This window comes from Bombina bombina, chromosome 2 (genome assembly GCF_027579735.1).
Source record: "Bombina bombina isolate aBomBom1 chromosome 2, aBomBom1.pri, whole genome shotgun sequence".
In the NCBI taxonomy this organism is placed as follows: Eukaryota; Metazoa; Chordata; class Amphibia; order Anura; family Bombinatoridae; genus Bombina; species Bombina bombina.
The window spans coordinates 1,350,678,767-1,351,255,482 of NC_069500.1; the positions used below are offsets into that span (position 1 = coordinate 1,350,678,767).

The 576,716-nt window shown below is 40.9% G+C and overlaps 2 protein-coding genes across 3 annotated transcripts; both read left to right on the top strand.

Moving 5' to 3' along the window:
• Positions 1–133,168: 133,168 nt before the first annotated feature.
• Positions 133,169–165,894, top strand: LOC128650359 (spondin-2). Of its 2 annotated transcripts, none has more exons than XM_053704252.1 (7): positions 133,169–133,177; positions 134,344–134,400; positions 134,858–135,080; positions 137,408–137,631; positions 142,752–142,943; positions 146,414–146,588; positions 165,523–165,894. In XM_053704252.1, exons 1-7 carry the CDS (start codon positions 133,172–133,174, stop codon positions 165,699–165,701), a joined length of 1,056 nt encoding a protein of 351 aa, XP_053560227.1. In that variant the 5' UTR covers positions 133,169–133,171; the 3' UTR covers positions 165,702–165,894. The 2 variants fall into 2 exon arrangements, with proteins under 2 accessions (XP_053560227.1, XP_053560228.1); XM_053704253.1 differs by lacking the exon at positions 133,169–133,177 and adding an exon at positions 133,319–133,408.
• A 26,842-nt stretch (positions 165,895–192,736) lies between these two features.
• LOC128650360 (transmembrane emp24 domain-containing protein 11) lies at positions 192,737–483,238 on the top strand. Its single transcript, XM_053704254.1, has 5 exons — positions 192,737–192,913; positions 349,178–349,278; positions 361,630–361,755; positions 409,587–409,733; positions 483,044–483,238. Exons 1-5 carry the CDS (start codon positions 192,778–192,780, stop codon positions 483,191–483,193), a joined length of 660 nt encoding a protein of 219 aa, XP_053560229.1. The 5' UTR covers positions 192,737–192,777; the 3' UTR covers positions 483,194–483,238.
• Positions 483,239–576,716: the final 93,478 nt, after the last annotated feature.

Sequence of the window (576,716 nt, forward strand, 5' to 3'; positions counted from 1 at the left end):
ATATTGGAAAGTTGTTTAAAATTGTATATTCTATCTGAATCATAAAAGACAATTTTGCGGTTTACTATCCCTTTAAGAAGAAAATCTGGAAATGAAAAAGGTCAAAAACAATGGTTTTCCTAATGAAAGGGAATACAAAAGCTCTTTGCAGAAAAAGTTAAAGATTTATCCCATTAAAGTGAGCTGCAAAAAGGACAATTTCCTCATAGATTACAATGGTGCATCTGACATGATTACCAAAGACCAGACAAAAATCCCAAGGAAGTGTCACTGTTCTGTGAACAAAAAGAATATGAGCCAATTCTTGAAACAAAAGAATATGAGCTCCTGAGACCCATGAGTACTCTCCAATGAAGAGTGCAGAATCTAAATCCTAACACTTATGCCTTGTGCGCTAACCCGACAGGAGTTATACATATTTTACATTCCATTTTTCTTTGCATACAGAAAAAAAATATTGTTATTGTAATGATATATTACTATATATATATATTTGTATATACCTATACCAATATATCTATTCCTAGATATCTATTTTAAATTAACATTATCAGACATATATAGACATATATATTTAATAATAAAAATTACATTTTTTTTTCTATGTGAAGAACAAAGGAATGTAAAATCTTCCATTGAAAAGGAAGAGATAAAAGTCTAGTTTTGGAAACATGTCAGCTGTCATCTGCAGGCCCGGACTGAACGTCCGGCATACCGGGCAAATGCCCGGTAGGCTGCCTTGTAGTTTAGCCCCGCCCACCGCGACTGCATTCAACAATTTTTTTTGAGAACTGATTTTTTTTATGTTATATATTTATTTATTAAACATTATTTTTGTATGTTACTTCTGTATTACTAAACTTTTTTTTGTAAGTTACTACTGCTGTATTCCAATAATATCAATCTTGATTTATGACTTTTGTTTGCTGAGTCCATTCAGCAGCCGCTGCCCGCCAGCCAGTCATATTCCTTTCCAAGACCCATTCCCAAATCTGCTGCACAGGCGCATTGTTTCCGCCTCCAGTGATGAACTGACCACTTAGACTAGTACTAACTGAGCACTCTGAGTGCTTGCCTCCCTGTGACACACGGCTGCACTACACTGATGCCGGCATGCCGGTTGCCGTGTCCACATGACACAGAGGCTGTCAGAGAGAGTGTCAGAGGTGTCAGTTAGAGACAGTGCTTCCTTGGAGAGATGCTACCGGGTCCCGATCGTGAGGAGAGGGCCGGCTAGAGCTGCAGCGAGGCTGTGGGCAGAGACTCAGGCTCAGCAGGTGGCCAGGTGAGCCGGTCAGAGAGATAGCCAGGGGGGCCTTTTATTGGTTACTAGGCCGGGGACCCGGCCGGCAGCCACCCATTCAATGTACTCCACTCCTCTGTGATCGTATGGGAATAACACGTGCCACCATGGTCCTCCTGTATGATGACGGCGAGTAGGTGGATATATAAGTATAGATGGAGGTCCTGTAGATTGGGTAAGTTATTTATAACATAAGGGGCATAATCAATAGGCTACGGCACTGAGTTGCAATTTTATAGATGTTATAGTGAGTCCTTTAGTTGGCACTGATAAAATTAGCCATTAGTGATGTCGCGAACCTAAAAATTTGAGTTCGTGAACAGCGAACGCAAACTTCCCCAAAAGTTGGCAAACCGCCATTGACTTCAATGGGCAGGCGAATTTTAAAACCCACAGGGACTCTTTCTGGCCACAATAGTGATGGAAAAGTTGTTTCAAGGGGACTAACACCTGGACTGTGGCATGCCGGAGGGGGATCCATGGCAAAACTCCCATGGAAAATTACATAGTTGATGCAGAGTCTGGTTTTAAGCCATAAAGGGCATAAATCACCTAACATTCCTAAATTGTTTGCAATAACGTGCTTTAAAACATCAGGTATGATGTTGTATCGATCAGGTAGTGTAAGGGTTACGCCCGCTGTGCCCTGGCAGGCAGGCCCTGAAATGCACACGTGTGAAGGAAACTGACTGCTATTATTTAACACAGTCAAAAAAGTGTTGTTTTTTTTAAAATCTACACTACTGTTACACCAGATATGAGTTGCACTGGGGTGACACTGTGCCCTGGCAGGCAGGCCCTGAAACGCACATGTGTGAAGGAAACTGACTGCTATTATTTAACACAGTCAAAAAAGTGTTTTTTTTTTAAATCTACACTACTGTTACACCAGATATGAGTTGCACTGGGGTGACACTGTGCCCTGGCAGGCAGGCCCTGAAACGCACACGTGTGAAGGAAACTGACTGCTATTATTTAACACAGTCAAAAAAGTGTGTTTTTTTTTAAATCTACACTACTGTTACACCAGACATGAGTTGCACTGGGGTGACACTGTGCCCTGGCAGGCAAGCACTGAAACGCACACGTGTGAAGGAAACTGACTGCTATTATTTAACACAGTCAAAAAAGTGTTGTTTTTTTAAATCTACACTACTGTTACACCAGATATGAGTTGCACTGGGGTGACACTGTGCCCTGGCAGGCAGGCCGTGAAACGCACACGTGTGAAGGAAACAGACTGCTATTATTTAACACAGTCAAAAAAGTTTTTTTTTTTTTTTTAAATCTACACTACTGTTACACCAGATATGAGTTGCACTGGGGTGACACTGTGCCCTGGCAGGCAGGCTCTGAAACGCACACGTGTGAAGGAAACTGACTGCTATTATTTAACACAGTCAAAAAAGTTTTTTTTTTTTTTTTTTAAATCTACACTACTGTTACACCAGATATGAGTGGTGGCACTGTGAAAGTGGGCACAGTATACGTTGTGAGCCTGACACACATGCTGGCAGGCAGGCAACTGCAATTAGATTACACAGGAAATAAAAAAAGCAGACTGATGTTCTAGCCCTAAAAAGGGCTTTTTGGGGTGCTGTCCTTACAGCAGAGATCAGATGAGTCCTTCAGGACTGTAGTGGACACTGAATACACTAGCCTAGCTATCAATTTCCCTATTAAATCAGCAGCAGCTACACTGTCCCTCCTCTCACTAAGAATGCAGCTTCCAAATGAATCTAAAATGGATGCTTTCCAGGAGGTAGGAGGGTCTGGGAGGGAGTGTCTGCTGCTGATTGGCTGGAATGTGTCTTCTGACTGTGAGGTACAGGGTCAAAGTATTACTCAATGATGACGAATAGGGGGCAGATCGAACATCGCATATGTTCGCCCGCCGCGGCAAATGCGAACATGCTATGTTCACCGGGAACTATTCGCTGGCGAACTATTCGCGACATCACTATTAGCCATGTAGTGAACACACCCATTTTATGTATAGTTTTACGAAATATGGTTCAATTTAACAGTTTCTTAGTGTATAATGTACTTTATTCAGAGTATAGATGTTTAATTAACAAGTTGTAGTTTTGCACTAAAGTAACTATCCTGATCACAAGACTGCTTGTCAGACTCAGTGTCAGACACAGAGAGGGGCAATATTATTGTCATATCCTTGGCAGGACTGCCATGTGAGGGAGTGAACTCAGTGAAGTGTTTGTGGTGGGGGGCAGATACCATGCCCTGACCACCAGACTGCTTGTCACACTCAGTGCCAGACACAGAGAGGGGTAATATCATTGCCATATCCTTGGCAGAGCTGCCATGTGAGGAACTGAAGAGTTTGTGCTGGGGGGAGGAAATATTTTGCTATATATCTTAGCGCTGCGGAATCTGTTGGTGCTCTACAAATAACCAATAATAATAATAATCCTTGGCAAAGCTGCCATGTGAGTCACTGAAGAGTTTGTGCTGGGGGGACCACCAGACTGCTTGTCACACTCAGTGCCAGACACAAAGAGGGGCATTGGGGAAATATTTTGCTATATCCTTGGCAGGGCTCCCATGCGAAGGAGTGATGTATGTGTTTGTGTGCGTATTTATGAGCATGCATGTGTTACCAAAGAAAAAAAAATCTTGTGTGTGAGGCCAAAAAAGACAGTCTTTTCTGTACTTTTAATAAAAAGAGAGTGCAGACAGCAGTTTATAGATGTGCTGATCTTGTGTACGGAAGATAGTAAGCTTATACATTTAGGAATAGCAGATATTTTAAGGACAAATGTAAAGAGATCAGTTACTTCAAGAGGGCTGCATAACAAGTCACAAGTAATTACATCATAGGTTAGCTAGATATTAGGAATACTTTACATTCCTATGTTCTTCACATAGAAGAAAATGTTCTTTTATTAAAAAAAATAAAAAAAATCTAAGCTAAGAACATAGGAATGTCAAGTATTTCTATTAAAAAAAACATATTAAAACCCCCCCATTAAAATTGAATAAAAATAAGTTTGCATGTTTCAATGTATTTGACTGGAAACAACTCCAAATTGTATTTATTATTATATTCATGCTTATGTATGTATGGGTGTGTGTGTGTATATACAGTATATATATATATATATATATATATATATATATATATATATATATATATATATATATATATATATATATATATATATACATACATACACACACGTATGCACATGCATATTTACACATAAATACACATACAATATATAAACATATATGGACACATATATAAGCACACATTTATTTTATAAATAAATATATTATACTAGTCCTAAAGCCCGTGTAAATGCGGTTCCAACCCTTGCTCCCTCTCTCTCCCCCTCTCTTTTGCACTCTCTCTCTCTCTCCCCCCCGCTCTTTTGAGCTCTCTCTCCCCCTCTTTTGCTCTCTCTTTCCACCCTTTTTTGCTCGCTCTCTCTCCCCCTCTTTTGCTCTCTCCCCCTCTTTTGCTCTCTCTCCCCCCTATTTTGCTCTCTCTCCCCTATTTTCTCTCTCCCCCTCTTTTGCTCTCTCCCCCTTTTGCTCTCTCTGCCCCCTTTTTTTCTCTCTCTCCCCCCTCTTTTGCTCTCTATCTCCCCTATTTTGCTCTCTCCCCCCCTTTTGCTCTCTCTCCCCCTTCTCTTTTGCTCTCTCTCCCCCTCTCTTTGCTCTCTCTCCCCCCCCTCTCTTTTGCGCTCTCTACCCCTCTCTTTTGCGCTCTCTCTCCCCTTCTCTTTTGTGCTCTCTCTCCCCTTCTCTTTTGCGCTCTCTCCCCCTCTCTTTTGCTCTCTCTCTCCCCCTCTCTTTTGCTCTCTCTCCCCCCTCTTTTGCTCTCTCTCTCCCCCCTCTTTTGCGCTCTCTCTCCCGCCTCTCTTTTGCTCTCTCCCCCTCTCTTTTGCTCTCTCTCCCCCTCTCTTTGCTCTCTGCCCCCCTCTCTTTTGCTCTCTCTCCCCCTTCTCTTTTGCGCTCTCTCCCCTCTCTTTTGTGCTCTCTTTCCCCACTCTAATTTGAGCTCTCATTCTTCCCCTCTTTTGCACTCTCTCTCCCCCCTCTCTTTTGTGCTCTCTCTCCCCCCTCTAATTTGAGCTCTCACTCTCCCCCTCTTTTTGCACTCTCTCTCGCCCCCTCTCTTTTGAGCTCTCTCTCCCCCTCTTTTGCACTCTCTCTCCCCCTCTTTTGCGCTCTCTTTCTCCCTCTTTTGCTCTCTCTCTTATCCCTATTTTGCTTTCTCTCCTCCTCTTCTGCTTTCTCCCCCCTCTTTTGCTCTCTCTCTCTTCCCCTCTTTTTCTCTCTCTCCCCACCTATTTTGCTCTCTCTCTCTCCCCCTCTCTTTTGCTCTCTCTCTCCCTCTTTTCCTCTCTCTCTCTCCCTCCTCTTTTGCTCTCTATCTCTCCCCCTTTCTTTTGCTCTCTCTCCCCCTCTCTTTTGCTCTCTCCCTCCCTCTTTTGCTCTCTCTCCCTCCCTCTTTTGTTCTCTCTCTCCCCCTCTATTGCTCTCTCTCCAACTCTCTTTTGCTCTCTCTCTTCACTCTCTTTTGAGCTCTCTCCCCCTCTTTTGCGCTCTCTCTCCCCCTCTTTTGCGCTCTCTTTCTCCCTCTTTTGCTCTCTCTCTCTTACCCCTATTTTGCTTTCTCTCCTCCTCTTCTGCTCTCTCCCCCCTCTTTTGCTCTCTCTCTCTCTTCCCCTCTTTTTCTCTCTCTCCCCACCTCTTTTGCTCTCTCTCCCCCCTCTTTTGCTCTCTTTCTCTCCCCCTCTCTTTTGCTCTCTCTCCCCCTCTCTTTTGCTCTCTCTCTCCCTCTTTTCCTCTCTCTCCCTCCTCTTTTGCTCTCTCTCCCCCTCTCTTTTGCTCTATCTCCCCCTCTCTTTTGCTCTCTCCCTCCCTGTTTTGCTCTCTCTCCCTCCCTCTTTTGCTCTCTCTCTCCCCCTCTTTTGCTCTCTCTCTCCCCCTCTTTTGCTCTCTCTCCAACTTTCTTTTGCTCTCTCTCTTCGCTCTCTTTTGCTCTTTCCCCCCGTTTTGCTCTCTCCCCCCGTTTTGCTCTCTCCCCCCTGTTTTGCTCCCCCCCCCCCCCATTTTGCTCTCTCTCCCCCTCTCTCTCTCGCTCCCCCTCTCTTTTGCTCTCTCTCCCCCCTCTTTTGCTCTCTCTCCCCCTCTTTTGCTCTGTCTCTCCCTCTCTTTTGCTCTCTTTCCCCTCTTTTGCTCTCTCCCCCCTCTTTTGCTCTCTCTCTCCCTCTCTTTTGCTCTCTCTCCCCTCTCTTTTGCTCTCTCTCTTTCCCTCCTCTCTTTCGGTCCCTCCCACCTCTCTTTTGGTCTCTCTCTCTCCCCCTCCTCTCTTCCCTCTGTTTTTCTCTCACTTGACCATGCCGCTGCTTCCGTCGGCCACGCCCCTTCACACGCGCTTCCGTCCGGCCATACCCCATAGTGGCACACCCGGTCACGCCCCCATTACAGCATGTCCGGCCACGACCCCACCAGGCAGCTTCCGCAGTGCACTCTTTTCTGCTGCTCAAGGCCAGGTATATTTGTCCTCTGCAGTCTCTACTGTGCATGACTGCTTCTGACAAACATACCTGGCCTTTTATTATATAGGATTATATATATATATATATATATATATATATATATATATATATATATATATATATATATATATATATATATATATATATATATATATATATATATATAAATAATAGAAACAGTGGGGGGGAGTAGTGGGCTGCTTTGTCTTAAAATGCCTCGGCCTATTTTTTTTTAATTTTTTTTTTATTGAGGTAGTGAGTAATAACAATAAAACAGAAAATATGTCCAGGCACGGATCAGAAGTAATAAAGATATTTATACATTTCTCATATAGGAAGTAAACGTGGGCTGAAACATTGGTGTACCCGTGTAGCAGTTGTTATCGCAATATCCAACTAGTAGTAGTGCTATGTATACATATAAATAAGAGCCAGTGTCATGGAGTATAGCAAATTCAATAGCAGAAGAATAACAGCTGACATGAGTTATAGCACCACCTCTGAAACCATGAACATAAAATGTAAAATAATATATAGAAAACACAGGTGACTGGAACATATAACAATGAAACCTCGATTTTTATATCATATAACTAATGATCCCTACCCCGAGATAAGAGGTACTCTATAAACTAAAAATAGTGTAAAGAACTCTAATATGGAGATTGAATATCAACAGTGCTGTGGTCAGTAACAATGCGAAAACTGGGAAATGAACCACTAGGCTAGCTACCAAGAAGAAATACCATTTTAATAACGTTAAACTAGCCCAGTGGGGACAAGGATCACACTGATGAGACATAAATATGAACCCCTATATCTAGCAAAAAAGTCTCGGGTATGGACCAATGCATGGTCAAATCTGGTAACTGTAGTATATATAAAATAAATTTGACTAGTGATAATGGTCATAATTAAGCATACACAAGCTGTACCTATATACTAGAAGTATCGTATAAAACTTGTTACTATACACAAGCTGTACCTATATACTAGAGGCACTATGTTAGACTTGTTACTATACTCAAGCTGTACCTTTATACTAGAGTGTACTATATTAGACTTATTACTATACACAAGCTGTACCTATATACTAGAGGCTCTTTATTAAACTTGTTACTATACACACGCTGTACCCATTTACTAAAGGCACTGTATTATACTTATTACTATATACAAGCTATACCTATACACTAGAGGGCACTATAGTAGACTTGTTACTATACATAAGCTGTATCTTCATACTAGAGGCACTGTATTGGACTTGTTACTATACACAAGCTGTATCTATATACTATAGGCTCTGTATTATACTTGTTGCTATACACAAGCTGTACCTATATACTAGCGGCCCTGTATTATACTAGTTACTACTATATACACAAACTGTACTTATTAACTAGAGACACTTTATTAGACTTGTTACTATACACAAGTTGTACCTATATACTAGAGGCCCTATATTAGACTTGTTACTATATGCAAGCTGTACTTATATACTAGAGGGCACCGTACTAGATTTGTTACTATACACAAGCTGTCCCTACATATTAAAGGCACTGTATTATACTTGTTACTATACACAACCTATATCTATATACTAGATGGCACTGCATTCGATTTGTTACTATACACACGCTGTACCTATATACTAGAGGGACGGTATTATACTTGTTACTATATATAAGCTGTACCTATATACTAGAGACACTGTAGAAGACTTGTTACTATACTAGAAAGGGCATAATAAAAACATTCTAGAGGCTCAGCATATATTTAGTGGACAGCCCTAGAATGTGGAGCATGTGTCATGTAGTGTAATTAATAAGGGACACATTATGATAATAGAACAAAATCCACACTCCAGGTGGTTAACAAATATAAATTACAGTCTATAGAAAAGACTATTCTAAAACATTTATAAAGTATTAGGGGCATCTGGAAAGCAGTTAGCCTTCACCGGCCGCACCTCCTCTGTTGGTAAAACATTAAAGTAGAATACAGATCATTGCTAATAGTAGCATGTAAGTGAAGATATCCAGGGCAAACATCAACCAATATAAATGTTGTGGCTGTTGCTTCTGTATTGGGCCAGGGGGACATAAGGGCAATTGACATTCAGAGATACCCCACAAAGAAGTACATCACATATTTATCTGCTACATAGACCCAAATTCAGAAGGAATGAAGTATTGATCTTGGATAGCAATGCATGAACATAATAAATATAAAACATATCAATACAATAATTAACATAATTGGTAAATGCTATGAAAACTGTGGAAAGATAAACAGACATTTGGTATAGCATACCAAAGGTGCACTATATGTTCTCCCCAGTCATGACCCTATGTATTAAGACTATACAGAACTATGCAATACTTAAAAGTTATATAACATTAGGGCTATGAGATTAAAACATATCAAAAGAGCAGACAATATTCTCAATGAGCCTTTACATTGGGCTTATAACACAAGTCCCTGAGTGATTTGCGATATATATAATACGCTGTGAGGCAGGGGATCCAAGAAAACTACAGCAGTCTGCTTGAGTGACAAGACTATGCATTTACTGCTATATAAAGAGAGGGGCTAGGGATCTAACCCACTCCAGTCTTCCACCGGAGCCTTTTCAGTGGTTGGAGTGATTCACACTATCGGTAATGTGTATAAAGTGCTCTTCAAGACAGACCATATCCCCCTTATTATGTATTGCTCCGGCTGTGCTGATGTAGGAAGAGCTGTCTTTAGGCTGCTGTGGCTGATATATCAAGGGGGTCCCTGAAGAGGGGCGGTGATGGTTCCTCCCTTGATGTATGAAAGGCTTACAGTCCGCTGTCGCAACACTAATTCTGAGTCCGGATCTAGAGCCTGAGTAGGTTCCAAGTGTTTTGCTATTTCTAGCACTCTCCATTCCGGTTCTTCGGCAGACTCAGCCTCTCCGTGGTGTATGCGCTGCTGGCTAGTTATATTATGCAAGGAAGTATCACTGTTATCTGATAAGGAGTCTGCCGTGTTGGTAGGTGTATCTTCGGCCAGTACTGTAGCGTAAGGAGCACTAATTGCATTTTTCAAAGTATCCACCAGCCCTGCATGTTGTAGATCAAGTCGATCGCATAATGCTGCCAAAAGGGAAGTCACCAACTCCATGGAGACACTGTTATGAATGAAGTGTGACAGGGAGTGACACTCTCAATGGGTTCGAAGTGGATGTCTAGTGACCCCAACTATACTTATTATAAAGTATCTAAGCAGCTTTGAGTGATTGAGACTGCTTTCACTTAGCTAGCTAGGCTGGTAGTGTCCTCTTTTGATGCGCGGGTGTGAAAGATGGCACCTTGCACCAAATCTATTGATCTCTTAAGGTGCTAGGCCAAACAGCCCTTCTGTGTGGGGAATATAGTGGCCGCAATAAGGGAGTATGCTGGGATCGGCAACTATGATACTTGGCACTGCAGGGGAGCGGTGAGTTACTCACATAAATCCGCAAGCTCAATCCGTTGCAGTCCGTCTGTTAGCCTTTTCACCAGTGACCCTCAGGTGCTTCCTTGTCGGCGTCTTGTTTCTCTTCCAAAGACCAGGCTCCGGAGCGGGTCCCCGGCCCTCCAGGCAGCAATGCAGGTCTCTAGTGAAGGTCGTAAACAGCTTGGTGTAGTGTGCGCACTTAGGCGCCGTGATGCAAGGCCTCAGGCTGCTTTAGACTGATCGCGGATCACAATCTGTCAAAAACTTAGGGGTGAAGACTGCCGCATGTGTAGAGGTGCTCTATTACTGAGGGTAACTGTGTTTGAGGATGTATTGTTTCCCCTTTTTCCTACAAATTAGTATAAATGTGTGTCATGACTGAGGAGCTTCTTGTGAACACGTCAGTTCTGCTTGGTTGTTGGCTCCGCCCCCCACCTCGGCCTATTTTTTATCCCAGTCCAGTCCGGGTCATCTGATCATCATTTCAACCACAAAGTCCTTCTGGACAGAGCAGATAAAATCATATTTTTAGCATTAATCTAGATTATAGCCACAATTGCATCACAAATTAAGGCATTAGTGGATCTTAGACAGTTCAACCTATGTTGAAAATCTTCCTCTACAGAATAATCTGATACATTTTCAGATAGATTAACACACCACACGGCAGAAGCTGCAGCAGCACAAGCGATACTAATCACTTGTTTGAACTTGTCTGTTAAAAGACTCTAATTTTTGGATCATAGTAAATGTAAAACAAGTACTACCCTCTAATAGAATAATATTACATTTCACTAATGTGGAGATAGCCCCATTTACCCTAGGAATAGTTTCCCAAAGCTCTATATTAAAAGTCTATAAAGGAAACATCTTATTAAAATTTGAACCTGAACTATAAAGAATACTTGGGAGCCGAATTATCAAGCTCCGAATGGAGCTTGATGCCCCTGTTTCCGCGTGAGCCTACAGGCTCACCAGAAACAGCAGTTATGAAGCAGCGGTCTAAAGCCTGCTCTGAGGCTGCAGACATCAATCTGCCCGATCCTATACAATCGGGCTGATTGACACCCCCCTGCTAGTGGCCTTGGCCGTGAATCTGCCGGGGGCGGCATTGCTCAAGCAGTGTACAAGAACTGCTTGTGCAATGATAAATGCCGACAGCGTATGCTGTCGGCATTTATCGATGTGCGGTGGACATGATACGCTACATCGTATCATGTCCGCTCGCACTTTCATAAATTGGCCCCTTGGCTTGGACCATTCCTTACTAAATAATTTTGGAATAGCTTCAGAAACCTGGAAGAAAATTTCTAGTGTCCTAGCAAACGGTTTGAAAATTAAGTACAGTTACTTGACACAATTTTCCTCCTGAAGATAGGAGTCATGTACCCTTAGTGTAACCTCATTTAGCAGAGAGTGAAAATGTTCAAGCTTGAACATAAAAGAGGAGGATTTAGCATCTTGATAAGTGACTCCTGATCATCTGAAATTAACTCTCCTTTATGAAAACACACTACTGAGATTCAGAGACCGCTATATAAATTGACTGTTGGATGAGTGTCAGGCTTAGCCGTCAACATCTGAGAAATAGTAGAGCACACAAAATCCTTAAATGCTGGAGAAAATTCTGAAGAACTCCCCTATGTAGAACAGATAGAAGGAGGACAGAAATTACAAATTGAGCTAGATTAATTACAGCTAAAACACACACTTAAATAAAGTATTTCAGTGGATCTGCCTTCTAAAGGGTCTAAAAACATGGAACATGGACTAGATTTTTCCTTAAAGTGATGGTAAACTTTAAATAATCAAATGCCATAAATGTAATCTTTGCCATTAAAAAAATATATGTGTACCTTTTTTTTGTTTTTAATCCGTGAAAGGGTTAAATTAGTTCATATCATAATGCTTCTATTAAAATGTTATGCCGGCCCACATGAATGAACTCTTTTTTTAATGACAAATCAAGTGACTATCCAATCAACATGTGTGTCATTTGACATTCTTGATGTCCAGCCCCTTTAAAGCCCTTAGAAAGCCTATGTAGAGAGTTAGGGGGATATTTATCAAAGCGTCAACTGATAATACGCTGGAATCCTGCGTCGTAATTGACACAAGATTGATCCGCCATAGTTAACAAAGCGTCAAGATTGTCAAATGTCGAAATGTGACGAAATATACGCTCCCGCAATCTCAATCCAACGCAGATCGATGCTTGCGTCATTACAGATGTTTCTTATTCACATTTGACTCTATTTGACCCTTTTCCCAATTTAATTGCATCTATTCTGACGCAGCGTACCTAGTTTTCAAACCGCCACCCTTGAGGCCACGGATGCCATAGTGTTTTTTTTTGTACTTTAGCTAATTTAATTTAGCTAATTGTATTTAATTTAGTTAATTTATTTAATTATAGTGCCCCTGTTCCCGCACAAGCCTACAGGCTCGCCAGAAACAGCAGTTATGAAGCAGCGGTCTAAAGCCTGCTCTGAGGCTGCAGACATCAATCTGCCCGATCCTATACAATCGGGCTGATTGACACCCCCCTGCTAGTGGCCTTGGCCGTGAATCTGCCGGGGGCGGCATTGCTCAAGCAGTGTACAAGAACTGCTTGTGCAATGATAAATGCCGACAGCGTATGCTGTCGGTATTTATCGATGTGCGGTGGACATGATACGCTACATCGTATCATGTCCGCTCGCACTTTCATAAATTGGCCCCTTGGCTTGGACCATTCCTTACTAAATAATTTTGGAATAGCTTCAGAAACCTGGAAGAAAATTTCTAGTGTCCTAGCAAACGGTTTGAAAATTAAGTACAGTTACTTGACACAATTTTCCTCCTGAAGATAGGAGTCATGTACCCTTAGTGTAACCTCATTTAGCAGAGAGTGAAAATGTTCAAGCTTGAACATAAAAGAGGAGGATTTAGCATCTTGATAAGTGACTCCTGATCATCTGAAATTAACTCTCCTTTATGAAAACACACTACTGAGATTCAGAGACCGCTATATAAATTGACTGTTGGATGAGTGTCAGGCTTAGCCGTCAACATCTGAGAAATAGTAGAGCACACAAAATCCTTAAATGCTGGAGAAAATTCTGAAGAACTCCCCTATGTAGAACAGATAGAAGGAGGACAGAAATTACAAATTGAGCTAGATTAATTACAGCTAAAACACACACTTAAATAAAGTATTTCAGTGGATCTGCCTTCTAAAGGGTCTAAAAACATGGAACATGGATTAGATTTTTCCTTAAAGTGATGGTAAACTTTAAATAATCAAATGCCATAAATGTAATCTTTGCCATTAAAAAAATATATGTGTACCTTTTTTTTGTTTTTAATCCGTGAAAGGGTTAAATTAGTTCATATCATAATGCTTCTATTAAAATGTTATGCCGGCCCACATGAATGAACTCTTTTTTTAATGACAAATCAAGTGACTATCCAATCAACATGTGTGTCATTTGACATTCTTGATGTCCAGCCCCTTTAAAGCCCTTAGAAAGCCTATGTAGAGAGTTAGGGGGATATTTATCAAAGCGTCAACTGATAATACGCTGGAATCCTGCTTCGTAATTGACACAAGATTGATCCGCCATAGTTAACAAAGCGTCAAGATTGTCAAATGTCGAAATGTGACGAAATATACGCTCCCGCAATCTCAATCCAACGCAGATCGATGCTTGCGTCATTACAGATGTTTCTTATTCACATTTGACTCTATTTGACCCTTTTCCCAATTTAATTGCATCTATTCTGACGCAGCGTACCTAGTTTTCAAACCGCCACCCTTGAGGCCACGGATGCCATAGTGTTTTTTTTTGTACTTTAGCTAATTTAATTTAGCTAATTGTATTTAATTTAGTTAATTTATTTAATTATAGTGCCCCTGTTCCCGCACAAGCCTACAGGCTCGCCAGAAACAGCAGTTATGAAGCAGCGGTCTAAAGCCTGCTCTGAGGCTGCAGACATCAATCTGCCCGATCCTATACAATCGGGCTGACTGACACCCCCCCTGCTAGTGGCCTTGACCGTGAATCTGCTGGGGGCGGCATTGCTCAAGCAGTGTACAAGAACTGCTTGTGCAATGATAAATGCCGACAGCGTACGCTGTCGGCATTTATCGATGTGCGATGGACATGATACGCTACATCGTATCATGTCCGCTTGCACTTTCATAAATCGGCCCCTTGGCCTGGAGCATTCCTTACTAAATAATTATGTAATAGCTTCAGAAACCAGGAAGAAAATTTCTAGTGTCCTAGCAAACGGTTTGAAAATTAAGTACAGTTACTTGACGCAATTTTTTGGTCGACCAAGGCAAGGCCTGTTCTGAGTGGAACCTGTCCTGTGAAACCGCTGTATGGTCTTGCCCACCATGCTGCAGCTCAGTTTCAGGGTCTTGGCAAACTTCTTATAGCCTAGGCCATCTTTATGTAGAGCAACAACCTTGTAACACTAACAAGTCACATGACACCGGCGAGGGACAATGGCTAATTGGGTCCAATTTGGACATTTTTACTTAGCGGTGTACTCACTTTTGTTGCCAACTATTTAAACATTAATGACTGTGTGTTGAGTTATTTTGAGGGGACAGCAAATTTACACTTTTATACAGGCTGTACACTCACTAATTTACATTGTAGCAAAGTGTAATTTCTTCAGTGTTGTCACATGAAAAGATATAAAATATTTACAAAAATGTGAGGGGTGTACTCACTTTTGTGAGATACTGTATGTGTATATATATATATATATATATATATATATATATATATATACACACACATACATGCAAGTATGTGCAAAGATATATGTACAAATTCTAGCATTAATAATCATTTGTAAAAAAAAAATGAGATAAAAGCATATCATGACTTCTAGAAATACAAATACACATTAATTTATGTGAAAGTATCATAGAACAGATTTTTTTTGTATAACATAAATATAAACATAACTTTATATGAGATATTGTTTGTTAAGGTATAAATCTAGCTATTTCTTGGACATTAACAGATGAAAAATAAAAGATTAGCTTTAGAGAAATGTGCTTGTTTATGGACAGTAATGAAATGGTATAAATAAAGTTGGGAAAAAACAGAATAACCGCAACATCAATGACTTTTAGTTAACAACAGTCCGATGCTCATCACGCTGTACTTGACGAGCATGTTCTTGACTGTATTTTAAAAAAAATAAGGGCATTGTATGCAGATTCGCGGCAGCGATGTCTGGTGAACGCATTGACACCGGCAAATGCACCGAGATTGACGGTTTTGATAAATATCCCCCTATGTGGGAGTGCTCTATACATCACAGCCCAGCCAAGAGAGGAAATGAAGGGGTGGGGGTGGGTGGAAATACAGACAATACCAATTAGGATTATAAATATTTTATTATAATATACAGTATATATATATATATATATATATATATATATATATATATATATATATATATATATATATATATATATATATATATATATATACACACTTATTATAATATATTATGTGGTTTCAATTGCAAACTAATAAATTTTTTATATTGCAACATTTTTATAGTCTGAAGTTTACCATCACTTTAACTGCTTACTTTTATTGAATTGCTTGCTTTTTTTTGTAACTAAAACAAAGCTAAGAGAGTCTCCTAAAATAATTCAAATACATATACTATAAAATACTTAAACCATAAAGGACAGGTAAAATCATGAACAGTGTATCATATTTATTAACACAAAATGTAACATTTAAAAACCTGTAAGCCTGAAATCTGAAGCCTCTTTAAGCGTCAATCACAAAAAGGATCATGTGATTCAGAGGTCAGCTGGAAGCATACAGAGGGGAAGCAACGAAATTCCGTTATCCAGAGGAGGTCCAACCAAACAGAAGCATAAACAGAGGCAGCCATGGAGGTGCGGCTGAAATGCCAGAAGGGTAAGGTATAGCCGAAACACTGGGGCACCGTGCAAGGTAAGGGCTGGGTGGAAATAGCCCATTCTGGTATTGCAGAGGATAAGTCAGCCCAAAACTGGGTATACAAGTGTATACCCTTGTAAGTGGTTTCCAGAGGCTGGACATAAAAAGGGTTTCTTGTTTTGTTTTACACTTGCACTTAAACTGTTTAGTCGAACAAAGACTTTATTGGATCCTATCTAAGGACTTTATTTCTCAGGGATAACTTCTTGTCACAATTAATAGAGGAGCCAACTAGGAGTAAAGCTATATTGGATTTAGTGCTATCAAACAATACAGATATAATATCAAACATAGAAGTTAAAGAACATTTGGGTAACAGTGATCATAACATGGTCACATTTGAAATCTCTTTTCATATGCAGTGTTTTAAAGGCTTAACTAAGACTTTTAATTACAAGAAAGCAAAATTCAACGATTTAAGGAAATCATTAAATAATATAAATTGGGACAATGTATTTTCTAATAAAAATACAGAGGATAAATGGATAATATTTAAAAATTTGTTAAATAAATATACATATCAATACATACCATATGGTTATAAAAATAAAAAAAATAAGCCGTTATGGCTAAATAAAAATGTGTTAAAAGAAATTAGGAAAAAACGTAGGGCATTTAAATTATTAAAAGAAAATAGTACAGACTCAGCATACAATATTTATAAGGAATGTAACAAAGCATGCAAAAAAGCAATCAAATTAGCCAAAATTGAAAATGAAAAATTAATTGCCAAGGATTCTAAGTCTAACCCTAAAAGGTTCTTTAAGTACATAAATAGCAAAAAATCTAAGAAGGATAATATAGGTACATTAAAATGTGTGGAGGGTAGCATGATAAATAATGACAGGGAAAAGGCTGAGGTACTAAACCAGTTTTTTTCTTCAGTATACACAAGAGAGGAACCATTGAATGATACTTTGGAACAGAATAGAACATGCCAGTCCATACCACTAACTGGGTTTTGTTTAGAGGATATCAGGAAAAAACTAAAAAATATTAAGGTAAATAAAACTCCAGGCCCATATGGAATACACCCAAGGGTGTTAAGTGAACTTAGCACTGTTATAGACAAACCTTTACTCTTAATTTTTCAAGACTCATTATCCTCAGGCATGGTACCCCAGGATTGGCGTAAAGCTGATGTGGTGCCACTCTTCAAAAAGGGAAGCAGGGATGATCCAGGAAGCTATAGACCAGTTAGTCTGACATCAATAGTGGGGAAGATATTTGAAGGGATTATAAGGGATTATATTGATGAGCATATTCGTGTAAACAAGATTATGAGTTCTAATCAGCATGGCTTTAGGAGAAATAGATCATGTCAAACTAATCTAATTAGATTCTACGAGGAAGTAAGTAAAAACATAGATAAAGGGGAATCAGTTGATGTGATATACTTAGATTTTGCAAAGGCATTTGATACAGTGCCACATGAGAGATTAATGCACAAAATTAAGGGACTGGGAATAGCTGAAAATGTTAGCTCATGGATAAATAACTGGATAAAAGATAGGGAGCAACGAGTAGCAGTAAATGGATCATACTCAGATTGGACAAAGGTAATCAGTGGCGTCCCCCAGGGATCAGTACTGGGCCCTGTTCTTTTTAATATTTTTATAAATGACTTGGAGCAAGGATTAAATAGCGACATCTCTATTTTTGCAGATGATACTAAGTTAAGTAAGGTCATTAGGTCAGAGCAGGATGAACTCTCTTTGCAAAGGGATTTGCTAAAATTAGAACTATGGGCAAGTGAATGGAAAATGAGATTTAATACGGAAAAATGTAAGGTTCTACATTTTGGAAGTAAAAATAAGCAGGCTATGTATTTTTTAAATGGGACAAGACTTAGCCAAACACAGGAGGAAAGGGATTTGGGAGTAGTAATAGATAACAAGCTAAAGATGGGTGCACAATGCAGGGCAGCGGCTTCAAAGGCTAATAAGATACTAGCATGTATTAAAAGAGGCATTGATTCAAGGGAGGAAAGCATAATTCTGTCATTATATAAAGCCCTGGTAAGACCTCACCTTGAGTTTGGAGTGCAGTTCTGGGGACCGATTGCTAAAAAAGATATTGCAGAACTAGAAAAAGTTCAGAGAAGGGCCACAAAGCTAATAAGGGGATTGGAGAAATTAACCTATGAGGAGAGGCTAGCCAAACTGGGTCTGTTCTCTTTAGAAAAAAGGCACTTGAGAGGTGACATGATTACTTTATATAAATATATTCAAGGCCCATATACAGAGATGGCAGAAGCTCTTTTTATTCCAAGAAAATTGGTTCTGACAAGAGGTCATAATTTAAGGTTGGAGGAAAGGAGATTTAATCTCCTGCAACGGAAACGTTTTTTCACTGTAAGAGCAATAAAATTGTGGAACTCATTACCAAAGGAGGTAGTGAATGCCAATACCATAGATACATTTAAAAATAGTCTGGATAAATTTCTGTATATAAACAAAATTCATGGATATGATTGCTAGTATTAAATGGGTCACATTTTAATGGGGTTATTTAAGCTTAACTGGAGCTTTTTGTAAGTATTTTAGATTTGTATAGGTTGAACTCGATGGACTTCAGTCTTTTTTCAACCTTATCTACTATGTTACTATGTTACTATGTATTTGGATATACAAACATTAATTAATCTGAGGAACTTATACTGAATTTTTTTATTTTTTTTTCAAATAATTTTTATTGAGGTTAAATAAGTAAAATAACAGACATATTGAGTTGCAAAAATTATATAGATATACAGAGAAAGAACATATCAATCATGATACTACAAAATAGACAAATCCGTTACGTCACAGTTGTGCAAAAGACAAATATATATATAAAAAGAGAAACCGCACGAGAATACTCAGGCACAATCACAAAATGCCTGAGTATAATGGGGGGGGGGCGGAGACAATAGCAAAAAATTGGATAACCCTATGAGATGGGGGACATAAGATAAATCAGGGTGTTACATGGCTGATATCTATTAACTGACGTATACCCTACAAGAACCCTGAATCTCACATTGACTGACAAAACAAGTCTCACCTGAATCTCACTACAGCAAAATGTAATATGATTTACGTTGGTCCATAATATAGCACAACAACATCTATATGCTCAATAATGTGTCCCGTCATTTGGGTATGGGCCCTATACCCAACAACAGGTGCAAACATACAGGTTTCCACAACTAAAAAGATAGTGAAATAATGAGTGCTGCAGATATAACACACAGCTAGAGGTGCAATTTGTTATAAAAGTGTAGCAGTTGGAGTGTCTTAATCCTAAAATGACCAGAGACTATCCGTGAAAAGTAAATTTTGGAGTAATGTACCTATAGCTCAATAATACCAACAATTAAAACCTATTTACTCCAACTTTAGTATTGCCATTCAAAGCTCTCTAGAACCCCTATCTCTCCCCCTCCCCGACTCTAGCCCCATCCTAGCTGAAATATATCTATGATAAAGAACTACATATATCTAAACTGGTTACAGCATTTAAGGAAAAAAAATAAACGTGCTATCCCGGCCGCCGACGGCACATCATCAACAAAATCAAACATAAATGTAACCAGACAGTGTGACAAAAATATAATTATAACTATATCAAGGAGGGGGAGAAGGGAGGCAGAAATAATATTATCATATATCATATGGGTACCTTCTCTATATATAAAATGGATAAAGCTATAATTTACATAAACAAAAGTAGGTACAGAAATGCTGATTGACCCCGTGGTCGCAGGATTACAAATTTTTCCTGAACTATGTACTACTAAGTACAACCCACAGGGGTAGGACAGTTCGAGGTGTATATTAATCTTTAACCTATTATCCGCTATAAATGACCTACAACCATCAACAAATAGTAAATGAACATTTGACCCTGGCAGGTTCAATCCGTTACAGCAATTATATGCGTTAGGGTAAAATAAAACTAACCATATTAACCAGAGTATATCATCTCCACTAAAACATATGTATAGGCTTAGCATAGTATAGGGAACCGACCTTGTTATATATTAGATAACATTGTCTAGTAGTAGCAAGGTATAGGATACAGGTATAACAATTTTTAGGGCTTGGGTAACTTAAGAACATCAACATATTCTGTATTATTTTAGTCTCATCTCACTAACATAATCTGCCAGACTGTGGAAAGACAGGCACATCCTTAACCCACTGAACTGCGTTGTAGAACTGGGCATGGGGAGGGTGTGCATGCCTATTATGACTAAGCCACACCATCTAGGTATCTTAATTAACAATTGAGAAGTACTGTATATATGCAAACAATTAGAGACATGAGGAAAACTATATTACAATGCTAGTTTAAGAGCTAGACAGCAGAATGGCTAAAAGTACAATAAACATAATGAAACCTGAAACTAAGGCATATCAATAAATCATAATGTCCAGTACCCAGTGTAGGCCAGCTGTAAAACTCCCACAACATGTGGCCTAAAACAGAATATTTGACTTCGGACTTCTGTGACTCTCTGGCACCCCTATTACTTGCTGCAACAGATAGCCTAGCCATAGTACAAAAGACAAGTATTCAAACAATAAATCCCCAATGTAGCTTGGACATACAATGAATAACAGTAATGTGCATCAACAAACATAAAACCTGTAACCCAATGACCATCTATAGAATATAGTCTCTCTATTGGTCGGCTATTAGAAGTAAAATAAATATACAATATTATCAGTAAAGTTAGTTGCGCAGATCCACAATAGCTAAGGTCTCAGTTTGGCGTTGCTACAGGAAGAATGAATGAGTAGGGATCCGGGAACAAACATACTCCAGCATCAAGCATAATACCGTCATCCAGGGTAGAGAGTGTCCTAGCACTCCCTTAATAAGATCCAAGAGCAAAGTTAAAAAATTAAACATAGCTTTGAAGCACCACACATGTCCACTTGTGAACTAAGATCCAAGCCGTTCCAAACAGTCACTTATACAAAGTCCCATTAGCATAAGGTGGGATCTAAGGCGACTGGGAAACCCATCTAGTGATCTAAATTTAGCAGACTCCGGAACGGTTCTGACAATGCGACCAGGCCAGCAAAAACACAGAACCTGCATTCCAAACCTCCGCACGATCTAGCATAATTGTTCGACTAACTGACACGGCCAACGCTCCAGGCCCAAGTGCTATGGGATCCGGTTTCCTCTCCTGACCCGGTAAAATGTGAGGTACCTCATGTGGCGACCTAGTAAGTGCTTCCAGCGCATAGACTGAATTAGGGCAATCTAGAGGAAAATTCAACGGAACAAGATGTTATAGGTTTAGAGCCTGTATTGTTGCAGCACGATTGCCCGTTATAATGATCTTGCCTGTTCCCATTTCTGGCGTGTTCTCTAGCACTGCCCGAGTGGAAAGGGGGATAGTAGCCTGTCTGTCGGCAGCTCCAACATGTTTGACTGCAGTTAGCTTTAAGAATTCTTCAGTGTCTGCGTCCGATTCTCTCTGCCCATACCGTGATCTTGCATGCCCATCCTCTTGTTGATAGGTATTAATGGAAGATGCCTTGTTAATCAGAGCCTCATGCAAATCTTGTGTAAGGCTATGGAAAATGGTTATGGAGGAGCTGCGCCATTTCTGATTCCCACATGGCTACGGCCTCCCGCATAATAATATTACTGCTAAGCCCAGTAGGTCGAAAATGTCTCAACGAACTCCCCCACCTGTAATAGGAGTCACCAGGCACAATTGGGTGCTATCTTTAGTTGTCAAAACCCTAATTTAGGTATAGAAATCCATAAATATAGAAAGTTATAGCCAGGAGCTTGACAATTGCACGTCTTGTTCCTTGGATAGCTAGCTCCGCCCCCCCTTATACTGAATTTTTTAATCTGTATTTTATTGGGAGTTTTTTTAACCTATTGTTTTTTTTACTGAACCACCGGTGGTTTTATTTACATTTTGTGCTAATAAATATGATACATCAAAATGTATTAGAAAAAGGGGTAAAAAGATACCTACAAAGTATGACATTAACATTTAAAAAAAGCCGGTGTAGCAGAGGTCTTAAGCGTTTCAGCTACCGCCTTCCTCATAGACCGTACTACACCAGTCACAAGCGGCAGTTTAAAAAGACTTAATTAGTTACATGCAAAACAACACCTGTGGCAACGCAAAGCGTCAGAATATAATACCCGGACTCCCTTAAAGAAACAGAATCCCTCAGCTAAACATAATAAGCTATACAAAAAGTACTTTAAACCTTACTTATTCATAAAGGGAAAGTACCTATGCTGATCATTATTAAATATCAGTCAATTCCAATTTAGTAAAGACTTAAATATGTTAATCAAATATATTATTATTATTAGTAGCCTGGCGCATACAATGATGTGAGTTTAATAACTTGTATATGTTATATACATAAGTGTCAGATAAGCAGCAATGGGATATGGTTTATCCGGTTAATACCTTATTAAGAAACCACTTTTATTGCTATTAAAAATAAACCCTTATATCTGCAAATACATCTAGCACTAATGGACATAACCAACACAAACAGAATATATATATACATATACAAATACAGAGAGTGATAGCCCATATCATCTTCAAATGGAGCATCCGCCATTAGAAGTACTATGTAAAAAGGTGACACTATACAGAATAAAGAAAAATTACTTCCAGCAATTTATTGGATAAATTGGATAACCTGTCTCTCCCCATTTAGCGTTTGTGCAGATTTTACACAGCTCACGTAAAGTATAAAATATACTATTTTGGATACCAGCTCAATTTACATATCTATTCACTTATTTTAACATCATAAGGTGTTTTTTTTTATTGTTCTTTTGAATTGGAACAACGGAGCATGCCACTAGCAACACCAGTTACTGATCACTAAAAGCGGTAACAGAGTATGAGGCACAAAGACCTAATATAGAGGAGCTTCTTACATCAATGGTTAAAAGCCAAAATATGGGGGATGTGTTCCAGCAAATGGAAAATAAATTAAAGTAGTACAGAATGTGGTGGGACATTAAACTCTTGGAGAAGTACTTGACATTAAATATGGTTCCAAGGGGACTAAGGATAAAAAAGCTCCCCACTTTTCAGGTTGAGGACACATCCTTTATGGAGGACTGGCATAATGTGCTGTCAGACTGCTCTTTTAGGTTAATGCGCCTCATAATTGCATATAAAGAAAAACAACATGTACAGTTGAGAGAAGAGATCATGGATTCGCAAAAGGAAATAAACAAGTTTATTGAACATAAAGATTACATTACTCTGGATAACATATTGGATGATGCGGTTACACAAATGAAAACGGAAATTGATGGAATTAAACAAGGTGAATTCGAAAAGGGACAACCAGGACTATAGAACAAATACTGTTTACATTTGGAGACAGGGAAATACCAAACAACGATCAAGATCAAGAACTAGGAGGAATAGAAGAAGAGTGACCTTTTCGGACACAGAAGGGGAATCGGGAGAAGAGAAAGATCAGACTTCAGTTTCTGCCATACCATAGGGGGCACCTAACATACAGCAGCATGTTCAGGCTGCAATAGCACATGACAGAAAGAATAATGCAGTGCCTGTAGACCCAGAAGGTGTTTTGAATAGAGGAGGTCAGAATTTGGCCTATAAATCTGATACAGCAAGTGGATCTGGTCATGTAAGACAGGGAGAGGTAACACACAAACAGGGAATAATGGACAACACATATGTTGCAGCATCTAATGCAGACACACAGAGACAAGCAGTGGTTTCAGGGAATGCTCAGGTTTTTCAGTTGGACCAGCCAAACATAAGAGGGTGGGCAAACATAGAAAAAAACAGGAATACACTCAGAACACATGCCCAGAAGAACAAGTACAAGATTTAACTGTGTTGAATCTTTCAGATGTATCATTAGGGGAAACTGAGCTTAGAGTCCTGAAATATGGATTTAGCTTTGTTCCCTCCACTAATTTCAACCTATCTGACACCATCTTAGATCTCAAGAGATTTGTGAGAAACCTCACCCTCAAAAAGTTTTTTAAACAGAATCCGACTCCAAATGACAGTGTGTATGTGGGACAGTCGGAAGAACTGGGGAGGGTTGATGTCTCCTTTACAGAGGCTAAGGATTACTTAACTTTGTTGAGATTGGAAATGGAGTCAAAGAAAGATGAGAATCTTAATGTGAAATTTAAGCAATCTTCACATTTTTATCCAACACGTACCAAGGGAGTATTTTTGGAATCATTCCATAAAAGAGTAGAGAAGGAAATGGAGAAATTATAGGAAACCCCACCTCGAGTAAAGAGTAACCTGACGAAAGAGGAAATGAGAGCAATCGATAATCTTAAAAACAATGATTCGATTGTCATTCGTCAGAGTGACAAGGGGGGGATGTAGTAGTCCTTAACAAGTTGGACTACATTCAGGAAGCTCTTAGGCAGTTAGGGGACACTGAGGTATACACACCCCTTGATTTTGATTCTACTATCGCATTTCAGAAGAGTCTATTTACTATCTTAGATGAAGGAAGGGAAATAGGAATAATTGACAAGGATACTTTTAATTATCTGAGGGTTAAGAACCCTAGAATACCTATTTTTTCTGGAAGACTTTACAGGATATTCCCAAACACATATAGGTTTCATCTTGTTATACTTCCTTCTGACGCACAATTACTTTTCCTTTGGGGGTTAGTTTTTTCTCCAGAGGCGTGGGACGGCAATGGTGGAAACTTTTGCCCCCGCTTTTACCAACCTTTTTATGGGTTGGTGGGAGCTGTCCCATGTCTTTGGAGAGGAGTGCCCCCAGGGGGAAAGAATTGTGATGTACAAAAGGTACATTGACAACCTCCTCTTTATTTGGAGGGGGTCTATAACAGAAGATGAGTTTTTCTTGCAATATGGTGGGTATGAAATTTACAGATGTGATTAACAAAAACCAGTTAGAAATTTTGGATCTGGTACTGTCTAATGAAGGTAATAAAATAGTGACTACAGTATACAAGAAGCCCATAGCAGGAAATAGTATATTACACTCTAGAAGTATGGACCCCAAACATACACTTTGGGATGTTGAAGGGTGAATATATGAGGCTTAAAAGGAATTGCTCAACAGTCAGTTTTGTTCAGGGAACGTTTTCGTAACAGGGGTTTTCCTGAACATCTAATTGATAGAGCTTCCAATAAGATGGATAGCATTAACAGACGAGAGATGCTGTACAGAAACAAAGGATATAATAAAGGCCAAACAAGTGACATTCCAGTATTTGTTACTGACTACAGTAATCAGTTTAACAAAATCTCAAAGATTATCCAAAAGTGTCTTCCAATCTTACATGGGGACCAGGATCTTTACCCATGGGTACAGAAAGGTTGTAGATGCATTTCTAGGAGAAACAAGACAGTGGGCAACATCCACGCCCCCAGAGAGATTAAATTAAAAAAAAACAGCAGGGTAGCAGTTGGTTACAGTGTAAGGGACACTATAGATGTGGAACTGGCAATTGCAAAGCATGTACATATACCCTAGAGGGAAAACATATTCAGTCAGCAGTAACAGAGGGTTTTCTCTCTTGATGCTTGTACCAATTGCCGTTCCACATATGTGGTCTACCTGGTCTCATGTACACCATCTAAAGTCAGTAGTCATGAGGGTTACGCTACAAAGCTGTAACATAAAACTCATAACTAATGTGTTAAAAGCCCCCCTAAAATTACAATTTCCCTATCTTTAATTAAATTAAAACTTACCTGTCAAATTAAAAAAAAATAAGTGAAAACTAACAATTAAACTAATATGATTATTAAACTAACTACCAATTAAAATAAACTAAAGTACACATTTAAAAAATCCTAACACTACTCTAAAAATTACAAACTATCTAATTACAAAAAAAATAAAATACTAAGTTACAAAAAAATAACAAACACTAAATTACGGAAAATAACAAACGAAATTGTCCAAAATAAAAAAGAACACCTAATCTAATAGCCTTTTTAAAATAAAAAAGAACACATAAAAACAAACAAACCCGGAGCCTACAATAAACTACCAAGGGCCTTACAAGGGCACTTTGTGGGGCATTGCTCCAAAGATATCAGCTCTTTTTCCTGTAGAATAAAATACAAAGGCCCCCCAACAGTAAAACCACCACCCAACCAACCCCCTAAAATATTTTTGAACAGCCAATAGAATGAGAGCTACTAAAATCTTATTGGCTGTTTAAAAATATTTTAGGGGCTTGGTTGGGTGGTGGTTTTACTGTTGGGGGGCCTTTGTATTTTATTCTACAGGAAAAAGAGCTGATTCAAATTTTTCAGCCAATAGGAATGCAAGGGACGCCATCTTGAATCGCATACTTTGCATTGAAGATTCAGTGTACGGCAGCGACCGTATGAAGAGGATGCTCCGCGCCAGATGTCTTCAGGATGGACCCGCTCCGCGCCGCCGGGATCAAGATAGAAGATGCCGTGTGGATGAAGATTGAAGAGGCCGCCTGGATGAAGACTTCTCGCCGCTTGGATCAGGTCTTCGCCGCCGGGATGAAGATTGAAAAGGCCGTCTGGATGAAGACTTATCTCCCCTTCTGGATGAGAACTTCAACGCCGGCATGAAGATCGTTCAAGCAGGACTTTGAAAACTGTAAGTGGATCGTCAGGGGGTTAGTTTTAGGCTTTTTAAAGGGTTTTTTGGGTGTTTTTTTTTTTTTTTTAGTTTAGGGTCTGGGCAGTAAAAGAGCTAAATGCCCTTTTCAGGGCAATGCCCATATAAATGCCCTTTTCAGGGCAATGGGTAGCTTAGGTTTTTTTAGATAGTTTTTTTATTTTGTGGGTTTGGGGTGGTAGGGGTTTGTAATGTAATGTTAGTGGGTCTTTGTAATTTTTTTTCACTAAAAGAGATGCTATCTTTAGGGCAATGCCCTACAAAAGGCCCTTTTAAGGGCCATTGGTAGTTTATTCTAGATTAGGTTTATTATTTTGGGGTGTTTTTTATGGGTATTAGAATAGGAATCATTTTTTTTTTTTTTGATAATTTGTTTGTTATTTTGTGTAATGTATTTTTTTAGGGGGTGTTTTTTTGTAGCAAAAAAGCTGTTTAGCTAAGGGCAATGCCCTACAAAATGCCCTTTTAAGGGCCCTTGGTAGTTTGGGGGGTGGGGGTTTGTATAGTGTTAGGGGTGTTTGTTTTTTTGAGCGAAAGAGCAGTTTAACTCAGGGCAATGCCCTACAAAAAGCCCCTTTAAAGGCCCTTGGTAGTTTATTCTAGATTAGGCTTTTTTTCTTTTGGGGTTTTTTTCTTTTTTCTTTTAAAGGGTATTAGAATAGGAATAATCTTTATTTTTTTGGATAATTTTGTGGGGGGTTTTTGTAAAAAAAAGTTTTAGTGTAAGGCAGGTTAGGTTTTATTTCACAGGTAAGTTTGTATTTATTTTAACTAGGCAGTTAGTAAATAGTTAATAACTATTTACTAATTAGTCTACCTAGTTAAAATAAATGCAAACTTACCTGTGAAATAAAACTGAAACCTAAGCTAGCTACAATATAATATTAGTTATATTGTAGCTAGCTTAGGTTTTATTTCACAGGTAAGTATTTAGTTTTAGCTAGGTATTATTTAGTTAATAATTGTAAATTTAATTTAGATCTATTTTAATTTATTTAAAGTAAGGGGGTGTTAGGGTTACGTTATGGTTAGGTTTAGGGGTTAATATAGTTTAATTTTTGTTGTTGCGATGTGGGGGGCTGGATGTTTAGGGGTTAATAGCTTTATTTAGTGTTACTAAAGTGGGAGGCCCGAGGTTTAGGGGTTAATAACTTTATTTAGTTGTGGCGATGTTGGGGAGCAGCAAAATAGGGGTTAATAAATGTAGTATAGTGGTGGCGATATCAGGAGCGGCAGATTAGGGGTTAATAATTTTATTTAGGTGGCGGAGATATCGGGAGTGGCAGATTAGTGGTTAATAACTGTAGGCAGGCGTCGGTGATGTTGGGTGCAGCAGATAAAGGGTGTTTAGACGTGGGGTTTATGTTAGGGTGTTAGGTTTAAACATTAGTTTTTTCCCCCATAGACATCAATGGGTCTGCGTTACGGAGCTTTTGTTTCTGCTATCGCAGGTGTTAGTTGTTTTTTTTTGCCGGCTCTCCCCATTGATGTCTATGGGGAAAGTGTGCACGAGCACGTAAAAACACTGCTCGTTTTCGGTGCGGTACGGAGCTCAAAATCTCCAAATCATCTGCGCAAGCCGGGTTTTGAAAAACTTGTAATGGCAGCACTATAGGGGATTAAATAACACCACTTTTGTTGTGTTTGTACCTTTCCCTATAGCGCTCAAAACTCGTAATCTAGGTGATTAACAATTAATTTGTGTCATAAAATGGTGAAAGTCTGCAAGAACATCACATATATTTTCTGTCCACCAGAATGAGGAAATTCCACACCACACTCAAAGTGTACTATATTCATAAACCCCACGTCTAAACACCCTTTATCTCTATGTACGTGTTGCAGTCATATACCGACCCCCTGGCTCCGCAACTCAATTTCTAGATCACTTGGCTGCCTGGCTACCCTACTTCCTTTCCTCAGACACCCCTGCCCTCATTCTTGGTGACTTCAACATCCCCCTTAACAATCCCACTGCCTCATCTGCTAAACAACTTCTGCAACTCATTTCCTCTTTCGGTCTGTCACAATGGACTGATTCTCCCACTCACAAAGACGGTCACTCTCTTGATCTGATCTTTAGCTATCGATGCACTCTCTCAAACTTCTCAAACTCCCATTTTCCTCTTTCTGACCACCATCTCCTTACCTGCAACATATCATCCCTTCCTACAACTCTCCCACCTTCTACTCCTCACACCAAACTTCACAGAAGCATTAGGTCTTTAGATCAGCAACAACTTGCTAATTCCCCAACCGCTCCTCTCATCCTTCTCCGCCTTTTCCTGCCCTGAACAATCTATCTGCCACTATAAATCCACCCTTATATCCATCCTTGACAATCTGGCCCCTCTTACCACTGCTAGGAAATCACACACTCATCCCCAGCCCTGGCATACTCCTCTGACACGGTACCTACGCAGATGTTCCCGTACTGCTGAACGGCATTGGAGAAAATCACGGAGTTCAGCTGATTTTCTTCATTACAAATTCATCTTGAACTCCTACTACTCTGCCCTTAATCTCCACAAGCAACACTACTTCTCTACTCTAATCTCTAATCTTTCTTCAAACCCAAAACGTCTGTTCTCCACTTTTAATACTCTCCTCCGCTCTCCCCCACTTCCTACTACAAATTCTATGTCAGCTCAAGACTTTGCCAGTCACTTCATTAACAAAATTGACTCCATCAGACATGAAATCAGCTATCAACACTATTCCATTCTCTCCCCCCCTCAATTACTCTCAATCAACCACAACCCTCATAACCTGAAACTTAGTTCATTCTCCCCTGTTACTGAGGACGAAGTTTCAGCACTTATACTGCGCTCTCACCTCACTACCTGTCCCCTTGACCCTATCCCCTCACAGCTGCTCCCCTCTCTCTCTGCTACCCTTACCCCTATACTAACACACATTTTCAACCTCTCCCTCAGCACTGGTACATTTCCCTCATCGATGAAACATGCACTGGTCACACCTATCCTCAAAAAACCTTCCCTTGATCCTACCTCCCCATTCAACTACCGCCCAATTTCCCTCCTCCCTCTTGCTTCAAAGCTTCTCGAAAAACTAGTATATGCACGCCTATCCCATTTCCTTACGTTAAACTCCCTTCTTGACCCGCTGCAATCTGGATTTCGTCCCTATCACTCCACAGAGACAGCTATTGTTAAGGTCACCAACGACCTACTTACAGCTAAATCAAAAGGCCACTTCTCTCTGCTTATCCTCCTTGATCTGTCCGCAGCCTTTGACATTGTCGACCACCCTCTTTTGCTCCAAACCCTCCAATCCTTCGGCATCTGTGACACAGCCCTTTCGTGGCTCTCTTCCTACCTGTCAAACGGTACCTTCAGTGTAGCCTTCTCTGGGGCGTCCTCTGCCCCGTCACCACTTTCTGTCAGAGTACCACAAGGCTCTGTCCTCGGTCCCCTTCTCTTCTCAATCTATACGTCATCACTAGGTTCCCTAATAAAGTCCCACGGTTTCCAATATCATTTGTATGCCGATGACACCCAAATCTACTTCTCTGCACCAGAACCATCTCCTTCCTTGCTAACCCGTGTCACTAACTGTCTTTCTCACATCTCTTCCTGGATGTCCTCTCACTACCTCAAGCTAAATCTCTCCAAAACTGAGCTCCTCATTTTCCCCCCTTCTTCCAAAATCTCCACCCCCGATATCTCTATAACTGTCGACAACTCCAACATTACCCCTACCCCGCATGCCCGATGTCTCGGGGTCACATTTGACTCAGATCTTTCCTTCACTCCTCACATTCAGTCCTTGGCTACAGCCTGCCGCTTCCACCTTAAAAACATCTCTAAAATTAGACACTTCCTTACACAAGACACAACTAAGCTTTTAATCCACTCTCTCATTCTTTCCCGCCTTGATTACTGCAACTCTGTCCTCTCTGGTCTCCCTACCTGCCGCCTAGCTCCTTTACAATCCATAATGAATGCCTCTGCCAGACTCATCTTCCTTACACGTCGCTCTTCATCTGCTGCGCTTCTCTGCCAATCCCTTCACTGGCTTCCTCTTGCCTCTAGGATCAAACACAACACTCTCACTCTTACATACAAAGCCCTCAACTGCACTGCTCCCCCCTACATCTCAGACCTTGTCTCCAGATACTCTCCCTCCCGTCCCCTTCGCTCTGCTCATGACCTCCTACTCTCCTCCTCTCTTGTCACCTCATCACACTCCCGTTTACAGGACTTCTCCAGACTGGCTCCCATCTTGTGGAAGTCTCTGCCTCGCTCCACAAGACTCTCTTCTAGTTTTAAAAGCTTCAAGGGACGCATACAACCTACGCTAACCTTTCCTAATACCAGTTCCTCTCCTCCACTGCAATCCCCTGAACCCTCTTAGCATGTAAGCCTAAAAGTCCAGCTGTTTGTAGATCACCTTCTTAAGAGCTGACTACAACAGTGCAACTCTTGGCAGGGCCCTCTACCCTATAATTGTTTTGTTTTACTCCCCCTTTGTTTATAGCACTGCAGAATCTGTTGGCGCTCTACAAATAACCGATAATAATAATGTAATTCAGACTGGTTCTCCAACCAATCTGAGACCCATTATCCCTCTTAATGGGGCCTCATGGACAGAAGTTGAACTTGGAAGTGAAAATCTCCCAGTGGGAGATCTCACAGTCTCCCCAGTTGAAATGCAGATTTATCTGCCAATTATTTAGTCTACAGTGTGCTGCTCCTTTAGATCCTTGGAACTGTGCACTTCCTCAGACTTCCTTCTACTGATTGTAGACTTCTGCAGCTGTGATGCATGGTAGAGGAATGTATGTATTGGGTACTTGTGAAGCGCAGCTAATCACCCGCAAGGGTCTCAAGGCGCTGCTCATTTTATCGACCTTGAAAAGGATGAAAGGCTGAGTGGACCTCGCTGGGGATTGAACCTGCAACCCTTGGGTTGCTACAGAGCCCAGCCACAGTGCCTTAGCATGCTGAGCTATCTGTCCGGCATATGTGTGTGAGAAAGCTGAGTGTTCATATAGCTTCAGGGCACTACACACATTCTAAGCACTTAGCACATATGTAGAACCCCACCATTTGGGGCAGTTTGAAAAATTAGGTCTCTATATCTTTAAGAGGCAGTGCCACTGGATCTAATATTTACAGTTAGAAGCAGTGACCACGACTAGTGCTGCCTGCCTTACCTCAGAACTCGAATTTACAAAACAGTTTGGCCTAGGATCATCAGCGGACGCTATCCAAGTAGTGCCCAAGGGATTAAATGTTTTGACTTTGCTCATGAAGTATGCTTCATTGACCCCTTCTTCCCTGTTTGGTGGTTACCTATAGAGTACGGAAGCTGGTTCTTTGTGATCTGTAGAGTTGGTGAAAACAGTTTACTGCATTACAAAACTTCATATTATTTGCTAATTATAAAAGCTGCCATATTTTTTGGCTCTTGTGCATTTATTTGGACTGTCTAGCGTGTGTCTGTCATTTTATAGTGTTTGGGTGTGTTCTTCCTTGAGGAGATTATATTAAAAATTGTGTGTCATATTTTCCTCCTTTATCTGATTCTCCCTTATAAAAGTTAGTGCAGTTCAGGTAAAACAGCTCAGGGTATAGGTTAGTTAGCTATCTAACATCCTCAGTTATTTTATCCACAGAAAAAAATTTGCAAGCTGGGTTGCAATATGAAGTAGATGGGTGGGGCATATAAATACTTGTTACTCAAGCTATCAAAAAACATAATTTATGCTTACCTGATAAATTTATTTCTCTTGTGGTGTATCCAGTCCACGGATCATCCATTACTTGTGGGATATTCTCCTTCCCAACAGGAAGTTGCAAGAGGATCACCCACAGCAGAGCTGCTATATAGCTCCTCCCCTAACTGCCATATCCAGTCATTCGACCAAAACAAGCCGAGAAAGGAGAAACCATAGGGTGCAGTGGTGACTGTAGTTTAAATTAAAATTTAGACCTGCCTTAAAAAGACAGGGCGGGCCATGGACTGGATACACCACAAGATAAATAAATTTATCAGGTAAGCATAAATTATGTTTTCTCTTGTAAGGTGTATCCAGTCCACGGATAATCCATTACTTGTGGGATACCAATACCAAAGCTAAAGTACACGGATGAAGGGAGGGACAAGGCAGGCTTAAATGGAAGGAACCACTGCCTGTAGAACCTTTCTCCCAAAAAAGCCTCAGAAGAAGCAAAAGTATCAAATTTGTAAAATTTTGAAAAGGTATGAAGCGAAGACCAAGTCGCCGCCTTGCAAATCTGTTCAACAGAAGCCTCATTTTTAACCCCTTAATGACCACAATGTACCCTGTATGTCACTGGTCGTTAAGGGTTTTTTCAGGACATAATAGCACAAGTCTAGCAAGAACACGCTATCAATGCCCTCCCTCCAGCAGGCTTTGTGGAATAGAGCAGTCTCAACGCTGGTGGCAAGACCGTGCTATAAAACAATCAAGTCCCAAAAAAAGGCCAGTGACATACAGGGTACGTCGCTGGTCTTTAAGGGGTTAAAGGCCCAGGTGGAAGCCACAGCTCTAGTAGAATGAGCTGTAATCCTTTCAGGGGGCTGCTGTCCAGCAGTCTCATAGGCTAAGCGTATTACGCTCCGAAGCCAAAAAGAAAGAGAGGTTGCCGAAGCTTTTTGACCTCTCCTCTGTCCAGAGTAAACAACAAACAGTGTAGATGTTTGGCGAAAATCTTTAGTAGCTTGTAAGTAAAACTTTAAAGCACGGACCACGTCCAGATTATGTAAAAGACGTTCCTTCTTTGAAGAAGGATTAGGACACAATGATGGAACAACAATCTCTTGATTGATATTCTTGTTAGAAACTACCTTAGGTAAAAACCCAGGTTTTGTACGCAGAACTACTTTATCTGAATGGAAAATCAGATAAGGAGAATCACATTGTAAGGCAGATAACTCAGAGACTCTCCGAGCCAAGGAAATAGCCATCAAAAACAGAACTTTCCAAGATAAAAGTTTGATATCAATGGAATGAAGGGGTTCAAACGGAACCCCTTGAAGAACTTTAAGAACCAAGTTTAAGCTCCATGGGGGAGCAACAGGTTTAAACACAGGCTTAATTCTAACCAAAGCCTGACAAAAAGCTTGAACGTCTGGAACTTCTGCCAGACGCTTGTGCAAAAGAATAGACAGAGCAGAAATCTGTCCCTTTAAAGAACTAGCTGATAATCCTTTTTCCAAACCCTCTTGGAGAAAGGACAATATCCGAGGAATCCTAACCTTACTCCATGAGTAAATCTTGGATTCACACCAATAAAGGTATTTACGCCATATCTTATGGTAGATTTTCCTGGTGACAGGCTTTCGTGCCTGTATAAGGGTATCAATGACTGACTCGGAGAAGCCACGCTTTGATAAAAACAGAATTTATGCTTACCTGATAAATGTCTTTCTCCTATGGTGTATCCGGTCCACGGCTTCATCCTTACTTGTGGGATATTCTCAATCCCTACAGGAAGTGGCAAAGAGAGCACACAGCAGAGCTGTCCATATAGCTCCCCTCAGGCTCCGCCCCCCCAGTCATTCGACCGACGGTTAGGAGAAAAAGGAGAACCATAGGGTGCAGTGGTGACTGTAGTTTACAAAAATAAATTTAAACCTGACTAAAATGCCAGGGTGGGCCATGGACCGGATACACCGTAGGAGAAAGAAATTTATCAGGTAAGCATAAATTCTGTTTTCTCCTACATTGGTGTATCCGGTCCACGGCTTCATCCTTACTTGTGGGAACCAATACTAAAGCTTAGGACACGGATGAAGGGAGGGAACAAGTCAGGTAACCTAAACGGAAGGCACCACTGCTTGCAAAATCTTTCTCCCAAAAATAGCCTCCGAAGAAGCAAAAGTATCGAATTTGTAAAATTTGGCAAATGTATGCAGTGAAGACCAAGTCGCTGCCTTACAGATCTGTTCAACAGAAGCCTCATTCTTGAAAGCCCATGTGGAAGCCACAGCTCTAGTAGAGTGAGCTGTAATTCGTTCAGGAGGCTGCCTTCCAGCAGTCTCATAAGCCAACCGGATGATGCTTTTCAGCCAGAAAGACAGAGAGGTAGCATTCGCTTTTTGACCTCTCCTCTTGCCAGAATAGACGACAAACAAGGACGATGTTTGTCTGAAATCTTTAGTTGCTTTTAGATAAAACTTCAAAGCACGAACCACATCAAGATTGTGTAACAGACGTTCCTTGTTAGAAACTGGATTAGGACACAGAGAAGGAACAACTATTTTCTGGTTAATATTCTTATTGGAAACCACTTTTGGAAGAAAACCAGGTTTGGTACGCAAAACAACCTTATCTGTATGGAACACCAGATAGGGTGAATTACACTGCAGAGCAGACAATTCCGAAACTCTTCTAGTAGAAGAAATAGCTACCAAAAACAAAACTTTTCAAGATAATAACTTAATATCTATGTAATGTAGAGGTTCAAACGGAACCCCTTGAAGAACTGAAAGAACTAAATTTAGACTCCATGGAGGAGCCACAGGTCTGTAGACAGGCTTGATTCTGACTAAGGCCTGTACAAACACCTGAACATCTGGCACGGCTGCCAGACGCTTATGCAACAGAACAGACAGAGCAGATATCTGTCCCTTTACAGAACTAGCTGCCAACCCTTTCTCCAATCCTTCTTGGAGAAAGGACAGTATCCTTGGAATCCTAATCTTACTCCACGAGTAACCCTTGGATTCACACCAACAAGATATTTCCGCCATATCTTATGGTAAATTTTCCTGGCAACAGGCTTTCTAGCCTGGATCAGAGTATCTATAACTGATTCAGAGAACCCACGCTTAGCTAGAATTAAGCGTTCAATCTCCAAGCAGTCAGTTGCAGAGAAACTAGGTTTGGATGCTTGAATGGACCTTGGATTAGAAGGTCCTGCCTCAAAGGTAGCTTCCATGGTGGAGCCGATGACATATCCACCAGGTCTGCATACCAAGTCCTGCGTGGCCACGCAGGAGCTGTTAGAATTACCGAAGCCTTCTCCTGCTTGATCCTGGCAACTAGCCGAGGGAGAAGAGGAAACGGTGGAAAGACATAAGCTAGATTGAACGACCAAGGCGCCACTAAGGCATCTACCAATGTTGCCTTGGGATCCCTGGACCGGGACCCGTAACGCGGAACTTTTGAGTTCTGACGTGACGCCATCAGATCCAGATCTGGAAAGCCCCATAGTTGGGCTAACTGGGCAAAAACCTCCGGGTGGAGTTCCCACTCCCCCGGATGGAAAGTCTGACGACTCAGATAATCCGCCTCCCAGTTGTCTACCCCTGGGATGTAAATTGCTGATAGATGGCAGGAGTGATCCTCTGCCCATTTGATGATCTTGGATACCTCCCTCATCGCCAGGGAACTCTTTGTTCCTCCCTGATGATTGATATAAGCTACAGTCGTGATGTTGTCCGACTGAAATCTGATGAATTTGACCTCCGCTAGCTGAGGCCAGGCCTGGAGCGCATTGAATATCGCTCTCAATTCCAAAATGTTTATCGGGAGAAGATATTCTTCCCGAGACCATAGACCCTGAGCTTTCAGGGAGTCCCAGACCTCACCCCAGCCTAAGAGGCTGGCGTCGGTCGTGACAATGATCCACTCCGGTCTGCGGAAACTCATTCCCTGAGACAGGTGATCCTGAGACAACCACCAGAGGAGTGAGTCTCTGGTTTTCTGGTCCATTTGTATCTGGGGAGACAAATCTGCATAATCCCCATTCCACTGTTTGAGCATGCACAGTTGCAGTGGTCTTAAATGAATTTGAGCAAAAGGGACCACGTCCATTGCTTCAACCATTAGCCCTATTACCTCCATGCACTGAGCCACGGATGGTTGAGGAATGGCATGAAGAACTCGACAAGTGTTCAAAAGTTTTAACTTCCTGACCTCCGTCAGAAAGATTTTCATTTCTACCGAGTCTATTATTGTTCCCAGGAAGGGAACCCTTGTGAACGGGGACAGAGAACTCTTTTCTATGTTCACCTTCCACCCGTGAGACCTTAGAAAGGCTAGAACAATGTCTGTATGAGCCTTTGCTTTGTGAAAGGACGACGCTTGTATTAAGATGTAGTCTAGGTAAGGTGCTACTGCAATGCCCCTTGTTCTTAGCACCGCTAGTAGGGACCCTAGCACCTTTGTGAAAATTCTGGGAGCAGTGGCCAATCCGAAGGGAAGAGCCACGAATTGGTAATGCTTGTCCAGAAAGGCGAACCTCAGGAACTGATGTTGATCTTTGTGGATAGGAATATGCAGGTACGCATCCTTTAAATCCACGGTAGTCATATATTGACCCTCCTGGATCATTGGTAAAATTGTCCGAATGGTTTCCATTTTGAATGATGGAACTCTGAGGAATTTGTTTAGGATTTTTAAGTCCAGGATTGGCCTGAAAGTTCCTTCCTTTTTGGGAACTACAAACAGGTTTGAGTAAAAACCCAGTCCTTGTTCTGCTGTTGGAACTGGGTGTATCACTCCCATTTTTAGAAGGTCTTCTACGCAACGTAAGAATGCCTGTCTCTTTATCTGGTCTAAAGATAAGCGAGACATGTGGAACCTTCCCCTTGGAGGAAGGTCCTTGAACTCCAGAAGATACCCCTGAGTGACAATTGCTAGCGCCCAGGGATCCGGAACATCTCTTGCCCAAGCCTGAGCAAAGAGAGAAAGTCTGCCCCCTACTAGATCCGGTCCCGGATCGGGGGCTACCCTTTCATGCTGCTTTGGTAGCAGCAGCAGGCTTCTTGGCCTGTTTACCCTTGTTCCAGCCTTGCAATGGTTTCCACGCTGGTTTGGGCTGGGAAGCGTTACCCTCCTGCCTAGTGGCTGTAGAGGTAGAAGCAGGTCCGTTCCTGAAATTGCGAAAGGAATGAAAATTAGACTTATTTTTAGCTTTGAAAGGTCTATCTTGTGGAAGGGCATGGCCCTTTCCCCCAGTGATATCTGAAATAATTTATTTCAACTCTTGCCCGAATAGGGTCTTACCCTTGAAAAGAATATTAAGCAATTTTGTTTTGGACGACACGTCTGCCGACCAAGATTTTAGCCAAAGCGCTCTGCGCGCCACAATTGCAAAACCAGAATTTTTCACCGCTAATTTAGCTAACTGAAAAGCGGCATCTGTGATGAAAGAATTAGCCAACTTCAAGGCGTGGATTCTGTCCATGACCTCATCATAAGAAGTCTCCTTCTGGAGCGAGTTTTCTAGTTCCTCAAACCAAAAAGCCGCTGCAGTAGTTACAGGAATAATGCAAGAAATAGGTTGAAGAAGAAAACCTTGTTGAACAAATATTTTCTTAAGCAAACCTTCTAATTTTTTATCCATAGGATCTTTGAAAGCGCAACTATCTTCTATTGGTATAGTCGTGCACTTAGCTAGTGTAGAAACTGCCCCTTCTACCTTAGGGACCGTCTGCCACGCGTCCCTTCTGGGGTCGACAATGGGGAACATTTTCTTAAATATAGGGGGGGGAACAAAAGGTACACCTGGTCTCTCCCACTCCCTAGTCAAGATATCCGCCACCCTCTTAGGTATTGGAAAAGCGTCAGTGTGTACCGGGACCTCTAAGAATTTGTCCATTTTACACAATTTTTCTGGGACCACCAAGGGGTCACAATCATCTAGCATAGCCAGGACCTCCTTAAGCAGGGCGCGGAGGTGTTCTAGCTTAAATTTAAATGCTATACTATCTGGCTCTGCCTGTTGAGAAACTTTACCTGTGTCAGAAATTTCTCCCTCAGACAGGCCCTCCCTCACCGCCAAGTCAGATTGTTGTGAGGGCACTACAGATAAATTATCCGCTGCGTCTGATTGCTCATCTTCTGTATTTAAAACTGAGCTATCGCGCTTCCTCGGAAATGCTGGCAGTTTGGATAAAAATGATGCGAGAGAATTATCCATTACTGCAGCTAACTGTTGCAAAGTAATAGGAATCGATGCGCTAGAGGTACTGGGCATCGCTTGCACGGGCATAGCTGGTGTTGACACAGAAGGAGAGGATAGTGTACTATCCTCACTACCTTCAGCTAAAGAGTCATCTTGGGCTACATTTTTAAGCGTGACTGTACGGTCCTTAAGCTGTTTGGACGCTATAGCACACTTCAAACATAAATTTAATGGGGGTACCGCCATGGCCTTTAAACATACAGAACAAAGGCTATCTGAAGGCTCAGACATGTTTGACAGACTTAGACAGCATTACAATGCAATAAAAAATATCTTTTGAAAAAACGTTACTGTGTCTTTAAATAATAAAAGTGGACACTTTATTACTAAAACATCAAATAAACATCCGATTTTAATTAAATTTTCACCACATTGTCCTAATGCTTTGAAAAGATTGCACACAAATTTTCAGACCAATTAACCCCTTAATGCCCAAACCAGAGCTCAAAACAGCAGTTAACCGGTTAAAAACACTACAGCACAATGCCACAGCCTTTACTGTGGCTTTTACCTTCCTTAGAAATTATTTGAGTAAGAAATAAGCCTCTCTGAAGTCCTTTCTGAGGTCTCTGGACTCCCCACGTGAAGCTGCATGAACTGTCTAGCAAAAACAACTGCGCAATTGAGGCGCGAAAATGAGGCCTCCTCCCTCTTCATTCCAGAGTGGTGGGGCCTTTTAGACTAGGTTAGGTGTCTAATTAAGTGCCAGGCGCAATAATAAACCCAAAAAGTGTTTTAAAAGTCTCAAAAACACCCTATTCATACTGAATCATACTAATAAAGCAATCGATTAAGCCCACAATAGTGTCAACCAGCATTGAGCCCTTAATTTAAGCCATCATTTTATACAGAGTCTGAGAAAAATGGCTTACCTATCCCTGAGGGGATTTCTGACAGTCTTCTAGCATTACTTGGTCTTGTTAGAAAAATGACTGATCATACCTGAAGCAGTTAAGCCTGCAAACTGTTCCCCCCAACTGAAGTTCTCCGGTATTCAACAGTTTTAGTTACTGGTGCTAAGATCATATTCCTCTCAGCAGAAATCTTCATCACTTTCTGCTTCAGAGTAAATAGTACAAGCCGGCACTATTTTAAAATAACAAACTTTTGATAGAAGACATAAAAACTACATATCTAACACCACAAACTCTTTACCCTCCCATGGAGATGCTACTTGTTAGAGCGGCAAAGAGAATGACTGGGGGGGCGGAGCCTGAGGGGAGCTATATGGACAGCTCTGCTGTGTGCTCTCTTTGCCACTTCCTGTAGGGATTGAGAATATCCCACAAGTAAGGATGAAGCCGTGGACTGGATACACCAATGTAGGAGAAATCAAGCGTTCAATCTCCATGCAGTCAGTCTCAGAGAAATTAGATTTGGATGATTGAAAGGACCTTGTAGTAGAAGGTCTTGTCTCAGAGGCAGGGTCCATGGTGGAAAGGATGACATGTCCACTAGGTCTGCATACCAGGTCCTGCGTGGCCACGCAGGCGCTATCAAGATCACCGATGCTCTCTCCTGTTTGATTTTGGCAATCAGTCGGGGGAGCAGAGGAAACGGTGGAAACACATAAGCCAGGTTGAAGAACCAAGGCGCTGCTAGAGCATCTATCAGTGCCGCTTCTGGGTCCCTGGACCTGGATCCGTAACAAGGAAGTTTGGCGTTCTGGCGAGACGCCATGAGATCCAGTTCTGGTTTGCCCCAACGATGAACCAATTGAGCAAACACCTCCGGATGGAGTTCCCACTCCCCCGGATGAAAAGTCTGACGACTTAGAAAATCCGCCTCCCAGTTCTCTACACCTGGGATATGGATTGCTGATAGGTGGCAACAGTGAGTTTCTGCCCAGCAAATTATCTTGGAGACTTCTAACATCGCTAGGGAACTTCTGGTTCCCCCTTGATGGTTGATGTAAGCTACAGTCGTGATGTTGTCCGACTGAAATCTGATGAACCTCAGGGTTGCTAACTGAGGCCAAGCTAGAAGAGCATTGAATATTGCTCTTAACTCCAGGATATTTATTGGGAGGAGTTTCTCCTCCTGAGTCCACGGTCCCTGAGCCTTCAGGGAATTCTAGACTGCACCCCAACCTAGAAGGCTGGCATCTGTTGTTACAATTGTCCAATCTGGCCTGCGAAAGGTCATACCTTTGGACAGATGGACCCGAGATAGCCACCAGAGAAGAGAATCTCTGGTCTCTTGATCCAGATTTAGCAGAGGGGACAAATCTGTGTAATCCCCATTCCACTGACTGAGCATGCATAGTTGCAGTGGTCTGAGATGTAGGCGCGCAAATGGCCCTATGTCCATCGCCGCTACCATCAAGCCAATTACTTCCATACACTGAGCCACCGAAGGGCGCGGAATAGAATGAAGAACATGGCAAGATTTTAGAAGCTTTGATAACCTGGATTCTGTCAGGTAAATCTTCATTTTTACAGAATCTATCAGAGTCCCTAGGAAGGAGACTCTTGTGAGTGGGGACAGAGAACTCTTTTCCTCGTTCACCTTCCACCCATGTGACCTGAGAAATGCCAGAACTATGTCCGTATGTGACTTGGCAATCTGAAAGCTTGACGCCTGTATCAGGATGTCGTCCAGATAAGGGGCCACTGATATACCTTGCGGTCTTAGGACCGCCAGAAGCGATCCCAGAACCTTTGTAAAGATTCTTGGAGCTGTAGCTAACCCGAAGGGAAGAGCCACAAATTGGTAATGCCTGTCCAGAAAGGCAAACCTTAGGAACCGATGATGATCTTTGTGAATCGGTATGTGAAGGTAAGCATCCTTCAAATCCACTGTGGTCATGTACTGACCCTCCTGGATCATAGGTAGGATGGTCCGAATAGTTTCCATTTTGAACGATGGAACTCTGAGGAATTTGTTTAAGATCTTTAGATCCAAAATGGGTCTGAAGGTTCCCTCTTTTTTGAGAACCACAAACAGATTTGAATAAAAACCCTGTCCCTGTTCCGACTGTGGAACTGGACAGATCACTCCCATAACTAGGAGTTCTTGCACACAGCGTAAGAATGCCTCTTTCTTTATCTTGTTTACAGATAATCTCGAAAGGTGAAATCTCCCTTGAGGAGGGGAAGCTTTGAAGTCCAGAAGATATCCCTGAGATATGATCTCCAACGCCCAGGGATCCTGAACATCTCTTGCCCATGCCTGGGCGAAGAGAGAAAGTCTGCCCCCTACTAGATCCGTTACCGGATAGGGGGCCGTTCCTTCATGCTGTCTTAGAGGCAGCAGCAGGCTTTCTGGCCTGCTTGCCTTTGTTCCAGGACTGGTTAGGTTTCCAGCCCGGCTTGGATTGAGCAAAAGTTCCCTCTTGTCTTGTAGCAGAGGAAGTTGATGCTGCACCTGCCTTGAAGTTTCGAAAGGCACAAAAATTAGACTGTTTGGCCTTTGATTTGGCCCTGTCTTGAGGAAGGGTATGACCCTTACCTCCAGTAATGTCAGCAATAATTTCCTTCAAACCAGGCCCGAATAGGGTCTGTCCCTTGAAGGGAATGTTAAGTAATTTAGACTTTGAAGTCACGTCAGCTGACCAAGATTTAAGCCATAGCGCCCTACGCGCCTGGACGGCGAATCCAGAATTCTTAGCCGTTAGTTTAGTCAAATGAACAATGGCGTCAGAAACAAAAGAATTAGCTAGCTTAAGTGTTCTAAGCTTGTCAAGTATTACAGTCAATGGAGTAGCTGTCTGAAAGGCCTCTTCCAGAGACTCAAACCAGAACGCCGCAGCAGCAGTGACAGGCGCAATGCATGCAAGGGGCTGCAGGATAAAACCTTGTTGAATAAACATTTTCTTAAGGTAACCTTCTAATTTTTTATCCCTTGGATCTGAAAAAGCACAACTGTCCTCGACAGGGATAGTGGTACGCTTTGCTAAAGTAGAAACTGCTCCCTCCACCTTAGGGACAGTCTGCCATAAGTCCCGTGTGGTGGCGTCTATTGGAAACATTTTTCTAAAAATAGGAGGGGGGGGGGAAACGGCACACCGGGTCTATCCCACTCCTTATTAATGATTTCTGTAAACCTTTTAGGTATTGGAAAAACATCAGTACACACCGGCACTGCATAGTATTTATCCAGTCTACACAATTTCTCTGGTACTGCAATTGTGTCACAGTCATTCAGAGCAGCTAACACCTCCCCAAGCAATACACAGAGGTTCTCAAGCTTAAATTTAAAAGTAGAAATATCTGAATGCGGTTTCCCCGAATCAGAAATGTCACCCACAGACTGAAGCTCTCCTTCCTCAGCTTCTGCATATTGTGACGCAGTATCAGACATGGGCCTTAAGGCATCTGCGCGCTCTGTACTACGTCTAACCCCAGAGCTATCGCGCTTTCCTCTGAATTCAGGCAGTCTGGCTAATACCGCTGACAGGGTATTATCCATGATTGCCGCCATGTCCTGCAAAGTAATCGCTATGGACGTCTTTGATGTACTTGGCGCCATTTTAGCGTGAGTACCTTGAGCGGGAGTCAAAGGGTCTGACACGTGGGGAGAGTTAGTCGGCATAACTTCCCCCTCGCCAGAATCCTCTGGTGATACATTTTTTAAAGATAAAAGCTGATCTTTATTGTTTAAAGTGAAATCAATGCATTTAGTACACATTCTCATATGGGGTTCCACCATGGCTTATAAACATAATGAACAAGGAGTTTCCTCTATGTCAGACATGTTTATACAGACTAGCAATGAGACTAGCAAGCTTGGAAAACACTTTAAATCAAGTTAAACAAGCAATATAAAAAACGTTACTGTGCCTTTAAGGGAAACAAATTTTGCTAAAATTTGAAATAACAGTGAAAAAAGGCAGTTAAACTAACGAAATTTTTACAGTGTATGTAACAAGTTAGCAGAGCATTGCACCCACTTGCAAATGGATGATTAACCCCTTAATACAAAAAACGGATTAACAAATTGAAAAAAACGTTTTTTAAACAGTCACAACTGCCACAGCTCCACTGTGGCTTTACCTTCCTCAATATATGACTTTTGAAGCCTTTTGAGCCCTTCAGAGATGTCCTAAAGCATGCAGGGGACTGCTGAGGGAAGCTGAATGTCTCTGTCTGTAATTTTAACTACGCAAAAAAGCGCTAAAATAGGCCCCTCCCACTCATATTACAACAGTGGAAAGCCTCAGGAAACTGTTTCTAGGCAAAAATCAAGCCAGCCATGTGAAAAAAACTAGGCCCCAATAAGTTTTATCACCAAAGCATATATAAAAACGATTAAACATGCCAGCAAACGTTTTATATTGCACATTAATCAGAGTATATACCTCTGATAGCAAGCCTGATACTAGTCGCTATTTATCACTGTATTTAGGCTTAACTTACATTAATCCGGTATGAGCAGCTTTTTTCTAGCAAATTCCATCCCTAGAAAAACTTAAACTGCACATACCTTATTGCAGGATAACCTGCACGCCATTCTCCCTCTGAAGTTACCTCACTCCTCAGACATATGTGAGAACAGCAGTGGATCTTAGTTACTTCTGCTAAGATCATAGAAAAACGCAGGCAGATTCTTCTTCTAAATGCTGCCTGAGATAAAATAGTACAACTCCGGTACCATTTAAAAACAATAAACTTTTGATTGAAGAAAAAACTAACTATATTACACCACTTTCCTCTTACTACCTCCAGCTATGTTGAGAGTTGCAAGAGAATGAATGGATATGGCAGTTAGGGGAGGAGCTATATAGCAGCTCTGCTGTGGGTGATCCTCTTGCAACTTCCTGTTGGGAAGGAGAATATCCCACAAGTAATGGATGATCCGTGGACTGGATACACCTTACAATAGAAACACAAATTTATTGCATAATTTAAAGGACTATTAAATTCAGTACAATTGCATAATCAGGAAGTGCATAATAAAAAATAAAAACCACACACTTTTTAATGAGCAGTAGATTTTTTTCAAAATGTACTTTAATTTGCCGGGCTCCTGTATCCCGTGACAGCCATCAGAAAATCCCAGACTCACATACGTATACATTGTGAACTCTTGCACATGCTCAGCAGAAGCTGGTACCTCAGAAAGTGTGCATATTAAAAAGACTGTGCACAATTTGGTAATGAAGCTTACTTGAAAAGTTTCCTGTATGCTCTCTCTGAATCATGAAAGTTTAATATTCATTTTATTGTCCCTTTAACATAAATTGATTTAATGATTATTTGTGTAGAAAACATAATAATTAGCTAATTTTAGCTTACTATTGGCTTAAATTTTAGCTGGGTGGTAAGTAAAATCAGCCCATTAAACATGTCCTAGGGTACACACATCATCATTATTTTAATGTGATGGAACACATAAAGAGTTAAGATATGACAAGTGTAAACTTTGCAAAATTCGGAGCTTGTGTGTGCACAATCTGATTTTTCATTGTATAGTGTTATTTTACTGATCCATTGAGGGATCTGTAGACACCTCAAAATCCTGTCAGTTGCCAACTGTCCTGTTTTTTTACTCTGTCCCTGTCTATTGTCTGTCCCATGTTCAGTTCCGCCTGTATTTATGTTAATAATATTGTGTGCAGTGCAGTACTCCCACCACAGAGGTCACTGTGGCTTTACATCATTTTACTCTTATTACTCATTGCTTACTGTATGTAATTTTTTTCTGAACCCTTATCTGTGATATTCGGTTATGTTAAAGTGTGTAGCCAGGTGTCATGTAAGGAGAAGCCATGTGATATATAATACCAGGGAGGGTAGGAGACAATGAGTGATAAAGCATGCCATCTCAATAGTGTTGCACAGTTGGAACATGTGTGATTTATACACTTAGGGTTTGCCTAATATTAGCCTAAGATATCAGGCTCTTCATGTGCTGGGCTGCAATTCAGAGAACATAAAAGAAAACTAATCCAGATTTTCTTGGGCATTTCTGGATTTATTAACCTAATACCCACAATCACTGCTGCAGCAAAGATCTCATAATACTTATTACCTCATATAGGGCTAGATTACGAGTGGAATGCTATTTATTGATCCCGCTTGTGCGCTAACAGTGCTAGAAGCAAGCTTTTTGCACGTGTTGGGTACAGCACGTATTACAACTTGAAAGCAAAAAAGTTTTCACTGACGCATGCAAAAAGCCAAAGTTAGAATATCGCAAATGTGGTGATGTTTTCTTCCATAGACTTAAATGATCTTAAAAAATGTGTAATAGAAACCTAACACCCTTACTCGCATGCAAACCCGATCACATTTTCTCAAGTGTGCTATACTGACATGAAATATGAATATTTGACATTCCTATGTTCTTCACATAACATATGTTCTATTTATTAAAAAATCAATATTTCTATGTATATATGATTTCTTTGGTTATATTTATACCTATTTATATGATTATATATAGGTATAGATACTTACATATATTTATATTGGCACCCATGCATTTTCTTTCAGATAATGCACCACTTCACCCAAAAAATTGTTGCAATTACAAATGTTTAGGCATTTTCATGTTTATTTATTTTGTTTGTATTGGTATGACACAAAAAAAGTGGAGAAAAAAAAGCCAAATCTGACACATTCCATGCAAAACTCCAAAAATGGACTGGACAAAATTATTGGCACCTTTTCAAAATTGTAAGAAAAAATTGGATTCCAAGTTTGTGATGCTCCAGTAATTTGCAATGAAACTCACCTGTATCAATTAACAGGTGCTGACAATATAGAAATCCCACCAGCAACCAGTTAAATGGTGAAAAATTGACTCAAACTTTCTGTTGTGGGTCTTTGTGTGCCACACTGAGCATGGAGAAGAGAAAGACCAGCAATGAATTGTCTGAGGATTTGAGAACAAAAATTGAGGAAAAGCATGGACAATCTCAAGGTTACAAGTCCATCTCCAGAGATCTTAATGTTCCTGTTTCCATTGTGTGCAACATTGTCAAGAAGTTTACAGCCCATGGCACTAAGCTAATCTCTGTGGACGTGGACAAAAGAGAAAAATTGATCAAAGATTGAAACAAAGGATTGTTCGAATGGTGGATAAAGAACCTCAATCCACTTCCAGACAAATTCAAACTGACCTTCAGGCGTAGGATACAAATGTGACAGCTCGCACTATACGTTGCCATCTGAATGAAAAGGGACGCTATGGTAGGAGACCCAGTAAGACCCCACTGCTGACACAGAAACATAAAAAAGCCAGATTGAAAATTGCCAAAACTTACCTGAGGAAGCCAAAATAGTTTTGGGAGAATGTGCTGTGGACAGACGAAAAAAAAATTCCAGCTTTTTGGTAAAGCCCATTATTCTACTGTTTTCAGAAAAAGAAATAAGCCTTTTAAATAAATTAATACAGTCCCTACAGTCAAACATGGTGGAGGTTCACTGATGTTTTGGGGTTGCTTTGCTGCTTCAGGCACTGGATGTCTTGACTGTGTGCATGGCATTATGAAATCTTAAGCCTACCAAAGAATTATGTGGTGCAATGTAGGACTCAGTGTCTGAAAGTTGGGTCTCCATCAGAGGTCATGAATCTTACAGCAGGACAGTGACCATAAGCAAATGTAAAAAATCACCTAGAAATGGATTTCGACAAAGCGTTGGAGAGTACTGAAATGGCCAGCAAAGAGTCCAGATCTCAATCCCATAGAGTGCCTGTGGAAAAATCTCAAAACAGCAGTTGGGAAAAGGAATCCTTCCAATCTGAGAGACCTGGAGCAGTTGGCAAAATAAGAGTGGTCCAAAATTCCAGAAGAGAGGTGTAAGAAACTCATTGATGGTTACAGACAGCGATTGATTTCTGTTATTGTTATTTTTTCCAAGGGGTGTGCTACTATATATTAAATTGAAGATGCCAATAATTTTGTCCAGTCCATTTTTGAGTTTTGTGTGGTATGTATCAGATTTGGTTTTTTTTCTCCACTTTTTTGTGTCATAACAATACAAACAAAAGAAATAAACATGAGAATGCCTAAACTTTTGTAATTGCAACAATTTTCTGAGCAAAGTGGTGCATTATCTAACAGAAATGCAGGGGTGCTAATATTTTTGGCCATGACTGTATATATATAAATATTTATAAATACATAGAACATATTCCCCTATGCAAAGAACATTGGAATGTGAAATATTTAATCATATAGTTAAAACCTTTATTAAATATGAATATTGCATAAACATGATTTGACATGTTTTCAGCTACTTGACTGCAAAGGGCTTATATATACTGTATGTTACATATGTATTTATATGTCAGGCTATGACTATGGTTGTGTAAGCTGAAATGTGTAAGCCGTTCAGTGCTATGCCACTTGAGTGCTTCAATGTTCTTTTTTTGGGTTGCAGTATCCTCCTTGACATTATGGCCCCTAGTTATCAAGCCGTCAACCTCAAATACGCTGGAATTCCGCAGCGTATTTGTTGCGAGGCTGATTCGCCTTAGTTATCATGCCCTAGATACCGGCAAAAGTAGAATTTTGTGACGTAAGCTTCGATCCGCCAGACTCAGTCCGACACAGATCGATTCTTACGTCACTCCAGATGCGGCACAATCTGACTACTTTTGCTAGTTATCAAAAAACTAGCAGGTACGCTCGGCACTTTTCCGGCCCAGCGTACCTGGTTTTCAAACCGCCGCCCTGGAGGCGGGGGATCCCATAGGAATCAATGGGAGTCTGACCATAGCGAAAGTTCATGTTCGCTGCTGCCCGACATCCCATTGATTCCTATGGGAGCTGTCTACACCTAACACCCTAACATGTACCCCGAGTCTAAACACCCCGAATCTGTCCCCCCTACACCGCCGCAACTAAATAAAGTTATTACCCCCTAAACCGCGGCTCCCGGAGCCCACCGCCACTCAAATAAACGTATTACCCCCTAAACCGCCGCTCCCGGAGCTCACTGCAAGCTATAATAAATATGTTAACCCCTAAACCACCGCTCCCGGTCCCCGCCGCAACTATAATATATGTATTAACCCCTAAACCGCCGCTCCCAGACCCCGCCGCCACCTACATGATACCTATTAACCCCTATCCTGCCCCCCTATACCGTCGCCACCTATAATAAAGTTATTAACCCCTATCCTGCCGATCCTGGACCTCGCCGCAACTAAATAAATAGTTTAACCCCTAAACCGCCGCTCCCGGACCCCGCAGCAACCTATATTAAACTTATTAACCCCTAATCTGCCCCCCCTACACCGTCGCCACCTATAATAAGTTTATTAACCCCTATCCTGCCCCCCCTACACCGCCGCCACTGTAATAAAATTATTAACCCCTAAACCTAAGTCTAACCCTAACACCCCCCTAACTTAAATATTAATTAAATAAATCTAAATAATATTTCTCTTATTAAATAAATTAATCCTATTTAAAACTAAATACTTACCTTTAAAATAAACCCTAATATAGCTACAATATAAATAATAATTATATTGTAGCTATCTTAGGATTTATTTTTATTTTACAGGTAACTTTCAATTTATTTTAACTAGGTACAATAGCTATTAAATAGTTATTAACTATTTAATAGCTACCTAGCTAGAATAAAGAGAAATTTACCTGTAAAATAAAAACTAACCTAAGTTACAATTACACCTAACACTACACTATACTTTAATAAATTATTTCTATTTAAAACTAAATACTTACCTGTAAAATAAACCCTAAGATAGCTACAATATAATTAATAATTACATTGTAGCTATTTTAGGATTTATATTTATTTTACAGGTAACTTTGTATTTATTTTAGCTAGTTAGAATAGTTATTAAATACTTATTAACTATTTAATAACTACCTAGCTAAAAGAAATACAAAATTACCTGTAAAATAAATCCTAACCTAAGTTACAATTAAACCTAACACTACACTATCATTAAATTAATTAAATAAATTACCTACAAATAACTACAATTAAATAAACTAACTAAAGTACAAAAAATAAAAAAAATCTAAGTTACAAAAATTAAAAAAAATAAGTTACAAACATTTAAAAAATATTACAACAATTTTAAGCTACTTACACCTAATCTAAGCCCCCTAATAAAATAACAAAGCCCCCCAAAATAAAAAAATGCCCTACCCTATTCTAAATGAAAAAGTTCAAAGCTCTTTTACCTTACCAGCCCTTAAAAGGGCCTTTTGCGGGGTATGCCCCAAAGAATTCTGCTTTTTTGCCTGTAAAAGAAAAATACAACCCCCCAACATTAAAACCCACCACCCACATACCCCTAATCTAACCCAAACCCCCCTTAAAAAAACCTAACACTACCCCCCTGAAGATCATCCTACCTTGAGTCGTCTTCAGCCAGCCGACCACTGATGGAACCGAAGAGGAGATCCTGAGCGGCAGAAGTCATCATCCAGGCGGCGCTGAATAAGTCTTCCATCCGATGAAGTCATCATCCAGGCGGTGCTGAAGAAGTCTTCCATCCGATAGAAGTCTTCATCCAGGCGGCGTCTTCAATCTTCATCCATCCGGAGCGGAGCCATCTTCAGACGAGCCGACGCGGAGCCATCCTCCTCTTCCCGACGACTAACGACGAATGGATATTCCTTTAAGGGACGTCATCCAAGATGGCGTCCCTTCAATTCCGATTGGCTGATAGGATTCTATCAGCCAATCGGAATTAAGGTAGGATTGAGCTCGCATTCTATTGGCTGATCGGAACAGCCAATAGAATGCGAGCTCAATCTGATTGGCTGATTGGATCAGCCAATCGGATTGAACTTCAATCTGATTGGCTGATTCAATCAGCCAATCAGATTTTTCCTACCTTAATTCCGATTGGCTGATAGAATCCTATCAGCCAATCGGAACTGAAGGGACGCCATCTTGGATGACGTCCCTTAAAGGAATATCCATTCATCGTTAGTCGTCGGGAAGAAGAGGAAGGCTCCGCGTCGGCTCGTCTGAAGATGGCTCCGCTCCGGATGGATGAAGATTGAAGACGCCGCCTGGATGAAGACTTCTATCAGATGGAAGACTTCTTCAGCGCCGCCTGGATGATGACTTCATCGGATGGAAGACTTATTCAGCGCCGCCTGGATGATGACTTCTGCCGCTCCGGATCTCCTCTTCAGTTCCATCCATGGTCGGCTGGCTGAAGACGACTCAAGGTAGGATGATCTTCAGGGGGGTAGTGTTAGATTTTTTTAAGGGGGGTTTGGGTTAGATTAGGGGTATGTGGGTGGTGGGTTTTAATGTTGGGGGGGTTGTATTTTTCTATTACAGGCAAAAGAGCAGAATTCTTTGGGGCATGCCCCGCAAAAGGCCCTTTTAAGGGCTGGTAAGGTAAAAGAGCTTTGAACTTTTTAATTTAGAATAGGGTAGGGCATTTTTTTATTTTGGTGGCTTTGTTATTTTATTGGGGGGCTTAGATTAGGTGTAAGTAGCTTAAAATAGTTGTAATATTTTTTAAATGTTTGCAACTTATTTTTTTTTATTTTTTTGTACTTTAGTTAGTTTATTTAATTGTATTTAATTGTAGTTATTTGTAGGTAATTTATTTAATTAATTTAATGATAGTGTAGTGTTAGGTTTAGTTGTAACTTAGGTTAGGATTTATTTTACAGGTAATTTTGTATTTCTTTTAGCTAGGTAGTTATTAAATAGTTAATAACTATTTAATAACTATTCTAACTAGCTAAAATAAATACAAAGCTACCTGTAAAATAAATATAAATCTTAAAATAGCTACAATGTAATTATTAATTAATATTGTAGCTATCTTAGGGTTTATTTTACAGGTAAGTATTTAGTTTTAAATAGAAATAATTTATTAAAGTATAGTGTAGTGTTAGGTGTAATTGTAACTTAGGTTAGTTTTTATTTTACAGGTTAATTTCTCTTTATTTTAACTAGGTAGCTATCAAATAGTTAATAACTATTTAATAGCTATTGTACCTAGTTAAAATAAATTGAAAGTTGCCTGTAAAATAAAAAAAAATCCTAAGATAGCTACAATATAATTATTATTTATATTGTAGCTATATTCGGGTTTATTTTAAAGGTAAGTATTTAGTTTTAAATAGGATTAACTTAGTTAAGAGAAATATTATTTAGATTTATTTAATTAATATTTAAGTTAGGGGGGTATAAGGGTTAGTGTTAGACTTAGGTTTAGGGGTTAATAATTTTATTACAGTGACGGCAGTGTAGTGGGGGGCATGATAGGGGTTAATAAATTTATTATAGGTGGCGACGGTGTAGGGGGGGCAGATTAGGGGTTAATAAGTTTAATATAGGTTGCGGCGGGGTCCGGGAGCGGCGGTTTAGAGGTTAAACTATCTATTTAGTTACGGCGAGGTCCGGGATCAGCAGGATAGGGGTTAATAACTTTATTATAGAGGGCAGCGGTATAGGGGGGGCAGGATAGGGGTTACTAGGTATAATGTAGGTGGCGGCGGTGTCTGGGAGCGGTGGTTTAGGGGTTAATACATTTATTATAGTTGCGGCGGGGTCTAGGAGCGGCGGTTTAGGGGTTAATAACTTTATTGAGTTGCGGGGGGCTCCGGGGGCGCCGGTATAGGGGGTAGAACAGTGTAGTTAGTGTGGGTGCTTAGTGACAGGCTAGCAATAAAGCTGTCAAAAAGCCGAAGAGCAGCGAGATCGGATGAGTGATAACTCTCACAGTCCGCTGCTCATCGCCCCGTACTTGGTGCGCGGCTTTTTGACAGTTTTTTTTATAACTTAGGCGAAATTTTGCAGGTCCGCGGTGGCGATGGTAGGCGAGCTTAGACGGGCGTATTGAACCGGCGAAGGCAGGTAAAGTAGACGGCTTGATAACTACCCCCCTATATGTTTTAATTTTTTGTCACAATACATTTTTTAATTTTATAATAATTTTGGCAAATCCTCCGTTTCTTTTGCTAACTGACTTTCCCCAGCTGATTCGCCAAATCCTTTACCTGCAGTGAGGTCTGGAGCAGGTGTTTTAATCTGAATATGGACTGGATGGGAACCATTACACGTTGGTAGGAGGAGCCAATATAAGATGAAGGGGATCCACAGGGACGCCAGCCCCACCAGAGGAGACCACAGACACTTGGAGAGGCAGAGAGACTGCCTGTGTCGAAGACCGGTAAGAGGGAAAAAGGCTAGTGGATACCAAAGCTTTATCCCCACCCAGAGGGGCTCCCCCAGACAGATACGTCATTTCTCACACACACCTTATGTGACCTCTTTATCTATCTAAAGTACACCGGACTTTTAAGCCAACAGGTGTCCCTTGGTTTCTTCACTACCCTCTAAATACATACACATATAAATACATACACATGTATACACACACACAGGCTAGCAATAAAGCTGTCAAAAAGCCGAAGAGCAGCGAGATCGGATGAGTGATAACTCTCACAGTCCGCTGCTCATCGTCCCATACTTGGTGCGCGGCTTTTTGACAGTTTTTTTGATAACTTAGGCGAAATTTTGCAGGTCCGCGGTGGCGATGGTAGGCGAGCTTAGACGGGTGTATTGAACCGGCGAAGGCAGGTAAAGTAGACGGCTTGATAACTACCCCCCTATATGTTTTAATTTTTTGTCACAATACATTTTTTAATTTTATAATAATTTTGGCGAATTCTCCGTTTCTTTTGCTAACTGACTTTCCCCAGCTGATTCGCCAAATCCTTTACCTGCAGTGAGGTCTGGAGCAGGTGTTTTAATCTGAATATGGACTGGATGGGAACCATTACACGTTGGTAGGAGGAGCCAATATAAGATGAAGGGGATCCACAGGGACGCCAGCCCCACCAGAGGAGACCACAGACACTTGGAGAGGCAGGGAGACTGCCTGTGTCGAAGACCGGTAAGAGGGAAAAAGGCTAGTGGATACCAAAGCTTTATCCCCACCCAGAGGGGCTCCCCCAGACAGATACGTCATTTCTCACACACACCTTATGTGACCTCTTTATCTATCTAAAGTACACCGGACTTTTAAGCCAACAGGTGTCCCTTGGTTTCTTCACTACCCTGTAAATACATACACATATAAATACATACACATGTATACACACACACAGGCTAGCAATAAAGCTGTCAAAAAGCTGAAGAGCAGCGAGATCGGATGAGTGATAACTCTCACAGTCCGCTGCTCATCGCCCCGTACTTGGTGCGCGGCTTTTTGACATTTTTTTTGATAACTTAGGCGAAATTTTGCAGGTCCGCGGTGGTGATGGTAGGCGAGCTTAGATGGGCGTATTGCACCGGCGAAGGCAGGTAAAGTAGACTGCTTGATAACTACCCCCCTATATGTTTTAATTTTTTGTCACAATACATTTTTTAATTTTATAATAATTTTGGCGAATCCTCCATTTCTTTTGCTAACTGACTTTCCCCAGCTGATTCGCCAAATCCTTTACCTGCAGTGAGGTCTGGAGCAGGTGTTTTAATCTGAATATGGACTGGATGGGAACCATTACACGTTGGTAGGAGGAGCCAATATAAGATGAAGGGGATCCACAGGGATGCCAGCCCCACCAGAGGAGACCACAGACACTTGGAGAGGCAGAGAGACTACCTGTGTCGAAGACCGGTAAGAGGGAAAAAGGCTAGTGGATACCAAAGCTTTATCCCCACCCAGAGGGGCTCCCCCAGACAGATACGTCATTTCTCACACACACCTTATGTGACCTCTTTATCTATCTAAAGTACACCGGACTTTTAAGCCAACAGGTGTCCCTTGGTTTCTTCACTACCCTGTAAATACATACACATATAAATACATACACATGTATACACACACACAGGCTAGCAATAAAGCTGTCAAAAAGCCGAAGAGCAGCGAGATCGGATGAGTGATAACTCTCACAGTCCGCTGCTCATCGCCCCGTACTTGGTGCGCGGCTTTTTGACAGTTTTCTCTTGTTAAGTGTAGTCAGTCCACGGGTCATCCATTACTTATGGGATTATATCTCTTCCCCAACAGGAAGTTGCAAGAGGATCACCCAAGAAGAGCTGCTATATAGCTCCTCCCCTCACATGTCATAGCCAGTCATTCTCTTGCAACCTAACTAAAGATAGGTCGTTGTGAGAGGGCTGTGATGTTTTTAAACTTAGTTTATTTCTTCAATCAAAAGTTTGTTATTTTAAATGGCACCAGAGTGTGCTGTTTGTTCTCAGGCAGCATTAGAAGAAGAATCTGCCTGCGTTTTCTATGATCTTAGCAGACGTAACTAAGATCCACTGGCTGTTCTCATACATTCTGAGGAGTGAGGTAACTTCAGAAAAGGGGAATAGCATGCAGGGCCCCCCTGCAAACGAGGTATGTGCAGTAAATTATTTTTCTAAGGAATAGAATTGACTGAGAAAATACTGCTAATACCAATGTAATGTAAGTTCAGCCTTAAATGCAGTGGTAGCGACTGGTATTAGGCTGATGAGTGTGTGTACACTGAAGTATTTTTCTAGGGAATGGAATTTGACTCAGAAAATACTGTTAATACTGAAGTAATGTATGAGCCTTCACTGCAGTAAATGCGACTGGTAGCAGGCTTATTAATAACACTTCATAGCTTTTAAAATATATGTTCAAAACGTTTACTAGCATGTTAATCGTTTTTTGTGAGGTACTTGGTGATAAAACTTATTGGGGCATGATTTTTACCACATGGCTATCTTTGTTTTCTGCATAGAAATAGTTTACTTAGCTTCCCCACTGTTGTAATATGAGTGGGAGGGGCCTATTTTAACGCTTTTTTGCGCAGTAAAATTTCAGTCACAATCTTCCTACTTCATCCTCCATGAACCAGGACGTCTCTAGAGAGCTCAGGGGTCTTCAAAATTCGTTTTGAGGAAGGTAATCAGTCACAGCAGACCTGTGACAGTGTGTTTGACTGTGATAAAAACGTTAATTATATAATTGTTATCCGTTTTTGGGTATTAAGGGGTTAATCATCCATTTGCAAGTGGGTGCAATGCTCTGCTAACTTAATACATTTACTGTGAAAATTTGGTTGCTATAACTAATTTGGTTCATTGTTATTTCAACTGTAACAGCTTTTTGTGCTTCTTAAAGGCGCAGTAGCGTTTTTTATATTGCTTGTAAATTTATTGAAAGTTTTTTCCAAGCTTGCTAGTCTCATTGCTAGTCTGTTTAAACATGTCTGACACAGATGAATCTCTTTGTTCACTATGTTTAAAGGCCAATGTGGAGCCCAATAGAAATTTGTGTACTAATTGCATTGATGTCACTTTAAATAAAAGTCAATCTTTACATGTAAAGAAATTATCACCAGACAACGAGGGGGAAGTTATGCCGACTAACTCTCCTCACGTGTCAGTACCTTCGCCTCCCGCTCAGGAGGTGCGTGATATTGTGGCGCCAACAGGGAGGCCCATACAAATCACTTTGCAAGACATGGCTACTGTTATGACAGAAGTATTATCTAAATTGCCAGAATTAAGAGGCAAGCGCGATTGCTCTGGGTTAAGGACAGAGCGCGCTGATGATGGGAGAGCCATGTCCGATACTGCGTCACAATTTGCAGAACATGAGGACGGAGAGCTGCATTCTGTGGGTGACGGATCTGATCCAGGAAGACTGGATTCAGAGATTTCTAATTTTAAATTTAAGCTTGAGAACCTCCGCGTATTGCTAGGGGAGGTATTAGCGGCTCTGAATGATTGTAACACGGTTGCAATTCCAGAGAAATTATGTAGGCTGGATAAATACTATGCGGTACCGGTGTGTACTGACATTTTTCCTATACCTAAGAGGCTTACAGAAATTATTAGCAAGGAGTGGGATAGACCCGGTGTGCCTTTTTCCCCCCCTCCTATATTTAGGAAAATGTTTCCAATAGACGCCACCACACGGGACTTATGGCAGACGGTCCCTAAGGTGGAGGGAGCAGTTTCTACTTTGGCTAAGCGTACCACTATCCCGGTGGAGGATAGTTGTGCCTTTTCAGATCCAATGGATAAAAAATTAGAAGGTTACCTTAAGAAAATGTTTGTTCAACAAGGTTTTATCTTACAGCCCCTTGCATGCATTGCGCCTGTCACTGCTGCGGCGGCATTCTGGTTTGAGTCTCTGGAGGAGGCCATTCGCACAGCTCCATTGGATGAAATTATGAACAAGCTTAAAGCACTTAAGCTAGCTAACGCATTTGTTTCTGATGCCGTTGTATATTTAACTAAACTTACGGCTAAGAACTCTGGATTCGCCATCCAAGCGCGCAGAGCGCTGTGGCTTAAATCCTGGTCAGCTGATGTGACTTCTAAATCTAAATTGCTTAATATTCCTTTCAAAGGGCAGACCTTATTCGGGCCCGGCTTGAAAGAAATTATCGCTGACATTACGGGAGGTAAGGGCCATGCTCTGCCTCAGGACAGGGCCAAATCAAAGGCCAAACAGTCTAATTTTCGTGCCTTTCGTAACCTCAAGGCAGGAGCAGCATCAACTTCCTCCGCTCCAAAACAGGAAGGAGCTGTTGCTCGTTACAGACAGGGCTGGAAAGCTAACCAGTCCTGGAACAAGGGCAAGCAGGCCAGAAAACCTGCTGCTGCCCCTAAGACAGCATGAAGAGAGGGCCCCCTATCCGGAAATGGATCTAATGGGGGGCAGACTTTCTCTCTTTGCCCAGGCTTGGGCAAGAGATGTCCAGGATCCCTGGGCGTTGGAGATCATATCTCAGGGATATCTTCTGGACTTCAAAGCTTCTCCTCCACAAGGGAGATTTAATCGTTCAAGGTTATCAGCAAACCAAATAAAGAAAGAGGCGTTTCTACGCTGTGTACAAGACCTCTTACTAATGGGGGTGATCCACCCAGTTCCGCGGACGGAACACGGGCAAGGATTCTATTCAAATCTATTTGTGGTTCCCAAAAAAGAGGGAACCTTCAGACCAATCTTGGACTTAAAGATCCTAAACAAATTCCTAAGAGTTCCATCATTCAAAATGGAAACTATTCGAACCATCCTACCCATGATCCAAGAGGGTCAGTACATGACCACAGTGGACTTAAATGATGCCTACCTTCACATACCGATTCACAAGGATCATTATCGGTACCTAAGATTTGCCTTCCTAGACAGGCATTACCAGTTTGTAGCTCTTCCCTTTGGGTTAGCTACGGCTCCAAGAATCTTTACAAAGGTTCTGGGCTCACTTCTGGCGGTGCTAAGACCGCGAGGCATAGCGGTGGCTCTGTACCTAGACGACATTCTGATACAAGCGTCAAGTTTTCAAACTGCCAAGTCTCATACAGAGATAGTTCTGGCATTTCTGAGGTCGCATGGGTGGAAGGTGAACGTGGAAAAGAGTTCTCTATTACCACTCACAAGGGTTCCCTTCCTAGGGACTCTTATAGATTCTGTAGAGATGAAAATTTACCTGACGGAGGCCAGGTTATCAAAACTTCTAAATGCTTGCCGTGCCCTTCATTTCATTCCACACCCGTCAGTAGCTCAGTGCATGGAAGTATTCGGCTTAATGGTAGCGGCAATGGACATAGTACCATTTGCGCGCCTGCATCTCAGACCACTGCAATTGTGCATGCTAAGTCAGTGGAATGGGGATTACTCAGATTTGTCCCCTCTACTAAATCTGGATCAAGAGACCAGAGATTCTCTTCTATGGTGGCTTTCTCGGCCCCACCTGTCCAAGGGGATGACCTTTCGCAGGCCAGATTGGACGATTGTAACAACAGACGCCAGCCTTCTAGGTTGGGGCGCAGTCTGGAATTCCCTGAAGGCTCAGGGATCATGGACTCAGGAGGAGAAACTCCTCCCAATAAATATTCTGGAGTTAAGAGCGATATTCAATGCTCTTCTAGCTTGGCCTCAGTTAGCAACTCTGAGGTTCATCAGATTTCAGTTGGACAACATCACGACTGTGGCTTACATCAACCATCAAGGGGGAACCAGGAGTTCCCTAGCGATGTTGGAAGTCTCAAAGATAATTCGCTGGGCAGAGTCTCACTCATGCCACCTGTCAGCGATCTACATCCCAGGCGTGGAGAACTGGGAAGCGGATTTTCTAAGTCGCCAGACTTTTCATCCGGGGGAGTGGGAACTTCATCCGGAAGTCTTCGCCCAACTGATTCATCGTTGGGGCAAACCAGATCTGGATCTCATGGCGTCTCGCCAGAACGCCAAGCTTCCTTGTTACGGATCCAGGTCCAGGGACCCGGGAGCGGCACTGATAGATGCTCTGACAGCCCCTTGGGTCTTCAACATGGCTTATGTGTTTCCACCATTTCCGATGCTTCCTCGACTGATTGCCAAGATCAAACAGGAGAGAGCATTGGTGATTCTGATAGCGCCTGCGTGGCCACGCAGGACCTGGTATGCAGACCTAGTGGACATGTCGTCCTGTCCACCATGGTCTCTGCCTCTGAGGCAGGACCTTCTAATTCAGGGTCCTTTCAACCATCCAAATCTAATTTCTCTGAGGCTGACTGCATGGAGATTGAACGCTTGATTCTATCAAAGCGTGGCTTCTCGGAGTCGGTTATTGATACCTTAATACAGGCTAGGAAGCCTGTTACCAGAAGAATTTACCATAAGATATGGCGTAAATATTTATATTGGTGCGAATCCAAGAGTTACTCATGGAGTAAGGTTAGGATTCCTAGGATATTGTCTTTTCTACAAGAGGGTTTAGAAAAGGGCTTATCCGCTAGTTCGTTAAAGGAACAGATTTCTGCTCTGTCTATTCTTCTACACAAGCATCTGGCAGAAGTTCCAGACGTTCAGGCTTTTTGTCAGGCTTTGGCTAGGATTAAGCCTGTGTTTAAGACTGTTGCTCCGCCGTGGAGCTTAAACTTAGTTCTAAACGTTCTGCAGGGCGTTCCATTTGAACCCCTTCATTCCATTGATATCAAGCTGTTATCTTGGAAAGTTCTGTTTTTGATGGCTATTTCCTCGGCTCGAAGAGTCTCTGAGTTATCTGCCTTACATTGTGATTCTCCTTATCTGATTTTTCATTCAGACAAGGTAGTTCTGCGTACTAAACCTGGGTTCTTACCTAAGGTAGTTTCTAACAGGAATATCAATCAAGAGATTGTTGTTCCATCATTGTGTCCTAACCCTTCTTCAAAGAAGGAACGACTTTTGCATAATCTGGACGTAGTCCGTGCCCTGAAGTTCTATTTGCAGGCAACTAAAGATTTTCGTCAAACTTCTTCCCTGTTTGTCGTTTACTCTGGACAGAGGAGAGGTCAAAAGGCTTCGGCTACCTCTCTCTCCTTTTGGCTTCGTAGCATAATACGTTTAGCCTATGAGACTGCTGGACAGCAGCCTCCTGAAAGGATTACAGCTCATTCTACTAGAGCTGTGGCTTCCACCTGGGCCTTTAAAAATGAGGCCTCTGTTGAACAGATTTGCAAGGCTGCAACTTGGTCTTCACTTCACACTTTTTCAAAATTTTACAAATTTGACACTTTTGCTTCTTCGGAGGCTATTTTTGGGAGAAAGGTACTTCAGGCAGTGGTTCCCTCTGTTTAAAGTTCCTGCCTTGTCCCTCCCTTCATCCGTGTACTTTGGCTTTGGTATTGGTATCCCATAAGTAATGGATGCTTACCTGATAAATTTATTTCTCTTGTAGTGTAGTCAGTCCACGGCCCGCCCTGTCTTTTAAGGCAGATCTAAATTTTAATTAAACTCCAGTCACCACTGCACCCTATGGTTTCTCCTTTCTCGTCTTGTTTCGGTCGAATGACTGGCTATGACATGTGAGGGGAGGAGCTATATAGCAGCTCTGCTTGGGTGAGCCTCTTGCAACTTCCTGTTGGGGAAGAGATATAATCCCATAAGTAATGGATGACCCGTGGACTGACTACACTACAAGAGAAATAAATTTATCAGGTAAGCATAAATTATGTTTTTTTGATAACTTAGGCGAAATTTTGCAGGTCCGCGGTGGCGATGGTAGGCGAGCTTAGACGGGCGTATTGAACCGGCGAAGGCAGGTAAAGTAGACGGCTTGATAACTACCCCCCAATATGTTTTAATTTTTTGTCACAATACATTTTTTAATTTTATAATAATTTTGGCGAATCCTCCGTTTCTTTTGCTAACTGACTTTCCCCAGCTGATTCACCAAATCCTTTACCTGCAGTGAGGTCTGGAGCAGGTGTTTTAATCTGAATATGGACTGGATGGGAACCATTACACGTTGGTAGGAGGAGCCAATATAAGATGAAGGGGATCCACAGGGACGCCAGCCCCACCAGATGAGACCACAGACACTTGGAGAGGCAGAGAGACTGCCTGTGTCGAAGACCGGTAAGAGGGAAAAAGGCTAGTAAATACCAAAGCTTTATCCCCACCCAGAGGGGCTCCCCCAGACAGATACGTCATTTCTCACACACACCTTATGTGACCTCTTTATCTATCTAAAGTACACCGGACTTTTAAGCCAACAGGTGTCCCTTGGTTTCTTCACTACCCTGTAAATACATACACATATAAATACATACACATGTATACACACACACACACAAATATATATATATATATATATATACTCACCTGCCACTTTATTAGGTACACCTTGCTAGTACTGGGTTGGACCCACTTTTACCTTCAGAACTGCCTTAATTCTTTGAGGATTGTTTCCAACACCTTGTTGAATCTATGCCACAGAGATTTTGGTCCATATTGACATGATAGCATCACGCAGTTGCTGCAAATTTGTCAGCTGCACATCCATGATGCAAATCTCCCGTTCCATCACATCCCAAAGTTGCTCTATTGGATTGAGATCTGGTGACTGTGGAGGCCATTGAAGTACAGTGAACTCATTGTCATGTTCAACACACCAGTTTGAGATGATTTCAGATTTGTGACATGGTGCATTACCCTGCTGGAAGTAGCCATCAGAAGATTGGTACACTGTAATCATAAAGGGATGGACATGGTCAGCAAAATACTCAGGTAGGCTGTGGTGTTTAAACGATGCTCAATTGGTACTAAGGGGCACAAAGTGTGCCAAGAAAATATCCCCCACACCATTAAACCACCACCACCAGCCTGAACCGAAGATACAAGACAGGATGGATCCATGCTTCATGTTATTTACGCAAAATTCTGACCCTACCATCTGAATGTTGCAGCTGAAATCGAGACTCATCAAACCAGGCAACGTTTTTTTCCAATCTTCTATTGTCCAAATTTGTTGAGCTTGTGCGAATTGTAGCCTCAGTTTGTGTTCTGTGGCACCCGGTGTGGTCTTCTGCTGCTGTAGCCCATCTGCTTCAAGGTTCGACGTGTTGTACATTCAGAGATGGTACTCTGCATACCTTGGTTGTAACAAGTTGTTAAGGAAGGTATACTAAGCGCCTGCTAAAAAACAGACCTCTGGCTTTAATAAGTTGACACCTAGTTGTCAATGAGAATGTTGGCAAGAAGTCAGAGATATATCAAAGCGCCACCCTACTGGGGGCTGGGTCTGTAAGTGACTTTGTATAAAACTCCACAAGTCGGTAAATGTTATTGGTTTAAAATTACAATTTATTAAAAATACAATTTATTAAAAATAGTTACAATTAATACAACGGTATGCTCGTGGATCCATGAAGTTAACAATACTAGTACAGCTTAAAATCTTAATTAAGTAAAAGTAATAATAATTATCTGAATAGATAAGGAGATGGAAGGTAGCAACACACAATCACTCCTCGACAATTGAGCTTGACTTGTATAATGAAAGATAATCCTTATATAATGGAAAATCAACTAATAAATGGTGTGGCTCAAAATTTTAATTTTGGCTTAGTATTAAAGGGACACTGTACCCAAAAATTTTCTTTTGTGATTCAGATTGAGCATGAAATTTTAAGCAACTTTCTAATTTACTCCTATTATCAAATTTTCTTCATTCTCTTGGTATCTTTATTTGAAATGCAAGAATGTAAGTTTAGATGCCGGCCCATTTTTGGTGAACAACCTGGGTTGTCCTTGCTGATTGGTGGATAAATTCATCCACCAATAAAAAAGTGCTGTCCAGAGTACTGAAACCAAAAAAAGCTTAGATGCCTTCTTTTTCAAATAATGATAGCAAGAGAACGAAGAAAAATAGGAGTAAATTAGAAAGTTTCTTAAAATTGTATGCTCTTTCTTAATTACAAAAGAAAAAATGTGGGTTCAGTGTCCCTTTAATAGTAGAATGAGATTCAAATGTCTGCAGGTGGATAATGTTCGAATGAGACTAATAAATGGTGTGGCTCATCACACGTATTTTGACTTGGTATTTAATGGTAGAATGAGAATTCAAATGTCTGCAGATTAATAGTGTTTGTAAATGGGTAAACAGAGCAGGTGAGCGTGATGCAATATAAATGTCCAAATGTAAACAATTCAAAACAAAGGGTAATACATGTTAACACGGGAAAACAGTGGTAAACAATACAGTGGTAAAAAATACAATATCAACAATAAAATGTCATTGGTGAGGCAAACAGAATCTATCTGCTAGAGTAAATCACTAAGAACCCAAATGAGAAAAAACAAAATTTATGCTTACCTGATAAATTTATTTCTCTTGTGGTGTATCCAGTTCACGGATTCATCCATTACTTGTGGGATATTCTCCTTCCCAACAGGAAGCTGCAAGAGGACACCCACAGCAGAGCTGTCTATATAGCTCCTCCCCTAACTGCCACTCCCAGTCATTCGACCGAAGACAAGCAAGAGAAAGGAGAAACTATAGGGTGCAGTGGTGACTGTAGTTTAAAAATAAAAAACACCTGCCTTAAAATGACAGGGCGGGCAGTGGACTGGATACACCACAAGAGAAATAAATTTATCAGGTAAGCATAAATTTTGTTTTCTCTTGTAAGGTGTATCCAGTTCACGGATTCATCCATTACTTGTGGGATACCAATACCAAAGCTATAGGACATGGATGAAGGGAGGGACAAGGCAGGCGCTTAAACGGAAGGCACCACTGCCTGTAAGACCTTTCTCCCAAAAATAGACTCTGAAGAAGCAAAAGTATCAAATTTGTAGAATTTAGAAAAAGTATGAAGCGAAGACCAAGTCGCCACCTTACAAATCTATTCAACAGAAGCCTCATTCTTAAAAGCCCATGTGGAAGCTACCGCTCTAGTGGAATGAGCTGTAATTCTTTCAGGAGGCTGCTGGCCAGCAGTCTCATAAGCTAAGCGGATTATACTTCTTAGCCAAAAAGAAAGAGAAGTTGCCGAAGCCTTTTGGCCTCTCCTCTGTCCAGAGTAGACCACAAACAAAGCAGATGTTTGACGAAAATCCTTCGTAGCTTGTAAATAAAATTTTAAAGAACGAACCACATCAAGATTGTGTAAAAGACGTTCCTTCTTTGAAGAAGGATTAGGACATAGTGAAGGAACAACAATGTCCTGATTGATATTTTTATTAGATACCACCTTAGGAAGAAAATCAGGTTTGGTACGTAACACTACCTTATCTGCATGGAAAATGAGATAAGGGGAATCACATTGTAAAGCAGATAACGCCGAAACTCTTCGAGCCGAGGAGATAGCTACTAAAAACAGAACTTTCCAAGATAAAAGTTTAATATCTATGGAATGCAAAGGTTCAAACGGAATCCCTTGCAGAACCTTAAGAACCAAATTTAAACTCCATGGCGGAGCAACAGGTTTAAACACAGGCTTGATTCTAACTAAAGCCTGACAAAACGCCTGAACATCTGGAGTATCAGCCAGACACTTGTGCAAAAGAATAGACAGAGCAGAAATCTGTCCCTTTAAGGAACTAGCTGACAATCCCTTCTCCAATCCTTCTTGGAGAAAAGATAATATCCTAGGAATCCTGACCTTACTCCATGAGTAACCTTTGGATTCACACCAATGAAGATATCTACACCATATCTTATGATAGATTTTCCTGGTGACCGGCTTTCGAGCCTGAATTAAGGTATCAATGACCGACTCAGAGAAACCACGCTTTGATAAAATCAAGCGTTCAATCTCTAAGCAGTCAGACGCAGAGAAATTAGATTTGGATGGTTGAAAGGACCTTGGAGTAGAAGGTCCTGCCTCAGCGGCAGAGTCCATGGTGAAAGGGATGACATGTCCACCAGATCTGCATACCAAGTCCTGCGTGGCCATGCAGGTGCTATCAAAATCACAGAAGCTCTCTCCTGCTTGATCTTGGCAATCAGACGAGGGAGCAGAGGAAACGGTGGAAACACATAAGCCAGGTTGAAGGACCAAGGCGCTGCTAGAGCATCTATCAGCGCTGCCTTGGGATCCCTGGACCTGGATCCGTAACAAGGAAGCTTGGCGTTCTGACGAGACGTCATGAGATCCAGTTCTGGTTTGCCCCAAAGTTGAATTAACTGTGCAAATACCTCCGGATGGAGTTCCCACTCCCCCAGATGAAAAGTCTGCCGACTTAGAAAATCCACTTCCCAGGTCTCTACTCCTGGGATATGGATAGCTGATAGATGGCAAGAGTGAACCTCTGCCCATAGAATTATTTTTGAAACCTCCAACATTGCTAGTGAACTCCTTGTTCCCCCTTAATGGTTGATGTAGGCTATAGTCGTGATATTGTCCGACTGAAATCTGATGAACCTGACCACAGCAAGCTGAGGCCAAGCCTGAAGAGCATTGAATATCGCTCTTAGTTCCAGAATGTTTATCGGAAGGAGTGCCTCCTCCTGAGTCCACGAGCCCTGAGCCTTCAGGGAGTTCCAGACTGCACCCCAGCCCAGAAGGCTGGCATCTATCGTTACTATTGTCCAATCTGGCCTGTGGAAGGTCATACCCTTGGACAGATGGACCCGAGATAGCCACCAGAGAAGAGAATCCCTGGTCTCTTGATCCAGATTTAGTAGAGGGGACAAATCTGTGTAATCCCCATTCCACTGACTGAGCATGCAAAGTTGCAGCGGTCTGAGATGTAGGCGGGCAAATAGCAATATGTCCATTGCCGCTACCATTAAGCCGATTACTTCCATACACTGAGCCACTGAAGGGCGAGAAGTAGAATAAAGAACACGGCAGGAATTTAGAAGTTTTGACAACCTGGCCTCTGTCAGGTAAATCTTCATTTCTACAGAATCTATCAGAGTTCCTAGGAAGGAAACTCTTGTGAGAGGGGATAGAGAACTCTTTTCTTCATTCACTTTCCACCCATGAGACCTCAGGAATGCCAGAACAATGCCCGTATGGGACCTGGTGATTTGAAAATTCGACGCCTGTATCAGAATGTCGTCTAGGTAAGGGGCTACTGCTATACCCCGCAGCCTTAGGACCGCTAGGAGTGACCCTAGAATCTTCGTAAAGATTCTTGGTGCCGTAGCTAACCCAAAGGGAAGAGCCACAAACTGGTAATGCCTGTCTAGGAAGGCGAACCTGAGAAACCGATGATGATCTTTGTGTATTGGAATGTGAAGATAAGCATCCTTTAAGTCCACGGTAGTCATATATTGACCCTCCTGGATCATAGGTAGGATGGTTCGAATAGTCTCCATCTTGAAGGATGGGACCCTGAGAAATTTGTTTAGGATCTTGAGATCTAAGATTGGTCTGAAGGTTCCCTCTTTTTTGGGAACTACAAACAGATTTGAATAGAAGCCTTGCCCCTGTTCCTCCTTTGGAACTGAGTGGATCACTCCCATAACTAGGAGGTCTTGAACACAATGTAAGAATGCCTCTCTCTTTATCTGGTTTGCAGATAATTGTGAGAGATGAAATCTCCTTTTTGGGGAAGAAGCTTTGAAGTCCATAAGATATCCCTGGGACACAATTTCCAATGCCCAGGGATCCTGGACATCTCTTGCCCAAGCCTGGGCGAAGAGAGAAAGTCTGCCCCTACTAGATCCGTTTCCGGATCGGGGGCTGATCCTTCATGCTGTCTTAGAGGCAGCAGCAGGTTTTTTGGCCTGCTTTCCTTTGTTCCAAGCCTGGTTAGGTCTCCAGACCGGCTTGGACTGGGCAAAATTTCCCTCTTGTTTTGTATTAGAGGAAGTTGAAGCTGCGCCACTCTTGAAGTTTCAAAAGGAACGAAAATTAGTCTGTTTGGTCCTTAATTTGTTGGACCTATCCTGAGGACCTTTTCCTCCAGTAATATCAGAAATGATCTCCTTCAGTCCAGGCCCGAATAGGGTCTGCCCCTTGAAGGGAATGTTGAGAAGCTTAGACTTTGAAGTAACGTCAGCTGACCAGGATTTAAGCCATAGCGCCCTACGCGCCTGAATAGCAAAACCTGAGTTTTTAGCCGTTAGCTTGGTTAAATGAACAACGGCGTCAGAAACAAATGAATTGGCTAGCTTAAGAGCTTTAAGCTTGTCAAGGATATCATCGAACTGGGTTTCTACCTGTAGAGCCTCTTCTAGAGACTCAAACCAGAAAGCTGCAGCAGCAGTGACTGGGGCAATGCATGCAAGAGGCTGGAGAATAAAACCTTGTTGAATAAAAATTTTCTTAAGGTAACCCTCTAATTTTTTGTCCATTGGATCTAGAAAAGCACAACTGTCCTCGACCAGGATAGTTGTACGCTTCGCTAGGGTAGAGACTGCTCCCTCCACCTTAGGGACCGTATGCCACAAGTCCCGTGTAGCGGCATCTATAGGAAACATCTTTTTAAAAACAGGAGGGGGAGAGAACGGTACACCTGGTCTATCCCATTCCTTAGTAATAATTTCTGAAAACCTCTTAGGGATTGGAAAAACATCAGTGTAAACAGGCACTGCATAGTATTTTTTTTTTTATATTTTATTTTTTATTATTTTCTATTTTTTCAGAACAACAAAAAAAAAAATAACTTCCGACAGTTTACGCCTTGCAAGACGTACTTTGAATATTTAACAAAAAATGGTCTGCAATTCGACCTCAACAATCTGTTTGCGCCACGCAGGACGCAGTTTAAGCATTTAATAAAATTAGTTTGTAGTTGACCTTGAATATCTTATTGGTTTAAACTTATTTAACCTGTCTTAATAACAATAGAGAAAGGAAAGAAAGAAAAGAGAGAGAAAGAAGAAGAGAGGGAAAAAAAAAAAGGGTCCCCCCTCCCACTTGAATCTCTCCCCTCGCCCCTCAAGGGATTATACTTAACAAAGTTTGTAAGGGATACATCTAGCACAGTGCAATGGGTCGGCTTTCTCTTCAGAAGCTTTTACCAGACCCCAAGGAGTACCAGTTCAGAGTTCCTAAATGGGAAGATTAAATCATTTATCTCCATATCCAGCAAGGATCTAATAAATACTGACCATTTGTTAAAAAATTGTCTAACATCCTGTTAGACAATTTTTAATTTCTGGGATGGATGGCGTTGCTCTTAACTTCCAGTTTTTAAAGATGAGATATCTGGTGGCCTATATGGAAAGGAAAGTAATGTTATCATTTATTTGATGTTTGGTGTGGTTCGGAAGCCCGAAAATAATTTGTGACTGTGTTAAGCCTGTTATAGGGATTTTAAGGGTTTTGGTAAGCCAATACTCTAGCTTCCACCACAGATGTCTTATTTTGGGGCATTCCCAGATCATGTGAATTAAATCTGCTGCTGTCTGTGAGCATTTTGGACAAATGTTGAACCCACTGTTACAAATTCTGCTACCTTTTTTGGGGGTAAAATAAGAGTTGTGTATTAGTCTAATATGCGACTCTCGCCAAGTGGCTGACAGGGTGACCTGAGATATTTTCTGAATTGACAATTGAATAAGTTTAGTATCAATACTAGAGTGAGGGATCATCTGGTTCCATAGTAGAGCAAGTTTCTGCATCTCCAAATCAGCTTTGCTGGAGTTGATTAATTGATAACATAAGGAGATGGACCTCTGCCCATTTTTATAAAGTAATAACCAGCTATCCAATTTACCCAGGGACCAGGTCCAAGCTGATTCTGTCATGAGCTCTATGGCGAAATGTCTACTTTGTAAATAAGCGAAAAAATCCTTGTTGTTAATTTTGAATTCTCTTTTTAATTCTTCAAAGGATTTGACACATTTCCTGTCTATGTTTATCAAGCATGTCACCTTGTCTAATCCTTGATTATGCCAAGTTTTAAATAGAGTCGAGCTCAGCCCTGCCGGAAATTTCGGGTTGCCCAAGAATGGCAGGTGTTGGGAGACTTTACAATTTAAAGATAGAAGATCCCCCACTTTCCACCACGCCTTCAATGGATTAAAGAGAGATTTAAACCATTTGATTTCTTTAGGTAATTCTTTGGGTGGACAGTGAATTAATGCTGAAGGGATGTACGGATAGCATATGGTTCGCTCTAATGAATTGTTTGTTACATAGTTACTATTAGAGATCCAATCAGCCACAATTCGCACAAGAAAGGCATAATTGTAGAGGCGAATATTAGGCAAGGCAAGACCTCCATATGCACCTCCACTGCATAGTATTTATCCAACTTACACAATTTCTCTGGGACTACAATGGCGTCACAGTCATCCAGAGTTGCTAAAACCTCCCTGAGCAACACGCGGAGGTGTTCAAGTTTAAATTTAAATGTAGACATATCAGAATCAGGTTGAAATGTCTTCCCTGAATCAGAAAAATCACCCACAGATAGAAGCTCTCCTGCTTCGGCTTCTGCACATTGTGAGGGTATATCAGACATAGCTACTAAAGCGTCAGAGAGCTCTGTATTTTTCTAGCCCCAGAGCTGTCTCGCTTTCCTTGTAACCCTGGCAGTTTGGACAATACCTCTGTAAGGGTACGATTCATAACTGCCGCCATGTCTTGTAAAGTATACGCAATGGGCGCGCTAGATGTACTTGGCGTCCCTTGAGCGGGAGTTATAAGTTCTGACACGTGGGGAGAGTTAGTCGGCATAATTTCCCAATTGTCAATTTCCTCTGGTGATAAATCTTTTAAAGCCAGAATATGGTCTTTAAAATTTATAGTAAGATCAGTGCATTTGGTACACATTCTAAGAGGGGGTTCCACAATGGCTTCTAAACATAATGAACAAGGAGTTTCCTCTATGTCAGACATGTTTAACAGACTAGTAATGAGACCAGCAAGCTTTGAAAACACTTTAATAAATGTGAAAAAGCAGAATATAAAAAACGGTACTGTGCCTTTAAGGGAAAAAAACAATCACATAAACTACAAAACAATGAAAAAAAGCAGTAAACTCTACGAAATTTTTACAGAGTATATAATAGACTAAAATAGCATTGCACCCACTTGCAAATGGATGATTAACCCCTCAGGCTCAAAAACGAATCAGAAAAACTGTAAAACCGTTATAAACAGTCACAAGCAAACTACCACAGCTCTACTGTGGCTCCTACCTGCCCATAAAACGACTTTTGTAGGCACAAAAACCCTTTACAGAGGTCCTATATGTCAGGGGACTCCTTCAGGGAAGCTGGATGTCTCAAACTGTAAAAACTACTGCGCAATTAGAGCACGAAAATAGGCCCCTCCCACCATGCACTCAAAGTGAAAGGGCCATAAATAACTACTCCTAGGAGAAATCTAGTCAGCCTTGTGGAAAACTAGGCCCCAAATAAAGATTTATCACCCTCAGTAAAAAACGTTTTTTATATATCATGCAAACGTTTTACATACTAAGTAATAAGAGCAAGTAACATGAATATTACCCTTTACTGCAAGCATGATCCCAGTCGTTTGTTAAATCACTGTAATCAGGCTTACCCTAAATATATCAGGCACGGTCAGCATTTTCTAGACCTTATCATCTCTCTAGAAAAAAATATACTGAACATACCTCAGAGCAGTTAATTCTGCAGGTCATTCTCCCAGCTGCAGATTTCCCATACTCTTCAGTTATGTGTGAGAACAGCAGTGGACCTTAGTTACAACCTGCTAAGATCATCAAAAACCTCAGGCAGAACTCTTCTTCTAATTTCTGCCTGAGCTAAAAACAGTACAACGCCGGTACCATTTAAAAATAACAAACTTTTGATTGAAGATAAACTACACTAAATCACCACATATCTCTTGATACTTCCTTCCTTGTCGAGAGCTGCAAGAGAATGACTGGGAGTGGCAGTTATAGGAGGAGCTATATAGACAGCTCTGCTGTGGGTGTCCTCTTGCAGCTTCCTGTTGGGAAGGAGAATATCCCACAAGTAATGGATGAATCCGTGGACTGGATACACCTTACAAGAGAAAAGTGCAAATCGAAAACGGAAATGTCTTATCTCAAAAAAGTGGCTGAGAAAAATGTGTAGAAAACGATGATGGTAAAAATCCGGAAAGTGAAGGTAACTTAAAAAATTAATAAGTGTCCAAGCGTCAGTAGTTTGTGTCTATAGCAACTCCCATGTTCAGTGTGTGAATGTTGTTTAATCTTCTCAAAATGATAAAGTTAATAATTTCAGCGTTGGTTCAGGAATAATCCTTCTGCCAAAGAAAAACAAATAATAGTGTAGATAGCTTTTTAAAAGTAATAAATACCAGAATGCTCCTTACCAGTCAACGCGTTTCGGTCTTCCAGTGACCTTTATCAAGACTGGTTTTGAATTTTAAATTATGGTCTTATATACCCTGCTAATTAGCAGCTGTATCATTGAACCAGAAATAGTGGCTTAAAAACAGTATATGTAATATATTTCTCTAAAAACATTAACGGCTAGATTTAGAGTTTTGTCGGTAACGACCCGCGTAGCTAACGCTGGCTTTTTTCTGGCCGCACCTTTTAAATAACTCTGGTATTGAGAGTTCACAGAATGGCTGCGTTAGGCTCCAAAAAAGGAGCGTAGAGCATATTTAACGCAACTTCAACTCTCGATACCAGAGTTGCTTACGGACGCGGCCAGCTTCAAAAACGTGCTCGTGCACGATTCCCCCATAGAAAACAATGGGGCTGTTTGAGCTGAAAAAAAACCTAACACCTGCAAAAAAGCCGCGTTCAGCTCCTAACGCAGCCCCATTGTTTGCTATGGGGAAACACTTCCTACGTCTGCACCTAACACTCTAACATGTACCCCGAGTCTAAACACCCCTAACCTTACACTTATTAACCCCTAATCTGCCGCCCCCGCTATCGCTGACCCCTGCATAATTTTTTTAACCCCTAATCTGCCGCTCTGTAAACCGCCGCTACTTACATTATCCCTATGTACCCCTAATCTGCTGCCCCTAACACCGCCGACCCCTATATTATATTCATTAACCCCTAATCTGCCCCCCCAACGTCGCCTCCACCTGCCTACACTTATTAACCCCTAATCTGCCGACCGGACCGCACCGCTATTATAATAAAGTTATTAACCCCTAATTCGCCTCACTCTCGCCTCAATAACCCTATAATAAATAGTATTAACCCCTAATCTGCCCTCCCTAACATCGCCGACACCTAACTTCAAACATTAACCCCTAATCTGCCGACTGGAGCTCACCGCTATTCTAATAAATGTATTAACCCCTAAAGCTAAGTCTAACCCTAACACTAACACCCCCCTAAGTTAAATATAATTTAAATCTAACGAAATAAATTAACTCTTATTAAATAAATTATTCCTATTTAAAGCTAAATACTTACCTGTAAAATAAATCCTAATATAGCTACAATATAAATTATAATTATATTATAGCTATTTTAGGATTTATATTTATTTTACAGGTAACTTTGTATTTATTTTAACCAGGTACAATAGCTATTAAATAGTTAAGAACTATTTAATAGCTAAAATAGTTAAAATAATTACAAAATTACCTGTAAAATAAATCCTAACCTAAGTTACAATTAAACCTAACACTACACTATCAATAAATTAATTAAATAAAATACCAACAATTATCTACAATTAAACCTAACACTACACTATCAATAAATTATTTAAATACAATATCTACAAATAAATACAATGAAATAAACTAACTAAAGTACAAAAAATAAAAAAGAACTAAGTTACAAAAAATAAAAAAATATTTACAAACATTAGAAAAATATTACAACAATTTTAAACTAATTACACCTACTCTAAGCCCCCTAATAAAATAACAAAGCCCCCCAAAATAAAAAAAATGCCCTACCCTATTCTAAATTAAAAAAGTTCAAAGCTCTTTTACCTTACCAGCCCTGAACAGGGCCCTTTGCGGGGCATGCCCCAAAGAATTCAGCTCTTTTGCCTGTAAAAAAACACATACAATACCCCCCCAACATTACAACCCACCACCCACATACCCCTAATCTAACCCAAACCCCCCTTAAATAAACCTAACACTAAGCCCCTGAAGATCTTCCTACCTTATCTTCACCATACCAGGTTCACCGATCGGTCCTCGGAAGTGTTGATCCAAGCCCAAGCGGGGGGCTGAAGAGTGACGTCCATCCTCGGGCTGAAGTCTGGATCCAAGCGGCGACTGAAGAAATCCATCATCGGGCTGAAGTCGGAAGTCCATCATCGGGATGAAGTCTTCTATCAAGCCGCATCTTCAATCTTCTTTCTTCTGGAGCGGAGCGGAACCATCTTCTTCCAAGCCGACGCGGAACATCCTCTTCAACCGACGACTGATCGGAACAGCCAATAGAATGCGAGCTCAATCTGATTGGCTGATTGGATCAGCCAATCGGATTGAACTTGATTCTGATTGGCTGATTCCATCAGCCAATCAGAATATTCCTACCTTAATTCCGATTGGCTGATAGAATCCTATCAGCCAATCGGAATTCGAGGGACGCCATCTTGGATGACGTCATTTAAAGGAACCGTCATTCGTCGTCTAGTCGTCGGTTGAAGAGGATGTTCCGCGTCGGCTTGGAAGAAGATGGTTCCGCTCCGCTCCAGAAGAAAGAAGATTGAAGATGCGGCTTGATAGAAGACTTCATCCCGATGATGGACTTCCGACTTCAGCCCGATGATGGATTTTTTCAGTCGCCGCTTGGATCCAGATTTCAGCCCGAGGATGGACGTCACTCTTCAGCCCCCCGCTTGGGCTTGGATCAACACTTCCGAGGACCGATCGGTGAACCTGGTATGGTGAAGATAAGGTAGGAAGATCTTCAGGGGCTTAGTGTTAGGTTTATTTAAGGGGGGTTTGGGTTAGATTAGGGGTATGTGGGTGGTGGGTTGTAATGTTGGGGGGGTATTGTATGTGTTTTTTTTACAGGCAAAAGAGCTGAATTTCTTGGGGCATGCCCCGCAAAGGGCCCTGTTCAGGGCTGGTAAGATAAAAGAGCTTTGAACTTTTTAAATTTAGAATAGGGTAGGGCATTTTTTATTTTGGGGGGCTTTGTTATTTTATTAGGGGGCTTAGAGTAGGTGTAATTAGTTTAAAATTGTTGTAATATTTTTCTAATGTTTGTAAATATTTTTTTATTTTTTGTAACTTAGTTCTTTTTTATTTTTTGTACTTTAGTTAGTTTATTTCATTGTAGTTATTTGTAGATATTTTATTTAAATAATTTATTGATAGTGTAGTGTTAGGTTTAATTGTAGATAATTGTAGGTATTGTATTTAATTAATGTATTGATAGTGTAGTGTTAGGTTTAATTGTAGATAATTGTAGGTAGTTTATTTAATTAATTTATTGATAGTGTAGTGTTAGGTTTAATTGTAACTTAGGTTAGGATTTATTTTACAGGTAATTTTGTAATTATTTTAACTATTTTAGCTATTAAATAGTTATTAACTATTTAATAGCTATTGTACCTGGTTAAAATAAATACAAAGTTACCTGTAAAATAAATATAAATCCTAAAATAGCTATAATATAATTATAATTTATGTTGTAGCTATATTAGGGTTTATTTTACAGGTAAGTATTTAGCTTTAAATAGGAATAATTTATTTAATAAGAGTTAATTTATTTCGTTAGAATAAAATTATATTTAACTTAGGGGGGTGTTAGGGTTAGGGTTAAAATTAGCTTTAGGGGTTAAAAAATTTATTAGAGTAGCGGTGAGCTCCGATCGGCAGATTAGGGGTTAATACTTGAAGTTAGGTGTCGGCGATGTTAGGGAGGGCAGATTAGGGGTTAATACTATTTATTATAGGGTTATTGAGGCGGGAGTGAGGCGGATTAGGGGTTAATAACTTTATTATAGTAGCGGTGAGATCCGCTCGGCAGATTAGGGGTTAATAAGTGTAGGCAGGTGGAGGCGACGTTGAGGGGGGCAGGTTAGGGGTTAATAAATATAATATAGGGGTCGGCGAGGTTAGGGGCAGCAGATTAGGGGTACATAAGGATAACGTAAGTAGCAGCGCTTTGCGGTCGGCAGATTAGGGGTTAATTATTGTAGGTAGCTGGCGGCAGCGTTGTGGGGGGCAGGTTAGGGGATAATAAATATAATATAGGGGTCAGCGGTGTTAGGGGCAGCAGATTAGGGGTACATAAGTATAACGTAGGTGGCGGTCGGCAGATTAGGGGTTAAAAAAATGTAATCGAGTGGCGGCGATGTGGGGGGGACCTCGGTTTAGGGGTACATAGGTAGTTTATGGGTGTTAGTGTACTTTAGAGCACAGTAGTTAAGAGCTTTATAAACCGGCGTTAGCCAAGAAAGCTCTTAACTACTGACTTTTTTCTGCGGCTGGAGTTTTGTCATTAGATTTCTAACGCTCACTTCAGCCACGACTCTAAATACCGGAGTTCCCAAAGATCCCATTGAAAAGATAGGATACGCAATTGACGTAAGGGGATCTGCGGTATGGAAAAGTCGCGGCTGAAAAGTGAGCATTAGACCCTTTCCTGACTGACTCCAAATACCGGCGGTAGCCTAAAACCAGCGTTAGGAGCCTCTAACGCTGGTTTTCACGGCTACCGCCAAACTCTAAATCTAGGCCTAAGTGATTTAAAATATGGAAAATATATGAAAAAATCCTGATTCGTTTCAAATAGGAAAAAATAAAGGCATCTTAATGGTCCGCCCTTAAGGTTTATAAAATCCTTCGACTTTATATGACCCTTAATTTTAAAATTGTCTTAAAATATCAAAATAAGTCGTAGTATACGTATAAACTTATTTCTATCAACTTACATATGTATTATAGTATGATTGCTTGTGTTACTCTTGCCGATTTTCTCTAACCTCCATTGGCTCTGTGTTCACAGGGGCTTGGTCCATTGCGTATCTCTAATTGGCTGGAGGGGAGGTGTGTAACAGTGACGTGCGGTGAGGTCAGAGGCAGATGAGGCACTGGCTACGATACGCCTTCATTCTTTAGATATCCTTTGTTGATGAAATAGCAATGTACATGGTTGAGCCAATCACATCAGGTATTTATGTGCAGCCACCAATCAGCAGCTACTGAGCATATTTAGATATGATTTTCAACAAAGGATATCAAGAGAATGAAGAAAATTAGATAGATGAAAATTGGAAAGTTATTTAAAATTGTATGCTCTTTCTAAATCATGAAAGAAAACATATGGGTTTCATGTACCTTTAAATGGCATTTTGGATACTGGTCACCTTAGTAAACATCTGATTTTAGTCTAAAGGATTGTAAACAGAACGTCTTGCCAGATAACAAAATGCTTGCTCTGATTATGATATCTAGAAATCCAGATTAATTAAAATATGTTCAAAACATACTTTTTACTTTAATGCTGCAAATTTTGCTTATAGGTTCCTTCATTATCCAGTAAATATAAAAATGTCTTGGTGAAATTTAATGATGGTGGGGTGCTTGACCCCATCCCTTTAAATAAAGCCACGCCTTCAGATGGCACCACCAATTCATTAATTAAATAGATAAAAGGTAGACAGAAACACATAAAAGCACTTGGAGGGGGAGAGGTAGAGACAGGAGAGAGAGACACACAGAGTTAGAGAGAGAGAGAGACATACAGACAAAGGGTTAGAGAGAGAGAGGCACATAAGGGATGAGAGACTCAGAGGGGGAGGAAGAGAGACCATGGGGGACAAGAAGACACATAAGGAGAGAGACAGAGGGGATGGGAGAGACAGGGAGAGAGAGAGATGGATAGAGAGAGAAACAGGGGGGGGGGGGGAGAGAGAAAGAGAGAGAGACAGAGGGGAGAGAGAAAGACAGACGAGAGAGACAGAGGGGGGAGAGAGAGACAGAGGGGAGAGTGAGAGAGACAGAGGGGGGAGAGAGAGAGAGACAGAGGGGGAGAGAGAGAGACAGAGGGGGGAGAGAGAGAGACAGAGGGGGGAGAGAGACAGAGGGGAGAGAGAAAGACAGAGGGGAGAGAGACAGAGGGGAGAGAGAGAGACAGAGGGGAGAGAGACAGAGGGGAGAGACAGGGAGAGAGAGAGAGAGACAGAGGGGAGACAGAGACAGAGGGGAGAGAGAGAGACAGAGGGGAGAGAGACAGAGGGGAGAGAGAGAGAGACAGAGGGGAGAGAGAGAGACAGAGGGGAGAGAGAGACAGAAAGGGAAGGGGGAGAGTGAGGGGAAGAGAGAGGGACAGGGGAGGGGGAGAGAGAGGGACAGGGGAGGGGAGAGAGAGGGAAAGGGGTGGGGGAGAGAGAGGGACAGGGGAGTGGGAGAGAGAGGGACAGGGGAGTGGGAGAGAGAGGGACAGGGGAGGGGAGAGAGACCCACAGGGAAGGGGGAGAGAAACAGGGGAGGGGGAGATAAACAGGGGAGGGAGGGGGAGAGACACAGGGGAGGGAGGGGGGGAGAGACACAGGGGAGGGGGGGGAGACACAGGGGAGGGAGGGGGGAGAGACACAGGGGAGGGAGGAGGGGGAGAGAGACACAGGGGAGGAAGGGGGAGAGAGACACAATGGAAGGAGGGGGAGAGAGACACAATGGAGGGAGGGGGAGATAGACACAATGGAGGGAGGGGGAGAGAGACACAGGGGAGGGAGGGGAGAGACACAGGGGAGGGAGGGGAGAGACACAGGGGAGGGAGGGGAGAGACACAGGCAGGTCACTACAATGCACTTATTCAAAGCCTTAATTATTGATCAAGTTTTTTTTTTAATTCACGTGCAAAATGATCATCATTTTTCAAATGCAACTTAATCACTGTTTTGGGTTTTTAGAACAACTATTTTTGGTAAACTATTATTTTAAGTAATTTAATTAGAGAATTTTCATCCTGACAACATTTCAGGCCAAAAATCACAGAAATTACAAAATAAATAAAACATTAAATTCCAATCTGATCCAGGGAACTCAACACACTCACACACAGCCACTTACACTGACTGCTGTGCTGCTGGTAAATTGGCACTATATTCTATGTAGAGGTAATTAGAGGGTTAAAATAGTACAGGGTTATAGAAGGGGTCAGCTTGAGATGTAAAGCAAAATATTAATGCTTAACTGGAGAATACAGTCCTGGGACAAATTGCTGGAAGTTTATAAAGGGGAGTAAGATGTCAATGGGGAAATGAGGATATGGAATGGGAGGAAGTCAATCAAATTTGAAGTTTAATTATTGACCATTAAGTAAAATGGCTGCTAGCCAGTTGCTGTCCATTTTGCACATCTATCTACTGTCTGTATTTGCAATGTAAATATGTCTAAAAAACAGTTTAAGTAAAATAACATATTTACACTAAACAAATGTAATATTAATCATTGACCATTTTGTTTTCTGCAGATTGCTGATGAGTTGGTGACACCCTGAGCCTTGTCTCACTCCCAGACCCACCCTCTGACTTGTACAAATGACAGCTTCATTCAGCTTCTGAGCAGGGAGTTGTGTCTTTTAGACAAGTTACAAACACATTGCAGTAGAAAATCTTTGTGCATTATAACCTGTTACCATAAAAAGTATTAACTTTTATATACGTATAATTCCAGTAAAATCAAGCAGTAAACCAGGTAGGACTCAAGGCACTTTAATTCAAATCAAAAAGAAACTTTATTTGGAAACTTTAAAAATCTTGAATCAACAGAGCCTGACAGCTCCCAGACAAACGTGTCTTACGCGTTTCGGCTCAGTAAGCCTTACTCATAGACATACTCATGACCCGGAACAGCTAGCTTAAATAGCCAGTGTCCAGGGTCATGAGCTAATGGCAGCTGTCAGTGTTTAAAGTAAATTACGATAGAACATGAAATGGATATTGTGGGCTTATTATGGAAATCAGTACAATCATGTAAACAACTGATTTAAGCCGGACACAGTCAGAGATAATTAATTAATAGTGACCAAAGGAGAGTGTGGAAAAGTAACATTCCCTAATGTATTCACTAACCTGTATTTTTACAAAGATGGGTGCAATTAAGTAGTGGCTTGGTTACAATTGGTTGTCCTATTTTAACGTTCTGTAAATCGGTATGGTACCATTTAGGGTTTTGAATCAAACATATGCTGAAATTAAAATTAAAATGTTGATAATGAGTAAATCAGTGAATATAACAGATATGGGAATTTGTTCTATAAAATAAGTGGCAAACTGTCTAATATTAAAATATAAACCACAATAACCATTAACAAAAATTCCCTTTCTGAGTAAACTTTACAAACAAATCCATTGAAAATAACATTATCAAAACATATTCAGACATTTAAGAAGTAGACAAAAGAAAGAAATCAGAACATGCTTATCTATTAAAACTAAATTCTTATTAAATATGAAATGTCACCAGTTCTGCACTATAGAAAATAAGTATAAGTGTATATACAGAATATACTATAGGTGCTTATTAGTATACAAAAAGAGAATAGTAAAGATAAGTGTGAATGTCCTGTGTCTATTGCCTATATGGTAACCTAAGATCTTGAACTGTTAAATGTAAGAGATAGGGCAATGATGTAATCTGGGCCTTTATTTTTCTCGCTGACAAAAGTTAATTATGTCACCATCAATGTTAAAACCAAGGGGCCTTCTGGTTTTCAGTTGGAAAATCCAGAAGGCCTCCCGGTACAGGAGTCTACTTGTAATATCTCCTCCTCGCTCTGGAGTCCTGACTTGTTCAATAATTTGCCAGGAAAAATTGTTTAAATTTTTCCCATGTACATTAATAAAGTGTCTCGCCAAATCAGACACCTATGCACCATTATCAATGTTATTGAGGTGTTCTCTGATGCGTGTCCGGGCCTCTCTGGTGGAGCACCCTACATATTGTCTGTTGCACTGGGTGCAATCCACCAGGTAGACCACGTTTGAAGAACGACAATTGGTGCAATTGGATAGATTATACACTCTTTGAGTGACTTTAGATTGGAAATGTTTGGTGACTCTCGTGTGGCGCAAGCAATGCACTTAGCAAAGTGACATTTGTAGTGGCCCTTCACACTAAGCCAACTACTCCCGGTAGCTGTGGGTTTCCTCAGCAAACTAGGGGACAGCATATTAGCCAGTGTGCAGCCCCTTCGTGCTGAAAATTTGCAACCTCTACTAACAAAATCTTTAAGACTATCTTCTGCTGTCAAGATAGGCAGATGTTTGTTTATTATGTCACAAATTTGTTTATATTGTGAGCTGTATGTTGTAACAAAAAGTGGTTACAACCTATCAAAATTTGTGATAAGTTGTTTGCTGGTATTTTGGACTAGCATGCTACTTCTGTCCATTCTAGTTACCTCTGTAAGGGCCCTATTAACAGTTTTTACTGAGTAGCCTCTCTCAAAGAGTTGAGACTTCAAAATCTCACTTTCTTTCCAAAAGTCTGCTTCATTAGTGCAATTGCGTTTAATACGCATAAATTGCCCTTTGGCCACTCCAAAGCCTTTGTGCTTAGGATGATTGCTACGTGCATGTAGCAATGTGTTGGAAGTTATCGGCTTCCTATAGAGACTAATTGTCACTTGTCCAAGTTCAATGTTGCCAATGAGAGTAAGATCCAAGTATGGAATCTGTTCTACTTCATGTTGGAAGGTGAACTGCAGGTTGAGATCGTTTTGATTAATGTACTGGACAAAATCTCTCATCTGTTGTCCAGTACCTGTCCATACAATTAAAAGGTCGTCTATGTACCTTTTGTACGTTTTAATACAATCCTTGAAGGGGTTACTGTCTGCATAGACGTGGGACCACTCCCACCACGCCATAAAAATATTGGCGTATGATGGGGCGAACTTAGCCCCCATGGCGGTCCCACGCCTCTGCAGAAAGAATTCCCCCTCAAATTTGAAATAATTATGACTCAGGAGAAAATCCAGAACCCTCATAACATACCCTATTAGTGAGGGGTCATAATTACTCTGATTTTTGAGAAAAAATTCCACTGCCTGTAGGCCCTCCTGGTGGGGTATGGCCGAGTATAGGCCCACCACATCTATGGTGAGCCACGAGCAGTTGCTATCCCAATTAACCTGTTGTAGATAGTTTAGAAGATGTTTAGAATCTTTAAGGTAGGACGGGATCTGGAGGACAAGAGGCTGGAGGAGGGACTCGACCCAACTAGAAAGTCGCTCAAAAAGAGACCCAATCCCGGAGACTATCGGTCTTCCCTTCACCGCTACCACAGATTTATGTACTTTCGGTAGGTGATGGAAGACCAACATCACCGGACGGGAGACATATAGGTACTCTGCTGTATCTGCATCAAGAGTACCCTCCTCCAATCCATCATCCAGCAGGTCCCAAAGCTGTTTTTTGTAGGCTTCAGTCGGATCACTGCTCAATTTTTGGTAAACACTTTCATCATACAATTGCCTGTGTGCCTCTGAAACGTAATCTGCTCTGTCTAGGATGACAATACTGCCACCCTTATCAGAGTCTTTGATGACTATGTCTTGTCTGGCACCTAAATCTTTCAGAGCCTCTCTCTGTGAAATAGTGAGATTGGGATAGGTTCTTTTATGATTTAGTGAAAGGTGTATCAAGTCTTCCACTATCCTTTTGTGGAAGGCTTCCAAAAAAGGACCCCTCTCCTTTGTAGGATAGAATACTGACCGTGGTTTGAAACCTCCATGTGAGGTTTTTAGATTCTGTGTATCTATTGAGGATTCTATGTATAGATCCTGTAAATTTACCACATCACAGGTTTCTTGAAAAGAAACCAGGTCAGTAATCTCCTGATTGAAAATGGTGTTGACAGATGTTGTGTCAGTGTTAGTAACAAGATCATTACCATCTTGGGTTGTATTGGGTGTGGATCTGTTCCAAAAGAATTTTCTGAGAGTTAAATCTCTTATCATTTTATTAACGTCCACTATGGTATCAAATAAATTAAAATCACTCATTGGAACATAACCCAAGCCAAAACCTAAAACTTGTGTTTCTGATTCAGTTAAAGTTGTAGAGGAAAGATTGATTATCTTTAAAGAGTGTATTTGTTCCTCCTTCCTCTGCCTCTGCCTCTTCTTGATCCCCACCTGCCTCTTGCACCTCTTTCTACGTTTCCTCCCCCTTCTGTTGATCTTAGGGCACTCTGAAAACCCTGATGTATATCTTGTCTATTTTGGGAATTAGTAGTGAGAGTAGGGGGTATCAGGTCTGAGTCGTTGCCACCCAGAAACTCTGCGTCCCTTTGATCATTAGAAATGGACATCTGAGTATGCTCCTTATTTTTTAAGGAGTTTCTGGTGACAACTGGCTCCGGCCTGATAGTTATAGGACTTGTAGATATAACCACCTGTGTGTCTGCTGTAGATTGGTTATCACATGCATCACTATCTACTAAAATGTGTCTCTCCTCATCTGATACTTCAGGGTCTGAAAATGTAACTCTCCTGTCATGTTTGTCACTTGAATTAGTATTTACTACCCTTCATCTCGACCTAGACCTCCTATGTCTATTGTCTAAAGAGTTAGAGCGATTATGCCAGGTATAAACCCTATTATTGGTATAATCTGTGAGATCTCTGTTATACTTTTTGAGCTTATAGCTCTGTCCTAAACTTCTTAACTGTAGCTTGCAGGATTTTATCAAATTCTGTATATTTTGGATGTTCAATATATGCATTTAAACTGGCCTGTATGTTCACCATTTCTTCCCTCACTTTAACCAGTTGAGTTTCCTTAAATTTAATAATAAGGCGCATAAGTCTCTGAGAACAGTCACTTAGAATCATATTCCATTCTTTGATAAAATCTTGGTCTTCAACTTGAAACGTTGGATATTTATTCAACCTTAAGCCCCTAGGTATTAAGTCCATTAGCAGGTACTTCTCTAATGCACGTTTGTCCCACCAAGCTTTATATTCTTTAAGTAAAGTCTTTTCCATTTGTAAAAATACCTCACTTATTGAAAGAGTCTCTATCTGTTTAGTGAAGGTATCCTCCAAAGAAAGCCTCTCAATATGTCTTGTAATGTCCTTAGTGAAAATAGGTCAGTCGTTTCCATTATAAAGCAGTGTAATATCACTAAGATATATGTGTAATCCCACTAAGTGAGAAACAGACAGATGCCGGTAAACACTGCAAGCGTATATATGTAGACGCCGAGCCCTCAGGAGAAAAATAGTAATGTGTACCCACAATAATCAGAAGAAATCTCCCAAATGAAGGCTCAAGGCGTGGGGCAGTCCGTTAAATAACCGTGTTTGAATAGATATATACGGTATGATAAGAAAAGTGAGAAAACCAGTTCAGGCTAAAGTACAGAGCATTTATTGTAAACAGTTGGAGTGGCGTGTGACTAGAGAGGCTTAGAATCAAGCGGACCTCTTATTAAGGGTTGTATCTTACCATGATGTACACCCGGGTCTCATTCGGTAACCTGTCGATGTCTCCAACGCTTTGCCGTAACTCGACAACATTCCAAGCTCTGAGTCACAACGAACCTCCGTGGGTCCGTGCCGCCTCAATTCCGGTTTGCGTCCAAGTCGAAGTAAGCTGCTGATAGGTCCTCCTCATTCAGTCAGCCAGCCCCATACGCTGCTAGTGATCCGGAGTGCCGAGTCCCAACCCTGGTAAGGAATCGTCATCAAAATCAAGCAGTAAACCAGGTAGGACTCGAGGCACTTTAATTCAAATCAAAATGAAACTTTATTTGGAAACTTTAAAAATCTTGAATCAACAGAGCCTGACAGCTCCCAGACAAACGTGTCTTACGCGTTTCGGCTCAGTAAGCCTTACTCATAGACATACTCATGACCCGGAACAGCTAGCTTAAATAGCCAGTGTCCAGGGTCATGATCTAATGGCAGCTGTCAGTGTTTAAAGTAAATTACGATAGAACATGAAATGGATATTGTGGGCTTATTATGGAAATCAGTACAATCATGTAAACAATTGATTTAAGCCGGACACAGTCAGAGATAATTAATTAATAGTGACCAAAGGAGAGTGTGGAAAAGTAACATTCCCTAATGTATTCACTAACCTGTATTTTTACAAAGATGGGTGCAATTAAGTAGTGGCTTGGTTACAATTGGTTATCCTATTTTAACGTTCTGTAAATTGGTATGGTACCATTTAGGGTTTTGAATCAAACATATGCTGAAATTAAAATTAAAATGTTGATAATGAGTAAAGCAGTGAATATAACAGATATGGGAATTTGTTCTATAAAATAAGTGGCAAAATGTCTAATATTAAAATATAAACCACAATAATCATTAACAAAAATTCCCTTTCTGAGTAAACTTTACAAACAAATCCATTGAAAATAACATTATCAAAACATATTCAGACATTTAAGAAGTAGACAAAAGAAAGAAATCAGAACATGCTTATCTATTAAAACTAAATTCTTACTAAATATGAAATGTCACCAGTTCTGCACTATAGAAAATAAGTATAAGTGTATATACAGAATATACTATAGGTGCTTATTAGTATACAAAAAGAGAATAGTAAAGATAAGTGTGAATGTCCTGTGTCTATTGCCTATATGGTAACCTAAGATCTTGAACTGTTAAATGTAAGAGATAGGGCAATGATGTAATCTGGGCCTTTATTTTTCTCGCTGCCAAAAGTTAATTATGTCACCATCAATGTTAAAACCAAGGGGCCTTCTGGTTTTCAGTTGGAAAATCCAGAAGGCCTCCCGGTACAGGAGTCTACTTGTAATATCTCCTTCTCACTCTGGAGTCCTGACTTGTTCAATAATTTGCCAGGAAAAATTGTTTACATTTTTCCCATGTACATTAATAAAGTGTCTTGCCAAATCAGACACCTATGCACCATTATCAATGTTATTGAGGTGTTCTCTGATGCGTGTCCGGGCCTCTCTGGTGGAGCACCCTACATATTGTCTGTTGCACTGGGTGCAATCCACCAGGTAGACCACATTTGAAGAACGACAATTGGTGCAATTGGATAGATTATACACTCTTTGAGTGACTTTAGATTGGAGATGTTTGGTGACTCTTGTGTGGCCGCAAGCAATGCACTTAGCAAAGTGACATTTGTAGTGGCCCTTCACACTAAGCCAACTACTCCCGGTAGCTGTGGGTTTCCTCAGCAAACTAGGGGACAGCATATTAGCCAGTGTGCAGCCCCTTCGTGCTGAAAATTTGCAACCTCTACTAACAAAATCTTTAATATAATTCCAGTAGCCTAGTCCTGAATCCTTGCAAACTCTGCATTGTATGATTTGTGACAGAATTCCTCAGCTAGACTTGGGGGCGTGCCCAAAAAATAAATACGATAAAAAAACTTTTTTTTTTTAAATAAATATTATTGGAAATCTTTTTTTTCCCTGATTGGCTGCCTCCCCTACCTCCTATTACTGCACGTCACTGGTGTGTAATGGGATAGACTATCTGATTGCACAACAGAGTTTGCAATGTTCTTTGACAGTCCCCGGTCAGCTTATAGCGTTTCTGACAAAGAGAATATAGTAAGCTATAACAGCCGGCATCAAAATTACATAAAAACATAGTGGCTTTGCTTCGTTTATACATACATACAGACCCAAATTCAAATTAAATCGGTCCTTTTTGCTTTTGATAAATAATTTTGGTGTTTAAGTATTCTTTATAAACCGGGACTATGGAGTATTATTTTAGCGCTCCTCTTAAATTTTAACTGTAATAATTCAGATGTTTTCTTTATAAACCAGGAATATAATGACTTTATTTTAGCGGGTTTCTGTATTTTAACTATAATAATTTGAATGTTGTCTGACAGTTAAAATGTTGTCTGTATTTAAACTATAATAGTTCGAATGTTGTCTGACATATATCTCTGATTTATGTGCCAATAATAGGATATCTTTTCGCTCTTTAACTAAGATTCATATTACTTAAATGTAGAAGAGAGATAGAGGTATCGTGCAAAGTCAGTCCTAATTGGACTAAAGGCTTTAAAGTGTTTAACCGTGTTTCTTAGTGTTGGTTATTTTTAAAAAGTGGTTTTCCTTAATAGAGTTGATGTATATAAAAAGGGTATTTTTCTTACCATGATTTTTGTATTTTTTGTATTGAAAATCTATAATGTGGCTTCAATAGTGTCTGTTAGTTATCGTATTGGAGAAAGGCAAATAGAAAATAGTTCAGTATGATACTAATTTTGATTAACAAAAAATTTCCATATATATATATATAAGTCTGTGATTCTATTAGGTATAGTTATCAGATTAAAGTACCTTAAAGGGACACTGTACCCAAAATTTTTCTTTTGTGATTCAGATTGAGCATGACATTTTAAGCAACTTTCTAATTTACTCCTATTATCAAATTTTCTTCATTCTCTTGGTATCTTTATTTGAAATGCAAGAATGTAAGTTTAGATGCCGGCCCATTTTTGGTGAATAACCTGGGTTGTCCTTGCTGATTGGTGGATAAATTCATCCACCAATAAAACAGTGCTGTCCAGAGTACTGAAACCAAAAAAAAAGCTTAGATGCCTTCTTTTTCAAATAATGATTGCAAGAGAATGAAGAAAAATTGATAATAGGAGTAAATTAGAAAGTTGCTTAAAATTGCATGCTCTTTCTGAATTACGAAAGAAAAAATGTGGGTACAGTGTCCCTTTAACCTCGGTTGGTGTACTCTTAACTTGTATATAAAAATAACTCTGGGTAAAAGGCTATCTATAGATTGATAGCAAATACTGCTAATCCATTGTTTATGGACATCTTTGAGACAATAATTAGGGAATCTAGCTTTGACAGTTTTAATGTACACTTCTCTTATTTGCTCTTGGAGAATAGATAACAATTACATAATCTTTGTATTTATAATAGCTTCTGGGTAAAAAGCTATCTATAGATTAAAACAAGTACTTATAATCCATTACATGTGGACATTTACGAGACTATAGTGAGGGGATCTAGCTCAGACAATTCACTTCTCTAGTTTGTTCTTGAAACATAGATAATATAATCCCTTATATGTGCACATTTACGCGACTACAGTTAGGGAATCTAGCTCAAACGTTTCACTTCTCTAATTTGTTCTTGCAACATAGATAGAGGTTTAGTAACATATATTATTTTTCTTATCTTATTGGTATTGGTGATTATACACAAAGCTAATTGACTAGCTTTGAGTGTCTATGTAAATATATATGAAGAGAGGGAGGTATTATGTGCTTCACTCCTACATTATAGAGAGCAAATTCAGAATAGGATAGAGGTTTCTTAAAATTGAAAGTGAGTAAGATAAAACTTACTTTGATTATAAGTACTTGTTTTAATCTATAGATAGCTTTTTACCCAAAGCAAAATTCCCTACCCTATTCTAAATTACAAAAGTAATCAGCTCTATTACCAGCCCTTAAAAGGGCTTTTTGCGGGGCATTGCCCCAAAGTAATCAGCTCTTTTACCTGTAAAAAAAAATACAATACCCCCCCAACATTACAACCCACATACCCCTATTCTAACCCACCCAAACCCCCCTTAAAAAAAACTATCACTAACCCCCTGAAGATCTCCCTACCTTTAGTCGTCTTCACTCAGCCGAGCCGAAGTCTTCATCCAATCCGGGTAATGTGGTCCTCCATTCGGTAGAAGTCTTGATCCAAGCGGCAAAGAAGAGGTCCTCCATCCGGGCGAAGTCTTGATCCAAGCGGCAAAGAAGAGGTCTTCCATACGGGCGATGTCTTCTGCTAAGCGGCATCTTCTATCTTCTTTCTTCCGGATCCATCTTCATCCCGCCGACGCGGAACATCCTCCTTCCCCGACGGACTAACGATGAATGAAGGTTCCTTTAAGGGACGTCATTCAAGATGGCGTCCCTCGAATTCTGATTGGCTGATAGGATTCTATCAGCCAATCGGAATTAAGGTAGGAAATATCTGATTGGCTGATTCAATCAGCCAATCAGATTGAAGTTCAATCCGATTGGCTGATCCAATCAGGCAATCAGATTGAGCTTGCATTCTATTGGCTGTTCCGATCAGCCAATAGAATGCGAGCTCAATCTGATTAGCTGATTGAATCAGCCAATCAGATTTCTCCTACCTTAATTTTGATTGGCTGATAGAAGCCAATCGGAATTCGAGGGATGCCATCTTGGATGACGTCCCTTAAAGGAACCTTCATTCGTCGTTAGTCCGTCGGGGAAGGAGGATGTTCCGCGTCGGCGGGATGAAGATGGATCCGGAAGAAAGAAAATAGAAGATGCCGCTTGGAAGAAGACATCGCCCGGATGGAAGACCTCTTCTTGGCCGCTTGGATCAAGACTTCGCCCGGATGGAAGACCTCTTCTTTGCCGCTTGGATCAAGACTTCTACCGGATGGAGGACCACATCGCCCGGATTGGATGAAGACTTCGGCTGAGTGAAGACGACTCAAGGTAGGGAGATCTTCAGGGGGTTAGTGATAGGTTTTTTAAGGGGGGTTTGGGTGGGTTACAATAGGGGTATGTGGGTGGTGGGTTGTAATGTTGGGGGGGTATTGTATTTTTTTTTACAGGTAAAATAGCTGATTACTTTGGGGCAATGCCTCGCAAAAAGCCCTTTTAAGGGCTGGTAATAGAGCTGATTACTTTTGTAATTTAGAATAGGGTAGGGAATTTTTTTATTTTGGGGGGCTTTTTTATTTTATTAGGGGGCTTAGATTAGGTGTAATTAGATTAAACTTCTTGTAACATTTTTTTATTTTTTGTAATTTAGTGTTTGTTTTTTTGTATTATAGAATAGTTTATTTAATTGTATTTTAGTTAAGCTAATTGTAGGTAATTTATTTAATTAATTTAATGATAGTGTAGTGTTAGGTTTAATTGTAACTTAGGTTAGGATTTATTTTACAGGTAATTTTGTAATTATTTTAACTAGGTAGCTATTAAATAGTTATTAACTATTTAATAGCTATTGTACCTAGTTAAAATAAATACAAAGTTGCCTCTAAAATAAATATAAATCCTAAAATATCTACAATGTAACTATTAGTTATATTGTAGCTATATTAGGATTTATTTTATAGGTAAGTATTTAGTTTTAAATAGGATTAATTTATTTAAATTTAGGAATATTATTTAGTTTAATTTAAATTATATTTATGTTAGGGGGTGTTAAGGTTAGGTTAAGGGGTTAATACATTTATTATAGTAGTGGCCACGTTGCGGACAGGAGATTAGGGGTTAATAATTGTAGGTAGGTGGCGGCGATGTTAGGGAGGGCAGATTAGGGGTTAATACTATTTATTATAGTGTTTGCGAGGCAGGAGTGAGGCGGTTTAGAGGTTAATACATTTATTATAGTGGCGGCGAGGTACGGTCGGCAGATTAGGGGTTAATAAGTGGCGTTAGGTAGCGGCGACGTTGGGGGAGGCAGATTAGGGGTTAATAAATATAATATAGGGGTCGGCGATGTTAGGGGCAGCAGATTAGGGGTTTATAGGTAAAATGTAGGTGGCGGTGGTGTCCGGTCGGCAGATTAGGGGTTAAAAATTTTTATTATAGTGGCGGCGATGTGGGGGGGCCTCGGTTTAGGGGTACATAGGTAGTTTATGGGTGTTAGTGTACTTTATAGCACAGTAGTTAAGAGCTTTATATTCTGGCGTTAGCCCATAAAGCTCTTAACGACTGACTTTTTTTGGCGGTAGGAGTCTTGTCGGTAGAGGCTCTACAGCTCTCTTCTTCCAAGACTCCAAATACCAGCGTTAGGCAGATCCCATAGAAAAGATAGGATACGCAATTGGCGTAAGGGGATCTGCGGTAGCCTGGAGTCGCGGTGAGGAAGTGAGCGTTAGACCCTTTCCTGGCTGACTCTAAATACCAGCGGGCGGTAAAAAGCAGCGTTAGGACCCCTTAATGCTGCTTTTGACGGCTAACGCCAAACTCTAAATCTAGGTGTTAATGTTTTTAGAGAAATATATTACATATATTGTTTTTAACAATTAATTATTTCCCTGAAAAACCGGAAGCATTAAGCCACTATTTCCGGTTCAATGATACAGCTGCTAATTAGCAGGGTATATAAGACCATAATTTAAAATTCAAAACCAGTCTTGATAAAGGTCACTGGAAGACCGAAACGCGTTGACTGGTAAGGAGCATTCTGGTATTTATTACTTTTAAAAAGCTATCTACACTATTATTTGTTTTTCTTTGGCAGAAGGATTATTCCTGAACCAACGCTGAAATTATTAACTGTCTTATCATTTTGAGAAGATTAGACAACATTCACACACTGAACATGGGAGCTGCTATAGACACAAACTACTGACACTTGGACACTTATTAATTTTTTAAGTTACCTTCACTTTCCGGATTTTTACCATCATCGTTTTCTACACATTTTTCTCAGCCACTTTTTTGAGATAAGACATTGACGTTTTCGATTTGCACTTTTTTCTCATTTGGGTTCTTAGTGACCCTTGTTTGATTTACTCTAGCAGATAGATTCTGTTTGCCTCACCAATGACATTTTATTGTTGATATTGTATTTTTTACCACTGTATTGTTTACCACTGTTTTCCCGTGTTAACATGTATTACCCTTTGTTTTGAATTGTTTACATTTGGACACTTATATCGCATCACGCTCACCTGCTCTGTTTACCCATTTACAAACACTATTAATCTACATTTGAATTCTCATTCTAACATTAAATACCAAGTTAAAATACGTGTGATGAGCCACACCATTTGTTAGTCTCATTCGAACATTATCCACCTGCAGACATTTGAATCTCATTCTACTATTAATACTAAGCCAAAATTTAAATTTTGAGCCACACCATTTATTAGTTGATTTTCCATTATATAAGGATTATCTTTCATTATACAAGTCAAGCTCAATTGTCGAGGAGTGATTGTGTGTTGCTACCTTCCATCTCCTTATCTATTCGGATAATTATTATTACTTTTACTTAATTAAGAAGCTGTACTAGTATTGTTAACTTCATGGATCCATGAGCATACCGTTGTATTAATTGTAACTATTTTTAATAAATTGTATTTTAAAAAAATTGTAATTTTAAACCAATAACATTTACCGACTTGTGGAGTTTTATACAAAGCCACTTACAGATCCAGCCCCCAGTAGGGTGGCGCTTTGATATATCTCTGACTTCTTGTAACAAGTTGTTATTTGAGTTACTGTTGCCTTTCTATCATCTCAATCCAGTCTGCCCATTCTCCTCTGACCTCTGACATCAACAAGGCATTGCCATCCACACAGCTGCCGCTCACTCAATATTTTCTCTTTTTCGGACCATTCTCTGTAAACCCTAGAGATGGCTGTGTGTGAAAATCTCAGTAGATCAGCAGTTTTTTAAATACTCAGACCAGCCCGTCTGGCACCAACAAACATGCCACGTTCAAAGTCACTTAAATCCCCTTTCTTCCCTGTTTTGATGCTCGGTTTGAAATTCAGCAAGTCGTCTTTACCATGTCTAGATGCCTAATTGCATTGAGTTGCTGCCATGTGATTGACTGATTAGCAATTTGTGTTACCAAGCAATTGAACAGGTGTACCTAATAAAGTGGCCGGTGAGTGCATATATACATACTTACATATACCTATTTTTTTAATATATTTTTTTGTATAATTTATTTTATAATATTTTATGGTCAAAAACAATTAAAATAAAGTATTTCAAGTTGCCAATTATATTTTTTGAGGAAAGAAAATGTATAGCTAATGATATTTTTTTTATTTATTTTTTTCAAATACATTTTTATTGGAAACAACATTATGATAACAACATAACAATACTCTTTTTTTGTATATAATTGGTAACGATAGTGCATATTGTGAAACAGGAAACAAATTACATCAGGGGCTGATGAGTCATTTATAACATTAAGAGGCTATCTAGTGCGCGCATGAGTGGTTATCTTGTTATATATTGGTACTCTGGTAACATTTTAATTTTTATAATGGAGAAATATATGGCAAGTGATGCCATATTCAGTAACCCTGACAGTTAAAGAACACAAATCCCATGAGCTACTACAAACTAAATATTGACAAAACGGAGACCCTACCCATCAATGTGCCTACCCAGACGCTTAAAGACCTACAAACCCTATACAGATTCCATTGGAAATCAGACTCTATTAAAGTCCTGGGAGTTTGTGTAACAGCGGATCCCAAGACCACCATATCTAAGAACTTTACAGACAGACTTACAGAATTCCATAAATTACTGAATACATGGGAATACAGAGAAATTTCTTGGACTGGGAGGATGACGGCTATAAAGATGTCCTTCCTCCCTAAGATTACTTATTTATACAGATGTATTCCATATAACATCCCGAGACCCATTTTGAATAAATTACAAGGCATGATTACTACTTACATATGGAGAGATAAGCGACCTAGGACAGCGAGACACACTCTAGAGAGACCTTACACACAAGGAGGATTAGCCCTTCCAAACTTAGTCACATACTTTAATGCAGCCAAACTCTCTCACCTACTTGACTGGAATAATGACAAGTCACACTTCTTAGGCTGGTACTGCGCTGAAACTTCGACGCTTCCCCCCAACCTAACACTATCTGATCTCTTATGGATACCAGCACACCATAGACACAAATTGGGACACCTATATCCCATAATCCATGACGCACTGAGGTTTTGGGACTCTATCCGACATGAGCCAAACATCTCTCCACACCCTTCCCCCTCCCTAACCATAATAGCAGTTCTATTCTCACTCCCAGAGGCACATATAGACTTATGGCAGGACTTGCACATTAAGACTATCACTGATTTCTATGAGTCAGAGGTCTGGGTCCCTCATTCTCAGCTATGCACTAAATTTAATATACCCTCCAGACTTCAGTTTGAGGCCTTTCGTGTAAGTTCTTGGCTACGGTCTTGGGGATACCCAAAGAAAGCCCTCAGGACTCCTTCGTTGTGGGAATTAACATGGAATAAAGCATGTATGGTTAAACATTCTATGTCCCTACATTATAACCTCCTGACCAATTCTAAACCTTTTCATAAAATTGCACAACACAGTGCCTGGGAGAGGGAGATCGGATTCATAGTGGAACTCAGTATATGGAATAGTAGGATTCAGCTGACTAGAAAAATACTTCACTGTGCTACCCTATGGGAGCTATATTATAAAATCACTGTCAGATGGCACCTCGTCCCTGTCACCTTGCACACGGCCTATAATTCCCAAACCCCTCTCTGTTGGAGACAGTGTGGACAAACAGGTACACACATTCACATTTGGTGGTCCTGCCCAAAAATTCAACCTCTATGGAAGAAAATATATAGCATCCTAGGAGACCTCCATATCATCTCTCCCTACCTACCGGAGATTGCCCTCCTACACATGCCAATACCTTCCCTAAATGACCACACTGACGCACTCACGATCTACCTATTTATGGCCACCAAACTTGCCATAGCCAGAGCATGGAGAAATAAAACCTCACCGTCGCTTACACAAGTACTATCCATAATCAGGCACATCAGGCTGATGGAACAATACTCCTTTAGAGTACTAGATAAAATTGATCAATACTTCCAGATATGGCATCCATGGCTCACTCTTTTTCCAGATTAGACTATATCAAATGGGAATGCAGCTAAACCTTTACTATTGGGGAACCCCATAACCTCTCCCCCTTTCTCCCCCCCCCCTTACCTCGCCTCTGGACATACACGGACATACATAAATATACAAACACACAGGTCCATTTCGATACATGACCATCCAAATGTGTATTGCTATAGATATTTCTAATTGGACCAAGGTTATTGTTTAAATGTATGAATAATAGTACACTTCGGTATAAACCTATTGAGATTAAACCACTAAGAGCTGTATATTACATAGTATGTGCTTCATATATTATTTTCTTTAATGTTGTAAAATAGAGACATAATACTTATAAGCAAGTAACATTACTTTACTATAATCAATGGACACTTGGGTCTATACCCGAACTTGTTTAATGTCAACAGTCTTGTGTGTTCAAAATGATGTAAAAAAATGTACTGATGTAATGACTTGCATTTGTTCTGATGTTGTTAATTTTCTCACTTGAATGTCTCAAAAAAAAAAAAAAAAAAAAGAAAAAAAAAGAACACAAATCAATACTGAAGTGTAAAGGTATATGGTATATGTGGTATATGCGGGCAGATATAGTGTTGTTGGGCTGAATTACCCTATGTTCCCTAAGGAAAGCGTGCGGTGAGGGGGGGCACAGGGGGGAGGAGGGAGATAGGAGTAGGGGGGAGGAGAGCGCCAGGGGGCCAGTAGGGTACTAATGGTGAGGGAAATCATCTTCAATTGACGAGGGGCACCTCAGGATATTCATAGTGAGGTGCACCCTCTGGGGCCGGGGGGAATAATTGCCAGAAATAGGCTGGTATTGCTCTAAGGGGATGGGCCTAATTATGAATTCTGTTTCAAGTAAGTCTCCCAGGGTTCCCATATTAGGCTAGATGTTCCTGACTGGTTTCTCATCTGAAAGACATAGTCTTCCATGGATATATTGTAAATAGTCAACTACAGCCTGCCATCTTGGAGGTTGCGTTTTCTTCCAGTTCCTGGCTATCAGCATTTTAAGCGAGGTCAGTAAATAGATATATAAATATCTCCTATGGACAGGCAATTTTTTAATTCCAATATGGAGTAGGGCCAGGCTTGGAGTATCCGGAGCTGGTAGTTCTAAGGCCGTACAGGCCGCGCATAATTTAGACCAAAGCGGTCGGAGTTTGTCACATGACCACCACACATGGAGTGGAGTGCCTATTTCCCCACAGTCTCTCCAACACATAGGTGAGTGCCCAGGGTACAGAGTTTGAAGCTTAGTCGGTACAAGGTGCCATCTAGTAATAATTTTGAAATAGAGTTCATACATTGTCACACAGTGTAGTGCAGATTTAGTCATCGTTATAGCCTTAGACCAGTCAAGTGTTGTGTGGGTTTGTCGCAGTTTAGTTTCCCAAGAGATCATGTGTCTTGTTTTTACAAGGGTGGGAGGTCCTAAAAGGGATTTGTAATGAGTGGCAAGAGGCTTATATAGTTGCAGGCCCGCTTTCCATCTAATCTCCCAGATGGTGGTGTCCTGATCTTATCAGTCAGGAATCCCCACGCCTTCATAAGGGATCGGAGTCTCATATAGTCGAACTCCAAGTGGCGAGGGAGGGCAAACCTTGTGATCATGGCTCGGGGCGAGAGGAGGTTATCATTAAGGTAGAAGTCCCCTAAAGACGTAACCTCTAGTTTCTTCCAGGTAGTGAGTCTGACATTGGGGAGTCCCTGTAAGAGGGCAATAACGGGATGGATGGGCGAGGGGTGTGGGGCTATCAGCAGATTGTGTCTCAATTGGAACCAGGCCAACTGACAGTCTTTAATCAGATGGTTGGAAATAGTTATCTGTGATGCTAAGTGCGGGGGAACCCACAGCAGATCTGAAAGATCTAGATATGCCGGTAGAGATGCTTTTTCTAACTCTCTCCACCTAGTGGGCGGGAGGTCTTGTCCCCAGGCTGAGATATGAGAGATCATTGCCGCTTGGTGGTACAGTTGAACATTAGGTAGGCCTAGCCCTCCTCGTTCAACCGGCGCCTGAAGGGTGGTTGCCGCAATTCTAGGTCTCCTATGTCCCAGACATACGAGTTGAACAGTGCTTGGAAACTTCTCAGTATCCTCACCGGGACTGGACTAGGGATACACCTCATGATATAAGTCAGCTTGGGGAGGATCATCATCTTCAGAGCAGCGATCCTGCCCATCCACGATATCTCCTCATATTTCTTTGATTTCAGTTGAGCATCAATCCCCTTTAGGAGAGTAGTATAGTTTTCCTGTACCACTATACCTCCGTCAAGTGACAGGAAGACACCCAGGTGTCGTATCCCATTCAATGACCACTTAAACGTATAAAGCCTCTTAAGGCTTTTCTGTTCCACCAGGTCCAAGTGAATCATATAGGCCTCCGTTTTAGTCACATTGATTTTATAGTTCGAGATTCTGCTAAAAGAGTCAATGGTCTCCAGCAAGGGAGGGAGTGACAAGACCAGATTTGTAAGAAAAAGGGTGAGATCGTCGGCAAAGAGCGCCAGCTTTTGGAGTGTATCGTGTATCTGGAGGCCTTGGATCATGGAGTTTTTCCTAATTGCTTCTGCAAGCGGGCTCCATAGCCAGCGCGAAGAGGAGTGGGGACAGGGGACACCCCTGTCTGGTCCCATTTCTGATAGTGATTTTAGGGGAACAGAAGCCCAAACCCTTAACCACAGCCGTAGGGGAAGCATAAAGTGCAGCCACAGCAGTGCGAAAAGACTGGGGGATCCCAAAGTGCTCCAAGATACCGAACATATAGTCCCAACCCACCCTGTCGAATGCCTTTTCCGCATCCATAGACAGGGTGAGGAGGGGCAGTCCCATGTCAGCCGCTTCCATAAAGATATTCAGCAGCCTGCGGGTATTGTCTGTGCCTTGCCTACCTTGCACGAATCCTACCTGATCCAAATGGATCAGCGAGGGTAAGTGTCGTCCAAGTCTGGTCGCCAGGACCTTAGCGTAGACCTTCACGTCCACATTGATAAGTGAGATAGGCCGGTAGCTTCCACATATCGCTGGATCTTTCCCATCTTTAGGGATACTCAGGATACTCGCCTCTAAGAACTCCGGAAGAAAAGCTCCGGCCCTCGCAACCTCATCATAGAGTCGAAGTAGTAAAGGTGATAATGTTTTGGCAAAGGTGCGGAAAAATAAGCCTGTGAAGCCGTCTGGGCCCGGTGCCTTATGAGGTTTCAAAGTTAGGATAGCTGTCTTAATCTCCTCTAGGGTGAAGGGACCAGTCAGATCGTCTATAGAGTCATTGTCTAAGGAGGGAAGATCTAACTTCGCCAAGAACTGTTGGATCGCCTCCCTACGTGAGCCTACTTCAAGGGAGTTGCTGTCTAGGTTGTATAGGGAGGTATAGTAGTCGGTGAATGCCTTCCCTATGTCTCTAGGCGAGTAAACTGCTCCTCCTACTGTTTTGATCGTGGGGATCCTGGCTTGGACCGCACGATTCCTAAGCTTACGGGCGAGCAGCCTATCAGCCTTATAGTAATATAATTGTTTAAGCCTAAATAGGTTAGCCTGAACTCAAAGCTGTTCTCTCTTATTGATCTCATCTCTAAGGGTACCTACCCGGGCGGCAAGGATGGGAGTGGGAGATCCTTTATTTGCTAGCTCAATCTTAGTTCTGCATACAGCTTAGCAAGAGGGGTCTTAGTTTTAGCTTTTAATTGCGCACTCTTCTTCAGGAAATGACCTCTTAGGTAAGCTTTAAGGGAGGCCCACAGTATTTCCAGGCTCGTATCCTCTGTATCATTGAGTTTCAGGAAGTCTAAAATTATCTCTAATAACAGGGGGACCTCTCCTTCCGAGAGAAATTGATCTGGGAGTCTCCAAGAGGGTCTGCTATCAGGGGGTCGCAAAATCGAGCACCGAGCACTGACCAGGTCATGATCTGACCAGGGACATGTTCTTATGCGCGGGGTATGAAATTGGTCTAGAGTCCAAGAGTCACATAATAGGTAGTCAATCCGTGAATAGGAGTTGTGCAGCTTAGAGTGATGTGTGTAATCCCTTTCAGTCGGGGCGAGACATCACCATATGTCATATAGACCGTTTTGGTACATGAGTTTACGCAGCGCATTGGACTGGGTAGTGACGTTCCGGTCAATAGGGTGTGTGTTAATTGTTTTTTTTATCTAGGACAGGGTCCCAGACTAAATTAAGGTCTCCCCCTATCAGTAGGTGGCCCCTCCTAAGTTCACCTAACCGTCTCAGGAATTTCCTCAGGAATGGGATTTGCTTAGTGTTAGGGGTATAAACGGAAGCCAGTGTATAGAGTATCCCATTTAAAGTGCAAACTATGATTAGGTATCTGCCCTCAGGATCACGCTCAACATATTCTATCACACAGCAGACATCCCTATGTACCAAGATAGCTACCCCTCTCTTTTTTTCTAAAAAGGAAGCAACTTCACAGACTGGGTAATGGGTCTGATTACGGAACGGTCGTGCATTTTTATCCCAATGTGTCTCTTGTAAGAAAACAATGTGCAATTTATGGAAAGCAAGATAATTAGACAGGAGGCTTCGCTTAGTGGGGGAGTTTAATCCCTGGGCATTTAAGGTGGCCCCAGTTATAGGGGCCATGAGACAAAAAAGCTCTAGTTCCCATAGGGGCATCTTGTGCAATCTGGGGTCTAGAGATAATAAGAGCAGGGAGGTAGGGATCCCTAGGAGGAAGGAAAGGGAGGGGATAAAGGACACCAAAGGAACAGGAAGGAAGGGATAGGCGAAGTGCACAGCGGAAAAAGTGTATCTGTCCGCTTTGTCTAATAAGTATGTGTCTTTATGATACTGTCAAGTAATTAGTGATGTGTATATAACACTATCTCAATGAGTGTTCTCTCACGTGATGTTAAGAGAACACAACTATTAAGGTGGGGGGGAGGCAGGCGTGTGAGGCCTGACCCCAATCAGCCGTTCTGACTTGTGCTTTAAGTGTCTTCACATGTCAAGTTTCCTATATCAATGTCCATTATGCCACTATGCAAGTATGTCTCCTCAAACTACGTAAACCTCATGTAGAATGATTGGTGTTGCATCAGTAGGTATCTAGTCTCTGTATTGTAAAATACTATCTACATGTATCCCAAATTGAGACACTCCCTGAAGGCAATATCTGTGTGCATTGTCATTAATCATTGCGGGCCTCAGGGGGAGCAGGGGGAGTGCCATGATCAGGCGTTGTACAAGAGGGAATGGCATTCCTCACCGTTCCCCAAACTCCCCCCAACGCCCACGAATCTGTATAAGCAATTGCATAGTTGGCAAGAGATAATAAACAAGCAACATTACAAAAACAAAGTATTTCCTAAAGTGCAACACAGTTTAACAATTAAATAACATTGCAGCATGGTTATCATATGGAATTACCAAGTGACCATTCCTCTGCCTTACATACTAATAATGAGCAAGTCTTAGCGGTACTTGGAAGGCATAGGAATGTGTGAAAACGAGCTAGGGAGGGCGGTCGTCCGGTTGTCAAACAGAGCAAACATGTGTAATAAAGTTATTAAGTGACATACAAACATTTATATTTATGTTCATTATGCTACAATGTAAGTATGTCCCCTCAACCTACTCAAATCTTATATGGAGTGATTGAAGTCGTGTCGGCAGTTGTCTAGTCTCTGTGCCGCAAAATACTGTCTACATGACTCCCTAATAGAGACATTCCCTGGAGGCAATATCTGTGCGCATTGTAATAAATCGTCGCGGGCCTCGGGAGGAGCGGGGGGAGAGCCATACAAGCCGTACAAGAGGAAACTGCATTCCTCATCATCTCCCACGCTCCCTCCAACGTCCACAAACCTGTACAAGCAATTGCATAGTGGACAAAGGATAACAAACAAGTAACATTTCAAGAAACAGAGTATTTCCTAAAGTACAACACACTTTATCAACTAATAACATTACAGCATGGTTATCATATTGTGTTACCAGGTGACCATTCCTCTGTCTTACATACTAACAGATGGGCAAATCTTAGAGGTACTTGAAAGGCATAGGAACATGTGAAAACGGGCTAGGGAGGGTGGTCGCCCGGTTTTCGAACAGAGCAAACAAATATAATAAAGTTATTAAGTGACATACGAACACTTATGTTTCTTAAAACATAGTAAGGTGGCAAATAGATTGAAACACAAATAAGGAGAAGAAACTAACCAAACATAAATATCAAGGTAATCCATGCTAGGTAGCAATAACAAAGAATAGGGTCCACGTTAATGGACCTCCTCACCTAACCTCCAGGAAAAGAGGTTACAGGGCCATCAAGTCAAGTGGAGTGTCTCAGCAAGGAGTCCAGTTCTAGATGCAGGAGTAAATGGAAGTCAAGAGTCACATTGTTCAGCAGTCGTATCTCGCATAGGAGGGTTCTTGTCTGAGGCCTGTGTGATTCTTTTCTGGGTGTTACTCACTCTTTGGGGGAGAGGCCGCCACTCTGGGGCCGACGCTCTCAACCCATTGGCATTGTCCCTGTTGCAGTGGGCCTCAGGCGGATCTAATGGCAACAGGTTCCATCTTTGTAAGAGTTCCCTGGCCTGTTGAGGTGATGAGGCTGTTAATTGCTGTCCTTCCTTGGTTATGTGCAGCTTTACAGGAAACCCCCATCTGTACTTTATGGCTTTATCTCTCAGCAACTTGGTGAAAGGTTGATAGTGGCAACGCAGCTGGAGAAAGATCTTGGTAAATTTGGATTTCAGCATATTGTTCTGGGAGGGTTCTGTCCCCTGGAAGGGCTCGGAGTAGCTTATCTCCGAAGGTATAATAGTGCAGGCGAGCTATAACATCCCTAGGCTTATCTCTCTCTGCAGTTCTAGGTCTTAGTGCTCTATGCGCTCTGTCAATCAACATCTCCTGACCTTCTTCCGGGCCTAGTATTGTTGTAAACAGCTCCCTTAGGTATTTATCCAGATCTTGAGGGGAGACAGTCTCAGGGATGCCCTTCACCCGCATATTATTGCGTCAGGTTCTATCTTCTAAGTCGGACAGTTTAACTTCTAAGTCAGTGATTTGTTCTGCTAGACTCTGTGAGTAACCGAGCAAGTTAGAGTGATCAATCATCAAATCTTCCTGCTTACGCTCCAGCGCATCAGTTCGCTCTCCAATAGTGGCTATATCACGTTTCAGATCTGCATGACCTTTCTCAAATTTTTTGAACAGAGAATCATGATGCGAAGCCAAGAGCGAGGTGATAGAGTCCATAAGGTTGTTGTTGGCCTCTGTATCTGTGCGTAATGAGCGCCCCACAGACTGTATCAAAGTCGCCCGTCCAAATGCTTTGTTAAAGCTGCTAGCATCTGAGGCTTCCTCATCAGAACCTGCCTAGAGGTGGGTTTGCTAAAGTGGTCTACCACCGTGCGTTTTGGAGTGTTATGAGGTATCTGTTTTCTCTTGAATGCTTGAGGAATCTTGTGCGCCTGCATGGATTATCCGTATATTTAAAAATAAAAGACAGCACTATAATGATCAGCTTCAATCTGGCTGACTGGGGTCTTGGCATCAAAGAGTGGCAAACATGTTAGAGATCCTCATATGCTTAATGTGACTGCAGCACTTAATAGGGCCCCAGTGTCCCTGTCAATAAAAGATGCAGATGGATACTGGTCTTGGGTGTACTACCAAGTAACGTTGCTTAGTATAAGTGGTATCCGTCTAGGGGTCCTAGTCTCCCCCTTGGATGGTGGTATATCTCACGCCAAGTTCTGGATCTCCCCCATGGGGATGGTGCCACCACAGGGCGATGTAGGAGAGGGGATATGGGTATGACCCGCAGGTACCAGGACCAGCGGGAAAGGGAAGGGGGAGATCTGTCTCCTACTTTAATACAGGTGAGAGTTGTGCACCTGGTTAACAGTCAATTCAGGCGATTCAAGGATGCAATATAATGGTAGCCCTTGTTTGGACCAAAGGCCATAAGGAGGTTAGGAACTGGCAGGAGTTTGTCAGTATGTGTCCCTCTGTTGTTATTTTAGGGGGGACTACTAGAATGCTGCAGAGTGAAGGTGTAATACAGCACGCAGGGGAGTTGGCAGGGAAGTATTGATAGTGATAAGCTTAATTTTCACTCCTGTAGTGATAGTTGGGAGACAGAGAAAGGCAGTACTCTTACTGGGGCTTGTTAACTGTGGGCCCAAAAGGTGTGTCGCATAAAGTCACAGGCTGGGTGACAGAAACTGTGGGGAGTATATAGGGCTATGTGCACTGTGCACGGTATACAAAGCCTGATCAACAAAGTCTGCGGCAGGCAGCAGGTTATAATGTGGAGCCTTCTCAGCTGCTTCCGCCTTCAATCTAGTTATAGTAAGGCAAACTCACCCGATCGCCTTATGTCCCACCTCTCCAACCAGGATGACCGTTTTACAAGTCAGCAGCGGGGGTACTGAGTCTCCCAGTGTTGATCACTGCCGGGCAAGTTGGTCTCAGGGGAGGCTCCCTGAATGGAAGGGTCGCTTGTCGCAGTGCTAGTAGGTAAGTCCAGGTCTCCTCTGACCACGATTGATGACCCTCTAGGTCCTCAAGTACGAGGGCTGCAGATTGACAGTGTGGGTGAAATCCTCACCAGGCTCCCCAGGCAGGAATCAGGTATTTCTATTGCTGCAGAGACTCCGGAGCGGAGCCCCGACCCTCCTGAGTCGTAAACACTGACGGACATGCAGGGAAGCAAGCTCTCCTTTCCAAGATGGGTGCCGGGTACATCCGCTTCCTCTGGCTAGGGATACTCAAGTGAATGGTATCGGAGTAGTCCGCTGCAGAAGCTCTATCTCTGTAGATACAGATTAGGATACTAACTGTAAATTTTTAGGGTTTTAATGGGTCTTAAACTGCCACCATACACGGAGCTCTGAGATTGTGCAGCCGCTCAGCGGTTAGCTCCGCCCTCCTACATATACCTATTTTGACATGTATATGTATGTATCTCAATGTTAAAGCCCTTTGGATGAAACCTGAGACCTCATTTCTTTGAGCACTTCTAACTTTTTTTGTTATAGTTCAGAGCTCTGATGCTTGAGCAAACACATTAACTTTCAACTTGTAATATGCACCCTACTTCTGACACGCGCAAAGAGCCGCTAGCACACTACTCATAATCTAGCCAATAGTTGAATTAATCTCCAGTGCAGCAATGCACTACTTGGAGCTAGCTGAGCAATTCTAATAATCCAATGACAAAAGACAAATGTGTGTAGCCCCAATCACTAGTTGTGCATTGCTGTTGCTAAGGGTATGTACATATTCTTTTTAACAAAGCTACCCAAGAAGCAAACTAAATTTCATAGAAGTGAATTCAAAAAATTACATCATCTATCTAATTAACCCCTTAATGACCACAACGTACCCTGTACGTAGGTGGTTGTTAAGGGTTTTCTTGGGTATAATAGCATGGGTCCCGCTGAGAGCGGCATGACCGTGCTATTATACCCTCCCATATTCTGCCTGTCACCAGAAATAGAGGCGCCTCGGACCGCACTATAAAAATGTAATCCCCAAATAGGGTACGCCGCTGGTCCTTAAAGGGTTAGAAAATAAACTTGGACTCTTATAACACTCTAAGCAATCAGTTTGGCTAAATTATACTACTAGTATTTAATTAGCTTGTTTTTAAGGTCCACAGTATCTGAGAGGGCTGTGCAAACCGTAAATGGGCTTGGCTCTGCTGCAAAGTGTCCCTTAAACTTTTTTTGAAATGTTGGCTACTATGTCTCATAGAGTGATTTGACAGCTCTGAATTAATGATTCACTATTTTGTTTTTTTAATGTATCTAAATGGAAAACTATAAATCACAACGTTCAGCTTTGTAACTTTGATGAGCTTTGACATTGTTTTCTGACACAATCCCTTCCATGTATTTTGGCAATATTATAGGAAACTACAGAACATCTTTTTAAAACACATTTGGCAAGGTGGGGTAAGGATTAGTGGTATAAAAGGTTTTCTCAACATGAAAATCAGATGTGCAGTTGAAAAAAAAAATCTATTTTATGCTCTACTGTTTAAACCACAGCAGTACACTGCATACAAACCAAGCATTATATTTAAAATGTTGTATTTTCACTTGTAATACAATATGAGCTTTCATATTTTGTATTTGGGAAAGGTAAAATATAAATCATTTAATGGAAAATTACAAATATTTATTTGCTTATTTATCTATAAGCTATTCTATATTAAAGGGACAGTCTACACCAGAATTTTTATTGTTTTAAAAGATAGAAAATCACTTTATTACCCATTCCCCAATTTTGCATAACCAACATAGTTATAATAATACACTTTTTACCTCTGTGATTATCTTGTATCTAAGCCTCTGCAAACTGCCCCTTTATTTCAGTTCTTTTGACAGACTTGCAGTCTAGCCAATCAGTGCCTGCTCTCAGATAACTTCACATGCACGAGCACAGTGTTATCAATATGAAATACGTGAACTAACACCCTCTAGTGGTGAAAAACTGTTAAAATGCATTCTGAAAAGAGGTGGCCTTCAACGTCTAAGAAATTAGCATCTGAACCTCCTAGGTTAAGCTTTCAACTAACAATACCAAGACAACAAAGCAAAATTGGTGATAAAAGTAAATTGGAAAATTGTTAAAAATGACATGCTCTATCTGAATCATGAAAGTTTATTTTGGCCTAGACTGTCCCTTTAAACTTATAGTATTTGATAAAATGGTAAATGGTAAGGGTTGTGCATAGAGTACCCACTTTCAAAAGTATATACATTTGGGGTTCCTTGCAAGAAGAGTAAAAAAAAAAAAAAATCAGTCACTGCAACCAAAAGCTACATTAAATTTAAAGGACCATTACATGCAGTAAATTTTCAATATTTACACATTATGAAAAGACAATGCAATTACTCTAACTCTGCCTTTCAAATAAGCATATTTTTCTGACAAATGTATTGTTTCTCCATTTGCCAGCCCCATGAATCATGTGACAGTCATTAGCCAATAACAGACTAATATTTGTATACAGGGTGAGCTTTTGCACATGCTCAGTAGGAGCAGGTGCCTCATGAAGTGTGCATAAAAAATATATAAATTGGAAAGTTTCTTAAAACTACATGCTCTATCTGAATCGTGAAAGTTTAATTCTGGCTTTAGTGTCCCTTTAATTTACAAATGATTATGTGATCTAGCTAATCCTACAGGCATGTAAAAACCAAGCTAATATAAAGGGGGTAAGGAAAAGGAGTGCTATTGTATAAACTATGACAGATAACTTCTTAAAATATTATTTGACAACTACAAGAAAACACGCATTGTTGTGTCTGTATTGTCTTTCAATACCAATGTAAGAACATCACTAGATGTCATTGACCCCTCTGAAACAGATTATTGAATCGTATTAACTGGTTCAATTTCTAGAATAGTGAAAACAGCAGAAAGGCAATGAAAGAAAAACAAGGTCAAAACCACAAAAGAGATATGGAAGTAATATGTGAGAAAATACAGAACAAAATAGTAGGACTTCTACATATCACCATTTGAAATTTGATCCAGGAAAATTGAAAAGTACTTTGAAGACAAACCCTAAATTGCCCATCATAGGCCTAGAATACAAATGTGGAGCAGTGTGCACTATCCATACCTGCACCATGTGCTAAGAATAGCACACAATCTAATATTATCAATGGTTAAAGATATTAACCAGAGAATGTTAGCACAACCAACACTTTATATTTAGAGCACCCTTTACTTTCAATGGATACAGCAGATTGTGCTGGTATTACTCATATTAAAATAAGTGAGTTATGGGTAGCACAACACATAATAGCACTGGAAATTTTAGAGCGTCTGGAGAACTGAAGTAAAGTGTTAGGGCTAGAATAAAAGTATGACAAAACATGTATAATATATTAAAATAAATTATTTTATACCCATGTATACTGTACATATTTAATATAATATGTATTTTTTTTTAAATAAAAGTGTTCTAATAGTGATTTAAAGTTATATGGTATATGAAAATGTGTTGGACTGGGGAAAGGTGTGTGTATGTGTATATATATATATACAGTGGGACCTCGGTTAACGAACGCCTCAGTAAACGAAAAATTCGGTTTACGAATGAAAATTCTTAAAAAAAAATGCGTCGGTTTACGAATTATTTTCGCAATACGAAACAAGTGTCCCGGTTTATAGCTCCGCCCCCTGCATACTGAAGTGTGGGTAGCACGTGAGTGTGTAGTGTGGAGGTGTTGGAGAGGTTTTGGAGCCATTTGCAGCAAGTTGTTGAGCCTTTTGGAGCCATTTGCAGCAAGTTGTTGAGCCTTTTGGAGCCATTTGCAGCAAGTTGTGGAGCCTTTTGGAGCCATTTGCAGCAGGTTTTGGAGCCTTTTGCAGCAGGTTTTGGAGCCTTTTTGGTGCATCTCAAGAAGTGAAAAGGTAGGGAGCTGAGATTGGTTGTTTGCATGCCTTTTACTGTGTTTTCTGCATTCTGGGGGTGATTTCCATGCCAGCTCATGTGCTGTGCATGCCTGTTACAGCTCATGTGCTGTGCATGCCTGTTACAGTACTGTACTGTGTGTTTTGCAATGTGGGGTTGTTTTCCATGCCAGCTCATGTGCTGTGCATGCCTGTTACAGCTCATCTGCTGTGCATGGCTTTTACTGTGGTTTCCATGCAAGCTCATGTGCTGTGCATGCCTGTTACAGCTCATGTGCTGTGCATGCCTGTTACAGCTCATGTGCTGTGCATGCCTTTTACTGTGTGTTTTGCAGAACCTGTTTGTGTTAGTGCTGCCCAATTGCCCTCGTCCTCCTCATCTTCCAAACAGTGTTGAAATTGTTTTGCTATTTTCCATGTTTTCCCTGTTGACGTGTTATTTATGTACAGTTAAAGTGTACTGTACCATGTTACCAACAGTCTGCCATGTTTTAAAAGTTGATGTGTGATGTTTTAAAACATAAAGTTGGATGTTTGAAATGTTATTGCTTGATTAATCATGTCCCTGTACAGTATTTATGCCTTTAAAGTGCACTTTATAAAGAGTTTGGAACAGATAAAATACTTTATTTGACTTTTTTCTCACCTCCGGAACGCATTAATTGGTTTTCAATGCATTCCTATGGGAAACCGTGTTTCGGTTTACGAATTTTTCTCAATACGAAACGTCCCGGAGAACGCATTAAATTCGTAAACCGAGGTCCCACTGTATATATATATATATATATATATATATATATACACACACACAGTATCTCACAAAGTGAGTACACCCCTCACATTTTTGTAAATATTTTATTATATCTTTTCATGTGACAACACTGAAGAAATGACACTTTGCTACAATGTAAAGTAGTGATTGTACAGCCTGTATAACAGTATAAATTTGCTGTTCCCTCAAAATAATGCAACACACAGCCATTAATGTCTAAACCCTTGGCAACAAAAGTGAGTACACCCCGAAGTTGAAATGTCAAAATTGGGCCCAATTAGCCATTTTCCCTCCCCAGTGTCATGTGACTCGTTAGTGTTACAAGGTCTCAGGTGTGAATGGGGAGCAGGTGTGTTAAATTTGGTCTTATCGCTCTCACACTTTCTCATACTGGTCACTGGAAGTTCAACATGGCATCTCATGGCAAATAACTCTCTGAGGATCTGAAAAGAAGAGTTGTTGCTCTACATAAAGATGGCCTAGGCTATAAGAAGATTGACTTAAACTGAGCTGCAGCAAGGTGGGCAAGACCATACAGTGGTTTCACAGGACAAGTTCCACTCAGAACAGGCCTCGCCATGGTCCACCAAAGAAGTTGAGTGCACGTGCTTAGCTTCATATCCAGAGGTTGTCTTTGGGAAATATACATATGAGTGCTGCCAGCATTGCTGCAGAGGTTGAAGGGGTGGGGGGTCAGCCTGTCAGTGCTCAGACCAAACGCCACACACTACATCAAATTGGTCTGCATGGCTGTCATCCCAGAAGGAAGCCTCTTCTAAAGATGATGTACAAGAAATCCCGCAAACAGTTTGCTTAAGACAAGCAGACTAAGAACATGGATTACTGGAACCATGTCCTGTGGTCGGATGAGACCAAGATAAACTAATTTGGTTCAGATGAGTACAAAGACAAGTGTATCTTGCCTACAGTCAAGCATGGTGGTGGGAGTGTCATGGTCTGGGCCTACATGAGTGCTGCCGGAACTGAGGAGCTACAGATCATTGAGGGAACCATGAATGCCAACATGTACTGTGACATACTGAAGCAGAGCATGATCCCCTCCCTTTGGAGACTGGGCCGCATGACAGTATTCGAACATGATAACGACCCCAAACACACCTCCAAGACGACCACTGCCTTGCTATAGAAGCTGAGGGTAAAGGTGATGGACTGGCCAAGCATGTCTCCAGACCTAAACCCTATTGAGCATCTGTGGGGCATCCTCAAATGGAAGGTGGGGGAGCGCAAGGTCTCTAACATCCACCAGCTCCGTGATGTCATGATGGAGGAGTGGAAGAGTACACCATTGGCAACCTGTGAAACTCTGGTGAACTCCATACCCAAGAGGGTTAAGGCAGTGTTGGAAAATAATGGTGGCCACAAAAAATATTGACACTTTGGGCTCAATTTGGACATTTCCACTTAGGGGTGTACTCACTTTTGTTGTCAACGGTTTAGATACTCATTACCTGTATTAATGGCACCTGTTTGAACTTGTTATCAGTATAAAAGACACCTGTCCACAACCTCAAACAGTCACACTCCAAACTCCACTATGGTGAAGACCAAAGAGCTGTCGAAGGACACCAGAAACAATATTGTAAACCTGCACCAGGCTGGGAAGACTGGATCTGCAATAGGCAAGCAGCTTGGTGTGAAGAAATCAACTGCGGGAGCAATAATTAGAAAATGGAAGACATACAAGACCACAATGATCAAACATCCCAGAACCACACGGGGGGACCTAGTGAATGACCTGCAGAGAGCTGAGACCAACGTAACAAAGGCTACCATCAGTAACACACTATGCCGCCAGGGACTCAGATCCTGCAGTGCCAGACGTGTCCCCCTGCTTAAGCCAGTACATGTCCGGGCCCGTCTGAAGTATGCTAGAGAGCATTTGGATGATCCAGAAGCGGATTGAGAGAATGTCATATGGTCAGATGAAAAAAGTAGAACTGTTTGGTAGAAACACAACTCGTCATGTTTGGAGAAGAGAATTCTGAGTTGCAACCAAAGAACACCATACCTAATGTGAAGCATGAGGGTGGTAACATCATGCTTTTGGGCTGTTTCTCTGCAAAGGGAACAGGACGACTGATCCGTGTACATGAAAGAATGAATGGAGCCATGTATTGTGAGATTTTGAGTGCAAACCTCCTTCCATCAGCAAGGGCATTGAAGATGAAACGTGGCTGGGTCTTTCAGCATGACAATGATCCCAAACACACCACCCGGGCAACGAAGGATCGGCTTCATAAGTAGCATTTCTAGGTCCTGGAGTGACCTAGCCAGTCTCCAGATCTCAACCCCATAGAAAACCTTTGGAGGTAGTTGAAAGTCCGTGTTGCCCAGCGACACGTGACCCATTGCTTAGAATCTACATGCCTGTTTTCAACATGTCACACTTACCCCCTTTCTAAGTTGTTTATTGTTGTGAAGTTTCGCCCCTATCTCGACCCTGACTCTCGAATCTATGTTCTATATAGGCCCCCCACATTAACAACATCTGTGCGTACAGGTCTGTGCGTCTAACCCTCATATAGTGATATTCTTCCATTTTGAGTAAGTCATTACATTTGTGTATCCACTGTGCCACGTCTGGTACACTTCGTGGTTTCCAATTCTGGGCTAATAGATTGTTTATACTATTACTTAAAATACACAACATTTTTTTTGTACTGTCGTAAATTTTTTAGGATAGTGTAAAAATAGCTATATTTTGGGATCAGGTAACACAGGTCTGCCCAACACCTTGGAGGACTCTGCAGCTATGCGTTCCCATAAGTGAACTACGCTATTACACGACCACCAAATATGGGACATTGTACCTTTCTCTGTACCACACCGCCAACAATCAATAGTTTGTGTGTGGAAAAGCTTGTGTATTCTAACTGGTGTCATATACCACCTATGAAGTATTTTGAGGTTTAGTTCAGTCAAGTTAGCTGATACAGATGATTTCCCGATATTATAAAAGACTCTATTTGCCTCCCTCTGGTTGATATCCATACCAAGCTCATTGTTCCATCTCTCGAGGTAGTATGGAACATGACCCGGAGGTTGTATCTGTAACATTCTGTATAATAAGGATAGAGAATGGCCTATTGGGTTTGGGGAGATGCACATGTTTTCAATTTGCGTCAAAGGTCTGATTATATTTTTCCTGTCACAGTGTTTAAAAATAAAGGAAACGCATTGATGATGAAATAACCAGTCCTTAAACATCAGTAGTCCTTCTTCCACCAATTCCCCCCTTGTGCGTAGGGCTTGTTCATTTCCCAGTTGAAATACCTGCAAAGTTCTATTTGTCATGTTGGAGGTGTAGTGTGAGCAGCGTGAACCCGCAGCAAAATCTATATTTTCAGAAATAGTGGTCAAAGGGGAGTGTTTGGAAGATATGTGTGGGAATTTTGTTAATATATTGCTCCAAACTCTGAAAGTTTCAGAGCTTAACATGTGAAGATTATTGTCCCTGTCCGTATAGCCCAGACTAGACCAGCATTGGGCTCCCATATGTTTAATATTTGACATCTCATGCTCCAACTGTACCCAGGCCTTGTTTTGAAAATTATAGAACCAATCTAGGATTCTTTGTAGATAAGTTGTATATCTGTATTTTACCAGGTCAGGTACACCCAGCCCGCCGCTCAGTAGAGGTGTACACATGATGCGTCTATTTATTCTAGCATTTTTTTTGTCCCAAACGAACTCTAAAACTTTTGACTGCAGGGACGAGAGGAAGTTAAGTGGCAAGGGGACAGGTAGCGCCTGTAAGACGTACAGTATACGTGGTAGGACATTCATTTTGAAAATATTTATTCTCCCCAACCAAGAAGTCTGTAGGGATCTCCAGGAGGAGAGGTCAGCTATTATACATCTCTGCAAGGGAATGTAGTTGGCCTGAAATAAGTCTTGTGGGTTTTTTGTGAGCAGAATCCCTAGTTATTTTAAGGATTTTTCCTGCCATTTAAAAGGGCAAGTCTCTTTTAGTTGAGTAAGGTGTATTTGTGCAAGGGAGATATTGAGTATTTCTGACTTTGTTTTATTAATTAAAAATTTGGATGCTAGTTGGAAGTCTTTCAAATGTTGCAGTATGTGTAGTAAAGAGGTGATTGGTTCTGTGAGGGTAAACAAGATATCGTCCGCGTATAACAATTTTATAATCCTTTTCTCTAATCTTAACTCCCTTAATATTTGTGTCGTTCCTAATAGTCACAGCCAGGACTTCTACTGCACAAGCAAACAGTAGAGGGGACAGAGGACACCCCTGTCTTGTGCCATTGCTAATTAGGAAAGGTTGGGACAGCATGTTATTCACCCTTACTTGTGCCGAGGGGGAACTATATAATGACATTATTTTCGCTATAAATGAGGTCCCTATGCCAAATTTTTCCAACACCTTCCTCAAAAATCTCTACCGGACGCGGTCAAAAGCTTTTTCCGCGTTCGTGGAGATTAGGACCAGCGGGGCATTCCGCGAGACCGCATAATCTATCAGGTCGATGGCTCTCACTGTGTTGTCCCAAGCCTGTCTGCCAATTACAAACCCCCCTTGGTCTTTATCAATTATTCATGGAATGATGGGGTTCAACCTGTTAGCCAGTAATTTAGCGTATATTTTGATATCATTATTAACCCCTTAAGGACCAGCGACGTACCCTGTATGTCACTGGCCTTTTTTTGTGACTTGATTGTTTTATAGCGCGGTCTTGCCACCAGCGTTGAGACTGCTCTATTCCACAAAGCCTGCTGGAGGGAGGGTATTAATAGCGTCTTCTTGCTAGACTTGTGCTATTATGTCCTGAAAAAACCTTTAACGACCATTGACATACAGAGTACATTGTGGTCATTAAAGGGTTAAGTAGAGATATGGACCTGAAAATTTCCACTCTGTCTGCCTTCTTTCCTGGTTTAGGGAGCACAACAATATGTGCCGCCAAGGACTCTTCCAGGAAGGGATTGTTTTCTGATATATTTTTATTTTGAAAATTTTTTTATTGAGTTTTCATTTTGACATTTTCAAACAAAAAAAAAAAATACAAACAAAACATATCAGGCTTAGGCATGTAAATTCAGCATATTAATACTATTGGTAGATTTCTAGTATTGTCATAATTATTGGCATTTTAACAATTTTATAATCTATATCGTTATAGGTGGGTGAGGCTTGGCCCCGGCTCTCTCCTACGTCCCCCCATGTCTACAATGTGATCTCTGTGGGATTCCTGTACCTCTGTGTCTGTTAGCTTCATAATACATAATGAATGGTTCCCATTGGGTTGTGAACTCTTCTTTCGTATTCAGGGTTTCTGCTGCTAGACTAGCCATTTCATAATGATAATTTATTTTATTCTTAATAGCTATAAAACTTGGTGGGGCAGTTTTCCAGTGCTGCGCAATGCAGATTCTGACCACTGTGCAAATGGTCATTGCTATTTTCTGGTGCTGTTTTAGAATATTAGGGATCGGGAACTGTAATAATGCCTGTTCAGGGGATAGTGTAATGTGTTTATGAAAAATTGTACTGAGGAGCTCTGAGGTTTTTCCCCATATTTCTCTGGCCACATCACACTTCCACCACATGTGGATATATGTTCCCCTATCCTCACATCCTCTATAACAAGGATTCAATGATGGTCTGTCTGCCTCTCCAAATCTTGTCGGATAAATGTACCATTTGAACGCTACCTTAAGGTAGTTTTCTTTTAGTATAGCATTATGCGTAAATGATAGACCTTTCGCTAGATTAGTCTTCCAGGTCTCTAGAGACCAGGTCTTATCTAGGTCTTTTTCCCACTTCAAAATGTTTTTAGGTTTTGTTTCTTTAGTTTGGTTATTAAAGGTAGGATATAGCAGGGAAATGATCCCGTGAGTCACCTCTTTGGATAGACAAATTGACTCAAAGGCTGTGTTCATTGGTAATCTTGAAAGCTCTGTAATCTCTCTAACTCTGGATTTTAGCTGCAAGTAGTGGTACCATATATTTCTATCTTGGGGGTCTATATCTCTATAATGTTCATATGAGAGAAAACTACTATCTGTGTATACATCCGCTATTCTATAGAGCCCTTTGTTGGCCCATTTTTTCTGTACGTTAGTGTCAATGGAGGTCTGTGGTAAAACTAATGGCGTCAATTTAGAACTACTTTGGATTAGGGGATATCTCATTTTCAGTTTGTTCCACAGGAAGATAGTGTGAGTTATTGTTACAAATTTATGGATAGAAGGGGGGCTATATTTTTTGGGGGTCCAAAGTAGTCTGGAGATAAGGTCCGTGTCAGCAATCTGTGATTCTATTTTAGTCCATAAAGGCTGTAAGGTCTTATTAAACCAGTGTGTCGTTTGGGCCATACGGGCCGCATAATAATATGATACCAGGTTGGGGAGACCCACTCCTCCCTCCCTTCTATGCGTGCTCATAAGTCTTTTATTTATTCTGGGGCGCTTTCCCTGCCAAATGAAACGTAGGATGTCCCTCTGCAGGGCGTTTAACTCTGACAAGGGGATAGAGATTGGTAGGGATCTAAATAGATACAAAATTTTCGGTAGTAGGGTCATCTTGGTGGAGACTATTCTTCCATAGAAGGAGATCTTGAGTTTTAGCCACTTCGTAATTAGATTTCTTAGGTGCGCAAACATAGGGGGATAGTTTGCCTGATATAAGGCGTGGCCATCTACTGTGAGATATATTCCAAGATATTTAAGTTTTTTTTGTGCCCATTTAAAAGAGAAGTTAAGTTCTAAGAGCTTTTTGGTGTGTTGGGGCAAGTTGATACTAAGTGCTTCACATTTGTCACCATTTATTTTATATCCAGATAGGGTCCCATATTGATGGAGCATAGCATATAGGGGGGGAAGGGAGAGTAATGGTTTGGTTAAGGATAGTATAATATCATCCGCGAATAGCGATATTTTGTATTCGCTATCCCTCAAACGAATACCAGCAATGTCAGGGTTGTTTCTAATCTGAATGGCTAGTGGCTCTATACATAGAGCAAATAAAAGTGGGGATAATGGGCATCCCTGTCTCGTCCCGTTTCTGATTTGTATATATTTAGATTGGTACCCTGAGAGTCTGACAAAGGCTGAGGGATGAGAGTAGAGTGTTACAAGAGCGTCATAGAAAGCTCCCGTAATACCTGTTTGTTTCAGTACCGCGAACATATATTTCCAATTGATTCTATCGAACGCCTTCTCCGCATCCAAAGAAAGGAGCAGAGAAGGCGTTTGCTCGACGGTGGCTATATTAATCAGATCAATAATTTTACGTGTGTTATCAGGGGCCTCCCTATTTCTAATAAACCCCACCTGGTCCGGATGGATTAATCTTTCAAGAATAGGATTGAATCTATTTGCTAGGATCTTAGTGAAAATTTTTATGTCTTGATTTATCAATGAAATGGGCCTATAATTTTGACAGTGTAGCTTATTCTTCCCTGGTTTTGGGATTACTGCTATTCTTGCCATGAGCATTTCTTTGGGAATTTCTTTTTTTTGCATTATAGAATTAAACATTTGGGTAAGTAGGGGTGTTATTTCATCTTGGAGTAGCTTATAAAAAGTACCCTGATATCCATCCGGACCCGGTGTTTTGGAGCTTTTTAAGGTTTTTATGGTATTCTTAATTTCTATCTCAGATATGGGGGCATTTAGTATAGTGCTTTCCTCCTCAGTAATTGTCGGGAGAGTATTGGGGCTCAGAAATTTCTTTAATTTCTCGGAACTGTCGATGTCTCTAATGGGAGTTGGAAGGTTATATAGTTCACTATAAAAATCAGCAAAGGTATTAGCAATCTTGAGGGGGTCATTTGTATTTTTATTGTCAGGTAGTTGGAGTTGTGGGACCGTGGTGTTTCTGGTGATTTCTTTTAGTCTGTTGGCTAGCATTTTATCGGGTTTATTCCCATGTATATAGTAGTGGGTGTCTATATGTTTGATGGATCTAGCTGCTTCTTTATTTAGTAATTTGTCTATTTCTTCGTTTAATGCTTTAAGTTTATTTCTCTTTTTTTTACTCGTTTGTGTAGCAAGCTGAGCTCGCAAAATATTAGCGTCTGCGTGTAGTTGTGAGAGTTTCGCTTTGTTTTGTTTATGTTGTTTGCTGGCTTCCACTATTAAGTTACCCCTTACATAAGCTTTCAGTGCCCCCCAGACAAAGGTTGGATTAGATACACTGCCTGAATTGCATCTTATAAATTCGCCTATCTGTTCTTTGGTTCTCTGTAGTATTAGAGCGTCCTGAAGCAAGTTGGCATTGAGGGACCATGATTTAGTTCTTTTCGGGTTTAAAACTCCAGAGATGGTGGCCTCTACTATAGAATGATCGGACCAGGGGCAGTTTAAAATTTTCGCGGAGGATAGAAGGGGAAGGAGGATTTGGCTAAGGAAAATATAATCTAGTCTAGATTGAGATTGGTGCATTGGGGAGAAATACGTGTAGTCTCTGGCCTTTTCATTTAGGGACCTCCAGCTATCGATTAAGTTATGGTCTAAGGAAAAGTCCTTTAGAATTCCTGCAGGAGATCTGGGGGAGCGGGGTTGTGTGTTTGAAGTTGTGGTTCTATCTAGAGTCTGGTCTAGTGAAAGATTAAAGTCTCCTCCCATTATGATTTTGTGTCTTTTCCACTGGGTTATTAATTTGCTTAATTTTGTTAGGAATGGTGTTTGGTGGTCATTAGGAGCATAAACATTAACAATGAGTATTGGGGTGTTCTGGATTAATCCCTTAATTAGCAAGAACCTACCTCCTTCATCTCTGATTATTTCTTCTTCCTTGAAATTCAGGGAGGAATGTAATAACACAGTTACCCCAGCTTTCTTTTTCCCACTTACCGCATGGTATTGTATTGGGTATGCTTTGTCCCAATATTTAGGGACAAATTCTTTAGTAAAGTGGGTCTCCTGTATCATGACTATTTGAGCTTGTAATGCTTTATAAGTGGTGATCGCTTTCTTTCTTTTGATGTCAGAGTTTAATCCTCTGGCATTGTGTGAGAGAATTTTTATAGACATTTGAGATTATTAAATGTGTCTATATCATCTGAAACATAAAGTACTAAGTAAAGATCGAGGAGATTACAGTGTCTGAAATAGTGGGTGTTGTTGGTGGGCAGCAGGATAGCTATATACCAAGTGTAGTTCTGTAGGAGAGAGCCAGGACCTACCTCGACGAGAGTCGACAGTGTGTTGTATGAGTCATGGAGCATGGAACCGATCCATTGGAGAGTTCCCTGAGAATCTGCACGACAGAAAATTTCTTTTATTACATAAAGCAACTTCAGCAACTTGACAACAATTGACTGATGACATGCCTGATAAAAAATAACATAAAAAACTATAAACAAAATTGTGTGTATTTTAGTATCTCTAGCCAGGGAGATACAAAACAACATAGCGGGTAGTGGGCGGTGGGCCCTATAACAACTTTCATTACACTTACTTCTAGGTTTAGAGTAAGCTGGGTTGGTGGGGGAGGGGTAATCCTAAGTAGGTATTCTATAGACCTGGTGAATGTGACATTAAAAGGGAGATTTCGGTGCCAGGTCTTAAATGAAATTGAAGGGAGCGGGAGGGGGATAGTGATGGGGGGGGGAGTAAGGGGGGGGAAGTTGAAGGGTGGGTGGGACTTCGGGAGTAAAGCGGGGGAGGGGAGGGAGTCAAGGGAGGGGGGAAAGTAGGGGGGTAAAAGTGGAGGGTGAGCGAGTGTATTGGAAATAACGTTGACTCTTTAAAGGGATAAGTGTAGGGGGGGGGGAGGGTAGGAAGGGGAAAGGTCCCTGAAGTAGCAGTAAATACATTAACAGTAATAATAACAATATCAATAATTTTAACTATAACTTTAACTTTAATAGACCCTGAGTGAGTCCAGACCACAGCCTGATTTGGTTGCCATATAGAATTAGGGCCAAACCCCTGCTCGTCTGAAAAATATCAGGCTTGGGAAAGGATCTATTGGGGTCAAGCAGACTCATGACATCCGATTTCCCCAATCTGCTACATAGTAAAACTAAAGCAAAATAAGTATAGTACTCATCTAGTCCTTTTCTCTGCGTCAAGTCGGTGTATCATCTTCTTCCAGTTGGGAATCGGAATCTGAAGGGTTATTTGGGATGTTCTTTGATTTTCTTTGCTTTTTGGGGTTGCTCACCGGTGACCATTCCTTTTGAATAGGTTTCCTCTGTGACTTCGGAGCAGGTTGGATGTGGGGAGTCTCGAGAGGGATCTCCAAACGATTCAAAATTGCTGTTCCTTCAATCAGGTTGGCACAAGTGTAAGTCATATTAGCATATGAAAAAACAAGTTTGAAGGGGAAGTTCCATCTGTATTTTATCTGGGCCCGTGTGAGAGCCGTTGTGATGGGTCTAAGTTCTCTTCTTTTCCTTAAAGTGATTGGGGCAATATCTGCATAAATTTGAATTGTGTGGCCCTCAAAATTAATTGTTTGTAGTTGTCTGGCTGCTTTGAGGATAAGTTCTTTTATATGAAAGTAGTGGAGTTTTAGGACAACGTCTCTTGTGGAGGATTGTTGTGGTTTAGTAAGGGCTCTGTGAACCCTGTCCATTAAGAGCAGGTCTGAATCTTCGTCTGGGACCAGTTGACGAAAGAGCGAGGTTATGGCTTCTGTCAGGTTTTTATAGGATTCTGGTAAATTTCTAATACGCAGATTGGATCTGCGGGACCTGTTCTCGAGGTCTTCAATTTGTTCCTCCAATTTGTGAATATGTTCTTCATGCTCTGACATGACTTTCTGTATATTGGGGATTTCTTCTGCTATAGCATCAGTTCTCTCCTCTAGCTCTGCGGTGCGGTTGCCTATTTCTTTGATGTCTTGCCGTAGGTCATGCAGCGCAGATTTTAGTTCTTCCTGAAAGACAGATTTGATTTGGGAGAGTAGTTCTTTATTTTGTGTTGCAGAGGGGAGAGCTGTAGGTAATTCAGTCATGCTGGTATCTGAAATTTCTCCTTGTATCGGAGAGCCTTTGTTCAGTTGCTTTTGTTTAAGCTGGGATTTTGAGAGGCATTCCTTGACAGTTTGTGTTTTGTTTTTCATCATGAAGCAATCAGGAGGAAGGACCAAATGAGCAAGAAAAAGATGAAGCAGTAGATAGCTCTAGCTGGATTTTTCACTCAGGGGTTAGGTTGAAATAGACAATTTTCTAGTTATACATCCTTATCCTGGTTATGGACCCTGTTTATGACCTAGGAGATGAACAAAAAGGAAAACATTTTTGGCCCACCTTATCCACTCCCATCTCACTTAATATTCAATCATCATCTGGACTGTGATAGGAGGGGGGTCTGGAACCCAGGTGGCAACATGTAACAGTTCCTCTGTCTGACGACTCAAACCCCTTCAATTGTGCTCCTAAGGTGTGTCCCAAATCACAACCTTATGTGTTGTCTTATTAGGCTCAGGAGGCAAGAATAATGTTCCTCGTAGGGGTTAATATATGGAGGAGCTGTGACTTTGAGTATATTTTAGATAATCAAGAGGTATATTTAAGTAGGGATTGCTGATACTAGACCTTGCGGTTAAACAAGCCTCATACTCATGTATGTTTGGTGCAAATAAAACACTTTTCTGGAAAGTCCAGTGCTTATGTAGGATGTGTTGCGTTGAGGCTCCTATTTGTTCATTGCAGTTGTTAAGTAGGGACTGCTGGTACTAGGCCTTGCAGCTAAACAAGCCTCACACTCATGTATGTTTGGTGCAAACAAAATACTTTTCTGGAAAGTCCAGTGCTTATGTAAGATGTGTTGCGTTGAGGCTCCTATTTGTTTATTGCAGATGTTAGCAGCTGTTCATTAGGTGATTTATTTATTTTATTTTTTATCCCCTTCTCTCTTTATTTCAAGTGCGGGTACGATTGCCACGTGGTTGGTGGCCTAAATGTGTGGGTGTCTGGCCTGATGTTATGCGGAGGGAGGGGGATCGGGTCGGACCTCTTACCCGCTGCCAGGTATCCTGATTGCTGGTGGTGGATGTCTCTATCCGTGTTTGCACCCCTGCAGGCCAGTATCGCCAGACTTGGCCACAGGGGAGGTGCGTCAGCAAGATGGCGAATTTTCGCGCCACCTGTGTCCCGACCCGCCTCCGATGCAAGGAGTCCCACTCGAGCTGCTGGGGTAGACTGCCCGGAGGTCCGGAGCCGCACCGGTAAGTGTCTGGATAAGGGGGTGTCTTAGAGCAAGTCTCTACGTTTGTTGGTGACCCGATCTCGATAACCGGGTATTTGCAGTCTGTTATGGAGGCCAGTGCCTCCTTCTTCTCCTCTGGACTTGCGCCTCTTTAAGTCTCCGGAGCGGAGCCCCGACCCTCCGGAGTAGGGGAAACTGCCAGCTGAGCAAGGGAGCAGAAGCTCCGTCCCGAGGTGCAATTGCTCCGATCCGGCTCTTCTCCTCCTCGGTATTAAGAATTTTAGCGGCTCTCTAGATCTGACCAAAAGTTTTCCTTTATCAAGTCGAATGATGATACAGCTGTGTAGCATGAAAATTAGCTAGGTTAGGATAGATAAACTTTGTTTTTTAAATGTTTAATATGCCAAAGTCTGGGAGCTCTTTTCAGACACGTCTGTTCAGCTCAGAAGCTAGCCCCACCTCCTTTCTGATATATTTTTAAATAGATCTAGCAAGTGGGGTGAAAGGATGTCTATATACTTTTTAAAATAGTAGGTTGTGAAGCCGTCGGGGCCGGGGGCTTTCTCATTCTGTAGATCTCTGATTATATTCTTAACTTCATTTAGAGTGAAACGTTCGTTGAGACGAGCCCTTTCTTCCTCCCCTATATCTGGTAATACCAGTTGATCTAAAAAAGTATCAATGTTTTCTGGTGGGGATTCCCACAGGTTATAAAGTTTTTCATAATATGTACAGAATGCCTCAGCAATGTGCGCGGATGAGGTGTTCTCCCTCCCCTTGGAGTCTTTAATTTTTAATATGTAAGTTTTATTTGTTTTACGTTTCAGTTTCCTGGCGAATAATTTACTACAATTATTGTGACCCTCGTAGTTCTGTTTTAATTTAAGCGCTGTGATTTTGCATTCCTTATCAAATATCGTGTTAAGTTTGCTCCTGTGTTCCATTAAGAGATCTAATGTATGTGTGTCTCTAGGGTCCTGTTTATGAGTTCTCTAGATCTTCTATTTTGTTTAACACAGAGTTTAAATAAGCTCTTTGTTGTTTCAGTTGGTGTGCCTTCGTACTCATTAATTCCCCCCTAATAACAGCTTTATGTGCACCCCAGCGATATCTGGCGTCCACCTCAACAACCGAGTTAAACTGAAAGAAATCTTGTAAAGCTTTCTCTATTTTCGCTGCATATAAGGGGTCATCTAAGAGTCTGTCTTCCAGTCTCCACATGTCTCTAGTATCCCATCGCATATGACATCTCTCATAGCTGTATTCCTTTTACATGGGCTATTAAGGCCCTTTGCATTAACCGTGAGGAAGGTTATCCCCTACTGTCTATCTAAAGGTTCCATTGTTATAAAGGATACAGTATTGGCAATGAGGTGACCTCTCATGACTTGTATGTGTGACATAAACCCTGTGATACGTCCCATGTTCCTTCTTAATCTGGTACTTAAAAAATTGAAATGTAGGCTTGTGCAGTTTTTCAAAACAAACATTTACATATAAAAACCATATAACAACTATAAAACAAATAATAAGAACAATACAATGGCTCAATGCCATAAGTTATGAGGGATGCAAAACAACAACATAACCCTCGTTCACATGAATAAATTTGACCTCTATTAAAGCGTATAATGCATACATTTCCCAAGCATGTAGTGATACTATAATATCCATCATTACCCAACTGTTTCCATATATCATAAACATGTTAAAGATTGGTACAATCTCACCCGTCTACGTTCAGCTTCATGTCTCTTGTGCGGTAGTGAGTGATTGGGTTGATAATGTTTGTAAAATTGTAGGGCCAAGGTCCAGTTCTCCATTTCTAACCAATGAAGTTAAGGGAAAGGGTTGAGATGTAAGGAAAGGAGAGTGGATGAGGGTCTTGTTCCAGTTGTTAAGGGTCTCTAGAAATATTGGATTAGTAGTGGTAATAGTAGATGTGGTATCGAATGACCAGCACCATTCACTGATGCGCGTCGTACCCAGATTATCTAGTTCTATATCCACCCATCGTTTATTGTATGGGTGCGTGTATAAGTCGAGCATTCTCTGTAAGAAAATGGCCTTTCTATACGCTTGTAGGTCTGGCATGCCATGCCCACCCTGGTCTCTATGTTTCATCATTATTGCTTTATTAATTCTGGGGTGTTTCCTATTCCACGTGAACTTGCTAAAATCTGTTTGTAGAAATGTGACATAAGAACTGGGAAGGGGGATCGTCACCGTCTGAAAAAGGTATAATATACAGGGAAATATATTCATTTTTAACAAATTAATACGCCCAATATACGAAATTCTTTTGTTTCCCCATCTGGATAATTCGTTTATGATTGTATTCTTCAGGGGTTTAAAATTGTAGTGGCAAAGCAAGTCTAATGAGGGGGTGATATTAATTCCCAGATATTTGAGAGATTTTGAGCACCATTTAAACGGGGTAACCTTTTCAGTTTCTGTTAGTGTGTTGTGGTCTAATGTTATATTCAAAATTTCAGATTTAGTGAGGTTTATCAGAAAATTTGAAAGGTTATGGAAGGTTTGGAGTTCAGTGATAATAATGGGGATAGAGTGTACCGGGTTTGTTAGCGATAGAAGAACATCGTCGGCATATAAAGTGATTGTGTAGGGCTGTTGATTAATTTGGACGCTTTGTATATCTACATTGTTTTGAATTTTTGTGGCTAAATTCTCAGTTATACATGGAAATAATAAGGGGGAAAGCAGGCACCCCTGCCTGGTACCGTTTGTTAATTGGAAGGGTTCATTAAGGTGAATTTTTGCGGTCGGTTGTGCATAGAGTGCAAACACTCAGTGTAAGATGCTATCCAGACCCATATGTCGTAGTGTTGAGCGTAGGAATTCCCAGCTGACATGGTCAAAGGCCTTTTCCGCGTCCATAGATAGAAGGACCAGAGGGATCTGATGTTCTTGTGCATAATGAGTAATATTTAAGGCCCTGACCGTGCCATCTTTCACCTCCCTTCCCGGGATGAACCCTATCTGGTCTGGGTGTATCAGGTCTGAGATAACCCTGTTCAACCTTGTCGCCATGATCTTCGTGAAAATGTTTACGTCGGCGTTCAACAGGGAAATCGGCCGATAGCTGGAAGGGTCATCTACTAGTAGCAGATTTTTTAACCCAGAGAAGTTCAATTTTTTGAAAGTTTACCCTATACCCAGAAAATATACTGAACTCTTCCAAACACCTCATTATCAGGGGAATAGACTGTCTAGTGTCATTAAGAAATAATAAGAGATCATCAGCATAAAGTAATAATTTGAGTGTCTGTGTACCCAGAGCTATACCTTCCATCTTCTCCCTTAATTTAATAGCTAATGGTTCTAATGCAATGTTAAATAGTAGAGGCGACAGAGGACATCCTTGTCATGTGCCTCTTCTCAATGTGATCTTATCTGAAAGTGTATTATTAATCAGTAAAAAAGATATTGGAAATGTATAAAGTTTCTGGATAAAATAAATAAATTGATTTTGAAAACCGAACTTAGCCAGTGCGTTAAATAAATAATCCCAGGCTATAGAATCAAAGGCCTTTTCAGGGTCAAGCGTCAGAATTGCTATATCCTGTGTACTGTTATTTCTAGCCTTATCCATTCTATGCATATTCCAACAATAATCTAAAAATGTTGCAACACTTCGGATATGTCTAGATAGCATGAAGCCTACCTGATCCAGATGAATAATTGTTTCAAGCACCACGGCAAGCCTTTTAGCAATTATTGAGGATAATAGTTTATAGTCTGTATTTAATACAGAGATTGGTCTATAAGACGCCGGATCTTCTGGTTTTTTTCCTTTTTTAAGGATTAATGATATATTAGCTGCAGAGAAACACGAGGACATAGGATCTTTGGAACAAAAATAAAAATTTAATAATTTACTCAATGTTATCTTCAATTCTTGAACTAGTATCTTATAGAATTCTACTGGTAGACCATCTGGTCCTGCTGCTTTGTTGAGTTTAAGCCGGTCTACAGCTGTACATATTTCTTCGTCTGTAATTGGGGCATTTAGCAAAAGAAAATCCTCCTCCACAATCTGTGGGATTTGTAGATCCCGCCAGAAATTATCCTGACTAACATCACTAGTTATATCAGTATAAAGTAGTTGATAGAAATCGAAAAAACCCTTCCTAATCTCCTTTGTTTCAAAGAATCTAGAATTACCTATTTGCAAGGCAGATATATAATTCTTTTTCTTTCTTTTTTTTTTGTAAGACAAGCAAGATGTTTCGCGGAACATCCATGGAATCCCCTAAAATGTAAATTGATTTTTAATTCTTGTTCTAAAGATTTTTGTTTAAAAAATATATCGCGTGCCTTTCTGGCTTCGGAGTAGCTTTTCCAGTTTCTAACCGATTGCTGGTTTAAATATTTTCTATATGCATTTTTTACCTGGTTGGTATGTTGAATTTCTGCGGCGTGTCTTTTCTTGTTTAAAATAGTCATATATGCTTTGATTTCGCAACGCAGGACAACCTTAGCTGATTCCCAGAAAATTTCAATTTTATTGAAATAATTAATATTAAAACTACAAAAGTCTTTCCACCTTTGTTTTAACCACAATGAGAATTTAACATTATTAAAGGGACAGTAAACACCAGAATTTTTGTTGTTTAAAAAGGTAGATAATCCCTTTATTACCCATTCCCCAATTTTGCATAACCAACACAGTTATAAAAATATACTTTTTACCTCTGTGATTACCTTGTATCTATGCCTCTGCCAACTGCCCCCTTATTTCAGTTCTTTTGACAGACATGTAACAACACTTCTTTTAATCCTATGTAATCTTTTGCCTCCTTAGGGTTGACAAATGTAATTTTTTTCCCATTATCTTCTAACAAAATTTTTGCAGAATAGATCATCCGTTCTTTCAACCCCATATTTATCAACTGGGTACAAAAGGGCGCCATCAGTTTTCTCTTGGCAGATGTTTCGCTAGAGAAATCTTGAAAAAGTAATATCTTATGTTTTCCAAGCATGCATATTTCGTTTTTTTAAACAATTTTAATAGTTCAATTTTATCTTGAAATTTGAGATATTTCACAAGACATATCCTATTTCTCATGGAGCCATCCGGGAAAGATCTTTTAGTCCCTAACCTATGGGCTCTTTCAACCTCTAACTGATTTGCAGGTACCCCTAGGGTTTGGGGAAGTAACACTGAAGTAATTTTAAGTAGATCCTCAAATTCCGAATTATCTGGGAGACCTATTATTCTTATATTATTGCGTCTTGCACGATCTTCCATGTCCTCTAAACAGACTTGAAGATTATTAATTTTCGTCTCTTTTTTTCTGTACAATAGCTTCTTGAGAATTAGCCAGATCCTCTAGATCGGATACTTTATTTTCCACTTCAGAAATTCTTGTGGCAAATTGCCTTACTTCCGTTGTCAGAGTAACCAGATCAGAGGAAATACTGGATAAATCTTTCTTAATAAGATCAAATTGAGGTGTCAATAAATCAGATATTTGTGAAAATAGTGACTGAAAATCCATTCTAGAAGCTGAATAATCTAAACTTGTATCATTATTAGCATTGTTAGCCTTAGTTTTTTTATCTTTTACCTTAGCAGGCATTGTGGGCGAATTAGTTTTCGCCTGCATGAAAAATGTATCCATAAAATGATGTGAATATTAAAGATGAAGAACCAAACATGAAATTAAAAAATTAAATAATACTTTTCTGAGCTACCGTAGGAGCAGATTGTGAATATAGGAGGTTTATCTAGATAGCTAGACAAAGTGGAAAGTGAGATATTTAAAAAAAAGAGTGAAGAGAGAAGAAAAATAGTGTAGAAGGGCCTGTAAGGTTAGCTAAACCGTAGATTAAATACAAGGACTAATTTATCATCTATGAATATTTCAATAAAGAGTAATATCTAAATAACAATACACTTTTATATCAGTGGTTTGGGATATTTTTTAGCAACCAGGATATAAAGTTCCTTGTTGAAAACCTAGTATTACTTTGTATAGACCACTATATCAGTATACAAAAAATATCAGGATATAAGAGCACTGACACCTAGGTTAACACAAATAATATTAGTTTCTATATAGTATCTCCAGCTCTTATTACATATTTATAACACTATTATAACCTCAAACTTGGTAAACTAGCTCTAATAGGTTTCCTAAAGAGGACAAAAACTTAAACACTAGACAGTATATATATATATATCTTTGCAATACTCTACAGGATATCTTCCTAATTAACATATATTAGTCTATCACTTAACTATTCTAACTTAAGCTATACACTTGTAGTAATAAATAGATATCAGATAGCAAGCCTTAATATAACAGTTTTGCCATACAGTAGCTATTAGTGAATATCTTGAACTATGACTCCAATGAATTAATTCACTATAACTAGAAGAACCTTTCACCTCAGTGCTATAGCTTTATTTAAGACTACTACGGATAGACTAAACATTGTATACTGTAACAAGCCATAAAAAACTTTAACAAGACACATTGCTACATGGACAAAGATAATAGGTCAACCCCCAGGTATATAAATAACAAAACAAAATATCTCCCCTTAGATATATTAAAAAATCATATATCTCATGACAGAAAATAATTTTTTTGTTTGAAATATTACATATATAAGAGTCAACTGCCCTATACTTATAAACAAGGCATGCCACACTCCACAAAATATCCTGTCGTAGTCTGGAGTGTATTGACCTAGAAAAGGATAATTTTATGATAACAATACTCCTCAGGCTGGACCATGGGAGCCCAAGATGATCCATTGCTGCTTCACAAATAGTATCAGGACAAAAGTCTTATACTTTAATAGGTATATCCATGGGGCCCATCAGAACACTTTATGTTCTTATGCACTTTATGCTCCAATCTTTTGCCCTATCAAACTGGGCTTCCTCCGTGTACTGTGACTGTTTTTCCCCATGCTGTATTGAATACAAAGCTGGTATATTAGGATTAAGGCACTCAGTTCATAACACCATGCTCCTTCAGTATCTACCGAGGCCCAAAATGTCCAGTTAACCGGTGTAGTTAGTCACCCCGCTTCTTCGGTCACGAGGATATAGTTCTGGATACGACTTCCGCCGTCACCCTGAACTCATACCTACCAGCGGCACATGTCTTTGCAAGGGACCGGTCCTAAGTCACTCCTCTCCTTTCGGTACAACTGTATTGCCGATCCTTCCCGCTATTTTCCTCCTCCATTGTCGGGATGTATTTCCAGGAAACAGGTATGCAATGATACACTATTGCAGTAAGGTGTGTCTGCTGCAAGCCAATCTGGCTAATGCGGGCTTCTTTCGCCAATGCTGCACGAAGCAGGAGGCCCAATTCCGGCCCAAAAAACACCAAGGGCCGCGGGGCAAAAAGGAAATTTATGCTTACCTGATAAATTGATTTCTTCTATGATACGACAAGTCCACGGATTCATCCTTTACTTGTTGGATATTATCCTCCTGCTAACAGGAAGTGGCAAAGAGCACCACAGCAGAGCTGTCTATATAGCTCCTCCCTTGACTCCACCCCCCAGTCATTCGACCGAAGGTATAGGAAGAAAAAGGAGAAACTAAAAGGTGCAGAGGTGACTGAAGTTTTAAACCAAAAAATATAATCTGTCTTAAATTGGCAGGGCGGGCCGTGGACTCGTCGTATCATAGAAGAAATCAATTTATCAGGTAAGCATAAATTTCCTTTTCTTCTATAAGATACGACGAGTCCACGGATTCATCCTTTACTTGTGGGATACAATACCAAAGCTACAGGACACGGATGAATGGGAGGGACAAGACAGATACCTAAACAGAAGGCACCACTGCTTGAAGACCTTTTCTCCCAAAAATAGCCTCAGAAGAAGCAAAAGTATCAGATTTGTAAAATTTGGAAAAGGTATGAAGGGAAGACCAAGTCACAGCCTTACAAATCTGTTCAACAGAAGCATCGTTTTTAAAAGCCCATGTGGAAGCCACCGCTCTAGTGGAATGAGCTGTAATTCTTTCAGGAGGCTGCTGTCCAGCAGTCTCATATGCCAAACGGATGATGCTTTTCAGCCAAAAAGAAAGAGAGGTAGCCGTAGCTTTTTGACCTCTACGTTTTCCAGAATAGACAACAAACAGAGAAGATGTTTGACGGAAATCCTTGGCCGCTTGCTAGTAAAACTTCAAGGCACGAACCACGTTCAAATTATGTAACATACGCTCCTTCTTAGAAGAAGGGTTAGGACACAGAGAAGGAAAAACTATTTCCTGATTAATATTCTTATTTGAAACAACCTTAGGAAGGAATCCAGGTTTAGTACGCAAAACCACCTTATCAGAATGGAATATAAGATAAGGCGAGTCGCATTGTAACGCAGATAGCTCAGAAACTCTTCGAGCAGAAGAGATAGCTACTAAAAACAGAACTTTCCAAGATAGAAGTTTAATATCAATGGAATGCATGGGTTCAAACGGAACCCGTTGAAGAGCATTTAAAACTAAATTCAAACTCCATGGCGGAGCAACAGGTTTAAACACAGGCTTAATTCTAACCAAAGCCTGACAAAACGACTGAACGTCTGGGATATCTGCCAGACGCTTGTGTAGCAAGATTGACAAAGCAGAAATCTGTCCCTTTAAGGAACTAGCTGATAACCCCTTCTCCAATCCATCTTGGAGAAAGGACAAAATCCTAGGAATCCTGATCTTACTCCATGAGTAGCCTTTGGATTCACACCAATAAAGACATTTACGCCATATCTTATGATAAATTTTCCTAGTGACAGGCTTTCAAGCCTGAATCAAGGTATCAATGACCGACTCAGAGAATCCCCGCTTAGATAAAATCAAGCGTTCAATCTCCAGGCAGTCAGCCGTAGAGAAACTAGATTTGGATGTTGGAATGGACCCTGAATGAGAAGGTCCTGTCTCAGTGGCAGTTTCCACGGTAGCAGAGATGACATTTCCACCAGATCTGCATACCAAGTCCTGCATGGCCACGCAGGCGCTATCAAGATTACCGAAGCCCTCTCCTGTTTGATTCTGGCACTCAGACGAGGCAGGAGAGGAAAAGGAGGAAACACATAAGCCAGGTTGAACAACCACGGTACTGCTAGAGCATCTATCAGTACTGCTTGAGGATCCCTTGATCTGGACCCGTAACAAGGTATTTTGGCATTCTGACGAGATGCCATCAGATCCAATTCTGGTGTGCCCCATTGATGAATCAATTGTGCAAACACCTCCGGATGGAGCTCCCACTCCCCCGGATGAAAAGTCTGACGACTTCGAAAATCCGCTTCCCAGTTCTCCACTCCTGGGATATAGATTGCTGATAGATGGCAAGAGTGAGTTTCTGCCCATCGAATTATTTTGAAAACCTCTATCATCGCTAGAGAACTCTTTGTTCCCCCTTGATGATTGATATATGCTACAGTCGTGATATTGTCCGACTGGAATCTTATGAATTTGAGCCTTCAGGGAATTCCAGACTGCACCCCAGCCCAAGAGGCTGGCGTCCGTCGTCACTATGACCCATGCTGACCTACGGAAACACATTCCCTGGGACAGATGACCCTGTGACAACCACCAAAGAAGAGAGTCTCTGGTCTCTAGGTCCAGATTTATCCGCAGAGATAAATCTGCATTCCACTGTCTGAGCATGCACAGTTGCAGTGGTCTGAGATGCAAGTGAGCAAAGGGAAATATGTCCATTGCCGCTACCATTAGTCCAATTACCTCCATACACTGAGCCACTGACGGCCAAGGAATGGAATTAAGTGCTCGGCAAGTGGTTAAGATTTTTGATTTTCTGACCTCTGTCAGGAAAATTTTCATGTCTACCGAGTCTATCAGAGTTCCTAGGAATGGAACTCTTGTTAGAGGAACAAGTATACTCTTTTTAATATTCACCTTCCACCCGTGAGATCTTAGAAAAGACAACACGATGTCTGTGTGAAATTTGGCTAGATGTTCACCTTCCAACCGTGAGTTCTCAGGAAATACAGGACTGTGTCCGTGTGAGATCTTGTCAGATGATAAGTTGACGCCTGAATCAAAATATCGTCCAGATAGGGCGCCACTGCTATGCCCCACGGCCTTAAAACCGCCATAAGGGACCCTAGCACCTTTGTGAAAATTCTGGGAGCTGTGGCCAACCCGAAAGGAAGGGCCACAAACTGGTAATGTTTGTCCAGGAAGGCGAACCTGAGGAACTGGTGATGATCTTTGTTTGATAGGAATGTGAAGATACGCATTCTTCAAATCCACGGTGGTCATATATTGACCCTCCTGGATCATTGGTAAAATTGTCCGAATGGTCTCCATCTTGAAGGATGGGACTCTGAGAAATTTGTTTAGAGTTTTGAGATCTAAAATCGGCCTGAAGGTTCCCTCTTTTTTGGGAACCACGAACAGATTGGAGTAAAACGATTGCCCCTGTTCTACTTTTAGAACTGGGCAGATTACACACATGGTATATAGGTCTTCTACACAGCGTAAGAACGCCTTTTTGTCTGGTTTAAAGACAAACGTGAAAGATGAAATCTCCCCCTTGGGAGAGAATCTTTGAATTCTAGACGATACCCCTGGGTCACGATTTCTAATGATCAGGAATCCTGAACGTCTCGTGCCCAAGCCTGAGCGAAGAGAGGTCCCGGATCGGGGGCTGCCCCTTCATGCTGTCTTGGTAGCAGCAGCGGGCTTCTTGGTCTGTTTACCTTTATTCCAGGTCTGGTTAGGTCTCCAGACTGACTTGGATTGAGCAAAATTCCCCACTTGCTTTGTGGCAGAGGAGGAAGTAGAGGGTCCACCTTTAAAGTTTCAAAAGGAACGAAAATTATTTTGTTTGGCCCTCATTTTATTTGTCTTGTCCTGAGGAAGGGCATGGCCTTTACCTCCAGTAATGTCGGAAATGATCTCCTTCAGTTCAGGCCCGAATAGGGTCTTACCTTTGAAAGGAATAGCTAACAGCTTAGATTTTGATGACACATCAGCAGACCAGGACTTAAGCCATAACGCTCTACGCACTAAAATTGGAAATCCTGCATTCTTTGCCGCTAATTTAGCCATTTCAAAAGCGGCATCTGAAATAAAAGAATTAGCTAGCTTGAGAGCCTTAATTCTATCCAAAATATCATCTAATGGGGTCTCAACCTTAAGAGACTCCTCTAGAGCCTCAAACCAAAAAGCTGCTGCAGTAGTTACAGGAACAATGCACGCTATAGGTTGTAGAAGAAAACCCTGATGAATAAACAATTTCTTTAGAAGACCCTATAATTTTTTATCCATAGGATCTTTGAAAGCACAACTGTCCTCAATAGGTCTTGTTGTACGCTTAGCCAGGGTAGAAATAGCTCCCTCCACCTTAGGGACCGTCTGCCATGAATTCCGAATGGTGTCAGATATGGGAAACATTTTCTTAAAAGTAGGAGGGGGAGAGAACGGAATGCCTGGTCTATCCCATTCCTTAGTAACAATGTCCGAAATCCTCTTAGGGACTGGAAAAACATTAGTGTAAGTAGGGACCTCTAGATATCTATCCATTTTACACAATTTCTCTGGTGGTATTACAATAGGGTCACAATCATCCAGAGTCGCTAAAACCTTCCTGAGTAACAAGCGGAGGTGTTCAAGCTTAAACTTAAAGCCAGTCATATCTAAGTCTGTTTGAGGGAACATCTTTCCTGAATCAGAAAGTTCTCCCTCAGACAGCAATTCCCCCACCCCCAAATCAGAACACTGTGAGGGTACATCGGAGATGGCCAATAAAGCATCAGAGGGCTCAGCATTTACTCTAATACCGGACCTACTGAGCTTACCCTGTAAATCAGGCAGTTTAGATAATACCTCTGTAAGGGTAGTAGACATAACTGCAGCCATAACTTGCAGGGTGAAAGAATTAGACGCACTAGAAGTACTTGGCGTCGCTTGGGCGGGCGTTAAAGGTTGTGACACTTGGGGAGAAGTAGATGGCATAACCTGATTCTCTTCTGACTTGAGAATCATCCTGAGAGTGACATACTTTTATCAGCTAAAATATGTTCTTTGCAATGTAAGGCCCTTTCAGTACATGAGGGAAACATTTTAAGTGGGGGTTCCACAATGGCTTCTAAACACATGGAACATTGGCTTTCCTCAATGTCACACATGTTAAAACAGGCTAGTAATGACCACAAACAGGCTTGAAAACACTTTATTTTGTGAAAAAAATAACAACAAAATTATCACAATTTTATGATAAATGCATCCCAACTTGTCAGCTAAGTTTGCCCCACAAGGAAAGGAATACTTAACCCTTAAGACCAAAAAATGTTGTGCTAAAAAAACGTTAAATTCACACAAAAACATCGCCCTGCTGTGGCGCCTACCTGCCCTCAGGGGTCTGCAAAATCGGATTAACCCTTCGATTAGGCCCAAACTGTCCTGAAAGGCCCACCGGAGTTGGAGCTTGCTGCTTGTCTGGGAAAAACAACTGCGCAACTAAGGCGCGGAAATAGGCCCTGCCCATCTCACTCGATGTCTCACAGCCTACAATAACCACACTAGAGTGGTCTAAAACCTAGCCATGTGGGTACATATACCCATTTGGTGAAGCCATGTGTACTCTCCATTCTTAAAATAAAGTAAAAACGTTTGCCATAAAAAACGTTATCTTTAACTCCCAACATATAAACGTTTGCCCACAAACATCATAACATCAGTGTCAACCATTTTTTTATAGCCCAATATACAGGTCCAGTAATACCCCTCTCTATGCATTAGGATTACTGCTTACCCTTTTCCTCATGGGGATACTGTCAGACAATTCTTAAATAACACAGTCTCTCCAGAAAAAAATGACTGAACATACGTCAATGCTTGTAGCATGAAAACCGTTCCTCACACTGAAGTTTCTTAAGTACTCCTCAGCCATTCTGTGGGAACTACTCTGGATCTTAGTAACAACTGCTAAGATCATCAGTCTCGCAGCAGATGGATGAAGACTTCTGCCTGGGAAAAAATAGCACTCACCGGTACCATTTAAAATAAAAAAGTCTTGCTTGAAGAAAATAAAAACTAACATTTTATCACCTCTTTCACTTTACCCTTCCCATTACTTAGAGTAGGCAAAGAGAATGACTGGAGGGTGGAGTCAAGGGAGGAGCTATATAGACAGCTCTGCTGTGGTGCTCTTTGCCACTTCCTGTTAGCAGGAGGATAATATCCCACAAGTAAAGGATGAATCTGTGGACTCGTCATATCTTATAGGAGAAATGGCATGGGGATCAGTTCTTGGACGCTGCAGTCGTTTTAGCAGCCATCAGGGAGCAGCTAACTTGCGTGCTCCACCCCCAACAGAAAAAAAACCCTAAATATTTTTTTAAAATAGTACTTCCCTGCTCTATTGTAGCGTTACCTTGCTAGGCACAAGAACTTGTTATTTTTTTAAGCATTTTGTGTATGTTGTATTTCAGGGATTGGTAGAAGCTCCATTGTAGCTGCTATCCCCCATACAGTAAATTTATTAGATGATAACTCTAGTGGAGCTCTGGTACTTTGTTCCTCAAGACAAAGGGAAAAATGGCAGTATCTATACTGTCTTCCTTTCTCAGTCCAAACCCCGGGGCAGCACCTAAATAGTAGGTCTGCAACCAGAGTGCTGAGACCATGGTCAAGAGAGCAGCAATATCTCCCACAGCTGGGTTGTCTCAGTAGGCTCCAAGGCAGGTATCAACCCCTATGCCCCACCCCTTCTTCCAGGCAGGTATTAACCCTTCTACCCCTCAACTTCTTCCAGGAAGTTAAATTACTAATTTACCTGCACTGCCTTTAAAAAGACACTTGTGACTCACAGGGCCAGTTATTTGCTTACAGGTCCCTACTACAGTGAAAGAACCAGGCAAAACCAACTGTTCCAAAAGTAACTACTATTAATGCTATATTACACTCAGGACTAGACTCTAACAACACACCATTTAACTTATGGTAACAAACTCCACATAAACATAGAGAAAACATATAAACAACAACATAATAATAAAATATAACTCTAACCAAAGGAAGGGGGATTTGGGGCATAAACAAAACTCAAAACTATACATTTTACCCTATGGAAAATATATGCCAATTAGTCTTTTTGCCCAGTACACATTTTGGTGATAAACCTTCTACCAATAGATGACGTAACTGTGTTACATAATGTTCAGGAACTTTCAACAAATAGCGCTGTGTTACACAATGTCCAGGAACTTTCAACTAATAGATGAAGCTGTGTTACACAGTGTCTAGGAACTTTCTACCAACAGATGGCGTGTTACAAAATGTCCATGCATGTGACTGGAGAACAATCAAAGTTACTATTTTTACAACAATTCCTCCCTAATAATTGGGCATTAAACCCTTCACTTGACAGACTGTTCTTTATATGCAAGTAAGAACTTAGAAAAATCATCCCTCACCTTTAAAAAAACCACCCTGCTACCTAGTAGGGCAGGAGATTCCCTGTCACAATGGTGACCACCTGCAAATTATAGATTGGAGTGGCATCTTATTCAAGAGGATCTTTCTTTCTTTAAAAAAAATAGGTATTAAATTAAAGCATAAGGAGAGACAGAACTGTTTAATAGCCATACAAAAATCTACCTGGTGTCAAGTGGAGCAGGTGATTACTTTCTCAACATGCTTCTCTTCTTTCAAATGAGCGGGCAAGAGAGATGGAAGAGTTAGGGGATTAATTACAGTTCCCCTCTCCCTCAGCCAAAACTGCTTTTTACCTGTTGCTACAGTTGATTGCTGATATTTCAGTAATCAGCTACAGTATATCCTAAACAGACTTGCTACATTGCTACCCCACATTTGAAAGGTCAGACTTCCCCTCTTCTATGCATGGGTTGACCTGCTGTGGCACAGGGGACAAGATACAGGCTTCATTATACTCATCCTACACAAAAAGCATTAAGAATATTAAGTTATTGGCATGGCCTTATGTGTGATATGAGAAAACATCACTGCTTTCACAAATGATTTTCTTGCTATACGTAACAGTTTATATGCAATAAGATGAATGATAGTTATATCATTGCTACTGTTTAAGTAATCCACAGTATCTAAGAAGAGAATTTGTTTCTGTAAAGGTGCTAAACTTGTAAAATTTAATATTTTAAATCAATCTAGACCAGCTTGAATATTCTGGACAAAAATTATAAAGTAAAGACACATTTATACTTACTTATTAAAATTACAAACTTAAATCAATAAGTTTAACATACTTAACAGAATAGTATCCAGAGGAGAAAAATACACAAGTGAACAATGTTATGTATCATTCCTTACAGCAAAACATTTCCAGGCTTTTTCACTAGTTAAATAATACAGAGAAATGAGTCTAATTTGTTTAGTCAGCATTAAAAGGTTTATTTTTATTGCAGGAACTTGGATCAGCTGGCACACAGGCGGTTTTAATAATTTGTACAAAAATCCAAGTATATGAATGTTATGCATTGCGTTAAACTGTAAGGTCTTTAGGTTACAATCATTGTTGAACTTAGGGGAGCCTCTCCAGGCATAAATAGAACGCCTTCCTTTTCTCTCCACCAGAAGAGCTCAGCTGCCAGCAAAAGCAGGTGCTCCAGGACTGACAGAAGACCACTAGTTGTAAGTATTTAAATATTCTAGACTATTGTTAAAGCATAATGTTGAAAATGTAATAACTATTTTATTCTTTACTAAATAACATATGACTGAAAAATATGATCATTATGGATGTTGCTACCACATTCAATTTTTTAAATAAGATTTAAAAATGAGGTGTGCATTTATAAAATATTTTGTACACTCAGAATTGCAAAAAGTATACAGGATGTTTTAGAATTTTTTTATTTTTTTTATACATTTATTAGATTTAAATCTATTTCATACAAACTATCATGAATTAAAAATTAATTGAAATGATCTGTATAAATGCATTACATAATATATTGAAACACAAGTACTGTATGTATTTTTAATTAAAATAGTTGTTTATGTCTATAGTTAAGTATAATGAAGATTTGTGCAATATTGTAAAAAAGTATTTTGCTATTATATTGTGTGATTTTCTTTGTATGTGCAGAATATGGAGAAAACTATGCTGCTCTACACATCCTTTAAAGTTGTCCTGGTTCTGTTATCAATTACGGGTTATTCTAGCTGTCTGCCTTTGAATGAAGATTCTATTTGTACTGCAGAGGAACTTGCTAAGTATAGCATAGTATTTACAGGGAAATGGAGTCAGGCTTCATTCCCTAAACAATATCCCCTTTACAGGCCTCCTGCTCAGTGGTCCTCACTGCTAGGTAAGTGAATAATCAATTTGGCACAATACATGATTGTTTTAATATATAAAGATTGGAACAAAAGCTTATTCAAATAATAATAATCAAGTGGATATTGTAATTACATAAGTTCTATTTTTTGTTTGTTATATTGCACTATATAGTTATTTTATTAGCTTGTCAGAAAGTTTTGGGATAGCAAACTTAGTAAAATAAATGTCAATGCCTGAGAAGTATTTAGCCGTCATTGTCTATATTCCACAAATTTTACAGTTGAGTTGTCTGTCTATCTATCTATCTATCTATCTATCTATCTATCTATTTATCTATCATCTATTGCAAGGCTGCTTACCTGCTTAATTAACTATAATGGACCTCTGTAGTCCCAGCATAATTTGCTCTAGAACATTATTTTAAAGGGACATGGGAGTGACTATTTATATAATAAATATAATGCACTGAAACAACTTTTATACTTTGTGTTTTTGTTTTATTAAATTTGCTTGTAGTAAAATTTATAGCACTACATAGCAATACATGATCACTGACTGAGTACATTTAATATTACTACTGTGGGGAAGGTTTGCAAAAACATACCAACACTGAGAAAAATGAGCTCAAAGACTTAACACAGTGGCAACTAGGGGTGCCACCTCGGCCATGTTTTCCTAGACATTTATGAGTTACACATGCTCCAGGGAGTGCAGAGGGGAAGATAAATTGCACCCCTAGACAGGACATGAATAGTGATCCTGTACAGCACTATTCATGTTCCTCCCTGCATACCCTGTGATTCATGTGTCCAGGAAAACATGGCTGAGGTGGCAACCCTCAGTGAATTTCTAAGAGGAATTTTATCCTCGAATGCCCTGTGAACTGCTTCCTATAAAAAGTAATGAGAGTTTATGGAAAACTATATAATGGGTAAAGTAAGAAATACGGGTAATCCTAGTATTACTCGGGTAAAACAGACATTACCCCAGCAGCTGTGGGTAAAGCCCGTAATTCCAATTCCCCCATCTACACTATCTCTTTTGCCTCCACCTGGGGGGTTCAAGGAAGACGCACCGCCGATCCTTTGGCATCCACACCAAGTGAACCCCCAGGCGAAGCGGATAGTGAAGATGGGGGAATTACAGTGCATGCTATATATGTTTGATGCGGTGACTCCGCACTCTGAGGGGATTTATGATCATACATCAGGCTTTACCCACAGCTGCTTAGGTAATGTCCGTTATCCTAGGATTACCCATTATCTGACTTTAATGAATATAAAATGTTTACAGAATACAATGAGAACTGTGAGAAAATTTCAATCACAGCAAAATAATCTGCAGACTCACTTAGTGACACTGTAAGGTCAAGCCCATATTACAAAGCATATACTGGTGTCTTTTATTGAAAAGCATATCTTAGGCTGAGAAGCAGTAATGCCTTACTGGGAGCTAATGGGTGGTTGGTGTCTACGCACATATGCCGGTTATCATTGTCTTATCAGATGTTTTCAGCTAGCTACATGATCCAGTGACATGAATGCAAAACTAACATGCTCCAACAAATTAAAGGGACAGTACACTGTAAAATTGTTGTTATATTAATGTATTTTCAATGACTTGTTATACCAGCTGCACAGTATACAATGTATGATAAGTTGCATTTTCTGGTTTATTTCTGTTTATGAAGTAGCTGGTTTTGTGCTTTTAAACCACAGCCTATTACAATGGGTTGAGTTTCAGATAATATCAGATCTCATTATGTTATCACTTTTATATACACACACTGGCTTCCTTATCTTATATTTGTCTGGAAAACTAAAGCTCAATACATAGGGAGAACAATAGAAAATTATCATTTTATTACTTAACTATCCTGCACCCCACTGTGAGTGTAATTTCTTCTGCTGTCTGTGTTTACTTAGGCTATCAAAACTTTCAGTATAGGTTGGGAAACCACAAGTTAAATCAGCTATTTCAAAGGCCAAAATAGGGGTAAAGGAGCCACTTGTAAACAATTTAATACACTCCAGCAGGTAAAATGGATCATTGGGAACACTTTAAATGGTAGAACATTTTTGGGTGAACTGTCCCTTTAAAGAACAAAGAGTTTTTAACAAAGCTGAACATTGTCATGTTAAACTTGAGGGATGGCCTCTCCATAGAGCTATAGATATCTATAGGAAGTAGTTTTATGTTAGTCTATTTTTGTTGGAGCTGCCTCTGCAAAGTCTGTGACCTGCTAGCTCTCACAGTAAGAAAGGTGTTTTGAAACTATGCCAGTAAGAGAAAACACAGCATTTCATGTGACCACTTGTGTTTTTGGTTTCACATGCTGACATATTCATCCTGCAGGAGTGACTCACAGTTCTGATTACCACATGTGGAAAAAGCAAGAACATGCCAGTAACGGAGTGAGAGACTTTGCTGAAAAAGGTGAAGCCTGGTCATTAATGAAAGAAATTGAAGCAGCTGGAGAAAAAATTCAAAGTGTGCATGGAATCTTTTCTGCTCCTTCTATTTCAATTGGTACAGGGCAAAGCTCAACTGAATTAGAAGCACATTCAAGGCACCCTTTGGTAAGTATGATAATTCCATTATCTCTCTTCAGTTGTATTCCTTTATAAAGTCAATAGTGAACTTATAGTTGACAGGAAATTGGTGATGTGTAAATCATAAATAAGGACAACTAAACAAAATAGAAAAAAACCAAAAAAAAACCCACACAAAGCAATGTTTATTTTCTGTTTTGTATCAACGGCTACAAAACCTCCTTGACAAACACCACAATTATTTATAAACTGTTTAAGTCATGCATACCAAACATTTAAAAGCCAAGTTTTTTTTTTTAGTTTTTTTTTTTGCTCTTTATGGAAAACCTCACCCTGTCTCTATAAACTGAGAAGTAACATCATTAAGCAAACAAAGACAGACCACACGTATTAGTCAAAACCACATTTCAGTGGAAGTAAAATCTAAGGAAATAAAGATTTGTATGTGAAGGAAAAATGGAGGCAATAATTCTTAAAACATGTAAACTATTTATCCTGTGAAGGTGGCAGAATGGAACTGGTAATCAACAAAGCTTTTTTGCTGGAAAAAAAAGCTGCATAATATTTTTAATGTTGGATTTTATTGCATTTAAACATTTTACTCTTTACTCTAGTTTACTGAATATGCTGTGACTTTGCAATGTACAGAAAGTGATAATATCTTGCACAACAATGGTAATATCATGCACACAAAGGCAATTCCCATTCACTATACCTAACCCTGTATAAGAAGCTAGATAGTAAATGTATTCACCTATAGGGGAAGTGGAAGGTGTACTCATTTAAAATTAAAATATCTGGTTACAGAGAGAGCATTATAATGCAATTATTCAAATGCTATGCAGAATCACTTCAACTGATTACCCTATGTCACTATATCAAATAAGAGGATCTATACGAAGAGTTGTTTTTTTAAATGACCCATTTTTGGCCTATTTTATGCAGGTTTTATCTCACTGGGCTTTGGTTTTTCTATCAATCTTGTGTGTGGTTAGCTTGTGTTTCTGGTTTTATCGAATGTTAAACTAATGAATAAACAACCCTTTAAACTGTGAAAGTTCTAAACTTAAATGTTATGATCACCAGAATGTTTGTTCATGCTTGAAATTAAAGGGACAGTCTACTCCAGAAGTGTTATTTGTTTTAAAAGGTAGATAATCCATGTATTACCCATTCCCCAGTTTTGCATAACCAACACAGTTTTATATTACAGATTGCCCTCTTATCTCAGTTCTTTTGACAGACTTGCATTTTATCCAATCAATGTTGACTCATTAGTAACTCCATGGGAATGAGCACAATGTTATCTATATGGCTCACATGAACTAGCTCTCTTTAGCTGCAAAAAAACTGACACAATGCAAGATAGGTGGTCTTCAAAGGCTTAGAAATAACCATATGAGCCTACCTAGGTTTAACTTTCAACAAAGAATACCAAGAGAACAAAGCAAATTTGATGATAAAAGTACCTTTTAAGTGTTTGGGCATTCCAAACATTTTAATTTAAAATTACCAAATGATAGGAAAATGTTAATCTCACAGATGCCTTGAATTAACCTTGTTAGGAGACTTCCAAACTGCAATAAAAACAGAACATTTATTAGTAATAATTAATAATTTTTTTGCATGACATTCTATTTCAATGTTGGCTGCTTACATTTTGCTTCTAAGCCTGTAAAAAGACTGTATAAACGTATTCAATGTCAATACATAACTTGGTAAGGCTAACTAGTTAAGTAAGATGTTTTTATAATAGATTTGTTGCCATTAGTAAGAAAGCTAAGAAATAGCCAAAATGAGTTAAACGTTTTCATATGGCAAACTGAAAAAATTGAATGGAATTGAAGATCAGGCAGGAAAACATATATTTAAATGCATCAACACCAAAATGTTGCAAATCACACCAATTATATATTTAAGGCCTTAAAAAACTCTGTATATTTAATTTTATTTGATGCCAATCACCATCACCCCATTAAGGACTAGATTACAAGTGGAGAGCTAATTTAATGAGCGCATGTAAAGGGGCAAATTCGTCGGTTTACGGCTGCACGTTAAATAACTAGCCATTACAAATGGCTGGTTAATGCTACCTCAAGCTTGCAGTAGCAATTAGCGCTCCGAAAATTAAACGGAGGTCAGACATCCGGTTAATTTTAAAAATGTCCCCTAATTGCCACCCAAAATAAAATGTAATGTTGGTGTTTAAAATAAAAAAAAAATATAGTACCATCTTTATTTTTTTTAAATAAGAATGGCACAAAACAGTTATAAGGGGTTAAAGTGAGGGGATGTGGGGTGTTAGAAAAACCCCCAGCACATTACGGTCTATGGGGACTGTGATTTCACTTGTGTGTATATACACACATAAACAAATAACTATTTATGTATATATTCATATAGATATATATTTTTAATTTGCTGCCCATTGCTGCGCAACTTACCACTTCGTTGCGCTAGGTTCTGTGCCGTGTATGATGGCATCAGAACGAGGCTCCCATTGGAGCCTATGGAAGAGCGCTCTCGTTTGCATTGCGCTCCATCTATAATACCAGTGCACATTTGCGTGCACTGGTATTACGAGTGGATCGCAAGTATCGTGCTCGGGAAAGCACAATTCTGCGCTCCACTCATAATCTGGCCCTAAACTGCATATAATTCACAGAATAAGTTGCCTTATATTTTCTAATACATGGTAACTGATTTTGTTTCAAAGTACACGCACTAAACATTTAAAAATGAGAAAAAAAATATAATTTGTTGGCAGGTGTATAAAAATACATATCTATTATAGCATCATTTCATTAGTCTTTTGTAGTTTAACAACCAGAGTCTGAACAGCTGACTAGATGAGATAAATTAAACCACAAATTCTTATAATATTAATAAAGCTAGACAGTTGTCACTGTTAAATATAAACATAAAGGGCTGCTGAAAAGAGGAAGCTGTGTATTTTTATTTTGCTCTTATTGTATTATATTACTCAGCTGCCTTTTCAATAAACATTTTACTGTGTAATTTTATTGCAAGATTATGTTTACATTGATGTTTATACATACATATATTTCTATTAACATTGAAAAGGGAACATTATAAGGATATGTTGTTTGAATGCCTTGTGGTTAACCAGTAAACTTTGTGTGCTCAGTCTGAGATGAGCTAAGCTTCCAGAAGACTTGCCTTATCTTGAGGACTGCAGGTAGAATTAAGAATAAAATGCTATGAAGTTGTAGACAATAATTACACTTAGGCTCATATTAGGAAAGAGACTGGATAATATCTTTCATGGACTGAAAATAGTGCATCTATATGAATTATACACTTATTTTTGGTGGTTGGCCTTAGTTACAGATAAAAATATATATTTTTTTCTACTTCAATTTCCAAATGTAAACAAACAAATGTACTTGTTTTAAGCTATAGCCTAGAGCAAAGAGGCACATCTTTAGAGGGAAACTACTTTTTCCTTTTGTTATCAAGATCTACAGTATTTGTGAGCATGTGATTTTAAGGAAATTTGAATGTGTATGATGTATGAATCACTGCTTTTATGCCAAATCACTATTATCTTGTGTTATGTTATATAGCTTAAATTTGTGCAAAACACCCATACATTTTATTTAAAGCCATTTGGATAAAAGACTACAAGAGAAATTATGATGGGAGAGGTAAAATAAAAGACAACACTTTTTTTAATTACAGCAACCCCAAAGCCTAAAAAAGTCAGGTACCCTGATTTGCATGATGGTTCTTTTTTACACGCCCAGTGTTCCCTGTAGCAAAGTTAAAAGTTTAAAAATAAAAGGTATGATTAAGTAGTAGCGGATGGAGTTACCCATTTGTACCCTTCTGCATCCTTGATATTTAGTTGTGTGGACAAATATTTGCACCCACAGATTTTATCGTCTAGAACAACTCATTGAATTGGAGGGAGCAAAGAGGGGGATTGAAAGGGATCATAGAAAGTGAAAATAGGAGGAAATAAAAGGAAAAAGAACTAAGCAGTTAAAGAAATAGGTGGATAGGAGTAGAGATATGGGTAGAAGAGAGAAAAGGAACAGAATAGCGAAAACAAAATAATATGAATAACTTTAGTTCACCTATCTATAGACATTTTACATACACACATATATGTGTGCTATTTGTTTTGCATATTCATTATTTTAAAATAACTTTGAATCCCCCCTTACATATTTATAGATGGTGGGCACTGTGGGTGGAGTACTGTGAGATGAAGTAAATGATGAAGTCATGAGAGGGAGTATTCAGCAGAATAGAAAGAGCAAATTGCTCTATAGCACTACAATATATTCCACCATGAAAGACAAAACCATTCATAAAGGAGAGAGCCTGTAATACAGAAGGCCGATCTCAAATAATGTGTTATATGAAACAGAAGTAAGGGGCACTTCTGTTTCCGTATAAAATGTCTCAAAGCCATCTATTGTTGCAGGGTGTGGTTGCATGAGCAGAATCATGGGCACAGAGCCATTTATGATATAAAGTGACTGCTGGCATTATTGGCTGAAGTCAGCACCTGGAGACCGACCAGTTGACCTTAATAAACCTTTTGGTTCATCAGTTCTAGTTATTTCTATGTCCCTTAAATATAATGAAATTGTATGTAACTGGTTTTGAAAATATAACTTTTGATATTATCTTATAACAATTATGCTTAAAGGGACATAAAACTCAAAAAAGTTCTTTTGTGATTCAGACAGAACATATAATTGTTTTAAAAAAAAGTTTCTAATTTACTTCTATTATCAAATTTGCTTAATTCTCATTGTATTCTTTGTTGAAGAGATACCTAGGAAGGTAGAGTGCACGTCTTGAACAATACATGGCAGGAAAAAGTGCTGCTATATAGTTTTATTGCAAATGGATAACATTCTTTAAAAACTGCTAGACACTCGCACACTCCTGAGCGTACATCCAGGCTTTTCAACAAAGGATACCAAAAGAACAAAGAAAATTTAATACAAGTTAATTGGAAAGTTGATTAAAATTGCATGCTCTACCGGAATCAAGAAAGAGAAAATATTTGTGTTTCATGTTCCTTTAAGGTCATATATGTATGAACAAATAAAACAATATTTTTGTCACATCAACTGTCCTTTACACTTAGTTTATATTTGTTATTATAGGTTTCCTTTACGGTAAGAATTGTGCCAAGCCCTGACTGGTTTGTGGGAATAAATTCTTTAAACCTGTGTGAAGGAAAACGTTGGAAGCAAACTGTATCTGTAGATCTACACCCTTATGATGCTGGGACAGACAGCGGATTCACATTCTCATCACCAAATTTTGCTACAATTCCACAGGGCACCATTACAGAGGTATGTGTGCATTAAAGGTGAAATGGGACGTATGTTACAGAAATGAAATGTGGTGGTAAGAAAATATCCTTCAGCTGTGGATTTACTTTTATGAAGCAGAGCTTGAAACTAACTTAACATACGGGAAAATGTTTAATGATTAATCTCTTCACTGGCTACACCTGTAAGAACATTGTTCATTTTAGATAACTTTGATGTACATTCTAATCTTGTTGAAAAGCTTATCATAAAATATTTCTATGATATTCCCCATTTAACTTTCTGGGGAAAAGTATAGATAAATAATTTAGCTGGACCTCCATTTAAATTCATCAACAACCTAAAGAAATATATTAGCAGTAGCTGAAACAAAACCACAGATGCACCTGTATATTTACCTTTTACAATATGAACATAAAAACAAAATACAAAAAATATAAAAAAAACCCCTGCAAAATGGGTAGGTGAGAAGCACAGATTTATTATTTAAGCCATGTCCCAACTAAATATCATTTATTTGAAATATAAAGTGAACAATATTTTAAATAAAAATAATCTAGTTAAGATAGTCTACTAATAACCACGTGTCATTATAGATACAGTGGTATATTTAGGTTTTGTGCGGTCCTAGACACTGGGAAATCTGTTGCACCAATAATTTTAGCTTTCAACCAGAGTCCAGGGATAGATGGGATAGCTGGGATAGCTGGAGGCGTAATGTAACCACCCAAATAGACAAACAAATAAAAGATGTGGAGAGCACAGGAGAGGGAAGCCATATCCCACAATTTTCTGCCCTACCAATCTTGCTGCTCTAGACATCGGCTAAATACTCTTATTAGGTATGGTATATTATACACTAAATGTGCCCCAAAATACAGTCTAACGTATTTTATTAAAAAATAAAGATAGCGGCATCTTTATTATTTAATAAAATTACTGCACTATGCAGTATTTTGGGGCTAAAATTGGCGGGAGTGGGGTGTTAGAAAATAAACGGCACTGAAAATTGCCTTTATATTGCAGGTTATGGGAACTGTGTGTTCCCTGTAAATATATATGTATATGAATATATACATATACAGTATATTTAAGATTGCTGCCACCTTCGCTGCACTGATGACATCAGAACAAGGCTTCCATAAGAGCCCATGGAAGCACAATCTCGTGTGAACAATGCTTCCCAGCAATGCGAACATGAGGTCACGTTCGCATTGCTGTGAACTTGTAATACCAGCGCACATTAGCGTGCGCTGGTATTACACAGTGGAGCGCAAATATCGGTTTCATGAAGCAAACAAACAAAATAAAATCTAATTAAACATCTAGACTAATCACAGTAGAAGATTGAGCACTAAATATGATTTGAAGAAAAATGTAAGGAAATGGGATATATAGCTGCTCCCACTATGTCAACCAACCACGTCATGATTATATGGTTAACAATTTATGTCAAATGGTGAATGTAAAAATTTAAGTCAATTAAAGGGACACAAACACACATTTTCTTTCATGATTCTGTAAGAGAATGCAATTTTAAAGAACTTTCAGCAATTATTTTATCAAATTGGTGAATTATTTTCGTATCCTTTGTTGAGGGAGCAGAAATGCACTACTGGGAGATAGTTAAACATAATGGGTGAGCCAAAGACAAGACAAATATATGTGCATCCACCAATCAGAGTGCACTTCATTTTCAACAAAGGATATCAAATAAACAAAGCAAATTAGAAAGTTGTTAAAAATTGCATATTCTTTCTCAATCATGAAACGTTAATTTTGACTTTACTGTACCTTTAAACAGAAATGGAAGTTAGGAAGCACATTTAAATAAAGAATATTTACTCCAAAAATAGTACTATTTAAAAGAATAGAAAGGACACAATTGAAATGTGCACTGGTGCATTTCAATATTAAAGGGACACTGAACCCAATTTTTTTCTTTCATGATTCAGATAGAGCATGACATTTTAAGCAACTTTCTAATTTACTGCTCATCAATTTTTCTTCGTTCTCTTGCTATCTTTATTTAAAAAGCAGGAATGTGATGCATAGTAACCAGCCAATTTTTGGTTGAGAACCTGGGTTATGCTTGCTTATTGGTGGGTAAATGTAAGCCTCCAATAAGCAAGCGCTATCCATGGTGCTGAACCTAAAATGGGCTGGCTGCTAAGATTTACATTTCTGCTTTTAAAAACAAGATAGCAAGAGAACAAATAAAAATTGATAATAGGAGTAAATTAGAAAGTTGCTTAAAATGTCATACTCTATCTGAATCATGAAGCATTAAAGCTCAGAGAGTTGGTTGTGGTGTATATTGTATTTGTGAAGACTTAACTTGTGACGTAAAAGCGACTGCTGACTCTCTGAGAAGGTGCAGTGTTAGAATACTGGTACATCACCATCGCTAAAAACCATTAATAACTTTAACTAGAAGCATTTTTGCTAATGAAACTAAACTGCAAAAATGTTCAGGAAATAAATAATCACTTGATGTCCTTGTGCTGCAGCAATGGCAAATTATGTCTCTCAATAGTACTGAAAAAGGGAAATTCACACACGAGAATGCAGTAGAATAATAACAATGTTTATCATAAACTTATTGCAATAACATAAATAAGTCATCGGCTTATAAAGCAAGGCAGTGATTCAATTATAAATCCATTACTTACTTTTGAGTTTCAAATAAGGCATTAATAGAGTACAATGGAGTGCAGCTTCATTCAGCATCATGAAAATACATGAAGCAGATTTCACAGGTGCTATGTCTGATTGTCTCTGTTGCCCAAAACTCTTCTGCCCCCCTCTCAGCAATTCTAATACTTAAAGTACATATTATTTCAAGTAGCGAGCATTTATCAAAAAAGTGTTCTCATAACAATCGAATATCCTCACACTAGTGTGGTATCCCTTTCTCCTTTGGAATGTGACATCCCACTCTTGCTAGATAATAACATTGCTTGAGAACAAAACAGCAGAGTGCAATGCCAGTGAAACATCTCTTAAAGGCATATATGTGGTTTTTATGTGATATATAATAATTTGTTTAATTATTTGTGCATTGAATAATGAAAAGTTTCCAATTTCTTACAATTACCCTTTATGTTTTAACACAGAGGCCTATTTATGAAATGTCTGTCAGACCTGATCCGACAGTGCGGATCAGGTCCGACAGACATCGCTGAATGCGGAGAGCAATACGCTCTCTGTATTCAGCATTGCACCAGCAGCTCTTGTGAGCTGCTGGTGCAACGCCGCCCCCTGCAGACTCGCGGTCAATCGGCTGCCAGCAGGGGGGTGTCAATGAATTCAGGCGATTCCTGTCCGCCTCATCAGAGCAGACGGACAGGGTTATGGAGCAGCAGCACAAGCCCTCAAGCTCCGTACGGAGCTTGATAGATAGGCCCCATATTGTTGTTGAGTAGCTTCGTTTCGGTGTATTAGAGTTAGCCACACTTTATAACATAACGTCACTTTTTTTTCCTCTATAGATCACTTCCTCTTCACCAAATCATCCAGCAAACTCATTTTTCTATCCCCGGCTTAAGAGTCTGCCACCCATTGCAAAAGTAACATTTACTAAACTTAAAGGCAAACATATGTCTTTCCTTGATATAACATCAAATGTCACCACTACTGGGAACGAGATTGAAAACAGTTGGTCAGGTAAGCTGAATTTGTTCACTCAACATTGTAGAACTGAAATTTAAAAAAAAAAGAGTAAACTAAAGCATTATTATTCAAAGACATTAGCTTCATACCAGAGTATTGTTAGATTTTAGGGGAATCCTTATTTGACTACATATATACTCTTCTTATGCAAAAGTGCACTAACATCTGCACGTTGGAAAGCGAGTGTCAGCTAAATCCCACACATAATAGACTTCCTTGATGAAGCACCAGATCATATACTATAAGAAATTGTTAAAAAATGTATTTCAATAATACATTTTTATACCTATTTAATATGTATAAAAACAAAATAAATATTTGAATATATTTTTTTATTATAGATTTTGTTATGCATATTTTCAAGGGTTTACACTTGATATCAGGTCTCTAAAAGGATAGAAAAACTTAGAGACAGTAAAGTCAAAATTAAACATTCATGATTCAGATATAGCATGCCATTTTAAACAACATTACAATTGACTTCTATTGTCAAATTAGCTTTGTTCTCTCCATATCATTTGTTGAAAAGTAAAGCTAGGTAGGCTGATAGGAGCTAAGGAGCAAGTGCATGTCTCTAGTATTCTATGGCAGTAGTGTTTGTAACTATGTATAACATTACTATAAACATTGTTGCAAACAGTGAACACTCCAGAGCTCATCTAGGATTGCTTTTTAACAAAGGATACCAAAAGAACAAAACAAAATTGATCTTAAATTGGAAAGTTGTTTACATTTTCACGCTCTCTACATTGCATTTGTTTAGTTTTGATTTTACTGTCCCTTTAACTCACCACGTAATATTAACACAAATAGTGCTACCTGTATTATCCACTACATGTACAGTATAGGGAATACTAAAGAATATTTGATACACATTTTTTTAACCTTCCACGTGTAATACCATATTGCACAATAGAAAATAAACCATGTGCTAATCGATTGTGCTGCATTTGTAACCTAGCCCTTGGGAAAAAGCCATCACAAGAACCATGAGGCATTATATGATATATTTTATGTTGAGGTGGTTAATAAGGGCTTCTAAACAGTCACCAGACTCCTGTAATAAGAACAGTAATAGAAAATCAGCAGTAAGAGTTAAAACTCTTCAAGTTTATTTTATCTTCTTAAAAGGGACAGTCAACACCAGAATTTTTGTTGTTTGAAAAGATAGATAATCCCTTTATTATCCATTCCCCAGTTTTGCATAACCCACACTGTTATAATAATACACTTTTTACCTCTGTGAATACCTTTTATCTAAGTATTTGCAGACTTCCCACTTATCTCAGTTCTTTTGACAGACTTGCATTTTAGCCAATCAGTGCTGACTCATACATAACTCAACGGGAGTGAGCACAATGTTATCTATATGGCACACTTGAACTAGCACTGTCTAGCTGTGAAAACTGTCAAAATGCACTGAGAAAAGAGGCGGCCTTCAAAGGCTTAGAAATTAGCATATGTGCCTATCTAGGTTTAGATTTCTGCAAAGAATACAAAGAGAACAAAGCAAATTTGATAATAAAGGTACATTGGAAAGCTGTTTAACCCTTTGAGTGCTAACGACGGCTCTGAGCCGTCGAAAATTATCCCAGTCAGGTGCTGACGACGGCTCAGAGCCTTCGCTAGCAGTCACTCACCTTGAGGGCAATCTGGGGGCTTCCACTGACTCCCACCCCGGCGATCTGGCCTGTATAGTGACAGGCATCACCGGAGCTTCACGTTTTGTGCGGTGACGTCACACGCAATTACGTGATGACGTCACCGCACAACTTTATTTAAAGTTGACAATGGACAAGTATAGAGAGATGGGGGCATGCTGCTTAGAAGCCTGTATCTCAGGCATCTAAGCAGCTACAGACCCCCAAGACACACCGTTGGAAAGGTAATCGCCTAACCTAGCGATATAAGTCTTGGGGAGCTGAATTTTTTTAAAAACAGTTAAACATAAATTATGCTTACCTGATAATTTCATACCCAAGCTCTAGAGTACACTGAATGAAGAAAACGGGAGGGTAAAAGGAGTCGGCCCTATACTGAGGGCACCACAGCCTCGTTCTTAAAGGCCCAAGAAGATGCCACAGCTCTAGTTGAATGAGCCGTAATCCTCAGAGGAGGCTTATGTCCCGCCGTCTCAATGTGAAACGGAGAACACTCATCAGCCAAAAGATAAGGAAGTTGAAGAGGCCCTCTGACCCCCACGCTTCCCGGAAAGAGAACAAACAGATAAAGAAGTTTGTCTAAATTCCTGCGTGGCCTGAAGATAGGACTTCAAGGCACAAACCACATCCAGAATTACATTGAAAGGGACCACAATCTCTTGATTGGTATTGTGAATTGACACAACCTTAGAAAGAAAACCTAACTTGGTTCGTAGAACAACCTTATCAGCATGGAAAGTCAGATAAGGAGGGACGCATTGCAAGGCAGTAATCATAGATACTCCATAATCACAGATAGCCCATAGAAAAGGAACCTTCCAAGACATAGTTTAAGGTCTACGTCATGCATAGGCTCCAACGGAGACCGTGCAAAAACCTAAAGAACAAGATTCAAACTCCAAGGAGGAGCAATAGATCTAAACACAGAGCCTTAACAAGTGATTGCACATCAGGAAACTCAGCGAACCTCTTGTGCTGTAACACAGACCTCAGGCGACTTGTAGAAAAGCCCTTCTCCAGTTCATCCTGGAGAACAGAATAAGTAGGTCCTCCACACCTTATGATAGATGCGATGAGCAACCAGCTACGAACTTGAATGAGAGTAAAAATAACACTCTCAAACAACCCTCTCTTGGCTACGACTAAGCGTTCAATATCCAAGCAGTGAGCCTCAGAGATCTAGACATAGATGAACAAAAAGACTTTGGTCAGCAGATCCCTGCGACATGGTAACTTCCACGGAGGAGATAACGACATCCCCACTAGTCCGCAAACCATATACTTCACGGCCAAGACGGAGCAATCAGTATCACTGACGTCTGCTTGATTCGAGCCACTACACTAGGAAGTAGTGGTAACGGCCGTAAAAGATAAATAAGGTTGAACCTCTAAGGCATCGCTAATGCATCTGCCTGAGGATCCCTGTGCCTCGACCCATATCTGGGTAAATAGATAATAAAACATCATAAGATCTTCCTCTTGCAAATCTCTGCAAACACTCGGGATGGAGAGACCAGTCCCCCGGATTAAAGTATTGTATGCTGAGGAAATCCGCTTCCCAGTTATCCACACCCTGAATGTGAATCGCTGACAGCGAACAAATGTGGGTCTCCGTCCACTCCAGAATCAGAGATACTTCCCTCATAGCTAGGGATCTTCTCGTTCCCCCCTGATGGTTGATGTAAGCCACCGAGGATATATTGTCTGATTGGAATCCAGCAGAGGCCAAGCCTTCAGAGCATTGTATATTGCCCGAAGATCCAAAATGCGACCGGGAAGGAGCTTTTCCTCCTGAGTCCATAGGCCCTTCCAGACAGACTCGCAAACGTAGTCACAATCACCCAGGATGGTGTGGAGACAGACATCCCTTGGGACAAGTGATCCGGACAAAAACCCCAGAGAGCGATTCTCTCAATCTGTTGTCCAGAAAAAAATCTGTTGAGACAGATCCGAATGATCACCGTGCCACTGCTTCAGCATGCACAGTTGCAAAAGTCTGAGGTGAAACCTGGCAAGGAAATGATGTCCATGCTGGACACCATGAGACCAATCACCTCCATACACCGTGCCACAGATGGACTTAAGGAGGTCTGGAGGGCAAGACATGTTGAAGCTAGCCTGCAATGTCTCTGGTCTATTTGAAAAATTCTCATGTCTATGGAGACTATTATAGTACCCGGGAATTCCACCCTGGTACTAAAAACAAGAAAACTCTCTCTAGATTTATATTCTATCCATGGGATCGAAGAAAACAGAGGAGAAATTCCGAATAGTCTACTCTCCGAAAAACTTCTTGGAGAATGCAGCGTTGGCCGGGATCAACCCCGGGTCAACTACTACTTGGAGGCAGTTATGTTCCCCACTATACCAGCTAGACCAAACAGAAGATCAATAAACTGGAAGTGCTGGTCCAGGAACGCAAACCCTAGGAACTGGTCCTTGAGGATTGGTATGTGAAGGGAGCATCCTTCCGATCTATCGTGATCATGAACTGCCCTTCTCGAACGAGGGGAAGAATGGACCTATTATCTCCCTCTTGAACGAGGGGACGTTTAAAAACTTGTTTAAGCACATCAGGTCCAAATCGGACGGAAAGTTCCCTCCTTCTTTGGAACCACAAAAAGGTTTGAATAGTATCCCAAACCTCTCACTGCGATAGGCACCGGGACAATAACTCCTAAGAGAACGGATCCCGTACTCACCCCAGAAAGGCTGAACTGCCCTTGGGTGGCAGAGACTTGAAACCTAGTTATGACCTCCAGGACCCATGTATCTTCACGTCCCCTGGTCCAAGCAACTGAAAAGAGCGACAGATTGCCCCCTACACGATCCAGAAGAGGACCGGGGACTGCCTGTTCATGCCGACTTAGACTCGGCGGGCTACTTGCTCTGCTTGGATTTATTCCAGGACTGAGCTGGCATCCAAGAGCGATTGGTTTGCTCAGGCTTAGCGGAAGACTGCTGACATATGTTTTATTAAAAAGATAAGAACGAAAGTTGTCCTCAGAGTCGTTCATATTATCTTGCGGTAGAAGGGCACCCCTACCCCTGTGACCGTGGAGATATCCTGAGTAACGTTGAGGGGACCTCTCCACCCCTATCAATCCTATAAGGAGTCACACCAGAAGGTAGTTTCTCCAGCAACCGCGGCAACGGCTGCCTCCGGTTAAAACAAATATCCGGTATGTTGAAATTAACTGTATTAACAGAGTCTCCATCCTTTATCCATGGACTCTTAAAACGAAGAGCTATCCTCAACCGGGACAGGATAGCGCCACTCCCTTTTAGAGACAGAACCTCACAACTCGATTGAGAGTTCAGGGTCAGGAACGTTTTGTTAAAGGGAGAAGAGAGGAACAATCCAGTCCCATTCATTTTTAATATGTTCGCCATCTAACAGGAGCAGGGAAGGATAAGGTAATACCCTGTCTTCAAACTCTATACAATTTAGGAATTAAAGGTTCCTTAGGTAATTTGGCCTCTGGAACCACTGAATTCGCCTAAAAAAAGAAAGTGCAAATTCCTAAAACTAAAGTCTAGTTCCTCCGCAGCCGGAGGTTTAGAGGCAGCAGACTCAAACCCAGAATGTGTCTCACGCCACGCTAGCCATTGCTAGGGGCGTGGCATCTCCTTCCCTGCTCGTTGCCAGGGGTTGTGTCGGGTCCAGATGCGTGCAATGCTGACGTCATCGCCAGGCGCTCCTCTCTCCCTATTGCCGGCCCGTACGCCTGTGGCGCGAATCCTGCAGTCCTGTCACAACGATCTATCACTGCCCAAATATAGTTGTTACTTTGTGTATAGGTGCCTATTAACCCCTGTTGTTCTAAATTGCCTCTTTGTTGCCAAACCCTGCCTGCCTGACCATTCTAGTTGTGTGCCCTTGGACTGCTTTACCGTTGCCAAACCCTGCCTGTCTGACCATTTTAGTGATTTGCCTTGGACTGCTCTGCCGTTGTCACTGGGGACTGTCCTGCCTGTGGTGAGTGCCGCCTTCCTCAGCTCACTAACTTTCTCCACTCTGGGATATTCCTTATCATTCCGGCTCGACGCTGGGATAACAAGACTACTGGCCGAGTTCGGTCTGATAGAGGAGTATCCCACGAGCATTACATTATACTTGGGTCATGGAGCCAGATGAGGTGGCACAAGCTGTTTATCTTCAGGGACAGATGTTGGGAACCCATACCACACAGTAGCAGAATATGAATTCCAAGCTAGAAGCTATTACTGCTCAACTCTCCTTACTAGTTACAGCGAGGAATACCGCTCCTGTTTTTTCACCGCCAGTCCCTACTCCTAGTACTGCGACTTCTTCCTCTGCTTCTGAAAGTATACCACAGATACCTTTGCCTGACAAGTATGAAGGTACTACTGATTGCAGGGGTTTTCTTAACCAATGCAGGCTGCACTTCTGCAATGATCCTCACACATTTCAGTCCGACCCATCAAGGGTCACCATTATCATTTCCTTACTGAAAGACAAGGCCCTAGCCTTTGTCTCCCCTTTTGGAACAGAACACTCCACTCCTGCATGATGCTGATGATTTCATTTCCGCATTATCTTCTGTGTTTGGGACTTCTGGCCGTACCTCTGCTGCAGAATTTTCTCTCCTGGACCTCCGCCAGGGCAATAAAACTGTGGCACAATTTGCCATCGAGTTTCGCACCTTGGCACTTGAAACCACTTGGGATGGCAGTGCTCTCAAGGCAGCCTTTAGGAGGAGTCTGCATGAACACATCAAAGATTAACTCACTTATTGTGATATTACTTCTTCTTTGGATGACTTTATAACGCTTTGTATCAGTCTGGACTCGCTTTCAGGAGAGACAAGCCAAGAGAGATAGAACAAGGAGAGTCCTTCCCTCCCATCCTCCTATCCGTCCAGTTTCAGCAGTATCTTCTACCCCCTCAGCAGCTCCAGTTACCTCAGTGGAGGAACCCATGGATCTCTCCTCCTATGCTTTTATTGCGGATCGAACACCCACCAACTAAAGAACTGTAACATTTGGCCGGGAAAAGCCAATGCTTAGGGGATAACACAGTACCTCTAAGCATGATCTCTACTAAATCCCCTCGCTCCTCTCGGATCCTGGTACCTGTTACCCTTACCTTCCTTAAGAATACTGTCCACATTCAAGCCTTCATTGATTCAGGGGCAGCTGGATACTTTCTGGATCACCGTTTCATGATTCAAGCTTGTTTGCCTCTTTTGCAGAAAAGACATTTTCTCAAAATAACTACTCCTGGGTGGCACCCCACTTGGTTTAGGGTTGTTCCATTTTGAGTCAGCACCCCTGACCCTGACTATGGGCTTCCTTCATACCGAACAGCTGCAGTTCGAGGTCATTCATTCCCCAGCACAGCCTGTCATCCTTGGTCTTCCTTGGCTTCGGGTACATAATCCACAGTTTGACTGGGCTGAGGGACAACTGGCCTTCTGGTATTCCTCCTGTTTTCACTCCTGCCTTGCTAAAGTCACTCCTCTGCTCCGCATTCCCATAGCTAGTATATAGCTTCCAAACCTTCCTTCAGTATATGCGGACTTTGCAGATGTATTTGAGAAAAAAGTAGCCAACGTGCTACCACCCCACCATCCTTATGACTGCAAGATCAACCTCTTTCCTCTCCAAATCCGAAACCAAATCCATGGAGCAGTACATCTAAGAGAACCTAGCTAAAGGTTTCATTCTACCTTCCTCCTCTCCTGCTGGGTCAGGCGTCTTTTTTTTGTCAGTAAGAAGGATGGTGGGCTCAGACCCTGCATTGACTACAGGGCCTTGCACAACATAACTATCAAGAATCGCTATCCTATTCCATTGATCACTGAACTGTATGACTCGCTCCAGGATGCTCACTTTTTCACCAAGTTGGACTTGGGGCATACAATCTGATTCGTATCTTTCCAGGCCACGAATGAAAGACCACCTTCAAAACAAGATCTGGGCATTACGAATACCTTGTAATGCCCTTTGGGCTGTGTAACGCCCCTGCAGTCTTCCAGGCATTTGTCAACGATGCCTTCCGTGACCTCCTCAACCGCACTGTCAATGTCTATCTGGATGACATCTTTGTTTTCTATTCCACTTTAGAGCAGCATCATAAAGACGTGAGACAAGTTCTTCTACGTCTCAGAGACAATTCTTTGGTAGCCAAGCTAGAAAAATGTGAGTTTGATCAAGTTCAGATCAAATTCCTTGGTTATGTCATCTCGAAGGAAGGTTTTGCCATGGATCCTGCTAAACTCACCGCAGTTCTAGAATGGCCTCAACCTAATTCTTTAAAGGAATTAAAGAGGTTCTTGGGGTTCTCCAATTATTACCACAAGTTTATAAAGAACTTTTAACAAACAGACACTCCTCTCACTGAATTGACAAAACGGAACAAAGACTGTAAACATCGGCCTCCTGAAGCCATAACTGCCTTCTCTTGTCTGAAAAAGGCTTTCTGTTCTGCTCCTGTGCTCCACCATCCTTATCCTGACTTACAGTTCACTTTAGAGGTTGATGCCTCCGAGATTGGGGCTGGAGCAGTTCTAACCCAAAGGGATCCTTTGACTTCCAAGTCACACCCTGTAGCCCTTTTGTCTAAATGCTTTACTCCTGCTGAGAGGAATTACGATGTGGGTAATCGTGAACTCTTAGTCATTAAGATGGCTTTGACTGAATCGCATCATTGGTTAGAGGGCACCGCCAATTCCATTTAGATTCTCACCGACCACAAGAATCTGACTTACCTAGAGACTGATCATCGACTCAATCCTCAACAGGCCAGGTGGGCCTTGTTCTTTTCCCGTTTTAACTTTGTGGTCTCTTATCTTCCTGGGACCAAGAACAAGAAGGCGGACGCCCTTTCCCGTCAGTTCCCTCACTCAAGTGACTCCTCTGAAGCTCATATTTAAAACATCATACCTCCCTCCTGTGTGGTTGCTCAACTAAATACCACCCTTCTGCAAAGATTGCAATGTGCCCAGTCTAGTAAACCTCCTGGAACCTACGCACCCCTGTGCTATCCTGGGCTCTTATTAGTAAACTCTCAGGACATCCTGGTTTGGCTAGGACTTTTAAGCATCTTTCCCAACATGTATGGTGGCCTACTATGAAGTCTGACGCTCAGGATTATGTGAAAGCCTGCACAACTTGTGCTGCCAACAAAACTCCCCGATCCTTGCTTCCTGGCTTGCTCCAACCATTGTCGATTCCCAAATAACCATGGACACACATAACAATGGATTTCATTGTGGACCTTCCTCCTTCTGACCCTCATACAGTTATCTGGGTTGTGGTGAATCGCTTTTCCAGACTGGCTCATTTTGTACCCCTAACCAAACTGTCTTCTGCCCAAGAATTATCGTCTCTTTTTGTCTTACATGTGGTATGACTTCATGGCATTCCTGTGAATATTGTTTCCGACAGAGGTCCACAGTTCATCTCTACCATTTGGAGAGCCTTTTGTAAGTTGATTGGTACCACTGTTTCTTTGTCTTCTGGCTACTATCCTCAGACCAATGGACTAACAGAGAGTAAACCAGGATCTTGAACCCTACCTTAAAGCCTTTGTCAATGCTCGCCATACCAACTGGTCTGAGTTGTTACACCTAGCTGAGCTGGCAAGAAACACTCATTGGCACTTTTCTCTTAGATGTTTTCCATTTTAAGCCCCAGCAGGGTATCAACCTCATTTCTTCCCTCTTTCTGCTCAGTCCACTGGGGTTCCTGCTGCAAAGTCATTGGACTCACCACTCATTGGCACCGTATTTGCTCTTAGCTACATTCAGATGTCTCTAGATATAAGAAGTTTGTTGATCATCATAGAGCTTCGGTATGTGCCATTCCACTGGGTGAACGTGTTTGGATCTCTACTTGACACATTCGTCTACATCAACCCTGTCACAAATTGGGGCCTAGGTTTATTGGCCCTTACAAGGTCCTGAAAAGACTGTCTTCTGTTGCCTACAAAGTGGCCTTGTCAAAAACCCTGCGCATACACCCAGTCTTCCACATCACTACTCAAGCCTTACATCAAGAACATATATACCCGGCTCCAAGCTCCTCCTCCGCTACTGGTCCGTGGTGACCCTGAATATGAGGTAGCTGGACTCCAGATACAGGCGCAGACAACTGCAGTATCTGGTACATTGGAAGGGTTACTCTGTGGCAGATCGTTCCTAGGTTCCTGCCCGTGATGTGCATGCTCCTTCTTTGGTCTCCAGATTCCATGCTGCTCATCCTTTCAGGCCAACTTTGGTTCCCGGTGGGAACCCTTGAGAAGTGGGCTATATCATGCTGTGCCGCTCTAGGGGCGCGGCGTCTCCTTCCCTGTTCGTTGCCAGGGGTAGTGTCAGGTCCAGATGCGTGCAGTGCTGACGTCATCGCTGCACGCTCCTCTCTCTCTGATGCCGGTCTGGACACCTGTGGCACGAATCCTGTGCCTATGTAAGTCCTGTCACAACGATCTATCACTGCCCAAGTATAGGTGTTACTTTGTGTGCTCCTGGGTGTGATAGATTGTTGCTTCAAGTAGCCTATTTGTGTATGGTCCCTGCTTGTCTGACTACTCTGCCTGCTTTAATCCTTAATTGCTGGATTGATATACTGCTGCTGAACTCTGCTTGTCTGACTATTCTGCTAATTAACCCCTGTTGTTCTGGATTGCCTCTTTGTTGCCGAACCCTGCCTGCCTGACCATTCTAGTGGTGTGCCCTTGGACTGCTTTACCATTGCCAAACCCTGCCTGCCTGACCATTCTAGTGATGTGCCCTTAGACTGCTTTATCATTGCCAAACCCTGCCTGCCTGACTATTCTAGTGGTTTGCCCTTGGATTGCTTTACTGTTGCCAAGCCCTGCCTGTCTGACCATTCTAGTGATTTGCCTTGTACTGCTCTGCCGTTGCCGCTGGGGACTGTCCTGCCTGTGGTGAGTGCGGCCCTCCTCATCTCACTAACTTTCTCTGCTCTGGGATATTCCCTATCATTCTGGCTCAACGCCGGGATAACAAGACTACTGGCCGAGTTTGGTCTGATAGAGGAGTATCCCACGAGCATTACAGAATGTTCATACTCTAAAGTCTTAGAAAGAACTTCATCTTCTGATAACCCTATCAGTTAAATCCAATAAATTATCTGGTGTACTCTGGGAAGGAGTGCAATACGTAACCTTTTGCTTGCGCTTAGCAGGGCGAGGTAAAACATTAAAGGCCACAGACACCGCGGTCTGAGCTGCGCAGTAACGTCTGGTGAAAAATGGCCCCCTCCAGATGGAGGATCATTAATGCTACAGGAAACTGCATGTGTAGAGAGATAAGCATGTAGGGTACGCACCTCATTGGACGACAACTCCTCAGAGGTAGACGGCTCAGTGGTATCAAACATGTTTGATATTATCACATTATGAAGCCATATGGAACATAACTGAGGGGGCGGTAAGGCCTCCTCACATTATAAACAGGAATTACTCTTTAGGAATAGAGGGCATGCCCTCTAAGTAACAGAATCCTCCATCGCTAGTGCAATAACCAGAGAACTATAAAAATAAAACAATATTTTATTCAAAAAAACTGCACCTTTATATACCAATGGCTTTGGTACTCACCACCCCCCATGACACAGACAGTACAGAGAGTTAGGACTCCTCTCTGATAGACACCCGCTCAGGAAAGAGGGAAGAATCATATGGTGCACAATGCAGGACAGTCCCTGCTATGAGAAAAAGCGTGCCAAGCTTGTAAGCTGCATGGCTTCCAAAGTGAAAGTGAAACCTGTATATTCCATAACAGCATAGTTGCCAACAGTCCCTGATTTTCAGGGACAGTCCCTGGATTTTGTTGTTTGTCCCTGGATTTTTTTTGTCCCTGGAAATGTCCCTGAAAATCTCTTTTGCACAACATTTGTTGTTTGTATATATATATATATATATATATATATGTATGTATATATATATATATATATATATATATATATATATATACACACACATACATATATATATATATATACAGATAGATAGATGATAAATAGATATAGTGTATTATTTAAATATAATTAATACCTAATGGAATATTATTATTATTGAATGGGTTCACATATGTCTAAATTATTCTATTACTTTCAAATGGGTGTGTTTTGATTGCAGAACTGAGTGGGTGGAGCAGTTGAACAGTAGGTCGTCAATACTCCAGTAACCCGCTTGCTTGCTCTGCTGCAAAGTGTCCCTGGAATTTTTTTTTAAATGTTGGCAACTATGTAACAGCCTATGAGCACATAACAACTCACACATAAAAGCAGCATAAAATCAAATAAACATATAAGATTAGTCCCCCAATGTTCAATAATCCCCCTCAGGAGATATTAACCCTTGATTCTATACAGATAAAAGGAGTCACACTGTGACCCTGTCTTCTAGCATTATCATACATGTATAAAAAAATGAAACAATCTTACCAGAATCTATGCCGTGGAACAGGAACACGGCCTTTCAAGTGTGACAGGTTAGTAGCATCGCTTCTGACATGGACTTGAGAGCAGAAAGCAGGCAGCGAAACTCGTCAACGCTGATTGCTTAAGGAGCTGTTAATATATAGTCGGGATGGTTTCGCAGAAGAACTCCCCCTGCATTTCCGGACTCTAACTTTCACCCATGCTCGGAGAGGCTGACAGGACTACGTAAAACTCCAGTCCCATTGCGAAGAGTACTACCCTCCATAAGAGACTACTCCGAATCTTCCGACACGTCTCTGCCAACCTCCTGTGACGAAAGGCAAATAATGACTGGGGGATGAGGGGAGTGGGGGAGGTATTTACGCCTCTGGCTGGGGTGTCTTTGGCTCCTCCTGGTGGCCAGGTTCTTAATTCCCACAAGTAATGAATGAAGTAGTGGACTCTCCTCCCATTAAGATGGAAATTAATATATTTAAAAAAAGTAAAAATAATTTTAAAAAAAGCTCAAAACCAGCTTAAGCACCCAGGTGGAAAATGGCTTAATAACCAAAGGGTTAAAATTGCATGAGCTATCTGAATAATGAAAATTTAATTTTGACTAGACTGTCCCTTTAAAAGCAAAATGCATGTGACAGGGCATACATTACAATCTGACATTTTTCTTATGAGACCACTACAGTGTCTTACTTCTTCAGGGATCATAAATAGTGGGAGCACAAAGCAAAAAGAAATACATTTTTTTTAAAAGGTGCACTCTGTGAAAAACTAGTTTGCCTACTAAGGTGCTAACAGTCCTATACAAATTTAGACCAAAAAATACAAAGGGAGAGCAGGAACCAAAATAATTTTACCTGCTAAAGAAGGACAATGCTGCACTCAAAGTATTAGTGCTTTATTACACAAGAGAAATTTCAAAGGTATGTGTAATTAGCATCAGCTGTTAATGATATTCATAATTTGCTTTGGTGCTCAAACTTATTTTATTTTACATATATACAATATTCAAACAGAAAATAAGCTAGTTAAAAAACAAACAATTATATATATATATATATATATATATATATATATATATATATAGGAATATCTATTTAAAAATACTTAGAATATATTCCCGTATGTGGAAAACAATGTAATGTGAAATAATTACAGTAATCACACACACTTGGGGCCAATTTATTATAGTGCGAGCAGACATGATCGGCAGTAGCGGATCGTGTCCGCTGCACATCGATAAATGCCGACAGCATATGCTGTCGGCATTTATCATTGCACAAGCATTTCTCGTAAAATGCATGTGCAATGCCGCACCCGGCACATTCATGGCCATTCGGCTGCTAGTAGGGGGTGCGAATCGTATCTGATCGACTGATTGCTGTCCGACGCCTCAGAGGTGGCGGACAAGTTAAGGAGCAGCGATCTTACGGCTGACCTAAAGCAGACTGGGTCGGAAGCAGCATCCACTGCTTCATAAATTGACCCCCTAAACACTTTAATAAATATGAATATTGCATAAATATGATTTTTCATGTTTTCAGCTATTTGATTGGAAAGGGCTCCAATAATATAATCCACTGAAATAAGTGTACTCCCATGAACAGTAAGTTTCAATTCTGCCAGGGTGCTATAGAAAGTTCAAATATCCAGATTATAACACAAGCACTCACTGGACTTGATACAGGTGAAATAAAACGTTTGACGTTTCGGGGTGGTCTGATGAAGGGGTGAACACACCGAAACGTCACTTGTTTATATTGAATAAAACTTTTTATTTCACCAGTATCAAGTCCAGTGAGTGCTTGTTTTATAACTTGTGTATATATATATATATATATATATATACACATACATACATACATACATACATACATACATACATACATACATACACACACACACACACACGTATATGTATCTCTATGTTAAAGCCCTTTGCATGCTTTTTTCTTCTTCTTATGCCTGAGACCTCATGTTTGAGCCCTTATAACTTTTTTATGCAAACTTTTATTTTTAAATAATTATTGGACAGTGGTGTTATGAGGGTAGCTGTACTGTACAATGTATTTTTTATGTGTTTTGTGCAACTTTTTAGTTGAGTGTAACAGTTAACCAAAGCTAACCAGTCGCACACCCAACGCATTTTAAATTTAATTGCGCTCAAGCAAACGCGTTTACATTTAACTCTTAATATGCGTGCCACTTCCGATGCGTGCAAAGAGTCGTAATATACCCCTTATTGGCCACGAGCAAAAGTTAGCGCACCACTCGTAATCTAGCCCTAAGATAGGGAAAACTGTTATTGGCTTGTAAGAAAATGGGAGAAAGCACACTAATGGAAATCTCCCATAGGGGGTGTTTCCTAAGTACTAGTGTACAACACTATTTATAAAACAAAGCAGAACAAAAAATAAATTATATATATATATAAAACCAGATATAAGGCAATAATGTATAAACACAAAAACAAATATAAACAGAAAAGTCCAGAAAATGAACTCCAATTAGAGACAGCTCTCCGTCATAGGATGGTCAAATCCTGAAGTAGTGAGATCTGTAGAAGAGAGAACACAGAGGTGCCACAATGGCCTAGTACCACCAACACAGCGACAATCAATATTGTGAAAGACAGGTACTCACAGACGTGATGCACCCAATGGTGCTAGTGGGACAGGCTGGAACTTTAGCAGTAGTCCAGCTCACTGAAACATGACCCAACTCCAATCCAAGCCAGGGGGGGGATCCACTGATATCTACTCCAATTCTTGTTCTAGAAAAAAAGAATACACCACCATAGCCTAGTACTGCATGGCAAGGTAAATTTGTAAGGTAGACAAAAACACACTTACAAAACGAAAAGCACCGCCAGGTGCAATATAGTTGGACTGGGACTTCTCAGTCGCCCAGCTGACTGCAAGCTTATCCAACAGGAAACACTCCGTAAAACAGGATTCAAGATGATGGTATCCAAATAACACCTGCAACTGTTTAGGTTAAAATAAAAAATAATTTATTAAAAGCGACGCCTTTCTTAGCCATTATGTGGCTGTTTCCTCAGGCTAATACATAAAATAATGGTGTGAACTCATCTAATTGGTTAATTAGATAATTTAAGCCAACTGTGGAGCTAAACCTCTTTTTGGTTGTGTTATCATGGTAATGTCTAGTACACAACCCTTATCCTAAAAATAACCTTATGAACAATGTGTAATATATTGCATACAAAATGATAATGTATACATGTCAAAAAATGTCCCCAATCAATTGTGCATATCGAAAATTAATCTAGCTCATTTCTATTCATAAACTCTAGCTTTACACAAAAATAGATAATAAATACATACAATGTATAATGCATCAGATACAAACATATGAGACAATTGTTTCATATATAATAGTACATCCTATCTAAGGGACTTTTATTCACCACCCCTAGATGGACAATAATGGTGCTTGTATATGTATATCCTGCTTTGTGCAGTTTAATTAACTGATCCTAATATGCGCCCCCACATGCAAAACAACAGATGTGAATAGAAACTTTAACCTTACAAACAAAGCGACAAGATGTCAATCTTAATGAGGTATGATCCATTCACATGTTGCACACAAATAAGCCCTTCATAAATGGCATATAAGGAAGCCCATTTACAAAAATAATCAGCACAGCATATGTAATACAAATTTGTTATATCCGATGGCGAGCGCACTGCCATCCTACCGCTCATGCACCCCTTCCGATTCCGAAGTGTAGAGAGTGTGTGATCAGTCATCCTGTAACAAGTCTCTACACAAGAGGCTGGATGCAGATGGCAGCAGGCTCGCCACTGGTCAAGGCGTCGTCACACACCCCCACCGCATCATTCTCAAAATGCCTATCAGTATTCATAGTTCACAAGCTAATGACAGGCTATTTGTCCGATATTTGTGAGAAAAAGAAAAATATACCTGCTGGTTAATATGTACAAAGGAGGCTATAGACTAATTAAAGACAAGCTCCCCTATATATATATATATATATATATATATATATATATATATATATATATATATATATACTCATTAGTCGGCTACTAATGCCAATAGGAGATTAAATGACTAATACAAACTAATGTGTAGACTAAAACCAAGGGGAGGATTTTTAGACTTTAAACCTATTCTTATAATATATATTTAAGCTATATTCCAAAACAAGTGTATTGGACTCAAAGTGAAAAATTGAATCTATAGGTAATGCATAAAGAATGATTAAAAAATGTTTTTAATATAATTGGCCTAACTCAATGTCGAGTGATATATAGAATAATAAGCTACAATATGAGCTTATTGGCTTGTAGTAAAAAATCGTACTACCTATCGCCTAGATTACGAGTTTTGTCGGTAAAGACCCGCGTTGCTAACGCTGCTTTTTTTCCAGCGCACCCTTAAGCCAACGCTGGTATTACGAGTTGTCTGAATGGCTGCGTTAGCCTCAGAAAAGGGAGCGTTGAGTAAATTTAGCTTCCCTTCAACTCTCCATACCAGCGTTACCTACGGTAGCGGTAAGCTGGAAAAACGTGCTCGTGCACGATTTCCCCATAGGAAACAATGGGGCTGAGCTTGCTGAAAAGAAACCTAACACCTGCAAAAAAGCAGCGTTCAGTTCCTAACGCAGCCCATCCATAATTTTATAATTATTTTAACTAGGTAGCTATTAAATAGTTATTAACTATGTAATAGCTATTGTACCTAGTTAAAATAAATACAAAGTTGCCTGTAAAATAAATATAAATCCTAAAATAGCTATAATGTAATTATTAATTATATTGTAGCTATATTAGGGTTTATTTTATAGGTAAGCATTTAGTTTTAAATAGGAATAATTGTTTTCATTATAGTAAATTTATTTCATTTTATTTAATTTATATTTAACTTAGGGGGTGTTAGGGTTAGACTTAGGTTTAGGGGTTAATAACTTTATTATAGTAGCGGCGAGGTTGGGGTCGGGAGATTAGGGGTTAATAATTGAAGGTAGGTGGCAGCGATGTTAGGGAGGGCAGATTAGGGGTTAATAAAATTTATTATAGTGTTTTCGAGGCAGGAGTGCGGCGGTTTAAGGGTTAATACATTTATTATAGTGGCGGCGATGTCCGGTCGGCAGATTAGGGGTTAATAAGTGTAGGTAGGTGGCGGCGAGGTTGGGGGGGCAGATTAGGGGTTATTAAATATAATATAGGTGTCGGCGATGTTAGGGGCAGCAGATTAGTGGTTCATAGGGATAATGTAGGTGGCGGAGATGTCCGGTCGGAAGATTAGGGGTTAAAAAATTTTATTATAGTTTTTGCAATGTGGGGGGGCCTCGGTTTAGGGGTTCATAGGTAGTTTATGGGTGTTAGTTTACTTTGTAGCACTGTAGTTAAGAGCTTTATGTTCCGGCATAAGCCCATAAAGCTCTTAACTACTGACTTTTTTTTGCTGTTGGAGTCTTGTTGGTAGAGGCTCTACCGCTCTCTTCCAAGACTCGTAATACCAGCGTTAAGCAAATCCCATAGAAAAGATAGGATACGCAATTGACGTAAGGGGATTTGCGGTAGCCTAGAGTCGCGGAAAGAAAGTGAGCGGTAGACCCATTCCTACCTGACTCATAATACCAGCGTTAGATAAAAAGCAGCATTAGGACCCCTTAACGCTGCTTTTTAAGGCTAACGCAGAACTCGTAATCTAGGCGTATGTTTTGAATAGATTTTGCATTGGCTAAAGATGTATTGTTTGATCCAATAGGAAAAAAATAGGTATGGGCACCAAGTGATTTAATCAATAATATGGAAATTCCAATATTCAGTTAATTATCACTTAGAAAGAAAAAAGGGAGGAAAAGTTAAAAGAACAAGGAACAACGTGGATGGGAAATTTCCTGCAATTAACTATATCCTTTATTGTACAAAAAACAGTTTCCCCATTTGGTTTTCGTGTCTACAAAGTAAAATTCCAAAATCCCTATACACACATCATCCTTTTTAACATATGCAAAAGCTTGAAATTAAATTGTAATAAGTGGTGCTAAAGGTGTTTTTAGGAATTTAAATGTATTTATATATTTTTTTTATTTCTTTTTATGGAACTTATGTTCCTTTAAGTAGAACCCAATACAATTTCCCTAAATTCCAAAATAATTTCTATACATTCAAAAATACTTTTTTTTTTTTAAAATACTGTATGATACACTGTATACAAAGGGTTAATCAGCCACTTTACCTCCTTAAAGTATCATTGTAGTGCAAATATTACAAACGCTAAATCATAAAATTATATAATCGTAGCACAAGTGACCCTGCAAGTCTATGGGCTCTATTTAAAATAGCAGCTTCGGAACCCCAGCGTTTCAGGTTCGTGTCAGGAAGCAGCAGTAGAAGCCCAATGCTACTTAACCTCTCGACCACCTAAAGTGTTGCGGATTTCAATCATACTGATCAGATTTGAAAAGGAAGATTGACAGCCCCCTCATGCATGCGATTGGCTGCATGCGCGCAGGGGGTAGTATTGCACAAGCAGCTAAGATGAGCATACGAGTTTCATGACAGTGAACCTTGTCTGCCGCCTAATAGTAAATGAAGCCCAATGTGTTTAACCCCTTTGTAGGGTTAAAGTATAACTTGGGAGCTGTAGAATGTAATGTGACCCAATCAACAGCTGTGGTCACATGAAACAGATCCATTGCTGATTGATTTGCACAATAATGACCTTTAAATAATGTGTCTCCATTAATTGTAACATATACATGATGACATTTTGTGCAACACTTGACTAATCTATAAACAACCTTCAAAATATAGTTTTATCTTTTTTTTTTCTTCTAGAAACACCACTGGACTGTGAAGTTTCAGTTTGGTCATCCTGGGGTCTCTGTAAAGGCAGCTGTGGGAAAAAAGGTGTTAAAAGCAGAACTCGATATGTCCGTATGAAACCAGCTAACAATGGAACTGCTTGTCCAGCACTTGAAGAACAAAAAGAATGTGAACCAGAAAATTGTGTATAGTTAAACTATTGATTCCAGAAAATTAAAATTCAGGGTCCATGTGTGTATGTATATGTGTAAATATATATATATATATATATATATATATATATATATATATATATATATATATATATGTGTATATATATATACACACATATACATATACACACATACATAATGTTATTGCCAAGATTAAACGGTTTTCCAGATATTTTTGGTTTTGTTCAATTTGTTCAGATTTGTATGCAGATATTACAAGGTCATATAACAACCCCTTGTGGTAGAAATCAGGATCCAGTGCAACTTTATTTAACCCCTTAAGGACCAATGACATACAGGGTACGACCTACAAAAAAAGGTCCTTAACAATCAAGGACGTACTCTGTACGTCGTCGGTGTTTCCAAGCGGTGGAAGGGATCCTGATCGCTTCCAGTCGCTTTCATGTTATTGCAGTGATGCCTCGATATTGAGGCATCCTGCAATAACATTTCTTAGCCACCCGATGCAGAGAGAGCCACTCTGTGGCCTCTCTGCATCGGCCATCGATGGCCATGATCATTGGTAGGTGGGAGCCGATGTGGGAGGCGGCTGGGCGGCCATCGATGGTAGGCTCTAAGTCAGAGGGGGACGGGATCGCAAGCGGGGCCGCCATGCATGGGGCGGGTGGGAACGCTACACTATGAAACAACACATTTTTCCAATACGTTGGGGGAAAGGACTGTGGAGGGTGTGAATTTTTGCCTAAGGGATCTGGGAAGGGGTGGGGGGTTGGATATTGAGGGGGGGCAGCTACACTACAGAATTTTTTTAATTTAAATAAAAAAATACCATGTTTTATGGCAAATTGGGTACTGGCAGACAGCTGCCAGGACCCATGATGGTCGCACAATAAGGTAGAGGGGGAGGGTTAGAGAGCTGTTTGGGGGGGATCAGGGAGGTTGGGGGCTATGAGGGGATCCTACACAGCAGAATTATGTTTAAAAAAAAAAACAACCCAAGGTATATCTGTACCGCACACTTTTTTGGCCTAACGCAACGTAACTACAACAGCTTTCAAAAAGTCCTTTTTCAATGGGACTTCCATAGTGCCGGTATTACAAGTTTGCCTGTCAGCCAAAAAGTGAGCGGTACAGCCTATACCGTCAAGATCCATAACGTAAACTGAAAGTCAGTAGTTATGGCTTTTATGTTACAAAGCCGTAACATAAAACTCATAACTAAAGTGCTAAAAAGTACACTAACCCCCATAAACGACCTATTAACCCCTAAACCGAGGCCCTCCCGCATCGCAAACACTAAAATAAAATTATTAACCCTTAATCTGCCGCTCCGGACATCGCCACCACTATATTAAACATATTAACCCCTAAACCGCCTCCCTCCCGCATTGCAAACACTAGTTAAATATTATTAAACCCTAATCTGCTGTCCCTAACATCGCCGCAACCTACATTACTGTTATTAACCCCTAATCTGCTATCCCTAACATCTCCGCCACTATACTAAAGTTATTCACCCCTAAAACTAACCCTAAGTCTAACCCTAACACCCACTAACTTTAATATAATTAAAATAAATCTAAATAAAAATTACTATCATTAACTAAATAATTACTATTTAAAACTAAATACTTACCTGTAAAATAAACCCCAAGCTTGCTACAATATAACTAATAGTTACATTGTAGCTAGCTTAGGTTTTATTTTTATGTCACAGGCAAGTTTGTATTTATTTTAACTAGGTAGACTAGTTAGTAAATATTTATTAACTATTTAATAGCTACCTAGTTAAAAACAGAATTTATGCTTACCTGATAAATTACTTTCTCCAACGGTGTGTCCGGTCCACGGCGTCATCCTTACTTGTGGGAATATCTCTTCCCCAACAGGAAATGGCAAAGAGTCCCAGCAAAGCTGGCCATATAGTCCCTCCTAGGCTCCGCCCACCCCAGTCATTCGACCGACGGACAGGAGGAAAAAATAGGAGAAACCATAGGGTGCCGTGGTGACTGTAGATAGAGAAAATAATTCATCATACCTGATTAAAAAACCAGGGCGGGCCGTGGGCCGGACACACCGTTGGAGAAAGTAATTTATCAGGTAAGCATAAATTCTGTTTTCTCCAACATTGGTGTGTCCGGTCCACGGCGTCATCCTTACTTGTGGGAACCAATACCAAAGCTTTAGGACACGGATGAAGGGAGGGAGCAAATCAGGTTACCTAAACCACGGCTTGCAAAACCTTTCTCCCAAAAATAGCCTCCGAAGAAGCAAAAGTATCAAATTTGTAAAATTTGGCAAAAGTGTGCAGTGAAGACCAAGTCGCTGCCTTACATATCTGATCAACAGAAGCCTCTTCTTGAAGGCCCATGTGGAAGCTACAGCCCTAGTGGAGTGAGCTGTGATTCTTTCAGGAGGCTGCCATCCGGCAGTCTCATAAGCCAATCGGATGATGCTTTTAAGCCAAAAGGAAAGAGAGGTAGAAGTTGCTTTTTGACCTCTCCTTTTACCAGAATAGACGACAAACAGAGAAGAAGTTTGTCTGAACTCTTTTGTAGCTTCTAAGTAGAATTTTAGTGCACGGACTACATCTAAATTGTGTAGCAAACGTTCCTTCTTTGAAACTGGATTCGGACACAAAGAAGGTACAACTATCTCCTGATTAATATTTTTGTTGGAAACAACCTTTGGTAGAAAACCAGGCTTAGTACGCAAAACAACCTTATCTGAATGGAACACCAGATAGGGCGGAGTACACTGTAGAGCAGATAACTTCTAGCAGAAGAAATAGCAACCAAAAACAAAACTTTCCAAGATAACAACTTAATATCTATGGAATGTAAAGGTTCAAACGGAACCCCTTGAAGAACTGAAAGAACTAGATTTAAACTCCAGGGAGGAGTCAAAGGTCTGTAAACAGGCTTGATCCTAACCAAAGCCTGAACAAATGTTTGAACATCTGGCACAGCTGCCAGTCGTTTGTGTAATAAGACAGATAAAGCAGAAATCTGTCCCTTTAGAGAACTCGCAGATAATCCTTTATCCAAACCTTCTTGTAGAAAGGAAAGAATCTTAGGAATTTTTATCCTATTCCATGGGAATCCCTTGGATTCACACCAGCAGATATATCTTTTCCATATTTTATGGTAAATCGTTCTAGTTACCGGTTTTCTGGCTTGAACCAGAGTATCTATCACGGAATCTGAAAACCCACGCTTTGATAGAATCAAGCGTTCAATCTCCAAGCCGTCAGCTGGAGGGAGACCAGATTTGGATGTTCGAATGGACCCTGAACAAGAAGGTCCTGTCTCAAAGGTAGCTTCCATGGTGGAACCGATGACATATTCACCAGGTCTGCATACCAAGTCCTGCGTGGCCACGCAGGAGCTATCAAGATCACCAAGGCCCTCTCCTGTTTGATCCTGGCTACCAGCCTGGGAATGAGAGGAAACGGTGGAAACACATAAGCTAGGTTGAAGGTCCAAGGCGCTACTAGTGCATCCACTAGAGTCGCCTTGGGATCCGTGGATCTGGACCCGTAGCAAGGAACCTTGAAGTTCTGACGAGACGCCATCAGATCCATATCTGGAATGCCCCATAGTTGCGTCAACTGGGCAAAGATCTCCGGGTGGAGTTCCCACTCCCCCGGATGGAATGTCTGACGACTCAAATAATCGGCTTCCCAGTTTTCCACACCTGGAATGTGAATAGCAGATAGGTGGCAGGAGTGATCCTCCGCCCATTGTATTATTTTGGTCACTTCTTTCATCGCCAGGGAACTCCTTGTTCCCCCCTGATGATTGATATACGCAACAGTCGTCATGTTGTCTGATTGGAATCTTATGAATCTGGCCTTTGCTAGCTGAGGCCAAGCCCTGAGAGCATTGAATATCGCTCTTAGTTCCAGAATGTTTATCGGGAGAAGAGACTCTTCCCGAGACCATAGTCCCTGAGCTTTCAGGGATTCCCAGACCGCGCCCGAGCCCACTAGACTGGCGTCGGTCGTGACGATGACCCACTCTGGTCTGCGGAAGCTCATTCCCTGGGATATGTGGTCCAGGGTTAGCCACCAACGGAGTGAATCTCTGGTCTTCTAATCTACCTGAATCACTGGAGACAAGTCTGTATAGTCCCCATTCCACTGTTTCAGCATGCACAGTTGTAATGGTCTGAGATGAATTTGCGCAAAAGGAACTATGTCCATTGCTGCAACCATCAACCCTACTACTTCCATGCACTGAGCTATGGAAGGACGTGGAACAGAATGAAGAACTTGACAAGCGCTTAGAAGTTTTGACTTTCTGACATCTGTCAGAAAAATCCTAATTTCTAAGGAATCTATTATTGTTCCCAAGAAGGGAACTCTTGTCGACGGAGACAGAGAACTTTTTTCTATGTTCACCTTCCATCCGTGAGATCTGAGAAAGGCCAGAACGATGTCTGTATGAGCCTTTGCTTTTGAAAGGGACGACGCTTGTATTAGAATGTCGTCCAAGTATGGTACTACTGCAATGCCCCTCGGTCTTAGAACCGCTAGAAGGGACCCCAGTACCTTTGTGAAAATCCTTGGAGCAGTGGCTAACCCGAATGGGAGGGCCACAAACTGGTAATGTTTGTCCAGAAAGGTGAACCTTAGGAACTGATGATGTTCTTTGTGGATAGGAATATGTAGGTACGCATCCTTTAGATCCACGGTAGTCATAAATTGACCTTCCTGGATAGTAGGTAGAATCGTTCGAATGGTTTCCATTTTGAACGATGGCACCCTGAGAAATTTGTTTAGGATCTTTAAATCCAGAATTGGTCTCAAGGTTCCCTCTTTTTTGGGAACTACGAACAGATTTGAGTAAAATCCCATTCCTTGTTCCATCATTGGAACTGGGTGTATCACTCCCATCTGTAACAGGTCTTCTACACAATGTAAGAACGCCTGTCTCTTTATTTGGTTTGAGGATCAGTGAGACATGTGGAACCTTCCCCTTGGGGGTAGTTCCTTGAATTCCAGAAGATAACCCTGAGAAACTATTTCTAGCGTCCAGGGATCCTGAACATCTCTTGCCCAAGCCTGAGCAAAGAGAGAGAGTCTGCCCCCCACTAGATCCGGTCCCGGATCGGGGGCTACTCCTTCATGCTGTTTTGTTAGCAGCGGCAGGCTTCTTGGCCTGCTTACCCTTGTTCCAGCCTTGCATCGGTTTCCAGGCTGGTTTGGTCTGTGAGGCATTACCCTCTTGCTTAGAGGATGCAGAATTAGAGGCCGGTCCGTTCCTGAAATTATGAAAGGAACGAAAATTAGACTTATTCTTGGCTTTGAAAGGCCTATCTTGTGGGAGGGCGTGGCCCTTTCCCCCAGTGATCTCTGAGATAATCTCTTTCAATTCTGGCCCAAAGAGAGTTTTACCCTTGAAGGGGATATTAAGCAATTTTGTCTTGGATGATACATCCGCTGACCAAGACTTTTTGCCAAAGCGCTCTGCGCGCCACAATTGCAAACCCTGAATTTTTCGCCACTAATCTAGCTAATTGCAAAGCGGCATCTAAAATAAAAGAGTTAGCCAACTTAAGTGCGTGAACTCTGTCCATAACCTCCTCATATGGAGTCTCTCTACTGAGCGACTTTTCTAGTTCCTCGAACCAGAACCACGCTGCTGTAGTGACAGGAACAATGCACGAAATGGGTTGAAGAAGGTAACCTTGCTGTACAAAAATCTTTTTAAGCAAACCCTCCAATTTTTTATCCATAGGATCTTTGAAACCACAATTATCCTCGATAGGAATAGTAGTGCGCTTGTTTAGAGTAGAAACTGCCCCCTCGACCTTAGGGACTGTCTGCCATAAGTCCTTTCTGGGGTCGACCATAGGAAATAATTTCTTAAATATAGGAGGGGGAACAAAAGGTATGCCGGGCTTCTCCCACTCCTTATTCACTATGTCCGCCACCCGCTTGGGTATAGGAAAAGCGTCGGGGTGCACCGGAACCTCTAGGAACTTGTCCATCTTGCATAATTTTTCTGGAATGACCAGGTTGTCACAATCATCCAGAGTAGATAACACCTCCTTAAGCAGTGCGCGGAGATGTTCTAATTTAAATTTAAATGTGCCAACATCAGGTTCAGCCTGTTGAGAAATTTTTCCTGAATCTGAAATTTCCCCATCTGACAAAACCTCCCTCATGGCCCCTTCAGATTGGTGTGAGGGTATGACAGAACAATTATCATCAGCGCCCTCCTGCTCTTCAGTGTTTAAAACAGAGCAATCGCGCTTTCTCTGATATGCAGGCATTTTGGATAAAATATTTGCTATGGAGTTATCCATTACAGCCGTCAATTGTTGCATGGTAATAAGCATTGGCACGCTAGAAGTACTAGGGGCCTCCTGCGTGGGCAAAACTGGTGTAGACACAGAAGGAGATGATGTAGAACCATGTCTACTCCCTTCATCTGATGAATCATCTTGGGCAACTTCATTATCTGTGACAGTACTGTCCTTACTATGTTTGGACGCTATGGCACAATTATCACATAATTTTGAAGGGGGAGACACATTGACTTTCATACATATAGAACATAGCTTATCTGAAGGCACAGACATGTTAAAAAGGCTTAAACTTGTCAGTAAAGCACAAAAACCGTTTTAAAACAAAACCGTTACTGTCTCTTTAAATTTTAAACAGAGCACACTTTATTACTGAATATGTGAAAAAATATGAAGGAATTGTTCAAAATTTACCAAACATTTCACCACAGTGTCTTAAAGCATTAAAGGTATTGCATACCAATTTTCAGAGCTTTAACCCTTAAAATAACGAAACCGGAGCCGGTTACAGTTTTAACCCCTCTACAGTCCCAGCTACAGCCTTTGCTGCAACTTTACCAAGCCCAGAGGGGAATACGATACCAAATGACGCCTTCTAGGAACTTTTCCAACTATCTTCAGATCCTCACACATGCATCTGCATGTCTTGCTCTCAAAAAACAACTGCGCAGTAATGGCGCGAAAATGAGGCTCAGCCTACAACTGGGAAGGCCCTTCCTGACTGGAAAAGGTGTCTAACATAGTGCCTGACGTTAAAAAACGTTCCCCAAGTTTATAAGTGTGAAATACCAGCATAAACAAAGCAATCGATTTTGCCCATAAAAGTGTCTACCAGTTTTATAGCCCATATTAAGCCCTTTATTCTGCTTGAGACTAAGAAAATGGCTTACCGGTCCCCATGAGGGGAAATGACAGCCTTCCAGCATTACACAGTCTTGTTAGAAATATGGCTAGTCATACTTTAAGCAGAAAAGTCTGCTAACTGTTTCCCCCAACTGAAGTTACTTCATCTCAACAGTCCTATGTGGAAACAGCAAAGGATTTTAGTTACTGTCTGCTAAAATCATCTTCCTCTCACAAACAGAATTCTTCATCTTTTTCTGTTTCAGAGTAAATAGTACATACCAGCACTATTTTAAAATAACAAACTCTTGATAATAGAATAAAAAACTACAACTAAACACCACATACTCTTAACCATCTCCGTGGAGATGTTGCCTGTGCAACGGCAAAGAGAATGACTGGGGTGGGCGGAGCCTAGGAGGGACTATATGGCCAGCTTTGCTGGGACTCTTTGCCATTTCCTGTTGGGGAAGAGATATTTCCACAAGTAAGGATGACGCCGTGGACCGGACACACCAATGTTGGAGAAATAAATACAAATTTACCTGTAACATAAAACCTAACCTGAGTTACACTAACACCTAACCTTACACTACAATTAAATAAATGACATTAAATACAATTAACTAAATTACACAAAATAAAAAATAAATTAACAAATATTTATTAATTACACCTAATCTAATAGCCCTATGAAAATAAAAAAGCCCCCCAAAATAATAAAAACCCTAGCCTACAATAAACTACCAATGGCCCTTAAAAGGGCCTTTTGCGGGGCAGTGCCCCAAAGAAATCAGCTTTTACCTGTAAAAAAAAAAATACAAACACCCCCCAACAGTAAAACCCACCACCCACACAACCAAACCCCCCAAATAAAATCCTATCTAAAAAAACCTAAGCTCCACATTGCCCTGAAAAGGGCATTTGTATGGGTATTGCCCTTAAAAGGGCATTTAGCTCTTTTTCTGCCAAAACCCTAAGCTAAAAATAAAACCCACCCAATAAACCCTTAAAAAAAAACTAACACTAACCCCCGAATATCCACTTACAGTTTTTGAAGACCGGGCATCCATCCTCAATGAAGCCAGTAGAAGTCTTCATCCAAGCGGCAAGAAGTCCTCAACGAAGCCGGGAGAAGTCTTCATCCAAGCGGTAAGAAGTGGTCCTCCAGACGGGCAGAAGTCTTCATCCAGATGGCATCTTCTATCTTCATCCTTCCGACACGGAGCGACTCCATCTTCAAGACATCCGGCGTGGAGCATCCTCTTCTTTCCACCGCTCTTCAAGAATGAATTCTCCTTTAAATTACGTCATCCAAGATGGCGTCCCTTGAATTCCGATTAGCTGATAGAATTCTATCAGCCAATCGGAATTAAAGGTGAAAAATTCCTATTGGCTGATGCAATCAGCCAATATAATTAGGCTTTTGAGGTGATTTTTTCACCTTTAATTCCGATTGGCTGATAGAAGATGCCGTCTGGATGAAGACTTCTGCCTGTCTGGAGGACCACTTCTTGTCACTTGGATGAAATCTTCTTCTGGGTTCGTTGAGGATGGATGTCCGATCTTCAAAAACTGTAAGTGGATCTTCGGGGGTTAGTGTTAGTTTTTTTTAAAGGGTTTATTGGGTGGGTTTTATTTTTAGCTTAGGGTTTGGGAAGAAAAAGAGCTAAATGCCCATACAAATGCCCTTTTCAGGGCAATGGGGAGCTTAGGTTTTTTTTAGGATTTTTTTTGGGGGGTTTGGTTGTGTGGGTGGTGGGTTTTACTGTTTGGGGGTTGTTTGTATTATATTTTTTACAGGTAAAAGAGATGATTTCTTTGGGGCAATGCTCCGCAAAAGGCCCTTTTAAGGGCCATTGGTAGTTTATTGTAGGCTAGGTTTTTATTTTTATTTTGGGGGGGGCTTTTTTATTTTGATAGGGCTATTAGATTAGGTGTAATTAGTTTAAATATTTGATCATTTATTTTTTATTTTGTGTAATTTAGTTAATTGTATTTAATTAATGTAATTTATTTAATTGTAGTGTAAGATTAGGTGTTAGTGTAAGACAGGTTAGGTTTTATTTTACAGGTAAATTTGTATTTATTTTAACTAGGTAGCTAGTAAATAGTTAATAACTATTTACTAAGTAGTCTACCTAGTTAAAATAAATACAAACTTACCTGTAATATAAAAATAAAACCTAAGATAGCTACAATGTAACTATTAGTTATATTGTAGCTAGCTAAGGGTTTATTTTACAGGTAAATATTTAGTTTTAAATAGGAATTATTTAGTTAATGATAGTCATTTTTATTTAGATTTAATTTAATTATATTAAAGTTAGTGGGTGTTAGGGTTAGGGGTTAATAACGTTAGTATAGTAGTGACGGCGACGTTGGGGGCGGCAGATTAGGGGTTAATAAGTGTAATGTAGGTGGCAGAAATGTTAGGGGCGGCAAATTAGGGGTTAATAAGTGTAATGTAGGTGTCGGCGATGTCGGGGGCAGCAAATTACTGGTGTTTAGACTGGATGTTTATGTTATGTTGTTAGGTGTAAACATAACTTTTGTTTCCCCATAGAAATCAATGGGGCTCCGTTACGGAGCTTTACACTCCTTTATTGCAGGTGTTGGGCTTTTTTTTAGCCGGCTCTCCCCATTGATGTCTACGGGGAAATCGTGCACGAGTACGTAAAATCAGGTCAAAGCAGCGCTGGTATTTGAGTGAGGTATGGAGCTCAATTTTAACGCTGGGTTTATGAAAACCTGTAATAGCAGCACTATAGGGAGGTGAGCGGTGGCAATAACTTGCAAGTTAGCACCGAGCCGCTCTTACAGCAAAACTCGTAATCTAGCCACTTGTATTTTAGTACTGGCAGACTTTCTGCCAGTACTTAAGATGGCGGGAACAATTGTGGGATGTGGGAGGGAAGAGAGCTGTTTGGGAGGGATCAGGGGGTGTGATGTGTCAGGTGGGAGGCTGATCTCTACACTAAAGCTAAAATTAATCCTGCAAGCTCCCTAATTAACCCCTTCACTGCTAGACATAATACATGTGTGATGCGCAGCGGCATTTAGCGTCCTTCTAATTACCAAAAAGCAACGCCAAAGCCATATATGTCTGCTATTTCTGAACAAAGGGGATCCCAGAGAAGCATTTACAACCATTTGTGCCATAATTGCACAAGCTGTTTGCAAATAATTTCAGTGAGAAACCTAAAGTTTGTGAAAATATTTGTGAAAAAGTGAACATTTTTTTTATTTGATCGCATTTGGCAGTGAAATGGTGGCATGAAATATACCAAAATGGACCTAGATCAATACTTTGGGTTGTCTACTACACTACACTAAAGCTAAAATTAACCTTACAAGCTCCCTAATTAACCCCTTCACTGCTGGGCATAATACACGTGTGGTGCGCATCAGAATTTAGCGGCCTTCTAATTACCAAAAAGCAACGCCAAAGCCATATATGTCTGCTATTTCTGAACAAAGGGGATCCCACAGAAGCATTTACAAGCATTTGTGCCATAATTGCACAAGCTGTTTGTAAATAATTTCAGTGAGAAAACTAAAATTGTGGAAAAATTTAACTTTTTTTTAATTTGATCGCATTTGGCGGTGAAATGGTGGCATTAAATATACCAAAATGGGCCTAGATCAAAACTTGTGGTTGTCTACTACACTACACTAAAATTAACCCTACAAGCTCCCTACATGCTCCCTAATTAACCCCTTTACTGCTGGGCATAATACACGTGTGGTGCGCAGTGGCATTTAGCAGCCTTCTCATTTCCAAAATGCAATGCCAAAGCAATGTATATGTCTGCTATTTCTGAACAAAGGGGATCACAGAGAAGCATTTACAACCATTTATGCCATAATTGCACAAGTTGTTTGTAAATAATTTTAGTGAGAAACCTAAAGTTTGTGAAACAATTTGTGAAAAACAGAATTTATGCTTACCTGATAAAGTACTTTCTCCAACGGTGTGTCCGGTCCACGGCGTCATCCATAACTTGTGGGAATATTCTCTTCCCCAACAGGAAATGGCAAAGAGCACAGCAAAAGCTGTCCATATAGTCCCTCCCAGGCTCCGCCCCCCCAGTCATTTGACCGACGGTTAGGAGAAAAAAAGGAGAAACTATAGGGTGCCGTGGTGACTGTAGTGTATAGAGAAAGAAATTTTTCAAACCTGATTAAAAAACCAGGGCGGGCCGTGGACCGGACACACCGTTGGAGAAAGTAATTTATCAGGTAAGCATAAATTCTGTTTTCTCCAACATTGGTGTGTCCGGTCCACGGCGTCATCCATAACTTGTGGGAACCAATACCAAAGCTTTAGGACACGGATGAAGGGAGGGAGCAAATCAGGTTACCTAAACAGAAGGCACCACAGCTTGCAAAACCTTTCTCCCAAAAATAGCCTGCGAAGAAGCAAAAGTATCACATTTGTAGAATTTGGCAAAAGTGTGCAGAGAAGACCAAGTCGCTGCCTTACATATCTGATCAACAGAAGCCTCGTACTTGAAGGCCCATGTGGAAGCCACAGCCCTAGTAGAGTGAGCTGTGATTCATTCAGGAGGCTGCCGTCCGGCAATCTCATAAGCCAATCGGATGATGCTTTTCAGCCAGAAAGAAAGAGAGGTAGCAGTAGCTTTTTGTCCTCTCCTCTTACCAGAATAAACGACAAACAAAGAAGAAGTTTGTCTGAAATCCTTTGTTGCTTCTAAATAGAACTTTAAAGCGCGGACTACATCTAAATTGTGTAACAAACGTTCCTTCTTTGAAACTGGATTCGGACACAAAGAAGGAACAACTATTTCCTGGTTAATGTTGGAAACAACTTTTGGAAGAAAACCAGGCTTAGTACGCAAAACAACCTTATCTGAATGGAACACCAGATAGGGTGGGTCACACTGCAAAGCAGATAATTCAGAAACTCTTCTAGCAGAAGAAATAGCAACCAAAAACAAAACTTTCCAAGATAGTAACTTGATATCTATGGAATGTAAGGGTTCAAACGGAACCCCTTGCAGAACTGAAAGAACTAAATTTAGACTCCAGGGAGGAGTCAAGGGTCTGTAAACAGGCTTGATTCTAACCAAAGCCTGTACAAAAGCTTGTACATCTCGCACAGCTTTTAGAGAACTCGCTGACAATCCCTTATCCAAACCTTCTTGGAGAAAGGAGAGGATCCTAGGAATTTTAATCTTACTCCAGGAGAATCCCTTGGATTCACACCAACAGATATATTTTTTCCATATTTTATGGTAAATCTTTCTAGTCACAGGTTTTCTGGCTTGGATCAGAGTATCTATCACTGAATCTGAAAACCCACGCTTGGATAAAATCAAACGTTCAATTTCCAAGCAGTCAGCTGCAGAGAAACTAGATTTGGATGTTCGAATGGACCTTGTACTAGAAGATCCTGTCTCAAAGGTAGCTTCCATGGTGGAGCCGATGACATATTCACCAGGTCTGCATACCAAGTCCTGCGCGGCCACGCAGGAGCTATCAGAATCACCGAGGCCTTCTCCTGTTTGATCCTGGCTACAAGCCTGGGAAGGAGGTGGAACGGTGGAAACGCATAAGCTAGGTTGAACGACCAAGGCGCCACTAATGCATCCACTAGAGCCGCCTTGGGATCCCTAGATCTGGACCCGTAGCAAGGAACCTTGAAGTTCTGACGAGACGCCATCAGATCCATGTCTGGAATGCCCCATAATTGAGTTAACTGGGCAAACACCTCCGGGTGGAGTTCCCACTCCCCCGGATGGAAAGTCTGACAACTCAGATAATCCGCCTCCCAGTTGTCTACTCCTGGGATGTGGATTGCAGATAGGTGGCAGGAGTGATCCTCCGCCCATTTGATGATTTTGGACACCTCTCTCATCGCCAAGGAACTCCTTGTTCCCCCCTGATGGTTGATGTAAGCTACAGTCGTCATGTTGTCTGACTGGAATCTTATGAATCCGGCCTTCGCTAGTTGAGGCCAAGCCTGGAGAGCATTGAATATCGCTCTCAGTTCCAGGATGTTTATCGGGAGAAGAGACTCTTCCCGAGACCATAGACCCTGAGCTTTCAGGGAATCTCAGACCACGCCCCAGCCTAATAGACTGGCGTCGGTCGTGACAATGACCCACTCTGGTCTGCGGAAACTCATTCCCTGGAACAGGTGATCCTGGGTCAACCACCAACGGAGTGAGTCTCTGGTCATCTGGTCTACTTGAATCATTGGAGACAAGTCTGTATAGTCCCCATTCCACTGCTTGAGCATGCACAGTTGTAATGGTCTTAGATGAATTCAAGCAAAAGGAACTATGTCCATTGCCACAACCATCAACCCTACTACTTCCATGCACTGAGCTATGGAAGGCTACAGAATAGAGTGAAGAACTTGACAAGCGTTTAGAAGCTTTGACTTTCTGACTTCTGTCAGGAAGATCTTCATTTCTAAAGAATCTATTATTGTTCCCAAAAAGGGAACTCTTGTCGACGGAGACAGGGAACTCTTTTCTACGTTCACCTTCCACCCGTGAGATCTGAGAAAGGCTAGAACAATGTCTGTATGAGCCTTTGCTTTGGAAAGAGACGACGCTTGGATTAGAATGTCGTCCAGATAAGGTGCCACTGCAATACCCCTTGGTCTTAGGACCGCTAGAAGGGACCCGAGCACCTTTGTGAAAATCCTTGGAGCAGTGGCTAGCCCGAATGGGAGAGCCACGAACTGGTAATGTTTGTCCAGAAAGGCGAACCTTAGGAACTGATGATGATCTTTGTGGATAGGAATATGTAGGTACGCATCCTTTAAATTCACGGTAGTCATAAATTGACCCTCCTGGATTGTAGGTAAAATTGTTCGAATAGTTTCCATTTTGAACGATGGAACTCTGAGAAATTTGTTTAGAATTTTTAAATCCAGAATTGGTCTGAAAGTTCCCTCTTTTTTGGGAACTACAAAGAGATTTGAGTAAAACCCCTGACCTTGTTCCACAGTTGGAACTGGGTGTATCACTCCCATCTTTAACAGGTCTTCTACACAATGAAGGAATGCCTGTCTCTTTATTTGGTTTGAAGATAAGTGAGACACGTGGAACCTTCCCCTTGGGGGTAGTTCCTTGAATTCTAGAAGATAACCCTGAGAGACTATTTCTAGTGCCCAGGGATCCTGAACATCTCTTGTCCAAGCCTGAGCAAAGAGAGAGAGTCTGCCCCCTACTAGATCCGGTCCCGGATCGGGGGCTACCCCTTCATGCTGTTTTGGTAGCAGCAGCAGGCTTCTTGGCCTGTTTACCCTTGTTCCAACCTTGCATTGGTTTCCAAGCTGGTTTAGTCTGGGAAGCGTTACCCTCTTGTCTAGAGGCTGCAGAGTTGGAAGCCGGTCCGTTCCTGAAATTGCGAAAGGAACAAAAATTGGACTTATTCTTAGCCTTGAAAGGCCTATCTTGTGGGAGGGCATGGCCCTTTCCCCAGTGATGTCTGAAATAATCTCTTTCAATTCTGGCCCAAAAAGGGTCTTACCTTTGAAGGGGATATTAAGCAATTTTGTCTTGGAAGATACATCCGCCGACCAAGACTTTAGCCAGAGCGCTCTGCGCGCCACAATTGAAAACCCTGAATTTTTCGCCGCTAACCTCGCTAACTGCAAAGCGGTGTCTAAAATAAAGGAATTAGCTAACTTAAGTGCGTGAATTCTGTCCATGACTTCCTCATACGGAGTCTCCCTACTGAGCGACTTTTCCAGTTCCTCGAACCAGAACCACGCCGCTGTAGTGACAGGAATAATGCACGAAATAGGTTGAAGGAGGTAACCTTGCTGTACAAAAATCTTTTTAAGCAAACCCTCCAATTTTTTATCCATAGGATCTTTGAAAGCACAATTGTCCTCAATAGGAATGGTCGTGCGCTTGGCTAGTGTAGAAACTGCCCCCTCGACCTTAGGGACTGTTTGCCATAAGTCCTTCCTGGGGTCGACCATAGGGAACAATTTCTTAAATATAGGAGGAGGGACAAAAGGTATGCCTGGCTTCTCCCACTCCTTATTCACTATGTCCGCCACCCATTTAGGTATCGGAAAAGCATCAGGGTGCACCGGGACCTCTAGGAACTTGTCCATCTTGCACAATTTTTCTGGGATGACCAGATTGTCACAATCATCCAGAGTAGATAGCACCTCCTTAAGTAATGCGCGGAGATGCTCTAATTTAAATTTAAATGTCACAACATCAGGTTCCGCCTGCTGAGAAATTCTTCCTGTATCAGAAATTTCCCCATCTGACAAACCTTCCCTCACTGCCACTTCAGATTGGTGTGAGGGTATGACAGAAAAATTATCATCAGCGCCCTCCTGCTCTACAGTGTTTAAAACAGAGCAATCGCGCTTTCTCTGAAATGCTGGCATTTTCGATAAAATATTAGCTATGGAGTTATCCATTACTGCTGTCAATTGTTGCATAGTAACAAGCATTGGCGCGCTAGAAGTACTAGGGGTCGCCTGCGCGGGCATAACTGGTATAGACACAGAAGGAGATGATGTAGAACTATGTCTACTTCCTTCATCTGAGGAATCATCCTGGGCAACCTTACTATTTGTGACAGTACTGTCCTTACTTTGTTTGGACGCTATGGCACAATTATCACACATATTTGAAGGGGGAACCACATTGGCTTCCATACATACAGAACATGATCTATCTGAAGGCTCAGACATGTTAAACAGGCTTAAACTGGTTAATAAAGCACAAAAACCGTTTTAAAACAAAACCGTTACTGTCTCTTTAAATGTTAAACAGGGCACACTTTATTACTGAATATGTGAAAAACTATGAAGGAATTATCCAATCTTTTCCAAATTTTCACCACAGTGTCTTAATGCATTCAAAGCACCCCAATTTTCAAGCTGTTAACCCTTAAAATGTGGAAACCGGAGCCGTTTGCAATTTTAACCCCCCTACAGTCCCAGCCACAGCCTTTGTTGCGACTTCACCAATCCCAGGGGGGTATACGATACCAGTTGAAGCCTTCTAGGATCGTTTTCAGTGGATGCCAGACCCTCACACATGCAGCTGCATGTACTGTACTCAAAAGTAACTGCGCAATAATAGCGCGAAAATGAGGCTCTGCCTACTATAGTGAAAGGCCCTTCCTGACTGGGAAGGTGTCTTAACAAGTGCCTGGCGCTAAAAACGTTCCCCAATATTATTATATAAAGTGTGAAATTCACTTCAAACTGCATATAATACTTAAATAAAGCAATCGATTTAGCCCCTAAAAGTGTCCACCAGTTTATAGCCCATAATAAGCCCTTTATTCTGTTTGAGTCTAAGAAAATGGCTTACCGATCCCCATGAGGGAAAAAACATAATTTATGTAAGAACTTACCTGATAAATTCATTTCTTTCATATTAACAAGAGTCCATGAGCTAGTGACGTATGGGATATACATTCCTACCAGGAGGGGCAAAGTTTCCCAAACCTTAAAATGCCTATAAATACACCCCTCACCACACCCACAAATCAGTTTAACGAATAGCCAAGAAGTGGGGTGATAAGAAAAAAAGTGCGAAGCATATAAAATAAGGAATTGGAATAATTGTGCTTTATACAAAAAAATCATAACCACCACAAAAAAGGGTGGGCCTCATGGACTCTTGTTAATATGAAAGAAATGAATTTATCAGGTAAGTTCTTACATAAATTATGTTTTCTTTCATGTAATTAACAAGAGTCCATGAGCTAGTGACGTATGGGATAATGACTACCCAAGATGTGGATCTTTCCACACAAGAGTCACTAGAGAGGGAGGGATAAAATAAAGACAGCCAATTCCTGCTGAAAATAATCCACACCCAAAATAAAGTTTAACAAAAAACATAAGCAGAAGATTCAAACTGAAACCGCTGCCTGAAGAACTTTTCTACCAAAAACTGCTTCAGAAGAAGAAAACACATCAAAATGGTAGAATTTAGTAAAAGTATGCAAAGAGGACCAAGTTGCTGCTTTACAGATCTGGTCAACCGAAGCTTCATTCCTAAACGCCCAGGAAGTAGATACTGACCTAGTAGAATGAGCTGTAATTCTCTGAGGCGGAATTTTACCCGACTCAACATAGGCAAGATGAATTAAAGATTTCAACCAAGATGCCAAAGAAATGGCAGAAGCTTTCTGGCCTTTCCTAGAACCGGAAAAGATAACAAATAGACTAGAAGTCTTACGGAAAGATTTCGTAGCTTCAACATAATATTTCAAAGCTCTAACAACATCCAAAGAATGCAATGATTTCTCCTTAGAATTCTTAGGATTAGGACATAATGAAGGAACCACAATTTCTCTACTAATGTTGTTGGAATTCACAACTTTAGGTAAAAATTCAAAAGAAGTTCGCAACACCGCCTTATCCTGATGAAAAATCAGAAAAGGAGACTCACACGAAAGAGCAGATAATTCAGAAACTCTTCTAGCAGAAGAGATGGCCAAAAGGAACAAAACTTTCCAAGAAAGTAATTTAATGTCCAATGAACGCATAGGTTCAAACGGAGGAGCTTGAAGAGCTCCCAGAACCAAATTCAAACTCCAAGGAGGAGAAATTGACTTAATGACAGGTTTTATACGAACCAAAGCTTGTACAAAACAATGAATATCAGGAAGAATAGCAATCTTTCTGTGAAAAAGAACAGAAAGAGCGGAGATTTGTCCTTTCAAAGAACTTGCGGACAAACCCTTATCTAAACCATCCTGAAGAAACTGTAAAATTCTCGGTATTCTAAAAGAATGCCAAGAAAAATGATGAGAAAGACACCAAGAAATATAAGTCTTCCAGACTCTATAATATATCTCTCGAGATACAGATTTACGAGCCTGTAACATAGTATTAATCACGGAGTCAGAGAAACCTCTATGACCAAGAATCAAGCGTTCAATCTCCATACCTTTAAATTTAAGGATTTCAGATCCGGATGGAAAAAAGGACCTTGTGACAGAAGGTCTGGTCTTAACGGAAGAGTCCATGGTTGGCAAGATGCCATCCGGACAAGATCCGCATACCAAAACCTGTGAGGCCATGCCGGAGCTATTAGCAGAACAAACGAGCATTCCCTCAGAATCTTGGAGATTACTCTTGGAAGAAGAACTAGAGGCGGAAAGATATAGGCAGGATGATACTTCCAAGGAAGTGATAATGCATCCACTGCCTCCGCCTGAGGATCCCGGGATCTGGACAGATACCTGGGAAGTTTCTTGTTTAGATGAGAGGCCATCAGATCTATCTCTGGGAGCCCCCACATTTGAACAATCTGAAGAAATACCTCTGGGTGAAGAGACCATTCGCCCGGATGCAACGTTTGGCGACTGAGATAATCCGCTTCCCAATTGTCTACACCTGGGATATGAACCGCAGAGATTAGACAGGAGCTGGATTCTGCCCAAACCAAAATTCGAGATACTTCTTTCATAGCCAGAGGACTGTGAGTCCCTCCTTGATGATTGATGTATGCCACAGTTGTGACATTGTCTGTCTGAAAACAAATGAACGATTCTCTCTTCAGAAGAGGCCAAAACTGAAGAGCTCTGAAAACTGCACGGAGTTCCAAGATATTGATCGGTAATCTCACCTCCTGAGATTCCCAAACTCCTTGTGCCGTCAGAGATCCCCACACAGCTCCCCAACCTATGAGACTTGCATCTGTTGAAATTACAGTCCAGGTCGGAAGAACAAAAGAAGCCCCCTGAATTAAACGAAGGTGATCTGTCCACCACGTTAGAGAGTGCCGAACAATCGGTTTTAAAGATATTAATTGATATATCTTCGTGTAATCCCTGCACCATTGGTTCAGCATACAGAGCTGAAGAGGTCGCATGTGAAAACGAGCAAAGGGGATCGCGTCCGATGCAGCAGTCATAAGACCTAGAATTTCCATGCATAAGGCTACCGAAGGGAATGATTGAGACTGAAGGTTTCGACAGGCTGTAATCAATTTTAGACGTCTCTTGTCTGTTAAAGACAGAGTCATGGACACTGAATCTATCTGGAAACCCAGAAAGGTTACCCTTGTTTGAGGAATCAAAGAACTTTTTGGTAAATTGATCCTCCAACCATGATCTTGAAGAAACAACACAAGTCGATTCGTATGAGACTCTGCTAAATGTAAAGACTGAGCAAGTACCAAGATATCGTCCAAATAAGGAAATACCACAATACCCTGTTCTCTGATTACAGACAGAAGGGCACCGAGAATCTTTGTGAAAATTCTTGGAGCTGTAGCAAGGCCAAACGGTAGAGCCACAAATTGGTAATGCTTGTCTAGAAAAGAGAATCTCAGGAACTGATAATGATCTGGATGAATCGGAATATGCAGATATGCATCCTGTAAATCTATTGTGGACATATAATTCCCTTGCTGAACAAAAGGCAATATAGTCCTTACAGTTACCATCTTGAACGTTGGTATCCTTACATAACGATTCAATAATTTTAGATCCAGAACTGGTCTGAAGGAATTCTCCTTCTTTGGTACAATGAAGAGATTTGAATAAAACCCCATCCCCTGTTCCGGAACTGGAACTGGCATAATTACTCCAGCCAACTCTAGATCTGAAACACAATTCAGAAATGCTTGAGCTTTCACTGGATTTACTGGGACATGGGAAAGAAAAAATCTCTTTGCAGGAGGTCTCATCTTGAAACCAATTCTGTACCCTTCTGAAACAATGTTCTGAATCCAAAGATTGTGAACAGAATTGATCCAAATTTCTTTGAAAAAACGTAACCTGCCCCCTACCAGCTGAACTGGAATGAGGGCCGTACCTTCATGTGAACTTAGAAGCAGGCTTTGCCTTTCTAGCAGGCTTGGATTTATTCCAGACTGGAGATGGTTTCCAAACTGAAACTGCTCCTGAGGACGAAGGATCAGGCTTTTGTTCTTTGTTGAAACGAAAGGAACGAAAACGATTGTTAGCCCTGTTTTTACCTTTAGACTTTTTATCCAGTGGTAAAAAAGTTCCTTTCCCACCAGTAACAGTTGAAATAATAGAATCCAACTGAGAACCAAATAATTTGTTTCCCTGGAAAGAAATGGAAAGTAGAGTTGATTTAGAAGCCATATCAGCATTCCAGGTCTTAAGCCATAAAGCTCTTCTGGCTAAGATAGCCAGAGACATAAACCTAACATCAACTCTAATAATATCAAAAATGGCATCACAGATGAAATTATTAGCATGCTGGAGAAGAATAATAATATCATGAGAATCACGATTTGTTACTTGTTGCGCTAGAGTTTCCAACCAAAAAGTTGAAGCTGCAGCAACATCAGCCAATGATATAGCAGGTCTAAGAAGATTACCTGAACATAGATAAGCTTTTCTTAGAAAAGATTCAATTTTTCTATCTAAAGGATCCTTAAACGAGGTACCATCTGACGTAGGAATGGTAGTACGTTTAGCAAGGGTAGAAATAGCCCCATCAACTTTAGGGATTTTGTCCCAAAATTCTAACCTGTCAGGCGGAACAGGATATAATTGCTTAAAACGTTTAGAAGGAGTAAATGAATTACCCAATTTATCCCATTCCTTAGAAATTACTGCAGAAATAGCATTAGGAACAGGAAAGACTTCTGGAATAACCGCAGGAGCTTTAAAAACCTTATCCAAACGTATAGAATTAGTATCAAGAGGACTAGAATCCTCTATTTCTAAAGCAATTAGTACTTCTTTAAGTAAAGAGCGAATAAATTCCATCTTAAATAAATATGAAGATTTATCAGCATCAATCTCTGAGATAGAATCCTCTGAACCAGAAGAGTCCAAAGAATCAGAATGATGGTGTTCATTTAAAAATTCATCTGTAGAGAGAGAAGATTTAAAAGACTTTTTACGTTTACTAGAAGGAGAAATAACAGACAAAGCCTTCTTTATGGATTCAGAAACAAAATCTCTTATGTTATCAGGAACATTCTGCACCTTAGATGTTGAGGGAACTGCAACAGGCAATGGTACATCACTAAAGGAAATATTATCTGCTTTAACAAGTTTGTCATGACAATTATTACAAACAACAGCTGGAGGAATAGCTACCAAAAGTTTACAGCAGATACACTTAGCTTTGGTAGATCCAGCAGGCAGTGGTTTTCCTGTAGTATCTTCTGGCTCAGATGCAACGTGAGACATCTTGCAATATGTAAGAGAAAAAACAACATATAAAGCAAAATAGATCAAATTCCTTATAAGACAGTTTCAGGAATGGGAAAAAAATGCCAAACATCAAGCTTCTAGCAACCAGAAGCAAATGAAAAATGAGACTGAAATAATGTGGAGACAAAAGCGACGCCCATATTTTTTGGCGCCAAATAAGACGCCCACATTATTTGGCGCCTAAATGCTTTTGGCGCCAAAAATGACGCCACATCCGGAACGCCGACATCTTTGGCGCAAAATAACGTCAAAAATGACGCAACTTCCGGCGACACGTATGACGCCGGAAACGGAAAAGAATTTTTGCGCCAAAAAAGTCCGCGCCAAGAATGACGCAATAAAATGAAGCATTTTCAGCCCCCGCGAGCCTAACAGCCCACAGGGAAAAAAGTCAAATTTTTGAGGTAAGAAAAAATATGATAATTTAAAGCATAATCCCAAATATGAAACTGACTGTCTGGAAATAAGGAAAGTTGAACATTCTGAGTCAAGGCAAATAAATGTTTGAATACATATATTTAGAACTTTATAAATAAAGTGCCCAACCATAGCTTAGAGTGTCACAGAAAATAAGACTTACTTACCCCAGGACACTCATCTACATGTTTGTAGAAAGCCAAACCAGTACTGAAACGAGAATCAGTAGAGGAAATGGTAAATATAAGAGTATATCGTCGATCTGAAAAGGGAGGTAAGAGATGAATCTCTACGACCGATAACAGAGAACCTTATGAAATAGATCCCGTAGAAGGAGATCACTGCATTCAATAGGCAATACTCTCTTCACATCCCTCTGACATTCACTGCACGCTGAGAGGAAAACCGGGCTCCAACTTGCTGCGGAGCGCATATCAACGTAGAATCTAGCACAAACTTACTTCACCACCTCCCTTGGAGGCAAAGTTTGTAAAACTGATTTGTGGGTGTGGTGAGGGGTGTATTTATAGGCATTTTAAGGTTTGGGAAACTTTGCCCCTCCTGGTAGGAATGTATATCCCATACGTCACTAGCTCATGGACTCTTGTTAATTACATGAAAGAAATGACAGCCTTCCAGCATTACACAGTCTTGTTAGAAAAATGGCTAGTCATACCTTGAGCAGAAAAGTCTGCAAACTGTTCCCCCCAACTGAAGTTCTCTCAGCTCAACAGTCCTGTGTGTGAACAGCAATTGATTTTAGTTACTGCTGCTAAAATCATACTCCTCTTTTAAACAGAACTCTTCATCTCTTTCTGTTTCAGAGTAAATAGTACATACCAGCACTATTTTAAAATAACAAACTCTTGATAGAAGAATAAAAAACTACAACTAAACACCACATACTCTTCACCATCTCAGTGGAGATGCTACTTGTTCAGAGCGGCAAAGAGAATGACTGGGGGGGCGGAGCCTGGGAGGGACTATATGGACAGCTTTTGCTGTGCTCTTTGCCATTTCCTGTTGGGGAAGAGAATATTCCCACATGTTATGGATGACGCCGTGGACCAGACACACCAATGTTGGAGAAAAGTGAACGATTTTTTTTTTATTTGATCGCATTTGGCGGTGAAATGGTGGCATGAAATATACCAAAATGGGCCTATATCAATACTTTGGGATGTCTTCTAAAAAAAAGAAAATATATACATGTCAAGGGATATTCAGGGATTCCTGACATATATCAGTGTTCCAATTTAACTAGCGCTAATTTTGAAAAAAAGTGGTTTGGAAATAGCAAAGTGCTACTTGTATTTATTGTCCTATAACTTGCAAAAAAAGCAAATAACATGTTAACATTGGGTATTTCTAAACTCAGGACAAAATTTAGAAACTATTTAGCATGGTTGTTTTTTGGTTTTTTGGTGGTTGCAGATGTGTAACAGATTTTGAGGGTCAAAGTTAGAAAAAGTGTGTTATTTTCCATTTTTTCCTCATATTTTATAAACATTTTTTTATAGTAAAGTCCATTTAATGGCGAGAAAAACTGTATATAATATGTGTGGGTACAGTAAATGAGTACGAGGAATATTACAGCTAAACACAAACACAGCAGAAATGTAAAAATAGCCCTGGTCCCAAACGGACAGAATATGGAAAAGTGCTGTGGTCATTAAGGGGTTAAAAGAGAGAGATAATCTAGTTTTAGACACCATGTCAGCATTCCAATATTTAAGCCATACAGCTCTTATAGTTAAAATGGCTAAAGACATGGATTGAGATTGATCTTCATAAGATCAAATATAGCATCACAAATAAAAGGATTTGCATGTTGAAGTAAAACAATAATGTAAGATAATTCAAGACAAGACAACTGCTGTGCTAAACTGTCCAACCAAAAAGTAGAAGCAGCAGCAACATCAGCCATAGATATAACAGGTCTAAGAATATAGCAAGTATGTAAATATGTACGTCTTAGATACTATTCAAGCTTCCTATCTAAAGGATCCTTAAAAGAAGTACTGTCTTCCATACGAATATTAGTATGTTTGGCAAGAGTGGAAATTGCCTCATCAACTTTAGGAACTGTTTCCCAAAGTTCTAAATTGGCCACAGGTAAAGGATACAATTTCTTAAACCTAGAAGAAGGGTTAAAAGAGGTACCAGGCTTAGACCATTCTTTAGCAATCACATTAGAGATAGCGTCTGGAATAGGAAATAATTCAGGAGTAATAACAGTAATCTTAAATACAGAATTTAGACAGTTACTAGCTTTATCATCAAGAGGTTTACACTCCTCAATACCCAAAGTAAACAAAACTTCCTTTAAAAGAGAGTGAATATATTATATCTTAAATAAAAAAGATGATTTGTCTATATCTGTCTCTGACGTGGCATCCTCTGAATCAGAGGAAACCCCATCAGTAGAGGATACATTAGTATGCTGAAGGTCAGAACTTAATTCACTAGGTTTAGGAAAATGTTGCAAAACCCTTTTACGTTTATTTGAATGCGGAATAGCAGTCATTGCCTTCTCTATAGCTGCAGTAATAAAATATTTAATTTCTGCAGGAATGCTATGTACATTAGACTGAGATGGAATAACAGTGAGTGCATTTATATTTATAGATATATTATCAGCATTTAACAAATTGTCAAAACAAGAGCCACATAATTGAGCTGAAGAATTTAGATCAGCTTTTTTACAACAAACACAGTTAGCTTTGGTAGATACGTGTTCAGGCAGCTCAAATGATATGGTAATATCAGAGGCAGGTTCAATTTGAGACATATTTGCAACAACAAAAAAATTCGAAAGAAAAAAAAATTAATTCTGCAACTTTATACCCATCCTCCTATATATGATATAAATAACAGGCTTGAGAGAATGGGAAACAGAGTGAATATTTATAAAAAAGAAAACTGATTCATAAAATAATGCTGCATGAAAGCTCTGTAAGCATTTTCTGAGAGCCCTGAATGAGCTAGGGGCGGAGCATATAACAGCAAATTTGACTGGAAATTTTTGGCAGAAAAAAACTACACGAAATGATGACGTTATAATTAGCGTCATGACATGCACGTTTGTTCTTGTTGCAAGGCGAAATGAAAATAAAAAACAGGTAATAATTTAGTTTGTATATAAAAAAACTAATTATTCTATTATACTGCATAAAAAATTTAATTATCAACATTCCATGAGACTAAAATAATTCGTAGCATCCTAATTTATAAATAGATTACTAGCTCCAAAAAAAACCCTGTATGTTTCACAGACTCTACCAACCTTGACACATATTTAGTCACTAAAATAAAGTTGCTAAAAAAGAGCACTGAAATACTGACTCAAGGCATGTACACAAACAATATATAACAACTTTACTTAAAAAGTTCCTAATCTATAGCTGAGAGTGTCTTATATAATAAAAATATATACTTACCGTGTAATACACCCATCCACATATAGCAGACAGCCAAACCAGTACTGAAACATATCAGCAGAGGTAATGGTACAAGAGTATATTGTTGATCTGTAAAGGGAGGCAGCAGATGAATCCCTGTGGCCAATTTACAGAGAGTCTTATGAAAAGCTTTGCCATAGGTGAAAACATAGTATTATCAGGCAATACTCCCTTCACATCCCTCAGACAAACACTGCACTTAGAAAGGAACTGGGCTTCAATATGCTTAGAAGCGCCTTTCACTGGAAAAATCAAGCACATCATGCTTCACCACCTCCTAAAGTGGCAAAGTTTTTAAAACTGAGGTATGAGTGAGGTGGGAGGTGTATTTATAGGCATTTGAGGTTAGGGAAACTTTGCCCCCTCCTGGTAGGAATGTATATCCCATCAGTAACTAGCTCGTCGACTCTTGCCACCTATATGAAAGAAAATGATATATTATTAGAAAATATTACACTGCCCCCACCTGGTTACTTCATAATGCCCCCCATCTACTTCATAATGCCACCTGGCTTACACAAATATGCCTTTGGACTTCACTCATGACTTGCTCTTGACAACCAGCATGAAACAACTCAATTAAAGGGACACTGAACACAAATATATTTCTTTTGTGACTCAGAGCATGCAAATTTAAGCAACTTTTGAATTTACTCCTATTAGCAAATGTTCTTCATTCTCTTGGTATCTTTATTTGAAAAGCATGAATGTAACTTTAGATGCCGGCCCATTTTGGTTAACAACCTGGGTTGTTCTTGCTGATTGGTGGATACATTCATCCACCAATAAACAAGTGCTGTCCAAGGTCTGGACTTTCTTTTTCAAATAAAGATAGCAAGAGAACAATGAAAAATTGATAATAGGAGTAAATTATAAAGTTGCTTAAAATTGCATGCTCTATCTGAATCACGAAAGAAACAAATTGGGTTCAGTGTCCCTTTAAGCAACAGGAGAGGATATGCCCACTAATATGTTCAAGCTACAGGATCAAAAAGTGAATACCAGCATAGACCTTGTGATAGGTTCCTGTCCATCAACCTGAAGGTGAGGCTTATCTCATTTTAAAAACTGAAATTTGGTAAGTAAGCAAAGAAAAAAATAATTAGATCCATATTTTCATCATTTCCTCTTTTCATACATTTTTAATTGTCTAAAGCAGCAGCTTCAAAGAATTTAAAGGACAATAGACTATAAAAAAATGCAGCAACCTAATAAAATATTGATTTATATTGACCGTATTGCCAGCATGTAACCTGCAAAATAAGCGGTGCAATGTACAGTTACACTGTGGGGCCTGTGTACCATTTTTTCCAGTTTTCTATGGACAGTCCGACAGGTGGCAAAGCCAGTTAGATACCGTTCTGCCAGACTGACTGATTTAAAGCAAAATAGTTTCCCACACCTCTGCTTTTGCTATCACGCCATCAACAAGGCCAGAATAAATATATTTGTATAGCATTGCAGTATTTTAGAACATTTACTGCAACTTTAATCACAAAATGTATTATCAAACAGAGTATAAGGTTATTTATTATTATTACTATTATTATTATATTATCGTGTAGCTACCAAAGCTTAATATAATTCACATGATGCATTAAACTTATTAAGTATACATTTAAAATAATAAATAATGTTTATTATAAAAAAAAAGGAAAATGGATATCACAAAGATGATGAAAATACTTATGCCAGAGTCAAACTTTTGATGTTCTACTTGCATGATATTTGGTAATTATTAACTTGTATACGATACACAGATGCTATTTCCCACAAAAATCAATATCTCAGTATCACACATAAAGCACATTGTAAGAATACACCTTTAATATTACTAAAAGGAAAAAGACAGCACATTTCTACATTACTACAAGGAAGAAGACAAAAAAATGAAAGTAATAATTGTTTCATTTATAATGTTCTTAATCTTATGTGGATCAATCTCATCTGCAATGTACTTCCACACTGGAGAAAGGCAAGAGAAATGTCTAATAGAGGATATTGCATCAGAGACATTGGTAACAGGTATGGCAAAGACAATATGTATATATTATGTTTTATCATTTGTATGTTACTCATCTGCTATATATGTGAGATTTATATCATTTATATATTTATATCATAATAAAAAAACAGGGCAAAACTATACCCAGATGAAAAAACTTATTGATTCTTTTTCTACAAAATGTTAGAATTCTTTTTTTCACTAATGTTGTCTGCATTATTATATAGCAATAGTGGTGATAGTAAATTAAGTAAGTTCTGCAAGCTATAAAATAATGATATGTTTTTGTATTAGATGTATATTCACATGTTAGATGCAAGTCAAAATAAAAACACATAATTCTGAAAGAGCAAGAAATTAAAAAAAAAACAATTTACTTGCCTTATAACATTCACTTATTTCTATTTATATCCTTTGTTGGAAGGCTCTGAGTACACGTGTCATGAGCACTACATGACAGCAGTTTTTGCTTCTCATCCTACCTGAGTATGTTATTCAACAAATACCAAGAAAATTAAGTAAATTGCATACTTTCTTAATCCTGAAATATTAATTTTGTCTTACATGTCCCTTTAATTGTATGCTTTAAAAAATTTTTTAATCAATAAAGCAAATATATCATCAGTGCAAGTTAGAAAGTGAGCTTCAAAACAAGCATTAAATAGGTTTAATTTTTACAAATATATACTGCGGAACATTCAGTTCACAACTATATACATATAACACCGCAGATACAGTGTTCTCCACAGAAAATGCTACCAGGTGGCTGGGTACGGGGGCAAAGTAATTTACTTTGTAAGATTATAAGATTTTCTGCCATACAAAACAGAAATGTATTTTATAATTTAACATAAACATTATTTCATGATAATTTTAATATTAGCTAATTTTAGCTTAATATTTTCTTAAATTTAAAAATGGGTGGTCAGTTAAATCAGCTGTTAGTGCCCTGGGAGAACACTGCTACATATCAAATAGATGAATAAGGCAAAGAATTAAACAAAAATGCTACACATCATACAAACGAAAATCCTATGTAGAAAACAAACGGTAATTGAAGGGAAAGTCTACTTGAAAATTGTTATTGTTTAAAAAGATAGATAATCCCTTTATTAACCATTCTCCAGTTTTGCATAACCAGCACAGTTATATTAACACACTTTTTACCTCTGTGATTACCTTGTATCTAAGACTCTGCAAACTGTCTCAGATCCTCAGTTCTTTTGTCAGTGCATTTTAGCCGATCAGTGCTGACTAATAAATAACTCCATGGGAGTGAGCACAATGTTAGCTATATGACACACATGAACTACTACTGTCTGACTGAGAAAATGGTCAACATGCATTCAGGTAAGAGGCAGCCTTCAAGGGCTTATAAATTAGCATATGAGCCTACATGGGTTTAGCTTTCAACAAAGAATACCAATAGAGCAAATACAATTTGATGATAAAAGTAAATTGTAAAGTTGTTTAAAAGTCCTATCTGAATCATGAAAGTTTAATTTTGACTTGACTGTTTTATTCTCTTGATATTCTTTGCTGAAAAGCATATCTAGATATGCTCAGTAGCTGCTGATTGGTTGCTGCACATAGAAGCCTCGTGTGATTGGCTCACCATGCGCATTGCTTTTTCTTCAACTAAGGATATCTAAAAAATGAAGCAAAATAAATAATAGAAGTAAATTGTAATGTTGTTTAAATTTGTATTCTCTATCTGAATCATGAAAGAAAGATTTTGGGTTTAGTGGCCCTTTAATTCTGATATATTACAAAATGTGTGCTTAATAAATAGCATGCTCACATCTAATTTATAGCTATTTTACAGTACTAGCACACAAGACTAGTATATATGCCTGTCATAAAAATGACAAACTCACTGTATGTGTGGAGGTGCAGTAGTTTAACTAAACAGATTTAAGGTACAGAAATGTAGTGTAACACTATTCTAATGTTGAATAGCAAAAATGCATGCTAATGCCAGAGTCTAACTTCTAAAAATTAGTTTCATTTCAAAATGTGCGTGTAATTTCAAAATATCCATGCTTTCTAAAATTTGACTGAAAATGTAAACTGTGACATAAGATATGAGACATAAAAAGTTTTTCTTTATAACTAAGATAAAAAACGTTCATATTTATGGGCGTCCACAAGGAGTACAAATTGCATGCTCTGTGTGTATATGTGTCCCAGACACTGGGCAAGGCAGCTGGGAGTATTGTCTGACCATTCACACTGGCCTATATATTTATTTGTATGGTCAGACCATCTGCACAATTAGTAGTGGGGGAAGGGGTGTTTTGCGCCATTGATCTTAAACTATGCACCATGACTTACATATTTTATAGAGTATATATATACAGGGAGTGCAGAATTATTAGGCAAATGAGTATTTTGACCACATCATCCTCTTTATGCATGTTGTCTTACTCCAAGCTGTATAGGCTCGAAAGCCTACTACCAATTAAGCATATTAGGTGATGTGCATCTCTGTAATGAGAAGGGGTGTGGTCTAATGACATCAACACCCTATATCAGGTGTGCATAATTATTAGGCAACTTCCTTTCCTTTAGCAAAATGGGTCAAAAGAAGGACTTGACAGGCTCAGAAAAGTAAAAAATAGTGAGATATCTTGCAGAGGGATGCAGCACTCTTAAAATTGCAAAGCTTCTGAAGTGTGATCATCGAACAATCAAGCGTTTCATTCAAAATAGTCAACAGGGTCGCAAGAAGCGTGTGGAAAAACCAAGGCGCAAAATAACTGCCCAGGAACTGAGAAAAGTCAATCGTGCAGCTGCCAAGATGCCACTTGCCACCAGTTTGGCCATATTTCATATTGCAACATCACTGGAATGCCCAAAAGCACAAGGTGTGCAATACTCAGAGACATGGCCAAGGTAAGAAAGGCTGAAAGACGACCACCACTGAACAAGACACACAAGCTGAAACGTCAAGACTGGGCCAAGAAATATCTCAAGACTGATTTTTCTAAGGTTTTATGGACTGATGAAATGAGAGTGAGTCTTGATGGGCCAGATGGATGGGCCCGTGGCTGGATTGGTAAAGGGCAGAGAGCTCCAGTCCGACTCAGACGCCAGCAAGGTGGGGGTGGAGTACTGGTTTGGGTTGGTATCATCAAAGATGAGCTTGTGGGGCCTTTTCGGGTTGAGGATGGAGTCAAGCTCAACTCCCAGTCCTACTGCCAGTTTCTGGAAGACACCTTCTTCAAGCAGTGGTACAGGAAGACGTCTGCATCCTTCAAGAAAAACATGATTTTCATGCAGGACAATGCTCCATCACACGCGTCCAAGTACTCCACAGCGTGGCTGGCAAGAAAGGGTATAAAAGAAGAAAATCTAATGACATGGCCTCCTTGTTCACCTGATCTGAACCCCATTGAGAACCTGTGGTCCATCATCAAATGTGAGATTTACAAGGAGGGAAAACAGTACACCTCTCTGAACAGTGTCTGGGAGGCTGTGGTTGCTGCTGCACGCACTGTTGATGGTGAACAGATCAAAACACTGACAGAATCCATGGATGGCAGGCTTTTGAGTGTCCTTGCAAAGAAAGGTGGCTACATTGGTCACTGATTTGTTTTTGTTTTGTTTTTGAATGTCAGAAATGTATATTTGTGAAAGTTGAGATGTTATATTGGTTTCACTGGTAAAAATAAATAATTGAAATGGGTATATATTTGTTTTTTGTTAAGTTGCCTAATAATTATGCACAGTAATAGTCACCTGCACACACAGATATCCCCCTTAAATAGCTATAACTAAAAACAAACTAAAAACTACTTCCAAAACTATTCAGCTTTGATATGAATGAGTTTTTTGGGTTCATTGAGAACATGGTTGTTGTTCAATAATAAAATTAATCCTCAAAAATACAACTTGCCTAATAATTCTGCACTCCCTGTATATATATATATATATATATATATATATATATATATATATAGAGAGAGAGAGAGAGAGAGAGAGAGAGAGAGAGATAGAGATAGAGATAGAGAGAGGTACATTTTGGATATCTTAGGTAATGTACTGTTAGTTTTAGGCTCTATATGTTAACTTATGTTTGTTCTTTTGTGATTCATTTATTAACTGTATAATGCAAAAAATCTAATAAGCAAAACATCTAATAAGCAAAACACTAAGGGCTAGATTACGAGAGGAGCGCTATTTAGCACTTCCCTTTGTGCATTAACTTGTAAAATAGTCACACAAAAAAAAGGGAATAATAATAAAGGCACAAGTGTGAACATAAGCTTACCTGTGTAACATACAATGTATTTGATTATATGAAAGTACATTACAAATCATTTTGATAATGTACTTTCATATAGTCAATTACATTGTATATTCCACACTCTTAATACATAGGTACAAAGGTAAGCTTGTGTCCACACTTGGGCCATTATTATTATTCCCCCTTTTTTCTCTCTCTTTTCTTTGTTTTTAATATTTTATATTCCCCCTGCAAAAACACGGGAATTGGAAATATTGGTCAAGGGAAATACTGTCCGATTAATGGAACAAAGAATTTGCTGGGATAGGTTGTTGGAATCTCCATACCGCAGCCATTGCATGCATAGTTGCAATAGATGCAAACAAAATCCTGCAAATGAAAAAGCAGCTAATGATCTACACTGAGATATGGTAACTTTAGATAGAGACTGTAAACTCTGACAAGTCAATTGTAAATAGCATACTATGGTATGACAGGAACAGACCCATGGAGACCGAATCTAAGACTAGACCAGAAAAAGACCGATAGTAAAGGTAATAAGTCTTCTAAAAACTCCTAACCTAACAAGTCAATTGTAAATAGCATACAATGGTATGACAGGAACAGACCCATGAAAAACCGAATCTAAGACTAGACCAAAAAAAGACCACTACTAAAGGTAATAAGTCTTCTAAAAACTCCTAACCTAACAAGTCAATTGTAAATAGCATACAATGGTATGACAGGAACAGACCCATGAAAAAACGAATCTAAGACTAGACCAAAAAAAGACCGATAGTAAAGGTAATAAGTCTTCTAAAAACGCCTAACCTAACAAGTCAATTGTAAATAGCATTCAATGGTATGACAGGAACAGACCCATGGAGACCGAATCTAAGACTACACCAAAAACGCCTAACCTAACAATGCTCAGAATAAGTATGGAGGTAGGCCCTTTATCTCGCCTGGACTAATTCCATGCTAGGCAAAGTACCAGGAAGAACCTGAGAAATCTGGCTTTGAAAGGAAGAACATTTTCTAAATCCTAGAGTCGCGACAGGAGCGAAACTGATATGGATACCCTGTAGTATCCTCACACAATCAAAATAATATTATTGTACAGCACTATATAATAGTGGTATTAGATATGGAAAGTACTGATGTATTTTCTCACAATGAAAGATAATCATTGTACAGCAATATAGAACAGTAGTACTAGATAAAAGGCATCCTGTAATATATGGTCACAATAAAAAGGAAATTTATGCTTACCTAATAAATTTATTTCTTTTACGATATCACGAGTCCACGGATTTCATCCTTACTTATGGGATTACGCCTCCTGTTTAGCAGGAAGTGGCAAAGAGCACCACAGCAGAGCTGTATATATAGCTCCTCCCTTCCCTCCCCCTCCAGTCATTCGACCGAAGTTAGGAAGAGAAAGGAAAAGCCAAAGGTGCAGAGGTGACTGAAGTTTAATAAAAATAAATACCTGTCTTAGAAATGACAGGGTGGGCCGTAGACTCGTCATATCGTAAAAGAAATACATTTATCAGGTAAGCATAAATTTCCTTTTCTTTTACAAGATATGACGAGTCCACGGATTTCATCCTTACTTATGGGATACAATACCAAAGCTATAGGACACGGATGAAAGGGAGGGACAAGACAGGAACCTAAACGGAAGGCACCACTGCTTGAAGAACCTTTCTCCCAAAACGAGCCTCAGAAGAATCAAAAGTATCACATTTGTAAAATTTGAAAAAAGTGTGAAGAGACGACCAAGTTGCAGCCTTGCAAATCTGTTCAACAGAAGCATCATTTTTAAATGCCCATGAGGAAGCCACATCCCCAGTAGAATGAGCCATAATTCTTTCAGGAGGCTGCTGTCCCGCAGTCTCATATGCCAGACGGATGATACTCGTCAGCCAAAAAGAAAGAGAGGTAGCCGTAGCTTTCTGGCCCCTACGCTTTCCAGAAAAAACAACAAATAATGAAGATGATTGACGAAATTCCTTAGTCGCCTGCAAGTAAAACTTCAGGGCACGGACCACGTCCAAGTTATGCAACAGACGCTCCTTCTTAGAAGAAGGGTTAGAACATAATGAAGGAACAATAATTTCCTGATTAATATTCTTATTAGAAACAACCTTTGGAAGGAACCCAGGTTTGGAATGTAAAACCACCTTATCAGAATGGAAGATAAGATAAGGCGAGTCACATTGTAACGCTGAAAGCTCAGAAACTTTACGAGCAGAAGAAATAGCAACCAAAAATAAAACCTTCCAAGATAACAACTTAATATCTATGGAATGCATGGGTTTAAACGGAACCCCTTGAAGAATATTAAGAACTAAATTCAAACTCCAGGGTGGAGCAATTGGTCTAAACACAGGCTTAATTCTGGATAGAACCTGACAAAAAACGTCTGGAGCATCTGCCAAACATTTGTGTAGTAAAATTGACAAAGCAGAGATTTGTCCCTTTAAGGAACTATCTGATAACCCTTTCTCCAATCCTTCTTGGAGAAAAGACAGAATTCTGGCAATCCTAACTCTACTCCATGAGTAGCCCTTGGATTCGCACCAAAAGATATTTACGCCATATCTTATGGTAGATCTTTCTAGTAACAGCCTTGCGTGCCTGAATCAAAGTATCAATGACCGAATCAGAGAACCCCTGCTTAGATAGAATCAAGCGTTCAATCTCCAAGCAGTCATTTGCAGAGAAACTAGATTTGGGTGTTGGAAGGGTCCCTGAATTAGAAGGTCCTGCCTCAATGGAAGCTTCCACGGCGGCAGAGAGGACATGTCCACTAGATCGGGATATCAAGTCCTGCGAGGCCACCCAGGCGCGATTAGAATTACTGAAGCCCTCTCCTGTTTGATCCGAGCAATCACCCGGGGAAGGAGAGCAAACGGTGGAAACACATAAGCTAGGTTGAATGACCAAGGCACTGCCAAGGCACCTATCAGTTCGGCCTGAGGATCCCTTGACCTGGATCCGTATCTTGGGAGCTTGGCATTCCGACGAGACGCCATCAGATCCAATTCCGGTCTGCCCCATCTGAGAATCAGGGTGGCAAAGACCTCCGGATGGAGTTCCCTATCCCCCGGATGAAAAGTCTGTCTGCTTAAAAAGTCTGCTTCCCAGTTGTCCACTCCTGGGATGTAGATTGCTGACAGATAACAAGAGTGAGCCTCCGCCCACCGAATTATCTTGGATACTTCTGTCATCGCTAAGGAACTTCTTGTTCCTCCCTGATGATTGATGTAAGCCACAGTCGTGATGTTGTCCGACTGAAAACGGATGAATTTGGCCGAAGCCAACTGAGGCCAAGCCTGAAGCGCATTGAATATTGCTCTCAATTCCAGAATATTGATTGGAAGAAGAGACTCTGACCGAGTCCACACACCTTGAGCCTTCAGGGAATTCCAGGCTGCACCCCGACCTAGTAGGCTGGTGTCCGTTGTCACTATCATCCATGAGGGTCTGCGGAAGCACGTCCCTTGGGACAGATGATCCGGCAACAACCACCAAAGAAGAGAGTCTCTTGTCTCCTGATCCAGATGTATCTGAGGAGACAAATTTGCATAATCTCCATTCCACTGCCTGAGCATGCTCAGTTGTAGCGGTCTTAGATGAAAACGAGCAAATGGAATGATGTCCATTGCCGCCACCATCAGTCCTATTACCTCCATGCACTGAGCCACTGATGGCCGAGGATTGGATTGAAGGGCTCGGCATGTATTCAGAATCTTTAACTTTCTGACCTCTGTCAAGAAAATTTTCATGGATATGGAATCTATCAGAGTTCCCAAGAAGGGAACACTTGTCTGCGGAATTAGTGAACTCTTTTCTAGATTCACCTTCCACCCGTGAGTCCTCAGAAAGGACAGAACCATGTTTGTATGAGACTTTGTCAGATGGTAAGACAATGCCTGGATCAGAATATTGTCTAGATAAGGCGCCACTGCAATACCCCGTGGCCTGAGAACCGCCAGAAGGGACCCTAGAACCTTCGTGAAGATCCTAGGTGCTGTGGCCAACACGAAGGGAAGAGCAACAAACTGAAAATGTTCATCTAGGAAGGCAAACCTTAAGTACTGATGATGATCCTTGTGGATAGGAATATGAAGGTATGCATCCTTAAAGTCCACGGTAGTCATATATTGACCCTCCTGGATCATTGGTAAAATTGTTTGAATAGTCTCCATCTTGAAAGATGGGACTCTGAGAAACTTGTTTAGACTCTTGAGATCTAAAATGGGTCTGAACATTCCCTCTTTTTTGGGAACCACGAAAAGATTTGAGAAAAACCCCTGCCTCTGTTCCAGTATTGGAATGGGACGAATTACTCCCATAGTAGAGAGGTCTCCTACACAGCGTAAGAACGCCTCTCTTTTTATCTGGTCTACAGACAATCGTGAAAGAAGAAACCTTCCCCTTGGGAGAGAATTTTTGAATTCCAGTTGATACCCTTGGGACATGATTTCCAGTGTCCAGGGGTCCTGAACATCTCTTACCCAAGCCTGGGCAAAAAGAAAAAGTCTGCCCCTACTAGATCTGGTCCCGGATCAGGAGCTGCCCCTTCATGCTGTCTTGGGAGCAGCAGTGGGCTTCTTGGGTTGTTTACCTTTGTTCCAAGCCTGATTGGGTCTCCAGAAAGTCTTGGCTTGCGCAAAATTCCCTTCCTGTTTAGTGGCAGAAGAAGCGGGGACCCCTTTGAAGTTCCGAAAGGAACAAAAATTATTTTGTTTACCCCTCAGTTTAGCTGCTTTATCCTAAGGTAGGAGATGACCCTTTCCTCCCGTAATGTCAGAAATAATTTGGCAAATGGCAAATCCGGCATTCTTAGCCACCAACTTGGCAATCTGATAGGCGGCGTCCGTAATAAAAGAATTAGCCAGCTTCAGCGCCTTAATTCTATCCAGAATTTCCTCCAAAGGAGTCTCAGTCTTAAGAGAATCTTCTAAGGCGTCAAACCAGAAAGCCGCCGCAGTGGTATCTGGTACAATGGAGGCTGTCAATTGTAAATGGAAACCCTGATGAATAAATAACTTTTTTAGAAGACCCTCCAATTTCTTATCCATAGGGTCTTTGAAAGTACAACTGTCCTCAATAGGAATAGTTGTACACTTAGCCAGGGTAGATATAGATCCCTCCACCTTAGGGACTGTTTGCCAAGAGTCCCGAATAGTGTCAGATATGGGATACATTTTCTTAAAATTAGGAGGTGAGAATGGGATACCCGGTCTTTCCCATTCCCGTGTAATAATATCCAAGATTCTCTTAGGAACCGGAAAAACATCAGAGTAAGTAGGCACCTCTAAGTATTTGTCCATCTTACGCAATTTCTCTGGTGGTACCACAATTGAATCACAGTTATCCAGAGTCGCTAAAACCTCCCGAAGCAACAGGCGGATATGTTCAAGCTTAAATCTAAAGGACATGACGTCCGAGTCTGTTTGAGGCAACACATTTCCCGAATCAGAAAGTTCCCCCTCAGACAGAAGTTCCCTGACCCCCAAATCAGATCACTGTGAGGGTTCATCGGAAATAGCCAACAAAGCATCAGAGGTCTCAGTATTTAAATTGACTTCTGTCCTTCTGCCCTGTAACACTGCCAACTTAGATAAAACCTCTGTAAGGGTAGATGACATAACTGCAGCCATATCCTGCAGAGTAAATGAAGTAGACGCGGAAGGAACGAACAACCCCTGTCATCATATACGTAAGTCCCTGAGGTAATCCAGGTGAAGGTAAGAAGAGGAGGTTGGGTTAAAAAATTTTATACATACTTTGCTGTGATTTACTGTCATCTGCTGCAGGACACATTACCTATTGATGTTATACCTGTAATTTCTGTATATCTATTTACTATAAGCCTGCAGATCTCTTGGGCTTGTTAAGGCAAAGATATGCCAGTGCAGTTACAGGATACAGTGTCTGTAACGCTATTTAAGTTACATCATTGGCTCAATTAATATCCTTTGGTTAAAAAAACAAAACAAAATAATAACACTGAACTGGGTCAAGCTTATTCAGAATTTCAGCTGCTATCCCCAAGAAAGTGGACATTATTGAAAAGCTGTGGATACCAGCCCTATTGAATGGGATTACGACTTGCCTTTGCCTGCTAATGGATATCAGACAGACTGCATATTTTGTTCTTTGAGAATTTGTCTCTTATCGACTTTTTGCTCTCACCTTCTTTTGTCTGTATAGTTGTTTGTATTACAACCCCTCAGTTCTTGGTAGTATTATTCTAGTGACTGCCTACTCTTATTATTGGGTCACTTTGTATAGCCTTCATTTGCTGTTCTTTAATTAAGCTTTGATTCTCTCAGGTCTGTTTTGTCATAGAGATCAGCAAGCATATATATATAAAATGTGTGAGTAACTACGTTTCCAGGGAAAGAAAAAGGAAAAGAAAAAAAAAGAAAGAAAAGAAGGAAAGAGAAGGAAACGAGAAAGGGGGGAAGGGGGGGAAGGAGAGAGACAGAGAAGAAGGGAAGGAGGAAAGGGGAAAGAAAGGGAATAAGGAAGCAAAGAAAGAAAGCTATCAATAAGTATATATCCTGTGGATCAGATCTTCAGAGTATTATCCTATGTGTGTTGACATTTTAAATATCATATAACCCCTCACAGGACACATGTAGCTATATAAAGGTTAGGTGAATGCTTTGTTATAATAATTTAAGAGATTGAAATAGAGTGTTATTTTTATTAGAAAGGTGATTTTTCAGGCTGGGTATAATATTTGGATGTAATAAAACTGCTATATATATAATATATTATTTAGCTATAAACTTGGAAAAGCATAACTTGCAGCTTGATTATAATGTCTCAATGGGGTAAATCTGCTATAAGGTCTTATCTATTTACAAATCTATAAATTAGAAATCACATGTGCTCATATAGCTAACTCTTATATGTGAATTGTATTAATATTTGTAACATTGGAGATCTCAAGCCATAGTAAGGCACTTGTTATTATATATAGACTAATTTAACTTAGACTATTTAGAGGATAGTTGACTGGCCAAGTCAGGAGATAGAAATATATGGTCATCTCTGTAAAATTAGTAAATTTAATTAGTAGGACGGGTATAGCCTCTGGATGCCAACTCTCATATGTGAAATATACTAATATATGTAAGAGTATAGGCTATAGTAGGATATTTGTTAACCTATTTAGAATTTGACATCCTGCTAGGCTTATACGGACCCATAGGGTGCTGAGTTGGTAACTTTAGCTTTGTAAAGTTTTCTCTCTAATAAACTTACAAAGAAGCTGCAGAACTAACTGAATAGTGCGCCCTCACGTTATATATCATAAATACACTTTTTTTCTTAAAAAACACACTCTTTCAAAATCAAAAAGCAACGTAAATTGAGTGTACCCTGTTCTGAAGTTAGGCCTGCAAATTTATTTTTGTTGGTATTTGCATTCCTACACTGGGAGCATCTCCCCATAGAATTTGACTTTGCACACCCTACTTCACTTTCCCCACACTTATACCATTAAATATATATATATATATTATGCTTTTGATTATTATATATGGATAAATATCTTTCACCCAAAATTCACGCAATGCCAGCAAAAGCTAAAGACAGGAGACCGAGAAATAGTTTGGAAGCTAACTCAGACCTCAGATTAGAGATGAATAGTTTAAATATAAATAAATCTGATATCGACTAGATATCAAAACAAGTAGCGCAATAACTATTAACTCAATTTGATCTAATTAAAAATGAGTTCTCCTCACTTTCTTCTGAGATGAAAAACTTCACCTCTAGACTTTCAGAAGTGGAGACCAGAATATCTGATATTGAGGACTCCTCGATTAAATTAGATCAAATTACTCAGCAGCATACTAATAAAATCTGTGAACTCAATGAAAAAAACATAATTTATGCTTACCTGATAAATTCCTTTCTCCTGTAGTGTAGTCAGTCCACGGGTCATCATTACTTATGGGATATTAACTCCTCCCCAACAGGAAGTGCAAGAGGATCACCCAAGCAGAGCTGCTATATAGCTCCTCCCCTCTACGTCACACCCAGTCATTCGACCAAGAACCAAACGAGAAAGGAGAAACTATAGGGTGCAGTGGTGACTGGAGTATAATTAAAAAATTTAGACCTGCCTTAAAAAACAGGGCGGGCCGTGGACTGACTACACTACAGGAGAAAGGAATTTATCAGGTAAGCATAAATTATGTTTTCTCCTGTTAAGTGTAGTCAGTCCACGGGTCATCATTACTTATGGGATACCAATACCAAAGCTAAGTACACGGATGACGGGAGGGACAGGCAGGATCTCTATACGGAAGGAACCACTGCCTGAAGAACCTTTCTCCCAAAAACAGCCTCCGAAGAAGCAAAAGTGTCAAATTTGTAAAATTTGGAAAAAGTATGAAGAGAAGACCAAGTTGCAGCCTTGCAAATCTGTTCAACAGAGGCCTCGTTCTTAAAGGCCCAAGTGGAAGCCACAGCTCTAGTAGAATGAGCTGTAATCATTTCAGGAGGTTGCTGTCCAGCAGTCTCATAGGCTAAACGTATTATGCTACGAAGCCAAAAGGATAGAGAGGTAGCAGATGCTTTTTGACCTCTCCTCTGTCCAGAATAAACGACAAACAGGGAAGAAGTTTGTCGAAAATCTTTAGTTGCCTGTAAATAAAATTTCAGGGCACGGACTACATCTAGATTGTGCAGAAGTCGTTCCTTCTTTGAAGAAGGGTTAGGACACAATGATGGAACAACAATCTCTTGATTGATATTCTTGTTAGTGACTACCTTAGGTAAGAACCCAGGTTTAGTACGCAGAACTACCTTATCTGAATGAAAAATCAGATACGGAGAATCACAATGTAAGGCTGATAATTCAGAGACTCTACAAGCCGAGGAAATAGCCATTAAAAACAAAACTTTCCAAGATAACAGCTTGATATCAATGGAGTGAAGGGGTTCAAACGGAACACCCTGTAAAACGTTAAGAACTAAGTTTAAGCTCCACGGCGGAGCAACAGATTTAAACACAGGCTTAATCCTGGCCAAAGCCTGACAAAAAGCCTGAACGTCTGGAACTTCTGACAGACGCTTGTGTAAAAGGATGGACAGAGCTGAGATCTGTCCCTTTAACGAACTAGCAGATAAACCCTTTTCTAAACCTTCTTGTAGAAAAGACAATATCCTAGGAATCCTAACCTTACTCCATGAGTAACCCTTGGATTCGCACCAGTGTAAGTATTTACGCCATATCTTATGGTAAATTTTCCTGGTAACAGGTTTCCTAGCCTGTATTAAGGTATCAATTACTGGCTCTGAAAATCCACGCTTTGATAAAATTAAGCGTTCAATTTCCATGCAGTCAGCTTCAGAGAAATTAGGTTTTGATGTTTGAAAGGACCCTGAATTAGAAGGTCCTGTCTCAGAGGCAGAGACCAAGGTGGACAGGATGACATGTCCACTAGATCTGCATACCAGGTCCTGCGTGGCCACGCAGGCGCTATTAGAATCACCAATGCTTTCTCCTGTTTGATCCTGGCAATCAATCGAGGAAGCATCGGGAAGGGTGGAAACACATAAGCCATCTTGAAGGTCCAAGGTGCTGTCAGAGCATCTATCAGGACCGCTCCCGGGTCTCTGGATCTGGACCCGTAACAACGAAGCTTGGCGTTCTGGCAAGACGCCATGAGATCCATATCTGGTTTGCCCCAACGTCGAAGTATTTGGGCAAAGACCTCCGGATGAAGTTCCCACTCCCCCGGATGAAAAGTCTGGCGACTTAGGAAATCCGCCTCCCAGTTGTCCACTCCTGGGATGTGGATCGCTGACAGGTGGCAAGAGTGAGAATTATCTTTGATACTTCCATCATCGCTAGGGAACGTCTTGTCCCTCCCTGATGGTTGATGTAAGCCACAGTCGTGATGTTGTCCGACTGAAACCTGATAAACCTCAGAGTTGCTAACTGAGGCCAAGCCAGTAGGGCATTGAGAACTGATCTCAATTCCAGAATGTTTATTGGAAGGAGACTCTCCTCTTGAGTCCATGATCCCTGAGCCTTCAGGGAATTCCAGACAGCGCCCCAACCTAGAAGGCTGGCGTCTGTAGTTACAATTGTCCAGTCTGGCCTGCTGAAGGGCATCCCCCTGGACAGATGTGGCCGAGAAAGCCACCATAGAAGAGAATCTCTGGTCTCCTGATCCAGATTCAGCGTAGGGGACAAATCTGAGTAATCCCCATTCCACTGACTTAGCATGCACAATTGCAGCGGTCTGAGGTGCAGGCGTGCAAAAGGAACTATGTCCATTGCCGCTACTATTAAGCCGATTACCTCCATGCATTGAGCCACTGACGGGTGTTGAATGGAATGAAGGGCACGGCAAGCATTTAGAAGCTTTGTTAACCTGTCCTCTGTCAGGTAAATTTTCATTTCTACAGAATCTATAAGAGTCCCCAAGAAGGGAACTCTTGTGAGTGGTAAGAGAGAACTCTTCTCCTCATTTACTTTCCACCCATGTGATCTCAGAAATGCCAGTACTAACTCTGTATGAGACTTAGCAGTTTGAAAGCTTGACGCTTGTATCAGAATGTCGTCTAGGTACGGAGCTACCGCAATTCCTCGCGGTCTTAGTACCGCCAGAAGAGAGCCCAGAACCTTTGTAAAGATTCTTGGAGCCGTAGCCAACCCGAAGGGAATAGCTACAAACTGGTAATGTTTGTCTAGGAAGGCAAACCTTAGATACAGGAAATGTTCTCTGTGAATCGGTATGTGAAGGTAAGCATCCTTTAAATCCACTGTGGTCATGTACTGACCTCTTTGGATCATGGGTAAGATTGTCCGAATAGTTTCCATCTTGAATGATGGAACTCTTAGGAATTTGTTTAGGATCTTTAAATCCAATATTGGTCTGAAGGTTCCCTCTTTTTTGGGAACCACAAATAGGTTTGAGTAAAACCCTTGTCCGTGTTCCGACCGCGGAACTGGATCGATCACTCCCATTAGTAAAAGGTCTTGTACACAGCGTAGAAACGCCTCTTTCTTTATCTGGTTTGTTGACAACCTTGAAAGGTGAAATCTCCCTTGTGGAGGAGAAGCTTTGAAGTCCAGAAGATATCCCTGAGATATGATCTCCAACGCCCAGGGATCCTGGACATCTCTTGCCCAAGCCTGGGCGAAGAGAGAGAGTCTGCCCCCCACTAGATCCGTTACCGGATCGGGGGCCCTCACTTCATGCTGTCTTAGGGGCAGCAGCAGGCTTTCTGGCCTGCTTGCCCTTGTTCCAGGCCTGGTTAGGTTTCCAGCCTTGTCTGTAGCGAGCAACAGCTCCTTCCTGTTTTGGAGCAGAGGAAGTTGAAGCTGCTCCTGCCTTGAAATTACGAAAGGCACGAAAATTAGACTGTCTAGCCCTGGGTTTGGCTCTGTCTTGAGGCAGGGCATGGCCTTTACCTCCCGTAATATCAGCGATAATTTCTTTCAAACCGGGCCCGAATAAAGTCTGCCCCTTGAAAGGTATGTTAAGTAGTTTCGATTTAGAAGTTACATCAGCTGACCAGGATTTTAGCCACAGCGCTCTGCGTGCCTGAATGGCGAATCCGGAATTCTTAGCCGTAAGTTTAGTTAAATGTACTACGGCATCAGAAATAAATGAATTAGCTAGCTTAAGGGTTTTAAGCTTAAGTGAAATCTCATCTAATGTCGCTGAGTCAAGGGTGTCTTCCAGAGACTCAAACCAAAATGCTGCCGCAGCCGTGACAGGCGCGATGCACGCAAGTGGTTGTAATATAAAACCTTGTTGAACAAACATTTTCTTAAGGTAACCCTCTAACTTTTTATCCATTGGATCTGAAAAAGCACAGCTATCCTCCACCGGGATAGTGGTACGCTTAGCTAAAGTAGAAACTGCTCCCTCCACCTTAGGGACCGTTTGCCATAAGTCCCGTGTGGTGGCGTCTATTGGAAACATTTTTCTGAATATAGGAGGGGGTGAGAAAGGCACACCGGGTCTGTCCCACTCCTTAGTAATAATTTCAGTAAGTCTCTTAGGTATAGGAAAAACGTCAGTACTCATCGGTACCGCAAAATATTTATCCAACCTACACATTTTCTCTGGGATTGCAACTGTGTTACAATCATTCAGAGCCGCTAACACCTCCCCTAGCAATACACGGAGGTTTTCCAGCTTAAACTTAAAATTTGAAATGTCTGAATCCAATTTATTTGGATCAGATCCGTCACCCGCAGAATGAAGCTCTCCGTCCTCATGCTCTGCATATTGTGACGCAGTATCAGACATGGCCCTAGCATTATCAGTATACTCTGTTCTCATCCCAGAGTGATCTCGTTTACCTCTAAGTTCTGGCAATTTAGACAAAACTTCAGTCATAACATTAGCCATGTCTTGTAAAGTGATTTGTAATGGCCGCCCTGATGTACTTGGCGTTACAATATCACGCACCTCCTGAGCGGGAGATGCAGGTACTGACACGTGAGGCAAGTTAGTCGGCATAACTTCCCTCACGTTGTCTGGTGAATGTTGCTTAACATGTACAGATTGACTTTTATTTAAAGTAGCATCAATGCAATTAGTACATAAATTTCTATTGGGCTCCACCTCGGCTTTTGAACATATTGCACAAAGAGTTTCCTCTGTGTCAGACATGTTTAAACAAACTAGCAATTAGACTAGCAAGCTTGGAAATACTTTTCAACTAAATTTACAAGCAATATGTAAAAAACGTTACTGTGCCTTTAAGAAGCACACAAAAACTGTCACAGTTGAATAACAGTGAACTGGATTAGTTATATAAACCAAATTTAGCAAAGGATTGCACACATTAGCAATGGATGATTAACCCTTAATATCAGAAAAAAAAGTATAACAATTGATAATATAAGCGTTTTTATCACAGTCAAGCACAGTCTCACAGGTCTGCTGTGAGTGATTACCTCCCTCAAAACTAGTTTTGAAGACCCCTGAGCTCTGTGGAGACGTCCTGGATCATGCAGGGAGAAAAAGACAGACTGTGACTGAATTTCTGATGCGTAGTAAAAGCGCCAAAATAGGCCCCTCCCACTCACACTACAACAGTGAGGGAAGCTCAGTAAACTGTTTTAATTTAAAACAACGACAGCCATGTGGAAAATAAAGCCCAAAACAATTTTCACCAAGTACCTCAGATAATTAAACGATTTAACATGCCAGTAAACGTTTAAAATCTAATATATGAAATGTCATTAAAAAGCCTGCTGCTAGTCGCTCACACTGCAAGTTAGGCTAAAGTTATATGCATACAGTATTTTCCCAGTGAAGTGCCATTCCCCAGAAATACTTAAGTGTTAACATATATACATGTCAGCCTGATACCAGTTGCTACTACTGCATTTAAGGCTGTACTTACATTATATCGGTATTAGCAGTATTTTCAAAGTCAATTCCATTCCTTAGAAAATAATATACTGCAACATACCTCTTTGCAGGTGAACCTGCCCGCTGTCCCCTGATCTGAAGTTACCTTACTCCTCAGAATGGCCGAGAACAGCAAACGGATCTTAGTTACGTCCGCTAAGATCATATACAAAAAACTCAGGTAGATTCTTCTTCAAATTCTGCCTGAGAAGGAAACAACACACTCCGGTGTCGTTTAAAATAACAAACTTTTGATTGAAGATATAAAAAACTAAGTTTAATCACCACAGTCCTCTCACACATCCTATCTATTAGTTGGGTGCAAGAGAATGACTGGGTGTGACGTAGAGGGGAGGAGCTATATAGCAGCTCTGCTTGGGTGATCCTCTTGCACTTCCTGTTGGGGAGGAGTTAATATCCCATAAGTAATGATGACCCGTGGACTGACTACACTTAACAGGAGAAATTGAGGAATTAGAGGATAGGTCTCGCCAGGACAATCTAAAAATAGTTGGCCTACCAGAGAGCACCAGATATCAAGACCTAATATATTTTGCGGCCATAACTCTTCCACAATTACTTGGTATTAATTTAAGAACAGAATATACAAGTAGAAAGAGCCCATCGGATTGGTACTATTAGAAATCTACAAGAAAATACTCTACAGGAACGCCCTATTATGGTTAAATACGTGAACTTCCAGGATAAAATTAACATTTTAAGAGCATACAGGAAAATTCAAAACTTGGAAGTAGATCATAACAAAATTTTATTGTTTCAGGATTTTTCCTCCCAGACAGCTAATAAACGGAAGGTAATGGCACCATTTTGTACCACACTTATTAACTTAGGCCTCTCCGCTAGACTAATTTATCCGGCTAAGACCAAGCTCTTTATTGATGAGGAAATAATCACGCTAGGCATGCCCCAAGAGGCCAAGGCCTTTACAGACAAGTATAAAGATAGACACTAGATATTATACAGAAAGATGGGTATTGTTTTTTTTAAATATGAGAATAAGGGCTATTGTACATACATGCATAAATGGTACAATGTGGAAGTTGGTTTGTCCGAAAAGTAATCACATGTTTAGTTATATGTGTGCCAGCAGGTCGGGGGGAGGAAGTTTTTTCCCCTCCCTCTTTTTCTCCTCTTTTTTTTCTCCTTTCTTCTTCTCCTCCTTCTTGTGTGTGTCTTTTTGAATCGCTGGTATTTTTAGAATAAAATGTCAATGTTAAAGATTATATCTTGGAATGTGGGAGGGATCACGAGCCCGATAAAAAGAAAACAAATTTTAGCACAACTTAACAAAAGTAAGGCTGATTTAGTTCTTTTGCAAGAGACATACCTTTCAGAAGTAGAACATAAAAAACTGAAAGTTAACTGGGTGGGAGAAGTTGTTTTTACACCCTGCTCTACGCGTAAACGGGGAGTTGCTATGCTATTCAGAAAAGGGTTAGAATATCAAATCATCCTACAGGACCTAGATCCTGGAGAACGATATATTATCTTAAAAATAAAGCTGGGTTCCCACATTTTTACTGTTTGTAATGTATACGGTCCAAGTAATACTGACGAGAACCTTTGGGAAAAACTGAAGGTTAAATTGTTCGAATATGTGAATACAAATCTGATAGCGGCTGGTGACTTCAATATGGTCTTTAACAATATTGATAGACTACAGACTACCAATCAAAAAAGTATCAAGATCCCTCAAAAGGCGTCAATAATTCTTAAATCTTTTTGTAGTACACTTAAGATTAGGTATATATGGCGGCTCATATACCCTAATACTCGTGCATTCTCATATGAATCTAAACAATACAGATCGTTCTCATGCATTGATTTTTTTTTTGGGTTCAGATAGATTATTTGGTACCAATGTTAAAGCTCAGATAGGAGATTTTACTATCTCCGATCATGCTCCTATATCATTGGAATTAATGTGGGGTGACAGCAAGTATGGGCCTGCTAGAAGCTATTCTTTTCCGCAATATTTATTTAATAATATAGAATTTAGAAAACGTATTGTCGCTATTTGGCATGAATATGCCACTCAAAATATCTCCTATGTACATAAAAAAGAGATTTTCGGGGAGTCAGCCAAAGCTGTGATTAGAGGAGAAATTAAAAAATACACCTGCAGACTTAAAACAAAAATTTGTTTCAGGGAATCTGAATTATCCATTATATAATTATTATAAAATTAATGTAACCAAATCAGAGTTATTATGGCTAAGTCCGTCGCCACAGTCAAATTTCGTACCTCCTTTTAAAGTTGCAGAGCATTTCATAACATATCTTGGAATCAAAATTAGTACAAATCCTCTGCATTGGTTCAATCTGAACTATCCCCCTCTCCTACTGAAAATCAAAACAGATTTGAGAAATTGGGCTAATTTACCTTTATCGATTACGGCAAGAATTAATTTAATTAAAATTATTTTGTTACCTAAATTGTTGTATTTAATGCACAATATCCCTATTCTTTTAACCCCTTAATGACAACTGACGTACCAGGTACGTCATGCAAAAACAACCAGTTAATGACAATAGACGTACCTGGTACGTCAGTTGTCTAACAGAGTGCTGGAAGCGATCGCAATCGCTTCCAGCAGCTCTCAGGGTATTGCAGTGATGCCTCAATATGGAGGCATCCTGCAATACCTTTTTAGAAGATTCCGATGCAGAGAGAGCCTGTGGCCCTCTCTGCACCGGTAGCGATGGTGCTGTTCGTTGGTGGGAGCTTAACAGGGAGGCGGTGGGTGGCCCATCGCTACCCGGCATCCGGTTCCTGCAAGTGCAATGTGTGTGTGCGGGCGCATTAGCCACTGACACCAATGAGGAGGGAAAAAGATTAAAAAACATTTAATATAAAGGAATCTGGGAGGGGGAGGGGGATGGGGGTATTGTGGGGGGCTGCTACACTACAGAAATCATTAATAATTGCAAAATAAAAAAAAATACTTTTGTTTTTGGGGCAAATTGGGTACTGGCAGACAGCTGCCAGTACCCAAGATGGCGGCAATTAGGTAGGGGAGAGGGTTAGAGAGCTGGGGGGGGGGCGGATCATGGAGGTTGGGGCTAAGGCAGGGGTCCATCACAGCTAAAATATTTTAATTTTTTTATAAAAAAAAAACTCCTTTTATTTAGTACAGGCAGACTTTCTGCCAGTACTTAAGATGGCGGGGACAATTGTGGGGTGGGGGAGGGAAGAGAGCTGTTTGAGAGGGATCAGGGGGTGGGATGTGTCAGGTGGGAGGCTGATCTCTACACTAAAGCTAAAATTAACCCTGCAAGCTCACTACAAGCTACCTAATTAACCCCTTCACTGCTGGGCATAATTTATGTGTGGTGCGCAGCAGCATTTAGCAGCCTTCTAATTACCAAAAAGCAATGCCAAAGCCATATAAGTCTGCTATTTCTGAACAAAGGGGATCCCAAAGAAGCTTTTACAACAATTTGTGCCAAAATAGCACAAGCTGTTTGTAAATACTTTCAGGCCAATTTATCAAGCTCCGTACGGAGCTTGAAGGGCCGTGTTTCTGGCGAGTCTTCAGACTCGCCAGAAACACAACTTATGAAGCAGCGGTCTAAAGACCGCTGCTCCATAACCCTGTCCGCCTGCTCTGAGCAGGCAGACAGAAATCGCCAGAAATCAACCCGATCGAATACGATCGGGTTGATTGACACCTCCTTGCTGGCGGCCGATTGGCTGCGAGTCAACAGGGGGCGGCGTTGCACCAGCAGCTCTTGTGAGCTGCTGGTGCAATGTTAAATGCGGAGAGTGTATTGCTCTCCGCATTTAGCGAGGTCTTGCGGACCTGATCCGCAGTGTCGGATCAGGTCCGCAAGACCTTTGATAAATTGGGGCCTTACAGTGAGAAACCTAAAATTGTGAATTTTTTTTTTTTTTTAATTTGCTCGTATTTGGCGGTGAAATGGTGGCATGAAATATATCAAAATGGGCCTAGATCAATACTTGGGGTTGTCTACTACACTAAAGCTAAAATTAACCCTACAAGCTCCCTAATTAAACCCTTCACTGCTGGGCCCCATTTAGCGGCCTTCTAATTACCAAAAAGCAACCCCAAAGCCATATATGTCTGCTATTTTTGAACAAAGGGGATCCCAAAGAAGCATTTACAACCATTTGTGCCTTAATTGCAGAAGCTGTTTGTAAATAATTTCAGTGGGAAACCTAAAGTTTGTGACAAAATTTGTGAAAAAGTGAACTTTTTTTTTTAATTTGATCGAATTTGGCGGTGAAATGGTGGCATGAAATATACCAAAATGGACCTAGATCAATACTTTGGGATGTCTTCTAAAAAAAAATATACACATGTCAAGGGATATTCAGGGATTCCTGACAGATATCAGGGTTCCAATGTAACTAGCGCTAATTTTGAAAAAAAGTTGTTTGGAAATAGCAAAGTGCTACTTGTATTTATTGCCCTATTACTTGCAAAAAAAAACAAAGAACATGTAAACATTGGGTATTTCTAAACTCAGGACAAAATTTAGAAACTATTTAGCATAGGTGTTTTTTGGTGATTGTAGATGTGTAACAGATTTTGGGGGTCAAAGTTAGAAAAAGTGTGTTTTTTTCCATTTTTCCTCATATTTTATAATTTTTTTATAGGAAATTATAAGATATGATGAAAATAATGGTATCTTTAGAAAGTCCATTTAATGGCGAGAAAAACGGTATATAATATGTGTGGGTACAGTAAATGAATAAGAGGAAAATTACAGCTAAACACAAACACAGCAGAAATGTAAAAATAGCCTTTGTCATTAAGGGTAAGAAAATTGAAAAATGGTCTGGTCATTAAAGGGACATTATACACTCATTTTTTCTTTGCATAAATGTTTTGTAGATAATCTATTTATATAGCCCATAAAGTTTTTTTTTTTTAAATTAATGTATAGTTTTGCTTATTTTTAAATAACATTGCTCTGATTTTCAGACTCCTAACCAAGCCCCAAAGTTTTATGTGAATACGCTCGACTACCTACTCCAGCTTGCTCCTGTTTGTGTAAAGGGTCTTTTCATATGCAAAAGAAGGGAGAGGGGGGGAGTGTCTTATTTGCCACTTGCAGTGGGCTTTCCAGCTACCTTTTCAACAGAGCCAAAGTGACAGCTTCTAAGTAAGTTTTTAAACAGTTTTATACTGGATTTTTATATCAGTATCTGTGCATATTATTCTTTATAGTAGTGTCTATTACATGCAGTTATATGAAAATGAGTGTATACTGTCCCTTTAAGGGGTTAATAAAAGCAGATCTCAAGTTTCTGGATAACTGCATTAGGACATTCATTTGGGGTTCTGGTAGAAAGTGTATAGCTCTATATAAATTAGCCCAACTAAGACAATTTGGAGGTTTAGCACTTCCTATATTTTCTACTTACAATAGAATCTGTCTTGCAAAGGTAGCTATGGACTACTGGCTTACCGGTGGGAATCACGTGGCTTTTTTAGAAGTGGAACAAAAATTAGTACATCCTTTTTCCTTAATTGCTTTACTACATTGCCCCATTAAATCTATACCGAATAAGATTAAGAGAAAATATACTATACTCCATATTATTAAAGCTTGGCAGTCAATTCGGTCCATTTTGAAAGGTAATCCCTCTATCTCTGATCTATTACCCATTACTGGGAACCCCTGTTTTATTCCCGGCATTAACAATAAACTATTTAATAGATGGGTCTCTTTGGGTCTGTCTTACTTAATTCAATTTAAGGAGCCTGAAAACTTAATTGTACATACATTTGAATACCTTAGAAATTGCTTTCAGCTTAACCCCTTAATGACCACAGCACTTTTCCATTTTCTGTCCGTTTGGGACCAAGGCTATTTTTACATTTTTGCGGTGTTTGTGTTTAGCTGTAATTTTCCTCTTGCTCATTTACTGTACCCACACATATTATATACCGTTTTTCTCGCCATTAAATGGACTTTCCAAAGATACCATTATTTTCATCATATCTTATAATTTATTGTAAAAAAAATTATAAAATATGAGAAAAAAATGGAAAAAACACACTTTTTCTAACTTTGACCCCCAAAATCTGTTACACATCTACAACCACCAAAAAACACCCATGCTAAATATTTTCTAAATTTTGTCCTGAGTTTAGAAATAACCAATGTTTACATGTTCTTTGCTTTTTTTGCAAGCTATAGGGCCATAAATACAAGTAGCACTTTGCTATTTCCAAACCATTTTATTCAAGATTAGCGCTAGTTACATTGGGACACTGATATCTTTCAGGAATACCTGAATATCCATTGACATGTATATATTTTTTTTTAGAAGACATCCCAAAGTATTGATCTAGGCCAATGTTGGTATATTTCATGCCACCATTTCACCGCCAAATGCGATCAAATACAAAAAATCGTTCACTTTTTCACAAACTTTCGGTTTCTCACTGAAATTATTTACAAACAGCTTGTGCAATTATGGCATAAATGGTTGTAAATTTTTCTCTGGGATCCCCTTTGTTCAGAAATAGCAGACATATATGGCTTTGGCATTGCTTTTTGGTAATTAGAAGGCCGCTAAATGCCGCTGCGCACCACACGTGTATTATGCCCAGCAGTGCAGGGGTTAATTAGGGAGCTTGTAGGGAGCTTGTAGGGTTAATTTTAGCTTTATTCTAGTGTAGCAGACAACCCAAAGTATTGATCTAGGCCCATTTTGGTATATTTCATGCCACCATTTCACCGCCAAATGCGATCAAATAAAAAAAAAAGTTCCCTTTTTCACAAACTTTTTGTTTCTCACTGAAATTATTTACAAACAGCTTGTGCAATTATGACATAAATGGTTGTAAATTTTTCTCTGTGATCCCCTTTGTTCAGAAATAGCAGACACATATGGCTTTGGCGTTGCTTTTTGGTACTTAGGCCGCTAAATGCGCATCACACGTATTATGGCTAGCAGTGAAGGGGTTAATTAGGTAGCTTGTAGGGAGCTTGCAGGGTTAATTTTAGCTTTAGTGTAGAGCTTAGCCTCCCACCTGAAACATCAGACCCCCTGATCCCTCCCAAACAGCTCTCTTCCCTCCCCCACCCCACAATTGTCCCCGCCATCTTAAGTACTGGCAGAAACTGCCAGTACTAAAATAAAAGCTATATTTGGGCTTTTTTTAAAAAAAAGAAAAGGCATATTTACATATGCTGCTCTGTAGGACCCCCCTTTAGCCCCCAAACTGACTGATCCCCCACCAAACAGCTCTCTAACTCTCCCCCTGTCTTAATGGCCGCCATCTTGGGTACTGGCAGCTGTCTGCCAGTACCCAGTTTAGAATAAAATTGGTGATTTTTAAATTTTTCCCCTTTTCTGTAGTGTAGCACCCTGCCCCACCAAAAACCAACCCCCCACCCCCTCCTAGATACCATTGATTTATATTTTTTTTTGCCATAAATATACCCCTTTCTCAAACTTTTAAACAGTTATATTTTCTGTAGTGTAGCGTTCCCACCCGCTCCCGCCCCGTGCACGCGCCCGCCCGCCGCCCCCGTGCACGCGCGCGCGCCCGTGCGCGCCCCCATCGGCTCTGCCCCCGATCCCGCCCCCCCTCTACATTACCCGGCCCATCGATGGCCGCCCACCCGCCTCCCAAGTCGGCTCCCACCCACCAACGATACCGGCCATCGATGTCCGGTGCAGAGAGGGCCACAGAGTGGCTCTCTCTGCATCGGATGGCCATCTAGCGTTATTGCAGGATGCCTCCATATCGAGGCATCACTGCAATAACCGGAAAGCAGCTGGAAGCGAGCAGGATCGCTTCCAGCTGCTTTCCACACCGAGGACGTGCAGGGTACGTCCTCAGGCGTTAACTGCCTTTTTTTTGAGGACGTGCCCTGCACGTCCTCGGTCATTAAGGGGTTAAAAACACAGACTTTTATGCATATTTACAAGTACGGCACTTGTATTTCAAAATAATTAAAGTTTCCAATATGGAATGGACACATCCAGGTATAAAAATGGTACTATCCCTTTATAAATTAGGCAAGCACTCTATTAGCTACTGGTATAAGATGGTTCTATCAGAATCTGGTGAGCTTAACATGCTGGATATTTGTACAAAATGGTCTGAAGCTTTTCCAACGCTTGATATGTATAAAGTGAAGCATAGTATAATAGCTGTCGAAAATGCTACTCTATCTGCATCATGGCGGGAATCTCATTTTAAAATTTTAAATAGAGTATATATATCTCCTGCTAGAATAAATAAATGGTATCTCAATTCTCTAAATCTTTGTCCCTGATGTAATTTTCCTGATGCCGACCTGGTTCACATGTTTTAAAGTTGTCCGAAAATACAACAATTTTGGAAACGTACGCAATTTTGGTTGAACAAGGTGCTCACTTTGCATATAGTTCTGCAATTACATCATATTATTTTCTTAATAGATACAAGAGATAATGTCTGTAATGTTGACTTTATTAACACAACAATTTTAGGAGGAAGATACCTTTTTTGAAAAATTAGAAGTCAAAGAGAGAACCAACGATTAATAATTTAACTTTTTTATTACAATCACAGTACATAATACAACAGCTTGATAGTGCTAATAACGCAGAAAAACAGCAATATAGATTTGCCCTCAAATGGTTAGACTTTATTGAATTATATAAAAATAATATACAAACGCAGCTTATGTCTCCTCTATAAAAAATAGATAGATATGAATAGTTGATAAATTGAATAGGTTTATTATTATCTCTCCCCCTTTTTGTTTCCTTCTTCTCTCCCCCCGACCCGTTGCGCCCTTCTACCCCTATTAAGAAACTAATATTTTGACTCTAGAGGTTCCTTTCGCCTAGATTACGAGTTCTGCGTTAGCCTTAAAAAGCAGTGTTAAGGGGTCCTAAAGCTGCTTTTTAACGCCCGCTGGTATTACAAGTATGGCAGGTACAGGTGTACCGCTCACTTTTCTTCCGCGACTTTTGGCTACCGCAAATCCCCTTACGTCAATTGCGTATCCTATCTTTTTAATGGGATTTGCCTAACGCCGGTATTACGAGTCTTGGAAGAAGTGAGTGGTACAGGCTCTACCTCCAAGACTCCTACCGCATAAAAAAGTCAGTAGTTAAGAGTTTTATGGGCTAACGCCGGAACATAAAGCTCTGAACTACGGTGCTACAAAGTACACTAAAACCCATAAACTACCTATGAACCCCTAAACCGAGGCCGCCCCACATTGCAAACCATATAATAAAATTATTTAACACCTAATCTGCCGACCGGACACCGCCGCCACCTACATTATAGCTATGAACCCCTAATCTGCTTCCCCTAACATCGCCGACACCTACATTATATTTATTAACCCCAAATCTGCCCCCCAATGTCGCCGCCACCTACCTACAATTATTAACCCCTAATCTGCCACCCACAAGGTCGCCGCTACTATAATAAAGATATTAACCCCTAAACCTAAGTCTAACCCTAACACCCCCCTAAGTTAAATATAATTTAAAGAAATCTAAATAAATTTACTATAATTAAATACATTATTCCTATTTAAAACTAAATACTTACCTATAAAATAAACCCTAAAATAGCTACAATATAAGTAATAATTACATTGTAGCTATTTTAGGATTTATATTTATTTTACAGGCAACTTTGTATTTATTTTAACTAACCTAAGTTACAAATACACCTAACACTACACTATCAATAAATTAATTAAATATATTACCTACAATGATCTAAACTAAAATACAATAAAATAAACTAAACTATATTACAAAAACAAACACTAAATTACAAAAAATTAAAAAATATTACAAGAATTTTAATTTAATTACACCTAATCTAAGCCCCCTAATAAAATAAAAAGCCCCCCAAAATAATAAAAACTAAATTTATGCTTACCTGATAAATTTCTTTCTTTTGCGATGTACCGAGTCCACGGTTTCATCCTTACTTGTGGGATATTATCCTTCCTAACAGGAAGTGGCAAAGAGAGCACCCACAGCAGAGCTGTCTATATAGCTCCCCCCTTAACTCCACCCCCCAGTCATTTGACCGAAGGCCAAGGAAGAAAAAGGAGAAACTATAAGGTGCAGAGGTGACTGAAGTTTTTAATAAAAAATACCATCTGTCTTGAATAGACAGGGCAGGCCATGGACTCAGTACATCGCAAAAGAAAGAAATTTATCAGGTAAGCATAAATTTTGTTTTCTTTTGCATGATGTACCGAGTCCACGGTTTCCTCCTTACTTATGAGATACCAATACCAAAGCTTTAGGACACGGATGAAGGGAGGGACAAGATAGGAACCTAAACGGAAGGCACCACTGCTTGCAAAACCTTTCTCCCAAAAATAGCTTCAGAAGAAGCAAAAGTATAAAATTTGTAAAATTTTGAAAAGGTATGGAGCGAAGACCAAGTCGCAGCCTTACAAATCTGTTCAACAGAAGCATCATTTTTAAAAGCCCATATGGAAGCTACCGCTCTAGTAGAATGAGCTGTAATCCTTTCAGGAGGCTGCTGTCCAGCAGTCTCATAAGCCAAATGGATGATGCTTTTCAGCCAAAAGGAAAGAGAAGTAGCCATAGCCTTTTGACCCTTACGCTTTCCAGAATAGACAACAAACAAAGAAGATGTTTGACGAAAATCTTTGGTTGCCTGCAAATAAAATTTCAAAGTACGAACCACGTCCAAGTTGTGCAACAGACGTTCCTTCTTAGAAGAAGGATTAGGACCCAGAGAAGGAACAACAATTTCCTGATTGATATTCCTGTTAGTAACAACCTTAGGTAGGAACCCAGGCTTGGTACGCAAAACCACCTTATCAGCATGGAAAACAAGATAAGGCGAGTCACATTGTAATGCAGATAGTTGAGAAACTGAAGCGATAGCAACTAGGAACAAAACTTTCCAAGATAAAAGCTTAATATCTATGGAATGCATGGGTTCAAACGGAACCCCCTGAAGAACTTTAAGAACTAAATTTAGACTCCATGGCGGAGCAACGGGTTTAAAGACAGGCTTAATTTTAGCTAAAGCCTGACAAAAAGCCAGAAGGTCTGGGACATCTGCCAGACGCTTGTGCAACAGAATAGACAAAGCAGATATCTGTCCTTTTAGGGAACAAGCTGACAATCCTTTCTCCAATCCCTCTTGGAGAAAAGACAAAATCCTAGGAATCCTGATTTTACTCCAGGAGTAGCCTTTTGATTCGCACCAAAAAAGATATTTACGCCATATCTTATGATAAAGTTTCCTGGTAACAGGCTTTCGAGCCTGAATCAAGGTATCTATGACCGACTCAGAGAAACCCCGCTTTGATAGAATCAAGCGTTCAATCTCCAAGCAGTCAGTTGCAGAGAAATTAGATTTGGATACTTGAATGGACCTTGAACCAAAAGGTCCTGTCTCAGTGGCAGAGTCCATGGTCCTGTCTCAGTGGCAGAGTCCATGGTGGCAGAGATGACATGTCCACCAGGTCTGCATACCAAGTCCTGCGTGGCCACGCAGGTGCTATCAAAATCACAGAAGTTCTCTCCTGTTTGATTCTGGCAATCAGACGTGGAAGGAGAGGGAAAGGTGGAAACACATAAGCCAAGATGAACGACCAGGGTACTGCTAGAGCATCTATCAGTACTGACTGAGGATCTCTTGACCTGTATCCGTAACAAGGAAGTCTGGCGTTCTGACGAGGCGACATCAGATCCAATTCTGGTATGCCACATAGCTGAACCAGTTGAGCAAACACCTCCGGATGGAGTTCCCACTCCCCCGGATGAAAAGTCTGACGACTTAGAAAGTCTGCCTCCCAGTTCTCTACTCTTGGGATATAGATTGCTGACAGATGGCAAGAGTGAGCCTCTGCCCATCGGATTATTCTTGAAACTTCTATCATCGCTAAGGAACTCTTTGTTCCCCCTGATGATTGATATAAGCCACAGTCGTGATGTTGTCCGACTGAAATCTGATGAATCTGGCCGAGCCAGCTGAGGCCACGCCTGAAGAGCATTGAATATCGCTCTTAATTCCAGAATATTTATCGGTAGGAGGGCCTCCTCCTGAGTCCACAAACCCTGTGCTTTCAGGGAATTCCAGACTGCACCCCAGCCCAGTAGGCTGCCGTCTGTCATCACTATAACCCATTCTGGCCTGCGGAAACACATTCCCTGGGACAGATGATCCTGTGACAACCACCAAAGAAGAGAGTCTCTGGTCTCTTGATCCAGATTTATCTGAGGAGATAAATCTGCATAATCCCCATTCCACTGATTGAGCATGCATAGTTGCAGTGGTCTGAGATGCAAGCGAGCAAACGGAACTATGTCCATTGCCCTACCATTAGACTGATTACCTCCATACACTGAGCCACTGATGGCTGAGGAATGGAGTGAAGAGGCTCGGCAGGTGGACAAAATCTTTAATTTCCTGACCTCCGTCAGAAATATTTTCATGTCCACCAAGTCTATCAGAGTCCCTAGAAATGAAACTCTTATGAGGGGGGAAAGAGAACTCTTTTGTACGTTCACCTTCCACCCGTGAGATCTTAGAAAGGCCAACACTAAGTCTGTGTGAGACTTGGCTAGTTGGAAAGTCGACGCTTGAATTAGAATGTCGTCTAGATAAGGCGCCACTGCTATGCCCCGCGGCCTTAGAACCGCCAGAAGGGACCCTAGCACCTTTGTTTAGATTTGTGGCGCCGTGGCCAACCCGAAGGGAAGAGCCACAAACTGGTAATGCTTGTCCAGAAAGGCAAACCTGAGGAATTGGTGATGATCTTTGTGGATAGGAATGTGTAGATACGCATCCTTTAAGTCCACGGTGGTCATATATTGACCCTCCTGGATCATTGGTAAAATAGTCCGAATAGTCTCTATCTTGAAAGATGGGACTCTTAGGAATTGGTTTAGGATCTTGAGATCTAGAATTGGTCTGAAAGTTCCCTCTTTTTTTGGGAACCACAAACAGATTGGAGTAGAACCCCTGCTCCTGTTCTGCTTTCGGAACTGAGCAGATCACTCCCATGGTAAAAAGGTATTCTACAGAGCTTAAGAACGCCTCTCTTTTTGTTGGGTTTACAGACAATTAAGAAAGATGGAACCTCCCCCTTGGAGGAGAATACTTGAAATCTAGAAGATATCCCTGGGTTACGATTTCTACTGCCCAGGAATCCTGAACGTCTCTTGCCCAGGCCTGAGCAAAGAGAGAGAGTCTGAGAGTCGGATCGGGGGCTACCCCTTCATGCTGTCTCAGTGGCAGCAGCAGGCTTTTTGGCCTGTTTACCCTTGTTCCAAGCCTGATTAGGTCTCCAGGTTGGCTTGGATTGAGCAAAGTTCCCCTCTTGCTTGGCAGCAGAGGAAGAGGAAGTAGGACCACTCTTGAAGTTTCGAAAGGAACGAAAATTATTTTGTTTGGTCCTTGTCTTATTTGATTTATCTTGAGGGAGGGCATGACCCTTCCCCCCAGTGATGTCTGAAATGATCTCTTTCAGTGCAGGCCCGAATAGGGTCTTACCTTTGAAAGGGATGGTCAAAAGCTTAGATTTAGATGACACATCAGCCGACCAGGACTTAAGCCATAACGCTCTCCGCGCTAAAATGGCAAAACCTGAATTCTTTGCCGCTAACTTAGCAAGATGAAAAGCGGCGTATGTAATAAAAGAATTAGCTAACTTATGAGCCTTAATTCTGTCCAGAATATTATCTAGTGGGGTCTCCACCTGAAGAGCCTCTTCTAGAGCCTCAAACCAAAAGGCAGCTGCAGTGGTTACAGGAACAATGCACGCTATAGGTTGAAGAAAAAAACCTTGATGAACAAAAATTTTCTTTAGGAGACCCTCTAATTTTTTATCCATAGGATCAATGAAAGCACAACTGTCTTCAATAGGTATAGTTGTACGCTTGGCCAGAGTAGAAATAGCTCCCTCCACCTTAGGGACCGTCTGCCATGAGTCCTTTATGGTGTCAGATATGGGAAACATTTTCTTAAAAACAGGAGGGGGAGCAAACGGAATACCTGGTCTATCCCACTCCTTAGTAACAATGTTCGAAATCCTCTTAGGGACCGGAAAAACATCAGTGTAAACAGGAACCTCTAAATATTTGTCCATTTTACACAATTTCTCTGGAACTACAATAGAGTCACAATCATCCAGTGTCACTAAAACCTCCCTGAGCAATAAGCGGAGGTGTTCTAGCTTAAAGTTAAATGCCGTCATATCTGAATCTGTCTGAGGGAACATCCTTCCTGAATCAGAAATCTCTCCCTCAGATAGCAAATCCCTCATCCCTACCTCAGAACATTGTGAGGGAATATCGGATACGGCTACTAAAGCGTCAGAAGGCTCAGCATTTGCTCTTAACCCAGAGATACTGCGCTTCCCTTGCAACCCTGGCAGCTTAGAGAAAACCTCTGTGAGGGTAGTATTCATAACTGAAGCCAAATCTTGCAAGGTGAAAGAATTAGACGCACTAGAAGTACTTGGCGTAGCTTGTGCGGGAGTTACTGGTTGTGACACTTGGGGAGAACTAGATGGCAAAACCTGATTTCCTTCTGTCTGAGAATCATCCAATGACAAACTTTTATAAGTCAAAATATGCTGTTTGCAATTTATAGACATATCAGTACAAGTGGGACACATTCTAAGAGGGGGTTCTAGTAATGAGACAAGCAAGCTTGGAAAACACTTTATTTAACGAAAAAAACACAATTTTCAAAAACGGTACTGTGCCTTTAAGAGAAAAAAAAGGCATACACAAACTGCAAAACTGTTTAAAATGATTGGATCAGCCAATAGAATGCAACGTCAATTCTATTGGCTGATCCAATCAGCCAATCGGATTGAACGTCAATCCGATTGGCTGATTAAATCAACCAATCAGATTTTCCTACCTTAATTCCGATTGGCTGATAGAATCCTATCAGCCAATCGGAATTCGAGGGACGCCATCTTGGATGACGTCATTTAAAGGAACCTTCATTCGTCATTAGTCATCGGGAAGAAGAGGATGCTCCGCATTGGATGTCTTGAAGATGGACCCGCTCTGCGCCGGATGGATGAAGATAGAAGATGCCGCTTGGATGAAGACTTCTGCTGGATGGAGGACCTCTTCTGCCCCAATCGGATGAAGGGGGGTAGTTATCAAGCCGTCTACTTTTCTGACTTCGCCGGCCCAATACGCCCGCTTAAGCTCGCCTACCTTCGCCGCCGCGGACCTGAAAAAATACGCCTAAGTTATCAAATAAAGCTGTCAAAAAGCCGCGGGGCGATGAGCAGCGGACTGTGACTGTTATCACTCATCCGATCTCGCTGCCCTTCGGCTTTTTCCCAGCTTTATTGCTAGCCTGTCACTAAGCACTCACACTAAACTGCACTGTTCTACCCCCTATACCGGCGCCCCCGGAGCCCCCCGCAACTAAATAAAGTTACTAACCCCTAAACCACCACTCCTAGACCCCGCCGCAACTCTTATAAATGTATTAACCCCTAAACCGCCGCTCCTAGACCCTGCCGCAACTCTTATAAATGTATTAACCCCTAAACCGCCGCTCCCGGACACCGCTGCCACCTACAGTATACCTAGTAACCCCTATCCTGCCCCCCCTACACCGTCACCCTCTATTATAAAATTATTAACCCCTATCCTGCTGATCCCGCACCTCTCCGCAACTAAATAAATAGTTTAACCCCTAAACCGCCGCTCCATGAACCCGCCGCAACCTATATTAAACCTATTAACCCCTATCCTGCCCCCCCTACACCGTCGCCACCTATAATAAATTTATTAACCCCTAATCTGCCCCCCCTACACCGTCGCCACCTATAATAAATTTATTAACCCCTAATCTGCCCCCCACTACGCCGCCGCCACTGTAATAAAATTATTAACCCCTAAACCTAAGTCTAACCCTAACCCTAACGCCCCCCTAACTTAAATATTAATTAAATAAATCTAAATAAATTAACTCTTATTAACTAAATGAATCCTATTTAAAACTAAATACTTACCTTTAAAATAAACCCTAATATAGCTACAATATAAATAATAATTATATTCTAGCTATTTTAGGATTTATATTTATTTTACAGGTAACTTTCAATTTATTTTAACCATGTACAATAACTATTAAATAGTTATTAACTATTTAATAGCTTACCTAGCTAAAATAAAGAGAAATGTACCTGTGAAATAAATCCTAACCTAAGTTACAGTTACACCTAACACTACACTATACTTTAATAAATTATTCCTATTTAAAAATAAATACTTACCTGTAAAATAAACCCTAAGATAGCTACAATATAATTAATAATTATATTATAGCTATCTTAGGATTTATATTTATTTTACAGGTAACTTTGTATTTATTTTAGCTAGTTAGAATAGTTATTAAATAGTTATTAACTATTTAATAACTACCTAGCTAAAAGAAATACAAAATTACCTGTAAAATAAATCCTAACCTAAGTTACAATTAAACCTAATACTACACTATCATTAAATTAATTAAATAAACTACCTACAAATAACTACAATTAAATACAATTACATAAACTAACTAAAGTACAAAAAATAAAAAAGCTAAGTTACAAAAAATAAAAAAATAAGTTACAAACATGTTAAAAATATTACAACAATTTTAAGCTATTTACACCTAATCTAAGCCCCCTAATAAAATAACAAACCCCCCCAAAATAAAAAAATGCCCTACCCTATTCTAAATTAAATAAATTTCAAAGCTCTTTTACCTTACCAGCCCTTAAAAGGGCCATTTGTGGGGGCATGCCCCAAAGAAAACAGCTCTTTTGCCTGTAAAAGAAAAATACAACCCCCCCCAACATTAAAACCCACCACCCACATACCCCTAATCTAACCCAAACCCCCCTTACAAAAACCTAACACTAATCCCCTGAAGATCATCCTACCTTGAGTCATCTTCACTCAGCCGAGCCACCGATGGAACTGAAGAGGACATCCGGAGCGGAAGAAGTTAATCCTCCAAGCGGCGCTGAAGAAATCTTCCATCCGATGAAGTCATCATCCAGACGGCGCTGAAGAAAAGTCTTCGATCCGGCCGATGTCATCTTCAAAGAGGCGCTGAAGAGGTCTTCTATCCGGGCGAAGTCATCTTCCAAGCCGGGTCTTGAATCTTCCTTCCGCCGACGCAGAACCACCTTCTTCACCGACGGACTACGACGAATGACGGCTCCTTTAAGGGACGTCATCCAAGATGGCGTCTCCTCAATTCCGATTGGCTGATAGGATTCTATCAGCCAATCGGAATTAAGGTAGGAAAATCTGATTGGCTGATGGAATCAGCCAATCAGATTCAAGTTCAATCCGATTGGCTGATCCAATCAGCCAATCAGATTGAGCTCACATTCTATTGGCTGATCGGAAGATTTTTCCTACCTTAATTCCGATTGGCTGATAGAATCCTATCAGCCAATCGGAATTGAGGGGACGCCATCTTGGATGACGTCCCTTAAAGGAGCCGTCATTCGTCGTAGTCCGTCGGTGAAGAAGGTGGTTCCGCGTCGGCGGAAGGAAGATTCAAGACACGGCTTGGAAGATGACTTCGCCCGGATAGAAGACCTCTTCAGCGCCTCTTTGAAGATGACATTGGCCGGATCGAAGACTTCTTCAGCGCCGCCTGGATGATGACTTCATCGGATGGAAGATTTCTTCAGCGCCGCTTGGAGGATTAACTTCTTCCGCTCCGGATGTCCTCTTCAGTTCCATCGGTGGCTCGGCTGAGTGAAGACGACTCAAGGTAGGATGATCTTCAGGGGATTAGTGTTAGGTTTTTGTAAGGGGGGTTTGGGTTAGATTAGGGGTATTTTTGTGGTGGGTTTTAATGTTGGGGGGGGGGGTTGTATTTTTCTTTTACAGGCAAAAGAGCTGAACTTTTTGGGGCATGCCCCCACAAATGGCCCTTTTAAAGGCTGGTAAGGTAAAAGAGCTTTGAAATTTATTTAATTTAGAATAGGGTAGGGATTTTTTTTTATTTTGGGGGGGTTTGTTATTTTATTAGGGGGCTTAGATTAGGTGTAAGTAGCTGAAAATTGTTGTAATATTTTTAACATGTTTGTAACTTATTTTTTTATTTTTTGTAACTTAGCTTTTTTTATTTTTTGTACTTTAGTTAGTTTATGTAATTGTATTTAATTGTAGTTATTTGTAGGTAGTTTATTTAGTTAATTTAATGATAGTGTAGTATTAGGTTTAATTGTAACTTAGGTTAGGATTTATTTTACAGGTAATTTTGTATTTCTTTTAGCTAGGTAGTTATTAAATAGTTAATAACTATTTAATAACTATTCTAACTAGCTAAAATAAATACAAAGTTACCTGTAAAATAAATATAAATCCTAAGATAGCTATAATATAATTATTAATTATATTGTAGCTATCTTAGGGTTTATTTTACAGGTAAGTATTTATTTTTAAATAGGAATAATTTATTAAAGTATAGTGTAGTGTTAGGTGTAATTGTAACTTAGGTTAGGATTTATTTCACAGGTACATTTCTCTTTATTTTAGCTAGGTAAGCTATTAAATAGTTAATAACTATTTAATAGTTATTGTACATGGTTAAAATAAATTGAAAGTTACCTGTAAAATAAATATAAATCCTAAAATAGCTAGAATATAATTATTATTTATATTGTAGCTATATTAGGGTTTATTTTAAAGGTAAGTATTTAGTTTTAAATAGGATTCATTTAGTTAATAAGAGTTAATTTATTTAGATTTATTTAATTAATATTTAAGTTAGGGGGGCGTTAGGGTTAGGGTTAGACTTAGGTTTAGGGGTTAATAATTTTATTACAGTGGCGGCGGCGTAGTGGGGGCAGGATAGGGGTTAATAAATTTATTATAGGTGGCGACGGTGTAGGGGGGGCAGATTAGGGGTTAATAAATTTATTATAGGTGGCAACGGTGTAGGGGGGGCAGGATAGGGGTTAATACATTTAATATAGGTTGCGGCAGGTTCAGGGAGCGGTGGTTTAGGGGTTAATACATTTATTATAGTTGCGGTGGGCTCCGGGAGCGGCGGTTTAGGGGTTAATATGTATAGAGTAGCTTGCGGTGGGCTCCGGGAGCGGCGGTTTAGGGGTTAATATGTATAGAGTAGCTTGCGGTGGGCTCCGGGAGCGGCGATTTAGGGGGTAATAACTTTATTTAGTTGCGGCGGTGTAGGGGGGGTCAGATTAGCGGTGTTTAGACTCGGGGTACATGTTAGGGTGTTAGGTGTAGACAGCTCCCATAGGAATCAATGGGATGTCTGTCAGCAGCGAACTTGTACTTTCGCTATGGTCAGACTCCCATTGATTCCTATGGGATCCGCCGCCTCCAGGGGTGGCGGATTGAAAACCAGGTACGCTGGGCCGTAAAAGTGCCGAGCGTACCTGCTAGTTTTTTGATAACTAGCAAAAGTAGTGAGAATGTGCCGCACTTGTGTGCGGAACATCTGGAGTGACGTAAGAATCGATCTGTGTCGGACGGAGTCCGGCGGATCGATGCTTACGTCACAAAATTCTACTTTTGCCGGTCTCGAGCCTTTGATAACTAAGGCGTATCAGCCTCGCCACAAATACGCTGCGGAATTCCAGCGTATTTGAGGTTGACGGCTTGATAACTACCCCCCGAAGACTTCTGCCGGTCCGGATGTCCTCTTCTGGCCCATCAGTGCCCGGCTGGGTGAACACGGCTCAAGGTAGAGTGATCTTAAATGGGGTAGTGTTAGGTTTTTTTAAGGGGGGTTGTAATGTTGGGGTGGGTCTTGTATTTTTTTTTACAGTTAAAAGAGCTGATTACTTTGGGGCAATGCCCTGCAAAAAGCCCTTTTAAGGGATGGTAAAAGAGCTGATTACTTTTGTAATTTAGTATAGGGTAGGGAATTTTATTATTTTGGGGGGCTTTTTTATTTTATTAGGGGGCTTAGATTAGGTGTAATTAGATTAAAATTCTTGTAATATTTTTTTATTTTTTGTAATTTAGTGTTTGTTTTTGTAATATAGTTTAATTTATTTAATTGTATTTTAGTTTAGATCATTGTAGGTAATTTATTTAATTAATTTATTGATAGTGTAGTGTTAGGTGTATTTGTTACTTAGGTTAGGATTTATTTTGCAGGTAATTTTGTACTTATTTTAACTAGGTAGCTATTAAATAGTTATTAACTATTTAATAGCTATTGTACCTAGTTAAAATAAATACAAAGTTGCCTGTAAAATAAATATAAATCCTAAAATAGCTACAATGTAATTATGAATTATATTGTAGCTATTTTAGGGTTTATTTTATAGGTAAGTATTTAGTTTTAAATAGTAATAATTTATTTAATTATAGTAAATTTATTTAGATTTCTTTAAGGGGGGGTGTTAGGGTTAGACTTAGGTTTAGGGGTTAATAACTTTATTAGTAGTAGCGGCGACGTTGGGGCGGCAGATTAGGGGTTAATAATTGTAGGTGGCAGCGATGTTAGGGAGGGCAGATTAGGGGTTAATAAAATTTATTATAGTGTTTGTGCGGCGGGAGTGCGGTGGTTTAGGCGTTAATACATTTATTATAGTGGCGACTGTGTCCGGTCGGCAGATTAGGGATTAATAAGTGTAGGTAGGTGGTGGCGACGTTGGGGGGGGGCAGATTAAGGTTTAATATAATCTAGGTGTCGGCAATGTTAGGGGCAGCAGATTAGGGGTTCATAGGGATAATGTAGGTGGCGGCGGTGTCCGGAGCGGCAGATTAGGGGTTAATATAATGCAGGTGGCGACAATGTCGGGGCGGCAGATTAGGGGTTAATAAGTGTAAGATTAGGGGTGTTTAGACTCGGGGTTCATGTTAGGGTGTTAGGTGTAGACTTAGAAAGTGTTTCCCCATAGGAAACAATGGGGCTGCGTTAGGAGATGAACGCTGCTTTTTTTGCAGGTGTTAGGTTTTTTTTCCAGCCAGCTAAGCCCCATTGTATCCTATGGGGAAATCGTGCACAAGCACGTTTTTCCAGCTTACCGCTACCGTAAGCAACGCTGGTATTGAGGTTAGAAGTAGAGCTAAATTTTGTTCAACGCTCACTTTTCTGAGGCTAACGCAGCCATTCAGAAAACTCGTAATACCAGCGTTGGCTTAAGGGAGCACTGGAAAAAAAAGGAACATTAGTTCCGCAAGTTTTTACGACAAAACTCCTAATCTAGGCGTTTGTTTCCTACCTAATTTTTTTTTTTTTTTTTAAGGACAATGCGAAATATATTTCTATATAACACAAATGTCATATGAAGATAATATGTTCAAACTTTGTATTTATGTATTATATTTATTCAACAGTACTGTACAATGTGGATGAAGATGTACATTATTTGGTTTAGCTATTGTTAATTAATGATGATATTACTTAAGATCGAAGCTTTGTATTTATATTAAATTTTCTTTGATCGCTTGTCCTTAATAATAATAAAAAAAATTAAATATAAGTAGACACGGTTGAAGAACCCGGCGTCGCTTGGGTGGGCGTTAGAGGTTGTGACGGGGAGAAAGTAGCGGCATACCCTGATTCTCATCAGACTGAGAAGCATCCTTAGACACACTTTCCTTAAAGAAAATCTGCCCTTTACATTGTAAGGCCCTTTCAGTACATGAGGGACAAAAGGTAGCGGCATACCCTGATTCTCATCAGACTGAGAAGCATCCTTAGACACACTTTCCTTAAAGAAAATCTGCCCTTTACATTGTAAGCCCCTTTCAGTACATGAGGGACAAAAGGTAAGAGGGGGTTCCACAATGGCATCTAAAACACATAGAACAAGTATAAGATAAGAAGGAAAGAAAAAAATAATGGCACTACTCACACAAGAGAATTATTCTACCCCTTTTATTCCTAGTATAATGTGTGAACTCTGTCACGTTACTTGTGAGAAAGGAAAGTAAGGTGCAATGTAGTAAAAGAACAATTCAACAACTAACAAGAGAGGCTGAGCCAGCCTATTCTTGAGAAAGACTACATGTATAGCACTCAAGGGGTTAAATGACCATAATAATATCCAAAAAGAGATAATGTGTAGATAGTCAGACACGAGATGTGCAGAACTGACTAAGATTGACAACTGATGAAGGTTAAAAAATAACTTTTATTAGAAGCGCAATTTAAAATTGGAAAAAACACACGTTTAAAAACACACTTAGGAGCCTATAGACATGCATAATAACTGTAGATTAATTAGGGGCTAGATATAGCAGGACTTAAACCACTCTGTTAACGGTATTATGTGTTATTAGCACTCAAGATAAAGAATACCTAATTATATTATAAAATAAAGTGAGTTATCATCCTGCTGGCAGTATGGGACTTATAAACTTACTCACCTCAAAGGTAATAGCTGGTACATATAAGGTTAACTCATAAAGTGTAGGGTAATATACAGACTACTTGAGTCAATGTTTTGACATTAATACACATGTAATTGAATATGTTTAGTGTCACTGTATCAGTTTTTACCCGTAACAGATTGAGAAACCAACCGTTATTATTAACTTAAATAGTAAAGCTTATCCCACTACTTGAGCCTTAAAAGGAATTAGGCTTCAATGGTATACCATGCTTTTATTATGAATTGGTAGGAAAATATTTAAGATACTGATATTGTCAGGACTGAACGAGAACGAGAAGTATGCAGTCAATGCTTTATTTTGAACAAATAACATAACCTAGTACGTATATGGTAATATTTGAATTACACATTAATTTCTAGATCTGTGACAAAAGCAGCTTATGTATACTGCCGTGAGAGTTAACTATGTTTCACTCACAAGTAACCCATTATTATAATTACACAGCAGGTAAAGTTTGGCAGCTGTATTGCTCAAATTCTCAATAATAACTGCAGTAATAATGTTTGGTCTCTTATGTATATGTTAACGTGTCTTAACAATATCTGCAGTTTGCCTGATTTCACTCAAAATGTATTAAACAAATAGAGTTGGACGGCTGTGCTGCTCAATTAATGAATGGTAGTTACCATATTATCATATATAACGTTGTTTGTATATAATCGTGTCATTAATTTCTCCAGCAAGTTACTTGTTAGTACACAATCTATGTACAACAGATAGAGCTGACAGGTATATTGCTTAAGTTAACTGAATACTGTTCACAAGTAGCCCGTTATTTTAATGTTATAGCGCATAGGATTTAACAAGTATATTGCTCAAACCTTGGATAGTAACTACGGTATTAGTATGTATTCTATTATTTGTATATCATTATATCAATAATAAAGCTGCAGATTGCCTGGTGTTACTCGGTCTGAACACAACTAATAGCGCTTGGCAGCTGTGCTGCTCAGTCTGTGAATAGTAATTACGATATTATTACATAAAGCGTTACTTGTATACAAACACATCGATAATATCTCCAGCTAATTGCCTATTGATACTTTATCTATGTACACTAGATCGAGCTTGGCAGATGTACTGCACAATTTGTAATTAGTAGCTTTGGTATAAGTGTATGCAATGTTATTTATATATAGTTACAACAACAGCGTCTCTGGCAACTTGCCAAATATAACGCTAACATTCCCACCAACATTTGTAAGGAAAGCAGGTAAATAGAGACCGTAATTGTCCCTTCACCATTTAAAAAAGGTAACAGTAATGTTTTTAAGATTATTAATAGGCTAACCGAGGTTGAGTATTAAAAACTGTAAATAAGTTATTATGCAGTTCTGTGTGAAAATTTGCCCAACGCCCAGCCCTTCAATAATTCATTAAAGTATTATTGATTAAATACCAACTAAGGCTGCCTAAGGCATACTAAAAATACAGGAGCTCCAAGGACTCCTCACCAGTACCCTAACGACCCTAACATGTTTCGCCTTTTGGCTTTTTCAAAGAGTGAGTGCGCCGCTCATGCACCTGTCTTATAAAGCGTGATAACCACGCCTCTTAGAGTGATGTCATTGAAAGTTAGCCAATCATCGTCCCACCAATAACAGTCCAGATCAACGTAAGGGCTGTGTCAAATGACAGAACCGGGTTAATCAAGTGCTGTTTGTTTACTTTATTTGATCGTATGGGTTATGTTACTGAGTATTAACTAATATGCTTGCCAAAGTTGGAGTATCGATACATACCTATCTAAAAAGGAAATTATAATGTTATTATGATAATCGATCCTTTGCTACTACTTGATAATATCTCAAATCGTGCTAAGGAACAATTATATATATCTTTTAGTATCTAACTAAATATAGAAAGATGTGTGCCCCCACATATTCAGAGGTAATAAATCTATGAAATAATGAAATTGTGTTGATGAACCAACTTATTGTGAGTTGTGAATAATGTCTCATTATTTAATAATGTGAAATATGTGTAAAATGTGCGAGCTATAATCTTGAGAATTAATCCCATTCATACAAATATACTAGTGAAGATCATTTTGCAGTTTAGTGCAAGTGTGATTATATGAGAAATAAAAAATATATATATATATGCATAAGAGCTGTGTAAAGAAGAGATGAAAAATGATTAATTGTGATAATATACAACGTGAGAATGAAAATAAATATTAATAAGAAAAATAATAATAAAAAAATGAAAAAATAATAAAAACCAAAAAACTGTGCTAATATTAATAATAAATTATTATTGGAGATAAAAATAATAATAATAAAAAAATATATATTAAAAAATACTAAAAACTAATAAGAAGTAATAAATAAATAAAATTAATAATAAACATGTGTGTGGTTATAACCATAATTAACATACTAAATCCTGTGATATATACATTATATTAAGAAGTGACTTGAGTGATTAAAATAACCTTTCCATATGTAGTATCAACCTATGGTTTAGAAGGATGACCAGCTTGACTACTGTAATCATATTTAGTAAAACCCCAACACGAAAATAATGATACTTATTATATAATGCTTTATTTAGCACTTCATAAGGTCTTGAAAGGATTGGACTATATTGGATATGGAAATGCTGCATCTAAGGAATTCATAAAAAATAAGAAATATTATTACACTCATTTAGGCCAAATAGATAGACTGTATTGAGAAGGACGATCCATTTGCTTTCAGCCTTTAATAAGGTTTGTTCCACATCACCTCCTCTAATTCCAAATTTCACCTTCTGTATTCCAAAGCATTTTAAATCACTTTGTTTGGAATTATGCTTGTTGAAGAAGTGTCTAGCCACAGAAGTCAATTGTTTCCCTGCTTGTAGGTCTTTTCTTGCATTTTTAATATTTCTTAGATGTTCTTGCAACCTTACTCTTATTTTTCTGGTTGTCATACCAATGTAAAATAAATTACATTTACACCGTAATGCATAAACTACTCCTTCAGTTTGGCAGTTAATATGTGCATTAATTTTATGTGGTTTGTTAAAACGATCATGTATTGTGTGTGTTTTTAACATAAAGTTACATGAGGTACAAGTAACACATTTGAAGGACCCATTCGTAAATGCACTTTTGGTTTTCACACCCTCTAGATGACTAGGACTTATGAGATATTTTAAATTCCGGGTTCTCCTATATCCTGTTTGGATTTTATCCCCCAAAATTGATTTCAGCTTAGGGTCAGACATCAGAATATGCCAGTTTTATTGAAGCAAAGATTTTATACAATTGCTTTTAGTATTGTACGTAGATATAAATCTTATCTGATCTTCTTTAGGTTTGGATTTTTTTTCGGAGTAACTCCTTTCTATTAGTTGTTCTTGCCCAAAGTTCTGCCCTTTTAATTGCCCTTCTGCTGTATCCTCTCAGTGATAGTGTTTCAGATAGTTCTTTAGCTCTCTTGTTGTAATAAATGTCTGAGGAGCAGTTGCTTCTCATTCTTAAGAATTCCCCTATAGGGAGGGCTCGGATGGTATTAGGGGCATTAGCACTGGAACTGTGAAGAACGCTGTTAGTGGCTGTTAATTTTCTATGTACATCCATAGAGAGCATTCCTTCTTCCATTTTAGTTATTTCCAAATCTAGGAAGTTCACTTTTGTTTGACTGGCCTCATAAGTTAATTTAATGTTGAGCTGATTTGAATTGAGAACAAGAAGAAAGTGGTCTAATTCTTCTTTAGTGCCTTCCTACAGGAACAGCATGTTGTCTATATACCGCATCCAGAGGGGGATTTTTTCCAGAAAAATAGAGTTCATGTCAGAAAAGACATGTTTCTGCTCCCACCAGGCTAGAAATAAATTGGCGTAGGTGGGAGCACATGCTGTACCCATAGCGGTACCTCTTGTTTGTAAATAGAAACAATTGTTGAAAGTGAAAAAATTATGTTTAAGTACAAATTGTAATAACTGATGGATAAATTCATCATGAATGGGGTCTTCTTCAGATCCCATATTGAGGAACCATTGAACAGCTTCTACTCCTAACTCATGTTTAATACAAGTGAACAAAGATTCGACATCAGCTGTAACAAGCCATGTTTGTTTGGAAATGTGAATATTGTCCAATTGATTTAGGACATCAGTAGTGTCCTGGACATATGATGAAATTTGAGAGAGATAATTTCTTCGCCTATAGTCTATATATTTACTGGCTTTTTCAGTAAGACTATTGATTCCAGACACTATGGGTCACCCTGGGGGGTGGGTTTGATTTTTGTGTATCTTTGCAATTAAATAAAAGGTAGCTACAGTAGGGTTGGATACTTTCAGAAATTGATATTCCTGAATATTGATGATGTTATTTTTTGCTCCCTCTATTAAATTCAAATACAGTTGAAGATACTCATGTGTGGGATTATAGTTTAACTTGGTATAACAGGAGTTATCTCTTAGGGCTAGATTTATCAAGCCCCTGCGGCAGCAAGTTCTCTCAAGAACTTGCTCGCCGCGATTTATCAAGAAGCGGTCACCAGACCGCTGCTTCCCTAACATCTTCGCCACCTCTATTGTGGCGAAATTAAATCTCCTCAGTCGAGTCCGACCGAGGAGATTGACAGCTCCTGCCCGCGCGTGATTGGCTGTGCGCGGGCAGGGGGCGGGATTGCACGCGAGCGCAAAATTGCGCTCATGTGCAATGTTAATTACCTGCGGGTAATTTCGCCCCGCCACAGGCGAGCTGAGGCGTACAGGGGCGCGTATACGCGCCCCTGTATGCCTCAGCGTTGATAAATCTAGCCCTTAGTTGTTTCTCCGTTTCCAACCAATACATGTTAAGTGGCCACAGAACAATGTTACCCCCCCTTGTCTGAATTTCTGATGATAATGTCCTGTCATGTTTGCATATCTTTCAATGCTCTCTGTTCTGTTATTGTAAGATTACAATTAATTCTTTTCTCTGAAATTTGGAGAATTTTTTCACATACAATGTCATTGAAGACTTGTAGTTGAGAGCACTGATTAATTTTAGGCATGAATTTCGACTTGTTTTTTATTTCATCACGCCACTTTGGCTCATTTATATTTTCTCCTTCAATGGGTGTGTTTGATATAAATTCACTTTCCTGAAGTAGATCTTCAAGGTTAGCAAAAGAGTGCTTCTCTCATCTTCTGAGAGCAAATTTCTTTCCTATTGGCTTGTATTTAACGGTTAATTCAAAAAGAATCTTTTGAGGGCAATTTTACGAATGTATAGTTGTATATCTTTTATTAACTCAAATTTATCCAAGTTAGGTGTAGGGCAAAATGTCATGCCTTTTGAGAGCATTTGAATATGATCATTTGTCAGCAACTTTTGGGAGAGGTTTATAATCCTTAGTGAGTCATTTTCATCTGGGAAAATGGACTTAGGGGGTCTTTGATACGGTTTCCAGCTTTTTTTTGTTTGTTTTGTTGTGTGGCTGGCTTTTGTTGTTTCTTTTGGGTTTTCTTCTGGTGTGTCTGAATTTGAAGAGGCACTTTGACGTAAAAAATCTTTCCCTTTACCCCTAGTTATTCTCATATGACTCTCCCCTAGGGATGTCTGAGTTTCACTATCTGATTCATGTGTTTCTGAATCCTCTCCCTCTGTGTCAGAAATGTCACTTTGAACAATAGTAACTTTAGATGACTTACTATTATTCACATTGAATTTCTTTTTGCCATTTGTAGACTCTATTATTGGCATAATCAGATTTGTCTCTACTTAACTTTCCCTGTTTTGTGAGTTTAATTTCTGCCTCATATTTGTCCAATTCTTTTTGGTATTGTTTTTAAGCTGATTCGAATTCTTTGAGTGGTTCAAAATCTTGTAATTTTACATTTAATTCTTGTACTTTAGTTTTCTAGTAGATCGTATTCTTTTTTATCATGTTTTATTAAGATTTCATTCCGAAAGGGCTGTCTCCCATTCTTGATTATGTTCTGGGTTGCGGAATTCAAAAGCAGGGAAAAGTTGTATTATCAAACCTCTGGGGATGTTAGTTGTTGAATTGTTCTTTTACTACATTGCACCTAACTTTTCTATCTCACAAGTAACGTGACAGAGTTCACACATTATACTAGGAATAAAAGGGGTAGAATAAGTCTCTTGTGTGAGTAGTGTCATTGTTTTTTTCTTTCGTCCTTATCTTATACTCTAATAGCCTGGAAACAGGTTTCTACACCAATAGAGCACACTATAGTTATTATAAACATCCAAGATTAATCAATATGTCTTCCAAATGGGAAACAGATAGAAAGTCAAGACAACAAAAAAGAGAAACTGATTTAAAGGCTGTTTTTGAAAATCCATCAGTCAGCACCACAAATAGCCCAGATTTAATGAGTCAAACTCTCAAAGATATCCATAAATTAATGTTCAAACAGGATAAACTATGGTGGAACCATCATTTTTTTTAAAAAATATATTTAACTCAAACTCATCCCTTTTATCAATAAAAGTTGGATTTTAATATTTCCCCTGAGTGCGGCTTATCATGGTTTGTTTGGATATTGTGTTGAAAAAAAAAAAACTTTAAAGAAAAAATTCTCTTGTAAAACAAAATCCCCCCCCCAAAAAAATATTTGAGTTTTTAAATTATCACCTTAAATGAAAAGTCACTTCTACACCTCAGATTAACCAAGGTGCTCCTACCTAACCTTCTTATCAAAACCGCCACTTCAATTTTCCAAGCAGGCCGGAGAACAGCCGGAAGATCGCAGAGGACTCTGAATCGGCTCCTGACACAAACCGCCGCACCTTACTCTAAGCATGGAGCGGAAGTGCAGGCAGGTCACATGACCATCCACAAAAGAACTGCGCCACACACAAAGGCGCGCATTCTCAAAACTAACGCTTCTGATACCTGCTTACACTAAAAAGCGTTTACAAAAAATTCATCCAGTGGTGACCAGCAGTCCAATAGTATGCACACCTCACAAGAGACAGTCTCCCTCGCTCTAAGGGAGAATTACCCAATTTAAAATTAAATCCCACAATAAAATATAAATGCAAAATGAGCCACATAGTTAAAACAAAGCAGGTTAATCCTTCCCATACCATGAGAAAATTAACTCCTCAGTCTCTGTCACATCAGTGCCTGCGTCCTGCCAAAAATCAAATCCTTAACTAAAGGATAAAAGTGTCCCCATAAATAATTGCAGCCATAATGAGCTTAAGTGCAAGCCTCCACCAAGAAGACAAGATGCACTTACCTGTAATCTAGCTGTCCGGCAGAGAGACCGCTCACAAGGAGTGAAAGGATGCCAACTCCTTACAGAGACCTGTGGAAAAAAGAAAGAACAATGTAAACCTACTCTAGATTTCTATACTAGGGCAGCAAGATGTTCGGAAAATGCAGGCCACCACTTCCCTACTGAAGAGATTAACTTGGACTACGGCTAAACCCAAAACCCAAAAAATCTTGCTTGTAGCGAAAGAAATCCAGTTTTCTTCAGACACTAGAACTTCACCTCCTCCATTGACAGACGCAAAGAGAATGACTGGGGATTATGAGTAGGGGAGTGACACTTAACAGCTTTGCTGTGGTGGTCTTGCCTCCTCCTGCTGGCCAGGAGTGATATTCCCACTAGTATTTGATGACATTGTGGACTCTCCATATCTTAGGAAAGATAAAGGGATTATCTATCTTGTAAAACAATAACAATTCTGGTGTAGACTGTCCCTTTAAGTAATGTTAGTTATTTTTTACAGGTAAGTTTTTTTTTTTTACTGTAGTTAGTATAGTTTTTATTTAATTTATGGGTATTTAAATTGGAGTTAAGTTAGGGGATGTTAGGTTAGGAGCTTTAGTTGTTAGTTTATTACTTTGCGTTGTGTGGGGATGGCAGTCTAGGGGTTATTAATTTATTTTAATAGTTTGCATTGTGGCAGGATGGCAGTTTAGGGGTTAATAATTTATTTTGATCATTTGCAATGTGGGGGATGGCGGTTTAGGGGTTAATTTATTTAGATAGTTTGTGAAGTGGGGGATAGCGGTTTAGGGGTTAATAATTTATTTAGCTAGTTTGTGATGTGGGGGATGGAGGTTTAGGGGTTAATAGTGTAGTTTATGGGTGTAGATATACTTTATAATGCATTTTTGTTGTGTTTTGTGCAACTTTTGAGTTTCAGAAAACACTTTACCAGAGCTCTTAGATCGTAGTATGGATTAATGCGGAAAGGACTATTGCGCTAGCGCAATGGCGATTTCTCCCGACTTGTAATATCAGCGGAAGAAAAATCGCTGTTGCGCTAGTCTGTTGCACATCACTTGTAATCTTGCCCTGTATGTACATTAAGTCTGTGTCGTTATAGTATTAAGTCTATGTATCCATGTTGTTTCCAGTTAAAGCAATCTTTTTCTCCTGTCTTCCCCTCTTCCCAAGGGGAGATATGATCAATCAGAATGATATTAAGCTGGAAACAGGGTGTCTCTTTTGTAGAAAATGTTTTGCTACAGGCGTGTCCGTAGTGCCAACTACTAGAGCTTATTGTATAGAGCTTCTATAGTTTGAAAGGCTGATTCTAATACAGTCAGTCGTCTTGCCTGTATAGTAGAGACCACAAGACAGAGTAGACTATAAACCATAAAATCTGTTCTACAGGTTAGTAAGTGGTGAATATGGTACCTTTTTGTGATATGTGGGTCTTGAAAAGTCTTTGTAGATAGCATATAGTTGCATGTCACACAACTTACTTTGGGTAACCAGGTAGATTTATTTTCATAGCAGAGTGTGGGATCTGTGTCGATCAATAAATATCTCAAACTTCTGCCTTTCCTATAAGCTATTTGAGGTGGTTCCATATTCTTAAATAGTAGAGAATTATCCAATTTGATAATATCCCAATTATATATAATGATTTGTGCTCTCTATCGGCTAGATTTGGAGTTTTGTCGGTAACGACCCGAAAAACTAACGCCGGCTTTTTTCTGGCCGCACCATAAAAATAACTCTGGTATTGAGAGTCCACATAAAGGCTGCGTTAGGCTCCTAAAAAGGAGCGTAGAGCATTTTTAACGCAGCTTCAACTCTCGATACCAGAGTTGCTTACGCAAGCGGCCAGCCTCAAAAACGTGCTTGTGCACGATTCCCCCATAGAAAACAATGGGGCTGCTTGAGCTGAAAAAAAACCTAACACCTGCAAAAAAGCTGCGTTCAGCTCCTAACGCAGCCCCATTGTTTGCTATGCGGAAACACTTCCTACGTCTGCACCTAACACTCTAACATGTACCCCGAGTCTAAACACCCCTAACCTTACACTTATTAACCCTTAATCTGCCGCCCCCGCTATCGCTGACCCCTGCATATTATTATTAACCCCTAATCTGCCGCTCCGTAAACCACCGCTACTTACATTATCCCTATGTACCCCTAATCTGCTGCCCTAACATCGCCGACCCCTATATTATATTTATTAACCCCTAATCTGCCCCCCACAACGTCGCCTCCACCTGCCTACACTTATTAACTCCTAATCTGCCGACCGGACCTGAGCGCTACTATAATAAAGTTATTAACCCCTAATCCGCCTCACTAACCCTATAATAAATAGTATTAACCCCTAATCTGCCCTCCCTAACATCGCCGACACCTAACTTCAATTATTAACCCCTAATCTGCCGACTGGAGCTCACCGCTATTCTAATAAATGTATTAACCCCTAAAGCTAAGTCTAACCCTAACACTAACACCCCGCTAAATTAAATATAATTTTAATCTAACGAAATAAATTAACTCTTATTAAATACATTATTCCTATTTAAAGCTAAATACTTACCTGTAAAATAAATCCTAATATAGCTACAATATAAATTATAATTATATTATAGCTATTTTAGGATTAATATTTATTTAACAGGTAACTTTGTATTTATTTTAACCAGGTACAATAGCTATTAAATAGTTAAGAACTATTTAATAGCTAAAATAGTTAAAATAATTAAAAAATTACCTGTAAAATAAATCCTAACCTAAGTTACAATTAAACCTAACACAACACTATCAATAAATTAATTAAATAAAATACCTATAATTATCTACAATTAAACCTAACACTACACTATCAATAAATAAATTAAATACAATACCTACAAATAACTACAATGAAATAAACTATCTAAAGTACAAAAAATAAAAAAGAACTAAGTTACAAAAAATAAAAAAATATTTACAAACATAAGAAAAATATTACAACAATTTTAAACTAATTACACCTACTCTAAGCCCCCTAATAAAATAACAAAGCCCCCCAAAATAAAAAAATGCCCTACCCTATTCTAAATTACTAAAGTTCAAAGCTCTTTTACCTTACCAGCCCTGAACAGGGCCCTTTGCGGGGCATGCCCCAAGAAGTTCAGCTCTTTTGCCTGTAAAAAAAACCATACAATACCCCCCCCCAACATTACAACCCACCACCCACATACCCCTAATCTAACCCAAACCCCCCTTAAATAAACCTAACACTAAGCCCCTGAAGATCTTCCTACCTTATCTTCACTATACCAGGTTCACCGATCGATCCAGAAGAGCTCCTCCGATGTCCTGATCCAAGCCCAAGCGGGGGGCTGAAGAGGTCCATGATCCGGCTGAAGTCTTCCTCCAAGCGGGGCAGAAGAGGTCTTCCATCCGATTGAAGTCTTCATCCAAGCGGGATCTTCTATGGTCATCCATCCGGAGCGGAGCGGCAGGATCCTGAAGACCTCCGACGCGGAACATCCATCCTGGCCGACGACTGAACGACGAATGACGGTTCCTTTAAATGACGTCATCCAAGATGGCGTCCCTCGAATTCCGATTGGCTGATAGGATTCTATCAGCCAATCGGAATTAAGGTAGGAATATTCTGATTGGCTGATGGAATCAGCCAATCAGAATCAAGTTCAATCCGATTGGCTGATCCAATCAGCCAATCAGATTGAGCTCGCATTCTATTGGCTGTTCCGATCAGCCAATAGAATGCAAGCTCAATCTGATTGGCTGATTGGATCAGCCATTCGGATTGAACTTGATTCTGATTGGCTGATTCCATCAGCCAATCAGAATATTCCTACCTTAATTCCGATTGGCTGATAGAATCCTATCAGCCAATCGGAAATCGAGGGACGCCATCTTGGATGACGTCCCTTAAAGGAACCGTCATTCTTCAGTTGGACGTCGCCGGAAGAAGATGGATCCGCGGTGGAGGTCTTCAGGATGGAGCCGGTCGTCATCGGATGAAGATAGAAGATGCCGCTTGGATCAAGATGGTTGCCGGTCCGGATCGCCTCTTCTTCCCGGATAGGATGAAGACTTTGGAGCCTCTTCTGGACCTCTTCAGCCACCGGATGATGGATCGCCAGCCCCCGCTTGGGTTGGATGAAGATTTTGGAGCCATGACGGATCGGTGATACCTGGTGAGGTGAAGACAAGGTAGGATGATCTTCAGGGGCTTAGTGTTAGGTTTATTTAAGGGGGGTTTGGGTTAGATTAGGGGTATGTGGGTGGTGGGTTGTAATGTTGGGGGGGGGGGTATTGTATGTTTTTTTTTACAGGCAAAAGAGCTGAATTCTTTGGGGCATGCCCCGCAAAGGGCCCTGTTCGGGGCTGGTAAGGTAAAAGAGCTTTGAACTTTAGTAATTTAGAATAGGGTAGGGCATTTTTTATTTTGGGGGTCTTTGTTATTTTATTAGGGGGCTTAGAGTAGGTGTAATTAGTTTAAAATTGTTGTAATATTTTTCTTATGTTTGTAAAAAAAAATTTTTTTGTAACTTAGTTCTTTTTTATTTTTTGTACTTTAGTTAGTTTATTTCATTGTAGTTATTTGTATGAATTGTATGTAATTTATTTATTGATAGTGTAGTGTTAGGTTTAATTGTAGTTAATTGTAGGTATTTTATTTAATTAATTTAATGATAGTATAGTGTTAGGTTTAATTGTAACTTAGGTTAGGATTTATTTTACAGGTAATTTTGTAATTATTTTAACTAGGTAACTATTAAATAGTTCTTAACTATTTAATAGCTATTGTACATGGTTAAAATAATTACAAAGTTGCCTGTAAAATAAATATTAATCCTAAAATAGCTATAATATAATTATAATTTATATTGTAGCTATATTAGGATTTATTTTACAGGTAAGTATTTAGCTTTAAATAGGAATAATTTATTTAATAAGAGATAATTAATTTCGTTAGATGTAAATTATATTTAACTTAGGGGGGGTGTTAGTGTTAGGGTTAGACTTAGCTTTAGGGGTTAATACATTTATTAGAATAGCGGTGAGCTCCAGTCGGCAGATTAGGGGTTAATAATTGAAGTTAGGTGTCGGCGATGTTAGGGAGGGCAGATTAGGGGTTAATACTATTTATTATAGGGTTAGTGAGGCGGATTAGGGGTTAATAACTTTATTATAGTAGCGGTGCGGTCCGCTCGGCAGATTAGGGGTTAATAAGTGTAGGCAGGTGGAGGCGACGTTGAGGGGGGCAGATTAGGGGTTAATAAATATAATATAGGGGTTGGCGGTGTTAGGGGCAGCAGATTAGGGGTACATAAGGATAACGTAGGTGGCGGCGCTTTGCGGTCGGCAGATTAGGGGTTAATAAGTGTAGGTAGCTGGCGGCGACGTTGTGGGGGCAGATTAGGGGTTAATAAATATAATATAGGGGTCGGCGGTGTTAGGGGCAGCAGATCAGGGGTACATAAGTATAACGTAGGTGGCGGTCGGCAGATTAGGGGTTAAAAAAATTTAATAGAGTGTCGGCGATGTGGGGGGACCTCGGTTTAGGGGTACATAGGTAGTTTATGGGTGTTAGTGTACTTTAGAGTACAGTAGTTAAGAGCTTTATAAACCGGCGTTAGCCCAGAAAGCTCTTAACTACTGACTTTTTTCCTGCGGCTGGAGTTTTGTCGTTAGATGTCTAACGCTCACTTCAGACACGACTCTAAATACCAGAGTTAGAAAAATCCGATTGAAAAGATAGGATACGCAATTTACGTAAGGGGATCTGCGGTATGGAAAAGTCGCGGCTGAAAAGTGAGCGTTAGACCCTATTTTGAGTGACTCCAAATACCGGAGGTAGCCTAAAACCAGCGTTAGGAGCCTCTAACGCTGGTTTTCACGGCTAACGCCAAACTCCAAATCTAGGCCTTTGTTTTATCACTGTTGTACCATGGTCATTCTTTCCATTTTAAATCTTTAATTTATGTTGTTGATGTTCCTTGAATATTGTTTAGCATCCTCCATGGCTTTATTCAGGATTGCAACATCAATTTTTCATATGCTGTAATTGTATTTCAATTTGTTCAGGGTCTGAATTGTTTCTTATAACTGTTATAAATTAGCCTTTAGGTATAGCCCTCTTCATAGATGTCAGATGTTGGTTGGTAGCTAGTAGCAATGAGTTCTTGTCTGTCTCTTTAGTGTATAATGTGGAATCCAGTCTTTTACCGTGATCTAAAATTTCAGATCATCTTATATATTGTGTATTGTGTATTGAAGTTATCCATTTTTCCAGTGATTCCTTGGTAGTTGTCAAGATAAGGAAGGTGTCATCGATATATAGTCTATATTTTGATTACTCCAAAATTTTCATTACATCCTCTTTAATTTTTGCCACAAAAAATTGGTGAATGTAGGGTCCATATTGAACCTCATTGCCATCCCTGTTATTTGGAGGTAATATTTGTTCTCAAATTTGAAGTAATTGTTTTTTAACAGTATTCTATGAGGTTCATGATTAGCTAGGGGTTGTGTTAACAAGCCAATTGCTGACACTATTGGTCTTCCGGGGGAAGTGATTAGTGTTTTGTGGATCTCCAGCACCTTATAAAAACACAGGAATGACAAGATAATCCACTTTTAGTATCTTAAAGGGACATTAAACACTAAATACATGCTAGATAGAATGATGCATTCAAAGAAAAGATTAGTCCATGACTAACATGTAGATGTATTTTTTTAAAGTTTCATTAGTTGTTTAAAAAGTGACAAAATAAGTGTAAAGTTTTAGTGTCTATAAAACACTTGGAGCTGCCATGTTGTAACTTGTGTTACCCTCTCTGCTGTGGCCAATTAGGGACAGTTACACATAGGAAGAAAAAATGTAATCAGCTGCACTGGCGGTTGTGGTATAAAAATCAAAAATTTATTAGTTCTGTTTAAAAACAAGGTACAAGCAGGCTAGGCAGACAGAACATCCTAACATGTTTCGTGCCCAACACGGCACTTAATCATAGGACCTATGATTAAGTGCCGTGTTGGGCACGAAACATGTTAGGATGTTCTGTCTGCCTAGCCTGCTTGTACCTTGTTTTTAAACAGAACTAATAAATTTTTGATTTTTATACCACAACCGCCAGTGCAGCTGATTACATTTTTTCTTCCTTTGCTATTATTGCGGCGGAACCGGCCGCATTTTCGGCTTGCACCCCCTGTGGCCTCACACCAATTACATTCCCCCTGTGACTTCCGGTGGCGTCTACAGCCAGCAACGGACTGGAGCGGCAGTTGTCTATGACAGTTACACATAGGTCAGAGTGTGCAGCCAATGGTTGTGCTGGATTTAACAGTGTTCTGCTTCCATTTCTAAAAGGAACTGAAAAGCTCACAATTTCAGAATGGAATTACAGGCAAAGAGGACAAAATAAATAATGAAAGTATATTGCAGAGTTGTTTTATATATACAATTTATCAATTTATATTACCATCTCAAAGTGTTTAATGTCCCTTTAAGTCTCTCTTTGCAATGTGTCCCTGTAGATATGCTGTTGTGAGAAACTTTTTTATACTTAACTGTAGGATAATATTACACTTTAGCGTCCTGTAATTGAGAGATTTTCATCACAGTAGTATTGATAAGCCTGTAGGACAACTGCTGGCCTTTTAATTACTTCTCTCTGTTATATTGTAGTGTTATCAAAATAAGATAAGTGTAACATTCCAAACTTTTCTGTGTAATTATATTTTATATGGTCCTAATAGCTGCTGGAATAATAGGTGTATCATATGTAGATTGTAATTTGAGTTCCCTATCTTCAGATATAATGTCATGCTGTGCTTTAAAATATTCCTTAAAGGGACACTGTAGTCAGAAATGAAATGGCAATCACACATAAGTATACATATAAATCAAGCATTTTCTAATGTGGATTCTGTATTAAATATGTACTGTTTTTAAAATATATATGTTTAAAATAATACATTTTTCCAAACCCACTCCTTTGTCAGACTTTACGGATTCCCAATACGTGCTGACAACTGCAGTTGTAAGATGGCGACATTTAGACGCATTGCGCATGCGCGGGTTAGCGCAACGTCTTGCGCATATTTTTTTTTTCAGGTTCTGTTGGGGTGTGCCTCGTATGCCCTCCCCTCCTCCTATATGTTATTGGCCTCTGCTGTATTGCTTCCACTATGTAATCTGTGTTGGTGTCTCTGGGTCAGATGATTCCCCTCCGCTGGTGTCTACTGTAGTAAATTGAAGTCTCCGGGGTCAACAAGTTCTTCTATATCTATGTTGTCTATATTTGATTTTTTTTCTGTGTTTGTTAACAACTTATATACATTTTTATCCTAATAGTCAGTGTTGACCAATGTTAATTGCCTACCTAGACACTATAAACAACAATAGTATCAAAAGATTACCTCTATATGTGATGTATGGGGCACATAGTGGAGGATATTATTCTGGCATGTAATCTCTATTGTTCAATGTTTACGCTTGGCAATCACATATTACTGGTGTCAATGTCACCGAAAGTGACGTCATCCCTTTGGAACCACGTGGATAAGCCCTTGTTGTGGTGCCAGTAAATAAAAAACATGTATATAAAATATGTATATAACACCCCATATTCGGGATTAAGTGTATACAAATATGTGAATACAGGATTACAAAAATAAAAAAAAAAGTGTTTAATAATTCATTTTTGATAACCCTTAACCCCTTAACGACCAAGGACATGCAGGGTATGTCCTCAAAAAAAAGTCAGTTAACGACCAAGGACGTACCCTGCACGTCCTCGGTCTGGAAAGCAGCTGGAAGCGATCCTGATCACTTCCAGCTGCTTTCCGGTTATTGCAGGATACCTCGATATCGAGGCATCCTGCAATAACATTTTTCAGCCATCCGGAGCAGAGAGAGCCACTCTGTGGCCCTCTCTGCACCGGAGATCAGTGGCTCTGTTCGTTGGTGGGTGGGAGGCGGTATGGGAGGCGAGTGGCAGCCATCGATGGCCCTGCTGATCTGGAGGGGGGCGGGATCGTGGGCAGGGATGACCGGGGGCGCGCACGGACGTGCGCATGTGCACGGGGGGCGGGGGCGGGCACGTGCACGGGGAGGGAGCGGGTGGGAACCGCTACACTACAGAAAAAAAGTGTATAAAAATGGAAAAAAAAAGTAGAAAAATAAACAAATAATTTAAAAAAAACACATCAGTTAGGTGGTGGGGGTTGGTCTGTGGGGGGGGGGGGGGGGTGAAAGCTACACTACAGAAAAACCGGCCAAAAATTAAAAAAAACTAAACATTATTTTTTGCAAACTGGGTACTGGCAGACAGCTGCCAGTACCCAAGATAGCCCACAATAAGGCAGAGGGGGAGGGTTAGAGAGCGGTTTTGGGGGGGATTAGGGAGGTTGGGGGCTAAGGGGGGGACCCTACACAGTAGCATATGTAAATATGCTAAAAAATATATATATTTTTTTTAAAAAAAACTTTTATTTTAGTACTGACTTTCTGCCAGTACTTAAGATGGCAGGGACAATTGTGGGGTGGGGAGGGAAGGGAGCTGTTTGGGAGGGATCAGGGGGTGGGATGTGTCAGGTGGGAGGCTGATCTCTACACTAAAGCTAAAATTAACCCTGCAAGCTCACTACAAACTCCCTAATTAACCCCTTGACTGCTAGCCATAATACACGTGTGAGGCGCAGCAGCATTTAGCGGCCTTCTAATTACCAGAAAGCAATGCCAAAGTCATTTATGTCTGCTATTTCTGAACAAAGGGGATCCCAGAGAAGCATTTACAACCATTTGTGCCATAATTGCACAAGCTGTTTGTAAATGATTTCAGTGAGAAACCTAAAATTGTGAAAAATTTAACTTTTTTTTAATTTGATCGCATTTGGCGGTGAAATGGTGGCATGAAATATACCAAAATGGGCCTAGATCAATACTTGGGGTTGTCTACTACACTACACTAAAGCTAAAATTAACCCTACAAGCTCCCTAATTAACCCCTTAACTGCTGGGCATAATACGTGTGGTGCGCAGTGGCATTTAGCGGAATTCTAATTACCAAAAAGCAACGCCAAAGCCATATATGTCTGCTATTTCTGAACAAAAGGGATCCCAGAGAAGAATTTACAACCATTTATGCCATAATTGCACAAGCTGTTTGTAAATAATTTTAGTGAGAAACCGAAAGTTTGTGAAAAAATTTGTGAAAAAGTGAACGATTTTTTGTATTTGATCGAATTTGGCGGTAAAATGGTGGTATGAAATATACCAAAATTGGCCTAGATCAATACTTTGGGATGTCTACTAAAAAATAATATATACATGTCAAGGGATATTCAGGGATTCCTGAAAGATATGAGGGTTCCAATGTAACTAGTGCTCATTTTGAAAAAAAAAAAATGGTTTGGAAATAGCAAAGTGCTACTTGTATTTATGGCCCTATAACTTGCAAAAAAAGCAAAGAACATGTAAACATTGGGTATTTCTAAACTCAGGACAAAATTTAGAAACTATTTAGCATGGGCGTTTTTTGGTGGTTGTAGATATGTAACAGATTTTGGGGGTCAAAGTTAGAAAAAAACAGAATTTATGCTTACCTAATAAATTACTTTCTCTTACAGGTGTATTCAGTCCACGGATTCATCCTTACTTGTGGGATATTCTCAATCCCTACAGGAAGTGGCAAAGAGAGCACAAAGCAAAGCTGTCCATATAGCTCCCCTCAGGCTCCGCCCCCCCCAGTCATTCGACCGACGGTTAGGAGAAAAAGGAGAACCATAGGGTGCAGTGGTGACTGTAGTTATTGTAAATTAAATTTGAACCTGACTTAAATATCAGGGTGGGCCGTGGACTGAATACACCTGTAAGAGAAAGTAATTTATCAGGTAAGCATAAATTCTGTTTTCTCTTACTTGGTGTATTCAGTCCATGGATTCATCCTTACTTGTGGGATACCAATACCAAAGCAATAGGACACGGATGAAGGGAGGGAACAAGTCAGGTAACCTAAACGGAAGGCACCACTGCTTGCAAAACCTTTCTCCCAAAAATAGCCTGCGAAGAAGCAAAAGTATCGAATTTATAAAATTTGGCGAATGTATGCAGTGAAGACCAAGTCGCTGCTTTACAAATCTGTTCAACAGAAGCCTCATTCTTGAAAGCCCATGTGGAAGCCACAGCTCTGGTGGAATGAGCTGTAATTCGTTCAGGAGGCTGCTTACCAGCAGTCTCATAAGCCAATCGGATGATGCTTTTCAGCCAGAATGAAAGAGAGGTAGCAGTCGCTTTCTGACCTCTCCTCTTACCAGAATACACAACAAACAAGGATGATGTTTGTCTGAAATCTTTAGTTGCTTTTAAATAGAACTTTAAAGCACGAACCACATCAAGATTGTGCAACAGTTGTTCCGTCTTAGAAACTGGATTAGGGCACAGAGAAGGAACAATGATTTCCTGGTTAATATTCGTATTAGAAACCACCTTTGGAAGGAAACCAGGTTTAGTACGCAAAACAACCTTATCTGCATGGAACACCAGATAGGGTGAATCACACTGCAAAGCAGACAATTCTGAGACTCTTCGAGCAGAAGAAATAGCTTCTAAAAACAAAACTTTCCAAGATAATAACTTGATATCTATGGAATGTAAAGGTTCAAACGGAACCCCTTGAAGAACTGAAAGAACTAAATTTAGACTCCATGGAGGAGCCACAGGTCTATAGACAGGCTTGATTCTAACTAGGGCCTGTGCAAACGCCTGAACGTCTGGTACAGCTGCCAGACGCTTGTATAACAGAATAGACAGAGAAGATATCTGTCCCTTTAAGGAACTAGCTGACAGACCTTTCTCCAAACCTTCTTGGAGAAAAGACAATATCCTTGGAATCCTAACCTTATTCCACAAGTAACCCTTGGATTCACACCAACAAAGATATTTCCACCATATCTTATGGTAAATTTTCCTGGTGACAGGCTTTCTGGCCTGTATCAGAGTATCTCTAACTGAATCAGAGAAACCCCGCTTAGCTAGGATTAAGCGTTCAATCTCCAAGCAGTCAGTTGCAGAGAAACTAGATTTGGATGCTTGAAAGGACCTTGGATTAGAAGATCCTGCCTCGATGGCAGTTTCCATGATGGGACCGATGACATGTCCACTAGGTCTGCATACCAAGTCCTGCGTGGCCACGCAGGCGCTATCAGAATTACCGAAGTCTTCTCCTGTTTGATTCTGGCTATTAGCCGAGGGAGAAGAGGAAACGGTGGAAAGACATAAGCTAGAATGAATGACCAAGGCGCTATTAATGCATCTATCAATGCCGCCTTGGGATCCCTGGATCTGGATCCGTAAAGGGGAAGTTTGGTGTTCTGACGGGACGCCATCAGATCCAACTCTGGAATGCCCCAAAGCTGGGTCAGCTGAGCAAAAACCTCCGGGTGGAGTTCCCACTCCCCTGGATGGAAAGTCTGACGACTTAGAAAATCCGCCTCCCAGTTGTCTACCCCTGGGATGTGAATTGCAGATAGATGGCAGGAGTGATCCTCCGCCCATTTGATAATCTTGGATACTTCCTTCATCGCTAGGGAACTCTTTGTTCCTCCCTGATGATTGATGTACGCCACAGCCGTGATGTTGTCTGACTGAAATCTGATGAATTTGGCCTCTGCTAGTTGAGGCCACGCCTGGAGCGTATTGAATATCGCTCTCAGCTCCAAAATGTTTATCGGGAGAAGAGATTCTTCCCGAGACCATAGTCCCTGAGCCTTCAGGGAGTTCCAGACCGCACCCCAGCTTACCAGACTGGCATCGGTCGTGACAATGATCCACTCCGGTCTGCGGAAACTCATTCCCTGAGACAGGTGATCTTGAGACAACCACCAGAGAAGAGAATTTGAGGGGACAAATCTGCGTAATCTCCATTCCACTGTTTGAGCATGCACAGCTGTAGTGGTCTGAGATGGATTCGGGCGAAAGGGACTATGTCCATTGCCGCAACCATTAAACCAATTACTTCCATGCACTGAGCCACGGAAGGCCGAGGAATGGAATGAAGAACTCGGCAAGTATTCAGCAGTTTTGACTTCCTGACCTCTGTCAGAAAGATTTTCATTTCTACCGAGTCTATTAGTGTTCCCAGAAAGGGAACCCTTGTGGGCGGGGACAGAGAACTCTTTTCTACGTTCACCTTCCACCCGTGAGACCTTAGAAAGGCCAGAACGATGTCCGTATGAGCCTTGGCTCTGTGAAAGGACGACGCCTGTATTAATATGTCGTCTAGGTAAGGTGCTACTGCAATGCCCCGCAGTCTTAGAACCACTAGAAGGGACCCTAGCACATTTGAGAAAATTCTGGGAGCGGTGGCCAACCCGAAAGGAAGGGCCACGAACTGGTAATGTTTGTCCAGAAAGGCGAACCTTAGGAATTGATGGTGATCTTTGTGGATAGGAATATGTAGGTACGCATCCTTTAGATCCACGGTAGTCATATATTGACCTTCCTGGATCATCAGCAAGATTGTCCGAATGGTTTCCATCTTGAAAGACGGAACACTGAGGAATTTGTTAAGAATTTTTAGATCCAGGATTGGCCTGAAAGTTCCTTCCTTTTTGGGAACTACGAACAGGTTTGAGTAAAAGCCCAGTCCTTGTTCTGCAATTGGAACTGGGTGTATCACTCCCATTTTTAGTAGATCTTCTACACAGCGTAAGAACGCCTGTTTCTTTGTTTGGTCTGATGACAAACGAGAAATGTGGAACCTTCCCCTTGGGGGAGAATCCTTGAATTCTAGAAGGTACCCCTGAGAAACTATTTCTAATGCCCAGGGATCCGGAACGTCTCTTGCCCAAGCCTGAGCAAAGAGAGAAAGTCTGCCCCCTACTAGATCCGATCCCGGATCGGGGGCTACCCCTTCATGCTGTCTTGGTAGCAGGAGCAGGCTTCTTGGCCTGTTTACCCTTATTCCAGCCCTGCAAGGGTTTCCAGGTTGCTTTGGGCTGGGAAGCGTTATCTTGCTTTGCGGCAGCAGAGGTTGCAGCAGGTCCGCTCCTGAAGTTGGGAAAGGAGCGAAAATTAGCCTTGTTTTTGGCCTTAAACAGCCTATCTTGTGGAAGGGCATGGCCCTTGCCCCCAGTGATATCTGAAATAATTTCTTTCAGCTCTGGGCCGAATAGTGTTTTCCCCTTGAAGGGAATATTTAACAGTTTTGTTTTGGACGACACATCCGCCGACCACGATTTGAGCCAAATCGCTCTTCGCGCCATGATGGCAAAACCTGAGTTTTTCGCCGCTAGTTTAGCTAATTGGAGAGCGGCATCAGTGATAAAAGAATTAGCCAGCTTTAAAGCATGAATTCTATCCATGACCTCATTGTATGAAGTCTCCCTCTGGAGCGACTCCTCCAGGGCCTTGAACCAAAAAGCCGCTGCAGTAGTTACCGGAATAATGCAGGCAAATGGTTGAAGCAGAAAACCTTGCTGAACAAAAGTTTTCTTCAGCAATCCTTCCAATTTTTTATCCATAGGATCTTTGAAAGCACAACTGTCCTCTATTGGTATAGTTGTACGCTTTGCCAGTGTTGAAACAGCCCCCTCTACCTTAGGGACTGTCTGCCACGCGTCCCGCCTAGGGTCGTTTATGGGGAACATTTTCTTAAAGATAGGTGGGGGAACAAAGGGTACACCTGGTCTCTCCCACTCCTTAGTCACAATATCCGCCACCCTCTTTGGGATCGGAAATGCCTCAGTGTATACAGGGACCTCTAAAAATCTGTCCATTTTACACAATTTTTCAGGGACCACCATGGGGTCACAATCATCCAGCGTAGCTAAAACCTCCTTAAGCACGACGCGGAGGTGTTCCAGCTTAAATTTAAACGCTAAGGAATCTGACTCTGCCTGCTGAGAAACTTTTCCTGTGTCAGAAATGTCTCCCTCAGACAGCCCTCCTTCATCACTCCAGAGTTATGGGGCCTTTCTGAGTCAGATTAGCTGTCTTACAAAATGCCAGGCATAAAAAGTCCCCAAAAAGTGTTTCCAACGTCTAAAACGCTTAATAAACATAAGATTATCCTAATAAAGTAATCGATTTAGCCCATCACAGTGTCTGTCAGTATTAAAGCCCTTAACTGAAGCCATCATTCTATACAGTGTCTCAGAAAATGGCTTACCTTCCCTCATGGGATTTCTGTCAGTCTTCTAGCACTACCAGGTCTTGTTAGAAAAAATGACTGAACATACCTTAAGCAGTATAAGCCTGCAAACTGTTCCCCCCAACTGAAGTTCTCCGGTACTCAACAGTCCTGTGTGGGAACAGCAATGGATTTTAGTTACAACATGCTAAAATCTTTTTCCTCTCAGCAGAAATCTTCATCACTTTCTGCCTCAGAGTAAATAGTACAAACCGGCACTATTTTAAAATAACAAACTCTTGATTGAAGAAATAATAACTACAAATCTAACACCACATACTCTTTACCCTCCCGTGGAGATGCTACTTGTTAGAGCGGCAAAGAGAATGACTAGGGGGGCGGAGCCTGAGGGGAGCTATGTGGACAGCTTTGCTGTGTGCTCTCTTTGCCACTTCCTGTAGGGATTGAGAATATCCCACAAGTAAGGATGAATCCGTGGACTGAATACACCAAGTAAGAGAAAGTGTGTTTTTTTCCATTTTTCTTCATATTTTATAATTTTTTTATAGTAAATTATAAGATATGATGAAAATAATGGTATCTTTAGAAAGTCCATTTAATGGCGAGAAAAACGGTATATAATATGTGTGGGTACAGTAAATGAGTAAGAGGAAAATTACAGTTAAACACAAACACCGCAAAAATGTAAAAATAGCCTTGGTCCCAAACGGACAGAAAATGGAGAAGTGCTGTGGTCATTAAGGGGTTAAAATAGTAAACTATTTGCCAGTAATGTGGTATATCCTATCAAATGAAAGTAAACAATTGGACACTCTTAGTCCTTCCAAAAAATCATACTAGATATTGTATTTTAAAAAATGTAATATGGGATATCTTTTTAGCTGAATCATCATGAGAATAGTGTATAGGCAGTCAAATTGAATATTTAACTGCACGGTTTTAGGAAACTAAACATGTATAAAGCAAATGAGTAAATGAAAGTACATAAATGAATGAAACAATAGCTGGGTGCCAATAAATGAAAATTCTCTAGAAAACGGATCTTGATAAATAGTTTTGATATTTTTAGGTTTTAACAGGGCTGGCTCAAGCCATTGTGCTGCCTGGGTCCCAGATCAAAATGATGCCCCCCCGACTCACCCCTCCATGCCGCCCCCCTTGTAGTCTTTTGCTTGTGATGTTGACATGAAATAGTATATCATGCCATAGTTCTAGGCCACAAAGAAATTTTAAATTGCTTACATTTTTAAGAATCCCTCTTACTTCTAGTATTGTTTTGCCACAAGCAGTCCCTATAAGGCTCTTATCTTCCATAGCTGCAACCAATGCATCATATATAATTCCAACTTGATTTCTGACTGCCTTTACTGCTTCCACACAACTCTCCCATCTTGTGGCACTTAGTGGTTTCAGGGTAAGATGTTCCTCTCCTAGGTGTCTCTTTAGAATTTGCCAGCGATGAGTGAATGCAGAGAAAAATACAAAGATGCTTTGAATAATGTTAAAAAATTCAGAAACTTCAGAAGCAGCAGAATCACAGATTACTAAATATAAAGAATGTGAACTGCAAGGTAAAAAAAAAGCTCTTGGATTTATTTATCTTATTCTGGTTTGTATGCCACTGTTTTTCCCTCTCATGTTGGACCCATTGTCATAACCTTGCCCTCTCATATTGGCAACATCAATACCATTTTCTTCAAGTTTCTGAAGCAGTACATTTGCCATCCCAGCTCCAGTAGTGTCATCTATATCAATGAATCCCAAAAAGTGTTCTGTTATATTAACAGTGGATTCACTTGTTGTCACAAAACGAACCATGAAAGTCATTTGCTCAGTGTGGCTATTGCCAGGTGTGCAGTCCAGAATAACAGAGTAGTATTTTGCAGATTTCATTTGTTCAAGAATATTCTGTCTGATTTGGTCTGCCAATAACTGGATAATCTCATTTTGAACATTTTTCCCAAGGTAATAAACATGGGTTTCCTTACTGGTAACTCTTCTCAAATGTTCCTTTAATACTAAATCAAACTCTGCCATTGCTTCAACAAATTTAAGGAAATTTCCATTATTTGGCACATACAGTTCATCAGATGACACATGAAATGCTATGTTTTGAATAGCAAATACTCTAATAAGGGAAATCAGCTGTTTTAACACACTTCGCCAGTATGATTTCCAGCTGCAGCTTATCTATGGTAGCTTTTAACTGAAACCTTATTTCCAGTTCGCTCCACTTAAAAAAATGCTTTCAAATGAGCTGCCGATTTCTCATGAGAAGCCAAATTTCTACGCAGGTGTTTCCAGTCACTTGTACCACTAGAACTCAATGAATATGAAACAAACGTTGGTTGGAATACTTTACAGCAAAAACAGTACACAGCATTCTTTGTCTTTGAGTACATAAGCCATTCTCTCTTCATTTTCTCTCTATTGGGCAATTGCCTCCAATAATGCATTTGGTGGAAACTTCTTTTGTGTTCAGAAGAGTCTATTGGGAATTTGAAATGTTTTACCTGATTTGGTCCATGTTTTACCAAAAAGTCCTTGAGGCTACTTGTCATACATGGCCACAGACTTGGATCCTCTAGAAAAGATATGTCGAACTCTAAGGCACTTAAAACCTGTTGGTCTACAATGTCTACATCCACTGTGCTTTCTTTGTGGTCATGCTCATCCAAATTAACTTTAGATGCTGATGTTGATGCTTTAGCAGTCATCCCACTTTGTGTATCAAGTCCCTGAGCATTAAGGGTATTCTCCTTATTAGTATCATTGCTTTCATGCACACTCTGTTCTGTAGGGGACTTCTCTTGACACTCTGTATTGACAAATTTCAGCATGGCTCCTCTCTGCGTAGCTATAAAAGCCTCTTTTTAATGCCTGATCTTTTCGTACTAAGATCCAGAGAGACGTTTACGTTTTATTCCAGTAGACATGATGGTTTCTGAAAACTGCTTGGGAAGATAGATCAAACATCAGCGTTTTAATCGCCATGCCTTAGGCCAATTTTAAATGTTTTATCTACCTGTTACGGTGCAGGGCCTATATTCACATAATACTCACACACTGATGAAGCATTTTCTTCATACTTACTTGCTTCTGCTAGACTCATCCATCTAAGTCGCTGATCTACATCAGCTGCTCTGCTCTGCCAGTCTCTACACTGGCTCCCCATACACTCCAAAATACAATTTAAAGTATTAACCCTAACTTACAAATCACTCAACAGTCTTACTCCCAACTATATTTCCTCTCTCATCGTGAAATATTCTCCATCCCGTCCTCTTTGATCAACCTCTGACCTACGTCTCTCCACTCCTGTTATCTCTACGTCCCACTCCCGCCTCCAAGACTTTGCACATGCTGCTCTCTACCCTGCTTCATAAGACTGCCTCCAACCTTGTATAGCTTCAGACACTCACCTATTCAGAGAGGCTTACCATCTCTCCTCCATCCCTTATCTGAACCAAACTAATACATAAACTGCCTGTCAATATTTAGCAGATTTTATGACCTAAACTCACTCCTTAACTCTTTGTATAATCACTGCTGGAAATTTTGTGTAGCTGATCTGCACACATTTGTCTGTTCTAATTGGTTGATTTTCATGACACCCCTCCTCTCCTTGCATTCAGACCTTTGTAACACTTATTATTTATTATTATTGGGTATATAGAGACAGACAGTATGGCCTTAACAGCTAGTGAAATTTTTTAAATATTTTCAAGTATGTAAAACCCAAAACTATCTCTAATTTGATATTACCTTTATTTCCCACTATATTTTATTCTTGATTATTTTTTAGGCATTCACCCACCACCAGTTACACTGGTTGTTACAGTTGTTAAGTCAAAGCATGCATATTATTTTAGATTTGAATCACAGATATAAAACATGTTGTTTCATGTACAATATTTGTACGTGTGTGTCTGCTTAGGTGTGTACATGCTGGCTAAGGAATTTAACTATGATTGTGTTAAATGGATCTTAAACAGTAAACACATTGTAGATAAATAATATAATCCACACAGCCATTGTTTACAAACTATGTCCCTAATTATCTTCAGCAACAGAAATTCATTAAGGGAAATCTAGGTTATAACATGGCTGCTCCCATTACCTTAATATGAACCCAGGAGAATTAGAAAGCCCACAATTTTGAGAGTTAAGTTACAGGAGAAGGGGACAAAGTAAATAAAGAAAGTTTAATACAAAGTTGTTGTTTTTTGATTTTTTTTTGGGGGGGGGGGGGTTGTTTTTTTACAACATAACAATTCAGTGTTTAATGGCTCTGTTACGGTACCAACAGTGTACCAAGGGTTAGTACCAGGGAACAATGTCCTGCATAGGGAATCAGCAATTCACAACCCAGCCAGTTTCAGGTTTAAAACAGAATGTCATTTATTAAAGGCTAGATGCCTAGTATTTATACAGGTTTGACCCCAGATGGGGGGGTTGAAAGACTCTTGTACATTTAGATAAAAAGGGGAAGACGCCCTTTTATGAAACAGTAGAATTACATTACTTAAATACTTTACTTAGGCAGATAACAACTTAAACACATTTGGCTTGTCTTATCACCTAGCGTCTGCTCTCTGAGGGTGATTAAACAATGGCCTGTTTATTACTTAAATGTAATTATAGCACACAATAGCTGAGGCCAGAAAACCTGTCTTTAGAAATTAGATTCTTAGCTAAACACAATTAACTCCTTCAGTCCTGACAGAAGGGTCTGTCACATATCTCCCCCCTTGTGGAACACTCCGGCAGACCCGGCTTGAGCCTTTGGCGGGTCAACCTGGGGATGACCGGACTAGGAAGGAGGTGGTAGGCATGTCAGTTTGCCAGGACAATCCATCTGTATTCCCGTTATGAGAGAGAATTCCTGTCCATACAAACAAGGGTTCAACTTCCTCAGTGCCCAGACTAGGGCTAAACAGTCCTTCAAAATCCCATCAGCTTCTTTACGAGTTTTCTGTACCTGCTCTTTATAGGTATCCACAATCCCTTCATACTGACATAGGGTGCCCTTGAGTTGCTGCACCTCACTATGAGCCAGCGTCAGCTTCTCCTCAAGTGTCGCTAAGTTTGTCTTTAATGTTTCATGTCCCACTCTCAAGCTGGTGTTCTCTGCAGTCTGTCGGTGCAGCTTGTCTAGCAGAGATTCACGTTCTAAACATGCTTTTTCCTCTGCGCTCCTCTTCTCCTTCATCAGCGCATTGTAACGGGACTTCCACGTATCAATAGCGGATAGAGATTTACTGAGCTCAGCGTCCTGGGGCTTAGCAGCAGGGGGGTCAGTCTCTGCTGCACGGATCTGAGCACGGGTAGTCACAGGGTTAACATCAGCGGGACCCATGGGAGCATAGGCAGAAACAAGGGGAGCCAAGTCATTTCCAAGAAGAACATCAGCAGGTAAGTCCTTCTTGACCCCCACATTCACAGGTCTAGCGCCCACTCCCCAATCCAAATGTACCCTGGCAACAGGTAGGCTGAACACATCGCCCCCTGCTACCCTCACAGCCACAGTGTCTCCAGTGTACTGTTTCTCAGACACCAAGTTCTTTTGAAGCAAGGTCATGGTAGCACCAGTATCCCGTAGACCACTGACCTTCTTCCCATTCACTTTAACCAGTTGCCGGTTATTCCGGTGGGCAGCTTGCACAAGGTCTGCCTCATGTAGGATGCTCCAGCATTCTTGCGCCTCTACGTAGCGGGCCGCAGGCTGAGAGTTACGTGGGATTCCGCCGGCGGGTCTTCTCCAGGACTGTGCTTGGTTCGCTGCATTTAGGGGACACTCTGGTCTTTTGTGCCCTAGTTGCTTACATCCAAAGCACCAAATAGGCTGTGAGTAGCCCCGTGAATTGAACCGGGCTCTCTGAGGGTAGTTCGTGGCCGGAGGCTGTGTGGTATAGCGGTGCGCCGGGGGTTGGTAACTGGCAGCTGCTGGGGTGACTGGGGGTCTGTACTCCACTCTAGCAGGGGGCTTAGTGGTAGCAGTGTCCAGTTTGCGGGCATCCATATACTCATCTGCCATGCGAGCAGCTTCATGCAGGGTGGAGGGTTTACGGTCCCGAACCCACTCTCTAACTCCTGCTGATAACTTGTCAAAGCAATGTTCCAACAGGAATAGCTGCAGCACCTCTTCCCCAGATACGGCTTGGCACCCCGCTATCCAGTGAGCTGCTGTGCGGTGCACCTTACATGCCCACTCAACGTAGGAATCACCAGCTAATTTAACAGTGTCTCTGAACCGCCTCCGGTATGCCTCCGATGTAACCGCATACCTGGAGAGCAGAGCCTCTTTCACAGTATTATAATCCCCAACCTCCTCATCTGGAATGGCCCGAAAAGCCTCACTGGCCCGGCCGGATAATTTTCCGGATAATATCATGACCCAGTCCTCTGCGGGTACCTTGTGTAGTGCACATTGCCTCTCAAAATCCGCAAGGAACCCATCAATCTCTCCTTCTGTTTCCAGGAAGTTTTTAAAAGCTGCAAAATTTACTTTTCTCTTTTCCACTGGGTTTGCTGCAGCGCCGCTTTGGCGAAGTAGGTTGGCCTCCACAGCTGCTATGACCCGGTCGATAATTTCCGCAGATGGGTTGGGGCCATAATGTGCCAGTCTTATTTTAACCGCCCGATCAAAGCTTGCTTCTGCGGGGGTTCTGTCTGCTATGCTGGGCCCATTGGTTCCTTCTGTTCCTGGTACTCTTTCCATCTTAGTCAGTATTGTAATAATCCCCCTCTTCCTGAGGTTACTGGCTTGTGTAGTTGCTCTTCTGGGCGATAAGGTTCATTCCGTCGCTTGCCACCAATGTTACGGTACCAACAGTGTACCAAGGGTTAGTACCAGGGAACAATGTCCTGCATAGGGAATCAGCAATTCACAACCCAGCCAGTTTCAGGTTTAAAACAGAATGTCATTTATTAAAGGCTAGATGCCTAGTATTTATACAGGTTTGACCCCAGATGGGGGGGTTGAAAGACTCTTGTACATTTAGATAAAAAGGGGAAGACGCCCTTTTATGAAACAGTAGAATTACATTACTTAAATACTTTACTTAGGCAGATAACAACTTAAACACATTTGGCTTGTCTTATCACCTAGCGTCTGCTCTCTGAGGGTGATTAAACAATGGCCTGTTTATTACTTAAATGTAATTATAGCACACAATAGCTGAGGCCAGAAAACCTGTCTTTAGAAATTAGATTCTTAGCTAAACACAATTAACTCCTTCAGTCCTGACAGAAGGGTCTGTCACAGGCTCTTTAAACTATATAAAACCAATAGGCTGGTCAGACAGTGTATGTATTAGAATTTGTTTGGTCCTTTTTTTTGGGGGGGGGTATTCAATATATGGCTTTCAAACAACTTGCACAACAATAGCTGACTTTTTATTTTTGTATTTGTTATCCCAAAAGTGCCTTCTTACACCTCTATGAGTAGACCCCACAGTATATAATTAAATAAACTACAAATTCAATTAAAGGGACAGTCTAGGCCAAAAACATAATTTATGCTTACCTGATAAATTCCTTTCTTCTGTAGTGTGATCAGTCCACGGGTCATCATTACTTCTGGGATATTAACTCCTCCCCAACAGGAAGTGCAAGAGGATTCACCCAGCAGAGCTGCATATAGCTCCTCCCCTCTACGTCACTCCCAGTCATTCGACCAAGGACCAACGAGAAAGGAAAAGCCAAGGGTGAAGTGGTGACTGGAGTATAAATTAAAAAATATTTACCTGCCTTAAAACAGGGCGGGCCGTGGACTGATCACACTACAGAAGAAAGGAATTTATCAGGTAAGCATAAATTATGTTTTCTTCTGTTAAGTGTGATCAGTCCACGGGTCATCATTACTTCTGGGATACCAATACCAAAGCAAAAGTACACGGATGATGGGAGGGATAGGCAGGCTCTTTATACAGAAGGAACCACTGCCTGAAGAACCTTTCTCCCAAAAATAGCCTCCGATGAAGCAAAAGTGTCAAATTTGTAAAATTTGGAAAAAGTATGAAGCGAAGACCAAGTTGCAGCCTTGCAAATCTGTTCAACAGAGGCCTCATTCTTAAAGGCCCAAGTAGAAGCCACAGCTCTAGTAGAATGAGCTGTAATCCTTTCGGGAGGCTGCTGTCCAGCAGTCTCATAAGCTAAACGAATTATGCTACGAAGCCAAAAAGAAAGAGAGGTAGCAGAAGCTTTTTGACCTCTCCTCTGCCCAGAGTAAACGACAAACAGAGAAGACGTTTGTCGAAATTCCTTAGTTGCCTGTAAGTAAAATTTTAGAGCACGGACTACATCCAGGTTGTGCAGTAGACGTTCCTTCTTCGAAGAAGGATTTGGGCATAAAGAAGGAACAACAATCTCTTGATTGATATTCCTGTTAGTAACTACCTTAGGTAAGAACCCAGGTTTAGTACGCAGAACTACCTTATCCGAATGAAAAATCAAATAAGGAGAATCACAATGTAAGGCTGATAACTCAGAGACTCTTCGAGCCGAGGAAATAGCCATTAAAAATAGAACTTTCCAAGATAACAACTTTATATCAATGGAATGAAGGGGTTCAAACGGAACGCCCTGTAAAACATTAAGAACAAGGTTTAAACTCCATGGTGGAGCAACAGTTTTAAACACAGGCTTAATCCTGGCCAAAGCCTGACAAAAAGCCTGGACGTCAGGAACTTCTGACAGACGTTTGTGTAACAGAATGGACAGAGCTGAGATCTGTCCCTTTAATGAACTAGCAGATAAACCCTTTTCTAAACCTTCTTGTAGAAAAGACAATATCCTAGGAATCCTAACCTTACTCCAAGAGTAACCTTTGGATTCACACCAATATAGGTATTTACGCCATATCTTATGGTAAATCTTTCTGGTAACAGGTTTCCTAGCCTGTATTAAGGTATCAATAACTGACTCAGAAAACCCACGTCTTGATAAAATCAAGCGTTCAATTTCCAAGCAGTCAGCTTCAGAGAAGTTAGACTTTGATGTTTGAAGGGACCCTGTATCAGAAGGTCCTGTTTCAGAGGTAGAGACCAAGGTGGACAGGATGACATGTCCACCAGATCTGCATACCAAGTCCTGCGTGGCCACGCAGGTGCTATTAGAATCACTGATGCTCTCTCTTGTTTGATTCTGGCAATCAATCGAGGAAGCATCGGGAAGGGTGGAAACACGTAAGCCATCCTGAAGTCCCAAGGTGCTGTCAGGGCATCTATCAGGACTGCTTCTGGATCCCTGGATCTGGACCCGTAACGAGGAAGCTTGGCGTTCTGTCGAGACGCCATGAGATCTATCTCTGGTTTGCCCCAACGCCGAAGTATTTGGGCAAAGACCTCCGGATGAAGTTCCCACTCCCCCGGATGAAAAGTCTGACAACTTAAGAAATCCGCCTCCCAGTTCTCCACTCCCGGGATGTGGATTGCTGACAGATGGCAAGAGTGAGACTCTGCCCAGCGAATTATCTTTGATACTTCCATCATAGCTAGGGAGCTTCTTGTCCCTCCCTGATGGTTGATGTAAGCTACAGTCGTGATGTTGTCCGACTGAAACCTGATGAAACCCCGCGTTGTCAACTGGGGCCAAGCCAGGAGGGCATTGAGAACTCCTCTCAATTCCAGAATGTTTATTGGCAGGAGACTCTCCTCCTGACTCCATTGTCCCTGAGCCTTCAGAGAATTCCAGACGGCACCCCAACCTAGAAGGCTGGCGTCTGTTGTTACAATTGTCCAGTCTGGTCTGCTGAATGGCATCCCCCTGGACAGATGTGGCCGAGAAAGCCACCAAAGAAGAGAATTTTTGGTCTCTTGATCCAGATTCAGAGAAGGGGATAAGTCTGAGTAATCCCCATTCCACTGACTTAGCATGCACAGTTGCAGTGGTCTGAGGTGTAGGCGTGCAAAGGGTACTATGTCCATTGCCGCTACCATTAAGCCGATTACCTCCATGCATTGAGCCACTGACGGGTGTTGAATGGAATGAAGGGTGCGGCAAGCACATTGAAGTCTTGTTAACCTGTCCTCTGTCAGGTAAATCTTCATTTTTACAGAATCTATAAGAGTCCCCAGGAAGGGAACTCTTGTGAGTGGAACGAGTGAACTTTTCTTTTCGTTCACCTTCCATCCATGTGACCTTAGAAATGCCAGTACTAACTCTGTATGAGACTTGGCAGTTTGAAAGCTTGAAGCTTGAATCAGAATGTCGTCTAGGTATGGAGCTACCGAGATTCCCCGCGGTCTTAGTACCGCCAGAAGAGCACCCAGAACCTTTGTGAAGATTCTTGGAGCTGTAGCCAATCCGAATGGAAGAGCCACAAACTGGTAATGCCTGTCTAGGAAGGCAAACCTTAGGTACCGGTAATGATCTTTGTGAATCGGTATGTGAAGGTAAGCATCCTTTAAATCTACAGTGGTCATGTACTGACCCTCTTGGATCATAGGTAAAATTGTCCGAATAGTCTCCATCTTGAACGATGGAACTCTCAGGAATTTGTTTAGGATCTTTAAGTCCAGGATTGGTCTGAAAGTTCCCTCTTTTTTGGGAACCACAAACAGATTTGAGTAAAACCCCTGTCCCTGTTCCGATCGTGGAACTGGATGGATTACTCCCATTAACAAGAGCTCTTGTACGCAGCGTAGAAACGCTTCTTTCTTTGTCTGGATTGTTGACAACCTTGACAGATGAAATCTCTCTCCTGGAGGAGAGTATTTGAAGTCCAGAAGGTATCCCTGAGATATTATTTCTAGTGCCCAGGGATCCTGGACATCTCTTGCCCAAGCCTGGGCGAAGAGAGAAAGTCTGCCCCCCACTAGATCCGATCCCGGATCGGGGGCCCTCAATTCATGCTGTTTTAGGGGCAGCAGCAGGTTTCCTGGTCTGCTTGCCCTTGTTCCAGGACTGGTTAGGTTTCCAGCCTTGTCTGTAGCGAGCAACAGCTCCTTCCTGTTTTGGTGCAGAGGAAGTTGATGCTGCTCCTGCTTTGAAATTACGAAAGGAACGAAAATTAGACTGTCTAGTCTTAGCTTTGGCTTTGTCCTGAGGCAGGGCATGGCCTTTACCTCCTGTAATGTCAGCGATAATCTCTTTCAACCCGGGCCCGAATAAGGTCTGCCCTTTGAAAGGTATATTAAGCAATTTAGACTTAGAAGTAACATCAGCTGACCAGGATTTTAGCCACAGCGCCCTGCGTGCCTGAATGGCGAATCCTGAATTCTTCGCCGTAAGTTTAGTTAGATGTACTACGGCCTCTGAAATGAATGAATTAGCTAGTTTAAGGACTCTAAGCCTGTCCGTAATGTCGTCCAGAGTAGCTGAACTAATGTTCTCTTCCAGAGACTCAATCCAGAACGCCGCTGCAGCCGTGATCGGCGCAATGCATGCAAGGGGTTGCAATATAAAACCTTGTTGAACAAACATTTTCTTAAGGTAACCCTCTAATTTTTTATCCATTGGATCTGAAAAAGCACAGCTATCCTCCACCGGGATAGTGGTACGCTTAGCTAAAGTAGAAACTGCTCCCTCCACCTTAGGGACCGTTTGCCATAAGTCCCGTGTGGTGGCGTCTATTGGAAACATTTTTCTAAATAGGGGGTGAGAATGGCACACCTGGTCTATCCCACTCCTTAGTAACAATTTCAGTAAGTCTCTTAGGTATAGGAAAAACGTCAGTACTCGTCGGTACCGCAAAATATTTATCCAACCTACACATTTTCTCGTGTATTGCAACTGTGTTACAATCATTCAGAGCCGCTAACACCTCCCCTAGTAATACACGGAGGTTTTCCAGTTTAAATTTAAAATTTGAAATATCTGAATCCAGTCTGTTTGGATCAGAACCGTCACCCACAGAATGAAGTTCTCCGTCCTCATGTTCTGCAACCTGTGACGCAGTGTCTGACATGGCCCTAATATTATCAGCGCACTCTGTTCTCACCCCAGAGTGATCACGCTTACCTCTTAGTTCTGGTAATTTAGCCAAAACTTCAGTCATAACAGAAGCCATATCCTGTAATGTGATTTGTAATGGCCGGCCAGATGTACTCGGCGCTACAATATCACGCACCTCCCGAGCGGGAGATGCAGGTACTGGCACGTGAGGCGAGTTAGTCGGCATAACTCTCCCCTTGTTGTTTGGTGAAATTTGTTCAATTTGTACAGATTGACTTTTATTTAAAGTAGCATCAATACAGTTAGTACATAAATTTCTATTGGGCTCCACTTTGGCATTGCAACAAATGACACAGGTATCTTCCTCTGAATCAGACATGTTTAACACACTAGCAAATAAACTTGCAACTTGGAATACAATTCAATTAGAATAATATTAAAGACGTACCGTGCCTTTAAGAAGCACAGAAAATCTATGACAGTTGAAAATTAATAAATTGAAACAGTTATAGCCTCAATCCTTATAAACAACACAACTTTAGCAAAGGTTTAATCCCAATAGCAAAGATAACAAATTCTGAAAGCAGGAAACAATTACAGAATAAACGTTTTTTTATCACAGTCAACTATAATTCTCACAGCTCTGCTGAGAGAAATTACCTCCCTCAAAATAAGTTTGAAGACCCCTGAGTTCTGTAGAGATGAACCGGATCATGCAGGAAATACAATGAGCTGCTGACTGAAATAACTGATGCATAGAAAAAGCGCCAAAAAACTGCCCCTCCCCCTCACACACAGCAGTGAGAGAGAACAGAAACTGACAGAAAAAGATTAAGCAACTGCCAAGTGGAAAAATGGTGCCCAAACATTTATTCACTCAGTACCTCAGCAAATGAAAACGATTTTACATTCCAGCAAAAACGTTAAACATAATTTCTAGTTAATAAACAGTTTTATGTACTTCTTACAGTGTAATTCTAGTGAAGTACCATTCCCCAGAATACTGAAGTGTAAAGTATACATACATGACATTATATCGGTATGGCAGGATTTTCTCATCAATTCCATTGTCAGAAAATAAAAGCTGCTACATACCTCTATGCAGATTCATCTGCCCGCTGTCCCCTGATCTGAAGTTTACCTCTCCTCAGATGGCCGAGAAACAGCAATATGATCTTAACTACTCCGGCTAAAATCATAGCAAAAACTCTGGTAGATTCTTCTTCAAACTCTGCCAGAGAGGTAATAACACACTCCGGTGCTATATTTAAAATAACAAACTTTTGATTGAAGATATAAAACTAAGTATAATCACCATAGTCCTCTCACACCTCCTATCTAGTCGTTGGGTGCAAGAGAATGACTGGGAGTGACGTAGAGGGGAGGAGCTATATGCAGCTCTGCTGGGTGAATCCTCTTGCACTTCCTGTTGGGGAGGAGTTAATATCCCAGAAGTAATGATGACCCGTGGACTGATCACACTTAACAGAAGAAATAAACTTTCATGATTCAGATACAGCATGCAATTTTAAACAATGTTCCAATTTACTTTTATCACCAATTTTGCTTTGTTCTCTTGGTATTCTTAGTTGAAAGCTTAACCTAGGAGGTTCATATGCTAATTTCTTAGACCTTGAAGGCCACCTCTTTTCAGAATGCATTTTAACAGTTTTTCACCACTAGAGGGTGTTAGTTCATGTATTTCATATAGATAACACTGTGCTCGTGCACGTGAAGTTATCTGGGAGCAGGCACTGATTGGCTAAACTGCAAGTCTGTCAAAAGAACTGAAATAAAGGGGCAGTTTGCAGAGGCTTAGATACAAGATAATCACAGAGGTAAAAAGTACATTAATATAACTGTGTTGGTTATGCAAAACTGGGGAATGGGTAATTAAGGGATTGTCTATCTTTTAAAACAATAAAAATTCTGTTGTAGACTGTCCCTTTAAGTTTGACTTTTTATGTATTTATGGTGTAACCAAATGCTCATAATTGTTTTTTGGAAATATCATATAATGTTGATGCAAATGCATTACCACTTTGTAATTTATCCCATAGCAGCTGGTTATATTTTCATTGCTAGACATATTATTCATCAAATCCAACCCATATGAATTAACAATGGTATTATATCCAACAGTGAAAAATGTAGTATATCCACCAGTAAACACCTTTATGTAACATTTATAAGACCATGTGTATGATATTAATAAAAGAACATTACATTGATTTTGGATTTAATTTCAGCTAATAGATGGTATTTTAAAATGTATTTTTATTATGTACTTTATTTGTATCCATTTATTAAACTAATGTTCCTGTCCTGAAGAAACCTGTTTTTCTTGCCATGCTTTTGGAAGTTTCCCACTGACAGCAAGTGAGCAAAAGAAAAAGATGTTTTATCTATTAAAGGGACATTTCAGTCAAAATTTAAATGCACCTAGATGAATTACATCTTTGAATAGAAATATACTTGCAATATACATGTATTAGCAAAAATGCTTCTAGTAAAATTATCACTGTTTTAGTGTTAACATTTTTCTCTGCACGTGCATGTGAAGCATAGCTAGATATTGGCCCTGCACCCACATTTTAAATAATGTAGCTGCTCAGATCATCACTGGGGCTTGTATCATGTCAGCAATTAACACATGGAGTCATTACCAGATGGAACAAGCACCTTAGGCTCTCTGAACAAGTGCTGTGTTTAAAATGCTGGTGCACGGTGCATACTTAAATACACTTTTGAAACAGCTATAGCTTTTATTAGAATCATTTTTGCTAATGCATGTATATTACAAACTTGCTTCTGTTCAATACTGAAATGCATCCATGTGATTTTCAATTTTGGCTGGAATATTCCTTTAAATAGTTGCTGCAATGTTAATTTAAAGGGTGGAAGTCTGAGAATTGTGCTTTTATTGTTTTCTTAAATTTATATTAAAAAAGCAACATTATTTTAACTTGCTCTTCAGAAAATAGATAACCAATTTCCTATATTATCCAAATAACACAGCTGGTATAATTAATAATATAAAAAGGTTTATCCCAGTTTTTAATTTTGTATTCCACAAGGTAATGTTTGTACCATTTATAGGGTATTTAAGGTTATTAAAAAGGGTCTGCACATTACAAATAGTTTTGAAAGTGCTCCCTAAAGTAGCATAATATGAACACTTATTGAATCTTTGCAATCTAGTTTAGTTTGACTTCCAAATGAGAGAGATAATTGTTTTGATGTTTAAGATGGAAATAACATAATTTATGTAAGAACTTACCTGATAAATTCATTTCTTTCATATTGGCAAGAGTCCATGAGCTAGTGACATATGGGATATACAATCCTACCAGGAGGGGCAAAGTTTCCCAAACCTCAAAATGCCTATAAATACACCCCTCACCACACCCACAATTCAGTTTAACGAATAGCCAAGCAGTGGGGTGATAATGAAAGAAGTAAAAAGCATCAACAAAGGAAATTTGGAAATAATTGTGCTTTATACAAAAAAATCATAACCACCATAAAAAGGGTGGGATCAAAAAATATAAAAATATATAATTAGTGCGCCAATGGTCTGGATGTTGCTAACACTATAAATATGAATATATAGTGTATATAAATAAACCAAATAATATATATTTTTCATTTTTATTAATATCACGATATATTATACACATATATATATATATTTTTTTCTTTATAAAAGCACATCACTTAGTAGAAAAATGCAGAGTAAAGATCAAAGGATCAATAATAGAAAAGCCTTAAGTTGCAATGAAAATGCTATAGACATGTGTAATGAATCCACTAGTGATCTGTCTATGGTTCAATTATTTCATAAACTTGAGGAAGCTCTTAATAATGAACACAGACATTGGTGGGACATAGATACACTTCGTAAATACAAAGAGAGGGGGCATTTACCCAGGGGTTTAAGGATATCTAAACAATGTTCCTTTAAACAGGACCCTGAACTTACTACTAAATGGCTTAGTATTTTAACTGATTGCTCGTTCAAACTTATAGATCTTTTAATTGAATATCGGGAGACTCTTTTGAATATAACTGAGACAGAGATAGAGGAAATCCAAAAGAACTTACTTAAGTTTGAGTCTAGTACAGATTATGTAAAATTTACCCAAGAAGTACAAGATAAGTCTGATGTTTTCCAAAAGAAAATTATATCCACCAAAATTAAAAAGTTAGCAAGGGATGAACAAGATTATCTAGAAGACAAAGTATATGAGGTACATTCTAGTAATAAAGCAGAAGAACCTGAAAACCAGGAGTCTACATCTAATAAAATTAGGGCAGACACCTGGGTTAAAGTAAACTACAGGAAACCTAAGGACAAAAAGAAAAATGTCCATTTTAGAAACAACAACCCTAATGGAGATAGGAGGACTTCTGCTAGTAATAGCAATTATTCATCCAACTATTGGAATCAGGCCTCCCATCAAGAGAGAGGGGTTGATAATCATTATTATACGCCCAAGAATGATTATACTAATGACTGGAGACATTGGTCCAATAGGGATCATCAAAACGAATTTGGTCACCAACAGTATAGACCTCACCAGTTTTCAGATAACACAAGAGATCATAACACCTATATATCTAGAAATAACCATCACAATGAGGTCAAAAGCCATATGGCGAATAACAGTAACTTTACACAAAGACATGAGAGAGAACACATAAACAGCCCGCAGGTTTTTCATCAGGCACAGAGATTACCACACAACTCCCCGCAGGTAAGGCATACACCAATACGACTGAAACAATTAGAAAGAGGCCAGAAAGAGAGAATGTAACAACTACTCTGAAAAAAAGATCATACGCCAACGTGGCAGCAGAGGGAGAGCTAAGTCATCCCAAAAGGAGAAATTTAAACGAATGAGGGAGAATATCTTTAATTTATCAGATCATGTTTTAACCAATGAGGAGGTGAGAGTTCTCAACAGAGGACTCTCTTTTTGCCCCTCCAAGAATCACAATTTGTTCGAATTATTCGTAGACCTGAACAAATTTGTGCGAAAATTGTCAATCCAAAGATATTTTTGTGATAAAAAACTTAAAGGCACTGGTCATGTACCGATTTTAACAAATGTAATGGCAGAAAGGCCCTTGACAGATATTATCTATTTTGAGCCTGAAACATTATGTGACGAATTATTTGATAACTACCTACACTCTGATTTGACCCCAAAATCCAATTTTAATCCCCCGTGCACAGGAACCAGTTTAGAAATATTTCAAAATCTGGTTCTTGAAGAATTCGGTAAACTTTCTGAAAGTAAGATAAAGAATCCCAATTTGAACCCTTATGAATTAACAGCTTTATCTAAATTGGCTACTAATAAGAATCTGGCAATTAGACAGGCTGACAAGGGAGGGGGGATAGTAATACAAAACATTCAAGACTACATCAAAGAAGCTGACCGTATACTCTTGGACACTGAGTATTATAAACTATTAACATTCAATCCCACAGCAAAATTTTTAACAAATCTGATTAAAATGGTTGATGCTGGCTGGTTAGAGGGAATACTCACAAAGAAAGAGAGGGATTATTTAATACCATATGCACCTAACTTGGCATATTACTATCATATCCCTAAGATTCACAAGAATATGGTAGACCCTCCAGGGAGGCCCATCATATCAGGAATCAACAATTTAACATGCAATTTATCTGAATATGTCGATTCCTTTTTAAAAAAATATGTGATCACCTTAAAATCCTATATTAAAGACACACCAGACCTAATATACAAGTTATCCAGTATTAAAAAAGAAGGGAGAGACCTGGTCTGGCTGACCTGTGATGTCTCTGCTTTATACTCCAATATTACACACCATCTGGGAATTCAAGCCATTAAACAATACCTGGAGAGAGACATATACATGCCAGTCAAACAAAGGGATTTTTTATTGGAATGTATATCTTTTGTATTGAAAAACAATTATTTTGTATATCAGGAGAAGTTTTATCTGCAGATCAGGGGAACGGCCATGGGGACCAGGTTTGCCCCTAGTTTTGCCAATCTCTTTATGGGATTCTTTGAGGAACAATATATATATTCTTCCTCATATGGGGCAAACCTAGTCTTCTATGGCCGTTTTATAGATGACCTCTTATTCATTTGGGAGGGGGACACCTCACTAGCTCAGAACTTTATGGATAGTCTTAATAACAACTCATTGGGCCTTAAGTTCACCTCAAAAATAGATGCAAACAGTATAGAATTTTTGGATCTCATATTATCATGGGATACCATAGGCAGTATCTCCACCAAAACTTTTTTTAAGTCGGTGGATGCTAATAGCTATTTAAACTACAAAAGCAACCACCACTTACCTTGGAAGAAAAATATTCCTTACAATCAATTTTGCAGAATTCGCAGAAATTGCACAGATTTAGCCAGTTATGACATACAAGCGAATATTTTGAAAAAAAGGTTTATTGAGAAATATTACCCTTTAGATCTGATTGAGAGTAGCTATATGAGAGCCAGAAACAAATGCAGAGATGATTTCTTCATAAAAAATAAGGGTACTATACAAATTGGAGGACCTACCAAGGGGAATGAGAAAGTCAGATTTATAACCCAATTTAACAACAATCATGATAAAATCAAAAATATTCTAGGCAAATACTGGCATATTCTATCAGGGGACCCTCTGTTGAGGGAAAGTATAGGAGATTCACCTGTGTGTACTTTCAGACGTGCTCCCACGTTGAAAAATATACTAGCTCCCAGTAAAATTGTAATGAAGAATAGAGTTTTGACTTATAAAAATAAAAAAACATGCCAAACAGGCAATAGTCTTCTAGGTAAACCAGGTTTCTTCAAATGTAACAGAGCCAATTGTGGATTATGCCAATATACGAATAGTAAGAGAACTGAATTTGTGTCTTATACTAGTAAGGAAAAATTTCACATCAAAACACACTTTACATGTGATTCGGCATTTGTAGTCTATTTGTTAGAATGTAGCTGTGGGGTGCAGTACGTGGGCAGAACCTCGAGACCCCTCAAAAAAAGATGGGGGGAACACTTAAGGAATATTAGCAAAAACATTGCCAATCATAGTGTCCCTAGACATGCCAATCTATGGCACACGAACACATCCAATTCATTCAGTATATTCCCTTTAGAACAAGTGTACCCCAAATGGGGCAGGAACAGATATTTGCATCTAAGACAAAGGGAGACTTTTTGGATCTGGAAGATGCGTACCCTGTCCCCGGTTGGCTTAAATGCAAATATTGACATGGCTGCTTTTAACTAAATATTACCTATAAAGTCCATCTGTATTTAATCCCCATATAGGCTCCTGCCATTCTACAATAGAACCCTCATTTAGGCCTCCCCTCTTGATCCATTAAATAACTAGACACGTTAACAATTAAATTTTTAAGTTTATGTCCCTTGTATCTGTGCGATTTTACCCCAATGTCAGAACAATGAAGACTGTATTCACTTCACTATACTGGCCCCATATTAGAATGATAGGAGGTGTACCCTCAAACTAGAGATCTAGTAACATAGTATTTAGTACTCTCTAAAGAGTATTCTTGACTATTTGAGTAGTCCAATCCCATTCTACCTGCTAAGCTAGTTTTAGCCATGATTAATGTTCATTTTATATATACCTGTACTTCTTGTACCATCTGCTTTACAGTATGGGGTTTATCTTAATTACACATATTTTTGTATGAGATACAATTTGCACTACAATTAGAATAAGTAAAGTTTATTTTTCATTTAACCCTTAGAAATTAGTTTAGTTATACCTACTGACACATTGCAGCGGATATATAACACACACTATCTGTATGCTTTTCTGAAATAGCCATACACCCAGTTTTTAGCATCTAAAATTTGAGTCCTTTCAGAGAGGCTCCGGTACAAGTTTTTTTATATATTAATGTGTTGGATCTTTCTGTATTCCTCATAGAGGAGTTAATTTGGTTTTTATTAATTTTTAGGACTTTATTATCCTTTGTTAAAGAGTAATTATATGGCGATTTCTAGCAATATGTATAAATACATATTTTTAAGTGATGATTTAGATATACCCAATAGTGGGGATTTTATATTTTATATTTTAAGATCCTGTGTGATATTTTAACACTTGATTCATATATATATGTTAATATAGCATTTGACTAGCTATTGGCTATATATAAGCTTGAAACTGAATCAATGTGTGTAGTGTGAGTAGGTGTGCCCGATCTGGTAGTTACTCGCTATTTAATAATTTTTTCATCACATATCAGAATATCAGCGATTTTAAGCTTATCACGGCTAAAGATTAAATTACAGATTGTTATCAAATACAATGGTGCGTTTTAATACCAGTACCGCAGCGGTGAATAACACACCACTTAAGCAACGGTGTGCACTTGAGGACGCCGTACTGATTGTTATAAGTTTGTGGTTTTTATGTGTTTTATTATACACTTATGCACCTGAGGAAACGGTCACGTACAGACCGAGAAACGTTGTGCCATTAAAGTCTTATACATTTTAAGATTGCAGCCACGAACTTTCTTTTCTACCATTGGTAAAGTTTCATTTTGCCATCTCATTACCAACTCCAAATTTGCCTTGCGGTCTAAACTCCTCTTTGGAGATTACGGATCAGAATTGTTACATTCAGAATTGAGTGGATCTTCAGTCAGTTCCCTTGCAACACTGACTGCAGCCGAGACCACCAGCGTAGCTGAGACCACCAGCGTAGCTACCTCGATTGGCAGTGACGAGCGGTTTCTTACTACCACAGTGGAGTGGGAGTTAACTGGACGACTCTGAGGGTCCAGGATGCACTTGTGACACTTTTCAAGTGTCTTTTATCTTGTGAGTATATGATTTTACTTGCACTGCGTGTTCCTTATCATTGGTAATCGCACTATGTTGGCGCCTTCTTTTATCTCCTTATATAAAAAGGGTGGGCCTCATGGACTCTTGCCAATATGAAAGAAATAAATTTATCAGGTAAGTTCTTACATAAATTATGTTTTCTTTCATGTAATTGGCAAGAGTCCATGAGCTAGTGACATATGGGATATCAATACCCAAGATGTGGATCTCTACTCAAGAGTCACTAGTGAGGGAGGGAATAAAATAAAAACAGCCATATAACGCTGAAAAAATTAGTCCACAACCCAAAAAAATAAGTTTATTTCCATTTGAAAGAAAAAAACTTAAATCAAAAGCAAAAGAATCAAACTGAAAAAGCTGCCTGAAGAACTTTTCTACCAAAAACTGCTTCCGAAGAAGCAAATACATAAAAACGGTAGAATTTAGTAAATGTATGCAAAGAGGACCAAGTCGCTGCTTTGCAAATCTGATCAACTGAAGCTTCAAGTGGAGACTGATCTAGTAGAATGAGCTGTAATTCTCTGAGGTGGGGCTTGACCCGACTCCAAATAAGCTTGATGAATCAAAAGCTTTAACCAAGAGGCCAAGGAAATAGCAGAGGCCTTCTGACCTTTCCTAGGACCAGAAAATATAACAAATAGACAGGAAGTCTTCCTGAAATCTTTAGTAGCTTCAACATAATATTTCAAAGCTCTCACTACATCCAAAGAACGTAAGGATCTTTCCAAAGGATTCTTAGGATTAGGACACAAGGAAGGGACAACAATTTCTCTACTAATGTTGTTAGAATTCACAACCTTAGGTAAAAATTCAAATGAAGTCCGCAAAACCGCCTTATCCTGATGAAAAATCGGAAAAGGAGAATCACAAGAGCAGATAGCTCAGAAACTCTTCTAGCAGAAGAGATGGCCAAAAGGAACAACACTTTCCAAGAAAGTAGTTTAATGTCCAAAGAATGCATAGGCTCAAATGGAGGAGCCTGTAAAGCCTTCAGAACCAAATTAAGACTCCAAGGAGGAGAAATTGATTTAATGACAGGCTTAATACGAACTAAAGCCTTTACAAAACAGTGTATATCAGGAAGTATAGCAATCTTTCTGTGAAATAAAACAGAAAGAGCGGAGATTTGTCCTTTCAAGGAACTTGCAGACAAACCCTAATCCAAACCATCCTGAAGAAACTGTAAAATTCTAGGAATTCTAAAAGAATGCCAAGAAAATTTATGAGAAGAACACCATGAAATGTAAGTCTTCCAAACTCTATAATAAATCTTTCTAGAGACAGATTTACGAGCTTGTAACATAGTATTAATCACTGAGTCAGAGAAACCTCTATGACTTAGTACTAAGCGTTCAATTTCCATACCTTCAAATTTAATGATTTGAGATCCTGATGGAAAAACGGACCTTGAGATAGTAGGTCTGGCCGTAACGGAAGTGGCCAAGGCGGGCAACTGGACATCCGAACCAGATCCGCATACCAAAACCTGTGTGGCCATGCTGGCGCCACCAGCAACACAAACGATTGTTACATGATGATTTTGGAGAACACTCTTGGAAGGAGAACTAGAGGCGGGAAGATGTAAGCAGGATGATAACACCAAGGAAGTGTCAACGCATCCACTGCTTCCACATGAACATCCCTGGACCTGGACAGGTATCTGGGAAGTTTCTTGTTTAGATGAGAGGCCATGAGATCTATCTCTGGAAGACCCCACATCTGAAAAATCTGAGAAAACACATCTGGATGGAGAGACCACTCCCCTGGATGTAAAGTCTGGCGGCTGAGATAATCCGCTTCCCAATTGTCTACACCTGGGATATGCACCGCAGAGATTAGACTGGAGCTGGATTCCGCCCAAACAAGTATTCGAGATACTTCTTTCATAGTTTGGGGACTGTGAGTCCCACCCTGATGATTGACATATGCCACTGTTGTGATATTGTCTGTCTGAAAACAAATGAACGGTTCTCTCTTTAACAAAGGCCAAAACTGAAGAGCTCTGAGAATTGCACGGAGTTCTAAAATATTTATTGGTAATCTCGCCTCTTGAGATTTCCAAACCCCTTGTGCTGTCAGAGATCCCCAAACAGCTCCCCAACCTGAAAGACTCGCATCTGTTGTGATCACTGTCCAGGTTGGCCGAACAAAAGAAGCCCCTTGAACTAAACGATGGTGATTTATCCACCATGTCAGAGAGTGTCGTACATTGGGATTTAAGGATATTAATTGTGATATCTTTGTATAATCCCTGCACCATTGATTCAGCATACAAAGCTGAAGAGATCTCATGTGAAAACGAGCAAAGGGGATCGCGTCCGATGCTGCAGTCATGAGACCTAAAACTTCCATGCACATAACCACTGAAGGGAATGACTGAGACTGAAGGTGCCGGCAGGCTGCAACCAATTTTAAACGTCTCTTGTCTGTTAGAGACAGAGTCATGGACACTGAATCTATCTGGAAGCCTAAAAAGGTGACCCTTGTCTGAGGAATCAAGAAACTCTTTGGTAAATTGATCCTCCAACCATGTTTCCGAAGAAACAACACTAGTTGATTCGTATGAGATTCTGCAGAACGTAAAGACTGAGCTAGTACCAAGATATCATCCAAATAAGGAAATGCCGCAATACCCTGTTCTCTGATTACAGAGAGTAGGGCACCCAGAACCTTTGAAAAGATTCTTGGAGCTGTTGCTAGGCCAAATGGAAGAGCAAAAAATTGGTAATGCTTGTCTAGAAAAGAGAATCTCAGAAACTGATAATGTTCTGGATGAATCGGAATATGAAGGTATGCATCCTGCAAGTCTATTGTGGACATATAATGTCCTTGCTGAACAAAAGGCAGAATAGTCCTTATAGTCACCATCTTGAAAGTTGGTACTCTTACATAACGATTCAAAATTTTCAGATCCAGAACTGGTCTGAATAAATTTACCTTCTTTGGGACAATGAATAGATTTGAATAAAACCCCAAACCTTGTTCCAGAAGAGGAACTGGCACGATTACACCTGAAGACTCCAGGTCTGAAACACACTTCAGGAAAGCCTGAGCTTTTACTGGATTTACTGGGATACGTGAGAGAAAAAATCTTCTCACAGGAGGTCTTACTCTGAATCCTATTCGATACCCTTGAGAGAAAATGCTCTGAATCCATTGATTTTGAACAGATTTTATCCAAATATCCTTGAAAAAGCTTAATCTGCCCCCTACCAGCTGAGCTGGAATGAGGGCCGCACCTTCATGCGGACTTAGGGGCTGACTTTGGTTTCCTAAAAGGCTTGGATTTATTCCAATTTGAGGAAGGCTTCCAATTGGAGGCAGATTAATTGGGGGAAGGATTGAGTTTTTGTTCCTTATTCTGACGAAAGGAACGAAAACGGTTAGAAGCCTTAGATTTACCCTTAGGTTTTTTATCCTGAGGCAGAAAAACTCCCTTTCCCCCAGTAACAGTTGAAATAATAGAATCCAACTGGGAACCAAATAAATTGTTAAATTGGAAAGAAAGAGATAGTAATCTAGATTTAGATGTCATATCAGCATTCCAGGATTTAAGCCACAAAGCTCTTCTAGCTAAAATAGCTAAAGACATGGATCTAACATCAATTTTGATACTATCAAAAATAGCATCACAAATAAAATGATTACCATATTGCAGTAAGCGAATAATGCTAGATAAGTCAGAATCCAATTCCTGTTGCGCTAAATTCTCCAACCAGAAAGTTGATGCAGCCGCAACATCAGCCAAAGAAATTGCAGGTCTGAGAAGATGACCTGAATATAAATAGGCCTTCCTTAGATAAGATCCAAGCTTCCTATCTAAAGGATCCTTAAAGGAAGTACTATCTTCCATAGGAATAATGGTACGTTTAGCAAGAGTAGAAATAGCCCCATCAACTTTTCCCAAAACGATCTTTTCCCAAGACTCTATAGATTTTGCTGGTAAAGGATACAATTTTTTAAACCTTGAAGAAGGAATAAAAGTAGTACCTGGCTTATTCCATTCCTTAGAAATCATATCAGAAATAGCCTCAGGAATAGGAAAACCCCTGGAGAAACCACAGGAGGTTTAAAAACAGCATTTAAATGTTTATTAGACTGAACGTCAAGAGGACTGGTTACCTCAATATCCAAAGTAATTAACACTTCTTTTAATAAAGAATGCATATACTCAATTTTAAATAAATAAGTAGATTTGTCAGTGTCAATGTCTGAGGAAGGATCTTCTGAATCAGAAGAGGATAAATTATTATGTTGTTGGTCATTTGAAATTTCATTAACTAAATGAGAAGTTTAAAATTTACAGGTATATCATGCACATTAGAAGTTGAAGGAACTGCAACTGGCAATGTACTATTACTAATGGATACACTATCTGCATGTAAAAGTTTATCATGACAACTATTACAAATGACATTCAGCGAGATAATTTTCTACAATTTTACAACAAATGCACTTAGCTTTGGTAGAACCGATGTCAGGCAGCAATGTTCCAGTAGAAACTTTTGAGGCAGGATCCGGTTGAGACATCTTGCAAAATGTAAGATAAAAAACAACATATAAAGCAAAATTATCTATTTCCTTATATGACAGTTTCAGGAATGGGAAAAAATGCAAATAGCATAGCCCTCTGATAGAGAAAAAAGCAAGAGGCAAACATCAATGGGGTATTGAAATAATGAAAAAATTTGGCGCCAAGTATGACGCACAACGTAACTAAACTTTTTTGGCGCCAAAAATAACCGGAAATGACACACTCGCGTCACTAATGACTCGGCGTCAAGTATGACGCTGGAAATGACGAACTTTTTCGCGCCAAAAATTTTTTCGCCCCAAGAATGACGCAATAAAGTTTAGCATTTGTCGCACCCGCGGGCCTAATACCGCCCGCAATTTGTAAGAAGTAGTCAATTGAAAAAAAGACTAAACCCCAGGTAAGAAATAAATTTCATTTTTAAAAGATGTTTATATTCCCCAAATATGAAACTGACAGTCTGCAGAAGGAAATACATAAACCTGACTCATGGCAAATATAAGTACAATACATATATTTAGAACTTTATATAAATGCATAAAGTGCCAAACCATAGCTGAGGTGTCTTAAGAAATAAAAAACATACTTACCAAAGACACCCATCCACATATAGCAGATAGTCAAACCAGTACTAAAACAGTTATTAGTAGAGGTAATGGTAAATTGAGAGTATATCGTCGATCTGAAAAGGGAGGTAGGAGATGAATCTCTACGACCGATAACAGAGAACCTATGAAAAAGACTCTCGTTAGGGAAATTATCGTATTCAATAAGTGATACTCCCTTCACGTCCCTCTGACATTCGCTGTACTCTGAGAGGAATCGGGCTTCAACAATGCTAAGAAGCGCATATCAACGTAGAAATCTTAGCACAAACTTACTTCACCACCTCCATAGGAGGCAAAGTTTGTAAAACTGAATTGTGGGTGTGGTGAGGGGTGTATTTATAGGCATTTTGAGGTTTGGGAAACTTTGCCTCTCCTGGTAGGATTGTATATCCCATATGTCACTAGCTCATGGACTCTTGCCAATTACATGAAAGAAATATATACATATTACGTACGCACTTCTTAATGGTATATTATCAGATGTATGGTTGGAAAAATAGCAAATAAATCAGAATATTTCTTAAATGGTATATCAAATAAAGATATTTGAACAGTTTCATTCGCACCAGGAGAGTACTTGGAAGTTATAAATGCCTAACTGTACCAGATAGTAAATTTAAAAATGATCCAACAATGCAACTGAACTGGTACCTAGAACTAAAATAATGAACTAGGATCTCAAGTAGTTCCTTTTACAGTTCAAATGAAGCAAGCAGTATATCTTATATACCGACTATAATATAGACTGAGATCAGACTTCCCTGCTTTACAAAAGCCAGTATTGCTCAAGTAAAAAAAAAATCACACAATTCAGCTAAGCCAAGAAGTGTACCTGTGATAACGTATTCTATACAAATGATGTGCATGTGTTATTACTAACTTTAATAAAAAAAAATGGTCCACTCCAGTCCAGAAGAAACTTACCAGCAGCCAGGCCAGCGAATCGACGATTCACAGTCAGTCACTCTCCTGTGAGTCCGGTCTCCTCCTCGCCTCGGTGTTCCAGTGATAGTCCAGACTCCAGGGCAGGCGCTCCCCACCTACATCCACCACCGCGCGTGTGTATTAGGCAGGCACTGCTCAACTAGACAGAGCCGCGGTGGAAGAACCAGAGGGGGCAGGATATATGACCATGACATACGTCATATCTCCGCTCCCCTCCCTCATAACTGGTGGTGGCGCCTCTGGTCGTCTGGAGTCTGTCTGGCCCGCCCTTGCCCCCTGGGAATCATTCATCTTTATTATGTGAGGACAGTGAGGTGAGTGAATTTAACAACTATGACGCCCGTTGAGCCTGACAGAGGGGAAAACACACAGTTTCACAATTATGCCCAGAGGGGGAAGGCAGGCAGGAGAGACAGTCGGCAGACTATGATAATTATAGTCACTGACTGAACTGCCACCCCCTGTCAAGTGGTGCCTGGGCCATGGGACCCTGTTGGTCCCATTGATAAGCCGGCCCTGGGTTTTAAGATCCAGATGAGAGACTCCCAATAGGTCTAGTTGTTGAGAAAGCAAAGAAGACCACCTGTTCCCAACCCACAATAGGACTTTGATATATATGATGAGAGATACTTCACTGTGATTAAATGGTTGTATAGTATGGCATGATATAGATCCTTACTTTATGAACTCCATGTTTTATTCGGCAGAGGTTGCAAACCTAGTGATTCAATATTTATTAGCTTCAGAGATGCGGCTCTAATGCTATTACTCCAATATCAGAGAGTCAGTGCTATATTTAGGGCATTTATTTATAGCCAAGCAATCTAAGGAAAACAGTTGAACTTGGTATGCACATTAAGTCTGTGGGGAGTTACAGTAATAAGTCTTTGTAGCCATGTTGTTTCCAGTTGAAGAAATCTTTTTCCTCTGTCTGCCCCTCTTCTCAACTGGAAACAGAGGATCTCTTTTGTATAAAATTTTTGCTACAGGCCTGTCCGCAGTGACAACTTCCTGGTCTTATAGAGCATCTTTAGTTTGCAAGCCTGATTCTAATACAGGGCTAGATTACAAGTGAAGCGCTAAATTAACATGTGCCTGTAAAAGGGCAAATTTGCCCATTTACAAGTGCACGTTAAATATAAGTGGCTGGTTAATGCTACCGTGAGCTTGCAGTAGAGCTTTGTGCTAGCATTCATTAACCAGAGATCAGATCTCTGGTTAATGGAAAAAAATGTCCCTCAATTTGCCTCAAAATAAAGTGTAGTGTTCCTTATTAAAAAATAAAATAAAAAATAAACAGTAGCATCTTTATTTTTTTTAAACTGAGGGGATGTGGGGAAAAAAACAGCACTGAAAAGTACTTTTATATTGCGGTCTATGGGGACTGTATTAAAACTGTTAATACATAAGTATATGCTTATATACATATATATTTATGTGTTAATATGTGTATATACACATAAATATATATGTATATATTCATATACATTTAAACTTTGCTGCCCAACGCTGCGCCACTTACCCACTTTGCTGTGCTAGGTTTTGTGCCATGTCTATCGTCATCAGAACGAGGCTCCCATTGGAGCCAATAAAAGCGCACTCTCGTGTGCTTGTATTACAAGTGGACTGCAAATATCGAGCTCACGAAACCGCAATTTTACGCTCCACTCGTAATCTGACCCACAGTCAGTTGTCTTGTCTAGATAGTAGAGACCACAGGGACAGAGTAGAATATATTGCTATATCCTCTGGTGCAGTGGTAACAGTTTATACAGGGTATTTCTGGGTAAAAGCAGGTCGGGATACTTGCCTAGATGTTCTAATTTCCAGTGCAATAATTCTGTTGCTTTATATATACTGTATATAGCTTGGGCACATTTAAATTTTTCCCCCCCATGGAAAAATTTTAGCGGTCACCCATGTTCATATCTACTTCTAGCAGTAACATTCACATGACTGGAGTGCTATATTACAGCAGTTTTGCAACAATGTTTTTAACAATGCTATACATTGTGCAAATATTACTAAACACTAGTGCCCAAAGATGTAGAATACCATTAAAAACAAATTAAATATAGTGCATTGGACATGTAGATGCTTCTGAACCTACCTAGGCATGCTCTTCAACAAAGGTTGACAAGAACATGACATATGATAATAGAAGCTAATTAGAAACCTTTTTAAAATAGAATGCTCTTTCTGAATTATGAAAGACAAATTTTCATGTTCTTCAAAATAAGATTCTTGCCACTGAATTTGTCACTGATAATTTATGATTTTCCTGATGCAAGAGTCCATGATTCATCACATGAATGGGAAATATATGAATGGGATATATATCCTGTTCACCAGGAGGAGGCGAAAATCACTACTATATTCCAGAGATTTGCTCCACCCAACCTCAACTCTCAGCTATACATATGACAAAGCAGAAAAGGAAAGCAGAAGAAAGGAAAGGATCAAAGTGTGGCAAATGAAGTGGAAACAGGACCTGCCAATAATTTAAGATAAAACTAACCATTGCCATGGACTGTCACCATGATGAAAGAAGTTTATCAGGTAAGCATAAATTATGCTTTCTTTCATATCTTGGATACAATACCCAAGCAGTGAAGTCCAAGAGACCTCCAGAATAGGGCAGGACTTAAATGTTAAGAGAAGCATGTTAAAGGGACATAATAATTGAAAAATGACATGATCTAATTTGTTAGAGCATGTATTTTAAGACTATCAACTCTGCACAATTGTGTAATTTACCTCTGCAAAAGGGTTAAACACACAGTAGAAGTGATGCTCGGGACCTGAGAAGTACTGCTTGGCCTAAGTGAGTGAGCAGTGAGTCATGCGACTAGTGCTACTTATTGGATTAGAAGTGGGTTCCACTTGAGCCAGCAGTGCTCAGCAGGTCCCAAGAGGCACTTCTACTTTGCTTGGGTTAAACACGCAGTAATGCAGGGTTAATAGTCTTAAAGTTACATGCTATGACGGATAAGAGCATGTCATTTTTCGACTATTATGACCCTCTAAGTATCAGGCACAACAGCATGAATTACTTTCCTGCCAAAGGCCTCAACAGAAATATGAACATCGGAAAAATAAAAGTATGCAAAAAGTATTGATCAAAAATCATAGGTTTAATAACCACAATTTCAAAGTAAGGGTTCAAAGATCATGATGGAAGATAGCACCCTGGTACAAATGGTCTCCCCTGAGAGGCAGACACCACAGAGGGTAAGAGGATATCTGAATGAGGTCCGCATACTAAGCTCTGCAAGGCCAAGCCAGAGCAATCATAATGACTGACGCTTGCAATGGCTTGGTAGTGAGCGGTATTAATATTAAGGTCTATCTTTGGTATCACCTAGGGCCTTATAATCTGGTTGAAAACCCTCCTGATATAAGGACCAATACCACAAATCAACACGCTGGTAACTTAGAAAGTCTCAAAATATAAAATTGTTTTGTGAGAAAAAACTAAATTTATGGTTACTTGATAAATTATTTTCTTTCCTTAGATATGGAGAGTCCACAACGTCATTCAATTACTAGTGGGAATATCACTCTTGGCCAGTAGGAGGCGGCAAAGAGCACCACAGCAAAGCTGTTAAGTGTCACTCCCCTACCCATAATCCCCAGTTATTCTCTTTGCCTCTGTCAATGGAGGAGGTGAAGTTTGGTGTCTGAAGAAATTAATTCCTTTTTTGGGTACTTTTCCCTGCAAGCAAGGATTTGGGTTTAGCTGAGTCCACGTCAATCTCTTCAGTAGAGTAGTGGTGGCTTTTAAGCAGTTAGGAAGTTGTGAGGTAGTCCTTGCTTTGTTTCCTAACACATTGCTGCCCATGGTACAGGTCTCTCTAAGGAGTATGTGTCCCTTCACGCCTTGTGAGCTGTCTTCCTGCCGGACAGCTAGACTGCAGGTAAGTGCTTTTGTCTTCTGGGTCTTTTAGTAGATGGGGACATTTTTAAAATCCTTTATACAGGATTTTCTTTGGCAGTGGGCAGGCACATTATGTATGTTGAGACTAGGGGTTAATCTTCCCTTTATTGGGACGTTTTTCCTCTTTTGTTGAAATACATTCGGCTAGATTTAGAGTTTGGCGTTAGCCGTCAAAACCAGCGTTAGGGGCTCCTAACGCTGGTTTTGGGCTACCGCTGGTATTTAGAGTCAGTCAGGAAAGGGTCTAACGCTCACTTTGCAGCCGCAACTTTTCCATACCGCAGATCCCCCTACGCCATTTGCGTATCCTATCTTTTCAATGGGATCTTTCTAACGCCGGTATTTAGAGTCTTGGCTGAAGTGAGCGTTAGAAATCTAACGACAAAACTCCAGCCGCAGCAAAAAGACAGGAGTTAAGAGCTTTCTGGGCTAACGCCGGTTCATAAAGCTCTTAACTACTGTGCTCTAAAGTACACTAACACCCATAAACTACCTATGTACCCCTAAACCGAGGCCCCCCCCACACCGCCGCCACTCTAATAAAAATTTTTAACCCCTAATCTGCCGACCGCACACTGCCGCAACCTACGTTATCCCTATGTACCTCTAATCTGCTGCCCCTAACACCGCCGACCCCTATTTAAAGCTAAATACTTACCTGTAAAATAAACCCTAATATAGCTACAATATAAATTATAATTATATTGTAGCTATTTTAGGATTTATATTTATTTTACAGGCAACTTTGTATTTATTTTAACCAGGTACAATAGCTATTAAATAGTTAATAACTATTTAATAGCTACCTAGTTAAAATAATTACCAAATTACCTGTAAAATAAATCCTAACCTAAGTTACAATTAAACCTAACACTACACTATCATTAAATTAATTAAATAAATGACCTACAAATACCTAGAAATAAATACAATTAAATAAACTAACTAAAGTACAAAAAATAAAAAAAGCTAAGTTACAAAAAATAAAAAAATAATTTACAAACATAATAAAAATATTACAACAGTTTTAAACTAATTACACCTACTCTAAGCCACCTAATAAAATAACAAAGCCCCCCAAAATAAAAAAAATGCCCTACCCTATTCTAAAATTAAAATTGAAAAGCTCTTTTACCTTACCAGCCCTTAAAAGGGCCTTTTGCGGGGCATGCCCCAAAGAAATCAGCTCTTTTGCCTGTAAAAAAATAACACAATACCACCCCCCAACATTACAACCCACCACCCACATACCCCTAATCTAACCCAAACCCCCCTTAAATAAACCTAACACTAAGCCCCTGAAGATCTTCCTACCTTGTCTTCACCACGCCGGGTATCACCGATCGGTCCTCCAGAGGGTCCCGAAGTCTTCATCCTATCCGGCAAGAAGAAGTCCAGAAGAGGCTCCAAAGTCTTCATCCTATCCGGGCAGAAGAGGAGATCCGGACCGGCAAACATCTTCATCCAAGCGGCATCTTCTATCTTCATCCATCCGATGACGAGCGGCTCCATCTTCAAGACCTCCGGCGCGGATCCATCCTCTTCTTCCGACGTCCGAACACAGAATGAAGGCTCCTTTAAGGGACGTCATCCAAGATTGGCTGATAGGATTCTATCAGCCAATTGGAATTAAGATAGGGAAAATCTGATTGGCTGATGGAATCAGCCAATCCGATTCAAGTTCAATCCGATTGGCTGATCCAATCAGCCAATCAGATTGAGCTTGCATTCTATTGGCTGTTCCGACTTCGGGACCCTCTGGAGAGATACACCCTGAGTTATTAGCCTGCTACCACAAGCACACAAGGGTGCTTCAGCTAAATGTGAGTATCCATTTGGCTTTCTATTCAGTGTGGGATTTGTTACATCTCTGATCTATACATGAGGCGCCCCTTTGTCTTTTGTATCCATGTCTAGAGCCTGATCGAGAGTGATCTGCAAGAAGGAGAGCAGCCCTGTATCTGGAAATTATGGAATAACCATTTTGTGAGATAAGAATATCTCTGACCTGTCCTCTCATATATTGGACTTATACTGTAGTTGCAATATTTTATATTACTTTTCATGCATTTGCGATTGATCTGATGCATTTGTGATTGATTATATGTTATTTATTTTAATTTATTATGTGTTTTTTTTTTTTACTTTTAGATGGTCATATATTCATTTATGTAGTAGAGAGCGCCCCCTAGCTTGGTTAATTTCAATGGCAACCTGCAGTTTGTATTGCCACAGTAGCAAGTGCGGCATCTTATTGGTACAACACCTTGTCTGAATCAATTTAAGTAGAGACTCCGTTGGAGGAGATACAAGATAGGATTAAGGCTCTCAAACTAGCCCATTCCTTTATTTCTGATTCTAACAAGCAAGTTATTAGACTGGGAGCCAAGATGTCTGGCTTCACTGTCCTAGCCTGCAGGGCATTGTAGCTAAAATCTTGGTCAGCTGATGTTACATCTAAGTCCAAGCTTTTGGCGCTTCGTTACAAGGGGAAGACCTTGTTTGGACCTGGTCTGGCAGAAATAATTTCTGATATTACGGGCTGGAAAAGGGTATTTTCTACCGCAAGACAAGAAGAACAGACTCAAAGGACGTCAAAGTAATTTTCGTTCCTTTCGTAACTTCAAAGGTCAAAAGTCTTACTCTCTCTCTTCCAAGAAGGAGCTGTCCAAGTCTTCTTGGATGCCCAATCAGTCTTGGAATAAGGGGAAGCAACCAAAGAAACCCTCAGCTGAGTCTAAGTCAGCATGAAGGGTCAGCCCCCAGTCCGGGATCGGATCAAGTGGCGGGCAGACTTTCCCTGTTTTGTCAAGACGAGATGTTCCAGATCCTTGGGCTGTGGACATAGTATCTCAGGGTTACAAAATAGAATTCAAAACTTTCCCTCCCAGGGGCAGATTCCACTTCTCAGGATTATCTGCAGACCAGGTAAAAACATAATTTATGCTTACCTGATAAATTCCTTTCTCCTGTAGTGTAGTCAGTCCACGGGTCATCCATTACTTATGGAATATATCTCTTCCTAACAGGAAACTGCAAGAGAATTACCCAGCAGAGCTGCTATATAGCTCCTCCCCTCACATATCATACTCAGTCATTCGACCAAAGCAGACGAGAAAGGAGGAACCATAGGGTACAGTGGTGACTGGAGTTTAATTAAAATTTAGACCTGCCGTAAAAACAGGGCGGGCCGTGGACTGACTACACTACAGGAGAAAGGAATTTATCAGGTAAGCATAAATTATGTTTTCTCCTGTTAAGTGTAGTCAGTCCATGGGTCATCCATTACTTATGGAATACCAATACCAAAGCTAAAGTACACGGATGAAGGGGGGCGGAGCCTAGCAGCCCAGGATTATGGCCGCACACTAAGACGGCTCTGTAGACTAGAAAGCTGCCGAGATGACATATGGCCTATAATTAGTCAGTTTTTGCTTAAAGATCGGAGGGGGAAGCAATACAGCACACTCTAACCCTGTGTGGGTGACCAGCTAACTGCATTTATCGGCAGAATGAGCAAGTAGGAAGATCATGTGATGCTGCGCCATCACCTCACACAGTCAGAGAGGAGAAACCAGTAACTGGCCCGCAGAGCTCCGATAGCCGAAACACCACTGCTGAGAGCGGACTCCCCCACAGCAGAACACTAACCGACTAGCGCGGTAAAGTGCCGAGGTGAGCCAAACAGACACACAAAGATTGATACGGACCGCATGTGATTTGTGACCCACATGCTCCGGCTTCCGGCACTACAGCCTCCCGCGACCATCACTAATACACGGAGCGCGGGACCGCATTGATCAAAGGCAGAGAGTGAGTAAACGGCAGACTGAGACCATTTCCAGGGGATAAGACTGAAAGGTGTTGCACTTCACCCCAGGCTCCCACACGCAGCTCACGGAGCTTATAACAGTGCACTGCGCTGCCCTTACCGAGCATTTCAATAGAGGCAACTAACACGTTAGGCCAAACTCACCACAGGGCTAAGGTATATCATATAGCAATAGCTCATGAAACACTAGTGACCCATATTCCCACCTCACTCTCTCTATAACGATAAGCCATAAACTAAAGGCTAATACTATTAGACCATCCATACCTAAAGGCACTGTGAGGGGTGCTGTAATCACTGGCATGCCCTGCAAAAGAGCCCCAAAGCCAGAAAAGCAAGCCTCCTCGCTACTAATGAGCCAATACCTGAAACCAGCCACAGCCATAACAGATCAGACAACTGATCAGAATATCCATCTGCCTGATTCAGCCATAAACAATCCAAGCACAGACATGGAGCAAGCAGGAGCCTCATTCATCACTAGAGAAGATTTGAAGCTTTTATCTTCTAAAGAAGATATCAAAGAAGTTTTGTCTGAAGTTAGAGGCCTCTTTGGTGAGCTGAAAAAAGATGTATCCCAACTTGCCATTAGAGTTGATTCTATAGAGCACTCACAAACCACAATACATGATGAAGTTAAAAACAACTCCCAAACAATATCACAGCAAAATGACGCCATCAATTTCCTCTTGGATAAGATAGAGGATCTTGATAACCGCAACAGGAGGAATAACCTGCGTATCAGAGGCATCCCCGAAAGCGTCAACCCATCAGCACTAATTGGCTACCTTCAAGACCTATTCAGAGTCATTAAAAATACTCCTACGTCTCCTGATATCCCAATAGAAAGAGCTCATAGATCACTACGCCCCAAACCCACCGCCAAAGCTCCCCCTAGGGACGTCATAATTAGATTCCTAAGCTATGTTGACAAAGAGGAAATCGCCAGAGGAGCTAGGACCAAAAATCCACTTACACATGCGGGCATACCTCTTCAGATTTTTTCAGATCTATCACCTGCAACGCTCCAGAAGCGTAGAGAACTTAAACATGTGACAGAAGCTCTTAGAACCCATAAAATATCATATCGGTGGGGATTCCCTCTAAGCATAATAGCGACTCACAACGGTCACACGACCACATACAGAACAGAGCAAGACCTTCCAAATTTCTACAGAGCACTGGGCATCACGCAGACCAGCATACCTCACCCAGAACCAATATTTCAGGCTCAAACATCACAGATCCACAGTAAGCCAAAGCCTGGGAACCTCCATTCAAGAAAAGAAAAGACACAAATGATAGACCATGGCACCATAAGTTGGTCAGAAGAACCGCCAGACCACACTCCACTTGGGGAAAACTAATTCACAACCAGCACTGGTCATATACCTAACTCAGACGCTCACAGTTTGGAGCATCCGCTTGCAGAACCCTGTTTGCGATAAACCTCAAGGACATCTACTATGAGTCTTCAGGACACTGTTGGATAAAGACTCTAAGAGATACAAGACCTGACCCTATGGGATTCGCAGGGTCTGGCAACAACCAGATGAGTAATTGTATCATTTCAATTTTAGATTAAAATAGAACCTGCTTGTGTTTAGCTATGTTATGCATGTTATGTTAATGTTCTGTTTGCATTGTAAGTTATAATTATATGAGTAGGGGACCTGAAGTCCTATTGACTGGACACGCACATATATAACCACCCCGGTATTGAACTGACTTCAACACATGTGACATATGGCAAAGACTTCTTGAATACCTCTACCTCCATGCTCTATGGAAAAAAAAACCGGCACAGAACGACTAACCCATGACTTGTTACCTGAGACCAACTATTCAGACATACACTACACCCAGACCTTCTCTTTCTCTTAGATAACCCAGCACAGGCATAGACGGAAATGATAGTTGTTAACATTAACTCATTCATTCAGTCTTGCGTGAGACGCCTTGGCACCTATACGAATCACCCCCCCACTAACAGACTCACTCTCCCTATCACTAAATTCAACCTCCCCTCTCTCACAACAATTGCAACCCCCTCCTTTCTTTCTCTCTTTCTTTCTTTCTTTCTTTCTCTCTCTCCTGCTTTCATTCTTCCTTTTATTTTTATTTTTTTCTCTAAACAAGCAAAATGAAACACTTATAACTATCATACAAGCCATAGTAAAAGAACAGTAACTCTATACTACTGAATAGATAGGCAGTCCACGGTCTCATTCCCCACACTTTGTTGTTAGCAATCAATTGGCGAAACTGTTATCTCTATATTGTTCTTGCAACATAATATTAGATCAGTTGAGCCTGTACACTCCTGAACCTATTCATCCGCGGAGGATTGGATATTACCTGTTCTCCTTACGCCCCTAATATTTACCATATTGTACAACTAATATTCTTGTACAGCACCGTCGTCTCACGAGAGCGCAAGCGGCCACCTGACCTTATCCCAAACCTTTGCCTCTTTCTCCCTTTTTCCATTCCCCCAACACACAGTTAGGCATGATAGCCAGATATATATTCAACCCCGTCTCTATACTTATCGGCCTTAGCCTAATTCCACTCACCTGGGTCTTCACCATGCCTAAAACAAGCACAGCTCAGCACATCACCTTCACTACTGTTAATGTCAAAGGGTTTAATACACCACAAAAAAGAAATATAGTCCTCACGGATTTACATAAACAAAATTGCGCAATTATATTGCTCCAAGAAACCCATTTTAAAAAAGGCAAGGAGCCCCAGTGGTTACATCATAAATACTCTATGGCATTTTTCACCTCAGGCCCAACAAAAAGAAATGGTATAGGCATTCTTTTCAGAAGGGATATACCTTTCCAAAAACTACAACTAGATCAGGATACAGAAGGTAGATGGATGATCTTAACGGGACTTTTATACAATAGGCCAGTGACTATAATTAACGCTTACTTCCCAAACCGGGGACAAAAAGCATTTATGCGGCAATTGTCTAACAAAATGATTGACGGCAGAAAAGGAATGGTAATATTTGGGGGCGACCTAAATATACCACTAGATCCTAAACTTGACACACAATCAGGACATTCACATATTCCGCAAAGAGATATAAAAAATATCAACAGCCAATTGTGCAACCTAGCTCTGCATGACGCCTGGCGAATCTTTCACCCTAACATATCAGACTACACATTCTACTCTCACCCACACAACTCATACTCCCGCATTGACTATTTATTTACGGATGCGCTCACTCTATCTTTGGTTAAAAATGCACGCATACACTCCATCACATGGTCTGATCATGCCCCTGTATCTTGCACAATCAACTGGCCAGACAAGCCGATCACCCCATTTCAATGGAATTTGGATGACACACTTCTAGAACATCCAATTATTAACCTAGAAATAGAAAAAAGGCTAACGGAGTATTTCCTACTTAACGACAATACCGACACGCCATATACTAACATCTGGGAAGCACACAAATGCGTCCTTAGGGGCGAGTTTATAAAGCACAAAGCCTTTCTCACTAAACAAAGCAGACTACGACGGGAGAGCCTGTTGGGGAAAATACACACACTGGAACTAGAGCATAAAGACAAGCCCCAGAATACCCAGCTTCTGATGGAGCTGAAAGAAACCAGAGCGGAGCTTAATGAATATATGCAATATGAATATCAAAAACAAGCATTCACCCTCCAACAAAAATATTATGAGCAGGGAAACAGATCAGGTAAACTCTTGACCAGAGCAATACGTAGGAAACAACTCAAGGCGCACATTCATACAGTCCAAAACAAGAAAGGCATAGAGAAAAAGGATAGTATAGCCATAGCAGACACTTTTCGAGAGTATTACATATCCCTGTATAATTTGACTGGAACTCAGCCCCACACGCACACAACAGAAAATAGAGAAAACAAAATCTCTCGCTATTTAGAAAATATAGACACCCCCCGCCTCACAGAGGAGCAATCCCTTAAGTTGGATGCTCCTATCGAGCTCACAGAAATACTAACAGCCATACAAAACTTACCAACAGGGAAAAGTCCGGGCCCAGATGGGTTCGGTACTAAATACTACAAGAAATTTGCTCAGATCCTGGCCCCCAAATTGCTGAAAACATTTGTAGCTCTGGACAATGTTGAAGGATTCCCTAAATCCATGCTAGAGGCCCACATTGCAGTAATCCCAAAACCTGGGAAGCCACCTAATGTCCCACAAAACTTTCGACCCATCTCTCTTTTGAACACGGACATCAAAATCTTCGCCAGGATCTTGGCTGACAGACTAAATCCCCTTCTTAACCAAATCATTTCGACAGATCAGGTTGGTTTTATCCCCAATAGGGAGGCCAGGGACAACACTTTAAAGGTCACCCAACTCATAGCATATGCCCAAAATAACCATATCCCAATCTCCCTGATATCCACCGACGCTGAAAAAGCCTTTGACAGGGTGGACTGGGGTTTTCTCAGAGCCGCTCTGTCTAAATTCAACATTGGCCAGTCGTTTATTACAAAAATTTTCTCCTTATATTCAGAACCTACGGCAAAAATCAAAGTTAATTCAATCTTATCGGATCCCTTTAATATCAGAAACGGAACCCGTCAGGGATGCCCGTTATCGCCCATACTATTTGCGCTGTCCATTGAGATCCTGGCACACAAAATTAGGCTGAATCAACACATAAAAGGTATACACACAACATACGCAGAATACAAATTGGCAATGTATGCCGATGATATCCTCCTTACTGTCACAGATCTCGAAAGCTCTTTACCCCCACTAATGGAGGAGTTTAAAGAATACGGCCAACACTCTAATTTTCACTTAAATCTGAATAAATCAGAAATATTAAATATAAACGTACCGACCCACGTTATGGTAAACCTAAAAGACACATGCCCTTTACGTATACAGAATACACAATTAAAATACTTGGGTATTTATTTAACCGCAGATATGCAGACCTCTTTTTCATCAAATTACAAACTCCTGCTAGCCGACATCACAAGAGATCTTTCCTGTTGGAAAAATAAACCACTCTCGTGGATCGGTAGAATCCATGTAGTAAAAATGAACATCCTACCTAGAATTTTGTACTTTCAGCAAACCCTACCAATCCCCTTACCCAAAAGTTACACATCACAACTGCAAAGAAACATCGAACAATTCATATGGGGACCCATCAGACCAAGAATTCCTAGAAAGACTATGTATTTGAACAGAGACAGGGGCGGATTAGGTGTACCAAATATAGAGAGGTATAGACTCACAACACTAATACAACGACTTATAGACTGGTGTCACAACTCTGCCCACAAACAATGGATACATTTAGACAGAGAAATACTCAAAGTTCCCAACGCGGCCTGGTTGTGCTGGCTTAATACTGCTGACAGACCCAAAGTGATAACGGAATATCCTCTTCTACTAGAGTTCTTTACACAGTGGGATAAATTGATAGCTACCAGCACCTACATCTCATCTAACCCGTCACCATTGACACCGTTATTCAACAACCCCACGCTCTCTTTTCTCCCTACTATCCAACACACATCATTATATACTCCAAAAATTCCTCTACATACCTGGAAAAATATTACCAATAACCAAAAACTATGCTCAAGACAGGAACTAACTGAAAAAGAACCCCGGTTCCCCCCCTCATGGTACTCCTACACGCAACTGACCCACTATTTCAGCTCACATAAACAAAAAATCAAGCTAACTAGAACTCTCTATGAGTTTGAATCTCTATGTGCACTCCCTTTCATACCTCGTCATGTAATATCCTCCATATATAGAATTTTGTCAAACACTGGCCCAGACGACATACCCTCATACTGCCACAGTTGGAGTAAAGAGCTAGGAAAGGAATTCGATAACAAAGACTGGGGGAGGGCGTTCAGGCACCACAAAAAAGCCTCGGTCTCAGCAAAAATCTTGGAGATGAACTTTAAGTTCTTATCCAGGTGGTATCTTACTCCATTGAGGTTACAAAAAATATTTAAACATACTAATAACAAATGCTGGCGAAACTGTGGAGAAGTAGCTGGCCTTCTACATATATGGTGGGCATGCCCCAAAGTGGGAACTTTCTGGACCCAGGTTTTCACGCACATGAATAAAGTACTATCTACACAAATCCCACAGGACCCAAGCATTCTGCTCTTCCTCAACTTGCCAAAACTTAAAGATGAGACCAAAATGTCACTGCTATACATAATGTTGAGCAGTGCTAAGACCCTAATTCCACAAAGATGGAAATCACAAATAACACCCACCTTAGAAATATGGATGGAACAAGTAAACTCCCTATTAGCACTCGAGAGGTACCACTACCTTAAAATAGGGAAAATAGCCACACACGAATTAATGCTTATGAGGTGGAATGCTTCCAAAGACACATAGTTAAACTAATAGACCTGTCTGTATAATCACTTTAACTGGTAAGATCTCATCTCACCCACCCAGCAGTCTATCCTTTCTCATTCATCCCCTGAACAGATACTTTACCTCCCTCTTCCCTGACCGCTTGCGCTCGACGATGACGACGACAACAGTAACAACAATTTTTTCCGCATTAACAGTAAATTGACAGTGTGACGTTCAACATACGTTTCTACCAACACGACCTCTCAGTGACAATGATAACGAGAGGTACTAACACCATGATTTTTACCTTTGACGGTGCAGTACATTGATAAGTTTAACCATGTTTGTTTAGGCCTAAACGATTACATGCTTCTGTCTCATCTAGCTCAAAATGCTTTGTCTCCCTGGCCCCACGGGACCTACCTAACCATCAGGGATGGACTATAAGAGACAATATGCTTCAACCAGACTTTTGAGCATATATGCACTTCTACTACCTTTTTGACTAAAGGCATGTTTTCTCAATGGACTCATACCCGCTAAAGCTATATCTGAGAGAGGCATCGTTAAAAGTATTATACTCCGGTGTAACCCTATCTTGTTGCTTTTTGATTTTGTACTGCACTTATTATCTCAATAAAAGAAATTTGAAAAAAAAAAAAAAAAAAAAAAAAAAAAAAGTACACGGATGAAGGGAGGGACAAGGCAAGAACATTAAACAGAAGGAACCACTGCCTGAAGTACCTTTCTCCCAAAAATAGCCTCCGACGAAGCAAAAGTGTCAAATTTGTAAAATTTTGAAAAAGTGTGAAGCGAAGACCAAGTCGCAGCCTTGCAAATCTGTTCAACAGAGGCCTCATTTTTAAAGGCCCAGGTGGAAGCCACAGCTCTAGTAGAATGAGCTGTAATCCTTTCAGGAGGCTGCTGTCCAGCAGTCTCATAGGCTAAGCGTATTATGCTACGAAGCCAAAAAGAGAGAGAGGTAGCCGAAGCCTTTTGACCTCTCCTCTGTCCAGAGTAAACGACAAACAGGGAAGAAGTTTGACGAAAATCCTTAGTTGCCTGCAAATAGAATTTCAGGGCACGGACTACGTCCAGATTATGCAAAAGTCGTTCCTTCTTTGAAGAAGGGTTAGAACACAGAGATGGAACAACAATCTCTTGATTGATATTCCTGTTAGTCACTACCTTAGGTAAGAACCCAGGTTTAGTACGCAGGACTACCTTGTCTGAATGAAAAATCAGATAAGGAGAATCACAATGTAAGGCAGATAACTCAGAGACTCTTCGAGCCGAGGAAATAGCCATCAAAAACAGAACTTTCCAAGATAACAGCTTGATATCAATGGAATGAAGGGGTTCAAATGGAATGCCTTGAAGAACATTAAGAACTAAGTTTAAGCTCCACGGCGGAGCAACAGACGTAAACACAGGCTTAATCCTAGTTAAAGCCTGACAGAAAGCCTGAACGTCTGGAACTTCAGCCCGACGTTTGTGTAGAAGAATAGACAGAGCAGAAATCTGTCCCTTTAACAAACTAGTAGATAAGCCCTTTTCTAAACCCTCTTGTAGAAAGGACAATATCCTAGGAATCCTAACCTTACTCCATGAGTAACTCTTGGATTCGCACCAATGTAAATATTTACGCCATATCTTATGGTAAATTTTTCTGGTAACAGGCTTCCTAGCCTGTATTAAGGTATCAATAACCGACTCCGAGAAGCCACGCTTTGAAAGAATCAAGCGTTCAATCTCCATGCAGTCAGAGAAATTAGATTTGGATGTTTGAAAGGACCCTGAATTAGAAGGTCCTGTCTCAGAGGCAGAGACCACGGTGGACAGGACGACATGTCCACTAGGTCTGCACACCAGGTCCTGCGTGGCCACGCAGGCGCTATCAGAATCACCGAAGCTCTCTCCTGTTTGATCTTGGCAATCAAACGAGGAAGCATCGGGAATGGTGGAAACACATAAGCCATGTTGAAGACCCAAGGGGCTGTCAGAGCATCTATCAGCACCGCTCCCGGGTCCCTGGACCTGGATCCGTAACAAGGAAGCTTGGCGTTCTGACGAGACGCCATGAGATCCACATCTGGTTTGCCCCAACGACGAATCAGTTGAGCAAAGACCTCCGGATGAAGCTCCCACTCATCCGGATGAAAAGTCTGGCGACTTAGAAAATCCGCCTCCCAGTTCTCCACGCCTGGGATGTAGATCGCTGACAGGTGGCAAGAGTGAGACTCTGCCCAGCGAATTATCTTTGAGACTTCCAACATCGCTAGGGAACTTCTGGTTCCCCCTTGATGGTTGATGTAAGCCACAGTCGTGATGTTGTCCGACTGAAATCTGATGAACCTCAGAGTTGCTAACTGAGGCCAAGCTAGGAGAGCATTGAATATTGCTCTTAACTCCAGAATATTTATTGGGAGGAGTTTCTCCTCCTGAGTCCATAATCCCTGAGCTTTCAGGGAATTCCAGACTGCTCCCCAGCCTAGAAGGCTGGCGTCTGTTGTTACAATCGTCCAATCTGGCCTGCAAAAGGTCATCCCCTTGGACAGATGTGGCCGAGAAAGCCACCATAGAAGAGAATCTCTGGTCTCTTGATCCAGATTTAGTAGGGGGGACAAATCTGAGTAATCCCCGTTCCACTGACTTAGCATGCACAATTGCAGCGGTCTGAGATGCAGGCGCGCAAATGGTACTATGTCCATTGCCACTACCATTAAGCCGATTACTTCCATGCACTGAGCTACTGACGGGTGTGGAATGGAGTGAAGGACACGGCAAGCATTTAGAAGTTTTAATAACCTGGCCTCTGTCAGGTAAATTTTCATCTCTACAGAATCTATAAGAGTCCCTAGAAAGGGAACTCTTGTAAGTGGTAATAGAGAACTCTTTTCCACGTTCACCTTCCACCCATGCGCCCTCAGAAATGCCAGAACTATCTCTGTATGAGACTTGGCAGTTTGAAAACTTGACGCTTGTATCAGAATGTCGTCTAGGTACGGAGTCACCGCTATGCCTCGCGGTCTTAGTACCGCCAGAAGTGATCCTAGAATTTTTGTAAAGATTCTTGGAGCCGTAGCTAATCCGAAGGGAAGAGCTACAAACTGGTAATGCCTGTCTAGGAAGGCAAATCTCAGATACCGGTAATGGTCCTTGTGAATCGGTATGTGAAGGTAGGCATCCTTTAGATCCACTGTGGTCATGTACTGACCCTCTTGGATCATGGGAAGGATGGTTCGAATAGTTTCCATTTTGAATGATGGAACTCTTAGAAATTTGTTTAGGATTTTTAAGTCCAAGATTGGCCTGAAGGTTCCCTCTTTCTTGGGAACCACAAATAGGTTTGAATAGAATCCCTGCCCGTGTTCCGTCCGCGGAACTGGGTGGATTACCCCCATTAGTAAGAGGTCTTGTACACAGCGTAGAAACGCCTCTTTCTTTATTTGGTTTGCTGATAACCTTGAAAGATGAAATCTCCCCCGTGGAGGAGAAGTTTTGAAGTCCAGGAGATATCCCTGAGATATGATCTCCAACGCCCAGGGATCCTGGACATCTCTTGCCCAAGCCTGGGCGAAGAGAGAAAGTCTGCCCCCCACTAGATCCGTTTCCGGATAGGGGGCCCTCTCTTCATGCTGTTTTGGGGGCAGCAGCAGGTTTCTTGGCCTGCTTGCCCCTGTTCCAGGACTGGTTAACTTTCCAGCCCTGTCTGTAACGAGCAACAGCTCCTTCCTGTTTTGGAGCGGAGGAAGTTGATGCTGCTCCTGCCTTGAAGTTACGAAAGGCACGAAAATTAGACTGTTTGGCCTTTGATTTGGCCCTGTCCTGAGGTAGAGCATGGCCCTTACCTCCCGTAATGTCAGCAATAATTTCTTTCAAGCCGGGCCCGAATAAGGTCTGCCCTTTGAAAGGAATATTAAGCAATTTAGATTTAGAAGTCACGTCAGCTGACCAGGATTTAAGCCATAGCGCTCTGCGCGCTTGGATGGCGAATCCGGAGTTCTTAGCCGTAAGTTTGGTTAAATGCACAACGGCATCAGAAACAAATGCGTTAGCTAGCTTAAGTGTCTTAAGCTTGTTGATTATTTCATCCAATGGAGCTGAGCGAATGGCCTCTTCCAGAGACTCAAACCAGAATGCTGCCGCAGCAGTGACAGGCGCAATGCATGCGAGGGGCTGTAAAATAAAACCTTGTTGAACAAACATTTTCTTAAGGTAACCCTCTAATTTTTTATCCATTGGATCTGAAAAGGCACAACTATCCTCCACCGGGATAGTGGTACGCTTAGCTAAAGTAGAAACTGCTCCCTCCACCTTAGGGACCGTCTGCCATAAGTCTCGTGTGGTGGCGTCAATAGGAAACATTTTCCTAAATATGGGAGGAGGGGTAAAAGGCACACCCGGTCTATCCCACTCCTTGCTAATAATCTCTGTAAGCCTTTTTGGTATAGGAAATACGTCAGTACACACCGGTACCGCATAGTATCTATCCAACCTACATAATTTCTCTGGAATTGCAACCGTGTTACTATCATTCAGAGCCGCTAATACCTCCCCTAGAAATGTGCGGAGGTTCTCTAGCTTAAATTTAAAATTGGAAATCTCTGAATCCAGTCTCCCTGGTTCAGATCCGTCACCCACAGAATGAAGCTCTCCGTCCTCACGTTCTACAAACTGTGACGCAGTATCTGACATGGCTCTCATCTCATCCGCGCGCTCTATCCTTAACCCAGAGCTATCGCGCTTGCCTCTTAATTCTGGCAACTTAGATAATACTTCTGTCATAACAGTAGCCATGTCTTGCAAAGTGATTTGTAAGGGCCTCCCTGATGTACTTGGCGCCACAAAATCACGCACCTCCTGAGCGGGAGGCGAAGGTACTGACACGTGAGGAGAGTTAGTCGGCATAACTTCCCCCTCGTCGTCTGGTGATAATTTCTTTACATGTAAAGATTGACTTTTATTTAAAGTAGCATCAATGCAATTAGTACACAAATTTCTATTGGGCTCCACATTGGCCTTTAAACATAGTGAACAAAGAGATTCATCTGAGTCAGACATGTTTAAACAAACTAGCAATGAGACTAGCAAACTTGGAAATACTTTTCAAAATTAATTTACAAGCAATATAAAAAACGTTACTGTGCCTTTAAGAAGCACAGAAAAACTGACACAGTTGAAATAACAATGACCAAAATAGTTATAGCAACCAAATTTTCACAGTAAATGTATTAAGTTAGCAAAGGATTGCACCCACCAGCAAATGGATGATTAACCCCTTAGTACCCAAAAACGGATAACAATTATATAATTAACGTTTTTCTCACAGTCAAATACACTGTCACAGGACTGCTGTGCCTGATTACCTCCCTCAAAATGGATTTTGAAGACCCCTGAGCTCTCTAGAGACGATCTGGATCATGGAGGATGAAGTAGACAGATTGTGACTGAATTTTTACTGCGCAAAAAAGCGCTAAAATAGGCCCCTCCCACTCATATTACAACAGTGGGGAAGCTCAGAAACTGTTTCTATGCAGAAAACAAAAATGGCCATGTGGTAAAAATCATGCCCTAATAAGTTTTATCACCAAGTACCTCACAAAAACGATTAACAAGCCAGTAAACGTTTTAAACATACATTTGAAAGTTATGTATTATTATTAATAAGCCTGCTACCAGTCGTTTTTACTGCAGTTAAGGCTCATACATTATTTCAGTATTAACAGTATTTTCAGAGTCAATTCCATTCCTTAGAAAAATACATTCAGTGTACACACACACACACATCAGCCTGATACCAGTCGCTATCACTGCATTTAAGGCTGAACTTACTTTACAATGGTATCAGCAGTATTTTCTCAGTCAATTCCATTCCTCAGAAAATAAATTACTGCACATACCTCATTTGTTGCAGGGGAGCCCTGCATGCTATTCCCCTTCTCTGAAGTTACCTCACTCCTCAGATGAGAAACAGCCAGTGGATCTTAGTTACATCTGCTAAGACCATAGAAAAAAATCCAGGCAGATTCTTCTTCTAATGCTGCCTGAGAATAAACAGCACACTCCGGTGCCATTTAAAAATAACAAACTTTTGATTGTAGAAATAAACTAAGTTAAAAAACACCACAGATCTCTCACAGCTTCCTTTTTAGTTAGGCTGCAAGAGAATGATTGAGTATGATATGTGAGGGGAGGAGCTATATAGCAGCTCTGCTGGGTAATTCTCTTGCAGTTTCCTGTTAGGAAGAGATATATTCCATAAGTAATGGATGACCCGTGGACTGACTACACGTAACAGGAGAAAAGAGAGGCATTCTTGAACTGCGTTAAGGACCGTTCCTCCTTGGGAGTGATTGTTACAGTTCCAGTAAGGGACAGGTTCTAGGATTCTATTCAAATCTGTTCGTGGTGCCCAAAAAAGATGGAACTTTTCGACCCATTTTAGACCTAAAGTGCCTCGACAAGTTTCTCAGGGTACCGTCCTTCAAAATGGAAACCATTCGTTCCATTCTTCCTTTGGTCCCAGAGGGTCAGTTCATGGCGACCATAGACCTGAAGGACGCGTATCTTTATGTTTCCATACATAGGGATTATGACAAATTCCTAAAGTTCGCCTTTCTAGAAAAACACTTTCAGTTTGTGGCTCTTCTGTTTGGCATTTCCACAGCTCCCATAATTTTCTCAAAGGTTATGGGGGCTAACTTGGCAGTGATCAAGCCTCGGGTAACTGCAGTTGTGCCATACCTGGACAACATATTGGTTCAGGCGCCATCTTTTCAACAAGCAAACTCTCATTCAGAGATCTTGTTGTGTTTTCTACGTTCCCACAGTTAGAATGTGAATCTGGAAAAGAGTTCCCTTGTTCCAGCTCCAAGGGTGGTTTTCTTAGGGACCATAATAGATTCCCTATCTATGAAAAATTTTCTGACGGAGGTCATAAAACCCAAAATTCTCTTCTCTTGCCACTCTCTTCAGTCTACTGTTCAGCCATCAGTGGCTCAATGTATGGAGGCAATTGGTCTGATGGTTGCTTCCATGGACATCATTCCCTTTGCTCGATTCCATTTAAGAGCTCTGCAATTATGCATGCTCAGAAAATGAAACAGAGACCATTCAGATCTGTGTCAGAAGATAGATCTACACCAGTCGACAAGAGACTCTCTCCCATGATGGCTTTCTCAGGGCACATGCTTCTGGAGACCTTCCTGGTTGATTGTGACCAAGGACGTCAGCCTGCTAGGCTGGGGAGCAGTCTGGGAGCCGTTAAAGATGCGGGGACTATGGAATCGGGAGGAGTCTGCTCTCCCTATAAACATCTTGGAGTTGAGAGCGATTTACAATGCTCTGATGGCTTGGCCTCAATTGTCCTTAGCCCGGTTTATGAGATTTCAGCCGGACAACATCACCTCAGTGGCTTAAATCAACCACCACAGAGGAACTCAGAGTTCCTTAGCCATGAAGGAGGTGGCACGGATTATATAGTGGGCGGAAGCTCACAATTGTTGTCTGCCTGCCATCCACATTCCTGGAGTGGACAACTGGGAAGCGGATTTCCTGAGCAGACAGATATTTCATCCTGGAGAGTGGGCTCTCCATCCGGAGGTGTTCTCCAGGTTAACCCTCAAATGGGGGGTGCTGGAGTTGGATCTGAAGGCGTCTCGGCAGAATGCAAAGCTTCCAAGGTACTGCTTAAGGTCAAGAGATCCTCAGGCCGCTCTGATAGATTCTCTGGTGGTTCCTTGGGATTTTGGTCTAGCATACCCGTTTCCTCCATTTGCGCTTATTCCACAAGTTATTTCTCGTATTAAACAAGAGAGAGCATAGTTAATTCTAATAGCTCCTGCATGGTCTCGCAGGATCTGGTATGCAGACCTAGTGAAGATGTCTTCTCGGCCACCTTGGAGGTTGCCTCTGAGGAAGGACCTTCTAATTTAGGGTCCATTCCTCCATACAAATATTGTTTCTCTGAAGCTGACTGCTTGGAGATTGAACGCTTAGTTCTGTCTAAGAGTGGATTTTCTGAGTCAGGGTTTTTTCCCTGCTTTGTTTGCCATGTGCATGTTCTTGCTGAATCTGGTTCAGAGTGTGTGATGCTGCTCATTTCCTGCACGCCCTCTTATGGTCAGACTGTTGTACGTACATCATCCGTGTGAGACAGGTTGCAGTCTCAGAATTGTGATGTCATCACTTATTATTTAAAGAGCCTCTGTTCAATATGTTTTGCCCTTGCATTGTCTCAGACCTGTTTGTGAGTTCCTGTGTATTACCTGACTAGTCTGACGTCTCTTCTGGCTCCTGACTCGGCTCGTCTGACTACCAGCTCTGGTTTTGACTCCTGGCTTGTTATTTGACTTATGGACTTTTTATTATTTTTTTTTTATTAATAAAGGTGTGATTATTTTTGCACTTCTTGTCTCAGTCTGATTCCTGGCACCCTGACATTACGCAAGGGCCATGAATTCTGATGGTGCTAATAATCCTCCTTTACCTACAATCATTTCCAGGATTGAGGAACAGGATCACCGCTTGGATCAATTTGCACTAGCTCTGCAAACCCTGCTGACTCGCACTGCACATTTGGACCAGAGTGTCCCACAAGTTATGGCTGCTCCTGTTTCCGCTGCTGCACCTAGTCCTACCAGGAGCATGTCCGGTTCTGCACATGTACCTCAGCGTTGTGGAGGCAATCCTAATCAGTGCAGAGGGTCTTTGAACCAGGTGGGCATTTACTTTGAGATGTTACCTCAGGCATTCCCTCTGAAAAAGCTAAGGTGGGATTTCTCATCTCTTTACTCTCTGACACGACCCTTGCCTGGGCTAATCCCTTGTGGGAGACTAATAACCATGTGATTTCTAATTACCCTGAATTTGTGGCCTCCTTTCGAAGGGTATTTGATGTTCCGGCTCGCTCCTCCTCTGCTACCAAACGACTCATGTCCATTCAGCAAGGTACGAGATCTGTTTCTCAGTATGCCATTGAGTTCCGTACGCTTGCCGCAGAGGTTGGTTGGAACAATGAAGCCCATGTTGCAGCCTTCTTTCATGGGCTTTCTGATGTGATTAAAGACAAAGTTGCTGCCAGAGATTTACCAGAAGATCTTGAGGCTTTGGTGTCTTTTCTAATTCTAACTGACATCAGACTCCGAGAGAGGCCCTCTTTCAAGGAGCGCTTGCGGAAGCCTCCTGTACCGTTGTCTCCTATGTTGTTGTTCCCACCCATGCCTCCCTCTCCTCCCATGTCTCCTGGTCCCGAGTCACCAGGTATTGCTGTGCCAATGCAGTTGGGATTTCTGCATCTCTCCGCAGCGGAGAGGGCCTTTAGGAGGAGGGAGGGGCTCTGTCTCTATTGCGGGTTACAGGGCCACCTTTAAACGTTTTGTCCTACATGGCCGGTTAAATGCTTGCACCTAGGGTCCTTGGGTGGTTTATACTCGGCCCCGGAACCGCTAAAGGAGAAACCTTTGGTCACGGTTGTCCTTTCCTGGGTCCATATTCACCCAGGCTCTTGTTGACTACGGTGCTGCGGGCTATTTCATTGACAGTGCTTTTGTATCACAGTACTTCATTCCTGTATTGCCTCGGTCCATTCCGCTTGCTATTGAGGCCATTGATGGCAGGTCTCTTCAGCCTGCACCCGTTACTCACGAAACAACTCCGTTATCCATGGTTGTTTGGTGCTCTCCATTTTGGAAAACCTCCAGTTCCAGAGGTGCATCGATTATAGGGGGTCTTAATCGTCTTACCATTAAGAATGCTTAACCTATTCCGCTCATTACGGAACTCTTTGACCGCCTCAAGGGAGCTATGGTCTTTTCTAAACTTGTTTTGAGAGGAGCATACAATCTCATAGAATTATGGAGGGCCACAAATGGAAAAACAGAATTTATGCTTACCTGATAAATTTCTTTCTCTTGTGGTGTATCCAGTCCACAGATTCATCCATTACTTGTGGAATATTCTCCTTCCCAACAGGAAGTTGCAAGAGGACCCCCACAGCAGAACTGTCTATATAGCTCCTCCCCTAACCCCCACCTCCAGTCATTCGACCGAAGACAAGTAAGAAAAAGTAGAGACTATAGGGTGCAGTGGTGACTGTAGTTTAAGGCAGGTGTTTTTATTTTTAAAGTGACAGGGCGGGCCGTGAACTGGATACACCACAAGAGAAATTTTTTTATCAGGTAAGCATAAATTTTGTTTTCCCTTGTAAGGTGTATCCAGTCCACGGATTCATCCATTACTTGTGGGATACCAATACCAAAGCTTTAGGACACGGATGAAGGGAGGGACAAGGCAGGAACTTAAACGGAAGGCACCACTGCCTGTAAGACCTTTCTCCCAAAAACAGCCTCCGAGGAAGAGAAAGTATCAAATTTGTAGAATTTAGAAAAAGTATAAAGCGAAGACCAAGTCGCTGCCTTACAAATCTGTTCAACAGAGGCCTCATGTTTAAAAGCCCATGTCGAAGCTACCGCTCTAGTAGAATGAGCTGTAATTCTTTCAGGAGGCTGCTGGCCAGCAGTCTCGCAGGCTAAACGGATTATGCTTCTCAGCCAAAAAGAAAGAGAAGTTGCTGAAGCTTTTTGGCCTCTCCTCTGTCCAGAGTAGACAACAAACAATGCAGATGTTTGACGAAAATCCTTAGTAGCTTGTAAATAAAACTTTAAAGCACGAACCACGTCAAGATTGTGTAATAGACGTTCCTTCTTTGAAGAAGGATTAGGACACAGTGATGGAACAACAATCTCCTGATTGATATTCTTATTAGATACCACCTTAGGAAGAAAACCAGGTTTGGTACGCAAAACTACCTTATCTGCATGGAAAATCAGATAAGGGGAATCACACTGTAAGGCAGATATCTGAAACTCTTCAAGCTGAAGAGATAGCGTTCAATCTCCAAGCAGTCAGACGCAGAGAAATTAGATTTGGATGTTTGAATGGACCTTGGAGTAGAAGGTCCTGCCTCAACGGAAGAGTCCATGGTGGAAAGGCTGACATGTCCACCAGATCTGCATACCAAGTCCTGCGCGGCCACGCAGGTGCTATCAAAATCACCGAAGCTCTCTCTTGCTTGATCTTGGCAATGAAGGGAGGAGAGGAAATGGTGAAAACACGTAAGCCAGGCTGAAGGACCAGGGCACTGCAAAAGCATCTATCAGCGCTGCCTGGGGATCCCTTGACCTGGACCCGTAAAAAGGAAGCTTGGCGTTCTGACGGGATGCCATCAGATCCAGTTCTGGTTTGCCCCATAGTTGAATCAGCTGGGCAAACACCTCCGGATGGAGCTCCCACTCCCCCGGATGAAAAGTCTGCTGACTTAGAAAGTCCGCCTCCCAGTTCTCTACTCCTGGGATATGGATAGCTGAGAGATGGCAAGAGTGAACCTCTGCCCATAGAATTATCCTTGAAACCTCCATCATTGCCAGGGGGCTCCTTGTTCCCCCCTGATGGTTGATATAGGCTACAGTCGTGATATTGTCCGACTGAAATCTGATGAACCTGACCGCAGCTAGTTGCGGCCAAGCCTGAAGAGCATTGAATATCGCTCTCAGTTCCAGAATGTTTATCGGAAGGAAGGCTTCCTCCTGAGTCTTCAGGGAGTTCCAGACTGCGTCCCAGCCCAGAAGGCTGGCATCTATCATCACTATAGTCCACTCTGGCCTGCGGAAACTCATTCCCCTGGAGAGATGGACCCGAGATAACCACCAGAGAAGAGAATCCCCGGTCTCTTGATCCAGATTTAGCAGAGGGGACAAGCCTGTGTAGTCCCCATTCCACTGATTAAGCATGCAAAGTTGCAATGGTCTGAGATGTAGGCAGGCAAACGGAACTATGCCCATTGCCGCTACCATTAGGCCGATAACTTCCATACACTGAGCCACTGACGGCCGAGAAATGGAATGAAGAGCATGGCAGGAAGTTAGAAGCTTTGATATCCTGACCTCTGTCAGAAAAATTTTCATTTCTACTGAATCTATCAGAGTTCCTAGGAAGGAAACCCTTGTGAGAGGGGAGAGAGAACTCTTTTCTATGTTCACCTTTCATCCATGAGACCTCAGAAAGGCCAGATCAATGTCTGTATGGGACTTGGCGATTTGAAGAGTCGACGTCTGTATCAGGATTTCATCTAGGTAAGGAGCCACCGCTATGCCCCGTGGCCTTAGAACTGCCAGTAGGGACCCTAGAACCTTCGTAAAGATTCTTGGCGCCATGGCTAACCCGAAGGGAAGAGCCACAAACTGGTAATGCCTGTCTAGGAAGGCGAACCTGAGGAACTGATGATGATCTCTGTGAATCGGAATGTGGAGATAAGCATCCTTTAAGTCCACGGTAGTCATATATTGACCCTCTTGGATCATAGGGAGGATGGTTCGGATTGTCTACATCTTGAAGGATGGGACCCTGAGAAATTTGTTTAGGATCTTGAGATCCAAGATTGGTCTGAAAGTTTCCTCTTTTTTGGGAACTATAAACAGATTTAAATAGAAACCCTGCCCCTGTTCTTCCCTTGGAACTGGGTGGATCACTCCCATTACCAGCAGGTCTTGAACGCAGCGTAAGAATGCCTCTCTCTTTATCTGGTTTGCAGATAGTTGTGAGAGGTGAAATCTCCCCTTTGGAGAGGAACCTTTGAATTCCAGAAGATATCCCTGGATAACAATCTCCAGTGCCCAGGGATCCTGGACGTCTCTTGCCCAAGCCTGAGCGAAGAGAAAGTCTGCCCCCGACTAGATCCGGTCCCGGATCAGGGACTACTCCTTCATGCTGTCTTAGAGGCAGCAGCAGGTTTTTTGGCCTGCTTCCCCTTGCTCCAAGTCCGTTAGGTCTCCAGACTGGTTTGGACTGGGCGAAATTTCTCTCTTGTTTTGCATTAGAGGAAGCTGAAGCTGCGCCACTCTTGAAGTTTCGAAAGGAACGAAAATTATTCTGTTTGGTCCTTAATTTATTGGACCTATCCTGAGGAAGGGCGTGACCTTTTCCTCCAGTAATATCAGAAATGATCTCCTTCAGTCCAGGCCCGAATAGGGTCTGACCCTTGAAAGGGATGTTAAGAAGCTTAGACTTTGAAGTAACGTCTGCTGACCAGGACTTAAGCCAAAGCGCCCTATGCGCCAGAATGGCAAAACCTGAATTCTTAGCCGTTAGTTTGGTTAAATGAAAAACGGCGTCAGAAATAAAGGAATTAGCTAATTTAAGAGCTTTAATCCTGTCTAAAATATCATCTAACGGGGTCTCCACCTGTAGAGCCTCCTCAAGAGACTCGAACCAGAAAGCCGCTGCAGCAGTAACTGGGGCAATGCATGCAAGGGGCTGGAGAATAAAACCTTGCTGTATAAAGATTTTCTTAAGGAGACCCTCCAATTTTTTATCCATAGGATCTAGGAAAGCACAACTGTCCTTGACGGGGATAGTTGTCAGCTTAGCTAGGGTAGAGACTGCTCCCTCCACCTTAGGGACCGTCTGCCACGAGTCCCGTATTGCGGCATCTATGGGAAACATCTTTTTAAAAGCAGGAGGGGGAGAGAACGGCACACCTGGTCTATCCCATTCCTTAGTAATAATTTCCGAAAACCTCTTAGGGACTGGAAAAAAATCGGTGTAAACAGGCACTGCAAAGTATTTGTCCATTTTACACAATTTCTCTGGAACTACAATGGGGTCACAGTCATCCAGAGTCGCTAAAACCTCCCTGAGCAATAAGCGGAGGTGTTCGAGCTTAAATTTAAACGCTGTCATTTCAGAATCGGACTGAAGTAACGCCTTCCCCGAGTCTGAAATGTCACCCACAGATAGAAGCTCCCCTGCTTCGGCTTCTTCATATTGTGAGGGTATATTGGACACGGCTACTAAAGCATCAGAAAGCTCTGTATTTGTTCTAGCCCCAGAGCTGTCTCGCTTTCCTTGTAACCCTGGCAGTTTGGACAATACCTCTGTGAGGGTATTAGTCATAACTGCCGCCATGTCTTGTAAAGTAAAATAATTAGACGCGCTAGATGTACTTGGCGTCACTTGAGCGGGAGTTATAGGTTCAGATACATGGGGAGAACTAGGTGGCATAACCTCCCTTTTGTCAGTCTGAGAAACCTCTGGTGATAAATCTTTAAGTGCCATAATATGGTCTTTATAGTTTATAGACATTTCAGTACATTTGGTACACATTCTAAGAGGGGGTTCCACAATGGCTTCTAAACATATTGAACAAGGAGTTTCCTCTATGTCAGACATGTTTAACAGACTAGTAATGAGACCAGCAAGCTTGGAAAACACTTTAATAAATGTGAAACAGCAATTAAACAAAAACGGTACTGTGCCTTTAAGAGAAAAAAACTAGCACATAAACTGCAAAACAGTGTTAAAAGTAGTAAACTCTTCGAAATTTTTAGTGTGTATAAGGGATTAAAGCAACATTGCACCCACTTGCAAATGGATGATTAACCCTTTAGGCCCCAAACCGGATTTAAAAAAACATTAAAAAGCAGTTAAACACCTTGCCACAGCTCTGCTGTGGCTCCTACCTGCCCTCAAATACGATTAGGGAAGAAAATAAGCCCTCTATAGTGGTCCTCAGATGCCAGAGGACTCCTCTAGGGAAGCTGGATGTCTCAGTCTGAAAAGGAACTGCGCATCTAAGGCGCGAAAATAGGCCCCTCCCACCATGCACTCAATGTCAGAGGGGCCTTAAGGAAATACTCCTAGGAGTATTCTGACTAGCCATGTGGAAAACTAGGCCCCAACTAAAGACTTATCAGCCTCAGAGAAAAAACGTCCTATTCATATAACATGTAAACGTTTTGTCACTAAGTAATATGAGTAATAACATGAATATTACCCTTTTTTGAAAGCAAGATCCCAGTCGTTGTTAAATCACTGTATCTGACTTACCTCAAATATACAAGGCTCTGTCAGTATTTTCTAGATCTTATCATCTCTCTAGAAATAAATATACTGAACATACCTCAAAGCAGGTAATCTGCAGACCGTTCCCCCAACTGAAGCTTTCCCATACTCTTCAGCAATGTGGGAGAACAGCAATGGACCTTAGTTACAAACCACTAAGATCATCAACCTCCAGGCAGATTCTTCTTCTAATTTCTGCCTGAGAGTAAAACAGTACAACGCCGGTACCGTTTAAAAATAACAAACGCTTGATTGAAGGTAAAACTACACTAAGTCACCACATATCTCTTATACTTCCTATCTTGTCGAGAGTTGCAAGAGAATGACTGGAGGTGGGGGTTAGGGGAGGAGCTGTATAGACAGCTCTGCTGTGGGTGTCCTCTTGCAACTTCCTGTTGGGAAGGAGAATATTCCACAAGTAATGGATGAATCCGTGGACTGGATACACCTTACAAGAGAAACAGCATTTAACACCAGAAGCGGACATTATGAGTATATTGTAATGCCATTTGGCCCATGTAATGCTCCAGCTGTTTTCCAGGAATTTATTAATGATGTTCTACCAGATATGTTGCAACAGTGTGTTGTGGTGTACTTAGATGATATCCTCATACACTCACCCACTCTTGAGGGTCATCGTTCTGATGTCACACGGGTACTTCAGAGACTACGTGAGAACGGTCTGTTTTGTAAACTCGAGAAATGTGAGTTCCATCAGACTCAAGTAAACTTTCTAGGTTATGTAATCTCTGTTGCAGGGTTCTCCATGGATCCTGACAAGTTGTCTGCAGTCCTGCAGTGGCCTCGCCCAGTTGGACTTCGCTCTAGTCAACGTTTTTTGGGCTTTGCCAATTACTATAGGAAGTTTATTAAAAACTTTTCTTCCTTGGTCAAACCTATCACTGACATGACCCGTAAGGAGAATGATCCCCTCCATTGGTCACCTACTGCCAATAAGGCTTTTGAGAGTCTAAAGACTGCCTTTGCTGCCGCTCCAGTTCTGGCTCATCCTAACCCTGTCCTGCCTTTTGTTCTAAAGGTTGATGCGTCTGAGACTGGAGTAGGTGCCCTCATGTCTCAACGTCCAACGCCTGATGGTTCCTTGCATCCGTGCGGTCTCTTCTCTAAGAAATTATCTCCGGCGGAGTACAATAATTTTGGCACGCAAGGAATGGAGGCACCTTCTCGAGAGTACTAGCGTACCAGTGCTCATTCTTATTGACCACAAGAGTTTGACTTATCTATCAGAAGCAAAACATTTTTCGCCCCGACAGGCCAGATGGGCGCTATTTTTGTCTCGGTTAAATTATGTGGTCTTCTACCTGCCTCGTAGTAAGAATGTTAGGGCTGATGCCCTCTCTCGTCAATTTTTGCCTCTGTCCAAGGAGGAGTCTGTACCTATTCCAGTTATACCTCCTGACCATATTTTGGCCACCATACGTACTAATTTGACTTATCCCTTAGGGGAGGAGATCCTGGCTGCACAAACGAATGCACCTCCTGAGAAACCTAGTGGTAAGTGCTTTGTACCTGAGAATCTTCGAACTAAACTATTGCACACTTACCACTATCCTAAAGTCGCAGGTCACCAGGTCAAGTACCAAATGATTTGGTTTGTCACTCAACAATTCTGGTGGCCAGGTCTTCGTTCTGATATTGCTGGGTATGTTGCCTCCTGCTCAGACTGTGCACAAAATAAGACTCCTCAACGTCTACCTGTGGGTCTTCTTCAACCTATTGCTAATGGTGAGCGTCCTTGGACACATCTTTCCATGGACTTCATTGTCGAGCTCCCTGTTTCCAATGGTGATACTGTTATCCTAATGGTGTTTGACCGTTTTTCTAAAATGTCACATTGCATTCCCTTAAAGAAGTTACCTATTGCTCAGGAGCTTGCTTCAATTTTTGCCCGGGAGGTCTTCTGTTTACATGGGTTACCCAAGGAGATAGTGTTGGACTGGGGTAGCCTGTTTGTCTCCAGATTTTGGCGTTCCTTTTGTGCTCAAATGGGGATCCAGTTTTCCTTCTCCTCTGCATATCACCCTCAATCAAATGGGGCTGTGGAATGGTCTAATCAAGCTCTGGAACAGTTCCTCCATTGCTATGTCTCAGATCACCACAATAATTAGTCTGAACTGTTACCTTGGGCAGAGTTCGCTTGTAATAGTGCTATTAATGCTTCCTCCCAGTTATCCCCGTTCATTGCGAATTTTGGGTTTCAACCATTCTTGTTGCCCAATTCATTCATGTCTCAGGAAATTCCGGCTTTGGTGGAGCATCTCCAGCAACTCCGTTCCACGTGGGTGCAGATTCAGGATTGCCTTCATCATTCTATGCAGCGCCTAAAGTTCCAGACTGATCGTAGGCGTCTGCCCGAGCCTTCTAACCAGGTTGGTGAGAGGGTTTGGCTGTCCTCCGGCAACTTGAACTTTCGTGTGCCTTCCAATAAACTGGCTCCCCGCTATGTTGGTGCTTTTCGGATACTTCGACGTGTCAATCCTGTGGCCTATGCTCTTGACCTTCCTCCTGCAATGTGCATCTCCAATGTTTTTTATGTCTCCCTCTTGAAACCATTGGTTTGTAATCGGTTTACCACTGTGTTGCCTCGTCCCCGTCCTGTCTTTGTTGACAACCATGAAAAATATGAGGTCAGCAGCATTATTGACTCTCGTATATCCAGGGGTCGCGTACAGTATTTGGGTCACTGGAGGGGTTACAGTCCGGAGGAGCGTCCGTGGATTCCCTCCTCTGATGTTCATGCTCCCGCCCTCCTCCGTGCCTTCCATGCTCATTTACCCAATAAGCCTTTTGTCCTCCAGGGGAGGAGTCGTTGAGGGGAGGGTACTGTCAGGGTTTTTTCCCTGCTTTGTTTGCCATGTGCTGCTGCCAGCCTTTTTACTCACCTTTCTTGCTGAATCTGGTTCAGAGTGTGTGATGCTGCTCATTTCCTGCACGCCCTCTTATGGTCAGACTGTTGTACATCATTCGTGTGAGACAGGTTGCAGTCTCAGAATTGTGATGTCATCACTTATTATTTAAAGGGCCTCTGTTCAGTATGCTTTGCCCTTGCGTTGTCTCAGACCTGTTTGTAAGTTCCTGTGTATTACCTGGCTAGTCTGACGTCTCTTCTGGTTCCTGACTTTGCTGTTCTCCTTGTTCCTGATTCCGGCTTGTCTGACTACTCGCCTTGGCTCCTGACTCGGGTCGTCTGACTACCAGCTCTGATTTTGACTCTTGGCTTGTTATTTGACTTATGGATTTTTTATTATTTTTGTTATTAATAAAGGTGTGATTATTTTTGCATTTCTTGTCTCAGTCTGATTCCTGGCACCCTGACAGTCGGTCATTGAGACCATGATCCAGGTTTACAAGCCTGTTACTCGAAAAATTTACAATTAGGTATGGCGTAAATACCTTTATTGGTGTGACTCAAGGGCTACTCTTGGAGTAGGGTCAGGATTCCTAGAATTTTGTCTTTTCTCCAGGAAGGTCTGGAGAAAGGGTTGTCAGTCAGTTCTCTGAAAGGTCAGAATTCTGCATTATCTATTTTTTTACACAAGCGTCTGGCGGATGTGCCAGATGTTCAATCTTTTTGTCAGTCCCTGGTCAGAATCAGGCCTGTGTTTAAACCTGTTGCTCCTCCTTGGAGCCTTAATCTTGTTCTTAATGTGTTACATCAGGCTCCGTTTGAGCCAATGCATTCCATAGATATTAAGTTGAAATCTTGTTTCGTTTTTTATTGCTATCGCTTCTGCTCTGAGAGTTTCTGAACTTTCGGCTTTGCAGTGTTATGCGCCTTACCTTAGCTTTCATACGGATAAGGCAGTTCTTCATAATAAATTGGGGTTTCTAAGTGGTTTCGGATAGAAATATTAATCAGGAAATTGTTGTTCCTTCTCTCTGTCCCAATCCTTCTTCTCATAAAGAATGTCTGTTGCACAACTTGGATGTTGTGCATGCTCTAAAATTCTACCTACAGACGACTAAGGATTTTTGCTGGTCTTCTGCCCTGTTTGTTTCTCAGGAAAGCATAAGGGTCAGAAGGCTACTTCTACTTATCTTTCCCTCTGGTTGAGAAGTATGATTTGTTTTGCTTATTACTGAAGTATACATGATTAAGAGCCTATAGCAGGCTTGAAACGTTGTATGTTTTTTTCTGAGGACCCCATGTAAGATAATAAAGGTTCTTTTTAAATTTCTTGGAGGCTGGAATACCTTTTGTTGTTTGAAAGACACAGCAAATCAGAAACACAGTCACATACAGTAATCAACTTATCTGATATCACCCTCACACCAGTCCAGACTCGACTTCTTAGCTATGGTTTAGGATTGGTGCCTACTACAAATTTTGACTTATTTAGAACACTCTTGGATCTTAACAAATGAATCCATAACATAACACTATATGGACACTACAATGAAAGTACACAATCTGATATTAATCATAAAGGTTACTTAATTCCTAATGAGGGAAATATTACTAGTATTGTCCTTCCAAATTTGTCCTTCTCAGAGATATGTGATACTCACGCCTTGAATGACCTATACTGGGAATCCTCTACATCAGGTACTGAAACCATTTCCAAATCTTGAGGTTTCAAAAACCCCTCTCAGTTTTACCCAATACAAAGTAGGGGCAAAATTATTGAAAGCTTTCATAGGAGAGTAGAGAAAGATCTACACTCATTATCAATACATTCTACTCCTTCCCGAAAATAATCTAACAGTGGAGGAGAGGAAGGCTCTCAAGGAATTGAGTAACAATGATAATCTGGTCATCCACCAGGCGGATAAAGGGGGCTCTGTTGTACTTCTGAACAAAACACAGTATGTTGAGGAGGCTCTAAGACAACTTAATAATCCCACCGACTATGTTGTTCTCCATGGTTATCTATCAGAGAGAACTTGTGCACCTTTAGGATGAAGCATTGGAAGCATGATTTATTTATAAAGATACTTTTTTCAATATTGAACATCCCGTAATACCGATATTCCATAATTTTCCAAAGGTGCACAAGTCTCTAGAATCTGTAAAAGGGAGACCCATAGTCAGTGGGATAGGGTTTCTATTAGAGTATATCTCTTTATGGGTAAATGACCTATTACAGCCCCTTGTTTTGGCTCTTCCCAGCTACCATAGAAACACAGAATATTCTTAACATTGTTTTATCTTTTAATAGTGAACATGAGGACCTTTGGCTTACCATAGATGTAGAGGCACTTTACTCCTCCATTCCCCTTGAACAAGGCATGAAAGCTATAACTTTTTTCTTCAGAGGTTTTCCCAATATTCTCCAGAATTTTCTCTATTCATCATTAGGGTCATAAGCTTTTTATTAACACACAATTATATTTTTGTTTGAGGGTAATTTTTATTTGCAGAAACGTGGGACAGCCATTGAGCCGAAATTTACCCCATCCTGCGCTAACCTCTACATGGGGTGGTGGGAGCTGTCCCACATTTATTCTTCTGATAATCCCTACAAAAAACATATCAGTTTATATCATCGTTTCATAGACGACCTGTATTTGATTTGGCAAGGCAATTATAATAATATACATTCTGTCCTCCATTGAATTAACAACAATGATTTGGGACTACACTTTAAATATCAATTTAGCAATACCCATATGCACTTTTTTAGATGTCACTCAAATTTGATTCCTCTGGAGCTATGTCTACTGAGACGTATAGAAAACTAATTACAGGCAACACACTTCTTCACGCCAAAAGTTGCCACCCCCCACGTTTCAAACTGTGTGGCATTAGGGCAATTTATACGTCTCAGGAGAAACTGTACAGATTCTAAGACTTACCAAACTCAGGCTAATGAGCTTGCTACCAGACTACAACATAGGGAGTATAAACAGTACACTATCAATAAAGCTAGACCTGAAGCTGATATGCTAGATCATAACTCTCTATTAGAGAGGGGCATTTCAGGGTGTAACATTCATCACAGAATATTCTATACAATACAAAGATATTTGCAATATCATTAAACAATATTCCCCCCTACTTGCCACAGAAAACAGATTGATATCCCTCACCCAACAAGGGTGTCGTTTCTCCTATCAGAAAAATAAAAGCTTAGGCAATATTTTCTCACCTTCTCAATTGAAAAAAAAAACTGTTTTGCCTACACAAAACTCATGGTTGGTCCATAATGGCCTATATCGTTGTGGTACCAGAGACTGTGTGGCATGTGATTGCGCTTCTCTGGGACCCAACTTTACCTCTACTGTTACCAGGGAAAATTTTCAGATCAAGGGTTGTTTCAAATATAGATCATCTTATGTAATTTATCTTATAACATGCACCCTCTGCAAAATATATTTTAATATGTTGGATTCACGACCCGTGAGGTTAGATGAGGTTAGATGAGTTAGAGAGCACTTATCTACTATTAGACTTGGATGGGTCACCACTCCCTTGGTTCAGCACTTTGCCCACCTACACCATAGTGACACCAACACCTTTAAATGGACTATCATTGAAAAAGTTTCCTATCCAAGCAGGGGTGGTAACAGAAATCTTCTACTGGATTTTCAGACTTTGTACCAGGGTTCCCTTGGGTATGAACTCTGAATATGATTTAATTAACTTTTAGCAATAATATAATATAACATTTTAGCTTTTGGTACATTTTTTTCTTATAGACACATTTTATTCTCATATTTAGTTTTTTCAGTGACTCCTACTTAGAGGATATGACATTAAGTTTAGATTTATTGCATTATTTACTTACCACACATTTCAATATATTTACACCTTCAAATACTTTCAGAATTGCAATTCACTATCAAGTATGGGTATATATGTATATTCTTATGTTTCTTTTCCTCTATATGTATCATTAGTCTTCTTATTTATTGCCCTTAGGTTCACTATTCATTGAGATCTCGTTTGTGTGTACTTATGTTGCTAAGATGTATAATCCAATATTGAGTATTTTCTGGTTTTGCATACTCACTCACTGCTAACTGAACGGGACCTTGGTATATTGAATGGGGCCATCAAGGTCTTTATCTGGCGTGGGGGTAATCCCTGCATAGCAGTTAATAAAATGTGACTTCCTTACAAAAGTGGGGGCTACAGCCTCCCAAACATTAAATTATACAATTGGACGGCACTGATCCGACTTACCATTGACTGGCAACTAAACATGTCTCATTTTAGTGATGTGGACCTAGAGAACGCTATACTGAAACCTTTGGAACTATCTTACCTCCCACATCTTAAGCTTGGAGACGCACCCCCTCACATTAGGTCGTACATTCTTTACAGAGGTCCTCTCATGGCCTGGCGGACAGCCCACAAATTTATGGGGTTGAATCGTCCTTCTCTGAGTCTGCTCCCTTTGGTCGGTAACTTGGACTTAACGACGGGCATAGATACCTTGCGGTAACCCGAAAAGTGCAAAAATCCTAAGTGGAGTATTTGCATGCGTGTGCATGTATTCCCCATAGAAATCAATAGAGATGAAAAAACTTGAGAAAAAAAAATCTAACACCCTACTCGCGCAAACAACCTTGCATTTTCGCATTCCCCATAGAAGTCAAAGGAGAAAAAAAAAAAGTGAAAAACACCCTACCATAAGCCCCTAGCCTAATAACCAATAATCCGCCATCCACCCACATCGCAAACACTAAATAAAACTATTAACCCCTATACCGCCATCCCCCCACATAGCAAAAGACCGAAATAAACTATTAACCCCTAAACAACCATCCCCCCACATCACAATAAATAAATACTATTAACCCCAAACCGTCATCCCCACACATCACAAAGTACCTAAACACATTATTAACCCCTAAACCGCCATCCTCCCACATCACAAACATTAAATGAAACTATTAACCCCTAAACCAACAGCCCCCCACAACGCAAAGTCATAAACTAGTATCTAAGATCCCTAACCTAACACCCCCTAACCTAACCTAAATTAAAATGTACAAAAATGACTAAAAAAAATCATAGCTACCATAAAAAAGTACCTGCAAAAATAAAACAAACCTAATCTTACCTTTAAAAATTAAACCCTAACATTACAAAAAATAAAAAAATCCTAAAATTTAAAAAAATAAAAAATCCTAACATTACCCCCTTACATAACAAAAAACATAAATTATGCTTACCAGATAATTTCATTTCCTTCTGTATAAGAAGAGTCCATGGCATCATTCCTTACTGTGGGGAAATACTGAACCTGGCCACCGGAAGAGGCAAAGACACCCCAGCCAAAGGCTTAAATACCTCTCCAACTTCCCCCATCCCCCAGTCATTCTGCTGAGGAAACAAGAAACAGTAGGAGAAATATCAGGGTATAAATGGTGCCAGAATAAAAATATAATTTAGAGGGCCGCCCATCAGAGAACACGGGCGGGGGCCGTGGACTCTCCTTATACAGAAGGAAATTAAATTATCTAGTAAGCATAATTTATGTTTTCCTTCTTAATATAAAGAGAGTCCGCGGCATCATTCCTTACTGTTGGGAAACTTATACCCAAGCTCTAGAGGACACTGAATGATAACGGGAAGGATAAAAAGAGACGCGGGCCCTAATCTGGAGGCACCACAGCCTGCAAAACCTTTCTCCCGAAAGCTGCTTCAGCCGAAGCAAAAACATGAAACTTGTAAAATTTAGAAAAAGTATGTGAGGACCAGGTAATAGCCTTACAAATCTGATCCACAGAGGCCTCGATCTTAAAGGCCGAAGAGGATGCCACCGCTCTAGTAGAATTAGTTGTAATCCTCTGAGGAGGTCTATGTCCCGCTGTCTCATAAGCAAAGCAGATAACACTCCTTAACTAAAACAATAAAGAAGTCGAAGAGACCTTCTGTCCCTTACGCTTCCCGGAATAGACAACAAACAAGGATGAAGTTTGTATAAAACCCTTAGTAGCCTGAAGGTAGAACTTCAAGGCACGAACCACGTCCAAATTATGAAGCAAACGTTACTTTGCAGAAGAAGGATTTGGACACAAGGAAGGAACCACAATCTCTTGATTGATGTTGCGGTCTGTCACGACCTTAGGAATAAAACCTAACTTAGTACGTAGGACAGCCTTATCCGTATGAAACACCAAATAAGGAGGCTCACTTTGCAAGGCGGCAATATCAGATACTGTGCGCACAGAAGCAATAGCCAGTAGTAAAAGAACCTTCCAGGACAACAATTTAATGTCAATCTCATGCATAGGGGGATATTTATCAAGCCGTCAACCGCAAATACGCTGGAATTCCGTAGCGTAATTGTGGCGAGCCTGATTCCCCCCATTTATCAAAGCCTACAGACTGCAACATACAATCCGCCGGTCTCAATCCGACACAGATCGATGCATACGTCATTACAGATGTTCCGAATACAAATTCCGACAACTTTTGCCGTTTATCAAATTTCTAACAGGTACACTCGCGGCTATTCCGGCCCAGCGTACCTGCTTTTCAATCCGCCACCCTGGAGGCCGCAGATGCCATAGGAATCAATGGGAGTCTGAAAGCAGCAAAAGCTCATGTTCGAAGCTGCAAGATATCCCATTGATTTCTATGCTAGAATAAAAGTTACCTTTACACCTAACACCCTAACATAAGCCCCGAGTCTAAACACCCCTAATCGGCCGCCCCCGACATCGCCGCCACTAAATAAAGTTATTGACCACTCGCCCGCCGCTCCCGGACCCCGCCCGCCACCTAAATAAATATATTATCCCCTATCCCGCGGCTCCCGGACCCCGCCACCACCTACATAATGTTATTAACCTCTATCCCGCCGTTCCTCGACCCCGTCGCAACTAAATAAATGTATTAACCCCTAACCCCCTGGCCTCCCACATCACTACCACTTACTAAACCTATTAACCCCTAAACCGCCAGCCCCCCACATCGCCATAAACTAAATTAAGCTATTAACCCCTAAACCTAACAACCCGCTAACTTTACATTAAAATTTCAACATCCCTATCATATAATAAATTTAAACTTACCTTTAGAATTAAAATAAACTATATTAAACTACTAATAAATCTACCCTATTATACTGTTACATTAAACTATATTAAAATATTAATTAACCTACCCTAACTATTATACTAATGTTACATTAAACTATATTAAAATATTAATTAACCTACCCTAACTATTATACTAAAATTACATTAAACTACATTAAACTATTAATTAACCTACCCTATTATACTAAAATTACATTAAACTAACAATTACATTAACTATATTACATAGAAATCAATAGAGATGAAAAAACTGGAGAAAAAAAAATCTAACACCCTACTCGCGCAAACAACCTTGCATTTTCGCATTCCCCATAGAAGTCAAAGGAGAAAAAAAAAAAGTGAAAAACACCCTACCATAAGCCCCTAGCCTAATAACCAATAATCCGCCATCCACCCACATCGCAAACACTAAATAAAACTATTAACCCCTATACCACCATCCCCCCACATAGCAAAAGACCGAAATAAACTATTAACCCTTAAACAAACATCCCCCCACATCACTATAAATAAATACTATTAACCCCAAACCGTCATCTCCACACATCACAAAGTACCTAAACACATTATTAACCCCTAAACCGCCATCCTCCCACATCACAAACACTAAATGAAACTATTAATCCCTAAACCAACAGCCCCCCACAACGCAAAGTCATAAACTAGTATCTAAGATCCCTAACCTAACACCCCCTAACCTAACCTAAATTAAAATGTACAAAAATGACTAAAAAAAAATCATAGCTACCATAAAAAAAGTACCTGCAAAAATAAAACAAACCTAATCTTACCTTTAAAAATTAAACCCTAACATTACAAAAAATAAAAAAATCCTAAAATTTAAAAAAATAAAAAATCCTAACATTACCAACCCCCCCCCTTACATAACAAAAAACATAAATTATGCTTACCAGATAATTTCATTTCCTTCTGTATAAGAAGAGTCCATGGCATCATTCCTTACTGTGGGGAAATACTGAACCTGGCCACCGGAAGAGGCAAAGACACCCCAGCCAAAGGCTTAAATACCTCTCCAACTTCCCCCATCCCCCAGTCATTTTGCTGAGGGAACAAGAAACAGTAGGAGAAATATCAGGGTATAAATGGTGCCAGAATAAAAATATAATTTAGAGGGCCGCCCATCAGAGAACACGGGCGGGGGCCGTGGACTCTCCTTATACAGAAGGAAATTAAATTATCTAGTAAGCATAATTTATGTTTTCCTTCTTAATATAAAGAGAGTCCGCGGCATCATTCCTTACTGTTGGGAAACTTATACCCAAGCTCTAGAGGACACTGAATGATAACGGGAAGGATAAAAAGAGACGCGGGCCCTAATCTGGAGGCACCACAGCCTGCAAAACCTTTCTCCCGAAAGCTGCTTCAGCCGAAGCAAAAACATGAAACTTGTAAAATTTAGAAAAAGTATGTGAGGACCAGGTAATAGCCTTACAAATCTGATCCACAGAGGCCTCGATCTTAAAGGCCGAAGAGGATGCCACCACTCTAGTAGAATTAGTTGTAATCCTCTGAGGAGGTCTATGTCCCGCTGTCTCATAAGCAAAGCAGATAACACTCCTTAACTAAAACAATAAAGAAGTCGAAGAGACCTTCTGTCCCTTACGCTTCCCGGAATAGACAACAAACAAGGATGAAGTTTGTATAAAACCCTTAGTAGCCTGAAGGTAGAACTTCAAGGCACGAACCACGTCCAAATTATGAAGCAAACGTTACTTCGCAGAAGAAGGATTTGGACACAAGGAAGGAACCACAATCTCTTGATTGATGTTGCGGTCTGTCACGACCTTAGGAATAAAACCTAACTTAGTACGTAGGACAGCCTTATCCGTATGAAACACCAAATAAGGAGGCTCACTTTGCAAGGCGGCAATATCAGATACTGTGCGCACAGAAGCAATAGCCAGTAGTAAAAGAACCTTCCAGGACAACAATTTAATGTCAATCTCATGCATAGGGGGATATTTATCAAGCCGTCAACCGCAAATACGCTGGAATTCCGTAGCGTAATTGTGGCGAGCCTGATTCCCCCCATTTATCAAAGCCTACAGACTGCAACATACGATCCGCCGGTCTCAATCCGATACAGATCGATGCATACGTCATTACAGATGTTCCGAATACAAATTCCGACAACTTTTGCCGTTTATCAAATTTCTAACAGGTACACTCGCGGCTATTCCGGCCCAGCGTACCTGCTTTTCAATCCGCCACCCTGGAGGCCGCAGATGCCATAGGAATCAATGGGAGTCTGAAAGCAGCGAAAGCTCATGTTCGAAGCTGCAAGATATCCCATTGATTTCTATGCTAGAATAAAAGTTACCTTTACACCTAACACCCTAACATAAGCCCCGAGTCTAAACACCCCTAATCGGCCGCCCCCGACATCGCCGCCACTAAATAAAGTTATTGACCACTCGCCCGCCGCTCCCGGACCCCGCCCGCCACCTAAATAAATATATTAACCCCTATCCCGCGGCTCCCGGACCCCGCCACCACCTACATAATGTTATTAACCTCTATCCCGCCGTTCCTCGACCCCGTCGCAACTAAATAAATGTATTAACCCCTAACCCCCTGGCCTCCCACATCACTACCACTTACTAAACCTATTAACCCCTAAACCGCCAGCCCCCCACATCGCCATAAACTAAATTAAGCTATTAACCCCTAAACCTAACAACCCGCTAACTTTACATTAAAATTTCAACATCCCTATCATATAATAAATTTAAACTTACCTTTAGAATTAAAATAAACTATATTAAACTACTAATAAATCTACCCTATTATACTGTTACATTAAACTATATTAAAATATTAATTAACCTACCCTAACTATTATACTAATGTTACATTAAACTATATTAAAATATTAATTAACCTACCCTAACTATTATACTAAAATTACATTAAACTACATTAAACTATTAATTAACCTACCCTATTATACTAAATTTACATTAAACTAACAATTACATTAACTATATTACATATTTAAAAATCTAACCCTACTCAAGTTATTTAAATCTACTATAAAGAATTACTAAGTTACAAAAAAAGAACAACTAAGTTACACAAAATAAAAAACACTAAGTTAAAAAAAATAAAAAACACTAAGTTACACAAAATAAAAAATAAATTATCAAATATTTAAACTAATTGCACCTAATCTAATAGCCCTATCAAAATAAAAAATCCCCCCAAAATAAAAAAGCCCCTAGCCTACAATAAACTACCAATGGCCCTTAAAAGGGCCTTTTGCAGGGCATTGCCCCAAAGAAATCAGCTCTTTTACCTGTAAAATAAAATAGAACCCCCCCAACAGTAAAACCCACCACCAACACAACCAACCCCCCCAAATAAAAACCTATCTAAAAAAAACTAAGCTCCCCATTGCCATGAAAAGGGCATTTGTATGGGCATTGCTCTTAAAAGGGCATTTAGCTATTTTTCAACCCAAAGTCCCTAACCTAAAATTAAAACCCACCCAATAAACTCTTAAAAAAACCTAACACTAACCGCCGAAGATCCACTTACAGTTTTCGAGAAAAAAAACGGACATCCATCCTCATCTAAGTGACAGAAGTCCTCAGCGAAGCCGGCAGAAGTCTTCATCCAACCGGGCTGAAGTCTTCATCCAAGCCGGCAGAAGTCTTCATCCAGACGGCATCTTCTACCTTCATCCATCTGGCGTGGGGCGGCTCCATCTGCAAGACATCCGGCGCGGAGCATCTTCTTCTTACGACGACTCTTGCAGAATGAAGTTTCCCTTTAAATGAGGTCATCCAAGATGGCGTCCCTTACATTCCGATTGGCTGACAGAATTCTATCAGCATATAGGAATTAAATGGGAAAAAATCCTATTGGCTGTTGCAATCAGCCAATAGGATTGAGCTTTCATCCTATTGGCTGATCCAATCAGCCAATCGGAATGCAAGAGACGCCATCTTGGATGATGTCATTCAAAGGGAAACTTCATTCTGCAAGAGTCGTCGTAAGAAGAGGATGCTCCGCGCGGGATGTCTTGAAGATGGAGCCGCTCTGCGCTGGATGGATGAAGATAGAAGATGCCGTCTGGATGAAGACTTCTGCTGGCTTGGATGAAGACTTCGGCCTGCTTGGATGAAGACTTCTGCCGGTTTCGCTGAGGACTTCTGCCGCTTGGATGAGGATGGATGTCCGGTCTTCGAAAACTGTAAGTGGATCTTCGGGGGTTAGTGTTAGTTTTTTTTTAAGGGTTTATTGGGTGGGTTTTAATTTTAGGTTAGGAACTTTGGGCTGAAAAAGTGCTAAATGCCCTTTTAAGGGCAATGCCCATGCAAATGCCCTTTTCAGGGCAATGGGGAGCATAGGTTTAGATAGGTTTTTATTTGGGGGGGTTGGTTGTGTGGGTGGTGGGTTTTTGCTGTTGGGGGGTGTTTGTATTTTATTTTACAGGTAAAAGAGCTGATTTATTTGGGACAATGCCCCACAAAAGGCCCTTTTAAGGGCCATTGGTAGTTATTGTAGGCTAGGGTTTTTTTTATTTGGGGGGGGGGCTTTTTTATTTTGATAGGGCTATTAGATTAGGAGTAATAAGTTTAAATATTTGATAATTTATTTTTTATTTTGCGTAACTTAGTGTTTTTTATTTTTTGTAACAGTGTTTTTTATTTTGTGTAACTTAGTTGTTCTTTTTTTGTAACTTAGTTATTCTTTATAGTAGATTTAAATAGCTTGAGTAGGGTTAGGATTTTAAATATGTAATATAGTTAATTTAATTGTTAGTTTAATGTAATTTTAGTATAATAGTTAGGGTAGGTTAATTAATATTTTAATATAGTTTAATGTAATTTTAGTATAATAGGGTAGATTAATTATTAGTTTAATATAGTTTCATGTAATTTTAGTATAATAGTTAGGGTAGGTTAATTGGTAGCTTAATATAGTTTATTTTAATTCTAAAGGTAAGTTTAAATTTATTATAAGATAGGGATGTTGAAATTTTAATGTAAAGTTAGCGGGTTGTTAGGTTTAGGGGTTAATAGCTTAATTTAGTTTATGGTGATGTGGGGGGCTGATGGTTTAGGGGTTAATAGGTTTAGTAAGTGGTAGTGATGTGGGAGGCCAGGGGTTTAGGGGTTAATACATTTACTTAGTTGCGGTGGGCTCCGGGAGCAGTGGGATAGGGGTTAATACATTTATTAGAGTTGCAGCGGGGTCGGGGAGTGGCGGGATAGGGGTTAAACATTTTAGTATAGTGGCGGTGTTTAGTGACAGGGTATAAATAAAGTTGGGAAAAAGCCGAATAGCAGCGAGATCGATGACTGTTAGTTAACAACAGTCCGTTGCTCATCGCCCCATACTTGGTGCGCGGCCTTTTGACAGCTTTTTTTTATAAATAAGGAGAGCGTATTCAGATCTGCGGCCACGATGTTAGGCGGGCGTATTGGTGCCGTTAAATGCAGCACAGTTGACGGTTTGATAGATAGGCCTCATAGGCTCAAACAGAGCCCATTGCAAAACCTTGAGAACAAGATTTAGACTCCAAGGAGGAGCCTTAGATCTAAACACAGGTCAGATCCTAATCAGAGCCTTAACAAAGGACTGTACATCGGGAAGCTCCGAGAGCCTCTTGAGCAGTAAAACAGATTGTGTCGAAATATGTCCACTCAGGGAACTGGCAGAAAGGCCCTTCTACAGTCCATCCTGGAGAAACTATAAGATCCTGGCAACCTTAACTTTATGCCAGGGAAATCCGTGGTCTTCACACAAGAATAAGTGGGTTCTCCACACCTTATGATAGATACAATGAGTAACCGGCTTACGAGCTTGAATGAGAATATCAATCAATCTCTCAGAAAAACCTCTCTTGGCAAGGACTAAGCGTTCAATCTCCACACAGTCAGCCTCAGAGAATCTAGATTTTGATGAACAAAGGAACCTTGTTCCAGCAGATCCCTGCAACAAGGTAACTTCCACGGAGGAGATGATGAAATCCTCACCAGCTCCGCGAACCACATCCTTCGCAGCCACGAAGGAGCAAAAAACTAAATTTATGCTTACCTGATAAATTTCTCTCTCTTGTGGTGTATCCAATCCACGGGTTCATCCATTACTTGTGGGATATTCTCCTTCCCAACAGGAAGTTGCAAGAGGACACCCACAGCAGAGCTGTCTATATAGCTCCTCCCCTAACCCCCACCTCCAGTCATTCGACCGAAGACAAGTGAGAAAAAGGAGAAACTATAGGGTGCAGTGGTGACTGTAGTATTAAAAATAAAAAACACCTGCCTTAAAGTGACAGGGCGGGCTGTGGACTGGATACACAAGTGAAAGAAATTTATCAGGTAAGCATAAATTTTGTTTTCTCTTGTAAGGTGTATCCAGTCCACGGGTTCATCCATTACTTGTGGGATACCAATACCAAAGCTTTAGGATACGGATGAAGGGAGGGACAAGGCAGGAACTTAAATGGAAGGCACCACTGCCTGCAAGACCTTTCTCCCAAAAATAGCCCCCGAGGAAGCAAAAATATCAAATTTTTAGAATTTAGAAAAAGTATGAAGCGAAGACCAAGTCGCCGCCTTACAAATCTGTTCAACAGAGGCCTCATGTTTAAAAGCCCATGTGGAAGCTACCGCTCTAGTAAAATGAGCTGTAATTCTTTCAGGAGGCTGCTGGCCAGCAGTCTCATAAGCTAAACGGATTATGCTTCTCAGCCAAAAAGAAAGAGAAGTTGCCGAAGCCTTTTGGCCTCTCCTCTTTCAAGAGTAGACAACAAACAATGCAGACGTTTGACGAAAATCCTTAGTAGCTTGTAAATAGAACTTTAAAGCACGAACCACGTCAAGATTGTGTAACAGACGTTCCTTCTTTGAAGAAGGATTAGGACACAGTGACGGAACAACAATTTCCTGATTGATATTCTTATTAGATACCACCTTAGGAAGAAAACAAGGTACGCAAAACTACCTTATCTGCATGGAAGATCAGATAAGGGGAATCACACTGTAAGGCAGTTAACTCTGAAACTCTTTGAGCCGAAGAGATAGCTACTAAAAACAGAACTTTCCAAGATAAAAGCTTGATATCTATGGAATGCAAAGGTTTAAACGGAACCCCTTGAAGAACTTTAAGAACTAAATTTAAACTCCATGGTGGAGCAACAGGTTTAAACACAGGCTTGATTCTAACTAAAGCCTGACAAAACGCCTGAACGTCTGGAACATCTGCCAGACGCTTGTGCAAAAGAATAGACAGAGCAGAAATCTGTCCCTTTAAGGAACTAGCTGATAATCCTTTTTCCAATCCTTCTTGGAGAAAAGATAATATCCTAGGAATCCTGACCTTACTCCATGAGTAACCCTTGGAATCACACCAATGAAGATATTTACACCATATCTTATGATAGATTTTCCTGGTGACAGGCCTTCGAGCCTGAATCAAGGTAGCAATGACCGACTCGGAGAAACCACGTTTTGATAAAATCAAGCGTTCAATCTCTAAGCAGTCAGACGCAGAGAAATTAGATTAGGATGTTTGAATGGACCTTGGAGTAGAAGGTCCTGCCTCAGCGGCAGAGTCCAAGGTGGAAAGGATGACATGTCCACCAGATCTGCATACCAAGTCCTGCGTGGCCACGCAGGTGCTATCAAAATCACCAAAGCTCTCTCCTGCTTGATCTTGGCAATCAGACGAGGGAGGAGAGGAAATGGTGGAAACACATAAGCCAGGCTGAAGGACCAGGGCACTGCTAGAGCATCTATCAGCGCTGCCTGGGGATCCCTTGACCTGGACCTGTAACGACGAAGCTTGGCGTTCTGACGAGACGCCATCAAATACAGTTCTGGTTTGCCCCATAGTTGAATCAGCTGGGCAAATACCTCCGGATGGAGCTCCCACTCCCCCGGATGAAAAGTCTGCCAACTTAGAAAGTCCGCCTCCCAGTTCTCTACTCCTGGGATATGGATAGCTGAGAGATGGCAAGAGTGAACCTCTGCCCATAGAATTATCTTGGAAACCTCCATCATTGCCAGGGGACTCCTTGTTCCCCCCTGATGGTTGATATAGGCTACAGTCGTGATATTGTCCGACTGAAATCTGATGAACCTGACCGCAGCTAGTTGAGGCCAAGCCTGAAGAGCATTGAATATCGCTCTCAGTTCCAGAATGTTTATCGGAAGGAGGGCTTCCTCCTGAGTCCACGAACCCTGAGCCTTCAGGGAGTTCCAGACTGCATCCCAGCCCAGAAGGCTGGCATTTGTAGTCACTATAGTCCACTCTGGCCTACGGAAACTCATTCCCCTGGACAGATGGAGCCGAGATAACCACTAGAGAAGATAATCCCTGGTCTCTTGATCCAGATTTAACAGAGGAGATAAATCTGTGTAGTCCCCATTCCACTGATTGAGCATGCAAAGATGTAGTGGTCTGAGATGTAGGCGGGCAAACGGAACTATGTCCATTGCCGCTACCATTAGGCCGATCATTTCCATACACTGAGCCACTGACGGCCGAGAAGTGGAATGAAGAGCACAGCAGGAAGTTAGAAGCTTTGAAATCCTGACCTCTGTCAGAAAAATTTTCATTTCTACTGAATCTATCAGCGTTCCTAGGAAGGAAACTCTTGTGAGAGGAGAGAGAGAACTCTTTTCCATGTTCACCTTCCACCCGTGAGACCTCAGAAAGGCCAGAACAATGTCCGTATGGGATGTGGCGATTTGAAGAGTCGACGCCTGGATCAGAATGTCGTCTAGGTAAGGAGCCACCGCTATGCCCCGTGGCCTTAGAACCACCAGTAGGGACCCTAGAACCTTCGTAAAGATTCTTGAAGCCGTGGCTAACCCGAAGGGAAGAGCCACAAACTGGTAATGCCTGTCTAGGAAGGCGAACCTGAGGAACTGATGATGATCTCTGTGAATCGGAATGTGGAGATAAGCACCCTTTAAGTCCACGGTAGTCATATATTGACCCTCCTGGATCATAGGGAGGATGGTTCGGATTGTCTCCATCTTGAAGGATGGGACCCTGAGAAATTTGTTTAGGATCTTGAGATCCAAGATTGGTCTGAAAGTTCCCTCTTTTTTGGGAACTATAAACAGGTTTGAATAAAAACCCTGCCGCTGTTCGTCCCTTGGAACCGGGTGGATCACTCCCATAACCAAAAGGTCTTGAACGCAACGTAAGAATGCCTCTCTCTTTATCTGGTTTGCAGATAGTTGTGAGAGGTGAAATCTCCCCTTTGGAGAGGAACCTTTGAATTCCAGAAGATATCCCTGGGAAACAATCTCTAGTGCCCAGGGATCCTGGACATCTCTTGCCCAAGCCTGGGTGAAGAGAGAAAGTCTGCCCCCGACTAGATCCGGTCCCGGATCGGGGGCTACTCCTTCATGCTTTCTTAGAGGCAGCAGCAGGTTTTTTGGCCTGCTTCCCCTTGTTCCAAGCCTGGTTAGGTCTCCAGACTGGTTTGGACTGGGCGAAATTTCCCTCTTGTTTTGCATTAGAGGAAGCTGAAGCTCTTGAAGTTTCGAAAGGAACGAAAATTATTCTGTTTGGTCCTTAATTTATTGGACCTATCCTGAGGAAGGGCGTGACCTTTTCCTCCGGTAATATCAGAGCTGATCTCCTTCAGGCCAGGCCCGAATAGGGTCTGTCCTTTGAAGGGGATGTTAAGAAGCTTAGACTTTGAAGTAACGTCTGCTGACCAGGACTTAAGCCATAGTGCCCTACGCGCCAGAATGGCGAAACCTGAATTCTTAGCCGTTAGCTTGGTTAAATGAAAAACGGCATCAGAAATAAAGGAATTAGCTAACTTAAGAGCTTTAATCCTGTCTAAAATATCATCTAACAGGGACTCCACCTGTAGAGCCTCCTCAAGAGACTCGAACCAAAAAGCCGCTGCAGCAGTAACTGGGGCAATGCATGCAAGAGGCTGGAGAATAAACCCCTGATGTATAAAGATTTTCTTAAGGAGACCCTGCAATTTTTTATCCATAGGATCTAGGAAAGCACAACTGTCTTCGACGGGGATAGTTGTTCGCTTAGCTAGGGTAGAAACAGCTCCCTCCACCTTAGGGACCGTCTGCCACAAGTCCCGTATGGCGACATCTATGGGAAACATCTTTTTAAAAGCAGGAGTGGGAGAGAACGGCACACCTGGTCTATCCCATTCCTTAGTAATAATTTCTGAAAACCTCTTAGGGACTGGAAAAACATCAGTGTAAACAGGCACTGCAAAGTATTTGTCCATTTTACACAATTTCTCTGGAACTACAATGGGGTCACAGTCATCCAGAGTCGCTAAAACCTCCCTGAGCAATAAGCGGAGGTGTTCGAGCTTAAATTTAAACGCTGTCATTTCAGAATCGGACTGAAGTAACGCCTTCCCTGAATCTGAAATGTCACCCACAGATAGAAGCTCCATTGCCCCGGCTTCTGAGTATTGTGAGGGCATATCGGACACAGCTATTAAAGCGTCAGAAAGCTCTGTATTTGTTCTAGCCCCAGAGCTGTCTCGCTTTCCTTGTAACCCTGGCAGTTTGGACAATACCTCTGTGAGGGTAGTATTCATAACTGCCACCATGTCCTGTAAGGTAAAAGAATTAGACGCGCTAGATGTACTTGGCGTCACTTGAGCGGGAGTTATAGGTTCTGACACATGGGGAGAGCTAGATGGCATAACCTCCCTTTGTTTCAGTCAGAGAATCCGCTGGTGAAAAATCTTTAAAGGATTACTTTCTGTTATAATTTTTAAGCTAAACAACTAACATATTAAAGTTAATAAACATTAATTAAAACCTACTGACCTATATTTTCTCCAAAACGAAGTTTCATAACGTTCTAAAAGTTATATCTTTTATTCGCCGATGATGTCACATTATCCTGCCCACTATTTTCAGCACTGCATGTTCAAAATACTTAAACCAATAACTTTGTGTTTAAAGCGCCATTTTAAAACCTAGGTATTGTAAACGGATTGGTACAGAGCAAAGGATACCCACAGAGTGGGTTTGGAAAACAATTAAATTTGCAGACAAGATTTCTGATATACGGTAGAGATATGTTAATGAAATGCTATTGATAAAAAGCGTATTTGGGGTAGTTAGTTAGTAACAGGCATAGAAAATATTTACTTACAGTGGCCCTTTAAGCGCCATAATATGGTCTTTATAGTTTATAGAAATTTCAGTACATTTGGTACACATTCTAAGAGGGGGTTCCACAATGGCTTCTAAACATATTGAACAAGGAGTTTCCTCTATGTCAGACATGTTTAACAGACTAGTAATGAGACAAGCAAGCTTGGAAAACACTTTAATAAATGTGAAACAAAAACGGTACTGTGCCTTTGAGAGAAAAAAACTAACACTTAAACTGCAAAACAGTGTTAAAATGTAGTAAATTCTTCGAAATTTTTACAGTGTGTGTAAGGCACTAAGGCAACATTGCACCCACTTGCAAATGGATGATTAACCCCTTAGCCCCCAAACCAGATTAAAAAAAACGTCAACCACCGGTAAAAGACAGTTAAGCACCTTGCCACAGCTCTTCTGTGGCTCCTACCTGCCCTCAAATAAGATTAGGGTAGAAATAAGCCATCTATAATGGTCCTCAGATGCAAGAGGACTCCTCTAGGGAAGCTGGATGTCTCAGACTGAAAGAAACTGCGCATCTAGAGCGTGAAATAGGCCCCTCCCACCATGTACTCTATGTCAGAGGGGCCTTAAGAAAATACTCCTAGGAGTATCTGACTAGCCATGTGGAAAACTAGGCCCCAACTAAAGACGTATCACCCTCAGAGAAAAAACGTCCTATTTATTAAACATGTAAACGTTTTGTCACTAAGTAATATGAGTATTAACATGAGTATCACCCTGTTTTGTAAGCATGATCCCAGTTGTTGTTACATCACTGCATCTAGCTTACCTCAAATACACAAGGCTCTCTCAGCATTTTCTAGAACTTACCATCTCTCTAGAAATAAAAATACTGAACATACCTCAAAGCAGGTAATCTGCAGGCCGTTCCCCCAACTGAAGTTTTCCCATACTAGTCAGTTATGTGTGAGAACAGCAATGGACCTTAGTTACAAACCGCTAAGATCATCAACCTCCAGGCAGAATTCGTCTTCAAATTTCTGCCTGAGAGTAAAACAGTACAACGCCGGTACCGTTTAAAATGAACAAACTCTCGATTGAAGGTAAAACTACACTAAGTCACCACATATCTCTTATACTTCCTATCTTGTCGAGAGTTGCAAGAGAATGACTGGAGGTGGGGGTTAGGGGAGGAGCTATATAGACAGCTCTGCTGTGGGTGTCCTCTTGAAACTTCCTGTTGGGAAGGAGAATATCCCACAAGTAATGGATGAACCCGTTGACTGGATACACCTTACAAGAGAAAGTATCACTGATGCCTGCTCCTGCTTGATGCGAGCCACTACACAAAGAAGAAGTGGTAATGGCGGAAAAAGGTAAATTAGACTGAACCTCCAAGGCACTGCTAATGCATCTATTAGCTCCGCCTGAAGATCCTTGAACCTCGACCTGGGTAGCTTGGTATTGAGACGAGACACCATGAGATCTATCTCCGGCGTCCCCCACTTGCTGCATATCTTTGCAAACACTTCGGGATGGAGAGACCATTCCCCCGGATGAAAGGATTGTCTGCTGTGAAAATCCGCTTCCCAGTTGTCCACACCCGGAATGTGGATCGCTGACAGCGAACAGCTGTGGGCCTCCGCCCACTCCAGAATTTGAGATACCTCCCTCATTGCTAGGCAGCTTCTCTTTCCCCCCTGTCTGATTGGAATCTGATAAACCAGGACAAACCCAGAAGGGGCCAAGCCTTCAGAGCATTAAAGATTGCTCTAAGTTCCAGAATGTTCCTGGCACCCCAAACAGCTCCCCATCCTGATAGACTTGTGTCTGTAGTCACAATCTCCCAGGATGGTCTTAAGAAGGAAGTCTCTCGGCGCAGATGAATTGGACAGAGCCACCAATAGAGCGATTCTCTCGACAGGTTGTCCAGAGAGATCTGTTGAGACAGATCCAAATGGTCGCTGTTTCACTGCCTCAACATGCACAGTTGCAGCGGTCTGAGACGGAACCTGGCAAAAGGAATGATGTCCATGCCAGACATCAATTACCTCCATACACTGAGCCACAGAGAGACTTAAGGAGGTCCGGAGGGCAAGATATGCCGAAGCAAGCTTGCAATGCCTCTGGTCTGTTAGAAATATCCTCATGGATATGGAGTCTATTATAGTACCCAGGAATTCTACCCTGGTACTTGGAATAAAAGAACTCTTTTGCAGGTTTATCTTCCATCAATGAGATCGAAGAAGAGAGAGAATAGATTCCGAATGGTCCTTCACCAGATGAAAAGATGGTGCTTGTACCAGAATATGGTCCAAGTAGGGAGCTACTGCTATATCCCGGGTTCTGGCAACGGCTAGAAGAGCCCCTAGAACCTTGGTAAAAATGCTTGGAGCAGTAGCTAGACCAAACGGAAGTGCAATGAACTGAAAGTGCTGGTCCAGGAACGCAAACTTTAGGAACCGGAAGTGATCCTTGTGGTTTGGAATGTGATGGTAAGCATCCTTCAGATCTATAGTGGTCATGAACTGTCCTTCCTGAACGTATGTAAAAATGTAAATGATCTTACCAGAATCCATGCTGTGCAACAGAAACAAAGCCTCTCAAGTTTGACAGTCTTGTAGCATTGCTTGAGGGAGAAAAACAAGCAGGCAGTGAAACTCGTCAACACTGATTGCTTAGGAGCTGACAAGACTACTTAAAACACAAGTCCCATATAGAAGGGTCGATACCCCTCCTAAGGAACCAGAATGTTCTGACACTTCTCTGTCATCCTCCTGTGACAAAAGCCAAAGAATGACTGGGGGATGGGGGAAGTTAGAGAGGAATATAAGCCTTTATCTGGGGTGTCTTTACCTCCTCCTGGTGGCCAGGTTCAGTATTTCCCAACAGTAAGGAATGATGCCGTGGACTCTCCTTTTATTAAGAAGGAAAACCTAACATTACAGAAAATAACATGGCGGAAAAAGGTAAATTAGACTGAACCTCCAAGGCACTGCTAATGCATCTATTAGCTCCGCCTGAAGATCCTTGAACCTCGACCTGGGTAGCTTGGTATTGAGACGAGACACCATGAGATCTATCTCCGGCGTCCCCCACTTGCTGCATATCTTTGCAAACACTTCGGGATGGAGAGACCATTCCCCCGGATGAAAGGATTGTCTGCTGTGAAAATCCGCTTCCCAGTTGTCCACACCCGGAATGTGGATCGCTGACAGCGAACAGCTGTGGGCCTCCGCCCACTCCAGAATTTGAGATACCTCCCTCATTGCTAGGCAGCTTCTCTTTCCCCCCTGTCTGATTGGAATCTGATAAACCAGGACAAACCCAGAAGGGGCCAAGCCTTCAGAGCATTAAAGATTGCTCTAAGTTCCAGAATGTTCCTGGCACCCCAAACAGCTCCCCATCCTGATAGACTTGTGTCTGTAGTCACAATCTCCCAGGATGGTCTTAAGAAGGAAGTCTCTCGGCGCAGATGAATTGGACAGAGCCACCAATAGAGCGATTCTCTCGACAGGTTGTCCAGAGAGATCTGTTGAGACAGATCCAAATGGTCGCTGTTTCACTGCCTCAACATGCACAGTTGCAGCGGTCTGAGACGGAACCTGGCAAAAGGAATGATGTCCATGCCAGACATCAATTACCTCCATACACTGAGCCACAGAGAGACTTAAGGAGGTCCGGAGGGCAAGATATGCCGAAGCAAGCTTGCAATGCCTCTGGTCTGTTAGAAATATCCTCATGGATATGGAGTCTATTATAGTACCCAGGAATTCTACCCTGGTACTTGGAATAAAAGAACTCTTTTGCAGGTTTATCTTCCATCAATGAGATCGAAGAAGAGAGAGAATAGATTCCGAATGGTCCTTCACCAGATGAAAAGATGGTGCTTGTACCAGAATATGGTCCAAGTAGGGAGCTACTGCTATATCCCGGGTTCTGGCAACGGCTAGAAGAGCCCCTAGAACCTTGGTAAAAATGCTTGGAGCAGTAGCTAGACCAAACGGAAGTGCAATGAACTGAAAGTGCTGGTCCAGGAACGCAAACCTTAGGAACCGGAAGTGATCCTTGTGGTTTGGAATGTGATGGTAAGCATCCTTCAGATCTATAGTGGTCATGAACTGTCCTTCCTGAACGTATGTAAAAATGTAAATGATCTTACCAGAATCCATGCTGTGCAACAGAAACAAAGCCTCTCAAGTTTGACAGTCTTGTAGCATTGCTTGAGGGAGAAAAACAAGCAGGCAGTGAAACTCGTCAACACTGATTGCTTAGGAGCTGACAAGACTACTTAAAACACAAGTCCCATATAGAAGGGTCGATACCCCTCCTAAGGAACTAGAATGTTCTGACACTTCTCTGTCATCCTCCTGTGACAAAAGCCAAAGAATGACTGGGGGATGGGGGAAGTTAGAGAGGAATATAAGCCTTTATCTGGGGTGTCTTTACCTCCTCCTGGTGGCCAGGTTCAGTATTTCCCAACAGTAAGGAATGATGCCGTGGACTCTCCTTTTATTAAGAAGGAAAACCTAACATTACAGAAAATAACATCTAAAGTTACAGAAAATAAAAAAGTAATTATCTAAAATAATAAAATATTTAATCCTATTTTAATACCCCTTAAAAAAAACAACAGCCGCAAAATAAAAACAAAACCCCTATTCTAAAAATAAACCACCAATAGCCTTTAAAAGAACCTATACCTAACATAAAAAAACTTAACAAAAAAATCCTAAATTACCCATTGCCCGAAAAGGGCATTTGGATGGGCATTGCCTTTAAAAATGAATTCAGCTCTTTTGCTGCCCCCAAAAAATAAAATTCTTAATTTAGCTTAAAAAAAAATCCACCCCCCAAAAAACCCCCTAAAACAAACTCTAACCCAAAAGTTGGTACTCACTGATGATGATGGGCGGCGCTCCATCTTCATCGCGGTGCTCCATCTTCATCCAGGTGGCGGTCTATCTTCTAACTTCATCACGGTTGCGATGTGGAGGGATGGCAGTTTATGAGTGTAAGTTGTACTTTGTAATGTATTTTTGTTGTGTTTTGTGCAACTTTTTATTTTCAGAAAACAGTTTACCACAGCTCTTAGTTCGCGGAAAGGATTGAAGCATAAAAGGCGATTTTGCCAGTGATTTAATTGAACTAGTAATATTGGCGGAATGAAAATGGCTTTTTGTTTTGGATTGAGCTTTTGTTCCTTATTCTGACGAAAGGAACGAAAACGGTTAGAAGCCTTAGATTTACCCTTAGGTTTTTTATCCTGAGGCAGAAAAACTCCCTTTTCCCAGTGACAGTTGAAATAATAGAATCCAACTGAGAACCAAATAAATTATTACCTTGGAAAGAAAGAGATAGTAGTCTAAATTTAGATGTCATATCAGCATTCCAAGATTTAAGTCACAAAGCTCTTCTAGCTAATATAGCTAAAGACATGGATCTAACATCAATTTTGATAATATAAAAAATGGCATCACAAATAAAATGATTAGCATATTGCAGTAAGCAAATAATGCTAGATAAGTCAGAATCCAATTCCTGTTGCGCTAAATTCTCTAACCAGAAAGTTGATGCGGCCGCAACATCAGCCAAAGAAATTGCTGGTCTGAGAAGATGACCTGAATATAAATAGGCCTTCCTTAGATAAGATTCAAGCTTCCTATCTAAAGGATCCTTAAAGGAAGTACTATCTTCCATAGGAATAGTGGTACGTTTAGCAAGAGCAGAAATAGTCCCATCAACTTTGGGGATTTTTTCCCAAAACTCTATAGATTTTGCTGGTAAAGGATACAATTTTTTAAACCTTGAAGAAGGAATAAAAGAAGTACCTGGCTTATTCCATCCCCTAGAAATCATATCAGAAATAGCCTCAGGAATAGGAAAAACCCCTGGAGAAACCACAGGAGGTTTAAAAACAGCATTTAAACGTTTATTAGACTGAACGTCAAGAGGACTGGTTACCTCAATATCCAAAGTAATTAACACTTCTTTTAATAAAGAACGCATATACTCAATTTTAAATAAATAAGTAGATTTGTCAGTGTCAATGTCTGAGGAAGGATCTTCTGTATCAGATAGATCCTCATCAGAAGAGGATAAATTATTATGTTGTTGGTCATTTGAAATTTCATTAACTAAATGAGAAGTTTTAAAAGACCTTTTACGTTTATTAGAAGGTGGAAATGCAGACAAAGCCTTCAGGATAGAATCAGAAACAAATTCTTTAAAATTTACAGGTATATCATGCACATTAGAAGTTGAAGGAACTGCAACTGGCAATGTACTATTACTGATGGATACACTATCTGCATGTAAAAGTTTATCATGACAACTATTACAAATGACATTCGGCGAAATAATTTCTACAATTTTACAACAAATGCACTTAGCTTTGGTAGAACCAACGTCAGGCAGCAATGCTCCAGCAGAAACTTCTGAGGCAGGATCAGATTGAGACATCTTGGAAAATGTAAGAGAAAAAACAACATATAAAGCAAAATTATCTATTTCCTTATATGACAGTTTCAGGAATGGGAAAAAATGCAAATAACATAGCCCTCTGATAGAGAAAAAGGCAAGAGGCAAACATCAATGGGGTATTGAAATAATGAAAAAGTTTGGCGCCAAGTATGACGCACAAAGTAACAAACCGGAAATGACACACTCGCGTCACTAATGACGCAACCGTCTGAAAGGTCTCGGCGTCAAGTATGACACTGGAAATGACGAAGTTGCGTCAGACGTATTTTTTCACGCCAAAAATATTTTCGCGCCAAGAATGACGCAATAAAGTTTAGCATTTGACGCACTCGCTGGCCTAATACCACCCGCAATTTGCAAGAAGTAGTCAATTGAAAAAAAGACTAAACCCCAGGTAAGAAATAAATTTCTTAAAAAATGTTTATATTCCCCAAATAGGAAACTGACAGTCTGCAGAAGGAAATACATGAAACTGACTCATGGCAAATATAAGTACAATACATATATTTAGAACTTTATATAAATGCATAAAGTGCCAAACCATAGCTGAGGTGTCTTAAGTAATAAAAAACATACATACCAAAAGACACCGATCCACATATAGCAGATAGCCAAACCAGTACTAAAACAGTTATCAGTAGAGGTAATGGTAAATTGAGAGTATATTGTCGATCTGAAAAGGGAGGTAGGAGATGAATCTCTACGACCGATAACAGAGAACCTATGAAATAGACCCCCGTTAGGGAAATCATCGTATTCAATAAGTGATACTCCCTTCACGTCCCTCTGACATTCGCTATACTCAGAGAGGAATCGGGCTTCAACAATGCTGAGAAGCGCATATCAACATAGAAATCTTAGTACAAACTTACTTCACCACCTCCATAGGAGGCAAAGTTTTCTAAAACTGAATTGTGGGTGTGGTGAGGGGTGTATTTATAGGCATTTTGAGGTTTGGGAAACTTTGCCCCTCCTGGTAGGATTGTATATCCCATACGTCACTAGCTCATGGACTCTTGCCAATTACATGAAAGAAATAGTAGGCCCGAAACGTAACTTTTTTCTTATGGACCCTGTAATAAGTCCTTTTAATATGTAATATGGTCCTTTTAACATTTGGAGGCTGAAATCAGTTTGTGTGTGATTCATTGGTGGGATTTGGCAGTCTGTGGTTCCGTGGCTCAGTATTGTAAGCGTGCTGTTCCACTTTGTTGAAGATGTACACATTCTTCACCAGGCATTAAAAGCTTCTATGCCTGTAGAGAGCAGGTTTTAATATAATTCTCAAGTGTTGTAGCAGGACTGTGGGTCACTTTCACTTCATCTAAGATTATCAGGCCCAATGTGTGAGAAAAAAAATGTTAATATTAAAATCTATTAGAAGGCTTGGTTATGGGCATTATTCTTGATGTGCCCTACCTAAGAACCTGAGTTAGGGAACCATATATGTACTAAAACAATTTGTCAGAACAAAAAAGTGACCATATAAATGTCCTGATTTAAACAATGTGGCACTAGACTGTCAAAAGAATTATCCAGAAACTGTCTCACTTTCTAAATTCCAGAAACCTATCACCCTTCCTATTTTTAGGTTTTACATGTTCTAGGATTGAGCATTTAGGATCATTATGGTAGAAGTTTTAGTAGTAGTGTGCATAGATGTTGGTACTTTTCTCCCTTTTCTATATCTGTTAAATGTTCTAAAAGTCTTTTACTATAGTGTATTGTTGTTTCTATGTATTGCGGATTACAAATGCACTGAAAAATATATACTATGGGGTCGATTTATGAAGCAGCGGATGCTGCTTCCGATCCACTCCGCTTCAGGTCCGTTGCTCCTTAACTCGTCTGCAATCAGCCCGATCGGATATGATTGGGTTGACTGACACCAAATGTGCAGTGGGTGGCATTGTACAAGCATTTCACTAGAAATGCTTGTGCAATGATAAATGCCAACAGTGTATGCTGTTGGCATTTATCGATGTGCAGCGCACATGATCCGCCCGCACATTAGTAAAATGGCCCCTAAGTATTCACTCATGTAATTACACAGAGTTTGAATTCCCATTGCTTTGCTCATGGTTAAAACATTTGGATAGTTTCTTATCTTTAAAAGGGCAGTAAAGTCAAAATTAAACTTTCATGATTGAGACAGAGCATACAATTTTAAACAACTTTCCAATTAACTTCTATAATCTATTTTGCTTTGTTCTAATTGTATCCTTTGTTAAAAAGCATACCTAGGTAAACTGAAGAGCAGAAATGCACTACCGGAAGTTAGCTGCTGACTGGTGGCTGCTTTTATATGCCTCTTTTCATTGGCTCAACCCATGTATTCATTTACCTCCCAGTAGTGCACTGCTGCTCCTTCAATACAGGATACCATGAGAATGAAGAACATTTAATACAAGAAGTAAACTGGAATGTTTAAAAACTGCATGCTCTGACTTAATCATTAAAGAAAATATTCAGAGAAAATGAGAAATGTTTTGCCATTCAGGTGACTTGCACAAGATCAACTAAAAAAACTTGTGTGTAAAAGGATTGATTTCAAGCAGGAAAACAGAATTTATGTTTACCTGATAAATTTCTTTCTCCTACGGTGTGTCCGGTCTACGGCGTCATCCTTACTTGTGGGATATTCTCATTCCCTACAGGAAGTGGCAAAGAGAACACACAGCAGAGCTGTCCATATAGCTCCCCCCTCTGGCTCCGCCCCCCCAGTCATTCGACCGACGGTTAGGAGAAAAAGGAGAACCATAGGGTGCAGTGGTGACTGTAGTGTACAAAAAAATAAAAATGTTAAACCTGACTAAATGTCAGGGCGGGCCGTGGACCGGACACACCGTAGGAGAAAGAAATTTATCAGGTAAACATAAATTCTGTTTTCTCCTACATTGGTGTGTCCGGTCCACGGCTTCATCCTTACTTGTGGGAACCAATACCAAAGCTTTAGGACACGGATGAAGGGAGGGAACAAGTCAGGTAACCTTTCTCCCAAAAATAGCCTCCGAAGAAGCAAAAGTATCGAATTTGTAAAATTTTGCAAATGTATGCAGTGAAGACCAAGTCACTGCCATACAGATCTGTTCAACAGAAGCCTCGTTCTTGAAAGCCCATTCGTTCAGGAGGCTGCCGTCCAGCAGTCTCATAAGCCAATCGGATGATGCTTTTTAGCCAGAAGGAAAGAGAGGTAGCAGTAGCTTTCTGACCTCTTCTCTTACCAGAATAGACGACAAACAAAGAAGATGTCTGTCTGAAATCCTTTGTTGCTTCTAGATAGAATTTTAAAGCACGAACCACATCTAGATTGTGTAACAAACGTTCCTTTTTAGAAACTGGATTAGGACACAGAGAAGGAACAACTATTTCCTGGTTAATATTCCTATTGGAAGAAAACCAGGCTTGGTACGTAAAACTACCTTATCTGTATGAAACACCAGATAGGGTGAATTACACTGCAAAGCAGACAATTCAGAAACTCTTCTAGCAGAAGAAATAACAACCAAAAACAAAACTTTCCAAGATAGTAACTTAATATCTATGGAAAGTAAAGGTTCAAATGGAACCCCATGAAGAACTGAAAGAACTAAATTTAGACTCCATGGAGGAGTCACAGGTCTGTAGACAGGCTTGATTCTGACTAACGCCTGTACGAACGCCTGAACATCTGGTACGGCTGCCAGACATTTGTGCAACAAGACAGACAGAGCAGATATCTGTCCTTTTAAAGAACTAGCTAGCAGACCTTTCTCCAATCCCTCTTGGAGAAAGGAAAGAATCCTTGGAATCCTAATTTTACTCCATGAGTAACCCTTGGATTCGCACCAATAGAGATATTTCTGCCATATCTTATGGTAAATTCTCCTGGTTACAGGCTTTCTAGCCTGAACCAGAGTATCTATAACTGATTCCGAAAACCCACGCTTAGATAGAATCAAGCGTTCAATCTCCAAGCAGTCAGCTGCAGAGAAACTAGGTTTGGATGTTCAAATGGACCTTGTACTAGAAGGTCCTGTCTCAAAGGTAGCTTCCATGGTGGAGCCGATGACATATTCACCAGGTCTGCATACCAAGTCCTGCGTGGCCACACAGGAGCTATTAGAATTACCGAAGCCTTCTCCTGTTTGATCCTGGCTACTAGCCTGGGGAGGAGAATAGATTGAACGACCAAGGCGCCACTAAGGCATCTACCAATGTCGCCTGGGGATCCCTGGACCTGGACCCGTAGCGTGGAACCTTGGAGTTCTGACGCGACGCCATCAGATCCAGATCTGGAATGCCCCATAGTTGAGTTAACTGGGCAAAAACCTCCGGGTGAAGTTCCCACTCCCCCGGATGGAAAGTCTGACGACTCAGATAATCCGCCTCCCAGTTGTCTACTCCTGGGATGTGAATTGCAGATAGATGGCAGGAGTGATCCTCCGCCCATTTGATGATCTTGGATACTTCTCTCATCGCCAGGGAACTCTTTGTTCCTCCCTGATGATTGATGTACGCTACAGTTGTCATGATGTCCGACTGAAATCTTATGAATTTGGCCTCCGCTAGTTGAGGCCAAGCCAGGAGTGCATTGAATATCGCTCTCAGTTCCAAAATGTTTATCGGGAGAAGAGATTCTTCCCGAGACCATAGACCCTGAGCTTTCAGGGAGTCCCAGACCGTGCCCCATCCTAAGAGACTGGCGTCGGTCGTGACAATGATCCACTCTGGTCTGCGGAAACTCATTCCCTGAGACAGGTGATCCTGAGACAACCACCAGAGGAGCGAGTCTCTGGTTTTCTGGTCCATTTGTATCTGGGGAGACAAATCTGCATAATCCCCATTCCACTGCTTGAGCATGCACAGTTGCAATGGTCTTAGATGAATTCTGGCAAAAGGGACTATGTCCATTGCCGCAACCATTAGACCGATTACCTCCATGCACTGAGCCACAGAAGGCTGAGGAATGGCATGAAGAACTTGACAAGCATTTGAAAGTTTTGACTTCCTGACCTCCGTCAGAAAGATTTTCATTTCTACCCAGTCTATTATTGTTCCCAGGAAGGGAACCCTTGTGACCGGGGACAGAGAACTTTTTTCTATGTTCATCTTCCACCCGTTAGACCTTAGAAAGGCTAGAACAATATCCGTATGAGCCTTCGCTTTGTGGAAGGATAACGCCTGAATTAAGATGTCGTCTAGGTAAGGTGCTACCGCAATGCCCCTTGGCCTTAGCACTGCAAGAAGGGATCCTAACACCTTTGTAAAAATTCTTGGTGAACTTTGTGGATCGGAATATGCAGGTATGCATCCTTTAGGTCCACAGTAGTCATGTATTGACCCTCCTGGATCATTGGTAAAATTGTTCGAATTGTTTCCATTTTGAATGATGGAACTCTGAGGAATTTGTTTAGGATCTTTAAGTCCAGAATTGGCCTGAACGTTCCCTCCTTTTTGGGAACTACAAACAGGTTTGAGTAAAAACCCAGTCCTTGTTCTGCTTTTGGAACTGGGTGTATCACTCCCATTTTTAAAAGGTCTTCTACGCAATGTAAGAATGCCCGTCTCTTTGTCTGGTCTAAAGACAAGCGAGACATGCGAAACCTTCCCTTTGGAGGAAGGTCCTTGAATTCTAGGAGATACCCCTGAGAGACAATCTCTAAAGCCCAGGGGTCTAGAACATCTCTTGCCCAAGCCTGAGCAAAGAGAGAGAGTCTGCCCCCTACCAGATCCGGTCCCGGATCAGGGGCTATCCTTTCATGCTGATTTGGTAGCAGCAGCAGGCTTCTTGGCCTGTTTCCCCTTGTTCCAGCCTTGCAATGGTTTCCATGCTGGTTTGGGCTGGGAAGTGTTACCCTCTTGTCTAGAGGCTGTAGAGCTAGGAGCCGGTCCGTTCCTGAAATTGCAAAAGGAACGAAAATTAGACTTATCTTTTGCTTTGAAAGGTCTATCCTTTGGAAGGGCATGGCCCTTTCCCCCAGTGATGTCTGAAATAATATCTTTCAATTCTGGCCCAAATAGGGTCTTACCCTTGAAAGGAATAGTAAGCAATTTTGTTTTGGACGACACATCCGCCGACCAAGATTTTAGCCAAAGCGCCCTGCGCGCCACTATTGCAAAACCTGAATTTTTCGCCGCTAATTTAGCTAATTGAAAAGCGGCATCTAAAATAAAGGAATTAGCCAACTTCAGTGCATGAATTCTGTCCATGACTTCATCATATGGAGTCTCCTTCTGGAGGGAATTTTCTAGTTCATCGAACCAAAAAGACGCCGCCGTGGTGACAGGAATAATGCACGAAATTGGTTGAAGAAGGAAACCTTGCTGAACAAAAATTTTATTAAGCAATCCTTCTAATTTTTTATCCATAGGATCTTTGAAAGCGCAACTGTCCTCTATTGGAATAGTTGTGCGCTTAGCTAACGTTGAAACTGCCCCCTCTACCTTAGGGACCGTCTGCCATGCGTCCCTTCTGGGGTCAACAATGGGGAACATTTTCTTAAATATAGGAGGGGGAACAAAAGGAACACCTGGCTTCTCCCACTCCTTAGTCACTATATCCGCCATCTTAGGTATCGCAAACGCATCAGTGTGTACTGGGACCTCTAGGAAATTGTCCATTTTACACAATTTTTCTGGGATCACCAAAGGATCACAATCATCAAGTGCAGCTAGGACCTCCTTAAGTAGGGCGCGGAGGTGTTCTAGCTTAAATTTAAATGTTATGGTATCAGGCTCTGCCTGCTGAGAAACTTTTCCTGTCAGAAATTTCTCCCTCAGACAGGCCCTCCCTCACCGCCAAGTCAGCTTGATGTGAGGGCACTACAGATAAATTATCCTCTGCGTCTGCTTGCTCATTGTCTGTGTTTAAAACTGAGCAATCACGCTTCCTAGGAAAGGCTGGCAGTTTGGATAAAAAATGCTAATTGTTGCATAGTAATCGCAATTGGTGCGCTAGATGTACTGGGCATCGCCTGCACGGGCATAGCTGGTGTTGACACAGAAGGAGAGGAAAGCAAGCTATCTTCACTACCTTCAGCTAAAGAATCATCTTGGGCTATATTTTTAAGTGTGATTGTACTGTCCTTAAGCTGGTTGGACGCTATGGCACACTGCACACATACATTTAATGGGGGAACCACCTTGGCCTTTGGACATACAGAACATAATCTATCTGAAGATTCAGACATGTTTGACAGGCTTAAACAGAACTACAATGCAATAAAAATTATTTTTGACAAAAACGTTACTGTCTCTTTAAATAATAAAAGAGCACACATTATTACTGAAACATCAAAAAACCATGAAATAAACATCCGATTTTAATGAAATTTTCACCACAGAGCCTTAATGCTTTGAAATTGCACACAAATTTTCAGACCAATTAACCCCTTAATGCCCAAACCGGAGCTAATAACAGTTATTAACCGGTTAACACACTACAGAACTAGCCCCAGCTTCCCCTGTAGCCTTTACCTTTCTTAGGGATTATTTTAGTAGGAAATAAGCCTCTCTGGAGTCCTTTCTGATGCCCCACATGAAGCTGCATGGACTGCCTAGGCAAAATCAACTGCGCAATTGAGGCCTGAAAATGAGGCCTCCTCCCTCTTCATTCCAGAGTGGAGGGGCCTTTCTGACTAGATTTAGGTGTCCAAATAAGTGCCAGGCCGAAATTAAACCCCAAAAGTGTTTTAAAGTCTGCAAAAACACCTTATTTATAGTGAAAAACATGCTAAAAAGCAATCGATTTTAAAGCCCACAATAGTGTCAACCAGCATAGAGCCCTAAATATAAGCCATCATTTTATACAGAGTCTAAGAAAAAATGGCTTACCTATCCCAGAGGGAATTTCTGACAGTCTTCTAGCATTACATGGTCTTGTTAGAAAAATGACTGATCATACCTGAAGCAGTTAAGCCTGCAAACTGTTCCCCCCAACTGATGTTCTCTGGTTTCAACAGTCCTGCGTGGGAACAGCAATGGATTTTAGTTACTGGTGCTAAAATCATACTCCTCTCAACAGAAATCTTCATCACTTTCTGCTGTAGAGTAAATAGTACAAACTGGCACTATTTTAAAATAACAAACTCTTGATAGAAGAAATAAAAAACTACAACTAACACCACATACTCTTTACCACCCCCGTGGAGATGCTACTTGTTCAGAGCGGCAAAGAGAATGACTGAGGGGCGGAGACAGAGGGGGAGCTATATGGACAGCTCTGCTGTGTGTTCTCTTTGCCACTTCCTGTAGGGAATGAGAATATCCCACAAGTAAGGATGAAGCCGTGGACAGGACACACCAATGTAGGAGAAATATAATCCTTAACACCTGTGCCAAGCATATTTGAATTCCGAAGAAAAGCAAGCAGTGCTAACGCATGGTTTTCCATCCACAATCACCATACTTCAACCACACTGAACATTATTGGGAACATTTGAGAAAGGAAAGGGAGAAACACAATGTGACATCTCGTAGATTTTCTGAAGGAGTGCTTGGAATAATGTAAATTGTAAAATTCTGCATAGACTTGTAGATTCAACACCAGACAGATTTGAAACAGCCATTAAAGGATTACTATACTTTTGTTTGTGGAGTGTATTACGAATAAATAAATGGTCTTATAATGATTAAAGATTTGGGGGTCAATTTATCAAGTTCCGTACGTAGCTTGATGCCTCGTGTTTCCGGTGAGCCTTCTGTCTCGCTGAAAACAGAAGTTATGAAGCAGCCGTCTAAAGATCGCTGCTCCATAACCTGTCTGCCTGCTCTGAATACGATCGGGTTGATTGACACTCCCTGCTAGTGGCCGATAATCTGCAGGAGGCGGTATTGCACCAGCAGTTCTTGTAATGATAAATGTAGACAGCGTATGCAGCGGACATGATACATCGTATTATGGCCGCTCGCACTATAATAAATTGACCCCATAATATGTACCTACTTGCTTTTAAACGATCTGTGTATCGTATATAAAAAGTAGTTTAAACTTCTTGTATGATGTAGGTCCAGACAGCCCACAGATATGGGCTGTACAATTGTCCCTATAATCTACCAATAATATGCATTTTATATGAATATAATTAACCCTTTGAGTGCTAATGACGGCTCTGAGCCGTCACCGATTTTCTCACTCTGGTGCTAATGACGGCTCAGAACCATCATGAGCACTCTCCTACCTTGAGGGAGATCTGGGGCTCCTAACCGCTCCTACCCCGGCGATCGTGCCTGTGGAGTGACAGGCATCACATGATGCGCGGTGACGTCACGTGCAATGATGTGATGACGTCACAGCACAACTATATTTATACCTAACAATGTTAAGTATAGGAGGAGGGGGCATGCTGCTTAGAAGCCTGTATCTCAGGCATCTAAGCAGTTAAAGACCCCCAAGACCCACTGTTGGAAAGGTAATCGCCTAACCTTTCCAACATTGTAAGTCTTGGGGGTCTCTCGGCGCATCGTGGATAAAGTCCGTCATATTCGTACCTAAGTTCTCATGCAGAATAGGGCTAGATGATCCGGTACCCACGTGGTTTTGAAAATAATGAAAACTTTGAAAATCGATTGCGGACAAACAGTAAATTATTGCAACGTATATAACATTGATAAGTTTATTATTGTCTAACATTTATTCTATTTATGTAACTTTTTTGGGGGTTCAGTGTCCCTTTAAGGCAAATGGTGGTCCTGCCAAATATCGTGAATTTCTTATTTTAAATAACTACTATCAAATATAATTTTTCAATTTTGTTAAGGAAATTATGTACTTTGGCTGAGAGATACCTTGTATTTTTTCAAACAAATAAGTTTTTTTTCAGAAATGCTGAAATAATTGTAAAAAATTAAAGATTGTGGGCGTGAACTCAGGCTTTTCAACCCTAAAGTATATTAATAAAGCATTGCATTTTATTATCTATTGACTTGCATTTTATCCAAATAGTGCAGTGTCTGCCACAACCCATGAGTGTTAGCACAATGTTATCTATATGGCTCACATGAACTAGCAGTCTCCTGTTGTGAAAAGCTGCTAATAAAGCATATGATAAGAGGCTCTCTTTAGTGGCTTAGAAACAGGAAGAAATTTAGAGGTTTAAAGGTTATAAAGTATATTAATATAACAATGTTAGTTATGCAAAGCTGGGGAATGAAAAATATTTAATTGAAAAGAGAAATGCAGCAGACTTTGAAATGGAAAAAGTAATATGTGGCATATAATTAAGAATAATACACATAATAATGTCAAAAGTATGAAACAATGCTGAGCATTACTGGAAAAAAGAATTTAAATTGTTTTATCTTTAAGAAAAACATAAATAAAAAGTGAAGTGTATTCAAATGGATCCATTTTAATGTCGCCATAACAAAAAATAATATAGTAACACTTGCTTCTTTTTTTTTCAAGGTCGCTATAAGATGCAACAATGGGACATACGTCAACATGACTTCCTCCCATCTGCACCTGGGTTAGGACTGGTTGTGACTGTTAAAGCACCCAATGAGGAGGTATATCTACTATACTATAATACTCTTTTTTTCCCATTTTTGCCTTCCATAAAACAGTAGCTTTAACCATATTTCAGACTTCTATTGTACAACCTAACATAAGACAATTAATTGACGTTTTTCTTTTTTTCACTTTTACTTTATAGTAATACCATTGTTTTTTTTTTTTTTTAAATTAGTATTTCTTTCCTAAGATATGGAGAGTCCACAACGTCATTCAATTACTAGTGGGAATATCATTCCTGGCCAGCAGGAGGAGGAAAAGAGCCCCACAGCAAAGCTGTTAAAGGGACAGTAAACATGCAGAATAATGTTATGTAATTCTGCACACAGTGCAGAATTATATAACATTATTTTAGTGGTAATTTCAAAAATTAAAAGTATTTACAAGTGTAAAGTTGGACTCCGCTCCAGGATCTACTCAGCGGGTCTTGGATATCCAAAGTGCTTTGTGGGCTTGCTGGCTGGTCACAGTACGCCCGGTTGCGCTATTGGACTAAATGTAGCTCACTCCCACTACTAGACCAGAGCAGGAGTGAGCTTCATTTAGTCCAATAGCATGACCGGGCATGCTGTCACCAGCCAGCAAGAATGCAAAGCGCATTGGATATCCAAGACCCGCTCAGTAGATCCTGGAGCGGAGTTTAACTTTACACTTTAAAATGTGGAAATACTTTTAATTTTTGAAGTTACCACTAAAATAATGTTATATAATTCTGCACTGTGTGCAGAATTACATAACATTATTCGGAATGTTTAATGTCCCTTTAAGTGTCACTCCTTTACCCATAATCCCCAGTCATTCTCTTTGCCTCTGTCAATAGAGGAGGTGAAGTTTGGTGTCTGAAGAAATTAATTCCTTTTTCGGGTACTTTTCCCAGCAAGGATTTGGGTTTAGCTGAGTCCACGTCAATCTCTTCAGTATTTGCACTTCAGAAGACTATGTCATATGCAGTAGATGGGGACATTTTTAAAATCCTTTATACAGGATTTTCTTTGGCAGTGGGCAGGCACATTATGTATGTTGAGACTAGGGGGTATATTTATTAAAGTGCGGACGGACATGATACAATGTAGCGTATCATGTCTGTCGCACATCGATAAATGCCGACAGTATACACTGTCGGCATTTATCATTGCACCAGCAGTTCTTGTGAACTGCTGGTGCAATGCCGCCCCGTGTAGATTCGCAGCCAATCAGCCACTAGCAGGGAGTGTCAATCAACCCAATCGTATTTGATCGGGTTGATTTCTGTCCACCACCTCAGAGCAGGCGGACAGGTTATGGAGCAGCAGTCTGATCTAGATAGTTTTTTAAAGAAACGCTTTAAACAAACTTATGTCTAATAAAGATATTGTGATCAGGCAGGCTGATAAAGGCGGAGGGGTGGTCTTACAAAATAAACCAGACTATATTAGAGAAGCAGATAGAATCCTAAAAGATAAGAACTATTATAAGAAATTAACCTTCAACCCGACTATGGACTATATTAAAAAAATTATTCCACTTGTTGATGGGGATTATTAGAAGGTATTATTACAAATAAAGCACGAGACTTTCTATTACCACATAAACCTAATATAGCACATTATTATCATCTTCCAAAAATTTGTAAGTCCCTTATAGATCCACCGGGAAGACCGATAATTGCAGGAATAGGAAATCTGACGTGCAATTTATGACAATATATTGACCAGTTCTTAAAGAAAAAGGTCATTATGTTGCAGTCATATTTAAGGGATACTACAGATCTCATAGAAAAACTATATGCAGTGGAGAAAGGAAAGAGAGATCTATTATGGATAACGTGATGTATCCTCTTTATATTCCAACATTGAACATGATGTAAGATCCTTATTTGACAAACAAAAAACATAATTTCTGTAAGAACTTACCTGATAAATTCATTTCTTTCATATTGGCAAGAGTACATGAGCTAGTGACGTATGGGATATATATTCCTACCAGGAGGGGCAAAGTTTCCCTATAAATACGCCCCCCACCACACCCACAATTCAGTTTAACGAATAGCCAAGAAGTGGAGTGATAAGAAAGGAGTGAAAGCATCAACGAGGAATTGGAATAATTGTGCTTTATACAAAAAAATCATAACTACCACAAGAAAAGGGTGGGCCTCATGGACTCTTGCCAATATGAAAGAAATGAATTTATCAGGTAAGTGCTTACATAAATTATGTTTTCTTTCATGTAATTGGCAAGAGTCCATGAGCTAGTGATGTATGGGATAGCAAATACCCAAGATGTGGAACTTCCACGCAAGAGTCACTAGAGAGGGAGGGATAAAATAAAGACAGCCAATTCCGCTGAAAAATTAATCCACAACCCAAATCAAAAGTTTCAATTTTTATAATGAAAAAAACTGAAATTATAAGCAGAAGAATCAAACTGAAACAGCTGCCTGAAATACTATTCTACCAAAGACTGCTTCTTGAAGAAGAGAAAACATCAAAATGGTAGAATTTAGTAAAAGTATGCAAAGAAGAAGTCGTTGCTTTGCAAATCTGATCAACAGAAGCTTCATTCTTAAAAGCCCAGGAAGTAGAAACTGACCTAGTAGAATGAGCCGTAATCCTCTGAGGCGGGGATTAACCGGACTCCAAATATGCATGATGAATCAAAAACTTTAACCAAGATGCCAAAAAAATGGCAGAAGCCTTCTGACCTTTCCTAAAACCAGAAAAGATAACAAATAGACTAGAAGTCTTTCTGAAATCTTAGTAGCTTCAACATAATATTTCAAAACTCTTACCACATCCAAAGAATGTAAGGATCTTTCCAAAGAATTCTTAGGATTAGGACACAATGAAGGGACAATAATTCCTCTACTAATGTTGTTAGAATTCACAACTTTAGGTAAAAATTTAAATGAAGACAGCAAACCACCTTATCCTGATGAAAAATCAGAAAAAGGAGACTCACAAGAAAGAGCAGATAATTCAAAAACTGTTCTAGTAGAAGAGATGGCCAAAAGGAACAATACTTTCCATGAAAGTAATTTAATGTCCAAAGAATGCATATGCTCAAACGGAAGAGCCTGAAAAGCCCTCAGAACCAAAATAAGACTCCAAGGAGGAGAAATTGGCTTAATGACAGGCTTGATACGAACCAAAGCCTGAACAAAACAATGAATATCAGAAAGATTAGCAAATTTTTCTGTGAAAACAGCACAGAAAGAGCAGAGATTTGTCCTTTCAAGGAACTTGCAGACAAAAACCCTTATCCAAACCATCTTGAAGAAACTATAAAATCCTAGGAATTCTAATAGAATGCCAAGAGAATTTATGAGAAGAGCATCATGAGATGTAAGTCTTCCAAACTCGATAATAAATCTTTCTAGACACAGATTTATGAGCCTGCAACATAGTATTAATCACTGAGTGAGAGAAACCTCTATGCCTAAGTACTAAGCGTTAAATTTCCATACCATCAAATTAATAATTTGAGTTCCTGACGGAAAAGACGAATGTTAAGATATAAGGTCTGGCCTTAATGGAAGTGACCAAGATTGGCAACTGGACATCCGAACAAGAACCATATACCAAAACCTGTGCGACCATGCTGGAGCCACCAGCAGCACAAAAGATTGCTCCCTGATGATTTTGAAAATCACTCTTAAAAGAAGAACCAGAGGCGGAAAAATATAGGCAGGTTGATAACTCCAAGGAAGTGTCAATGCATACACTGCTTCCGCCTGAGGATCCCCGGACCTGAATAGGCACCTGGGAAGTTCCTTGTTTAGATGAGATACCATCAGATCTATTTCTGGAAGCCCTCACATCTGAACAATTTGAAAAAACACATCTGGGTAAAGAGACCATTCTCCCGGATGTAAAGCTTGATTGACAGAGATAATCTGCTTCCCAATTGTCTATACCTGGGAAATGGACCGCAGAAATTAGACAGGAGCTGGATTTAGCCCAAGCAAGTATCCGAGATACTTCTTTCACAGCCTAAGGACTGAGAGTCCCACCCTGATGATTGACATACGCCACAGTTGTGACATTGTCTGAAAAACAAGAAGCCAAAACTGAAGAACTCTGAGAAATGCACGGAGTTCCAAAATATTGAATGGTAATCTCGCCTCCTGAGATTTCCAAACCCCTTGTGCTGACAGAGATCCCCAGACAGCCTCCCAACCTAAAAGACTCGCATCTGTAGTGATCATGGTCCAGGTTGGATTAACCTAAGAGACCCGTAGAACTATATGATGGTGATCTAACCACCAAGTCAAAGATAGTTGAACATTGGGATTCAAAGATATAAAAAGTGATATCCTAGAATCCCTGCACCATTAATTCAGCATAAAAAACTGAAAAGGTTTCATATGAAAATGAGCAAAGGGAATTGAATCCAATGCTGCAGCCATGAGACCTAAAACTTCCATGCATATAGCAACTGAAGGAAATAATAGAGACTGAAAGTTCCGACAAACGGAACCCAATAAAATTGTCACTTTTCTGTTAGAGACAAAGACATTGACACAATCTATCTGGAAACCTAAAAAAGGTGACCCTTGTCTGAGGAATCAAGGAGCTTTGATAAAAAGATCCTCCAACCATGTCTTTGAAGAAACAACAAAAAGTTGAATCGTATGAGATTCCGCAGAACGAAAAGACTGAGCCAGTACCACGAGACCGTCCAAAATAAGGAAACACTGAGAACCTTGAAAAGATTCTTAGAGCTGTCGCTAGACCAGAAGGAAAAGCAACAAATTGGTAATGCTTGTCAAAAAAAAAAAAAGAATCTCAAAAAATGAAAATAATCTGCATGAAATCAGAAAATGAAGATATGCATCTATTGTATCTATTGTAAACAAATAATGCCCTCGCTGACCAAAAGGCAGAATAGACCATATAAACACTATTCTAAAAGATGGTACTCTTATATGACAATTCAAAAAGATTTTCTATCTTTGGGACAATGAATAGTTTTGAACAAAACCCCCAAACCCTCTTCCTAAAATGGAACTGGTATAAATACCCCAGAAAACTCCAGGTCTGAGCAGCGCCTTGAGACCCAACGGGTGACAAGCCGCGCTTCAGAAGTACCCAATACATACAGGTCTGAAACACACTTCAGGAAAGTGTGAGCCTTTACTGAAATAGCTGGAATATGTTAGAGAAAAAAAGACTTCTCACAAGCGGTTTTACTCTGAATCCTATTCTGTACCCCAATCTAAGAAGTTTGGACCGAATTGAACCAAACAAATTTTAAAAAAGTCTTAACCTGCCCCTTACCAGCTAAGCTGGAATAAGAACCACACGTACATGCAAATTGAGGGAGCTGACTTTGATCTTTTAAATGGCTTAAATTGAATGAAGAAAACTTCCAATTATAAACATGTTACTTGGGGAAGAATTAGGATTCCGTTCCTTAGTAAGAACAAAAACTAACATAAGCTTAAGATTTACTCTTAGAACTCAATCTTGAAGCAAAAAAACACCCTTCCCCAGAGTAACAGTTGAAGAATTGAATCCAATTGTGAACCAAATAATTGATTACCTTGGAAAAAAAGAAATATGGAATTTAGAAATCAAATTAACATTCCAAGATTTAAGTCACAAAGTTCTTCTAGATAAAATAGCTAAAGACATAGATTAAACCTCATTTGCGAAAATATCAAAAAAATTACGACACAAATGAAATTATTAGCATGTTGATCAACTTAACAATGCTAAAACAAATCATAATCCGATACTTGTTGCACTAAAGTATCCAACCAGAAAGTTGAAGCAGTTGCAACATCAGCCAAATAAATTGCAGGTCTAAGAAAAGTACCTGAAAATAAATAATTTTCCTTAAATAAGATACAATTTTCCCATCTGAAGGAAAAAAATAAATACTATTTTCTATAGGAATAGTATTATGTGTAGCAAGAGTAGAGATAGCCCCATTAACTTTGGGGATCTTTCCTCAAAACTTTAAACTAACCGCCGGCAAAGGATACAATTTAAAAACCTTAAAGAAGGAATAAAAGAAATTCCCGGCCTATTCCATTCCCTAGTATCAGGAACTGGAAAAAAACCTATGAAGAAACCACAGAAGGTTAATGAGCAGAATTTAAATGTTAGCTAGTCTTAAAATCAAAAGAACTAGTCACCTCAATATCCAAAATAATCAACACCTTTTCAACAAAGAACGAATGTACTCTATTTAAAAATAAAAAAGTAGATTTGTTAATGTCAATATCTGATGAAGAATATACTGAATGAGAAAAAACATCATCAGAGAAGGATAATTCAGTATGTTGTTGGTCATTTGAAACTTCATCAACTAAACGAGAAGTTTAAAAAAGACCTATAAATTTTATTAGAAGGCGGGATGTCAGACAAAGCCTTTAGAAAAGAATCAGAAAAATATTTTTATAAATTTATAAGTATATCTTGTACATTAGATGTAAAAAGAATAGCAATAGATAATGCATAAATACTAATGGACTCTGCATGTAAAAGTTTATCATGATAACTTATTACAAACCATAGCTAAAGATAAAAATTCATAACATTAAAATAAATAAACTTAGCTTTGGTAGGACTGATATCAGTCATCAGGAATCCAACAGTATTTTCTGATACAGTAACAGTTTTGGAATATCTTGCAATATGTAATAGAAAAAACAACATATAAAGCAAAATTATCAAATTCCTTAAATGACAGTTTCAGGAATGGGAAAAAAATGCAAACAGAACAGGCCTCTAGAAACCAGAAGCAACTAAAAAATGAGACTTAAATAATGTTAAAAATCTGGCGGCAAGAATGACGCCCACATATTTTTTGGCGCCAAAAACGTCTGCAACAAACACGAGAGTCAAAAATGACGCAACTATGTGAAAACTTCCGGCGTCAACTACGATGCCGGAAATGACGTCATTGACGCCTCCTCTTAATCCCAAAGAAATCTTCTGTATTCCAAAGCACTTTAATTCAGAAGTTTTGGATTGATGGTATTTAAGAAAGTTAGAAGCTACGGATGTAATTTTTTTGTCTTTTGATAGATCTTTAGGGGCATTGCGAATATTTTGCATATGTTCCATCAGTCTGGTATGTAAAGTTCTCGTAGTCATGCCAAAGTACTTTCTGGGGCATTTACATTGGAGAGCATATATTACTCCAGTTGAATTACAATTAATATAAGTCTTAATTTGGTGGTGTTTACCAAACCTGTCAGTGATAGACTTCTTTTTAATCATGTTGCCACAGGAGGAGCAGTTACAGCATAAGAACGAGCCTCGTTCTGCCGGTCTTGTTTTGGTAGTTTTTTATACAAAATGGCTGGGGCTGAGAATTTCCTTTAAGTTTCTGCTTCTCCTATAGCGGAGTTGTACCTTTTCTCCTATTAACTCTTTTAGGTGGGGGTCAGCTTGGAGTATATGCCAATTGTTATTGATTATATTCACAATTTGCTGTGTTTGTTGATTATAAGTTAAAACCAATCTGGTTTTATTGTCACCTTTTTTAGTTTTTGCTTTTAACAATTCAGATCTTGCAGTTTTTAATGCTCTCGTTTTGGCCTTGTGGATAGATCTTTTGTTGTAGCCCCTTAGAAGTAAACGATTTTCCAATTCGGCGGCTCTCATCTTGAAAGTCTTATCTTGTGAGCAGTTTCTCCTTAGTCTTAAAAATTCTCTGACTGGTAAAGATTTTGTAGTGTTCGGTGCGTGGGCACTTGGGGCAAAGAGGACATTATTGGTGGCTGTTTCTTTCCGATACAAGTCTGTACTTAGGGAGCCATCCTCTTCTTTACATATTAATAAATCCAAAAAGGAAATATTTGTCTGACTCTATGATGAGTTAATCGGATGTTCAAGTTGTTCTGGTTTAACTTGGATAAAAAGGTATCAAGATCTTCTTTGGTGCCTTCCCAAAGGAACAGGATGTCGTCTATGTATCGGATCCACACTGGGATCTTATCTGAGTACTCATCATTTGTATCACAGAATACCGTTGTTTGCTCCCACCACCCTAAAAACAAATTAGCGTAGGTGGGAGCACAAACCGTGCCTATGGCAGTGCCTTGGGTTTGTAGGCAGAATTTATTATTGAAAAGAAAATAATTCTTAGTCAACACAAATTTGAGCAAATTGAGTATGAACTGATTATGGTCAGGACTTTCATTAGAAGACATATTAAGAAAATACTGGACTGCATTTAATTCTAGTTTGTGATCAATGCTGGTATACAAAGATTCCACGTCACAAGAGACTAGCCAAGTGTTTTTGGAGATGTTAATATCTTTTATTATCTGTAGCACTTCCATAGTGTCTTTCACATAGGAAGATAGCTGACTTAAAAATGGTCTTAACTTGAGGTCCACATATTGACTCGCCTTTTCCAATAAGTTTTCATTACCCGACACAATGGGTCTGCCAGGTGGCTGTTGGCTATTTTTATGGACTTTTGGAATTAAATAGAATGTTGTGACTTTTGGATGCGAGATAGACAGAAATTTATTTTCCTTGGTGTTGATTAGACCATTTGTCGTAGATTAGATTAGACCACCTGTAGTAGAATGGAAAGAGCAGAAATTTGGTTTCTTGGATTGCTTCCCCTTGTTCCAGGACTGACCAGGCTTCCACAAGGGCTTAGCCTGTTCCTGTTTGGTAGAGGCTGGGGAAGACTTACCTCTGAAGTTACGAAAGGAACGAAAATTATTCTGACGTCCCTTTATTTTGTTCTTCTTGTCTTGGGGTAGAAAAGATCCTTTACCGCCCATGATATCGGAAATAATTTCTGCCAATGCTGGCCCGAACAAGGTCTTACCCTTGTAAGGGATTGCCAAAAGCTTAGATTTGGAAGAAACATCAGCAGACCAAGATTTAAGCCATAGTGCTCTACGTGCCAATATAGCAAATCCAGATATTTTGGCTCCCTCCCAACTTGATGACCTGTAAAGAAGTGTCAGTAATAGAGGAATTAGCTAACTTTAAAGTCTTTATCCTATCCTGAATCTTCTCCAAGGAGTTTCTGCTTGCAAAGACGCAGACAAGGCATCAAACCAGTAAGCTGTTGCACTGGTTACTGTAGCAATGCACACCGCCGGCTGCCATTGTAACCCTTGATGAGTAAACATCTTCTTTAAATATGCCTCCAGCTTTTTATCCATGGGATCTTTGAAAGAGCAACTATCTTCAATAGGGATAGTAGTTCTCTTAGCCAAAGTAGAAATCGCCCCTTCCACTTTGGGAACCATCTGCCACAACTCCTTGATAGAGTCTGCGACCGGGAACATTTTTCTAAAGACAGGGGAGGGAGAAAAAGGTATTCCTGGCCTCTCCCATTCCCAGGTAATAATCTCTGTGGCACGGTCTGGTACTGGGAACACCTCCCCAGGAGAGGGTACATCAAAGTATCTATTTAATTTACTCGACTTTTTAGGGTTGACAACAATGGGCGTATCGGAGTCGTCCAAGGTAGCTAGGACCTCCTTTAATAAAACACAGAGATGCTCAAGCTTGAATCTGAAGGAAACCACTTTAGCATCAGAAGCAGGATTTACACTATCCACATCCGAGAGTTCACCCTCAGAGGCTACTGAAGTATCCTCCTCTTCTGTATGATAGCCTGAGATGGATCAGATACTCTGCTGTCTGACTCAATAAACTTCCTCTTACGCCTCCCTTGCAGTAAAGGGATGGCTGCAAGTGCCTCAGATACCGCTGAGAAAACCTGGGCCGCAATTTCGGCCTTCAAAAACACTCCATCAGAAGGAAGAGAGGAAGCGCAGGTCACTGCATGAGACATTGGTACAATTTGGAACATTTGTGGAGAAGGCTGTGGCATAACCTGAACAGCATCAACTTGAGAGAATGGTGGCTTAGAATCAAACAGTCTATCCTTGTATAATATAGTTCTTTCTATACAAGTGCTACAAAAAGGTAAAGGTGGTTCCACTTGGGCATTAAGACAGAGTTTATATGCCTCAACAGCTATAGGCACTGACTCAATATTGCACAGATACAAAAAAAAAATTCTGAATAAGTTCCAATAACACAAAAAAAATGGAACTGTCTCTTTAGGAGAACTATTCAGCAATCAGTGTCTTCAAGTGATCAAACACCCTCAATAAAAACCCCTCAGGGAACTATACAATAATGTTTTAATTCACAAAGAAAAATATGTTAAAGCACCTCCTGGACACCCCTACACCACAGCAATATGCTGCGGTGCCTACCTGACCTTCCAAACGCTGTGGAGACACTCAGAACACAAGGGAGCCGGAAGAGGAGACAAACACAACTTTTCAGCTGTACAGAGGTGAAAAACAGCGCCAGAAAAAGCGTGTGCTGCGTCGGGATAAGCTCCGTCCCATGACATAATCGGCAAACCGGCCTGATCTAATACAGTAAAACAGAGCAATCTGTTATGCCAAAGCTTAGAAAATGTCCCTCTTACAGTACAAAAAACCAGAGACATCACCAGGCTCTGCTGAGCCACAAAGATTAAAAAACCTCTCTCACTAGGACTAAGTCCTGTCACATAGTGCCTTGGCAGTCTGCCAAAAACTTCCTGCCTCAGGAATATATATTTATAAGTACAGTCTTTTACCAAGATCCTTTTAAGTGCCCTCTATAAGAAATAAAAAAGACACTTACCTGTACTCTTATCTGTCTGACAGGCAGACAGCACTAGGAATAAGAGGAAGCCGCTCCTCACAGAGTCCTATGAGGAAAGAATGAACAGAGTAAGCCTACTCTGGCATAATGTAGAAGAACAGAAAGTATTGTCAGGAAAAACGCAGTGAGGCCCACCCCACAAGTTCCTTACTGCTTTAAAGCTACCACAGCCCTACTGAACAGACTAACGTGGAGTACAGCTAAACCCAGTTGAGAGGGAAGATCAGAGCAAGCTTGCTCAGGCTTCTAAAATAATAAAATCTTGATAGATGAATATTTAACAGACACCTAAACATTTACCTCCTCCTTGCACCTAAGGCAAAGAGAATGACTGGGGTTTGTGGGAAGGGAAGTAATACTTAACAGCTTTGTTGTGGTGCTCTTTGCCTACTCCTGCTGGCCAGGAGTGGTAATCCCAACAGTAATTGATGATCCCGTGAACTCACCGTGTCATTAGAAAGAAAAAAAGCCAAAAAATGGAACAGGGAAAAAGTTTTACTTAAAAAAGAAACAAACCCTAAAAAAAAAACCAAAGGGTGGGGTCTCATGAAAGAAATTAATTTATGAGGTAGGCATAAATTATGTTTTCTTTCATACAGGTGGTAAGTCCACATTCCATTACTCCTGGCAACTAATACCCAAGTTGTGGAGTCCACGAGTAATAACATAGAAGGAGGGATTTAAAAAACATCTTTTTTACTAAGAGAATAAATCCACAACCCCAATAAAAAAATAATAAAAAATAAATAAACAGGCAAAAAAATCAAACTAAAACAACTTTCTACCAAAAGCTGCCCCAGAGGAAGCAAAAACATGAACATTGTATAAGTTAGTAAAAGTATGCAAAGAAGACCAAGTAGCTGCCTTACAAATTTGTCAACTGAAGCCACATTCTTAAATGCCCAAGAAGTGGCAACTGACCTATTAGAATGAGCATTAATCCGATTCGGTGGAGTCTGACCTGCCTCCAAGTAAACCTTATGAATCAAAAGTTTTAACCAAGAGGCCAAAGTAAGAGCAAAAACTTTCTGTCCTTTTCTGGAATCAGAAAAGTTAACAAACAAACTAGGAGTTTGTCTGAAATCCTAGTAACATCAGTGTAATGCTTCAATGCTCTAACAACATACAGCAGACACTCATCTACCAGTAAACCAATAGATCTCCAAACCAGTATTGAAAGATATCAGCAGAGGTTATGGAATAGGAGTATATTGTAGATGAATAAAAGGAGACAAAGGACAAGTCCCTGTGACCAATTATAGAAGGTTTGTGAGAAATTTTCCCATGAGGTGAAAAAAGGAGCCACCCACCATACCCCATATACATCGCTTTGACAAAAACTGTGCTCTGAGTGAAAGTGGGCCTCAATATAGACTAAAACCATGCTCTCTGTAGAATCAAATGCACATATTCATTCTTCAAACACCTCCAGCGGAGGCAAAGACAAGACTTAGGTACCTGTGAGGTGAGAGGGGTTTTATAGAGCTCTTGGGGTTTGGGAATCTTTGCCTCCTCCTAGTGGTAGGGAAGGGTAATTCCCAGGACTACTAGATTGTGGACTCTCACCACCTGTATGAAATAAATTACATCTTACAAGTGACATACATGATTTAACATGGGTTATGAAATATATGCTCTACTAATCATGGAAAGCTTGCCAAAAAATGTATTTATAACACCATTACTGTTTTAATCCTCTATTTTCTTTCTCTACAGATATTGTTATCAAAGGTTTATGGTCAAGAAGGGAAATTTACTTTTACATCACACTCCTCTGGTGAGCATGCCATATGTTTGCAGTCAAATTCTACAAATCTCATTGCTTTTGCTTCAAGCAAATTGGTAGGTATATTTCTGCTAAAGGTACACACTTCATTGTATACATTTTTATGAGGTATGCTTTGTGCTGTTATAGCCATAATATTGTTTGTCAAGATCTAACTATTTAAAATATTTTAATAATTACAAAGTGTCAGTTTTTATTGCCACAAAAGGTACACTTTCATAAGTTTAAGGTTAAAACAAAACATATTTTTACAGTTTAGTGCATCCATCTTTTTTCCAGTTAACCCCTTAATGACCGGACCATTTTTCAATTTTCTTACCCTTAATGACAATGGCTATTTTTAAATTTCTGCAGTGTTTGTGTTTAGCTGTAATTTTCCTCTTACTCATTTACTGTACCCACACATATTATATACCGTTTTTCTCGCCATTAAATGGACTTTCTAAAGATACCATTATTTTCATCATATCTTATAATTTACTATAAAAAAAATACAAAATATGAGGAAAAAATGGAAAAAAACACACTTTTTCTAACTTTGACCCCCAAAATCTGTTACATATCTACAACCACCAAAAAACACCCATTCTAAATAGTTTCTAAATTTTGTCCTGAGTTTAGAAATACCCAATGTTTACATGTGGCAAAAAATACAAGTAGCACTTTGCTATTTCCAAACCCCTTTTTTTCAAAATTAGTGCTAGTTACATTGGAACATTGATATCTTTCAGGAATCCCTGAATATCCCTTGACAAGTATATATTTTTATTTAGAAGACATTCCAAAGTATTGATCTAGGCCCATTTTTGTATATTTCATGCCACCATTTCACCGCCAAATGCGATCAAATAAAAAAAATTGTAGACTTTTTCACAATTTTTTTCACAAACTTTAGGATTCTCGCTGAATTTATTTACAAACATCTTGTGCAATTATGGCATAAATGGTTGTAAATGCTTCTCTGGGATCCCCTTTGTTCAGAAATAGCAGACATATATGGCTTTGGCGTTGCTTTTTGGTAATAATAAGGCCGTTAAATGCTGCTGCGCACCACACTTGTAATATGCCCAGCAGTTAAGGGGTTAATTAGGTAGCTTGTAGGGTTAATTTTTATCTTTAGTGTAGAGATCAGCCTCCCACCTGACACATCCCACCCCCTGATCCCCCCCTGACCTCCCTCAAACAGCACTCTTCCCTCCCCCACCTCACAATTGTCACCGCCATCTTAAGTACTGGCAGAAAGTCTGCCAGTACTGAAATAAAAATAATTTATTATTTTTTTTTTCATACTGTCTGCAGTCTGCATCCCCCCTTACCCCACAACCTCCCTGATCCCCCCATACATCTCTCTAACCCTCCCCCTCTACCTATTTGCCGCCATCTTGGGTACTGGCAGCTGTCTGCCAGTACCCAATTTGCCCCCAAAAATAGTTTTTTTTTTACTTTTTTAGATTAAAAATGTGTTTTCTGTAGTGTAGCTGGCCCCCCTTAAAACATCTACATCCCTCCCCTCCCAGATCACTTACTAAACAAGAAGATCCCCATGCATCTGCATTGATTATATTTATTTATTTTCATTTTGTTCCGGTATATTTTACGCCACCATGACCGCAACCACCGAAATTGCCATTATTGATCATGAGTGAGACAAATATGGAGCATATCCTTACCGCTCCTCAAACAAGATGCTCCCACCCACCAACGAATGTATGATCGCCATAGTCCAATGCATCGGTGGTTAAAATAAGGGATTGCAGTGATGCCTCAATATTGAGGCATCACTACAATCCCTTGTAAGCAGCTGGAAGCGATCATGATCGCTTCCAGCGCTTCTAACAACAGAGGACGTACCAGGTACGTCAATTGTCATTAAGGGAATGTTTTTCTATGACGTACCTGGTAAGTCCTCTGTCATTAAGGGGTTAAACTATTAGGGGACAGAGCAGGCTAGTGAGTTGAATGGCAGTGAGCTCTGCTTATTCCTCACCTGGGATATCTGTAGTGCCCAAGCTTCAGAATTATAGTTTTTCACTGGTTCATAGTGCCAGTTCTGTGAAACACAATGAATGCCATCTCATCAAAAGGTTTGCCTTTAAATTGATCTATTGAGCTTTTCCACCACTTTTTCAACTTAGTTTTGAAACTTTTTGTTATAGCCCTATTGGCTCATAAAGTACTATAAACTCATCTTTTTGCCTTAGTACCATAACGTCCAATAGGTAAGAGACTCTGCCTATTTAATCTGAAAAATATTTAACCAAGTATGATTTGCAAAAACTGTCTCAACTGCCATGATCTCACTCCAGGAATGCTTGGGTGCTCAATGTATCTACAGGAATTAATTCATCTCCCACTCACTAATACTTTTAAATAACACTTCTTTGGAAAGTTTTTCCAAATTAGAAACATCCACCTAGATTACAAGTCACGCGCTGACTGCAGTCCAAATGCAATATGGTTTTTGTTTAGGCTTCCTCGACCGTCTTCAGCTTCACAAGCCTCACCAGTCCTTATGTTTTTAAATACTATTTAATAACATAAGGACTGATGAGGCTAGCGAGGCTGAAGACGCTTGAGCGCGCCTAAAGAAAAACCATATCGTAGTGCGTTGCAGTCAGGGCCTGACTTTTAATCTAGGTGATCATGAGCTACTAACTATCCTGAGCTATTAATAAAAAGTAAATTTTTTTTTCAAAGTTCAGCATTCATTCTCCTGCCTACACACAATGGGGTCGATTTTGAATAAATCTATATCTGGGCAAGCCTTCAGACTCGCCTGAAACCAGAGTTATGGGGTTGATTGAAACCCCTGAAACAGGAGTTATGGGGTTGATTGACACCCCAGAAACAGGAGTTAAGGGGTTGATTGAAACCCCCTGCGAATCTGCAGGGGGCAGCATTTCACAAGCAGTTTATCAGAACTGCTTGTGCAATGTTAAATGCCGACAGCGAATCATGTCCACCCGGGGTATGATAAATCTACCCCAGTATGTTATATTATGATGGTAAAACACCCAATAGTTCTGCCACATGCAGCTTCTGTTCATAATTTTTTTAAACTTATAGATTCACCGGCCTTTAAAGGCTGATGCAGACAGCCTTGTTAAAACTAACTAAGGCTATATCTATAAAATATAGTTTCTTGAATCTAATTTCTCAGTTAAAGAAAAAAAAGCTACTGAATTGGGCTATAGAATAGAGTCCATTGCTTCTAATATTCTTTTCAAAATTTTAAGTCCTTCTCTCAAACATGTAGGTATATTCCTATCCACAAAAAGACACTCAAAAGCAAACTATGATTTAATGTCATGCAAATTTAGCCCTTATTCTGGATAGGCAACATATACTCTGAGATTAAAATACTCTGCTGAAATGGCTCCCCTTCCTAAAAACAAACGTTATGCCTATGATAAATTATTTTCTTGTTTCTCATGATGGTTATAGTCCACAAGCCATCACATGTGGGATTAACGTCCAGTCCTACAGAAGGAGGGAAAACACCCCACATAACAAAGTGTTAATACCTCACACTTTCCCGTGATTCCTCAGTCATATAAATGACCAAAAGAAAGAGCTGCCAACTGTTATGGAATACAAAAGGTGGTTCTCATGGGCTCTCGCCATCATGAAATAAATGAATTTATCAGGTAAGCATAAATGTTGTTTTCACTCATAAGATGGCGAGAGTCCACGAGCCATCACATGTGGGATCCTATACCCAAGCTGTAAAGACTACGAGACAACTATGAAATAGGTCAGGAAAAATAGTTAAGGCAGGTAATAAACAGGTACTACAGCCTATCAAAAGCAGCCTCAGAATGGGCAAATGTGTCTAAATGGTAGAATTTAAAAAAATTATGTAACAAAGATCAAGTAGCTGTTTTGCCAATTTGTTCATTGGAAGCTTCATTTATAAGCCCAAGGGGTGGGGACTGCTCTGGTAGAATTAGCAGCAATTTGTTCATGGGGGGGACTTTCCCGCTACTAGGTATGCTATGTAAATCAACCCATTATGCCTGAGAAATGGATGAGCAAGGATTTGCTGAATTCTTTAATTTCAAGGACCTTACAACATTCAAATTATGAAGTAATCTCTCTTTGGTGTTGTTTTTTCACTGGACAAAGAGATGTGACTACAATTTCCTGATTGATGTTTTCTGAAGAAACAACTTCAGAAAGGAATGAGTAGTTTGTTCTTAAAACTGCATTAGCCTGATGAAAAATCAGTTGAGGAGAATCACAAGACAGAGCAGAAAATGCAGATACACTTCTAGAAATAGCCAAGAGAAAGCAAACCTTCAATGATAACAGTTAAATGTCCAGACCATGCATAGGTTTAAACAGCTGATCCTGAGTGGACGTAGGCCTGATATCTGGTCTTATCCTGACCAAAGCTTGAACAAAGGCTTGCATGTCAGGACGTCTCAAAATCTTCTTGTGATACAAGACTGAAAAGACAGAACTTTGGCATTTGAGGGAACTGGATTATAAACCCTTATCCAGACAATCCTACAATAATTAAATAATTTAAAGGGACAGTAAAATCATAATTAGACATTCATGATTTAGACAGAGAATACAATTTTAAACAAATTTCCAATTTACTTCAATGCTTTACCTTGCTTCATTCTCTTGTTAAAATTTGCTGAAAAGTTTATCTAGGTAAGCTCAGGACAGGAGCAACAAAGAACCTAGGCTCTAGCTGCTGATTGGTGGTATATATATATATATATATATATATATATATATATATATATATATATACTGATTGTCATTGGCTCACCCATGTGTTTGGTTAGAAAACAGAAGTGCATTTCTGCTCCTTCAACAAACGATACAAAGAGAATGAAACACATTTGATAATAGAAGTAAATTGGAAGGTTGTTTTCACACCAGACTGCTGTAAATGCAGATATGCAGGCTACATTTACAGCCTGTAACATATAGCCTGTCAGTTGAAGTGACCTCCTGAAGAAACCACCATGTTTTATAGCTATCAGATCCTTAAAAGAGGTACTGTCCTCTAAAGGAATGGTAGTCCACCAAGCCAAAGTAGAAATAGCACTGTCCATCTTTGAAATAGTCCCCTATACCTCTGATTTTTCTGAATGTAAAGGGAACATGTTTTTTAATTTGGCGTAAGCAACAAAGTAAATGCATGGTATGTTCCATTCCTTGCTAATTAGCTTAGAAACTACATACAGAACTGGGAAGGTAGATGGATTCTTTGGTGTTGCCTTAAACAACTTAAAGTGGGTATTGAAAATAATTACCCCCTTGAAAATAATCACATTTTGTTGCTTTGCAACCTGAAATAAAGAGAGACACAGTTTTTTTTATCCAGTTGTAATTACTCAGTGCAACTTATAACATCCAAGTGAAAGATATAACACCAACATGTCAGTTGGAAAAAAGATCACCCCCCCCCCACCAAAATTACTTTTAAACTCAATCACCTTCTCAACGGCACACACAAAGCCATTTGACCTTCAACTGTGATCAGCTGTGGGCAAATTGATTAGCTCAGCTTGAAAAGAGCTTTCCTGGAGCATCTCAGTCCTTGGTAGTGCAACTGAAGCAAGCAATCAACTTTGGGTGGCAAGGCACTGTCAAAAAATCTCCGGGATAATGTTGTGGACAGGCACAAGTCAGGAGATGGATACAAGAAAACATCAAAGGCTTTATCAATGCCTAGAAGCACAGTGAAGTCTATTATTAAGAAGTGGAAGGTATTTGGTATAACACAGACCCTCTCTGGATCAGGACGTTGCTCCAAACTGGATGAAAGAGCCAGGAGGAAACTGGTCAGAGAGTCTACCAAGAGGCCCACAGCATCTCTAAAGCAGTTGCAGGAATTTATGACAAAAAGTGTTCATTGTGTGCATGTGACAACAATACCACAAATTCTCCACAAATGTGGCTTCAAGAAAGGCCACATGCAGTTACGACTGAGCTTTGTCATAACACACCTAGGAGATTCTGAGGTCACATGAAAAACTATGTTTTAGTCAGATGAGACTAAAATTGACTTATTTGGCCTCAACACCAAACAATACGTCTGGAGGAAATCCAATACAGCTCAACATCCAAATAACACCATACCTACAGTAAAGCATGGGGGTGGTAATATCCTGTTATGGGGGTGTTGCTCTGCAGCAGGCACTGGAGCACTTGTCAGGATAGAAGGAATAATGTATGGGGCAAAATACCGTAAAATTCCTGAGGAAAATCTGCTGCCCTCTGCCAGGAAGTTGTCAATGGGAAGAAGGTTTACCTTCCAACAGGTAAGGTTTGATGGTTTCTGTAGGTTATTCTTATTATCCAACAGGTTGTAGGGACCTGATAGTGCAAACTATACCTGTTGTTGCCACTCAGTCTCACACCAGACCTTGAACTCTATAGATCAAAATCAGAAGTCATATTACAGAGGTATTGCATGGTAAAGTGATGTAAGGCAAAATCATACAGCAGAAGCCTTTACGATAAAGTTGCTCTACTTAGGGTTAATGCTGTCTAAAATCAGTCTCCAGGTTATCAGGGTTAAAGTGTGAAAGTTATATGAATCCCTTAAAGTCAAAGATAGGCTAATGAGACCAATATGTCAACACAGTATTAAGGAGCATAGCTTATGATATGTCTCATGCAGCAGAAGAGAGTTTAGCTGACATCCAGGCAGACAAGAGTTAACACTCACTCCCAGTTATTACATGTGATCACTCTGACAGGAATATGTTAGTTCATTAAAGAGTTAACTTGAGAGGTCTTTTAGAGATTGCAGCAAAGATAGCAAAGCGGCAGAGTGTATACAGAGTCAGTTAAAGATGGTAAGTATATGTTATCCAGCAGCACATGAAAGATACAATTTTCACGGTACCATAAATCAGATGAGTTAAAGTTACAATGTTACCAGATGCTTGGTAGCCGGGTAATGTTCTGCGTCCATCTGGAGCGGAGAGAGAGAGAGTGCGGCAGTGAAGGATGACGTCACCTGCAGCTCCCAGGGAAGAAGCGGATAGTGAATGGAGCCGTTCCGGGGTCAGTTGCAGGCAAGTGAGGCACACAGAAAGCCAAAAACAGCCAAGTTGTAGTCCATACTTCCAGGGACCAGTCGGTAAAGAAGTAAGCAGCAACAGGTGAATACGGAGACAATCCAGTTCAGAGGCAGCAGTCTCAGAGGCTAGTAGCGGAAGTTGTAAGCAGAGAACTTCCACTAACAACGGCAAATTACCTAGCACAGAAGAGCCAGGGGTGGAACCTTAAATAGTGGTCAGGTAAAGCCTTAAAGGTATATACAGGAGGAGTGTTGACAGGAACAGATAGTACCTTAAAGATATATACAACAGGAACGTGACAGGACACCCCCTTCAAAGAGCCGCTCAGAGGCTCACGGTCTAGGGCGATCGGGATGACGCCTATGAAACTGAGAGACCAGACAGGGGGCTTTCAGATTCAATGAAGGTTCCCAGGAATCCTCATCTTCGCCAAAACCCTTCCAGTGTACCAGATATTGCAGCGTAATTTGTAATAGCGAGAGTCCAGGATGGATTCAACCTCATATTCCATGTCATCTACAGGGAGAGCAGAAACCGGAGGGTGATGTGTGTGAGGTCTGACTGGGAGGAATGGTTTGAGTAGGGAAACATGGAAGGTGGGATGGCACCGGTATGTTGGTGGGAGTAGAAGGGTGACTGCATTTGGGTTGACAACTTTCACTATTGTAAATGGACCAACAAATAAAGCACCAAGCTTTTTACTGGGTATTTAGAGTTTTAGGTACTTGGTAGAGAGCCATACCTCATCTCCAGGTTTATAGACAGGGGATGGAGTTCTTCTTAGATCTTAATAAGCCTTTTGTTTGGTTTGAGCATCCTGTAGTACGGAAAACCCTGCTGTTGATTGTTTCATCAACGAGAGGAGAAGAGGAAAGTGTCTGATGAGATAGTTGATAAGAAGGGTAAAACCCGTAATTCACATAGAAGGGAGTGAGTTTGCTGGAATTGTTAACAGTATTATTAAAGGCAAATTCTGCTGTTGGTAGCAGAGTGAGACAATTATCCTGTTGAAAAGTGCAGAAACATCAAAGATACTGTTCCAGAGTCTGGTTAGCCGGTTCCGTCTGCCCGTTCGTCTGTGGGTGGAAGGCAGTGGAGAGTCTCCTCTCGATTTGCAATGTTCCATAGATGGGACCAAAATTTGGACGTGAATTGTGTCCCCCTATCAGTTGTTATAGATTCAGGGAGACCATGTAGTTTTACAATATGGTTGAGAAACAGACGGGCAGTCTCTGCTGCAGTGGGTAATCCCAGAACAGGAATAAAGTGAGCCATTTTAGAGAAAAGGTCGATTACGACTAGAATTGTATTGTGGTTTGAGGAGGAGGGTAGATTGACAATGAAGTCCATAGCAATGGCTTGCAAGGGTCTCTGGGCTATAGGCATAGACAGTAGAAGACCATAAGGATGGATCTTTTGGTGTTTAGAAGTACAACAGATGGAACATGAACAGACGTAGTCGGTGACAGAGTGGCCTATCTTGGGCCACCAAAAATCCCTTTGGAGAATATGTAAAGTCTATCTGATACTGGGATGTCCGGATAACAGTGAGTCATGAGCTGCCTTGAGTACTTCCTCCCTAAGAGAAGGTGGTATGTAAAGTCGTTCCTTGAAATATAGGAGTCCTTCTGGAGATTTTGTAAGAGGTAAAGAAATAGATGTGGTATCTTTTTCCTGATGACTCCTTAAGTAATCATCTGTATGATATACTAGAGTGATGAAACGGTCTTGGGGTATTACTGAAGAGGGTGATACATCATATGAAGGTTTAGGCTCCCTCCTAGACAGGGCGTCAGCCTTCATGTTTTTACTTCTAGGTCGGTATGTGATTAGGTAGTTAAACCTAGAGAAGAGGAGACTCCAGAGTACTTGTCTGGAGCTGAGAGTCTTGTTAGTTTTTAAATACTGCAGATGCCTGTGGTCCGTATAGATGATAACAGGTTGTTGAGTACCCTCGAGAAGGTGTCTCCAGAATTCTAGAGAGGCTTTGATAGCAAGTAGTTCCTTCTCTACTGTAGTTATACTCTGCATTAGTCATGAGCCTATCGCGTAGTCCAAAGCATCAACTTCGAGAAAATATTGCAGTTTCGATCAGGGAACTGCAGAATCGGAGCTGTTGTGAACCTGAATTTTAGTAATTTGAAGGCCTAATCGGCCTCTGGAGTCCATAAATATTTGTAAGACTTCTTAGTAAGGGATGTGAGAGGTTTTACAATAGAAGAAAATCCTTTAATATATTTTTTGTAGAAATTGGCGAAGCCAAGAAAAGTTTGAACCTCTTTTTTAGAGGTTGGGGTAGACCAGTTGACAATGGCTTCGACTTTCTTAGATTCCATGAGAATTCCAGAAGGAGAGATGTTATATCCCAAGAAGGAAATGGATTTAGTGTTGAAAATACACTTCTCTCCTTTAGCATAGAGTGAGTGTGTCCGTAATCTGGAGAGGACCAGACGTACATGTTGGATGTGGTTTTCTAAGCAATCAGAGTAAATGAGGATGTCATCCAAGTATATCACCATACAGACATCTAAAAGATCTCGGAATACATCATTCATGAAACACTGGAAAGTGGCAGGGGCATTACATAGGCCAAAAGGCATAACCGTGTACTCGAACAAGCCATACCTTGTTTGAAATGCAGTCAGCCATTCATCCCCCTTCCTCATCCTCACCAAATTGTAGGCTCCACGTAGGTCTAATTTGGTGTATATCTGTGCTCCCTGTAATCGCTCAATGAGTTCGGGGATTAAGGGCAAGGGATACCTATTCTTCTGAGTCCGTTTATTCAGCTCCCTGTAATCAATAATTGGGCTAAGACTGTTATCCTTATTCCTGACGAAGAAAATGCCAGCATCTGCTGGGGAGGTAGAAGGTCTTATAAACCCCTTCTTCAGGTTTTCGTCGATGTATTCCTTAAGATGTTGAAGCTCCGGTTCTGACATTGGGTATATGTGCCCATAAGGGATCGATGAATTGGGGAGCAAGTCGATGGGACAGTCCTAGGATCCATGGGGCGGCAAACTCTGTGTCTCTACTTTATCAAAGACATCAGAGAAATCCCTGTAACACTTGGAGATATTGCATCCTGTCAATTGCATAATGGTGTGTTTAGATATGGAAATACAAGTTTTAGTACAAAAATCGGATTCAAAATGGAGTATTTTCCTATTCCAGTATATAGTGGGCTCATGGATCTTTAGCCAAGGCAGGCATAGGATAATAGGGTACAAGGATGTGGAGATAACCTCAAAAATACACGTTTCAACATGAGTGGAAGATGTATGCAACTGAATGGGTATTGTATTGTGTGTTATGGGACCAGATTTGATCAATGAACCATCTACAACAGTGAGTGCAAGTGAATTATTTTTCTTTAATAAAGGAATCTTATTATAGTGCACAAAATTATAATCAATAAATTTTCCTGTGACTCCAGAGTCAATCACTGCTTGTGTTGTAACATGATGCAGATCCCACTGTAAAGAGACAGAGAGGGAAAAATGTGAGGGGGAGGAAATATGTTGATAAGATGAATGAATCTGACCAGGTTTCTTACCCTTCTTTTGTTTAAGAAGACTAGGGCATTCCTTCACACTGTAATCCTTTGCGGCACAATAGAGGCATAGGTTGTGGAGTCTAAGTCTGGTCTTTTCTTCAGCCTTTAATGGCCCTTTAACAAATGCTACATCCATAGGCTCCTCAATGGTCCTACTTGGGGTTGTAGGTGTTTGGAAGTAGGTCTTCCTAATGATTGATTCTGAAGATCCCCTCTCAGATCTCCTCTCACGAAGGCACCGATCTATTGAGATACACAACAGTATAAGGGTCTCTAAGTCGGTGGGTAAGGCAGTACGAGCTAGCTCGTCCTTTATTGGGTCGGAGAGGCCCAAACGGAACTGATTTTTGAGAGCTGCAGAGTTCCATTGAGTGTCTGGTGCCCATCTTTTAAAGTCCGCTATGTACTCCTCTACTGGTCTTTTCCCCTGACGGAGAGTGCGAATTGAGGCTTCTGCCGTGTTTTGTTTGTCATGGTCCTCGTAGAGGATTGGCATTGCGTCAAAGAAGTTATCAAGTGAGTTCAATATGGGGTCATTGTTTTCATAAAAAGTGTTTGCCCATTTCCTTGGTTCACCGGAAAGATAGGAAATGACTGTCAACACCTTGATCTTCTCTGTGGGGTATGTTTTTGGTTTTAAGAAAAAGTAGAGTGTGCATGAATTCTTGAAATACCTGAAGTGGGCTCTTATCCCAGTAAACTTCTCAGGGGGGCACACCTGTGGCTCAGGTGTACTGTCCACCGTGGGAGTCTTAGGTGGGAGGTGATCACTAATACATTTTTTTAACAGTTCATGTTCGGTCTGGATCTCTCTCAACCCCTGTAACATTAAATCCATGTTATGGGAGAGGGTACCAACCCGGTTAGCTAATTCTGTGAAATCCATTTTAGGATGAGGGTCAGGTCACAGATATTTTAAAAGGCTAGGTAATATGTTAGGTTTGATGGTTTCTGTAGGTTATTCTTATTATCCTACAGGTTGTAGGGACCTGATAGTGCAAACTATACCTGTTGTTGCCACTCAGTCTCACACCAGACCTTGAACTCTATAGATCAAAATCAGAATTCAGATATGTTCATTGACTGAGGGATGACGATATAGTCATATTACAGGAGGTATTGCACGGTAAAGTGATGTAAGGCAAAACCATACAGCAGAAGCCTTTACGATAAAGTTGCTCTACTTAGAGTTAATGCTGGCTAAAGTCAGTCTCCAGGTTATCAGGGTGAAAGTGTGAAAGTTATATGAATCACTTAAAGTCATACGCCTAGATTTAGAGTTCTGCAGTAGCCGTCAAAAGCAGCGTTAAGGGGTCCTAACGCTGCTTTTGGCCGCCCGCTGGTATTTAGAGTCAGCCACAAAAGGGTCTAACGCTCGCTTTCCAGCCGTGACTTTTCCATACCGCAGATCCCCTTACGCCAATTGCGTATCTTATCTTTTCAATGGGATCTTCCTAACGCCGGTATTTAGAGTCTTGGCTGAAGTGAGCAGTAGAACCTCTACCGACAAGACTCCAGCCGCAGAAAAAACTAAATTTATGCTTACCTGATAAATTTATTTCTCTTGTGGTGTATCCAGTCCACGGGTTCATACATTACTTGTGGGATATTCTCCTTCCCAACAGGAAGCTGCAACAGGACACCCACAGCAGAGCTGTCTATATAGCTCCTCCCCTAACTGCCACTCCCAGTCATTCTACTGAAGACAAGCAAGAAAAAAAGGAGAAACTATAGGGTGCAGTGGTGACTGTAGTTTAAAAATAAAAAACACCTGCCTTAAAATGACAGGGCGGGCCGTGGACTCGATACACCACAAGAGAAATAAATTTATCAGGTAAGTATAAATTTTGTTTTCTCTTGTAAAGGTGTATCCAGTCCACGGGTTCATCCATTACTTGTGGGATACCAATACCAAAGCTTTAGGAAACGGATGAAGGGAGGGACAAGGCAAGCCCTTAAACGGAAGGCACCACTGCCTGTAAGACCTTTCTCCCAAAAATAGCCTCCCAAAGATGCAAAAGTATCGAATTTGTAGAATTTAGAAAAAGTATGAAGCGAAGACCAAGTCGCCGCCTTACAAATCTGTTCAACAGAGGCCTCATTATTAAAAGCCCATGTGGAAGCTACCGCTCTAGTGGAATTTGCTGTAATTCTTTCAGGAGGCTGCTGGCCAGCAGTCTCATAATCTAAGCGTATTATACTTCTTAGCCAAAAAGAAAGAGAAGTTGCCGAAGCCTTTTTTGCCTCTCCTCTGTCCAGAGTAGACAACAAACAAAGCAGATGTTTGACGAAAATCCTTCGTAGCTTGTAAATAAAACTTTAAAGCACGAACCACATCAAGATTGTGTAAAAGACGTTCCTTCTTTGAGGAACGATTAGGACATAATGAAGGAACAACAATCTCCTGATTGATGTTCTTATTAGATACTACCTTAGGAAGAAACCCAGGTTTGGTACGCAAAACTACCTTATCTGCATGGAAAATCCGATAAGGGGAATCACACTGTAAAGCAGATAACTCCGAAACTCTTCAAGCTGAGGAGATAGCTACTAGAAACAGAACTTTCCAAGATAAAAGTTTATTATCAATGGAATCCAGATGTTCAAACGAAACCCCTTGAAGAACCTTAAGAGCTAAATTTAAACTCCATGGCGGAGCAACAGGTTTAAACACAGGCTTAATTCTAACTAAAGCCTGACAAAACGCCTGAACGTCTGGAACCTCAGCCAGACGTTTGTGCAAAAGAATAGACAGAGCAGAAATCTGTCCCTTTAAAGAACTAGCAGACAATCCTTTCTCCAATCCCTCCTGGAGAAAGGATAAGATTCTAGGAATCCTGACTTTACTCCATGAGTAACCCTTGGATTCACACCAATGAAGATATTTACACCATATCTTATGATAGATTTTCCTGGTGACAGGCTTTCGAGCCTGAATTAAGGTATCAATGACCGACTCGGAAAAACCATGCTTTGATAGAATCAAGCGTTCAATCTCCAAGCAGTCAGACGCAGAGAAATTAGATTTGGATGTTTGAAAGGACCTTGAAGTAGAAGGTCCTGTCTCAGCGGCAGAGTTCATGGTGGAAAGGATGACATGTCCACCAGATCTGCATACCAAGTCCTGCGTGGCCACGCAGGAGCTATCAAAATCACTGAAGCTCTCTCCTGCTTGATCTTGGCAATCAGACGAGGGAGCAGAGAAAACGGTGGAAACACATAAGCCAGGCTGAAGGACCAGGGCGCTGCTAGAGCATCTATCAGTGCTGCCTTGGGATCCCTGGACCTGGACCCGAAACAAGGAAGCTTGGCGCCATGAGATCCAGTTCTGGTTTGCCCCATAGTTGAATCAACTGGGCAAATACTTCTGGATGGAGTTCCCACTCCCCCGGATGAAAAGTCTGCCGACTTAAAATATCCGCCTCCCAGTTCTCTACTCCTGGGATATGGATAGCTGAGAGATGGCAAGAGTGAACCTCTGCCCATAGAATTATCTTTGAAACCTCCAACATCGCCAGGGGGCTCTTTGTACCCCCCTGATGGTTGATATAGGCTACAGTCGTGATGTTTTCTGACTGAAATCTGATGAACCTGACCGCAGCTAGCTGAGGCCAAGCCTGAAGAGCATTGAATATCGCTTAGTTCCAGAATGTTTATCGGAAGGAGGGCTTCCACCTGAGTCCACGTACCCTGAGCCTTCAGGGAGTTCCAGACTGCGCCCCAGCCCAGAAGGCTGGCATCTGTCGTCACTATAGTCCATTCTGGCCTGCAGAAGCTCATTCCCCTGGACAGATGGACCCGAGATAGCCACCAGAGAAGTGAATCTATGGTCTCTTGATCCAGATTTAGCAGAGGGCACAAATCTGTGTAATCCCCATTCCACTGATTGAGCATGCAAAGTTGCAGTGGTCTGAGATGTAGGCGGGCAAACGGAACTATGTCCATTGCCGCTACCATTAAGCCCATTACTTCCATACACTGAGCCACTGATGGCTGAGAAGTGGAATAAAGAACACGGCAGGAAGTTAGAAGCTTTGACAACCTGATCTCTGTCAGAAAAATCTTCATTTCTACTGAATCTATCAGAGTTCCTAGGAAGGAAACTCTTGTGAGAGGGGAGAGAGAACTCTTTTCTTCGTTAACCTTCCACCCGTGAGACCTCAGAAAGGCCAGAACAATGTCCGTATGGGACTTGGCGATTTGAAAAGTCGACGCCTGTATCAGAATGTCGTCTAAATAAGGGGCCACCGCTATGCCCCGTGGCCTTAGAACCGCCAGTAGGGACCCTAGAACCTTTGTAAAGATTCTTGGTGCCGTGGCTAACCCGAAGGGAAGAGCCACAAATTGGTAATGCCTGTCTAGGAAGGCAAACCTGAGAAACTGATGATGATCTCTGTGTATCGGAATGTGGAGATAAGCATCCTTTAAGTCCACGGTAGTCATATATTGACCCTCCTGGATCAAAGGTAGGATGGATTGAATAGTCTCCATCTTGAAGGATGGGACCCTGAGAAATTTGTTTAGGATCTTGAGATCAAACATTGGTCTGAAAGTTCCCTCTTTTTTGGGAACTATAAACAGATTTGAATAGAATCATTGCCCCTGTTCCTCCCTTGGAACTGGGTGGATCACTCCCATGACCAGAAGGTCTTGAACACAACGTAAGAATGCCTCTCTCTTTATCTGGTTTGCAGATAATTGTGAGAGATGAAATCTCCCTTTTGGAGATGAGGCTTTGAAATCCAGAAGATATCCCTGGGAAACAATCTCCAGAGCCCAGGGATCCTGGACGTCTCTTGCCCAAGCCTGGGCGAAGAGAGAAAGTCTGCCCCCAACTAGATCCGGTCCCGGATGGGGGGCAACTCTTTCATGCTGTCTTAGAGGCAGCAGTAGGTTTTTTGGCCTGCTTTCCCTTGCTCCAAGCCTGGTTAGGTCTCCAGACTGGCTTGGACTGGGCAAAATTTCCTTCTTGTTTCGCAAGTAGAGGAAGTTGAAGCTGCGCCACTCTTGAAGTTCCGAAAAGGAACAAAAATTAGTCTGTTTGGTCCTTAATTTGTTGTACCTATCCTGGGGAAGGGCGTGGCCTTTCCCTCTAGTAATATCAGAAATAATCTCCTTCAGTCCAGGCCCGAATAGGGTCTGCCCTTTGAAGGGGATGTTGAGAAGCTTAGACTTTGAAGTAATGTCAGCTGACCAGGATTTAAGCCATAGCGCCCTACGTGCCTGAATGGCAAAACCTGAATTCTTAGCCGTTAGCTTAGTTAAATGAAAAACGGCATCAGAAATAAATGAATTGGCTAACTTAAGAGCTTTAAGCCTGTCTAGGATATCATCCAACGGGGTCTCCACCTGTAGAGCCTCTTCAAGAGACTCGTACCAGAAAGCCGCTGCAGCAGTGATTGGGGCAATGCATGCAAGAGGCTAGAGAATAAAACCTTGTTGTATAAATATTTTCTTAAGGAAACCCTTTAATTTTTTATCCATTGGATCTAGAAAAGCACAACTGTCCTCGACGGGGATAGTTGTACGCTTAGCTAGGGTAGATACTGCTCCCTCCACCTTAGGGACCGTCTGCCACGAGTTCTGTGTAGCGGCATCTATGGGAAACATCTTTTTAAACGCAGGAGGGGGAGAGAACGGTACACCTGGTCTATCCCATTCCTTCGTAATAATTTCTGAAAACCTCTTAGGGATTAGAAAAACATCAGTGTAAACAGGCACTGCAAAGTATTTGTCCATTTTACACAATTTCTCTGGGACTACAATGGTGTCATAGTCATCCAGAGTTGCTAAAACCTCCCTGAGCAACAAGCGGTGTTCAAGCTTAAATTTAAATGCTGTCATTTCAGAGTCAGACTGGAGTAGCGCCTTCCCTGAATCAGCAATGTCACCCACAGATAGAAGCTCTCCTGCTTTGGCTTCTGTACATTGTGAGGGCATATCAGACATAACTACTAAAGCGTCAGAAACCTCTGTATTTGTTCTAGCCCCAGAGCTATCTCGCTTTCCTTGTAACCCTGGAAGTTTGGACAATACCTCTGTGAGGGTATGATTCATAACTGCCGCCATGTCTTGTAAGGTAAACGCATTGGACGCGCCAGATGTACTTGGCTTCACTTGCGCGGGAGATATAGGTTCTGACACATTGGGAGAGCTAGATGGTTTAACCTCCCTTTTGTCAGTCTGAGAAACCTCTGGTGATAAATCCTTAAAACCCATAATATGGTCTTTATAACTTATAGAAAGGTCAGTGCATTTGGCACACATTCTAAGAGGGGGTTCCACAATGGCTTCTAAACATAATGAACAAGGAGTTTCCTCTATGTCAGACATGTTTAACAGACTAGTAATGAGACCAGCAAGCTTGAAAAACACTTTAATAAATGTGAAAAAAAGCAATTAAATAAAAACAGTACTGTGCCTTTAAGAGAAAAAAACTACCTCAAACTGCAAAACAGTGATAAAAAGTAGTAAACTCTACGAAATTTTTACAGTGTGTATAAGAGACTAAAGCAGCATTGCACCCACTTGCAAATGGATTATTAACCCCTTAGGCCCCAAAACGGATTACAAAACATAATTTATGCTTACCTGATAAATTTATTTCTCTTGTGGTGTATCCAGTCCACGGATCATCCATTACTTGTGGGATATTCTCCTTCCCAACAGGAAGTTGTAAGAGGATCACCCACAGCAGAGCTGCTATATAGCTCCTCCCCTAACTGCCATATCCAGTCATTCGACCGAAACAAGCCGAGAAAGGAGAAACCATAGGGTGCAGTGGTGACTGTAGTTTAAATTAAAATTTAGACCTGCCTTAAAAAGACAGGGCGGGGCCGTGGACTGGATACACCACAAGAGAAATAAATTTATCAGGTAAGCATAAATTATGTTTTCTCTTGTAAGGTGTATCCAGTCCACGGATCATCCATTACTTGTGGGATACCAATACCAAAGCTAAAGTACACGGATGAAGGGAGGGACAAGGCAGGCTTAAATGGAAGGAACCACTGCCTGTAGATCCTTTCTCCCAAAAATAGCCTCCGAAGAAGCAAAAGTATCAAATTTGTAAAAAGCCTCATTTTTAAAGGCCCAGGTGGAAGCACAGCTCTAGTAGAATGAGCTGTAATCCTTTCAGGGGGCTGCTGTCCAGCAGTCTCATAGGCTAAGCGTATTACGCTCCGAAGCCAAAAAGAACGAGAGGTTGCCGAAGCTTTTTGACCTCTCCTCTGTCCAGAGTAAACAACAAACAGTGTAGATGTTTGGTGAAAATCTTTAGTAGCTTGTAAGTAAAACTTTAAAGCACGGACCACGTCCAGATTATGTAAAAGGCGTTCCTTCTTTGAAGAAGGATTAGGACACAATGATGGAACAACAATCTCTTGATTGATATTCTTGTTAGAAACTACCTTAGGTAAAAACCCAGGTTTTGTACGCAGAACTACTTTATCTGAATGGAAAATCAGATAAGGAGAATCACATTGTAAGGCAGATAACTCAGAGACTCTCCGAGCCGAGGAAATAGCCATCAAAAACAGAACTTTCCAAGATAAAAGTTTGATATCAATGGAATGAAGGGGTTCAAACGGAACCCCTTGAAGAACTTTAAGAACCAAGTTTAAGCTCCATGGGGGGAGCAACAGGTTTAAACACAGGCTTAATTCTAACCAAAGCCTGACAAAAAGCTTGAACGTCTGAAACTTCTGCCAGACGCTTGTGCAAAAGAATAGACAGAGCAGAAATCTGTCCCTTTAAAGATCTAGCTGATAATCCTTTTTCCAAACCCTCTTGGAGAAAGGACAATATCCTAGGAATCCTAACCTTACTCCATGAGTAATTCTTGGATTCACACCAATAAAGGTATTTACGCCATATCTTATGGTAGATTTTCCTGGTGACAGGCTTTCGTGCCTGTATAAGGGTATCAATGACTGACTCGGAGAAGCCACGCTTTGATAAAATCAAGCGTTCAATCTCCATGCAGTCAGTCTCAGAGAAATTAGATTCGGATGATTGAAAGGACCTTGTAGTAGAAGGTCTTGTCTCAGAGGCAGGGTCCATGGTGGAAAGGATGACATGTCCACTAGGTCTGCAAACCAGGTCCTGCATGGCCACGCAGGCGCTAGCAAGATCAACAATGCTCTCTCCTGTTTGATTTTGGCAATCAGTCGAGGGAGCAGAGGAAACGGTGGAAACACATAAGCCAGGTTGAAGAACCAAGGCGCTAGAGCATCTATCAGTGCCGCTTCTGGGTCCCTGGACCTGGATCCGTAGCAAGGAAGCTTGGCGTTCTGGCGAGACGCCATGAGATCCAGTTCTGGTTTGCCCCAACGATGAACCAATTGAGCAAACACCTCCGGATGGAGTTCCCACTCCCCCGGATGAAAAGTCTGACGACTTAGAAAATCCGCCTCCCAGTTATCTACACCTGGGATATGGATTGCTGATAGGTGGCAAGAGTGAGTCTCTGCCCAGCGAATTATCTTGGAGACTTCTAACATCGCTAGGGAACTCCTGGTTCCCCCTTGATGGTTGATGTAAGGCACAGTCGTGATGTTGTCCGACTGAAATCTGATGAACCTCAGGGTTGCTAACTGAGGCCAAGCTAGAAGAGCATTGAATATTGCTCTTAACTCCAGAATATTTATTGGGAAGAGTTTCTCCTCCTGAGTCCACGATCCCTGAGCCTTCAGGGAATTCCAGACTGCACCCCAACCTAGAAGGCTGGCATCTGTTGTTACAATTGTCCAATCTGGCCTGTGAAAGGTCATACCTTTGGACAGATGGACCCGAGATAGCCACCAGAGAAGAGAATCTCTGGTCTCTTGATCCAGATTTAGCAGAGGGGACAAATCTGTGTAATCCCCATTCCACTGACTGAGCATGCATAGTTGCAGGGGTCTGAGATGTAGGCGCGCAAATGGCACTATGTCCATCACCGCTACCATCATGCCGATTACTTCCATACACTGAGCCACCGAAGGGCGTGGAATAGAATGAAGAACACGGCAAGATTTTAGAAGCTTTGATAACCTGGATTCTGTCAGGTAAATCTTCATTTTTACATAATCTATCAGAGTCCCTAGGAAGGAGACTCTTGTGAGTGGGGATAGAGAACTCTTTTCCTCGTTCACCTTCCACCCATGTGACCTGAGAAATGCCAGAACTATGTCCGTATGTGACTTGGCAATCTGAAAGCTTGACGCCTGTAATAACAGAATTTATGCTTACCTGATAAATTACTTTCTCAAACAGTGTGTCCGGTCCACGGCGTCATCCATAACTTGTGGGAATATTCTCTTCCCCAACAGGAAATGGCAAAGAGCACAGCAAAAGCTGTCCATATAGTCCCTCCCAGGCTCCGCCCCCCCAGTCATTCGACCGACGGTTAGGAGAAAAAAAGGAGAAACTATAGGGTGCCGTGGTGACTGTAGTGTATAGAGAAATTTTTCAAACCTGATTAAAAAACCAGGGCGGGCCGTGGACCGGACACACCGTTGGAGAAAGTAATTTATCAGGTAAGCATAAATTACGGCGTCATCCATAACTTGTGGGAACCAATACCAAAGCTTTAGGACACGGATGAAGGGAGGGAGCAAATCAGGTTACCTAAACAGAAGGCACCACGGCTTGCAAAACCTTTCTCCCAAAAATAGCCTCCGAAGAAGCAAAAGTATCAAATTTGTAGAATTTGGCAAAAGTGTGCAGAGAAGACCAAGTCGCTGCCTTACATATCTGATCAACAGAAGCCTCGTTCTTGAAGGCCCATGTGGAAGCCACAGCCCTAGTAGAGTGAGCTGTGATTCGTTCAGGAGGCTGCCGTCCGGCAGTCTCATAAGCCAATCGGGTGATGCTTTTCAGTCAGAAAGAGAGGTAGCAGTAGCTTTTTGACCTCTTCTCTTACCAGAATAAACGACAAACAAAGAAGAAGTTTTTCTGAAATCCTTTGTTGCTTCTAAATAGAAATTTAAAGCACGGACTACATCTAAATTGTGTAACAAACGTTCCTTCTTTGAAACTGGATTCGGACACAAAGAAGGAACAACTATTTCCTGGTTAATGTTCTTGTTGGAAACAACTTTTGGAAGAAATCCAGGCTTGGTTCGCAAAACAACCTTATCTGAATGGAACACCAGATAGGGTGAGTCACACTGCAAAGCAGATAATTCAGAAACTCTTCTAGCAGAAGAAATAGCAGCCAAAAACAAAACTTTCCAAGATAGTAACTTGATATCTAAGGAATGTAAGGGTTCAAACGGAACTCCTTGAAGAACTGAAAGAACTAAATTTAGACTCCAGGGAGGAGTCAAGGGTCTGTAAACAGGCTTGATTCTAACCAAGGCCTGTACAAAAGCTTGTACATCTGGCACAGCTGCCAGTCGTTTGTGTAACAAGACAGATAAAGCAGAAATCTGTCCTTTTAGAGAACTCGCTGACAATCCCTTATCCAAACCCTCTTGGAGAAAGGAGAGGATCCTAGGAATTTTAATCTTACTCCAGGAGAATCATTTGGATTCACACCAACAGATATATCTTTTCCATATTTTATGGTAAATCTTTCTAGTCACAGGTTTTCTGGCTTGGACCAGAGTATCTATCACTGAATCTGAAAACCCATGCTTGGATAAAATCAATCGTTCAATTTCCAAGCAGTCAGCTGCAGAGAAACTAGATTTGGATGTTCGAATGGACCTTGTACTAGAAGATCCTGTCTCAAAGGTAGCTTCCATGGTGGAGCCGATGACATATTCACCAGGTCTGCATACCAAGTCCTGCGCGGCCACGCTGGAGCTATCAGAATCACCGAGGCCTTCTCCTGTTTGATCCTGGCTACAAGCCTGGGAAGGAGAGGGAACGGTGGAAACGCATAAGCTAGGTTGAACGACCAAGGCGCCACTAATGCATCCACTAGAGTCGCCTTGGGATCCCTGGATCTGGACCCGTAGCAGGGAACCTTGAAGTTCTGACGAGACGCCATCAGATCCATGTCTGGAATGCCCCATAATTGAGTCAACTGGGCAAACACCTCCGGGTGAAGTTCCCACTCCCCCGGATGGAAAGTCTGACGACTCAGATAATCCGCCTCCCAGTTGTCTACTCCTGGGATGTGGATTGCAGACAGGTGGCAGGAGTGATCCTCCGCCCATTTGATGATTTTGGACACCTCTCTCATCGCCAAGGAACTCCTTGTTCCCCCCTGATGGTTGATGTAAGCTACAGTCGTCATGTTGTCTGACTGGAATCTTATGAATCCGGCCTTCGCTAGTTGAGGCCAAGCCCGGAGAGCATTGAATATCGCTCTCAGTTCCAGGATGTTTATCGGGAGAAGAGACTCTTCCCGAGACCATAGACCCATAGCTTTCAGGGAATCCCAGACCGCGCCCCAGCCTAATAGACTGGCGTCGGTCGTGACAATGACCCACTCTGGTCTGCGGAAACTCATTCCCCGGGACAGGTGATCCTGGGTCAACCACCAACGGAGTGAGTCTCTGGTCATCTGGTCTACTTGAATCATTGGAGACAAGTCTGTATAGTCCCCATTCCACTGCTTGAGCATGCACAGTTGTAATGGTCTTAGATGAATTCGAGCAAAAGGAACTATGTCCATTGCTGCAACATCAACCCTACTACTTCCATGCACTGAGCTATGGAAGGCTGCAGAATAGAGTGAAGAACTTGACAAGCGTTTAGAAGCTTTGACTTTCTGACTTCTGTCAGGAAGATCTTCATTTCTAAAGAATCTATTATTGTTCCCAAAAAGGGAACTCTTGTCGACGGAGACAGGGAACTCTTTTCTACGTTCACCTTCCACCTGTGAGATCTGAGAAAGGCTAGAACAATGTCTGTATGAGCCTTTGCTTTGGAAAGAGACGACGCTTGGATTAGAATGTCGTCCAGATAAGGTGCCACTGCAATACCCCTTGGTCTTAGAACCGCTAGAAGGGACCCGAGTACCTTTGTGAAAATCCTTGGGGCAGTGGCTAGCGCGAATGGGAGAGCCACAAAGTGGTAATGCTTGTCCAGAAAGGCGAACCTTAGGAACTGATGATGATCTTTGTGGATAGGAATATGTAGATACGCATCCTTTAAATCTACGGTAGTCATAAATTGACCCTCCTGGATTGTAGGTAAAATTGTTCGAATGGTTTCCATTTTGAACGATGGAACTCTGAGAAATTTGTTTAGAATTTTTAAATCCAGAATTGGTCTGAAAGTTCCCTCTTTTTTGGGAACTACAAACAGATTTGAGTAAAACCCCTGACCTTGTTCCACAGTTGGAACTGGGTGTATCACTCCCATCTTTAACAGGTCTTCTACACAATGTAAGAATGCCTGTCTCTTTATTTGGTTTGAAGATAAGTGAGACATGTGGAACCTTCCCCTTGGGGGTAGTTCCTTGAATTCTAGAAGATAACCCTGAGAAACTATTTCTAGTGCCCAGGGATCCTGAACATCTCTTGCCCAAGCCTGAGCAAAGAGAGAGAGTCTGCCCCCTACTAGATCCGGTCCCGGATCGGGGGCTACCCCTTCATGCTGTTTTGGTAGCAGCAGCAGGCTTCTTGGCCTGTTTACCCTTGTTCCAGCCTTGCATTGGTTTCCAAGCTGGTTTAGTCTGGGTAGCGTTACCCTTTTGTCTAGAGGCTGCAGAGTTGGAAGCCGGTCCGTTCCTGAAATTGCGAAAGGAACGAAAATTGGACTTATTCTTAGCCTTGAAAGGTCTATCTTGTGGGAGGGCATAGCCCTTTCCCCCAGTGATGTCTGAAATAATCTCTTTCAATTCTGGTCCAAAAAGGGTCTTACCTTTGAAAGGGATATTAAGCAATTTTGTCTTGGAAGATACATCCGCCGACCAAGACTTTAGCCAGAGCGCTCTGCGCGCCACAATTGCAAACCCTGAATTTTTCGCTGCTAACCTCGCTAACTGCAAAGCGGCGTCTAAAATAAAGGAATTAGCTAACTTAAGTGCGTGAATTCTGTCCATGACTTCCTCATACGGAGTCTCCCTACTGAGCGACTTTTCCAGTTCCTCGAACCAGAACCACGCCGCTGTAGTGACAGGAATAATGCACGAAATAGGTTGAAGGAGGTAACCTTGCTGTACAAAAATCTTTTTAAGCAAACCCTCCAATTTTTTATCCATAGGATCTTTGAAAGCACAATTGTCCTCAATAGGAATGGTCCTGCGCTTGGCTAGTGTAGAAACCGCCCCCTCGACCTTAGGGACTGTTTGCCATAAGTCCTTCCTGGGGTCGACCATAGGGAACAATTTCTTAAATATAGGAGGAGGGACAAAAGGTATGCCTGGCTTCTCCCACTCCTTATTCACTATGTCCGCCACCCGTTTAGGTATCGGAAAAGCATCAGGGTGCATCGGGACCTCAAGGAACTTGTCCATCTTGCACAATCTTTCTGGGATGACCAGGTTGTCACAATCATCCAGAGTAGATAGCACCTCCTTAAGTAATGCGCGGAGATGCTCTAATTTAAATTTAAATGTCACAACATCAGGTTCTGCCTGCTGAGAAATTCTTCCTGTATCAGAAATTTCCCCATCTGACAAACCCTCCCTCACTGCCACTTCAGATTGGTGTGAGGGTATGACAGAAAAATTATCATCAGCGCCCTCCTGCACTACAGTGTTTAAAACAGAGCAATCGCGCTTTCTCTGAAATGCTGGCATTTTGGATAAAATATTAGCTATGGAGTTATCCATTACTGCCGTCAATTGTTGCATAGTAACAAGCATTGGCGAGCTAGAAGTACTAGGGGTCGCCTGCGCGGGCATAACTGGTATAGACACAGAAGGAGATGATGTAGAACTATGTCTACTTCCTTCATCTGAGGAATCATCCTGGGCAACCTTACTATTTGTGACAGTACTGTCCTTACTTTGTTTGGACGCTATGGCACAATTATCACACATATTTGAAGGGGGAACCACATTGGCTTCCATACATACAGAACATGATCTATCTGAAGGTACAGACATGTTAAACAGGCTTAAACTGGTTAATAAAGCACAAAAAACGTTTTAAAACAAAACCGTTACTGTCTCTTTAAATGTTAAACAGGGCACACTTTATTACTGAATATGTGAAAAACTATGAAGGAATTATCCAATCTTTACCAAATTTTCACCACCAGTGTCTTAATGCATTCAATGTATTGCACCCCAATTTTCAAGCTGTTAACCCTTAAAATGTGGAAACCGGAGCCGTTTGCATTTTTAAACCCCCTACAGTCCCAGCCACAGCCTTTGTTGCGACTTCACCAATCCCAGGGGGGTATACAATACCAATTGAAGCCTTCTAGGAACATTTTCAGTGGATACCAGACCCTCACACATGCAGCTGCATGTACTGTACTCAAAAGTAACTGCGCAATAATGGCGCGAAAATGAGGCTCTGCCTACTACAGAGAAAGGCCCTTCCTGACTGGGAAGGTGTCTTAACAAGTGCCTGGCGCTAAAAACGTTCCCCAATATTAAAAAAGTGTGAAATTCACTTCAAACTGAATATAATACTTAAATAAAGCAATCGATTTATCCCCTAAAAGTGTCTACCAGTTTATAGCCCATAATAAGCCCTTTATTCTGTTTGAGTCTAAGAAAATGGCTTACCGATCCCCATGAGGGAAAAATGACAGCCTTCCAGCATTACACAGTCTTGTTAGAAAAATGGCTAGTCATACCTTGAGCAGAAAAGTCTGCAAACTGTTCCCCCCAACTGAAGTTCTCTCAGCTCAACAGTCCTGTGTGGGAACAGCAATTGATTTTAGTTACTGCTGCTAAAATCATACTCCTCTTTTAAACAGAACTCTTCATCTCTTTCTGTTTCAGAGTAAATAGTACATACCAGCACTATTTTAAAATAACAAACTCTTGATAGAAGAATAAAAAACTACAACTAAACACCACATACTCTTCACCATCTCCGTGGAGATGCTACTTGTTCAGAGCGGCAAAGAGAATGACTGGGGGGGCGGAGCCTGGGAGGGACTATATGGACAGCTTTTGTTGTGCTCTTTGCCATTTCCTGTTGGGGAAGAGAATATTCCCACAAGTTATGGATGACGCCGTGGACCGGACACACCAATGTTGGAGAAATCAGGATGTCGTCCAGATAAGGGGCCACTGATATACCTTGCGGTCTTAGGACCGACAAGAAGCGATCCCAGAACCTTTGTAAAGATTCTTGGAGCTGTAGCTAACCCGAAGGGAAGAGCCACAAATTGTTAATGCCTGTCCAGAAAGGCAAACCTTAGGAACCGATGATGATCTCTGTGAATCGGTATGTGAAGGTAAGCATCCTTCAAATCCACTGTGGTCATGTACTGACCCTCGTGGATCATAGGTAGGATGGTCCGAATAGTTTCCATTTTGAACGATGGAACTCTGAGGATTTTGTTTAAGATCTTTAGATCCAAAATGGGTCTGAAGGTTCCCTCTTTTTTGGGAACCACAAACAGATTTAAATAAAAACCCTGTCCCTGTTCCGACTGTGGAACTGGACAGATCACTCCCATAACTAGGAGGTCTTGCACACAGCATAAGAATGCTTCTTTCTTTATCTGGTTTACAGATCAGATAATCTCGAAAGGTGAAATCTCCCTTGAGGAGGGGAAGCTTTGAAGTCCAGAAGATATCCCTGAGATATGATCTCCAACGCCCAGGGATCCTGAACATCTCTTGCCCACGCCTGGGTGAAGAGAGAAAGTCTGCCCCTACTAGATCCGTTACCGGATAGGGGGCCGTTCCTTCATGCTGTCTTAGAGGCAGCAGCAGGCTTTCTGGCCTGCTTGCCTTTGTTCCAGGACTGGTTAGGTTCCAGGACTGGATTGAGCAAAAGTTCCCTCTTGTCTTGTAGCAGAGGAAGTTGATGCTGCACCTGCCTTGAAGTTTCGAAAGGCACGAAAATTAGACTGTTTGACCTTTGATTTGGCCCTGTCTTGAGGAAGGGTATGACTCTTACCTCCAGTAATGTCAGCAATAATTTCCTTCAAACCAGGCCCGAATAGGGTTTGCCCCTTGAAGGGAATGTTAAGTAATTTAGACTTTGAAGTCACGTCAGCTGACCAAGATTTAAGCCATAGCGCCCTACGCGTCTGGATGGCGAATCCAGAATTCTTAGCCGTTAGTTTAGTCAAATGAACAATGGCGTCAGAAACAAAAGAATTAGCTAGCTTAAGTGTTCTAAGCTTGTCAAGTATTTCAGTCAATGGAGTAGCTGTCTGAAAGGCCTCTTCCAGAGACTCAAACCAGAACGCCGCAGCAACAGTGACAGGGCAATGCATGCAAGGGGCTGCAGGATAAAACCTTGTTGAATAAACATTTTCTTAAGGTAACCTTCTAATTTTTTATCCATTGGATCTGAAAAAGCACAACTGTCCTCGACAGGGATAGTGGTACGCTTTGCTAAAGTAGAAACTGCTCCCTCCACCTTAGGGACCGTCTGCCATAAGTCCCGTGTGGTGGCGTTTATTGGAAACATTTTTCTAAAAATAGGAGGGGGGGAAAATGGCACACCAAGTCTATCCCACTCCTTATTAATGATTTCTGTAAACCTTTTAGGTATTGGAAAAACATCAGTACACACCGGCACTGCATAGTATTTATCCAGTCTACACAATTTCTCTGGTACTGCAATTGTGTCACAGTCATTCAGAGCAGCTAACACCTCCCCAAGCAATACACGGAGGTTCTGAAGCTTAAATTTAAAAGTAGAAATATCTGAATCAGGTTTCCCCGAATCAGAAATGTCACCCACAGACTGAAGCTCTCCTTCCTCAGCTTCTGCATATTGTGACGCAGTATCAGACATGGTCCTTAAGGCATCTGCGCGCTCTGTACTACTTCTAACCCCAGAGCTATCGCGCTTTCCTCTAAATTCAGGCAGTCTGGCTAATACCGCTGACAGGGTATTATCCATGATTGCCGCCATGTCCTGCAAAGTAATCGCTATGGGCGTCTTTGATGTACTTGGCGGCATTTTAGCGTGAGTCCCTTGAGCGGGAGTCAAAGGGTCTGACACGTGGGGAGAGTTAGTCGGCATAACTTCCCCCTCGCCAGAATCCTCTGGTGATAAATTTTTTAAAGATAAAAGCTGATCTTTATTGTTTAAAGTGAAATCAATACATTTAGTACACATTTTCATATGGGGTTCCACCATGGCTTTTAAACATAATGAACAAGGAGTTTCCTCTATGTCAGACATGTTTATACAGACTAGCAATGAGACTAGCAAGCTTGGAAAACACTTTACATCAAGTTAAACAAGCAATATAAAAAACGTTACTGTGCCTTTAAGGGAAACAAATTTTGCTCAAATTTGAAATAACAGTGAAAAAAGGCAGTTAAACTAACGAAATTTTTACAGTGTATGTAACAAGTTAGCAGAGCATTGCACCCACTTGCAAATTGATGATTAACCCCTTAATACAAAAAACGGATTAACAAATTGAAAAAAACGTTTTTTAAACAGTCACAACAACTGCCACAGCTCCACTGTGGCTTTACCTTCCTCAATATATGACTTTTGAAGTCTTTTGAGCCCTTCAGAGATGTCCTAAAGCATGCAGGGGACTGCTGAGGGAAGCTGAATGTCTCTGTCTGTAATTTTAACTGCGCAAAAAAGCGCTAAAATAGGCCCCTCCCACTCATATTACAACAGTGGAAAGCCTCAGGAAACTGTTTCTAGGCAAAAATCAAGCCAGCCATGTGGAAAAAACTAGGCCCCAATAAGTTTTATCACCAAAGCATATATAAAAACGATTAAACATGCCAGCAAACGTTTTATATTGCACATTAATCAGAGTATATACCTCTGATAGCAAGCCTGATACTAGTCGCTATTAAATCACTGTATTTAGGCTTAACTTACATTAATCCGGTATCAGCAGCTTTTTTCTAGCAAATTCCATCCCTAGAAAAACTTAAACTGCACATACCTTATTGCAGGATAACCTGCACGCCATTCTCCCTCTGAAGTTACCTCACTCCTCAGACATATGTGAGAACAGCAGTGGATCTTAGTTCTGCTAAGATCATAGAAAAACGCAGGCAGATTCTTCTTCTAAATGCTGCCTGAGATAAAATAGTACAACTCCGGTACCATTTAAAAACAATAAACTTTTGATTGAAGAAAAACATAATTTATGCTTACCTGATAAATTCCTTTCTTCTGTTGTGTGATCAGTCCACGGGTCATCATTACTTCTGGGATATAACTCCACCCCAACAGGAAATGCAAGAGGATTCACCCAGCAGAGCTGCATATAGCTCCTCCCCTCTACGTCACTCCCAGTCATTCGACCAAGAATCAACGAGAAAGGAGAAACCAAGGGTGAAGTGGTGACTGGAGTATAATTTAAAAGATATTTACCTGCCTTAAAAAACAGGGCGGGCCGTGGACTGATCACACAACAGAAGAAAGGAATTTATCAGGTAAGCATAAATTATGTTTTCTTCTGTTATGTGTGATCAGTCCACGGGTCATCATTACTTCTGGGATACCAATACCAAAGCAAAAGTACACGGATGACGGGAGGGATAGGCAGGCTCATTATACAGAAGGAACCACTGCCTGAAGAACCTTTCTCCCAAAAATAGCCTCCGAAGAAGCAAAAGTGTCAAATTTGTAAAATTTGGAAAAAGTATGAAGCGAAGACCAAGTTGCCGCCTTGCAAATCTGTTCAACAGAGGCCTCATTCTTAAAGGCCCAAGTGGAAGCCACAGCTCTAGTAGAATGAGCTGTAATTCTTTCAGGAGGCTGCTGTCCAGCAGTCTCATAGGCTAAACGAATTATGCTACAAAGCCAGAAGGAGAGAGAGGTAGCCGAAGCCTTATGACCTCTCCTCTGACCAGAGTACACGACAAACAGGGAAGACGTTTGTCGAAAATCCTTAGTTGCCTGCAAGTAGAACTTGAGGGCACGAACTACATCCAGATTGTGTAGAAGACGTTCCTTCTTTGAAGAAGGATTCGGGCACAGGGAAGGCACCACGATCTCTTGATTGATGTTCCTGTTAGTGACTACCTTAGGTAAGAACCCAGGTTTTGTACGCAGAACTACCTTATCTGAATGAAAAATCAAATAAGGAGAATCACAATGTAAAGCTGATAACTCAGAGACTCTCCGAGCCGAAGAAATAGCCATTAAAAATAACACTTTCCAAGATAACAACTTTATATCAATGGAATGAAGGGGTTCAAACGGAACTCCTTGTAGAACGTTAAGAACAAGGTTTAAACTCCATGGCGGAGCAACAGTTTTAAACACAGGCTTGATCCTAGACAAAGCCTGACAAAAGGCCTGGACGTCTGGATTTTCTGACAGACGCCTGTGTAGCAAGATGGACAGAGCTGAGATCTGTCCCTTTAATGAACTAGCCGATAAACCCTTTTCTAAACCTTCTTGTAGAAAGGACAATATCCTAGGAATCCTAACCTTACTCCAGGAGTAACCTTTGGATTCGCACCAGTATAGGTATTTACGCCATATCTTATGGTAAATCCTTCTGGTAACAGGCTTCCTAGCCTGTATCAGGGTATCAATAACCGACTCAGAAAAACCACGTTTTGATAAAATCAAGCGTTCAATTTCCAAGCAGTCAGCTTCAGAGAAGTTAGATTTTGATGTTTGAATGGACCCTGTATCAGAAGGTCCTGTCTTAGAGGTAGAGACCAAGGCGGACAGGATGACATGTCCACTAGATCTGCATACCAGGTCCTGCGTGGCCATGCAGGCGCTATTAGAATCACTGATGCTCTCTCCTGTTTGATTTTGGCAATCAATCGAGGAAGCAGCGGGAAGGGTGGGAACACATAAGCCATCCCGAAGTTCCAAGGTGCTGTCAAAGCATCTATCAGAACCGCTCCCGGATCCCTGGATCTGGACCCGTAGCGAGGAAGTTTGGCGTTCTGGCGAGACGCCATGAGATCTATCTCTGGTTTGCCCCAACGTCGAAGTATTTGGGCAAAGACCCCCGAATGAAGTTCCCACTCCCCCGGATGAAAAGTCTGGCGACTCAAGAAATCCGCCTCCCAGTTCTCCACTCCCGGGATGTGGATTGCTGACAGGTGGCAAGAGTGAGACTCTGCCCAGCGAATTATCTTTGATACTTCCATCATTGCTAGGGAGCTTCTTGTCCCTCCTTGATGGTTGATGTAAGCTACAGTCGTGATGTTGTCCGACTGAAACCTGATGAACCCCCGAGTTTTTAATTGGGGCCAAGCCAGAAGGGCATTGAGAACTGCTCTCAATTCCAGAATGTTTATTGGCAGGAGACTTTCCTCCTGATTCCATTGTCCCTGAGCCTTCAGAGAATTCCAGACAGCGCCCCAACCTAGTAGGCTGGCGTCTGTTGTTACAATTGTCCAGTCCGGCCTGCTGAATGGCATCCCCCTGGACAGATGTGGCCGAGAAAGCCACCATAGAAGAGAGTTTCTGGTCTCTTGATCCAGATTCAGAGTAGGGGACAAGTCTGAGTAATCCCCATTCCACTGACTCAGCATGCACAATTGCAGCGGTCTGAGATGTAGACGTGCAAAGGGTACTATGTCCATTGCTGCTACCATTAAGCCGATCACCTCCATGCATTGAGCTACTGACGGGAGTTGAATGGAATGAAGGACACGGCATGCATTTAGAAGCTTTGTTAATCTGTCTTCTGTCAGATAAATCTTCATTTCTACAGAATCTATAAGAGTCCCCAAGAATGGAACTCTTGTGAGAGGAAAGAGAGAACTCTTCTTTTCGTTCACTTTCCATCCATGCGACCTTAGAAATGCCAGAACTAACTCTGTATGAGACTTGGCAGTTTGAAAGCTTGAAGCTTGTATCAGAATGTCGTCTAGGTACGGAGCTACCGAAATTCCTCGCGTCTTAGTACCGCCAGAAGGGCACCCAGAACCTTTGTGAAGATTCTTGGAGCCGTAGCCAATCCGAATGGAAGAGCTACAAACTGGTAATGCCTGTCTAAGAAGGCAAACCTTAGATACCGGTAATGATCTTTGTGAATCGGTATGTGAAGGTAAGCATCCTTTAAATCCACTGTGGTCATGTACTGACCCTTTTGGATCATGGGTAAGATTGTCCGAATAGTTTCCATTTTGAACGATGGAACTCTTAGGAATTTGTTTAGGATCTTTAAATCCAAGATTGGCCTGAAAGTTCCCTCTTTTTTGGGAACCACAAACAGGTTTGAGTAAAACCCTTGTCCTTGTTCCGACCGCGGAACCGGATGGATCACTCCCATTAATAACAGATCTTGTACACAGCGTAGAAACGCTTCTTTCTTTATCTGGTTTGTTGACAACCTTGACAGATGAAATCTCCCTCTTGGGGGAGAGAATTTGAAGTCTAAAAGGTATCCCTGAGATATGATCTCTAGCGCCCAGGGATCCTGAACATCTCTTGCCCAAGCCTGGGCGAAGAGAGAGAGTCTGCCCCCCACTAGATCCGGTCCCGGATCGGGGGCCCTCGATTCATGCTGTCTTTGGGGCAGCAGCAGGTTTCCTGGCCTGCTTGCCCTTGTTCCAGGACTGGTTAGGTTTCCAGCCTTGTCTGTAACGAGCAACAGCTCCTTCCTGTTTTGGTGCAGTGGAAGTTGGTGCTGCTCCTGCTTTGAAATTCCGAAAGGGACGAAAATTAGACTGTCTAGCCTTAGCTTTGGCTTTGTCTTGAGGCAGGGCGTGGCCCTTACCTCCTGTAATGTCAGCGATAATTTCTTTCAAACCGGGCCCAAATAAAGTTTGCCCCTTGAAAGGTATATTAAGTAATTTGGACTTAGAAGTTACATCAGCTGACCAGGATTTTAGCCACAGCGCCCTACGTGCCTGAATGGCGAATCCTGAGTTCTTAGCCGTAAGTTTGGTTAAATGTACTACGGCCTCCGAAATGAATGAATTAGCTAGTTTAAGGACTCTAAGCCTGTCCGTAATGTCGTCCAGCGTAGCTGAACTAAGGTTCTCTTCCAGAGACTCAATCCAAAATGCTGCCGCAGCCGTAATCGGCGCGATGCATGCAAGGGGTTGCAATATAAAACCTTGTTGAACAAACATTTTCTTAAGGTAACCCTCTAATTTTTTATCCATTGGATCTGAAAAAGCACAGCTATCCTCCACCGGGATAGTGGTACGCTTAGCTAAAGTAGAAACTGCTCCCTCCACCTTAGGGACCGTTTGCCATAAGTCCCGTGTGGTGGCGTCTATTGGAAACATCTTTCTAAATATTGGAGGGGGTGAGAACGGCACACCGGGTCTATCCCACTCCTTAGTAACAATTTCAGTTAGTCTCTTAGGTATAGGAAAAACGTCAGTACTCGCCGGTACCGCAAAGTATTTATCCAACCTACACAATTTCTCTGGTATTGCAACAGTGTTACAATCATTAAGAGCCGCTAAAACCTCCCCTAGTAATACACGGAGGTTCTCCAATTTAAATTTAAAATTTGAAATATCTGAATCCAATCTGTTTGGATCAGAACCGTCACCCACAGAATGAAGCTCTCCGTCCTCATGCTCTGCAAGCTGTGACGCAGTATCAGACATGGCCCTAGTATTATCAGCGCACTCTGTTCTCACCCCAGAGTGATCACGCTTGCCTCTTAGTTCTGGTAATTTAGCCAAAACTTCAGTCATAACAGTAGCCATATCTTGTAATGTTATCTGTAATGGCCGCCCAGATGTACTAGGCGCCACAATATCACGCACCTCCCGGGCGGGAGATGCAGGTACTGACACGTGAGGCGAGTTAGTCGGCATAACTCTCCCCTCGCTGTTTGGTGAAATTTGTTCAATTTGTACAGATTGGCTTTTATTTAAAGTAGCATCAATACAGTTAGTACATAAATTTCTATTGGGCTCCACCTTGGCATTGGAACAAATGACACAGGCATCTTCCTCTGAATCAGACATGTTTAACACACTAGCAATAAACTTGCAACTTGGTTACAATCTTATTTAACAAAAACGTACTGTGCCTCAAAGAAGCACTAAACGATTAAATGACAGTTGAAATAATGAACTGAAAAACAGTTATCGCATCAATCCTTGAAAAACAACACAACTTTTAGCAAAGGTTTGTTCCCATTAGTAAAGTAACAATAATTAAACTTGAAACATAAAAATTACAGAGCAACGTCTTTTAATCACAGTCAATATATAAGTCTCACAGCTCTGCTGAGAGAATCTACCTCCCTCCAAAGAAGTTTGAAGACCCCTGATTTCTGTTAGAGATGAACCGGATCATGCAGGAAATACAAGAGTAACTGACTGGAAATTTTTGATGCGTAGCAAAGAGCGCCAAAAACGGCCCCTCCCCCTCACACACAGCAGTGAGAGAGAAACGAAACTGTCACAATTAAAACAAGCAAACTGCCAAGTGGAAAAATAATGCCCAAACATTTATTCACTCAGTACCTCAGAACATGCAAACGATTCTACATTCCAGCAAAAACGTTTAACATAATAAATACCTATTAAAAGGTTTAATGTACTTTTAACAGAGTAATTCCAGTGAAATACCATCCCCAGAATACTGAAGTGTAGAGTATACATACATGTCATTATAACGGTATGGCAGGATTTTCTCATCAATTCCATTCAGAAAATAAAAACTGCTACATACCTCAATGCAGATTCATCTGCCCGCTGTCCCCTGATCTGAAGCTTTTACCTCCCTCAGATGGCCGAGAAACAGCAATATGATCTTAACTACTCCGGTTAAAATCATAGTAAAAAACTCTGGTAGATTCTTCTTCAAACTCTGCCAGAGAGGTAATAACACGCTCCGGTGCTATTGTAAAATAACAAACTTTTGATTGAAGTTATAAAAACTAAGTATAATCACCATAGTCCTCTCACACATCCTATCTAGTCGTTGGGTGCAAGAGAATGACTGGGAGTGACGTAGAGGGGAGGAGCTATATGCAGCTCTGCTGGGTGAATCCTCTTGCATTTCCTGTTGGGGAGGAGTTATATCCCAGAAGTAATGATGACCCGTGGACTGATCACACATAACAGAAGAAAAACTAACTATATTACACCACTTTCCTCTTACTACCTCCAGCTATGTTTAGAGTTTGCAAGAGAATGACTGGATATGGCAGTTAGGGGAGGAGCTATATAGCAGCTCTGCTGTGGGTGATCCTCTTGAAACTTCCTGTTGGGAAGGAGAATATCCCACAAGTAATTGATGATCCGTGGACTGGATACACCTTACAAGATAAAACACATTTTTCAAACTTTGACCCCCAAAATCTGTTACACATCTACAGCCACCAAAAAACATACCAAATGGTTACATGTTTTTTTATTTTTTTGCAAGTTATAGGGCAATAAGTACAAGTAGCACTTTGCTATTTCCAAACAATTTTTTTTCAAAATAGTTACATTGGAACACTGATATCTGTCAGGAATCCCTGAATAACCCTTCACATGCATATATATTTTGTTTAGTAGACAACCCAAAGTATGGATCTAGGCCCATTTTGGTATATTTCATACCACCATTTCACCACCAAATGAAATCAAATAAAAAAAAAACTTACCTGATAATTTTCTTTTCTTCAGATGGAAAGAGTCCACAGCTGCATTCATTACTTTTGGGAATTCAGAACCTGGCCACCAGGAGGAGGCAAATACACCCCAGCCAAAAGCTTAAATACCTCCCCCACTTCCCTCATCCCCCAGTCATTCTGCCTAGGGAACAAGGAACAGTAGAATAAATATCAGGATGAAAAGGTGCCAGAAGAACAAAATAACAGACGCCCCACAAAAATACGGGCGGGGAGCTGTGGACTCTTTCCATCTGAAGAAAAGAAAATTATCAGGTAAGCATAATTTAAGTTTTTCTTCATAAATGGAAAGAGTCCACAGCTGCATTCATTACTTTTGGGAAAACAATACCCAAGCTATAGAGGACACTGAATGCTAAAATGGGAGGGTACAAGAGGCGGCCCATTCTGAGGGCACCAGGGCTGAAAAACCCTTACCCAACAAAATCCCACTTCGTCCGAAGGACACTGACCTGCAGATAGGTCCACAACTAGACGCGACTGAGCCAACAGCCTCCAGGAGACTCCGTCGCCCAGCAATCAGTCTCCAAACAACACACCCCTTACTAGAGAAAGGGAACAAACTACCGTATTCTTCCACAAAGAAGAAAAGACACAGAGAAAACAAGCATAAGGAACTCCAGAAAAACCTCTAAAAAAGGGCACAACGAGTCCTTAAACAGAGCAAAAAAACCCAGAGAAACCAGGTCAGGCTAACAGAGACCCAACCAGGGTCGTAGAAACAGGGGGAGGCAAAGCCCAGACACCAGAGATACAGAAACCACAGACTAAAGCCGGGAGTCTGAACATAGAAGAGAATCTTCCCCTAACACAGTGCAACCGCACTTAAGACGACTGAAGACGAAGGTCCCCAGGGTCTTAAAAAGGTAGCTCTGAATATCTAAATTTTCAGAACCCAACCTTGTGCAGCAAACTCAGAAAGGTGAACATCTGACGTACAACCCCTGGAGACAAAACACTGCACGCTGCGGTCATTGAAAATGACGCCGAAACTTGAATAATTGCAGGGCAAGTAAGGAGCAGCTGAAATAGGATCCTTTAGGCTGCTAAGCATCCACCTACTAGTGGATAACGTTGCAGGCTATCCAAGAGCCGCCAGTCCTTCCCACAGATTCTTGAACATGGAGAAAAAACAGAACCTCAAAGAGGCTCACCGTACCTCAAATGCCCTGAGGACGATTAGCAGAGCAACAGATAACAGATCCTGCTCCAAACACCGGACCAGCCCAAGCGACGAGCAAGACTGATAGACCGGGGAACAGAAAGACCCAACCACAGGCCCCCAGGGACAGGAAATAATGGTAGGACTCACCCACCCTAACAGAGCTTGGGTGCCAACCCAATCCGCTCCTCCAATAAGGCACTCCCAAGGAGAACCCCCTAGGACCTGGAACAGAGAAAGTGCAATAGATCTTTAGAAAGACATGTCACAACTCTTTTAGACAGTCTCTACATGGAGATTTCAATTTCCAACAGTTGGAACAGAGCATTCCACAGAGCAGCAGACTGCTGTCCCTCACAGAAACAAAAGCCACCTGTTCCAACCTCCTACACACAGGGCAGGACAATGACCTTCCAGAGAGAGGAAACCCCAGCTCTTAAGGAATACAAGCTACAGATAAGAACAGTGCACATGCCCCAAGACATGATGCCATAGACTGATCAAAACACGGACCGAATGAAAAATCATCCAGGCACCACTGTTGAATCCTCAGAGAAAACCCCCCATGAAAAGGAGTACGCCCCATACGAAGGACAAGTTAGGCCTTTAAGTTTGAAACCAGGACCTAAAGGTGGATCCCTGTCCTTCCTGCTTGCTAGCTCAATGAGCTAGCCCCCATGTCCAAACATAGTCTCCCTGAAAAAACTGGGGCAGTCCGAACCAGTCCGCAGGATTATAAGTCTCTTAAGAAAACTGCCACAGCAGGATTCAAACTCCAAGCCTACGAGTTGCTAGGCCGGAACTAATTCTGCCGACCCTGGACCCAGATCACCTTAAAACGAACTACAAACTCCGAGAACACAAGATACCCAGTTTGAAGAAAAACAAACCTCACAGGAGACAATAACTGGGCTAACCCGGAGAACGGGTACAGGACTCACTTGTAATTCCCAGCCCAAAGGTAAGATAACACCCTTAGCAGGAGGTCAACACCCCCCAAACACAGTGCTAGGCAGCGACAAAGTCACCCCATCACTCTAGAGCTCCAGGCCCCAAGAACAACTCACACTAAGTCCAAGACTAAGGGAATGATAACGAGAACAGAGTCAGTGGGATCTGAATATATGCCTCTGAAGAGACTGGAGCCCTTAGACCGTTTGGCCACGCTACTTAGCTCAAAGCTGTGGGAAACCCGAAGTCCAGAAGTCTCGACTTGAAGGAAGAGAACCTCTAATAGAAACAAGTTCTAAAAGGACACTCCCAAATAGACCTTAAAAAGGCAAGACCGCTACGAACCGGCGGCATGAAGGACCTAAATCCTCCATTTTCAGCCTGCAACCCACAACGGGAAGGAAAACTCTAGTCCCCGCAAAAAGCAGAAACAGAGCATGTTGCAGCGGATCTCAACGGAGACCCGGCCAACTAGATTGACAGGCTAATGAGGATTGAACTATCCCCCATGCCCCTAGCAAACCACGAACCATCAAGTCCTCTCAAGATGCTAGCTGGAACTTTTAAAATAAAAACAAGGAAAACACCACAAGTCATATTGTGAGCATTAGGAGCCCTCACCGGACCAGCCAGGCATAAAAGGCGCCACGTGTCTGAACTAGGCCTCAAAGACAGAAGGATTTGTACCCAGTGAGGACCAGCCTGAAACCAAGGGACCCAGCACTGTCAAGGCCACATAGTCTCCCCCGAGATGGAGGGATAGACAACAGACAAAAAAAGGACTAGCACGTCCTCACACTTGAACAAACTTTTGTAAAAGTAAACAGTGCGACCACAAAATCGCGAGTATCAATTCCAGAGAAGAAAGTTCCTGACGGAAACATTACAACAACATAAGCTTAAAACCAAAGAAATCTATCCTGGATTAAATAAAAGATCAGGCAACCCGTAGTTTATCGCCCAGGAAGAACGGGCACACCTGCAGGACCAGCCCAACAGGAATCCGAATCTTCCAATCTCAGAACTGGCAACGGATACTCAAATAACAAAGACTATAAGAACATTACCTCATCCCCTTATGTCTAATTATGCAAGCCAGTCGAAGAGAAATCCCCCCATTAAGAGTGGGATCCTCCAGCAATGCCAAAACGTGACTCAGTAGAACACAAAGGCGCGCCAGTCTATAACGAAAGGCGCAACATACCTCCGCCGGGATAAATGAAGACACCGGCGCGCCAGTCTATAACGAAAGGCGCAACATACCTCCGCCGGGATAAATGAAGAGTCAGTGTCTTCATTTATCCCGGCGGAGGTATGTTGCGCCTTTCGTTATAGACTGGCGCGCCTTTGTGTTCTACTGAGGCACGTTTTGGTATTGCTGGAGGATCCCACTCTTAATGGGGGGATTTCTCTTCGGGGCCCGTGTGGAATAGGAACATGGCCCTTCAAGTGTGACAGATAGTAGCGTCACTCTGCCATGGACTTGAGAGAAGAAAGCAGGCAGCAAAACTCGTCACCGCTGATTGCTTGTGGAGCTCGTAATATGAGTCGGGATGGTTTCACAAAAAGACTCTCCCTGCATCTCTGGACTCTAACCGTCACCCATGCTCTCACTGAGAGATTGACAGGACTACCCCAGTCCCATGTCGAAGAGTACTACCCTCCATAAGAGACTATCGAAAACCTCTGTCACTCCTCTGCTAACCTCTTGGGATAAAAGGCAAAGAATGACTGGAGGATGAGGAAGTGGAGGGGGGGTATTTAAGCGTTTGGCTGGGGTGTCTTTGCCTCCTCCTGGTGGCCAGGTTCTGAATTCCCAAAAGTAATGAATGCAGTTGGAGACTCCATTTATTAAGAAAATGTTTTCACTTTTTCACAATTTTAGGTTTCTCACTGAAATTATTTACAAACAGCTTGTGCAATTATTGCACAAATGGTTGTAAATGCTTCTCTGTGATCCCCTATGTTCAGAAATAGCAGACATATATGGCTTTGGCATTGCTTTTTGGTAATTAGAAGGCCGCTAAATGCCGCTGCGCACCAAACATGTATTATGCCCAGCAGTGAAGGGGTTAATTGGGGAGCGTGTAGGATTAATTTTAGCTTTAGTGTAGTGTAGAAGACAACCCAAAGTATTGATCTAAACCCGTTTTGGTATATTTCATGCCACTATTTCACCGGCAAATGCGATCAAATAAAAAAAAATTGTTTACTTTTTCACTAACTTTAGGTTTTTCACTGAAATTATTTACAAACAACTTGTGCAATTATGGCACAAATGGTTGTAAATGCTTCTCTGGGATCCCCTTTGTTCAGAAATAGCAGACATATATGGCTTTGGCATTGCTTTTTGGTAATTAGAAGGCCGCTAAATGCCGCTGTGCACCACACTTGTATTATGCCCAGCAGTTAAGGGGTTAATTAGGTAGCTTGTAGAGTTAATTTTAGCTTTAGTGTAAAGATCAGCCTCCCATCTGACACATCCCACCCCCTGATCACTCCCTGACCCCCTTAAAAAAAAGCTCTCTACCCTTCCCTACCTCACAATTGTCACCACCATAATAAGAAAGTCTGCCAATACTAAAATAAAAGGCATTTTTTTAAATATATATAGTTATTCTGCAGTGTTGGACCCCTGTTAGCCCCCAACCTCCCTGATTCCCCCCCTAAACAGCTCTCTAACCCTCCCCCCTCTACCTAGTTGCCGCCATATTGGGTACTGGCAGCTGTCTGCTAGTATCCAGTTTGTTGAAAATATGCCTTTTTTTAAAATAAATAAAATCCCCAATTTTCTGTAGTGTAGCTGCCCCCCCTCAATACCCTACCCCCTCCCAGATCCAACATTGGATTCCACCCTCCCACTCCCTCCTCATGCACTCAATTGAATTTCCATTGAATATAATGGAAATGCGGCGCGCGCACTCAGAGCTGACAGGAAAAGGAAATACACCACTGAGGGGCCGCCCAACCTCCTCCCTGCTGCTGCTCCCCCCCACAAACTTTCAGCACCATCAATGGATGATGCAGAGAGGGTCACAGAGTGGCCCTCTTTGCATCAGTAGGTAAAAAAGGGTATTGCAGTGATGTCTCAATATCGAGGCATCACTGCAATATCCGGAAAGCGCCTGGAAGCGATCACAATTGCTTCCAGCGCTTCAAACCCCAGAGGACGTGTCAGGCACGTCCTTGGTCATTAACCAACACCCACATGAGGACATGCCTGACACGTCCTTGGTCGTTAAGGGGTTAATGTCTATAAAACAATGGGAGCAACCATGTTGTAACTTAGGTTACCTTATCTGCTGTGGCCAATTAAGGACAGTTATAAATAGGTCACTATAGAGTGTGCGGCCAATGGCTTAGTGGAATATAGCAGTGTTCTGCACTTCCATTTCTAACTGGAACTGAAAAGCTCACAATTTCAGAATGGAATGTTTCTTTAAAGGGATACTAAAGCCAATTGTTTTCTTTCTTTCTTTGAAAAGGTTCAAGTGGTTACACTATATCCTCCTGCACTGTAAAGGATATCTGAAAATAATTTTCTAAAACGGATTATCCTCAATTTATACAGTGACCAGCTACCATTATAGTATTAAAGAAAAGAAGTTATATATATTTTTAACCCGATTGTTTGAAAAATAACATTGCCGCCAAGGTTCTGCAGCAGCGAAGGAGTTAAACTGCTGTTTGTTTTCTACTTGAACGTTATCCCACAAAATCTTATTAATTTTCTCTTGTTAAGTGTATTCAGTCCACGGGTCATCCATTACTTATGGGATATATTCCCTTCCCAACAGGAAGTTGCAAGAGGATCACCCAAGCAGAGCTGCTATATAGCTCCTCCCCTCACATGTCATATCCAGTCATTCTCTTGCAATCCTCAACATAGTAGGAGGTCGTGAGAGTGTGGTGTTTTATACTTAATTATTTCTTCAATCAAAAGTTTGTTATTTTTAAATGGCACCGGAGTGTGCTGTTTTTTTCTCAGGCAGTATTTAGAAGAATCTGCCTGCGTTTTCTATGATCTTAGCAGAAGTAACTAAGATCCACTGGCTGTTCTCGCACATTCTGAGGAGTGAGGTAACTTCAGAAAGGGAATGGCGTGCGGGTCTCCTGCAAATGAGGTATGTGCAGTAAAATATTTTTCTAAGGAATGGAATTGACTAAGAAAATACTGCTGATACCAAAGTAATGTAAGTACAGCCTTAAATGCAGTAGTAGCGACTGGTATCAGGCTGATTAAATGTATGTGCAGTAATGTAATTTTCTAAGGAATGGAATTTGACTAAGAAAATGCTGCTAATACTGAAGTAATGTAATGAGCCTTAACTGCAGTAGAAGCGAATGGTAGCAGGCTTATAAATAACAATAAATACTCTTTAAAAAGGGGTCTTAAAAACGTTTACTGGCATGTTTAATCGTTTTTGTGAGGTACATTGGTGATAAAACTTATAGGGGCATGAATTTTTCCACATGGCTGACTTTTCTATATATATTTCTGCATAGAAACAGTTAACTGAGGCTTCCCACTACTGTAATAATGAGTGGGAGGGGCCTATTTTAGCGCTTTTTTGCGCAGTAAAAATTCAGTCACAGTCTTCCTGCATGACCCAGGACGTCTCTAGAGAGCTCAGAGGTTTTCAAAGACTGTGTTAAAAACGTTTATTTGCATATTGATTATCCGTTTTTTGGGTATTAAGGGGTTAATCATCCATTTGCTAGTGGGTGCAATGCTCTGCTAAATTAATACATTTACTGTGAAAATTTGGTTGCTATAACTGATTTGGTTCATTGTTATTTCAACTGTGACAGTTTTTTTTGTGCTTCTTAAAGGCGCAGTAGCGTTTTTTATGTTGCTTGTAAATTTATTTTAAAGCATTTTCCAAGCTTGCTAGTCTCATTGCTAGTCTGTTTAAACATGTCTGACACAGATGAATCTGTTTGTTCACTATGTTTGAAGGCCAATGTGGAGCCCCATAGAAATATGTGTACTAAATGTATTGATGTCACTTTAAATAATAAAAGTCAGTCTTTATCTGTAAAGGAATTATCACCAGACAACGAGGGGGAAGTTATGCCGACTAACTCTCCTCACGTGTCAGTACCTTCGCCTCCCGCTCAGGAGGCGCGTGATATTGTGGCGCCAAGTACATCAGTGACGCCCATACAAATCACGTTAGAAGACATGGCTACTATTATGAATAATACCCTGACAGAAGTATTATCTAAATTGCCAGAATTAAGAGGCAAGCGCGACAGCTCTGGGATAAGGACAGAGCGCGCTGGTGATATGAGAGCCATGTCTGATACTGCGTCACAGTTTGCAGAACATGAGGACGGAGAGCTTCATTCTGTGGGTGACGGATCTGATCCAGGGAAGCCGGATTCAGAGATCTCTAATTTTAAATTTAATCTTGAGAACCTCCGTGTATTGCTTGGAGAGGTTTTAGCGGCTCTGAATGACTGTAACACAGTTGCAATTCCAGAGAAAATGTGTAGGCTGGATAGATACTATTCGGTGCCGGTGTGTACTGACGTTTTTCCTATACCTAAAAGGCTTACAGAAATTATTAGCAAGGAGTGGGATAGACCCGGTGTGCCCTTTTCCCCACCTCCTATATTTAGGAAAATGTTTCCAATAGACGCCACTACACGGGACTTATGGCAGACGGTCCCTAAGGTGGAGGGAGCAGTTTCTACTTTAGCTAAGCGTACCACTATCCCGGTGGAGGATAGTTGTGCTTTTTCGGATCCAATGGATAAAAAATTAGAAGGTTACCTTAAGAAAATGTTTGTTCAACAAGGTTTTATCTTACAGCCCCTTGCATGCATTGCGCCTGTCACTGCTGCTGCGGCATTCTGGTTTGAGTCTCTAGAAGAGGCCATTCGCACAGCTCCATTGGATGAAATTATGGACAAGCTTAAAGCACTTAAGCTAGCTAATGCATTTGTTTCTGATGCCATTGTACATTTAACTAAACTAACGGCTAAGAACTCCGGATTCGCCATCCAGGCGCGCAGAGCGCTATGGCTTAAATCCTGGTCAGCTGACGTGACTTCTAAATCTAAATTGCTTAATATTCCTTTCAAAGGGCAGACCTTATTCGGGCCCGGCTTGAAAGAAATTATCGCTGACATTACTGGAGGTAAGGGTCATACTCTTCCTCAGGACAGGGCCAAATCAAAGGCCAAACAGTCTAATTTTCGTGCCTTTCGAAACTTCAAGGCAGGAGCAGCATCAACTTCCTCCGCTCCAAAACAGGAAGGAACTGTTGCTCGTTACAGACAGGCCTGGAAAACTAACCAGTCCTGGAACAAGGGCAAGCAGGCCAGAAAATCTACTACTGCCCCTAAGACAGCATGAAGAGAGGGCCCCCTATCCGGAAACGGATCTAGTGGGGGGCAGACTTTCTCTCTTCGCCCAGGCGTGGGCAAGAGATGTCCAGGATCCCTGGGCGTTGGAGATCATATCTCAGGGATATCTTCTGGACTTCAAAGCTTCTCCTCCACAAGGGAGATTTCATCTTTCAAGGTTATCAGCAAACCAAACAAAGAAAAAGGCATTTCTACGCTGTGTACAAGACCTCATAGTAATGGGGGTGATCCACCCAGTTCCGCGGGCGGAACAAGGGCAAGGATTTTACTCAAATCTGTTTGTGGTTCCCAAGAAAGAGGGAACCTTCAGACCAATTTTGGACCTAAAAATCTTAAACAAATTCCTAAGAGTTCCATCATTCAAAATGGAAACTATTCGAACCATCCTACCCATGATCCAAGAGGGTCAGTATATGACCACAGTGGACTTAAAGGATGCCTATCTTCACATACCGATTCACAAGGATCATTATTGGTACCTAAGATTTGCCTTTCTAGACAGGCATTACCAGTTTGTAGCTCTTCCCTTCGGGTTAGCTACGGCCCCGAGAATTTTTACAAAGGTTCTGGGCTCACTTCTGGCGGTGCTAAGACCGCGAGGCATAGCGGTGGCTCCGTACCTAGACGACATTCTGATACAAGCGTCAAGTTTTCAAATTGCCAAGTCTCATACAGAGATAGTTCTGGCATTTCTGAGGTCGCATGGGTGGAAGGTGAACGTGGAAAAGAGTTCTCTATTACCACTCACAAGGGTTCCCTTCCTAGGGACTCTTATAGATTCTATAGAGATGAAAATTTACCTGACGGAGTCCAGGTTATCAAAACTTCTAAATGCTTGCCGTGCCCTTCATTCCATTCCACACCCGTCAGTAGCTCAGTACATGGAAGTAATCGGCTTAATGGTAGCGGCAATGGACATAGTACCATTTGCGCGCCTGCATCTCAGACCGCTGCAATTATGCATGCTAAATCAGTGGAATGGGGATTACTCAGATTTGTCCCCTCTACTAAATCTGGATCAAGAGACCAGAGATTCTCTTCTCTGGTGGCTTTCTTGGGTCCATCTGTCCAAAGGGATGACCTTTCGCAGGCCAGATTGGACGATTGTAACAACAGATGCCAGCCTTCTAGGTTGGGGCGCAGTCTGGAACTCCCTGAAGGCTCAGGGATCGTGGACTCAGGAGGAGAAATAAATATTCTGGAGTTAAGAGCAATATTCAATGCTCTTCTAGCTTGGCCTCAGTTAGCAACACTGAGGTTCATCAGATTTCAGTCGGACAACATCACGACTGTGGCTTACATCAACCATCAAGGGGGAACCAGGAGTTCCCTAGCGATGTTGGAAGTCTCAAAGATAATTCGCTGGGCAGAGTCTCACTCTTGCCACCTGTCAGCAATCTATATCCCAGGCGTGGAGAACTGGGAGGCGGACTTTCTAAGTCGCCAGACTTTTCATCCGGGGGAGTGGGAACTTCATCCGGAGGTCTTTGCTCAACTGATTCATCGTTGGGGCAAACCAGAACTGGATCTCATGGCGTCTCGCCAGAACGCCAAACTTCCTTGTTACGGATCCAGGTCCAGGGACCCGGGAGCGGCGCTGATAGAAGCTCTAGCAGCCCCTTGGGTTTTCAAAATGGCTTATGTGTTTCCACCATTTCCGCTGCTATCTCGACTGATTGCCAAGATCAAACAGGAGAGAGCATCTGTGATTCTGATAGCGCCTGCGTGGCCACGCAGGACCTGGTATGCAGACCTAGTGGACATGTCGTCCTGTCCACCATGGTCTCTGCCTCTGAGGCAGGAACTTCTAATTCAGGGTCCTTTCAACCATCCAAATCTAATTTCTCTGAGGCTGACTGCATGGAGATTGAACGCTTGATTCTATCAAAGCATGGCTTCTCGGAGTCAGTTATTGATACCTTAATACAGGCTCGGAAACCTGTTACCAGAAAAATTTACCATAAGATATGGCGTAAATATTTATATTGGTGCGAATCCAAGAGTTACTCATGGAGTAAGGTTAGGATTCCTAGGATATTGTCTTTTCTACAAAAGGGTTTAGAAAAGGGCTTATCTGCTAGTTCGTTAAAGGGACAGATTTCTGCCCTGTCTATTCTTTTACACAAACGTCTGGCAGACGTTCCAGACGTTCAGGCTTTTTGTCAGGCTTTGGCTAGGATTAAGCCTGTGTTTAAGACTGTTGCTCCGCCGTGGAGCTTAAATTTAGATCTTAAAGTTCTTCAAGGTGTTCCGTTTGAACCCCTTCATTCCATTGATATTAAGCTGTTATCTTGGAAAGTTCTGTTTTTGATGGCTATTTCCTCGGCTCGAAGAGTCTCTGAGTTATCTGCCTTACATTGTGATTCTCCTTATCTGATTTTCCATTCAGACAAGGTAGTTCTGCGTACTAAACCTGGGTTCTTACCTAAGGTAGTTTCTAACAGGAATATCAATCAAGAGATTGTTGTTCCATCATTATGTCCTAACCCTTCTTCAAAGAAGGAACGACTTTTGCATAATCTGGACGTAGTCCGTGCCCTGAAGTTCTATTTACAGGCAACTAAAGATTTTCGTCAAACTTCTTCCCTGTTTGTCATTTATTCTGGTCAGAGGAGAGGTCAAAAAGCTTCGGCTACCTCTCTCTCCTTTTGGCTTCGTAGCATAATACGTTTAGCCTATGAGACTGCTGGACAGCAGCCTCCTGAAAGAATTACAGCTCATTCCACTAGAGCTGTGGCTTCCACCTGGGCCTTTAAGAATGAGGCCTCTGTTGAACAGATTTGCAAGGCTGCGACTTGGTCTTCGCTTCATACCTTTTCAAAATTTTACAAATTTGACACTTTTGCTTCTTCGGAGGCTGTTTTTGGGAGAAAGGTTCTACAGGCAGTGGTTCCTTCCGTTTAAAGTTCCTGCCTTGTCCCTCCCATCATCCGTGTACTTTAGCTTTGGTATTGGTATCCCATAAGTAATGGATGACCCGTGGACTGAATACACTTAACAAGAGAAAACATAATTTATGCTTACCTGATAAATTTATTTCTCTTGTAGTGTATTCAGTCCACGGCCCGCCCTGTCTTTTTTGAGGCAGATCTAAATTTTAATTAAAACTCCAGTAACCACTGCACCCTATGGTTTCTCCTTTCTTGTCTTGTTTCGGTCGAATGACTGGATATGACATGTGAGGGGAGGAGCTATATAGCAGCTCTGCTTGGGTGATCCTCTTGCAACTTCCTGTTGGGAAGGGAATATATCCCATAAGTAATGGATGACCCGTGGACTGAATACACTACAAGAGAAATAAATTTATCAGGTAAGCATAAATTATGTTTTTTCTAAGGATATTTACCGAAGTGATCAAATTGGGCTCTCTTAATGTGTTATTTTTCATTTTTAGAAATTTTATGTGAGTTGTATCTATTTTTATGAATATTGTATCTATTGTTTGCTGATATAAATTATTCTTTTGCGTGGAACTAGCATTATTATATGCAAATTATTTTCAAATTTATATTTTTAATTTTCTCAGATCGCATATACCTCTAACTTTATACAGTGGGTCACAGTTGTATTTTTTTGCCAAGGAGTTTTTAAGTTTTGTATCAGATTTTAATAGTTTATTAAGGACTCCAGTTGGAAATTGTTCATTTTATTCCCACATTATATTATCCCCTTTAGTGTATATGTATTAGACTATTTCAATATATTTTCAGAATTGCATGCACCTTAGAAAGCATTATGTATGTTGTTCTCTACTCCTCTATAAAGTCAGTCAGAGCACTTTATTTAACAAAATATCACATTTTTATTAGATATTTTATTTGTCTCCTAATTTTAACACTTACAGCATTTTATTAGCGCCTTTCTCTTATTTACATTTTATTATTCAGATAGACCAGGTGCTCAACCTAAAATTGGCCGCCTCCTAAGCTTTTCCTGCTTTTCAAATAAAGATACCAAGAGAACGAAGTAAAATTGATAATAGGAGTAAATTAGAAAGTTGCTTAAAATGGAAGAAACTGTTAAATACATTGGGTAGCAGATACCACTTAAAATATAACATAGTAGATGGTTATGTAGTCACATACATGAATTGATGTTGTACAACATTGCAGTAAATATTTTTTAATAATGCTTGTTTAAAAATGTAATTTTACTAGTACGCAGTTATTATAGAAGTTAAGGATGATATTAATACTATTGTTACTGTTCTTTCAGCGTATTCATGTCGACATACAAATGGGAGAACATCCTTTTGATTATGCTGCAAATGATCCAAAAGACAAAGTAAAGGAGGTTGCATACAGCCTAGAGCACCTCCAAGGGGAAATTAATCACATTACACAGCAACAAAATTATCAGAGGGTATGTTTATGTTTTTCTGATTAAATAACTGAAGAAAACCTTAATCAATTAGGACAAATAATTTTTATTTATTTTTTATTTTTATTAGAGTATTTTTTTTATTACTTACTAAATTAAAATGCACAACCCATTACACTATTATGCACATTTGTTATTAAAATAGTTTTGAATGAAAAATGCAGTATGAGAGTATAAAACCTACCCCCATTGGGCAAAATTACATATATGGCGCAGGCTTCAGCGTAACTTCTGAAACTCGCGTCACCCCTAATTTCACCTCGCACATCGGGGAATCACATATACTGTGCCGTCAGATGCTAGACTGGCGTAAGTTGGACAAACTGGCGATGTTCAGAAATGTGCACAAACATTTCTGTCTTCGCCAGTAACTTACGCCAGTATTATGTAAATTGTAAATAACGAGTAGTTTTATGTAAAGGAGGAGGAGGATATCACACGTAAAAACTAAACCGGAATTTAAAAAAATAAGACACGTAATTACGCCATTCAAAATCCCTATATAAACTCATGCGCAACCGCCTTTTTTCTTGCGTGTGTTTGGATTGTTCGTTGAACTACAACACATGGCCCAGAAGTGGAGGATTTAGTTAGAGTACAGAGACAGGCACAAACAAAATAGTTAGTTCGCATTGGTGGACTGAATATGTTTGTACACTTACTTACACATATTTAGACATATTGCACACATTGCATACATACATATACAAACACACAATCTGCTTCCCTGGGACGAGCTCCGTCATCTTCTTCCCTGGGACGAGCTCCACCATCTTCTTCCCTGGGACGAGCTCTACAATCTGCTTCCCTGGGACGAGCTCCAACATTTGCAGATGAAACTACAGCGGAAGCTACAGCTGCACCTACACCTCCAGAATCTACAGCTGCACCTCCAGAAGCAGAAGCTACATTTGCACCTCCAAAAGCAGAAGCTACGTCTGCACCTGCACCTCCACAAGCAGAAGCTACAGCTGCACCTCCACTTCTAGAAGCACATACACCAGCATCACATCTTCTCCTATCTATATGATATAATATTGTACTCTTAACTCACATGACATAGTTGTGTATCATGGGCACAGATTTTAATATTCTATAGGAGTATGTTTATCCATGTTACACACACAAAACAAATTCACACAGGCATATACTGTATCTAATAGATGGTTATAAAATTAGATACCTATTAATTGAAAATGGGGATGAGACGTGTTTTTCCATTCATGAGCATAGGAAATTAAAAGTGACATCTAAACATGAATAATACAATGAGACATATGCATAAATTTGGGGGGTTAAGGGAAGGGATGTGAAATGTTGTAGATGAATCTGCATGAAATGTAAATACTCTGTATGAGAACATGCAAAATATGAAATATACACATACACATGGTTAGGTGACACACAGCCATACATCCTAATTATTGCGACCAATATGGTTTAGTGTCCTTAAGAACATATCACTTACATGTGAATTATTTTTGGATCATGTAATCCTGTAACTGATCCTCCTCAGTGTCCACAACCTCAGTTATAAACATCACATAATGTTGCTGATGCTCAATGTCCCCCAAAAGACGTGAGCCCTGTGAATCCTGGGTGCCCTTGCTTTCCCCCTTTGCTAATGCTGCCATCTGAGTGCCCCTGCAGGCATTAGGTTGTGCAGGACCAGCATGCCGTTACCAGCAGGACCAGAAGTGAAACAGGGGACGCACCTGGGGCAGGTGATCCATGTGGCACTCCTTGTGCCTCATGAATTAGCCTCTCCAAACACTTCCTCTCACATCTCAGGATATGATGGTGGGTAATCAGGGTGTGCTTTGTGTGTCAGGTGTTTTAATGCTTCCAGGATAAAGGTGGTGTTGTTTGTGATTGGTTTGACACAATTGCAGAGGAGAAATTATGCTTTGAATAATTAAGTGCGCAGCAAGGTTTAACTATTTGAGATGCTGCTAAAATGTATGTGTTTGTTAAGGCTTCCATGGAGTTATGTTGCTTTTTTAGTCAGTGCAAGGGTTGCTGCGCCTGCCTATGTGTAGCGAGATGAAAATGGAGCAATTTTTACAAATCTGCGCGAGTACGTTTTTGTGCTAAATATATGATACCGACTGGCGATGCCAGTTCTATGTTAGTTTATGGGATTAAAAAATGCGGGCAACGGGTAAAATATAAGCGCGTAACTTGTATGCTACGCCATATATGTGATAGCTCACTTTACAAAAAAAACTGGTGTGGCCAACTTTTGTGGGCGTCTCTTCATATGTAATCTTGCCCATTGTTCCTTTCCAAGACCTCACACCTTGAAAATAGAACATTTTTTAATATTGACAAAGGATAGTCTATAAGCTACATACAAGAGCACATGCAGTCTGTATTACCACACACATATAATTTACAAGATCTTTATGCTATTCCAGTGTGATTATAATAAATCTCAAAAAGATTAGGCAAAGTTGTTTCTAAACTATAAAAATATTCATACCAAAGTTTTTGAATACATTTTATTATTAAGAGCCACAAATAAATCAAAATGTATGCATTCAAAATAGGCTCCGTAGATTTGTATACATAAGTATTTAAAGGGACAGTATACACTAAATTTTTCAGACTCCTAACCAAGAGCCAAAGTTTTAGGAGTATACTAATGTATACCTACTCCAGCTTGCTCCTATGCCTATTTATATGCAGAGGAAGGTGGGAGGGGGAGTGTCTACTGTTTTTGCTATACAGCCAATCACAGTGGGTGTTCCAGGTAACCTTTTCAACAGAGCTTAACTGGGAGCTTCTAAGTAAGTTTTTAAACATTTTATACTGGATTTTTAGATCAGTATCTGTGCATATTATTCTTTATAGTAGTGTCTATTACATGCAGTTATATGAAAAAAAGGGTGTATACTGTCCCTTTAAGTATTTATGTTCTTTACTGTATGTTTACTGTACATATTTATCATTCCAATGTTCTTCACGTACAGGATAATGCACTTTTTATTGTAAATACATATTTCTATAGATACCTTTACCTGTATATCTATTCCTATAGATATCTATTTTACATTAACAGTTTCCACACATCGGGGGTCGTAATTTAGGACTAAAGCAGTCTGTTAGCGCACAGGAAGAATTGCTAACTTTAATATACGTTACTGAAATATTACATATAAAATATAAAAAAATATTAATAAAAATTATTATAGATCCACAGCAGAGCTGTCTATATAGCTCCTCCCCTAACTGCCACCCCCAGTCATTCGACCGAAGACAAGCAAGAAAAAAAGGAGAAACTATAGGGTGCAGTGGTGACTGTAGTTTAAAAATAAAAAATACCTGCACAGGGCGGGCCGTGGACTGGATACACCACAAGAGAAATAAATTTATCAGGTAAGCATAAATTTTGTTTTCTCTTGTAAAGGTGTATCCAGTCCACGGGTTCATCCATTACTTGTGGGATACCAATACCAAAGCTTTAGGACACAGATGAAGGGAGGGACAAGGCAGGAAACTTAAACGGAAGGCACCACTGCCTGCAAGACCTTTCTCCCAAAAATAGCCCCCAAAGAAGCAAAAGTATCAAATTTATAGAATTTAGAAAAGGTATGAAGCGAAGACCAAGTCGCCGCCTTACAAATCTGTTCAACAGAGGCCTCATGTTTAAAAGCCCATGTGGAAGCTACTGCTCTAGTAGAATGAGCTGTAATTCTTTCAGGACGCTGCTAGCCAGCAGTCTAATAAGCTAAGCGAATTATGCTTCTTAGCCAAAAGGAAAGAGAAGTTGCCGAAGCCTTTTGGCCTCTCCTCTGTCCAGAGTAGACAACAAACAAAGCAGATGTTTGACGTCAATCTTTCGTAGCTTGTAAATAAAACTTTAAAGCACGAACCACATCAAGATTGAGTAATAGACGTTCTTTCTTTGAAAAAAGGATTAAGACATAGGGAAGGAACAACAATCTCCTGATTGAAATACTTATTAGATACCACCTTAGGCAGAAACCCAGGTTTGGTACGTAACACTACCTTATCTGCATGGAAAATCAGATAAGGGGAATCGCACTGTAAAGCAGATAACTCCGAAACTCTTCGAGCCGAGGAGATAGCTACTAAAAATAGAACTTTTCCAAGATAAAACCTTAATATCTATGGAATGCAAAGGTTCAAACGGAACCCCTTGAAGAACTTTAAGAACTAAATTTAAACTCCATGGCGGAGCAACAGGTTTAAACACAGGCTTGATTCTAACTAAAGCCTGACAAAACGCCTGAATGTCTGGAACCTCAGCCAGACGTTTGTGCAAAAGAATAGACAGAGCAGAAATCTGTCCCTTTAAGGAACTAGCCGACAATCCCTTCTCCAATCCTTCTTGGAGAAAAGATAATATCCTAGGAATCCTGACCTTACTCCATGAGTAACCCTTGGATTCACACCAATGAAGATATTTACACCATATCTTATGATAGATTTTCCTGGTGACAGGCTTTCGAGCCTGAATTAAGGTATCAATGACTGATTCGGAAAAACCACGCTTTGATAGAATCAAGCGTTCAATCTCCAAGCAGTCAGACGTAGAGAAATTAGATTTGGCTGTTTGAAGGAACTTTGAAGTAGAAGGTCCTGCCTTAGCGGCAGAGTCCATGGTGGAAAGGATGCCATGTCCACCAGATCTGCATACCAAGTCCTGCGTGGCCACGCAGGGGCTATCAAGATCACCTAAGCTCTCTCCTGCTTGATCTTGGCAATCAGACGAGGGAGCAGAGGAAACAGTGGAAACACATAAGCCAGGCTGAAGGACCAGGACGCTGCTAGAGCATCTATCAGCGCTGCAATGGGATCCCTGGACCCGTAACAAGGAAGCTTGGCGTTCTGACGAGACGCCATGAGATCCAGTTCTGGTTTGCCCCAAAGTTGGATCAACTGGGCAAATACCTCCGGATGGAGCTCCTACTCCCCCGGATGAAAAGTCTGCCGACTTAGAAAATCCACCTCCCAGTTCTCTACTCCTGGGATATGGATAGCTGAGAGATGGCAAGAGTGAACCTCTGCCCATAGAATTATCTTTGAAACCTCCAACATTGCCAGGGGGCTCCTTGTTCGCCCCTGATGGTTGATATAGGCTACAGTTGTGATGTTGTCCGACTGAAATCTGATGAACCTGACCGCAGCTAGCTGAGGCCAAGCCTGAAGAGCATTGAATATCGCTCTTAGTTCCAGAATGTTTATCGGAAGGAGGGCCTCCTCCTGTGTCCACGAACCCTGAGCCTTCAGGGAGTTCCAGACTGCACCCCAGCCCAGAAGGCTGGCATCTGTAATTACTATAGTCCATTCTGGCCTACGGAAACTCATTCCCTTGGACAGATGGACCCGAGATAGCCACCAGAGAAGAGAATCCCTGGTCTCTTGATCCAGATTTAGTAGAGGGGACAAATCTGTGTAATCCCCATTCCACTGATTGAGCATGCAAAGTTGCAGTGGTCTGAGATGCAGGCGGGCAAACGGAACTATGTCCATTGCCGTTACCATTAATCCGATTACCTCCATACACTGAGCCACTGACGGACGAGAAATGGAATAAAGAGCACGGCAGGAAGTTAGAAGTTTTGACAACCTGACCTCTGTCAGATAAATCTTCATTTCTACTGAATTTATCAGAGTTCCTAGGAAGGAAACTCTTGTGAGTGGTGAGAGAGAACTCTTTCCTTCGTTCACCTTCCACCCGTGAGACCTTAGGAATGCCAGAACAATGTCCGTATGGGACCTGGCAATATGAAAAGTTGACGCCTGTATCAGGATGTCGTCTAGGTAAGGGGCTACTGCTATACCCCGCGGTCTTAGAAACGCCAGAAGGGACCCTAGAACCTTCGTAAAGATTCTTGGTGCCGTGGCTAACCCGAAGGGAAGAGCCACAAACTGGTAATGCCTGTCTAGAAAGGCGAACCTGAGAAACTGATGATGATCCCTGTGTATCGGAATATGTAGATAAGCATCCTTTAAATCCATGGTAGTCATATATTGACCCTCCTGGATCATAGGTAGGATGGTTTGAATAGTCTCCATCTTGAAGGATGGGACCCTGAGAAATTTGTTTAGGATCTTGAGATCCAAGATTGGTCTGAAAGTTCCCTCTTTGTTGGGAACTATAAACATATTTGAATAGAAGCCCTGCCCCTGTTCCTCCTTTGGAACTGGGTGGATCACTCCCATAACTAGTAGGTCTTGAACACAATGTAAGAATGCCTCTCTCTTTATCTGGTTTGCAGATAATTGTGAGAGATGAAATCTCCCCTTTGGAGATGAAGCTTTGAAATCTAGAAGATATCCCTGGGAAACAATCTCCAGAGCCCAGGGATCCTGGACGTCTCTTGCCCAAGCCTGGGCGAAGAGAGAAGGTCTGCCCCCCACTAGATCCGGTCCCGGATCGGGGGGTACTCCTTCATGCTGTCTTAGAGGCAGCAGCAGGCTTTTTGGCCTGTTTCCCCTTGTTCCAAGCCTGGTTAGGTCTCCAGACTGGCTTGGACTGGGCAAAATATCCCTCTTGTTTTGTAGAAGAGGAAGATGAAGCTGCGCCACTCTTGAAGTTTCGAAAGGAACGAAAATTAGTCTGTTTGGTCCTTAACTTGTTGGACCTATCCTGGGGAAGGGCGTGGCCTTTTCCTCTAGTAAAATCAGAAATGATCTCCTTCAGTCCAGGCCCAAATAGGGTCTGCCCTTTGAAGGGGATATTGAGAAGTTTAGACTTTGAAGTGACATCAGCTGACCAGGATTTAAGCCATAGCGCCCTACGTGCCTGAATGGCAAAACCTGAATTTTTAGCCGTTAGCTTGGTTAAATGAAAATCGGCGTCAGAAATAAATGAATTGGCTAACTTAAGAGCTTTAAGCCTGTCAAGGATATCATCCAACGGGGTCTCTACCTGTAAAGCCTCCACCAGAGACTCGAACCAGAAAGCCGCTGCAGCAGTGACTGGGGCAATGCATGCAAGAGGCTGGAGAATAAAACCTTGTTGTATAAAGATTTTCTTAAGGAAACCCTCTAATTTCTTATCCATAGGATCTATGAAAGCACAACTGTCTTCGACAGGAATAGTTGTACGCTTAGCTAGGGTAGAGACTGCTCCCTCCACCTTAGGGACAGTCTGCCACAAGTCCCGTGTAGCGGCATCTATAGGAAACATTTTCTTAAAAGCAGGAGGGGGAGAGAACGGCACACCTGGTCTATCCCATTCCTTAGTAATAATTTCTGAAAACCTCTTAGGGATTGGAAAAACATCAGTGTAAACAGGCACTGCAAAGTATTTGTCCATTTTACAAAATTTTTCTGGGACTACAATGGTGTCACAGTCATCCAGAGTCGCTAAAACCTCCCTGAGCAACACGCGGAGGTGTTCCAAGCTTAAATTTAAATGCTGTCATTTCAGAGTCAGACTGAAGTAACGCCTTCCCTGAATCAGAGAAGTCACCCACAGATAGAAGCTCTCCTGCTTCAACTTCTGCACATTGTGAGGGTATATCAGACATAGCTACTAAAGCGTCAGAGAGCTCTGTATTTGTTCTAGCCCCAGAGCTGTCCCACTTTCCTTGTAACCCTGGCAGTTTGGACAATACCTCTGTGAGGGTATGATTCATAACTGCCGCCATGTCTTGTAAAGTAAACGCATTGGACGCGCTAGATGTACTTGGCGTCCCTTGAGTGGGAGTTGTAGGTTCTGACACGTGGGGAGAGCTATATGGCATAACCTCCCTTTTGTCAGTCTCAGAAACCTCAGGTGATAAATCTTTAAAAGCCATAATATGGTCTTTATAACTTATAGAAAGGTCAGTGCATTTGGTACACATTCTAAGAGGGGGTTCCACAATGGCTTCTAAACATAATGAACAAGGAGTTTCCTCTATGTCAGACATGTTTAACAGACTAGTAATGAGACCAGCAAGCTTGGAAAAAAACACTTTAATAAATGTGAAAAAAGCAATAATAAAAAACGGTACTGTGCCTTTAAGATAAAAAAACTACCACATAAACTGCAAAACAGTGAAAAAAAGTAGTAAACTCTACGAAATTTTTACAGTGTGTATAAGGGACTAAAGCAGCATTGCACCAACTTGCAAATGGATGATTAACCCCTCAGGCCCAAAAACGAATTAGAAAAACATTAAACCTGTTAACAAACAGTCAAACACACTGCCACAGCTCTGCTGTGGCTCCTACCTCCCCTTAAAAACGATTTTTGCTGGAACAAAACCCTCTATAGAGGTCCTATAAGCCAGAGGACTCCTTCAGGGAAGCTGGATGTCTCAGACTGAAAATGAAAATAGGCCCCTCCCACCATGCACTCAAAGTCAGAGGACCTTAAAAAAGTACTCCTAGGAGTAATCTAACAAGCCATCTGGAAACTAGGCCCCAAATTAAAATTTATCACCCTCAGAGAAAAAACGTTTTTATTTATAAATCATGCAAACGTTTTTACACTAAGTAATATAGGTATTAACATGAATATTATCCCTTTTTGCAAGCATGATCCCAGTTGTTGTTAAATCACTGTATCAGGCTTACCTTAAATATACCAGGCACTGTCAGCATTTTCTAGACCTTATCATCTCTCTACAAAAAAATATACTGAACATACCTCAAAGCAGGCAATCTGCAGACCGTCCCCCCAACTGAAGTTTTCTTTCCATACTCTTCAGTTATGTGTGAGAACAGCAATGGACCTTAGTTACAAACCGCTAAGATCATCAAACCTCCAGGCAGAAGTCTTCTTCCAATTTCTGCCTGAGAGTAAAAACAACAGTACCGTTTAAAAATAACAAACTTTTGATTGAAGGTAAAAACTACACTAAGTCACCACATCTCTCTTGATACTTCCTTTCTTGTCAAGAGCTGCAAGAGAATGACTGGGCGTGGCAGTGAGGGGAGGAGCTATATAGACAGCTCTGCTGTGGGTGTCCTCTTGCAGCTTCCTGTTGGGAAGGAGAATATCCCACAAGTAATGGATGAACCCGTGGACTGGATACACCTTTACAAGAGAAATAATATATACAGTATCCCACAAAAGTGAGTACACCCCTCACATATCTGTGAATATTTTATTATATCTTTTCATGTGATAACACTGAAGAAATGACACTTTACTACAAAGTAAATTTGCTGTCCCCTCAAAATAACTCAACACACAGCCATTAATGTCTAAACCGTTGGAAACAAAAGTGAATACACCCCTAAGTGGAAATGTCTAAAATGGGCAGAATTAGCCATTTTCCCTCTCTGGTGTCATGTGACTCGTTAGTGTTATAAGGTCTCAGGTGTGAATGGGGAGCAGGTGTGTTAAAACATAATTTATGCTTACCTGATAAATTTATTTCTCTTGTGGTGTATCCAGTCCACGGATCATCCATTACTTGTGGGATATTCTCCTTCCCAACAGAAAGTTGCAAGAGGATCACCCACAGCAGAGCTGCTATATAGCTCCTCCCCTCACTGCCATATCCAGTCATTCGACCGAAACAAGACGAGAAAGGAGAAACCATAGGGTGCAGTGGTGACTGTAGTTTAATTAAAATTTAGACCTGCCTTAAAAAGGACAGGGCGGGCCGTGGACTGGATACACTACAAGAGAAATAAATTTATCAGGTTAACATAAATTATGTTTTCTCTTGTTAAGTGTATCCAGTCCACGGATCATCCATTACTTGTGGGATACCAATACCAAAGCTAAAGTACACGGATGATGGGAGGGACAAGGCAGGAACTTAAACGGAAGGAACCACTGCCTGAAGAACCTTTCTCCCAAAAACAGCCTCCGAAGAAGCAAAAGTATAAAATTTGTAAAATTTTGAAAAGGTGTGAAGCGAAGACCAAGTCGCAGCCTTGCAAATCTGTTCAACAGAGGCCTCATTTTTAAAGGCCCAGGTGGAAGCCACAGCTCTAGTAGAATGAGCTGTAATCCTTTCAGGGGGCTGCTGTCCAGCAGTCTCATAGGCAAAGCGTATTATGCTCCGAAGCCAAAAGGAGAGATAGGTTGTTTAAACAGACACAACTGACACAGCTCTACTGTGGCTTTTTACCTCCCTCAATACGATTTTTGAAGCCTTTTGAGCCCTTCAGAGAAGTCCTGGATCATGCAGGAAGAAGCTGGATGTCTGTGTCTGTAATTTTTGCTGTGCAAAAAAACGCCAAAATAGGCCCCTTCCACTCATATTACAACAGTGGGAAGCCTCAGGGAACTGTTTCTAGGCAAAATTCAAGCCAGCCATGTGGAAAAAAACTAGGCCCCAATAAGTTTTATCACCAAACATATGTAAAAAACGATTAAACATGCCAGCAAACGTTTTAAAATACACTTTTATAAGAGTATGTATCTCTATTAATAAGCCTGATACCAGTCGCTATCACTGCATTTAAGGCTTTACTTACATTACTTCGGTATCAGCAGCATTTTCTAGCAAATTCCATCCCTAGAAAAATATTTTAACTGCACATACCTTATTACAGGAAAACCTGCACACTATTTCCCCTCTGAAGTTACCTCACTCCTCAGAATATGTGAGAAAAGCAAAGGATCTTAGTTACTTCTGCTAAGATCATAGAAAACGCAGGCAGATTCTTCTTCTAAATACTGCCTGAGATAAACAGTACACTCCGGTACCATTTAAAAATAACAAACTTTTGATTGAAGAAATAAACTAAGCATAAAACACCACAGTCCTCTTACGACCTCCATCTTAGTTGAGAGTTGCAAGAGAATGACTGGATATGGCAGTGAGGGGAGGAGCTATATAGCAGCTCTGCTGTGGGTGATCCTCTTGCAACTTCCTGTTTGGAAGGAGAATATCCCACAAGTAATGGATGATCCGTGGACTGGATACACTTAACAAGAGAAATTTGGTGTTATTGCTTTCTTTCGAAATGAGGGGAGTCCATGGGTGTCCATAATATGAGGGATATACTTCCTGCCAGCAGGTGGAAGTCAAGAACCCTCACAAGAGCTTTCAATCCCTCCCAACTCTACTCAACTCTCCATTTAACGTATAGCTGAGAAGAGGTAGAAAAAAATTGAAGGAAAGACCAAAAGTAGGGTTAAGAAGTGCAAATAAAAACAATTGCACTTCGATTCTAGAAAATAGCGTGGGTTCTATAGACTTTCCTCCTTCCGAAATACATTTATCGGTAAGTATAAATGCTGTTTTCTTTCGTATAATGAGGAGAGTCCATGGGTGTCCTTAACATGATGGATACAATACCAAAGCTGAGAGTCCATGTTAAGGATGGGTGGGACAAATAAAGGGCTGTTTCTATTTGCCGGACAATGCAGCTTGAAGTACTTTCCAGCCAAAAGAAGCTTCAGAAGAAGCATAAACATTAAAACGGTAAAATTTGGAAAATGTATAAAGAGAAGACCAAGATGTCGCTTTGCATATCTTTTCCAAGGAGGTCTCATTTCTGAAGGCCCATGAAGTAGATACAGATCTAATGGAATGTGCAGTAACTCGTTTTGGAGGCGGTTTTCCCACAACCAGGTAATTTTAACGTATTGTCTGTTTCAGCCCTGAAGCTAAAGTCACTGCTGTGGCCTTTTGACCGTTTCTATTACCTAAACAATGGACAAATAAGCTAGAGGTCTGTATAAAATATTTGTTAGCCTGAAGATAATATTTTAAGGCTCTAACCACATCCAAATTTTGTAGAAGGATTAGGGCACAGAGAAGGAACAACAATTTCATGGTTAATGTTCTCAGAAGAGACAATCTTCGGAAGAAAAACAGAATTTATGCTTACCTGATAAATTTCTTTCTCTTGTGATGTATCGAGTCCACGGATTCATCCATACTTATGGGATATTCTCCTTCCCTACAGGAAGTGGCAGAGAGAGCACCCACAGCAGAGCTGTCCATATAGCTCCTCCCTTAGCTCCACCCCCCAGTCATTCGACGGAAGGCTAGGAAGAAAAAGGAGAAACTATAGGGTGCAGTGGTGACTGAAGTTTTTTAAATAAAAATATACTACCTGTCTTAAATAGACAGGACGGGCCGTGGACTCGATACATCACAAGAGAAAGAAATTTATCAGGTAAGCATAAATTATGTTTTCTCTTGTAAGATGTATCGAGTCCACGGATTCATCCATACTTATGGTATACCAATACCAAAGCTTTAGGACACGGATGAAGGGAGGGACAAGACAGGTACCTTAAACGGAAGGCACCACTGCTTGTAGAACCTTTCTCCCAAAAATAGCCTCCGAAGAAGCAAAAGTATCAAATTTGGAAAATTTGGAAAAAGTATGAAGCGAAGACCAAGTCGCCACCTTACAAATCTGTTCAACAAAAGCCTCATTTTTTAAAGCCCATGTGGAAGTCTCTGCTCTAGAAGAATGAGCAGTAATTCTTTCAGGAGGCTGCTGGCCAGTAGTCTCATAAGCCAAACGGATGAAGCTTTTCTGACGGAAATCTTTAGTTGCTTGTAAGTAGAACTTTAAAGCACGAACCACATCAAGATTGTGCAACAGACGTTCCTTCTTTGATGAAGGATTAGGACACAGAGAAGGAACAACAATCTCCTGATTGATATTCCTATTAGAAACAACCTTAGGAAGAAACCCAGGTTTGGTACGCAAAACCACCTTATCTGCATGGAAAACTAGGTAAGGTGAGTCACACTGTAAAGCAGATAACTCAGAAACTCTTCGAGCCGAAGAGATAGTTACTAAAAACAAAACTTTCCAAGATAGAAGCTTAATATCTATGGAATGCATAGGTTCAAACGGAACCCCTTGAAGAACATTAAGAACCAAATTTAGGCTCCATGGTGGTGCAACAGGTTTAAATACAGGCTTGATCCTGACCAAGGCCCGACTAAACGCTTGAACGTCTGGGACATCTGCCAGACGTTTGTGTAAAAGAATAGACAAAGCAGATATTTGTCCATTTAAGGAACTAACTGATAATCCATTCTCCAATCCTTCTTGGAGAAAGGACAAAATTCTAGGAATCCTAATCTTACTCCATGAGTAACCCTTGGATTCACACCAACAAAGATATTTTTGTCACCACACTCCCTTTGCCCTTCCTAGCAGTTAAGCAGGCAGAGAGAATGACTGGGGGTGGAGCTAAGGGAGGAGCTATATGGACAGCTCTGCTGTGGGTGCTCTCTCTGCCACTTCCTGTAGGGAAGGAGAATATCCCATAAGTATGGATGAATCCGTGGACTCGATACATCTTACAAGATAAATCTTATTAGGTTCTAAGAACTGATTTACCCTGATGAAAACCAAAAAGGGGAATCAGAAGAAATAGCTGAGAGTTCAGAAACTCGTCTACCTGAAGATATGACTAGAAGAAAAAGAATCTTCCAAGGCAACAATTGTAGATCCAAATTATGCATAGGTTCAAAAGAAGATTAAGATTCCAAGGTGGAGAAATATACCTAATAACAGGACGAATTCTCACCAAGGGCTGAACAAAAGTTTGAACATCAGGCTACTTAGCCAACGTTTTATTAAACAAAAAAGACAAGGCTAGCCAATAAACCTTTCTCCAGACCTGGAGAAACTGAAGAATTCTTGGAATTCTAAATGATTTTCAACAGAAGGCTATCAAAGAACACCAAACAAAATAAGATTTTCAAATGTTATGGTAAATCTTTTGAGTAACTGGTTTTCTGGCTTGCAGAGGAGTAGAGATTACATAATCTGTGAAGCCTCTACTCTTGAGGATTAGGCTTCAATCTCCACACCGTCAAATATAGAAATCAGAGGTCCTGATGATTAAAGGGACCTTGGGACAGCAGGCCTTCCCTGACAGGAAGAGTCCAAGGAGGGGAGGATGATATTTGAATAAGATCCACATTGACTGGTTTTCATCAGTGGTAGGGGCACCAACTCGGAAATTGAGATAAATTTAAAAGTCCTTATTCAGAAATCAACAATAACATTTCCACATTCTAGGCACAACGTGGTAGGTAAGAATGGAGGAGTCAGCAAAACACATTTTATTGTTGATTTCTGAATAAAAGGACTTTTAAATTTATCTCTATTTACGAGTTGGTGCTCCTATCTTCTTTGTCAATGTGGATCTGGACCCTCAAGTATAGCACAACTATGTTTGGAAATTGTCACCCTGTCACCGGGTCTTTAGTCCATTAATATCGTACCAGCCAAGTTCTGGATGAGCCACTGACGCCATCGTCGATATCTACATTCCTTCCTTGCCGCTGCAGTAACAACATCCCCATGACGGCCGAAAGAGGGTGTTTGTAGTAAAAGTCACACACGCGGAGGCGCATGCTGAGCGGAAGAAGACAGAATAGAACAGGCACACAGGGCTCACAGAGGAGAATAACCCCTACCTACGCCAATTCTCACCTTATGACTGGCCTGATCACGGGGATGCGGTGGTAAGCGAGCACTCTGCATATATCTTTTTTTGACAAGTCTTTCACTATTCGGCTCTAATAGGCTTAGGTCTGACAGACTAAATATACCTTTTGGGATACCTGACTCTCATTTATCAGTGTGTATGTTCTTCTATAGTAAATATTGATCTGAATCAGATCCCCATACCGAGTTCTGCATTGCCAAGCCGGAGCTATCAGGTGTACTGATTAAAGTTCCTGTTTGATTCTTGCTATGACTCTCAGAAGGAGAACAAATGGGGAAATAGATAAGCCAGATGAAAGTTCCAAGGACAAACTAGAGAATCGATTATTTGAGCTCTTGGATCTCTTGACCTTGCATGATAAACCTGAAGTTTGTGGTTCAGTTTGGACACCATAATGTCTATATCTGGAAGACCCCATCTTTGGACTAACTGATGAAGAGACCATTCTCCTGGAAGTACAGACTGAGGGCTTGAGTAATCTGCATCACAGTTGTCTACTTCCGGAATGTGAACAGCAGACAGCGTGCATTAGTTGTTCTCTGCCCAAGACAGACTAAGAGAGACTTCTTGCATGGCAAGGGGACTCCAAGTCCCTCCTTGATAATTGTTGTAAGCAACAGCCGTGATGTTGTCTGACTGAAGGCAAATTAATTTTTCCGGTCTGAGAAGGGGCTAAGAGTGAAGAGCCCGAAGGATTGCATGAAGTTCTATAGGGTTGGTGACCTTGCCTCCTGAGGAGACCACACTCCCTGCACCCTCTGGGACTCCCAAACAGCTCCCCAACATGTTAGACTTACGCTTGTAGTGACCACGGTCCAAGTAGGCCGAAGAAAAGAGGCTCCAAGGATCAAAAAAGGACTGTCACTCCACCATGAGAGAGACTTGTTGACAGAGAAACTGAGCTCTATTTTCAGCTCTAGATGAAAGTAATCATTTGACCACTGATGAAGCATTGATAGCTGAAGGCAACAAAGATTAAAACTAGCAAATGTTACTGTGTCTCAAGCCGCTATCATAAGACCCGCTACTTCCATACACTGTGCTACAGATGGGGAATGAATCATCTGTAGAGACCAACAGGCTTTTTGCAGTTTGTGTTAGCGAGATTCTGTGACAAACAAATGTATTTGAACAGAGTCTATTATCAATCCAAGAAAAACTAATGTTATAATTGAGAATAAAGAACTCTTGGGAATATTGATGTTCCATCCATGAGCCTGAAGGAAGGAAATTACCCTCTGGGTATGAGAGGATGCCAGGGAAAAGGACGGGGGCTAGATCAAAATGTTGTCCGAATAAAGAGCAATAAAGAGCTCCTGTGTTCTGATTACTGCCAAAGATGCGAGGAGCAGTGGCTAAACCAAATGGTAGAGCCACCAACTGGTAATGCGTGTTGAGAAAAGCAAATCTTAAAAACTGGAAATGGTCTTTGTGAATTGGGATGTTTAGATAAGCAACCTTCAAATCAATATTTGTCATAAATTGACCTCTCTCTACCAGGGTCAAAATGGTTTGGAATGTCTCCATCTCGAAAGAAGGGACTTTATATCAGAATAGGACAATATGAGTTTACCTTCTTTGGAATAATTAAGAGGTTGAAATAAAAACCTCTCCCCTGTTAAGAGACTGGTTGAATTACTCCCAAATTCTCGAAATCCTGAAGACATTTAAAAAAAGCGGCAAACTTTTGAGGCCCCTTTGGAACGTGAGACAGATGAAACCAGTCCCAGAGAGGCCTGGTGCGAAATTCTATGCAGTAACCCTGAGAAATAATGTTGACCCCAGGGATCCTGAACCGATCTGCGCCAGGGTTCCTGAAATCTAATCCCCCTGTAAAGGGGCCGTCCCTTCATGCTATTTTCTGATTAGAGAGAGGTTTTTTGGACTGTTTACTCTTGGACCAGGAAGATCCTGGTTTCTAGGAAGTTTGGGAGGAATCAAATCTTTGGTTGGAAGAGGACTTCTGATCTCTGGCAGAGCGAAAAGGTATGAAAACGATTAGTTTGTTTATATCTTCTCTTAGACTTCTTGTCTTGAAGAAGGAAAACTCCTTTACCTCCAGTAACAGTCTTAAAGGGACACTGTACCCAAATCTTTTCTTTCATGATTCAGATAGAGCATGCAATTTTAAGCATCTTTCTAATTTACTCCTATTACCAAATTTTCTTTATTCTCTTGGTATCTATATTTGAAAAGCAAGAATTTAAGTTTAGATGTCGGCCCATTTTTGGTGTACAACCTGGGTTGTCCTTGCTTATTGAACAACACCAATAAACAAGTTCTGTCCATGGTTCTGAACCACAAATTGGCTGGCTCCTTAGCTTAGATGTCTTCTTTTTCAAATAAAGAAAGCAAGAGAACAGAGAAAAATTGATAATAGGAGTAAATTAGAAAGTTGCTTAAAATGGCTTGCTCTACATGAATCACAAAAGAAAAAATTTGGGTTCAGTGTCCCTTTAATGATAGAGTCTAATTCTAATCTTCTAATGAAGATATGCTATAAACTTGGGCCTAGATTTAGAGTTCGGGGGTAAAAGGGCTGTTAACGCTCCGCGGGCTTTTTTCTGGCCGCACCATAAATTTAACTCTGGTATCGAGAGTTAAAACAAATGCTGCGTTAGGCTCCAAAAAAGGAGCGTAGGGCATTTTTACCGCAAATGCAACTCTCGATACCAGAGTTGCTTACGGACGCGGCCGGCATCAAAAACGTGCTCGTGCACGATTCCCCCATAGGAAACAATGGGACTGTTTGAGCTGAAAAAAAACCTAACACCTGCAAAAAAGCAGCGTTCAGCTCCTAACGCAGCCCCATTGTTTCCTATGGGGAAACACTTCCTACGTCTGCACCTAACACTCTAACATGTACCCCGAGTCTAAGCACCCCTAACCTTACACTTATTAACCCCTAATCTGCCACTCCCGCTATCGCTGACCCCTGCATATTATTATTAACCCCTAATCTTCCGCTCCGTAAACCGCCGCAACCTACGTTATCCCTATGTACCCCTAATCTGCTGCCCTAACATCGCCGACCCCTATGTTATATTTATTAACCCCTAATCTGCCCCCCACAACGTCGCCGACACCTACCTACACTTATTAACCCCTAATCTGCCGAGCGGACCTGAGCGCTACTATAATAAAGTTATTAACCCCGAATCCGCCTCACTAACCCTATCATAAATAGTATTAACCCCTAATCTGCCCTCCCTAACATCGCAGACACCTACCTTCAATTATTAACCCCTAATCTGACGACCGGAGCTCACCGCTATTCTAATAAATGTATTAACCCCTAAAGCTAAGTCTAACCCTAACACTAACACCCCCCTAACTTAAATATAATTTTAATCTAACGAAATAAATTAACTCTTATTAAATAAATTAATCCTATTTAAAGCTAAATACTTACCTGTAAAATAAACCCTAATATAGCTACAATATAAATTATAATTATATTATAGCTATTTTAGGATTAATATTTATTTTACAGGCAACTTGGTATTTATTTTAACTAGGTACAATAGCTATTAAATAGTTAAGAACTATTTAATAGTTACCTAGTTAAAATAATAACAAATTTACCTGTAAAATAAATCCTAACCTAAGATATAATTAAACCTAACACTACCCTATCAATAAAATAATTAAATAAACTACCTACAATTACCTACAATTAACCTAACACTACACTATCAATAAATTAAATAAACACAATTGCTACAAATAAATACAATTAAATAAACTAGCTAAAGTACAAAAAATAAAAAAGAACTAAGTTACAGAAAATAATAAAATATTTACAAACATAAGAATAATATTACAACAATTTTAAACTAATTACACCTACTCTAAGCCCCCTAATAAAATAACAAAGCCCCCCAAAATAATAAATTCCCTACCCTATTCTAAATTAAAAAAGTTACAAGCTCTTTTACCTTACCAGCCCTGAACAGGGCCCTTTGCGGGCATGCCCCAAGAAGTTCAGCTCTTTTGCCTGTAAAAAAAAACATACAATACCCCCCCCCCAACATTACAACCCACCACCCACATACCCCTAATCTAACCCAAACCCCCCTTAAATAAACCTAACACTAATCCCCTGAAGATCTTCCTACCTTGTCTTCACCATCCAGGTATCACCGATCCGTCCTGGCTCCAAGATCTTCATCCAACCCAAGCGGGGGTTGGCGATCCATAATCCGGTGCTGAAGAGGTCCAGAAGAGGCTCCAAAGTCTTCATCCTATCCGGCAAGAAGAGGACATCCGGACCGGCAACCATCTTGATCCAAGCGGCATCTTCTATCTTCATCCGATGACGACCGGCTCCATCCTGAAGACCTCCACCGCGGACCCATCTTCTTCCGGCGACGTCCAACTGCAGAATGACGGTTCCTTTAAGGGACGTCATCCAAGATGGCGTCCCTCGAATTCCGATTGGCTGATAGGATTCTATCAGCCAATCGGAATTAAGGTAGGAATATTCTGATTGGCTGATGGAATCAGCCAATCAGAATCAAGTTCAATCCGATTGGCTGATCCAATCAGCCAATCAGATTGAGCTCGCATTCTATTGGCTGTTCCGATCAGCCAATAGAATGCGAGCTCAATCTGATTGGCTGATTGGATCAGCCAATCAGATTGAACTTGATTCTGATTGGCTGATTCCATCAGCCAATCAGAATATTCCTACCTTAATTCCGATTGGCTGATAGAATCCTATCAGCCAATCGGAATTCGAGGGACGCCATCTTGGATGACGTCCCTTAAAGGAACCGTCATTCTGCAGTTGGACGTCGCCGGAAGAAGATGGGTCCGCGGTGGAGGTCTTCAGGATGGAGCCGGTCGTCATCGGATGAAGATATTAGATGCCGCTTGGATCAAGATGGTTGCCGGTCCGGATGTCCTCTTCTTGCCGGATAGGATGAAGACTTTGGAGCCTCTTCTGGACCTCTTCAGCACCGGATTATGGATCGCCAACCCCCGCTTGGGTTGGATGAAGATCTTGGAGCCAGGACGGATCGGTGATACCTGGATGGTGAAGACAAGGTAGGAAGATCTTCAGGGGATTAGTGTTAGGTTTATTTAAGGGGGGTTTGGGTTAGATTAGGGGTATGTGGGTGGTGGGTTGTAATGTTGGGGGGGGGGTATTGTATGTTTTTTTTTACAGGCAAAAGAGCTGAACTTCTTGGGGCATGCCCCGCAAAGGGCCCTGTTCAGGGCTGGTAAGGTAAAAGAGCTTGTAACTTTTTTAATTTAGAATAGGGTAGGGAATTTATTATTTTGGGGGGCTTTGTTATTTTATTAGGGGGCTTAGAGTAGGTGTAATTAGTTTAAAATTGTTGTAATATTATTCTTATGTTTGTAAATATTTTATTATTTTCTGTAACTTAGTTCTTTTTTATTTTTTGTACTTTAGCTAGTTTATTTAATTGTATTTATTTGTAGCAATTGTGTTTATTTAATTTATTGATAGTGTAGTGTTAGGTTAATTGTAGGTAATTGTAGGTAGTTTATTTAATTATTTTATTGATAGGGTAGTGTTAGGTTTAATTATATCTTAGGTTAGGATTTATTTTACAGGTAAATTTGTTATTATTTTAACTAGGTAACTATTAAATAGTTCTTAACTATTTAATAGCTATTGTACCTAGTTAAAATAAATACCAAGTTGCCTGTAAAATAAATATTAATCCTAAAATAGCTATAATATAATTATAATTTATATTGTAGCTATATTAGGGTTTATTTTACAGGTAAGTATTTAGCTTTAAATAGGATTAATTTATTTAATAAGAGTTAATTTATTTCGTTAGATTAAAATTATATTTAAGTTAGGGGGGTGTTAGTGTTAGGGTTAGACTTAGCTTTAGGGGTTAATACATTTATTAGAATAGCGGTGAGCTCCGGTCGTCAGATTAGGGGTTAATAATTGAAGGTAGGTGTCGGCGATGTTAGGGAGGGCAGATTAGGGGTTAATACTATTTATGATAGGGTTAGTGAGGCGGATTCGGGGTTAATAACTTTATTATAGTAGCGCTCAGGTCCGCTCGGCAGATTAGGGGTTAATAAGTGTAGGTAGGTGTCGGCGACGTTGAGGGGGGCAGATTAGGGGTTAATAAATATAATATAGGGGTCGGCGGTGTTAGGGGCAGCAGATTAGGGGTACATAGGGATAACGTAGGTGGCGGCGCTTTGCGGTCGGAAGATTAGGGGTTAATTATTGTAAGTAGCTGGCGGCGATGTTGTGGGGGGCAGATTAGGGGTTAATAAATGTAATATAGGGGTCGGCGGGGTTAGGGGCAGCAGATTAGGGGTACATAAGTATAACGTAGGTGGCGGTCGGAAGATTAGGGGTTAAAATTTTTAATCGAGTGGCGGCGATGTGGGGGGAGCTCGGTTTAGGGGTACATAGGTAGTTTATGGGTGTTAGTGTACTTTAGGGTACAGTAGTTAAGAGCTTTATAAACCGGCGTTAGCCAGAAAGCTCTTAACTCCTGCTTTTTTCAGGCGGCTGGAATCTTGTCGTTAGAGCTCTAACGCTCACTGCAGAAACGACTCTAAATACCAGCGTTAGAAAGATCCCATTGAAAAGATAGGCTACGCAAATGGCGTAGGGGGATCTGCGGTATGGAAAAGTCGCGGCTGCAAAGTGAGCGTTAGACCCTTTAATCACTGACTCCAAATACCAGCGGGCGGCCAAAACCAGCGTTAGGAGCCTCTAACGCTGGTTTTGACGGCTACCGCCGAACTCTAAATCTAGGCCTTGCTTTTTAATTTAGCTGTGCCATTTGAATACCCAGTGCTATCCAGTCAGCTGAGTTTGTGGTCATCAGTTCAGCAAACTCTGCTTGACAAGACTTGCTTCATGAACAGACTTCTATAAGTTGACCGGCCATTCAATGTACCTGCTATTCAATCCTGAACATTAATGCCTAAGGTGGCCTACAAATATATAGCCACTCAATACCCTCCCAATACTCCGGTTTGTTTTATCACTGTTAATTTCTAAGCTCATTGCTCAAAACATAGTCGCTGAATAGCATGGCAGCTTTAGCAGAACAACTCCCCCATGCTTTAGAGGCAATATTACTGCATTATTTGTCTAGTTTTAAAGGCCTAGGTGAAAAATGCTTAGAAGAGCCTCCCACACAGAGAGTGGAGCAGCAGATACACCGCTACCTTAATACACCTCCTTGCTATAGCTACTTTTGAGGTGGCTGCTGATCACACTAAAATCGTGGGGGAGGATTCTAAAAGAACAAGCAGACAGCTATCGAGCCCATGTTTCAGGAGGAGAGCTATTGAACATGTATATGAAGAGTTCACATATGTGGATTATCTATCAGGGATAACCAGTACCTCAGATATACTGGGGAAGCAACCGCCCTTAAAGAAACTGTTTTTTCTTTCATGATTCAGACAGATCAAACACCTTTACAATTCACTTCTATTATCAAATTTTCCTCATTGTCTTGGTATCCTCTTGTAACATATGCAAGGTACATCGCAAAGTTTAGAGCAAGTGATACTGCAATTTTGGTTAAAATAGATACAACACAGAACTATATTTTTTGCAAATGAGGAAGTTTAGTTTCATTAATATACCAACATTCTATTGGAATAATGGTATTAGTACTGAAGCAGTTACTATAAGTAGCAATATAATAGAATGAAGGGAGACTAGATTCCTTAGCAGGGCACTGCGGTCAGATGTATAAGTGCAGCGTGACCCAAGCGTGTAGCCGAGACAGGAAATTGCTCCGTTAGTGAACAGCTGATAGTTTTGTGCTGGGGAGAAGCTGTGTAGCGGTTTCATAAAAGTCGGCCAGCTTACTTCAGAGCTGGTAGCCCAGAACACAAATACGGCTGGTATATGTGGGAAGACAGGAGCTGCAGAAAGCTGTAAGACTTCAGAGACGCTTCAGGCAAGTTGGTAACGAGGCAAAAGACTTCTGTGCTGGAAATCTTAAAACGAGGCTTAGCGTAGGAGGTGCAGTGGAAACTGTTACTGCTAGAGCATTAACCAAGCGAGGTAGTAAGTTGGAGGGAAGGTTTTATAGGGAGATAAATAAAACAGACCTGCCTAGACTTAAAGGGATAGTAAGTGATCCGATAATTATGACACCTCTGTTGTAGAATCGGAAATGCACTACTGGGAGCTAAGATAAGAGGCATACATGTGCCTCCACCAATCAGTAGCTAGCTCTCAGTAATGCCTTGCTGCTCCTGTGCCTACCTAGGTATGCTTTTCAACCAAGGATGCTGAGAGAACAAAGCAAAGTAGACAATAGAATATCATTAGAAAGTTGCTTAAAATTATATACTCTGAATCATGAAAGAAGAGTTTGTATATGCAGTTAAGCGCTTAATTTAATATGAAGAGTTAAATAATTGCAGATTGTTGATCTGCAGACAGTGGCTGACCTAGACATTATCATGCAGACATCGAAGCCACTTATTCAGGATGCTGAGGGCTGGTTTGCGATTTTTCTGCGTTGGGGGGGATGGGATGCAACCTCTTGCCGGTTTTACTGTCTGAATGGAGAGTCTATAGTGTGGAGATTGAGGTAAAGTGATTCATTGTTCAAGGGTTAATGCCTTTCTGAAAGCAAGTGTTCTTGCTATGAGAGTTTTCAGTTTGAGTGAAATTTACCATGACCTACTGGACAGTGTCTTGCAATAAAATACTTATATACTTTGGGTTCCATTTATTAAGCAGAGGATGAAGCCTTGGAGACCCATTGTTTCAGGCTCGCTGGAAACAGAAGCTAAGAAGCAGCGGTCATAAGACTACTGCTCTTTAACCTATTGTCACCCTTTAGGTGGCGGACTGAAAACATCCTATCAGGATGATTGATAGCCCCTGCTAGCAGTCGATTGGCGGCCAGTGAGCGGTATTGCACAAGCATTTCACTAGAAATGCTTGTGCAATGATAAATGCCGACAGTAAATCTACCCCAATGCATGTGACCAGAATATGTTAGATTTTAGTGGGTTAAACTAATGTCACCTTTGTAAATGCTAAGATCTAATCTATTGTTCTATGGTTAGTCTAGTGGGACTGTAAGAGATTGGATATGTATCTTTGACACTTATCTGTTCGTTAACATGAGATGACATGTTGTGGTTCTGCCCCCCAGTTATATTATATATACGTTTGTCACAAGCACAAGAGGTCTTGCCTATGTTTCAATCCTTATATGGGAGGGTAATAGATTTTACCTGCCTAAATATATATGAAGAGGGCCAACCAGCCATGAATGGGCATAAGGATTAACCCCATGGGATTTTCGGACATACCGAAAATACTGGATCTTAATGACATAACAATACGTTCTCCCTTCCCCCCCCCCCCCCCCCGCATTCTGAGGAGATCTTACATCATGAAAATACCGGATCTTAAGGACCGTAGTGACATAATAGTACATTCTCCCTTTTTTGCTGCATTCTGAAGGGATCACCAGCTTTTCCCACCTGCCTTCAGCTCTGGAACATGCTTCACAACTGAGGCAGTGTGTTCGGGGTCAGTTACAGCCCAGGCAGTCATGTAATCAATGTGATAGCGAATCCCAGTGATCACAATGGTAACCATAATACTAACATTAAAGTGCAGTTCTGCCTCTTGATCTCTCAGTGTTTCTGAGATAGTTGAGAGAGGCAGAGCTGTTGCTACATTGTGTTTTTGAAGTTCCTAATATACAGTACACACACAAAAATCCTACAAATAATTAACCTGCCACTGTAATCATTACATGTGATCTGTTCATAATTTTAACACATTAAGTAATTCAATATTATTTCAATATTTAGTGTAAGGGTAAGGCTTTGGGGTTTTAGAGTAACATTAACCCCTTGATCACAGACCATTCACTGTCATCATTCCAGTCAGCATTGTAATCTGTGGTGATCAGTGCTTTAAATCAGTGTTTTTCAACCAGTGTGACGTGGCACACTCGTGTGCCGTGAGAGATCCTCAGGTGTGCCACGGCAGACTGACAACAGTGTGACATATTTTTTAAACTTTGCTTGTTTTTTACTCCCAGTGCAGGGGTAGTTTGTAGGAGGCATGGCATAACAGCACAATACATACAGTATGTGTGTGTTTGTGTGTATGTGTATATATATATATATATATATGCTGTATTAGGCTACAATGTGTGATTTTTTTAAAATTTTGGGATGGTGGGGTGCCACAGGATTTTTTAATGTAAAAAAGTGTGCCACGGCAAAAAAAGGTTAAAAATCACTGCTTTAAATAGTTAAAGTAGTTTTAATAATACCTTAAAGGGACATTGAACACTAAGGGGCAGATTACGAGTGGAGCGAAAAACAAAATTTATGCTTACCTGATAAATTCATTTCTCCTGTAGTGTGGTCAGTCCACGGGTCATCATTACTTCTGGGATATTATCTCCTCCCCTACAGGAAGTGCAAGAGGATTCACCCAGCAGAGCTGCCATATAGCTCCTCCCCTCTACGTCATCTCCAGTCATTCGACCAAAGGACCAACGAGAAAGGAGAAGCCCAAGGGTGTAGTGGTGACTGGAGTATAATCCAAAATTTTTTTTTAAGCCTGCCATAAAAAACAGGGCGGGCCGTGGACTGACCACACTACAGGAGAAATGAATTTATCAGGTAAGCATAAATTTTGTTTTCTCCTGTTAAGTGTGGTCAGTCCACGGGTCATCATTACTTCTGGGATACCAATACCAAAGCAAAAGTACACGGATGACGGGAGGGACAGGCAGGCTCTTTATACGGAGGGAACCACTGCCTGAAGAACCTTTCTCCCAAAAACAGCCTCCGAAGAAGCAAAAGTGTCAAATTTGTAAAATTTGGAAAAAGTATGAAGAGAAGACCAAGTTGCAGCCTTGCAAATCTGTTCAACAGAAGCCTCATTCTTAAAGGCCCAAGTGGAAGCCACAGCTCTAGTAGAATGAGCTGTAATTCTTTCAGGAGGCTGCTGTCCAGCAGTCTCATAGGCTAATCGTATTATGCTACGAAGCCAAAAAGAGAGAGAGGTAGCCGAAGCTTTTTGACCTCTCCTCTGACCAGAATAAACGACAAACAGGGAAGACGTTTGACGAAAATCCTTAGTTGCCTGTAGATAAAATTTCAGGGCACGGACTACATCTAGATTGTGTAGCAGACGTTCCTTCTTCGAGGAAGGATTAGGACACAAAGATGGAACAACAATCTCTTGATTGATATTCCTGTTAGTGACCACCTTAGGTAGGAACCCAGGTTTAGTACGCAGAACTACCTTGTCTGAATGAAAAATCAGATAAGGAGAATCACAATGTAGGGCAGATAACTCAGAAACTCTTCGAGCCGAGGAAATAGCCATTAAAAACAGAACTTTCCAAGATAACAACTTGATATCAATGGAATGAAGGGGTTCAAACGGAACACCCTGTAAAACATTAAGAACTAAGTTCAAACTCCATGGCGGAGCAATAGTTTTAAACACAGGCTTGATCCTAGCTAAAGCCTGACAAAAAGCTTGAACGTCCGGAACTTCTGACAGACGTTTGTGTAAAAGAATGGACAGAGCTGAAATCTGTCCCTTTAAAGAACTAGCGGATAACCCCTTTTCTAAACCCTCTTGTAGAAAAGCCAATATCCTTGGAATCCTAACCTTACTCCATGAGTAACTCTTGGATTCGCACCAATATAAGTATTTACGCCATATTTTATGGTAAATCCTTCTGGTAACAGGCTTCCTAGCCTGTATTAAGGTATCAATAACTGGCTCAGAAAAACCACGTTTTGATAAAATCAAGCGTTCAATTTCCAAGCAGTCAGCTTCAGAGAAGTTAGATTTTGATGTTTGAATGGACCCTGGATCAGAAGGTCCTGTTTCAGAGGTAGAGACCAAGGCGGACAGGATGACATGTCCACTAGATCTGCATACCAAGTCCTGCGTGGCCATGCAGGTGCTATTAGAATCACTGATGCTCTCTCCTGTTTGATTCTGGCAATCAATCGAGGAAGCATCGGGAAGGGTGGAAACACATAAGCCATCCCGAAGGTCCAAGGTGCTGTCAAAGCATCTATCAGAACCGCTCCCGGATCCCTGGATCTGGACCCGTAGCGAGGAAGCTTGGCGTTCTGACGAGACGCCATGAGATCTATCTCTGGTTTGCCCCAACGTCGAAGTATCTGGGCAAAGACCTCCGGATGAAGTTCCCACTCCCCCGGATGAAAAGTCTGACGACTTAAGAAATCCGCCTCCCAGTTCTCCACTCCCGGGATGTGGATTGCAGACAGGTGGCAAGAGTGAGACTCTGCCCAGCGAATTATCTTTGATACTTCCATAATTGCTAGGGAGCTTCTTGTCCCTCCCTGATGGTTGATGTAAGCTACAGTCGTGATGTTGTCCGACTGAAACCTGATGAACCCCCGAGTTGTTAACTGGGGCCAAGCCAGAAGGGCATTGAGAACTGCTCTCAGTTCCAGAATGTTTATTGGAAGGAGACTCTCCTCCTGATTCCATAGTCCCTGAGCCTTCAGAGAATTCCAAACAGCGCCCCAACCTAGTAGGCTGGCGTCTGTTGTTACAATTGTCCAGTCTGGCCTGCTGAATGGCATCCCCTGGACAGATGTGGCCGATAAAGCCACCATAGAAGAGAATTTCTGGTCTCTTGATTCAGATTCAGAGTGGGGGACAAATCTGAGTAATCCCCATTCCACTGACTTAGCATGCACAATTGCAGCGGTCTGAGATGTAGGCGTGCAAAGGGTACTATGTCCATTGCCGCTACCATTAAGCCGATCACCTCCATGCATTGAGCTACTGACGGGTGTTGAATGGAATGAAGGACACGGCATGCATTTTGAAGCTTTGTTAACCTGTCTTCTGTCAGGTAAATCTTCATTTCTACAGAATCTATCAGAGTCCCCAAGAAGGGAACTCTTGTGAGTGGAAAGAGAGAACTCTTCTTTTCGTTCACCTTCCATCCATGCGACCTTAGAAATGCCAGTACTAACTCTGTATGAGACTTGGCAGTTTGAAAGCTTGAAGCTTGTATCAGAATGTCGTCTAGGTACGGAGCTACCGAAATTCCTCGCGGTCTCAGTACCGCCAGAAGAGTACCCAGAACCTTTGTGAAGATTCTTGGAGCCGTAGCCAATCCGAATGGAAGAGCTACAAACTGGTAATGCCTGTCTAGAAAGGCAAACCTTAGATACCGGTAATGATTTCTGTGAATCGGTATGTGAAGATAAGCATCCTTTAAATCCACTGTGGTCATGTACTGACCCTCTTGGATCATGGGCAAAATTGTTCGAATAGTTTCCATCTTGAACGATGGAACTCTTAGGAACTTGTTTAGGATCTTTAAATCCAAGATTGGCCTGAAAGTTCCCTCTTTTTTGGGAACTACAAACAGATTTGAGTAAAACCCTTGTCCTTGTTCCGACCGCGGAACTGGATGGATCACTCCCATTAATAAAAGATCTTGTACGCAGCGTAGGAACGCTTCTTTCTTTATTTGGTTTGTTGACAACCTTGACAGATGAAATCTCCCTCTTGGGAGAGAGGATTTGAAGTCCAGAAGGTATCCCTGAGATATGATCTCTAACGCCCAGGGATCTTGAACATCTCTTGCCCAAGCCTGGGCGAAGAGAGAAAGTCTGCCCCCTACTAGATCCGGTCCCGGATCGGGGGCCCTCGATTCATGCTGTCTTAGGGGCAGCAGCAGGTTTCCTGGCCTGCTTGCCCTTGTTCCAGGACTGGTTAGGTTTCCAGCCTTGTCTGTAGCGAGCAACAGCTCCTTCTTGTTTTGGTGCAGAGGAAGTTGGTGCTGTTCCTGTTTTAAAATTACGAAAGGAACGAAAATTAGACTGTCTAGCCCTAGGTTTGGCTTTGTCCTGAGGCAGGGCATGGCCTTTACCTCCTGTAATGTCAGCGATAATCTCCTTCAACCCGGGCCCGAATAAGGTCTGCCCTTTGAAAGGTATATTAAGCAATTTAGATTTAGAAGTAACATCAGCTGACCAGGATTTTAGCCACAGCGCTCTGCGTGCCTGAATGGCAAATCCGGAATTCTTAGCCGTAAGTTTAGTTAAATGTACTACGGCATCTGAAATAAATGAGTTAGCTAACTTAAGGGTTCTAAGTTTGAGTGTAATCTCATCTAGTGTAGATGATTCAAGTGTCTCTTCCAGAGACACAAACCAAAATGCTGCTGCAGCCGTGACAGGCGCAATACATGCAAGAGGTTGCAATATAAAACCTTGTTGAACAAACATTTTCTTAAGGTAACCCTCTAATTTTTTATCCATTGGATCTGAAAAGGCACAGCTATCCTCCACCGGGATAGTGGTACGCTTAGCCAAAGTAGAAACTGCTCCCTCCACCTTAGGGACCGTTTGCCATAAGTCCCGTGTGGTGGGGTCTATTGGAAACATTTTTCTAAATATCGGAGGAGGTGAGAACGGCACACCGGGCCTATCCCACTCCTTAGTAACAATTTCAGTAAGTCTCTTAGGTATAGGAAAAACATCAGTACTCGCCGGTACCGCAAAATATTTATCCAACCTACACATTTTCTCTGGTATTGCAACTGTGTTACAATCATTCAGAGCCGCTAACACCTCCCCTAGTAATACACGGAGGTTTTCCAGCTTAAATTTAAAATTTGAAATATCTGAATCCAATCTGTTTGGATCAGAACCGTCACCCACAGAATGAAGTTCTCCGTCCTCATGTTCTGCCGCCTGTGACGCAGTGTCTGACATGGCCCTAATATTATCAGCGCACTCTGTTCTCACCCCAGAGTGATCACGTTTGCCTCTAAGTTCTGGTAATTTAGCCAAAACTTCAGTCATGACAGTAGCCATATCCTGTAATGTGATTTGAAATGGCCGCCCAGATGTACTCGGCGCTACAATATCACGCACCTCCCGAGCGGGAGATGCAGGTACTGACACGTGAGGCGAGTTAGTCGGCATAACTCTCCCCTCGTTGTCTGGTGAAATATGTTCAATTTGTACAGATTGACTTTTATTTAAAGTAGCATCAATACAGTTAGTACATAGATTTCTATTGGGCTCCACTTTGGCATTAGTACATATAACACATGTATCTTCCTCTGAATCAGACATGTTTAACACACTAGCAATTAACTAGCAACTTGGAAATGCTTTTTCAATTAATTTACAATTATATGAAAACGAACTGTGCCTATCAGAAGCACAGAAAAAATTATGACAGTTGAAAATAATTAAGTTATAGCATCAAATCTTTGTAAGAAATACACAATTTTAGCAAAGGATTGTTCCCATTAGCAAAGGATAACTAACCCTGTCAGTAGAAAAAATACACAAATAAACGTTTTTTATCACAGTCAGCTACACTCTTCACAGCTCTGCTGTGATGATTACCTCCCTCAAAAAAGGATTTGAAGATCCCTGAGTTCTGAAGAGATGAACCGGATCATGCAGGAAGAAAATTAACCTCTGACTGAATTTTTTGATGCGTAGTAAAAGCGCCAAAAATGGCCCCTCCCCCTCACACATAACAGTGAGAGAGATCAGTGAACTGCTTTAAATTAAACAAAACTATTGCCAAGTGGAAAAAAATAGTGCCCACAACATTTTTTCACCCAGTACCTCAGAGAAATAAACGTTTTTACATGCCAGCAAAAAAACGTTTAACCTCAATAAATCAATTGTCATTTAAAACCTATTGCAAGTCCCTGCAAATTAGGTAAAATCTATGCATACAGTATAAAACCAGTGAAGTACCATTCCCCAGAATACTGAAGTGTAAAATATACATACATGACAGCCTGATACCAGCTACATCTACTGCATTTAAGGCTGAGTTTACATTATAACGGTATGGCAGGATTTTCTCATCAATTCCATGTCAGAAAATAGCAAACGGCTACATACCTCTTTGCAGATTCATCTGCCCGCTGTCCCCTGATCTGAAGTTTACCTCTCCTCAGATGGCCGAGAAACAGCAATATGATCTTAACTACTCCGGCTAAAATCATAGAAAAAACTCAGGTAGATTCTTCTTCAAATTCTACCAGAGAATGAATAACACACTCCGGTGCTATTATAAAATAACAAACTTTTGATTGAAGGTAATAAACTAATTAAATCACCACAGTCCTCTCACACATCCTATCTATTCGTTGGGTGCAAGAGAATGACTGGAGGTGACGTAGAGGGGAGGAGCTATATGGCAGCTCTGCTGGGTGAATCCTCTTGCACTTCCTGTAGGGGAGGAGATAATATCCCAGAAGTAATGATGACCCGTGGACTGACCACACTTAACAGGAGAAAATATCGCTTCTGCGATATTTGCGCTCCACTCAGTAATACCAGTGCACGCAAATGTGTGCTGGTACTACAAGTTGAGCAACCTCCCATTAGTATTGCATGGAAGCTTTGCGCTCACGAAATCGCGCTTCCATAGGCTCCAATGGGAGCCTTGTTCTCATGCTGTCAGACACAGTTAAGAACCTGGACCCAAGAAATGATTCTGTAAAAAACTAAATTTATGCTTACCTGATAAATCTCTCTCTCTTGTGGTGTATCCAGTCCACAGGTTCATCCATTACTTGTGGGATATTCTCCTTCCCAACAGGAAGTTGCAAGAGGACACCCACAGCAGAGCTGTCTATATTTATTTATTTATTTATAAAATATTTTACCAGGAAGGATACATTGAGATTTCTCTCGTTTTCAGGTATGTCCTGGGATTACAAAACATTGCATTGATACAATAGGGTACAATAAAATACAAAAACAATAATAAAAATACACATTATATGCAAACATTTAACATAGAGCAGGTATGAAATATTTAATCAACCATGACAGGAGCATTCTGTTTTGAGATATGTATAGAGGGATCTCTTAAAGGATTTTAGGCTTGGGGAAGTTTTTAAAGTGTGAGGGAGGTCATTCCATAATTGTGGCGCTCTGTAGGAAAAGGAGGATCGAGCTGCTTTTTTTATATATAGCTCCTCCCCTAACTGCCACCCCCAGTCATTTGACCGAAGACAAGCAAGAAAAAGGAGAAACTATAGGGTGCAGTGGTGACTGTAGTTTAAAAATAAAAAACACCTGCCTTAAAGTGACAGGGCGGGCCGTGGACTGGATACACCACAAGAAAAAGAAATGTATCAGGTAAATTTTGTTTTCTCTTGTAAGGTGTATCCAGTCCACGGGTTCATCCATTACTTGTGGGATACCAATACCAAAGCTTTAGGACACGGATGAAGGGAGGGACAAGGCAGGAACTTAAACGGAAGGCACCACTGCCTGCAAGACCTCTCTCCCAAAAATAGCCTCCGAAGAAGCAAAAGTATCAAATTTGTAGAATTTAGAAAAAGTATGAAGCGGAGACCAAGTCGCCGCCTTACAAATCTGTTCAACAGAGGCCTCATTTTTAAAAGCCCATGTGGAAGCTACCTCTCTAGTGGAATGAGCTGAAATTCTTTCAGGAGGCTGCTGGCCAGCAGTCTCATAAGCTAAACGGATTATGCTTCTCAGCCAAAAAGAAAGAGAAGATGCTGAAGCCTTTTGGCCTCTCCTCTGTCCAGAGTAGACAACAAACAATGCAGATGTTTGACAGAAATCCTTAGTAGCTTGTAAATAAAACTTTAAAGCACGAACCACGTCAAGATTGTGTAATAGACGTTCCTTCTTTGAAGAAGGATTAAAACACAGTGACGGAACAACAATCTCCTGATTGATATTTTTATTAGATACCACCTTAGGAAGAAACCCAGGTTTGGTACGCAAAACTACCTTATCTGCATGGAAGATCAGATAAGGGGAATCACACTGTAAGGCAGATAACTCTGAAACTCTTTGAGCCGAAGAGATAGCTACCAAAAACAGAACTTTCCAAGATAAAAGCTTGATATCTATGGAATGCAGAGGTTAAAACGGAACCCCTTGAAGAACTTTAAGAACTAAATTTAAACTCCATGGCGGAGCAACAGGTTTAAACACAGGCTTGATTCTAACTAAAGCCTGACAAAACGCCTGAACGTCTGGAACATCTGCCAGACGCTTGTGCAAAAGAATAGACAGAGCAGAAATCTGTCCCTTTAAGGAACTAGCTGACAATCCCTTCTCCAATCCTTCTTGGAGGAAAGATAATATCCTGGGAATCCTGACTTTACTCCATGAGTAACCCTTGGATTCACACCAATGAAGATATTTACACCATATCTTATGATAGATTTTCCTGGTGACAGGCTTTCGAGCCTGAATTAAGGTATCAATGACCGACTCGGAGAAACCACGTTTTGATAAAATCAAGCGTTCAATCTCCAAGCAGTCAGAGAAATTAGATTTGGATGTTTGAATGGACCTTGGAGTAGAAGGTCCTGTCTCAGCGGCAGAGTCCATGGTGGAAGGGATGACATGTCCACCAGATCTGCATACCAAGTCCTGCGTGGCCACGCAGGTGCTATCAAAATCACTGAAGCTCTCTCCTGCTTGATCTTGGCAATCAGACGAGGGAGGAGAGGAAATGGTGGGAACACATAAGCCAGGCTGAATGACCAGGGCACTGCTAGAACATCTATCAGCGTTGCCTGGGGATCCCTTGACCTGGACCCGTAACAAGGAAGCTTGGTGTTCTGACGAGACGCCATCAGATCCAGTTCTGGTTTGCCCCATAGTTGAATAAGCTGGGCAAATACCTCCGGATGGAGCTCCCACTCCCCCGGATGAAAAGTCTGCCGACTTAGAAAATCCGCCTCCCAGTTCTCTACTCCTGGGATATGGATAGCTGAGAGATGGCAAAAGTGAACCTCTGCCCATAGAATAATCTTTGAAACCTCCAACATTGCCAGGGGGCTTCTTGTTCCCCCCTGATGGTTGAAATAGGCTACAGTCGTGATATTGTCCGACTGAAATCTGATGAACCTGACCGCAGCTAGTTGAGGCCAAACCTGAAGAGCATTGAATATCGCTCTCAGTTCCAGAATGTTTATCGGAAGGAGGGCTTCCTCCTGAGTCCACGAACCCTGAGCCTTCAGGGAGTTCCAGACTGCGCCCCAGCCCAGAAGGCTAGCATCTGTCGTCACTATAGTCCACTCTGGCCTGCGGAAACTCATTCCCCTGGACAGATGGACCCGAGATAACTACCAGAGAAGAGAATCCCTGGTCTCTTGATCCAGATTTAGCAGAGGGGACAAATCTGTGTAGTCCCCATTCCACTGATTGAGCATGTAAAGTTGCAGTGGTCTGAGATGTAGGCGGGCAAACGGAACTATGTCCATTGCCGCTACCATTAGGCCGATTACTTCCATACACTGAGCCACTGACAGCCGAGAAGTGGAATGAAGAGCACGGCAGGAAGTTAGAAGCTTTGATAACCTGACCTCTGTCAGAAAATTTTTCATTTCTACTGAATCTATCAGTGTTCCAAGGAAGGAAACTCTTGTGAGAGGGGAGAGACGAACTCTTTTCTTCGTTCATCTTCCACCCGTGAGACCTCAGAAAGGCCAGAACAATGTCCGTATGGGACTTGGCGATTTGAAAAGTCGACGCCTGTATCAGAATGTCGTTTAGGTAAGGGGCCACTGCTATGCCCCGTGGCCTTAGAACCGCCAGTAGGGACCCTAGAACCTTCGTAAAGATTCTTGGTGCCGTGGCTAACCCGAAGGGAAGAGCCACAAAGTGGTAATGCCTGTCTAAGAAGGCAAATCTGAGGAACTGATGATGATCTCTGTGAATCGGTATGTGGAGATAAGCATCCTTTAAGTCCACGTTAGTCATATATTGACCCTCCTGGATCATAGGAAGGATGGTTCGGATAGTCTCCATCTTGAAGGATGGGACCCTGAGAAATTTGTTTAGGATCTTGAGATCCAAGATTAGTCTGAAAGGTCCCTCTTTTTTGGGAACTACAAACAGATTTGAATAGAAACCCTGCACCTGTTCCTCCCTTGGAACTGGGTGGATCACTCCCATAACCAGTAGGTCTTGAACACAACGTTAGAATGCCTCTCTCTTTATCTGGTTTACAGATAATTGGGAGAGATGAAATCTCCCCTTTGGAGATGAAGCTTTGAAGTCCAGAAGATATCCCTGGGAAACAATCTCTAATGCCCAGGGAAGCCTGGGCGAAGAGAGAAAGTCTGCCCCCTACTAGATCTGGTCCCGGATCGGGGGCTAATCCTTCATGCTGTCTTAGAGGCAGCCGCAGGTTTCTTGGCTTGCTTCCCCTTGTTCCAAGCCTGATTAGGTCTCCAGACTGGTTTGGACTGGGCGAGATTTCCCTCTTGTTTTGCATTAGAGGAAACTGAAGCTGCACCACTCTTGAAGTTTCGAAAGGAACGAAAATTATTCTGTTTAGTCCTTAACTTATTGGACCTATCCTGAGGAAGGGGATGACCTTTTCCTCCAGTAATATCAGAAATTATCTCTATCCCTATAGGGTCTGTCCCTTGAAGGGGATGTTAAGAAGCTTAGACTTTGAAGTAACGTCTGCTGACCAGGACTTAAGCCATAGCGCCCTACACGCCAAAATGGCAAAACCTGGCAAAACCTGAATTTTTAGCCGTTAGCTTGGCTAAATGAAAAATGGCGTCAGAAATAAAGGAGTTAGCTAACTTAAGAGCTTTAATCCTGTCTAGAATATCGTCTAACGGGGTCTCCACCTGTAGAGCCTCCTCAAGAGACTCAAACCAAAAAGCCGCTGCAGCAGTAACTGGGTGTCATGTATTAGCTTGTCACACTGCCCCTTTAACAAATTTCCCAATTTCACCTTAAATACCAGCATTCCACTTCCTTCCTTGCTTGGTATTGTTCGTCTGCAACTAGCTAAGCTGTTTCCTGATTAGCTCTTTAGCTCTACTGAATCCCCTGCATCGGCAACTCTCTACTGCCTGTCAGCAATTCTCACAGCGCTACGGATCTGCTGCCTCTGTGACGTCACACGCCAAGCAGGGCGCCTCTCAGCTCTCCTCTCACAGCACAACCGCTGCCTCGAGCTGTCCTCTGAATACTTCCCTACCGAATTTCTTTTGCCTCAGCCTACCAGGTATTTAACCCACAAGGGTTACTTTGTTTCTCATGTTATTTTTATGGCCATGCTCACTATTTTTATTGCGCATAATTTCAGTTTAACACTGTGTTATTGTCTACTCCTCTGAGTTTAAGCACACTGTCAGGTTGTTGTATTCCAATCTACCCACACACGCTGCAACAGCAATTACCTTCCTGTGTGCCTCAATTCACATATCAAACTGCATACTGTGCTTGTTGGGCTATTACACATTACTTTGGGGTAATGTCCCTGTAACTGCCCTTTGCACAAATCTGCAACAACTACCCATTATTATATTATCTCAGTGGCTGTGGTCCAATCCATAATTTGTTTTATTTCAGGCATTGCCTGTGATCCTGACACTGGGGCAATGAATGCAAGAGGCTGGAGAATAAAACCTTGATGTATAAATATTTTCTTAAGGAGACCCTCCAATTTTTTATCCATAGGATCTAGGAAAGCACAACTGTCCTCGACGGGGATAGTTGTAAGCTTAGCTAGGGTAGAGACTGCTCCCTCCACCTTAGGGACCGTCTGCCACGAGTCCCGTATGGCGGCATCTATGGGAAACATCTTTTTGAAAGCAGGAGGGGGAGAGAACGGCACACCTGGTCTATCCCATTCCTTAGTAATAATTTCTGAAAACCTCTTAGGGACTGGAAAAACATCAGTGTAAACAGGTACTGCAAAGAATTTGTCCATTTTACACAATTTCTCTGCAATCACAATAGGGTCACAGTCATCTAGAGTCGTTAAAACCTCCCTAAGCAATAAGCGGAGGTGTTCACGCTTAAATTTAAACGCTGTCATTTCAGAATCAGACTGAAGTAACGCCTTCTCTGAGTCTGAAAAGTCACCCACCGATAGACGCTCACTTGCCTCGGCTTCTGAGCATTGTGAGGGTATATCGGACACAGGCATTAAAGCGTCAGAAAGCTCTGTATTAGTTCTAGCCCCAGAGCTGTCTCGCTTTCCTTGTAGCCCTGGCAGTTTGGAGAATACCTCTGAGAGGGTAGCATTCATTACTGCTGCCATGTCCTGTAAGGTAAAAGAATTAGACGCGCTAGATGTACTTGGCGTCACTTGAGAGGGGGTTATAGGTTCTGACACATGGGGAGAGTTAGATGGCATAATCTCCCTCTTTTCCGTCAGAGAATCCCCTGGAGATAAATTTTTAAGCGCCATAATATGGTCTTTATAGTTTATAGAAATTTCAGTACATTTGGTACACATTCTAAGAGGGGGTTCCACCATGGCTTCCAAACATATTGAACAAGGAGTTTCCTCTATGTCAGACATGTTTAACAGACTAGTAATGAGACAAGCAAGTTTGGAAAACACTTTAATAAATGTGAAACAGTAATTAAACAAAATGATTAACCCCTTAGGCCCCAAACCGGATTGAAAAACGTTAAAAGTCAATTGAGCACCTTGCCACAGCTCTGCTGAGGCTCCTACCTGCCCTTAAATATGATTTTGTGCAGAAATAACCAGAGGACTCCTCTAGGGAAGCTGGATGTCTCAGTCTGAATTAAAACTGCGCAGTTAGAGTGCTAAAATAGGCCCCTCCCACCATGTACTGGATGTCAGAGGGGCCTTAAGAAAATACTCCTGGGAGTATCTGACTAGCCATGTGGAAACTAGGCCCCAAATAAAGAATATTAACATGAGTATTACCCTGTTTTGTAAGCATGATCCCAGTTGCTGTTAAATCACTGCATCAGGCTTACCTCAAATACACAGGCTCTGTCAGCATTTTCTAGAACTTATTCATCTCTCTAGAAATAAAAATACTGAACATACCTCAAAGCAGGTAAACTGCAGGCCGTTCCCCCAACTGAAGTTTTCCCATATTCACCAGTTATGTGTGAGAACAGCAATGGACCTTAGTTACAAACCGCTAAGATCATCAAACCTCCAGGCAGAATTCTTCTTCTAATTTCTGTCTGAGAGTAAAACAGTACAACGCCGGTACCGTTTAAAAATAACAATTTGATTGAAGGTAAAACTACACTAAGTCACCACATATCTCTTGATACTTCCTTTCTTGTCGAGAGTTGCAAGAGAATGACTGGGGGTGGCAGTTAGGGGAGGAGCTATATAGACAGCTCTGCTGTGGGTGTCCTCTTGCAACTTCCTGTTGGGAAGGAGAATATCCCACAAGTAATGGATGAACCCGTGGACTGGATACACCTTACAAGAGAAATAACTGCTTTCGAAAACAAAGCAGGTTCCTAATTTGGACCTATAACTTCACAAAAGCAGATATACCTATACACATGGGGGAACTAGTAGATTCAGGAGATGTAGCTGAACACAGAGGAATTAGTCTGCAGTGGCACACATCAGGATTTTAATTATTTAGTATGAAAAACTTGTGTGCTAAAAATGCAGGGTTTTTTTTACCACAAAATATGGAAGAAGTTGGTAATGAGATGATAGTTCATAAAAGCTGAAAATGATCCATTTCAGATTTCCTGAGGTGTCTATGTTTGAAAATAGAAATTGGCAGGTTCCTAATTGGGCCCTATAACTTCACATAAAGTAGACAAACCTATACATGTGGGGTACTGGTGGACTCAGGAGATGTAGCTAACCAAATATTGAGGAATATATATATATATATATATATATATATTCATTCATCGTAGCTCTTCATTCAAGCATGTTATCATATACCTTTTAAACTTTAAAAAAAATGTTTTAGTCGCGCTAACCAGACAAGTGCAAATTATGTTTGCGCTCAATCGCAAGTTAATGCGGTCGCGCTATTGCTTATTGATAAGGAAAATGCTTGCTATACATTATCTTATTTTCTTGCCTGGCAGAAGGAGGTCATGGAATCATACTAAAGCCTAAGGGTTGTATTGTGGTGCTGTCCATAGGGCTGTAAGAAAATTACAAAACAAAAATATTAACAGAACACTCAGAAGGTTAGACACTCTCTTGCAAGCACACAGCTAAATTAAAAGCAAAATGGAAGAGTTAGTTACATCATTTGGCCAAATGGTGATAGTTCCAGGACCACATATTTTTTTCCCTGCATCCCTAACCTACAGCCACACAACGTATGCCTTAAACCTAACTAAGTAAGATACATATACACACAGACATACATATAAATCAGTGTTCTGATTACTTGCACAGTCTAAATGCATATTAAATAATATGAACAAATTTTACCTGAATACTGACCAAAATTTTTGCCGGATTTCACAGACACACACATATTTTTCCTATGACTGTAAGGTGTTGGCACTAGTGATTCTATTGATCACTTCATAAGGGATGTCACAGATGAGATCATCAATAATGTCAAGTGCAATGCTATCAGTGAATTTACTGTCATGTCATTGTTTTTAAATGTATGATAAAAAACAAACTCTGGTTCTAACGTGCTTTTGCCAAGTAAAATTTCAGTGTTCGCCCTACCAACAATCACGAGGTCATAAAACCCTACATTACTTTCTATGAAAATGTTCATTATGCTTGTTTGCCTATTTATTACCATTTATCTTACTACAATTTATTGTTTGATTGTTGCCTGTTTCATTTGTTTTTCCCACGTGATATTGCTATTCCAAGGTTCCATCTCAGGGCAATTTTTAATTGGAAACCCCCCCAATCTCCTACCATATGGCTCTACCCCACCTCCGCTAGGTTAGTAGACCCCACAAGATGCCAATCATTTCATTTACTTTTATCTATAATATTGGCCCCTTGGGGGATAGGCCCCCATGCTCCATAATATTATCTATTACCTATACCCTATAGGAACGTAATTGGACCCCTCTTCAGTTGCTACCAGGTCCAAGCCTTTGCATCCTTATAGGCTCCACCCACCATACCCCACCCCCTTACCCTCTCACTTCTTTTCCTGAACAGAGGGGTCATTTTCCTCTGAGAGCATTTAAAATGAGCCATTTCACTAAACATTACCCATAACCGCCTACCTCACTTCTGTAAACCTTTGAGCTTACTTCTTAAGCAGCAGAAAATATATCCTATAGAAATTCACCCTGTTTTTTCATGTATGTCTGTATGTTTTATTATCCACTGTTATTACAATTTAATTATGCTTTATTTTATGTACCTGAACGAGCTACGACAAAACCTTTAGTAGCCTAGCTTGTCTGGCTACTATACACCCTGAGAATATACTATGTAATTTTGTTAAATACTACTGAGGTACATAATAGGCACGTCTCTATTGGATATATTACCGAATCCTGTTGATAATGTGACATACCATTAGTGTTTGCTAAATGTTTTCATACAGCGAAAAGTATCTATGCAAATATTTTCAATAACTTGACACTTTGTATACTGCTGTATTTGATGAATCTGTCTTTATTGGTTGACATCTTATATACATTCTTATTCGATGATTATTTGTTTACTTATGCAAAAAATCTTTCAATAAAACCATTTTGAAAAAACAATAAAAAAAATGTCAGTGTTCTCCACAGAACCTTTGCCAACCGAGTGGCATTATAAAGTAGCTGGGTAGGGGCAGTGCAATACTTTCTAATATTTTAACATTCTGTTATCCAAAACACAAAATAATTGAATAACTTGACATCTATTTATTTAATGATAATTTGTGCAATAATCTGTGAAAAACATTTAAATATAAGGTAATTTTAGCTTAAAATTAGATAAAAATTTAGCTGGGTGGACAATAAAATAAGTCGGGTGGTGCACCCATTAAAAAGATTCTGGTGAGAACACTGAATTTTATATATACTATATATATATATATATATATATATATATATATATATATATATATATATATATATACACACACACACACACACACACATATATATATTCTAGGGGTCAAATATTTTATAGCACACAAGGTAGATGTTGCATCATACCCCTAAATCTCGCACCTAGACATGGACATGGAATGGGACACATTTAACAGATACGATATTGCAACTCTGGACATATACTTGACACAGTTATTTACATCTGTTTTATTATTTTTGTTTTTCTATTATATATTTCTATTGCGCCTAGTATGAGAGGCAGCAGTCTAATATCCAGAATCACATAAATATTGGATATACAATGTGGTGTTTGGAAAAATGATTAAAAACAAAAATAAATATATATATTGAGAGAAAAAACAATGGCAATAATGCCACTAATAACAATACACTGATGGGACATAACAATACAAGTCCCAGGTTAGGAATGAAGAAAGAAGAAAAAAGTTTTTGAAATAAATGGCAAACATAGGCCTAGATTTGGAGTTTGGCGGTAGATGGGTTGTTAACGCTACGCAGGCTTTTTTCTGGCCGCACCATAAAATTAACTCTGGTATCGAGAGTCCAAAAAAATGCTGCGTTAGGCTCCAAAAAAGGAGCGTAGAGCATTTTTACCGCAAATGCAACTCTCAATACCAGAGTTGCTTACGGACGCGGCCAGCCTCAAAAACGTGCTCGTGCACGATTCTTCCATAGGAAACAATGGGGCTGTTTGAGCTGAAAAAAAACCTAACACCTGCAAAAAAGCAGCGTTCAGCTCCTAACGCAGCCCCATTGTTTCCTATGGGGAAACACTTCCTACGTCTGCACCTAACACTCTAACATGTACCCCGAGTCTAAACGGTGCTCGGACAAAATTCCGACGGACAAAATGCCGAAACACATTCGTCCGTCAGACATATGTCCGATATACACTGCTTCCGACTGCACGCCGAACAGCACAATCACGCAATCACGTAATTGCATAATTGTCATCAGTATAAAAGCGGAAAATTTAGATATATATTGTGGCTACTGAGGTAAAAAAAACAACACAAACACTTAAATAAATAAATTTAAAAAAAACATCAAATTAAAAAAATGGAGTTCATAAAGACGTGTAAAGGAGGAAGAAAAATGTTATATGAAGGTTATGCATACATTGTAGACAAAAAAAAGAAAATGTCACATATTGGAGATGTGAAAAAAAAGGTTTTTGTGGAGGAAGGCTAAAAACCATTAATGATATAATTGAAAAAGATGCATCAAATCATTCACATCCACCTAATGCAGCAAGAATTTTATCTATGAAAACAATTGAAAAAATAAAAGAAGTTGCTAAAAATTCAGAAGAAGTAACATCAAGCATAATACAAAATTGCACATCTAATTTCCCCCTTGAAGCAGCAGGAGCTCTACCTAAAAAAGAAACTCTTGCCAGAATGGTACGTCGACATCGAACAACACCAAATGGAAACATTTTAAATGATGATTTAAGAAAAACAACCAGAGGAGAAAATTTCATCATGCACGAAAGTGAAAATTTAATCATTCTGTCTACTAAAAAAAATGTAGATCTTCTTTCAAAAAAACAACACTGGCTCTGTGACGGAACATTTGACTCAGCTCCTTTAGGTTTTCAGTTGTATACAATACATGTTTTAATAGAAGATAACCATACCATACCATTAGTATACTGCATATCAAAAAATAAAAATCAGGAAACTTATAATTTAATTTTTAGTATTATAAAAGAAAAAAATCCAGATATCAATCCTATATCAATTACTGTAGATTTTGAAAGAGCAGCAATAAATTGCATGACAAATTTTTTACAAAATACAATAATTTATGGATGCTTTTTCCATTTTTCCCAATGCCTGTGGAGAAAAATACAATCTTTGGGCTTAAAAATATGGTATAATAATGAAAAAAATGCTCTGATCATAAAATGCTTAGAAGCATTAGCATTTGTGCCAGTGGAAGATGTAGTTGAAACATTTAATGACTTTGTAAAATCAATAGAAAAACAAAACAGTAACATTTTATCTGAATTTTTAAATTATTTTGAAAAAACCTGGATTGGCGAACTACAAGAAGGTACAAGAAGAAAACCTACTTTCGATATTACGATGTGGAACACTTTTGAAAGAACAAAACTAGGGTTACCTAGAACAAACAACTCTCTAGAAGGATGGCACAGAGCATTTGACCAACGAATGTCTATAACCCACCCAAGCATTTGCAGACTAGTTTCAAAAATAAGAAAAGAACAAGCAGAATGGGAGTTAACAATTGAAAAAATTGATTCTGGAGTTGAACTGAGAAAACCCAAAAAAAAATATGAAATCATAAACAACAGGATAATGAAAGTTTTAGAAAAATACAGTGAATACTCAAGATTAGACTTTTTAAAGGCAATAGCACATAATATATAAGATTTACTTAAATAAATCAAGATACATTCGGCCGAGGGCAGATACGATCCAAAATTTTCTGTTACAATCAGTGACTCGGGCGCCGCAACCGCCTCTGGGAACCTATCCATGGGTCCCTACCCTCACGATGTACTTTTAACACATAATATAATTATTATAATTATAATATTATAATTAATATGTTATATATAAGTTGATTTAATTGTCTTTTGTCAGTCCACTATTAAAAATGTTATAAATGTTATATATAAGTTGATTTAATTGTCCTTTGTCAGTCCACTATTAAAAAAGTTATAAAACCGTGATTTTTAAGCTTCATTCCCACCCAGCAGCCGGATAAATGTCTTTCGGAATATTGTCCGTCGGACAAATGTCCGTCGGAAAAGCGTCAGTCGGATAACAGTCCGGCCACGGTCTAAACACCCCTACGCTTACACTTATTAATCCCTAATCTGCCTCCCCCGCTATCGCTGACCCCTGCATTATATTATTAACCCCTAATCTTCCGCTCCGTAAACCGCCGCAACTTACATTATCCCTATGTACCCCTAATCTGCTGCCCCTAACACAGCCGACCCCTGTATAATATTTATTTACCCCTAATCTGCCCCCCTCAACGTCTGCCGAGCGGACCTGAGCGCTACTATAATAAAGTTATTAACCCCTAATCCGCCTCACTAACCCTATAATAAATAGTATTAACCCCTAATCTGCCCTCCCTAACATCGCCGACACCTAACTTCAATTATTAACCCCTAATCTGACGACCGGAGCTCACCGCTACTATAATAAATGGATTAACCCCTAAAGCTAAGTCTAACCCTAACACTAACACCCCCCTAACTTAAATATAATTTACATCTAACGAAATTAATTAACTCTTATTAAATAAATTATTCCTATTTAAAGCTAAATACTTACCTGTAAAATAAATCCTAATATAGCTACAATATAAATTATAATTATATTGTAGCTATTTTAGGATTAATATTTATTTTACAGGCAACTTTGTAATTATTTTAACCAGGTACAATAGCTATTAAATAGTTAAGAACTATTTAATAGTTACCTAGTTAAAATAATAACAAAATTACCTGTAAAATAAGTCCTAACCTAAGTTATAATTAAACCTAACACTACCCTATCAATAAATTAATAAAATAAAATACCTACAATTACCTACAATAAAACCTAACACTACACTATCAATAAATAAATTAAATACAATTTCTACAAATAACTACAATTACATAAACTAACTAAAGTACAAAAAATAAAAAAGAACTAAGTTACAAAAAATAAAAAAATATTTACAAACATAAGAAAAATATTACAACAATTTTAAACTAATTACACCTACTCTAAGCCCCCTAATAAAATAACAAAGCCCCCCAAAATAAAAAAATGCCCTACCCTATTCTAAATTAATAAAGTTAAAAGCTCTTTTACCTTACCAGCCCTGAACAGGGCCCTTTGCGGGGCATGCCCCAAGAAATTCAGCTCTTTTGCCTGTAAAAAAAAACATACAATACCCCCCCCCCAACATTACAACCCACCACCCACATACCCCTAATCTAACCCAAACCCCCCTTAAATAAACCTAACACTAAGCCCCTGAAGATCTTCCTACCTTGTCTTCACCTCAACAGGTATCACCGATCTGTCCTGGCATCCGGTGCTGAAGAGGTCCAGAAGAGGCTCCAAAGTCTTCCTCCTATCCGGCAAGAAGAGGACATCCAGACCGGCAAACATCTTCATCCAAGCGGCATCTTCGATCTTCTTCCATCCGGTGCGGAGCGGGTCCATGTTGAAGCAGCCGACGCGGATCCATCCTCTTCTTCCGGCGTCTCCCGACGAATGACGGTTCCTTTAAGGGACGTCATCCAAGATGGCGTCCCTCGAATTCCGATTGGCTGATAGGATTCTATCAGCCAATCGGAATTAAGGTAGGAATATTCTGATTGGCTGATGGAATCAGCCAATCAGAATCAAGTTCAATCCGATTGGCTGATCCAATCAGCCAATCAGATTGAGCTTGCATTCTATTGGCTGTTCCGATCAGCCAATAGAATGCAAGCTCAATCTGATTGGCTGATTGGATCAGCCAATCGGATTGAACTTGATTCTGATTGGCTGATTCCATCAGCCAATCAGAATATTCCTACCTTAATTCCGATTGGCTGATAGAATCCTATCAGCCAATCGGAATTCGAGGGACGCCATCTTGGATGACGTCCCTTAAAGGAACCGTCATTCGTCGGGTGACGCCGGAAGAAGAGGATGGATCCGCGTCGGCTGCTTCAACATGGACCCGCTCCGCACCGGATGGAAGAAGATCGAAGATGCCGCTTGGATGAAGATGTTTGCCGGTCCGGATGTCCTCTTCTTGCCGGATAGGAGGAAGACTTTGGAGCCTCTTCTGGACCTCTTCAGCACCGGATGCCAGGACAGATCGGTGATACCTGTTGAGGTGAAGACAAGGTAGGAAGATCTTCAGGGGCTTAGTGTTAGGTTTATTTAAGGGGGGTTTGGGTTAGATTAGGGATATGTGGGTGGTGGGTTGTAATGTTGGGGGGGTTATTGTATGTTTTTTTTTACAGGCAAAAGAGCTGAATTTCTTGGGGCATGCCCCGCAAAGGGCCCTGTTCAGGGCTGGTAAGGTAAAAGAGCTTTTAACTTTATTAATTTAGAATAGGGTAGGGCATTTTTTTATTTTGGGGGGCTTTGTTATTTTATTAGGGGGCTTAGAGTAGGTGTAATTAGTTTAAAATTGTTGTAATATTTTTCTTATGTTTGTAAATATTTTTTTATTTTTTGTAACTTAGTTCTTTTTTATTTTTTGTACTTTAGTTAGTTTATGTAATTGTAGTTATTTGTAGAAATTGTATTTAATTTATTTATTGATAGTGTAGTGTTAGGTTTTATTGTAGGTAATTGTAGGTATTTTATTTTATTAATTTATTGATAGGGTAGTGTTAGGTTTAATTATAACTTAGGTTAGGACTTATTTTACAGGTAATTTTGTTATTATTTTAACTAGGTAACTATTAAATAGTTAATAACTATTTAATAGCTATTGTACCTGGTTAAAATAATTACAAAGTTGCCTGTAAAAACAGAATTTATGTTTACCTGATAAATTTCTTTCTCCAACGGTGTGTCCGGTCCACGGCGTCATCCTTACTTGTGGGATATTCTCTTCCCCAACAGGAAATGGCAAAGAGCCCAGCAAAGCTGGTCACATGATCCCTCCTAGGCTCCGCCTACCCCAGTCATTCGACCGACGTTAAGGAGGAATAATAGCATAGGAGAAACCATATGGTACCGTGGTGACTGTAGTTAAAGAAAATAAATTATCAGACCTGATTAAAAAACCAGGGCGGGCCGTGGACCGGACACACCGTTGGAGAAAGAAATTTATCAGGTAAACATAAATTCTGTTTTCTCCAACATAGGTGTGTCCGGTCCACGGCGTCATCCTTACTTGTGGGAACCAATACCAAAGCTTTAGGACACGGATGAAGGGAGGGAGCAAATCAGGTCACCTAAATGGAAGGCACCACGGCTTGCAAAACCTTTCTCCCAAAAATAGCCTCAGAAGAAGCAAAAGTATCAAACTTGTAAAATTTGGTAAAAGTGTGCAGTGAAGACCAAGTCGCTGCCCTACATATCTGATCAACAGAAGCCTCGTTCTTGAAGGCCCATGTGGAAGCCACAGCCCTAGTGGAATGAGCCGTGATTCTTTCGGGAGGCTGCCGTCCGGCAGTCTCGTAAGCCAATCTGATGATGCTTTTAATCCAAAAAGAGAGAGAGGTAGAAGTTGCTTTTTGACCTCTCCTTTTACCTGAATAAACAACAAACAGGGAAGATGTTTGTCTAAAATCCTTTGTAGCATCTAAATAGAATTTTAGAGCGCGAACAACATCCAAATTGTGCAACAAGCGTTCCTTCTTTGAAACTGGTTTCGGACACAGAGAAGGTACGATAATCTCCTGGTTAATGTTTTTGTTAGAAACAACTTTTGGAAGAAAACCAGGTTTAGTACGTAAAACCACCTTATCTGCATGGAACACCAGATAAGGAGGAGAACACTGCAGAGCAGATAATTCTGAAACTCTTCTAGCAGAAGAAATTGCAACTAAAAACAAAACTTTCCAAGATAATAACTTAATATCAACGGAATGTAAGGGTTCAAACGGAACCCCCTGAAGAACTGAAAGAACTAGATTGAGACTCCAAGGAGGAGTCAAAGGTTTGTAAACAGGCTTGATTCTAACCAGAGCCTGAACAAAGGCTTGAACATCTGGCACAGCTGCCAGTTTTTTGTGAAGTAACACCGACAAGGCAGAAATCTGTCCCTTCAGGGAACTTGCCGATAATCCTTTTTCCAATCCTTCTTGAAGGAAGGATAGAATCCTAGGAATCTTAACCTTGTCCCAAGGGAATCCTTTAGATTCACACCAACAGATATATTTTTTCCAAATTTTGTGGTAAATCTTTCTAGTTACAGGCTTTCTGGCCTGAACAAGAGTATCGATAACAGAATCTGAGAAACCTCGCTTCGATAAAATCAAGCGTTCAATCTCCAAGCAGTCAGCTGCAGTGAAACCAGATTCGGATGTTCGAACGGACCCTGAACAAGAAGGTCTCGTCTCAAAGGTAGCTTCCAAGGTGGAGCCGATGACATATTCACCAGATCTGCATACCAAGTCCTGCGTGGCCACGCAGGAGCTATCAAGATCACCGACGCCCTCTCCTGATTGATCCTGGCTACCAGCCTGGGGATGAGAGGAAACGGCGGGAACACATAAGCTAGTTTGAAGGTCCAAGGTGCTACTAGTGCATCCACTAGAGCCGCCTTGGGATCCCTGGATCTGGACCCGTAGCAAGGAACTTTGAAGTTCTGACGAGAGGCCAACAGATCCATGTCTGGAATGCCCCAAAGTTGAGTGACTTGGGCAAAGATTTCCGGATGGAGTTCCCACTCCCCCGGATGCAATGTCTGACGACTCAGAAAATCCGCTTCCCAATTTTCCACTCCCGGGATGTGGATAGCAGACAGGTGGCAGGAGTGAGACTCCGCCCATAGAATAATCTTGGTCACTTCTTCCATCGCTAGGGAACTCCTTGTTCCCCCCTGATGGTTGATGTACGCAACAGTCGTCATGTTGTCTGATTGAAACCGTATGAACTTGGTCCTCGCTAGCTGAGGCCAAGCCTTGAGAGCATTGAATATCGCTCTCAGTTCCAGAATATTTATCGGTAGAAGAGATTCTTCCCGAGACCAAAGACCCTGAGCTTTCAGGGATCCCCAGACCGCGCCCCAGCCCATCAGACTGGCGTCGGTCGTGACAATGACCCACTCTGGACTGTGGAATGTCATCCCTCGTGACAGGTTGTCCAGGGACAGCCACCAACGGAGTGAGTCTCTGGTCCTCTGATTTACTTGTATCTTTGGAGACAAGTCTGTATAGTCCCCATTCCACTGACTGAGCATGCACAGTTGTAATGGTCTTAGATGAATGCGCGCAAAAGGAACTATGTCCATTGTCGCTACCATCAACCCGATCACTTCCATGCACTGAGCTACGGAAGGAAGAGGAACGGAATGAAGTATTCGACAAGAGTCCAGAAGCTTTGTCTTTCTGGCCTCTGTTAGAAAAATCCTCATTTCTGAGGAGTCTATAATTGTTCCCAAGAAGGGAACCCTTGTTGACGGGGATAGAGAACTCTTTTCCACGTTCACTTTCCAGCCGTGCGATCTGAGAAAGGCCAGGACGATGTCCGTGTGAGCCTTTGCTCGAGGGAGGGACGACGCTTGAATCAGAATGTCGTCCAGGTAAGGTACAACTGCAATGCCCCTTGGTCTTAGCACAGCTAGAAGGGACCCTAGTACCTTTGTGAAAATCCTTGGAGCAGTGGCTAATCCGAAAGGAAGCGCCACGAACTGGTAATGTTTGTCCAGGAATGCAAACCTTAGGAACCGATGATGTTCCTTGTGGATAGGAATATGTAGATACGCATCCTTTAAATCCACCGTGGTCATGAATTGACCTTCCTGGATGGAAGGAAGGATAGTTCGAATGGTTTCCATCTTGAAAGATGGGACCTTGAGAAATTTGTTTAAGATCTTGAGATCTAGGATTGGTCTGAACGTTCCCTCTTTTTTGGGAACTATGAACAGATTGGAGTAGAACCCCATCCCTTGTTCTCTCAATGGAACAGGATGAATCACTCCCATTTTTAACAGGTCTTCTACACAATGTAAGAACGCCTGTCTTTTTATGTGGTCTGAAGACAACTGAGACCTGTGGAACCTTCCCCTTGGGGGAAGTCCCTTGAATTCCAGAAGATAACCCTGGGAGACTATTTCTAGCGCCCAAGGATCCAGAACATCTCTTGCCCAAGCCTGAGCGAAGAGAGAGAGTCTGCCCCCCACCAGATCCGGTCCCGGATCGGGGGCCGATATTTCATGCTGTCTTGGTAGCAGTGGCAGGTTTCTTTGCCTGCTTTCCCTTGTTCCAGCCTTGCATTGGTCTCCAAGCTGGCTTGGCCTGAGAAGTATTACCCTCTTGCTTAGAGGACGTAGCACCTTGGGCTGGTCCGTTTTTACGAAAGGGACGAAAATTAGGTCTATTTTTTGCCTTGAAAGGCCGATCCTGAGGAAGGGCATGGCCCTTACCCCCAGTGATATCAGAGATAATCTCTTTCAAGTCAGGACCAAACAGCGTTTTCCCCTTGTAAGGAATGTTTAGTAGCTTGTTCTTGGAAGACGCATCAGCCGACCAAGATTTCAACCAAAGCGCTCTGCGCGCCACAATAGCAAACCCAGAATTCTTAGCCGCTAACTTAGCCAATTGCAAAGAGGCGTCTAGAGTGAAAGAATTAGCCAATTTGAGAGCATTGACTCTGTCCATAATCTCCTCATAAGGAGGAGAGTCACTATCGAGCACCTTAATCAGTTCATCAAACCAGAAATATGCGGCTGTAGTGACAGGGACAATGCATGAAATGGGTTGTAGAAGGTAACCCTGCTGAACAAACATCTTTTTAAGCAAACCTTCTAATTTTTTATCCATAGGATCTTTGAAAGCACAACTATCCTCTATGGGAATAGTGGTGCGTTTGTTTAAAGTAGAAACCGCTCCCTCGACCTTGGGGACTGACTGCCATAAGTCCTTTCTGGGGTCGACCATAGGAAACAATTTTTTAAATATGGGGGGAGGGACGAAAGGAATACCGGGCCTTTCCCATTCTTTAATAACAATGTCCGCCACCCGCTTGGGTATAGGAAAAGCTTCTGGGAGCCCCGGCACCTCTAGGAACTTGTCCATTTTACATAGTTTCTCTGGGATGACCAAATTTTCACAATCATCCAGAGTGGATAATACCTCCTTAAGCAAAATGCGGAGATGTTCCAATTTAAATTTAAAAGTAATCACATCAGATTCAGCCTGCTGAGAAATGTTCCCTAAATCAGTAATTTCTCCCTCAGACAAAACCTCCCTGGCTCCCTCAGATTGGGTTAGGGGCCCTTCAGAGATATTAATATCAGCGTCGTCATGCTCTTCAGTAACTAAAACAGAGCATCCACGCTTACGCTGACAAGGGTTCATTTTGGCTAAAATGTTTTTGACAGAATTATCCATTACAGCCGTTAATTGTTGCATAGTAAGGAGTATTGGCGCGCTAGATGTACTAGGGGCCTCCTGAGTGGGCAAGACTCGTGTAGACGAAGGAGGGAATGATGCAGTACCATGCTTACTCCCCTCACTTGAGGAATCATCTTGGGCATCATTGTCATTATCACATAAATCACATTTATTTAAATGAATAGGAATTCTGGCTTCCCCACAATCAGAACACAGTCTATCTGGTAGTTCAGACATGTTAAACAGGCATAAACTTGATAAGAAAGTACAAAAAACGTTTTGAAATAAAACCGTTACTGTCACTTTAAATTTTAAACTGAACACACTTTATTACTGCAATTGCGAAAAAACATGAAGGAATTGTTCAAAATTCACCAAACTTTCACCACAGTGTCTTAAAGCCTTGAAAATATTGCACACCAATTTTGGAAGCTTTAACCCTTAAAATAACGGAACCGGAGCCGTTTTAAGCTTTAACCCCTTTACAGTCCCTGGTATCTGCTTTGCTGAGACCCAACCAAACCCAAGGGGAATACGATACCAAATGATGCCTTCAGAAGTCTTTTATCAGTATCAGAGCTCCTCTCACATGCGACTGCATGCCATGCCTCTCAAAAACAAGTGCGCAACACCGGCGCGAAAATGAGACTCTGCCTATGCTTTGGGAAAGCCCCTAAAGAATAAGGTGTCTAAAACAGTGCCTGCCGATATAATTATATCAAAATACCCAGAATAAATGATTCCTCAAGGCTAAATAAGTGTTAATATCAATCGATTTAGCCCAAAAAATGTCTACAGTCTAAATAAGCCCTTGTGAAGCCCTTATTTACAATCGTAATAAACATGGCTTACCGGATCCCATAGGGAAAATGACAGCTTCCAGCATTACATCGTCTTGTTAGAATGTGTCATACCTCAAGCAGCAAAGGACTGCAAACTGTTCCCCCAACTGAAGTTAATGCTCTCAACAGTCCTGTGTGGAACAGCCATGGATTTTAGTTACGGTTGCTAAAATCATTTTCCTCATACAAACAGAATTCTTCATCTCTTTTCTGTTTCTGAGTAAATAGTACGTACCAGCACTATTTGAAAATAACAAACTCCTGATTGAATAATGAAAAACTACAGTTAAACACTAAAAAACTCTAAGCCATCTCCGTGGAGATGTTGCCTGTACAACGGCAAAGAGAATGACTGGGGTAGGCGGAGCCTAGGAGGGATCATGTGACCAGCTTTGCTGGGCTCTTTGCCATTTCCTGTTGGGGAAGAGAATATCCCACAAGTAAGGATGACGCCGTGGACCGGACACACCTATGTTGGAGAAATAAATATTAATCCTAAAATAGCTACAATGTAATTATAATTTATATTGTAGCTATATTAGGATTTATTTTACAGGTAAGTATTTAGCTTTAAATAGGAATAATTTATTTAATAAGAGTTAATTAATTTCGTTAGATGTAAATTATATTTAAGTTAGGGGGGTGTTAGTGTTAGGGTTAGACTTAGCTTTAGGGGTTAATCCATTTATTATAGTAGCGGTGAGCTCCGGTCGTCAGATTAGGGGTTAATAATTGAAGTTAGGTGTCGGCGATGTTAGGGAGGGCAGATTAGGGCTTAATACTATTTATGATACGGTTAGTGAGGCGCATTAGGGGTTAATAACTTTATTATAGTAGTGCTCAGGTCCGCTCGGCAGATTAGGGGTTAATAAGTGTAGGTAGGTGTCGGCGACGTTGAGGGGGCAGATTAGGGGTTAATAAATATAATATAGGGGTCGGCGGTGTTAGGGGCAGCAGATTAGGGGTACATAAGGATAACGTAGGTGGCGGCGCTTTGCGGTCGGCAGATTAGGGGTTAATTATTGTAAGTAGCTGGCGGCGACGTTGTGGGGGGCAGGTTAGGGGTTAATAAATATAATACAGGGGTCGGCGGGGTTAGGGGCAGCAGATTAGGGGTACATAAGTATAACGTAGGTGGCGGTCGGCAGATTAGGGGTTAAAAAAATTTAATCGAGTTGCGGCGATGTGGGGGGACCTCAGTTTAGGGGTACATAGGTAGTTTATGGGTGTTAGTGTACTTTAGGGTACAGTAGTTAAGAGCTTTATGAACCGGCGTTAGCCCAGAAAGCTCTTAACTCCTGTTTTTTTTCTGCGGCTGGAGTTTTGTCGTTAGAGCTCTAACGCTCACTTCAGAAACGACTCTAAATACCGGCGTTAGGAAGATCCCATTGAAAAGATAGGATACGCAATTGACGTAAGGGGATCTGCGGTATGGAAAAGTCGCGGCTGAAAAGTGAGCGTTAGACCCTTTTTTCAGTGACTCCAAATACCGGCGGTAGCCTAAAACCAGCGTTAGGAGCCTCTAACGCTGGTTTTCACGGCTACCGCCAAACTCTAAATCTAGGCCCTAGTTTCTCTACAAATAAGGTTCACAAATACTTTGAGGAATAAGGTTAGATTAATATAATAGTAATGATTGTTACAAAAACTACAAGCTAAGTTACATACTATTTTACCCAAGAAAGAAATAAGAGTTAATTATTCTAATGTGCTTGTTAGAGGTAATTGATTTTAAGCTGTCTGTTTAAATTGTATTTAATTAATTAATATGCAACTGTATATATTTGTTGCACTTACGGAGCACCCATCAGTCTATGAGTATGGCCCTAAGGGGCTGAAACGCGTTAGACCGGGGCATTACCGTTTAACTGCACATTTTGGCTTGGATGCCTTGGTTTTAATGTTTTTTGATTAAAGCCTTGCCTTTTATGCTGCAACTACATCTGGACATTCCATCTTTACTTACTGCACTTATCTACACACCAGCAGTCCAGTCGGAGGTTCCAGTTTGTTTGTTGAGAGGTGTACACAGGAGCGGAGCACAGCGGATGACATCAATACTTGGGGCTGAAGACTGCAAGGGGGTGATGACATAAGACGTCAGCCGCAGTAGCTTGGAGCAGCACACTTTCGAAGAACGCCAGAAAGAACCGGTAAGAAGAGTAAATCCGGTAGTGGATGTTCTGGTCCAGTTTGTCTGTGGAATCAGCGGCAAGGTGAGCGATCAGCTTGTTTGCCGACAGGACACTTACATTGGGATTGTTTCAGAACGAAAGCATTAAGCGGTAAATCAGAAATTTCTTTTTATTTGTTCAAATTGTTTCCCCCCTTTGCACATTGAGCCCAAGTTACAGCGGACTAATAAATAATACCAAAGGATCTATAATAGCTTTTTTGTTATCATTTTTACAGAGAGAGGCTGAGCATATAACTTTACATTTTCTTTCCAGGATAAAAACCTACTTTGGGAGCTGCTGGCGAGCTCCATCTTAACAATATTCTCAGCCTAAGAAGTCTTTTTAACACATGGACATTGCTCATTTAGCTCACTCCATATTGATGGATAATTCACCTATGCCTACATTGTTTATTTCAACTTTTTTCCAAACTTGTAATTATTTGTCATATGTTGCATAACTATATAGAATCATCAATTGGGTCTATATATGTTTCTATATTTCATAACACATATGCTTACAGCCTATGAATATTTGCAAGATATAGGCTGTTAGGTGCTTGCCTAAAAAGCGTTTTTTATCACTTAAAGGGACACTGTACCCAAGATTTTTCTTTCGTGATTCAGATTGAGCATGAAATTTTAAGCAACTTTCTCATTTACTCCTATTATCAAATTTTATTCATTCTCTTGGTATATTTATTTAAAATGCAAGAATGTAAGTTTAGATGCCGGCCCATTTTTGGTGAAAACCTGGGTTGTCCTTGCTGATTGGTGGATAAATTCATCCACCAATAAAAAAGTGCTGTCCAGAGTACTGAAACCAAAAAAAAGCTTAGATGCCTTCTTTTTCAAATAATGATAGCATGAGAACGAAGAAAAATTGATACTAGGAGTAAATTAGAAAGTTGCTTAAAATTGTATGCTCTTTCTGAATTACAAAAGAAAAAATTTGGGTTCAGTGTCCCTTTAAGATAAGATTCCCGAATTGAAATATAAATTGAAATGATTTGTTATGTGTGGTATAGCTATAGAGAGACAACAATTGGGTCTATGTTTGCTTTTACATCCTTTGTAAACTAGATTATAACATAGCATTTTCTGCAATTTGGATAAGATATTTGAATTGAATCATAACTTGAAATAATTTCATAACACATATGCTTAAAATCTATGAATATCTGCAAGATATAGGGGTTTGCCTAAAAAGCATCTTTTGCATTTAAGATAAGATACTTGAATTGAAATATAATTTGAAATTATTTGTTATGTGTTGCATAGCTATAGAGAGACAATAATTGGATCTATATATGTTTTTACATCCTTTGTAAACTAGATTATAACATAGCATTTTCTGTAATTTGGATAAGAAATTCGAATTGAAACATAACTTGAAATTATTTGTCATGGGTTGTACAACTATAGAGAGTCACTAATTGCTATTTTTACATTTCTGCGGTGTTTGTGTTTAGCTGTAATTTTCCTCATACTCATTTACTGTACCCACGCATATTATATACCGTTTTTCTTGCCATTAAATGGGCTTTCTAAAGATACTATTATTTTCATCATATCTTATAATTTACTATAAAATATGAGGAAAAAATGGAAAAAAAACGCAGTTTTTCTAACTTTGACCCCCAAAATCTACAACCACCAAAAAACACCCATGCTAAATAGTTTCTAAATTTTGTCCTGAGTTTAGAAATACCCAATGTTTACGCGTTCTTTGCTTTTTTTGCAAGTTATAGGGCAATAAATACAAGTAGCACTTTGCTATTTCCAAACCACTTTTTTTCAAAATTAGCGCTAGTTACATTGGGACACTGATATATTTCTGTAATCCCTGAATATCCCTTGACATGTATATATATTTTTTTAGAAGACATCCCAAAGTATTGATCTAGGCCCATTTTGGTATATTTCATGCCACCATTTCACTACAAAATGCGATCAAATAAAAAAAAATGTTCACTTTTTCACAAATGTTTTCACAAACTTTAGGTTTCTCATTGAAATTATTTACAAACAACTTGTGCAATTATGGCATACATGGTTGTAAATGTTTCTCTGGGATCCCCTTTGTTCAAAAATAGCAGACATATATGGCTTTGGCATCGCTTTTTGGTATTTAGAAGGCCGCTAAATGCCGCTGCGCACCACACGTGTATTATGCCCAGCAGTGAAGGGGTTAATTAGGGAGCATGTAGGGAGCTTGTAGTTTTAATTTTAGCTTTAGTGTAGTGTAGCAGACAACCCAAAGTATTAATCTAGGCTCATTTTGGTATATTTCATGCTACCATTTCACCGCCAAATGCGAACAAATAAAAATAAAACGTAAAATTTTCCCAATTTTAGGTTTCTCACTAAAGTTATTTACAAACAGCTTGTGCAATTATGGCATAAATGGTTGTAAAAGCTTCTCTGGGATCCCCTTTGTTCAGAAATAGCAGACATATATGGCTTTGCTTTTTGGTAATTAGAAGGCAGCTAAATGCCGCTGCGCACCATACGTGTATAATGCCCAGCAGTGAAGGGGTTAATTAGGGAGCTTTTAGGGAGCTTGCAGGGTTAATTTTAGCTTTAGTGTAGGTATCAACCTCCCACATGACACATCACACCACCAGATCCCTCCCAAACAGCTCTCTTCCCTCCCCCATCCCACAATTGTCCCCGCCATCTTAAGTACTGGCAGTAAGTCTGCCAGTACTAAAATAAGAGTTTTTTGGGGGGATTTTTAAAAAAAAAAAAATAATTCTGTTCTGTAGTATCCTCCCTTAGCCCCCAACCTCCCTGATCCCCCCAAACAGCTCTCTAACCCCCCTCTCTCTGCCTTATTGCGCCATATTGGGTACTGGCAGCTGTCTGCCAGTAACCAGTTTGAAATCAAATATGTTTTTTTTATTTATTTTTTTAAAAAATACTATTTTCTGTAGTGTAGCTGCCCTCCCTCAACCCCCAACCCCCCAACCCCTGCCAGATCGCTAAACATTTTTAATATGCCCACCCTCACTCCCACCGAGTACCACCTTGTGCTTTCATACAGTTGTTCCATAGTGTAGGGTTCCCACCCGCCCGCGCGCCCGCTCCAGTTCACGCGCGCGCACCCGCACTCGATCCCGCCCCCCTTCCCACCGATGGCCGCCCACCCGCCTCCCTGGGTAAGCTCCCACCCACCAACGAACATGGCCATCGATGGCCGATGCAGAGAGGGCCACAGGGTGGCTCTCTCTGCATCGGACGGCTAAAAAATGTTATAGCAGGATGCCTCAATATCGAGGCATCACTGCTATAACATGAAAGCAGTTGGAAGTGATCAGGATCGCTTCCACTGCTTTCAAAGACCAACGACGTACAGGGTATGTCCTTGGTCGTTAACTGCATTTTTTTGCAGGACGTACCCCATACGTCGTTGGTCGTTAAGGGGTTAAATAGATTATAACATAGATGCCCATAGCCTATGAATATTCGTGAGATACAGGTGCTTGATTACATAGCATTTTTTGCACTTAGGACAAAATATTTGAATTGTAATATAATTAATATAGCTGCATATTAAATAGCTTGTTCTTAACTCTTTAAAAATGGATACATTAGATAACATGATAACAGAAAATGTTCCAGCAGATACACAACAGATGATGTTTTATTCTTTGAGAAACCCTAATGAGATGTGCAATAGAAACTTTAAAACCATTTTATCAGTAGATGATTCTGATCTAGATCCACCAGAATTATTCTCAAGAAAAACAGTATTTATGCTTACCTGATAAATTACTTTCTTTTGCGGTGTATCCAGTCCACGGCTTCATCCTTTACTTGTGGGATATTCTCATTCCCTACAGGAATTGGCAAAGAGAGCACACAGCAGAGCTGTCCATATAGCTCCCCCTCTAGCTCCACCCCCCAGTCATTCAACCAAAGGTTAGGAAGAAAAAGGAGAAACCATAGGGTGCAGTGGTGACTGTAGTTTAAACAAAAAATTTTTTACCTGACTTAAATGCCAGGGCGGGCCGTGGACTGGATACACCGCAAGAGAAAGTAATTTATCAGGTAAGCATAAATTCTGTTTTCTCTTGCAAGGTGTATCCAGTCCACAACTTCATCCTTTACTTTTGGGATACCAATACCAAAGCTTTAGGACACGGATGAAGGGAGGGAACAAGACAGGTACCTTAAACGGAAGGCACCACTGCTTGCAAAACTTTTCTCCCAAAAATAGCCTCCGAAGAAGCAAAAGTATCGAATTTGTAAAATTTGGCAAAAGTATGCAGTGAAGACCAAGTCGCTGAATTACAAATCTGTTCAACAGAAGCCTCATTTTTGAAAGCCCATGTGGAAGCCACTGCTCTGGTAGAATGAGCAGTAATTCTTTCAGGAGGCTGCTGGCCAGCAGTCTCATAGGCCAAACGGATGATGCTTTTGAGCCAAAAATAAAGAGAGGTAGCAGTCGCTTTCTGACCTCTCCTCTTACCAGAATAGATAACAAACAAGGAAGATGTTTGTCTGAAATCCTTAGTTGCTTGTAAATAGAACTTTAAAGCACGAACTACATCAAGATTGTATAACAGACGTTCTTTCATCGAAGAAGGATTAGGACACAGAGAAGGAACAACTATTTCCTGGTTAATATTCTTGTTAGAAACAACTTTAGGAAGAAAACCAGGCTTAGTACGCAAAACTACCTTATCTGCGTGGAACACCAGGTAAGGTGAATCACATTGTAAGGCAGATAATTCTGAAACTCTTGAGCAGAAGAGATAGCTACCAAAAACAAAACTTTCCAAGATAACAACTTAATATCTATGGAATGTAAAGGTTCAAACTGAACCCCTTGAAGAACTGAAAGAACTAGATTTAGACTCCATGGCGGAGCCACAGGTTTATAGACAGGCTTGATTCTGACCAAAGCCTGAGAAAACGCTTGAACGTCTGGTACCTCTGCCAGACGATTGTGTAAAAGGATAGACAGAGCAGATATTTGTCCTTTTAAGGAACTAGCTGACAATCCTTTCTCCAACCCTTCTTGGAGAAAGGACAATATCCTGGGAATCCTAATCTTACTCCATGAGTAACCCTTGGATTCACACCAACAAAGATATTTCCGCCATATCTTATGGTAGATTTTCCTGGTGACAGGCTTTCTAGCCTGAATCAGAGTATTTATAACTGACTCAGAGAAACCACGCTTTGATAGAATTAAGCGTTCAATCTCCAAGCAGTCAGACGTAGAGAAACTAGATTTGGATGCTTGAACAGACCCTGTATTAGAAGATCCTGCCTCATTGGCAGTGTCCATGGTGGGACAGATGACATGTCCACTAGGTCTGCATACCAAGTCCTGCGTGGCCACACAGGCGCTATCAGAATCACCGAAGCCTTCTCCTGCTTGATTCTGGCGACCAGACGAGGATGGAGAGGAAACGGTGGAAAAACATAAGCCAGATTGAAGGACCAAGGCGCTGCTAGAGCATCTATCAATACCGCCTTGGGGTCCCGGGACCTGGACCCGTAGAGAGGAAGTTTGGTGCTCTGACGGGACGCCATCAGATCCAATTCTGGAGTGCCCCATAGCTGAGTCAGTTGGGCAAATACTTCCGGGTGGAGTATCCACTCCCCGGGGTGAAAAGTCTGACGGCTTAGAAAATCCGCCTCCCAGTTGTCTACTCCTGGGATGTGAATTGCTGAGAGATGGCAGGAGTTATCCTCCGCCCACCTGATTATTTTGGTTACTTCCGTCATCGCTAGGGAACTCTTTGTTCCCCCCTGATGATTGACGTAAGCTACAGTTGTGATGTTGTCCGACTGAAATCTGATGAATTTGGCCACAGCTAGTTGAGGCCATGCCTGAAGAGCGCTGAATATCGCCCTCAGTTCCAGAATGTTTATCGGGAGAAGCGTTTCTTCCCGAGACCATAAGCCCTGAGCTTTCAGGGAGTCCCAGACCGCACCTCAGCCTAACAGACTGTCGTCGGTCGTTACAATGACCCACTCTGGCCTGCGGAAACATATTCCCTGAGACAGGTGGTCCTGAGACAACCACCAGAGAAGAGAATCTCTGGTCTCCTGGTCCAACTGAATTTGAGGAGACAAATCTGCATAATCCCCATTCCACTGTTTGAGCATGCATAGTTGCAGTGGTCTGAGGTGTATCCGAGCAAAAGGGACTATGTCCATTGCCGCTACCATTAATCCGATTGCCTCTATGCACTGAGCTACAGATGGCCGAGGAATGGAATGAAGAACTCGGCAAGTAGTTAAAAGTTTCAACTTTCTGACCTCCGTCAGAAATATTTTCATTTCTACTGAATCTATTAGTGTTCCTAGGAAGGGAACCCTTGTGAGTGGGGACAGAGAACTCTTTTTGATGTTCACCTTCCACCCATGAGACCTCAGAAAGGCCAATACAATCTCTGTGTGAGCCTTGGCTCTGTGAAAGGACGGCGCCTGAATTAAGATGTCGTCCAAATAAGGCGCCACTGCTATGCCCCGCGGTCTTAGAACCGCCAGAAGGGACCCTAGCACCTTTGTGAAAATTCTGGGAGCAGTGGAAAACCGAATGGAAGAGCCACGAACTGGTAATGCTTTTCTAGGAAAGCGAACCTGAGGAACTGATGATGATCTTTGTGGATAGGGATATGCAGGTATGCATCCTTTAGATCCACGGTAGTCATATATTGACCTTCCTGGATCATAGGTAAGATTGTCGGAATGGTCTCCATCTTGAATGATGGGACTCTGAGGAATCTGTTTAGAATTTTTAGATCCAGGATTGGTCTGAAAGTTCCTTCTTTTTTGGGAACCACAAACAGGTTTGAGTTAAAACCCAGACCTTGTTCTGCAATTGGAACTGGGTATATCACTCCCATCGTATGTAGATCTTCTACACAGCGTAAGAACGCCTCTTTCTTTGTCTGGTCTGGGATCGTGAACATCTCTTGCCCAGGCCTGAGCGAAGAGAGAGAGTCTGCCCCCTACTAGATCCGATCCCGGATCGGGGGCTACCTCTTCATGCTGTCTTGGTAGAAGCTGCAGGCTTTTGGCCTGTTTACCCTTGTTCCAGCCCTGGTAAGGCTTCCAGGTTGCCTTGGGCTGTGAAGCGTTACCCTCTTGCTTTGCAGCTGTAGAGGCTGAAGCCGGACCGCTCCTGAAGTTACGAAAGGAACGAAAATTAGCTTTGTTTCTAGCCTTAAAAGGCTTGTCCTGAGGGAGAGCATGGCCCTTTCCCCCGGTGATTTCTGAAATAATCTCTTTCAATTCTGGCCCGAAAAGGGTCTTTCCCTTGAAAGGGATATTTAATAATTTGGATTTTGACGACACATCGGCCGACCATGACTTGAGCCAAAGCGCTCTGTGCGCCATAATGGCGAAACCTGAATTTTTTGCCGTTAACTTAGCTAATTGCGGCATCTGTGATAAAAGAATTAGCCAGCTTTAGAGCCTTAATTCTATCCATAATTTCGTCATATGAGGTCTCCGTCTGGAGCGACTCCTCCAGCGCCTCAAACCAGAAAGCCGCTGCAGTAGTTACAGGAATAATGCAGGCAATAGGTTGGAGAAGGAAACCTTGTTGAACAAAAAATTTCTTAAGTAAACCTTCTAACTTTTTATCCATAGGATCTTTAAAATCACAACTGTCTTCCATTGGTATGGTTGTGCGCTTAGCAAGTGAAGAAACAGCCCCCTCTACCTTAGGGAACGTCTGCCACCAGTCGCGCCTGGGGTCAGTTATGGGGAACATTTTCTTAAAAATAGAGGGGGGGGGAACAAAAGGGACACCTGGTCCACTCCCTAGTAACAATATCAGCAACCCTTTTAGGGATCGGAAACGCATCAGTGTATACAGGGACCTCTAGGTACTTGTCCATTTTACACAATTTCTCTGGGACCACCATAGGGTCACAATCATCCAGAGTGGCTAATACCTCCCTGAGCAATACGCGGAGGTGTTCCAATTTAAATTTAAACGCTAATGAATCTGACTCTGCCTGATGAGAAACCTTCCCTCAGACATCAAATCCCTCACCCCCACTTCGGAGTGTTGTGAGGGTACATCAGATAAGGCTACCAAAGCTTCAGACTGCTCATAATCTGTTCTTAAAACAGAGCTATCGCGCTTTGCAGGAAAAACTAGCAGTTTGGATAGAAAGGCCTCAAGGGAATTATCCATGACTGTCGCTAGTTGTTGCAATGTAATAGGGGCAGACGCATTAGAGGTACTAGGCATCGCTTGAGCGGGCGTAACTGGTTGTGACACATGGGGAGAGGTAGGTGGACTATCCTCATTACCTTCAGTCTGAGAATCATCTAGGGCCACACTTTTAAGTGCAACAATATGATCTTTAAAGTGTATAGACATATTAGTGCAATTGGGACACATTCTGAGAGGGGGTTCCACCATGGCTTCTAAACACATCGAACAAGGATTTTCCTTAGTGTCAGACATGTTTAACAGACTAGTAGCATACACAAGCAGGCTTGGAAAACACTTTAACCAAATAAAAAACACATTTTGAAAAAACGTTACTGTGCCTTTAAGAAATAAAAAGAGCACACAATTTTACAAAACAGTGAAAAATGCACCAATCCTTTTGAAATGTTCACAGTATGTACCTAAGGCCTTAATATGATTGCACCACAAGTTTCAGAACGATTAACCCCTTAATGCCCAAACCGGAGCAGCCTAAAGCCAACAACCGGTTAATTAACTACAGTACCTTGCCACAGCTTACTGCTGTGGCCCTACCTGCCCTTAGGGATCAGTTTTGGGGGAATAAAGCTTCTTTTAGGCCCTCAAGCAGCAGCTGGACCCTCCATGTGAAGCAGCATGAACTGTCTTTCAATTCTAACTGCGCATCTGAGGCGCAAAATTAGGCCCCTCCCACTCCACTCCGGAGTTGTGAGGCCTACAAAAATCACTTCTAAGTGACAAAATTTTTGCCATGTGGATAATAACCCCAGAAAAACACTCCAAAGTGCTTAAAAAGTGTCTCCAACGAGTATTTCTTAAAATAAATAATCGATTGCCCTGCATTAGTGTCAACCAGCCTATTTAGCCCTGTTATGTTTGCATTCAATTCTATACTAAGTCTCAGAACATAGCTTACCCTCCCCACATGGGGATCTTGTCAGTCTTCTAGTATTATCTCAGTCTTGTCTAGAAATAAATGACTGAACATACCTCATTGCAGTCAAGTCTGCAAACTGTTCCCCCCAACTGAAGTTTTCTGGTACTCCTCAGTCCTGTGTGGGAACAGCAGTGGATGTTAGTTACAACATGCTAAAATCATTTTCCTCTCAGCAGAATTCTTCATCACTTTTCTGCTAGAGAGTAAATAGTACAAACCGGTACCATTTAAAAATAACAAACTCTTGATTGAAGATATAAAACTACAATTCTAACACCACATTCACTTTATCCTCCCGTAGAGAGACCCTAGTGCTTAGAGCCGGCAAAGAGAATGACTGGGGGGTGGAGCTAGAGGGGGAGCTATATGGACAGCTCTGCTGTGTGCTCTCTTTGCCACTTCCTGTAGGGAATGAGAATATCCCACAAGTAAAGGATGAAGCCGTGGACTGGATACACCTTGCAAGAGAAAGAGGTGTTAATGATAAAAGCAGAAAAAAAAAATAAGTATGATAAATGAATAGAGAAATATGTTAATTTAAAAATGATACCTAGGGGCTTGCGCATCAACAAATTCCCCACTTTTGAGGTAGAAGATCCAAAATTTAAGGAGGAATGGAACATTATTCTTGATGAATGCTCATTTGGGCTAATGTATATGATTATCACATTTAAAGACAAACTTTTGATAGATAAATGTTGTTGTAAAACAGTGATTTTTTTCACTAATATCTAAGTTTCAAACTATACCAGAGTATCACCAGAGTATTGTGATAAAATATTATCTGACATAGTAGAAAAATCCTCCAGAGAAATAGTACAAATAAAACACACCAAATTCTTAAGAGATTGGACAGATTACCAAAGAAACAACATACATATTTGGCAAAAGAGAGAGAGTTGCAATTTCTACCGTACCAACAATAGGAGAAACTTTAGACGCAGAAAAATAATGATAATAAAAAAACAGTTACATTTTCGGATATAGAAGCTGAATCCACAGATGATAATAGTGGTGATAATGAGATAGATGTACCAGTAGAACAAATTGAATTAACACCTAATCACGAAACAAGTGGTCCATCTGTGGACACAGCAACTGTCATGAAAAAAGTACATACCAACAAATATGCACTGGATATATAACCAACACCAAAGATAAACCACAAGATGGAGCGAGAAGTAAATGAGGCGGCTTTTTTTAGTGCCCACAACCATACTCAAGCAACCCCCCGGGGCTTTATCCCACAAGGAGGGAGAGGGAGGGAAAAATCCCAGACTCAGTTCCAAGGGAACAGATATGCCCTAAGGACCAAAAAAGATTAGGGGGTTCTAACAACAGTATAGTTATTAATGTTTCAGACATTAGCCTTACTAAAGAACAAGAAAAAGTCTTGAACTATGGTCTAAATTTTGTACCTAGTGCAGGGTTCAATCTCTTCAACACAATAATAGAGGTCAACAGGATGGTTAGAAATCTAACAGTACGCAAATATTATTTTAACAGTGAAGGAGAGATTGATCCAAGCACTATGCTTACACGGACACCTTCTATAGTGAAACATATAGATTTCTCTGGAGCATGCACCAGGGAAACACTCTTGACATTACAGAGCCAAGAAATTTCAAACTCACAAATTGAGAAAGAAACACAGAGGTTTTAGGGCTGATTCTTCTTTTTACTCAGTTAATTCTAGAGGAGGAGTTTTAGAATCCTTTCAAGAGAGAGTGATAAGGGACTTAGAAACTTTATACACAAATAATAAAGACAGCCCACGACAATTCAAATAAAACCTAACATATAAGGAGAATAAAGCTATAAAAGAACTTGAGAAAAAGCCTAAAATAGTGATAAGAAAATCAGACAAATGAGTAAGTATAGTTGTACTTAATAGAATAGATTATGATAAAGAGATCCTGAGACAGATTAACAATACTGATACTTAAATTAAACTGACAAAAAATACACTAAATTAATTTAAACAACAACTATCTCGCCTCTTGGATGAAGGTTTATATCAAGGTTTTATAAACAGGCAGACACATGATTTTTTGTGGGTCACCTATCCACAAACACCAATTTTTCATGTATTTCCCAAAGTACACAAAAGTCTTAAAGATGTCACAGGACGACCCATTGTCTCTGGGATCGGTTCATTATTGGAACCACAGGCCGAAAGGGTAGATTCTATCTTACAGCCCTTAGTTTTAGAACTAGCTAGCTACCTCAGAGACTCTAAACAATTAATTCAGATACTGGGAGAACAAATATGGACAGATGCAGACAAGTGGATCACCTTAGATGTGGTATCGCTTTATAGCTGTATACCACATGATAAGGGGTTACAGGCAGTAAGTTTCTTCCTCTCACACAGGAGCAATCTAAGCAGAAATCTGCAAGAATATGTTATTAAAATCATTGAATATCTATTAACACATAATTATTTTTGTTTTTGAGGGGATTTTCTATCTACAGAGCTGCGGCACAGCTATGGGGGCAAAGTTTGCCCCCTCCTATGCCAACCTGTTCATGGGTTGGTGAAAGCTGTGCCACATCTATGGGGATGGGAATCCCTTCATCAATATATCTTTTATATAAAGATATATTTTGTTTGATTTGCTCATTGTGTGGGAGGAAGACATGCCAACCCTAAATCAATTTCTAAACTATATAAAAACTTCTGACAATGTGATTTCATTTACTAATGAAGTACATTTAACTCATGTAAACTATTTAGATCTTACGTTAGTGGGTAATATATTGGAATCTAAGGTGGAAACAAAGATTTATAAAAAAATGATTTCCAAAAACTCGCTATTACATGCCAAGAGCAATCGCCCCTCCCATACCTTCAAAGCAATTGCTAAGGAACACTATCAATATCATATCTGAGAAATAAGAGAAATTGTACTGATCCCAAAATATATAAAGAGGAAGCATCAAAATTGGATAGAGATCTTAGGGAGAGGGGTTACAATAACAGAGTAATAAAAGATGTACGTCTCTCTGTGGCACAGTTAGATAGAGATACTTTACTCTGAGAAAAGAGAGCAAATAACCCCAGTGGTAATATAAGTATAAACAAAAACAAAAATAAAGACAATATATACAATTTATCATGCAGTACTCTAATCATTATCAGGAAGTATGTGACATAATTAAAAATCATTTACCAATGTTAGCTGCAGAAGATTGCTTTGGAACAGATCCACAAAAATATGTGAGATTTACTTATAGAAGAGGAAAAACTTTGGGAAACATTGTCTCCCCCTAGTACCCAATAAAGAAAGTAAGCAATCTTCGTGGTTAGAGGTGAAAGGATTACATAAATGTGGTTTTAAGGATTGTAAGGCGTGCAAACATGCCATTGTGGGCAGCACATTCAAGTCTGTTACCACAGGAATAAGCTATGACATCAATAGGTGTGTAAATTGCAGGACAAAAGGGGTAGTATACCTTATTGAGTGTACATTATGTCATTTACAGTATATTGGAAAAACCTTAAGAGAGGTAAGGTCACGTATAAGGGAACATATATCTAGCATTACAGTTGATACAGAATCAAGTAGAAAAAGAGAGGATAATATGCTACCAATAACTAGACATTTCATTGAAAAACATACACAAAATACAGATTCTTTAAAATGGACAGCTGTAGAAAAAGTCTCCCTCTCTATTAGAGTAGATGATATTGATAAAGTTTTAAGCAAACGTGAAGTGTATTTGATTTGGTGTTTAAAAACTAGAACACCACAAGGATTTAACTCCAGATTTGATCTTGTTCATTTCTGGAAATAAAGTAGATCTCTAATATACAGTAATTCAAAAATGAATGTCAAATGTATATTCACACTCATCAAGGTATATTAATGAAAGAAAAAATAAGCCATGAGACTAAAGGGTGTTTTAGATTATCAAATACAGACATTTAACATTCTAGGGGTCAAATATTTTATAGCACACAAGGTAGATGTTGCATCATACCCCTAAGTCTTGCACCTAGACATGGACATGTAATGGGACACATTTAACAGATAGGATATTGCAACTCTGGACATATAAGTTTGATACAGTTATTTACATCTGTTTTATTATTTTTGTTTTTCTATTATATATTTCTATTGCGCCTAATATGAGAGGCAGCAGTCTAATATCCAGAATCACATAAATATTGGATATACAATGTGGTGTTGGGAATAATGATTATAAACAAAAATAAATATATATATTAAGAGAACAAGCAATGGCAAATATGCCACTATTAACAATACACTGATGGGACATAACAACGATACAAGTCACAGGTTAGGAATGAAGAAAGAAGAAAAAACACAATTTATGCTTACCTGATAAATTTATTTCTTTTGTGGTGTATCCAGTCCACGGATCATCGATTACATGTGGGATATTCTCATTCCCAACAGGAAGTTGCAAGAGGACACCCACAGCAGAGCTGCTATATAGCTCCTCCCCTAACTGCCATATCCAGTCATTCGACCGAAAACACGCAGAGAAAGGAGAAACCATAGGGTGCAGTGGTGACTGTAGTTTAATTGAAAAAAATACCTGCCTTAAAATGACAGGGCGGGCCGTGGACTGGATACACCACAAGAGAAATAAATTTATCGGGTAAGCATCAATTGTGTTTTCTCTTGTAAGGTGTATCCAGTCCACGGATCATCCATTACTTGTGGGATACCAATACCAAAGCTAAAGTACACGGATGAAGGGAGGGACAAGGCAGGTACTTAAACGGAAGGTACCACTGCCTGTAAAACCTTTCTCCCAAAAATAGCATCCGAAGAAGCAAAAGTATCAAATTTGTAGAATTTTTAAAAAGTATGAAGCGAAGACCAAGTCGCCGCCTTGCAAATCTGTTCAACAGAAGCCTCATTTTTAAAGGCCCAAGTGGAAGCCACAGCTCTAGTAGAATGAGCTGTAATCCTTTCAGGAGGCTGCTGGCTGGCAGTCTCATAGGCTAAGCGGATTATGCTTCTTAGCCAAAAAGAAAGAGAGGTTGTCGAAGCCTTTTGACCTCTCCTCTGTCCAGAGTAGACAACAAACAAAGCAGATGTTTGACGAAAATCTTTAGTAGCTTGTAAGTAAAACTTTAAAGCACGAACCACGTCAAGATTGTGTAATAGACGTTCCTTCTTTGAAGAAGGATTAGGACACAAGGATGGAACAACAATCTCTTGATTGATATTCTTGTTAGATACCACCTTAGGTAAAAACCCAGGTTTGGTACGCAGGACTACCTTATCCGTATGGAAGATCAGATAAGCAGAATCACATTGTAAAGCAGATAACTCGGAGACTCTACGAGCCGAGGAAATAGCTACCAAAAAAAGAACTTTCCAAGATAAAAGTTTGATATCTATGGAATGAAGAGGTTCAAACGGAACTCCTTGAAGAACCTTAAGAACCAAATTTAAGCTCCATGGGGGAGCAACAGGTTTAAACACAGGCTTGATTCTAACCAAAGCCTGACAAAATGCCTGAACGTCTGGAACATCTGCCAGACGCTTGTGCAAAAGAATAGATAGAGCAGAAATCTGTCCTTTTAAGGAACTAGCTGACAATCCTTTTTCCAAACCATCTTGGAGAAAAGATAATATCCTGGGAATCCTGACCTTACTCCATGAGTAACCCTTGGATTCACACCAATAAAGATATTTACGCCATATTTTATGGTAAATTTTCCTGGTGACAGGCTTTTGTGCCTGTATTAAGGTATCAATGACTGACTCGGAGAAGCCACGCTTTGATAAAATCAAGCGTTCAATCTCCAGGCAGTCAGTCTCAGAGAAATTAGATTTGGATGGTTGATAGGCCCCTAAAGTAGAAGGTCCTGTCTCAGAGGCAGAGTCCATGGTGGAAAGGATGACATGTCCACCAGATCTGCATACCAGGTCCTGCGTGGTCACGCAGGCGCTATCAAAATCACCGATGCTCTCTCCTGCTTGACCTTGGCAATCAGTCGAGGGAGCAGAGGAAACGGTGGAAACACATAAGCCAGGTTGAAAGACCAGGGCGCTGCTAGAGCATCTATCAGCGTCGCCTTGGGATCCCTGGACCTGGATCCGTAACAAGGAAGCTTGGCGTTCTGGCGAGATGCCATGAGATCCAGTTCTGGTTTGCCCCAACGATTAATCAATTGTGCAAACACCTCCGGATGGAGTTCCCACTCTCCCGGATGAAAAGTCTGACGACTTAGAAAATCTGCCTCCCAGTTCTCTGCACCTGGGATATGGATAGCTGATATGTGGCAAGAGTGAGTCTCTGCCCAGCGAATTATCTTTGAGACTTCTAACATCGCTAGGGAACTTTTTGTTCCCCCTTGATGGTTGATGTAAGCCACAGTCATGATGTTGTCTGACTGAAATCTGATGTACCTCAGAGTTGCTAACTGAGGCCAAGCCTGAAGAGCATTGAATATCGCTCTCAGTTCCAGAATATTTATTGGAAGGAGTGTCTCCTCCTGAGTCCACGATCCCTGAGCCTTCAGGGAGTTCCAGACTGCACCCCAACCTAGAAGGCTGGCATCTGTTGTTACAATTGTCCAATCTGGCCTGCGAAAGGTCATACCTTTGGACAGATGGACCCGAAATAGCCACCAGAGAAGAGAATCCCTGGTCTCTTGATCCAGATTTAGTAGAGGGGACAAATCTGTGTAATCCCCGTTCCACTGACTGAGCATGCATAGTTGCAGCGGTCTGAGATGTAGGCGTGCAAACGGCACTATGTCCATTGCCGCTACCATTAAGCCGATTACTTCCATGCACTGAGCCACCGAAGGGCGCGGAATGGAATGAAGAACACGGCAGGAATTTAGAAGCTTTGATAACCTGGACTCCATCAGGTAAATTTCCCTAGGAAGGAAACTCTTGTGAGTGGGCATAGAGAACTCTTTTCCTCGTTCACTTTCCACCCATGCGATCTCAGAAATGCCAGTACTACGTCCGTATGAGACTTGGCAATTTGGAAGTTTGACGCCTGTATCAGGATGTCGTCTAAATAAGGGGCCAATGCTATGCCCCGCGGCCTTAGGACCGCCAGAAGCGACCCCAGAACCTTCGTAAAGATTCTTGGGGCTGTAGCTAATCCAAAGGGAAGAGCTACAAACTGGTAATGTCTGTCTAGAAAGGCAAACCTGAGAAACTGATGATGATCTTTGTGTATCGGAATGTGAAGATAAGCATCCTTTAAATCCACTCTAGTCATATATTGACCCTCCTGGATCATAGGTAGGATGGTACGAATAGTTTCCATCTTGAATGATGGAACTCTGAAGAATTTGTTTAAGATCTTTGGATCCAAAATTGGTCTGAAGGTTCCCTCTTTTTTGGGAACCACAAACAGATTTGAGTAAAAACCCTGTCCTTGTTCCTCCTTTGGAACTGGATGGATCACTCCCATAACTAGGAGGTCTCGTACACAGTGTAAGAATGCCTCTCTCTTTATCTGGTTTGCAGATAATTGTGAAAGGTGAAATTTTTTGGGGGGAAGCTTTGAAGTCCAGAAGATATCCCTGGGATATAATTTCCAACGCCCAGGGATCCTGGACATCTCTTGCCCACGCCTGGGCAAAGAGTGAAAGTCTGCCCCGTACTAGATCCGTTACCGGATAGGGGGCCGTTCCTTCATGCTGTCTTAGAGGCAGCAGCAGGTTTTTTGGCCTGCTTACCTTTGTTCCAGGTCTGGTTTGGTCTCCAGACCGTCTTGGACTGAGCAAAAGTTCCCTCTTGTTTTGCATTAGAGGAAGTTGATGCCGCACCTGCCTTGAATTTTCGAAAGGCACGAAAATAAGACTGTTTGGCCCTTGATTTGGACCTGTCCTGAGGAAGGGCATGACCTTTTCCTCCAGTGATATCAGCAATAATCTCCTTTAAACCAGGCCCGAATAGGGTCTGCCCCTTGAAGGGAATGTTAAGTAGCTTAGATTTTGAAGTCACGTCAGCTGAACATGATTTAAGCCATAGTGCCCTGCGCGCCTGTATAGCAAAACCAGAATTCTTAGCCGTTAGTTTATTTAAATGAACAATGGCATCAGAAACAAAAGAATTGGCTAGCTTAAGTGCTCTAAGCTTGCCAAGTATGTCATCCAATGGAGTCGCTACCTGTAAAGCCTCTTCCAGAGACTCAAACCAGAACGCCGCAGCAGCAGTGACAGGAGCAATGCATGCAAGGGGCTGTAGGATAAAACCTTGTTGAATAAACATTTTCTTAAGGTAACCTTCTAATTTTTTATCCATTGGATCTAAAAAAGCACAACTGTCCTCGACAGGGATAGTAGTACGCTTTGCTAGAGTAGAAACTGCAACCTCCACCTTAGGGACTGTCTGCCATAAGTCCCGTGTTGTGGTGTCTATTGGAAACATTTTTCTAAAAATAGGAGGGAGAGAGAACAGCACACCTGGTCTATCTCATTCCTTATTAATAATTTCTGTAAACCTTTTAGGTATTGGAAAAACATCAGTACACGCCGGCACTGCATAGTATTTATCCAGTCTACACAATTTCTCTGGCACTGCAATTGTATCACAGTCATTCAGAGCAGCTAAAACCTCCTTGAGCAACACGCGGAGGTGTTCAAGCTTAAATTTAAATGTAGAAATATCAGAATCAGGCATTCTTCCTGAGTCAGAAACATCACCCACAAACTGAAGCTCTCCTTCCTCAGCTTCTGCATATTGTGAGGCAGTATCAGACATGGTTCCTAAAGCGTCAGTATGCTCTGCATTTCGTCTAACCCCAGAGCTATCTCGCTTACCTCTAAATTCAGGTAGTCTGGCTAATACCGCTGACAGTGTATTATCCATGACTGCCGCCATGTCTTGTAAAGTAATCGCTATGGGCGCCCTAGATGTACTTGGCGCCATTTGAGCGTGAGTCCCTTGAGCGGGAGTCAAAGGATCTGACACGTGGGGAGCGTTAGTCGGCATAACTTCCCCCTCGTCAGATTCCTCTGGTGACAAATTTTTTAAAGACAAAATATGATCTTTATTGCTTAAAGTGAAATCAGTACATTTGGTACACATTCTAAGAGGGGGTTCCACCATGGCTTTTAAACATATTGAACAAGGAGTTTCCTCTATGTCAGACATGTTTGTACAGACTAGCAATGAGACTAGCAAGCTTGGAAAACACTTTAAATCAAGTTAACAAGCAAATATAAAAAACGGTACTGTGCCTTTAAGAAAAACAAATTTTGTCAAAATTTGAAAAACAGTGAAAAAAGGCAGTAAATCAAACGAAATTTTTACAGTGTATGTAATAAGCTAACAGAGCATTGCACCCACTTGCAAATGGATGATTAACCCCTTAGTTCAAAAAACGGATAAAAAAAACGATATAGACCTTTTTTAACAGTCACAACAAACTGCCACAGCTCTGCGGCCCTACCTTCCCCAATAAACGACTTTGGAAAGCCTTTGAGCCCTTTAGAAATGTCCTATAGCATTCAGGTGACTAATGAGGGAAGCTGGATGTCTCAGTCTGTAATTTTAACTGCGCAAAAAAAGCTCTAAAATAGGCCCCTCCCACTCATACTACAACAGTGGAAAGCCCCAGGAAACTGTTTCTAGGCAAAATTTAAGCCAGCCATGTGGAAAAAACTAGGCCCCAATAAAGTTTTATCACCAAAGCATATATAAAAACGATTAAACATGCCAGCAAACGTTTTATATTGCAATTTTATAAGGGTATTACCCCTGAGAGTAAGCATGATACCAGTCGCTATTAAATCACTGTATTCAGGCTTAACTTACATTAATCCGGTATCAGCAGCATTTTCTAGCATTTTCCATTTCTAGAAAAAATTGTAACTGTACATACCTCATAGCAGAGTAACCTGCACGCCATTCTCCCGCTGAAGTTACCTCTCTCCTCAGACATATGGGAGAACAGCAATGGATCTTAGTTACAACCTGCTAAGATCATAGAAAACTCAGGCAGATTTATCTTCTATTTACTGCCTGGGATAAAATAGTACAACTCCGGTACCATTTAAAATAACAAACTTTTGATTGAAGATAAAAAACTAACTATATTTCACCACTCTCTCTTACTACCTCCATGCGTGTTGAGAGTTGCAAGAGAATGACTGGATATGGCAGTTAGGGGAGGAGCTATATAACAGCTCTGCTGTGGGTGTCCTCTTGCAACTTCCTGTTGGGAATGAGAATATCCCACAAGTAATGGATGATCCGTGGACTGGATACACCTTACAAGAGAAAAGTTTTTTGAAATAAATAGCAAACATTCGGCTAGATTACGAGTTTTTGTCGGTAATGGTGTACGTGACTAACGCACAGTTTTCCCTCACCGCTCACCTAAAGTAACGCTGGTATTACGTTTTTTTTTTAAACCTGGCGTTAGCCGCAAAAAGGTGAGCGTAGAGCAGAATTTATCTCCACATCTCACCTCAATACCAGCACAGCTTACGGTAGCGGGGAGCTGGCAAAACGTGCTTGTGCACGATTTCCCCATAGGAATCAATAGGGCAGAGCCGGCTGAAAAAAAACCTAACACCTGCAAAAAAGCAGCGTTTAGCTCCTAACGCAGCCCCATTGATTCCTATGGGGAAATACTTTTATGTCTACACCTAACACCCTAACATGTGTGTGTGTATATATATATTTACACACACACACACACACACATACATACACTGTCCCATATACAAACTGAAGTTCGGAATTAACTAGCAAATACTTTCAAATAACTCTAGTCACATCATTTTATGTTACTGAAACTGCAAATAAATTAATAGAAATTTAGATATTTTAAAATGTAAGTAGCGATATTCAATTGCATCACATACATTGCTGATTTTTCAATGTTTCTGTTGATTACTTGTGTGTGAATTGAAAGCTACATAATGTTTTTTCTTGTTTCCCCACAGGAGCGTGAGGAATATTACAGACAAAAAAGTGAAGACACAAACAGCAATGTGCTGTGGTGGGCAATTATACAGACAATAATTCTCACATCTGTTGGCGTCTGGCAAATAAAACACTTAAAAGATTTTCTAATAGCTAAAAAAGTTGTATAATTTTGACTTGACATTAAACAACAAAATGTATTTGCAATTTTACAAGATGTTTTGGTGTTTGAAGATGCTTTACACATGGTTTATCATGCACATATAGATCATTTTAAATGTTTAAGAGAATCCTACAAATGAATAATGTTATAGAATAAATTAATATAAAGGGACATGAAACCCCAACATTTCCTTTCACGATTTAGATGAAGCATACAATTATAAACATTTTTCTATTTTACTTCCATTATCAATTTTGCTTTATTCTCTTGCTGTCCTTACTTGAAGGAGCAGCAATACACTACTGGGAATTAGCTGACCACATTAGTAAGACAATCACGAGAGACATACCGGTATATCTGGAGACACCAATCAGCAGCTAGCTCCCAGCTCCTTGGCCTATCTAGATATGCCTTTCAACAAAGGATACCAAGAGAATGAAGCAAATTAGCTAAAAGAAGCTAATTGGAAAGTTGTTGAAAAACATATGCTTTGCCTAAATAATAAAAGAGAAAAAATTGGGTTTCATGTCTCTTTAACATATTCAGTTATCTCCCAAGGGCCTATTTAGGGCCATATTACAAATGGAGCATTATTTACAGGGATAGTAAACATCAATCTTATTGTTTAAAAAGATAGATAATCCCTTTATTTATCATTCCCAAGTTTTGCATAACCAACACTGTTATAGAAATATACTTTTTACCCCTGTAATTACCTTGTATCTAAGCTTCTGCAGACTGTCTCCTTATCACAGATCTTTTGACAGACTTGCATTTAGTGCTGACTCTTAAATAACTCCACATGCATGAGCACAATGTTATTTATATGAAACACATAAACTAACTCCCTCTAGCTGTGAAAAACTGTCACATGCATTCAGATAAAGGCGCCCTTCAAGGGCTTAGAAATTAGCGTATGAGCCTACCTAGGTTTAGCTTTCAACTAAGAATGCCAAATGAACAAAGGAAATTTGATGATAAAAGTAAATTATAAAGTTGTTTAAAATGACATGTCCTATATGAATCATGAAAGTTTAATTTGGACTTTACTATCCCTTTAATGTTCCCGCTCACGCGTTATCTCCGTTAAAAGTAAGCTTTTTGCGCGCACCATGTAGCACTCGTATTACAAGTTGAAAGTTTTTAAAAAGCAACACTTTAAATATCGCAATCACATTAATGTATTCTCCCTTAGAAGTAAATGGAAGAAAAAACAGGTGAAAAAACACCCTACTCGCATGTAAACCCTATTGCATATTCTCATGTGTGCTAACCCAATATGAAAATATATATATTTCACATTCTAATGTTCTTCACATAACAGAATATCTTCTATTTATTCACAAATACATATTTCTACATATATCTGATGATATTTTGGTACAATATATATATATATATATATATATATATATATATATATATATAGATAGATAGATAGATAGATAGATAGAAAGTAGGCAATAGGAAGGCACTCACCGTAGTAAAAAGTATTCTTTATTCAAAAGTTAAAGTTTTCGGGTTGCCCCCGTCCTCAGACCAACAGAACAAACACACCACTCCACCACTCACCTATTTCAAAGGAAACCCATCACTGTGTCATTGCAATCAGCTGTGCCCCTGCACGTCTGTCAAGCACTACAGCGCATGCGCAAACCCAATACGGAGCACAGCTGAGGTCAAGCCTAGCCTCTAACAAAACCATCACCATAGCAACATCATAACACCACCGTGACACTTTTTAGAATTAAAAACAAACTTAGCCGCCAAACCTACACAACCGTCCTTAATGCCAGCAATAATTGCAGTACCATTAAACACAAAGATCAGTGTGCAATGAGTCAGATGCTAACTAGGAACATAATAGTGCCAGAGCCAGCCAAACGTTGCCTAGCAACCAAACAACAATACGGTCCCACTCAATTGCGTATAACACACGCCCTCAACTTCACCAATGTTAACCGCAATAATACTTCTTTCTCCACCTCAGAGTTAATACACTAATATACAGTACGGATCTACATACTTCCAACTCAACCCCAGACACAACGCATAAGAGCGTAACCACACACCCGTCCTAAGTCAGATATACCCAACATCCTGTCAAACATACCTATACAAACAATATACCTATCCATCCAATCACAACTCACTAACAACAATTTAGCAAACAGTACAAGTTATTGATCAATCACCCCATAACATATATATACCTAATACGGCACAATGTATATTATACCATCTGGATTTAAATATAACATGCCAATGTTGCACAAATGCTTTGTATACCCACAACACTATATTTATTAGCAATAGGGTATTCTTCAAGGGTAGTTACTACCAACTTATCTTACATGTCAAATCCGACTTTATGCAATATAACAATCACCATTCCACCCCCAGTCATGTCTATACACTCATATCACACCTCTAACATACAACTACCGCAACCTCTCCCTAACGCAAAAACATCACAAACTCAGCCAAAACACCTCACAAACATAACTCAACCCATACTTAACTAGAATAAAAGCCCAACAGTCACACAAAATTCCAACTCTAAAACCAACTCTACTAAACCTTATCACAACAACGACCAATGGTTTCATCACCACATCATCAGGTATTCATACCTGGCCTATAGTGACATACTAATCTTATTGCTTTTAGCATCCTAGAACTAACACACACTAACCATCCATCTCACACTACACACATTCACCAAACAACCCATATCCATTCTATAAAACCATCACAGCCATACCAGCCACACAATAAAACACACATTACCACCTGACTACCATATCTCCCATACACTCAACAACCCGCCAAATATCAACCCAAACATACAAAACATAGCCATTATATGCAATGCAACCATTACACCACGCACATTTCTATAAACAATCCTACTACAACACACACCCTAAAACATGCATAAACCATTTGTGTCAAAGATAATCCATATACTGACTCATACACTAGCAACAACCATCCACTCAACACTGTTACTATGCTCTCAAACAGTGACAGGATCATGATAAAGCCTCTAAAGGAAGCACTGATAGTCCATGGTCATATTCAGACCATTTGGATGCATTGTGTCTAGATTATAGATCCATTGCAGCTCTTTCTGCAATAAACGTCTTGACCTATCACCCCCTCTCTGAGGTGCTGGAACATGGTCGATAATAATGTACCGCAGATCTTGTACACCATGGCCATTCTGAACAAAGTGCCTCGTCACAGGCTGTTCAGAGTCACCCTCTTTTATGGCACTCCGGATGGCAGATCTATGATTGGCCATCCTAGTTCGAAGGTCATCTTGGGTTTTTCCCACGTAAAATCTGCCACACGGGCAGTGTAGCAGGTACACTACATGGGTGGTGGTGCACGTAACTCTGTGCCGAATAAAAAACTTCTTATTAGTTCAAGGATGGATAAGCTGGAACTTTGAACCAAACCCCTGCACGTGGTGCACCCGCTGCAACGAAAACAGCCCATATTTTTTAGACTTAGCCATGTCTGTGGATTATAGCTGTCCCTATTATCAGGTCGTAAAAGTAGATCTTTCAAGGAACTGCCACGTCTAAAGCCAACCATGGGGCTCTCCATGTGCCCAAAGGGAAGTGACCTGTCACTTGCAACAATGTCCCAATTCTCCTTCAATGTTGCTGCAAATTTAATTATTTCAGGTGCAAAAGAGGTACTAAATACCATCCGAGAGGTGCCTTGATCACGATTAATTTTTAACAAAGCTTGGTCTTGGGTCATATGCAGGGCCTCCTGTAATCCCTCCGTGTGAACAGTTCCATAGCCTCGTTCCCGGGGGAGTGCTTTTTTCAAGCTCGGTGGGTGGCAGCTGGATATATCTAGTAGGGAGTTCCTGTCAGTCGGCTTCTTAAACATGGTGGTACAAAACATCTGGTTACCCTTAGAAATCCTCAGATCAAGGAAATCCACAGAGTCACAACTGGACGTCATTTTAAATTGTACTCAGGAACTAGTCCCATTAAGGTCATCGAACCATTGTAGCAGTTCCTCTTGGGTACCACCCGAAATGATGAAGAGATCATCAATGTATCTTCGGAATAATTCAATCCTGTCATCCTGGAACAGATTGGTCTGTACAGATCTGAAATCCGCCATAAACAGATTGCCAAAGGATGGGGCCACATTGGACCCCATCGCAGTGCCCGAAATCTGCAAGTAGAAATCCTTTTCGAATTTGAAGTAGTTGTACTTCAGACAGAAGTCGAGTAATTGTAGGATCAGGTTCACTGGTGGTCCAATGTATGGACTCATAAATAATTGCTTCTTAACAGCTGTCATCCCAAGATCATGGGGTATGATCGTATAAAGGCTAGTCACATCCAGGGTGACTAGCACATCAGTTGTAGTGAACCTGTTGCAATCCCGTAACAACTTTATTAGTTCCATTGAATCCAACAGGAATGACGGAACATTCCTTACAAGCGGTTGTAACAGGGAGTCCACATAGGTGGCCAATGGCTGTAGACTCAAACCCCTGGCCGAGACAATCGGTCTGCCAGGGGGATGTAGAGGGTCTATATGGACTTTAGGGATGGTATAAATAACTGGAATGACCGGATAATCTGTCACCAAGAAGTCCTGTAGTTGTTTATCTACCACCCCCTCCACAAGCAGTTGATTCACAAAGGTATCTATCTCATTTTTAAAGACCTTTGTAGGGTCCCTGGGTAATTTACGATACATATTCTCATCCAAGAGTTGTGTCACAATCTCTGCCTTGTAGTCTGAGTAATCCTGAATCACCAGGGCACCCCCCTTGTCAGCCTCCCTGATCACCACCTTGTGGTTAGACTGTAGATCCTTTAAGGCCAATCGTTCCAGTCTCGTAAGATTATGACGAACAGAATTCCTTTTCTCATGCTGTTCTGACATCATCCCGTCTGACATCATCTGTGAATAGGTCTTGAAGCTTGGGTTAATGCTGTTAGGATAAAATTTCCCTTTTCTCCTAAATGTCCGGCCTGTTGTCTCAGAAATACCAAAATGTTCCTTTAGGTGCAGTGACCTTCGAAATTTATATACATCCACACTCAAGGAGAAATCATCAGACCTAACTGTTGGCACAAACTTGAATCCTTTTTGAAGAACAGATTGTTCAGCATTAGTTAAAACGTATGAGCTAAGATTCATTATATTACTAGTATCACATTCATCAGTGATTATTTGCGCCACTGTCAAGGAGGCCTTCCCCTTTGCCTGAAATTTGTGCCCCCCTCTTCTTGTGTGCGGCCTCTTAGCTCACACATTTTAACTAATGCTGAACAATCTGCAGTCTAACCACAAGGTGGTGATCAGGGAGGCTGACAAGGGGGGTGCCCTGGTGATTCAGGATTACTCAGACTACAAGGCAGAGATTGTGACACACCTTCTGGATGAGAATACGTATCGTAAATTACCCAGGGACCCTACAAAGGTCTTTAAAAATGAGATAGATACCTTTGTGAATCAACTGCTTGTGGAGGGGGTGGTAGATAAACAACTACGGGACTTCTTGGTGAAAAATTATCCGGTCATTCCAGTTATTTATACCATCCCTAAAGTCCATAAAGACCCTCTACATCCCCCTGGCAAACCGATTGTCTCGGCCAGGGGTTCAATTCTACAGCCATTGGCCACCTCTGTGGACTCCCTGTTACAACCGCTTGTACGGAATGTTCCGTCATTCCTGTTGGATTCAATGGAACTAATAAAGTTGTTACGGGATTGGAACAGGTTCACTACAACTGATGTGCTGGTCACCCTGGATGTGACTAGCCTTTATACGATCATACCCCATGATCTTGGGATGACAACTGTTAAGAAGCAATTACTTATGAGTCCATACATTGGACCACCAGTGGACGTGATCCTACAATTACTCGACTTCTGTCTGAAGTACAACTACTTCAAATTCAAAAAGGATTTCTACTTGCAGATTTAAGGCACTGCGATGGGGTCCAATGTGGCCCCATCCTTTGCCAATCTGTTTATGGCGGATTTCGAATCTGTACAGACCAATCTGTTCCAGGATGACAGGATTAAATTATTCCGAAGATACATTGATGATCTCTTCATCATTTGGGGTGGTACCCAAGAGGATCTGCTACAATGGTTCGATGACCTTAATGGGACTAGTTCCAGAGTACAATTTAAAATGACGTCCAGTTGTGGATTTCCTTGATCTGAGGATATCTAAGGGTAACCAGATGTTTTGTACCACCTTGTTTAAGAAGCCGACTGACAGGAACTTCCTACTAGAAATATCCAGCTGTCACCCACCGAGCTTGAAAAAAGCACTCCCCCGCTCACAGTTCAAACGAGTTGTGTGAAACAATACAGATGAACAGCAGAAATGCATACAATTGGATGAGATGCACAACAGATTTAGGGAATGAGGCTATGGAAGTGTTCACACTAATGAGGCATTAAAGGAGGCTCTGCATATGACCCAAGACCAAGCTTTGTTAAAAATTAATCGGGATCAAGGCACCTCTCGGATGGTATTTAGTACCACTTTTGTACCTGAAAGAATTAAATTTGCAGCAACATTGAAGGAGAATTGGGACATTGTTGCAAGTGACAGGTCACTTCCCTTTGGGCACATGGAGAGCCCCATAGTTGGCTTTAGACGTGGCAGTTCCTTGAAAGATCTACTTTTACGACCTGATAATAGGGACAGCTATAATCCACAGACATGGCTAAGTCTAAAAAAGATGGGCTGTTTTCGTTGTAGCGGGTACCACCACGTGCAGGGGTTTGGTTCAAAGTTCCAGCTTCATCCATCCTTGGACTAATAAGAAGTTTTTTATTCGGCATAGAGTGACGTGCACCACCACCCATGTAGTGTACCTGCTACAATGCCCGTGTGTCAGATTTTACGTGGGAAAAACCCAAGATGACCTTCGAACTAGGATGGCCAATCATAGATCTGCCATCCGGAGTGCCATAAAAGAGGGTGACTCTGAACAGCCCGTGGCGAGGCACTTTGTTCAGAATGGCCATGGTGTACAAGATCTGCGGTACATTATTATCGACCATATTCCAGCACCTCAGAGAGGGGGTGACAGGTCAAGACGTTTATTGCAGAAAGAGCTGCAATGGATCTATAATCTGGACACAATGCATCCAAAGGGTCTGAATATGACCATGGACTATCAGTGCTTCCTTTAGAGGCTTTATCATGATCCTATCACTGTTTGAGAGCATAGTAACAGTGTTGAGTGGATGGTTGTTGCTAGTGTATGTCAGTATATGGATTATCTTTGACACAAATGGTTTATGCATGTTTTAGGGTGTGTGTTGTAGTAAGTTTGTTTTTAGAAATGTGCGTGGTGTAATGGTTGTATTGCATATAATGGCTATGTTTTGTATGTTTGGGTTGATATTTGGAGTGTTGTTGAGTGTATGGGAGATATGGTAGTCAGGTGGTAATGTGTGTTTTATTGTGTGGCTGGTATGGCTGTGATGGTTTTATAGAATGGATATGGGTTGTTTGGTGAATATGTGTAGTGTGAGATGGATGGTTAGTGTGTGTTAGTTCTAGGATGCTAAAAGCAATAAGATTAGTATGTCACTATAGGCCAGGTATGAATACCTGATGATGTGGTGATGAAACCATTGGTCGTTGTTGTGATAAGGTTAAGTAGAATTGGTATTTTGTGTGACTGTTGGGCTTTTATTCTAGTAAAGTATGGGTTGAGTTATGTTTGTGAGGTGTTTTGGCTGAGTTTGTGATGTTTTTGCGTTAGGGAGGTGCGGTAGTTGTATGTTAGAGGTGTGATATGAGTGTATGGACATGACTGGGGGTGGAATGGTGAGTGTTATATTGCATAAAGTCGAATTTGACATGTAAGATAAGTTGGTAGTAACTACCCTTGAAGAATACCCTATTGCTAATAAATAGAATGTTGTGGGTATACAAAGCATTTGTGCAACATTGGCATGTTATATTTAAATCTAGATGGTATAATATACATTGTGCCATATTAGGTATATATATGTTATGGGGTGATTGATCAATAACTTGTACTGTTTGCTAAATTGTTGTTAGTGAGTTGTGATTGGATGGATAGGTATATTGTTTGTATACGTATGTTTGACAGGATGTTGGGTATATCTGACTGAGGACGGGTGTGTGGTTACGCTCTTATGCGTTGTGTCTGGGGTTGAGTTGGAAGTATGTAGATCCGTACTGTATACTAGTGTATTAACTCTGAAGAAGTATTATTGTGGTTAACATTGCAGAGTATGGTGAAGTTGAGGGCATGTGTTATACGCAATTGAGTGGGACCGTATTGTTGTTTGGTTGCTAGGCAACGCTTGACTGGCTCCGGCACTATTATGTTCCTAGTTAGCATCTGACTCATTGCACACTGATCTTTGTGTTTAATGGTACTGCAATTATTGCTGGCATTAAGAATATCCCTCCTGGCCAGCAGGAGGAGGCAAAGAGCACAACAGTTAAACTGCTAAGTATCACTCCCTTACCCACAACCCCCAGTCATTCTCTTTGCCTTCGGTGCATGGAGGAGGTGAAGTTTAGGTGTCTAAAGAAATATGTTGATTTAATCTACAAGCAAGTTTTGGGGTATAGCCGTATTCCACGTCATTCCTTGCAGTCGGGTAGTGGTGGCTTTGAAGCAGTTAGGAACTTGTAAAGAGGTACTTACTGTGTTTCCCTAACAATTGCTGCCCTAGTTTGGAAAGCCAGAGTTGGCTACTCTATTCTTTCTTTTTCAAAGGTCTCTGTGAAGTCTTCTCATACCTTGTAACTGTCTACATGCCGGATAGCAGAGCAGGTAAGTGCTTTTCCTTCTAATTGGGGAGACCATGCACTTAACCAGTTAAAAGACACTGCTTTTTTATTGGGACATAGATAATCCTGTTGTATGGGTTACACTGGGGCATGAAGCAGGCACTGTAGCATGTGCAAGACTAACATTTAAACTCTTTAAAAATAAAGGGTAAAATGTTTTTATTAGGCTTTATTTTCTGACACATTTATTTGATAAAACAATTCAACTTTAAACTGAAAGTAAGGCGGAATTTTCTATTTCAGCAGCTTATTCATTTCCCCTTATCTTTAAATAAACGATACAACATTTTAAACTGTCAGGTTTAAAAATGTGTACCACAAAGCATTTTTTAGTGCCTCTTTGTGTCACAGCAGTAATTTGAGCTCGGCAGTTGCAGTCACATGACCGGCTTTATTTCATAACGTTTCTGAAGAAAAATTTGTTTCTCTCCATTTCTGGGTGATCCGATCGTAAAGGGACACTAAACCTAAAAAATTTCTGTCATGATTCAGATAGAGAATACAATTTTAAACAATATTCCAATTTACTACTATTATCTAATTTGCTTAATTCTTTAGATATCCTTTTGTTGAAGAAATAGCAATGCACATGGGCGAGTCAATTACACGAGGCGTCTGAGTACCAATAGATATGCTTTTCAGCAACGCATATCAAGAGAATGACGTAAATGAGATAATAGAAGTAAATTAGAAAGTTGTTTAAAATTACATGCTCTTTCTAAATCATGAAAGAAAATATTTGGGTTTCATGACCCTTTAATTGGTAGCGGTAAGGCACCTCAGTAACAGCTAGATTACGAGTTTGGCGTTATGAGTGAAAAAGCATTGTTAAGATTCATAACACTGCTTTTTTCCCTAACGCCGCTATTACAAGTGTTGCAGGTATAGGTGTACCGCACACCTTTTTGGCCGTCACGCAACGTCAGTACCGCACTTTTAAAAAGTCCTTTTTCAATGGGACTTCCATAGCGCCGGTATTATGAGTTTGCCTGGGAGGCCAAAAAGTAAGCGGTACACTCTATACTGACTAGATTCGTACTGCCATCTAAAGTCAGTAGTTATGAGTTTTACGTTACAAAGCTGTACCATAAAACTCATAACTAAAGTGTTAAAAAGTACACTAACACCCATAAACTACCTATTAACCCCTAAACTGAGGCCCTCCCACATCGCAAACAATATAATACATTTATTAACCCCTAATCTGCTGCTCCGGACATCGCCACAACTATTAAAAATTATTAACCCCTATTCCGCCGCTCCCCGACATCGTCGCCACTATAATAAACCTATTAACCCCTAAACCGCCGCCCTCCCGCATCGCAAAAACTATTTAAATATTATTAACCCCTAATCTACCTGTCAAATAAAACCTAACCTGCCTTACACTAAAACCTAACATTACAATAAAAAATAAAAATAAAAATACAATTATCTAAATTACACAAAATAAAAAACAAAATTATCAAAAATAAAAACTAATTACTCCAAAGCACTATAAAATAAAAAAATCCACCCAAAATTAAAAAAAACTCTAGCCTACACTAGACTGCCAATGGCCCTTAAAAGGGCCTTTTCTGGGGCATTGCCCCAAAGAAATCATCACTTTTACCTGTAAAAAATAAATAAATACAAACACCCCCCATAAGTAAAACCCACCACCCACACAACCAAACCCCCCAAATAAAATTCGATCTAAATAAAGCTAAGCTAACCACTGCCCTGAAAAGGGCATTTGGATGGGCATTGCCCTTAGGGCATTTAGCTCTTTTACGGTGCCCAAACTTTTACGGTGCCCAAACCCTAAGGTAAAAATAAAACCCACCCAATAAACCCTTAAAAAAAAAAAAACACCAACCCCGACGATCCACTTACAGTTTTCCCATCCATCCAAATCCAGGCAGCAGAAGTCTTCATCCAAGCGGCATCTTCTATCTTCATCCATCCAGCGTGGAGCGGGTCTATCTTGAAGACATCCGGCGCGGAGCATCCTCTTCTTACGATGGTCGCTGTAGAATGAAGTTTCCCTTTAAGTGTCGTCATCCGAGATGGTGTCCCTTACATTCCGATTGGCTGATAGAATTCTATCAGCCTATAGGAATTAAAGGGTAAAAAAACAGAATTTATGCTTACCTGATAAATTACTTTCTCCAACGGTGTGTCCGGTCCACGGCGTCATCCTTACTTGTGGGATATTCTCTTCCCCAACAGGAAATGGCAAAGAGTCCCAGCAAAGCTGGTCACATGATCCCTCCTAGGCTCCGCCTACCCCAGTCATTCAACCGACGGACAGGAGGAAATATACATAGGAGAAATCATATGATACCGTGGTGACTGTAGTTAGAGAAAATAATTCATCAGACCTGATTAAAAAAAAACCAGGGCGGGCCGTGGACCGGACACACCGTTGGAGAAAGTATTTTATCAGGTAAGCATAAATTCTGTTTTCTCCAACATAGGTGTGTCCGGTCCACGGCGTCATCCTTACTTGTGGGAACCAATACCAAAGCTTTAGGACACGGATGAAGGGAGGGAGCAAATCAGGTCACCTAAACGGAAGGCACCACAGTTTGCAAAACCTTTCTCCCAAAAATAGCCTCCGAAGAAGCAAAAGTATCAAATTTGTAAAATTTGGCAAAAGTGTGCAGTGAAGACCAAGTCGCTGCCTTACATATCTGATCAACAGAAGCCTCGTTCTTGAAGGCCCATGTGGAAGCCACAGCCCTAGTAGAGTGAGCTGTGATTATTTCAGGAGGCTGCCGTCCGGCAGTCTCATAAGCCAATCGGATAATGCTTTTAAGCCAAAAGGAAAGAGAGGTAGAAGTCGCTTTTTGACCTCTCCTTTTACCAGAATAAACAACAAACAAGGAAGATGTTTGTCTGAAATCCTTAGTAGCCTCTAAATAGAACTTTAGAGCACGGACTACGTCCAGATTGTGTAACAAACGTTCCTTCTTTGAAGCTGGATTCGGACACAAAGAAGGAACAACTATCTCCTGGTTAATATTTTTGTTAGAGACAACTTTAGGAAGAAAACCAGGCTTAGTACGCAAAACCACCTTATCTGCGTGGAACACCAGATAAGGAGGAGAACACTGCAGAGCAGATAACTCTGAAACTCTTCTAGCAGAAGAAATTGCAACCAAAAACAAAACTTTCCAAGATAATAACTTAATATCTACGGAATGTAAGGGTTCAAACGGAACCCCTTGAAGAACTGAAAGAACTAAATTTAGACTCCAGGGAGGAGTCAAAGGTCTGTAAACAGGCTTGATCCTAACCAGAGCCTGAACAAATGCTTGAACATCTGGCACAGCTGCCAGTCTTTTGTGAAGTAAAACAGATAAAGCAGAGATCTGTCCCTTCAGAGAACTTGCAGATAATCCTTTCTCCAAACCTTCTTGTAGAAAGGAAAGAATCATAGGAATTTTTATCTTGTTCCAAGGGAATCCTTTAGATTCACACCAATAGATATATTTTTTCCATATTTTATGGTAAATTTTTCTAGTTACAGGCTTTCTAGCCTGAATCAGAGTATCTATTACAGAATCTGAAAACCCACGCTTTGATAAAATTAAGCGTTAAATCTCCAAGCCGTCAGTTGGAGGGAAGCCAGATTCGGATGTTCGAATGGACCTTGAACAAGAAGGTCCTGTCTCAAAGGTAGCTTCCATGGTGGAGCCGATGACATATTCACCAGGTCTGCATACCAAGTCCTGCGTGGCCACGCAGGAGCTATCAAGATTACCGAAGCCCTCTCCTGATTGATCCTGGCTACCAGCCTGGGAATGAGAGGAAATGGTGGGAACACATAAGCTAGGTTGAAGGTCCAAGGCGCTACTAGTGCATCCACTAGAGTCGCCTTGGGATCCCTGGATCTGGACCCGTAGCAAGGAACCTTGAAGTTCTGACGAGACGCCATCAGATCCATGTCTGGAATGCCCCATAATTGAGTTATTTGGGCAAAGATTTCCGGATGGAGTTCCCACTCCCCCGGATGGAATGTCTGACGACTCAGAAAATCCGCTTCCCAATTTTCCACTCCTGGGATGTGGATTGCAGACAAGTGGCAGGAGTGATCCTCCGCCCAATGAATTATTTTGGTCACTTCTTCCATCGCCAGGGAACTCCTTGTTCCCCCCTGATGATTGATATATGCAACAGTCGTCATGTTGTCTGATTGAAACCTTATGAATTTGGCCTTTGCTAGTTGAGGCCAAGCTTTGAGAGCATTGAATATCGCTCTCAGTTCCAGAATGTTTATCGGGAGAAGAGATTCTTCCCGAGACCATAGACCCTGAGCTTTCCAAAAAACTCTTAACCATCTCCGTGGAGATGTTGCCTGTGCAACAGCAAAGAGAATGACTGGGGTAGGCGGAGCCTAGGAGGGATCATGTGACCAGCTTTGCTGGGACTCTTTGCCATTTCCTGTTGGGGAAGAGAATATCCCACAAGTAAGGATGACGCCGTGGACCGGACACACCTATGTTGGAGAAATCCTATTGGCTGTTGCAATCAGGCCATTGGCAGTTTAGTGTAGGCTAGGGATTTTTTTATTTGGGGGGGGGGGCTTTTTTATTTTGATAGGTTGATAGGGCTATTAGATTAGAAGTAATTTGTTTTTATTTTTGATAATTTCATTTTTTATTTTGTGTAATTTAGTGTTTATTTTTTTTGTAATTTATATAATTGTATTTTATTAATTTAATTTATTTAATTTTATTGTAATGTTAGATTTTAGTGTAAGGCAGGTTAGGTTTTATTTGACAGGTAAGTTTGTATTTATTTTAACTAGGTAGCTAGGAAATAGTTAATTATTTACTAACTAGTCTACCTAGTTAAAATAAATACAAACTTACCTGTGAAATAAAAATAAAACCTAAGATAGCTACAATATAACTATTAGTAATATTGTAGCTAGCTTAGGTTTTATTTTACAGGTAAGTATTCATTTAGTTTTAAATATGAATTATTTAGGTAATAATTGTACGTTTTATTTCGATTTATTTTAATTATATTTAAGTTAGGGGGTGTTATGGTTAGGCTTACGTTAGGGTTTGTGTTAGGTTTAGGGGTTAATATATTTATGTAGGGTTAGTGATGTGATAGGCCAGAGGTTTAGGGGTTAATAACTTTAGTATAGTGGCGGCGACATTGGGGGCAGCAGATTAGGGGCTAATAAGTGTAGGTAGGTGGTGGCGATGTTGGGGGCGGCAGATTACGTAGGGGTTAATACATTTATGTAGGTGGCGGCGATGTTGGGGGCGGCATATTAGGGGTTAATAACTGTAATGTAGGTGGCGGCGATGTTGGGGGCAGCAGATTAAGGGTTAATAACTGTATGTAGGTGGCAGCGAAGTCGAGGGCAGCAGATTATGGGTTAACTGTATGTAGGTGGCAGCGATGTCAGGGGCAGTAGATTAGGGGTGTTTAGACGTGGTATTTATGTTAGGGTGTTTAAACATAACTTTTTCTTTCCCCCATAGACATCAATGGGGCTGCGTTATGGAGCTTTTTATTCCGCGATCGCAGGTGTTAGGCTTTTTTTTGCTGGCTCTCCCCATTGATGTCTATGGGGAAATCGTGCACAAGCACATCAAAACACTGCTTGTATTTGGTTGAGGTATGGAGCTCAACGCCACCATATTGCCCGCACAAGACGGGTTTTTTCAAACATGTAATAGAAGCGCTATAGGGAGGTAAAATACTGCCGCTTTTGTGGCGGTCATTAATTTCCCTATAGCGCTCAAAATTAGTAATCTAGCTGTAATTGAGGTGTGGGGTTGCCTGAGGGGTATTTTAGAAGTTTATTTGATGTTTATTAAAAAATAACAATTAACTTTTCTCACATTATTTTAGCTGGGGATCGATCCTAATTTTGCATAAAATTTAAAGTGTATTTTTTCCTTGGCTTATTTTAATTCTGTACAAGTTTATTTACTGTTTCACAACATGTCTGATATGGAGCAAGAGCCTGCTCTCATGAATTCATGCTTATTATGTTTAGATGCACAAATTGCAGCTCATGTGTCAAGAAAACCTTGCAAAATAAAAGGTAACATTTTTGAGCCTAATGTCTCTCAGGATGATGCTGTTAAAAAAATACCTCATCTTTCCCCTGCTACGTCCCAAGTCTCAATGGTGTCACATGCAGTGTCCTGTGGTTCCTCTATAACTCCTAGTGGAGTTTATTTAAAAGCAGAAATTGCTGCCCAGGTATCTTCAGCGGTATCTGCGGCATTATCTGCCATTCCCAGATTACAGGGAAAATACAAGAGGAAATCTATAAATTCAGAAAGTAAGGTGCCTGTCCTCAGTTCTGCTTCCGAAGTTGCCCTTTCTCATAAGTCTGATGAAGAAGATACATCGGGACTTTCTGAGGGTGAAATCTTAGATTCAGGCAGTGTAATTCATTCTGCTGAGACTGAGGTGGTATCCTTCAGATTTAGGCTTGAACACCTTTGTGTATTGTTAAAGGAGGTTTTAGCTACTTTAGATGACTCCGATACCCCTGTCGTTGTCACTCCTAAGAAATCTAGTAAACGTAATAGTTTCTTTGATGAACCTTCCACGTTAGAGGTTTTTCCTGTGACAGACTGTGCTAGGGAGATTATCTCACAGGAATGGGATAAACCAGGGGTGTCTTATTCCCCGTCTCCCATTTTTAACAAAATGTTTCCTGTCGAGGACTCCATTAAGAACCCCTTGGTATACTGTACCCAAAGTTGAAGGGGCCATTTCCACTCTGGCTAAGAGAACCACTATTCCTATTAAGGATATCTGCTCTTTTAAGTATCCGAAGGACAAGAAGCTGGAGGCTTATTTGAAAAAGATATAAGTTCATCAAGGTCTCCAATGGCAACCTGCGGTGTGTATAGCCATCATGACTAGTGCGGCATCTTATTGGTTCAACGCCTTGTCTGATTCTCTTTAAGTAGAGACTTCCTTGGATGAAATTCAAGATAGGATTAAATCTCTTAAGTTGGCCAATTCCTTTATTGTAGATGCCATTTTACAGGTTGTGAGACTAGGAGTAAAACATCTAGTTTCGCTGTCCTAGCCCGCAGGGCGTTATGGTTGAAATCCTGGTCTGCGAACATTTCCTCTATAGTCAAGCTTCTGGCGATTCCTTACAAGGGCAAAACCTTGTTTGGACACGGTTTGGCAGAAATTCTCTCTGATATTACGGATGGAAAAGGGTCTTTTCTACCTCAAGATAATAGGCCTAAAAGACATCAGAGTAATTTTCATTCCTTTTGTAACTTCAGAGGAAAGCCTTCCCCTTCTTCTTCCAAGCAGGAACAATCGAAGTCTTCTTGGAAACCCAATCAATCTTGGAACAAGGAGAAACAATCAAAGAAACCTGCAGCTGATTCCAAATCAGCATGAAGGGTTTGCCCCCGATCCAGGATCAGATCAGATGGGAGGCAGACTTTCTGTTCTCTCAAGCCTGGATACGAGATGTCCCAGATCCCTGGACTGTGGACATAGTATCCCAGGGTTATAAATTGGAATTCAAGACTTTTCCTCCCAGAGGCAAATTCTTTCTCTCTAAATTATGTGCAGACCAGATAAAGAAAGAGGCATTCTTGAAATGTATACAACATCATAAACTTATTTGAAGTTCCCAAAAAAGAGGGAAATTTCCGTTCCATTCTAGACTTGAAGTGTCTAAACAAGTTTCTCAAAGTTCCATCCTTCAAGATGGAGACTATACGCTCCATTCTTCCTTTAGTACAAGAGGGTCAGTTCATGACAACCATAGACCTAAAGGATGCATATCTTCATGTTTCTATTCACAGGGACCATCACAGATTCCTGAGATTTGCCTTTCTGGGCAAACATTTCAAGTTTGTGGCCCTTCCATTTGGTCTAGCCACGGCTCCCAGAATTTTTTCAAAGGTTCTGGAGGCTCTGTTGGCAGTGATTCGTTATCGTGGAATTGCTGTGGAACCTTACCTGGACGACATATTGGTTCATCCGCCATCTTTTCAACAAGCAAAATCTCACACAGAGATATTGTTGTATTTTCTTCGTTCGCACGGATGGAATGTGAATCTGGAAAAAAGCTCCCTTTCCCCTGCTACAAGAGTAGTGTTCTTAGGGACCATAATAGATTCTCTATTGATGAATATTTTTTCTGACAGAGGTAAGGAAAAACAAAATCATTTCCTCTTGCCTCTCTCTTCAGGCTACTGCTCATCCTTCAGTGGCTCAATGTATGGAGGTAATCTGTCTGATGGTGGCTTCCATGGACATCATTCCTTTTGCTCGATTCTACTTGAGAGATCTCCAGTTGTGCATGCTCAGACAATTGAATGGCGACCATGTGGATCACTCTCAGAGAATAGAGTTAGATCAGTCGTCAAGGGATTCTCTCCCATGGTGGATTTCTCAGGAACATCTGTCTCAGGGCACATGCTTTCGGAGACCTTCCTGGGTGATTGTGACCACGGACGCCAGCCTGCTGGGCTGGGGAGCAGTCTGGAACTCGTTAAAAGTTCAGGGCCTTTGGACTCGGGAGGAGTCTGCTCTTCCCATCAACATCTTGGAGTTGAGGGCGATTTACAATGCTCTATTGGCTTGGCCTCAGTTGTCCTCAGCCCAGTTTATCAGGTTCCAGTCAGACAACATAACCTCTGTGGCTTACATCAATCACCAGGGAGGAACTCCAAGTTCTCTAGCCATGAAGGAGGTTACTTGGATTCTTCAGTGGGCAGAGACCACAATTGCTGTCTGTCATCCACATTTCAGGAGTAGACAACTGGGAAGCGGATTTTCTGAGCAGACAGACTTTTCATCCCAGGAGTGGGAACTCCATCCGTAGGTGTTTCCCAGCTTAGTCCTCAAATGGGGGGTGCCGGAGTTAGATATGATGGCGTCCCGTCAGAATGCCAAGCTTCCAAGGTACGGTTCAAGGTCAAGAGATCCGCAGGCCGTTCTGATAGATGCTCTGGCGGTTCCTTGGGTTTCAGGTTGGCATACTTGTTTCCTACATTTGCTCTCCTTCCATGAGTCATTGCTCATATCAAACAGGAGACGGCGTCGGTGATTCTAATAGCCCCTACGTGGCCTCGCAGGATCTGCTTTGCAAACCTAGTGGAGATGTTATCTCTCCCACCTTGGAGACTACCTCTGAGGAAGGACCTCCTGATTCAGGGTCCCTTCCTTCATCCAAATCTCGTTTCTCTGAAGATGACTGCTTGGAGATTCAACGCTTAATTCTGTCTAAGCGTGGCTTTTCTGAGTCGCTCATTGAGACCATGATTCAGGCTTGCAAGCCTGTTAGTAGAAAGATTTACCATAAGATATGGCGTAAATATCTTTATTGGTGTGAATCCAAGGGCTACTCTTGGAGTAGAATTAGAATTCCAAGAATTTTATCTTTTCTTCATGAAGACCTGGAGAGGGAATTGTCAGTCAGTACCCTGAAGGGTCAAACGTTTGGCGGATGTGCCAGATGTGCAATCTTTTTGTCAGGCCTTGGTCAAAATCAGGCCAGTCTTTAAGTCTGTTGCTTCTCCTTGGAGCCTTAACCTTGTTATTAAAGTTTTACAGCTGGCTCCGTTTGAGCCGTTTCATTCTATAGACATTGAGTTGTTATCTTGGAAGGTTTTGTTTCTTGTTGCTATCTCTTCTGCTCAAAGAGTCTCAGAACTCTCAAGTCTCACAGCTCTGCAGTGTGATTCCCCTTATCTTATTTTTCATACCGATAAGGCGGTTCTTCGTACTAAGTTAGGTTTCCTTGATAAGGTTGTTTATAATAGAAATATCAACCAGGAAATTGTTGTTCCCTCTCGGTGTCCTAATCCTTCTTCTTCCAAAGAATGTTTGTAACACAATTTGGATGTTGTACGTGCTCTTAAATTCTACTTACAGGCGACTAAGGATTTTTGCCAGTCCCCTGCCGTCTTTGTCTGTTTCTCTGGGAAACGTAAAGGTCAGAAAGCTACTGCTTCTACTCTTTCTTTTTAGTTACAAAGTATAATTTGTTTGGCTTATGAGACTGCTGGACAGCAGCCTCCTGAGAGAATTACGGTTCATTCCACAAGAGCTGTTTCCTCTTCTTGGGCTTTCAAAAATTAAGCTTCTGTGGAACAAATTTGCAAGGCTGCAACTTGGTCTTCTCTACATACTTTTTCCAAATTTGATACTTTTGTATCGGGTGGGGCTTCTTTTGGGAGAAAGGTTCTTCAAGCGGAGGTGCTTTCTGTTTAGGACTGCCTGTCTTGTCCCTCCCTATTTATCCGTGTCCTCTAGCTTGGGTATTGGTTACCAACAGTAATTACTCAAGCCGTGGACTCACCATATCTTAGGGAAAAAAAACTAAATTTATGCTTACCTGATAAATGTATTTATTTCCAGATATTGTGAGTCCATGGCCCCATCATTTATTTTAGGACAGTTGTTCTTTTGACTATAACCTCAGGCACCTCGGGTTACTCCTTTTTCTCAATTTCCCTTTGGTCGAATGACTAGGGGTTGTGGGTAAGGGAGTGATACTTAGCAGTTTAGTTGTGGTGCTTTTTGCCTCCTCCTGCTGGCCAGGAGTGATATTCCCAACAGTAATTACTCAAACCAATTTATCAGGTAAGCATACATTTTGTTTTCTGCTATGTGCAGAACATTGGAATGTGAAATATTTACATTAAATACACGCTATAACAATGATTAACTATGAATGTTGCATAAATATGCTTTTTTTCATTTACTTGACTGCAAAGGGCTCCAATGCACTCTATATATATATATATATATATATATATATATATATATATATATACACATACATACACACACACATACAGGTGAAACTCGAAAAATTAGAATATCGTGCAAAAATTATTTTATTTCACTAATGCAACTTAAAAGGTGAAACTAATATATGAGATAGACTCATTACATGCAAAGCAAGATAGTTCAAGCCGTGATTTGTCATAATTGTGATGATTATGGCTTACAGCTGATGAAAACCCCAAATTCACAATCTCATAAAATAAGAATATTGTGAAAAGGTGCAATATTCTAGAATCAAAATGTCCCACTCTAATCAGCTAATTAAGCCATAACACCTGCAAAGGGTTCATGAGCCTTTAAATTGTCTCTCATCTGGTTCAGTAGGAATCACAATCATGGGAAAGACTGCTGACCTGACAGTTGTTCAGAAAACCATAATTGACACCCTCAAAGCCTCAAAAGGTGATTGCAAAAGAAGTTGGATGTTCCCAAAGTGCTGTATCAAAGCACATTAATAGAAAGTTATGTGGAAGGAAAAAGTGTGGAAGAAAAAGGTGCACAAGCAGCAGGGATGACCGCAGCCTGGAGAGGATTGTCAAGAAAAGGCCATTCAAAAGTGTTGGGGACTTTCACAAGAGCCACCACACACAGATGGATCCTGGACATGGGCTTCAAAAGTTGTATTCCTCTTGTCAAGCCACTCCTGAACAATAAACGTCAGAAGCGTCTTACCTGGGCTAAAGAAAAACAGACCTGGTCTGTTGCTCAGTGGTCCAAAGTCCTCTTTTCTGATGAGAGCAAATTTTGCATCTCATTTGGAAACCAAGGACCCAGAGTATGGAGGAAGCATAGAGAGGCACACACTGCAAGATGCTTGAAGTCCAGTGTGAAGTTTCCACAGTCTGTGTTGATTTGGGGAGCCATGTCATCTGCTGGTGTTGGTCCACTGTGCTTCATTAAGTCCAGGGTCAACGCAGCCGTCTACCAGGAGATTTTGGAGCACTTCATGTTTCCTTCCACAGACGAGCTCTATGGGGATGCTGACTTCATTTTCCAGCAGGACTTGGCACCTGCCCACACTGCCAAAAGCACCAAAACCTGGTTCAATGACCGTGGGGTTACAGTGCTTGATTGGCCAGCAAACTCACCTGACCTGAACCCCATAGAGAATCTATGGGGCATTGCCAAGAGAAAGATAAGAGACATGAGACCGAACAATGCAGAAGAGCTGAAGGCCGCTATTGAAGCATCCTGGTCTTCCATAACACATCAGCAGTGCCACAGGCTGATAGCTTCCATGCCACGCCGCATTGAGGCAGTAATTGCTGCAAAAGGGGCCCAAACCAAGTACTGAATACATACAGTATGCATGCTTATACTTTTCAGAGGTCCGATATTGTTCTACAGGTATGTAAAATCCTTTTATTGATTGCATGTAATATTCTAATTTTCTGAGATTGTGGATTTGGGATTTTCATGAGCTGTAAGCCATAATCATCACAATTATGACAAATCATGTCTTGAACTATCTTGCTTTGCATGTAATGAGTCTATCTCATATATTAGTTTCACCTTTTAAGTTGCATTGGTGAAATAAATGAACTTTCGCACGATATTCTAATTTTTCTTGTTTCACCTGTATATATATATATATATATATATATATATATATAAAATCAAGAACAACTAGGAAAGGACGCAGTTGCTAGTGTGAGTTAGTTAGTTGCATCTGGGCTTTAATGTCCACGCAACTCAAAGTAAAATATGGTGCAGACCCTTAATTTAAATGTATCATGTACACAAAGGAGACGAACCTGGAATGTAATCCTGGTACCAAAAAGACAGGGTTTCACCACTCTTTTGAAAAAACTCACAAATCACTTAAATGTAATTAAATAGCTTTAATTGTGGCAGCCAAATCCCACACAACATGGGAATGAATCCATGCAAATATTAAAACACATAAGCATACAAGTTCGGCTCATGAATGACAGTTCAAAGAAACCTGACCGGTCAGGGGTACACGAAAAAGCACACCTGTGGCAAAGTATAGATAACCATTGTATTGCTTACACACGGGGTTGTATCGTAAACCACTACACCCAACTGCCTCAGAACCTCCCACGCAATTGTTATGGAAGGTATATCCTGGGCAGATGTATGGACCGGGATCTAAGTGGTAGACATTGCAAAACCCGTGTCAGGCACTTTGTAAAGTGTGGTTACACTGTTTGGAATGTATACAAATACTATAATGTACAAAGTATCGTTTTATATATCAAGTGAGACCTCCTCTGGCTTAGCTACACCCGGCTGCTTACAGCACCCCTGCAAGTATGGGGCTAATTGCTGCGCAGGTTACAAGCGGGATCTAAGCAAGCCAGCAGGTGAGCTCCCTGAATATGTACATAAGTAAACAAGTGGGTATCAATAGTAGAGGTAACGTAATTCATGCAAAGTTAATTAGATTCACATTGTGTAAATGCACACACATATCCTCAGAAAAAGTCTGCAAAGCAAGATGCACAGAAGTTAGCATAAAGATGTCGCAAGTAGATTAGTATTTTCACATACAGGCAAGTGAGAGTCAAGTTGTAATTTGTAAAGCACAGTCTAAGCAAGAAATGTATGACTCCAAACGAAGACAGGTATCAATCCAACTTAACATAATGCCGTTATGTTCTCCAACATGGTCACCTATTCCATATCAATATTTTTCAGGTGTCAACATGTTATACTTATACAACCTTGCTTTCAGATGTTGTTGTATCCAATATCCACAAAAGTATGTATTATCCCCACTTGTTAGCATTCCATGCCGGTAGCGATCGCCATCGCCAACATCAAACACAGCGGTGCTCCACGTGTATCACGTGACCAGGTCGGCTCCACCAATGCCGACGCGCGTTTCACCCGCTCGACTGGAATTCAGACCGGGCTTCGTCAGGGCGTAATACTGCTTTGATCCATGCATCCTGTTTTATAGATCAATGTTGTTGCGCCTCTGCTGGAAGGTGAAAGTTTCACATGCTGCTATAAGCAGCTTTCAATCTTATGTGGTTGCCTTTATTTACAACCTTATGTTTCAAATTTATCGGAAGCAAAACCCAAGTTCAAGAAATGTTACATATTTTTTTTCAAACCTTTATACTTGGTTGCTATGAATTAAAAACATTACAATCTGTCATTCAAGAAATGGCATGTTCTTTTCATTGTCTTGTATTCAGTAGAATCTGCTTATTTTTGGTTATGTAGAATGGAGTGTAAAAGCAAAATGCCTCTCCATATCGACACTCCATTCTACCATACACACAGTCTCATAGGAAGCAGGCCATATCCAATTTATCATTGAGACCATTTGGAATTTGTGTCCCAAGGATTGATATCCACCTGCATTCCTTTCTCAGGAGGGTTTTATCATTATCTCCTCTCCCGTTAATGATGCCTTTATCTATACCCACGAATCTGAGTGAATCAGGATTACAATTATGTGCCAATTCAAAATGTTTTGCCACATTGCTTTTAGGATTTTTGTTTTTTACATAGTCTCTGTGTTCAGAGATGCAGTCCTTTATCGCCCTCCTCGTTTTTCCCACATAAAAAAGTGGGCAGTCACAGGAGAGCAGATATACGACTCCCTCAGTATCACAGTTCACAAAATGTTTCAATCTATAGGTTTTTCCCGTATTCGTTTTGAACTCTTTCGTCTTGCGCATGAATTTGCATGTTACACATTTTCCACAGGGATAATTGCCTATGGATCTATGTTTTGTAAGCCAATTACTTTGTCCTGTTTTGGACAAATATTGGCTTCTCACCAACTTATCTTTAAGATTAGGTGCCCGTCTAGCAGTAATATTTGAGAAGTCACCTACTTCCTTTTTTACCCCTGTATCACTGGTAAGAATATGCCAGTTTGTTGCAAGGATACCTTTCAGGGAGTTCCAGTGGCAATTGTAATCAGTAATTAATCTTATTTTAGATTCATTGTTCTTTGGTGTGGGCAAGAGAAGTTTCTCCCTGTCCATATGTAAAGCATTGTTAAATGCCCCTTTAACCACTCTCTTGGAATACCCTCTAGTCAGGAATCTTTGTTCCATTTCTGACACATGTTTCAGATATTTCTCTTTACTAGAGCAATTCCTACGTAGCCTTAGGAATTGGCCTTTAGGTATTCCTTTCTTCAGATGGCTGGGATGATGGCTAGAGGCAATTAACAGGCTATTAGTCGCAGTGGATTTGCGATAGTTCTCAGTTGAAACTACCCCTTTTTTCAATTTCACCTCGATGTCTAAAAAAGCAATTGCCTCTTTACTGTACTGAACAGTGAGAGAGATGTTTCTATTGTTTACATTTAGGGTGTCAACAAATTCTCTTAGGAGGCTCTCAGAGCCCTCCCAGATGTGGAAAATGTCGTCCACATATCTCAACCATATGTGGATATTTTCCTCAAATAGGGGGCTCTGATAGACTCCTCACAAGAGGAGGACATAGGAACTAATGTTCATATTTCCTCAAACCTAAAAGCGAAATCAAAATATATGCCACAGCTATCCATGGTCCCGGCAGTAAATATTTTTGTGAGACAAGTAGAGAAGGACCTACAAAATATATCCATCACTGGTTTGGTAGGTGATAACCTTAACAAAGCTGAAAGAAAAGCTCTCAATGACCTAATGAATGCCAAAGGGGTGGTCATAAAGGCGGCCGACAAAGGCGGCAACCTGGTCTTATGGGACGAGCAGATGTATGTACTGGAGGTAAAAAGACAGTTATTGGATAAGAGACAATATCAATGTCTTACATTCAATCCTACTTCTATACAAAATGCACTATTCTTTGCTCTAAAAGGAGCTAAGGACAAAGGTATAATAACTCTATCTGAGTTTAAATATCTCTATCCTGATCACCCAATAATGCCAGTTTTTTACTGTATCCCTAAGATACACAAGAACCCCACAAATCCACCAGGCCGTCCCATAATAGCAGGTATAGGGAGCCTAACTGAAAACCTTGGAAACTACATAGACCATTTTCTAAGACCCTTCCTTACGACCATGCCCTCATTTGTCCTAGACACAGCCGATTTCCTGAGAAAGGTCGAAGGCTTGAGTGTTCCTAAAGGTTTGTCTTGACGTTGAAGGTCTCTATTCATCCATCCCGCACGAAGTGGGTATTGAGGCGAGTAAACATTTCCTCATGACAAGAGGAAATTATGCCCAGAAGCACACAGACTTTGTTGTCGAGCTACTTAGGTTTGTATTAACAAATAATGTATTCATGTTCGACAGCAAGATATACAAACAACTAAGAGGCACTGCGATGGGTGCCACTTGTGCACCTACTTACGCCTGCTTACATCTAGGCGTATGGGAAATGGAGGAAGTCTATCAGAGCCCCCTATTTGAGGAAAATATCCACATATGGTTGAGATATGTGGACGACATTTTCCTCATCTGGGAGGGCTCTGAGAGCCTCCTAAGAGAATTTGCTGACACCCTAAATGTAAACAATAGAAACATCTCTCTCACTGTTCAGTACAGTAAAGAGGCAATTGATTTTTTAGACATCGAGGTGAAATTGAAAAAATGGGTAGTTTCAACTGAGAACTATCGCAAATCCACTGCGACTAATAGCCTGTTAATTGCCTCTAGCCATCATCCCAGCCATCTGAAGAAAGGAATACCTAAAGGCCAATTCCTAAGGCTACGTAGGAATTGCTCTAGTAAAGAGAAATATCTGAAACATGCGTCAGAAATGGAACAAAGATTCCTGACTAGAGGGTATTCCAAGAGAGTGGTTAAAGGGGCATTTAACAATGCTTTACATATGGACAGGGAGAAACTTCTCTTGCCCACACCAAAGAACAATGAATCTAAAATAAGATTAATTACTGATTACAATTGCCACTGGAACTCCCTGAAAGGTATCCTTGCAACAAACTGGCATATTCTTACCAGTGATACAGGGGTAAAAAAGGAAGTAGGTGACTTCTCAAATATTACTGCTAGACGGGCACCTAATCTTAAAGATAAGTTGGTGAGAAGCCAATATTTGTCCAAAACAGGACAAAGTAATTGGCTTACAAAACATAGATCCATAGGCAATTATCTGTGAGATAACAGGTCTGAATCTCTACTACTTAATATGAATTTTAATTATATAGTGATAGAAAATGTATGTAATCACAATCACCATTAATATCATATTTTAGATATAAGGTACCTGTGTGATTACAAATTTATTAGTGGATTTGTGCTTAAAGTCACAAACTATTATTCTCCATAGTTGTGACAGACTCTTTAAATAAATAAAGTTAGATCAGACATAAGTTATGGAATGAGATTATGATGAAAAATATAATACTGATAATGATATTATTAATTGGTGGTTCAGTGATATATTGCGCAAGTGTGGTTTGTATCATAGTATTCAGATAAAGATCTAAAATGATCACAAACAAATGGCAGTGACGTTTTTCACATAAGTTCATTCAGTAATGCATTACCCTCAGATTATGTCCAAGCATGCTTTTTATAAAAACCGTTGGTGCACATACCTTTGATGCAGAGCTTTAAAGTTTGCAAGAGGATGCGTGTCTTACTTAAGAAATGGAGATCCGTGCGACTGCAGTGGAGACAGAAAAGCATCGACTGAAGACAGCAGCGGTTACCGACTCTGGCGAGCTGCGCAGAGTGTATGGGATTACGGAGATGACGTCAGCACCAGTCTGCGCGTCTGAATCTAGGCTGAAGCAATTTGAGCTGCAGAGTCACGCAGCTGTTAGTATAACAAAGATAAACACTCCTTGTTGTTAGGAGTTAGGTTAAGCAAACGATAGGATAATCCTTTTGATAAAGGATACTGCAGCAAAAAGAAATAAATAAAAATAAAAGTTTAGTTCAGCTCAGTATTAAAGAAAGGCTTATTAAATCTAAGCATACAAAGAGACAAGTTGTAGTCTCAAAAGCTCTTTAATAATCAAGCAATGTCTTCTGGGAAAAGTGGAGTTTAAATAGGATATGTTTGGGGAGGAGAACTTGTCTTAAAGGCACAGTGAAATGGCAATTGTTGACAAATCCCCCCATTCAGGAGCCCCCCCCAACAGTCCGAAGACCCGGTTTACAAGGAAAGCGAACATGAAAGTCCTTCAATAAGTCAGGTGCATTTAAGTCCCTGATAGGAACCCATGAGTTCTCATCATCACCATAATCCTTCCAATGTACTAAGTATTCAAGCTTTCTCCTACGAATTCTAGAGTCCAGGATTCCATCAACTTCGTAATCCAGAGGATCAGGTAAATTGAGAAGAGTGGTGTCAGTGGATGGGAGTGTGGTACCCATAAATGGCTTTAATAACGACACATGGAATGAGGGGTGAATTCTCATAGTGGAAGGCAATTTCAAAGTTACCGCATTCTCATTAAGAACCTTAAGTATTGGAAATGGTCCGATGTACTGATCAGCAAGTTTTTTACTTGGCACAGGTAATTTAATATTCTTTGTAGATAACCATACCATATCTTGAGGTTTATATTCAGGAGATGGAATTCTCTTTTTGTCATAGTATTTTTTTCTGAGTTTCTTTAGCAGTAATCAAATGGTTCTGTAAAGTTTCCATAACATCTTTCAAAGACTCAGTGTAATTGGAAACTGATGGAGAATGAGAACATGTAAGAGTATTTGGATAAGATCGTGGATGAAAACCATAAGTTGCATAAAAGGGAGAGACTTTTGTTGAGGTATTGATAGAATTATTATAAGCAAACTCTGCGCTAGGTAACCAGTCATACCAATCATCTTGTTGGGATGAAATGAAACATCTCAAGTACTGTTCGAGAGTTTGATTTAGGCGTTCCGTTTGACCATTTGACTGTGGATGGAAAGCAGTCGTTAGTCTGAGTGAGATTTGCAGTTTTACATAGGAATCTCCAAAATTTTGAAGTGAACTGACTTCCGCGGTCAGTTACAATGGATGCTGGTAAACCATGTAGTTTAACTACATGGCTGTGAAAATACTTTGCAGTTGTATAAGCAGTTGGTGTTCTTTTTAATGGGATGAAATGGGCCATTTTAGTTAAATGATCTACTACCACCATTATAGTGTTGTGACCATTTGAGATGGGTAAATCTACAATAAAATCGATACCTATCATATCCCAAGGTTTTATGGGTATTGGTAGAGGTGTAAGGAGACCATAGGGCTTATGGTGTTCCTTCTTTTTCTTAGCCAAGGTGTGACAATTTATCACATATGACTGAATGGTAGTTTTCATCTGTGGCCACCAGTATTCCCTGCCTACTAGTTCGGCTGTTTTTTCAATGCCTGGATGACCGGCCAAAGGGGAATCATGATGCTGTTGGATGATCTGGTTCCTTAGAGTTGGTGGAACATATATCAATCCATTATTCATATATAGTCCAGATTCAGAATCTGGAGTACAAATTGGTGGAATCTGAGAATCCAAATGTTGTGCCTGGAAAATGTCAGAAGTCTCTAAAACTGAAGCAGCAATAATTTTAGTTGGTGGAATGATATATGTATTAATATGAGAATCTTCTGTAGTTTCAAAAGATCGGGATAAAGCATCAGCTTTTACATTTTTTGTACCTGGTATATGAGTTAGTAAAAAATTAAACCTATCCAGGAAAAGAGCCCACCGTACCTGTCTTGAAGATAGAGTTTTATTTTTCTTCAAATATTGAAGGTTTTTATGATCAGTGAAAACCTGGAAAGGGATTTTAGTCCCCTCCAAGAGATGTCGCCAATGTTCCATTGCCGATTTCATCGCTAACAATTCCATATCGCCTATTGAATAATTTGACTCTGCAGGAGTTAATCTTCGAGAATAATAAGCGATAGGATAAAGCTGATTATTTTGTTTTCCGGGTTGCATAAGTATAGCTCCAATTCCAACATTTGAGGCATCCACCTCCAAGGTGTATGGCAAATCTGGATCAGGTATTCTCAAAATTGGAGCTGTTGTAAATTTCTCCTTTAATTTATGAAAGGCTTGCTTAGCATTAGAATCCCAAAAAATTTTTGTTTTCCTGTCAGACGGGTTAAGGGTTGTACTATGGTAGAATATTGATTAATTAATTTCCTGTAAAAGTTTGAGAAACCTAGAAATCTTTGTAAAGATTTCAAAGTAGTTGGTGTTTGCCAATTGATTATGGCTGTTACCTTTTCTTGATCCATTTGAATGCCATTGGGAGAAATTATATATCCCAAAAATTTAATGGTGTCTTTGTGGAACTGACATTTTTCCATTTTTGCGTACAACTGATGATCACGAAGAGTTGAGAGAACCCATCTTACATGTTTTCTATGGTCTTCTAGTGTTTTAGAATAGATAAGAATATCGTCTAGATAGACAATAACACACACATCCATGAGTTCTTTAAAGATTTCATTTATGAAGAACTGGAATGTGGCGGGGGCGTTCGTTAAACCAAAGGGCATAACATTATATTGAAATAGCCCATATCTTGTTTTGAAAGCTGTCTTCCACTCATCTCCAGATTTCATACGTATTAAATTGTATGCACCTTTTAGATCTAACTTGGTAAAGATGTTTGCACCAGTAAGGCGTTCAATTATTTCCGGGATGAGTGGTAATGGGTATCTATTTTTTATGGTGACAGCGTTTAGGGCTCGGTAATCTATTATTGGTCTGAGTGTGCCATCTTTATTTGTAACAAAAAAGATAGCAGAGGCAACTGGTGATGAAGATGGGGATATGAAACCCTTTCTTAGGTTTTCATCTAAATAATCTCTTAGATGATTTAATTATTTTTGTGAGAGAGGAAATATTTTTCCTGATGGTATCTCTACCCCTGGTTTAGTGTCAATGGGGCAATCAAAATGCCTATGAGGTGGGAGTGTTTCAGCGTTTTTAAGATTAAACACGTCATTGAAATCATGATATTCATGTGGTAATGTAGGACTTATGTGTCCAATGTTAACATATGGGTAACATGTCTTTTGACAATACTGTGAAGTGAAGGTGATTTTATTTTGGGACCAGTCTATGGATGGGTTATGTTTTTGTAACCACGGTAACCCAAGAACTATAGAGTGAATTGAACTAGGAATTATGTCAAATGTAAGAAACTCTTTATGTCCATCTGGTGTGATGGTTAATAATGGTATTGTGTGGTGAGTGATAGGTCCTTTTAAAATATGTGTCCCATCTATTACCCTTACAAAGACAGGAGAGGATTTCTGCAGAATAGGTATTTTATTTTGTTTAACTATTGATTCAACAAGAAATAAACCATCAGCTCCGGAATCAATAATGGCTTCGTTCTGAAGTTGCTGACTGTCCCACTGTAAAGACAATTTTAATGATTTTTCACATGCACAATTAAGCGATAACTTACCCTTCTTTTGACGGGAAAGAATTGGACAGGAGGCAACATCATGATCTTTGTTTGCGCAATAGAGACAGAGATTAGCTGACCTTCTCCTTTGTTTTTCTTCCAAACTAAGAGGTCCGCGAATGGTACCTATCTCCATGGCTATGGGATTCGTTTGGGTTTTATCTTGATAAGTTTGGAAAGATCTTTTGGGAGTGGTTTCATAAAAGTGTTTTTCAGTCTTCCTTTCGCGATACCTCCTATCCATTGCTATGCACAATTTGATTAATGCATCCAAGCTTTCAGGGAAATCCACTCTTGACAGTTCATCTTTTAAATGTTCAGATAAGCCTAGGCGGAACTGGTTTTTCAGGCTAACTGAGTTCCACTCTGAATCAGTAGCCCATAGCTGGAAGTCTGCTATGTAATCTTCCACTGGTCTTTTTCCCTGTTTAAGGGATCTTAATTTGTGTTCAGCGGTTTGCTGTTTATTAATATCATCATAAAGTATGGCCATTGTTTGAAAAAAGTTTTCAAGGGAATTTAGAATGGGGTCTTCTGATTCAAGAAATCTATCTGCCCACGCTCTGGGCTCTCCAGTGAGATAGGATATAGCTGTAAAAACTTTGATCTTGTCAGATCGGTAGGTTCGTGGTTTTAGGGTGAATAGAAGTATACAAGCATTTTTATATTCACAAAATTTTTTTGCGATCTCCAGCGAATGGAGTTGGAGGATTAACCTGTGGTTCAGGTGTCTCATTAGCTTTTTGGGTTACAAATTCATTTATTACTTGTTTTAGACTGCTGTTTTCATTTTTTAGTTCAGTTAGTCCTTGAGCCAAAATTTCCACTTTTTGATTAAGTGAGGAGATCTGGTTGGCCATTTCTATTGGATCCATGTTGTACCTAAAAATATGTGTCTGAGTATTAATATTTTTATTGGCTTGATTATTCTGTGAGATAACAGGTCTGAATCTCTACTACTTAATATGAATTTTAATTATATAGTGATAGAAAATGTATGTAATCACAATCACCATTAATATCATATTTTAGATATAAGGTACCTGTGTGATTACAAATTTATTAGTGGATTTGTGCTTAAAGTCACAAACTATTATTCTCCATAGTTGTGACAGACTCTTTAAATAAATAAAGTTAGATCAGACATAAGTTATGGAATGAGATTATGATGAAAAATATAATACTGATAATGATATTATTAATTGGTGGTTCAGTGATATATTGCGCAAGTGTGGTTTGTATCATAGTATTCAGATAAAGATCTAAAATGATCACAAACAAATGGCAGTGACGTTTTTCACATACGTTCATTCAGTAATGCATTACCCTCAGATTATGTCCAAGCATGCTTTTTTAAAAAACGTTGGTGCACATACCTTTGATGCAGAGCTTTAAAGTTTGCAAGAGGATGCGTCTTACTTATGAAATGGAGATCCGTGCGACTGCAGTGGAGACAGGAAAGCATCGACTGAAGACAGCAGCGGTTACCGACTCTGGCGAGCTGCGCAGAGTGTATGGGATTACGGAGATGATGCCAGCACCAGTCTGTGCGTCTGAATCTAGGCTGAAGCAATTTGAGCTGCAGAGTCACGCAGCTGTTAGTATAACAAAGATAAACACTCCTTGTTGTTAGGAGTTAGGTTAAGCAAACAATAGGATAATCCTTTTGATAAAGGATACTGCAGCAAAAAGAAATAAATAAAAATAAAAGTTTAGTTCAGCTCAGTATTAAAGAAAGGCTTATTAAATCTAAGCATACAAAGAGACAAGTTGTAGTCTCAAAAGCTCTTTAATAATCAAGCAATGTCTTCTGGGAAAAGTGGAGTTTAAATAGGATATGTTTGGGGAGGAGAACTTGTCTTAAAGGCACAGTGAAATGGCAATTGTTGACATTATCCCTGTGGAAAATGTGTAACATGCAAATTCATGCGCAAGACAAAAGAGTTCAAAACGAATACGGGAAAAACCTATAGATTGAAACATTTTGTGAACTGTGATACTGAGGGGGTCGTATATCTGCTCTCCTGTGACTGCCCACTTTTTTATGTGGGAAAAACGAGGAGGGCGATAAAGGACCGCATCTCTGAACACAGAGACGATGTAAAAAACAAAAATCCTAAAAGCAATGTGGCAAAACATTTTGAATTGGCACATAATTGTAATCCTGATTCACTCAGATTCGTGGGTATAGATAAAGGCATCATTAACGGGAGAGGAGGAGATAATGATAAAACCCTCCTGAGAAAGGAATGCAGGTGGATATCAATCCTTGGGACACAAATTCCAAATGGTCTCAATGATAAATTGGATATGGCCTGCTTCCTATGAGACTGTGTGTATGGTAGAATGGAGTGTCGATATGGAGAGGCATTTTGCTTTTACACTTCATTCTACATAACCAAAAATAAGCAGATTCTACTGAATACAAGACAATGAAAAGAACATGCCATTTCTTGAATGACAGATTGTAATGTTTTTAATTCATAGCAACCAAGTATAAAGGTTTGAAAAAATATGTAACATTTCTTGAACTTGGGTTTTGCTTCCGATAAATTTGAAACATAAGGTTGTAAATAAAGGCAACCACATAAAATTGAAAGCTGCTTACAGCAGCATGTGAAACTTTCACCTTCCAGCAGAGGCGCAACAACATTGATCTATAAAACAGGATGCATGGATCAAAGCAGTATTACGCCCTGACGAAGCCCGGTCTGAATTCCAGTCGATCGGGTGAAACGCGCGTCGGCATTGGTGGAGCCGACCTGGTCACGTGATACACGTGGAGCACCGCTGTGTTTGATGTTGGCGATGGCGATCGCTACCGGCATGGAATGCTAACAAGTGGGGATAATACATACCTTTGTGGATATTGGATACAACAACATCTGAAAGCAAGGTCGTATAAGTATAACATGTTGACACCTGAAAAATATTGATATGGAATAGGTGACCATGTTGGAGAACATAACGGTATTATGTTAAGTTGGATTGATACCTGTCTTCGTTTGGAGTCATACATTTCTTGCTTAGACTGTGCTTTACAAATTACAACTTGACTCTCACTTGCCTGTATGTGAAAATACTAATCTACTTGCGACATCTTTATGCTAACTTCTGTGCATCTTGCTTTGCAGACTTTTTCTGAGGATATGTGTGTGCATTTACACAATGTGAATCTAATTAACTTTGCATGAATTACGTTACCTCTACTATTGATACCCACTTGTTTACTTATGTACATATTCAGGGGGCTCACCTGCTGGCTTGCTTAGATCCCGCTTGTAACCTGCGCAGCAATTAGCCCCATACTTGCAGGGGTGCTGTAAGCAGCCGGGTGTAGCTAAGCCAGAGGAGGTCTCACTTGATATATAAAACGATACTTTGTACATTATAGTATTTGTATACATTCCAAACAGTGTAACCACACTTTACAAAGTGCCTGACACGGGTTTTGCAATGTCTACCACTTAGATCCCGGTCCATACATCTGCCCAGGATATACCTTCCATAACAATTGCGTGGGAGGTTCTGAGGCAGTTGGGTGTAGTGGTTTACGATACAACCCCGTGTGTAAGCAATACAATGGTTATCTATACTTTGCCACAGATGTGCTTTTTCGTGTACCCCTGACCGGTCAGGTTTCTTTGAACTGTCATTCATGAGCCGAACTTGTATGCTTATGTGTTTTAATATTTGCATGGATTCATTCCCATGTTGTGTGGGATTTGGCTGCCACAATTAAAGCTATTTAATTACATTTAAGTGATTTGTGAGTTTTTTCAAAAGAGTGCTGAAACCCTGTCTTTTTGGTACCAGGATTACATTCCAGGTTCGTCTCCTTTGTGTACATGATATATATATATATATATATACACACACATATATACATACATACATATATACAGGGAGTGCAGAATTATTAGGCAAATGAGTACTTTGACCACATCATCCTCTTTATGCATGTTGTCTTACTCCAAGCTGTATAGGCTCGAAAGCCTACTACCAATTAAGCATATTAGTTTATGTGCATCTCTGTAATGAGAAGGGGTGTGGTCTAATGACATCAACACCCTATATCAGGTGTGCATAATTATTAGGCAACTTCCTTTCCTTTGGCAAAATGGGTCAAAAGAAGGACTTGACAGGCTCAGAAAAGTAAAAAATAGTGAGATATCTTGCAGAGGGATGCAGCACTCTTAAAATTCCAAAGCTTCTGAAGCGTGATCATTGAACAATCAAGCGTTTCATTCAAAATAGTCAACAGGGTCGCAAGAAGCGTGTGGAAAAACCAAGGCGCAAAATAACTGCCCATGAACTGAGAAAAGTCAAGCGTGCAGCTGCCAAGATGCCACTTGCCACCAGTTTGGCCATGTTTCAGAGCTGCAACATCACTGGAGTGCCCAAAAGCACAAGGTGTGCAATACTCAGAGACATGGCCAAGGTAAGAAAGGCTGAAAGACGACCACCACTGAACAAGACACACAAGCTGAAACGTCAAGACTGGGCCAAGAAATATCTCAAGACTGATTTTTCTAAGGTTTTATGGACTGATGAAATGAGAGTGAGTCTTGATGGGCCAGATGGATGGGCCCGTGGCTGGATTGGTAAAGGGCAGAGAGCTCCAGTCCGACTCAGACGCCAGCAAGGTGGAGGTGGAGTACTGGTTTGGGCTGGTATCATCAAAGATGAGCTTGTGGGGCCTTTTCGGGTTGAGGATGGAGTCAAGCTCAACTCCCAGTCCTACTGCCAGTTTCTGGAAGACACCTTCTTCAAGCAGTGGTACAGGAAGAAGTCTGCATCCTTCAAGAAAAACATGATTTTCATGCAGGACAATGCTCCATCACACGCGTCCAAGTACTCCACAGCGTGGCTGGCAAGAAAGGGTATAAAAGAAGAAAATCTAATGACATGGCCTCCTTGTTCACCTGATCTGAACCCCATTGAGAACCTGTGGTCCATCATCAAATGTGAGATTTACAAGGAGGGAAAACAGTACACCTCTCTGAACAGTGTCTGGGAGGCTGTGGTTGCTGCTGCACGCAATGTTGATGGTGAACAGATCAAAACACTGACAGAATCCATGGATGGCAGGCTTTTGAGTGCCCTTGCAAAGAAAGGTGGCTATATTGGTCACTGATTTGTTTTTGTTTTGTTTTTGAATGTCAGAAATGTATATTTGTGAATGTTGAGATGTTATATTGGTTTCACTGGTAAAAATAAATCATTGAAATGGGTATATATTTGTTTTTTGTTAAGTTGCCTAATAATTATGCACAGTAATAGTCACCTGCACACACAGATATCCGCCTAAAATAGCTATAACTAAAAACAAACTAAAAACTACTTCCAAAACTATTCAGCTTTGATATTAATGAGTTTTTTGGGTTCATTGAGAACATGGTTGTTGATCAATAATAAAATTAATCCTCAAAAATACAACTTGCCTAATAATTCTGCACTCCCTGTATATATACTTACATATACATATATATATACATACATACATACATACATATATATATATACACACATATATACATATATATATATATATATATACACACACACACACGAGTGTACATATCTATGTGTTTATATGTGTATATGTCTGTAAACAAATATATACACATATAAATACATCTGTACACACACATACATACATACATACACATATATATACACTTTGGGCTAGATTTATTAAAGCCCTACGGCTGCAAGTTCTCACAAGAAGTTGCTCGCCGTCATTTATCAAGCAGCGGTCACCAGACCGCCGCTTCCCTAACCTCTTCGGGATCTCTAATGTGGCGAAATTCAATCTCCTCGGTTTAGGCAGACCGAGGAGATTGACAGCTCCTGCCCGCGCGTGATTGGCTGTGCGCAGGCAGGGGGCGGGATTGCACGCGAGCGCAAAATTGAACTCGTGTACAATGGCGAATACCTGTGGGTAATTTCGCCCCGCCACAGGCGAGCTGAGGTGTACAGGTGCGCGTATACGCGCCCCTGTACGCCTCAGCTTTAATAAATCTAGCCCTTTATATTTAAGTCCGGCAAGTGCTTCCTGTCACTTAGATATATGTTTGCCTTTTGAATGCACCCCGGACGGTTACTAATCTGTTAAGTGCGTACAAAGCTCTTTGGACTGTGTGCGTGTGTGTGTGTGTATATATATATATATATATATATATACACAAAAAAGGGTGTGTCTGCGCTTAGGAGTATAGTGCTAATACTTGGAGAGGAACCTGAGCACAATATAAAATCCAGGAATATGCTACTACAGATAAATTATAACAGTATAAAAATCTATATATACTGTATATGTACATATATATGTGTATATATATTGCTCATATAATTAGGTATCCAAATCAGTTCAGCATATATGGAGTCAAGAAAGGCTGTCCACAATGTTGTCCAATTATTATTGCATATGTGGCAGTTCCCCAAATGCCTACACTCTCGGTTGCTTCGTCCAAGATGGGATATCCCTCTCCGAAAAGAAGATTCTCCCCAAAGTGTGCTGAAAAGATAGAGAATGGACAAGCACACAAGAAGGCACTCCTAGTAAAGATCGTCTGTGACAATATTATTTACTTTTCAAGAGATATATAAATGCACACTCACGTGGTTTAACCTCATCCAATATAAAGTATAGATAAGGCACTTGTTTAAAGCTGGTGTCTGCTTCTGGTCTCCTTGTTGTTCCTGCTTCAGTCCTGTTTCTCTTTATCCTGTTTAAGTCAGGATCAGTCTCCCAGAGAATGATAGGGGCGTAGGTTAGTAGCCCTCAGGGTGTAAAGGGATCTCAAAGTAGGGAAGCAGTGTGAAACCGGTATATAAAATTTGTACAATTTATTTAGTATCCAAACACAAATATATGTATATAGACAATCAATATTAATATTCAGCTCTGTTGGTTAAAATGTTCTTTGCTGAAATCCAATGTTCAAAATAAACAGAGTTTGAAATAAAAAGCTAAAAACAATCTGCAGCATGAACGGGTCTCTTATGTGTTTGACAGTGAGCAATTGTGTCTTACACTGGAACCGTTGCTGTGCTGCTATATTCGATATTAAAAGTAACTACTAAGCCATAAACAAAGCAGGAAATACCGTTTACCTGATCACACTATTATGTGTGCGATCTCTGGTTTGTAGCCTGCTATGGTGTTTGCACAGTGTTTGTGTTGGGTGTGGCCCCCCGCATACCTCATATCTTTGAGCCCTTTTTTGTGCATTTTTTTTTAAAATAATTTTTCCTAGTGTTGAGTGTAACTGTACTTTTTAATGTATTTTGATGTGTTTTGTGACACTTTTTTTTCCGCAAAAGTTAACCAGAGCTCTGAGGACGCGGTAATCATTCTAGCGTAAATTGCGATCGCGCTCACGCGTTAATGGTTAAATCACACGACTAATATTACTGACCATCCAGCTAAAATTTAAGACAATATGTATTCCTTTCTAAACGCCATATAACAGCTACATTTATATTTCTTTCATGAGACATGGAGAGTTCACAACGTCATTCCAATTATTAGTGGGAATAGAACTCCTGCCCAGCAGGAGGCGGCAAAGAGCACCACAGCAAAGCTGTTAAGTGTCACTCCCCTATCCATAATCCTCAGTCATTCTCTTTGCCTCTGTCAAAGTTTGGTGTCTGAAATTATGAATTCCTTTTTTGGGTACTTTTCCCTGCAAGCAAGAATTTAGGTTTAGCTGAGTCCACGTCAATCTCTTCAGTAGAGTAGTGGTGGCTTTTAAGCAGTTAGGAATTTGCGAGGTGGTCCTTACTTTGTTGTTTCCTAACATATTGTTGCCCTAGTTATAGAAAGCCAGAGTTATTTATTATGTTCTTTCTTTTTCTACAGGTATCTGTAAGGAGTATGTGTCCTTTCACGCCTTGTGAGCCGTCTTCCTGCCGGACAGCTAGACTGCAGGTAAGTGCTTTTGTCTTCTAGGTCTTGGAGACTTGCACTTTAGAAGAATATTTCATTTGCAGACATATACTTCATATAGGATTCATTTTGGCAGAAGGCAGGCACATTATGTATGTGGAGACTAGTGGTTAATATTCCCTTTATTGTGACGTTTTTCCTCTTTGGGACTAAGTTACAAAATACTTTATTTAGTATGTGTGTGGGGCTTATGTTTTTTTTTTTTTTTTACTTGGCTATATGAATAAACTTTTTTTGGCAGTTTATTTCCCCGGACTAACTGACCGACTGCTTAAAGTTGTGTCTATGTAATTTGAGCTTTGGTGTGTAGGCAGAGGGAAACGCGCGCTTTTGCTTCCTGTGCAGTTTCCTTTTCTCTGCTGGTCATGTGACTTCCCTCTTATGTCGATATCTCGGAGCGGCGTCACTGAAATTCAGTCTCTTCTGTGTCGGTCTGATGTATGATCTTTCAAGAGACATTTGGCAGCCAAAAATTGTGAATAAATGTTACGGTAGGGCACCTCAGTCTGTCTGAGGTGTAGAGGGCCTGATTGGGTTTCTTGTTATTAAATTTTTTTCATAATGTTACTCAGCTGTGGTATAAGAATTCTCTTAAAGTGACGATCAGTATTTAAAATATTTCTGTAATTTGGGGATTTTTTTTTTATCTTGTATTATGGACATGGATCAAAACAAATGTTTGCTATGCCTAGAGGCACAAATTGTTTTACCTATGCAATTCTGTGCTGCATGCTTAGCTCAAACTCTTCAATTTACAGATAAATTGTTGCCCTCTGAGCCCAATGTCTCTCAGGATGATCCTGTTCAGGCAATGCCACAGCTTTCTCCTCAAACGTCCCAAGCCTCATTGGCGTTACGTACAGTGACCTACGGTTCCTCGCAGCCTTCTGGAGGCATATATTTGCCTGTAGATTTTGCTGCATGGATATCTTCTACGGTATCTGCAGCTTTATCTGCTTTTCCTGCATTGGGGAAAGGCAAAACTAAACATGTCTGTTCCGTCTGCTGCTACGCAGGTTGCCCTCCTTAAGTCTGATTGGGAGGATACCTCGGTAGCCATTGAGGGTGAAATCTCAGATTCGGACAGTATAATTACTTCATCTGATACTAAAGAAGTAAACTTCAGATTTAAGATTGAACACCTTTGTGTACTGTTAAAGGAGGTATTGGCTACTTCGGACGACTCCGACCCTGTTGCTGTCAACCCTAAGACATATAGTAAGCTTAACAAATACTATGATGTTCCTTCCTCTGTGGAAGTGTTTCCTATTCCAGACCGTGTGACGGAGATTATTTCACAGGAATGGGAGACGTCAGGGATACCGTTCTCCCCGTCTCCTGTTTTTAAAAAGACGTTTCCGGTTGCTGACTCCATTGAAGATTCATGGCGCACGTTGCCTAAAGTAGAAGGGGCTATTTCTACTCTGGCTAAGAGAACTACAACCTCTATAGAGGATAGCTGCTCTTTTAAGGATCCCATGGACAAGAAGCTGGAGGCTTAATTGAAAAAGATGTTCATCAAGGTCTTTAATGGCAACCTGCAGTTTGTATTGCCACAGTAGCAAGTGCTGCATCTTATTGGTGCGATGCCTTGTCTGAATCACTTTTAGTTGAGACTCCGTTAGAAGAGATCCAAGATAGTATTAAGGCTCTCAAATTAGCCAATTACTTTATTTATGATGCTAACATGCGAGTTATTAGACTGGGAGCCAAGATGTCTGGCTTCACTGTCCTAGCCCACAGGGCTTTGTGGCTAAAATCTTGGTCAGCTGACGTTACCTCCAAGTCCAAACTTCTGGCGCTTTCTTACAAGGGTAAAACCTTGTTTGGACCTGGTCTGGCAGAAATAATTTCTGATATTAAGGGTGGAAAAGGGTCTTTTCTACCACAAGACAAGAAGAACAGACCTAAAGGACGTCAAAGTAATTTTTGTTCCTTTCGTAACTTCAAAAGGTCAAAAGTTTTCCTCTCCCTCTTCCAAGCAAGCGCAGTCCAAGTCTTCTTGGAAACCCAATCAGTCTTGGAACAAGTGGAAGCAATCTAAGAAAAACTCTGCCGAGTCTATGTCAGCATTAAGGGTTGCCCCCGGTCCAGGATCGGATCAAGTGGGGGGCAGACTTTCCGTATTTTGTCAAGCGTGGATATGAGATGTCCCAGATCCTTGGGCTGTGGATATAGTATCTCAGGGTTACAAAATAGAATTCAAATCTTGCCCTCCCAGGGGCAGATTCTACCTCTCAAGATTATCTACAGACCGGGTAAAAAGAGAGGCATTCTTGAACTGCGTTAAGGACCTTTTCTCCCTGGGAGTGATTGTTACAGTTCCACTAAGGGAACAGGGTCTAGGTTTTTACTCAGATCTGTTTGTGGTTCCCAAAAAAGAGGGAACTTTTTGACCCAGTTTAGATCTGAAGTGTCTCAACAAGTTTCTCAGGGTAACGTCCTTCAAAATGGAAACCATTTGTTCCATTTTTCCTTTGGTCCAAGAGGGTCAGTTCATGACGACCATAGACCTGAAGGACGCATAGCTTCATGTTCCCATCCACAGGGATCATCACAAGTTCCTAAAATTTGCCTTTCTAGACAAACACTTTCAGTTTGTGGCTCTTCCGTTTGGACTTGCCACAGCTCCCAGAATTTTCTCAAAGGTTCTGGGGGCTCTCTTGGCAGTGATCAGGTCTCAGGGAATTGCAGTTCACCATATCTGGATGACATATTGGTTCAGGCACGATCTTTTCAACAATCAAACTCTCATACAGAGATCTAGTTGTCTTTTCTACGTTCCCACGGATGGAAAGTGAATCTGGAAAAGAGTTCCCTTGTTCCAGCTATAAGGATGGTTTTCTTAGGGACCATAATAGATTCCCTATATATTAACATTTTTCTGACGGAGGTCAGAAAATCCAAAATTCTCTCCTCTTGCCTCTCTCTACAGTCTACTGTTCGGCCATCAGTGGCTCAATGCATGGAGGTAATTGGTCTGTTGGTCGCTTCCATGGACATCATTCCCTTTGCTCGATTCCATTTAAGAGCTATGCAAATATGCATGGTCAGACAATGGAACGGAAACCATTCGGATCTGTCTCAGAGGATAGATCTAGACCAGTCATCAAGAGACTCTTGTGGTTGCTGTCTCAGGACCATCTGTCTCAGGGCACATGCTTCCAGAGACCTTCCTGGGTGATTGTGACCACGGACGCCAGCCTGCTAGGCTGGGGAGCAGTCTGGGACTCAAAGGTGCAGGGACTATGGACTCGGGGGGGAGTCTGCTCTCCCCATAAACATCTTGGAGTTGAGAGCGATTTACAATGCTCTGATTGCTTGGCCTCAGTTTTCCTTAGCCCGGTTTATCAGGTTCCAATCCTTGGAATTTTGTTCTAGCATACCCGTTTCCACTGTTTGCGCTCCTTCCATGAATCATTGCTAGTTTCAAAAAGGAGAGAGTATCGGTAATTCTAATAGCTCCTGCATGGTCTCGCAGAATCTGGTATGCAGACCTGGTGAAGATGTCCTGTCTTCCACCTTGGAGGTTACCTCTGAGGAAGGACCATCTAACTCAGGGTCCATTCTTCCATCCAAATCTTGTTTCTCTGAAGCTGACTGCTTGGAGATTGAATGCTTAGTTCTGACTAAGTGTGGGATTTCTGAGTCGGTCATTGAGACCATCATCCAGGCTTGCAAGCCTGTTACTCGTAAAATTTACCATAAGGTATGGCGTGAGTACTCGGACCTGCCAGCTGAGAGGAAGACTAAGGTAAACGCACTCGGCCTCAAAAGATGGGTTAACCCCTTGGCTGCCAGTGCCAGGACATGCTGCATGATCATCACATTGTTTTGTATTGTGTTGCAGCGCTTTCTGTCATTCAAGGAGTTCATTGTGATATGTGATTACAGTGAATTGCGCATATAAAAAAAGTGAACAGAGGTTAAATATTCACACTTCACTCACACACACACTGACAGGCAGCTCACTGACACTTCACACACACACACACAGACAGGCAGCTCACTTCACACACACACACACACTGACAGGCAGCTCACTGACACTTCACACACACACACTGACAGGCAGCTCACTGACGCTTCACACACTCTGACAGGCAGCTCACTGACACTTCACACACACTGACAGGCAGCTCACTGACGCTTCACACACACTGACAGGCAGCTCACTGACGCTTCACACACACTGACAGGCAGCTCACTGACACTTCACACACACACACTGACAGGCAGCTCACTGACACTTCACACACACACTGACAGGCAGCTCACTGACACTTCACACACACTGACAGACAGCTCACTGACGCTTCACACACACTGACAGGTAGCTCACTGACACTTCACACACACACACCCAGAGGCAGCTCACTGACACTTCACACACACACTCACAGGCAGCTCACTGACACTTCACACACACACTGACAGGTAGCTCACTGACACTTCACACACACTGACAGGCAGCTCACTGACACTTCACACACACTCTGTAAGGATTCCAGTCCTGCTTTTACTTTTTGCCTCAACTCACCTTCCTCACCTGTACTTAAGGCATCACCACGCCCCAAACAAGTGCTTAGTTGTTGAGTATTGTTTGCTGAAACCAGTGCTCTGTTTCTTATAAGCTATATTCTTATCAAAAGAAGATTTACTTCAACTACTTTAACATTTGGGATTACAAATACCAGCTGCAGTTTGGTCTCATATAGGGTCTAATAACAACTAGTCTCATTCATCCTGAAGTTGCTATTCCAAGAAGTATTAATTTATTTCAACTCCACATCTCTGCAGGAATTGCTACTTAATTTCCAACAGGAGGATTCTACCTACTACCGCTACGGTATTTGTATCAAATCTAATTTACCTTGGTTGCCTAAAGTAACGGCTAATTACAAATTTCATGTTTTCTCTTGAACTTATCTAAATTGACTTTGTCTCTCAGATATTACTATGTTTTGCAACGTATGTTTCATTTAATTTTATGAACTTTCTTTGATTCATTCTCATACCGGACAGTACGTGACGTCACACAGCTTAATTCATCTCAGCTTGCCATACAGCTCCTTACAACTCAGCGTGTCTCACAGCACCTATTACACTCACTGGTCTGTGTTCAGATATCCACGCTGCAAGCATTATTCTGTGTGCTGTGTCTCGCAGCAGGTCACGCCCCTGTCAGCAGCTGCAGTCTGTGTGTCTCACATCTCTCACTCTTCAGTGCTTATTACAATGAACACTATCTCTCTCATTTGGGTTTGAGCACAACTAATGTCAAAAGTTGTTATCAATACTAATACTTACTTTCAGTCTCTAAATATTTATATGGTATAACAATAATATATAACCATATAAAGACTTACTGCCCTTCCTTATAAAAATCACCCTGAGTAAAACAGTCTATGCTGATATAATAGCCTGTACTTCAGTTGTGAAACAAATATAATTTATTTAGACTCTGCAGTTGTGATTCAAATAACCAAGGAACCTGATATAACAACTAAGCCATAAATAATGGATCCAGCAGAGCTTCCTCAAATTGTTTATAATTTAACACAAAGAGTTGACCAACTTAGTCAAGCCTTTAGAGAGTTACAATTAGAAAATGAAACTTTAAGAAAAGTAATAAAAGACACTGTCTCTACTAAACAGAGCATTCCTGACAATCTGTCAGAACCATTTATTGCACCTCCAGATTTTTTCAATGGAGATAGGAATTTATACCGTCAATTTAAAAATCCTTGTCTGCTTAATTTCACCCTTAAACCTAGAACATACCCAAATGATAGGGTTAAAGTCCTTACAATGATAAGCTATTTAAGAGGTGAACCTCGCATTTGGGCAGACACTCTCTTTGAGACAAATAATGCTGTTCTCTCATCTTTTTCATCTTTTCTGGATATCATGGATGAATTATACTATGATTCTAACCTACAGTATACTGCTGAGAAAAAGATGAGGAACCTAAAACAAGGTATCAAACCTGTTGAATGTTACATAACAGAATTCAAGCAATATTCTATTGACTCTCAATGGAACGCCATTGCTTTAAAAAACCAGTTCAGGCTTGGACTCTCTGACGCAGTAAAAGATGAATTAGCCCGAACTGAGTTACCTGAAACATTGGAAGGCCTTATGAAGCTCAGCAGGCAAATTGATAGGAGATTACGTGAAAGAAGATTTGAACGTCAATACCCTGAAATTGTTTACAAGAAGGATAAGGTTCTAAACCATCCCACTTCTAACAGTTCTCATACTTTAAAGGATTGCCCCTCTTTGCCACAGAACAAGAAGAGTAAGTAACATACCAATCTTTCTCTCCAGTCAAAGCATAACAACCCTCTTCATTGTTCTTTACTTCTTTCTCTACAGTGGGCAAACAAGCAATTGACCATTCTAGCCATCTTGGATACAGGAGCACAAGGAAACTACATTGACAGTTCTCTGGTTTAAAAAAATAAAATACCATTGATAAAAAAAGTTGTCTCCTATTTTCCTTCGTGTGGTTGATGGCTCTGAGATATCATCAGGGCCGATTACACATCACACCATCCCGCTCTCTGTCACCACATTAAAAACACATCATGAACATCTCACTTTTGATGTAATCACTTCTCCATTATTCCCAATAGTACTTGGGCTAGCTTGGTTACAGCTACACAAACCTGATATTAATTGGAAATCCTTAAATGTTCAATTAAATTCTGATTTCTGTCAACAGACTTGCCATAGAACCTTTTTTCACAGTTTATCCTCCACATCAGAAACTCTGATACCAGAAATGTACAAGCAGTTCTCTGAAGTCTTCAGTAAGAAGGAAGCAGATACCCTTCCCCCACACAGAATCTATGACTGCCCTATTGAACTGAAACCTGGAACCACACCACCTATTGGACATTTACACCCACTTTGTCAACCAGAACTGGATCATCTAAAGACTTACCTAGATGAAAATCTAAAGAAAGGGTTTATCCGTCCTTCAGTTTCTCCTGCTGGTGCAGGAATGTTTTTTGTGCGGAACAAAGACCAATCTCTTCGGCCTATCATTGACTTCAGACAATTGAACAAAATAACCATAAAAAAACGATACCCTCTCCCCCTCATTCCTGAACTCATAGAAAGACTCAGGCATGCTCAGATTTTTACTAAATTAGATTTGAGAGGGGCGTACAATTTAGTGCGTATCCGAGAGGGGGATGAGTGGCTTACCGCTTTTAGAACTAGGTATGGGTTGTTTGAATATCTAGTTATACCCTTCGGCTTAACTAACGCACCCGCAACTTTCCAGTTCTTTATTAATGACATTTTCCATGATCTCCTTGACACATGTGTTGTTGTCTACCTAGATGACATTCTAATCTATTCCACAAATCTAGAAGAACATATCAAACATGTTAGTTGGGTTTTAGCAAGACTCCAAGTCCATCGGCTCTACGCCAAATTGAAAAAATGTATTTTCCACACCAACAAAATAGAGTTCCTGGGTTACTCCATCAGCCCAAATGGGATTCAAATGCAAGATAACAAAGTGGAAGCAGTAAAATCATGGCCCACACCTTCAACACGGAAAGAACTACAAAAGTTTCTTGGCTTCAGTAACTATTAAAGAAAGTTCATTCGCAATTTCTCAAAAATTGCGAAACCTCTGACTAAATTAACTAGTGCTAATTGCTCTTTCCAGTGGACTAAAGAACAGGATGATGCGTTCAGCTTCCTGAAGAATTCCTTTTCATCTGCTCCCATTCTGAAATATCCTGATCCAAACCTTCAATATACCCTAGAGGTGGATTCTTCAGATTATGCTCTTGGCGCTGTCCTCTCCCAAAGACAGTCTCCTACAGAACCACTACACCCAGTTGGGTTCTATTCAAAAATTATGACTTCAGCAGAGATCAATTATTCCATTGGGGACAAGGAACTTCTAGCCATTAAAAGAGCCTTTGAATTCTGGAGACATCTTCTTGAAGGTACCTCCCTACCTATAGTGATTTACACGGATCACCGGAATTTGGAATATCTACAAAATAACAAAACTTTATCTGGACGTCAAGTGAGATAGAGTCTCTACTTTAGTCGTTTCAATTTTCAAATCATGTACAGGCCGGGATAAAAAAATGGGAAGGCAGATGCACTCTCTCGACGAGATTCAAGACCTGTACAAGAAGACTCTCCTACTAGCATTCTTCCCCCTACTCGCTTCCTTGCTATCCTATCTCAACAGGATAAGGAATACCAATCTGATCTATCTTCAGAAGACCAAACCCTACTAGATAGCCTAAGCCTCCAGAATGGTTTTTACTTTCATGGTTCTAAACTATATATTCCAGAACGTTTCAGACAGAAAATAATCAAAGATGATCATGACCCTCCACTAATTGGTCATCCAGGTATCAAACGTACACATGAGCTCATCTCCAGGAGTTACTGGTGGCCATCGATGAAAACCAGTATAAAGGAATATATACAACATTGTACAACCTGTACAGTATCAAAACCAGAAAGGAGACCTCCCTATGGCTATTTAATTCCTCTGGAAGTACCGGAATCTCCTTGGTCTCATTTGGGAATGGATTTTATAGTTGATTTACCACCTAGTTCTGGACAAACTACCATTTTAGTTGTTACAGATCATTTTACTAAAATGGCACATTTTATTCCTTATCACAAGTTACCCACTTCCAATGAAACAGCATACTTATTTCTAAACCACATTGTACGATACCACGGGTTACCCTCCATTTTAACTACTGATAGAGGAACCCAATTCACCTCACGCTTCTGGAAAGAACTCACTAAAGCACTCCAAATCGATCAAAGGTTAAGCACAGCCTTCCACCCTCAGACTAACGGCCAAACTGAGAGACTCAATCAGTGGCTTGAGCAATATCTACGTTGCTATTGCTCATATCATCAAAATAAATGGACTTCTTTTCTCTTTATGGCTGAATTTGCCTATAATAATACCATTAACAGCACTACAAATTAATCTCCCTTTTTCGCCAATTATGGTTTTAATCCAAGATTCACTATCCAAACGACCTCTACACATGGCTCACCATCTGTTGATGTGTTAACACAAAACATAGCTGAAAATTTCCTACACTTACGTGATAACATCAAACAAGCTCAGGCTTCTCAGAAGAAATTTTATGATTTACGTCGTAGAGCTTCTCCGAAATATTCCATAGGGGACTATGCTTGGTTATCTTCCAAAAACATTAAAATGCACTTACCAAGTAAAAAATTGGCTGGGTTGTTCCTTGGCCCATTCAAAAATCTACACATCATCAATGAAAATGCCGTCCGGCTTGACCTACCTGATTCTTTACCCATCCACCCAACTTTCCATGTATCATTATTGAAACCCTACTTGGGAGATAAGCCTGATGTACCTCTTCTACCCCCTTCTCCTATTCAATTGGGCACTGATGTCTATGAAGTTTATGATCTTTTGGACTCAAGACATTATAATGGAGAATTACAGTATCTGGTCCGATGGAAAGGGTTCGCCCCAGAGGATGACACTTGGGAACCTCATGCACACATTAATGCTCCGAAGCTTATTGCTCGTTTCCATAAACGCTATCCAAGTAGACCTAAATTTCAACCCGTGGTCGGCTTGCTTGAGGGTGGGGATCTGTAAGGATTCCAGTCCTGCTTTTACTTTTTGCCTCAACTCACCTTCCTCACCTGTACTTAAGGCATCACCACGCCCCAAACAAGTGCTTAGTTGTTGAGTATTGTTTGCTGAAACCAGTGCTCTGTTTCTTATAAGCTATATTCTTATCAAAAGAAGATTTACTTCAACTACTTTAACATTTGGGATTACAAATACCAGCTGCAGTTTGGTCTCATATAGGGTCTAATAACAACTAGTCTCATTCATCCTGAAGTTGCTATTCCAAGAAGTATTAATTTATTTCAACTCCACATCTCTGCAGGAATTGCTACTTAATTTCCAACAGGAGGATTCTACCTACTACCGCTACGGTATTTGTATCAAATCTAATTTACCTTGGTTGCCTAAAGTAACGGCTAATTACAAATTTCATGTTTTCTCTTGAACTTATCTAAATTGACTTTGTCTCTCAGATATTACTATGTTTTGCAACGTATGTTTCATTTAATTTTATGAACTTTCTTTGATTCATTCTCATACCAGACAGTAACGGACTTTACGTGACGTCACACAGCTTCATTCATCTCAGCTTGCCATACAGCTCCTTACAACTCAGCGTGTCTCACAGCACCTATTACACTCACTGGTCTGTGTTCAGATATCCACGCTGCAAGCATTATTCTGTGTGCTGTGTCTCGCAGAAGGTCACGCCCCTGTCAGCAGCTGCAGTCTGTGTGTCTCACATCTCTCACTCTTCAGTGCTTATTACAATGAACACTATCTCTCTCATTTGGGTTTGAGCACAACTAATGTCAAAAGTTGTTATTAATACTAATACTTACTTTCAGTCTCTAAATATTTATATGGTATAACAATAATATATAACCATATAAAGACTTACTGCCCTTCCTTATAAACATCACCCTGAGTAAAACAGTCTATGCTGATATAATAGCCTGTACTTCAGTTGTGAAACAAATATAATTTATTTAGACTCTGCAGTTGTGATTCAAATAACCAAGGAACCTGATATACTGACAGGCAGCTCACTGACACTTCACACACACACTGACAGGCAGCTCACTGACACTTCACACATACACACTCACAGGCAGCTCACTGACACTTCACACACACACACACTGACAGGCAGCTCACTTCACACACACACCCACTGACAGGCAGCTCACTGACACTTCACAAACTGACAGGCAGCTCACTGACACTTCACACACTGACAGGCAGCTCACTGACGCTTCACACACTCTGACAGGCAGCTCACTGACACTTCACACACACTGACAGGCAGCTCACTGACACTTCACACACACACACTGACAGGCAGCTCACTGACGCTTCACACACTCTGACAGGCAGCTCACTGACACTTCACACACACTGACAGGCAGCTCACTGACGCTTCACACACACTGACAGGCAGCTCACTGACACTTCACACACACACACTGACAGGCAGCTCACTGACACTTCACACACACACACTGACAGGCAGCTCACTGACGCTTCACACACACTGACAGGCAGCTCACTGACGCTTCACACACACTGACAGGCAGCTCACTGACCCTTCACACACACTGACAGGCAGCTCACTGACAGGCAGCTCACTGACACTTCACACACACACTGACAGGCAGCTCACTGACACTTCACACACACACTCACAGGCAGCTCACTGACACTTCACACACACACTGATAGGTAGCTCACTGACACTTCACACACACACACACACACACACACTGACAGGCAGCTCACTTCACACACACACACACACACACACACACTGACAGGCAGCTCACTGACACTTCACACACTGACAGGCAGCTCACTGACACTTCACACACACACACTGACAGGCAGCTCACTGACGCTTCACCCACTCTGACAGGCAGCTCACTGACACTTCACACACACACACTGACAGGCAGCTCACTGACAGGCCGCTCACTGACACTTCACACACACAGGCAGCTCACTGACACTTCATACACACACAGACAGGTAGCTCACTGACACTTCACACACACACACCCAGAGGCAGCTCACTGACACTTCACACACACTGACAGGCAGCTCACTGACACTTCACACACACACTCACAGGCAGCTCACTGACACTTCACACACACACACTGACAGGTAGCTCACTGACACTTCACACACACTGACAGGCAGCTCACTGACGCTTCACACACTCTGACAGGCAGCTCACTGACACTTCACACACACTGACAGGCAGCTCTCTGACACTTCACACACACACACTGACAGGCAGCTCACTGACGCTTCACACACTCTGACAGGCAGCTCACTGACACTTCACACACACTGACAGGCAGCTCACTGACGCTTCACACACACTGACAGGCAGCTCACTGACGCTTCACACACACACACACTGACAGGCGGCTCACTGATACTTCACACACACACACTGACAGGCAGCTCACTGACACTTCACACACACTGACAGGCAGCTCACTGACGCTTCACACACACACTGACAGGCAGCTCACTGACCCTTCACACACACTGAAAGGCAGCTCACTGACACTTCACACACACACTCACAGGCAGCTCACTGACACTTCACACACACACTGACAGGTAGCTCACTGACACTTCACACACACTGACAGGCAGCTCACTGACACTTCACACACACACTGACAGGCAGCTCACTGACACTTCACACACACACTGACAGGTAGCTCACTGACACTTCACACACACACACTGACAGGCAGCTCACTTCACACACACACACACACTGACAGGCAGCTCACTGACAATTCACACACTGACAGGCAGCTCACTGACGCTTCACCCACTCTGACAGGCAGCTCACTGACACTTCACACACACACTGACAGGCAGCTCACTGACAGGCCGCTCACTGACACTTCACACACACTGACAGGCAGCTCACTGACACTTCACACACACTGACAGGCAGCTCACTGACACTTCACACACACACTCACAGGCAGCTCACTGACACTTCACACACACACTGACAGGTAGCTCACTGACACTTCACACACACTGACAGGCAGCTCACTGACACTTCACACACACACTGACAGGCAGCTCACTGACACTTCACACACACACTGACAGGCAGCTCACTGACACTTCACACACACACACTGACAGGCAGCTCACTGACACTTCACACACACACACACTGACAGGTAGCTCACTGACACTTCACACACACACACAGACAGGCAGCTCACTGACACTGACAGGCAGCTCACTGACACTTCACACACACACTGACAGGCAGCTCACTGACACTTCACACACACACTGACAGGCAGCTCACTGACACTTCACACACACACACTGACAGGCAGCTCACTGACACTTCACACACACACACACTGACAGGTAGCTCACTGACACTTCACACACACACACACAGACAGGCAGCTCACTGACACTGACAGGCAGCTCACTGACACTTCACACACACACACACACTGACAGGCAGCTCACTTCACACACACACACACACACACTGACAGGCAGCTCACTGACACTTCATACACACACACACTGACAGGCAGCTCACTGATGCTTCACACACTCTGACAGGCAGCTCACTGACACTTCACACACACTGACAGGCAGCTCACTGACGCTTCACACACACACTGACAGGCAGCTCACTGACACTTCACACACACACACACTGACAGGCAGCTCACTGACACTTCACACACACACACACACACTGACAGGCAGCTCACTGACACTTCACACACACTGACAGGCAGCTCACTGACGCTTCACACACACTGACAGGCAGCTCACTGACGCTTCACACACACACTGACAGGCAGCTCACTGACACTTCACACACACACTGACAGGCAGCTCACTGACACTTCACACACACACTGACAGGTAGCTCACTGACAGGCAGCTCACTGACACTTCACACACACACTGACAGGCAGCTCACTGACACTTCACACACACACAGACAGGCAGCTCACTGACACTTCACACACACACACACAGACAGGCAGCTCACTGACACTGACAGGCAGCTCACTGACACTTCACACACACACACACACTGACAGGCAGCTCACTTCACACACACACACTGACAGGCAGCTCACTGACACTTCACACACTGACAGGCAGCTCACTGACACTTCACACACACTGACAGGCAGCTCACTGACGCTTCACACACACTGACAGGCAGCTCACTGACACTTCACACACACACACTGACAGGCAGCTCACTGACACTTCACACACACACACTGACAGGCAGCTCACTGACACTTCACACACATTGACAGGCAGCTCACTGACGCTTCACACACACTGACAGGCAGCTGACGCTTCTCACACACACTGACAGGCAGCTCACTGACACTTCACACACACACACTGACAGGCAGCTCACTGACACTTCACACACACACACACTGACAGGCAGCTCACTGACACTTCACACACACACTGACAGGCAGCTCACTGACACTTCACACACACACACTGACAGGCAGCTCACTGACACTTCACACACACACACTGACAGGCAGCTCACTGACACTTCACACACACTGACAGGCCGCTCACTGACACTTCACACACACAGGCAGCTCACTGACACTTCATACACACACAGACAGGTAGCTCACTGACACTTCACACACACACACACACCCAGAGGCAGCTCACTGACACTTCACACACACACTGACAGGCAGCTCACTGACACTTCACACACACACTGACAGGTAGCTCACTGACACTTCACACACACACACAGACAGGCAGCTCACTGACACTGACAGGCAGCTCACTGACACTTCACACACACACACACTGACAGGCAGCTCACTTCACACACACTGACAGGCAGCTCACTGACACTTCACACACTGACAGGCAGCTCACTGACACTTCACACACACACACTGACAGGCAGCTCACTGACGCTTCACACACACTGACAGGCAGCTCACTGACGCTTCACACACACTGACAGGCAGCTCACTGACACTTCACACACACACACACTGACAGGCAGCTCACTGACGCTTCACACACACTGACAGGCAGCTCACTGACGCTTCACACACACTGACAGGCAGCTGACGCTTCTCACACACACTGACAGGCAGCTCACTGACACTTCACACACACACTGACAGGCAGCTCACTGACACTTCACACACACTGACAGGCAGCTCACTGACACTTCACACACACACACTGACAGGCAGCTCACTGACACTTCACACACACTGACAGGCAGCTCACTGACACTTCACACACACTGACAGGCCGCTCACTGACACTTCATACACACTCTGACAGGTAGCTCACTGACACTTCACACACACACACACACACACACCCAGAAGCAGCTCACTGACACTTCACACACACTGACAGGCAGCTCACTGACACTTCACACACACACTCACAGGCAGCTCACTGACACTTCACACACACACTCACAGGTAGCTCACTGACACTTCACACACACACTCACAGGCAGCTCACTGACACTTCACACACACACACTGACAGGCAGCTCACTGACACTTCACACACACACTGACAGGCAGCTCACTGACACTTCACACACACACACTGACAGGCAGCTCACTGACACTTCACACACTCACAGGCAGCTCACTGACACTTCACACACACACACACTGACAGGCAGCTCACTGACACTTCACACACACACACACTGACAGGTAGCTCACTGACACTTCACACACACACACAGACAGCTCACTGACACTTCACACACACACTGACAGGCAGCTCACTGACACTTCACACACACACTGACAGGCAGCTCACTGACACTTCACACACACACACTGCCAGGCAGCTCACTGACACTTCCCACACACACTGACAGGCAGCTCACTGACACTTCACACACACACACTGACAGGCAGCTCACTGACACATCACACACACACTGACAGGCAGCTCACTGACACTTCCCACACACACTGACAGGCAGCTCACTGACACTTCACTCACACACACACACAGGCAGCTCACTGACAGGCAGCTCACTTACACTTCACACACACACTGACAGGCAGCTCACTGACACTTCACTCACACACACACACACACACAGGCAGCTCACTGACAGGCAGCTCACTTACACTTCACACACACACTGACAGGCAGCTCACATGACACTACACACACACTGACAGGCAGCTCACTGACACTTCACACACACACTGACAAAGGGAAATATTCAAAACCTCTAGTATCACAATTCTAGGTCTAACTATAGGGTCGCATAACACACAGGTGTGCTCTTCGGGCGGGAAAAAAATGTTGTATGGAGCTGGTGTATACAGTCCACTGCCATCAGCGTGTCACAATATCAACTCCTTTCAAAAGCTTAAGTTATGACTATTTACACAATCGCAAGGTCTCAAATTCTTAATTTAACGTTATAAAACGCATACAAATATACGTAAGACTATTTATGTTACACATTTCTGACTGATATGATACACTACTTTTTGGACGTGGTAAGTTCGACTACTCACACAGGTTATTCTTGCGCTGTTACGATGATTTGCAGAAGCGCACTGAGCTTGACGCTGACGTAATCGACTACTAAAAAGCGCGGGAAAGATGTCATGGCGGTACCGATTCTGTGTAATGTGTGTTTTCGGGAACCTAGAAAAGAAGCTCCCAGGTTTGCTTTGACTAACTGCGGGCATGTACTTTGTGAGCCGTGCTTTCAGAAAGGTATATAAAGTCTTATAAATGAAGGGACAGCTCAGTTATATCCAGAGACTAAATCAGCAAAAAAACGATCTTGGACATTGTATCATCTATTTTACAGATATGCAGTATGGCATAAGCATATTATTGCGTTATAACTTATGATTGTATTGATTGCAGATAAAATCACCATCTACTTACAGTACAGTTTTTAGCAATTAAAGGGATATGAAATCCACATTTTCTTTTTAGGATTCATATAGATCATGCAATTTTAAGCAGCTTTCTACACCCTGGGTAGCGCTTGCTGATTGGAGGCTACCTTTAGCCACCAATCAGCAAGTGCTACACAGTTGCTGGACTAAAAATGGACCAGCTCGTAAGCTTAAATTCCTGCTTTTTCAAATAAAAGATGCAAAGAGAAGGAAGAAACATTAATAGGAGTAAATTAGAAAGTTGCTTAAAATTGCATGCTCTATCTGAGTCATGAAAGATAAAATTTGGGTTTAATATCCCTTTAAGATGTCGGGTGGGGGGGGGGGGAATTGCTTAGAAGTTGTTTAGGTAGAGTGGGAGAAATTAAGTAAAGCTGCCATTACTTTTGGGTTAACCCCTTGGAACACATGCATTTTTGAAGTAAGGTGTTGTGGTTTCTTTGCTATATAAGACCTTAAAGGGACATTAAACCCAAACATTTTCTTTCATGATACAGATAGAGAATACAATTTTAAACAACATTCAAATTTACTTCTATTATCTAATTTGCTTAATTCTTTAGATATCCTTTGTTGAATAAATAGAAATGCACATTGGTGAGCCAATCACACAAGTCATCTATATGCAGCGACCAATCAGTAGCTACTGAGCCTATCTAGATATGCTTTTCAGCAAAGAATATCAAGAGAATGAAGCAAGTTAGATACTAGAAGTAAATTAGAAAGTTGTTTAAAATTGCATTCTCTTTCTAAACCATGAAAGAAAATTGTTGGGTTTAATGTCCCTTTAACAAGAGTTTGCACCTCAAGTGGTAGCCACATTATATTGATATTCTTGTGATGTTATGGCAGCTGTAGCTCAGGGGCGGAACTACCATTGGTGCAGTAAGGGCAGTGGCACCAGGGCCCAAATGCTGAGGGATGGGGGCATAGCAGCCAGTCTATACATAGGTGTGTCTATTATCTGTGTATAGATAGATAATCATCATTGTATTGATACATCATTATACAGTGCAGTGTGTTCACTATTAGTGTATAGATATTCTGTCATTATACAGCACAGCATATTTATTATAATACACATACTCATCATTTATACTGAGCAGTGTACTCTTCTCATCAGGGTATATAGTATAAAAACTTACATCATTATACAGGACAGTGTACACACACACACTTTTATATTTATATTTAGTTAATCTGGTTCTGCGCTATAAAAATAGGTATGGAATACATAGGTAACATTTATAAGCAGTAAATGTGTAGAGGGCCTTGCCAAGAGTTGCCAACTGTTGTAGATCACCTTACTTGAAGGTTATCTACAGGACAGCTGGGCTTGTAGGCTTACAGGCTCAGGGGGTTTAAGGGGATGTCGAAAGAAGGGGAGGAACTGTGCTAAGAAAATGTTACTGTACATCAGTGTTTTTCAACTCCAGTCGCAGAGTACCCCTAAGAGGTGAGATTTTTATGATATCTGGACTAGAGCACAGGTGATATAATCAGCTGATCAGTAACCGTGGTTACTAAGATACTCACACTCATGATCTTATTATTTCACCTGTGTTGTAGTTAAGATATCATGAAAATATGACCTTTTAGGGGTACTTGAGGGCTGGAGTTGCGGAGTGAGGCAGATAGTTCATGTTATCTGTAGAGTGCCAATAGATTCCACAGCACTATAAATATAGGTATAAAATGCAAAGGTAGCATTTATAAGAGACAAATGCATAGAGGTCCCTGCCAAGAGTTGCATTGTTGTAAATCACCTCTCATGAATGTGATCTACGAAACAGCTATGTTGTAGCCTTACATTCTAAGGGGGTTCAAGGGGATGTCAAAGGAGGAGAAAGGTTAGCGTGCATTGTATGCATCCCTGAACAGTAGAGTGTTTATGAAATGCTCAAAATTAGGGGAAAGTCTTGTAAAGCGAGGCATACAGTTCCATAAAATGGGTGCCATTCTAGAGAAGTCCTATAGATGGGAATGTTATTTTAAGGTGGAATGGCAGAAACTGGCCGAAGACTGGATGTGAGGAGTGAAATAAAGATCTGAGTCAAGTGTGACTCCAAGACAACCGGGATGTGGGGTTGGGCTAATTTTGTTATGAACAGTTAGACAGATGGGGATAGAGATTTTAGATGAAGGGAGGGAATAAGGAGCTCAGTTTTGAATAGATTTAGCTTAAAGGGTCAGAAAAGTGTGTTTTTTAAAAACTAGTAGTTCGTCTGTAAACGGCATGTATAATACTTTCTGATTGTAAATTGTTTTAAAATAATAATCCTTACCATACTTTTTTGATTTTGAAGAAACCGCTTCATTACACGATCTGGAAATACCTGACAGCCCCAGGAGAAAGTAACTGAAATGGGTCCAAGCAATCGCCAATCATATTGTTATAATTACTGAAATGAATATTCAATAAGGCAATGCGCGATCCCTTTTGCATGCGCATTAATGTTGCTACATACACACGTCTCATCAGTGTGAAGCGTGTGTCAAAGTATTTGCGCTTGCGTATTTCACAGAGCAAGTCTACAAGTGCTCATAGCTTATATCATTCTATGCCTGTTAGTCGGTTGATAGAGAAGAGAATTATGGGAACCAATATGGCAGCGCGCGCTCCCGAGTGCTATATGTAGAGCCATCCGTGAATGGCTTTGCATAATTAGGTAAACGGAGGGAGTGCAAACATGGACATTTTTGCAAGGAATTATATTAAAATAAAAAAACATATATTTAAGAAATGCAATATCACTATGTGTTTATTTAAACCGTTAAGTTTTATTCTGAAGGTTTACTGTCCCTTTAAGGTAGTGTGAGGACATCCAGTATGAAATATGAGAAAGACAGTTAGTGACACAGATTAGCAAGAAAGGGGATAGGTCTGGTGCAGAGAGGTAGATTTGTGTGTCATCAGCTTACAAATGATATTAAAACCTGTGGAACTTTATTAAGAAAGATGTATATATTGAGAAGGGGACCAAGCACAGTGTCACGCTTGGTGTCGGGTCTGGAGAATGAAGCTCAATTGCAGAGGCATATTCGTTTACATGCTTTTGTTTATTGAATGGGACTTTTGTCGCTTTCTTACTTTTAGGCATAATGACTGATGAGAAATACAGGAACTGGTATCATAGGCAGAATACTTGCAAGGCCAAGTATAAGTGTTGCTTGAACACAGGAGACAGGAAAGGATGAGGGATGGCTGTTCACAGCAGAGGTTGAGCAATGGCAGGTAGAGGTGTAACACAGGTCTTGGCAATTCAGGCAAGCAGAGATGACACACAGGTTCGGGTAAGCACAGGTCTTGGCAGTTCAGGCAGGTAAAGGTTAAACACAGGTTTTGGTAGGTAAAGGTTAAACACGGGTCTTGGCAGTTCAGGCAAGCAGAGGTTAAACACAGGTCTTGGCATTTCACAGCAGAGGCTGATCAATGGCCAATAGCCGTGCAGACCAGCTGGCGACATGCAGGATAGCTAGCACGCTCAGTGCAGCGAACGCTTCAGACAGATAAAGGAACTTTCAGCATGAAGTATTTTATACTTCATTATTGAAAGTCCTGTTTATTTGTTCCACTGGTAAATACAAGAGTTTCACAATCACTAGGATTTACCATCACTTTAACAAGTGTTCTTCACATAGAATACATTTTTTTTTATTTGTGTGTATGTGTATATATATATATATATATATATATCTCTTTTTAAAACTACATAGAACATTTTCCCTTATGTGATATGTGAAGAACATTGGAATGTAAAATATTTACAGTACTTACACAGTAAAATACATTAAATATTACAACTGAATAAAAATGATTTATAATGATAGAGAGCGTCCACTATCCTTTCTCTTGGGATACATCACCTGCCCACCAGGAGGAGACAAAGACACACTACCAGAGCTTGATAGATATATAATTTGTAGTAAATACACTTAGCGCCTGCTGATAGGGACCTTTGCTCTGGTAAATAGACTCCTAGTGTCTATTGAGAAATGAATGTAAATTGTGTAAAAACCAAAGCGCCACCAATAGAGGCCAGGTCTGAATGATCTTGCAATAAGTTATAACCTTACTCAGAGTTATAAAAATAAATTATGTAACATTTATTAGCATATATATAACAAACAGCATGGATCCATGTGAGATAATAAAAAACAAAATTCAAATTTAAAATACAAAGAATAGGGGATTGCGTGGAACCCGGCAAATTCTTATACAGTATTCCTTCCAGAAACAATAGATTCTGTATATAAAACCTTAAAACTTCAGTATTGATGACCTTATTAATAAAAACAGTTTGATGAAATAAAACCAGTGTGTCTCAATGAGTCTAAGATACAGATATTGGCTCACTGTGGCGGGTGCGGAGCAATTGTCCAATATGTTATTCCATTTGACTTTTAATGGACCGCACTATATACATTAGCTATGTGCTAAGTCTAGCTAGTGTGTAATGCTATACCCAACTTGCTACGTATGAAAAAAGAAAATGGGTACTTATGCACTAACTATGTGTTTGACATAGATCGTGTGTTATACTATACACAACTTGCTACGTGGTTATAAATTGAGACAAAAGAAAATGGATATTGATGCACTGACTGTATACATTTCCTTGACTTAGAGATTTTTAAAGTTGAGACGGAGGGTAAGTACACTACATACCACCCTATATAAGAAAGAGACTGATAGGAACTCTACACTCCATTACAACAGCTTTCATCCTAGGTTCCAAAAATATGGGGTGAGTTCCTTTTAGCTCCTGCGGGTGGTACGCAACAATACGGATGACATACGCAAAGTATCACAACTTGAAGAGGAAGAGATGTCCCAAAGATTTCTCAAACGGGGGTATCCGTTGTATTTGATTGAACAACAACGTCAGAAATCCAGCGAATGGACACAGGATGCTGTGATCGCCAGGAAGCCTACTACTGAGACCCGTGATCGATTGAATTTCCTCACCACCTATACTCCTGGGTCTGAACTAATGGGTGCCACCATCAAGAAAAATTGGCTGATGCTGTCCAAGGATTCCAGCCTACCATTTTCAGATGCACCAACACCATGGATGGTGTACAAGAGGGCTAGCAATCTACGAGATTTGCTAGTACTGAATGATCCCGTGCATTGTTATGCAAGACAAGGTTGGCTACCCAAGGGTAAGCCAGGATGTTATAGGTGTGGCAACTGTGTGACATGCAATAGCCTCATCATTGGGAATTCATTCCAACACCCGCACACCAACAAGAGGTTTAAGATTAACCACAGGCTCACATGTACATCTGACTTTGTCATTTACGCCATTATCTGCCCGTGCTCCATGTATTATAATCAGATAATCAGAGTAATTTTGAATAACAATCGAGCCCCCCTTATCCGCAGCATGTATGACAATAGAATGATCATTTTTAAGGCTTTGTAAAGCATCCCTCTCCTCTTTAGTGAGGTTTGGATAGTATTTTTCTGTTTTGGTTTGTTCACAAGAATCAGTGACCATTCGAGTAAAACTACGGATAGAGGGGTTGAGGTTGATGGGGTCAAAATTACTACGCGATTTGAACTTGTTGGATATTGGCTGTTCTTTGTCCTTAAAAAAATCTTTTATTTTCAGCTGTCTTTGCAGTTTATAGATATCCACATTAATGTGGAATTTATCAATTTTAGGGCTAGGGACAAAGGACAAGCCTTTATTCAACAATCTCTTTTCATTTTTGCTAAGGGGTCGATCACTGAGATTATAAATAATTTTTACCTCCTCTTGGTGGACTTTTTCTTTGTACCCTCCCCTTCTGACATATTGTCTATATCGTTTCTTTTTGAAGGCAAGGGGGGTTTGTTGGAAGATCTTGTGGTGATCCCCCCCTAAAGGGAGTCCACTAGCACTATTAGATGTGTCCACATCACACTCTGATGAGTCACCCCCGCTGTTGTCAACTGTGTCAATGTTTGTTTTATTATTGAAATGTCTCCTGCGCCTAGACTGAAATCTGGTGTCCTTCCTACCATAAAGCCACCTGTACACTCTTTTTTTCACGGTAATCTGTTTCTAGAGTGGTTAGTTTGTTATTTTTAAAGGACAACAGGTCACTTTGGTATTTATTGACCTGTACTTGTATTTTTTTTTACCCAGTCTTCACTAGTGTCATCAGTCAGGGTTTGGAAGCTAAGTTGTTTTACTTCATCTATTTCAATTTTAATCAGATTCAGCAGTCTATTGGACTCTTCAACTACCAAGAGTATAAGATCATAAGAGCATTTGTTCAAAATTGAACACCATTTCCTACAGAAGTCAGGGTTTGATCTTCCTATAGTTGTAATGTTCTTAATACGAAAACCTTGAGGTATGCTCTAGTTGGATAAGTACACTGTGTGCAAATGGTGATCAACCTCTCTCTTTTGCAAATTTACACCAATATTAAGAGTTTTGCGGTAACAGGGGTGCGTTGCTAACGAGCAGTTTTTTCTCACCGCTCACTTAAGACAATGCTGGTATTACAGGTTTTTTTAAACCCGGCATTAACTGCAAAAAGGTGAGCGTAGAGCAAAATTTAGCTCCACATCTCACCTCAATACCAGCGTTGCTTACGGTAGCGGCGAGCTGGCAAAACGTGCTCGTGCACGATTTCCCCATAGGAATAAAAAAAAGCAGCGTTCAGCTCCTAACGCAGCCCCATTGATTCCTATGGGAAAACAAAAGTTATGTCTACACCTAACACCCTAACATGAACCCGAGTCTAAACACCCCTAATCTTACACTTATTAACCCCTAATCTGCCGTCCCCGACATAGCCGACACCTACATTATCCCTATGAATCCCTAATCTGCCGCCCCCAATGTCGCCACCACCTAACTACACTTGTTAACCCCTAATCTGCCGTCGCCAATGTCGCCGCCACTATAATAAAGTTATTAACCCCTAAATCTAAGTCTAACTCTAACCCCACCTAACTTAAATATAATTTAAATACATCTAAATAAAATTACTACAATTAAATAAATTATTCCTATTTAAAACTAAATACTTACCTGTAAAAACAAACAAACCCTAAGCTAGCTACAATATAACTAATAGTTACATTGTAGCTATCTCAGGGTTTATTTTTATTTTACAGGCAACTTTGTATTTATTTTAACTAGGTTCTATAGTTATTAACTATTTAATAGCTACCTAGTTAAAATAAGTACAAATTTACCTGTAAAATAAACCCTAACCTAAGTTACAATTACACCTAACACTATAATTAAATTAATTTACTAAATTACCTAAAATTAACTACAATTAAATAAAATAAACTAAAGTACGAAAAAAACAAAAACTAAATTACAGAAAAAATTAAAATAATTACAAGAATTTTAAACTGATTAAACCTAATCTAATTCCCCTAATAAAATAAAAAAGCCCCCCAAATAATAACAATCCTTACCCTATACTAAATTACAAATAGCCCTTAAAAGGGCTTTTTGCGGGGCATTGCCCCAAATTAATCAGCTCTTTTACCTGTAAAAAAAAAAATACAATACCCCCAAAATTAAAACCCACCACCCACACACCCAACCCTACTCTAAAACCCACCTAATCCCCCCCCTTAATAAAAACCTAACGCTACCCCCTTGAAGATCACTCTAACATGAGATGTGTCCACCAGAGGGGCAGAAGTCTTCATCCGATCCGGGCAGAAGAGGACCTCCAGACGGCCAGAAGTCTTCATCCAGGCAGCATTTTCTATCTTCATCCATCCGGAGCGGGTCCATTTTGAAGCCAGCCGACGCGGAGCATCCATCCAGACCGGCGACTACACAACGAATGACGGTTCCTTTAAATGATGTCATCCAAGATGGCGTCCCTTGAATTCCGATTGGCTGATAGGATTCTATCAGCCAATCAGAATTAAGGTAGGAAAAATCCTATTGGCTGATGCAATCAGCCAATAGGATTGAAGTTCAATCCTATTGGCTGATGCAATCAGCCAATAAGATTGAGCTTGCATTCTATTGGCTGTCCAATCAGCCAATAGAATGCGAGCTCAATCCTATTGGCTGATTATTATTATTTTTAGCATATTTACATATGCTGCTGTGTAGGATCCCCCCCCCCAAACAGCTCTCTAACCCTCCCCCTCTTCCTTATTGGAAGCCATCTTGGGTACTTGCAGCTGTCTGTCAGTACCCAGTTTACAAAAAAATAGATTTTTTTTTTTTTTTTTTAAAGATTTTTTTTTTTTTAAAGATTTTTTTTTTTTTAAAGATTTTTTTTTTTCTGTAGTGTAGCTTTCCCCCAAAGACCAACTTCCCACTTATTAAAATTAAATTTTTCTGTAGTGTAGCAGTTTCCACCCGCTCCTGACCCGTGCGCCCTTCCGCCTCCCCCATGCTTGCGCGGGTCCGTGCTCGCCCCCGGCGACCCCGCCCACGATCCTGCACCCCTCTTACCGCAGGTACCCATCGATGGCCGCCCACCCGCCTCCCACATTGGCTCCCACCAACCAACTATTGCGGCCATCAATGTTCGGTGCAGAGTGGGCCACAGAGTGGCTCTCACTGCATCGGATGGCTAAGAAGAGTTATTGCAGGATGCCTCAATATCGAGGCATCGCTGCAATAACCGGAAAGCGGCTAGAAGCGATCAGGATTGCTTCCACTGCTTTCCAAGACCGACGACGTACGGGGTACGTCTTCGGTCATTAACTGTATTTTTTTTTAGAGGACGTACCCCATACGTTGTCTGTCGTTAAGGGGTTAATATAAAATCTCTAATATTAATTGCGTGGAGATTGAATGCCTAATTCTGAGACATAGAGACCTATTTATCTAAGCATCTACTGAAAATACGCTTGAGTTCCACATTGTATTTGTATTTGTCCACGTTGTATTTATCAAAGCGTCAAGATCGGCAAATGTTGAAATTTGTGACATGATATACGATCCCGCGATCTCAATCCGATGCAGATCGATGCTTGCGTCGTGACAGATGTTTCAAACTCAGATTCGACTCTATTTGAGCCTTTTTATAAATTTATCAAACATTTAACAGGTGCGCTTGCGTGTATTCCGACGCAGCGTACCTAGTTTTCAAACAGCCACCCTTTGTCGTAGATGCCATGGAACTCAATGGGAGTCTGAAAACACAAAAAACTTATGTTCGATGCTGCAAGAGAATGAAGTTTATTACATAATAAAAGTAATTTAGAAACTATTAATTGTATACCCTTTCTAAATCAAACAATATTATTGCCCCACATTTGGTGCCCTAGTAGATATAGGGATAAAAAGGAAAAAGAGATTACTACTTATGGATTATACTACAAATTTGTCTCTCATTACAAAGCAAGGGGACAATATTTCTACAAATTTGTTGAAAAGTTTTGCGCCAAACTTGTCACACTTTTAGAGATAAAAATGAAATAAATACACAACATAATATAACTAACTTTCGCCTAGATTACGAGTCTTGCGTTAGCCTTAAAAAGCAGCGTTGAGGGGTCCCAACGCTGCTTTTTAACGCCCGCTGGTATTACGAGTCAGGCAGGTACAGGTGTACCGCTCACTTTTTTTTCCGCGATTTTAGCATACCGCAAATCCCCTTACGTCAATTGCGTATCCTATTTTTTCAATGGGACTTGCATAGCGCCGGTATTACGAGTCTGACAAAATGTGAGTGGTAGACCCTCTCCTGTCAAGACTGGTACCACATTTAAAAGTCAGTAGTTAAGTTTTACACTACAATGCCGTAGCATTAAACTCTTAACTAAAGTGCTAAAAAGTACACTAACACCCATAAACTACATATTAACCCCTAAACTGAGCCCCCTCCCCACATCGCAAACACTTAAATAAAAATTTTAACCCCTAATCTGCCAACCGGACATCACCGCCACTGTAATAAATATATTAACCCCTAAACCGCCGCACTCCCGCCTCACAAACTCTAGTTAAATTTTATTAACCCCTAATCTGTCGTCCCTAACATCGCCAACACCTATCTACATTTATTAACCCCTAATCTGCCGCCGCTACTATATTAAATTTATTAACCCCTAAACCTAAGTCTAACCCCCCTAACTTAAATATAATTTAAATAAAATTAATACAATTAAATAAATTAATTGTATTTAAAACTAAATACTTACCGATAAAATAAACCCTAAGATAGCTACAATATAACTAATAGTTACATTGTAGCTAGCTTAGGATTTATATTTATTTTACAGGCAACTTTGTATTTATGTTAACTAGGTACAATAGTTATTAAAGGGACAGTAAACACCAGATTTTTTGTTGTTTAAAAGGTAGATAATCCCTTTATTAACAGGAAGTTGCAAGAGGATCACCCACAGCAGAGCTGCTATATAGTTCCTCCCCTCACTGCCATACCCAGTCATTCTCTTGCAACTCTCAACTAAGATGGAGGTCGTAAGAGGACTGTGGTGTTTTATACTTAGTTTATCTCTTCAATCAAAAGTTTGTTATTTTTAAATGGTACCGGAGTGTACTGTTTATCTCAGGCAGTATTTAGAAGAAGAATCTTCCTACGTTTTCTATGATCTTAGCAGAAGTAACTAAGATCATTTGCTGTTCTCACATATTCTGAGGAGTGAGGTAACTTCAGAGGGGGAATAGCGTGCAGGTTTTCCTGTAATAAGGTATGTGCAGTTAAAATATTTTTCTAGGGATGGAATTTGCTAGAAAATGCTGCTGATACCGAAGTAATGTAAGTAAAGCCTTAAATGCAGTGATAGCGACTGGTATCAGGCTTATTAATAGAGATACATACTCATATAAAAGTGTATTTTAAAACGTTTGCTGGCATGTTTAATCGTTTTTTTACATATGTTTGGTGATAAAACTTATTGGGGCCTAGTTTTTTCCACATGGCTGGCTTGAATTTTTCCTAGAAACAGTTCCCTGAGGCTTCCCACTGTTGTAATATGAGTGGGAGGGGCCTATTTTGGCGTTTTTTTGCACAGCAAAAATTACAGACACAGACATCCAGCTTCTTCCTGCATGATCCAGGACTTCTCTGAAGGGCTCAAAAGGCTTCAAAAGTCGTATTGAGGGAGGTAAAAAGCCACAGTAGAGCTGTGGCATTTGTGACAGTTTAAAAAAACCGTTTTTGTCATTTGTTATTCCGTTTTTGGTATTAAGGGGTTAATCATCCATTTGCAAGTGGGTGCAATGCTCTGCTAACTTATTACATACACTGTAAAAATTTCGTTAGTGTAACTGCATTTTTTCACTGTTATTTCAAAATTTGGGAAAATTTGTGTTTCTTAAAGGCGCAGCAACATTTTTTATATTGCTTGTAAACTTGTTTTAAAGTGTTTTCCAAGCTTGCTAGTCTCATTGCTAGTCTGTTTAAACATGTCTGACACAGAGGAACCTACTTGTTCATTATGTTTGAAAGCCATGGTGGAGCCCCATAGGAGAATGTGTACTAAATGTATTGTTTTCACCTTAAACAGTAAAGATCAGTCTTTATCTATAAAATAATTATCACCAGAGGGTTCTGTCGAGGGGGAAGTTATGCCGACTAACTCTCCCCACGTGTCAGATCCTTCGCCTCCCGCTCAGGGGACGCACGCTAATATGGCGCCAATTACATCAGGGACGCCCATAGCGATTACCTTGCAGGACATGGCTGCAATCATGAATAATACCCTGTCAGAGGTATTATCTAGATTGCCTGAATTAAGAGGCAAGCGCGATAGCTCTGGGGTTAGGAGAGATACAGAGCGCGCAAATGCTGTTAGAGCCATGTCTGATACTGCGTCACAGTATGCAGAACATGAGGACGGAGAGCTTCAGTCTGTGGGTGACATCTCTGACTCGGGGAAACCTGATTCAGAGATTTCTAATTTTAAATTTAAGCTTGAGAACCTCCGTGTATTGCTTGGGGAGGTATTAGCTGCTCTGAATGACTGTAACACAGTTGCAATTCCAGAGAAATTGTGTAGGCTGGATAGATACTTTGCGGTGCCGGTGTGTACTGACGTTTTTCCTATACCTAAAAGGCTTACAGAAATTATTAGCAAGGAGTGGGATAGACCCGGTGTGCCCTTTTCCCCACCTCCTATATTTAGAAAAATGTTTCCAATAGACGCCACTACACGGGACTTATGGCAGATGGTCCCTAAGGTGGAGGGAGCAGTTTCTACTTTAGCAAAGCGTACCACTATCCCGGTTGAGGACAGTTGTGCTTTTTCAGATCCAATGGATAAAAAATTGGAGGGTTACCTTAAGTAAATGTTTATTCAACAAGGTTTTATTTTACAGCCCCTTGCATGCATTGCGCCTGTCACTGCTGCGGCGGCATTCTGGTTTGAGGCCCTGGAAGAATCCATCCAGACAGCTCCATTGAATGAAATTATTGACAAGCTTAGAACGCTTAAGCTAGCTAACTCATTTGTTTCTGATGCCATTGTTCATTTGACTAAACTAACGGCTAAGAATTCCGGATTCGCCATCCAGGCGCGTAGGGCGCTATGGCTTAAATCCTGGTCAGCTGACGTGACTTCAAAGTCTAAATTACTCAACATTCCTTTCAAGGGGCAGACCTTATTCGGGCCTGGCTTGAAGGAAATTATTGCTGACATTACTGGAGGCAAGGTTCATACCCTTCCTCAGGACAGGGCCAAATCAAAGGCCAAACAGTCTAATTTTCGTGCCTTTTGAAATTTCAAGGCAGGAGCAGCATCAACTTCCTCCGCTTCAAAACAAGAGGGAACTGTTGCTCATTCCAGACAGGCCTGGAAACCTAACCAGTCCTGGAACAAGGGCAAGCAGGCCAGAAAGCCTGCTGCTGCCCCCAAGACAGCATGAAGGAACGGCCCCCTATCCGGAAACGGATCTAGTGGGGGGCAGACTTTCTCTCTTCGCCCAGGCGTGGGCAAGAGATGTTCAGGATCCCTGGGCGTTGGAGATCATATCTCAGGGATATCTTCTTGACTTCAAAGCTTCTCCTCCACAAGGGAGATTTCATCTTTCAAGGTTATTAGCAAACCAGATAAAGAAAGAGGCATTCCTAAGCTGTGTGCAAGTCCTCCTAGTAATGGGAGTGATCCATCCAGTTCCGCGGACGGAACAAGGACAGGGATTTTATTCAAATCTGTTTGTGGTTCCCAAGAAAGAGGGAACCTTCAGACCAATCTTGGATCTAAAGATCTTAAACAAATTCCTCAGAGTTCCATCATTCAAAATGGAAACTATTCGGACCATCCTACCCATTATCCAAGAGGGTCAGTACATGACCACAGTGGACTTAAAGGATGCCTACCTTCACATACCGATTCACAAAGATCATCATCGGTTCCTAAGGTTTGCCTTTCTAGACAGGCATTATCAATTTGTAGCTCTTCCCTTCGGGTTGGCCACTGCCCCGACAATTTTTACAAAGGTTCTGGGCTCACTTCTGGTGGTTCTAAGACCGCGAGGCATAACGGTGGCTCCGTATCTAGACGACATCCTGATACAGGCGTCAAGCTTTCAAATTGCCAAGTCTCATACAGAGATAGTTCTGACATTTCTGAGGTCGCATGGGTGGAAAGTGAACGTGGAAAAGAGTTCTCTATCACCACTCACAAGAGTCTCCTTCCTAGGGACTCTTATAGATTCTGTAGAGATGAAAATTTACCTGACGGAGTCCAGGTTATCAAAACTTCTAAATGCTTGCCGTGTCCTTCATTCCATTCCACGCCCGTCAGTGGCTCAGTGCATGGAAGTAATCGGCTTAATGGTAGCGGCAATGGACATAGTGCCATTTGCGCGCCTGCATCTCAGACCGCTGCAATTATGCATGCTAAGTCAGTGGAATGGGGATTACTCAGATTTGTCCCCTCTACTAAATCTGGATCAAGAGACCAGAGATTCTCTTCTCTGGTGGCTTTCTCGGGTCCATCTGTCCAAGGGTATGACCTTTCGCAGGCCAGATTGGACGATTGTAACAACAGATGCCAGCCTTCTAGGTTGGGGCGCAGTCTGGAACTCCCTGAAGGCTCAGGGATCGTGGACTCAGGAGGAGAAACTCCTCCCAATAAATATTCTGGAGTTAAGAGCAATATTCAATGCTCTTCTAGCTTGGCCTCAGTTAGCAACACTGAGGTTCATCAGATTTCAGTCGGACAACATCACGACTGTGGCTTATATCAACCATCAAGGGGGAACCAGGAGTTCCCTAGCGATGTTAGAAGTCTCAAAGATAATTCGATGGGCAGAGTCTCACTCTTGCCACCTGTCAGCGATCCACATCCCAGGCGTAGAGAACTGGGAGGCGGATTTTCTAAGTCGTCAGACTTTTCATCCGGGGGAGTGGGAACTCCATCCGGAGGTGTTTGCTCAACTGGTCCATCGTTGGGGCAAACCAGAACTGGATCTCATGGTGTCTCGCCAGAACGCCAAGCTTCCTTGTTACGGATCCAGGTCCAGGGACCCGGGAGCAACGCTGATAGATGCTCTAGCAGCTCCTTGGTTCTTCAACCTGGCCTATGTGTTTCCACCGTTTCCTCTGCTCCCTCGACTGATTGCCAAAATCAAACAGGAGAGAGCATCGGTGATTCTGATAGCGCCTGCGTGGCCACGCAGGACCTGGTATGCAGACCTAGTGGACATGTCATCTCCTCCACCATGGACTCTGCCTCTGAGGCAGGACCTTCTAATACAAGGTCCTTTCAGTCATCCAAATCTAATTTCTCTAAGACTGACTGCATGGAGATTGAACGCTTGATTCTATCAAGGCGTGGCTTCTCTGAGTCAGTCATTGATACCTTAATACAGGCTTGGAAGCCTGTCACCAGGAAAATCTACCATAAGATTTTGCGTAAATATCTTTATTGGTGTGAATCTAAGAGTTACTCATGGAGTAAGGTTAGGATTCCTAGGATATTGTCCTTTCTCCAAGAGGGTTTGGACAAAGGATTATCAGCTAGTTCTTTAAAAGGACAGATCTCTGCTCTGTCTATTCTTTTGCACAAGCGTCTGGCAGAAGTTCCAGACGTCCAGGCATTTTTTCAGGCTTTGGTTAGGATTAAGCCTGTGTCTAAAACTGTTGCTCCCCCGTGGAGCTTAAACTTGGTTCTTAAAGTTCTTCAGGGAGTTCCGTTTGAACCCCTTCATTCCATTGATATTAAACTTTTATCTTGGAAAGTTCTGTTTTTGATGGCTATTTCCTCGGCTCAAAGAGTCTGAGTTATCTGCCTTACATTGTGATTCTCCTTATCTGATTTTTCATTCAGACAAGGTAGTTCTGCGTACCAAACCTGGGTTTTTAACTAAGGTGGTTTCTAACAGGAATATCAATCAAGAGATTGTTGTTCCATCATTGTGTTCTAATCCTCTTTTGCATAATCTGGACGTAGTCCATGCCTTGAAGTTTTACTTACAGGCTACTAAAGATTTTCGTCAAACATCTGCCCTGTTTGTCGTTTACTCTGGACAGAGGAGAGGTCAAAAAGCTTCGACAACCTCTCTCTCCTTTTGGCTTCGGAGCATAATACGCTTAGCCTATGAGACTGCTGGACAGCAGCCCCCTGAAAGGATTACAGCTCATTCTACTAGAGCTGTGGCTTCCACCTGGGCCTTTAAAAATGAGGCCTCTGTTGAACAGATTTGCAAGGCTACAAGACTTTTGCTTCTACGGAGGCTGTTTTTGGGAGAAAGGTTCTACAGGCAGTGGTTCCTTCCGTTTAAGTTCCTGCCTTGTCCCTCCCATCATCCGTGTACTTTAGCTTTGGTATTGGTATCCCACAAGTAATGGATGATCCGTGGACTGGATACTCTTAACAAGAGAAAACATAATTTATGCTTACCTGATAAATTTATTTCTCTTGTAGTGTATCCAGTCCACGGCCCGCCCTGTCCTTTTAAGGCAGGTCTAAATTTTAATTAAACTACAGTCACCACTGCACCCTATGGTTTCTCCTTTCTCGTCTTGTTTCGGTCGAATGACTGGACATGGCAGTGATGGGAGGAGCTATATAGCAACTCTGCTGTGGGTGATCCTCTTGCAACTTCCTGTTGGGAAGGAGAATACCCCACAAGTAATGGATGATCCGTGGACTGGATACACTACAAGAGAAATAAATTTATCAGGTAAGCATAAATTATGTTTTTTACTTCTGATTATCTTGTATCTATGCCTCTGCAAACTGCCCCCTTATTTCAGTTCTTTGGACAGATTTGCATTTTTAGCCAATCAGTGCTGACTCCTAGGAGCTTCACGTGCCTGAGCTCAATGTTATCTATATGAAACACATGAACTAATACCCTCTAGTGGTGAAAAACTGTCAAAATGTTTTCAGATTAGAGGCAGTCTTCAAGGTCTAAGAAATATACACACGAACCTCCTAGATTTAGCTTTCAACAAAGCTACCTAGTTAAAATAAGTACAAATTTACCTGTAAAATAAATCCTAACCTAAATTACAATTACACCTAACACTACACTATCATTAAATTAATTACCAAAACTAACTACAATTAAATTAAATAAACTAAAGTACACAAAAAACAAACACTAAATTACAGAAAATTAAACAATAATTACAATTTTTTTAAGCTAATTACACCTACTCTAATCCCCCTAATAAAATAAAAAGCCCCCCCCAAATAATAAAATTCTTTACCCTATACTAAATTACAAATAGGTGAAAAAATAAAGAAAATAGGGATGTTTAGTCAATTCTGGGAAGCCCCTAATATCAATAGCAGTATATATCTATATAATTATATTGGTCTGACAAGCAGATACAATTAATAAGTACTCTATACTGTTGGTCAAATGAAAGTATAGGGGGGTGCTAACTGTCTGGAAATTTCAAGAAAAAGGGAGAGAAGTGACAGTATACTAGCACTCTTGCAAAAAATCAATATGTAGAATGGCAAGGAGGGTTACCATGAAAGGGTTAAGAAAATAAAACATAATCTTTATTCTATCCAGTGAATATATACATATAAATGTATAGTGTGAGTACATACAAATTAGTGAGTGTGTGTGTTTAAAACTTAGATTAAAATTGTATATAAAGGACTAATATCCACATAAGCTTATACCAATCTATAATTCTAAGCCCCAATCAGTTCCAATGCAAACTCAGATATGCTCCAAACTACAGACAGTTACCTACAAAGGGGATTGACCCCATCAACAAAATTAACTAAGTAAATGTAATAATGAGCAAGAGTAAGCACCGGTCTGTGTGAGTTCCAGGAGCACAAAATGATGCCCAACCAAACAGAATTAAATACAGCTAAATAAGTGGAGAAAAGTCCCCTAAGCACGCCTGATGCCCATTTTGCCGTTAAAACGGCTTCCTCAAAGGCTCACTAATTTGTATGTACTCACACTATACATTTATATGTATATATTAACTGGATAGAATAAAGGATATGTTTTATTTTCTTAACCCTTTCATGGTAACCCTCCTTGTTGTTCTACATATTGATTTTTTGCAAGAGTGCTAGTATACTGTCACTTCTCTCCCTTTTTTCTTTAAATTACAAATAGCCCTTAAAAGGGCTTTTTGCGGGGGGCAGAGTCTGGCCACGCTGGATGATGGCCGCACATTAGAAAGGCTCCTCATACCCATATAGGTTTAAAGCTCAAATATGGCATTGTCCCCTTCTAAATTAAGAGTAAACTATGAACACCTCAATGAGGGACCTTTAATGTTCCTAACCGGTGGCACTTTGATCGGAATCTCCTAAGCATAACTTCATAGGCCTGGTCTGTGGTACTGCTTTGTACGCTGGGCTGTAGATAAACAGAAGCGCCGCATTGATTGAGTAGTCTTCTCTGATTCTGGAGAAACATAGCGGGTGGTGTAAAGGAGGCTCCGGTAAGCTTTATAACTTGATACGTGGGGGAGAAGGGATCGACACTTGTTTACCTGCGGAAGGATACCAACAGAAGCTGCAGAGAGGCCTTCTCCGGGATCGCTCACGTGAACACAGGAGCCGAGCATTGTGCCGTCATCTTTGGCATTACAACAGCTGCTTCTACACCGGACGATTCACACTCTGTGACATCAAGAAGTGGCACTGTAAAAGGTATTTGGCCACTATAACCGCAAGTAAGAGGTGCGGACCCCCTGGGGCCCTGCATGATCTTTGGGCCTGTTAAACAGGATCGTGACAGTCTGGGAATAAGGACTCAATGAATAGAGTAGAGACAATTGGGCCTGATACCTAAGAGACAGAACTTGAAAGACATAGTAGCAGGCGCCTGAATTTAGACTCTTGTGAAGAGTTAAGATTAATATCCCGGTTACATACTGAAGCTCAACCCATATTTTTCCCTAATAAGGTGTTATATATATACCTCTGGCCTAGCTTGTGAGGCGAACACGATCAGAGTTTTGAAGCTTCTGCATCTCTGCATAAGAAGACAGAATCTACTCTCATCCTTTCTATTTGATGTGATGCCTAATAAGAAACAGGGAAAGGCTAGTAAACCCCACGCATCCAAAACTCTCAGCCATTACTTGAAACCGGCGGAACAGAGGCAGGATATCACTACAGAGGACATGGCGGGCATTCAGTCGAGTGCTATGGCCCGGGGTCATCAGGAAGACATGCCACAGGCAGCATACGTCACCAAGGGGGACATACAACATCTTTCCTCCAAGGAGGATATACAGGGAGTCCTCCAGGAAATGTGAAATCTCTTTGGTGATCTTCGTAAAGATCTAAGTGCCCTTGACCACAGGGTTACCACTCTGGAGACCACTCATGCATCTACCTCCTCCAAACTACAAAGTCATGACATGTAAATACAGAATCAGGCTGAAAGGGTTCACTTCCTAACCGAAAAGGTTGAGGATCTGGACAATCGTTGCCGACGCAACAATCTGAGAATAAGAGGTGTTACAGAATCTGTTCACCCCCCCCCGCAATTGAGGGGTACCTTCAGGCTCTGTTTAGAGTGATCAAAAATAACCCACTGGCTGCAGAGGTACCAATTGAGAGGGCTCACAGGGCATTACGACCCAAACCACCACCTAAAGCCCCTCCTAGGGATATTATAGTCAAATTCCTCAGCTACAAGTACAAAGAGGAAATCCTGAAATGCGCCAGAAAGATACATCCAATTCTCCATGTGGGAGAAGAGGTACAAATTTTCTCAGACCTCTCACCGGGGACCTTACAGAAGAGGAGGGAACTGTCACACATCACAACTTATCTTAAAAAGAATGGAATACTGTACAGATGGGGTTTTCCTGTGTCACTAATAGCTACGTACCAAAACAAAACAGTTATTTATCGACCAGGCATGGATCCACAAGGCTTCTATAAAGAACTCTCGGGTTTTTCTAACAACAGCACTGAACAGTCAGAGGGCCCTGATGGAAGCACATCCTCTGCTTCTCCTTCACTGGAACCACGGCTGCACACCTGAGAGAAGTTCACCTGCTTATGGTTACAATGACAAACTCAGCGATATCCTTATTTTATCTGCTGGATGAATAGCACGGTCACTACCGGCTTATGAGAACCCTTATGATGCAATGTATAGACTGGCTTGACTACCAAGGGGGACTCTATTTCAACAGCGGTGATAAGGGGTTCATTTTTGTTGCCACTTCAGACTTAAGGGAAATGTAATTTAAAGGAAATGTTTGTTAATATAAAATGTTTGTAAAAGTCTTTATTGGTTGCTCCCCCTCTGTTTTTTGAGTAGCCCCATTTATGGTATCATATTAGGATCCTAGGGTAAATCACCCCAATGTTGCAGAATTGCCTCCATAGTTATACCCTCCTATACACTTTAGCTAGGACTCATATTTCTGAACATTGAGGTCTGACTAAGTACTAATATTTACCTCTACCTCTTATACACATTAAGTTAAAGCTATAAGGATTAATATTGCCATATCTCTCCAGACAAGTAATGTCAGGTTTCTATAGCCACAACGTTATACATACTTTTTTAAGTAGAAACAGACTGCTCAACATCTTTGTGGGGAGGTAGATGGGCCCCTGTATAGCATGAAAATCTTTAACTACACTTACTTTCGGTCATACGACTATCCCCAATATACACGGAGGAGATTTCCCTTGGTATTATAATATATTAATGTGTACTTTGAAATAGAGATATAGTTTTTAACATATATATTGTGTGTGTTGTTCTTGAATTTTTTCGGTTTATAAATGTTGACGATGACTTATTAAGCCTGCTTTAAGAGTTCTCCCGAAATATATAAATTAGGTTATTATCATGAATGTATAATATTTGTTTTCTTTCTCGGTATCCCCTTTTTTCTACATACCTTTTTACTTATTCATGTGCTCAGGTCCTGCCTTGGACTTCAATGTCTTTTTGAACCTGCACCTTGACATATCCTGGGCTATAACCCTTTTCTGCCTCATAAATAAACTGACATTGTTCATACATTTGAACCATTAAGACTATACTGCATCATCTGTTCTGTATTCTTATTGTATAAAACTACGATATCTAATATATTAATGGAATGACACCCAAACTCCCTTATTCCATTTGATCTTTTCATTATAGACATATTTCCTAATTTGGCAACTCCTGGTGAGTAGAGATGTACTAGTAGATCTGAGACATCCCAGAGACCACACAGTCCTCATGACATTACTAGTCTCTCTTGGGTGGAGGATGTTCCTTGTAGATTCACAACTTTATTAAAGGTAGTTGGGAGTCTGGTGTTATGTCTCGCAGTAGTCTTTTTGATTTGTGTCAGCACACCAACAATTAGAATTGTCAGTGAACATCTAGATATCCACTCATTATATTGAAATACACTCTCTCCTCATACTCCCTCCCCATTGTTACCCACCCTTTATTACAATCCCTCAGATGTCCCCTCCCACAACCACCCAATCCCCATCCTTTGCCACACATAGCCACTATGAAAACTCATTTAGAAATAAACCTATTATGGGTATACTACCCCTAGTGTTCTATCTTTACCTTTATTAGACAATCTCATAGAATTAGCTACAGCTGTCCTTGTTGTATAGGGCTAGCAAACCCTTAACACTTCTCATATCTTACTCATACCCTTTCATCTAAATACTTTCTCTTCCCTTTTTTTTTTTTTTTTACATGTTCTCCAAAAACAGCAGATTTCAAGACCATTCCATACAATTGACCACTATAAATGCCAAAGGCCTCAATAGTCTCGGAAAGCGATCTATTGCTTTCCGTGAACTCAACAAACTGAATAGCCACATATTGATGTTACAAGAGAGACACTTTCAGAGAGGTAAAGAGCCTAAGTGGCACAATACGCAATACCCCACAGATTTTTTTTGCTTCAGGCCCGAATAAAAGAGCTGGAGTAGGTGTGCTCTTTCATAAGACACTCCCAATACAAATTTCATACATTGACAGAGATCCGGAAGGGCGATATTTACTGTTGACAGGCATGCTTTATGGCCATCACATTACACTTTTAAATATGTACGCTCTAAACCAAGTGCAACCCTCTTTTTTTAAAAAAATAGCCAACCTCTTTCTTGATCATGCCCAAGGGACCACATACATAGTGGGGATCTCAATATTGCTCTAGACCCAGCACTAGACTCTTCCAGAGGCTCCTCTAATACACCCAAAACTGCTTTGAAGTCCATTAAAAGTACAGTCCACAGTTTGAATCTGCGTGACATTTGGAGGACGTTTCATCCTTCCGACAGAGATTATACTTTTTATTCCAATCCTCATAATTGCTACACAAGAATTGACCACATACTCACTGACTCCCATGGTCTAAACATCACTACCTCATACTTTATTGGCTCTATCACATGGTCCGATCACGCTCCTGTCTCTTGTCGGATTTTATGGCCTGATGTTCAAGTCTCCCCTAGACACTACTGGACAACCATTTAATCACTGCAGACATACAGAAACATCTTGTAGTATACTTTGAGATTAACTCGCATTCAGCAGCATCACATTTTAGTGAATGGGAAGCACATAAGTCAGTTATTAGGGGACTATTTATTAAACACAAAGCCAAACTAAACAGAACCTCTAGAGAAAAACACTCTGATTTACTCAAAACTATTAGCTCTCTGGAACAGGAACATAAAAAAGACCTTTCTAACCAAGATCTTAAAAATAAATTAATAGAAGCTAGATTTGCACTCAGAAGCCATCTTACAGAGATACAACAGCGAAACGCATTATATCTTAAACAATATTACTTTGAGGAAGGTAATAAACCTGGGAAAATTTTGGGCAGAAGTCTTTGAAGGAAAAGGTTAAATACATTTGTTCACTCGCTCATAACACCTGAGGGTTTGGTAGTCAAGGATAGTCTTCAAATTGCTTCAACTTTTCGTGACTACTATCGTAGATTATATAATCTAGACGTTGACCATCCATCTAATGACACAGCCCCCCTACTTGCGTCCATTAGCAATTATTTTACTGACCTAAAACTTCCGACTCTGGACAAGAACGCGGCAGACACTTTATCTGCCCCTATATCCGCCCCTATATCCCTAGAGGAGATTGCATTTGCCATCAAAGAGATGCCCTCGGGCAAAAGCCCGGGTCCTGACGGCCTCTCCGCTAGATACTATAAAATATTTCTGGGAACCCTCTCTACCCATATGCAATATTTGTTTAACAAACTCCGCGACGACCCGACACGGAGACATTATTAGAGGCTCACATCACGGTAATTGCGAAACCAGAAAAGCCTGCGACTACTCCAGGTAATTTTAGGCCCATTTCCCTTATCAATCATGACATGAAAATACTGGCCAAAATCCTTGCTAATAGGCTTAACAAATTTATCACTGAGCTTATTAGCAACGACCAGGTGGGCTTCATTCCCAAGAGAGAGGCTAGGGATAATACCAAAATTATTCAGCTTATCAATTATGCAAAGATATCTAAAATCCCGATGGTGCTCTTGAAGGTCTTCGATAGGGTGGGCTGGCCTTTTCTCCGTCTTGCAATGAGTAGAATGGGAATGCCTAGGGAGTTTCTAAATATGACAATGGCACTGTACTCTAGGCCAAACGCTAGAGTTAGAGTGAATGGCATGCTCTCCAGCGGCTTTAACATTAGCAATGGCACCCGGCAGGGCTGTCCGCTTTCTCCTTTGCTGTTTGCAATATCTATCGAAGTCCTTGCTCAAAAGATTAGACAAAACCCTAGAATTTCAGGCGTTATAATAGGTGATATAGAATACAAGCAGGCTTTATACGCGGATGACATTCTCTTCACACTAACAGAGCAGAATCATCTGTTCCTGAGCTACTGAGGGAAATGAAAGAATATGGGGCTGTGTCTAACTTCCTCTTAAATCTTAACAAGTCTGAATTGATGAATGTCAATACTCACAACCAGCATAAACCAGCATATACAACAACTTAAAAATGAATGTCACATAGCTATAGCTAAAGACAAACTTAAATATTTTGGCATACATATTACACCTTCCCTGTACGATCTACACAAATACAATTATACCCCTCTGAAAAGGGACATTGAAAGAGATCTATCCTCTTGGAAAAACAAACCTTTATCCTGGCTGGGGAGACTGGGAGTTATAAAGATGAATGTCCTCCCACGAATTCTATACATTATGCAAACCCTACCTATTCCTCTTCTAGACGACTACCTTGATCAAATACAGAAGCTCATTGACCAATTTATATGGTCGGGCATCAGACCAAGAGTCCCAAGAAAAACTATGTACCTGACAGGAGATAGGGAGGTTGGGACTCCCAAATTTAAAAACATACAGGAAGGCTATAGCTCTGTAGCGGGTAGTTGAATGGTCCCATAATGCTGACGATAAAGCTCGGGTGTGTATGGACCGCAACATATTTGGGTACACTAGCGTGGATCTCACCCTCAGATAGACCAAAACTAAGTACTTGAAATCTGCCGGTGTCCTTGCGAGAGTGGGATAAAGAGATCGCAACCTCTACCCACATTTTGTCTAAATTCTCGCCACTAACTCCCATTATTGAAAATAAAGACCTCCCATACTACAAATTAGGCCAACGTATCAAACATCCATTTCTTCTCAAAGAGGGCACAATACAGTTTGCGGTAGAAAACAAATTGTTTAAAAGTCAGGCAAAATTACAGGAAGCTCACGTGGAGATTTTCTCTCCCTGGTTAAATTACAACCAATTACTTCATTACATATCCCATCACAAGCATAATCCAGACCTGGGTAGAGAGCTTACCACATTTGAGAAGATCTGTATATCACTGACAACCCCCAGACATCTGATTTCCCTATTATACAAACTTACCTCCACTATGGACGCCTCGACCCTCCCATCCTATATGTCTTCCTGGGGAAGGGAGCTGGCCCAAGACATTAGCTTGGAGTCTTGGAGGAAAGCTTTTTTGCTCACTAAACGCTCCTCGGTATCTGCGACCATCCAAGAAATCCACCTGAAATACTTATGTAGGTATGCAGGCTTCATAAAGTATATCCCTCCTCGACCAGTTTCTGCTGGAGGGGGTGTGGTGCCGAGGGTACACTGCTCCATATCTGGTGGTCATGCCCTAGATTGCAACTATTTTGGTCAGCAGTCTTTTCCAAAATTTCGGACATCCTACAAATTGTAATCCCCCAAACCCCGAAAGCCTCTTGTTCTGCGCCCTACCTAAAATAAAAGACAAAACAGACAAAACTAAATTAGCCCTTCTACTGATCATGTTGACAGGAGCTAAAAAGCTCATTCCGAAGAGATGGAAATCCCCAGAAATACCAACGGTGAGGGAGTGGAAACTACAGGTATCTGACCTACTCTTGTTGGAGAGATACCACTACCTTAAAACCCAAAAATTAGACCTAAATGAATATATGTTGGCTATTTGGAATAACACAATTTAAGCTCTGGAACTGGAGACACGTAGTTTTTTTTTTCTTTACCTCTCTCATGTATTCTGCTTCTACCCTTCCTTTTCTTCTTCTGTTTAAGGATTGTTATATATATTACTGTACTCAGGTGGCATAGATTTTTCCTAGAAAATGTATAAATTACAAAAATCTAGTCTCTGGTTTAAGAGATCTAGAAAGATTGAAACTATACAAGGAAAGTAATATAGAAAAATTAAAAATGTTACTGTATTAAGAAGGCCCCGCCGGTGTTCTGGGTGGGACCCTCCAATGATTTATTTTGATGTAATAAGACATTGATTGTTATGATATATGTAAATTGTGCTGCAAACAATGTGATTATGCCTTTACTTGACTAGTTTTTTTTTTGTACTATTTCATTTACATCAATAAAGCTTTTTGGAAAAAAAAAAAGAAGGGCTTTTTGCGGGACATTGCCCCAAAGTAATCAGCTCTTTTACCTGTAAAAAAAAAAAAAAAAAAATACAATATCCCCCCTTAAAAAAAACCTAATACTACCCCCTTGAAGATCACCCTACCTTGAGACGTCACCCAGCCGGGCACAAGTGGACCTCCAGAGGGGCAGAAGTCTTCATCCGATCCGGCCAGAAGAGGACATCCAGACCGGCAGAAGTCTTCATCCAGGCGGCATCTTCTATCTTCTTCCATTCGGAGCGGAGCGGGTCCATCTTGAAGACATCCGACGCGGAGCATCCTCTTCCATCCGACGGCGACTGAAGAATGAAGCTTCCTTTAAGTGACGTCATCCAAGATGGCGTCCCTTCAATTCTGATTGGCTGATAGAATCCTATCAGCCAATCGGAATTAAGGTAGGAAAAATCCTATTGGCTGATACAATCACATCAGCCAATATTGAGCTTCAATTCTATTGGCTGATTGCATCAGCCAATAGGATTTTTCCTACCTTAATTCCGATTGGCTGATAGGATTCTATTAGCCAATCGGAATTGAAGGGACGCCATCTTGGATGGCGTCACCTAAAGGAACCTTCATTCTTCAGTCGCTGTCGAATGGAAGAGGATGTTCCGCGTCGGATGTCTTCAAGATGGACCCGCTCCAGATGGAAGACGATAGAAGATGCCGCCTGGATGAAGACTTCTGCCGGTCTGGATGTCCTCTTCTGGCCGGATTGGATGAAGACTTCTGCCCCTCTAGAGGTCCACTTGTGCCCGGCTGGGTGAAGACGTCTCAAGGTAGGGTGATCTTCAAGGGGGTAGTGTTAGATTTTATTAAGGGGGGATTGGGTCAGTTTTAGAGTAGGGTTGGGTGTGAGGGTGGTAAGTTTTAATGTTGGGGGTATTGTATTTCTTTTTACTGGTAAAAGAGCTGATTAGTTTGGGGCAATGCCCCGCAATAAGCACTTTTAAGGGCTATTTGTAATTTTAGTATAGTGTAGGGATTTTTTATTTTTATTTTGGGGGGCTTTTTTATTTTATTAGGGGGATTAGATTAGGTGTAATTAGTTTAAAAAATTTTAATTTCTTTTTTATTTTCTGTAATTTAGTGGTTTTTTTTTCCGTAATTTGGTTTATTTAATTGTAATTAATTGTAGTTAGTTTGGGTAATTAATTTAATTATAGTGTAGTGTTAGGTGTAATTGTAACTTAGGTTAGGGTTTATTTTACAGGTAAATTTGAGTTTATTTTAACTAGGTAGTTATTAAATAGTTAATAACTATTTAATAACTATTGTACCTAGTTAAAATAAATACAAAGTTGCCTGTAAAATAAAAATAAACCCTAAGCTAACTACAATGTAATTGATGGTTATATTGTAGCTATCTTAGGGTTTATTTTACAGGTAAGTATTTAGTTTTAAATAGGAATAATTTAGTTAATGATAGTTATTTTATTTAGATGTATTTAAATTATATTTGTTAGGGGGGTGTTAGGGTTAGACTTAGGTTTAGGGGATTAATACATTTATTATAGTGGCGGCGACGTTGGCGGAGGCAGATTAGGGGTTAATAAATTTAATATAGTTGCGGCGACGTGGGGGGGGAGGGGTTAATAAATAAAATGTAGTGTTCGGCAATGTTGGGGCCATCAGATTATGGGTTCATAAGTATAATGTAGGTGGCGGCGGTGTCCGGAGCGGCAGATTAGGGGTTAATAAGTGTGAGATTTGGGGTGTTTAGACTCGGGTTCATGTTAGGGTGTTAGGTGTAGACATAACTTTTATTTCCCTATAGGAAACAATGGGGCTGCGTTAGGAGCTGAACGCTGCTTTTTTGCAGGTGTTAGGTTTTTATTCAGCCAGCTCAGCCCCATTGTTTCCTATGGGGAAATCGTGCACGAGCACGTTCAGCCAGCTCACCACTGACTTAAGCAATGCTGGTGTTGAGGTGAGATGTGCAGCTAAATTTTGCTCAACGCTCACTTTTCTGAGGCCAACGCCGGCTTGCAGAAAACTCGTAATACCAGCATTGTCTTAAGTGAGTGGTGAGAAAAAAATGCTTGTTAGCCCCGCACACCATTACCGACAAAAAATCGTAATCTAGGCGTTCCTTTTTATTTTTTGGGAAAAAATCCAGGTGCATCATGTTTGAGCCATGTAATACATGCACACTCTCCACTTCTCCAGTTTTGACTCAACACTTTTCGCACCAATTGTGACGCAAACTCATAATTACATGATTTGACATCAGCCAATCTGATTCAAATTTACATTTTAAACGATCACTAACAAATCAAATTGCTTCATACTTGTGTAATTGATCACTCATCAGAACTTGTAAGTGCCATTTGTTACATTGTGTATTATACTTTGAAAGTATGTATATGTGAAATTAGTATGAAAGATAAACATTGATGCTGACATTAGGACACACAGTGTAATATTTTAGACAAGGATTTTAAAATTCAAATTGATGTTTGATTCAATATAATCTTAAGCTGAAAGCTCAAATAGATAGCCCACCTAACATTAAACTGTCATGATTCATATACAGCAGAAATGAAAACCACCTCTTTACTGTCGTGCTATTTTTAGTGTATTTCTTGCTTCTCTTGAATTTCTTTTTCAGTACGAAATGTCATCTTATATGCCAGCCCATTTTATAACACCTGTGAAGGGGTGGTTTTTAAAACTAGATTGCAATCAGGAGGGGTTACACAGGTACAGATAGAAAACTGTCCCAGCTCTTAAACTATCCATTGATTGCAAATAAATACATGATGCCCTGATTACATGTTATATTCACAATTATTCCTGCTCAGAATAATAATACATTTACACTATATACATATAGTGGTATAAATAAACACAGATATATGACAGACAACATTGTTTAGAACCAAAAAAAGGAATTTAGGGACATGTAAATATGTTTGCTAAAGATTTCTGACATAACACACACACACACACACATATATAGAAAAAATGAATCCTCCCTCCTGGGTCAGCCACCTGGGTGCAGCATTGAGATGAATAGAAACAAAGATGATGCAGTCTCAGGCTTTTCACAAATAAGTGTCAAATTTATTAGATGACGTTTCAGATCTACATAAGACCTTTCATCAGATCAAACAGTGCAAAGTATGCAAACACAGCACAATATATAGAGGCCTACTTATCAAGCAGTCAACTATGCTGCATTCGCCGGCACCAATACGCTTGCCTAACATCGCGGCCGCAGACCTGAATACACTCTCTTTATTTATCAAAAAAGCTGTCAAAAAGCCGCGCACCAAGTACGGGGCGATGAGTCATCGATCTCGCTGCTTTTCGGGTTTTTACCAACTTTATTATACCCCGTCACTAAACACCACCACTATACTAAAATGTTTAACCCCTATCCCGCCTCTCACGGACCCCGCCGCAACTCTAATAAAGTTATTAACTACAATCCTGCCGTTCCCGGACCCCACCACAACTAAATAAATATATTAACCCCTATCCCGCTGCTCCCCGAGCCCACCGCAACTAAATAAATAAATGTATTAACCCCTAAACTGCCGTTCCCAGAGCCCTCTACAACTAAATAAATGTATTAACCCCTACCCCACTACTCTCCGAGCCCACCGCATCTAAACAAATGTATTAACCCCTAAACCCCTGGCCTCCCACATCACTATCACTTGCTAAACCTATTAACCCCTAAACCGCCAGCCCCCCACATCGCCATAAACTAAATTAAGCTATTAACCCCTAAACCTAACAACCCGCTAACTTTACATTATAATTACCTCATCCCTATCTTATAATAAATTTAAAATTACCCTTTAGAATTAAAATAAACTATATTAAACTACTAATTAACCTATCCTGTTATACTAAAATTACATTAAACTACAAATTAAATTAACTATATTACATATTTTAAAACCTAACCCTACTCAAATTATTTAAATCTACAATAAAAAATTACTAAGTTACAAAAAAATAACAACTAAGTTACACAAAATAAAAAACACTAAGTTGCATAAAATAATAAACACTTAATTACACAAAATAAAAAATAAATTATCAAATATTTAAACTAATTACACCTAATCTAATAGCCCTATCAAAATAAAAAAGCCCCATCAAAATAAAAAAACCCTAGCCTACAATAAACTACTAATGGCCCTTAAAAGGGCCTTTTGTGGGGCATTGCCCCAAAGAAATCAGCTCTTTTACCTGTAAATAAAAATACAAATTCCCCACCCAACAGTAAAACCCACCACCCACACAACCAAACCCCCCAAATTAAAACCTATCTAAAAAACCTAAGTTACCCATTGCCCTGAAAAGGGCATTTGTATTGGCATTGCCTTTAAAAGGGCATTTAGCTCTTTTTCAGCCCAAACCCCTAATTTAAAATTAAAACCCACCCAATAAACCAACTTTAATTTCACTACTATATACAGTTGAGACCTGGCTCTGTGAAGCCTTGACTTGAGCTTCAAGTGGACGAGTTAAGAACTGGAGTTAAATCCATAATGCTATCATCTAGAATGCTCTACTAACAACATGAAGCATTGTTCTAACTATTTGTCATCTCATCTCTCCACAGATATGCATTTCCTCCTCTGCATTTTTTGCCCTGGTTGCTATTCCACGTCCCTTTAATGTATTTTCAATATACTGGTATGCATTTCCTCCTCTGCATTTTTTGCCCTGGTTGCTATTCCACGTCCCTTTAATGTATTTTCAATATACTGGTATACATTTCCTCCTCTGCATTTTTTGCCCTGGTTGCTATTCCACGTCCCTTTAATGTATTTTCAATATACTGGTAAGCATTTCCTCCCCTGCATTTTTTGTCCTGGTTGCTTTTTCACGTCCCTTTAATGTATTTTCAATATACTGGTATGCATTTCCTCCTCTGCATTTTTTGTCCTGGTTGCTATTTCACGTCCCTTTAATGTATTTTCAATATACTTGTATGCATTTTCTCTGATGTCTGAATTTATGTCTGAATTTATGACTTTTTCTGAATATTTGTTATCAGCTCCATTGTACAATTTGTGTGTTCATCCCCCAGCCATTTGCTGACCCCCCATCTAATTTACAAGTGTGTAACTCCAGTCTACCTAACTAGTCTACTTGTAACACAGCTGCCTTGAATCAAATCATTACAACTTTAATTTCACTATTATATACAGCTGAGACCTGGCTCTGTGATGCCTTGGCTCTGAGTTTCAAAGTGGCTCTGGATTATAAGTGGCCGCGTTAAGAACTGGAGTTAAGAAACTGGAGGGGAAACTGAAAACCCCACTAACAGGTAATCCTTACTAACTATACACCTGCACAATGCTCTCTATGTCCTTTCTGCTCTTTATGTCTGCCATCTTTCTAAAACTCACTGCATTCCCTTATAACATCAATAATCCCCACACTATCTTTATCTCTCCCTCCCTTCTCTCATCCCCTCTCTCATCCCCTATGCTGTCCTCTCATGAACTACTCTGTTTCCTTAGCAATACTTCCCCATCTAACTCTCCTATGTCTAATCATACACGCTCCTACAAGTCTCACTCTCACCTTCTGTCACGCTCACTGCTACTACTGCTTGCTGCTGGTGACATCTCTCCTAACCCTGGCCCTGCAGCAAACAACACAATTTTACACTCTCGCTCAGTCTCCAACAATACAAACTCAAGGTCACGCAATCCCAACAATCTCATCTCCATTAACCCACAGCGCTTATCCCCTCTCTTTTCTTGTGCCCTCTGGAATGCACGCTCTGTCTGTAACAAACTTACAACTGTTCACGACCTGTTTGTTTCTAATGCTTTCAAACTTCTAGCAATTACTGAAACCTGGCTATCTTCCTCTGACACTGCTTCCATTGCTGCTCTAACGCACTGCGGTCTCCACTTTAGCCACACAGCTAGGCCAGGTGAGAGACATGGTGGCGGTGTTGGAATCTTACTATCCCCCTCCTGCTCCTATCAGCACCTGCATCCTCATCCATCTCTCTCCTTCTCCTCCTTTGAAGTCCACTGCATCCGCATTTTCTCCCCCCTCTCCCTCAAGGTGGCAGTTATCTATCGCCCCTCTGGACCAACCTCCCAATTCCTTGACAACTTTACTGCCTGGCTTTCTCATTTTCTCTCTACAAATACACCTGCTCTAATCCTAGGGGACTTCAACATCCCCATTGATAAACCATCTGCCCCTGCTGCCTCTAAACGTCTCTCACTCACAAACTCCTTTAGTCTCTCACAATCCACCCTATTCCCTACTCACCGTGATGGACACTCTCTTGATCTGGTATTCTCCTACCTCTGCTCCCCTTCTGATGTCACCTGTCGCCCATTTCCCATCTCAGACCACCATCTGCTCACCTATAATCTCAATGTACATGCTAAACCTATTTCTCCCCCTCCGCCTCCACACCGGTAGAAATCTGCACACTGTGGATCCTCTCCAACTTTCTAACCTTATTCAAAAACGCCTTCCCCACACTTCCACGGTATCCTGCCCTGACCTTGCTACAAACCACTATAACAATACTCTCTTCTTTGCACTCGACACCCTTTGCCCTCCACAAGTACGCAAAACCCCACGCCGTCAGTTCCAGCCCTGGCACTCTCAGCAAACATGCTATCTACAAAAATGCTCCCGTGCTGCTGAACGTGCCTGGAGGAAATCCCGCTCTGAACCCGATTTCCTACACTATAAGTTCATTCTTTATTCTTACTCCTCTGCCCTTCACTTAGCCAAGCAAAACTACTTCTCTTCTCTCATATCTTCTCACTCCTCAAACCCTAAATGTCTCTTCTCCACTTTCAACACGCTACTCTATCCACCTGCACCACCCCCTTCATCTGACTTTAGTGCTCAAGACTTGGCAGACTACTTTTTCAACAAAACACTTACCATCCGAAGTAACATCCCACCACAAGACTGCAACCTTCCATCTCCGCCCCCGGTCACCCCCTCCAACACTCTCAGTACCTTCCCCCAACCACTGAGAATGAAGTGAGTTCCCTATTGTCTTCCACACACCTCACTACCTGCCCCCTTGAACCTATCCCTTCACTTCTAATACCTTCTCTGTCCTCTACCCTCACCCCAGCTCTTACTCACATATTCAACTGATCCCTTACTACTGGTTCATTTCCATCATCCTTCAAACATGCAAAGGTCACCCCCATCCTCAAAAAACCCTCCCTCAACCCCAATTCTCCTGCAAACTAGCGCCCCATATCACTACTTCCGTTAGCTTCTAAAGTCCTGGAAAAACTTTAGTTTTCAATCGCCTAACACACTTCCTATCCTTCAACTCTTTGCTTGACCCTCTGCAATCTGGCTTCCATCCCCAACACTCAACTGAGACTGCCCTCACCAAGGTTACTAACACTTTGTGCTAAAAACATGGCCACTATTCTATACTTATCTTACTTGACCTGTCTGCTGCCTTTGACACTGTTGACCATTCCCTCCTCCTACAGACACTCAGCTCCCTTGAGCTCTGTGACATTGCCCTCTCCTGGATCCACTCTTATCTCTCTAATAGGTCCTTTTCTTTTTAAAGATACGATGAGTCCACGAATTTCATCCTAGTGGGATATCGCCTCCTGGTCAGCAGGAGGAGGCAAAGAGCACCACAGCAGAGCTGTATATATAGCTCCTCCCTTCCCTCCCACTCCAGTCATTCTCTTTGCCTGTGTTAGTGATAGGAAGAGGTAAAGTGAGGTGTTAGTTTAGAGTCTTCAATCAAGAGTTTATTTTTAAAATGGTACCAGTGAGTGCTATTTTTTTATAGGGTGTGCCATATTCCTTGTCTGCCTCTAGAGTAGTGCTACAGGTGGCTTCAAAGCAATGGGAACTGGTGGGACAAAGCTTTCACTGCGCCTCCCATACTGGATGCTGCCCTTCTGATGATGAACTTAGCAATGTTGACTAAGACCCGGTATGTTTTCACAGGATGAAAGGAGAGAGAAGACTTCTTGACCCTGTGAGATATCATGCTGTCGCTCAGAATATAAGATATGTGCAGCCCTTTTATCTCTCTGGGATATAGATTGACTCAGAATCGGCTGGATACTTACCTACCACGATGGGCGGGGCTTAGTTTCGCGCTCCTTGAAGTCGTGCATTAGTTTTTCTCTACGAGATCCTGGCATTAGTACTTCCTGTTATTCAGAGTTTGACGCAAGTTTCAAGTAGGCAGTAAGATCGTAGATTTCGGTGCTTGCTAAGACCGCAGGATTATTTATCAGAGCAGGCATTCCTAGGCATTTTGTGGATCGAGTGGAAGTTATCAGTGTACCATGGGGGCAGGTAGGCGCCTCAGCAGAGCTGTTGAGGCATAGGGGTGCACTTGTTCATAAATTGGTTGTTTTTATCTTGGAGAGTTTTATTTTTGGTTGCTATTTCTTCTGCTCGAAGAGTATCTGAACTTTGGGCATTATAATGTGATTCTCCTTATCTTATTTTCCATTCGGATAAGGTGGTGTTACAAACTAAACCTGGTTTTCTTCCTAAAGTTGTTTCAAATAAGAATATTAATCAGGAAATTGTTGTTCCTTCTTTGTGTCCTAATCCTTCCTCTAAGAAGGAGCGTCTGTTACATAATTTGGACGTGGTCTGTACTTTGAAGTTCTGCTTACAGACGACTAAGGATTTTCGTCAATCGTCTTCCTACCACGATGGGCGGGGCTTAGTTTCGCGCTCCTTGAAGTCGCGCATTAGTTTTTCTCTACAAGATCCTGGCATTAGTACTTCCTGTTATTCAGAGTCTGCCGCAAGTTTCAAGTAGGCAGTAAGATCGTAGATTTCGGTGCTTGCTAAGACCGCAGGATTATTTATCAGAGCAGGCATTCCTAGGCATTTTGTGGATCGAGTGGAAGTGATCAGTGTACCATGGGGGCAGGTAGGCGCCTCAGCAGAGCTGTTGAGGCATAGGGGTGCACTTGTTCATAAATTGGTTGTTTTTATCTTGGAGAGTTTTATTTTTGGTTGCTATTTCTTCTGCTCGAAGAGTATCTGAACTTTGGGCATTACAATGTGATTCTCCTTATCTTATTTTCCATTCGGATAAGGTGGTGTTACAAACTAAACCTGGTTTTCTTCCTAAAGTTGTTTCAAATAAGAATATTAATCAGGAAATTGTTGTTCCTTCTTTGTGTCCTAATCCTTCCTCTAAGAAGGAGCATCTGTTACATAATTTGGATGTGGTCTGTACTTTGAAGTTCTGCTTACAGACGACTAAGGATTTTCGTCAATCGTCTTCCTTGTTTGTTGTTTTTTCAGGGAAACATAGGGGTCAGAAAGCTACGGCTACCTCTTACTTTTTGGCTGAAGAGTATCATCAGTTTTGCATACAAGACTGCTGGTCAGCAGCCTCCTGAGCGAATTACGGCTTATTCCACTAGGGCTGTGGCTTCCTCATGGGCATTCAAAAATGATGCTTCTGTTGAACAAATTTTCAAAGCTGCAAATTGGTCGTCTCTTCACACTTTTTACAAATTTTACAAATTTTATACCTTTGCCTCGGCTGAGGCGGTTTTTGGGAGGAAGGTTCTTCAAGCAGTGGTGCCTTCCGTTTAGGTTCCCTGTCTTGTCCCTCCCTTTACATCTGTGTACTATAGCTTTGGTATTGTATCCCACAAGTAAGGATGAAATCCGTGGACTCATCATATCTTTAAAAAGAAAAGGGAAATTTATGCTTACCTGATGATAAATTTGTTTCTTTTTAGATGAGATGATGAGTCCACGGCCCACTCTGTTTTATGAGACAGGTCTTTATTTTTGTTAAACTTCAGTCACCTCTGCATCTTGGCTTTTCCTTTCTCTTCCTAACTTCGATCAAATGACGAGTGGGAGGGAAGGGAGGAGCTATATATATACAGCTCTGCTGTGGTACTCTTTGCCTCCTCCTGCTGACCAGAAGGCGATATCCCACAAGTAAGGATGAAATCCGTGGACTCTTATCTAAAAAGAAACAAATTTATCAGGTAAGTATAAATTTCCCTATTTTGTCTCATTTGCTGTCGACGACTCCTCTCCATTGCCTTTGTCTGTTGGAGTACCTCAAGGCTCTGTTCTAGGCAATCTACTCTTCTCTATTTATACTTCCTCACTGGGTAAACTTATTAGTAGCTATGGCTTAAACTATCACCTCTATGCTGATGATACTCAGATCTACCTATCCACCCCTGCACTCTTTCTGTCCTTTCCCACATCAGCGACTGCTTATCTGGCATTTCTTCCTGGATGGCCTTTCACCACCTAAAAATCAACATGTTGAAGGCTGAGCTTCTTCTAATCCCCCCCCATCTAATTCTACTCCAGTTTCTAACTTTACTATCACTGTTGGTGACACCACTATCTCCCCATCACCCCAAGTCTGCTGCCTAGGAGTTACACTTGACTACAATCTGTCCTTCATACCCCACATCCAATCGCTCTCTTCATCCTGTCGCAACCACCTACGCAATATTTCCAAAGTTCATCCTTTTCTGAGTGCTGAAACTACTAAACAGCTAATCCATTCCCTAGTAATTTCCCAGCTTGACTAATGTAACAACCTACTAACCGGCCTTCCTCTCTCCCGCCTCTCCCCCTTCAATCCATCCTAAATGCCTCTGTTAGGCTAATCCACCTCTCCCGATGCTCTGTATCCGCTGCACCCCTCTGTGAGTCCCTTCACTTGGTCCCCATTCACAGTAGAATTAAATTCAAAATTATCACTCTGACCTACAAAGCCCTTACCAATGCAACCCCCCCCCATACCCTTCCTCACTCATCAACAAATATACACCAGCCCGTCCCCTAAGATCCAACAACGATCTACTCCTTGGCTTTTCTACCATCACCTCCTCTCATGCTAGACTACAGGACTTCTCTTGTGCGGCACCAACCCTCTGGAGAGCACTTCCTCAAGCTGTCAGACTTTCCCCCAACCTCTCCTCCTTTAAACGCTCCCTAAAGACCTTCTTGTTCATGAAAGCCTATCACCAAATCAGTAACTAATGAATTCCACTTGCCTAATAGTTGCCCCCATCTAACTCCACACTAACATCATTCTCACCTTTGCAGTCCCCACCTCCTGTTTCTCACCCTCCTACCCATTTAGATTGTAAGTTCCCACGGGAACAGGGCTCCCAATTCCCCCTGTATTTGTTTGTTAAATTTTGTCTGGTGTCTCATATTGTCCTTTTCTCCAACATTGGTGTGTCCGGTCCACGGCGTCATCCTTACTTGTGGGAATATCTCTTCCCCAACAGAAAATGGCAAAGAGTCCCAGCAAAGCTGGCCATATAGTCCCTCCTAGGCTCCGCCCACCCCAGTCATTCTCTTTGCCGTTGCACAGGCAACATCTCCACGGAGATGGTTAAGAGTTTTTTGGTGTTTAAATGTAGTTTTTTTTATTCTTCTATCAAGTGTTTGTTATTTTAAAATAGTGCTGGTATGTACTATTTACTCTGAAACAGAAAAGGATGAAGAGTTCTGTTTGTGAGAGGAAGATGATTTTAGCAGACAGTAACTAAAATCGATTGCTGTTTCCACATAGGACTGTTGAGATGAAGTAACTTCAGTTGGGGGAAACAGTTGGCAGACTTTTCTGCTTAAGGTATGACTAGCCATATTTCTAACAAGACCATGTAATGCTGGAAGGCTGTCATTTCCCCTCATGGGGACCGGTAAGCCATTTTCTTAGTCAAGCAAACAGAATAAAGGGCTTAATATGGGCTATAAAACTGGTAGACACTTTTATGGGCTAAATCGATTGCTTTATTTGGGCATTTTATACATGTTTATGCTGATAATTCTCATTTATAAACTTGGAACGTTTTTTAACGGCAGGCACTATGTTAGACACCTTTTCCAGTCAGGGAGGGCCTTCCCAGTTGTAGGCTGAGCCTCATTTTCGCGCCATTACTGCGCAGTTGTTTTTTGAGAGCAAGACATGCAGATGCATGTGTGAGGATCTGAAAGTAGCTGGAAAAGTTTCTAGAAGGCGTCACTTGGTATCGTATTCCCCTCTGGGCTTGGTTAGGTCACAGCAAAGGCTATAGCTGGGACTGTATAGGGGTTAAATTTGTAAACGGCTCCGGTTCCGTTATTTTAAGGGTTAAAGCTCTGAAAATTGGTGTGCAATACTCTTAATGCTTTAAGACACTGTGGTGAAATTTTGGTAATTTTTGAACAATTCCTTCATACTTTTTCACATATTCAGTAATAAAGTGTTTTCTGTTTAAAATTTAAAGAGACAGTAACGGTTTTGTTTTAAAACGTTTTTTGTGCTTTATTGACAAGTTTAAGCCTGTTTAACATGTCTGTGCCTTCGGATAAGCTATGTTCTATATGTATGAAAGCCAATGTGTCTCCCCATTTAAATTTGTGTGATAATTGTGCCATAGCGTCCAAACAAAGTAAGGACAGTACTGCCACAGATAATGAAATTGCCCAAGATGATTCCTCAGATGAGGGGAGTAAACATGATACTACATCATCTCCTACTGTGTCTACACCAGTTTTGCCCACGCAGGAGGCCCCTAGTACATCTAGCGCGCCAATGCTTATTACCATGCAACAATTGACGGCTGTAATGGATAACTCCATAGCAAATATTTTATCCAAAATGCCTACATATCAGAGAAAGCGCGATTGCTCCGTTTTAAACACTGAAGAGCAGGAGGGCGCTGATGATAATTGTTCTGTCATACCCTCACACCAATCTGAAGTGGCCATGAGGGAGGTTTTGTCAGATGGGGAAATTTCAGATTCAGGAAAAATTTCTCAACAAGCTGAACCTGATGTTGTGACATTTAAATTGGAACATCTCCGCGCACTGCTTAAGGAGGTGTTATCTACTCTGGATGATTGTGACAACTTGGTCATTCCAGAGAAATTATGCAAGATGGACAAGTTCCTAGAGGTTCGGTGCACCCCGACGCTTTTCCTATACCCAAGCGGGGTGGCGGACATAGTGAATAAGGAGTGGGAGAAGCCCGGCATACCTTTTGTTCCCCCTCCTATATTTAAGAAATTATTTCCTATGGTCGACCCCAGAAAGGACTTATGGCAGACAGTCCCTAAGGTCGAGGGGGCAGTTTCTACTCTAAACAAGCGCACTACTATTCCTATCGAGGATAGTTGTGCTTTCAAAGATCCTATGGATAAAAAATTGGAGGGTTTGCTGAAAAAGATTTTTGTACAGCAAGGTTACCTTCTACAACCCATTTCGTGCATTGTTCCTGTCACTACAGCAGCGTGGTTCTGGTTCGAGGAACTTGAAAAGTCGCTCAGTAGAGAGACTCCATATGAGGAGGTTATGGACAGAGTTCACGCACTTAAGTTGGCTAACTCTTTTATTTCTTTCATGTAATTAGCAAGAGTCCATGAGCTAGTGACGTATGGTATATACATTCCTACCAGGAGGGGCAAAGTTTCCCAAACCTCAAAATGCCTATAAATACACCCCTCACCACACCCACAATTCAGTTTTACAAACTTTGCCTCCGATGGAGGTGGTGAAGTAAGTTTGTGCTAGATTCTACGTTGATATGCGCTCCGCAGCAAGTTGGAGCCCGGTTTTCCTCTCAGCGTGCAGTGAATGTCAGAGGGATGTGAGGAGAGTATTGCCTATTTGAATGCAGTGATCTCCTTCTAAGGGGTCTATTTCATAGGTTCTCTGTTATCGGTCGTAGAGATTCATCTCTTACCTCCCTTTTCAGATCGACGA

Bases quoted from the DNA above. Each gene is read 5' to 3' on its own strand.
- LOC128650360 (XM_053704254.1), top strand. From the start codon at position 192,778: ATGAAAGTAATAATTGTTTCATTTATAATGTTCTTAATCTTATGTGGA. The intron at 192,914-349,177 runs GTATGGCAAAGA...TTTTTTTTCAAG, and splicing joins ATCAGAGACATTGGTAACAG to GTCGCTATAAGATGCAACAA. The intron at 409,734-483,043 runs GTATGTTTATGT...GTTTCCCCACAG, and splicing joins AGCAACAAAATTATCAGAGG to GAGCGTGAGGAATATTACAG.
- LOC128650359 (XM_053704252.1), top strand. The intron at 137,632-142,751 runs GTAAGTATGATA...TTGTTATTATAG, and splicing joins CACATTCAAGGCACCCTTTG to GTTTCCTTTACGGTAAGAAT. The intron at 146,589-165,522 runs GTAAGCTGAATT...TTTTTCTTCTAG, and splicing joins GATTGAAAACAGTTGGTCAG to AAACACCACTGGACTGTGAA.